Source organism: Homo sapiens, chromosome 13 (genome assembly GCF_000001405.40).
Source record: "Homo sapiens chromosome 13, GRCh38.p14 Primary Assembly".
Lineage (NCBI taxonomy): Eukaryota > Metazoa > Chordata > Mammalia > Primates > Hominidae > Homo > Homo sapiens.
The window spans coordinates 113,122,411-113,669,832 of NC_000013.11; the positions used below are offsets into that span (position 1 = coordinate 113,122,411).

At 49.5% G+C, this 547,422-nt stretch overlaps 15 protein-coding genes, 5 long non-coding RNA genes, 1 other non-coding gene and 3 pseudogenes across 136 annotated transcripts in view, besides 82 other annotated features; 13 read left to right on the forward strand and 11 right to left on the reverse strand.

The window, feature by feature from the left end:
* Positions 389–27,119, forward strand: F10 (coagulation factor X). 3 transcript variants are annotated; one of them, NM_000504.4, is made up of 8 exons: positions 389–515; positions 7,042–7,202; positions 16,047–16,071; positions 16,947–17,060; positions 18,509–18,640; positions 21,441–21,685; positions 24,969–25,086; positions 26,506–27,119. In NM_000504.4, the coding sequence occupies exons 1-8, from the start codon at positions 446–448 to the stop codon at positions 27,105–27,107; spliced, it is 1,467 nt and encodes a 488-aa protein (NP_000495.1). In that variant the 5' UTR covers positions 389–445; the 3' UTR covers positions 27,108–27,119. The 3 variants fall into 3 exon arrangements, with proteins under 3 accessions (NP_000495.1, NP_001299604.1, NP_001299603.1); NM_001312675.2 differs by having other exon boundaries at positions 24,969–25,076; NM_001312674.2 differs by lacking the exon at positions 18,509–18,640.
* F10-AS1 (F10 antisense RNA 1) lies at positions 5,745–7,636 on the reverse strand. Its single transcript, NR_126424.1, has 3 exons — positions 7,596–7,636; positions 6,325–6,467; positions 5,745–6,015 (listed from the first exon to the last, which is right to left on the reverse strand). It is a non-coding gene; the product is annotated as a F10 antisense RNA 1 (long non-coding RNA).
* Positions 6,814–7,540: an enhancer, noted in NCBI's record as "H3K27ac-H3K4me1 hESC enhancer chr13:113783538-113784264 (GRCh37/hg19 assembly coordinates)". NCBI's record gives its function as "activates a minimal SCP1, AML or CMV promoter by ChIP-STARR-seq in naive H9 embryonic stem cells {active_cell/tissue: H9 hESC(naive)}" and the evidence as "EXISTENCE:reporter gene assay evidence [ECO:0000049][PMID:30033119]".
* Positions 7,541–8,267: an enhancer, noted in NCBI's record as "H3K27ac-H3K4me1 hESC enhancer chr13:113784265-113784991 (GRCh37/hg19 assembly coordinates)". NCBI's record gives its function as "activates a minimal SCP1, AML or CMV promoter by ChIP-STARR-seq in naive H9 embryonic stem cells {active_cell/tissue: H9 hESC(naive)}" and the evidence as "EXISTENCE:reporter gene assay evidence [ECO:0000049][PMID:30033119]".
* On the forward strand, positions 8,012–9,630 carry KARS1P2 (lysyl-tRNA synthetase 1 pseudogene 2; annotated as a pseudogene).
* On the reverse strand, positions 15,158–16,947 carry LOC124903215 (uncharacterized). Its single transcript, XR_007063879.1, has 2 exons — positions 16,651–16,947; positions 15,158–15,471 (listed from the first exon to the last, which is right to left on the reverse strand). It is a non-coding gene; the product is annotated as an uncharacterized LOC124903215 (long non-coding RNA).
* Positions 20,756–21,601: an enhancer, noted in NCBI's record as "H3K27ac-H3K4me1 hESC enhancer chr13:113797480-113798325 (GRCh37/hg19 assembly coordinates)". NCBI's record gives its function as "activates a minimal SCP1, AML or CMV promoter by ChIP-STARR-seq in naive H9 embryonic stem cells {active_cell/tissue: H9 hESC(naive)}" and the evidence as "EXISTENCE:reporter gene assay evidence [ECO:0000049][PMID:30033119]".
* On the reverse strand, positions 27,802–31,576 carry F10-AS2 (F10 antisense RNA 2). The gene is made up of 3 exons (XM_011537532.4): positions 31,504–31,576; positions 30,734–31,360; positions 27,802–28,400 (listed from the first exon to the last, which is right to left on the reverse strand). Exons 1-3 carry the CDS (start codon positions 31,574–31,576, stop codon positions 28,072–28,074), a joined length of 1,029 nt encoding a protein of 342 aa, XP_011535834.1. The 3' UTR covers positions 27,802–28,071.
* Positions 31,957–32,006: a silencer, noted in NCBI's record as "silent region_5538". NCBI's record gives its function as "represses an Ori minimal core promoter by ATAC-STARR-seq in GM12878 lymphoblastoid cells {active_cell/tissue: GM12878}" and the evidence as "EXISTENCE:reporter gene assay evidence [ECO:0000049][PMID:35858748]".
* On the forward strand, positions 32,090–34,200 carry LOC124903216 (uncharacterized). Its single transcript, XR_007063880.1, has 4 exons — positions 32,090–32,455; positions 32,647–32,705; positions 33,407–33,470; positions 34,120–34,200. It is a non-coding gene; the product is annotated as an uncharacterized LOC124903216 (long non-coding RNA).
* Positions 35,721–36,298: an enhancer, noted in NCBI's record as "H3K4me1 hESC enhancer chr13:113812445-113813022 (GRCh37/hg19 assembly coordinates)". NCBI's record gives its function as "activates a minimal SCP1, AML or CMV promoter by ChIP-STARR-seq in naive H9 embryonic stem cells {active_cell/tissue: H9 hESC(naive)}" and the evidence as "EXISTENCE:reporter gene assay evidence [ECO:0000049][PMID:30033119]".
* Positions 36,238–49,976, forward strand: PROZ (protein Z, vitamin K dependent plasma glycoprotein). 5 transcript variants are annotated; one of them, XM_017020813.2, is made up of 10 exons: positions 36,238–36,320; positions 36,789–36,854; positions 37,604–37,767; positions 38,538–38,562; positions 40,599–40,712; positions 42,103–42,234; positions 42,643–42,710; positions 48,003–48,120; positions 49,184–49,315; positions 49,506–49,976. In XM_017020813.2, the coding sequence occupies exons 1-10, from the start codon at positions 36,251–36,253 to the stop codon at positions 49,619–49,621; spliced, it is 1,005 nt and encodes a 334-aa protein (XP_016876302.1). In that variant the 5' UTR covers positions 36,238–36,250; the 3' UTR covers positions 49,622–49,976. The 5 variants fall into 5 exon arrangements, with proteins under 5 accessions (XP_016876302.1, NP_001243063.1, NP_003882.1 ...); NM_001256134.2 differs by having other exon boundaries at positions 49,184–49,976; NM_003891.3 differs by lacking the exon at positions 36,789–36,854 and having other exon boundaries at positions 49,184–49,976.
* Positions 36,875–37,452: an enhancer, noted in NCBI's record as "H3K4me1 hESC enhancer chr13:113813599-113814176 (GRCh37/hg19 assembly coordinates)". NCBI's record gives its function as "activates a minimal SCP1, AML or CMV promoter by ChIP-STARR-seq in primed H9 embryonic stem cells {active_cell/tissue: H9 hESC(primed)}" and the evidence as "EXISTENCE:reporter gene assay evidence [ECO:0000049][PMID:30033119]".
* Positions 42,592–86,259, reverse strand: PCID2 (PCI domain containing 2). Of its 23 annotated transcripts, none has more exons than XR_001749631.2 (18): positions 86,189–86,259; positions 78,017–78,106; positions 75,781–75,854; positions 74,768–74,833; positions 73,771–73,812; positions 72,661–72,715; positions 68,462–68,565; positions 63,075–63,150; positions 61,936–62,077; positions 58,720–58,820; positions 57,748–57,821; positions 57,507–57,632; positions 56,556–56,679; positions 55,764–55,877; positions 52,968–53,039; positions 48,960–49,914; positions 47,392–47,678; positions 42,592–42,773 (listed from the first exon to the last, which is right to left on the reverse strand). XR_001749631.2 is itself a non-coding variant. In NM_001353091.2 (15 exons), exons 3-14 carry the CDS (start codon positions 75,852–75,854, stop codon positions 55,788–55,790), a joined length of 1,074 nt encoding a protein of 357 aa, NP_001340020.1. In that variant the 5' UTR covers positions 78,017–78,106; positions 86,193–86,259; the 3' UTR covers positions 55,126–55,566; positions 55,764–55,787. The 23 variants fall into 23 exon arrangements, 20 of the variants coding, with proteins under 20 accessions (NP_001340020.1, NP_060856.2, NP_001120675.1 ...); XR_007063691.1 differs by having other exon boundaries at positions 56,552–56,679; XR_007063692.1 differs by lacking the exon at positions 47,392–47,678 and having other exon boundaries at positions 56,552–56,679.
* Positions 49,257–49,780: an enhancer, noted in NCBI's record as "H3K4me1 hESC enhancer chr13:113825981-113826504 (GRCh37/hg19 assembly coordinates)". NCBI's record gives its function as "activates a minimal SCP1, AML or CMV promoter by ChIP-STARR-seq in primed H9 embryonic stem cells {active_cell/tissue: H9 hESC(primed)}" and the evidence as "EXISTENCE:reporter gene assay evidence [ECO:0000049][PMID:30033119]".
* Positions 50,375–50,875: an enhancer, noted in NCBI's record as "H3K4me1 hESC enhancer chr13:113827099-113827599 (GRCh37/hg19 assembly coordinates)". NCBI's record gives its function as "activates a minimal SCP1, AML or CMV promoter by ChIP-STARR-seq in naive H9 embryonic stem cells {active_cell/tissue: H9 hESC(naive)}" and the evidence as "EXISTENCE:reporter gene assay evidence [ECO:0000049][PMID:30033119]".
* Positions 64,671–65,870: an enhancer, noted in NCBI's record as "CDK7 strongly-dependent group 2 enhancer chr13:113841395-113842594 (GRCh37/hg19 assembly coordinates)". NCBI's record gives its function as "activates an origin of replication core promoter dependent on BRD2, BRD4, P300/CBP, MED14 and CDK7 cofactors, with strong dependence on CDK7, by STARR-seq in HCT116 cells {active_cell/tissue: HCT116}" and the evidence as "EXISTENCE:reporter gene assay evidence [ECO:0000049][PMID:35650434]".
* Positions 65,045–65,339: an enhancer, noted in NCBI's record as "tiled region #3704; HepG2 Activating DNase matched - State 14:Gen5', and K562 Activating non-DNase unmatched - State 25:Art". NCBI's record gives its function as "activates a minimal TATA promoter and a strong SV40 promoter by Sharpr-MPRA in HepG2 cells, with weak activation in K562 cells {active_cell/tissue: HepG2 | K562}" and the evidence as "EXISTENCE:reporter gene assay evidence [ECO:0000049][PMID:27701403]".
* Positions 85,314–85,964: an enhancer, noted in NCBI's record as "NANOG-H3K27ac-H3K4me1 hESC enhancer chr13:113862038-113862688 (GRCh37/hg19 assembly coordinates)". NCBI's record gives its function as "activates a minimal SCP1, AML or CMV promoter by ChIP-STARR-seq in primed H9 embryonic stem cells {active_cell/tissue: H9 hESC(primed)}" and the evidence as "EXISTENCE:reporter gene assay evidence [ECO:0000049][PMID:30033119]".
* Positions 85,783–144,698, forward strand: CUL4A (cullin 4A). Of its 11 annotated transcripts, none has more exons than NM_001278513.3 (20): positions 85,783–86,197; positions 87,563–87,678; positions 96,535–96,638; positions 105,566–105,635; positions 107,036–107,109; positions 110,767–110,929; positions 111,487–111,576; positions 112,653–112,735; positions 114,413–114,480; positions 117,023–117,141; positions 120,558–120,750; positions 122,000–122,104; positions 122,539–122,649; positions 122,742–122,827; positions 123,546–123,653; positions 130,672–130,785; positions 132,283–132,388; positions 132,543–132,715; positions 138,197–138,349; positions 141,077–144,698. In NM_001278513.3, the coding sequence occupies exons 3-20, from the start codon at positions 96,571–96,573 to the stop codon at positions 141,170–141,172; spliced, it is 1,980 nt and encodes a 659-aa protein (NP_001265442.1). In that variant the 5' UTR covers positions 85,783–86,197; positions 87,563–87,678; positions 96,535–96,570; the 3' UTR covers positions 141,173–144,698. The 11 variants fall into 11 exon arrangements, with proteins under 11 accessions (NP_001265442.1, NP_001265443.1, NP_001341867.1 ...); NM_001278514.3 differs by lacking the exon at positions 85,783–86,197 and adding an exon at positions 86,284–86,342 and having other exon boundaries at positions 110,743–110,929; NM_001354938.2 differs by lacking the exon at positions 85,783–86,197 and adding an exon at positions 86,284–86,342.
* Positions 85,965–86,614: an enhancer, noted in NCBI's record as "NANOG-H3K27ac-H3K4me1 hESC enhancer chr13:113862689-113863338 (GRCh37/hg19 assembly coordinates)". NCBI's record gives its function as "activates a minimal SCP1, AML or CMV promoter by ChIP-STARR-seq in primed H9 embryonic stem cells {active_cell/tissue: H9 hESC(primed)}" and the evidence as "EXISTENCE:reporter gene assay evidence [ECO:0000049][PMID:30033119]".
* Positions 86,149–86,438: a silencer, noted in NCBI's record as "silent region_5539". NCBI's record gives its function as "represses an Ori minimal core promoter by ATAC-STARR-seq in GM12878 lymphoblastoid cells {active_cell/tissue: GM12878}" and the evidence as "EXISTENCE:reporter gene assay evidence [ECO:0000049][PMID:35858748]".
* Positions 86,699–86,968: a silencer, noted in NCBI's record as "silent region_5540". NCBI's record gives its function as "represses an Ori minimal core promoter by ATAC-STARR-seq in GM12878 lymphoblastoid cells {active_cell/tissue: GM12878}" and the evidence as "EXISTENCE:reporter gene assay evidence [ECO:0000049][PMID:35858748]".
* Positions 87,069–87,398: a silencer, noted in NCBI's record as "silent region_5541". NCBI's record gives its function as "represses an Ori minimal core promoter by ATAC-STARR-seq in GM12878 lymphoblastoid cells {active_cell/tissue: GM12878}" and the evidence as "EXISTENCE:reporter gene assay evidence [ECO:0000049][PMID:35858748]".
* Positions 87,459–87,698: a silencer, noted in NCBI's record as "silent region_5542". NCBI's record gives its function as "represses an Ori minimal core promoter by ATAC-STARR-seq in GM12878 lymphoblastoid cells {active_cell/tissue: GM12878}" and the evidence as "EXISTENCE:reporter gene assay evidence [ECO:0000049][PMID:35858748]".
* Positions 97,999–98,562: an enhancer, noted in NCBI's record as "H3K27ac-H3K4me1 hESC enhancer chr13:113874723-113875286 (GRCh37/hg19 assembly coordinates)". NCBI's record gives its function as "activates a minimal SCP1, AML or CMV promoter by ChIP-STARR-seq in naive H9 embryonic stem cells {active_cell/tissue: H9 hESC(naive)}" and the evidence as "EXISTENCE:reporter gene assay evidence [ECO:0000049][PMID:30033119]".
* Positions 99,983–100,832: an enhancer, noted in NCBI's record as "H3K27ac-H3K4me1 hESC enhancer chr13:113876707-113877556 (GRCh37/hg19 assembly coordinates)". NCBI's record gives its function as "activates a minimal SCP1, AML or CMV promoter by ChIP-STARR-seq in naive H9 embryonic stem cells {active_cell/tissue: H9 hESC(naive)}" and the evidence as "EXISTENCE:reporter gene assay evidence [ECO:0000049][PMID:30033119]".
* On the forward strand, positions 140,510–140,589 carry MIR8075 (microRNA 8075). Its single transcript, NR_107042.1, has one exon. It is a non-coding gene; the product is annotated as a microRNA 8075 (primary transcript).
* Positions 151,572–152,071: an enhancer, noted in NCBI's record as "H3K4me1 hESC enhancer chr13:113928297-113928796 (GRCh37/hg19 assembly coordinates)". NCBI's record gives its function as "activates a minimal SCP1, AML or CMV promoter by ChIP-STARR-seq in primed H9 embryonic stem cells {active_cell/tissue: H9 hESC(primed)}" and the evidence as "EXISTENCE:reporter gene assay evidence [ECO:0000049][PMID:30033119]".
* Positions 153,024–153,318: an enhancer, noted in NCBI's record as "tiled region #2925; HepG2 Activating DNase matched - State 8:EnhW, and K562 Activating DNase unmatched - State 8:EnhW". NCBI's record gives its function as "activates a minimal TATA promoter and a strong SV40 promoter by Sharpr-MPRA in HepG2 and K562 cells {active_cell/tissue: HepG2 | K562}" and the evidence as "EXISTENCE:reporter gene assay evidence [ECO:0000049][PMID:27701403]".
* LDHBP1 (lactate dehydrogenase B pseudogene 1) lies at positions 154,129–155,521 on the forward strand (annotated as a pseudogene).
* Positions 169,271–169,780: an enhancer, noted in NCBI's record as "H3K4me1 hESC enhancer chr13:113945996-113946505 (GRCh37/hg19 assembly coordinates)". NCBI's record gives its function as "activates a minimal SCP1, AML or CMV promoter by ChIP-STARR-seq in primed H9 embryonic stem cells {active_cell/tissue: H9 hESC(primed)}" and the evidence as "EXISTENCE:reporter gene assay evidence [ECO:0000049][PMID:30033119]".
* Positions 169,781–170,289: an enhancer, noted in NCBI's record as "H3K4me1 hESC enhancer chr13:113946506-113947014 (GRCh37/hg19 assembly coordinates)". NCBI's record gives its function as "activates a minimal SCP1, AML or CMV promoter by ChIP-STARR-seq in primed H9 embryonic stem cells {active_cell/tissue: H9 hESC(primed)}" and the evidence as "EXISTENCE:reporter gene assay evidence [ECO:0000049][PMID:30033119]".
* LAMP1 (lysosomal associated membrane protein 1) lies at positions 174,829–201,262 on the forward strand. Of its 3 annotated transcripts, none has more exons than NM_005561.4 (9): positions 174,829–175,085; positions 184,075–184,196; positions 187,233–187,452; positions 188,299–188,457; positions 197,059–197,246; positions 197,935–198,060; positions 198,994–199,060; positions 199,147–199,317; positions 199,872–201,262. In NM_005561.4, the coding sequence occupies exons 1-9, from the start codon at positions 175,025–175,027 to the stop codon at positions 200,009–200,011; spliced, it is 1,254 nt and encodes a 417-aa protein (NP_005552.3). In that variant the 5' UTR covers positions 174,829–175,024; the 3' UTR covers positions 200,012–201,262. The 3 variants fall into 3 exon arrangements, with proteins under 3 accessions (NP_005552.3, XP_047286258.1, XP_011535796.1); XM_047430302.1 differs by lacking the exon at positions 174,829–175,085 and adding an exon at positions 175,229–175,327; XM_011537494.3 differs by lacking the exon at positions 174,829–175,085 and adding an exon at positions 183,224–183,392.
* Positions 174,960–175,239: a silencer, noted in NCBI's record as "silent region_5543". NCBI's record gives its function as "represses an Ori minimal core promoter by ATAC-STARR-seq in GM12878 lymphoblastoid cells {active_cell/tissue: GM12878}" and the evidence as "EXISTENCE:reporter gene assay evidence [ECO:0000049][PMID:35858748]".
* Positions 175,470–175,649: an enhancer, noted in NCBI's record as "active region_8037". NCBI's record gives its function as "activates an Ori minimal core promoter by ATAC-STARR-seq in GM12878 lymphoblastoid cells {active_cell/tissue: GM12878}" and the evidence as "EXISTENCE:reporter gene assay evidence [ECO:0000049][PMID:35858748]".
* Positions 177,544–177,838: a silencer, noted in NCBI's record as "tiled region #10208; K562 Repressive non-DNase unmatched - State 23:Low". NCBI's record gives its function as "represses a minimal TATA promoter and a strong SV40 promoter by Sharpr-MPRA in K562 cells {active_cell/tissue: K562}" and the evidence as "EXISTENCE:reporter gene assay evidence [ECO:0000049][PMID:27701403]".
* Positions 177,711–177,790: a silencer, noted in NCBI's record as "silent region_5544". NCBI's record gives its function as "represses an Ori minimal core promoter by ATAC-STARR-seq in GM12878 lymphoblastoid cells {active_cell/tissue: GM12878}" and the evidence as "EXISTENCE:reporter gene assay evidence [ECO:0000049][PMID:35858748]".
* Positions 182,325–182,490: a silencer, noted in NCBI's record as "fragment chr13:113959050-113959215 (GRCh37/hg19 assembly coordinates)". NCBI's record gives its function as "represses an EF-1alpha promoter that drives an FKBP-Casp9 reporter gene in an ReSE screen in K562 erythroleukemia cells {active_cell/tissue: K562}" and the evidence as "EXISTENCE:reporter gene assay evidence [ECO:0000049][PMID:32094911]".
* Positions 191,269–192,017: an enhancer, noted in NCBI's record as "H3K27ac-H3K4me1 hESC enhancer chr13:113967994-113968742 (GRCh37/hg19 assembly coordinates)". NCBI's record gives its function as "activates a minimal SCP1, AML or CMV promoter by ChIP-STARR-seq in naive and primed H9 embryonic stem cells {active_cell/tissue: H9 hESC(naive and primed)}" and the evidence as "EXISTENCE:reporter gene assay evidence [ECO:0000049][PMID:30033119]".
* Positions 192,018–192,765: an enhancer, noted in NCBI's record as "H3K27ac-H3K4me1 hESC enhancer chr13:113968743-113969490 (GRCh37/hg19 assembly coordinates)". NCBI's record gives its function as "activates a minimal SCP1, AML or CMV promoter by ChIP-STARR-seq in naive H9 embryonic stem cells {active_cell/tissue: H9 hESC(naive)}" and the evidence as "EXISTENCE:reporter gene assay evidence [ECO:0000049][PMID:30033119]".
* A 490-nt stretch (positions 201,263–201,752) lies between the features above and the next one.
* On the reverse strand, positions 201,753–241,738 carry GRTP1 (growth hormone regulated TBC protein 1). 4 transcript variants are annotated; one of them, NM_024719.4, is made up of 8 exons: positions 241,610–241,720; positions 241,352–241,500; positions 232,913–233,071; positions 228,439–228,563; positions 222,453–222,549; positions 203,509–203,681; positions 203,251–203,436; positions 201,753–202,167 (listed from the first exon to the last, which is right to left on the reverse strand). In NM_024719.4, the coding sequence occupies exons 1-8, from the start codon at positions 241,639–241,641 to the stop codon at positions 202,078–202,080; spliced, it is 1,011 nt and encodes a 336-aa protein (NP_078995.2). In that variant the 5' UTR covers positions 241,642–241,720; the 3' UTR covers positions 201,753–202,077. The 4 variants fall into 4 exon arrangements, with proteins under 4 accessions (NP_078995.2, NP_001273662.1, NP_001397958.1 ...); NM_001411029.1 differs by having other exon boundaries at positions 201,788–203,436; positions 241,662–241,720; NM_001286732.2 differs by lacking the exon at positions 201,753–202,167 and having other exon boundaries at positions 202,420–203,436.
* Positions 222,556–225,841, reverse strand: LOC124903217 (MAGE-like protein 2). The gene is made up of 2 exons (XM_047430838.1): positions 225,406–225,841; positions 222,556–224,575 (listed from the first exon to the last, which is right to left on the reverse strand). The coding sequence occupies exons 1-2, from the start codon at positions 225,766–225,768 to the stop codon at positions 223,460–223,462; spliced, it is 1,479 nt and encodes a 492-aa protein (XP_047286794.1). The 5' UTR covers positions 225,769–225,841; the 3' UTR covers positions 222,556–223,459.
* Positions 226,349–226,514: a silencer, noted in NCBI's record as "fragment chr13:114003074-114003239 (GRCh37/hg19 assembly coordinates)". NCBI's record gives its function as "represses an EF-1alpha promoter that drives an FKBP-Casp9 reporter gene in an ReSE screen in HepG2 liver carcinoma cells {active_cell/tissue: HepG2}" and the evidence as "EXISTENCE:reporter gene assay evidence [ECO:0000049][PMID:32094911]".
* Positions 227,163–227,823: an enhancer, noted in NCBI's record as "H3K4me1 hESC enhancer chr13:114003888-114004548 (GRCh37/hg19 assembly coordinates)". NCBI's record gives its function as "activates a minimal SCP1, AML or CMV promoter by ChIP-STARR-seq in naive H9 embryonic stem cells {active_cell/tissue: H9 hESC(naive)}" and the evidence as "EXISTENCE:reporter gene assay evidence [ECO:0000049][PMID:30033119]".
* Positions 227,824–228,484: an enhancer, noted in NCBI's record as "H3K4me1 hESC enhancer chr13:114004549-114005209 (GRCh37/hg19 assembly coordinates)". NCBI's record gives its function as "activates a minimal SCP1, AML or CMV promoter by ChIP-STARR-seq in naive H9 embryonic stem cells {active_cell/tissue: H9 hESC(naive)}" and the evidence as "EXISTENCE:reporter gene assay evidence [ECO:0000049][PMID:30033119]".
* GRTP1-AS1 (GRTP1 antisense RNA 1) lies at positions 229,263–239,458 on the forward strand. 2 transcript variants are annotated; one of them, NR_046541.1, is made up of 3 exons: positions 229,263–229,560; positions 232,756–233,711; positions 239,149–239,458. It is a non-coding gene; the product is annotated as a GRTP1 antisense RNA 1 (long non-coding RNA). The 2 variants fall into 2 exon arrangements; NR_120385.1 differs by lacking the exon at positions 232,756–233,711.
* Positions 241,304–241,598: a silencer, noted in NCBI's record as "tiled region #43; HepG2 Repressive non-DNase unmatched - State 1:Tss, and K562 Repressive non-DNase unmatched - State 1:Tss". NCBI's record gives its function as "represses a minimal TATA promoter and a strong SV40 promoter by Sharpr-MPRA in HepG2 and K562 cells {active_cell/tissue: HepG2 | K562}" and the evidence as "EXISTENCE:reporter gene assay evidence [ECO:0000049][PMID:27701403]".
* Positions 242,586–243,279: an enhancer, noted in NCBI's record as "H3K27ac-H3K4me1 hESC enhancer chr13:114019311-114020004 (GRCh37/hg19 assembly coordinates)". NCBI's record gives its function as "activates a minimal SCP1, AML or CMV promoter by ChIP-STARR-seq in naive H9 embryonic stem cells {active_cell/tissue: H9 hESC(naive)}" and the evidence as "EXISTENCE:reporter gene assay evidence [ECO:0000049][PMID:30033119]".
* Positions 243,280–243,973: an enhancer, noted in NCBI's record as "H3K4me1 hESC enhancer chr13:114020005-114020698 (GRCh37/hg19 assembly coordinates)". NCBI's record gives its function as "activates a minimal SCP1, AML or CMV promoter by ChIP-STARR-seq in primed H9 embryonic stem cells {active_cell/tissue: H9 hESC(primed)}" and the evidence as "EXISTENCE:reporter gene assay evidence [ECO:0000049][PMID:30033119]".
* Positions 244,668–245,361: an enhancer, noted in NCBI's record as "H3K4me1 hESC enhancer chr13:114021393-114022086 (GRCh37/hg19 assembly coordinates)". NCBI's record gives its function as "activates a minimal SCP1, AML or CMV promoter by ChIP-STARR-seq in naive H9 embryonic stem cells {active_cell/tissue: H9 hESC(naive)}" and the evidence as "EXISTENCE:reporter gene assay evidence [ECO:0000049][PMID:30033119]".
* Positions 250,755–251,735: an enhancer, noted in NCBI's record as "H3K27ac-H3K4me1 hESC enhancer chr13:114027480-114028460 (GRCh37/hg19 assembly coordinates)". NCBI's record gives its function as "activates a minimal SCP1, AML or CMV promoter by ChIP-STARR-seq in naive H9 embryonic stem cells {active_cell/tissue: H9 hESC(naive)}" and the evidence as "EXISTENCE:reporter gene assay evidence [ECO:0000049][PMID:30033119]".
* LOC124903218 (uncharacterized) lies at positions 253,935–257,051 on the reverse strand. The gene is made up of 2 exons (XR_007063881.1): positions 256,489–257,051; positions 253,935–254,232 (listed from the first exon to the last, which is right to left on the reverse strand). It is a non-coding gene; the product is annotated as an uncharacterized LOC124903218 (long non-coding RNA).
* Positions 256,244–257,228: an enhancer, noted in NCBI's record as "H3K4me1 hESC enhancer chr13:114032969-114033953 (GRCh37/hg19 assembly coordinates)". NCBI's record gives its function as "activates a minimal SCP1, AML or CMV promoter by ChIP-STARR-seq in naive H9 embryonic stem cells {active_cell/tissue: H9 hESC(naive)}" and the evidence as "EXISTENCE:reporter gene assay evidence [ECO:0000049][PMID:30033119]".
* Positions 271,053–271,594: an enhancer, noted in NCBI's record as "H3K4me1 hESC enhancer chr13:114047778-114048319 (GRCh37/hg19 assembly coordinates)". NCBI's record gives its function as "activates a minimal SCP1, AML or CMV promoter by ChIP-STARR-seq in naive and primed H9 embryonic stem cells {active_cell/tissue: H9 hESC(naive and primed)}" and the evidence as "EXISTENCE:reporter gene assay evidence [ECO:0000049][PMID:30033119]".
* Positions 271,053–271,861: a biological region, named in NCBI's record as "H3K4me1 hESC enhancer GRCh37_chr13:114047778-114048319".
* Positions 271,512–271,861: a silencer, noted in NCBI's record as "silent region_5545". NCBI's record gives its function as "represses an Ori minimal core promoter by ATAC-STARR-seq in GM12878 lymphoblastoid cells {active_cell/tissue: GM12878}" and the evidence as "EXISTENCE:reporter gene assay evidence [ECO:0000049][PMID:35858748]".
* Positions 271,872–271,981: a silencer, noted in NCBI's record as "silent region_5546". NCBI's record gives its function as "represses an Ori minimal core promoter by ATAC-STARR-seq in GM12878 lymphoblastoid cells {active_cell/tissue: GM12878}" and the evidence as "EXISTENCE:reporter gene assay evidence [ECO:0000049][PMID:35858748]".
* Positions 275,624–275,918: a silencer, noted in NCBI's record as "tiled region #10007; K562 Repressive non-DNase unmatched - State 20:ReprD". NCBI's record gives its function as "represses a minimal TATA promoter and a strong SV40 promoter by Sharpr-MPRA in K562 cells {active_cell/tissue: K562}" and the evidence as "EXISTENCE:reporter gene assay evidence [ECO:0000049][PMID:27701403]".
* Positions 277,200–331,078, reverse strand: ADPRHL1 (ADP-ribosylhydrolase like 1). 7 transcript variants are annotated; one of them, XM_047430086.1, is made up of 8 exons: positions 327,021–330,796; positions 322,015–322,179; positions 311,332–311,457; positions 306,542–306,682; positions 302,642–302,769; positions 301,807–301,939; positions 300,416–300,569; positions 277,200–285,810 (listed from the first exon to the last, which is right to left on the reverse strand). In XM_047430086.1, exons 2-8 carry the CDS (start codon positions 322,145–322,147, stop codon positions 280,968–280,970), a joined length of 5,658 nt encoding a protein of 1,885 aa, XP_047286042.1. In that variant the 5' UTR covers positions 322,148–322,179; positions 327,021–330,796; the 3' UTR covers positions 277,200–280,967. The 7 variants fall into 7 exon arrangements, with proteins under 7 accessions (XP_047286042.1, XP_011535763.1, NP_001291362.1 ...); NM_001394807.1 differs by lacking the exon at positions 327,021–330,796 and adding an exon at positions 330,814–331,078 and having other exon boundaries at positions 277,201–285,810; NM_138430.5 differs by lacking the exons at positions 277,200–285,810; positions 327,021–330,796 and adding an exon at positions 330,814–331,078 and having other exon boundaries at positions 299,535–300,569.
* Positions 282,970–283,764: an enhancer, noted in NCBI's record as "H3K27ac-H3K4me1 hESC enhancer chr13:114059695-114060489 (GRCh37/hg19 assembly coordinates)". NCBI's record gives its function as "activates a minimal SCP1, AML or CMV promoter by ChIP-STARR-seq in primed H9 embryonic stem cells {active_cell/tissue: H9 hESC(primed)}" and the evidence as "EXISTENCE:reporter gene assay evidence [ECO:0000049][PMID:30033119]".
* Positions 284,882–285,567: an enhancer, noted in NCBI's record as "H3K27ac-H3K4me1 hESC enhancer chr13:114061607-114062292 (GRCh37/hg19 assembly coordinates)". NCBI's record gives its function as "activates a minimal SCP1, AML or CMV promoter by ChIP-STARR-seq in naive H9 embryonic stem cells {active_cell/tissue: H9 hESC(naive)}" and the evidence as "EXISTENCE:reporter gene assay evidence [ECO:0000049][PMID:30033119]".
* Positions 287,756–288,291: an enhancer, noted in NCBI's record as "H3K4me1 hESC enhancer chr13:114064481-114065016 (GRCh37/hg19 assembly coordinates)". NCBI's record gives its function as "activates a minimal SCP1, AML or CMV promoter by ChIP-STARR-seq in naive H9 embryonic stem cells {active_cell/tissue: H9 hESC(naive)}" and the evidence as "EXISTENCE:reporter gene assay evidence [ECO:0000049][PMID:30033119]".
* Positions 287,756–289,200: a biological region, named in NCBI's record as "P300/CBP strongly-dependent group 1 enhancer GRCh37_chr13:114064726-114065925".
* Positions 288,001–289,200: an enhancer, noted in NCBI's record as "P300/CBP strongly-dependent group 1 enhancer chr13:114064726-114065925 (GRCh37/hg19 assembly coordinates)". NCBI's record gives its function as "activates an origin of replication core promoter dependent on BRD2, BRD4, P300/CBP, MED14 and CDK7 cofactors, with strong dependence on P300/CBP, by STARR-seq in HCT116 cells {active_cell/tissue: HCT116}" and the evidence as "EXISTENCE:reporter gene assay evidence [ECO:0000049][PMID:35650434]".
* Positions 294,439–295,439: an enhancer, noted in NCBI's record as "H3K4me1 hESC enhancer chr13:114071164-114072164 (GRCh37/hg19 assembly coordinates)". NCBI's record gives its function as "activates a minimal SCP1, AML or CMV promoter by ChIP-STARR-seq in naive H9 embryonic stem cells {active_cell/tissue: H9 hESC(naive)}" and the evidence as "EXISTENCE:reporter gene assay evidence [ECO:0000049][PMID:30033119]".
* Positions 295,440–296,440: an enhancer, noted in NCBI's record as "H3K4me1 hESC enhancer chr13:114072165-114073165 (GRCh37/hg19 assembly coordinates)". NCBI's record gives its function as "activates a minimal SCP1, AML or CMV promoter by ChIP-STARR-seq in naive H9 embryonic stem cells {active_cell/tissue: H9 hESC(naive)}" and the evidence as "EXISTENCE:reporter gene assay evidence [ECO:0000049][PMID:30033119]".
* Positions 298,633–299,345: an enhancer, noted in NCBI's record as "H3K4me1 hESC enhancer chr13:114075358-114076070 (GRCh37/hg19 assembly coordinates)". NCBI's record gives its function as "activates a minimal SCP1, AML or CMV promoter by ChIP-STARR-seq in primed H9 embryonic stem cells {active_cell/tissue: H9 hESC(primed)}" and the evidence as "EXISTENCE:reporter gene assay evidence [ECO:0000049][PMID:30033119]".
* Positions 300,058–300,769: an enhancer, noted in NCBI's record as "H3K4me1 hESC enhancer chr13:114076783-114077494 (GRCh37/hg19 assembly coordinates)". NCBI's record gives its function as "activates a minimal SCP1, AML or CMV promoter by ChIP-STARR-seq in primed H9 embryonic stem cells {active_cell/tissue: H9 hESC(primed)}" and the evidence as "EXISTENCE:reporter gene assay evidence [ECO:0000049][PMID:30033119]".
* Positions 303,466–304,013: an enhancer, noted in NCBI's record as "H3K27ac-H3K4me1 hESC enhancer chr13:114080191-114080738 (GRCh37/hg19 assembly coordinates)". NCBI's record gives its function as "activates a minimal SCP1, AML or CMV promoter by ChIP-STARR-seq in naive H9 embryonic stem cells {active_cell/tissue: H9 hESC(naive)}" and the evidence as "EXISTENCE:reporter gene assay evidence [ECO:0000049][PMID:30033119]".
* Positions 308,343–308,923: an enhancer, noted in NCBI's record as "H3K4me1 hESC enhancer chr13:114085068-114085648 (GRCh37/hg19 assembly coordinates)". NCBI's record gives its function as "activates a minimal SCP1, AML or CMV promoter by ChIP-STARR-seq in naive H9 embryonic stem cells {active_cell/tissue: H9 hESC(naive)}" and the evidence as "EXISTENCE:reporter gene assay evidence [ECO:0000049][PMID:30033119]".
* Positions 323,480–324,421: an enhancer, noted in NCBI's record as "H3K4me1 hESC enhancer chr13:114100205-114101146 (GRCh37/hg19 assembly coordinates)". NCBI's record gives its function as "activates a minimal SCP1, AML or CMV promoter by ChIP-STARR-seq in primed H9 embryonic stem cells {active_cell/tissue: H9 hESC(primed)}" and the evidence as "EXISTENCE:reporter gene assay evidence [ECO:0000049][PMID:30033119]".
* Positions 323,681–323,780: a silencer, noted in NCBI's record as "silent region_5547". NCBI's record gives its function as "represses an Ori minimal core promoter by ATAC-STARR-seq in GM12878 lymphoblastoid cells {active_cell/tissue: GM12878}" and the evidence as "EXISTENCE:reporter gene assay evidence [ECO:0000049][PMID:35858748]".
* Positions 326,749–327,108: an enhancer, noted in NCBI's record as "active region_8038". NCBI's record gives its function as "activates an Ori minimal core promoter by ATAC-STARR-seq in GM12878 lymphoblastoid cells {active_cell/tissue: GM12878}" and the evidence as "EXISTENCE:reporter gene assay evidence [ECO:0000049][PMID:35858748]".
* Positions 329,110–329,611: an enhancer, noted in NCBI's record as "H3K4me1 hESC enhancer chr13:114105835-114106336 (GRCh37/hg19 assembly coordinates)". NCBI's record gives its function as "activates a minimal SCP1, AML or CMV promoter by ChIP-STARR-seq in naive H9 embryonic stem cells {active_cell/tissue: H9 hESC(naive)}" and the evidence as "EXISTENCE:reporter gene assay evidence [ECO:0000049][PMID:30033119]".
* A 2,330-nt stretch (positions 331,079–333,408) lies between the features above and the next one.
* Positions 333,409–369,153, reverse strand: DCUN1D2 (defective in cullin neddylation 1 domain containing 2). Of its 9 annotated transcripts, none has more exons than XM_017020647.2 (7): positions 369,135–369,153; positions 361,430–361,646; positions 358,165–358,333; positions 351,714–351,844; positions 338,644–338,726; positions 336,902–336,998; positions 333,409–335,698 (listed from the first exon to the last, which is right to left on the reverse strand). In XM_017020647.2, the coding sequence occupies exons 2-7, from the start codon at positions 361,602–361,604 to the stop codon at positions 335,619–335,621; spliced, it is 735 nt and encodes a 244-aa protein (XP_016876136.1). In that variant the 5' UTR covers positions 361,605–361,646; positions 369,135–369,153; the 3' UTR covers positions 333,409–335,618. The 9 variants fall into 9 exon arrangements, 8 of the variants coding, with proteins under 8 accessions (XP_016876136.1, NP_001014305.1, XP_016876133.1 ...); NM_001014283.2 differs by lacking the exon at positions 369,135–369,153 and adding an exon at positions 368,257–368,301; XM_017020644.2 differs by lacking the exon at positions 369,135–369,153 and adding an exon at positions 368,257–368,301 and having other exon boundaries at positions 361,430–361,786.
* Positions 333,608–334,538: an enhancer, noted in NCBI's record as "H3K4me1 hESC enhancer chr13:114110333-114111263 (GRCh37/hg19 assembly coordinates)". NCBI's record gives its function as "activates a minimal SCP1, AML or CMV promoter by ChIP-STARR-seq in naive H9 embryonic stem cells {active_cell/tissue: H9 hESC(naive)}" and the evidence as "EXISTENCE:reporter gene assay evidence [ECO:0000049][PMID:30033119]".
* On the reverse strand, positions 356,505–356,661 carry RNU1-16P (RNA, U1 small nuclear 16, pseudogene; annotated as a pseudogene).
* Positions 367,472–367,771: an enhancer, noted in NCBI's record as "active region_8039". NCBI's record gives its function as "activates an Ori minimal core promoter by ATAC-STARR-seq in GM12878 lymphoblastoid cells {active_cell/tissue: GM12878}" and the evidence as "EXISTENCE:reporter gene assay evidence [ECO:0000049][PMID:35858748]".
* Positions 368,002–368,921: a silencer, noted in NCBI's record as "silent region_5548". NCBI's record gives its function as "represses an Ori minimal core promoter by ATAC-STARR-seq in GM12878 lymphoblastoid cells {active_cell/tissue: GM12878}" and the evidence as "EXISTENCE:reporter gene assay evidence [ECO:0000049][PMID:35858748]".
* Positions 368,611–427,819, forward strand: SLC9D1 (solute carrier family 9 member D1). 30 transcript variants are annotated; one of them, NM_017905.6, is made up of 13 exons: positions 368,611–368,863; positions 373,092–373,615; positions 375,932–376,111; positions 377,548–377,739; positions 379,342–379,470; positions 381,086–381,178; positions 387,828–388,014; positions 398,206–398,323; positions 411,635–411,830; positions 416,947–417,097; positions 424,890–424,969; positions 425,893–426,042; positions 427,015–427,819. In NM_017905.6, exons 2-13 carry the CDS (start codon positions 373,172–373,174, stop codon positions 427,126–427,128), a joined length of 2,034 nt encoding a protein of 677 aa, NP_060375.4. In that variant the 5' UTR covers positions 368,611–368,863; positions 373,092–373,171; the 3' UTR covers positions 427,129–427,819. The 30 variants fall into 30 exon arrangements, 27 of the variants coding, with proteins under 27 accessions (NP_060375.4, NP_001336673.1, NP_001336671.1 ...); XM_047430398.1 differs by having other exon boundaries at positions 368,795–372,235; XM_006719969.2 differs by lacking the exon at positions 368,611–368,863 and adding an exon at positions 371,219–371,257.
* Positions 416,040–416,228: a silencer, noted in NCBI's record as "fragment chr13:114192765-114192953 (GRCh37/hg19 assembly coordinates)". NCBI's record gives its function as "represses an EF-1alpha promoter that drives an FKBP-Casp9 reporter gene in an ReSE screen in HepG2 liver carcinoma cells {active_cell/tissue: HepG2}" and the evidence as "EXISTENCE:reporter gene assay evidence [ECO:0000049][PMID:32094911]".
* Positions 418,535–419,734: an enhancer, noted in NCBI's record as "CDK7 strongly-dependent group 2 enhancer chr13:114195260-114196459 (GRCh37/hg19 assembly coordinates)". NCBI's record gives its function as "activates an origin of replication core promoter dependent on BRD2, BRD4, P300/CBP, MED14 and CDK7 cofactors, with strong dependence on CDK7, by STARR-seq in HCT116 cells {active_cell/tissue: HCT116}" and the evidence as "EXISTENCE:reporter gene assay evidence [ECO:0000049][PMID:35650434]".
* Positions 423,534–424,277: an enhancer, noted in NCBI's record as "H3K27ac-H3K4me1 hESC enhancer chr13:114200259-114201002 (GRCh37/hg19 assembly coordinates)". NCBI's record gives its function as "activates a minimal SCP1, AML or CMV promoter by ChIP-STARR-seq in naive H9 embryonic stem cells {active_cell/tissue: H9 hESC(naive)}" and the evidence as "EXISTENCE:reporter gene assay evidence [ECO:0000049][PMID:30033119]".
* Positions 429,324–429,825: an enhancer, noted in NCBI's record as "H3K4me1 hESC enhancer chr13:114206049-114206550 (GRCh37/hg19 assembly coordinates)". NCBI's record gives its function as "activates a minimal SCP1, AML or CMV promoter by ChIP-STARR-seq in naive H9 embryonic stem cells {active_cell/tissue: H9 hESC(naive)}" and the evidence as "EXISTENCE:reporter gene assay evidence [ECO:0000049][PMID:30033119]".
* Positions 460,192–461,165: an enhancer, noted in NCBI's record as "H3K27ac-H3K4me1 hESC enhancer chr13:114236917-114237890 (GRCh37/hg19 assembly coordinates)". NCBI's record gives its function as "activates a minimal SCP1, AML or CMV promoter by ChIP-STARR-seq in naive H9 embryonic stem cells {active_cell/tissue: H9 hESC(naive)}" and the evidence as "EXISTENCE:reporter gene assay evidence [ECO:0000049][PMID:30033119]".
* Positions 461,166–462,137: an enhancer, noted in NCBI's record as "H3K27ac-H3K4me1 hESC enhancer chr13:114237891-114238862 (GRCh37/hg19 assembly coordinates)". NCBI's record gives its function as "activates a minimal SCP1, AML or CMV promoter by ChIP-STARR-seq in naive H9 embryonic stem cells {active_cell/tissue: H9 hESC(naive)}" and the evidence as "EXISTENCE:reporter gene assay evidence [ECO:0000049][PMID:30033119]".
* Positions 462,106–462,435: a silencer, noted in NCBI's record as "silent region_5549". NCBI's record gives its function as "represses an Ori minimal core promoter by ATAC-STARR-seq in GM12878 lymphoblastoid cells {active_cell/tissue: GM12878}" and the evidence as "EXISTENCE:reporter gene assay evidence [ECO:0000049][PMID:35858748]".
* Positions 462,278–519,063, forward strand: TFDP1 (transcription factor Dp-1). Of its 28 annotated transcripts, none has more exons than XM_017020717.2 (12): positions 462,278–462,320; positions 463,364–463,439; positions 488,586–488,652; positions 500,770–500,876; positions 509,213–509,334; positions 510,710–510,875; positions 511,480–511,623; positions 512,124–512,192; positions 513,567–513,718; positions 514,124–514,290; positions 515,210–515,486; positions 517,710–519,063. In XM_017020717.2, exons 2-12 carry the CDS (start codon positions 463,428–463,430, stop codon positions 517,855–517,857), a joined length of 1,431 nt encoding a protein of 476 aa, XP_016876206.1. In that variant the 5' UTR covers positions 462,278–462,320; positions 463,364–463,427; the 3' UTR covers positions 517,858–519,063. The 28 variants fall into 28 exon arrangements, 27 of the variants coding, with proteins under 27 accessions (XP_016876206.1, XP_005268384.1, XP_016876207.1 ...); XM_005268327.2 differs by having other exon boundaries at positions 515,408–515,486; XM_017020718.2 differs by having other exon boundaries at positions 515,408–515,474.
* Positions 462,806–463,175: a silencer, noted in NCBI's record as "silent region_5550". NCBI's record gives its function as "represses an Ori minimal core promoter by ATAC-STARR-seq in GM12878 lymphoblastoid cells {active_cell/tissue: GM12878}" and the evidence as "EXISTENCE:reporter gene assay evidence [ECO:0000049][PMID:35858748]".
* Positions 464,115–464,715: an enhancer, noted in NCBI's record as "H3K4me1 hESC enhancer chr13:114240840-114241440 (GRCh37/hg19 assembly coordinates)". NCBI's record gives its function as "activates a minimal SCP1, AML or CMV promoter by ChIP-STARR-seq in primed H9 embryonic stem cells {active_cell/tissue: H9 hESC(primed)}" and the evidence as "EXISTENCE:reporter gene assay evidence [ECO:0000049][PMID:30033119]".
* Positions 474,905–475,405: an enhancer, noted in NCBI's record as "H3K4me1 hESC enhancer chr13:114251630-114252130 (GRCh37/hg19 assembly coordinates)". NCBI's record gives its function as "activates a minimal SCP1, AML or CMV promoter by ChIP-STARR-seq in primed H9 embryonic stem cells {active_cell/tissue: H9 hESC(primed)}" and the evidence as "EXISTENCE:reporter gene assay evidence [ECO:0000049][PMID:30033119]".
* Positions 490,917–491,481: an enhancer, noted in NCBI's record as "H3K4me1 hESC enhancer chr13:114267642-114268206 (GRCh37/hg19 assembly coordinates)". NCBI's record gives its function as "activates a minimal SCP1, AML or CMV promoter by ChIP-STARR-seq in primed H9 embryonic stem cells {active_cell/tissue: H9 hESC(primed)}" and the evidence as "EXISTENCE:reporter gene assay evidence [ECO:0000049][PMID:30033119]".
* Positions 491,482–492,045: an enhancer, noted in NCBI's record as "H3K4me1 hESC enhancer chr13:114268207-114268770 (GRCh37/hg19 assembly coordinates)". NCBI's record gives its function as "activates a minimal SCP1, AML or CMV promoter by ChIP-STARR-seq in primed H9 embryonic stem cells {active_cell/tissue: H9 hESC(primed)}" and the evidence as "EXISTENCE:reporter gene assay evidence [ECO:0000049][PMID:30033119]".
* Positions 492,610–493,173: an enhancer, noted in NCBI's record as "H3K27ac-H3K4me1 hESC enhancer chr13:114269335-114269898 (GRCh37/hg19 assembly coordinates)". NCBI's record gives its function as "activates a minimal SCP1, AML or CMV promoter by ChIP-STARR-seq in primed H9 embryonic stem cells {active_cell/tissue: H9 hESC(primed)}" and the evidence as "EXISTENCE:reporter gene assay evidence [ECO:0000049][PMID:30033119]".
* Positions 493,174–493,737: an enhancer, noted in NCBI's record as "H3K27ac-H3K4me1 hESC enhancer chr13:114269899-114270462 (GRCh37/hg19 assembly coordinates)". NCBI's record gives its function as "activates a minimal SCP1, AML or CMV promoter by ChIP-STARR-seq in primed H9 embryonic stem cells {active_cell/tissue: H9 hESC(primed)}" and the evidence as "EXISTENCE:reporter gene assay evidence [ECO:0000049][PMID:30033119]".
* Positions 494,302–494,865: an enhancer, noted in NCBI's record as "H3K27ac-H3K4me1 hESC enhancer chr13:114271027-114271590 (GRCh37/hg19 assembly coordinates)". NCBI's record gives its function as "activates a minimal SCP1, AML or CMV promoter by ChIP-STARR-seq in naive H9 embryonic stem cells {active_cell/tissue: H9 hESC(naive)}" and the evidence as "EXISTENCE:reporter gene assay evidence [ECO:0000049][PMID:30033119]".
* Positions 494,866–495,428: an enhancer, noted in NCBI's record as "H3K27ac-H3K4me1 hESC enhancer chr13:114271591-114272153 (GRCh37/hg19 assembly coordinates)". NCBI's record gives its function as "activates a minimal SCP1, AML or CMV promoter by ChIP-STARR-seq in naive H9 embryonic stem cells {active_cell/tissue: H9 hESC(naive)}" and the evidence as "EXISTENCE:reporter gene assay evidence [ECO:0000049][PMID:30033119]".
* On the forward strand, positions 500,883–508,892 carry LOC124903219 (uncharacterized). Its single transcript, XM_047430839.1, has 2 exons — positions 500,883–502,597; positions 503,094–508,892. The coding sequence occupies exons 1-2, from the start codon at positions 502,352–502,354 to the stop codon at positions 503,817–503,819; spliced, it is 972 nt and encodes a 323-aa protein (XP_047286795.1). The 5' UTR covers positions 500,883–502,351; the 3' UTR covers positions 503,820–508,892.
* Positions 502,449–503,648: an enhancer, noted in NCBI's record as "P300/CBP strongly-dependent group 1 enhancer chr13:114279174-114280373 (GRCh37/hg19 assembly coordinates)". NCBI's record gives its function as "activates an origin of replication core promoter dependent on BRD2, BRD4, P300/CBP, MED14 and CDK7 cofactors, with strong dependence on P300/CBP, by STARR-seq in HCT116 cells {active_cell/tissue: HCT116}" and the evidence as "EXISTENCE:reporter gene assay evidence [ECO:0000049][PMID:35650434]".
* Positions 502,789–503,409: an enhancer, noted in NCBI's record as "H3K27ac-H3K4me1 hESC enhancer chr13:114279514-114280134 (GRCh37/hg19 assembly coordinates)". NCBI's record gives its function as "activates a minimal SCP1, AML or CMV promoter by ChIP-STARR-seq in naive H9 embryonic stem cells {active_cell/tissue: H9 hESC(naive)}" and the evidence as "EXISTENCE:reporter gene assay evidence [ECO:0000049][PMID:30033119]".
* GRK1 (G protein-coupled receptor kinase 1) overlaps positions 525,789–547,422 on the forward strand; it is an 89,538-nt gene continuing 67,904 nt past the window's right edge. The window contains exons 1-2 of one of the 2 annotated variants that reach the window (XM_047430493.1): positions 525,789–525,834; positions 547,277–547,404. In XM_047430493.1, the coding sequence (XP_047286449.1) occupies positions 547,283–547,404 (122 nt within the window). In that variant the 5' untranslated portion in view covers positions 525,789–525,834; positions 547,277–547,282. Of the gene's footprint in view, positions 525,835–544,808; positions 545,676–547,276; positions 547,405–547,422 lie in introns of those variants that run through there. The other variant, NM_002929.3, reaches the window with a different exon arrangement.
* ATP4B (ATPase H+/K+ transporting subunit beta) lies at positions 526,394–535,788 on the reverse strand. Its single transcript, NM_000705.4, has 7 exons — positions 535,623–535,788; positions 532,404–532,532; positions 530,911–531,024; positions 530,463–530,662; positions 529,261–529,317; positions 527,996–528,097; positions 526,394–527,125 (listed from the first exon to the last, which is right to left on the reverse strand). Exons 1-7 carry the CDS (start codon positions 535,732–535,734, stop codon positions 526,964–526,966), a joined length of 876 nt encoding a protein of 291 aa, NP_000696.1. The 5' UTR covers positions 535,735–535,788; the 3' UTR covers positions 526,394–526,963.
* Positions 529,211–529,835: an enhancer, noted in NCBI's record as "H3K4me1 hESC enhancer chr13:114305936-114306560 (GRCh37/hg19 assembly coordinates)". NCBI's record gives its function as "activates a minimal SCP1, AML or CMV promoter by ChIP-STARR-seq in naive H9 embryonic stem cells {active_cell/tissue: H9 hESC(naive)}" and the evidence as "EXISTENCE:reporter gene assay evidence [ECO:0000049][PMID:30033119]".
* Positions 529,836–530,460: an enhancer, noted in NCBI's record as "H3K4me1 hESC enhancer chr13:114306561-114307185 (GRCh37/hg19 assembly coordinates)". NCBI's record gives its function as "activates a minimal SCP1, AML or CMV promoter by ChIP-STARR-seq in naive H9 embryonic stem cells {active_cell/tissue: H9 hESC(naive)}" and the evidence as "EXISTENCE:reporter gene assay evidence [ECO:0000049][PMID:30033119]".
* Positions 535,107–535,607: an enhancer, noted in NCBI's record as "H3K4me1 hESC enhancer chr13:114311832-114312332 (GRCh37/hg19 assembly coordinates)". NCBI's record gives its function as "activates a minimal SCP1, AML or CMV promoter by ChIP-STARR-seq in primed H9 embryonic stem cells {active_cell/tissue: H9 hESC(primed)}" and the evidence as "EXISTENCE:reporter gene assay evidence [ECO:0000049][PMID:30033119]".

The following is a 547,422-nucleotide window of genomic DNA, read 5'->3' on the forward strand; positions in this document are numbered from 1 at the left end:
GATCCCACGCTCACTGCCAGCGGCCTCGGCTCAGGCTTCTGCGCTCTCTAAACTTAGTTTTCTCTTCTGGAAAAATGATGGGGAAAATGATATTTGTATGTGAGGACTGAGAGTTAAATGTAAACATCTGGAAACTACAAAATGAGCACGAAATGATGTTTTTATTCTTAGAACAGAAAGTCCCCACACCCGCGGCCCTGGTGACTGATGAGGATGAGGTTCTGCGGGGCCTCTCTGGCCGCCCAGCTCTGCCTGGGGAAGGTGGGGCCAGAGTGGATGTGTTCCCAGCGTGGTCACTCCCCTGCCTCGCCAGCAGGTCTCGGCTCCAATCAGGAGGCCTAAGCCAAGTGATAAGCAGCCAGACAACAGCCATCCCAGCTGGGGCGTGGACTTTGCTCCAGCAGCCTGTCCCAGTGAGGACAGGGACACAGTACTCGGCCACACCATGGGGCGCCCACTGCACCTCGTCCTGCTCAGTGCCTCCCTGGCTGGCCTCCTGCTGCTCGGGGAAAGTCGTAAGTGCCCCTCGCCCTTCAGACCCAAAAGCAGCGCCAGGGAGCAGGGAGGGGCGGCAGTTGGGGAAACCCTCTCATCTCTGCAGCCTGGACGGTGGGTGCCTTGAGTGCTGCCAGAGGCTGGGCTCGGATGGCTGGGCTTGGCCTTTCCAGCCAACGGCATCCTCAAGGCCAGCTGTGGCTCCCTGGGGCTGAGAGTCAGACGGGCGGATCAGAGGTCACAGAGACAAAAACACAAGGACAGAGTCAGAGAGAGAAAGGGAGAGGGAAGGAGAAACGGAGACACAGTGAGATGGGAGGCCAAGAGGCAGAGACAGAGGTAGAAAGACGGAGACAGAGAGAGAGGGAGGGGTTGGGGCAGGCAGAGACAGGACAGTTAGCCATCTGCCACCACAGGGAGGCACAGGACGAGGGGCACAGCAGAGGAGCTCCCAGGGAGGAGGAGGCTGAGCCGAGCCAGTGCCACCACTCTCGGACTGGCTCCGTCGGGGAAGGAGCTGCCTAATGCACAGCTGGACAGGTGGGGGCAGCAGGGCTGTCCAGGACCCCCGGGTCTGTCCAAAAGCAGAGGCCCAGACAGGACAGAAGCCAGGCAAGCCTGGGGACAGCGGAGGAAGAGGAGGCCCCTCTGGTGGGGACACGAGAGACAGGGACCCTAGACTTGTTTGCATCCTGGACAAAGTGGACAGGCAGGGGCACCAAGGGGACCCAGGCCTGGGAAGGGAATGTGTGAGGGAGAGACGGAGCAGGGGGAGACCCTCGTGGGGTGGAAAGGGGAGACCCCTGGGAAGGCTGAGTGGATCCTCAGTGCATCACTGACCTAAACGGCCCCTCCGCCTGGTGACTTGGAGCTCCAGTCACATCACACGGGGGTCTTCTCCATCCCACCCTCAACCCCCTGCCCTCCCCAGCCTCTGTCCCCTGAGCCACATCTTCCTGTCTCCCACGCGGAACGGGACTCCCGTCTTCATGGGGTACTGTGTGGCTCCAACTCGCCCAGCCTTCTTCCTCCCCCTCAGGCCACACTGCCCCCTGCAGGAGCCCACTGTGATGCTTGTGGTGGGATGAGATCAGCGTGGGTGGAACAAGGCCCTGGAAGGACCCATGCCATCATCATCGACAGCAAAGCTACTCTGCAAACAGACAGATGCTTCCGCGAATTGGTAGAAAATTCTGCAGCCGGAATGCTCTAGGATCCTGAGGCCCTAAGCCCGGCCCGGGGCTCCCGAGGCCCTAAGCCCGGCCCGGGACTCTGGAAGCTGCTCTGGCTTATTGGGAATGGAAGTTGGCAGGACTCCTCTTCCTGGGAAGAAGCAGAGGGTGGGGATGAGAAGACAGGCCAGGAGCCCACCCAGACCCACAGGAGGAAACTAGGGGAGTTATGCAGAGTCCTGGTGGAGCGCCAGCTTCCCTTCCTGCCAATGGGAAATGCAGGCGCCCACCTCGCGGACCTCTGGGTCCACAGGGTATTGGCACCCTTAGCTGTGTGATGCGGGCCTGGCTCATAACCATGGCCTGTGGTGTCCCCGGGGGCCGGCCTGGACCCTGGGTGGACATGGCCAGCCCCGGAGAGCCAGGGCCAGGCCATCTCTCTCCCCTACTCTGCCTCAGAGGCCTCGGCAGCTGCACTGTGGGGTGGGTGGGGCTGAACACAGGTCCCAGAAGGTCCCACTCAGGACCCTGCTGTGCACACTTTTGATTTTAATAAAATCAGAATGCGCACAGCATCTGCAGTCTAGCCTTTAAACGAGCACAGCTGTCCTGGCAGTCACGGAAGTTCTTCTGGGGCGGTGGGACCTCAGCATTCCTTTGCTGGTACTGCTACAAGAAAGGACAATGGACCAAGTAGCTTAAAGCAACAGAAACATTTCTCCCACAGCTCTGGAGGCTGGAAGTTCAAAATCAAGGCGTCAGCGGGGCTGGTTCCTCCAGAGGCTGGGAGAGAGTCTGCTCTAGGCCTGTTTCCTGGCCTCGGGGTGCCAGCGGCCTCACAGCCCATGGCTTGTGGGAGCATTGCTCCCATCGCTGCCTCCATCATCGCATGGGGTTCTCACCATGGCTGTTTTTCTGTCTTCTTTTCTCTCAGAAGGACACCAGTCATTGGATTTAGGGCTCACTCTACTCCCATAAAATGTCTTCCTAACTAAATACATCACAAAAGTTCTATTTCCAATTAAGGTCAGGTTCTGAGGTTCTGGGAAAGACATGAATTTGGAGGGACATTATTCAGCCCTGTCCTGCCACCTGTGAGTGTTTTCTGCAATCCAACTTTTTATTTTAATAAAATCAGAATACGCAGAGCACCTGCAGTGCCAGCCTTTAAACTACTGCTGTTGTACTGGCAATCATTAAAGCTACGTGGCTTCAGTTTCAATCTTTACATTCAACAAGTTTAAACCCATTCTTCATGAGTTTGGACCTTACTGACTGAAAATTTTGCTTGCTGGTAAAACTTGCTCAAATGCAGTTGCTGACTGTGGAATTCACTGATGTTGCCAAAACAACAAACACAACTGTGTGCTCGAGGATTGCAATGCTCCCAACAGCTTCTGAAGAAACAAACCACACGACAAATGTCTACCAATCTGGATGCTCCATATCAGAGTTCTAGAGTGTTCCATTAATTTCTTGAGACAAGTGCCTAAAAACCTTGTTTTAATTTCGTTTTGCCAAAATCCCATTTTACTCACATCAGAAAGTGTGGCCACGTGGCCCAGACCCGGCCTGCTCAGTCTGACTGAAGCGTTGATGCGACTCAGCCATAACAGATAGCAGAAGCGCCCAGATTCAGTCCAGAGGGCTGAGCCAGGCACGCCATCTTTCCTTCATTCCCTCAACACATATTGGTTAAGTTCCGGCCGTGCTAGGCACGGGCATACAGCTGTGACCAAACACGTCAAGTCTTTTTCCAGCGGAGGGAAGGATAAGCCTGTCAGCATGTAATGTCAGAGAGGGGTTGGGTGCTAGAAGACAAATAGCACAGTGTAAGGGGATGAAAGAGACACGAGTGGGGGCAACGTCAGAGGGCGTGGTCAGGGAGGGTGTCTCGGAGGGCGCTGGGCCTGAGCCACTTGGGTATCTGTGGAAAGAATGTTCCAGACAGGGAGGTGACTGGTGCAAAAGTCCTGGGGTGTGAGTGTTGGGCTCAGCCAGGGTCAGCGCAGAGCCCAGTGTGGCAGAGAGAGGTGAATGAGGGCAGAGTTGAAGGTGGTGAGGCCTGGGAGGCCTGGCCATGGGAAGACCCTGGGCTCTGTTCTAAGACCACTAGAGGCAGATTCTGGGTAGTCCTTGACTTCCTTGCATCACCCTTTCCACCCCGTGCCTGCCACCTGTACCCTCTTCCTCACACAGTCCAGCTCAACCTTATAGGCCGTGTCCTACCCCCATGAGCTGGGGAGAGCTGAGCAGGCTTCAGGGAGATGGGAAAAGGCGGGAACTGGACAGGGGCTGCAAAGGAAAGGTGACTTCTTACTGGTCAATCAGCCTGGGGATGCTCGGGGGTGGATGCCAAGGGGAACAGAGCTGTGGCCGCTATCACAGAACAGCGAGTTCCTCTAAGAGGTCAGAGGAGGCGCAAGGGATCGACCAGAGACAGTGAGGGCGTCAGGCTCCAGTTGAGTGGGGACCAATCCTTGTGGCAAGTCTGTGAACCATCACTGTGGCTCTAGGGTAGCAGAGAAAAAAGCAGGCATATGTCCATCTGGCCACAAGGAAGGAGACCAAGGGGAAGAGAGAAGGTACCAAGAGAGGTGTTCACATGGAGGTGCGTCAGAACACCGAGGGCAAGGCAGAACGCGGTCTTCAGACCCCAACTGGAGCCCAGGAGGCCCGCGAGTCCCAGTTTGGGAAACACTAAGCCAGGCTTGGATAACTTGTCTGAGGCTGTGGTCATCCCAACATGAGAGCCAGAGGCCCCAAGGGAGATGGGCATTCCCCACCCCTCAGCTTCCTCAGTGCCTTTTGTGGAGTGGAGGTGACATGAGGCTGCAGGTTGCAGGGAGCCACGTGTGGGCTGCATTTCAGAGCAAGTGTGTGGGAGTGGAGCAGACACGCAGAGTAATGGGGCAGGGTCAAGAAATAATAAATCTAAGTCTAGCGTTGGTGGGATAATGTCGGTGTCACTAAAAGAAATGGGGAATTTGGAAGGTAAAGTAACTGGAGGTAGGAATGAACCCAAGATTTACTAAGCACCTTCTGTATACCAAACTCAACACTAGGAGTTTATACAATCTTTAAAACAGCTCTAAGAGTAGATATTATAATTCCCTTCTGCCAATAATAAATAATAAGTGACTAAGGTGTTTTTGAAGCTCAAGATTGCTTGATTCTGCAGTCTTGTTTTAAATTTTGGACATGGAGAGTTTGGAGTTCTGAGATGAGGGAAGGCATCTGTCATAGTGAGAGAGCTGAAAACATGGAGCTCAGGACAAAAGTCAGTGCTAGAGAGATCAGTTGGAAGAGTTATCTTTATTGTAGTGAGACATTGAATTTTTCAGTGGAAAAAAAGCACAGAAAAAGACTACAGAGGGCCAAGAAAAGAAACTGAGGCTGTCAAAATGAAAAGAGGAGGAGGAGTGGGTGAGAGACAAAGGAGACACAGGCAGAGAGATGTGGACAGCACAGCCCACAGACACACACTCTACAAGGGACACAGACTCTCGGATCCAGGGCATTTTAACCAGCAGATCAAGACTCATTTGCCAGTCATGAAATCAACTCAGTATTTTTTTTTAAAAGAGTAGAATCAAATAGAAAACTTTGTACTAAGTACTGTATTTTAGGAAATACTAATAAATACTATTTCTTGAAAGTTGGCATGTATGTGTGTCCTGGCACTTCATAAATTGTACTATTATAGTTTGTAATTGAAACAGCATCACCAATCCCCACATAACAAAGAGCAGAGACCTTAAAGACGAGTGGGGCCAGGCTGAAGGGGCACAGCTTGAGCCAAAGCACAGAACAGTGGGCTGAAAGCACCCTAGGGAGGGAGAATTCAAGGAAGGGGGCTTGGGTGGCCAGGCTGAGCCAGCGTGAGCATGTGAGGAGGCTGGTGAGCTGATTGGGTGGGATGTGTCTACTTCTCCAGAGAAGGGTGCATGGGTCTAGAGCAGGTGCCTCATGCTGTACCTCATAGAGAACTGGGGGGAGGGGGGAAATGGGCATTTCCCTCCACAGCCCCCAAAGTGCCTGAGGAAAGTGTTGATAAAGAAGCCAAACTCTGTAAAATATTTGAAGAGATTTATTCTGAGCCAAATGTGAGGACCACGACCCATGACACAGCCTTGGAAGGTCCTGAGAACATGTGTCCAAGGTAGTTGGGTCACAGCTTGATTTTATGTATTTTAGGGGGACAGAAGTTACATACAGACACCAATCAATAAGCATAAGTTGTACACTGGTTCGTTCCAGAAAAGGGGAAGGTGGGGGCTTCCAGGTCATAGGTGGCTTCAAAGATATTCTGATTGGCAATCAGTTGAAAGAGTTATTATCTAAAGACCTGGAATAAATGGAAAGGAGTATCTGGGTTAAGATAAGAGGTTGTGGAGACCAAGGTTCTTGTTATGTAGATGAAGACTCATAGGTGGCCACCCTTAGAGGGAATAGATGGCAACTGTTTCCTCTTCAGACCTTTAAAAGGTGCTACACACATGGCCAGGCGCCTTGGCTCATCCTGTAATCCCAGCACTTTGGGAGGCTGAGGCAGGTGGATCACTTAAGGTCAGGAGTTCAAGACCAGCCTGGCCAACATGGTGAAACTCCATCTCTACTAAAAATACAAAAATTAGCCGGGTGTGGTGGTGCTTGCCTGTAGTTTCAGCTACTCGGGAGGCTGAGACAGTAGAATCTCCTCCTGAGGCAGGACAATGGCTTGAACCTGGGAGGCAGATGTTGCAGTGAGCTGAGATTGTGCCATTGCACTCCAGCCTGGATGACAGAGCAAAACACCATCTTAAAGAGAAAAAAAAAAAAAAAAAAAAAAAAAGGTGCTAGACTCTCAGCTCAGAAAAAGACCTGGAATGGTAAGGGGGTTCTCTACAGAATGTGGATTTCCCTGAGATAGCTTTGCAGGGCCATTTCAAAATATGTCAAACAAATACAATTTGGAGTAAAATCATTTATTTTAGGGCCTGCTATATGTCATGTGATCCTATACTAGAGAAGTCAGGTTGGAAACTGGTATCTTATTGCTACAAAGACTCTGTTTGGTCAGCCTCAAGGTCTCTTAACGTGAATGCTGGTCAGCTGTGCCCGAATTCCAAAGGAAGAAATAATGAGGCGTGTGGGACCTGCTTCCCCTCATGGCCTCAACTAGTCTTTCAGGTTCCTATGGAATTCCCTTGGCAGAGAGGACGGGTCCACTCAGTGAGTTGGGGGCTTAGAATTTTATTTTTGGTTTACAAGAGAGTGATCCGCCTTTTGTGATCTGGATATGGCAAGGGACATGGCAGTCAGGGAGCATAGGTGAGGGGGAGCCTGGGTGAGGGTGACCAGAGCTTTTAACCCTGTCCTCCCTGCCTTCCAGTGTTCATCCGCAGGGAGCAGGCCAACAACATCCTGGCGAGGGTCACGAGGGCCAATTCCTTTCTTGAAGAGATGAAGAAAGGACACCTCGAAAGAGAGTGCATGGAAGAGACCTGCTCATACGAAGAGGCCCGCGAGGTCTTTGAGGACAGCGACAAGACGGTAAGGGCTGGGGATAGCCTGGCTGTTGGTAAGGAGCTCAGGCCACAGCGCCCTCGCTGGCCCCGCTGCTCCGTCCATCCAGGGGGGCGGCCTGGAGGAAGGGGCAGCGTGCGCGAAGGCTTTCAGGGGCGGGGCCCAGCAAATCGAGGCCTCGGCGGAGTCCTGCCCACAGGGACATCAGTGCCGCCCCCGCGCTGACTCCTTCCCGGCGAGGACTCAGCGGGGAGGGATGCGCCCAAGTCCCTTGAGGGTCACAGGGCTTCTGCCAGAGTTAAGTTCTATTTAAAAATAAAATGTTAACCTAAAAACCAATAGTCATGGTCTCGGCCAGCGCCTCGCCGAGTTGCAGTGAGCTGAGATCGTGCCCTCCCACGCCCGCAGCCCGCGTCCTGCCTTGGCCTCCGTAGTCGCTGAGAGCCACAGCCTAGAGCGCCAGCGCGCAGGCGCACAACTGACGCCAGGCCACGAACCCAGTACTGCTCCTGCACAGCAGAAGCACTAGCACTGAGGCCGGGCGGCGAACCCGGCACTGCGCCTGCGCAGCAAAAGGACACGCACTGAGGCCAGGCCGCGAACCCAGCACGGTGCCTGCGCAGCAGGAAGACCGGCATCCACACCGGACGACGAACCCAGCATCGCGCCTGCGCAGTAGGAGGAGAGCAATGCCACCAGGCCGCGATTGCGCAGCCGCAGCAGCCCCGCGCGGAAGACGCTACCCTCCTCTCCCCCGAAGAGGCGGGGCTTCGAACGAACCTGGAAATGGCCGAGGGGTCTCGACTTCCTCACCCCAGGCATCAGGAAAGGTGCCTGCAGGACAGGGCTCTGAAGTGGAAGTGGGCGGTGGTGATGCCGAACTGACAAGAATGAGCTGAAGAGAAGAAAGTAGCCGAGAAGGGGGCCAAGCCGGAGCTCAGTGAGCAACAGCTAGGCCAGCCGCGGCTGGTGCCATCAGCCACACCACTAACTGTGGACCCAAATGGAAACTTTGAGGCCCCTTACAGGTCCCCCAGCGCAGGCCACCGCCGAAGGTTACTGGGGAAGACCCCTGCAGCTTCCATGTGGACATTACTCGCTTGCTTCATCCCGGAGTGCAGTCACCTGCAGCCTGGGACCACCTGACTGATGTCACCCTGGAGATCCATGCCAAAAGAGCTGGGGAAAGTTCACCTTCTAATGACCCCTGCGGACCAGGGTGAAGTTACAAGTTATGGCCAGGTCAAGGAATTATAAGTCAATAAATAAACTGCCTCAGGGAGACGTACTCAGAGTCCAGGAAAATCTAGGAAACACCAAGAAGGGCGAGCGCAGCATCAGCCCCTGCAAAATTGCACTGCTGCCTCCTGGCTCACATGTTGCCCCATCCTTACTTTAGCCTCAAAGGCAAGGAGACCCAATATTATTTGAGTACTTGGATTTGATCCTGAGTGACTTTCTGAGAAAGCAGTGTATCATCTGCCCTAAGATCACCACATATATGACAAGGTTTTTGGATGAGTTGAGATTTCTAGACATTGAAACCCTCATGATGAACGTCATCCCGGGTAGCAGGGGCTAAGCCTTTCATCACCTGCTACAACAAGCTGGACATTAACTTGTATTTGAGAATTGCTCCAGGACTCTACCTTCAGATGCTGGTTAGTAGCATTGACTGGATTTATGAAATTGGATGCCAGTTAAGGAATAAGAGAATGTATTTGATTTGCCACCCTATATGGTCTGTGCAGACTGTCATGATCTCATTGAAATCCAAGAAAAGATTATGTCAGGGATGAAGCACATCACAGGTGGTTACAAGGTCACCCACCATCCAGATGGCTCAGAAAGCCAAACCTATGGGTTGACTTCTCCTCACCCTTCTGGAGAATCAGTGTGGTAGAAGAGCTTGAAAAAGTGCTGGGTGTGACGCTGCCAGAAACTAACCTCTTTGGAACTGAAGAAACTCAAAAAATTATTGGTGATATCTATGTAACAAAAGCTTTTGAAAGTCTTCTACCTCAGAACATATTCAGGCGCCTTGATAAACTTGTCAAGGAGTTCCTGAAAGTGACTTACATCAGTCCCACATTTATCTGTTATCACCTGCAGATAATGAGCTCTTTGACCAAATGATCTCTCTAAGAGGGTCTCACTGAGCACTTTGAGCTATTTGTCATGAAGATAGCTGAATGTTTCCATGCAGCAACAGCAGCAGCTGTTGACAAACAAGACAAGGCCAGCAAAGATGATGAGGCCACATTCATAGATGAAAGCTTCCATGCAACCCTGGAATATGGGCTTCCGCCCACAGCTGGTTGGAGCGTGACAATCAAATGTGTTACCATGTTTCTCACAGACTCCCACAACATCAAGGAAATATTTCTGACTCCTGGCATGAAACTTGAAGAAAGAGAATGTAGCAGCCACTAATACAATGGAAAGCGCAACATTGACACGTCTATCTAGAAAATTTTAATTGTCTAAGTTGTGTGACTCAGATATCTTTGCATTTCTGCAAAAGATCAAGGTCTACTCTAATTCTTAATTAAATTAAGAATTCCTTTTTATTACTTGTTAGCAAATAAATGGCTTGTCTCTAACAGAAAAAATTTAGAATTTTCGGAAATATTTTCAAATACTTCTTATATATACATATATTTTTTTCCACTGGTAGAATTTTTCTTTAGTAAAAGTAAATAATGCTGATCCAAGTTTATGTTTCACTCAGCATCGTTTCTCAAACACTCTTCTTTACTTATATATAGCTACCCTATAGCTAAGCTATATTTTATTGTATGATGCATTTACTCTTTTCAGAGTTTGGCCATATAAGTTATTTCTAAATATTGCTATTAGGAAAACACATATGCATGCATTTCTTCTAGATTATCATCTAAGAGTGGCTTCTCCAGAGAGAGACGACTGAATTAAAGGTTATCAACAAGTTCCAATTCCAGATAAGATGAAGAAATCACATTCCACACTGCCTCTCCCACTGAGTGTAGCTCCAAAACATGGATAGAATGCATGTAGCAGCTATTTGACGACCCTAAAAAGTAAATCGCAGTGTATTGCAGAATAAGACTACAATTAGATGTATGATATGATACAACTGGCTGTGAGTTTATCATTTTTTCCTCCAGTCTTCCAGACATCACTTGACCTGAATCTAATGGACATTTATAGGATTCTCAACAATAGCAAAGTACACTTTCCTTCCACATATGGAAAATTCCTCAAGGTAGACTATATCCTGTGTCTTAAAGCATACCTCAATAAAAAGATTGAACTCACATAAAGTATGTTTTCTGACCATAATGGAATTAAAGTAAAAATTACTAACAGAAAAATAACTGGAAACTTCCCTAAGTACTCGGAAATTAAGTCACACATGTATAAATAATCTGTGAGTCAAAGAGAAAATTTTAAGGGGAGTAAGAAAGTATTTTGAGCTGAACAAAAATGAATATGTAACATAAAATCTGTGGGATGCAGCTAAAAAAGCAGTGTTTCAAGGGAAATTTATAGCATTAAATGCTCACATGGGAAAAGAAAGACGGTCTCAAATTGTTTATGTAAGCTTCCACTTTAATAAACTAGAAAAAAAGAAAAAAATAAACCAAAAGGAAATTGAAAAAGCAGAAATCAAAGAAATTTAAAACAAAAATAATAGACAAAATTAATAAGCTGATGAAACTCAAACAAGACTGACAGGAATAAAAACAAACAAACAAAAACAAGAAAAAGGACCTATGTTGGAAATGGAAGAGAGGGGACATCACTACAGAAACTGTAGATGTTAAATGTATAATAAGAAAATACTTTGAACAACTCTGCATATATAAATTTGCATGAGATTTGAACTTGGATGAAATGAGCCTATTCTTCAATACCACAAGCCACCAAAACATACACAAGGTGAAAGAGATACCTGCCAATTCAATTCTTAATTTAAAACCTTCTGAAAAAGTAATGTTCAGGTACAGATGGTTTCACTGGTAGAATTTTACCAAACATTTCAAAAAGAACACCAATTCTATACAACTCTTCCAGAACATAGAAGAGGGAACACTTCTTAGTTTGTCTTAGGCCAGCATTACCCTGATGTCAAAACCAGACAAATACTGAAAACAAAAACCACCCTACGTAACAATATCTCTCATGAATCTAGACATAAAAATCCTCAACAAAATATTAGCAAACGGTGCAGCAATATATTTTTAAAAGAGTAATAATACACCATGACCAAGTGAGTTTTTCTGGGGCACACATGACTGGCTCAATATTTAAAAATAATTATGTAATCCACCATATAAACAAAAGAGAACATCCACATAATCATGTCAATTGATGCAACAAACAAATCTGGCAAAATTTAACATCCATTTATGATTTTATAAAAAACCTATCAGCAGAATATGAATAGGAGGGAATTTTATGAACATAATAAAGTTCATCTACAAAGAGTCTACAGTTGATATTATACTTAAAGGTGAAAACTGAAGGTTTTCTCCCTGAGACTGGAACAACACAAGAATGTCCATTCCCAACACTCCTAATTCAACATTATACTGGAAGTCCTAGCTCTAAGGAAGGCCTTCAGTAAGTCAAGAAAAAGAAATAAAGTTATCACTATTTGAAGATGACATGATCATGCATATAGAAAATCCTAAAGAATGTGAAGGGGAAAAAAGCTTGTTTTAGTCCCTTCTCACGCTGCTGTGAAGAACTACCCGAGACTGGGTAATTTATAAAGGAAAAAAGGTTTAATTGACTCAGTTCTACATGTCTAAGGAGACCTCAGTAAACTTACAATCATGGCAGAAAAGGAAGCAAACGTGCTCTTCTTCACATGGCTGTAGGAGGGAGAAGAATGAGAGCCGAGCAAAAGGGGAATCCTCTTAAAAAAAATCAGATCTCATGAGAACATACTCCCACGAGAACAGCATGGAGGAACCACCCTCACGATTCAGTTACCTCCCACTTGGTCCCTCTCACTACACATGGGGATTATGGGAACTACAATTCAAGATGAGATTTGGGTGGGGACAGAGCCAAACCATATCAATGCTCCTAAAATTTGCAAATGAGTGTAACAAGGTCACAGAATACAAGGTCAGCACATGTGTTAATCACATTTTTATGTAATAGCAATGCACAGTTATTTGTAAGCCAAAAATTTTTAAATGCCATTTACAATTGCTTCAAAGAAAATTATATACTTATATGTAAAGCTAATAAAACATATACAGGATCTTTATCCCAAAATCTACAAAATTCCAATGAAAGTATTTAAACAGACCTAAATAAATAGAGACACATACAGTGTTCATGGATTGAAAGACTCAACATATTAAGATATCAATTTTCGGCCGGGCGCGGTGGCTCATGCCTGTAATCCCAGCACTTTGGGAGACCGAGGTGGGTGGATCACCTAAGGTCGGGAGTTCGAGACCAGCCTGGCCAACATGGTGAAACCCCGTCTCTACTAAAAAAATACAAAAATTAGCTGGGCGTGGTGGTGTGCGCCTGTAATCCCAGCTACTCGGGAGGCTGAGGCAGGAGAATCACTTGAACCTGGGAGGTGAAGGTTGCAGTGAGCCAAGATCAAGCCATTGCACTCCAGCCTGGGCAACAAGAGCGAAACTCTGTCTCCAAAAAAAAAAAAACAAAAGAAAAGAAAGAATTGTCTTTTTCAACAAATTATATTAGTCTCAGTCTGTTTGTGCTTCTATAACAAAATAGATCAGACTGGGTAAATTATAAACAGAATAAGGTTATTGCTCACAGTTATGGAGGCTGGGAAGTCCTCCAAGATCAAGAAACCAGCAGATATGGGGCCTGATGAGGGCCTGGTCTCTGCTTCCAAGACGGTGCCTCATGGCTGTATCCTCACCTGACAGAAGGCAGAAGCACAGAAGGGACAAACACTGTGTGAAGCCTCTTTTATAAGGACATTAATCCTATTCACAAGGGCAGAGCCTTCATGGCCTAATCACCTCCTAAAGATCTCACCCTTAATACTATTACATTGTCGATTAAATTTTAACATATGTATGGGGGGCATGTTGAGACCATAGCAGTGTTGGAACAATTATATATTTATATGCAAAAAAATGAACCTGACCTAAACTTCACAATTATACAAAAATTAACACAATATAGATAATAGATCCAAACATAAAATACAAAACTATAAAACTTTTAGGAGAAAATACAACAAAATTTATGACATGGAGCTAGGCAAAAATTCTTAGACATTGACACCAAAAGAATGATTAATAAAAGAAAAAAGTCATAAATTGGACTTTATCAAAATTAAAACCTTTTGCACTTCAGAAATAAACACTGTTAAGAGGATGAAAATACAAGCTACAAACTAAGAGAAAATATTTGCAAATCACATATCCAACAAAGGAATCATATTCGGAATATATAAAGAAATCTTAACAGATCAGAAGAAGAAAATAAACACTCAGTTAAACAAAAGACCTTAACAGCCAACTCGCCAAAGAGGATATATGGATAGAAAATAAACATGTGAGAAGATACTCAACATTATTAGCTCTTACAGAAATGCAGATAAAAACCACAATAAGAACGACTATATACTCATAGAGTAAAAAACACTGACACAGAACAGCGCTGGTTAAGACACGGAGAAAGCAGAACTTTGATACACTGCTCGTGGGAATGCAAAATGGCACGGCCACTTTGAAAAGGAATTTGACAGTTTCTTATAAAGTTATATAAGGTTACCACAGGACTCGGCAATCCCATTTCTGGGCATTTACCCTAGAGAAATGAAAACTTATTTCCACATAAAATCCTGTACATAAATGTCTATAGCAACTCTAGTCTTTTTTTTTTTTTTTAATTTTTATTTTTTGAGACAGAGTCTTCCCGTTGCCCAGGCTGGGGTGCAATGGCACAATCTCGGCTCACTACAACCTCCTCCTCTCAGGTTCAAGTGATTCTCCTGCCTCAGCCTCCCAAGTAGCTGGGATTACAGGTGTGTGCCACCATGGCAGGCTAATTCTTGTACTTTTTTTTTTTTTTTTTTTTTTTTTTTTTTTTTTTGAGACGGAGTCTCGCTCTGTCGCCCAGGCTGGAGTGCAGTGGCGGGATCTCGGCTCACTGCAAGCTCCGCCTCCCGGGTTCACGCCATTCTCCTGCCTCAGCCTCCCAAGTAGCTGGGACTACAGGCGCCCGCCACTACGCCCGGCTAATTTTTTGTATTTTTAGTAGAGACGGGGTTTCACCGTTTTAGCTGGGATGGTCTCGATCTCCTGACCTCGTGATCCGCCCGCCTCGGCCTCCCAAAGTGCTGGGATTACAGGCGTGAGCCACCGCGCCCGGCCAATTCTTGTACTTTTAGTAGAGATGGGGTTTCACCATGTTGGCCAGGCTGGTCTCGAACTCCTGACCTCAAGTGATCCACCCGCCTCAGCCTCCCAAAGTGCTGGGATTATAGGCGTGAGGCACCACGCCTGGCCAGCAACTCTATTCTTAATTGCCAAAAGCTGGAAGTAAGATAAATGTCTTTTGCTGGGTGTACCCATACAATATAACAGTTGTCAGCAACAACAAGTAAGAAAGTATTGATACAACTTGCATGAATTTCAAAGGCTTTGTATTGAATGAAAAGCTAGTTTCACAAGGTCCTATAATAAACACTTTCATTTACATGACATGCTCAATAGGTTGTTATCATTGTGATAAAGAATAGATTAGTGGTGGGACAGGGTTTGCCAAGGGTTGGCAGGTGGGGGAGATGGCATGGGGTATTTGGGGGGGAAGGATGGACCTGTACTGCATCCTGATGATGCTGGTGGCTACAGAAGTCTCTCCATGTGTTGAAATTCATAGAAGTGTACACCAAAACATTGGTTTTGCTGTGTGAGAATTTTAAAAGTAAAAAAGTAAGAAGATAGTGTATTTGCTTCCTAGGGCAACCATAACAAAGCACTACAAACGCCTTAAAATAACAGGGATTTATTGTCGCAGCTTTGGAGACAAGTCTGAAATTAGGGTGTCAGCAGTGTTGGTTCCTTCTGGAGGCTCTGGGAGAGTCTCTGTCCCAGGCTCTCTGCTCGCTTCCAGGAGCACCCGGCAATCATGGGCATCCTTGGGCTGCGGACGCGTCGCTCCTGTCTCTGCTTTCATCTTCGCATGGCCTTCTCTCTCTGTGCCTCTGTGTGACTTTTTCTGTCTCTTATAAGGACTTTCTCCTTTATTTAGGGCCCACACTGACCCAGCATGATCTCTTCTACAGCCTTGGCTTAGTTAACATCTGCAAAGACCCGATTTCCAATTAAGGTTCTATTCTGAGGCTGCAGGTGGACCTGAATTAGCAGGGAGGGCACTATTCAACCAACTGTAGAGAGTTAAAAAACAATAAGCCTGTGGACATTTTTTAGCGTAATCTAGGCTCTTGATGACCTGTTTTAAACTAATCAGCAATGAATATTTTTCAGCTAACGTAATGACTATTGACAAGCACGTGACCCTTGTCTGAATGTTAACTCAGGCATAGCAACTAAAAACCATCCATTGACCAGCTCGGGAGTAGCAAACAGAGCAAGCCATTCTTGGTGCAACCTGTTTCTAGGTAATTAACTTGAAAATATTTTCAATATTCAACAAAGATGGTTCATTTAAGATGACTGAAGCCACATCTTCACAGATGCAGAAGATCTGAATAGCTTTCCTCTTTAGATTGAATAGTTCTAGAACAATTCATTCCTAAAAGTGACTTCCATTGGGGAAAATATCCTATTCAGCTTGAGTCACTTAATTATGGTTGTTATTGGTATAAAATGTCTCTGTTTTCCCTAATATATTTTTAAATTTCTTTTTTCCTTTTAGAATGAATTCTGGAATAAATACAAAGGTCAGTATTTTTTCTGTTTTAACCTTCAGTGAGAGGGGTTCATCAGGATATTTGAATTTTGAAAATAGTTCCTGAATTTCCTTTCTGCTTTTGTTCTCATTTTACTCATTTAAGACTTTTTCCCTCAGGGTGTTTCCATAATAGTTATTGTAAAAGAGTTTTTAGAGTAATTTTATACTAATCCTAGTTTTGTTATTGAGTTAGAGATATATATTTAAATCAGTTCATTCTCATTTGAGGATACCAAATTCCATGATAACTTTTCTTAAATAAAAGTGTATTCGGTAAAAGCAAAAAACAGAGTCTGAAAGATTAGATTCCCGACTAAGGTAACCACCTTGATTTAATGCTTAATAGCATCTGAAGTGGCCTCAGTCATGACTACCTGGTAACAGTATTCACATTTCTCAAAATGACAACTGGGCCTATCTCTAAATGAGATTGTGTAAATCCTCCAAGAAATGGGAAGCCCCGTGTTAGTGTTTGCCTTCTCCTTTTGCCCCAGGATGATTTGGAAAGAGGAACCCTAACCTCCTCTCCCGTCAAGGCCCAGCCCAGAAATGAGCATCAGGCTCTCACCTTTCCTCCATCCTTCCAGTTGGTCCCTGTGGTCACCTCTGACTGTAAACACACTGCAAAACACCGGCAAAAATCAAAAAGCTGGGCCGGTGATCCACCTAGATAAAGGCATCACGTACACATGGCCACAAAAGGGGGTGGATCAAATAAAGTCCAAAGAGGGGGAGTTGTTTACAGAGAAACCGGAAGACTCTTCCAGTTATCTGAACGGCAGGGCCAAGGTTAGCACAGCAAAACTGTTTCCATGATGCCGGAAACAGCTTGCAGACTCCAGTTTCGAAATCCTCTCTTTGCAGATGGCGACCAGTGTGAGACCAGTCCTTGCCAGAACCAGGGCAAATGTAAAGACGGCCTCGGGGAATACACCTGCACCTGTTTAGAAGGATTCGAAGGCAAAAACTGTGAATTATGTAGGTTCCTCTGCTTGGTATACCTTCAGATCAGATGCCCCTGAAGAGTGGCAGGTGGGCGGGGGAAGAAGTGAAAACGCCTAATGAAACAATCTTAAGTCATTTCTGATTTACAAAGTCTGGGCTCTATTATACCTATTATACTGTGCCACTATAGCAATAGAAAAAAAAGCCCCAATATGTCCCCCAAACGATTCGGTTTGGGGGCATGATGAGAGAGACACAGTCACTTCTCTGCTCCTCCGAGAGAGACTGTAGAACATTGATGAAGCGTGTGATCCATTCATGTGTAAACAGGAGTGGACTCTCTGTTTTCCTTGGGGCCAAGTGCATTGCCCTGTTATTCCTGCTCCTTGTGACCCTGTGCAGTGATTCTAAATCACCTCTTATTTATGTGTATGGATGCAGGTGTCAATATTTGTGAATATTTGTGATTGGCCAATTATAAAAATTTGATACATTTAATTAGTTCTACGTGGAAAAATCACTAAGTGCTTTCTCTAATGTGGTGATTAAGTTTTAAATAAAAAGTTAGGCTACTGTTAGATCAATTTCCCTAAGGAAAAAGATTTGCATTTCTTTTAAAGTACTTAATTGATCATCTTTTTTTTTTTTTTTTTTGAGATGGAGTCTCGCTCTGTGGCCCAGGCTAGAGTGCAGTGGCACGATCTCAGCTCACCGCAAGCTCCGCCTGCCAGGTTCACGCCATTCTCCTGCCTCAGCCTCCCAAGTAGCTGGGACTATAGGCCCCGGCCACCAGTCCCGGCTAATTTTTTTTTTTTTTAATTTTTTAGTGGAGACGGGGTTTCACCGTGTTAGCCAGGATGGTCTCGATCTCCTGACCTGGTGATCCGCCCGCTTCGACCTCCCAAAGTGCTGGGATTACAGGCGTGAGGCACAGCGCCGGCCTAATTGATCATCTTTAGACTGTGTTCTTAGATTGGATTACTTTTGAGTTTTCCCTGATGAGAATATCAATTACGCATCATTCCATTCCAAGTCCGCAGTCGCCTCCCTGGAACACCATTTGGTAACTTATGAGGCATAACCCTGTTCAGGCTCCCAGGGCTATTATGCACATTTTCTAAAATTTCAGGCATGTTGATCTTTGCACTGTGATTACTTTTTCATCAAAAGCCACACAGAGGGATGTGGAGTGACCGTAATGTGAGTGCTGCTGGGGCAGGGGGTACCGGCCATCCCGGAGGTGTGAGGGGCAGGTACCTGGAGCCTGGCTTCTGGCTACACCGGGCACTGCACCATGAGCTCCCCGTGACCCGTGAGGTTGCCCTTCAAGGCAAGTGTACCTGTCGCCTGGCTCTGGCCCTTTGCTCAACCCAATGGCCGCTTTGTGGCTGACAGGCAAGTGGATGTAGCTGGCACCCTTGGGCCAGCCCAGCCTCCATTTCTCCAGCTGTCCCCAGAGCCAACGTGCCTCTCCTTTGCAGTCACACGGAAGCTCTGCAGCCTGGACAACGGGGACTGTGACCAGTTCTGCCACGAGGAACAGAACTCTGTGGTGTGCTCCTGCGCCCGCGGGTACACCCTGGCTGACAACGGCAAGGCCTGCATTCCCACAGGTAGGAGGCACGTTGGGCCACAGCCACCCGCTGCCGCTGGGCCGGGCCAGGGAGGACAAGCCCGTGCCAGGGGGTGGGGACACAGGCATGTTCTGGGCGGGCCTGGCAGGTAACAGTGACACCAAGAGGACAGGACTGAGCCCTGGGCTCCGGGCCCAGGTGGTTCAAACATGAAGACCATGAGGTTTGGAAACAGACCCATTATTTCTGTAAGCCAGATCTGCTGTTTAACCTCAGCTTCCCCATCTGACAAATGGGACCAACACTATTGCCTGACTGCTTGGGTGATCCCTGGAGCACTTTGCATGATGCCTGGCCCACCGCAGGCCCTCAGTCTGCATTGGGACTGTGGGGGGATCCAGTGCAAGGGCTCAAAGCACCAGGGCAGGCAAAGGGCAGAGCTGGCCCGAGGAACTGGAGCTAAGGTGCGGGGCTGGGATAGGAGTCAGGGGACGCTCAGGCTCTGAGCTCCTTTTACCAGGACCAGTGTTCATTGAACGTAGTTTTTCTTTTCCTTGATGAATGTGGACAACAGGCGGCCAGAGGGCAGTGAGCACAGGACAGGCAGGGGACTGGGCAGGGTGGGGACGAGCCTCCCTGTCCTGACCCCGTGGGCATTGCCTACGCTGGGCTTGCCTGGCTGCCGGCACTTCCACACGGCCAGCACACATGAGGCCCTCGAAGGCGGGGCCTAGGCGTCACAGCTGCACCTTGCACAGCAACCCCACTCCCACTCATAGCTGGCCCGACCCGCAGCGTTGGCCTCACCCGGGGGCATATTCGAAGGGCAGAGTTCCAGGCCCGCCTTTTCAAGAGCCTGGTGACCCAGCTCACCTTCCGGCTTCAGGTGCGGCTCAGCCCCCAGACCGTGTTCTGCCCCCGGCTACCATGACTGTCCCCTCCAGACACAGGTTACTCCCGAGTGTTCTGTCACTCTTCCTTTCATATCCTTCTTACCGAAAACAATTTACTTCCAAAGATGAGTGATCACGAAAAGACCGGGTTCCATATGCATCCTTCAAGCGCTGCTTCAATTATGTGCCTGAAACATCTCAGCAAGTGAAAGACACTGTGGCTGACCTTGCTACTGGCAATGACATTCAAGCTTAAGCTGGTTAAAAAATATTTTAACTGAAGTCATTTCTTGACATACACACGAATATTTTTTAATTCTAGAAACAATCACAAATCCATTTAAAACCAAGTGTGGGCCGGGTGCAGTAGCTCATGCCTGTAATCCCAGCATTTTGGGAGGCCAAGGCGGGCGGATCATGAGGTCAGGAGATCGAGACCATCCTGGCCAACACAGTGAAACCCCGTCTCTAGTAAAAATACAAAAAAAAAAAAAAATTAGCTGGGCATGGTGGTGCACGCCTGTAGTCCCAGCTGCTCAGGAGGCTGAGGCAAGAGAATGGCGTGAACCTGGAAGGCGGAGCTTGCACTGAGCACTGAGCCGAGATTGCGCCACTGCGCTCCAGCCTGGGCAACAGAATGAGACTCTGTCTCAAAAAAAAAAAAAAAAAAAAAATCAAAAGGCAAATGTGATGTGTGAAAATAAAATTACATAATCTACTTTGTAGTGCAAAAAGTTCAGGCTGGGCAAGGTGGCTCACGCCTGTAATCCCAGCACTTTGGGAAGCCAAGGTGGGTGGATCACCTGAGGTCAGGAGTTCAAGACCAGCCTGGCCAACATGGTGAAACCCTGTCTCTATAAAAAAAAAAATACAAAAACTTAGCTGGGCGTGGTGGCGCACGCCTGTAATCCCAGCTACTCGGGAGGCTGAGGCAGGAGAATCGCCTGAACCCAGGAGGTGGAGGTTGCAATGAGCCAAGATCATGCCATTGCACTCCAGCCTGGGAGACAAGAGAGAAACTCCATCTCAAAAAAAAAAAAAAGTTCAGTTCCAAATAATGGATGAACTCAGAACTTGGAAGGGTGGTGACTGCACACATGGACAGAGCTGAGGCACGGCGGGGTGGAGGCCCCTGCGGCTGGCAGATTCACCGGAGCCTCCTCAGACTGCGCAGGAGCACAGCAAGTAAACAGCTAAGCTGTGCCCATCTGACCCCAGACACGTGTGGCCACAGAGAAGCCCCTTGCCATCCATTCCCCCCTCCTCTCCTCTCCTGCTCCCCCACACCCCTGCCTTCCTCCAACATGTTTCAGCCATTCTCTTGGCCTTGGTGCCCTAATTGGCCGTTATACAAAAGGAAGCTTCCTAACATCTCGGCGTGGCCTCTCTGGGAGCTGTGCTATTCCAGACGCTCTCCTGTGCCTCCAGTTGTTTGCGTGCGCCATTCCTTCTGCCTGAAAACTTTTTTTTCTTCAATGTTTCATTAGGAAAAGTTTTCCAACACACAGCACACTGGAAAGAATTTTGCAGGGAGTCGCACACGCCCAGCACTTGGGTTCTCCTGTTGGCATCCTCCGGCCAGATGCATTCATCCCATTTCGCCCGGCCCGTTTGTCTCTGTCCATCCGTCAAGCTTTCTTGACTTCTTGGTGCATTTTCAGGCAAACCGCAGACGCCAACACTCCCCTCGCTGCCTGGGTTGCTGCCTGGCGTCCATTGTTCACAGGCGGTCACCTGAGGGGAGGCCAACGCTCGGACAGCTGCGCTCACCTGCAGATCCGACCCCTGCCGACGACGTGGGGCCTCGCCCTGCAAGCCCGCTGCCCCTCCGGGTGCCCCTGCGCTCTGCCTCCCGGCTCTCTGACTCTTCTCCCTCAGGGTGAGCTGTGCAGGCTATGGGGAGCCTCTCTCTGTGCTGAAGGCCCCGGCCGTCCTCTTTCTTTCAGGGCCCTACCCCTGTGGGAAACAGACCCTGGAACGCAGGAAGAGGTCAGTGGCCCAGGCCACCAGCAGCAGCGGGGAGGCCCCTGACAGCATCACATGGAAGCCATATGATGCAGCCGACCTGGACCCCACCGAGAACCCCTTCGACCTGCTTGACTTCAACCAGACGCAGCCTGAGAGGGGCGACAACAACCTCACCAGGATCGTGGGAGGCCAGGAATGCAAGGACGGGGAGTGTCCCTGGCAGGTAACAGTAGGATGTCCCCTCGGGCCTGCTGGAGAGACCACCTGTCCCGCTGTGCACCTCGGGGAGGCCAGCCTGACACTTGGAATAGCAATCCGGGAAGGAACTGTTCCGAACTAGGACAGAGGGGCTCCGCCACCCAAGCCTGCCTGCCTGTCCCCTCCCTCCGGGCAGCCAAGGAGGCTGTGAGCTCCACAGGGAAGTGGCCGGGGCTGAGGGAGAGGCTGGGCCCAGGCAACGCCCCCCTCAGCCCCTTCCCACTGGGCATTTCCATGGCTGCCCGTGGCATGCCCAGGACGATGCTGTCCTGTGAAACAGAAGAGAGGGAGAAGGCGCAGCCACACGCTCAAGTGTCCTCAAACCTCCCCTACACCAGGAGACAAGGCTAAAGCCAGGGAGCCACCCACACTGCAGGGGCATCAGCGGGCAGGAGGACGGTGCCGGGTGGGCAAGGCCTCCATCTGCTCTTCTGTTTGACGGGAGGCAGAAAGAGTTGGTGTCCTCGCTTCATTTCTAATTTTGGAATTTTTTTACCCAAACACCTAAATCCTATGGAGGTAGATAGTACCTTAGAGAAAAACACATCTACTTATTTTCAAAGGTAAAAAAGAAAATCACTCTTTGAGGCTTTTTTGTTAAGAGACAGTACCTTGCTCTGTTGCCCAGGCTGGAGTGCAGTGTCGCGATCTCGGCTCACTGCAACCTCCACCTCCTGGGTTCAAGCGATTCTCATGCCTCAGACTCCCAAGTAGCTGGAATTACGGGCGCCCGCTACTTACGCCTGGCTAATTTTTTTTTTTTTTTGAGACGGAGTCTCACTCTGTCGCCCAGGCTGGAGTGCAGTGGCGCGATCTCGGCTCACTGCAACCTCCACCTCCCAGGTTCATGTCATTCTCCTGCTTCAGCCTCCCGAGTAGCTGGGACTACAGGCGCCTGCCACCACGCCCAGCTAATTTTTTTTGTATTTTTAGTAGAGACGGGGTTTCACCGTGTTAGCCAGGATGGTCTCCATCTCCTGACCTGGTGATCTGCCCACCTCAGCCTCCCAAAGTGCTGGGATTACAGGCGTGAGACAATGTGCCCGGCCATGCCTGGCTAATTTTTTTATTTTTAATAGAGACAGGAATTTCACCATGTTGGCCAGGCTGGTCTCAAACTCCAGGCCTCATGTGATCCACCCTCCTCAGCCACCCAAAGTGCTGGAGTTACAGGTGTGAGCCACTATACCAGGTCCTAATCTTTGATTGTTGATTTGGACTAATGCTGCCAGATTAAACAAATAAAAGCACAATACTTTCAATTAAATTTCAATTTCACATAAACTAGAAATACATTAAACAAAAGCACAATACTTTCAATTAAATTTCAATTTCACATAAACTAGAAATACTTTCAGTGTAAGTATGTTCCAAGTATCGCATGAAGCATACATATGCGAAAAATTATTTGCTGTTTATCTGATTCAAGTCAAACTAGGTGTATTAGTCAGTTTTCACACTGCTGACACATACATACCCGAGACTGGGTAATTTATAAAGAAAAAGAGGTTGAATGAACTCACAGTTCCACGTGGCTGGGGAGGCCTCACCGTCACGGTGGAAGGCGCAAGGCACGTCTTACATGGCGGCAGCAAGACAGAGAATGAGAGAACAAGCAAAAGGGGTTTCCCCTTAGAAAACCATCAGCTCTTGTGAGACTTATTCACTTCCACCAGAACAGCATGGGGAAACCGCCCTCACGATTCAGTTACCTCCCACCAGGTCCCTCCCACAACACACGGGAAATATGGGAGCTACAGTTTGAGATGAGATTTGGGTGGGGACACAGCCAAACCTTGTTGCTGGGCATCCTGTATTTTCTCTGGCAATCCTCACTTGGACTTGAATTTTCAGCGCCCAAAACCAGAATGTCCTCTCCTACAAGCAAGAATCTCAGAGCTGCCAGCGCCCCCATGAATTCCCCCAGGTCTTCCCCCACCCCAGACCGTGTGGCGGGTGAGCCTCTGTCTAACTATAAAGAGCCAAGCGAGAGAGGGATGCACTGAGGTGGCTCTGCAATGCATGTTTGTTGAGGGCCTTCTGTGTGTCAGGCACTGAGCCGGGTGCTGTGTAGGTGGGATATGAAACCATGAAGCCTCTCTGTGACCAATACACAGAAATCTCAACCTAGTTAGGGAGCTGAGACCGAAATCCTCCCAGTCCCAGGCACTGTGTGGTTGGGGCAAGAACCTCGATGCAGGAGACCCCACCGAGGATGAGCAGGAAAAGCCTCTTGTGGGGCTGAGGAGCTGGACTTGGAGCTGCAGGCGGGGTTTTGGAGGGGTTCCTGGGCTGGGGGACCAGGGTGGGGCGCCCTGGAGGGCTCACTGGAGGGGCCCTCGCCCAGCCTGTTGAGGTTTGCGATTCTTGTTTCCTGGTTCGAGTCTTGGCAAGTGGGCCTCATCTGCATCTTTAGGAAGAATGGTTGGTGTTCGTGTCTTAGAAAGCCTGACTTTCCCTCATGTAAGCTGGATGATGAGTTGACAAATTATGCAAAAAAGAGGCAAAAACATGACCCCTTTTCTAGCCATGAATGTTTTAAGAAATGTTTTAAGACTCGGTATTGTCAGTAGTTTCATTGGTCTGTACATGTGCCCAGCCACTATCACAGGACGGGAAACTCCCCAGAGAAAAGAAAACCAAAATATGCCCGGGCTCCAAACTTGCAAGTCCAGCTCCCTAGGGACAGCATGTGGCACCCCTGTCAGTGCTTGCTCCCCTGGGACCGTGTTCCAAGTCCTGGCAGGTAGGAGACCCTTCACAGGAGCTGCCACAGGGACCCCCAGGAAGTCACCTGGGATGGAGGTGTCCGTGCACCATGGGGGACAGGCTCACACTGCTGAACCGTCGGGACACCAGGCAGGCACACCGGTTGAGGCAGATGATGTTTCTGCACAGACTGGCGTCTCCTGGTCCCAGGTAGAAATCCTGCCACAGAGACGGGAAAGGCTGCTCCCACAGGGAGCATCTTTTCCAAAGCATGGACAGATGTGTCGTGTGCATGAGACTTTAGAGAGCTCTGTGATGGAGTTGGTAGAAAGAAGAGATGACTCCCTATATCAGTGAGTGTGTGGCACAGGCAGAGAAAAGAGACAGACAAGGAACTGTCCTTGGGTGGATGGCAGGAGACCGAAGAGGACAGCTTGGCATGGGGAGGGCCGGGCAGTGCCACCTGAAGAGCTGGCTTCTCAGTCAGGCAACACCTGTCCACCTGGCCAGCCACACTGAGCCTGTCACGTCTGTCACAGGCCCTGCTCATCAATGAGGAAAACGAGGGTTTCTGTGGTGGAACCATTCTGAGCGAGTTCTACATCCTAACGGCAGCCCACTGTCTCTACCAAGCCAAGAGATTCAAGGTGAGGGTAGGTAAGTGACCAACAGCCCCCAGGGCCGTGGTGAGGGGCACCGTCACTGTCTGCTTTTCAGAAACCACTAAAGCTGATGGAATTTGTTGGGAACACTGGTTGAAATCCTGAAATCCTATTTGTAGGGGTTAGGGGCATTTCACAGAGGAAGAAGATGAGGAAGCAGAGGAAGGGGAAGAGTGGGGAGGAGGACGGGGAGGGGAGGCGAACCAGCCCAGCCCTTCTCCCACTGGGTGTCCAGGTCTCGGGTCTCCGAGTCTCTGGGTCCCGGGTCTCTGGGTCTGCATGTCCAGCTAATGTTCTGTGTCTCAGTGTCTTTTATTGGGAGCCTTCCAGACCTCCCTTTCTCTTTAACATACTCTGAACACCAAGCACCTCTGTCTCTTCTATTTTTATTTGTGGGATTGTTTCATTAACATCTGTCTTTGTCCACTAGACCCTAGAGCTGCTCAGTACAAACCCAACACAAGCTACAAATGCAAGCAATATATGTAAACTGATATTTTTCTAACATTAAATGTTCTATTATACATTTTAAAATATAAAAAAACAGGCTGGGTGTGGTGGCTCATGCCTGTAATCCCAGCACTTTGGGAGGCTGAGGCGGGCAGATCACCTGAGGTCAGGAGTTTGAGATCAGCCTGGCCAGCATGGCGAAACCCCATCTCTACTAAAAAATACAAAAATTAGCCGGGCATGGTGGCACGGGCCTGTAATCCCAGCTACTTGGGAAGCTGAGGCAGGAGAACCACTTGAACCCGGGAGGTGGAGGTTGCAGTGAGCTGAGATTGTGCCATTGCACTCCAGCCCGGGCAACAGAGCAAAACTCTGTCTCAAAAAAAAAAAAAAAATATATATATATATATATGTATATATATATGTGTATATATATATACATATATATACACACACACACACAATTTCCATAATATATCTTATTTAACTCAACATATTGAAAATATTACTTTTTCCATGTGTAATCATGTTAAAGGTGTAATAACACATTCCGCACATTTTCTTTCATGCTAAGTCTCTATTTTACGTTCATGGCACAACTATTTTACACTCTCAGCCAGCGGCCACACCGCACAACCTGGGTCTGGGATGCCAAAAGCCTTCGGTCCTGGGACGCCTCGTTGGTGCCCACGACTGGCACAGACGATGCACCCGCCAAAGGACACAGGAGTGGCGGCCGTCTAAAGAACCAAACGTGTGAGACAGGACCAGTGGTTCCCTGGGCAGCAAGGCTGACAGGCACTTTTATTTGCTGCTTTGCACTTCCCTCTATTTTTCAAATTTTCAAAAGTGATCACGTGCCATTTTTAATTTAAAAAAATATATATAACTTCCTTAAAAAGCAACGGATGTGCGAGAGCATGTCCCTGGCTGAGCTGAGCACAGTCCCACTCGTCTGTCCCAGGGGACCGGAACACGGAGCAGGAGGAGGGCGGTGAGGCGGTGCACGAGGTGGAGGTGGTCATCAAGCACAACCGGTTCACAAAGGAGACCTATGACTTCGACATCGCCGTGCTCCGGCTCAAGACCCCCATCACCTTCCGCATGAACGTGGCGCCTGCCTGCCTCCCCGAGCGTGACTGGGCCGAGTCCACGCTGATGACGCAGAAGACGGGGATTGTGAGCGGCTTCGGGCGCACCCACGAGAAGGGCCGGCAGTCCACCAGGCTCAAGATGCTGGAGGTGCCCTACGTGGACCGCAACAGCTGCAAGCTGTCCAGCAGCTTCATCATCACCCAGAACATGTTCTGTGCCGGCTACGACACCAAGCAGGAGGATGCCTGCCAGGGGGACAGCGGGGGCCCGCACGTCACCCGCTTCAAGGACACCTACTTCGTGACAGGCATCGTCAGCTGGGGAGAGGGCTGTGCCCGTAAGGGGAAGTACGGGATCTACACCAAGGTCACCGCCTTCCTCAAGTGGATCGACAGGTCCATGAAAACCAGGGGCTTGCCCAAGGCCAAGAGCCATGCCCCGGAGGTCATAACGTCCTCTCCATTAAAGTGAGATCCCACTCAAGGCCTGGTTTGTCTCTCGATTGCCGCCTTGCCCTGGCTTCTCCCGCCCTGTTGAGGTGGGAAGGTGAAGTGTCTGTCTGGAACACCAGCTTCCGCCCTTCCCAGCTAGGCTGGGGATTCCTCCAGGGAATATTCTAGTCTGTGGGGGCAGGATGGAGGCTCCAGGGATGATACTGTGCCATGACTGCCATGGGCATTCCTTTCCCCAGATACCTTCCTGCATCTGGGTCACGCCCAGAGGCAGATGGGAGCCTGTGCAGGCCCCGTGGCGTCGGGAGGGGCCCACACGTTGGCGCAGCCTCCCCAAGACCCCCCACTTGGCCTGGTCTCTCTTGTTCCTCTTGGGAATTGGACACCTCCCCGGTGACTGCCTATGACCCGCAGACTCCCTGGGAGGGAAACGTCCAGAAAGCTTCTCATTGGGGCGGACATTTTACATTAACTTAAACAACCAGGTGCTCTTCAACTGCACGGTGCCAGGCCCCACCCCAGCTCAGGCTTGTGTGGTGGGGGCCACAGGCATCCCCCGGGCAGGTGACCTGCTCACCAGGCAGCGACCTGACCTGGCACAGTTGGCCCCCACCGTGGCCACCCTTAGAACCCCCTGTGGGCTTTAGCATGCCTGCATCCAGGCCACAGCCTGGCCACTGAAATCAGTCTCTGGAGTGAAGCTGGCCAGGAGCTTCTGGAAGCTTCTGGAGCTCCTCAGGTGCTGAGTGGTGGTGGCGTGGCAGGCGGGGCTTCGGGGGGCTCCTCCTCTCCTAGGGTCCAGATGTTTAGTCCTTGCCCTGCTGCAATCCGGCACTGTCCCTAGGCCTCAAGTTAACTGGCCATGAAAATCAAATGAACTTTCGGTAAACAGAAAAGATTCCGGACAAGGCCTGCCGTGTGTCTCCCAAACGTCTCCTGCAGTTTGCGTCTTGTGTAATGTCCCTAAGCAAAGTTCAACAGTTCTAGTACAAAAACTCCCCAAAAAAGTCATGAGCTGGGCAAAACCGTTCGTAAACAGATGTTGCGAAGTCAGGGAAAATCAAAGTGGACAGGTGTTCGACCTCCCAGAAACGGTCTGAGGAGGGGCCGGTCTCCCAGGGTGGGCGGGAGGGCATTCCTGGCCTGCCCGCTCTGAGGCCTTCTCCGTGGAGCTGGCTGTCGGGCTCCTCGCCGGCCCTTCCTGGAGAAAAGGCTTCTGCCTCGGAGCTAGCCTGCTGTTGGGCTGCGTTTCCTAGGCAGCCACGTGGTCCCCAGGGCCCCAGAGGTAAACCCTGGACTTGGATTCCCGTTTCTGGAAATCAAAGGTTGAGTGGGGTCCAGAGAGAACTCTGGGAAAATAATTACAATTGAAACCCCCCATCGCCATCACTGTCTGCACCCTGGTTCCTGCCGCACTGGGTGTCTGGTGCCCGTGCCCGTCTCAGGATAGAAAGGAAACTGGAGGCTGCAGAGAGAAGGACCTGATGGGTCGTAGCTCAGCATCTGCCGAAGCCCCATCTAGAAATAGGTTCTCGTCCTGGGAGGTGTGGGAGGGAGCCTCGGGAGGGAGACAGCAGGAGGAGAGGCCCCAGTCCTGGACACGCGCTGGGGGTTGAAGTCTCGGCTCTGCAGGCTCCTGTGCTGCGTGGCAGGGATTTTCTCTCTGCCTAAATATCGTCTTCATAAGTAAAGGCAAGTGGGCTAAACCTATGTCATCTCCGTGTTAACTCAGAATAGTCTAGGCCTGGGCCAGGGGACACTTTGTGATCTGAGACCCCCAGAATTCCCTGAGGGAGGCCCAGCTCTGTTTCGGGAAATAACTGAAGCGGCTGTTTGTGCGAGGTGAGACCCTGAGGACCGAGAGCAGCAGGAGGTCATGGTGGGGAGCAAAAACGGGAAAAGTGATTCCGCCTGAGACTGAGGGAGAGAGAACCCAGGTGAGACCCTGAGGACTGTGAGCAGCAGGAGGTCACGGTGGGGAGTAAAGATGGGAAAAGTGATTCCGCCTGAGAGTGAGGGAGAGAGAACAGAGGTGAGACCCTGAGGACCGAGAGCAGCAGGAGGTCACGGTGGGGAGTAAAGATGGGAAAAGTGATTCCGCCTGAGAGTGAGGGAGAGAGAACAGAGGTGAGACCCTGAGGACCGAGAGCAGCAGGAGGTCACGGTGGGGAGTAAAGATGGGAAAAGTGATTCCGCCTGAGAGTGAGGGAGAGAGAACAGAGGTGAGACCCTGAGGACCGAGAGCAGCAGGAGGTCACGGTGGGGAGCGAAGGTGGGAGAAGTGATTCCGCCTGAGAGTGAGGGAGAGAGAACCTGCAGCAGCCCCATCGCCTCCCCCAGTGACACCTCCCCTCCCCCTGAGCAGGAAGGGGAGCTTTGGGGCGTCCACCTCTGGAGGACGAAGGTGAGAGCGGGTGTCGGGGGCCTGGTGGGGCAGGGAGGCCCTTGTGGGTGCTGGGAGACCAGCCTGTGTGGGTCCAGAGCTGCGCTTGGATGGGGAGATGGGCCTGCCGTCTGGGAACACGCAGCCCAGGCTGTGAGGAAGAGGAAGCAGGAATGAGAGCTTCAGCCAGGACAGCTGGTGGACGGCAGACCTCGGCCCCACCATCACTGTCATGGAGCCATCTCAGCAGGGCTGGGGGTTAAGCTCCCGTTTAGAAGGACCCCACTCCACAGCCACGGGGTAGCCACTGATGTGGGCAAGCGCCCGCCATGAAGACCCCACCTTGGTGGAAGGGCACTGAGAAACTGGACACCCTCGAGACTCAGAGGATCACCTCAGAACTGGCCTGTTAACTATGCCAGGAAAGCATGCCTTTAGCGTGGCAAAACCTGGGGACCCAGCCTCCTCCTGAGCCGAAGGCAGGGGGCTGCCAAAACACTGTCTAAGCAGAGCCCGATCCTGAGTCAGGCAAGTCCAGATGGAGGAAACCATAGACTCTTAAAAAACGTCAGCGTCAGCAAAGACCAGAAACAGCCAGTGACTCTGCAGTCAGTGAGACCAGAGGAGTCTGCAGGCTGCCAGGAGAGCGAGGGAGACTGCTGGGGGTTCCCGTCAGACAGCGCTCAGCGGGGGCGAGGGGAGAGGGAGAGAGGCAGAGCCAGAGAGACAAAAAGAAAGAGAGACAGAGACAGAGAGAAAGAGAGAGACAGAGACAGAGAGAAAGAGAGAGACAGAGACAGAGAGAAAGAGAGAGACAGAGACAGAGAGAAAGAGAGAGACAGAGACAAAGAGAAAGAGAGAGACAGAGAAAGAGAAACAGAGGGGAGGGAGTAAGTCCAGGTAAAAAACAAACAAAAAAATTGAGAATAGAACAAGAGAGAAACAGAGACATGGAGACACAGAGAAAGACACAGTGAGACACAGGAGACAGAGACAGAGAGAGATGCTGAGAGACAGACAGGGAGAGGGAGAGAGAGAGGAGACACCAAGACACAAAGAGGGCGGAGAGACAGACACAGAAAGAGGGAGACAGCGGGGCTGGATGGACGTGTGGCCGGGCCAGTGGGGAGGAGAGACGAGTCCGCAGACAGCGTTCAGAGGCCGCGCTGCCTGGGTGCTGAGCCGTCCCGGGGTTCACGGTCGCAGTTTGTCCTTACAAAACGCCCAGCCGCCCCGACCTGTGGTGCTTAGGGAGGACCTACCTGGCTGTGCCGGTCTGAGAAGGGGCCAGTGAGGCCCGGTGCGGGTACGGGCGGGTGCAGATGCAGCCAGGAGGACGGGCGGGAGCGGGGGCCTGTCCCACACGGGGGCCTCGGCAGCACCGGCATGGCTGGAGGCCAGTACGGCCAGGTGTGGCGGGAGGGAGCGCCGTCTGGCTTGGGTCGTCCATCCTGACAGGACGCTGCAAGGGCAGGAGCCCCGCGCCCCGTGTCCTGCGCCCCCGCTCGAGGACAAGCCCCAGCCGCCGGTCTCCGCTGGGTTCCGACAGGCCTTGCTGGGAGGCCTTGCTGGGAGCTGGGGGTCGAGGCTCACAGACTGCGCTGACCCCAGCAGGCACAGCTGGGTCCAGGGACTCGGGAACTCGCAGCCTGACGCGGGCCGGACCCCCGGGGTGGGTGCTGAGGGCCTCGGATGCCCTCCCTGGCTGGACGTTGTGGCTGTGCTGATACTGAGCGGTAACCCTAGGAAGGAGAGTCCCCTGGGCTCAGCTACCCGGGACAAGGTCAACAGGGACACCGGCCCCAGTTCCAGGAGAAAAACAAGCACGGCCAGCGGCGAGTGTGGGCGACAGCAGCTCAGGGAGAAGCAGATTATCAACAGCGAATTCACTCAGGGTCAGCCAACTGTACGCTTAAAAAAAGATTCCTGCGGTAAACTGTATGTCTATTTTACCACAATAAAAAACTTATTGTTTTTAATTACCAATGACTTCTAAAAAATGTTTTTAAAACCCAGATCACAAATCCTGAACATAGGGCCTGAAAGGCGAATTCAGCCACCACGGAGGACTCCCGCACCGTGGAGCCGGGACGCAGGGACTCCATGCTGCGCGGAGGGCAGGGGCACGTGACGCAGGGCGTGGGGGAGGCGGGGCGTGGAGGAGGCGGGGCGCGGGGGGCGGGGCGTGGGGGAGGCGGGGCGTGGGGGCGGGGCGTGGGGGGCGGGGCGTGGGGGAGGGCAGGGGCACGTGACGCAGGGCGTGGGGGAGGCGGGGCGCGGGGGAGGCGGGGCGCGGGGGAGGAGGGGCGTGGGGGGGCGGGCCGTGGGGGAGGAGGGGCGTGGGGGGGCGGGCCGTGGGGGAGGAGGGGCGTGGGGGGCGGGGCGTCGGGGAGGGCAGGGGCACGTGACGCAGGGCGCGGGGGAGGCGGGGCGCGGGGGAGGCGGGGCGCGGGGGAGGCGGGGCGCGGGGGAGGCGGGGCGCGGGGGAGGCGGGGCGCGGGGGAGGCGGGGCGCGGGGGAGGAGGAGGAAGGGTTCTGAGTGGACGCGGGGACTCCATGCCACGCGGAGGGCAGCCGCTCATGAGGCGGGGTGTGGGGGAGGAGGAGGAAGGGTTCTGGAGTGGCTTTTCTACTCCAGAAGTCTCCCCGATCCTGAAAGAAAATCTAGACAGGTGGAAAAAAGAGAAACATGTCCAGATAGTGTCTTCCACATTAATGGTCTCCCAAGCTCTGAGGAAGCCCAATGAGTTGAACAGTTTCTCATAAGCTTGCGGGTCCCTGTCAGTGCTTCTGAGATGCTAAAAACGCCAGGCTGTGGGCTGCGTCACCATGTGTCTCCTCTTTAATTTCTTCAGGAGCTCCAGGTGATAAGCTGCCACCTCCATCCACAATGTGGACATCAGAGGATGCAGCATGCTGTGGTTTGAATGTGTCCCTATAGTGCACGTGTTGGAAACTTAATCCCAAGGCAACAGTGTTGAGAGGTGGGACCTTTAAGACGCATTCATTGTCAGAGCCCACGTGAATGAATTGATACCACTATTGTAGGAGTGGGTTCGTTATTTTGGAATAAAAGGATGAGTTTGGCCCCCTTCCTCTCTCCCCTTTCTCTCTCTCTCTCTCTCTCTCTCTCTCTCTCTCACGCGCATCCACCTTCCACCATGGGATGACGCAGCAAGAAGGCCCTCGCCAGATGGGGGCCCCTGGACCTTTGATGTCCCAGCCTCCAGAACTGTAAGAAATAAATTTCTGTTCTTTATAAATTACCCAGTCTCAGATATCCTGTTACAGCACCACAAAGTGGACTAGACCACACTCTACTCTGTGAATCTAAGACGCACCATTATTGATGAACCTGAAAGAAAGAGCATATACCCAAATTAGCTGTGGGTCAGCTCAGCCTGGAGGCAAGAGGGGGAAGCTCAGATAATCTAAACCACAGGCCAGCCAGGAACCAGCTTTGCAATACATTTACACTATTCACATGGGCTCCCAAAACTCACACAAAAAAATGTATTTAAAGGGATTGCAAAGTGGCAGTGCCCCCAGGGGGCAACATAAAGCACAACCCCTTTCAGGAAGAACTCGGCCTTGTCCAGGCTGACATTAGAACATTGGCTGTAGGGAACAGGCCAATTCAGAGATGTTGAAATCTAAAACATAGGTCCCAGAGTTGATTGAACAGGTATTTAAATAGGGACTGCGGCAAGATCTAAGTATTCAATGACCAGGTTCTCCATAGGCTGCTCATTTCAGGTTCCACACAAAGTTGTGGGGTCAGTTGATTTAAGCTGGGGACCCCCACAGAGGACACCCCAACATCTGAAGGACACGACAAAGACCCCAAAGGAAGGAAGATTCTCCTCAGGTATACAGAAGGAAAGTAAACCAGTCAATGGAAAAAGTGTCCCAATGTTGGTTGGTTTGTTTTTCAGAACAGAAGAGGGTGACAGAAGAACGATTATTCATATGAGAGATGAGGAAGATGAGTAGAACGAGGTGAATCTTAATGTTTGGACAATTTATTATTGTAGAATTTTTGGTCCAAAGGTGGTATCTTTGAGAAGGCAGATGAGAAAATTAAATCACCACATACAACACGGTCAGTCCACGTACAACACAGTCAATCACAGCTGTGGCCTCGATGTTGATGCCTTCCTGTATTAGTCTGTTCTCATGTCACTGTGAAGAAATACTTGAGACTAGGTAATTTATAAAGAAAAGCGGTTTAATGAACTCACAGTTCCACATGGCTGGGGAGGCCTCAGGAAACATAATCATGGCAAGCAGGCACCTCTTCACAGGGTGGCAGGAGAGAGAAAATGTGTGTCAATCACAGGGGGAAGCCCCTTATAAAATCATTAGCTCTTGTGAGAATGCACTCACTATCACAAGAACCACCTCCATGATTCAATCACCTCCACCTGGTCCTGCCCTTGACCTGTGGGGATTATTACAATTCAAGGTGAGATTTGGTTGGGGACACAGAGCCAAACCATCCCCCAAAACTCACGTTGAAACCTAACCCCCTGTGCAATAGTACTAGGAGGTGGGGCCTCTGGGAGGCACTCTGCCTTCATGGATGGATGACTGCCCTCCCAAAAGAGGCTCCAGGGAGCACCCACATTCCTCCCTTCCACCATCCAAGGACACGTCTATGAATCATGGGCCGTCACCAGACACTGAGTCTACTGGAGCCTTGATCTTGGACTTCCCATCCTCCAGAACTGTGAGCACTACGTTTCTGTTTATCGTAAATTACCCACTCTAAGGTGTTTTGTTACAGCAGCCCCAACAGACTAAAATGGTCCATGAGGGAAGAGGTTGTAGCTCAGATACCCATGTCAGGCATATAGGATGTGCTTAATTAACACTTATTGATCGAATGTGTATGTCCCTGTCTGCCTTTCCATTTTTAGGCAGCTATTGATGGTTTTTAAACTATCCAGCAGAAGTATTTTTAATGTAAATTTCCATGTGGGAATACATTTTCACACAAAAAAAGGCACCTTTTCTTAAGTGAAGGCCACGTAGATTGCCAGGCTGGTGCAATTCACCCAAGAGCTATCCTATACAATCAACTTCTGGCTTTCAAATTATTTTAACTCACTCACTAAAGATAAACTTTATTTTCTTTTCCCAGCTTTTTAAAGCAAACTTCACAACTTCAGTGTATTTGCGGGCATGCCCTCTTAATCAAGGGTGTCAGCTTCTTAGTTTTCTTCTGTTCCCACTTTAACAAAATTGTATTTAGAATCCTTTCATTGAGTTTTGCCACCTTTGAGTGTCATTCAATCGAACAATATCTATATGCTGACAATGCTGTCATTTCATCTGTTACCACCTGAATCTCCACTGTGAGTCCCAGCTTCTCGGATGCCCACTCCTGTCTCCACCTGGACATCCCACAGACACCTCAAATTTGCCAAACCTCGCTTCCCTCTGCCCTCCTGGAGCTTGGCCGTCTCAGCACACGCACTGCCATCCTCCCAATCGCTCAGCCCAAACCTTGGAGCCGTGCTGCCCGACACAATTCATCATGAATCCCATCAGCTTTCCCTTCCTGAAGCATCCAGACTGCAAACGTGCTTCCTGCTGCATGGCTGCACCCTCACCCCCTCCTGGACTAGCCGGCAGCCTCCCTTTTGACTTCTCTGGAATGTTCTGTTCTCCACACAGCAGCCCAGTGATCCCTTCAGAGCACAAATCTTTCCATGTCAATTCCTGTTCCCTCCAATATCTTCCCAACACAGTGAAAATGAAACACCAGGTTCTTACCTCAGGCTTCAAGGGCTGATATGGTTTGGCTGTGTCCCCACCGAAATCTTATCTTGAATTGTAATCCCCATAGTCCCCACGTGTCCTGGGAGGGACCCGGTGGGAGGTAATTGAATCATGGGGGTGGTTTCCACCATGCTATTCTTGGGATAGTGAGTGAGTCTCAAGAGATTTGATGGTTTTATAAGGATCTGGCATTTCCCCTGCTTCAGTCATTCTCTCTGCTGCCACCCTGTGAAGAGGTGCCTTCTGCCATAATTATAAGTTTCCTGAGGCCTCCCCAGCCATGTGGAACTGGGAGTCAACTAAACCTCTTTTCTTAAATTACCCAGTCTTGGCTATTTCTTCATAACAGTGTAAGAAGGGACTAATACACAGGGCCTACATCTGAAAGCAGCAAACGACAACCCTGGGGCCAAATCTGGCCCCTTAATAGCTCTTATAAATAAAGCTTTATTGGCACACAGCCAAGTGTTCATTCATGATTGTCTATGCTGCCTCTGCTACAATGGTGCTGAGCTGTAGTGACAGACACTATTTGGCCCTTCCCCGCTTTCTCCCTCCTCCCTCCCTCCCTTCCTTTTCTCCCCTTCCTTCTTTCCATCCTCCTGCTTTCCCTCCCTCACTCCCTCCTGTCTCTTTCCCTCGTTCTTTTCTGTGTATTCCACACACACCTAGAACGTAAGCTGCATGTGACTTTGTCTGTCCCGCCCAGTGCTGTGTCCCCAGGGCCTATCTCACCTCCATTGACCACACACGGGCATGGGTGCCACCTTCCACCTTGCACCTGCTGCCTTTACCTTCTGTTCTCTGTCTCCCTAAATATCTCCCAGGGTCCTCTGAGCCTTCACCGTTCATTTCTCTGCCTGGCCTCAAACAGAAAACGTCAGGAGGGAAGCACACAGCTGCACAGGTCGTGCCCCGAGGCTCCTGCTGCCGGCACCTCCCCCAGCCTGGACTTTGGCTGTGTTTGTAGCCCTGTCCCAGCGCTCCGGGTGGGAATGGCAGGCTGCGTCCCACTGCTCCAGGGCCTGGTCCTGGTCCTCGCCCTCCATCGTGTGGAGCCCTCAGGTAGGCATCTGGCTTACCTGTCTGTTGTGCCTGTGCTGTGTCTTTCTTGACTCGGTCCATGGTGGATTTGTAGATGAGGCTTTTTCCAGGAGCCAGAGGAGCCCTGAGTGCCCAGACTAGTCTTAATTCCCCTGAAAAAGCTGTTTGGATCTTTATCATTTGGTGACAAGTATTTGGGACATGATAGTGTCACTTGGGGTCCTCCCAAGAGATGCCCAAATGGAAAGAAGCCTGTGTGCAGGGGATTCAGCCGGGAAAGGCCGGGGAGAGGGGAGGGGGAAAGGGGGAGGAGTGGGGGGAGGCCTGGGTTGGGCATTGGACGAGGGGAGGGGGTGGGGCAGGCTGAGCCCAGACTGCAATGTGGGCAGAGAGAGCCTTGGCCAGGCCAGCCAGGAATGCCCAGTCTTGAGTCAGGAGACATAGCCAGGGAGCAGCCACCCTGCCTGCCTGCCACCCTTCTACCACCAGCCACTTCACTGAAGGAACGACATGGACTCCATTCTGACTCTGCCTGCACAGGCGTCCAGGAAAGCTGCAAGTCAAAACACCCAGCATCCCCGCTGGCCCCATGGTCTCCCGCTGGCCCCATGGTCTCCCACCCTGAGAGGGTGATCCCCCCGCCCTGCCCTGCCCAGCACTTACCGTAGCCGGACTTAGCTGAGCCCCCCCTGCTGTAACCCTCAGCACCGAGAGAAAAGGAGGGAGGATGGGAAGGGCCTGGGCTTTGACCCTCCCGGAGAGGGAGAGAACATGCTTTGGGACCCTCAGGTGGGAAGAGGCTCCAGAGACCACTGCCGCGGGTCAACTCATTTGCCTTCTCCTCCTGGAAATCGCAGAGCCTGCTGCAATGTATAAGTTTCTTCTTTATGTGTTTTATCAAGATGTTAAATGCTGCGCACAGAGGCAGCACAGGAGCTGATGGCTCTTGGTCCCCAGTTCTCAGTACGGGGACCTTTGACCCCAGCTCAGCCTTCCTTCGCACTCAGACCCAAAACCCAGTTGGAGCCCTCCCTCCTCCACTTTCCTGACTGAGGCCCGTGGCCTCTCTGCAGAACCTTAGTGTATCCGCACTGATCCTGGGGCTGATCCATTCGCCCAGAGGATGAAGTGCTTGCCTACCTCGGGGGAGGGAGTAGCGGGGTGGCCCTGAGGCCCTCGCAGGCTGAGAGCCTGTGGAGACGGACGGGGCTGGGGCTGGCGGCCGGCCGGGGAGGAAGCCAGGCAGCTCTGGAAAGCAGGGCCCTCGGTGCTCCCAGTCACCTGCCTTCTTGTCTCGTCTGTAGTATTTCTCCCGGCCTCCAAAGCAAACGACGTTCTGGTGAGGTGGAAGCGTGCGGGCTCCTATCTTCTGGAAGAACTCTTCGAGGGAAACTTGGAAAAAGAATGTTATGAAGAAATCTGTGTCTATGAAGAAGCAAGAGAAGTGTTTGAAAATGAAGTAGTCACTGTATGTACCCCCACCACAAACCACAGGCCTCCTCATTATTTAGACTTCTGCTGGCCCAGGGAGCATCATTTCTCAGAGATTAAGCTTAATTAATTAGCCTATTTACTTACCGATGAGGTTGACACAATCCCAGTTTTACAGATGAGGAAACAATTTAGAGAATCGACTTAATCCACCTTTCCCTACAGCAGTGAGTGGGGCTGGAAGTCAGCTCAGAGCCCACTGGACTCATTTCTTCAGGTCAGGCAAGGCCCACACACTGATCAGACACCCAGCATACATTTTCTTTCTAGGCTTCAAGTCTGAATAATTCTCCTAATTTTAGATACTCCTACCCCAAACTAAGTGTCCCCACTCCCTACAGAGGTATATATCTTTAAAATTCAACTCGGTTTATAAAAAGCGAAAAGGTGATGTGACTTCTATATCATGTGCTTTTGTGGAGGGTGGCGTGGAGATTGGCCCTAGAAGGGAAGGGCCACGTTAGGGGCTGTGGGTGGTGGGTTTGTGCCATGTCATAGACTCTGGCCTTCCTCAAATAGGTGGTGGTAAGCACATGTTGAGTAATATATCTTACAGATACATTTAGTTACTATACATTTAACATAAACAAATAGGCTGTAAAACAGGAAAATTGTGCATTGTTTCAACCACTATTGTCCTATTAAGTGAATAAAATCAACATTTTCTTACCTTCAAGTTCATCTACAGGAAAGAATATAGAAAAACAAATATCCCATTTGTAACATTTTTATGTTTTAACTCTAAAGGATGAATTCTGGAGACGATATAAGGGTAAGTGGTTTCCTTCGTCTCCTCAGAAGTATTAATTCCTCGGGATGAGGTGCGTGGGTGGGCTTAGGACGCTTCACGACCCCAGCTCAGCGGATGCCAAGCCTCTGGCTCCAGGACCCACGGTGTCTCTCCAGGGAAGGGCAGCTCCGACTCTCCCCAAGGACCAGGTCAGGAAGCCCCCGGGCTCTGCCACCAGGGCCACAGGCAGTGCCTGGTTTGTCTTGCCCAGTGTCTGGGTAGTTTCTTGGCACTCTGGGACATGGGCCACAGGCCAGGAGGGCCCCCCCAGAGCAGCTCCTCCAGCCGCCTGGCTCCTGGGCTCCTGGGAAGCCTCATGCTGCAGCAGGGTCAGAACTCGTCTCAAATTTTGGAAAGTCATGGCCCCGATGGAGACTTTGGTTAGGAGACTCCTCCCAAGGGAGGAGCTCTAGGTGGGCAACTGCAGAAGAGCATGGGACAGAAGTAACACAGATGGAGACCCACGGGGCTGGGGGAGGCCAGGGTAAGGACCCACCTGGGAATGAGTAAGCAAAGAGCTGCAGCCACCACCAGACAAGCACGGGGACAACTGGGCACAGAAGGAAGCGGGAGAGGCAGGGAAGGCCGGAGAAGGGCTGATGGGGCGGGACAGAGGGGACCGCGTGCGGACGAAGAAAGGGCACCCAGCAGAGTGGGAGGCACTGGCAGCCAGGCCTTACATCCGGAGCGGGGAGCGTCCTGGGGGCCAGGCGATGGCATGGGGAGCAGCATGAGCAGGCTCAGTCCCCATTCCTGCCACCCCCTGCCCCCCCGTCCTCCTCCTGCTCAGGTCCCCGTCCCTGCCACCTCCTCACATCCTCCTCCTGCTCAGGTCCCCGTCCCTGCCACGTCCCCCCATCCTCCTCCTGCTCAGGTCCCCGTCCCTGCCACGTCCCCACATCCTCCTCCTGCTCAGGTCCCCGTCCCTGCCACCTCCCCCCATCCTCCTCCTGCTCAGGTCCCCGTCCCTGCCACCTCCCCACATCCTCCTCCTGCTCAGGTCCTCGTCCCTGCCACCTCCTCACATCCTCCTCCTGCTCAGGTCCCCGTCCCTGCCACGTCCCCACATCCTCCTCCTGCTCAGGTCCTCGTCCCTGCCACCTCCCCCCATCCTCCTCCTGCTCAGGTCCCCGTCCCTGCCACGTCCCCACATCCTCCTCCTGCTCAGGTCCCCGTCCCTGCCACGTCCCCACATCCTCCTCCTGCTCAGGTCCCCGTCCCTGCCACGTCCCCCCATCCTCCTCCTGCTCAGGTCCCCGTCCCTGCCACCTCCCCACATCCTCCTCCTGCTCAGGTCCCCGTCCCTGCCACCTCCCCACATCCTCCTCCTGCTCAGGTCCCCGTCCCTGCCACCTCCCCACATCCTCCTCCTGCTCAGGTCCCCGTCCCTGCCACGTCCCCTCATCCTCCTCCTGCTCAGGTCCCCGTCCCTGCCACCTCCCCACATCCTCCTCCTGCTCAGGTCCCCGTCCCTGCCACCTCCCCACATCCTCCTCCTGCTCAGGTCCCCGTCCCTGCCACCTCCCCACATCCTCCTCCTGCTCAGGTCCCCGTCCCTGCCACCTCCCCACATCCTCCTCCTGCTCAGGTCCCCGTCCCTGCCACGTCCCCTCATCCTCCTCCTGCTCAGGTCCCCGTCCCTGCCACCTCCTCACATCCTCCTCCTGCTCAGGTCCCCGTCCCTGCCACCTCCCCACATCCTCCTCCTGCTCAGGTCCCCGTCCCTGCCACCTCCCCACATCCTCCTCCTGCTCAGGTCCCCGTCCCTGCCACGTCCCCCCATCCTCCTCCTGCTCAGGTCCCCGTCCCTGCTCCACTCTGTCCTCCTCCTGCTCTGGTCCCTGTTCCTGTCACCCCACCCTCCTCCTGCTCAGGTGCTCAGGTCCCCGTCCCTGCTGCCACCCCCCACTCCATCCTCCTCCTGCTCAGGTCCCCATTCCTGTCACCACCCCCACCCTCCTCCTGCTCAGGTCCCCGTTCCTGTCACCACCACCCCAACCCCCATCCTCCTCCTGCAGGCGGCTCCCCGTGCATCTCCCAGCCCTGCCTCCACAACGGCTCTTGCCAGGACAGCATCTGGGGCTACACCTGCACCTGCTCCCCCGGCTATGAGGGCAGCAACTGCGAGCTGGGTGAGGCCCCGGCCGTCCCCTTCCCCCAAGGGCCTCCCTGGGCAGGTGGGCCTCACATCCTCGGCCAGAGTCCCAATGGGCCCCTCCTGAGGTGTAGCCATGAAGGTGCCTGTGTGAACCGCGATTTGGCTCACCCCAGGGGATTCCTCTCATCCCAACCAGATTCTCCTCCAGAAACCACGCCGGGGGCTGGCTGCATTCTGAGCTGCCCCTTCCAGACAGGCCCCCATACTTTTCATAGCAGGGGCCCCTCTCCTCCCCCCACCACCTCAACCATTCACAATCTGCTCACAGGCTGGGGGGGTCACACACAGGCGTCCTCAGTGCCAGACTCCCAGTGGGAGACTGCAGACAGGGAAGACGCAAAGCACGTAAACAAATATCCTTAAATACCCGCCAAATGTCAGTGTCCATCATCGCCAACTACAGCAACAAGCGTGCTCCGCTCTCAGCACCACTGGTCAACTTGGAGCCCGTTTCTCTGGGGAAAACCTTCCTCCCAGCCGAGCCCTCTCCTCCGAAGTCCAGATTTCTGCTCCATCTGCCTCCTTGATGCCCCAGCTAATGCCTTCACAGACACCCCAAATTTACCACGTACCAAAGGGGGCTTTGACCTTCACCCACCATGTGCCCCTTTCTTAATCTTCTCCCTCTTGGTGGAAAGCCCCCATCCCAGCTGCTCAGCCACCACCGATGTCACACTAACCCCCTCCCATCCCACGTCCCCTCCTTGAAGAAGCAGCAATTTAAAGGGAATAGCCAATGCAAGCCGGCAGACAAAACAGGCGCGTGGATTAGTCCATGTGGAAAAAGGACAAATAGAAGTGTCATCACTCATGGAGTCTTTTTTTTTTTTTAATTTTTATTTTATTTTTGAGATGGAGTCTCGCTCTGTCGCCAGGCTGGAGTGCAGTGACGCGATGTCAGCTCACTGCAACCTTTTGCCTCCTGGGTTCAAGTGATTCTCCTGCCTCAGCCTCCCGAGTAACTGGGACTACAGGCACGCGCCACCACGCCTGGCTAATTTTTGTATTTTTAGTAGAGATGGGGTTTCACCATGTTGGCCAGGCTGGTCTTGATCTCCTGACCTCGTGATCCGCCCACCTCGGCCTCCCAAAGTGCTGGGATTACAGGCATGAGCCACCGCGCCCGGCCTCACTCACGGAGTCTTTGTTCTACATGCACATTCCTGAAATACGGACATGTGGGAAACACTGACACAGAGGACAACGATCTGAAGAGAATGAGAACACATGGACCAACACACCAGAACTCTTGTGTGCAAGGCTGTGATAAAATGAACATGGACCAACACACAGAACTGTGTGCAAGGCTGTGATAAAATGACTATTTCCAAGCTAGCATTTCCTTTTTTTTTTTTCCTTTTCAGCTAAAAATGAATGTCACCCAGAGCGGACTGATGGGTGTCAACACTTCTGCCTCCCAGGACAGGAATCCTACACATGCAGCTGTGCTCAGGGCTACAGGCTTGGTGAGGACCACAAACAGTGTGTGCCCCACGGTGAGTGCTCAGACCACAGCGGCCTCCAGCTTCCAATGCCAGCGACCCCGTCCACATCCTCCTTCCTTCTGTAGTACTGGGTGAAGCCCGCGGATTTGTGATAAGCAGTTGCCACGACTCAGAAGGTGGTCCGCGTCTCCACGCTGGAGCAATGGCCATGCTAGAAAGTGCAGTTTCTGTCACTAGTGCTTGCTCGGACCACTCTGAGCTAAACCATGAGTGCTGTGAGGGGTGGTTTAACTCCAGTCTGTGTGTCTGTGAATTACTGCACATTCATCAGCATTAAGGATAAGATTATAATGGTTAGTACCATAGACGGAATTATGCAACGGTTAACACCATAGACAGAGTCCGATATTCGCTGAGAAGGCGCTGATTTTTATTCTCATGTTGCTGCCGCAAATGCAGACCAGTGTGCCTGCGGGGTGCTGACCTCTGAGAAGCGTGCACCGGATCTACAGGACCTCCCGTGGCAGGTAACAGAGCGCTCTCCGCGTGCTTCAATTTATTGTTATGACTTTCACCTCACTTGTCATTTCCTAAATAGAAATGTTGACAACTAAGTGAATCAGGCATCCTGACTTTGATGGGCTACTGACTGCACTGACCAACCTCTATTCACACTTCCAACCATGTTCTAATGCCGAGTTCATAACTAATACAAAAGGACAGCATTATTTACAGCCCCCAAGACCTTTCCTCTGCAGTTCCAAACTGTTACCAATGTCATTTTCTCAGAACATAAGCATCTCAAAATCTCTGCTCTCGGCTGCTGGCCTGGCATTCTAGCTTTGTTACTTTGTTCACTAAATTTCTCTAGTTTGGCATTCATTTTTGTTCTCCTTTTCCCCTCCTTGGCTGGTTTAGAAGTTAACCATTCATTTGTTTTTGGTTTGTTTTTTTTGAGATGGAGTCTCAATCTGTCACCCAGCCTGGAGTGCAGTGGTCCAGTCCCGGCTCACTGCAACCTCTGCCTCCTGGGCACAAGCGCTTTCCCTGCCTCCACCTCCTGAGTAGCTGGGATTACAGGAATGTGCCACCACGCCCGGCTGATTTTTATATTTTTAGTAGAGACGGGGTTTCACCATGTTGGACAGGATGGTCTCGAATGCCTGACCTCAAGTGACCCACCTGCCTTGGCCTCCCAAAGTGCTGGGATTACAGGCGTGAGCCACCACGCCTGGCCTCATCATTCACTTTCTGTTTACTTAATGGTCACTCTTGACACATAAACATCCATATTTAGCACAAGTAGTCAGCTATTTCTCCCTCCTCAGGCTAATTCCCAGCACCTCATTCTGGGTCCATTTGCTGTCTGGCCAGTATTTTATTCTTTTCTTGCTTTCTGTATATCTTCACAAAATAGATATTACGATTTTTGTTATTATGGTTTTATACCACCCACACTGGCTTTGATTTACTTACCTCATTTTCCACTTTCCTTGCCTTTCAGGCCTCTAACACAATTATCTCCTGCCTGAGTATATCCTTCAGAACAGCCTTGTCCAATAGAAATGCAGTGTAAACCACATAATTTAAAATTTTCTAGTAGCCACAATAATGTAAGTAAAAGCATGTGAAATTTGGATATTTAACCCAATATGTGTCATTATTTCCCCATGTAATGAATATAAACATTATTGAGGTTATTTGCCTTTTTCCTTTACACTGAATCTTTGGAATCTGGTGTGAATTTACACTGAGGTGCAGCCCTCGTGTCCACAATGCTCCGTACCCGAGTGTGGCTGCCGTGTGGATGGCACAGCCTCAGGGGCCCCCCTTGTGAGTAATAAGCCCCTGAGGTTTCTGTGTGTGACACCCGTCAGTTTCACCCGACTCTTACAAGACAGCTGTGCCCAGCCCACTCATTCTGGCAGTTGTGTGGACTGGCAGAGAACAGGATGGAGCTCAAGGACTTGAAGCCACCCAGCTCCAAGGTGGAGAGGAAGAAACCGAAGGGAGGCAAAGCAGACGGAGTGATGGAAGGCGGGGATGGAAGCGGGAATGGTCTATCACCAGCTTTGCAAACTTCCTCTCAATCTTTTATCACTTTTCCTGCCCAAGCTTTCTAAGACAGTTCTTCCTATCGCTGTCTGCCCCATGAGTGCGCTGAGGGTCGGTACTTGGGAGGCCCAGAGTGCAGTGGTCCTCCATAGGTAGTGACAGGGTCTGGCTCTACCACCTGCAGGCTGTCTCCAGCTTCCCAGCTTACCCAAGGGAAGAGAGGGTGCGGTTCTAGTCTGCAACCGTAGCACTCATACCAGCAAGGCTAAGAGCCATATAACCAGGGAGGAGGCATTCTCTAAACACAGCTGGTGTGTTTAAGACAGAGGACACTGACTTAGGCAGGCTACATACTATTAGATTTTTTACTTCAGTATTATAAATTGTTCTGAAGTTATTTAACTGAATATATGGAATTTTCCTAAAACAAACTTTGAAAAGGAGAATAATTAAGTGACCTAGCAGGACATAGGGTTGAAGATTATCTTTAGAACTTCCTTGTTTCTTACATCCTAGGGAAGAAGTATCACTAAAAGTCTGGCAGACTGATGGCGCAAGTGCCGTCTTCTCTCGAACTTGGTTTTATCCCCTTTAAAGTGAGGATCTCACCCCTAGAGGTGCAGTGAGGATTACAGATAACGTTCTTGACTTATGGTAGGTATTCAACAAGTGGCAGCTATTATTCATAAACACATGAAGAGTTCCAGGAACGACGCCACGGTAAAGTTGGAAAAACACTTTCTCACTTGGCTCAGCATTTTGCATTAGACGGTTGAAAACTGCAACACTTAACACTTCCAGAGCCAGTACCCGTGCTATGTGGGCACATGCTTTATTTCATTTAATCTTTCAAACAACTTCTCGTTTTCTCCTTTTGTATCCCTGGTAATATTATTTGCTCTAAAATCCCCTTTGTCTGATATTGATATAGACACTTTACTTTCTAATTATTAGTGTTAGCATGACTTATCTTTTTCCAATCTTCTACTTTTAGCCTATTTGTATTTTTATAAAGTGCATGTTTAAAAAATAAATAAGGTACATGTTTTATAGGTAGTATATAATTGGCTTTCATTTTTATCCAGTGTGAAAAACCTCTGCCTTTTAATTGGGGTATTTAGGCCATTTTACATTTATTGTAATTGTCGATATGTTTACGGTTAAAGCTATCATCTTGCTATCTTTTATTTTTCTTATCTGTTCTTTTCCCCTTTTTCTGCCTTCTGTTAGATTAACTATATATTGTTATGATTCTGTTTTCTCTCCTTTGTTGGTTTATCATCTCTGGTTCTTTGTTGGCGGTTGCTTCACAGTTTGGAGAATGCATCTTTACCCTATCACAGTCCACTCCACTTTCGCCGACGCCACATCCGCTCGCTGTAGCATGAGTCCTTACAGCAATCATGCCCCATTCCTCCCCTCCTGACCTGGGTGCTGGTTTTGGCATAGGTCTTACATCTACAGATGTTATAAATGCCACTCTATACTTCCATTATTTTTGTTTAAACAGTATCCTGTAAAGAAGTTTAAAGAATAAGGAAAAAAACCTTACATATATAGTGGAATGCGGATAAATATTTAATGGGATGTCATAACCTTTTCCAGTGTTCCTTGCTGCTTTGTGTAAATCCAGGCCTCCCTCTGGTATCGTTTTCCTCCTGCCTAAAGGGCCCCTTTGATATCTGCTGTGCTGTGAGGCGTCTGGGGAAGAAGCCTTCTTGCGTTTGTCTGGAGGAGTCTTTGTTCATCTTCATCTATGAAAGGCATTGCGTCTGGCGCAGAGCCCCAGGCTGGCAGCAGTCCTCTCCTCTCTGCACTTGGGCCTGCCCCACTGCCTTCCTGTCTGCCTTGTGCCACAAGACGGCTCCCATCACCCTGCTGCTGTTCCTCACATGTCCTTACCTGTGGCACTTTTAAGATTTTAAATGCTTTTTAATTTTAACTTTCTAAGATTTCCTCTATCATGGATTTTGAATTTAATTATACTGTGTATTGTTTTCATGTTTCTTGCACATAGGGTTTGTTGAGATTCTTGTATTTGTGGGCTAATATCGCTTGTCAAATTTGAAAAATATTTGGTCATAATTTTCTTTTTTTTGAGACCGGGTCTCGCCCTATTGCCTGGGCTGGAGTGTAGTGGTGTGATCATGGCTCACTGCAGCCTCAACCTCCTGGGTTCAGGTGATCCTCCCACCTCAGCGTCTTGAGTAGCTGGGACCATAGGTGTGCACGACCACACACAGCTAATTTTTAAATTTCATGTAGAGATGGGGTCTTGCTATGTTGCTCAGGCTGGTCTCAAACTCCTGGGCTCAAGCAATCCTTCCACCTCAGCCTCCCAAAGTGCTGGGATTATAGGCGTGAGCCACCATGCCTGGCCCATTATTTTCAGATTTTTTTTCTCTCCTCCTTCTCCCTGCTCTGTTTTGGGACTCTAATTACATGTATCTTAAGCTGTTTGAAATCCCATAGCTCAGAGATGGTCTGTTCATTTTTCAAAAATCTCCGTTCTCTCCGTGTTTTACTTTTGATAGTTTCTGTTGTGATGCCTTCAAGGTCATCAATCTGTTCTTCTGCAATGTCTAATCTGCCATTCATCCTGGCCAGTGGATGTTTAACCTCATATATTGTAGCTGTCATCCAAAAATTTAATTTAGGTTTTTAAAAATACGTATTTTTGTCTCTACTTAACTTTTTGAACATTTGGACTACAGTTACAATCACTGTTTAATTGTCCTTGTCTACTAATATCTGTCAGTGCTGACTCAGTTTTGGGATATTTTTCTTCTCATTATGGGTCACATTTTCCTGTTTGTATGCCGTAATGGATTTCCAGACATGTGAATTTTATCCTGTTAGGTGCTGAATATTTTGTGCTCTATACATACACTTGGATATTGTCCTAGGACACAGTTAGGTTGGAAATACTTTCATCCTTTGGCACATTGCTCTTAAGATTTGTCAGTAGGACCAGGGCAGCGCTCAAGTCTAGAGCTAGTTATTCTGACTACTGAAGTGAAACCCTTCTATGCATCCTGCCCCGTGCCCCACTGAGTCAGGGATGTTTTAACTCAGCTGGTGGAAGCAATTGCTATTCCCAGCTTGTGTGAGTGTCTAGCACAGGTCCCTCTCACACTCTTGGGTGGTTCTTACCCGGCCATAATTAGTCTCCATGTACACGTGATCACCACTGCTCTGCTGAAAACTGCTAGGCATGTGGCCATCCTCCAGCATTCTCTACCAAGCTCTCTCCTCTGCCGGACTCTGTTCTGCAGGACTCTGTTCTGCAAACTCCAGCCACTGTGGCCTCCCTGGGCTCTCAGCTTTCTCTCTTCAATTTAGGGAGTCAGCAGGGCTCCAACTGAGATGCCCCGTCCTGCTCTGCACCATGGAAATTCTGGACAGTAGCTGAGACCGTTGTTTCTTGGGGATTACGATTCCTGAAAACCATCATTCCATAGATTTTGTCAATTTTTTGCTTCAGGTGGGAGGGTAAATCTGATCACTGTTACTTCACCTGGGCCGAAAGGGGAAGTGCCGGCCCCATTTAATCCCTAAGCAAACAAAAGCTTAGACTGTCAACAATTCGTTAACAATCCTGTACCATTTGAGTGCTGGGGCAAGAATCAAATACGGCTGTCTGCCTTTGGCGGGGGGTGGGGGTGGGGGTGGGGGGGTGGTCCATATCCCTATCCAGTAGACTTTACTGCCCCTAATCCTGCAAATTGTCACCAGCTATTTATTGTCTGTTTTGATTTTTAAAGGTAAAGTTAACAAATTCCGAAGGAAAAGACTTCTGTGGTGGTGTTATAATACGGGAAAATTTTGTACTGACAACAGCAAAATGTTCACTGTTACACAGGAATATTACTGTAAAAACATGTAAGTATTTTATCATGAGTTTTTATAAAACCACATTGGAAATACACTATCCTATGTAAGAATGAAATGACAAATTTAAAACTGGACTGTTTCTAATGCAACATAGAACTGAATTTACTGTCAATAAAACTGAGATACTTATCAACTCAGGAAGCATATGTAAAATACCAGCAGAAGCCTGGGCCCAGCGACAGGCAAGTGCTAACTCACACTCGGCAAGGGAGGAAATCACAGCCTACATAAGGATGACTTCATTTCCCACTGAAATTGAGCAGTTGTGGCATAAGAGATGGATAATTGGCTAAAAATCGGAAGAATGGGGCTCGAATCCCCCAGCAGTTGAGACCTCAGGCTGAGGCAGTGGCCTTCTCATCGGCTTATCTGTGCCTATTTCTTTCTTTTTTTTTTTTGAGACAGAGTCTCACTCAATCCCTCAGGCTGGAGTGCAGTGGCATGATCCAGGCTCACTGCAACCTCTGCCTCCTGGGTTCAAGCGATTCTCATGCCTCAGCCTCCCGAGTAGCTGGGACTACAGGCATGCACCACCATATCCCACTAATTTTTTGTATTTTTAGTAGAAATGGGGTTTTGCTATGTTGGAAAAGCTGGTCTTTACTCCTGGCCTTAAGTGATCGACCTGCCTCGGCCTCCCGAAGCGCTGGGATTACAGATGTGAGCCACTGTGCCTGGCCCTTAAATATTTTTCAATCAACAAAATAACGTGAAAACCACTTCTCAACAGCCAATGTTTGACTGGCCTGGAGACGTTCCACATCACTGCTTCCTGCTTTTTAATCATTTCACCACACCCCACTGCACTCCAAAACAGAAGAACTAACCTTGACTGTTTTTAAAGGCTGTGGCACTTGGTTGCAATCGTGCAATCTGTGAGTGGCCTTTCTGTCCGCAGAAAGGCACAGTGTCCACACCACGGGGCGGTGAGCCTGCGGGTCCTCCAGGGCCGGTCTCTCCCTCCTCACGTGGCTCCCTGAGAAGCTCGTTTGAGCATTATGTCCCCTTGAAAATCAGACTGTAAAGAACTGACGATTGTTCATGATTTCAGATTTTAACAGAACGAGCCAAGACCCGCTGATGATCAAGATAACGCACGTCCATGTGCACATGCGGTATGACGCGGACGCGGGGGAGAATGACCTGTCACTGCTGGAGCTGGAGTGGCCCATCCAGTGCCCAGGTGCGGGGCTCCCCGTGTGCACCCCTGAGAAAGACTTCGCTGAGCACCTCCTCATCCCACGCACCAGGGGCCTCCTCAGCGGCTGGGCACGCAATGGCACTGACCTGGGCAACTCGCTGACCACGCGGCCTGTCACACTTGTGGAGGGGGAGGAGTGCGGGCAGGTCCTGAATGTGACTGTCACCACCAGGACCTACTGTGAGAGAAGCAGCGTGGCGGCCATGCACTGGATGGATGGAAGTGTGGTCACCAGAGAACACAGAGGCTCCTGGTTTCTCACGGGGGTCCTGGGCTCGCAGCCAGTAGGAGGGCAGGCTCACATGGTCCTTGTCACCAAGGTCTCCAGGTACTCACTCTGGTTTAAACAGATCATGAACTAACTGAAACTCAGCTAGCCAGAATGAACAACACAACCGGAAGCGGGATTCCAAGCTGGCACTGCCACTGTGGAGGGCGCTGAAACTTCATCACACACTGAGAGGCCGTCACAGCCCCAGACCACCCGCTTGGCCCACGCAGCAGCAGAGCCGCCGTTTGCTGGGTTGTTTACCGAGCACTGTGACCTTTCTTTCCCTGGAACTCTTTATCTCAATAGAGACCTTAAAAGAAAACATGAGATACGTTAAATAATAAAATAAGATAATCTGTCAGTCATAAAGCAGCCTGGTTTCCAGAAATTCTTTCCTTCTCCAAGTCCAGTGTTCCCTGTGCTCAGGGAATAGCCACCCCAGCCTGCACACTGGTGAGTGTGTTCTGGTGCAGAAGCGACAACAATCTCCGGTTACAGCAGAAAGTGACCTCCTCTGTTGGTTTACCAATTGCCACTGTGACTGAGGACCATGGCTCAGTGCAGAAGCAGCCACTAGAAGCAGGTTGGCAATGGAGGAGAATGACCCTGTGGGTATCCCAGAGAGGCAGCATTAGAGGAAAGGGCCAGAGAGCACAAGAGAGGCTGAGGAGGCACGCCGGCGTCTCACGGGGTTGTGCACCCGCCCTTCTCTGGGAGGGTTCCCACGGAAGGTTCCGGGGCCCGAAGTCAGGGCTGAGCACTGAGACCCAGCTCTCTGCTCGTCCCACCAGGTGGCTCTTGGACAACTGTTCCACCTCTTCATGCCTCAGGGTCGCCCAGGGTAGAATCCCAGCACCTCACCAATGGGCTGATGGGCAGCTAGGGCAACGCCCAGCACTGTTGTGGCTGGAGTGTGTGTCCCTTCAAAACTCCAAAATTGGAACTTACCCCAAGATGATGATATGGGGAGGTGGGGCCCTTGGGAGGTGACTAGGCCATGAGGGCTCTGCCAGCCCCTTCCATCTCTTCTCCCATACGAGGACACTGCAGTGAGGTGCTACCCTGGAGACAGAGAGCCCTCAGCAGACACCAAATCTGCCGGCACCCAGATCTTGAACTTCCCAGCCCCCAGATCTGTGAGAAATGAGTTTCTGTTATCACCCAGTCCATGGTATTTTGTAGAACAGACCAGGACAGCACGTGCTGAATCACAGTAAACACCTGCTGTCATGAAGGCTGCAGCTGCAATGCAAGTACCAAAGACAGAGCTGCAGTCCAGCCCCCAGTGAAACGTCCTTGGAGACTGGAGCTCCTAGCAGGGTCTGAATTTGCACTGAAATGGACAGAAATGGCATAAATGTTCACATTTTAACTCTTAGTTAAGGAAGGGGCACAGCTGCTTCTCCACCAGTGTCCTTGAGTGACACAGAGCAGAGCATCGTTGAAGAGCAGAGAGGACTTTTAAAAAGAGGAATTAAAAATGTAGGTGGACAAATATTCTCTTGAGTTGAGAACAATTTACACATAACTTGGGTTTTTAAGCCTTACTGTTCTTCAGCACACTCTCTTTCATTTACGCTTTAACCCCAGAATTAAACTTTTCTCCAACCTGTAGATGAAATGGCCCATTTCTCTGAAAGGTCCTTGGCAAAAAGCAACACTGTAATTTAAGGCAAATTAATGGGGAGGGCAGTTTAAAATTCACTAGGGTGAATTTTAAAGTCTTAGTGAAGTTTGGTTGTATTATTCTCAAACTACAATAAGGTAAGTAAGTCACTGCTTTAAATGCCTACTAATGATTTTAAAATCAGCTAATGAACATGGCAGGCTTTCTGTACATAATGCTGCAGAAATGTCTGCAATCTTGCTTCTGGTACTTCTATTACAAATTTGGATTTACTAGAGTGGAAGCCCTGCTTGAAAACTATTCCAGTCCAGGCGCAGTAGCTCACGCCCGTAATCCCAGCACTTTGGGAGGCTGAGGCGGGCGGATCACGAGGTCAGGAGTTCGAGACCAGCCTGACCAACATGGTGAAACTCCATCTCTACTAAAAATACAAAAAAAAAAAAAATCTTTGCCAAGCGTGGTGGCTCACGCCTGTAATCCCAGCTACTGAGGAGGCTGAGGCAGGAGAATCACTTGAACCCGGGAGGCAGAGGTTGCAGTAAACCGAGATCATGCCACTGCACTCCAGCCTGGGCAACAGAGCGAGACTCCATCTCAAAAAAAAAAAAAAACCTACTTCAAACACAGCTGGGCAGAGGCAAAGCATATGAAGACCCTCCCTCCGTAATGGTGAAATCTGTGAAATCAGGAACAATCAGAGAAAGCTACAGGCCCAGACTGTCAGCAGAGACATGAGGGGCCTTCAAAATGAAGTAACTACTCTACTGGCATTTAATGACATGCTTAGAAACTACACCATAAACAAATCTAACAAAACAGTAAAACTCAAGAAAAGGGAAGCTAGCTATGATGACTGTTTTTCTTGTTTTTTGAGACAGGGTCTCTGTCTGCCACCCAAGGCTGGAGTGCAGGGCACGATCCTAGCTCATAGTGGGCTCAACTTCCTGGGCTCAATTGACCCTCCCACCTCAGCCTCCTGACTACAGGTGTGGACCACCATGCCCAGCTAATTTTTGTATTTTCTGCAGAGATGGATTTTGCCATATTGCCCAGGCTGGTCTCGAACTCCAGGGCTCAAGCAATCTACTGGCCTCAGCCTCCCAAAGTGCTGGTATCATAAATGTGAGCCACCACGTCCAGCCTGTGATGATGTTTTAAAAGGGCCAAACTAGTTCACACTTGGGCAGAGATTATTAAGTCCAATATTTGAATCCATGCAAACACACTGATACATGCCCATGTGTACGCCCGTGGACTTGAATGCTGCCATGCTGGACACAGGCCTTGACTTTGCGTCTCCACCCAAATTCCATCTTGAATTGTAATCCCCACGTGTGGAGAAGTGATTGGATCACGGGGGCGGCTCCCCCACGCTGTTCTCGTGACAGTGAGGGCGTCTAACGAGAGCTGATGGTTTTAAAAGTGGCAGTTTTGCTCATGCTCACTTCCCCTTCCGCCATGATTGTAAGTTTCCTGAGGTCCCCCGAGTCATGTGGAACTGTGAGTCCATTAAACCTCTTTCCTTTACATATTACCCAGTCTCGGGCAGTTCTTTATAGCAGCGTGAGAACGAACTGACAGAGGCCTGAACACCAAGAGGTAAACGTAAGGACACCTACACTGAGGTTGTTTCTTTCATCGCTAAGAATAACCATCCAATTACCTTAAAGTATCAATCCTTGACTTTAGGTGTCACTATGGACGGTTCAATACGTTACCCAGAAATGTTGACAAACCTGAGCTTTCCACCGCTATTACATCCAGAATGAAATTCAGGTATGCTGGCAGAAATTCCAATATTCAAATTACTGCAAGAAAATCATTTAAGTCAAAAGTTGAAGGATGTTCAAGGCCCATGCAGAGCAGCAGGGAAGATCAGATTTCCGTACCCAACACTGCAAGAGAACGGGGCCCCACTGGACACATGGGTAGCTAGAAAACAGATGCGCGCCCAAAGCCTCCGCCGGCATGAGTTTGCTCCGTGTCTGCCCCACAGGACATAGGAGGCACTTGTCACGACTGCCAGCGCTGAGGACCTTGCTGCTGCTGGGGAGCAGCTACGTAGGTCAAGAGGATCCTTGGCATGAACTCCACAGGCACAGGCGCTTGCCTTCGTGCATTCATCTCTCGCGTGTACGTGTGGCAGTCCACGGCTGGAATCCGGGTGTGACTTAGGAGAGCAGGGCATAAAAGAGATCTGGCTTCCCTGGCTCTACTGGGATCTGCGCTCCCAGAATCCAGCTCCCTACGTGTGGAGAGAAACAGGGGAGCCCACCCACAGCCCTGCTGAGCTCCAGGTGAGAGCCCGGGCCAATACACGGGAATGAGTCACCTTCAAAGAGGCCCATTCGGGCCCCAGAAGAGCCCACAAGCTTCCCCGCCCAGCCCGGAAGAAACTGCAGACCTGCAGATGTAGGAGCGAGCTAAGGAGTGCTGCTGAAGCCCTGGGGCAGCTCCTGCATCCAGGGGAACCTGAGGAAGGAGCCACACAAAGTGAGTCCTGCGCCGCGCGGCCCGGAGAGAGAGAAAGAGGGATTCACACTTTGTAGAATAGCCTCTCCTTGAACAAGCAGCTTTCAAATGCAGTAACTTTGCAAAGATGAGCTCTTATAGTTTGTGTTCTTCTTTAGTAAATTTTTTATAAACGGGGAAATGTGCATAGTCTGAAAAATGGCAGTGCTGGGGACTAAACTGTGTCCCCCAAATTTCTTACATTGAAGTCCTAGCCCCAGTGTGACTGTATCTGGAGGTAAGGTCTTCAGGGGGTAACTAAGGCTAAATGTGGTCATAAGGGTGAGGTCCTAACCCAACAGAACTGTGGCCTTATAAGAGGAAGAGAGCCGGGTGTGGTGGCACATGCCTGTCACCCCAGCACTTTGGGAGGCCGAGGTGGGGGAATTGCTTTAGCCCAGGCGTTCCAGACCAGCCTGTGCAATATTAGCAAGACGCTGTCTCTACAAAAAATAAAAAAATTAGTTGGGTGTGGTGGCATGCACCTGTGCTCCCAGCTACTTGGGAGGCTGAGGAGGGAAGATCACTTGAGTCTCGGAGGTCGAGGCTGCAGTAAGCACTGACTGCACTGCCGCACTCCAGCCTGGGTGACAGAGTGAGGTCCTGTCTCAAAAAAGGAGGGAGAGAGTCATCTCTATCTGTACCATCTCTAGCACAGCAAGAATACCACCTTATTCTTAAGTGTGCAACTCAGAAGAGAGCCCTCCCCAGAAGCCGACCGTGCTGGCAACCCCATCTCAGTCAGACCTCCAGCCTCTAGAACTGTGAGGAAATACATTCCTGTTGCTTAAGCTGCCTGTGGTATTCTGTGATGGCAGCCCCAACAGCCCAATGTGAGTGGCCCAACTTAGCGACTGTCAACCTCGCCGTGGTGCCGAAGGGACGCGCTCAGGGGCAGCCATGCCTCAGCGTCCACGCAGCCCTTCAGTTTCCACTCTCAGTGTAGCACTCGGTAAGCTACACGAGGTATTTACACTTTTATTTTTATTTATTTATTTTTTTGAGACAGAGTTTCGCTCTTGTTGCCCAGGCTGGAGTGCAATGGCATGATCTCGGCTCACTGCAACCTTTGCCTCCCGGGTTCAAGCGATTCTCCTGCCTCAGCCTCCTGAGTAGCTGGAATTACAGGTATGCGCCACCACGCCCGGCTAATTTTGTATTTTTAGTAGAGACGGGGTTTCTCCATGTTGGTCAGGCTGGTCTCCAACTCTCAATCTCAGGTGATCTGCCTGCCTTGGCCTCTGAAAGTGCTGGGATTACAGGCGTGAGCCACCACGCCCGGCATCTACACTTTATTATAAAATAAAATCGGCTTTGTGTTTGATTTTGCCTAAGAGTGGAGGCTTCTGAGTATGTTAAGGAAGGCTAGAGTGAGCCATAATGTTTAGTAGCAGGTGTATTAAATGTATTTTCAATTTAAGATGGTTTTTTAAAAGAAATTTTTTTTTAACCAACAAAGCAAAGGCAAATAAAATAAGTTTATTGGGATGTAACCCTATCATAAATTGAGGAGCATCCATACAGGCAAGCTATAAAATCTGGAAAATTTAAATCAAATTAAATTCTGCTTTTAAAAAGGTGCCTTAAGTTAACCAAGCATTTTGATAACACATTCAAATTTAATATATAAAAATAGATGTATCCTGGAAGATATAATGAAGAACATGCCATGTGTATAAATTCAGAATACGCTTTTTACACAAAGAACTACAAAAAGTTACAAAGACAGCCTTCAGGAACCACACTTAGGAAAAGTGAGCCGAGCAGCCTTCACGCAAAGCCTCCTTCAAAGAAGTCTCACAAAGACTCCAGAACCAGCCGAGTCTGTGAAAAAGGAATTCCAGGTTTTCATCAGGCTGAAATTAGTTACAAATGAAGGAGATTAACTCGGGTGTGCTGAAAATCTCAGCCTCAGCATCCCTGGGAAAAGCGCCTCCAAGAGTTCCGGCTTCAGGGAGCCTTGTTGCAGTACCGGACCGGTCTCATCAGCACAACCAAAGTGGAAAGAAACAACTGCTCACCCGTCCTCGGGGCTCCGTGTACTTTCAACACACCGTGGACAGGGGAGGAAATGGGTTCTGCTTGCTGACCACCAGCTTCTGATGCTGATGCGATATGTAGCCTTTGACGTGTCCCTGCGGGGCAGAAAGGGAGGAATGCGTTTACATTTTTGGATCTGAGTCATGTCAAAGATGCTGGGTGATCTAATTAATTTGGCATTAGCATTCTTCCCCAAGAGCGGCACAGTTCAGTTCAGCGGGAAGACAATGAGTAAAAATAAATACAATCAACCCTCTATATCCACGGTGGGTTTCATATCCATGAATCTAACCAACTGTGGACTGAAAATATTTGGGGAAAAAAAATGCATCTGTAATGAACACGTACAGACGCTCTTCCCTTGCCGTGATTCCCTAAACAATACAGTACAACAGCTATCTACAGTGCACTGAGTATTTTAAGTAACCTAGAGATAATTTAAAGTATACAGGAGGACGTGCATAGCTCATATGCAAATACTACGTCCTATCAGTGACTGAAGCACCTGTGGATTTTGGTATCCGAGGGGGGTTGGAGAATCGACAGATACCGAGGGATGTACCGCCAGTAAAGAATATGCAAACATACAAGAGTATCCGTCCCCTCATGCTCCTAAGGCCCTGGTGAATGGTATTTCCTGGGCTAAAATTAGTTCTATCAAAAAAAAAGCAGAAGGCCTTTTAACAATTTTAACACCACCACACTGAAGCTTCAAATTCTGGGCTGAATCTTGCTGTGAGTAGCTGCTTAAATTAAAACCAGGACTCACACACCATGTATATCAAGTTAGCCAGAATACACTGAACTTCGTCAATGTCCACGTCCTCCACCTGCATGAACTTCAAGGCAACCAGAAAAGCATCCAGAGACAGCTGGTGTGTTTTCAGTAACAAATACCTGGAAGAGGGGAGGAGAAGGGCACTGTGGTTACCGACAGGATGCAATACTCCACAGCCAAGAAAAGGCACCTCTTAATAAGCCGGTGTTCTAAAGGAGTAAAAAAATTCCCACCTATTAGATAAACTCTAAACTACACTCTCAGAGCTATTAAATCTAATTTGACTTTTCAATCTTTAAAAAGTCACTAGTACAAACACAATTTTTAATTATTTTCTAAGTATTTCATTAAGGTTCGGTTTTTTTTTTCACATTTTAATCTCCCTGAAATCAGGAAGCACCTGACAATGGGCTGTGTCTCACAGACTCAGCGAAATAGGGTCCCTACTGTTTGTGACGTGCTACCCACAGCTCTATACAAAGTTGGCCTTTGCCTGAAGTTTACACAACTGAGATCCTGCTGGGACGAGGCCTCAGAAGACGTGTGAGGAAAGGAATGACGATCTCTGCATCTGCCTTTGTGACAGGCAGAAGTGGCTGGGAGGGCTACTTGGTCAGCACTAAGGGAGGGGAGTGAGTGGCGAGTCCTGTGTGCTCTGATGAAATGTGGTACCGCGGCTCTCAGGGCTGATGTTCTCAAGTTGTCTTCTCACATAGAACCTGCTTACCTCCCCCACAAGTCCAGGCACAGCTTGTGCTACTCACGTGTCTCGCGCAGGGTCCCCAGGAGGCAGTGGGCGGAGGCTTCATTTTATCCCACACAATGGAAGGAAGATAACGACCCCACCCACACGGTGGCCTTCTCTCTTAGACTGCAACAGCCCTGGATGTCTGACTGCTCTGCCGAGAGCCACACTGGGAGCCCAATGTGCCGGGGAAATGCTTACACTTTCTTAAAGAGGTTCCTGTAGGTGATGATCTTCAGCTTCTCCAGGATGAGGAAGATTCCGCAGCGAATGAAGAAGGCCTCGTGCTTCGCCAGCGCCTCGTGCAGCAGCAGCAGGTTGCCCTCGCTGGTGAGGGGGGAGGCGCGTCAGAAGGAGGGTGAGTTTCTCACAGAGCGTGCACGTCAACTCTCATCAGGCTTGCATTTTTAAAACCCCAAACAGGAAGGATGGCATACTCTACCTCACAGCTCTGGTTACTTCCGCAAACTGCATCAGGTGATACTTTTTCAGGAGCTCCACAGTGGGCATGTGACCCTAAGAGTCAATTTTCCAGAATGAAAATGCTTTCATTTTTGACAAAATTGTCCTTGATAAATATTCATATCAAGGAATTAAGTTTTAAGAAAATTGCAACCTGAGTTTCTTAGAATGTCCATGGATTAAACACATCATAGTACACTAGGAAAACAACACAGGTCTAGAAATCAGAACACCTGGGTACAACACACTTTTGTCATTCCATGACACGTGACCTTGATCTTGACCTTCTCACATTTCTTCGAATTTCTATAACAGGAGAGTGATAACTGAAGAAATGCTAGTATAAGCATGAGATGTAGGCATACGGAAGTAGCTTCCAGAAGAATCAGCTAAGCATTTGAAACTGGCTGTCAGTTAAATGGGGTGAGAAGTGAGGAGGGCAAGGCCACAGCAGCGCTTCTCCATCACAATCCATTCAGAGCTACAGAAGCTTTAGCCACCTGTGTGCAATGCTTTTCTCATTAGTCAATTAACTTACCAGTTATTTCAAGTATCAAAAATACATTTTAGTAACTAAATGAAATACCCACAGAGAGGGTGAAATGACATTTTTCTTTCTTGGTGAATCCACTGCTTTTAACTTAGGTTTTAAGGGAGGAATACAAATGATACGTACTTATTTTGTCACATGAACGTTAAACTCTTGAGTTAAATACTTTTAAGGGAAACAAGACACAGGGAGAGCTTTTCTAGAAGGACCTGGAGGCGTAAGGCATGAAGCTCTGGGTTTGGGCCACACACAATGCATGCGCCTTCTTTATTTTGGGGTGTGCTCATACACAGCTCAGGCTGTGATCAACTACAGACTGTCTGCTAGGTTTTAAAAAAACCTATCAGCTGTCAACTTTGTGAAAGCACCAGGATCTATAAACATGGAGTAATAATCACTCACCAATAGCATTTTTACTGGAAGCAAATAGATCAGAATCATCCTTTTGTTCTTCTGACTAGAACGGTGACAATGCTCAAAGGCAAATGACAGGTACTCCTCAGCTGCAAAGAAGGCAGAGCCAGCACGCATGAGACCAACGCACCTGCTTCAGGCCCCTTCCTGCTCCATTTTCTACCACTGTCTCCTGATTTAAAAGGCAAAAGCCCCCTCCCTTTATTATCTCAAAAAATATCATCCCAGTTTCATTTCTGTGATCAATGACTTTCCTTAAGTAAAATCCATACCCCCAAATTCAACAGGAACTGCCTGGGAAGTCCTACTTAACAGAGGAAAACTGAAGAAAATAACTTTCACAGAGATTCTGATTTGCCTAAGGTCAGCTGGCAAACCATTATGATAACATTTTAAAAGTCTGACCCTGCTCAGATGATTTCTACATTCATGAAAAATATAAAGACATATTTAAAAATGTACCTCCACAATACATTTTAATCACCCATAATTAAACAATGAAAATAACTTAGTAAAACACCATCCTCCAGCTTAACATATAATTAGTGATCATATATCTTCCATTTTAAATGACCACATGCTTTAAAAAATTAACTTATTATTACTAACACACAACATATTAATTCTGTCCTGAGAGCAATATTAAAAAACAGATTTGAATTTAATAGATTTCAAAATACAAAAGTAATTCTATTTGTCAAGATTAATCCCACAAACTGCACGACAGGCCTGCAAAGAGTTCAGCACATGCTAACAAGGAACTCTCAGAACAGGCAGGCAGGAGCTGAGCCTTGTCCTGAGGCTGGAAAGCTGAAGGGTCAGGGGTTTCTGGACAATGATTCCACATTCTCCCTAGGTGAAGAGAAGAGGCTTCACTAAGGCTGAGTTTGGGTCAAGAATTAGGAAAGTGAGATGTTCCTGTTTATGTAAGTTCTTCCTGAACAGTGATATTAAGTCCCAAATATAAGAGAACAGAGATGCTCAGAGCTGCAGAGGCCCTCCCTTATGCAGAATGGGTCACCAGAAGCAGCAGGCCCTGGGGTCTGGGTCGAGGCCTAGGGAACCCACACTGAGACCACACACTGCCTCTGCTCCTAAACTATGTGGCCACATTGGCACAAAAAACATCCAGTCTTGCACAGTGAGCGTGAATGCTGTGGGGCCAGCGTCTCTTCCAAACCACAAAGCCATGACCCACGAGGAGCCCTGTGGGGCTGAGACCAAAGAACAAGGATTCACTGAGAGTCTGCAATATCCCACCAGCTGCCAGTTTGACTTTTGCAAACTAGCCTCTAAAAAGTGTACCTTTGCTACTGCCCAAGGTAATCTCAAATTCTCCTGGATGTACAAAAAATGCATTTTTTCTTTTTCTTTTTTGAGATGGAGTCTTGCTCTGTCGCCAAGCTGGAGTGCAGTGGCGCGATCTCAGCTCACTGCAAGCTCCGCCTCCCGGGTTCACGTCATTCTCCTGCCTCAGCCTCCCGAGTAGCTGGGACTACAGGCACCCACCACCGTTGCCCAGCTAATTTTTTGTATTTTTAGTAGAGACGGGGTTTCACCGTGGTCTCGATCTCCTGACCTCGTGATCCACCCACCTCAGCCTCCCAAAATGCTGGGATTACAGGCGTGAGCCACCGCGCCCGGCCAAAAAATGCATTTTCTAATAGTTAATGCAAGCTGAGATTTTTCTGCTGTCTTTGAGGGAACCTAAGTCATTTTGCATCAAATAATATATTTCGGTTGGAGTCAAAAATATGTAGAGGGGTATAAATCTCTGAAATTAATAAATTAATAAAAGTATACATACAACAACTGAGATACTCCAAATACTCTTTCTTACATAAATAATATAAAATCACAGGAAAGAAAATCACCACAATCTCTGCAGACATTTTATCCACTTAAATACAATCAGGGCTCTAGGAATTCCTAGCAGTAAAATGGAAAACAAAATCTCTGCGAGCTACAAGGCAGAAGATCTATGGCCAGCGCTGGCTTTTTGGGGACACAGAATTACTCAGTAATCTCAGAGCATCACACTCTCAATGGCTTCCTATTTCTTTTATAGTCAAACGAAAGGGTTGGATGATACAGACTTAAACAAACTTTTTAGCTCTAAAGATGTCAGAAACTATGACTATGTCGCATCAATATTAATAACAATTTCTGGCTATGTTAGGTATTCAAAAATACCACTTACTGAATCCTCAGAAGAAAAAAAATCAGTATCTTAATAAAATCCAATAGGATAGAATTTAAAAGCTTCTCTACCTTTATGCTTCATATTAAGAGAAAAAAAAAGAGACAGATAAGAAAAGCCCTTCTTTAAAAGCCCTAGATCTACTAAAAACTGAAAGGAAATGGTCAGTCCATACAAGCCCACAGAGTAAAAACTGTGAAAGGAAATGGTCTATACAAGCCTATAGAATAAAAAGCCAGAGCGTCCTTATGAAAGGGCTATTATTTATCTTGCATTGCCTAAAGTTATGTTGCTTCATGTACTTGGGACTGTGTGCTCCACAAACAGCTGAAGAAGAGTTTAAAGTCTGGTTTGAGCACAAGAGAAGAGATCACCAAGAATGATGCCGTGACAGCCGATAAAAATTACAAAAAGAAGACTAGTTTCCTGTTCTTGAGAAAGTTACCAACGTAAACTAATACAATAGTGTCAGGTGTGGCAGCGACACGCCGTGCGAGGCTGTTTAAACAGGAGCTCTGTGGTAGCGACACACTGCACGAGGCTGTTTAAACGAGAGCTTTGACACCAGGTCCAAGGGCATATCCCCTGCTTCTAAGTCATCTCCATGCGGGATGTGTAGGTCATGAAGTCAGTCGCTGAACTAAATGTTGTCCTAATCTCCATTTCCTATGTCAACATAACCAGCATCTATTACAGGGTCAAAAAGCAAATAAAGAAAACAATGATTTACATTCTATTCTGAGAACAGTCATGCTCAGTGAACTCAGAAACGATGTCTGTAATGCCTGTGAGACTCCAGCATGCACTTCAGAGACCCAGTATGGATTAAGAATCTTCAATATAATTTCCCTTTAATCAGCTTTAGTGTCAAATATGTATATATAACTTGGTCCACATTTAAAAATAAAATACAGTAATTGTGTTCTCTGAAACTATATTATTCAAAGTTGTTCAGAATGCAATGTCTTATTTAAAATACTGGGAAAAAAAGATTAGCAACATACCTTGCTTAAAATCGCTGTCAAACATAGCCTTGCGTCCAACGTAGTATTTGTATGTTACTCTCTGTGCAGTGCTGTAATCGTCTTTCAGGTTTGAGCTGTCAATTGCTCTAATTAGGGGTTTACATAAATGGAGTTTGTTGATCTATAATGAATAACAATCCATTTAAAATATTTAAAAACAACAAAAACAGGTGGCAAAACAAATTACTAAGCATGTCTCCTTAAAATGCAAATTACAAAACCTATTATATCATAACAATTATTTATATAATAAAACCAAAACAGAGAGCAGCCAGCATAGATGGCATTCACCCTGGGAGGCTCTGCAAAGCCGTTCCGGGGGCGCAGCCCTGCAGGAGCCCATGCTGGTGGAGGCTCTGGGAAGCTGTTCCAGGGGGCGCAGCCCTGCAGTGGGAAGCCGTTCCAGGGGGCACAGCCCTGCAGGAGCCTGTGCTAGTGGAGGCTCTGCGAAGCCGTTCCAGGGGGCACAGCCCTGCAGGAGCCTGTGCTAGTGGAGGCTCTGCGAAGCCGTTTCAGGGGGCGCAGCCCTGCAGGAGCCCGTGCTTGTGGAGGCTCTGGGAAGCCGTTCCAGGGGGCGCAGCCCTGCAGGAGCCTGTGCTTATGCAGCACCGGCAGGAAGGTGGGGTGCTCTACAGGAGTGGAAGGCACTGGACAGAAGGCACAAGTCCCAGCTGCTGACACGTGATGGGCTGCTCTTCACCTGACTGACTTTATGTGGCAATGGTTTCTTTATCCATCTATCCATCTACGTGCCTGCTTTTCCATAGTTAATTATGACCACAGAAGACAAAACGCTCTGGAGTGAAACCGCCTGCACTGAAAGCCCAATTCCACCACACTGGGACAGCTGCTTCACACACAGGGGCCTTCGTTTCCTCTGGGGCTGGGAGCGCTAACCTCAGAGGGCTGATTGTCAACAGGAAGACATTTGTAAAGCATTCAGAATAGTGCCTTGCACCTAGTAGGCATTCAACAAATGTTTGCTATTAGGACTAGGAATACGGTTATGATCATTTCACAAGCAACGCCAGGGAGGCTAGCTGATATATATATGATATGTGGGAAGCCCAGGACAATCGAAAATTGTAAAGACAGAAAGGATTCAAACAGAAGCACACCTTGAAGTAGATTTTAAACAGCTGGTTCACCAGAAACAGCATGCCCCACTTCTTAGAGTCCTCTATACCAGCACGGCTATGGGGAAATAATTTTTTTTAAGTTACATAGGAAATAAAAATTTTATTTATAAATCACAAAATAAACTGCCTAAACAAATTAATATCTTGAGGTAAGTCCCAAAGCTCAAGTCATATTCATATCAACTTATTCATATCAAGTCATATTCATCAAACAAAATAACATTATGAAAAAAGATGTCTTACCTGATGGGTAAAAATAAAAGAGAAAACAAACCAGGAAAATCCCAATTAACTACTTGAGTAACATCCTTCCTCCGCGGCACCAGCTAAAAACTGCCTCATTTGCAGCAACAATGCGTAAAAGTTAATTGTTATAAACCGTTTTTGAAAAATGGAAAAATAGGGCATGGTGGTGTGTGCCTGTAATCCCAGCCACTCAGGAGGCTGAGGCAGGAGAATCACTCAAACCCGGGCCAATGCACTTCAGCCTGGGTGACACAGCGTGACTCCGTCTCAAAAAACAAAAACAAAAAAAGAAAAGAAAAATGGAAAAATACTTCTCATCAGTACGACAAAACAAACCAGTAAAACACACAAAGAGGATGAGTCCCACCAAGGCAGACACAAAAAGTACACACTGTGGTGGTCCATTTACATGAAGTCACCGAACAGGCAGGAAGCAACCCACAGTGGAACAAATCCAGACAGCTGAAAGGGCCTGCCCCACATGAGGGATGAGGGAAGTTTCTGGGGTGGCAATCATGTCCTATACCTCAGCAGCAAGCAGACAGATAATACTGTAGGTAGTTCACTGCATGCAAATTTTACCTCAAAAGACTGAAAAAACAGAAACTGAAGAACCTAGGGGAGGGTGTGCCACTGTCTGCAATTAACCTGGAAACAGTCACATGTTACACAACATTTCGGTCAACTACAGATGACCACATGTGAGATGGGGCCCTACAGAGTCTCACACTTGACCACATGTGAGATGGGGCCCTACGGAGTCTCACACTTGACCACATGTGAGATGGGGCCCTACGGAGTCTCACACTTGACCACATGTGAGATGGGGCCCTACGGAGTCTCACACTTGACCACATGTGAGATGGGGCCCTACGGAGTCTCACACTGTATTTTTACTGCATCTTTTCTGTGTTTAGATCTGTTTAGACACACAAATAATTCCCACTGTGTTCCAGCTGCCTACAGCATTTAGTGCAGCTCTTGCTCCTCGCAGCCTAGGACCCACAGGCTGCGCCACACAGCGGGGGTGTGTAGCAGGCCACGCCATCTCGGTTTACGAAGTACACTCTGTGGTGTTAACAAAATGATAAAATCACTCAAAGTCAAGGCACAAAAATACAAAAGTGCCCAGTACAGAAAACAAGCAGGTGGTTTACAAGCCACAGAACATAAAATTACTCTTAAAGACCAAAATGTGTCCATATAGAAACACTTAAAATAATGTAAAAATACAATTTTAAAATATCAAACCCTGTTTTATAACTGCCTGTGAGCTGCTCTAAGCAGGTCTATGACTTTTATCATTCCCTACGTGCATGACCTCAAACAAAAGTCTCTCAAGGTCTCGTTTTCCTCATCTGAAAACGGAGACAAATAATAATACTGTTCTATGACTTCAAAGAGCTATGGAAAAACCAAACAAAACACACAAGTACTCCGTAACTCACGTAAAACGCTACACGCATGGTAATATCGTAGCTGGTCTGGCACCAGGAATGATGACCTCTATTGGAGACTGTGACAAAAGCAAACCCCAACGGGAAAGAGATGTCACTGGGGATCTGCCCTGTCTTCTGAGTGTCCCCTCAGGGTGGAAATGCTGGGTCACATGGTAGCTCTACGTCCCACTTTCAGGAACTGCCTTCCCATTTCCGCACAGCAGCTGCACTGTTTTTGTTCCCCTGGCGATGTGTACGAGGCTCCAGTCTCCCTGCATCCTCACTGGCGCCGCCCGTCTTTCTGATTACAGTCATCCCACTGGGTGTGGCCTGGCAGCTCTCAGAGGTTCTGATGTGCATTTCAAGTGACTGATGCATTAGTCATTGGTGACTAAGTCACTGGTGATTAATGACCTTGAGCATCTTTTCATGCACTTACTGGTCACTTGCGTATTTTGTTTGGAAGATTTTTCAAATTCTTTAAACATTTTAAAGAATTTGAATTGGATTGTCTTTTTACTGTTGAATTGTAATAATTCTTTATATATTCTGGATATTAGGCCCTTATCAGATGTATTATTTGCTAGGTTATGGTTGTTTTTTACTTTTTTGAGAATGTCCTTTGAAGTCTAAAGTTTTTAATTTTGATGAAGTCCAATTAATTTTTTCCTTTGGTTGCTTATGCTTTTGTTGTCGTATCTGAGAAGCCACTGCCTAATCAAAGGTCGTGAAGATCACTGCTGTGCAAAAATATACGATCAAGCGAAATGTCAAGTATTCATTTAGGAAACACGGATTGAGCTCCTGGGGTGCAAGGAACGCTAGTGATGGAGAAGGCCCACGCCCTGACGCACTTCGCCATCAAATCGTTTGGTAAACGCAGTGAAAGAAATGTACAGTCTGCTATGAATGTTTATAAAAGGGAAATCTGATCCACCGTGAAGTCCAGCAGTGAGAGGCTTTAGAGAAGGCGGAAACCTTTAAATGAGTATAGACTGCCAGGAGTCGAGGAGAACCTTCCAGCAAAGGAAACGGCACCCATGGGAGGCCTCAGTGGGAAAGTGCCATGGCATAGGAAGGACTTTTCTACAGTCCAGCCTTGGTACGAAAGTTCTGAAGCGAGGCTGGGTAGGGAGGCCATGTTACCCCCACAGCACTATACATCTTGTAGGCTTGGCTGAACAGTTGCACAACTCAAACTCTGCCTATCTTCAGCAATAGGATGCCTGAGGTCAGAGGCTCCCCTCTTGGTTAAACCAGCTAAGACCAGCAGGATGCTAAGTGGAAGTCCACCTGGCCTTTGCAGGGCCTCCAACTTCATTACAACCTCATTTGCATGCTCCGTGACACTCCCACCAGTGCCACAGCGGCTGACAATCACCATGACAATGACGGGAAGACGCCGTAAAAGGACAAAAAGATGGCAGTGCTTCAGCTCCCAGAAGTTCACCGTCCATTTCCAGAAAAGCCATGAATATTCTTCCCCTTGCTTTCAATGTCCAACCCCTTCATTCAAGAAACCCTCTATTTCAATCCCCTCACCCCTCAGGAGTAGAGAAGTTGATTTGTGAGCCACACTCCTGCTTCTTCATTCCTTGGCCTTTACATACAGCTTGCTCTGCTCAACACTTACTTTCGGTTTCATGGATGGGATCCACAACACCCAAAAGGAAAAGTTCCCATCTTTTGAGGCTACAGAGTTTATTGGCAACAAACACAATGAGTGAAAAGAGAAGCTGGGCTACTGCTATGGTTTGGATGTGGTTTTTTGGCCACATCAAGCCTCATGTTAAAACCTGATCCCCGTTGTTGGAGGAGGAACCTAATGGGAGGTTTTTGGGTCATGGGGGTGGACCCCTCATGAATGGCTTGGTGCTGTCCTTGCCATAATGAATGAGTTCTCGCTCTGAGCTCCTGTGAGCGTTCCCAGACAGCTGGTTGTGGAAGAGCCTGGCGCCTCCCCTTCTATCTCCTGCCTCCTCTCTTGCCATGTAGTGGGCTCCTCTTTGTCTTCCAGCATGAGTGGAAGCAGCCTGAGGCCTCACCAGAAGCAGATACGAGCACCATGCTTCTTGTGCAACCTGCAGAACTGTGAGCCAAATAAACCTCTTTTCTTACATTCCCCAGCCTCAGGTATTCCCCTCTTTTCTTACATTCCCCAGCCTCAGGTATTCCCCTCTTTTCTTACATTCCCCAGCCTCAGGTATTCCCCTTTTCTTACATTCCCCAGCCTCAGGTATTCCTTTATAGCAACACAAGAGGACTAAAACAACTACTCTCTGGGAACAATAGTTTTTTGTTTATTTATATATGGATACCTTTGATAATCTTTCTTTGCTTTAAAATTTCCTAAATCTCATAAATAAATGTGATTATATAATTGGTGAAGAGATGGGAGTTTTAGAAGAAAAAATGGAAATTCTAAAGCAGAATCAGACGGAAAGTTGAGAATTTAAAAATAAATAATGGCAGAAAAGATCAGTCAACTTGTAAGCAGGTCAATACAAATTACCTAAAATGAAGGAGAGGAAAAAAAAAAAAAAGGATTGAGGTCAGGTGCAGTGGCTCACGCCTATAATCCCAGCACTTTGGGAGGCCGAGGAGGGTGGATCACCTGAGGTCAGAAATTCAAGACAAGCCTGGCCAACATGGTGAAACCCCATCTCTACTAAAAATACAAAAAGTAGCCGGACGTGGTGGCATGCGCCTGTAATCCCAGCTATTCAGGAGGCTGAGGCAGGAGAATGGCTTGAACCCAGGAGGCGGAGGTTGCAGTGAGCTGAGATGGCACCACTGCACTCCAGCCTGGGCGACAGAGCAAGAGTCTTGTCTCAAAAAAAAAAAAGATTAAAAAATAAACAAAGACTAACAGCGGCCTGTGAGGGATAATATCATGCACTTAACACACATGCAGTTGAAATCCCAGAAAGAGAAGAGAAAAAATGGGGCCAAAAGTAGTTAAAGAATGTAAAACATTAAATTTTTAAAAACATCAACTTACAAATACAGGAAGCCCAATGAACCCTAAACAGAAGAAATTAAAAAAAAAAAAAAAAACCAACTATGCACATCAGAGCCAAATTACTGAATGCCAATGATAAAGAGAAAATCATAGCCAGAGGAAAAAGACCCATTCTATACAGGGAACGATGGCAAGGACTCATCAGAAGCAAAGGAAACCAGATGGAATGACATTTTTAAAGTGCCAAAAGGAAAAAACTGTCAACCCACGAGACTCCATGTAGCAAATGGAGCCTTAAAAATGAAGGTGATCAGTGCTGCTTCTTCACTGGTAAAGAGAGAACATTTCTTAAAAAAAATAACGAGAGTTTCAGAAAAATGAAAGCTTAAAAGATTCACTGCCCTCAGACCCTCACCAAACGCAAATGTGGAAGAAAGTGCCTCAGGAAAGGGAAATGGCACTAGACGGAAACTGGTTCCTGCAGAGAGGAGCTCCAGGCATGGTCAAATGTGGGCAAATGAAGACTCTTTTTTCCCTCAGCTCTTATTTCCTTTACAAAACAATCAACTTTTTAAAGCAAAAATAACAATGGTTGTGGGATTATAGCATGTGTAGAAATGAAATATGTGTCAACAATAAACACAGGCCAGAAAGGGTGAACGCTGCAATGAAAACACCACCAACAGCGTCTGGTGGTCGGTCCTCAAGTCCTTACTCACGTGTCGCTGGCACAGACCCGGAAACAGCTCATCAGTAACTCTGCTGCTTTTTCCAACATGTCCCCAACTTTGCTTTTTCCTTTCTTTACCAACTGTTGATCTGCCTAATAAAATATAAGAACTTTTATTTCATTTTTCCGAAGCAAGATCTTGCTGTGTCGTCCAGGCTGGACTGCAGTGGCACAATCACACCTCACTGCAGCCTCAACCTCCTGGGCTCCACTGATCTTCCCATCTCAGCCTCCTGAGGAGCTGGAACCATGGAACCAGGTACTACCATGCCTGGCTAGTTTTGGGTTTTGTTTTTTTAAAATTTATTTTAATATTTTTTTCTTTTTTTTTTGTAGAGACAGGGTCTCACTTTGTTGCTCTGGCTGGTCCTGAACTTCTGACTCCAAGTAATCCTCCCATCCTGGCCTCCGGAAGTGTTGGGATTACAGGCATGAGCCATTGTGCCCAGCCAAAACATTTATTTCTTGAAGCAAAAAATGGGTACAATTAAGACTCAAAGTCCCGAAAGATCCTGGAGAAATCAGCTAGCATGTACTATAATATTTTTAAAAATTGAGAAGTCTGTATTACTCCAATTCTTTCACAAACCAAATCTTTCTTCAATTATTTCAAGTTAAGTCAGTCACCAATTTTTCAAACCTGCACTGCATATGTTACTAAGCAACTAAGCTCTCTCTTCAGTCCCTGAAGTTGGCTAGTCAAAACACTTGAAATAAAAACGTTTAACAAATATTAAAGTCATCACTGAGTTTGACTTTTCCCTCGCATTTGGGAGGATGGCCTTGGTTAAAGAAGAAAGAGTCTGTTTCTGCCACTTGTGTTCTCCACAAACCCGAGGCCTGCAACAGGCTTGCAGATGACCCACAGCTCAAACTATATTCACAACAACACTAAGCCATTATGGTCTTTTTTTACTGTATTAACGTTTGCACTGATGGTGCAAAAACAGCAATAGGTAAAATGCTGGAGTGCTCCCACCGGCACCAAACTACGCAAGTAATCACCACGTTCTTAAACACCAGACACTCTGCAATCAATCAGTCAATCAACAAACCAGTAAAATTAGTTTCCTTTAAAAAATGTCCTCGATGAGCCAAGCACAGTGGTTCACACCTGTAATCCCAGCACTTTCGGGAGGCTGAGGTGGGAGAATCACTTGAGCCCAGGAGTTTGAGACCAGCCTGGGCAATATGGCAAGACTCTGTCTTAATTAAAAAATTTTAAATTAGCCCGGTATCATGGCGTAGACCTGTAGTCCCAGCTACTCAGGAGGCTGAGGTGGGAGGCTTCAGCCCAGGAACTCAAGGCTGCAGTGAGCTATGACTGCACCATTGCACTTCAGCTTGGGTGACAGAGCAAGACCATCTCTAAATAAATAAATAAAATGTCCTTGATAATGCAGTAAATATGAATTTTCTTAAATCTTGGTCCTTGAGCACACGTTTTTTATATTCTTTGTGATGAAATGAGAAGCATACAGCACTTCTGTTGCACACGGGTGTCTCATGGCTGTTTACAGAAAAGCTCTGGGCAGCTGTCTGAGCTGTGAGCTGAACTAGCTGCTTCTTGCAGAACAGAAGACAGGCAGACACAGCTACCCAGGCTTGGGCATCTGGCTGACCATATTCTCCAAAACGAATAGAACAAATCTGTCACTTCCAGGCAAACAACTGATGGTACTCGTTGCCAATGACAACATTTGTGCTTTCAAGAAAAACCAGAATTCTGGAAAACTTTTATGAACTACTGTGAGCTTAGCAGCTTTTCCTTACTCCAAGGCTTTTCTGATGAGGCCCCTGGAGATGTTAAGGAAGGTAGGGGTTTGGGGGTTGGGTTTTTAACAGTGGTATATCAGCACTTGGGAGGTGCTGCATGGCTCAGTAAGCTAATATACTCCAAATGGTCTGCTATGGTCTGAATGCTTGTGTCCCCTCCAAAACTCATGCTGAAATCCTAACCCTCAAAGTGACGGTGTTTGGAAGAGAGGCCTTTGGAAGGTGATGAGGTCATGAAGGTGAAGCTGTCATGAATGGGAAAGAGAGATCCCTTGCCCCATCTACCATGTGCAGACACAGCAAGATGCTATGAGCCAGGAAGCGGCCCTCTTCATCAGAAACTCAACTTGATCTGGACCTCCCTGCCTGACTTGATCTGGACCTCCCTGACTTGATCTGGACCTCCCTGCCTCCAGAACTATGAGACATAAATGCTTGTTGGTTACAAGCCAACCCAGTTTATAGTATTTTCTTATAGCAGCCCAAATGGACTAAGACATGACTAACACAAGATATTACGAAATCCATTCAGTGCTTTAGGCAGACCAGTGGATTTCAGTGTAAAGGTAGAAAAAGTTTATTGGTACACTTCAGAAGCCACATTGTAACTAACCTTTTTAAAAAAAAAAAACTGCCTCTTGGAGTTTTCCTATATAGAGTCAAAGAATTATCTCAATGGTCTGGAAAGCCTATGAGAATATTCCTCTCTTTTCCATCTACAACTTTGTGATGTAGCCTTTCACCATCAGGCAGAGAAACACTTTACTCAAAACAGTGTACTGCAACAGAGTAAGTGCAGAAGCAGGCAAGGGGACCAGATTGCCTCTGCTGAACTAGACATCAAAGAGGTCAAAAGTGATGTGACACTACTTTTCTTAGTATTTTGTTTTGGAAATATAGTTATTTTTTATTTAAAAAGTCAGTTATGTTACATGTAAAAGGTTTATTATTGTTGCTTTAAAATGAATATTTTAAAATCTTTTCTAATTAAAATTTCTAATACAGTAAATATAAATAGATATAACAAAAATAAAAGCTTTCTGAGGTCTTCAGTATACTTTTCAGTTCTAAAATTTCCATTTGGTTCTTCTTTATATCGCCTATTTCCTTGTTGAGACTTTAAATGTTTTCATTTGTTTCAAGCATGTTCTAAATTGCTTGCTGAATCAAGAGGGCTGTTTAAAACTCTTGTCACATAATTCCAACATTTGTACAATCTCAGCCTTGGTGTCTTCTGCTGAATGTTTTTTCTCATTTGAAATCTCTGAAAGTTGAGATTTTCCTGGTAATCAGTGTCGATTAGATCCCGGACATTTGAGGCACTACCTGACGAGACTATGGACTTTATTTATCTTGTTTAGCAGGCCTCACCATGCAAGCAGAGAAACAGGTGCATCCCCTTAGCCACTGAGTCGGGGAGGTCTAGGTCCCCTGCTTAGCCTCTGACATCCACCTGGTGGGGAGGGGGACTAGCTCCTCATTACTGCTAGCCCAGGGTGGAGGTCCTGGGCCACCCCCAGTCCGCACCACTTTGCAGATGGGGTGGGACGGACCTGCTGACTTCTTTGCGCCTGGCACTGGAGTGAGGCAGTGACGGTCAGAGTTCTGTCTTGCTGGATTGGACTGTCTTCCCAGCCTCCTGGTTTCCTTGGGGCTTTTTGTCTCTGCCTGATGGTGAAAGGCTTCAGGTTTCTAACGCGCCCAGTCCAGGACAGACAGGAGACAAAAAGGAAACCTGGAGACTCCCTACACGTGACTCTGAGCCCCATCCCCCTCTTCTCTCCACCTCCCATAGCCATGCCGGCCTGACAACTCCCAGGGTTTTAACTGTTTCTAGCAGGCACAATAGGGTGAAATCCATTGCATCCTGACTGGAACTGAAGTCAACAATCATTTCTAAAACTGTAAAGGGGTCGTCCTAAAACCAAAAGGTTGACAAATGCTGCTCCATAATGGGGACTTCCGTGGGTCCCCATGGGGACGTCGCCTCCATAAAACCCAGGATCTCCCTTCACCCCAGGGAAGCCCCCTCCTACTGCCCAAATCTATATGAAGCTGAATTCTTTTTGGTGGGGGAGCAGGCCACATCTTAAAGGTAGAAGAGATGCAGAATAAGCTCATTTGTTGTTGTTCCACTCACTTCATAAAAATAACACATACCATAAATGGTTAACCACAAAATGGAACCTCTCCCTCTATATGAACAGTGTGGAAATCTGAGCAAATGTTTATATAAATCTGTTGGTGTTAACCCAGAAAGAATAGTCAATATCTTTCTTTTGCTCCCTATACCAGACACATCTCAACTCCAATTTGCTCCTCAAAACTTCTGGGAAGAATGACATGAAATTAAACAACAGATAGTCACCAAGTTTTAGTTTTAAAATAATAATGACAGCAAATTAAACTTACATTATTGGCAAACACTCGAAGGTCAAGCGCTACTGCATACATGACAGGCAGAGCCCTGCAGGGCAAAAAAGTAAACAAGTGTGAGGGGCTACGTGGGCCAAGATTCCATCCCCAGAGGTGGGAAGAACACGGACACCCAGGGCTACTATCCAGAATGGAGTCCGCACTTATCCAAAACTCTGACAGTTGTCTGCTTCCTCACCTTCTGTCCAGGCAGGCTGCAGGCCTCAGACTTCCTGATCATCCTGGGGCCCCACAATGCGGTGCTCCACACCCCTGTCCCCAACCCTGTCAGAGACCTCAGCCCTGCTTCAGTTCTGGGCTCCCAGGATATCCTCCTCCCCTCAGCTTCCCACCAGTATCCAAACAGCACCACTAAAAAAGAAGTGGTTTGATCAGATTTCCTAACAGGAACCAGAATATGTAATACACAAAATGTCACAAAACAACTTTTACAGCCAACTGGCAAAACTGGACTGTTTTCATGTGCAAGTTTTCACGTTAAAAGATAAAAGGGTGGCGGGAGGCAGAGGCTGCAGTGAGCCAAGACTGCGCCACTGCACTCCAGCCTCGGCGACTGAGCAAGACTCCTTCTCAAAAAAAAAAAAAGATAAAAGGGCGGGTTTGTTTGCAAAAGGCCTTTGGTTATTTCAGTATAAACAAATTTCAGTATTAACCTATAGTTTGTTAATAAATCATAAAATTTAGTTTGGCAAGGCATTTAAAAATACCACCATTATTATGTATTAGAACACCCCAAATGAACCGTAGTTGGTCTACCTCTTTTATCTAAGGTTTAAAACCAAAAGTTCAAAATTGACAACTGAAGGAAAAAACAGTATTTAATAAATATCTAGGGAAATGGACATCTGAAATAAAAATAATACTATATTGACATAGACACACTGCAAACAATGTGGCTGATCTACCATTTCAGTTTACTAGATTTGTGACTCCACTCATCTGTGTAGATATTACCATATGTCAACACACTGATTACCAAATATCCACATGGAAAATACAATACACATTTATTTAAAGCAAATTTGTAAAAAGATTCTGCTAAAAAAATTGCCATTTGCTAATTCAGCTGTTTCTGTTCACACTTACCAGTTTTCTTCTTTGTGGGCCTGGAATGCTCGCAAGAATGATGTACTGTATTAAGGAAGATATGGCATACAAAGTTCAAATAATGCTACGTACGATAAAAGTAAAGAATAAGAATCTAAATTTTAAGGAATGTAGATCACCCTTGAGCAGATTTATGTTGCAACAATAGTAAGTTCTTGAAGGAAAAAAGGTATAAGCTCACATTACAAATATCTGTATCTCATTAGGCTCAAGTATACTAAATACACTTATTTCATACACACTGTCTCCTAAATAAAAAAGACTTACAAGATTTTTTAAAATCAGCCCTTTCTGACATTTTATTTGGTTTCTCTGAGCCCAGATGATCATGAGTTATATTTAAGTGCTTTAGAATCTGTAGCATAAGGCTGATTTTATCAACTCTAGAATTCTTGAATTCTAAGGAGGCTGTGAGCAAATAGCCCAACTCTCTTCTGTGTATATTTAAACAAGGTGGTTAAAACGAAAAGACAAAATCTAGAGATACATACAAATCCTTAGCACACTCACTGACTCAGGCCGTAACTAAAGATACCCTTTAAATGACTGAAGTATGAATTGGTTTGATTTAAGGTCTTCAGCTGCCACAATTCAATGCCGATGTACATCTGAGGCCACTCTTGTCCATCTCTGCCTGAATTCTGGATTTCTGGTATTTCACCAACAGGACTTAACCAGTCCCTGTAAATATACTTACTACCTTACTAAAGGCAACAAAGCATTCTTCTTCTCAGCAGAGTAAGATCCTTCTTCCTAACCAGTGTTCTTCCTTACTAAGTACTGCACGAGTCTTCAGATCCATGCTAAATTTAAGTACCCAAGTGAAAGAGCTGAAACGAGCTTCTGTTCCAAAACACTGTCATTCCTTTCTAACTGCAGAAATGAGCAACTGGCCCAGTGTTTCCGGGTCTCAAGTCCCAAGTAATCCACTGCATGTGTTCTATGCGGGACAGCTGCCATGAACGACAAAGGATATTGGACTATCACGGTCTGGCACTTGTATGCCTCTATGAAGTCATGATTCCCCACTGCATAAGTGCACCTGGAGGAGAAACAGAAACATGCTGTCACACAATAAAAACCTAGCACTAGTTATGCAGCCCACACAGCTCACTTCATTGCACAGGTCCCAGTGGTCCTGGGATGAAAGGAGTGAAGGAAGAAACACACAAATGGCTGAACACAAACAGGTGAGGATAAGAGGAAGTCCCACAGTAAGCTTGGAGACTACTCTTTCAAGTCCCAGAAGGACCTAGCACCAGCAGGTTTATGAGTAACACATGTTGATAACATAGTATGACCCTTCCACTCTAGCAGGGGCTGACAATGACATTCAAACTAGATTCCCAGCTGGGTAATGTCAGTGTTAGTTCATCGCCAAATCTGGAACCTATCGCACACTGCACAGAGCTAGGAAATCACAGGTGCTTTGTACTACAAGGAACACGGTGGTGCCCCAACTCTTCCAAAGACCCTGTGGGGTTCACAGAACATTCCTGCTCACAGACCCCACACTGGTCCTGTAGCCCAGGCTGCTCTGAAAGACAGTAATCAAATCTCACATGGCTATAAGGACACAATCTTCTGCCTGAACTGATCCTTTAGAGATAAAACAGTAGATATGAAGTGTACATAAAAAGTAGCATTGTTTGCTTTGCTCAACTCTAATTTCTTTCCCAGTAACGTAAAGAGCTTCAAAAACAGACATATTTCCACGAAAAGGGTAAGTGAACAGTTCGGCTCCAAACTCTACTAAAAAGACCACTAAGCAGGCACTCTGCTAAATACTGTGTGATGTTAAAAATAGTATTATATAACTGATGTTTACAATTTCCACAGGCTTTACCAAACTGAAGTTACAAATGCATTTTCCCACTTTTTCAAAGTCAGTTATTCACTGCTTCAAGCACAAGATAATGCAAGATAAAATCCCCAGTTAATTCAGCAATTTCCAGATGTGTGTGTTTTTCTTCCTCCCCAACAGATTACCTTAAATGAGCTGCAAACATTTCATCATAAGGGGGTTCCAAGACTTGTTGACACTTCTCCTCTGGAGAGGCCATCTGATTTTAAAAAAGAAAAATAGCAAAAGTAAAATTAATAGGCACAGAAAGAATGCAACATATAGAAAGAGATTTAAACCTCTGTTTCAAGAGAATTTATGCTTTACAGTTCACAGTAACACTTTATATTTACCACTCTAAATAAAAGGTTCAGGCCGTGAGCACAGTGGCTCATGCCTGTAATCCCAGCACTTTGGGAGGGCGAGGTGGGCAGATCACTTGAGGCTAGAAGTTCAAGACCAGCCTGGCCAACATGGTGAAAGCCCGTCTCTACAAAAAAAATTACAAAAATTAGCTGGATGTGGTGGTACACGCTGGTAATCCCAGCTACTCAGGAGGCTGAGGCATGAGAATCGCTTGAACATGGGTGGGGGAGGTTGTAGTAAGCCAAGATCGTGCCACTGCACTACAGCCTGGGTGACAGAGGGAGACTCTGTCTCATAAATAAATAAATAAATAAATGGTTCATTACTTCAACAAATATTTATCAATATTTCAGGGGAAAAAGAAGCCCATGAATATAATTTGGTCTCGCCTTCTGCAAGTCAGAAAATATTCTAGGCACTTTCATATACATTTCAGTATATTAGTATTCTTGACCAGTCAGTCAAGAAATACTTGTTAAGTAACTGTCATAGGTTTAGTAAGTGAGGTCTAATGAGTTACAGATGGTGCTATGTTAGGACTCGTTCTTCTCGGCTTCCTGCTGAGACCACCAGTCTCATCTCCTGGGCTAGTCTAGCTGACATTTCTTTCTAAGTTTTCCTTTCCTCCTAACAGTCAAATTTTAGATAATCTGAACATCTCAACAGGTGATGGTTAATTTTGCCAACTTGACTAGCTGTGGAGTCCCCAGACAATGTTATTTCTGGGAGTGTCTGTGAGGGTGTTTCTGGATGAGACTGGCAGTTGCACTAGTAGACTCAGGAAAGTAGATGGCCCTCCTCAGTGTGGACGGGCAATGGCCAATCTGATGAGGGCTTGAATAGAACAAGAGGTCGAGGAAGAAAGAATTCACTCCTTGTGTGGGATTTCTTGACCTCTACAATCACAGGACCCAGTTCCTCATACTAAATCTCTATAAATATTGATATATCCCACTGGCTCTGTTTCTCTGGAGAACCCAGACTAACACACAATGGATTATAAGCACACTGCGTTTTTTTGTTTTGTTTGGTTTTGTTTACAAAAGCAATGAGCCCATGCTGATATGGTGAGAGAGAAGAATGACAGTATCAGAAAAATCACCATTCTACAGTCCCTGGTGAATGAAACCACCGAAAGAAAGTTTACTGGGGAATTTTACAATGAAGGGATCTGTCTCAGATTGCAAACAGGACAGTGTGTGTCCTCTCATGTCATACAATACAAAGCACAGGGCACCAGCCATGGGGTGTTCTGGCCAAGGCAAGCCTGAGTCTCATCGAGTCTCTAGCACTAACTCCTACTTAGAGCAATGGTTTTCAACACTGTCTACACATAGAATCACCTAGGTAACTTTATTAGAAAAACAAAAACAGGCCTGCTGCTACTTCAGAGACTGATTTACCTGGTCTGAGTTGCAAGTCTGTACACCGCCAAACATAATCACCAATAGATAAGCCCATTTTTCTTCCAAAAGAAAAATGCTGCTTCCAGTAGGAACACACTCCAATATGATAAAGGGTGTCAATGAGGAAACAGGGCTTTACCAAATGTCCACAAGATTTTCTATAGAAAATACTGCCTCAACATCATCTACGCCACAGATGACATGGAAACTCCATGTACAACCCCAGGCTGGGCCTTGGCTTGCCAGCCTTTCTGACTAACAACTTAAATGGGAGACACCTGTGGTACATGACGTCTATGGGGCTTTGGGGACGCACAGGCCTAGACAGAATCTAAGCTCCACCGCCTCTCCACCATCTAACTTCTCTAAACCTCAGAGAGCTGTCTAGGAATCAAACACAAGGGCAGGAGGTCCACATCACCACAGTGTGCGTACATAGTCAGTGCTCCACAAATGGATTGAAATTACATAAATCATAAAGAAACTTTAAAATTTTCAAATAAGAGTGACAATATTAGTTTTCTTCTTACTCAAACTCTACGCTTCTCTTAGGAAAGTGGTTACCCTGTAATTGTCTGCAGACACCTGTGTGCACAGCTCTTTCACCTACTTGAAGTCGTGGGTTTGCAACATGAGGATGTTTAAAAGACACCAACTCTGCACAAGATGCTCCATCTCTGCTGTCGATGGCTTCGTACACCTGAAACATTTGAAAGGGAAACCTAAGTAGAAAATAAAATATTCTGTTCGAATAGAACCTACAACAATACACTGAATGCCACACAGGGGAAAATTCATTTTCCCCTACTTTGAAAGAAGACAGAACAATCAAAATGTAACAGATGGTCACTACTCTCTGCAGTGGGTAAACAATAATTTCTTTTTTTTTTTTTTTTTTTTTGAGACGGAGTCTCGCTCTGTCGCCCAGGTCGGACTGCGGACTGCAGTGGCGCAATCGTAAACAATAATTTCATTTCAAAATAGGTTGTTCCTGGCTGGCTCAGGCCTGTAATCCCAGCACTTTGTGAGGCTGAGGAAGGACTGCTTGAGCCAGGAGTTCGAGACCATCCTGGACAACATAGCAAGACCCGTCTCTTTAAAACAGACCAAAAAAACAAAAACAGATGTTCCTGAAGCAAAAAAACAGGTTAAGCAAATAAAAATAAGTCAGTGGTTTATCATGTAGCTCTTCATGAAGATGAATTATTCTAATTTTACTCAATCACACTAATATATGTTTGAAAATCCAAATATACAGCTTATGAAAAAGAAATCAGTTTAAAAACCACATATATCCAAAATTCAAAAAGCTTCCACTCAACCTTAATATAAAATAAAAGGAAAATGGAAATAGCTAAATAGATGTCACATTCATACAATGCGATACTCGGCTGCTGTTAAAAAGAATAAAATAGATCTGTATGTAGTAAGATGAGAAAATGTCCACAATATGATGATTAAATGAAAAAAAAAGTTAACTGCAGGAAAACTGTATAACTTGATTTGGGAGAAAAAAGAAGAGAAAAATTACGTACAACATGCAGGCACAGGAAAGAATGCAGGGCCTGTACCATACCACACCAGCTGACTGCGCAGAACGTCGGGTGGAGACTAGGAGACCCGGGAGCCTTTTGCCCTATCTAGCGCCTGCCACAACAGACATTTTATAACTAGAAAACCAAATATGCTTTTAAATTATATTTACAAAAAAATTGCCGGTCACGGTGGCTCACGCCTGTAATCCCAGCACTTTGGGAGGCCGAGGCGGGCAGATCATGAGGTCAGAAGATCGAGACCCTCCTGGCTAACGCAATGAAACCCCATCTGTACTAAAAATACAAAAAAATTAGCCGGGTGTGGTGGTGGGCATCCGTAGTCCCAGGTACTCGGGAGGCTGAGGGAGGAGAATGGCGCGAACCCAGGAGGCGGAGCTTGCATGCAGTGAGCAGAAATCGCGCCACTGCACTCCAGCCTGGGCGACAGAGCAAGACTCCGTCTCAAAAAAAAAAAAAAAAAAAGGACATAAAAATTCTAACTAAGAAAAAAGGCAAGCACAAAGCTTTAGATACAGTATAATTTAACTATGATAAAATTAAATATTTACATTTTATGCTAACACAAGACTGACCGGGGATGTCATAACATGCATGTGCAAATGGCAAAAAAGCACAAGCAGATGAGATCCCTCTACACACCCACAAGAGTACTTACAACTAGGAAGGCTGATGACACCAAGTGTTGCCAGGAGCCTGAAGCAACTAGAAGGCTCACACATTGGTGATGGGGTAACTTGGGGTAAATTTTTAGAAGAAAATTGGTATTCTACTAAAGCAAGCAAACGCCTACTCTCTGACCCAGTAATCCTGTGCCCAGGTGTCCATACCCAGAAGAAAGGGAGGCACATGCCACCAGTTCAACACACTGGAGCCCAACTCCTACTACCCCATTGTTCAACTCAGGGTATGACAGGGAGGCTGACACCACCTTCCTGAAGACTAACTTCCATGATAAGGAATTTCCCCCCTGACTATTCCATACAACTACACATGCATTTACATTTTGAAACAGTAATCACACTGCCAGGAACTTACAACTAGAAACAGAAGGTATTTGTACTCGGCTACATGTAATCACAAAATATTGGACACAAACTAAATATCCATCCATAGAGACAGGCTGAATACTCTGTGAAACATCTATTTTAAGGCACACTATGCAACCATTTTTTGAAAATGAGGAAGATCTCTAGGAATTTACATGCAATAATTTCTAGGAAGATACAGTTAAGTGAAAAAAGCAAGTTGTAAAAGAGTATGTATAGAATGCTGCGTCTTGTATAAGAATGAAGGGAAACAAGAAAAATATGTGTGTTTATGTCTGTGTGTGTGTCACATGTACATCCCAAAAGGAAATACAGGATGGAGAAGGCAGAATCTAATGCAAATGATTATCTTTCTAGAGAGGGGGGTGGAATGAGGTGAGAGAGAGAAGGAAAGTTTCTGAGCACACCTTTAAATATAAGTTACTTACAACCCCATTCAAGAAATAAAATAGAAAGACAAACCTTAAAATTGAAACAAATAGAAAATACATACCTATATGAGTAACCTTTGAAAACAGTAGTTTGTGGAATTTGACTGTCCTTATTCTAAGGACAAAAAGACTGCCAAAAACAAAACAAAAAAAATCCTGAATTTCAACATCACTGAGTAGAATGTTGTTGGTGGCACTAGGGCCCTAATCCTGAACTGCTTGTGAGTGCAGTGGGTAGGGCGGTGTCGCCGGGACCACAGTCGTCAGTGAGAAAGAGCAGCACTGGCACAGAGCAGGAGAAGGGAGAGTCCCATGGGATTTGGGTTGGAGGTGTAAGCAGGAACTTAACTTTATCTTCAGCTGAAGCCATCTGAAGACTTGCAGGTTTTCTGCCTTCATAGGAAAACTACAGCCATTCAGAGGCAGCCCTCCTGCCCCAGTCCATGCAAGGTCACAAGCTGCTGCTCAACGTCACATCATAGCCTAGCTCCTGACATTTTCAAAGTCACAAATGGGTGCAAGACGATTTGGGCCCAAGTATTATGGAAACTAAGTTTCTCTTCATAGCCCTGGCCACAGGTTTAGGGATTTCATCTAAAAGGTAGACAGACAGATACTAAGATCCTCAGCTGTTTAGGGGAAAGGGTTAGGTTTCCTCTTTAAAATCACCATGCTACAGATCAGTATTTTGCAATTTACAACACTGCATTTGCCAATCATCATCAAGAAGCTGAAGATGGCCCCAAGAAGACAACACTGGTATCTGCCCATCCTCTGCAGGAGGCTTTCCGGTGTCCCCTGCCCACGCCCTGCAAGAACTCACTGGTGCCCAGCTCCAAAGGGGCCTCCTCTGGCTCCCTCGAGACCATCTGACCAGGTGCAATGGAACAGCGCCCTCAAGGATGAGGGTGGCAACTGCCTTGGCCAGGCAGGCACACTGCGTCTTCCCCGTTTGCCCTCCCATCAGTAGTTGGCCCTGGGATGGAAGGCAAAACAACCGATCCCACCCAGGTCTTGGTCTGCAAGTCCCCCAAGAAAACCAGTATTAGTCAGTTTAGCCCCAGAGAGGATATGCCTTCCAAAGTGGCCCTCCCTGTGCCATGTGGGCAGGCCTAGCCACAGGAGCCCCAACAGACTCCAACCTTGCTCAACTAAGGGGCTTCTGGCTAGAAAGCGGTTCTGGAGCCTGCTGGCCAAGCCGTGCTCTCTTTGGTTCCACACAAACAGGAGGTTCAAGCTAAGAGTTCCCCACAGCCACCCCTGCTTATGGTTCCAGGCACTCCAGGCCCCGCACTGTGCGATCTCTCGCACCACCCAGGGCCTTGCACTGGGCCCAGCCCCAGGAGCCTGAGAAGAGGAGTGTTCTGGTTAACATCAGTACTCTGGTGACAGGTCACACTTGAGCATGATGTTCTGATGTTGCCAAGGCCTCCAGAGCTCTCTGCAGAAGGAACCTATGAGTGACTGAAAGCTGAGAGTCCCAGACTTGGAGCAAGCACTGTGGAATGGAAGCATACTTCAATGACTAAACACACTGGGGACACAGTGGTCACGAAGGGATCAAACCCTGGAGTACAGACACCGGGGCCCTCCAAGGAGAGGCGGAGACCCCTGCTGGGGGCACTCACTGGTAGCCCTCCTTTGCCTGTGACCTCCCAGGGTGGTCCCTGCACATATGCAGGGTGATGTCGCCACATCCTGGGCTCTGCTTGGCCACACCTACCTGGGCTGCACCCAGTGTCCCACGGGTGACCTGACCAGAGGAGGGCTCAGTGCCACAGGGCCTTGAGCCCAAGGAGGGCCCCAGCTTGCTTGGCAGGCATGAATGTGTCCCAGGGGTGGTCCTATCAATGCCCCTGCCTCAATGACTAAACTGTGAGAAGACTGGGGATGTGAAGAGGAAAAGCAGGGATGGCAACGGACGGTACTTGCAAGCCCTAAAGGTGCGACTGGCGCCGCAGTGGACACAGGACCCCTAGCAGCCCAGCCACCTGGCCAACTCTTAACAGCTCATGCTGCAGAGCCTTCAGCCCTCAATGGGACCACACAACCAGACTCCAAGTGAGCACCTTCTGAGCGGCACCCCCAGGCCTGGCTCACCAGGGGATGCTCCCTGGCTCTGGCCCCAGGAAGACTTCCTTGTGGTTGCTGCATGCCCCTCACGCCCTCCAGTCTGGTCCACAGGAGGCACCATCTACTCTTGGAACTCATAACTCTTTTAAAAATTCAAAATCATTACAGGTCATGAACCTCTGAAGTCACTTCTGAATAGTCAAACTTTCCAATTCCATAAACTCTTGAAAGACAATATGAAGAACTACTGAAGATTAAGGAGTAAAGTATCTAACTCAAAGCTGATTCCCTAAATAAAGATGTTCACTACACCTGTAAAAAAGAGAGGTGTTCTTGGCAAAAGGAACATAATGAAGAAAATCTTTGGGACAAGAAAGATCATGGGGTGCCACAAGAAGATACCACTCCGCACCCAGCAGGATGGCCATAATAAAAAGAATGGAAAAAAACAAGCATTGACAAGAAAGTGAAGAAATTGCAACCCTCATACATTGCTGGTGAAAATGTAAAATGATGCAGCTAGCTGCTTTGGCATTTCTTTAACAAGTTAAACACAGAATTACCATATGACTCAGCAATTCCACTCTTAGGTATATGCCAAAAAGAATACAAAACCTGCGCAAGAATGTTCACAGCAGCAGCACAACAGCCAAAAAGAGGAAACAACTGAAGTGGTCCATCAACTGATGAATGGATAAACAAAATACTCCATACAATGGAATATCATTAGCCATAAAAAAGAACGACACACTGACACATGTTCCAACACAGATGAACCCTGAAAACATGATGCAAGGGAAAGACACACAAAAGCCACATACTGAAATCACCAGAGTCAGCAAATCCATACAGACAGAGAGCACATTAGCGGTTGACAAGCGCTCGGGAGGGAGGACCAGGGAGTGACTGCTTAATGCTTATGACATTTCCATTTGGGGTGACAAAAAATTCTGGATAATGGTGATGGTTGTGCAATATTGTGAATGTACTTAATTGTGTACTTTAAAATGGTTAAATGGTATATTTTAAGTTATGAGTACTTCGGTGGGGCAATGGTGCATTCAGCATAAGTGAAATAAACCTTCAGACTGGTGATGCCAAGTTAACAGGTAAACATGGACCAGATGATGTGCTAAAGCATTTGGAACTTTCCCTGGAGGAAACAGAGAGTCAATGAAGTTTTAGTAACAGAGGCAGATGCTCAACTCTTCTTCAATAAAATACCAGAACTATCATTTACTAAGTAAATGCATTTACTGTGAATTCATGGTCTTTTTAATTCTCACAACTTATGTGAAGCCTGTTTAGAGATGGAGAGTCACAGAAGTTAGATAACTTGTCATGGTCCCAGAATTAGTAAAAATGCCAGGATTTGGGCTGAAGTCTTATTGTCTTTAAAGTCTATGGTCTCTTTGCTGTGTCTCACTTGGAAAGGGCAAAGTAAAGGAAACCATCAACCAGTACCTGCAGCAGGGCGTCCTGGCTGGGGAGCATGTGGCAACAGATAAAGAAGGGATGGATCTGAGAGACTTCGGAGATACATCCAATTAGGTAAAGGACTATTTGCTGAGACTAAAGGAGGAGTCAATGATTTCCCCCAACTTCCTAGCTTTGATGAATGTGCAAATGATGGTTTTATTCCCAAAGAGATACAGTGACATTGGCACTTATGTTCCTATACAACAAATCAAACATGTGTTACCATGTATAACCGGTTGCCATTCTGTATCGAAGAGGCACCTATTTTCTTAAAATATTCAAGAATCTGTTAATACATAAAACTTAGGTAACATGCCAGTTCAACCAGAAATATTTTTATCCATCAGAATTAGGAGGAAGCGGACTTTTTGCTGTCTCACCCCAGTGGCTACACTGCCCTTTGCGGAGATGTAGGCATGCACATCTCCATAGAAGTCCATCCTGGGCCCAGCCCCTGTCTACTCTCTCTACTTGTTCCCTGGGTCACCCCTTCCCTTCTCAGTCTTTCCCATCATGTGACTACGAAGGAGTCTCAGGTTTGTATCTTTAACCCAAATCTGTCTGTTTAAACTTCAGTTTACACACATAGAGTAGAAGCTCGCTTATCAGTCTCACTTTAACTGACTTGAATTGGAAAAATGACTCTCTCCAATCCCTCCCTGAAATACACGAGCTGATGCCCAAGGTATGATGACGACTTTCAGCAAGTAGGCTTCACTCTAATACATCGCAAGCTTTTGCCAGCTAAGTTGTATGTGTTCTCATATCCAGATGTGTTTGTTCTCAAATCTATTTTTGCTACCCGAACCTGTTATGGTAGTTATGTACTTTTAAGCTCATCAATGAAATATGAATGCAAAAGGAAACAGTTGTTTCTCTATAAGCTAAGTTGTATGTTTTTAAAAGGCTCACTTGAGTTTGTTAAAAAAATAATTAGGTATGGGGGAAAAATTGTAAAAGATTAAGAAAATTCTAAAGATAATCGTATCAAATTGGTTCTTAAATGCCTATATCCTTGTTTAACTTTAAATAAACTGATATTGGAAAATGTTAAGTCTGCTAAGATTAGGCCAAAACAGACACAGCCTAAAGAAAAGGCCCTGGGCTTACATCAAAAGATTGGCAAGTATAGAACTTGAGGTAAGTGGTGTAAAAAAAAAATTGGCAAGTGAATGTATACTTTCATGTTTTAAGTTAAAAACATACATCCATTTCTTCGTGATTCCTGTTTTAACCAGTTTTCTCAATTAACCAAGCAACTGCTGGGCCCAATCATGTCAGACTTTTCAGCTATCAAGTACGTATCTTTACCCAGTTGTCAACAGACACCTCAAACTCAACATGCCCAAAACTTTATTTCTCCCTCCAAATCCACTCTATTCATCTTTTTCCCAGATTACAAGCCTGGGAATCATTCTTAACTCCTCCGTGTCCCTCAGCCCACCCATTCTTATTCACCACGTCTTGGTAATGTTTCCTTCAAATATTTTAAAAATCCATTCCCTATATTTCCTATCCCTGTTACCACAGTGCTGGTTCTGAAGACAGGCATAGTTTAGTGGAAAGAATATGCGTTGAATCTTTACAAGTGTCCATCTTTTAACTGTGCTTCTGCTACTTACAAGCTGTTGAACAACATCTGTCAGACGCATGTACCGAGCGATATGAAGTGTGCATTGTGCTCGGAGAGTGAAGGGCGTTAAACGACAGCGAGGACGAGGGGCACGAGCCCGGCCTGCAGCACGGCCACAGCCTCGCGCTTACTCCTCCATCGCCTCCTGGAGTCCCCGAATTCATCCCGCATCCTGCTGGGAAACAGCGTCCATCCGACACAGCACCGCCCACAGCGGGCCCTCGGCGTGGCCCGCAGGCCCTTCGGACCGCCTGGGAGCGCGGCCACACGTGCCAGCAAGTGAGGGCAGCGACCTGGGACCGCCGCGTCTACTTACACCGCGACGACTCCGCGATCCACGGACACCGCCCGGCCCCCACGGCGGCCCTGCAGGGGAGAACTCGGGCCGCCTTCCCGAGTCCCGGCCGCCGCTGTTCGGCTCGCGCGGCTGCCCGCCGGGGACCCGAACGGAAGAAGGGTGGCGAGGCGGGAAAGGAAAAGGCCTGAGGGTCCAAGGCAGGAGGGGACACACGGAACACGCCGAGGGCCAACCACGCCGCCGCGCGCTCCCCGGCTAGGACCCACCTGCTGCAGGTACTGGTTAATGGTAATGTGCGCCATGGGAGCGCCGCCGAACGGAGAGCGCCACCCCCTACGCCTCAAGCGGGCCAGCTGGCGTCACTTCCGGCCCTCGGTCCGTCTGGGTCCTGGCGCCCCCGGCCCCGCCGCGGGTGCGCAGGTTGGTTCCGGAGGGAGAACCTGGGGACCGGCTCGGCGACGCGCTCGGGCTGAGGGGGCCCGGGGTCTTTCTGCCGGGGCCCCGTCCTCTCAGCCGGGACGCCAGCGGCTCTGATTGTGTGTTCGGGCCCGCCCGGGCTGAGGGGTTTGGGGTCCAGTGGCGAGGACAGCCCCACGGCTAAACTGCCTTTCACTGCGCTGACCCTTCGTCTGCCCCTTGTGAAAACCAGGCCGCGGAGGACCCTCCGCGCCTGGCTGGGCCAGGGCCTCGGGGCGCGCGCGCCCGAGGAGGGGGAGGGGGAGGGACATGGCGCGCGCTCCCGAGCTCTCATAAGGTGCCTCCGCCGCGCGCTCCCGAGCCTGCAGGAGTTAGGGCACGTCCCGGCGCGCACCCCTGAGCCCTCGAGGTGGTCTCACGCCCGGGGTGGGGGTGCCGAGCCCTCAGGAGGCGCGCGCCCCGGGGCCCTCAGGAGGGTGTCCCGGCTCCCGATCCCCTCAGGAGGGGTGCCCGCGGCACGCATCCCCGAGCCAGGAGGGGGTGCCCGGAGCCCTGGGGGCAGGGTCTCGGTGCGCCCCCCGGAGCCGGGGGTGAGGGTCCCGATCCCTCAGGACGGGAGTCCCGGCGCGCGCCCTCGAGCCAGGAGGGGGTGTCCGAATCTCTTAGGGGGAGTCCGATCCCTCAGGAGGGATTCCCGGCGCGCGTTCCTAAGCCCTCAGGAGTAGCCGGGCGCGGCGGCGGTTGGGCTCGGGCACGCGGGCGGGGCGGGGCGGGGCGCGCGAGGAGGACGGGGCGGAGGCCGCGCGGACCGGGGCGGGCGGAGCGGAGCTCGGCGGGCGGCGGCGCTCGGGGCGGGGCGCGGCGGTTCCGGCCCAGCCATGGCGGACGAGGCCCCGCGGAAGGGCAGCTTCTCGGCGCTCGTGGGCCGCACCAACGGCCTCACCAAGCCCGCGGCCCTGGCCGCCGCGCCCGCCAAGCCGGGGGGCGCGGGCGGCTCCAAGAAGCTGGTCATCAAGAACTTCCGAGGTGGGTGCGGCGGCCGGGTCGAGGGCCAGGCGCCCCGGGCGGGGACCCCACGAGACCCCGCCCGACTTGGGGGGAAGGCCCCGAGATCCGTGCGGGCCCCGGGAGCGGGGGCGCCGGGGCGCCGGCCGGGTCGGGGGTGGCTACGCGGGGCGCTTCGCGGCGCGCCCTGAGCCGCCCGCTCTCCCTCCGCCCTGCAGACAGACCTCGGCTGCCCGACAACTACACGCAGGACACGTGGCGGAAGCTGCACGAGGCGGTGCGGGCCGTGCAGAGCAGCACCTCCATCAGGTACAACCTCGAGGAGCTCTACCAGGTGAGGCGGCGGCCGGGGCTGGGGACGCCGCTCCTGCCCCGCGTGACGCAGACGCGGCCGGGCGGCCGCTCCGGGTGCCTCGCAGGCTCTCGCCGGGGAGCGGAAAGGCAGGGCGTTTGCCTCCACTGCAGGGCCGGGAGCCCCAGAGGCAACAAGTGGTTTTGTTTATTGCCGTGGTGGAATTTTTGTTTTCAGGCTTAAGCTGCTTAGAACCATATTTAAAGTTATCCCATTACGGAAGAGAAGGAGGTGTGTTTCTAGGAGCCACGTGACTCATATTTTGCAAGTATACGGCAAATTATTTTCTCGTTATATGTAAAACTCATGACTGTGTCACTTGCCACAGTAATAAGAGGGTCTTTTCTCTGTTGTGTTTTGTGATTAATGGTTGCCTTTAAGATATTCAAACAGATTTTGAAAAAATTCAAAATTCAGAAAAAGTGGTTTTGTTCTCTGTTGTGTTTTGTGATTAGTGGTTGCCTTTAAGGTATTCAAACAGATTTGGTAGCATTTAATTCAAAGTGATGGTGTTCCGTTTCTGAAGTAACAAAAAAGTACATTTTACCATACTTGGATATTTTATTTATAAGCGACTTTTTTTCTGGTGTCTTCTTTTTGTAAAGTAACATTCATTCAGTAGTCTAATATCTATATTTTAGGTCACGATGTGTCATACAATTATTTCTATTAAAAGGCTTGAATTAAAAAAACTTTTTTTCTGGATATGCAAGTGACTGCATTGTAAAAATTATAAAAAATACAAAAAAGAAGACTTCAATCACCTATACTCCTACCACCCAAAGAAAACTACTGTTGACAGTTTGGTGTACATACATCCATTCTTTGTCTGAAGTGTAAGTGGATGATGTTTTCTTACCAGCTTTGAGATAGAGTCTACATATAATGTGCACTTCAGGAAGTTTTAACAGATGCATGCAGTTACGTAACCGGCACCACGGTCAAGATGGAATCTTTCTTGGTAGAATGGTAGAATATTGCTACCACCCCCGAAATTGCCATGACCACTTTTGCAGTCAGCCCTCTCCCCTGACTCCTAGCCCTTGGCGGTCCCCCATTTGCTTTCTGTTACTATATTTTGCGATTTCTAGAACCTTATCTAAATGCAGTCATGTATTTCATAGTCTTTTGTATCTGGCTTTCACTTAGGACAGTGCTTTTGAGATTCATGCACAACGCAGTGTGATTGTAATTTATTACCTAGTAGAATGGGTATACCACAGTTGTTTTATCCATTCACCAGTTAATGGACATTTGGGTGTCCATGTTTGGGGTTTTTTGTTTGTTTGTTCTTTGAGACGGAGTTTCACTCTTGTGGCCCAGGCTGGAGTGCCATGGCACGATCTTGGCTCACTGCAACCTCCACCTCGCAGGTTCAAGCGATTCTCCTGCCTCAGCCTCCCGAGTCGCTGGGATTACAGGCACCTGCCACCACGCCTGGCTAATTTTTGTATTTTTAGTAGAGTCGGGGTTTCGCCATGTTGGGCAGGCTGGTCTCAAACTCCTGACCTCAGGTGATCCACCCACCTCGGTCTCTCAAAGTGCTGGGTTTACCAGCATAAGCCACCGCGCCTGGCCTTGGGTTGTTTTAAATAAAGCTGCTGTAAACATTTGTGAATAACCCTTTGTTTGGACATATATTCTTACTCCTCTCAGGTGAGTTCTGCTTACTTCTTTATCTAGAAGTAAGTTCTCAGGGTCATATGGAAAATGTATGTTTAACTTTGTACGGAATTTCTTGTTTTTGCAAGTGACTGCCCCTTTTGCGTCTCTCCCAGCAGTGTATGGGAGCTCCGGTTCCACTCCGCCACCAGCGTGTGCGTCTCTCCCAGCAGTGTATGGGAGCTCCAGTTCCACTCCGCCACCAGCGTGTGGTGTCCTCAGTCTGTAACTTTAGCTGTGCTTGTGGGTGTGTGGTGGAGTGTCATTGTAGTTTTAGTTTGCATTTCCCTCTGATGCTAAGCATCTTTGTATTTACTTGCCATTCTATGTATCTTCGTTGACGAAGTGTCTATTTAAATATTTTGCTCATTTTTATTGGGTTGGTTATTTTCTTATTATTGAGTATTTGAGTTTATTATGTATTCTGGATACAAGTCCTGTATCAGATATTCGCCTTGCAAATACTTTCTGCCTAGTCTTCAACTTGTCTTTTGATTCTCTTAACTGTGCCATTTGAAGAGTAATTGTTTTAAGTTTTCAAGTCACATGTATCAGTTTGTTCTTCTATGGATTGTGCTTTTAGTATCCAAGAAATCTTGCTTAATCTGAGGTCACAAAGTTTTCTCTTATACTTTCTTCCAGACATTTTAGAGTTTTAGGTTTTACATCTAGGTCTACGATCTATGTAGAGTGAATTTTTGTATATATTGTGAAATACAAATCTAGAGTCAGAGTCGGGTGCAGTGGCTCATGCCTGTAATCCCAGCACTTTGGGAGGCCAAGGTGGGTAGATCGCCTGAGCGTCAGGATTTTGAGACCAGCCTGGCCAACATGGTGAAACCCCATCTCTACTAAAAGTACAAAAAATTAGCCGGGCGTGGTGGCAGGCACCTGTAATCCCAGCTACTTGGGAGGCTGAGGCCGGAGAATCGCTTGAACCCGGGAGGCGGAGGTTGCAGTGAGCCGAGGTTGTGCCACTGTACTCCAGCCTGAGCAACAGAGTGAGACTCCATTTCAAAAAAATACAAAGAAAAGTCTAGAGTCAGTGTTTTCCCTGCAAATGTCCAGTTTTTCAGTCTCTTTTCCCCTACTGAATTGCCTTTGCTCCTTTGTCAAAAACCACGTAGGAGTAGGAGGAGTGAGTTGTGAAATCAGGGTGTGTTGGCCCCCCAGCTTCATACATTTGCACAGGTTTCTGGCTATTCTTGGTCCCTTGTGTTTCCATGTGAATTTTAGAATCGGCCAATTTGTATAAGAAAGTGTGCTAAGATTTTGATTGACGGTATATAGAATCTACAGATCAATGTAGGAGAATTAAATTCTTAACAGTATTGAGAGTCTGGGCTCAGTGGCTCACACCTGTAATCCCAGCACTTTGGGGGGCTGAGGTGGCCTGATCGCTTGAGCCCAGGAGTTCGAGACCAGCCTAGGCAACATGGTGAAACCCCATCTCTACAAAAAATTTAAAAATTAGCCTAGTGGGGTGTTGCATGCCTGTAGTCCCAGCTACTCAGGGCCCCCACACCACAACCTGGAAGCTCTTCACACAGGAAGCTGAGCAGTTGGGGCCTGTTTGTCTCCCATCTTTCTGAGATTCACTGTCTTTCATAGCCCAGTACTCAGTGCTTCGAAAACTGTTGCTTCGTATATTTTGCCTGATTTTGTGGTTATTTCAGGCAGAAAGTTAATACAGTTCTTGTACTGTGTCTTGACTAGAAACGAGTCCCACCTGAACTCTCAGAGGTCTTTGGTTTAATAAAATATGATACCTTACAGCTAAAGCTTCTTACTACTCTTTTCCTGGAGATTTGGCTGTCTGATATCTGCTGCCTCATTATTTTTACTTAAAAAGGCGGAATTACTTTGCAACACCTTGTACACAGTGATATGTCTTATAAAACAATCACTAGATATTATGAACAATGTTTGTAGGTGCCTTAGGTGTCTGTCTTGAAACCCTGAGAACTAGGAGTGCTTACCCCAAAATGACAGTCACTGGTTCCTCCTTGGAATGAGACATCGCAAATTCCAGGGGCATCTCTGGAGGTGCTGCCCCACCAGGGGATATGTGGAATCAGTTGATTCACTTACTTGTGATCATCTCTCCACGCACAGGTGGGCTTCTGGCCTCTCACAGAGTCTGAAGCATGAGCTGCCTCAGATCTATTGGAAGCAAATGGGATAGAAATCTAAGAAAAGCAAATGTGAAATTACTGATGTCTGATCAAGCAGGCAATACATTTGACTTGGTGTTTCAAAATAAAGTCTCAGTTTTTGTATAGGTGGGGTGGTGTATACTTTGCCAAAGAATCTTATGTGAAAGGACCAATTCTCACCCAAGTTTGAAAGGTTTGGTTTCGTGTTTGGTTTTTGGTTTTGCTCACTCTCCCTCTACGTCTAAACACCTTAGGAGTCCTGTCACTTACACTTTTTGGGCCTCAGCTGGCCTGTTGTTTCTGTTTGTTACTTTGTTTTTATCATTTTCCTCCTGTAGTGTGTAGAGGAGAATGTTGTGAAGGCATGGATCTTTTCCATTGAACGACCTGAATTTCGGTCTGTAATAACTAACTCCTGAAGAAAGTGCATCTTCTGTGTCTTGTGTCTCTATGTTTTAGTCCTGCTTGTTGCTAAATGAGACAACAGAAAACTGAAGACTGCATTTCTAGAAAGGTTTCAGAGAAAGGCTGTGTTTTGATTTAGAACTGGTTTTTTTGTTTTTTGTTGCACAAAAACAAACCTCTCAGGCCCTTTAAAAAAAAAGAGAGAGAGAGGTGTGGCCTCCCTATGTTGTCCAGGCTCCTTGGGAACTCCTGGACTCAAACAGTCCTCCTGCCTTGGCCTCCCGAAGTGCTGGGATTCCAGGCGTGAGCCATTGCACCCGGCTGACATGCAAGTTCTGAGGAAAGCCAGGCTGTCTTTCTTGAGTCACGGAGTAGTTGTCTTCATGACATGTTGATACCAGGTGATAATGGTCAGTGAAAGAGAGAGGTTAGTCCTTTGTATTAGGTGGCATCCTTCCCTCACACCCAAGCTGCAGGCCCAGCGTAGGAATGGGACCTCCACAGCCACACAGGTCTCATCCTGTGTGGCTGTGAAGGTCGCTATATGACTCTGGAGGTAGCTATGTGACTATGGAGGTCTCGTCCCGTGTGGCTGTGGAGGTCGCTGTGTGACTGTGGAGGTCACGTCCCATGTGGCTGTGGACATCTTGTCTGTGTGGCTGTGGAGGTTGCTGTGTGACTATGGAGGTCTCGTCCTTTGTGGCTGTGGACGTCTTGTCTATGTGACTGTGGAGGTTGCTGTGTGACTGTGGAGGTCGCGTCCCGTGTGGCTGTGGAGGTCACTGTGTGACCATGGAAGTCGCGTTCCGTGTGGCTGTGGAGGTCGCTGTGTGACTATGGAGGTCTCTCTCGTCCGTGTGGCTATGGAGGTCTGTGTGGGAGTATGGAGGTCACATCCCGTGTGGCTGTGGAGGTCGCTGTGTGACTGTGGAGGTTGCTGTGTGACTATGGAGGTCGCTATGTGACTATGGAGGTCGCTGTGTGACTATGGAGGTCTCATCCATGTGGCTGTGGAGGTCTCTGTGACCATGGAGGTCACGTCGCATGTGGCCGTGGAGGTCGCTGTGTGACTATGGAGGTCACGTCCCATGTGGCTGTGGAGGTCGCTGTGTGACCATGGAGGTTACTGTGTGCCTATGGAGGTCGCTATGTGACTATGGAGGTTGTTGTGTGACTATGGAGGTCTCGTCCATGTGGCTGTGGAGGTCTCTTTGTGACTATGGAGGTCACGTCCCATGTGGCCGTGGAGGTCTCTGCGTGACTGTGGAGGTCACGTCCCGTGTGGCTGTGGAGATCTCTGTGTGACTATGGAGGTTTCATCCATGTGGCTCTGAAGGTCTCTGTGTGACTATGGAGGTCGCGTCCCATGTGGCTGTGGAGGTCGCTGTGTGGCTATGGAGGTCGCGTCCCGTGTGGCTGTAGAGGTCGCTGTGTGACTATGGAGGTCTCGTCTGTGTGGCTGTGGAGGTCGCTGTGTGACTATGGAGGTCGCGTCCCATGTGGCTGTGGAGGTCGCTGTGTGACTATGGAGGTCTCGTCCGTGTGGCTGTGGAGGTCGCGTGTGTGACTATGGAGGTCTCGTCCATGTGGCTGTGGCGGTCTCTGTGTGACTATGGAGGTCTCGTCTGTGTGGCTGTGGAGGTCTTTGGGTGACTATGGTGGTCACGTCCCATGGTCCCATGTGGCTGTGGAGGTCGTGTGTGACTATGGAGGTCTCGTCCACGTGGCTGTGGAGGTCTTTGTGTGACTATGGAGGTCACGTCCCATGTGGCTGTGGAGGTCGCTGTGTGACTATGGAGGTCTCATCTGTGTGGCTGTGGAGGTCTTTGTGTGACTATGGAGGTCACGTCCCATGTGGCTGTGGAGGTCTCTGTGTGACTATGGAGGTCATGTCCCACAGCTCCATGGCCTTCCTTGTTCTGTCTTCCACATCTGAGAGCAGGGATTGCCCTTATCCGCAGTGAGCATTTTGTTTAAGTAGCAGTGAGTTCACTCCAGGCAATGCTTTGACACTATAAATAGACGTGTATTTGACATTCACACACGTGTCTGTTGAGCTAATACAGACAATCATTTGATGAACCTGCTAGTTAGGAAGTAGCTGTGATGTGAGAAGAGACAGTGCTGGCTGTAGATATACACCAAATTTCCTCACTTGGCTGTTGATACAAGGAAAGCATCTTGATACTAATAGGAGTAGAATGCAAATGATACTTCTCTACCTCCGATCATTGGATTACATTCCTTTTCTCTGGGGTGAATCTTTAAAATGCTAATGGCCTGAGTGCACCAACATGAAGCACACAGTACCATCTGATTAGTTGCTTTATGCATCCAGAGAGGGTATTTCTAAATCTCAAAGTATGATTGAGTGTCAAAAATCCATTTGGGGGAGGGGCAACTCCTGTGTTGTGCTGCTTCTATAACAGCACAAAAAAGTCTTCCAGTATGTTCCTGCCAGCAAGGAGTTGGCAGGGCGGGGAGAAACAAAGGCTGTCGCCTTTCCAGTGATGAGTGCCTGTAATATGAAGCCGGGAGTCCTGACTCAGCACCTACAGCAAACCTGGGTTACCCAGGGCTTGCCACTTGTTTTGAGAGGTTCTTAAATTCTTAATTTTAAAAACAAAGTAAATTGCAGTATGACTCATATGAATAGTAAATGTGCACCAAATAGGACACATAGGAGGCAGAGTGGGTTATAAAATATTTAGTCATTTGCCACAACCAGGAAAAGATGGTTTTAAGGATATTGGTTCTTGGTCTAGGAATTAAAACATCCAGAAAATGGTCCTAAGTTACTGTTGATTTTTGCTGAAGAAAATACATTTTCTTCATGTGTTATATAAAAAACTTACTTTGTAATAATTATGTTTGTGGGATTCACTAATGTTTAACTACTGGAGCAAAACCTTTGTCGTAAAGTTCTCTTGGTTGTTTGAGGAGACAAAAGGATGGCAGATCTTTGACCAAATTATGAAGATATGGAATTCAAAGGGATGGAATTGAAGAGTTTGAGAAAGGAGTTAAAGTAAATACAGAATGTGGGTAGGAATTCCGTTTCTATAGTAAGACAAAATGTAGGGGGAAAGTTTGTATTTCTTTGTTATTATGCTGATAATAAGCTTGCTAGAAAACAGGATTATAATTAAAAACAGGATTATAATTATTCCACATCCTCTTTTGATCTTTGTAAATATGCATGTATTTTATATGGTAGTAATCACTGTATGTATTTAACTTTGGTTAATATGTAGCAGCTCTCCGATATTTAGTATTGGAATTATTAATACTTGTGTAAGTATTAGTAAAATGAATAGCTTTATAACTTTAATTTACCTTTTTTCCTAGGGGTATATTGTATCCTAATTAAATTCAGATTATTTATCTAAAGTGTTTTTATTCTGTATATCCCCACATTTTTCGAACCCCACATTGGTTCAAAACTTGTTAGAAAAACCATATTTCTGTTTATAATATTTCATATTGGAATTGAATGAGTTTAAGTTTTTGTACCTAAGATTGGAAAGGAAATTTTATTAGAACTGGTAAGAATGTACAAGCATTGTTTCTTTGAGGTGAGTAAAAATATTGTGAGAAAAAATTTTCTGCTTCAAAAAATGGTGTCAGCTGGGCACGGTGGCTCATGCCTGTAATCCCAGCACTGTGGGAGGCCGAGGCGGACAAATCACCTGAGGTCAGGCGTTTGAGACCGGCCTGGCCAACATGGCGAAACCCCTCCTCTACTGAAAATACAAAAATTAACCTGTGCGTGGTGGCAGGTGCCTATAATCCCAGCTACTCGGGAGGCTGAGGCAGGAGAATCGCTTGAACCCGGGAGGTGGAGGTTGCAGTGAGCCAAGATCCTGCCTTTGCACTCCAGCCTGGGTGACAGAGCAAGACTCCAACTCAAAAAAAAAAGATTTCTTCTTGTATTAGGGGTGTTCACAGAATAAAAAAGAAAGTTTATTAATTAAACAAACTGAAGTGAATTACACATCTAGCCTGCAGAAAAATAAATAGGAAACAATACAGTCTGGCCTGTGTCACCCAGAAAAAGCTCAGTTTGGATTGAATCACTGCCCTGGGGAGTGTGAGGGGAAGGCCCAGCCTGTTGTTCTCCTTCCTGATGGGAAGGTGGTCACTGAGGGAAAAGATTTTCTTGGTTCTCTAGCCCTGATTTCACTTTGTAATCATCAAGGTGAACTTAAACACAAACACACTCCAGTGACCCCCATCTCAGACTGAGGAATCGGAGCACCCGGAAACAGGCCTGTGAGGATCAAACCTGTTGAGAAGTCCCAAGTGACTGGGCACCATAGATGCTCAGGAGTGGTGCAGGCCAGCTGCCTGGGACCCGAGGTCCAGCAGGTGCAATGTGCCCACATTAACTGTTGTTACCTCTACCCCCATGCCAACTATGACTGGACTGCAGTGTTCCAACGAGAAGTGCCCTAAACTTAGCCATAATAAGTAATTTATTTGTAGATTCCTGAAGTACTGGGGTAGGGTGTGGGGTGCCTTTTTCTTATGATTACAGCTATGTTAACAATAGGGTTTTTTTATGAACCAATCTGTTGTTCATACTGAAGAATTGATGTAGCCCTTTTGTTTGCAGGCTGTGGAAAATCTCTGTTCTCACAAAGTCTCCCCAATGCTCTACAAGCAACTGCGTCAGGCCTGTGAAGACCACGTCCAGGCACAGATCCTTCCGTTTAGAGAATATCCTTTTTTTGGTTCATAAAGTTTCTATTCATTATCTAAGTCTTTTAAAACTGAACATTATTATGATAAAGAGCTAATGAGTATCCTTAATATTAAAACAACAGCTTTTAAAGTTCTCTTTTATTTGATAGGTTTGTAAGCGAAATTTACCATTTAAATTATTTTGCTGATTTGAATTAAAGGGAAACCGTGTTCATTTATTGGGTATGGTTGAAGTATTTAGGAAATGTTCTGAAAAATGTCTTCAAGTTTGAGTATCCTTTATTCTAATAAACACCATCTGCATTGGCTTTCTGTGATAGGCAACAAAGTCCCATCGACTTGGCGACTTATGGAGACACCCACTTATCAGCGCACAGTTGTGTCTGTCAGGAGGCCAGGCAGGATTCAGTGGATTCTATGCTCAGTCTCACGGGCAGAGTCAAGGTGTCAGCCAGGTTGGGGCCTCACCTGAGGTCTTTGCTAGCACGGGCAGGCAGTTGGCGGAAGCCAGTTCCTGTGGTAGTGGGACTGAGGGCCCTGCCTTCTGTCCCGTGTTGCTTGGTGTCACTCTCAGCTCCACATGCACAGGTCCTTGCCTCTCCTCTCACAGCACGACTCTTTTCTGCTTCTAGACCAGCAGGAGAATCTGCCTGTCTGACCTGCTGAGATAGGGCCTTATATGATGTAACCCGTAACCCAGTCAAGGAATGATGACCTTCGTATTCACAGCCTCGTTCACAGTTGCGTGTGAGGCATCCTCCACGTGGGGACAGGGCAGGAGCATCTCAGAATTCTGCTGCCACACCAGCTGTGACTCAGACGTCTACAGGGGAGTCTCTGGGCTCCTTGGCATCCTATAGAAAATCCTTTAATCTGGACTCAATCTCATTCCCCAGCCTCCTCCCAGTACTGTAGCTGTCCATGTGTCTCATTGGGTAGGAATTAGAAAGTAGAGTTTATAATTGCAGAAAATCTACTTGTGGCTGTACTTTTCTAGGCCTCCGTTTCTTCATGTGTAAAATTAGGTGGTTTGTGTTTGCTTATTTCTAAGTGTTCTTCTAGTTCAAGGAAACTTCTGCTCCCCCATCTCCCTGATCTTGGGAAACTAAACCATTCTGAGTTCATTGGAAGGGTCCTCAGGGAATCTGCAGCAGTTGGTGCTGCTGAAGTTGAAGCACGTGACAGGGAAGCTGAAATGCAGGGTGAGAGGTCTCTGTTTAGACAATCTCCACAGCACCCCGCACAGATGTGAGTGAAGTCGGTTCCAGCTCTGTTGTGCTGGCTTCTGTAAATACGCCTCTGCAGTGTTTTCCAGCAAAGCCCTTTCCTAAAGATCATGAGGTCGTTCAAGAGATCAGTGACCGCACACCACCTTTTGGAACCTGGCCAAAGTGCACCTTATCTCAGGAGGCGCCTGTGAGGGCGCACAGAAGCAGGCCCCGCCCCAGTGCCACGGCTCAGCAATGCGCTTCCAGGAACCTACGTTCCAGATGTTTCCATCCAAAAAGCGGCCTGACTCCTAGGCTTGGGGGAAGTCTTTAGCAGATGCCCAAGCCTTCTCCCAAAGACTTAGGCGTTTATGAGAGTCAGTAGGCGGTGATTGTTCCTACTCTAGTTGCTGTCCCAATTTACTTGAAAACGACTATCTGATTACCTGATCAAATGAATCTTTTGCCAGTTACTCCTACTCTGTGGGTTGACTAATGTGCCATCAGTTCACTCACTGCACAAGCACTTGCTTTCTACCTACTGCACTGGCACCGCAAAATGGAAAGTGACCCCCATGCCTGATTTCTACCCTCCAAGAAGTCGCAGGCTTATGGGAGAGGCAGGGGAATTACTGTATTTCCCTGGTGCAGTGGCAAAACTGTGATTACAAAAATTATCATTTGGTTCATTAAAGGCAAAAGAAAAAAACACTACCGTATTAAATGCCCTTATTAGTCATGAGACAAGATCTTGAGTTGAGAACTGCGCGTCAGGCCAGGAATGGTGGCATGTGAAGCATCTGGGGCAGAGCCTCCCAGAGGAGACCCTCCTGAAGGGATGGGGAGGATGCGCCCTCCTGTGGCTGTGGCACCAGAAGCAGAGCGTGGAGGGTGCTCTGGAAACCCCGAGCAGCGGGCACAACTAGAACTCCAGAGACCTGGTGGCCCTTAGGCTGTGATGCTAAGTTGCAGACTGAATTTGAATCTTTGTGGATACTACCAAGGAGTCAGACTTCAGTCTGTGAGTATCCCAGAGTCCTCACAGGTTTTTTAAGCAAGAAACCAGAATTAGATTGTTCATGGAGGTCACTCTGGCAGAATGATGGGATAAGTTTACATATAGACCAGCACACCACAGCCTTCCATTGGGTCGGCACATGTTTTTAAGTATCTGTCATGTGCTAGGTATGATGCCAGGCCCTGGGAAAATAAATCTGAGCAGAATGGGATTCTGTCCCTTTGGAGCTTAAACCCGAATGGCGGTGGCAAAAGCATCAGGATAAGCATTTATGCAGTGCTGTGATAAGGGTTTTTTTTGTTTTGTTTTTTTGTGTTATTTATTTATTTATTTTTGTGAGATGGAGTCTTGCTCTGTCACCCAGGCTAGAGTGCAGTGGCACGATCTCGGCTCACTGCACCTCTCCCTCCTGGGTTCAAGCCATTCTCCTGCCTCGGCCTTTCCAGTAGCTGGGATTACAGGCGCCCACCACCATGCTCGGCTAATTTTTGTATTTTTAGTAGAGACGGGGTTTCACCACATTGGCCAGGCTGGTCTCGAACTCCTGACCTCGTGATCCACCTGCCTCAGCCTCCCAAAGTGCTGGGATTACAGGCGTGAGCCACCGCGTCTGGCCTGTGATAAGGGTTTTCAAAGGTTCAGATAAGCTCCTGGGACCTAAAGAAAGAGCAGCTAGCCCACCTGTGTAGGGGAGCATTGCAGGGGCGAAGCGATGTCTGGGCCATGTCCTAAAGGATGGATGAGGAAGTGGCAGGCGCTGTGGGATGCCAAGGTGGCACAGGCCAGGGAGCAGCGTGGGCAGCCCTGGCGCTGAGGAAGCTTACTGGGCAGAAGAGCCAGGTATGCTGCTGGGTGTGGGAGAGTTGACCACTGACAGGATCCCTAAAGGGGAAAATGAGAGGAAGGTGGATGCTGAATTGTGGAGGAGCCTTTGTTGAACCAAGAGGTTGAGGTTTATCTGAAGGTGGAGATTGAGCCAAGGTGTTCAGGCACAGCATGGCTGGGTTATGTTGGTAAGAAGTTAGTGTGCCTGTGTGTGTGCACTGTGGTGTGAGGGGTCACACCACAATGGTTTGACTGGGCAGCAAAACCACAGGGTGGAATGGCAGCATCCTGCCAGCAAACCTCTTATGGTTAGAGGGAAAGGATCTGACTGCTGTGGAAGGATGAACCAGACACGGATTGAGGCGGGGAGGGTCTGTCGTGGTCACGTTGATTTGGAAGGAGGAGACACGGATTGAGGCGGGGAGGGTCTGTCGTGGTCATGTTGATTTGGAAGGAGGTGAGGAGGCACTCAGGTAGAGATGCCTGTTGTGCATTTGGGGCTGGAGACACAGATCCAGTGGCTCCAGACATGGATGAGATGCCCAGGAAAAATGAGCAGAGTGGCCAGACACAGTGGCTCACGCCTCTAACCTTAGCACTGCATTTTGGGAGGCCAAGTTGGGAGGGCCAGTTGAGCCCAAGAGTTCAAGAGCAGCCTAGACGACAATTAGCCGGGTGTGTGGTTCACACCTGTGGTCCCAGCTACTCTGGAGGCTGAGGTGGGAGGATTGCACGAGCCCAGGAGGCCGAGGCTGCAGTGAGCTGAGATTGCGCCACTGCACTCCAGCCTGAGCAGCAGAGCAAGACCCCCATCTCTAAAAAGAAAATGAGCAGAGCCATGAGAGGAGGTGGATGAGGGCTGCTGTCAGGAAGATGAGAGGAGAACCTGGAGAGTCATCTTGTGGGAATCGAGGGGCGAGTTTAATATGGCAGGCGGCTTAGTGACCAGTAAGTAGAGTCTGAGGGGATGATGAGACCAGGAAGTGGCTGGTTACTGTGATGAAGGCTTTTAGGCTACATTCGTACGTTAACCTAGTAAACATGGGGTGTTTCTGTCCAACTCAGCACTGTGCGTTGGGGACCAGGGACAGGCATGAATGGCACGGGTCCTGCTCTCAAAAAGCTTGTTTTTGCTGGAAGAGAGTTCTGACCCAGCCCAGTCTCACCTGGGGAAATGTTAATGTGATGGCAGATGCTGAGATACTGTGTGGCAGGGAGTATTCCAAGGTCTGCATATTCAGATTTCTTTTGCCTCTGGGATATTCCAGTACTTCAAGTAACTCTACTTTCTAAGATTTAAGTAATTTGTTGTTGTTGTTGTTGTTTTGAGACGGAGTTTCGCTCTTAATTGCCCAGGCTAGTGTGCAATGGCGCAATCTTGGCTCACCGCAACAACCTCCACTCCTGGGTTCAAGCGATTCTCTTGTCTCAGCCTCCCGAGTAGCTGGGATTACAGGAATGCGCCACCACGCCTGGCTAATTTTGTATTTTTAGTAGAAACGGGGTTTCTCCACATTGGTCAGGCTGGTCTCGAATTTGCGATCTTGGATTATCTGCCTGCTTCGACCTCCCAAAGTGTTGGGATTACAGGCGTGAGCCACCATGCCCGGCCAGATTTAAGTAATGTTATGTACCGATTATATTTTGATTGTATGCTGATATTAGATTATAGATGAAACCCATCAGATGTGCAGGTAGAAAAAGGGCTTTTGTGGAATTGAGTCATTCACTACCATCTTCTTCGTTTACCACATCCGTTTTCTTGTCTCACATGTTTGATAAATTCTGCACTTAGCTGTCCGTTTCAAAATAGATAGCTGCTCTTGGTGACGTCCCTTCCTCAAAATAAAGGCCATTTGTACCCTTGCACTCATACACATGCTCAGCCACAGGCAGCTGCTGCAGAACCCACACCACATGCTGCAGGACCACGTGCCACCCAGCCAAGCTACGTGGGCAACAGGAGCTCTTCAAAAATGTCAAGCCCGCAGAGTGCGGTGGCTCACGCCTGTAATCCCAGTACTTTGGGAGGCCAAGGTGGGCGGATCATGAGGTCAGGAGATCGAGACCATCCTGGCTAACACGGTGAAACCCCGTCTCTACTGAAAATACAAAAAAATTAGCCGGGCGTGGTGGCGGGCACCTGTAGTCCCAGCTACTCGGGAGGCTGAGGCAGGAGAATGGCATGAACCCGGGAGGCAGATCTTGCAGTGAGCCGAGATCGCACCACTGCACTCCAGCCTGGGTGACAGAGCGAGACTCCATCTCAAAAAAAAAAAAATGTCAAGCCAACTGTCCTCAGAATCTAACCTGTAGATAACTATAGATGAAACTCACATTTTCCTTCCCCTGGTTCACCTTGACAGCATTGCAGCTCTGGTCAGCCACAGAATGCCAGGCAGTGGTGGACACCATGATAGCCGTGTGGTCAGAAGGGAAGGGCACGGGAGTGAGCTGGGAACCTTGGCTGTTGGGGAAGTTGCAAAGCTCCAGTTTCCTCTAAGTGTGCCTTTATGATCCGCACTGGCGACAGCAGGCTTTGTCTTTCCTTAGAAAGACTTTGTGCCTGTTCTCACTTGACCAGATATCGTGTACGGAGCACTTGCTGGCAGTAGGCCAAGCTCTGCACATTCATGAATTGCTTTGTCTCACAACACCCTGAGCCGTAGGTATCTTTATTGACCATATTTTCCAGATGAAGAGACGAAAGCCCAAGAGAACCCTGTTAATGCTCGGCCAGATCAGAGGAGACAAAACAAGCACCCCTGCCTTCATGGGTTGTGTGGATGAATGAGGGTCGGCCTAGGGCTGTCCCCTCGCGGTCTGTCCGGTCTGTCGGTACAGGCAGCAGATGGGCCACTTGTTCCTGGAATTGCAGAAGCAGATAACCAAGTGTAGAAAATGTATGTATCCCTCTTCTACCCCAACAGAAGCACCGTCTTTTTGCTTTTTCTTTTTTTTTTTAGTTACAGATATGATAGGTAGGTTTTTTTCTATGGTGTAAGCATTTCTGCTGTTGGATTTTGTTTGCTGTTTGAAGACCTGCCTAACTCGTCTCAGTAGGCTGTATAAATCGTTTAATGAAGATTGGCCCTTTTCTGAAGTGAGAAAAAGGATGGTTGCTGAAGAACCTATCTCGAGAATACACTATTGACAGACTCACGGTGTCTGTGTGTCTCACATCCTGGAATTACTTGCACACCATTGTGGCTATGTGTTATATCCCAGAATATGGAATTGATTTTGATGTTTAGAAGGCCAAAGCTTACTTAGTAAATGCCACACTGATTTTAGCTTACCATTTTGTAGTTTTTTTCTGTGGGAAATAACAAAAAAATTATTGATTGAGGATCTATATTGATTTTACAGAGCTATTTTAGAGGAAGTATTTCTCATTTAATGAACACTTTACATTGGACTTTCCATCTTAACAAGACACTGCCCCAGGTGGAACTCTGTCTTCACAACACCTGAGCTGCCCAGTGGTGTCAGATTGACTGGTGTCAGTTTAACCCCGTTAAGTTTAAAGGATCTGTGCACCCTCATCTGGAAGCAAAGCTCCGCCTTCGGCTGCTGTGGCCCGCCTGCCCGCAGAGAGGCTTGCTGGGAGGTCCAGGCCGCAGTTCCCGTCCAGCTCCTGGAGTCAGAGCTGCAGGATGGCTGTTGGGGGTCCTTGAAGCCTGTCCAGATGCACTTGGGATGGGTTTTTTTGTTTTGTCCAGACTGTTTCTGTAGATTCCTAATATAATGAGCCATTATAATTTTGAACAATTTGTAAAGAGTACTTCCAGAGGAACCTGTTAACCATTCAACCATTAGGTCTTTGCTGTAAGTGTCTGTTTTTAATTTTCTGGCAGTGCTTCTGAGAATTCTGCAAAGCCTCAAGAAAAAATAGAGTAAGCTGTCTTAGCCAGGCCCCTGTAGCTTTGGTCACAGCACTTCCTGGTGTGACAAGGACTCAGACCCCCCGGGAGCCCCTTGGCTATCCTCAGCACTGTTTATTCCTCCTCAGGCTCTGCCTGGCACCCTACCCTCCCTGGCACTCTTTCTTTGTCAGGCCACTCGTTGCCACCCTGAGACTCCAGCTCATGTCTGATTTGTGCATCCTACTTAACTGATGTGTTTTTCCTCCTCTCTGTGTGTGAGGATGTTGTCACCACCTCACATTGGCTCTTGAGTGTGAAGTGTCTTGCTGCACGGCAGAAACAGACCTAGAGAAGTCCCTTGGTTTGGCCAGTATTGTGTTGCTGACAGGCGGTGGATCAAGAGTTAAAATGTAGGAAGTCCATGTTCTGTCCCCTTTGACAAGCCATTTTCTTAATCTGTACAAAGGGAACAATGTCTGCACCACGAGGTTGGGGAGATTTTCAGTGAGAGTGGATGTGAAGAGTGTTTCGTAAACCATAAAGCAGTTTATTGTCATTGATGATTCTCAGCTTTGCATGAACCTGAGGGACACCAGACCACTTGCTCTAGGAGCCCATATTCTGGGTTCTTTGTCCTAAACTACTTTTTGGGCCTTTTCCTAAAAATACACATTCTAAGAGTCAAGGTAAGAGTGTTCCTAATTTGGTGCATGGATGAGAGTTCATGTTAGTTTTCATTGAGGCTGGAAGTTAAACCTGAGCCATTTTCCTGTCCAGCTGCACTTTGCCACAGGCTGGGCACACTGGCTCATACCTGTAATCCTAGCACTTTGGGAGACTGAGGAGGATTACTTAAGACCACGTGTTCAAGACCAGCCTAGGAGTATAGTGAGGTGCCATCTCTTTTAATTTTTAAAAAATAGTCCTAGTGACTCTTACCAGGCCAGTCACCATCTCCAGGAGCCCCCCTGTGGGAGTATGTTCAGTGTCTGCCCTTTGTGAAGTGGGGCCTTTTGTCCCGCCACCTACCCCCAGGGCACTTAAGGCCTGGGTGTGTTTCTGCCGGCAGGGACTTGAAGGTGTCTGGCAGTGAAGGAAGGAGAGGATGAAGGGAGGCTGGAGAGGGAGTGGCGAGCGGCCAGAGGCAGGCGGGGCCGTGGGAAGGGAAAGCAGCACAGGCAAGCTGAGTGCACATTGGTGATGAGATACAGAGATCCATGATTGAACTTCTAGTGTATCTTAGCCCACTGGGGCTGCCATGACAAAACACCATAGAGTGTGGCTCATCAACAGCAGGAGTCTGTTGCTCACAGCTCTGGAGGCTGGAGGTCCAGGGTCAAGGCACTGGCAGATTGCATGTCTGGTGGGGCCCCGCTTCCTGGTCCATAGCCAGCACCTTCTCACTGCATCCTTATGTGGTGGAAGAGGCAGGGGAGCTCTCTGGGGTCTCTTTTGTAACCCCATTCTTGAGGCTTGTCCACTCTCATGACCTAATCACCTCCCAGAGGCCCTGCCTCCTAACACCATTACCGTAGAGTGAGAGCTTCAGCCTATGAATTTTGGGGGGACATGAACATTCAAGACTAATATTCTTTCAGTATTCCAGTTACTGAATGGTGTGTAGTATTCAGTGGAGAAGGTAGCTGAAATTAAGGGGTTAAAATTGTAATAATGGCCGGTTGCGGTGGCTCACGCCTGTAATCCCGGCACTTTGGGAGGCTGAGGCCAGTGGATCACAAGGTCAGGAGTTCGAGATCAGCCTGACCAACATGGTGAAACCCCGTCTCTACTAAAAATACAAAAAATTAGCTGGGCGTGGTGGCACACGCCTGTAATCCCAGCTACTCAAGAGGCTGAGGCAGGAGAATCGCTTGAACCTGGGAGGCAGAGGCTGCACTGCTGAGCTAAGATCGTGCCACTGCACTCCAGCCTGGGCGACAGAGCGAGACTCCATCTCAAAAAAAAAAAAAAAGGTAATAATTAAATTGGCCAGCATTTTTAAAGTTTTCCTTAGCAGATCTGTACAGACTCACTAGATAGTGTTTTATTTTTAAAGAAGATTAACACGTGCTGGCAGGACCACTGCAGACAAATGGTAAGCTTGTTCACTTTTTCATCAAAACACGACCTCATCCATCTTCCCTCACCCACATGATTGAGAGCTGAGACATAGAAGTTCTGTTGAGGATTCTGTCTGTGTTCAGTGCTGTGGTTGAACAGCACGATGAGAAAAGCAGGGAAGGTGAACTCCTCAGCTCCTGTGAGAGGGCACCACTGACCCTCTTGGCCTTCAGGTCCACAGTCACAGTCCGCAGTGGTGACAGGGTTCTTAGATGCCTGCATGGGTCTCTAAATGTCTCTTTAAGCACAGTTTACTCCTCAGAATCTAGCCTGAATCCCAGGTCTTTCCTGCAGCTGCACAACCAGCGTCTTAGGCTTTGTAGATGTCTTGGCTTTGACTTGACGTCATGTATACATTTTTAGTGTGACCTGGCCGTTAATTACTTAAGTGAGAGAACAGACCGTATTAATAGCTTTCCTAAGTAGGTTGAAATCTTCCGTTTTCTAAATGATATCAGTAGGAGACGATGGGTGTATTTCTTTTCTGGGCCAGGTAGCTGGCAGCTGCTAGAGCTCGCTGAGGGTCTGTTGGGAAGGGTTTGGTGAGATGCGTTCACAAGTCTCCCCAGCCAGGTAGTGGGCTCGATGGTAGGAGCACAGGACAGGACCAGGGATCATCCTGCATCCCTCACTCTGCTCGCAACGCAGAGTCAGAGACACACGTCCAAGAGCCTCATCATGTAACAGGAACTCAGGTTTTAAAAGCTAAGTGCATCTCCCTAATCTAGTAAGAAGTAGCACATCAGTCAAAAAAATGACCAAATTTAGGCCGGGCGCGGTGGCTCACGCCTGTAATCCCAGCTCTTTGGGAGGCCGAGGCGGGCGGATCACGAGGTCAGGAGATCGAGACCATCCTGGCTAACACGGTGAAACCACGTCTCTACTGAAAATACAAAAAAAAAAAAAATTAACCGGGTGGGGTGGTGGGCGCCTGTAGTCCCAGCTACTCGGGAGGCTGAGGCAGGAGAATGGTGTGAACCCAGGAGGCGGAGCTTGCACATCACGCCACCGCACTCCAGCCTGGGCGACAGAGCGAGACTCCGTCTCAAGACAAAAAAAAGAAAAATGACCAAATTTAAAAGATATCCTTTAGGCCTTGGCTGAACACAGGATCTCTTTAAAAAGAAAAAAAAGATACCATTTTAGGCTAAGTGCGTTAAAATTCCTACAGTCAGATTTACAATATTAAAGAGATGGAAATCACATACCAAGGGGACAAAATTAACTTTAGAAAAAAAAAATAAAACATGAGGGCTGTGGTGGACAGGAAACAGCTGTTGGATTTGAGACAGCTAGCATGGAGTTAAAAGGCCTGATCTTTCATATTTTGCTAGTAGAATTCATAAGTAAATGGTTCTCCTTTCTGCTGGTCAGATCATGATCAGAAGCATCTTCCTGTTCTTGGACCGCACCTATGTGCTGCAGAACTCCACGCTGCCCTCCATCTGGTGAGTGTCCTCACAGCGCAGAGCTGCGTCTTCCCTGCAGCTGATGCTTTTCGTCCCGTTTGTGTCTTCCGCAGGCTAAGATGGTAAAGTGTGTGTGATTACTTGTGCCTTCCTTTCTTCAGCCAAAATCATTAACGTGAACGTAGGAGTCCAGGTGGGTCTTAGCCTTGAAACACCAGGTGTCTAGCCAGCAGCAAGGAGTGGAGCAGGAAGCTCGGACAGGCGGCTGACTTTGGTCATGAGGGTGAAGACAGAGGGTCTTGGTTTCTCTCTGACGACTGGAGGTTGAGCCTGGAGCGGCTCTTTCCAGCGCTGCAGTTGAAACTCGGAGAAAGACTGCCTGCTGCCCGTGGGGTCGCAGCCCTGAGGCTGTGCGTCCCCTGTGGAATGGCTTGCTCAGCCTCCCGGCCTCCTGAGCACATAGCACTCATCGTCCGTCATCTTTCGGGGACTGTATACACCAGGGGTTCTGGGGCCTTTCCTCAGCAGCGTTCGCGGCCACGGACCCCACATGTCCTCTGCTGACCCCTGTGTGTCCTCTGTGGCCACCCCATGGCGCTGAATCCTGCCGCCTCCTGCAAGCCGACTTTGGACAAAAGCTGTGTCCGGTCTCACCGTCTGATTTGTCTTGTTCTCTGTTAATGTAGTGTTTCATTCTTCTCACATTCATACATAAAAGTGATGTCGTGCCTTCTCATGAGCTTTAAACCCAAGTTCTTTAAAATGTGCCTGCTTTTCCTACCCCACCCACTGGGCACGCTGACCCAAGGCAATGTGATTTCTGCTTTCGCCATGTAGAGATTGCTCTTGTCTGAGATGTCGGTGACCTGCCAGTTACCAAATCCAGCAAGCATTTTTGTCCTTATTTTATACAACATCTATACAATTTTGGACACCCTGTCCTTGTTGAAGCTCCCATTAATGCCATTTGCCCTTCTAACTTCCTCATGGAACTCCCAAACATCTCCTAGTAGGCATCCATGTGGTCTACGAGAAGGCAAACGCTGCACAGAAAAGACAGCCTGTGTTCCAGGAAAGAATGGAGATGATAAAAGTGATCATAGCAGATTATTTAGCATTTGCTCTGTGCAAGGGACTGTTTCCTACTAATGTATTTAATCCCTAGAGCAGCTCTGTGGCGTGGCCATTGTCACTCCTATTTTATACAAACTAAGGCACATAAGTTAAAATAACTTGCCCTACCTCAGTTGTCTGGCCCATAGTCTAAATGCTTTTCAAAAATTATTATTATTATTATTATTATTTTTAGAGACAGGGTCTCACTCTGTTACCCAGGCTGGAGTGCAGTGGCACAATCATAACTCACTGCAGCCTCAAACTCCTGGGCTCAAGTGATCTTCCTGCGTTGGCCTCCCCTGTAGCTGGGACTATAGGCACGCACCACCACATTCGACTAACTTCTAAAAATTTTTTGTAGTGCCAGGATCTTGCTATGTTGCCCAGGCTGGTCTCGAACCCCTGGCCTCAAGCGATCCTCCCACCTCAGCCTCCCAAAGTGCTGGAATTACAGGTGTGAACCACCATGCCCAACACTAAACTCTTAATTTATAAACATAGTTTATACCATAACTGTCATACAAACTATAAACATTGTTTATAAAATAGAATAAATGATACCACCTCCAGTCTACCACAAGTGGCTAAAAACCTGAACGTGAGCATCATTACAAGAAGAATCCTGGTTGAGGTGTGTGTGGGCAATGCATGGTGAGGAGATACTTTGTCCATCTCTGGGATGGGGAGGAGGGCTGAGGGTGAACCTTGGCCTGTGCTTTGAAGAATGAGCAAAGGTGGTCAGGCAGCTAAGAAAGAAAGAGTAGAAGGAAGCAGTAAGTTCAAAGCCGAGTATCTCCTGCTAGTGATGGCTAGGACGGCAGCATGACCAGAAGAAGCCTGTGTGGGGAGTGGGAGGTGGGGAGGGATAGAGCTGATGAGGGCCCTGAAGGGTTTTTCAGCTGAGGTTGATGTTTTAAAGAGAAGATCCCAGTGGCAGGGTAGAGAGTCACACAAGTGGAGACCTAAGCCTTCCTAAGCACTGGCTACCTGCCTGGCACTGCCCCAAGGGCTTCAGAGGCAGGAACTAATAACATTTGATCCCCATTTTAACAGTTCAGGAAGGAAAGGCACAGAGACATTAAGCTTCTCACCCAGGGTCACACAGCTAGCAAGTAGTAGGGCCAGGATTCAAACCCAGGCAGCTGCCTCGAGCCCACAAGTCTGGCCACTGCACCTTCCTGCTCCAACTGTGGTGAAGTGCACAGAAGACCTGGTGTGCAGCACACGCGGGAGCAACAGGAGAGGCCCATGGTGATGTGGGCAGTCAAGGGAGGTGCACGTCTCCACCATTGAGGTGGCTCCCAGGGCCCTCTGCACACCTGTGTGGCACCCACCACTGCGGCTGCTGCCACCACTGCCACCATAATATTATTAATAATACTACCACCACCACCCGCCTACCACTGTTACTACTGCCACCACCACCACCACCATTACTGCTGCCACCACTACCCGCCCACCACCATTACTGTCACCACTACCCGCCCACCACCATTACTGTCACCACTACCCGCCCACCACCATTACTGTCACCACTACCCGCCCACCACCATTACTGCTGCCACCACTACCCGCCCACCACCATTACTGCTGCCACCACTACCCGCCCACCACCATTACTGCTGCCACCACTACCCGCCCACCACCATTACTGCTGCCACCACTACCCGCCCACCACTATTACTGCTGCCACCACTACCCGCCCACCACTATTACTGCTGCTGCCACCACCAGTATTACTGTCACCGCCACCACCGCTATTACTACTGCCACCACCACCTGTCCACCACTATATTACTGCTGCCACCACCACCACTATTACTATTACTGCCACCACCAGCACCACTCCTGCCCTGATGTGCCAATTCCGGATTTCTGGCTGGAGCCCAGCATCTGTATTTTTGGCCCCTCCTTAATGGCGTACTTGGCCACTGGGGACAGTAGGAGTGTTGAAGCAAAGCACAGAGCCCACAAGATGGGTTTTGTGGACAGCCACTGGCAGCTGAACCATCTTCCTAACATTCCTCAGGCCATGAGCTGAGGACTGCGATGAACTCTGAAAGCTGTGCATCACCTTCTCTTCTCAGGGGAAAGCAGCAAACATTTGGTAGGAGAGCTCCCAGGGCTTGGAGAAGGGAAGCTGCTGGGACGTGCTCAGCAGAGGACACTGGGAAGAGAGTGTACCCTGAGGGCTGTTGGAGACGGTGGCGGGAGGGGCAGGTGGGGCAGGCAGGGTCGTGGTGCCCAACTGCCTGAGTGTCTCCCGTCGCTCAGCAGGAAGGTGGCGAGGACCCCGGGCTTCTGCCAGCAGCTTGTGTGATACCAGTTTTACTGTCAGTGGCATGCATGACCTAGCAGCGTCTCCAGGAACGTGGAGCAGCTCTGTTTAAGGAAGGAAATACAAGGCGCGCTAGACTGGCTGAGAAACAGAAGTTTTTAAAAGGAATTCTTGGCACCTAGATGTAGAGAATTAGCAACTTCACATTTTTGGGATGATATTGAATAGCATAGCTGGAGATTCACCCATAACTTCTAAAAAGCGAAACTAAAATGTAGTCCTGTTTCTTACTGTCTATACAGGGATATGGGATTAGAACTGTTTAGAACCCATATTATTAGTGATAAAATGGTTCAGAGTAAAACCATTGATGGAATCCTACTGCTGATCGAGCGCGAGAGGAGCGGCGAGGCCGTGGACCGGAGCCTGTTGCGGAGCCTCCTGGGCATGCTGTCTGACCTGCAGGTGAGTGCTGCCTGTGCGGAAGATACCTGGGTACCTGCCCAGCTACTTGCACCAGAATAAATGGTTGTACCAAAGATGTTAAACAATGAAATCATAAAGGCATTTGTTGAAGATAGGAGAGTCTTTAAAATCCCTAGAAGGGGAATAGCGCTCAAGCTAACACCACACCAGGTGCCACAAAAGAGAAGATAGATCAATATCACTACATAAAATGCACGGATAGATCAATATCACTACATAAAATGCACGTTTTTCATGGAAAATATAAACAGAGACAAAGCCAGATGACACGCTGGGGGAAAATATTAGCAACACACACAAAAGACAAAGGGCGAAGTTCTTTAGAGCAATAGGACCCCAAGGCACTATAGGAAGAGAACAGAGGAGGGCCTGCCCGGCCGTTTTGGGAAGGACAGTGCAGCCGGCCGGCTGGGTGGCCACAGGCGCCTCCAAGTTCAGGTCATGGCAGCCTGCCCCGTCAGAAACTGGGATGTGTTAGCACTTGTGAAGATAGTTTCCTTTACTGAAATTGGTCAGTAACTCTGCTTGTTTCTTAGGTGTATAAAGATTCATTTGAACTGAAATTTTTGGAAGAGACTAATTGCTTATATGCTGCCGAAGGCCAAAGGTTAATGCAGGAAAGAGAGGTGAGATGATGGGATGTTTCCGAATCCCCTGGCTTCGTTTCTGCAGATGAGCACCTAGGAGGACTTTCCTCATGTTTGCCTTTTCACACACATGCAAATGTTTCATTGAAAATCTTCTGAAAGCTGCAATCTTGCCAGAATCCCCAGTAATGAGCTTCGTTCTTAGTATACTAAGAATTTAGTTTATGTGAACTTAGAAACTATTGCACTCCCCCCACAAGTAAAAAGCTGTAAGATCATTTCTGAAATAATTAAAATAACTCAAATTTAAGCAAGATGATAAAAACATACATGAAAACTTAAAAATATAAATGTAAATGATAAAATTTTTCATTTGTGTGAAGCACTGCAAAAAATTTTCCCAAAAAAAGCTGTGCGAAAAAACATGTAGTAGTAATAGGAACCCAAAAAACTTAATCACCTTTCCAGATACCAGAGCAAAATCATAAAGGAACCTGCCCCATAGACTGTCACCCAAATGGTGCGTGCTACTGCCAGAATGGACCTTAGCCATTGGTTCCTTCATTCTGGCTTTGCAGAGGAAGTTTCATGTCAGATACTGAGCCCAGCTGCAGCTACCCCAGCAGAGCCTCAGGCCTTTCCCGCACTGTCTTGGGAAACATGGGCGTACTTTGAGGTCTCCTGCAACCGTGTTGTTTGGTGTCCCCCAAATGAACAACCACCTTGTTGACTTGCTTTTGCTGACCCAGCTGTGCGGGGCAGGGTTGCCATTTAGCACCTCATCCTCCTACCAAGTGAGGCTCAGCTCCCTGTGGGCCCTGGGGATGGGAGGAGGGTGTGCACAGACCCCGAAACTTGGTGGTGCACAGGGACGAAAGAGAAGTGCAGCCTGGGCCCTGTTGTAGGATGGATGTTAATATCAGCGTCCTTTCTCCATGTCCCCCACACACATTTCCGTCCTACCTCTCCCTCCCTGTTAATCTGTGTTAATATTTGGCTTGAATATGTATTCTGCTTTTTAAAAAAATTACATGTAAGGAAAACAAAATCTCAATTTCTTGGATAGTGTCGACATTCTTTTTGTTACTGATACATTTAATTGTTTTGTTTGTAAGGTTCCAGAATATCTTAACCATGTAAGTAAACGCTTAGAGGAAGAGGGAGACAGAGTAATCACTTACTTGGACCACAGCACACAGTAAGTACCGTTTGCTCGCTGAGCGTTCGTATCTTCACCATGGCTGGAAGGTTCTCCTGGCTGGTTATTGAAATAAAGGGTGTCTTTGTCAATTCATTCAGTACTAAGAGTGTTTTTGCACCTAGCATATTTTACTTTGTTATTTGTCATTATTTGGCATTCACAAATTACAGTTTTTACCCAGTGCCTTGTCATGAGTTACGTCTAAAGAGAGTAAATCTTGCTGAGATACTTGGCATCTTTGAGTTTTGAGACGGTCTATTTATGTTAATGGAGTATCACTGAATATTAGGTTATTTTGATTGTGCATTCTCTGTTACACATTTTATATCGCTTTAATTTTATTTATGGTGCTGTCACACAATTTTCTCTTTTCATCTTATGTTTTTTTCCTGCAAACCTGAGGTTGATGAGTAGCTAGGGAAACAAAAAGGGAGAGATTATGTGAGCGTGTGTGTCAGGCACAGTGTGTCCATATGATGGGAGGCAAGGACAGAGGCAGAGGGGACAGCAAGGGAGAGAAATGAAAATGATACAGTGTGCAGCTGGGCGCGGTGGCTCAGGCCTGTAATCCCAGCACTTTGGGAGGCTGAGGTGGGCAGATCACAAAGTCAGGAGATCGAGACCATCCTGACCAACATGGTGAAACCCCGTCTCTACTAACAATACAAAAAAATTAGCCGGGCGTGGTGGCGGGAACCTATAGTCCCAGCTACTTGGGAGGCTGAGGCAGGAGAATGGCATGAGCCCGGGAGGCAGAGCTTGCAGTGAGCCGAGATCACGCCACTGCACTCCAGCCTGGGCGACAGAGCGAGACTCCGTCTCAAAAAAAAAAAAAAAAGAAAATGATACAGTGTGCAGAACTGGACCCAGTAGGGAATGATAAAATGTACAGATGTGCAGAACAGGACTTGGTAGGACTCAGCAGAGAAAACAGGAGGAGAGATGAAAATGATATGGTGTGCAGAACTGGACTCAGTAAGGTGCGGAAAGGGGAAGGATTCTGACAGAATCCAGCACAAAAACAGAGAGGGTGCAGAAAAAGAGATTTGGTCACTTAGACGTGTGGAGTTGGAGGAGCCTGTGGGAAATCCAGGATCTCGAGGCAGGCCAGGGTGGCTCGGGGGCCATGTTGTGCTTCCTTCCAACTGGGAGCAGAAGAGCAGCCCCCGGGAGACTGGGAAGCAGCAGCCAGGGAAGTCCGGGGGAAATAGTGGAGAGAGCGGCAGCCACAGCGAAGCCCCACAACCAGGGTGTGCAGGTCACACACAGCTTCCCTGAGCCCTTTCTGCCTGTGTAGGAAGCAGAAGGCGGAATGTCGGCTCTGCCCTTCTCCGTAAGATGGTGCATTAAAACGTTCCTTATAAACTGGAAATGAAGGCTTGGGAAGATGGCTAAAATCAGCAATCCTTGGAATAACGCAGAAGCATCCCTGCTTCCCTGGGCCCGCCCGTGGGCCTGCTTGTGCTGTTCAGTAGGTGGTTTTTAGAAAGGGCTTCCTTCAGCGTCATTAGCAACAGGAGTCGTCGTCCGTTTGCATGAGGAAATGTTCTTAACCTTCCGTTTCTGATTGCCTCTAGACTGCATCTGTCATAGACAAATGCCCCCATCTTTTGCAGAGAACCAGTCTCTTCTTTAAACTTTACTTCTAACGCTTATTCTTTTTACCTTATATAGGAAACCACTGATTGCTTGTGTGGAGAAACAGCTATTAGGAGAACATTTAACAGCAATTCTGCAGAAAGGTAGATTTCCTAACTCTTGTGCAAATTAAACTGAACAATTATCCTTAGTTCATTAGGAAAGTAAAGGGGGCATTACAAATAGCAGTGTTAGGACGTTTGTTATTTTCATAAGACAGTCATTAAAAATCTTTTCTAATGAACATGTTAGCCATCCACGGGAGAAAAAAAAATCAGTAAGAGAAATAATGGAAGGCACCTAGTGGAACTACATTCACTGCTAAAACCCCAGTGGCAGGAAGGCCCGGCAGACCTTCTGTACCACACTCATGCTGAAACATGGGTGCAGTGAGCCTGTTGCAGCTCTCTGAGCAGACTCATTTCCTGTGTCCGGCCGTTCTTCATGCACACTCGGATGTAGGGGACTCGGGGAGCTGTTCGGGCTGTTAGATTTTCGTGAGGCTTCCCTCACCTGCGGACTTCGTGCATCTTAGTGTCAGATGAACTACCGACTAGGTGGTCTGCTTAAGCAGAGTATACTTTTCTCCTGGTTTTCTGGAAGAGAAGAGCATGTGTTCTAGTGCTGACGGCGCGGCCTTCACGTCCGCTTCTCCCCAAGTGGTGGCAGTACCTGGCCATAGGAAGGTGGCTTCTAGCAGCCTGCACCTTTAAAATTGATGCTGATGTCTTACCTCGATCTTTGTTTATTGCTGTTTTTTCTAGGCTTCAAAGTGTGCTGAATTCTATGAAAATTACAATGAGCAGTCTAACCTTTGTAACACTTTAGTACTTACTGGCACATTTCACTGTTACCATTTGAAACAATGTTACCTTCTGAAAGTCATTTTAAATGTATTTGGAAAATACGAGACTTTTTTCAAGCCATTGGAAACCTTAAAGTTTAATTTTGAGAAGGCCCTAAATGGTATTCAAATATATTCTGCTTTGGGTTCTACATTGTCAGATAATAGTATTATGGCTAATGAGATACTTAAGTGAAACCAGAATAAAACCAAAAGGGAGGAGAATTAACATGATTGAGCATCTCCTGTTACAAACAACTCCACTTGATGTGAATATCTTTTCAAGCAATTCTGTGAAATCATTATCCCCATTCTACAAATAAGAAAACCAGGGCTTAAAACAGCCAGATGTTGGTGCCTGGAATCACATTGCTTGTGAGCTGAGAGTCACGGGTCCAATCTGGTTATGATGTTTCTGCTTATTCCACACTGAAACCTACACATCACCTATCCACCTAAAAACAAATGCATTCAGAATTTGTGTCAGGTGTTTTTATGAAAGGAGTCACTTTATAAGAAAAAAGGCCAGGCATAGTGGCCCATACCTGTGACATCAGCACTTTGGGAGGCCAAAGTATCACTTTGGATCACTTGAGCCCAAGAATTCACGACCAGCCTGGGCAACAAAGAGAGACCCTGTCTCTACCAAAAAAATAAAAATAAAATTTTTTTTTAAAGCCACAGGTGGTGCATGCCTAGGGTACCAGCTACTCAGGAGGGTGAGGTGGGAGGATCACTTTGGCCCAGGGGGTTAAGGCTACAAAACTACAAAAACCTGGGTGACAAAGCAAGAGACCTGTCTCAAAAAAAAAAGAGAAAAAAGATTTCAAGTAAATAGTAGAAATTTGCATAAATTGTTCCAGTGCATACTTTGTTAAGCAAAATTATTTAAAGAAAATGGTAAATTATATATGTAAAAGCTTACCCTAAATTTTATTAGAAATATTTTAAAAATTAAAAAGATACTTTTGAATTCTTAAGACATGGGTTTTAGTAAAATAAAGTATAAAAAGTTTGTGTCAGTAGATCAGAATGTAATTGAGAGAAATAAACATTTGGAGCTCTAGGTGAGGATTGTAATTATAGCCCCACCATGTGTTTGCGCACAGCTTTAAACCTCCTCGTTTGTGTGAACATCGTGCCCAGTGTAGGCAGAATCTGAGACTTTGTGAATTGTATGACTGTTCACCATTTTATGCTTTAACCTGGCTGCCTCTCAGTAGTTATCATAAAGCAAGTATTTAGAAAATCTATGAGAGTTTTTCTCATTGAGGTATGGTTTCAGAAAACCGTTATAAATATTAAAAATCTAAAACACTGAAAGCTTTTTTAAATGCTGTGTTAAACACTTCAAAATATCCGATGATGTTTTTCTCTTATAGTTTACTATAGGTGTGAATAAATTTAATCCACTATAAATTAGATTTGATAGCTTGTCCTTTTACATTGTCTGGCCGATGGACTAAATCAGAAGTAGATTGAGAACATGAACCTCCCAGGTTAAATAGTTGGTGTAAACTGGATTTTCTGACTTGCTAACTTAAGTGAAATAAGAGGGCTTCAATGACATAAAGAAGTAAATAATACATCTTCCAACATACTCAGAGAAAATGAGGTTCACCTAATAGGATCCATCTCACATATTTAACCAGATCAACCTGCTCATGTAGAGGCAGCGATGTGGAGACCCGCCCAATTTCTAAGCGGTGTATTGACGTTCTTCTGGTGCACGCTGTATTCTAGTTGAGTTGTTGTTAATGCTGCCCATGCTGTACTCTGCTGACGTGTACTGCACATCTCAGGGCTCGACCACTTACTGGATGAGAACAGAGTGCCGGACCTCGCACAGATGTACCAGCTGTTCAGCCGGGTGAGGGGCGGGCAGCAGGCGCTGCTGCAGCACTGGAGCGAGTACATCAAGGTACTGGCGGGGTTTTGAGGCCGCGGGCGTGGGCATTCCCTGCAGGGAGCAGAGCCCCTCCTGAGAACGCCTAGTGTGCCCTGGCAAAGGGAACTGGGCTGCTGGAGGGCCCGTCTGCATTTTCATCACAGATGATAGGGTGGACAGTAGGCTTCCATCTGCTTCCCAATCACCAGTGTGAATTTGCTTTTTAGGATAACACCAGCAGTGATTAGCACCATCAAGGTAGAAAGTATAACTTAAAGAACAACTGTTTTGCTCTTCTTCATCAGCATAAATATTGGTTTAATTCTAAATCATGATTTTTCCTAAAGTAATCATTTTTGTAAATCTGCTTGTCAGACATGATCTCCTCATGCCCTTTCCTCAGGGAGAACTATTATATATTTGGCATATCAGTTTGCTTTATAAACTTTATTTCTTAACGGTCCAAATTTAGGATTTATTACTTAAACTTTCACTTTCATGTTTCGAAAGCATTTCTTTGGCATCCCTAACAAGCCCAGTCCAACCCGTCGTAGAGTGGCTTCTTGGGCAGTACCCTGAGTTTTCACATGTCCTGTGCAGGAGAACGGCCCTTTGGTGCTGACATAGGACCTCCCTGAAGACTAGGGGCTCTCGGCCCAGGGCACCACCCCACCAAGGGGACATTTGTTGATGTCTGGAGACATTTGTGGCTGTCTGAACAGAGAGGGTGCGGCTTGCTTTGCTGGGCAGCACCAGGGGTGCTGCTGAATGCACAAGGCAGCCCTCACCACAAAGAATCACCTGCCCAGAGGGCCAGAGTTGCCCAGCCCAAGAAACCTGCTGAAGACCCTCTAATGAGAAGCCATTCTCCAGATGCCCCTCACAGAAACAGGAGAACTGAGGCAGACATCAGGGCCCCTTCACAGATAGCTCGTGTTTTCAGGATGTGCCAGTTGCCTAGCATGAATTTTCCAGCTTAAATGGTGAACATTTAGCAAAAGTCTGTGTTTTTGCTTGCTGGTGACTATTCTTAAATCCCATAATGAAAAGATAAACAAAATTTCCAGAGAATTACACTAAGAGGAAAAAAAGAAAAGCCAATCACAGATACTTAACGTGTTATTGCATAACATTTTGGAAATGACAAAATTTAGAAATGGAGGATAGATGAAAAGTTACCAGGGTGTAGGGATGGGGCAGGGTGTGTGGTTATAAAAGGCCCCAGGAGGTAGCCTTCTGCGGGAACAGTCGGGGTTTCGGCCGAGGTCTAGATGTGCACACCCAGATGAGTTACGAGTAAACTGGGCCATGTGAAAAAGACGGGTGCGCTGCCATGTCAGTACCCCAGCTGAGACACTGTTGTGTAGTTTCGCAAACCGTTGCCATTGGAGGAAACTGTGGAAATAAAGACACTGGGATTGCTTTGCTATTTTTACTATTATGCAAATCTGTCATTATCTGAATAAAGATTTCCGTTAAATAAAAAAGATAAAGCTTACATGCTGCTTTATGGAATAATCAGACCTGAAGTCATGTATCAGTCCAGCTGTGGAAAGCCAGCACTCACAGCACCCCTCCCCACAAGGTCTCGTACAATGATAGAATTGGAACTTATAACTGAGTCACACTAAATTGGCCATAAAGCTACTGAAGATTTAGGTTTTTTGCCAGTGAGACAGTCTTCAGGGGATGGGAATGTGTGCTAAAAACTAGGAAAAGTTCACCTTTGCAGTTTCCAGTCTGGGTAATAAAAATCAGTGAGTGACCATCACCCCTGAGTGTCAGCAATAAGTAGTTATACTGTAACAAAATAGTAGTTTATATTCAACTCCACATGCCGTTATCAAAATAAAGCTGGGCCTTGTAGTGTATGTGCATTATTTCAAAATGCAGTTAGCACCAAAGGGTGTAGAGTAAGAGGTAAGTCCCTCCCACACCTGCTAGCCACACACCGCCCCTCTCTGGGAGAGTCTGTGCCCTTTCTGTTGGCATCTTTTTTTTTTTTTTTTTTTTTGAGGTGGAGTCTCACTCTGTCATCCAGGCTGGAGTGTAGTGGCGTGATCTCAGCTCACTGCAACCTCTGCCTCCTGGGTTCAAGCAGTTCCCTGCCTCAGCCTCCTGAGTAGCTGGGATTACAGGCTCCCGCCACCACACCTGGCCAATTTTTGTATTTTTAGTAGAGATGGGGTTTCACCATATTGTCCAAGCTGGTCTTGGAACTCCAGACCTTGTGATCCACCCGCCTTAGCCTCCCAAAGTGCTGGGATTACAAGCGTGAGCCACTGCGCCCAGCCTTCTCTTGGCATCTTTCCACCAGCCAGCTACCTCGCGTGTGTGTGTGATGTGTGAGTGCACATGTGCATTCTATTGAGACGAATTTTTTAAATCCAATCATTGTATTCAGTTCCTCTTCGGCATATATAGTTTATATCATCAAATGTTAACTGTTTATTAGTGCCCTACACAGACTTTTAGGAATGTTTAATATAACAGTTTTAAATTAAAAATACAAACTAGGCTAGGCACAGTGGCTCACGCTTGTAATCCCACCACTTTGGGAGGCCAAGGCAGGCAGATCATGAAGTCAAGAGATCAAGACCATCCTGGCCAACATGGTGAAACCCCGTCTCTAGCTGGGCGTGGTGGTGTGCACCTGTAGTCCCAGCTACATGGGAGGCGGAGGTTGCAGTGAGCCGAGATCACGCCACTGCACTCCAGCCTGGTGACAAAGCGAGAGTCCATCTCAAAACAAAAAAAAAAAAGTACAAACTAAAAAAGTGAGCTTTTCATGGTTAGAAGTGATGGAGAAGGAAAACTAGCCAAGAAGTCCCAAGAGGTATATTGAATTAATAGGAATTAACTTGTCTTGGAGGAACTTACACATAAACATTCTTTAAAAAGCAACGGACATTTTCCAGTCGTTTGTAAGTTCTCTCAGAAACAGAATCGTAAGACCAATGCATTAATTGTGTATTTAATTGTATATTCACACCAAGCACAGGGGCTCATGCCTGTAAACCCAGCACTTTGGGAAATCACAGTGGGAGGATTGCTTGAGGCCAGGAGTTCGAGACCAGCCTGGGCAACATGACCCCGTCTCTACAAAACTTTAAAAAGATGGGCCAGATGTGGTGGCCTGAGCCTGTAGCACCAGCTACTCAGGAGGCTGAGGTGGGAGGATTGCTTGAGCTTGGGAGGTTGAGGCTGCAGTGAACCGTGATTGCACCACCGCACTCCAGCCTCGGCCGCAGAGTGAGGGCCTGCCTCAAAAAAAAGTGTATTCACTTAATTTTTGAAATGTGAATTCAATTTGTGAAACTTTTAAAGTTATTGAGTATTTACTACTAAGAGTAATTTATGTTAAACTATCCTGATTATATGATAGCAGGAGAAGATACTGTTTGCTATTGTAAACATGTTGCTGAGTTGGTATTGATTTGCTTTTGTAGACTTTTGGAACAGCGATCGTAATCAATCCTGAGAAAGACAAAGACATGGTCCAAGACCTGTTGGACTTCAAGGACAAGGTGGACCACGTGATCGAGGTCTGCTTCCAGAAGAATGAGCGGTTCGTCAACCTGATGAAGGAGTCCTTTGAGACGTTCATCAACAAGAGACCCAACAAGCCTGCAGAACTGATCGGTAGAAAAATATTTGTTTTTTTTGTTTGTTTGTTTTTGAGACAGTCTCACCCATTTCTAGACAATTTTTTAATATGGGAAAATAAGGCAAAATCAACCAAAATGTTCAAGCTGCTCAAGGGGTGTGTGGAAAGCGTTTTTATCAAGTCTTATTAGGACACAAATTTAAAAACCGACACACCTGCATGCATGGGTGGAGGAGGGCATTTCCATAAGGGAAGATGAGGTAAGAATTTAGAAAAGAAATGATGCTTGACTTCGCCAAAGAAGGGAGGGGTGATCACCATCTTTGTATCCTCTAATCCATATTAAAATAGGATAAAACCAGATGAGATCTCAAATGATAATACTATTTTTAAGCTGTACAATTTTTTCACAATAATATCAAAATATATTTCAGAATTCATAGGCTTTCTCTAGTCAGTAAAATTTTTTTTTTAATTCGAAGGAGAAAGGGGGCAAAGAGAGCTGAAATACGACGATACTAGATTGACTGTTGATTACTGCTGAAGATGTAAGATGGAACATGGAGCTCATTGTGCAATTGTCTGCTTTTCTGTGTGTTCAGAATATTCCATTACAAAATGTTTAAAAGAAAAAAACTAACAAAAACAGCAACAGAAGGAATTCAGGAGGCAGTTTACTTTGGCTTTTGTTCCTCTGTATCATTTGTGGTTTCTCTAAAGCAAAGGGATGTTGAGCTCTTGGGAGTTTGGGCTTCTGGAAGTCTTGGGTTCTCCCATCACATGGGGACTTTGGTCCTCCCTCCCAAGCCACCTGACGATGGCTTGTGCAGCCTCAGAAACAGGAAGCCCGAGTAGAAATGCTTTCACCCTGCGTTGCCACCTTGGATGCTCTGAGAAAGTCTTTCTCTTTGAGAATGTCTCCTCTGCATTCATGACACCAGATCCTAGAAATAGGCACTCCAGCGTCCGGGGCAGTCACGTCCTGAAACCTGAGCATGTATTTGCTGAAGTCATTTTATTTTGAAATTCAGAGATTGCATTTAAAGATAAGAAAGATATTTAAACCTGCTTTAAACATTCAGTCCTGGCTTCATTAAAATTTTGGCAAGTATTTACTCTCACTTGACTTGAGAAGTACTTACCTTAGAAAATCAGATATTTGTTTTTTTGTCATATAGTCATTTTGGGAAGGTTCCAGAATGTTCCTGTACAATGTTGCTAATAGAAATTGAAGATGCTCTCTTTTTCTAGTTTAGAGTATTTACTATATGTTTATGCTCACAGCAAAGCATGTGGATTCAAAGTTAAGAGCAGGCAACAAAGAAGCCACAGACGAGGAGCTGGAGCGGACGTTGGACAAGATCATGATCCTGTTCAGGTTTATCCACGGTGAGACTCGGGCACTCAGAAAATGCTGCATAATCAAGAGGTGTAAACAGGCCCTGCTTTCCCAGAGGAGGTTTAGCATGAGAATGTCAGTATCAGTAGAGCCAGTTTGCATTAGAATGAACACTTTTCATCCTTGCTAACATGGTGAAACCCCGTCTCTACTAAAAATACAAAACATTAGCCAGGCGTGGTGGCAGGCGCCTGTAGTCCCACCTACTTGGGAGGCTGAGGCAGAGAATGGCGTGAACGCGGGAGGCGGAGCTTGCAGTGAGCCGAGATCGCGCCACTGCACTCCAGCCTGGGCAACAGAGCAAGACTCTGTCTCAAAAAAAAAAAAAAACACTTTTAAGGGTTTTCAGCAGTTGAAGTTTGAAGTTTAACATTTGCTTATCAACTCTCTGATGTCTTGATTATTCTCGTCTGGTTATAAATAGGTAAAGATGTCTTTGAAGCATTTTATAAAAAAGATTTGGCAAAAAGACTCCTTGTTGGGAAAAGTGCCTCAGTCGATGCTGAAAAGTCTATGTTGTCAAAGCTCAAGCATGGTAAGTATGTGGGGCCTGGGCTCCTCCCCTGTAACTGAGGGTTGCTGCCCCGTGTGTTACCCCGATCTCACTCCCTCCTTTGCTGTGTCCAGAGTGCGGTGCAGCCTTCACCAGCAAGCTGGAAGGCATGTTCAAGGACATGGAGCTTTCGAAGGACATCATGGTTCATTTCAAGCAGGTGAGTTGTGTTTCTTAGGTAAAGCGGCTTTTTAAAAAGTATCTGTTAGTGTGGTGGCTCATGCCTGTAATCCCAGCACTTTGGGAGGCAGAGGCAAGAGACGTTCTTGAGGCCAGAAGTTCAAAACTACCCTGATCAACATAGCAAGACCCAGTCTCTACAAAAGAAAAATTTTTTTAATGAACAGGTAGTCCTAGCTACTGGGGTAGGGCTGAAGTGAGAAGATCACTTGAGCCCAGGAGTTTGAGGCTGCAGTGAGCCGTGACTGCACCACTGCGCTCCAGCCTGGGCAACAGAGTGAGACCTTGTCGTGGATGGGTGGATAGATAGATAATACATAGACAGAGATAGCAGTACCTTGTCATAGATAGATAAATAGATAAGGTAGGTAGATTCAATAGATTAGATAGAATGAATCTCACTCTATGTAAGAAGAAAATTACACTATTAACGTTTCACAAGTAAATTTTAAAAGAAGAAAAAGAAGATCTAAACGTGTGGCAAGAATTTTATTTCAGTGAGTCTGGTGGTGACACCTGAAGAAGGGAAAAAGGCAGTCCTAGTGAGGCATTGGGTTTCATGGAATACATTCTGGGGACTGAGATAAATTCTAACACAGATGAAACTTTATATTGAAAATTACACGGTTTATTTTGTTTTAGGTTAATTATGTTTTATTACTTTCTCAAAATGATTGTCTTGGATTTCTCTGTTTTAGCATATGCAGAATCAGAGTGACTCAGGCCCTATAGACCTCACAGTGAACATACTCACAATGGGCTACTGGCCAACATACACGCCCATGGAAGTGCACTTAACCCCAGAAGTAAGTGTGCAGAAAGCATGCTGTCCGCTCCCGCTGTCATGCCCTTACCAGGCACAGATATGTTGCCTTCAAGAATTGTTGAATGGGGAGTTTTTAAAAATAGCCCACTCAGTCCAAAATCAAAGTGCTCTTATGGTCTTTGGAAATGTGCTTGAGAAAGTGACCACTTTTGTCACCTTCTGTGGCTCCTCCCAGTGCAGCCTGTGTCCACCTGCTGACCTGCAGGGGGCCCATGAGCACAGGCACTTGTTTTGGAAGTTATGGCTTATTAAGCTGCGGTTCTTGTCTGGTTGTTCTTTCTTTCCATTGTAGACAGTGCTGAAGTCTTGGGAATGGCATTATTTAGGGCCTTCTTTGTCAGCCACTACTTTAGCTACACTAAACCCTTCAGTGGAGGGTTTGCACGCCGGAGGTAGAATTCTGTGCTCAATGAAGTTAACATCAGCAGGAGATACAATACATGCACCATTCATTTAATACCAGGCGAAGGGAAAGGGCTGAGACCAGCCTGCAATCATGGAAGACTTCCTGGAAAAGGCGTCCCTTAAGCCTGATATCAAGTAAAGATGAATGATGATTTCGTCAGCTGAGAAGGGAAGAAAGACACACAGCTACAGTGGTAGGACAGTGTGATTCCTTTTCTTATCCATCATGAGGGTCATGGCCAATGCTCCTTTAACAAAAGACAAATTAGGAGGAGAAAACCTTAACAAATTTATTTAATCAAAGTTTTATTTAACACATCAGGCTTCAGAAATGAAGACCAAAGACCCAGGGAAGACTGTCCATTGTTATGCTTAGGTTTGATAAAGAATGGGCAGCCATGTAGAAATAGGTGTGTTAGTCTGTTTTGCATTGCTGTAAAGGAATACCTGGGGCTGGGTAATTTGTAAAGAAAAGAGTTTTCATTGGCTCATGGTTCTGCAGGCTATACAAGCATGGCACCTGTGTCTGTGCAACTTCTGATGAGGTCCCAGGAAGCTTTTACTCAAGGTTGAAGGCAAAGGGGGAGTAGGCGAGAGAGAGGGCGCAACAGGTGGTGGGGGAAGGTCCCAGACTCCTTAACAATCAGATCTCGTGGTAACTCATTACCACAGGGAGGGCGCCAGGCCATTCATGAGGGATCCACCCCCATGACCCAAACACCTCCCACCAGGCCCCACCTCCAGCACTGCAGATCACAGTTCACCGTGAGATTTAGAGGGGACAGACCCCCAAACTCTTATCAATGTGACTGGACAGAAGGGTACCATCTAACAGTAGTAGAGTAGCGGGGAAACCAGTAAGGCCTGTCTGTTCAGATTCTTCTTGGCCTCACTGGGCAATGTTCTTTCCTCCCAGGTGTAGGGCAGGACACCTCTGGAACAAGAGTCTTATGACTTAACTATCAGCAAGGTAGTTCAGAGAACTTCTTAATATCCAGATCCTACACAAAAGGGCATGGGAAGCATCGAGTAGTATCTCCAGGCTTTATGGCTGGCTTTGGGCAAGAGGGGTTTGAGTTTTCTCTGGCCTGCCTTGGGGAAGAAGAGTTCTCATTCCAGGAGAACTTTGGGGGAGAAGGTGAGTGAGAGAGCTTGCTTCTGAGGCGTCCTAGCCAGACTTAGAGAACATGTGCGGGATGCTCAAAGAAAGCCAGGCAGCCTGCTTTCCACGCTGGCCACGTGGTGCTGTCCCTTCCTGTCTCCACAGATGTTTGTGCTTCTGCACCATTCCCTTTCCCCTTAATATTCTAGTGGCTATTTCCCAAGAACATAAGCACCTGTCAAATGAGGGCATTCATTCTGATGTAATACTTTCACCCCATTTCTGTTGGTTGTCTCAGATATGTCCTTTGTGGTGTTTTTCCGGTACCCAGCTGAGCCCAGGACCCAGGCGGCCTTCGATGCTCCCTGTGAGTAGGTTCAGGTTGGGCAGGTCCAGCCAGATGCCCCGTGTCCCCATCAGGATCCTGGCGGGAGGTGCGCACTATCACGTGCCCCAGTGTCTTGGTGACATTCGATAGGATCCTCCTGTGAAGGTGCTGGCTGGTTTCTCCACCGTATCGTTAGTGTTTTTCCTTTTGTAATCACTAAGTAATCTGTGAGGAGACATTTCAAGACTACGTAAACCTCTTAATCCTCATCCAGCTGTCACCTGTGTGGCGATTCCTGGCTGAATTGATTTTTACCTGGTGAATGGGGATTTTTTTCCAGCTCTATCATTTCTCTATATTTAGAAGTTGGCATTCTAAGGAAGAGCCCTTCTTTCCACCCCCTTTATTTACTTATTTATTTCTCTCTCTTTATATCATTATGAACTCAGGGATTCTTAATTTATGTACTTATTTTGATGCTTAAATTGTCCCATATGTGGTCTGTGAGCCACCCTTAACACTGGTTCCTTTGCTCTTTGATATGCCTACATCATTTTTTTAGTACTTTTTTGTTTTCTAGCAAAAGTTGTTTGAAGCTTACCATACTGTATTTTTTTATTGTGGTAAAATATACTTTAACATTCAAGTTACCTTTTTAAAGCGTGTGGTTCAGTAACATCCAGTGCAGTTGTTCCTCAGTATCCACGGGCTGTTGGTTCCAGGACTCCCACAGATACTAAAATTCACACTCAAGTCCGTTATTTTATATAAGTGTGAGATCTTAGATAACCTATGCATACTCTCCCATATACTGTAAATAATCTCTAGATGATTTGTAATACCTAACAAATGCTGTGTAAATAGTTGTTACACTGTATTGTTAACAGTACAGTAACAGACCTGTCTGTTCAGATTCTTCCTGGCCTTTTAGGGGATCACTGACAAAAAAACTTAGTGCATGTTCAGTACAGACAACCATCCTTTTTTTGCTTTCGAATATTTTTGACCTGAGATTGGTTGAATCCATGGCTGTGGAACCCATGGACACAGAAGGCCAGTGGTACATTTACAGTGTTACAGAGCTGTCACCCCTGTCGATTCCAGAATTTTTCCATCATTCCATTAGCAGCTCCTCCCCAGCCTGCTCTGCTCCGGACCCCGGCAGCCACTATCTGCTTCCTGTCTCTGTGGATTTGTCTACATTAGATAGTTCACAGAAATGGAATCACAATATGTGAGCTTTTGTGTCTGGCTTCTTTCACTTAGCGTGCTGTTTTCAAAGTCCATCCGTGCTGCACCATACATGAGCGCTTTATTCCATCCATGCTGTACCATACATGAGCGCTTTATTCCATCCATGCTGTACCATACATGAGCGCTTTATTCCATCCATGCTGTGCCATACATCAGCGCTTTATTCCATCCGTGCTGTGCCATACATCAGCGCTTTATTCCATCCATGCTGTACCATACATGAGCGCTTTATTCCATCCGTGCTGCACCATACATCAGTGCTTTATTCCTTTTCTGGCTGAATAACATCACATTGTATCGATAGGTCACATCTGGTTTCTCCATTCACCAAACATTGGGCATTTGGGTTATTTCCACCTTTTGGCCGCTGTGAATAATGCTGCTATGAACATGGGTGTACAAGTTTTAGTTTGAACACCTGCGGTCACTTATTTTGGGGTATATACCTGGGAGTGGAACTGCTGGGTCATGCAGTAACTTGAAGTTTAAGTTACTGAGGAATTGCCGGACTGTTTCCCACAGTGGCTGCAGCAGCTTTTATTCCAGTTAGCAATCACGAGAGCTTCCCACCTTCTCACCTACACCTGTGATCTGCCTCTTTCGTTGTAGCCATCCCTGTCCATATGAGCTGGTCTCTCATCTTGCCGTGATTTGCATTTCCCTGATGACTGTTGATGTTGAGCATCTTTTCATGTCCTGATTGACCATTTGCGTATCTTCTTTGGAGAAATGTCTGTTCACGTGCTTTGCCTAGTTTTTAACCGGGCTGTTTATCTTTTGTTATTAAGCTATAAGAGCTCTTTATATTCCAAATGCTAGACCCTTATCAGATCTGTGATTTGCAAGTATTTTCTCCCATTCTGTGGGCTATCTTTTTACTTTCTTGATAGTGTGCTTCTACAAAAGTTTTTAATTATGGTAAAATCACATTTATTTTCTCTTTTGTAACTTTTGGTGTCATGTCTGAGAAACCATTGCCAAATCAAGATCACAAAAAATTGACGAGGCCAGGTGCAGTGCCTCACACCTGTAATCTCAGAACTTTGGGAAGCCAAAGATCACTTGAGCCCAGGAGTTAGGAACAGCCTAGACGACATGGTAAAGCCCCGTCTCTACAAAAAATAGACAGATTAGCCGCATGTCGTGGTGTCTGCCTACAGACCCAGCCACTCAGGAGGTTGAGGTGGCAGGATTGCCTGAGTCTGGGAGGTTAAGGCTGCAGTGAGCTGTGATGGAGCCGCTGTACTCCATCCTGGGCAACAGAGTGAGATCCGAGACCGTGTCTCAAAAAAAGAAAATAAAATAGCACTATGTATTCTCCCAAAAGTTTTATAGTTTTAGCTCATATGTTTCAGTCTTTGACCCATTTTGGGCCTGGACTGGTAGCTAGCACATAGTACCCAAACGATAGCATTATGATGATAATTATCCTCATTAATACCAATCCAGTCCTAGGAATGAATCCCAAGGAGATGGTTTTTAGGAAAGATATGCACTAAGAGGTTTATCACAAACCATGGTACTTCTCAAGGCAAAAAGAAAGAAGAGGCTTATCACATTATTGACTTTTATTTAGGTATGGTAATGGCATAGTAGATACATTTCCTAAAAGAGTTCCTGTCCTTTAGAGATACAGAAATACCTACAAATGAAATGAAATCGATGATATCGTGCCTGGGATTTGGTGTCATTGAAGATGGGGAGTAGGTGCAGCAGGTGATTTATACATGTGGTTTCATAGAAAGGTGACTCTTGGGCTGAGTTTTGAAGCATGAAGAGGAGATTGCCAAGCAGATGTGAGGTCAGCAGGAATTTCTGACAGGGCACAGCTTAGACAGAAACACAGAGAAACTAAAAGGGCACGTCAAGTCTAGAGAGCAGCAGGCATTTATGCAGCACCTGCTGGTGCCATGTACAGTGCTGCAATGGGGAGTCAGAGAGCCAGAGGCCCTGCCCTGTGAGCCCCTGTCCGGAGTCCACATTCACACTGTGCTATAGATGCTGGTAGAGCTAAGAGGGTGTCAGAGAAGACCTCTCTGAGGAGGCGGTTCTGGAAATGAGTAGGTTTCATGAGGGAGATGGGATATGGGATCCAGCAGAAGAAACCACGTGTGTGAAAGTCTGAGGGGATGAGAATGTATGAAAGACAGTGGAATGATCGACTGAACTGGGCCTGGAGGATGGGAGGGGCACAGGCCAGGTCTGTGAGATCAGAGGTTAGAATTTCACGCTTTCTTTGTCCCAAGATCTTTAGAAGCCATCCAGAGACACAGGGAATGGTGAGCTCGTGGGAGAGGAGGGATTGGTTTGGATTTGTGTTCCTGCCCAAATCTCATATTGAATTGTAATCACCACTGCTGGGGGAGGGCCCGGGTGGGAAGCGACCGGATCATGGGGGCAGATTTCCCCCTTGCTGTGCTCATGGTAGTGAGTGAGTTCTCATGAGATCTGGTTGTTTAAAAGTATGTAGCACCTCCCCCTTCTCTCTCTTCCCTGCTCCCGTCATGTGAAGACGTGCCTGCTTTTTTCCCCTTACCTTCTGCCATGATTAAAAGTTTCCTGAGGCCTCCACAGCCAAGCTACTTGTACAGCCTGCAGAACTGTGAGCCAATTAAACTTTCCTTCTTTATAAATTACCCAGTGTCAGGTATTTCTTTATAGCAGTGAAAGAATGGACCCATACAAGACGTATAGGTGGATGCTGAGTCCCGGAGCATTGGCATTTGTGGAGTGGACGAGAGCAGGGGGAGGCCACGCCCTGGGCTGTGCAGAGATGGTCTCCTGAGGCGAAACTGGTGAGCCCTTGCGTGCGCAGCACAGACGTGTCGGAGATCCCGGGTGCAGTGGACACCAGACAGGATCAAGCTGAAGAGTGGAGGGTATGACGGACCAGGAAGGGCATGCAGAAGTCAGGGAAAGCACCGCGCATGGGAGAGTCACACACAGCCTGCCCCTGAGAGGCATCCGGAAAACACGAGCAGGATCCGGGCGATGGGAAAGGCTGGTGCACTGAACGCTGGGAACTTGAAAATGCAGCAACCACAATTTTAAGGATCAGTAGAAAGTTTGGAAAATGTAAGAAATTCACTCAAGGCCAGGCACAGTCTAATTCCAGCGTTTTGGGAGGCCGAGGCAGGAGGAGCGCTTGGGCCCAGGATTTCAAGACCAGCCTGGGCAGCATGAGAAGACCCATCTCTACAACAACAACAACAACAAAAATCAACGGGCTTGGTGTCATGTACCTGTAGTCCCAGCTGCTCAGGACACTGAGGCAGGTGGATCACTTGCACCTGGGAGATCCAGCCTGCAGTAAGCTAGGATCACACCACAACCTGGCTGACAGAGCAAGCCTGTGTTCCAAAAAAGAAAAGAAATTCACCCAGAAACTAATCATAGAAACAACTAACTCGTGCTGCACTTTCTGTGCAGGCCCAGATGGAGGTGTTTGCCATCAGCCCCTGCACAGTGCAACGCAAGGGGTTGTGGTGTCACCCTTCACAGATGAGGAAGCAGGAGCCCCGCTCATTGCCGGGAACACCAGCCGAGGCCAGGGCTGGGCATGGCCGGGCTGAGACACAGGATCTGGCCTCAGACACCTTTTTCTTGACGGGCTCCAGTCTTCACTCTGTGCCACTGGCCCCAGCAAGCCCTGGTATGTACAGAGACCACGGAATACAGCTGGTCTGTACCATGAAACACCAGTTCAGGCATTATCTCGTTGACACTGAGAAGCCCCAAAGTTCAAGGATTGAGGACGTTTTTACAAATAATGGAATCCAGAAAGTGTGAGAATATAGAGCTGACCTTTTAATTCAGCCGTGAGAAATTGTAAAACTCTGTGCATTGAATGGGGAGCTATTGAGATGGATGGTGTGTGGCATAATTTTGTTGTTCTCCTATGCTTAACAGATGATTAAACTTCAGGAAGTATTTAAGGCATTTTATCTTGGAAAGCACAGTGGTCGAAAACTTCAGTGGCAAACTACTTTGGGACATGCTGTTTTAAAAGCGGAGTTTAAAGAAGTAAGTTGTCTGTTTCATTTATTTTTTATTATTTGTAAATATGTTAATATAATTTTTTTATTGTTACTGGACTTTAGTAGCAAAAAAGGAGTGTTTCACTTTAATTCACTAGCTTTTATAAGTCAATAAAATTTGTAACAGTTAAAGGGTTATTATTCCAATCAATAAAAATTCTTAAGAAATCAATCCATAGAAAACCATTTACCTATTGAAAAAAAGAGCAGAGAATGTGAAGAGGCAACTCATAAAAGCAAAATTGAAAAAAATATCTGTGAAGATGCATTACACTTCTCTGCTAAACAGAGGGCTTCAAAGTAAAATACAGTAAGATGCCACTTTTTGACTAAGAGATTTGATGAAGCCTAAAAAATAAAAAAAAATTAAAAAAAACAGACTCTTGCCCACTACTGGAAGAAGCATAAACTGTAGTGAGCTTTTGGAAGGGCAGTTTGGCATTGTGAACTTTGGCAACCCTGCTGCCGAGTTGTTGCCTTAGTTTCAACTCTAGGAACTCATCTTAATAAGACATTTTCACGGATTAATGAATGAGAATAGTGGTTGCAGTGCTGTTATTATGAGCGATTATTTAAGAGGGGAGAATGCATACAATGCACTGATCAATGAAAGGCGCTTATGAAACGGCAATTATATACACTAAGCAAAAACATAAAATTCCTATTTTGTATAGCTGTTATATTAATAATAAACTTATCTGTACATTATCAAATAAGTTATACATACCTACTTTATTATTGTAGAGAGTCATATACATGAAACCATATATTCTCTTCCTTAAGGTATTAGGAAAGTTAATTTCTATTATCCCCAGTTTTTTACCTACTTGCTGACTTTAGTTGAACTTGACCTCCACAGGGTCTGTACCAGCACCACCAACTGCAGCTCTCTCCAGGTGTGCAGGAAGGGCTTGTTATGGGCTTGTGATGAGTCTGGGCTGGGTCCGCAGAGGGGGCCACCAACTGTCACCCAAACTCTCATGTGCCTCTCGTGGGTCTGACCTGGAGGCATGTGGCAAGTTGCTGCAGCACTAACTCCTGAATAGAAAAGGAGATCATCCTGGGATATATAAGGCCAAATTGCATTCACCCCTACGTTACAGTCAGTCCCGTATAAAAGAAAGCTGGACTGTAATCCCAGTACCTGGGGAGGCCGAGGTGGGTGGATCACAAGGTCAGGAGATCGAGACCATCCTGGCTAACACAGTGGAACTCCATCTCTACTAAAAATACAAAAAATTAGCCGGGCTTGGTAGGCACCAGTAGTCCCAGCTACTCGGGAGGCTGAGGCAGGAGAATGGCATGATTCCGGGAGGTGGGGCTTGCAGTGAGCTGAGATTGTGCCACTGCACTCCAGCCTGGGTGACAGAGCGAGACTCCTTCTCAAAAAAAAAAAAGTTTGAGAGCAAAAAGAAGCTTCTTTTAATTTTTCAAAGATTGTACATGCACAGCTTCAGAGGTGTGATGAGGCCTTCTCTTCCAGGGGAAGAAGGAATTCCAGGTGTCCCTCTTCCAGACACTGGTGCTCCTCATGTTCAACGAGGGAGATGGCTTCAGCTTTGAGGAGATAAAAATGGCCACGGGGATAGGTACGAAAACTGCAGAGTGCATAGCTCCATGAGTTGTTCTTAAAGCATGTATTTGTTTTAAGATAAGACATAGACTTGGTAGCATGATTGGTTTACTGTTGTTGAGTCTCATTCGTTTAACGCCAGCCTTTGCCTGCATTTGCTTCCCATTCAGAGGATAGTGAATTGCGCAGAACGCTGCAGTCCCTGGCCTGTGGCAAAGCACGTGTGCTGATTAAAAGTCCCAAAGGAAAGGAAGTGGAAGATGGAGACAAGTTCATTTTTAATGGAGAGTTCAAGCACAAGTTGTTTAGAATAAAGATCAATCAAATTCAGATGAAGGAAACTGTATGTATAAACTTTCTCTTTTTACTTATAGGGGGTTTAGCAGGGAATCATTTGTTTTTGTAGTAATGTTTTTGGCTGTTAGAGGCCTGAAGCACATTTCTACAATAATCCAATTTCACTATGTAATGTTTATAAGAGTACTCATTTTCCTGTCGCTTTCATTAACTTCACATTCTCAGTAGGAAAGAAAATCAGAAAAAAAGCCACTTAATGTTATTCCTATTCACAAAAAAGTTGTGTGCTAAGCCAGAACTCCCCATGGTCATAGGGTTTCGAAAATTATCCACACTTTCTATGGTAATAGAATCTGATATGGTTCACTCTTGGTGTTGTACATTCTGTGGGTCTGGGTAAATGTATAATGTTATGTATCCACCATTATAGGATCATACAGGACAGTTTCATTGCCCTAAAAATTCTCTTATGTTCTGTCGCTGTATCCCTGTCTCCCTCCGAGCCCCTGGCAACCCCTGACCCTGTTACTGTCACCATAGTTTTGCCCTTTCCTGAATGCCGTACAGTTGGAGTCATAGTGTATATAGCCTTTTCAGATTGGCTTCTTTATTTATTAGAACGTATTTGAGGTTCACCGTGTCTTTTCATGACTGGGTAACTCTGCTTTTTGCACTGAAGGATTCTCCGTTGTCTGGATGCATCACAACTTATCCCTTCACCTACTGAAGGACATCTGGTTGTTTCCAAGTTTTGGTGATGATGACTAAAGCTGCTATAAACATTTCTGTGCAGGTTTTTATGTGGACTTAAGTTTTTAACTCCTTTGAGGGTGCACCTTTTATAGTGGGCAAAAGTGAGAAGGTCTATCAGTTCTTTCTCCCGAAGGTAACCACTACTGCCCTTTTTGTTTGTGGTCACAGCCTTTTTCTGTGGTGTGAGTGTATGTAAACTTTTTTTTTAGTGGGATCACTAAGCCAGGCACAGTGACATGCACCCATAGTCTCAGCTACTCGGGAGGGTCGCTTGATCCCGGGAGTTTGAGGCCAGCCTGAGCAATGCAGTGAGACCCCAAACTCTACAAAAGAAAAAACACCTGGGATCACTGTACATATGGCACCTGTCAGGGCCTTCCTGTAGCCAGTTTTCGTTGCTGATCGCAGTCTTCTCCTGGCCAGGACTTGTTGCAGGAGCACAGTGCCGGTTGTGTAGACCCACCAGGGCTGGCAGTGCCCTCGGCCACAGGCACTAACATTCCTCCACTGCCCCTCCTGAAAATAAGATTACGTTCAACACCCTGGCACAGACATTTCTGTGCACTTGTTAGATTGTTTCTTTAGTGTGATTCTTGCTCTGGAGCTGCTGGGTAAAATAATGTGTACTTGTCTTAGTTTGCTCTTTTCCAAGTTGAAGTCTGGCAGATTTCACCAGAGCACAGTGTCTGCCCCCACCTCCACCTGTCCTTCGCTCACCCTGTTCTGAGCAGCCCAAAGATAGTTTGTTGCAGTTTTCATTTTGATTTCTGATTCTTTACAGCATCTTTCTACCACTCAGTAGTTTATACAAATTATATAATCTTTCTAATGCTCAGTTTCTCATATTTAAAATAGACATACTACTACCTCAAGTTGTGAGAATTAAATGAATCGTTTAGAAAGCTCTTTGCCACACACCTGTAAGCACTTCATACATGTTGATGCTGCTCTTTTTATGCTTAGCCATTTGTATTTTTCTTTTTCTAATTGCTTTTCAAGTCATATGCATTCATTATAATGTTTTTTCTCTTACTGATTAGTAGGTTTTCTTTATATATTAAGGATATTAATGCTTTGTCCCTTTTTTTTTTTCGTTTTTTTTTTTTTTTTTTTTTTTGCATTTCACTCTGTCGTCCAGGCTGGAGTGCAGTGGTACAATCTCGCTCACTGCAACCTCCGTCCTCCGGGTTCAAGCGATTCTCCTGTCTCAGCCTCTCGAGTAGCTGGGACTACAGGCATGTGCCACCACACTCAACTAAGTTTTCTATTTTTAGTAGAGACGGGGTTTCACCATGTTGGCCAGGCTGGTCTCAAACTCCTGACCTCAGGTGAGTCACCCATCTCGGCCTCCCAAAATGCTGAGATTACAGGCGTGAGCCACCATGCCCAGCCTGCTTTGTCATTTTTGACAGATAATTTTGTTGTTTTTATTGGTTTTTTTTTCACATAACAGTTTTTAAGTTCTCAAATATAGTCTCCTTTTCTTTTATGGTTTCTGACTTAACGTGTAATGCTGTATTAGGCCATTCTTGTATTACTATAAGGAAATACCTGAAACTGGGTAATTTATAAAGAAGAGAAGTTTAATTGGCTCACGGTTCTGCAGGCTGTACAGGAAGCATGGTGCCAGCATCACCTCAGCTTCTGACGAGGCCTCAGGAAGTTTCCAGTCATGGTGGAAGGTGCAAGGGGAGCAGGTGTCTCACGTGGCAAAAGCATGAGCAAGAACAGGGAGGGAGGTGCCCCACATGTTTAAACGACCAGATCTCATCACCAAGGGGAGGGCCCAAGCCATTCATGAGGGACCTGCCCCCACCCACCCGGTCCCATCTCCAACACTGGAGACCACATTTCAGCATGAGATTTTGAGGGGACACATATTCAAAACCATATCATTGGCCTAAGAGAGAAATTCCCTTAACCAGAGTTTTAAAAAACATTTATACTATGTTATTTTTCTAGAAGTTTTTACATTTAAATCTTTCTTTTCATGTTGCAGAAATTATTTTAGTATCTGAAAACAGTCTAACTGCCCCCATCCTTTCCAAAACCAAATTTAAAATATCATCCTTGAACAAGTTATTTGAATTATCACCTTATTATGTATCAAATTCATATAGGTCAGTTTCTCAATTCTCTTCTATAAATTCTGTGTCTATTTCATAGCCAGCCATTTTTTTTGTTTTGTTTTGTTTTGTTTTTTGAGACAGTGTCGCCCAGGCTGGAGTGCAGTGGTGTGATCATAGCTCACTGCAGCCTCAACCTCTTGGGCTCAAGCGATCCTCCCACCTCAGCCCCAGGCATATGCCACCACGCCCAGCTAAATTTTTGTATTTTTTGTAGAGATGAGGCCTTGCCATGTTACCCAGGCTGGTCTTGAACTCCTGGGCTCAAGCAGTCTTCCTACCTTGACCCCCCAAAGTGCTGGGATTACAGCCGTGAGCCACCGTGCCCGGCACCAGGTTCTTTTAATTAATGTAGCTATTCCTATAACTTTATTCTTCCAATGAACTTGACAATAATTGTATCACGCCTTTGCTCCCCCAAATAAGAACATTGACATTTTTAATCCATATTGCATTAATTTACAGAGCTTTTATCTTTATCATATTAAATCTTGTGATTCATACATATGTGTATATATGTAAATACATACAAATCTTTTTCTCAGAGCTTTCTAGTTTTCTTCTGTAAGTCTTGCATATTTCTTGCTAGTCATAAATTTTCATTCATTCAACAAATACTTATTGAGCATCTGTGGTGGCCCAGGTCCTCTGTGAAGCACTGAGAATTCATCCATTAACAATAAAGAATAAGTCCTTGTTTCTAGGAGTGTTCAGTCTTTTCCAGCAGAGAGGTAGCAGAGGATCACACACATTGACTAACTTGTAAGAGTGGAGGAAAATGTTAGGATAGAGAAGTGCAGGAGAGTCTAATTAAATACTGTCGTCAGCCAACGCTTTCCTGAAGAAGTGACTAGCTTTGCTCAGGAACTGAAAGAAGGCCTCTGGCTGCAGCATCGTTGCCAAAAGGGGAAGCTGAGCCAGACAGGCCTGATCAGGGAGCCACAGCTGGACCCTCTGAAGATGGCTCAGATCCATGAAGCATTTGGAAAACCACTAGAGTTTTAAGCAAGACAGGCTAATGAAATGCTGATATCTTATAAAGGGGACCTTTTTTCTTTACATTTCTGACGGTTTTTATCAGAATGTATGTATTAATGCTATTTGTCTTTGTATATTTATTTTATTTCCAGCCACTTTACAAAACTCTTTAGCTTTGAAAGTTTTTCTGTTGATTTTCTTGGATTTTCCAGCTCATCTACAAATAATGATCGTTTTGTCTGCACCTTTTCAATATACCTCTTTAGTCTGTTCCTGTATTGCATAGTTAGAACCTCTAAAGTAATGTTTTTAAGGAATAGCAGTGCAGCTGAGCTTCCTAATTTTATCTCTAGTTCAGAGGATGTTAACTTTTTGGGGGTCATGGATCCTGTTGAAAATGTGATGAAAGCTTGGAGTCTCTCCCATCCTGAAGCATACTTGCCTCATATGTATGCACAGACCTTCCCCCAGCCCTCATTTCAACTGCAGATCCCCATCAGGTTCCTGTTGGACTAAGGTTAAGTTGTCTCTAGTATTTGCTGTTTGTTTCTGATAACCATGTTTTATCATGTTCAGATGCTTTTTTATTCATCCTTGTATGCTAATGTTTGTTTTAAATCAAAAAATCAATTTTATCATGCCTTTTCAGCATCTATCAAGATGGTCATGTAATCTAACCTTTCAACTGCTACAGTGCTCTCACTTATATTCACAGATTTCCTAATGTTGATCAACACTTAACATTTCTGGAATATATCCTGATGGTCATTATGTTTTGTTTACTGTGCTGCTAGTTTTAATCTACATCACACATAGAGTTGTTGCAGCTTTCTTATAAGGAAAATAACTTTTAAAAATATTTTTTAAGTTTTGGTTTTGGAGTTTTGCTATTCTGGGAAGGTACCTTTTACTACAACAAGTAAACATGCATAATAAAGTAGGATTCATCCAATGTCTGACCTTTCTTTGCATCAAAAGAACATTTCCGGCCAGGCACGGTGGCTCACGCCTGTAATCCCAGCACTTTGGGAGGCCGAGCCAGGTGGATCACGAGGTCAGGAGATCGAGACCAGCCTGGCTAACATGGTGAAACCCTGTCTCTACTAAAAATACAAAAATGAGCCGGGCATGGTGGGGGGGCACCGTAGTCCCAGCTACTTGAGAGGCTGAGACAGGAGAATGGCGTGAACCCGGGGGGCGGAGCTTGTAGTGAGCCGAGATCGCGCCACTGCACTCCAGCCTGGGTGACAGAGTGAGACTCCGTCTCAAAAAAAAAAAAAAAACCATTTCCCATCAAATTCGGTAACATCAGGTCATTAATATTGAAATATAGGCCAGGTGTGGTAGCTCACACCTGTAATCCCAGCACTTTGGGAGGCCAAGGTGGGCGGATCATCTGAGGTCAGGAGTTCAAAACCAGCCTGGCCAACATAGTGAAACCCTGCCTGTACAAAAATACAAAAAGTAGCCGGGCATGACAGCAGGTGCCTGTGATCCCAGCTACTCGGGAGGCTGAGGCAAGAGAATCGCTTGATCCTGGGAGGCGGAGGTTGCAGTGAGCCGAGATCACACCATTGCACTCTAGCCCAGGCAACTGAGTGAGACTCCATCGCAAAAAATAAAAAGAAAATACAGTTTTACACTTAACTTTTTTTTTCTTTTTTATACAGGTTGAGGAACAGGTTAGCACCACTGAGAGAGTGTTTCAGGATAGACAATATCAGATTGATGCTGCTATCGTCAGAATAATGAAGATGAGAAAGACTCTTGGTCATAATCTTCTAGTTTCTGAATTATATAATCAGCTGAAATTTCCAGTAAAGGTAAATGTAACATTAGCATAATTAAATTTGTAGTATTTGCTAAACAATTGACAAAGCATGTTTAATTCTATGTTCAGTCATATCATTTGACCTGCATTATTCATGGTGCTTTGTGTATACACTGAATGTAGAAAAACTGGCAAATGTGAAGCTCTTTATTCCAGGTGTTGCTCATTGCCACTGCAGAAATGATAGAGCCCTAAAACTCTCCTTCCCAGGGATGGTGCGCGCTTGTTCATATTTTCAGGAAGGGAAGAGGTAGATGGGACATGGAAAGCTGAACACTTTTCTCATAGTAGTAGCGGTCAAGGTTACATCACAAGATTTTAAGGAAATGATAACAATAACTAACTTACTCAGCGTTTACAGCCTACACCGCGTTTTCCACCACGGTAATAGTCTACTGTTGCTGTTGCTTATGAAAGTCAGCCCAGGCCTGTCAACCCGCGTTGTTTTCAGAACTGAGATTTACTGTCCTGCCACGTGTGGGATGCAGGATAAGCCGGGAAAGTATTATGAAACGTTTTTTACATGTATTTATCAACCCAGGAAATACTGAACTCTGATGACGCCTGGCCTCTCAGGGACAGGACCGGCCACACGTGCTTTGGAGGGAAAGTCCCCAGATTCCATGTTGTGCAGTTTGAGCCTCCCATTCCATCAAGGGAATAAAGTTGAGATGCACTAAATAGTCGAACACTTAAGAGTCTGGTGGAAGTGCCACTGTCCATCAGCCCACATTTGCCCCCTTCCCTGCAGAGGTGAGGTGCCGTCCTCAGGGCCCTGGGAAGCTCCAAAAGCACCATCAGGTTCACTGCCCCTTCCTCCCACCAGCTGGAGCAAGTCTCCTGTTGCCACTGCAAACAATCAGGCCCAGCGCGAAGCAGAGGTGAGCAAGAGTGGAGTGTGGCAGACCAGGGCACCTGCTCTGCTCTCGGGTAGAGAGTGGCAGACCAGGGCGCCCACTCTGCTCTCAGGGGTAGAGTGTGGCAGACCAGGGCGCCCGCTCTGCTCTCGGGTAGTTGGGTTTTTTTTTTCTTTGAGATGGAGTCTTGCTGTCCCCCAGGATGGAGTGCAGTGGCACGATCTCGGCTCACTGTAACCTCTGCCTCTCGGGTTCAAGCAGTTCTCCTGCCTCAGCCTCCTGAGTAGCTGGGCTTACAGGCACGCGCCACCACACCCAGCTAATTTTTGTATTTTTAGTAGAGACAGGGTTTTACCGTGTGGTCAGGCTGGTCTCAAACTCCTGACCTCGTGATCCGCCTGCCTCAACCTCCCAAAGTGCTGGGATTACAGGCGTGAGCCACCGCGCCCAGCCTCAGCCACATCTTGTAAAATGTGTGGCTTATCACTGAATAGAAGGTGAAGTTTGTTTGGAAAATAGAGGGTCTCCCTTGTATAGGGAGAGCCTTGCACGTAAGTGCTCACACAGATTTTCTTCCTAATACAGCAGAGCTGGAGTGGCTGTTCCCTCTGGGCAGAGACAGGCTGTGGCTGTGGATTCGTCTCCTCAGTCACCTACTCTTAGTGCAGGAACACTGGGGATTGTAGTTTCACTTACGTGGACATGGCATGCAATAACTATGTAAATACACGAGAATAAAACTACAGGCCAGGCGCACTGCCTCACGCCAGCGATCCCAGCACTTTGGGAGCTGAGGCAGGCGGATTGATTGAGCCCAGGAATTTGAGACCAGCCTGGGCAACATAGTGAGACCCCTTCTCTACAAAAAATAAAATTAGCCAGGCATGGTGGTGTGCAGCCTGTGATCCCAGCTACTGGGGAGGCTGAAGCACGAAGATTGCTTGAGTCCAGGAGGTGGAGGCTGCAGTGAGCTGAGATCGCACCACTGCACTCCAGCCTGGGCGACAAAATGAGACCCCATCTCAAAATAAATAAACAAAATAAAATACACTACTTAGGCAGAAGCATCCTTTCAAAGGATAAAAGTTGCCCCAGTAAGACATGTTGAGATTTTCCTTTCAAATAAAAATGTGTCACGTGATCGGGTCTGCCTCACTTATACGTGCCCTTGCTGATGGCAGATGTCGGATCTGCCTCGCTTATACGTGCCCTTGCTGATGGCAGATGTCGGATCTGCCTCGCTTATACGTGCCCTTGCTGATGGCAGATGTCGGATCTGCCTCGCTTATACGTGCCCTTGCTGATGGCAGATGTCGGATCTGCCTCGCTTATACGTGCCCTTGCTGATGGCAGATGTCGGGTCTGCCTCGCTTATACGTGCCCTTGCTGATGGCAGATGTCGGGTCTGCCTCGCTTATACGTGCCCTTGCTGATGGCAGATGTCGGGTCTGCCTCGCTTATACGTGCCCTTGCTGATGGCAGATGTCGGGTCTGCCTCACTTATACGTGCCCTTGCTGATGGCAGATGTCGGATCTGCCTCGCTTATACGTGCCCTTACTGATGGCAGATGATGTATGTACATTTCACAAGTTTCACGTTTCCCTCAGGAAACCACACTCTGACCATAAACTCACATGGACGCTTTTTTTATCAAGAGATAACGTTAACTTTGTCTTTAAAATAGAAAGTTTTGTTCATTTCATAAATATGTGTATAATTATAAATGATTTTCATATAAATATCTATTTGTATATATATTTCTATAAGTATAGTTACATACTTCATGCATATACCCCTTGTATGTAAATGTTTGTAAATTTAATGCCATTGTAATTAGGGGGGTTTTATTCTTCTTTTTTAGCCTGGAGATTTGAAAAAGAGAATTGAATCTCTGATAGACAGAGACTATATGGAGAGAGACAAAGACAATCCGAATCAGTACCACTACGTGGCCTGACGCATCTGCAGACGGTTCCCCTTCATGAAACACTAGAATGTACCCTCAGAGCAGGAAGCACACCTGTGCCATTTCTGGGACTCTGATTGATCCAGCTGTGGACATTGGAAGGCGAAGGAAGGGAGGTGGCTCCTGGGTCATCTTTCACAAGGCTCAAGACTTCAACCTGCAGATGTATCTTTTTCCCTCCAGTTTTTCCTCTAGTTCTTTTAGGCATTTAAATTGTTTCTGTTACTCTGTGCAAAATAACTTTGAGATTGGACAAGAAGATGTTACTAAAGAGAAGTTCCTTTAAAAGGTCTTGTTCTTGTGTCAAAAAGCTGCAAGTTTGGTTTGTTCTCGTGTGTGATCATGAGTGCACAATGAAGAAGACCCTAGATGCTGCATTTTTTAGCTCTGAAGATTCCTTAGGTATCCCTGAAGACAGCTCGCTCAGATGATCAGCATTTAGAGTGAAAACAAGGGCCCTTCATGGGTGAACATTAGAAAGAGCCAGGGTTCAAAGCTGGCGAATGGATGACGCACCCTAGCCACTGGCCCCTCTCTGTTTCATGTATTTCCAAAAGTTGTAAACTTTGATGGCTGATTTTTCGTAAGTCAGGTTTCTAAGTGAGCTCCCTGAGGTGCCAAGGCCATGGTGTCCGCCCTGCTGCGTCTGTTCGTCAGCTGAGTTCCTTGTGAATCTCTGTTTTAGGGTTTGGGGCTAGTGTGTTTGTGTTTCCATTCTAAGATTGAGTCTGGCAGTCCCTGTTTTTTTGCATTGGGGTAACTGCTCTTTGATTTTTTTTAATTGCAGTATTTGTGTGATTGCAATAATAAAGTTTGGTTTGGTTTTTACAGTCATGCGCAGGGACGATCCTTGTTCTCTGCTGTAAACTGTAAAAAGTTTATGGAGACTTAAAGTCTTGATGTTGTGAAGCAGAGGTTATTTTGTGGAAAGATTAAAAGGATTTTGTTGGTACCTGGTTTTGTGTTGTGTATATATACATGAGGTTGAACAGTGAAAGGAAAGTTCAGTAGTGATGTTAGAAGGGTAACTATGACAAAGATACTTTTGAGATAACATTTAAAAGTACTTTATATTTTACATAATAGCATGTTTCATTTTGATTAAAAGCTACCAAAGGAATTTTGATCATGGCATAAGTGTTTAAAGCAATATTTTCTGGAATATACCAAGTTTATATAATTTGATTTTGTGCTAAATTATTAAGAGTCTCTTTTTGAAACATGCGGGTTTGAAATATGACACCTTGTGGGTTTCCATATTAAAATCCTCACTCTTTAATTGTCATTTCTATCTTTGAAAATTTTCATTTATGAGTTCCATGATATGTGGTCTAAGAAAGACCAAACAGATTTCTATTTTTTTTTTCTTATAAGTTCGTTGTGTCTAGAGATTGTTAATATTGTAATTTAATGTAGACTTACTTTGAATAAAATTAGTTTAATTGGCCTTAAAATTACATTAATAAAACTTTGTGATATGCAAATGACACATTCTTCATAACTCTTTAGCAGCTTTGACTACTAGTGCACTAGACAGAAGTCAGAGCAGGGAGCACCTGTCCCCTCTCAAGTGATTATTCTTTCCTGGCCACCTCTACCACAAAATACCAGTGGGGCCAGGTAGTGACAAGTGGGTCTTTTTTACTTGGACGATTCGTTGTGCTGTGCCTTTGTTTCATTTGAGCACAGTGGCTCACGCCTGTAGTCCCAGCTATGGGAGGGCAAGGTGGGAGGATCGTTTGAGCCTGAGTTCCAGACCATCCTGAGCACCATAGGGAGATCCTGTTTCCATTTTAGTTTATTTATTTTTAATTGAGGTGGAGTCTTGCTCTGTTGCCCAAGCTGGAGTGCAGTGGTGCAATCTCAGCTCACTGCACCCTCCGCCTCCTGGGTTCAAGCAGTTCTCCCACCTCAGTCTCCCAAGTAGCTGGGATTACAGGCACCCGCCATCATGCCCAGCTAATATTTGTATTTTTGTAGAGACGGGGTTTCACTATGTTGGCCAGACTGGTCTTGAACTCCTAACCTCAGGTGATCTGCCCGCCTTGGCCTCCCAAAGTGCTGGGATTACAGGCGTGAGCCACCATGCCCGGCCTGCCTGTTTCTGTTTTATAAAAGAAAGGAAAATCTATTTATATCTATTCTCTTATTTAGCAATATTTAATGTTTTATTGTTAAAGGTCAGTGTGGTAAAACAAATAGTATAGAAGAAATCATTGAAAAAGAAACAGCACTTAGACAGAAATGCTGTAAAAGTGGAAAGGAGAAGGTGAAATTACTTGCAGGTTAGATGGTTGCATACCCAGGTCATCTAAGGAGCAAATGAAAATCTGTGACTGAAGAAAGAATTCACCAAGTTAACCAGACACAAAATTAACAAAAACATCAGTAGCTTTCCTATAAATATAGGCTATAATGGAGGGTCATTTTTTATTTTTATTTAGAGACAGGGTCTTAACTGTCACCTGGACTGGAGTGCAGTGGCATGATCATGTTTCACGGCAGCCTCTACCTTCTGGGCTCAAGCGATCCTCTCTTCTCAGCCACCTGAGTAGCTGGGCCTACAGGTGTACATCACCACGCCCAGATAATTTTTATTGTATTTTTTATAGAGGCAGTGTCTTGCTATGTTGCCAAGGCTGTTCTTGTACTCCTGGCCTCAAGCGAACCTCCTACCTCAGCCTCCCCAAATGCTGGGATTACAGGCATGAGACACTGCACCTGACCAGAAGTCATTTTTTCAATAGCAACCCCCAAAAAAGATAAAATACCTAGTAACAAATAGGGAAACACCTATGTGAAAGGTATTATAACATTACTAAGGAACACAGGCCCTGAATAAGTGAAAGTTCTGTTGATTCTCACATTTTGCTATACAGTATCTTAAGATGTAAAACCTTCCTTTAAAACACAAGCGGATTCTAAAGTTAAAACAGAAAAGCAAATATGCCAGACTAGTCAAATTGTTTTAAATTCTGCTGTTTTTAGAACATTGTAATTGAAACAGCATGATGCTGGCCCTTTAAAAAGATTCCTGGAACAAGAAAGTCCACAAATAAGCCAAATACACAGGAACTCGGCGTGGCACAAAGGGGCCGTGTGTGATCAGGAACTGGAACTTTGCAACAACTACCCATGCTCAGAAGTTTGGGCCACCTTGAAAAGAGAAAAGTTGGATTAGACTCCTTTTTATACTAAGGGAAGTTCCAAGTGGTCAAGTATTTACGTGTAAAAAAATACATATATATGAAACCATAATCATAAGATACTTTTTTTGTAAATTGACTATTATTGTATAAATTTATAGAGTATAAAGTGATCTTATAAATTATGCATACATTGTGGACTAGTCAAGCTAGTTACATCCATCACCTCAAATACTTAACATTTTTGTAGTGAGAACATCTGAAATTTACTCTTAGCAATTTTGAAATGTACAATACTCAATTTTTGACTGTATTCACCATGCTGTACAATAGAACTCAGAAAAAGAAAAATATAGTCCTCCTTTCTAAGATTTTTGGACCCGTTGCCCCTTTATTTGTGTTTTTCCACTAAGTGATCTAGTGAATTCACATCGATTTTTTTAAAAAAGGATTGACATTAAATGACATCTTTTAAAGTCAACATGGGGGAAAACAAGGTTAAAAAAACTGGAACCCTTGCCGGGCACCATGGCTCATCCCTGTAATCCCAGCACTTTGGGAGTCTGAGGCGGGCGGATCACGAGGTCAGGAGATCGAGACCATCCTGGCTAACACAGTGAAACCCCGTCTGTACTGAAAATACAAAAAAAAAAGCCCAACGTGGCGGCAGGCGTCTGTAGTCCCAGTTGCTGGGGAGGCTGAGGCAGGAGAATGGCGTGAACCCGGGAGGCGGAGCTTACAGTGAGCTGAGATCACGCCACTGCTCTCCAGCCTGGATGACAGAGCAAAACTCCATCTCAAAAAAAAAAAAAAACTGGAACCATCTTGGATAAAATGTACGACAAAGTACTGATGAGTTTAATGTTAACAGAACTAGAAGTCAGCAAGAAGACCAGCAACAAGCCTTCGGATAAGTGAGTTCTTCATTAGCTTTAAGAGAGTGGGAGCAGAGGAAACGGGTACCGTGAGGGCAGACCTGCTTTCAAGAACAGATGAACAGCGGCTGAGAATGACTCCAAGAGGTCGCAGGAGCAGAGCTGCATTTCAGTGGCAGGTGACTGGGCATTGTCCTGCAGCAAGGCCCTAATATCCCAGGAGAGGGCAGGATCGAGGGCACAGGGAGTGGGGGCAGGTGAGGGCTGGCCATAGGTGTGGTGCCGGGGGAGACATTGGTTGTGACGGTGACCATGGCCCTAGGCTGGAGGGTGGGGGGGTCATGTAACATGAAGATTTAGGAGGTAAGCTTGGAGGGCGCAGCTGTTGGCAATGATGGTCTGGGTGAGGACAGACGGGGAACTGGGGCCAGAGCATGGGAGACAAGACCTGATGGTCGTCCAGCAGTCAGGGACGGTGACAGGAGCCAGTGATGGAGGCCCTGAGTGCAGGACAGCCCTGAGGCCTGGAGGTGGGCCAGCCAGTGAGAAGGGCGCACCCCCGCCGGGGTGTCCAGCAGCATGGAAGGAGCATGGCCTGGAAGCAGCAATGGGCAGAAGGGAGGGCCTCGCCCCAGATGCAGCCCCAGGGGGAGGGTCACGAAGTGAGCAGCGGGCCTCTGCCCCCTCCACGGAGGCATGGGCACCCTGTGGTGGGTTTGGAAGGAGAAACCAGGCAGTGGCCAGGCCCAGGCCTTGTGCAGCAGCCCGGGAAGTTCAGGGGAAGAGGAGTGCAGGTGTTAGGACCGCCTAGTAAGAACGTTTAGGAGATGGAGGTTTTGTCAACAGACTGAATTCAGAAAGGGCTGGAGGGGGCAGAGGTGACAGTTGGGCCATGTGAGAGTGAGAGGCCCAGCAGTGATGGGGGACAGGCTGGTGGGCTCTGGTGAGGGAGGTCAGCTCGAGGGATCTGAGACATTGTGAAATGATGGTCTCTCAGGTAAATTTGTGAGGGTATATTAAATTCGAAAATGCCCACACCTTTGACCCAGTAAGTTCCTTTCACTCACGTAGAATGATTTCTAGTACTGTTCTCGCACACACAGAAAATACCTTAAATGTCCTTCAATAAGGAAACAGACCATGTGCTAAGTCCATGCATGTGTGATATTCTGACCATGCAGCTTGAACCAAGATCTAGATGTCCATTTGGAGTGAGTGTCAAGAAATACCACGTAAGAAAAGAGAGCAGTGCCGTCCTGCCACCACTGTGTGTGCGGCCCGTGTACGTGTGAATAACGACGGCTCAACTCCAGAATGGAGTTCTGGAAGGCTGCGAGCAGGTATGCGAGAATCTTTTCTATGCATATACCATTTTGTATTTTTTTAATTTTGTGTCAAAAGAATGTTTAAAAGTAATGACAAATTATTAAGAAAACAAAATGGCCCCACCCACTGTGTTGTTTCTTTACCATAAAACACAAGGAATCAGCCAACCCAAAGTAATTGCACTTCCCCGCCCGCTCTCCTCCCAACCTAATCCACTGTTGTCATCAGTTATTTTATGGGTTACCTTTGTAATTGTAATGGACATATTGAAACCCTATTCTCTCGATCCATGAATATACTCAGTTTCTCATGAAAACCTCCTGTATTGGCAGGCCAGGCACAGTGGCTCACACCTGTAATCCCAGCACTTTGGGAGGCCGAGGCGGCGGATCACGAGGTCAGAAGATCAAGACCATCCTGGCTAACACAGTGAAACCCGTCTCTACCAAACAAAAAATTAGCCAGGCGTGGTGGCGCACGCCTGTAGTCCCAGCTACTCGGGAGGCTGAGGCAGGAAAATCACTTGAACCTGGGGGGCAGAGCTTGCAGTGAGCCAAGATCGCACCACTGCACTCCAGCCTGGGCGACAGAGCGAGACTCTGTCTCAAAAAAAAGAGAAATGTAATCCTTTGTTTGTGCAGCTCAAAGAATATTCTAAGCATCAAAGACAAGCTATTTCTTTCCACATTCCATTAAAGCTGAAAATGTATGTCATGTTTTAACTTGCTTTATATTTGCACTATGGCATTTTTGTCCAGCTTTTTTTTTTCCTGGAGTTTTTAATTGCTACTGATGACCAAAAAAAAAAAAAAAAAAAGATGCCTTTTGTCTTATCACTAAGATAATTTCCTTATCACAGTTTGCATAAACCCAATTTTTTTCTTAAAACACACATTTCGGAGCTGGTCACGGTGGCTCAAGCCTGTAATCCCAACACTAGGAGGCCGAGGCAGGAGGATCATGAGGTCAGGAATTCCAGACCAGCCTGTCCAACATGGTGAAACCCCATCTCTACAAAAAATACAAAAATTAGCTGGGCGTAGTGGCTCGTACCTGTAGTCCCAGCTACTTGGGAGGCTGAGGCAGGAGAATCGCTTGAACCCAGGAGGATGAGCTTGCAGTGAGCCGAGATTGCACCATTGCACTCCAGCCTGGGTGACAGAGCGAGACTCTGTCTCAAAAAAAAAAAAAAAATCATTTATCAGAATCCTCTAATAGTGGTTTTCTTGTTGTTTTGGGGTTTTCGTGGTTTTTTTTTTTATATGGAGGCTCACTCTGTCATTCAGGCTCGGGTACAGTGGTGCAATCTCAGCTCACTGCAACCTCCGCTTCCCAGGTTCAAGTGATTCTCCTGCCTTAGCCTCTGGAGTAGCTGAGATTACAGGTGTGTGCAACCACACCTGGCTAATTTTTGTATTTTTAGTAGAGACAGGGTTTCACTGTTGTCCAGGCTGGTCTCAAACTCCTGACCTCAAGTGATCTGCACGCCTCAGCCTCCCAAAGTGACAGGATTACAGCTGTAAGCCACGGCACCTGGCCCTCGGATAAGTAGTTTGGTTTTGGTTTTGAGACGGGAGTGCAGTGGCGCAATCTCGGCTCACTGCAACCTCAGCCTCCTGGGTTCAAGCAATTCTCCTGCCTCAGCCTCCTGAGAAGCTGGGATTACAAGCGTGTGCCACCACGCCTGGCTAATTTTTTTTGTATTTTTAGTAGAGATGGGGTTTCACCATATTGGTCAGGCTGGTTTCAAACTCCTGACCTTGTGATCCGCCTGCCGTGGCCTCCAAAAGTACTGGGATTACAGGCGTGAGCCACCGCGCCTGGCCTAATAGTTTTTTAAATTGAACTATGGGCCAGGCATGGTGGCTAACACCTATAATCCCAGTACTTTGGGAGGCTGAGGTGGAAGGATTGCTGGAGGCCAGGAGTTTGAGACCAGCCTGGATAACAGACCTCAGCTCTACAAAAAAATTTAACAATTAGCCAGGCATGCTGGTGCTTGCCTGTAGTCCCAGCTTCTCAGGAGGCTGAGGTGGCAGGATCACTTGAGCCTGTGAAGTTGAGGCTGCAGTGAGCTATGATCGCACCACTGCACTCCAGCCTGGGCGACAGAGTGAGACCCTGTCTCAAAAAATAAATTAATAAATAAAAATAATATAAATAATACAATGAATCAGCTGGGCGCAGTGGCTCACGCCTGTAATCCCAGCACTTTGGGAGGCCGAGGCAGGCGGATCATGAGGTCAGGAGATTGAGACCATCCTGGCTAACATAGTTAAACCCCATCTCTACTAAAAATACAAATAATAATAATAATACAATGAATCATTTGCCTCTTTTTTTTTAAGAGACGAGGTCTCACTGTGTTTCCCAGGCCAGAGTAGAGTGCCCTGGCCATTCCCAGGCACAATTCGATGCACCCCTACTTCCGGCCACATCATTTGGCTTTTGAGCCCCTGCATAGCTGTGATCCTGGAACCCATTTTCTCTGCATTCCTGTGTAGTTCCACTCCTTGGATCTCAGTCTTCTCTTTTTCTTGTCTTCTGGTTTTATTAAGTAGATTCTTTTTTTTTTTTTTTTTTTGAGACAGTCTCACTCTGTTGCCCAGGCTGGAGAGTGCAGTGGCACGATCTCAGCTCACTACAATCTCTGCTTCTTGGGTTCAAGCGATTCTCCTGCCTCAGCTTCCCAAGTAACTGGGATTACAGGTACACCACCACGCCCAGCTAATTTTTGTATTTTCAGTAGACATGGGGTGTTGCCATTTAGCCAGGCTGGTCTCAAACTCCTAACCTGCCTCAGCCTCCTGAGTAGCTGGGATTACAGGCACACGCCACCACGCCCAGCTAATTTTTGTATTTTCAGTAGAGAAAAAGCCAGGCTGGTCTCGAACTTCTGACCTCAGGTGATCCACCCACCTCGGCCTCCCAAAGTGCTGATTATAGGCGTGAGCCACTGTGCCGGGCCTCATTAGGTAGATTCTTAAATGATCTTCTCAGAAAGAATGCCTGGGAGACAAATTTCCTGAATCCTGGCTGGACTGTTTTTATTTTACACTTGTGTTTGATTGTTGGTCTACATAAAAACTCTAGGCTCAAAATCACTTTCCCTCAGAACTTTGAAGGGATTGCACTGCCATAGTCTTCTATTTTCTAGCTCTAAAGTCTGATGCCATTTTGTTAACTAACCTGTAGTTCTTTCATGTCACTTTTGGAATCTTCTGTTCCTGGACTTTTGGTATCTCACAAGAGTGTCTCGGTGTGTGTCCACTTTCATTTGGCCTCTGCCAGCCACCCACTGAGCCTTCAGACTGGAAGACTCCGGACTTCTGTTCCAGGAAGTGTTCTTTTTTGACATTCTACATTGCCTCTTCCCCTTCAACTTCTTTGCTGTCACTTTCCTTAGCACTAATCTTTCTAAGTAAACCAACTGGAAGGTCTAATGAGAAGAAGGGCTGGCCTCACCCCTCCCCACTCATAGTTCACTGTCCATCTTTGTTTCTGGTTAGCTTTTCTCTTGGTGGCCTCTATTATCAGATTATTGTTTCTTGGTTTTCTTTTTAATAAAAGATTGTTTTATGTTTTTATATTATTTCTTATTTTTCTTTTTAATAAAAAATTGTTTTTATTTTATTTCTAGAATATCTTCTTGAACCTCAAACTGTCCTCAATGGGTTAGCAGGAATTACACGCCGGGTTCTGGGCAGAAATGGAGTCATAACTAAGCATGAATCAGGCTGCACTTTGGCCCACTTCCTTGTAACTGGAAGTCTTGTAGCCCTGGATACTGATCATTTGCACCCCCATTATTCTCATAGATAGGACCACTGACGTTAGAACCATAAGGCTTTAAACATTGCTTAATATGTTTTTCAGATCCTCAATTCCAGCAGAACAGCTGACATCAACCAGTCAAAGGCTCCCACAGGGCGCTGAGGCGGCATGAGAATGCAGGTTCTTCATCCCCCCATCCCATGATTTTAGCCTGCACTCTTCAACCCATCAGCAACTCCCACACCTCGGCCACTCCGAAACCCTTAAAATCCCCAGCCCCAAACTCCTCTGAGAGGCGCGTTCAAGGCTTCCTCTGTCTCTTGTTCAGTTCCCCTCTGGGTGTTAAGCTCCGTCTCTGCTGCAATCCCCAGTGTCTCAGTGTACTGACTTCCTGCACATCAGGCAAATGATGTTAGGATTAAAATTACACACCAGTGGGGCGCGGTGGCTCAAGCCTATAATCCCAGCCCTTTGGGAGGCCAAGGTGGGCAGATTGTTTGAGCCTAGGAGCTCAAGACCAGCCTGGGCAACATAGTGAAAACCCATCTCTACAAAAAAATATAAAAATTAGCCAGGTGTGGTGGCACATGCCTATACTCCTGGCTGCTCAGAAGGCAGAGGTGGGAGGATTGCTTGAGCCCAGGAAGTCAAGGCTGCAGTGAGCCATGATGGCACCACTGCACTCCAGCCTGGGCAACAGCGCTAGATGCCGTCAAGAAAAAAATTGAACTAGTGCCTCAGAGAGTTGTCAATTTTTTTTCTTTAAGACAGGTCTCAAGCTCAAGCACGTGTGTTGTGATCTGGGCCCCCATTCGTCAGGCTTCTGAAGTCGTGTTTTTAGGCACAAGCCTGTCCCCAAGTCTATAGCATCTGGTGCACAGTGCTCAGTAAACACTGAGGAGTGAATGAAGCAGGGCCAGTGGAAGGAACAAAGACCAGCAAGATAAGAATGGGGAGAAGTACGAGTGTGACAGAACAAAAGAAGGGAGTTTTAAGGTATGGTGAGAATCAGAAACAGACCATCACGGTGGCATCTCGGGCCATTCAGTTTGTGTGCTGGGCCCGACGGGTAGTGGGTGCGGCGAGATGTAGCTGGAGGCAAGGCAGAGGCCAGGGAGAGCTGCTCTCGGGTAATGAGAATTGAGCAAGCATCAAACTGAGCAAGCAAGAGAGAAAAGGGGAGAATCTGAGCATACGGAAAGGAGAAATAACTGCGGGCAGGTTTCCCAAACAGCAGGGGAAACCACATCCCCGCGCAGCGTGCTCCTCCCAGGGAACAGAACAGGGAAACCACATCCCCGCGCAGTGTGCTCCCCCGGCAGAGGTCCTAAGGAAGCCGAGGGGCGGACAGCCGAGCAGAGGTAAGGCTTTCTGTGGTCCGTGATGGAGGAACCAAGGCCAACTGCAGCACAAGTTGAGGGAGCATTGTACTGAGAAGTGGACGCCTGCCAGGAGTCCACTCTTCACAGAATGAACAGCACCTTCAAGGCACTGGGATCAGCAGAGAAGCTTTAACACTGGCCAGGTCCCCCCTCTGCCAGGTCCTCCATCTGTCACTCTCCAGGTGCCCCTGAGCAAATTCCTGCAATTCTTTAAACCTTGGTTTTCTTATAAGTGGAGATAATAATCCTACTTACCTCATGGGGTGGTTCCAAGTGAACACACACAAAGCTGCTTAGGACACGTACTACACACCAGCAAAGAGGAATGAGTCACAGTCACGCACAAGCACAGTGCCTCTTCATCAGGAAAACCCAGTTCCATACAAATCTAAGTGGCTTATCTTCAGAAACATTAGTGAAGAGCTGAAGCAAACACTGTCAGCTGGGAAGTCTGTATTCAGTGAACATACATTTCTGAATGGAGGCAAAGTATGCCTTTTCAGACAGAGACCTCTAGTAGGAGAAGTGCAGGAGGAAGGAGCTTCAGCTGCTGGAAAGCAAAGCCAGATAGAAGCCAGGGTCTGCCGAAGGCCTGGGGAGCGCCCGCACTTGCAAGCATTTGGGTAGACACTCACACAAATTAGCTACACAATCATTATTTTCTTTAAAAACAACTGTTGAAAGCAAAAATAATATATGTTGGCATTAATACCATATGTAGAAGTAAAACGAATGACACGACACAAAGAATGGGGAAAGAAATGGTCTGGTGAGTGTGATGAGCTAGAGATGCGTGTGACAGCCCTGGGGGAAAGGGGAGATGGTCTAGTGAGTGTGATGAGCCAGAGATGTGTGTGACAGCCCTGGGGGAAAGGGGAGATGGTCTAGTGAGTGTGATGAGCCAGAGATGTGTGTGGTAACCCTGGGGCAGCCACTAACAATACCAGAGAGAGAGGCAAAGAGAGAAAGAACAAGCCAACAGAGGAGACAAAGTATAATTTGAAAGAACACTCAATCCAAAGTGTTGACAAAGAGTCAAACTGTGAAATATTTGAAGAGATTTATTCTGAGCCAAGTATGAGTGACCAATGGCTCATGACGCAGCCTCAGGAGGTCCTGAGAACATGTGCCCAGGGTGGTCAGGACACAGACTAATTTATTTTTAGGGAGACATGAGACATCAATCAAATACATGTAAGATGTACGTTAGTTTGGTCTGGAACAGGGGCTGTGGGAGGCTTCCAGGTTATAGGTAGATCTAAAATGTTTCTGATTGGCAATTGGTTGAAAGAGTTATTATCTAAAGACCTGGAATCAACAGAAAGGAATGTCTGGGTTATAATAAGGGGCTGTGGAGACCAAACTTTCACCATGCAGATGCAGCCTCCAGGTGGCAGGCTTCAGAGGGAACAGATTCTCATGAGGCTTAAAGAGTCTGTTCTATCAATAATTCCAAAAGGCGGTATCATGAGTCATGTCTGACCCCTGCCCCCATCATGGCCGGAGCCAGCCCTTCAGGTTAGCCTTGGAAATGCCCTCCCTGATACAGCGGTCCATTCAGATGGTCTGAGGGGGCTTTGAATTTTATGTTTGTTTTACAAAAGGCAGACAGGAAATTCTTTTTTTTTTTTTTTTTCAGATGGAGTCTTGCTCTGCCACCAGTCTGGAGTGCAGTCATGTGATCTTGGCTCACTGCAGCCTCTGTCTCCTGGGTTCAAGCAATTCTCCTGCCTCAGCATCCCGAGTAGCTGGGCTACAGGTACCCGCCATCATGCCCAGCTAATTTTTATATTTTTAGTAGAGACAGCGTTTCAACATGTTGGCCAGGCTTGTCTCGAACTCTTGACCTCGTGATCTGCCTGCCTCTGCCTCCCAAATTGCTGGGATTACAGGCGTGAGCCACCGCGCCTGGCCTGGAAATTCACTTTTAAAAGGGAATAAAGAACGGATAGGACAAATGGAAATGGAAAGAGGGTGGACTTGAACCTGACCATCTCATTAATTTATTGGTAACAATGACATAAACAACACTCCAGTTAAATGCCAAAGATTTTCAAGCTGTATAGAAAATTAAGACCAAAGTATATGCTGTCTACTACAAAGGCACTGTTATTTCAAGAGAGAGGATCTCACTGTGTCACCCAGGCTGGAGTGCAGTGGCACAATCACGGCTCACTGCAGCTTCAATCTGCCAGGCTCCAGCAATCCTCCCACCTCAGCCTTCTGAGTAGCAAGTGTGCGCCACCACAACTGGCCAATTGTTTATATTTTGTAGAGATGACATCTCACTGTGTTGCCCAGCCTGGTCTCAAATTCCTGGGCTCAAGTGGATCCTCTGCCTCAGCCTCCAGAACTGCTGGGACGACAGGCGTGCGTCACCATGCCCAGCCCAGAGAGTCATTTTAATAAAGACACAGATGAGTTAAAGGATGAAGAAAGACCACGAGACGCACGCAGCTGGCATTGTCTTCTCTGTACAACTGTTACAGCAGTTTCCAGAGCCTACTCTCTCCTGGGCACAAGGGCATTTCTTAAGGAAAGACTCCTTGCACCAGCTGCAGAAGGGGCAACAGGTCCCAAACAAGCAGATCACTGTGGGCGTGTTGGAGAAGCTGGTGAGGCGCGTGCTCTCTGCCTCTGGGAAGGTCTCTGATGAGCTTGCTCTTGTGCGTGCTACGGAAGATCAGTGTAAAGGTGGCATGGTGGATCTGCAGATGGCAGCTTATTTCTTCAGACACCTAAAATTATGGCAGATAAAGATGACTCTGTGACCACTGGGCTCGCACCTGTAATCCCAGCACTTTGGGAGGCCAAAATGGGAGGATCACAAGGTCAGGAGTTCGAGACCAGCCTGGCCAATATGGTGAAACCCCATCTCTACTAAAAATACAAAAAAAATTAGCCAGGTGTTGTGGCGCATTCCTGTAATCCCAGCTACTCAGGAGGCTGAGGCAGGAGAATTGCTTGAACCCAGGAGGCAGAGGTTGCAGTGAGCCGAGATCACGCCACTGCACTCCAGCCTGGGCAACAGAGCGAGACTACGTCTAAAAACAAAAGAGTGAGACAGTCATCTCAACCTGGTACAGAGAGAGCTTGGTTGCATCATAATTGAGGTTTCCAATGCAGTGCACATTCTTACATATGTTGGATTACCCAAGCACTGTGTGATTGGAAGTGGGTGTGATCTGGATTCTGCCACGGATGGATTTGGGGAGAACACAGTGACTCAAGTGTGGCTGTGTGGAGTAGTGTGAACGTGGCAGGTGTTTCTCTCCAGGAATTGAATCCAGAAATGGGAACTAATGATGATCAGGAAACTTGGAAGGAAGTGTATAAGATAGTGGTTGAAAGTGCCTGTGGTCATCAAGCTAAAAGGATATACCGACTGGGCTCCTGGGTGAAGTGTAGCTGATCTTATTGAATCCACGTTGAAAAATCTGTCCAGGGCTCACCCAGTATCAACAATAGTGAAGGGGATGCAGGGCACCAAGAATGAAGCCCTCTGGAGCCTCCCATGTACCCTCACTGCTCAGGGATTAAACAGTGTTACCAACCACAGCTAAGGGATAATGAGGTTGTTCTGCTCAAGAAAAGTGCAGATACCCCGTGGGACATCCAAAAGGACCTCAAAGACCTGTGACTCCTAAGCTGTAGAAATTTAAAACCACAGTGAGATGAACCCTGAGCCTTCAGTGTTCATCCATATACATGCATCACCGTTTGCTTTTATCTTCTTCAGTATGTGAATTTGGGCTCACAGAATCAAATCCCATGCTTGATTTCATGCTTGCAATCGAGTCCTTGAACAAATACAATGAACCAAATGAACCATGGTAGCATGCTTCTTAACAAAAAGAAGAGAAGGCTGGGCGCGGTGGCTCACGCCTGCAGTCCCAGCACTTTGGGAGGCCGAGGCGGGCAGATTGCTTGAGCTCATGAGTATGAGACCAGCCTGGACAACATGGCAAGACCCCATCTCTACAAAAAAATACAAGAATTAGCCAGGCATGGTGGTGCATACCTATAGTCCCAGCTACCTGGGAGGCTGAGGTAGGAGGATGGCTTGACCTGGAGACAGAGATTGATTGCTGTGAGCCAAGATCACGCCACTGCACTCCAGCCCGGGCAAGATAGAGCCTTTTTTTTTTCTTGAGATGGAATCTTGCTCTGTTGCCCAGGCTGGAGTGCAGTAGTGCGATCTTGGCCCACTGCAGCTCCCGCCTCCAGGGTTCAAGCAATTCTCCTGCCTCAGCCTCCCAAGTAGCTGGGATTACAAGTGCCCGCCACCCACCACACCTGGCTAATTTTTGTATTTTTAGTAGAGATGGGATTTGGGCAGGCTGGTCTCGAACTTCTGACCTGAAGTGATCCACCCATCTCAGCCTCCCAAAATGCTGGGATTACAGGCGTGAGCCACGGCACCCGGCTGAGACCTTGTCTAAAGAAGAAAGAAGATGAAGAAAGACATACCATGAAGACGAATGCGAAAGATAAGAGTGGCTACATTCAGATCGAAGTAGACTTCAGGACAAGGAATCTCACCAGAGATAAGAGGTACCTTTCATAACGGTAAAACACCGACGTTCATCCCAAGACTTAACCCTAACTGGGCAGGCCTCTATTCACAGACCTCAAAATATGTAAAGCAAAAGCTGATGGGCAGACAAGAGCAACAGGAAACAGGCCTACCCATGGGTACAGCAGGAGTGCTGACCCTCTTCTTTCAGTAACTGAGAGGAGATAGCAGAAAATCAAGAGGGATAGAAAAGACTTGAAAAACACTCTTTGCTAATTGGAGCCAGTTGAGAGTCGTGTATCAGTACACTCAACAATGACAGTCGTGTAGCATTACACCCAACAACAGTCACATAGCATTACACCCAACAATGACAGTCACATAGAATTACACCCAACGATGACAGTCACGTAGCATTACACCCAACGACGACAGTCAGCATTACACCCAGCAACAACAGTCACATAGCATACACCCAACAATGACAGTCACATAGAATTACACCCAACAACAGTCATGTAGCATACACCCAACAACGACAGTCACGTAGAATTACACCCGACGGTCACATAGCATTACACCCAACGACAGTCACGTAGCATTATACCCAACAACGACAGTCATGTAGAATTACACCCAACAATGACAGTCACGTAGAATTACACCCAACGACGGTCACATAGCATTACACCCAACGACAGTCACGTAGCATTACACCCAACAACGGCAGTCACATAGAATTACACCCAACAATGACAGTCAGGTAGCATTACACCCAACAACAGCCGCACACACCAGGATGAGCACGGGTGGCTCATGAAACAAGGGTTAATATATTTAAAGGATTAAAATTATACAGAATGCATCCTCTGACCACAATGAGGTTAGATATCTAACAGAAAGATAACTAAATAACTAAACGGTTAGAAATTCAGCATAGGCTGGGTGCAGTGGCTCATGCCTGTAATCCTAGCACTTTGGGAGGCCAAGGCAGGTGGATCACAAAGTCAGGAGTTCAAGACCACCCTGGCCAAGATGGTGAAACCCCATCTCTACTAAAAATACAAAAAATTAGCTGGGCATGGTGGCGCGTGCCTGTAGTCCCAACTACTCAGGAGGCTGAGGCAGGAGAATCACTTGAACCCGGGAGGCGAAGGTTGCAGTGAGCCAAGATCGTGCCACTGCACTGCAGCCTGGGTGACAGAGTGAGACTCCGTCTCAAAAAAAAAAAAAAAAAAAAAAAAATTAAGCAATATATTTTTGAATAAATCTAATATAAAGAGAAAATTCTAAATAAATAACACACTTGTAAATCAGTAATCCACGAGTCAAAGAAAAATCACAAAGAACATTAGAAAATGTTTTGAATTTGATGAGTATGAAAATAATTGACCAAAAATTTGTCCGATGCACTAGAGCGTGTTTAGAGAGACATTTGTGGATTCAGATGGTTATATGATGCTGTAGACTAGTGTGTACCCCCAAAACTTGTGTGTGGAAATCCTCACCCCCAAGGTGATGGTATCAGGAGGTAGGGCCTTTGGGACGTGACGAGGTCGTGCAGGTGGAATCTGTGAATGGGATTCCTGCCCTTTTAAGAGCCCAGAGAAGTAGCCAGTCCCTTCCGCCATGCGAGGACACAGCAAGAAGGCACCATCAAAGATCCAGAAAGCAGCCCTCACCAAACAATGAGTCTGCCAGCGCCTCAATCTTGGGCTTCCCAGCCTCCAGAGCTGTGGGAAATAAATTTCCAGTGTTTATGAGTCACCCAATGTACAGTATTTTGTTATAGCAGCCAAAATGATCTAACACAACTGAAAACTACAAAACATGGTTGAAAAAAAAGTTGAAGACTAAAATAAATAGAGATGTATACCACATTATTGTCAAACCCAATATTAAGATGTCAGTCTCCTCCAAATTGATAATAGATTCAATCCAGAGCCCAGCAAAATTCTGGCTTTCTTTATAGAAAAATGACAAGCTGATTCTAAAATGTATATGGAAGTGCAAATAGTCAAAACAAATTTTAAAAGAACAAAGTTGGAAGACTTACTCTACCTAATACCAAAGACTTACTATAAATCAAGACATTGTGATATTAGCAAAAGGGGAGACATAGAGATCAACTGAGTTACACAGAGAGAATAAAACTTCATCCACTTACATCAGGTCAAGTTATTTTCAACAACGATGCCAGGCCAGGTACAGCGGCTCACACCTGTAATACCAGTACTTTGGGAGGCCGAGGCAGGTGGATCACTTGAGCTCAGGAATTCAAGACCAGCCTGGGCAACATGGTGAAACCCCATCTTTGCTAAAAATACAAATATTATCTGAGTGTGGTGGCACGCACCCGTAGTCCCAGCTACTCGGGAGGCCGAGGTGGGAGAATCACCCGCCCTGGGAAGTCGAGGCTGCAGTGAGCAGTGATGGCACCACTGCACTCCAGCCTGGGTCATGAGAGTGAGATCCTGTCTCAAAAAAGCAAAAACCAAATAAACAAAAAAATAAAGATGCCGAGGCAATTTTGACGAAAAAGCCAAACTTGTAAAATATTGAAAGAGGTTTACCCTTGAGCCCAGGAGTTTGAGGCTGCATGAGCCTATGATTGTGCCACTGCACTCCAGCCTGGGGGACAGAGCAAGATCCCATCTCAAAAAAAAAAAAAAGAAAAGAAAGAAAGAGAAAGACAGCAAGAAAGAAAGAAAAGAGAGAGAGAAAGAAAGAGAAAGAAAGAAAAGAGAAAGAAAAGAAAGAAAAAGAAAGAAAGAAAGAAAGAAAGAAAGAAAGAAAGAAAGAAAGAAAGAAAGAAAGAAAGAAAGAAAGAGGTTTATTCTGAGCCAATACAAGTGACCATGGCCCAGGGAACAGTTTCAGGAGGTCCTGAGAATGCACGTGAGGTGGCTGGGTTCCAGTTTGGTTTTACACATTTTAGGGAGGCAGAAGTTGTGGGCAAAGGCGTAAACGGATGCAGGTTAGTATACTTTGGTTTGCCTGGAAAGGCAGAGCATCTTGAAGTGAAGGTTGGAAGGGGCTTACAGGTCATGGATGGAGTCAAAGATTTTCTGATTGGCAACTGGTTGAAAGAATTAAAGACTTGAGGTCAGTAGAAAGAAATGCTTGAGATAGGATAAGGGGGTGTTGGGCTGGACGGGGTGGCTCATGCCTGGAGTCCCAGCACTTTGGGAGGCCAAGGCGGGTGGATTCGTTTGAGCCCAGGAGTTTGAGACCAGCCTGGGCAACACAGTGGATCTTGTCTCTGCAAAAAAACTCAGAAAATTTGCTGGGCGTGGTGGCACATTCCTGTAGTCCCGGCTACTCAGGAGGCTGAGGCAGGAGGATCACTTGAGCCTGGGAGGTCAAGGCCACAGTGAGCCCTGATTGTGCCACTGCCCTCCAGCCTGGGTGACAGAGCAAGACCCTGTCTCAAAATAAAATAAAATACATTAAAAAAACTGAAAGCTTGCTCTTTGATAGATACCATTAAGAAAACAAAAAGGTGGCTGGGCACGGTGGCTCACGCCTGTAATTCCAGCACTTTGGGGGGCTGAGACAGGCAGATCACGAGGTCAACAGATTGAGACCATCCTGGCTAACACGGTGAAACCGTGTCCCCACTAAAAATACAACAACAAAAAAAATTAGCCAGGCGTGGTGGCAGGTGCCTGTGGTCCCAGCTACTCGGGAGGCTGAGGCAGGAGAATGGCATGAACCCGGGAGGCAGAGCTTGCAGTGAGCCAGGATCGTGCCGCTGCATTCCAGCCTGACAGAGCAAGACTCTGTCTCAAAAAAAAAAAAAAAAAAAAAAAAAAGGCAAGGCATAGAATGGGAGAAAATATTTACAATACATAGCGCTGACAAAGGATCTGTGTCCAAAATATGTAAAGAACACTCAGAATTCAACAATAAGAAAATAAACCATTCTTAAAAATATGCCAAACATTCTATAAATAGACACTTCACTGAAAAAGATACAAATGGATATCAGACACATGAAAGGACCCTCCATGCCATTAGTTGTCAGTAAAATGCAAATGACAATCACGAGACACTATTACAAAGCTATTATAATTTTTTTAATTAAAAAGACAAATTGGGAGTGGTGGTGCACACCTGTAATCCCAGCTATTTGAGAGGCTGAGGTGGCAGGATCGCTTGAGGCCAGGACTTGAGAGCAACCTGGGCAACATAGCAAGACTCTGTTGCAAAAGACAAAAAAGAAAAAGAAAAAATTAGAAAAAAAGACTGACAATACCAAGTTTTGGCAGAGATGTGGAGACGCTGTTGTGGGGAACATGCAATGGTGCACCCACTTTGGAGAAACAGGTAGCAGTTTCTCCGGAAGCTAAACACGCACCTATCACACGCCCCAGCCATTCCACTCCCAGGTATTTACTGAAGGGAAAGCACGGATCCACAAAAGACCTGCACACAAACATTCACGGCAGCTTTATTTGTAACTACCAAAACAATGGAAACAACAACCCAAATGTCCTTCAACAGGTGCATGAGCAGACGATTATGGTAGAGCCAAACAACGGGATGTGCCTTCGCACTAAAAAGGGTGAAGGCATGCTGCATACAGCAACATGCGCAAGCCTCAAAAACATCACCCAAAGAGAAAGAACCTAGACACAACGAAGTACACACTCTGTGCTTCCAACAAAGTGAAATGCTGTGATACAAAACTCATCTCTTGTGACAAAGCAGACCCGTGGCCGTGTGGGTTTAGGGGTCGGGTGAACCGCAGAGGCCATGCGGGAGCCCTCTGGATTGAAGAAAATGTTTCCTATCTTGATTGGGGTGGTGGTTTCATGGGTATACATACTTGTAAAAATTCTTCAAACTGAGCACCTAAAATGGGTTTATTTTATGTAAACTAACCTCAATGAAGTTGATTTTAAAAGTTAAAAGAGGCCAGGTGCAGTGGCTCACGCCTGTAATGTCAGCACTTTGGGAGGCAGAGGCAGGCAGACCACTTGAGGCCAGGAGTTCAAGACCAGCCTGTCCAACATGCCGAAACCTCATCTCTACTAAAAATACAAAATTAGCCTAGCTTGGTGGCACATGCCTGTAATCCCAGCTACTTGGGAGGCTGAGGCAGAAGAAACACTTGAACCTGGAAGGCGGAGGTTGCAGTGAGCCAAGATCATGCCTCTACACTCTAGCCTGGGCAACAGAGCAAGACTTTCTCAAAATAAAATAAAAATTAAAAGAAAAAATGGAAAATGAACGAGGCATTTTTACCTAGCTCTACTTAGATAAACTAATAGTTCCTCATTGAGGATCTTTTTCAAAGTCAGTGCCATGGTCATCGTGATCTTTCTTAATGGTCTTGTCTGGATCCTAAAGTTTTCTTCTTATGAAACAGAAACAGACAATGGCTAGATTAACTGATGACTGATGCCTCCAGGTAGCCTTCCTAACAGATACCACCTGGAGACCACAGATGGACATGTGTCTGCAGGTCTTTCGTCACACCCTTCCTCTCATCACCATCTCCTCAGGCATGACGTGAACACGGTTCTGACATGTCTGTCCCGTGATGCTCAGTTCTGCTGCATGGCAACAGTAACATAGAGCCTTTTTTTTCTTTTTTTTTATTTTTATTTTTTTTTTGAGACAGTCTCGCTCTGTCGCTAGGCTGGAATGCAGTGGTGCGATCTCAGCTCACTGCAACCTCCACCTCCCAGGTTCAAGTGATTCGCCTACCTCAGCCTGCCGAGTAGCTGGTATTACAGGTGACTGCCACCACACCCAGCTAATATTTGTATTTTTAATAGAGACGGGGTTTCACCATGTTGGCCAGGCTGGTCTCGATCTCCTGACCTCGTGATCCACCCTCCTCGGCCTCCCAAAGTGCTGGGATTACAGGCATGAGAAAACGCGCCGGGCCTCACAGAGCCATTTTTAAATCCCCCTTTGAGGTTAGTCATGAGTTCAGATGGAGAAGTGGCTTCATGTGGATTTCAGTTCCCATTCTGTGTTTTTCATTATTAGGAATAGGCTCTGGTTAGCAGGATTTCATTCTTAAATAAAAATAGGCTCTAATTAAGCACACCTTGGATCCCAGGGCTCTCAGGAGACAGCATTCCAGTGAGTCTGTAATGGGCACATGAGCATTATTGCAGTTACCGAATTTCTCTTGCTGCAAATGACTTTGAACTATTTTTTTTAAACCCACTTTCGAAGAAGGTAAAAGTTTTGGTTCTTTTTTGTGAGAGGGTTCCGTTTCATAACCTTCTAAAAACAAGACTACCATGGTTTAAGTACTTCAAGGAAATTGGTAAACCTTGCCCATTTTAAGAGGCTTAAGTCACGGCACCTAACACTCAGGACAGTATTAAGGCCTTCTCATGAGCAGCTCCTGGAAAGCAACTCAGACACAGAAGCCGAAAGGCTGACACCCTCTGACCCAGCCATTCTCCAAGGAGTCTCTCAAAAGGAAACTATCCAAGATGAACCAACACATAGGTATAAAAGATGCTCCCAAAGGCATTATTTTTTTTTAAATTTTATTATTATTATTTTTTGAGATGGAGTCTCACTCTGTTGTCCAGACTGGAGTGCAGTGGCACCATCTTGGCTCACTGCAACCTCCGCCTGCCAGATTCAAGCAATTCTCCTGCCTCAGCCTCCCAAGTAGGTGGGACTACAGGTGCCCACCACCATGCCTGGCTAATTTTTGTGTTTTTAGTAGAGACAGGATTTCACTATATATTGGCTAGGCTGGTCTCGAACTCCTGACCTTGTAATCTGCCCACCTCGACCTCCCAAAGTGCTGGGATTACAAGTGTGAGCCACGATGCCCGGTCCATTTTATTATTTTTGAGACAAGGTGTTGCTCTGTTGCTCAGGCTGGAGTTCAGTTGTACAATCACAGCTCACTGCAGCCTTGACCTCCCGGGTTCAAGCAATCCTCCCACCTCAATTTCCCAAGTAGCTGAGATCACAAGCATGCACCATCACACTCAGCTAATTTTTGTATTTTTTGTAGAGATGGGGTCTCCCTATGTTGCCCAGGCTAATCTCAAACTCCTGGAATCAAGCAATCCTCCCACGTCGGCCTCCCAAAGTGCGGGGATTATAGGCGTGAGCCACTCTGCCTGGCCCCAAAGGCATTATTTTAAACAGAAAAAAGTAATCTAAATTCCCATAGAAGGGGCTCATTTACAAAATTATCACATCATGGGAGTTTTGCTTCTTTTTTCTGCTTATTAGCATATATTTTACTTTAACACTTCCTGTTTTGCATTTTTCTGACATGTCATTTGTTAACTCTAATTGTACACTGATCAGCATGATCAGTCGCCCTCTCATTCATTAACCCTAACCATACACTGATCAGCAAGATCTTTGCCTCTCCTTGGTTAACCCTAACCGTACACTCATCAGCACGATCGTTGCCTCTCCTTGGTTAACCCTAACCGTACACTCATCAGCACGATCGTTGCCTCTCCTTGGTTAACCCTAACCGTACACTCATCAGCACGATCGTTGCCTCTCCTTGGTTAACCCTAACCGTACACTCATCAGCACGATCCATTGCCTCTCATTGGTTAACCCTAACCGTACACCCATCAGCATGATCAGTTGCCTCTCCTGTCATTAATGGACCAACAGGAAATGCTGCTGAGGTAAGTGTGCACGAGCACGGTAAAGAAGTGAAAATCAAGGACCCCAGTGACGAGTGACAGACAGGAGCTTCAAGCTCAGGTCCGCCTGGTGCCAAAGCCCACATTCTGAGTAGCCTCAACAGAGCTCAGCTCTGATGCAACCCCAGGGAGAATGGAAGGCTCGAGGGAGGAAGACCCCTGGCAACCTGTCCTCCCCCCAGGTCCAGTGCTAGAAATTCTGATCACCACAACAATAGTCTCTTCCGATATGGGACAATTTGCTGATTCTTGGGAAAAGAAAACAATCACGGATAGGGAGAGATTTGCTAAAGGATACAAAATTACAGAAGAAACAAGTTCCAGCGTTCTACAGCACTGGACAGGGACTACAGTACTGGACAGGGACTACAGTTTCAAATAGCTAGAGGGAGGATGCAGAATGACCCCAATACCAAGAAATGATGTTTGATTTGACAGAAGTGTTAATTACCTTGATCTCATCACTACACGTTATATGGATCCAAACATCACTACGTACTCCATAAACGTGCAATTATTATATGTCAATTAAAAAATAAAATAAGGCAGTGCTCATGCCTGTAATCCCAGCACTTTGGGAGACTGAGGCAGGAAGATGGCTTGAGAGCCGGGCGTGGTGGCTCACGCCTGTAATCCCAGCACTTCGGGAGGCTGAGGCGGGCAGATAACGAGGTCAGGAGTTCGAGACCAATCTGGCCAACATAGTGAAACCCTGTCTCTACAAAAAATACAAAAAATTAGCCAGGCGTGGTGGCGGGCGCCTATAATCCCAGCTACTCGGGAGGCTGAGGCAGGAGAATTGTGTGAACCCGGGAGGCGGAGGTTGCAGTGAGCTCAGATTGTGTCACTGCACTCCAGCCTGGGCAACAGAATGAGACTCCTTCTCAAAAATAAATAAATAAATAATAAAAATAAAAACAAATAAAAATACAAAAATCAGCTGGGCATGGTGGCAGGTGCCTGTAATCCCAGCTACTCGGGAGGCTGAGGCAGGAGAATTGCTTGAACCCAGGAGGCGGAAGTTGCAGTGAGCCAAGATTGTGCCACCGCACTCCAGCCTGGGTGACAGAGTGAGACTCCAGAGTGAGACTCCTTCTCAAAAATAAATAAATAAATAAGTAACTTAAGCTAGACTTGGACAAATTTAAGTGCCCTTGGGTAAGAAGGTGCAACACCACAAAGATGTCAACCTCCCTCAGTGAACTTGTACATGCAACGTGATCCAGTGAAAACGCCATTGGCTATAGACATAAGAGTGGCAGAAGCCTGATACCTTCATCCAGTCCCATGTTAACTCCTTACAGAACCATGGTGCACCCATCAAAAACAAAAGATGAATTTTGGTGCACTGCCATTAGCTAAAGTACAAAGCTCATTTGAATGTTACCAATTTTTGACAAATGCCCTATCTCTATTCTAGCAGCTGGTCCAGGGTCCCACGCTGCATTGGTCCTCATGTCTCCTTGGTGTCTTTGTCTGTGACAGTTCATTTTTCTTTCACAGTCTGTCATGACCTTGAGGTTTTGAGGAGTACTGGTCAGGTACCTGGTAGACCTGCCTTCCATCTGCGCTGGTCTGTTTTCTGAAGGCCAGCACCAAGGGGGCTGGGCATGTACAGCGGCCTGTCAGGAGGCACATGGTGCCAGCAGATCCTGCCACAGGGGATACCAGCCTCCATCAGCAGACTCAGCTCGTGGCAGCCGGGAGGCTTCAAGGCGATGCAAATACGTTTCTCCTTAAACATTCCTGTTCAGGTCTGCCAGTGGACACAGCCTACAGCAATCCTTATGACGGTGGAAATGCTAATTTTCCACTTCCCTCCTCCTTTCTGCATTGAATGATGGGAATTTCTGTAAGAAAGATTTGTTTCTTCTCCTCTACTTATTCAGTTTTTTCCATCCGAAGGGATTCAGGGACTGCCGAGACCAGCTCAGTCGGGGAGACCCTAACTGAGCGGCGCTAGAGGAATTAAAGACACACAAACAGAAATACAGAGGTGTGAAGTGGGAAATCAGGGGTCTCACAGCCTTCAGAGCTGAGAGCCCTGAACAGAGATTTACCCACATATTTACTAACAGCAAACCAGTCATTAGCATTGTTTCTATAGATATTAAATTAACTAAAAGTATCCCTTATGGGAAACGAAGGGATGGGCCAAATTAAAGGAATAGGTTGGGCTAGTTAACTGCAGCAGGAGTATGTCCTTAAGGCACAGATCGCTCATGCTATTGTTTGTGGCTTAAGAATGCCTTTAAGTGGTTTTCCACCCTGGGCCAGCCAGGTGTTCCTTGCCCTCATTCCTGTAAACCCACAACCTTCCAGCTTGGGCGTTAGGGCCATTATGAACATGTCACAGTGCTGCAGAGATTTTGTTTATGGCCAGTTTTGGGGCCAGTTTATGGCCAGATTTTGGGGGGCCTGCTCCCAACAAGAGACATTTATTCTTTTGCTCATACACCAAAGCTATTATTCTTTACTTTCCTACTCAAACTCTTCCAGCTTTGGCCACTGGGAATGTTTTTTGGGGTGGCATCTGGGTCCTTTTATCACACCTATCAGTTTGCTTTTCAAGTACATCCTAATTTCCTGGAGCCACAAGATGCTCCAGGCTCATTTTGCATTTTCCCTCCCAGTCTTGGATCAACCATTCTCCAAGGAGCCCAGATTCCTTTACTGGAGGACAGTGTTGAGAGACCAGGATGTGGCCACAGCCTGTGCTTGCTGTCGCTGAAGCTGCAGCTTCAGCTCTGTCAGCAGCTGGAGCCAGGAGAGGAGAGGAGGGTCCGTGACTCACGTGTGCATGCACGTGCAGGTCTGCTTATTTCTGTAACTATGCGGCTGTATCTATTTAAAGACACCTGGGTTCATCCTGAGGCCCCAGGGCCTGCCCATCCAGTGCCACAGAACTCATTCTCACCTGTACCTTTCCTTACTCATAACTTCTGTCTTCCACAGGGAGGACCTGCAAATCATCATTATCTGCAGAATATCCACTGGTTCCACACTGGCAAACACATAGTTTGCTAATCCACACCCCTGTGGGAAACAAATTTACCAACTGGAGTGTGGTGTTTCTGAACAGCTCTTGCGCCTTTAACCTCACAGTATTAAAGGAAAGCAGAATGCGTCACTGTAAAATATGCCTCTTTGACATAAAACTTATTTTGAGCTAAAAGCAATTTAGCAGCAAATGGAGGAAAAGCTCTTCTACACCAAGACAGGATATAAATTCTCCTTTACTGGAGACAACTCTGGATGCTCACCAGCTCGGAGAAGATACCAGGGAAATCTGCAAGCAAACCTTACCCCATTCGTTTCCTCTCATATATTTTAGCTTCCCACAATTTCCCACCTTTGGAAGCCCAGAATTGCTTTCTTTTGCCCTCTGTCTGCAAATGTATTGTTCTTTCCTGCAGATGCTGTAAGCCAGAGTTGTGAGCCACTGCTTTGTTATTTTCACTGAGTGAGGTGGTTTGGATATTTGTCCCTCCAAATCTCATGTTGAAATACATAATCTCCAGTGTTGGAGGTGGGGCCTGGTGGGAGATGTGTGGGTCATGGGGGCGGATTCCTCGTGAATGGCTTGGTTCTCTCCTTGTGGTACCAAGCGAGAACCTGTTCTGAGTTCATGAGAGCTGGTGGTTTCAGGCGGCCTGGCGTCTCTCTCTTGCCAGGTGATGCGCCTGCTCCTCCGCCTTCTGCCACGATTGGAAGCTCCCTGAGGCCTTCCTAGAAGCAGATGCCAGCACCATGCATTCTGTGCAGCCTGCAGAACCATGAGCCAAAATAAACCTCTTATTTGTAAATTACCCAGCCTCAAGTATGCCTTTTTAGCGATGCAAACAGCTAACACGCTGAGATTCCTCCCATTGATGCACACCGTGTGTGTTTATCAACCGTTTGCTTTTCTCTTGTTAACCTGTCTTTTGTCACAGGACTCTGTCCCAACTCAGAAGTCATGGAGGTTGAGGAAGATCATATTTCCTCCCCAAAAGCATCCTGTGAAGACTTCAAGTCACTTAGACCAGCTCCTTTCTTCCTCACGTCCTTCAGTGTGGCTGCGGGACTCGCTCCCATGCACTGTCTTTGCTGGTCACAGCCTGCATTCTGTCTTGGGTCTTCCCCCATCCCTACCTCCAGGTAGATTTCCAACATTAATGTATAGTAAAGCTTAGTCTGTGATGTGCATCTCTATGGGTTTGACAAATATTCAGAATGTCCTCCACCACCATATTCCTTACAGAACTGTCTTGTCATCCTGGAACCCCCATGGCCCCAGCCCAACCCCAGAATTTTCCTGTCATCCCAGAACCCCCACAGCCCCCTGACCCCAGAACTGTCCCGTCACACTGGAATGCTGGGGCCGGCTCTCCCCCGGGCCCCAGAACTGTCCCGTCATGCTGGAATGCTGGGGCCAGCTCCCCGCTGCCCCAGCAGTCCCTAGTGCTTTGCTTTTTCCAGAATGTCATGTGCACGGAATCCCACTTGTGACCTTTTGGGGCTTGTTTTTGTTTTGTTTTGTTGTTTTGTTTTGTTTTGCTTCACAAAATGCATTTATGGTTCAGGCTGGGCGTGGTGGCTCACGTCTATAATCCCCACACATTGGGAGGCTGAGGTGGGAAGATCACTTGAGCTCAGGAGTTCAAGACCAGCTCGTAATCCCAGCACTTTGAGAGGCTAAGGCAGGAGGTTCGCTTGAGCCCAGGAGATCAAGACCAGCCTGGGTAACACGGCAAGACCCCGTCTCTATAAAAAGTTCAGAAAATTAACCATGTGTGGTAGCACGCACCTGTGGTCCCAGCTACTCGGGAGGCTGGGGAGGGAGGATCACTTGAGCTCAGGAGTTCGAGGTTGCAGTGAGCCAAGATTGTGCCACTGCACTCCAGCCTAGGTGACAGAGCAAGACCCTGTCTCAAAAAAAGAAAAAAAAAAAACAGGAAAAAAAAAAGAAAAAAGGAACAAAAAGCACTCCTTAAAACTTGGAAAGAAATGAAGTCAATGAACCTAACTGTATAGACAGTGGGTGGCACAACCACACAAAGAAGATGCCTTGAGTGACTTTTACACAGAGCACCAGCTGCTGCCCTGGGAGGACATGCCCAAAAGACGAAAAAGAGCTGTGGACAGACCCTCAAGGCACCCAGCAGTCCTGGTGGTGACCTGGGTGCTGCCCTGCAAAGCAATCACTCACAGATTGTAGGAGAAAGCAAATTATGGGACCCTTGTCAGGGGTCAAGATTGTCAGCGTAAGAAAACACAGGTGCAAATACAGACATAAACAAGAAGTTAGGTCGGGTGCAGTGGCTCACACCTGTAATCCCAGCACTTTGGGAGGCTGAGGCGGGAGGATCACCTAAGGTCGAGAGTTTGAGACCGGCCAAGCCAACATGGAGAAACCCCGTCTCTATTAAAAATACAAAAAATTTAGCCGGGCATGGTGGTGCATGTCTGTAATCACAGCTACTCAGGAGGCTGAGGCAGGAGAATCGCTTGAACCTGGGAGGCGGAGGTTGTGGTGAGCTGAGATCGCACCATTGCACTCCAGCCTGGGCAACAAGAGTGAAACTCCATCTCAAAAAAAAAAAAAGATGTTAAAACTCCCTAATTATCATTTGAATAGAAAATCCCAGTATAAAGTCCTGATTTTCTCTTAAATGTTCTGTCTTTCTTAGGTCTGTGTATGGAAAAGACCTAGAAGCTTGACAAACCAGTTGCTAAAATAGATTGTGATCTCGATGAAAGTTGATCAGAGAAATTGGGTCATTCTCGCCACACCCAACTAAAACAGTCAAAGAGCCTGGGGAGAAAGCACTCAGGACACACAATGTTGCTCCAAAATGTAATTCTCTTCAAGCCTGGCAGTGAAAACTGCTGCTGTAACCTGAATCCAGTTCCATCCATGGCTGCTGAGACACCCGACAGCCCCAGAGGACAAACTTCCCCGCCCCCGCTGCCGCCCACGCCCACGGACCCTGCCAGATCCCGGACAGAGCTTTACCAACAGCAGGGAACTTTCTCTCAAGACCTTCCTCATTCTTATCGAACCCCGAATCTTCTCTTTGTTCTTCAAAGACACGCAGTTTGTGTGTATGCCCCTGTGAAACTGAATGAATCAAACATAAAGCCTTTGAAATTGTGAATTACCCTGAGCCTTGAAGGAAATGTGGCTATACGGCATAGGTCATGCCACACGCAGCTGCAACTTCTGCCTTTCTCCCTGTAAACAATAAAGACCAAATGGCACCGGAGATAAGACCCCCTCAGATCACTACCCCTCCTCATGGAGTCATAACGCAATCTTCCTTCAAATACAGAGATCCCTAACCAATGGAACCGCTGCGGCGTGTGCCCCTGGTCTCATATGAGAACTGTGGTGATCCTGCTGGAGCTTCTGTCTCTGCGTGGTAAGTGAAACCTGAGCTTCTCCACTTGGAAACGCTGACCCCATGTGTCTGCAGTCAGTGCCTTCCCGGGTGGCCATCCTCAAGCTCTGCACTCAAATACACACTATAGGTAATCAGATTTTCTGAATCTCATTATTTGCAGTTGACACCTGAATTGCAATGCTTTCTTCCCAAATAAAACGTTAAATTTGGAGAGTCATCTCTACATTTTTGACTCTGACATCTCTAAAGACCATTTTTCATCAAAATAAACCAGGGCTTTTTTTTTTTTTTTTTTTAGACAGAGTCTCACTCTGTTGCCCAGGCTGGCGTGCAATGGCATGATCTCAGCTCACTGCAACCTCTGCCTCCCAGGTTTCAAGTGATTCTCATGTCTCAGCCTCTGGAGTAGCTGGGATTACAGGCGCACGCCAACACAGCCCGCTAATTGTTGTATTTTTAGTAGAGACAGGGTTTCAACACGTTGGCCAGGCTGGTCTCAAACTCCTGTCTTCACAGGATCCTCCCACCTCAGCCTCCCCAAGTGCTGGGATTACAGGTGTGAGCCACTGCGCCTGGCCCAAACCAGGGCTTCTTGATGAAATCATGGATTCCAACTGTGACCTAGAAATGCCCAAGGTGAGTTTAGCCGTAATGTTGGTAACTGGGCTGGACATAGTGGCTCCCATCTATAATCCCAGCATTTTGGGAGGCCGAGGCGGGATGCTCACTTGAGCCCAGGAGTTCACAATAAGCCTGAGCAACATAGCAAACCCTGTCTTTTATACAAAAGTAAAAATAAATTAGCCAGGTGTGACAGTGCGTGCCCGTAGTTGGAGGTGCTTGGGAGGCTGAGGTGGAAGGCTCAGTTGCACCCAGAAGGATGAGGCTGCAGTGTTGGGCAACCCAGCCTGGGCAACACAGTGAGACCCTACCTCTAAAAAACATTTTTTAAGTAGTAACTGAAAGGCGGGTAATAGTGGTAGGCAAGGCGGGGATCATTATATTATTCTACTTTTATTTAAAATATCCTTTAGAATTGTTACAAAAAGACTACTTATCTCAATTTTTACCTATCAACCACTACTTTATTTCAAATACTGAGCCCATGTATCAGCTTCCAAACCTGAACTCTTGTGGCAGAAACTGCAGAAGAAAATTTCAGGAGCCTGTTTCTTGTGCCAAGCGGGAAGCTAGGCCCTGTGGCCTGAGTCATGCAGCACGTTTGCAACTTCAGCTTCTTGGACTGGTTAGGCTGACAGGTGACCACACAGCCTCTTGTTCTTGTTTTGTAAATGACTAGGAGAGACCAGAGACCAGACTTCCCCGCTTCCCATTACTGATCTTTGCTGTGGACCAGCCGCCTCCTTCATTGTCCTGTGCATCTGTCCTAACTCAGACTAGATGGCACGACGACCCCGTGACGTAGTCCGTGTGGAACGCCAAACATACCTTTCCCAATAGGAAAAGACCACCTTGGCTAATCGGAGCACAGTAACTGTGCATTCACCCTCAGAGAGAAAGATGCTGGAATTGTGTTAAGTTTCCCTAAACTTCATCTATAGAAATGATCCCAAACTGCTACATTTCAGAACACCGACTTCTGTTCTTTGGAATCTGTGCTTCCTGGGCGGCCTGTCCTCAAACTTTGCACTTGAATAATCTCTCTTTAAAGTAGATTCTGACTCTTGATTATTTTAGGTTAACAATGTCTTCAGGGAAATATATTCCACACTGAATTCCTAACTTAAAAAACAAAGAAAAGCTATAAAATGTGAAAAAAAAAAAAAAAAAGGTCAGGCGCGGTGGCTCATGCCTGTATTCCCAGCACTTTGGGAAGCCAAGGAGGGTGGATCACTTGAGGTCAGGAGTTCAACAGCCTGGACAACATAGTGAAACCCTGTCTCTACTAAAAACACAAAAATTAGCTTGGCATGGTGGTGCATGCCTGTGATCCCAGCCAATTTTTTAAAAATTGGCCAGGTGTGATGGTGTGCACCGGTAGTCCCATCTACTTAGGACGCTGAGGTGGGAAGGCCGCTTGAGGCTGCAGTGAGCCTTGATTCCAACACTGCACTCCAGCCTGGGAGACAGAGAGAAATCCTGTCACAAAACAAAACAAAACAAAAAAGAAAGAAGGGGGAAGAAAAGAAAAAGGAAAGAATCAGAAAAAGAAGAAAAAAAGAAAAGAAAAGAAGGGAGGGAGGGAGTAGGGCATCACTTTGTCTAAATAATTGTAACCACAAAAAAGTGGAGACAGGTGAAGTAAATAGATGAGTATGGCCAGAGCATGGGGCAGCAGCAGGAAAGGAAAGAACAGATATGTATGGTTTGGACTAGATGAGTGTTTCTGAGCCTTTTTTTGATAAATGCCCTCCCTCCGTTCTGATACACACTTTAGGACACAGTGTGGGAATCATGTCATCTCTGAACCTCCTTCAACCAAGATTTTGTCCAGCATTAGATTCTATTTTTGCATTGTTAAGCAGGTTTTTGTTTTGCACCATAAAACTGTAATATTCAGTATGCTTGTTCAAACACCTCTCCTACTTTCTAAACCCTACTTCTAGCCTCCTTAAGAAGCAGTGGATCAGAGGAGTCCCCGAATTTAAACCTCCAGAGTTTCGCGTAATTGTCTCATTCCACTGCAGGGGAGAAAATATAATTTCTCTTCTTTCTCTCTTTATTAGTTGAGACATTCTCCTGAAAACAAAATTCAGAGCAACAGGAGAAACAAGCAGAAGTTTATTAGCACTTGCTGTACCCATCGTGTGAGAGGCCTCAGTTCAGAAGTATTTCTCTCTCAAGGCATGTTGTGAACAGCACAAGGTCAGACATAACCAGGTCCACACACGTTTATGTCTTTCCACAGGGTGGGAATATATTGATGCTATTTCAATTATAAAAGCCACGAGCTACGAGGAGTTGCCTCGAGACAATTCCCTTCAGTACTACTTGTTAACTTGGTAGAGCCATGGGCAAAGGCTCAAGCCAGTCCACGTGTCAGTCAATACTGCAAACTATACATCATAGTGTACTTAAAATACAAACGCTATGGTTTAAACATTCCCCATCAAACAAAGTAACATTGGACATCAAGAGAAAGAGGATAGGAAAAGGGGTTAATGGATCAATCCAAGGAAAGCAATGACGGGAACAAGGAGTGTATTCCAGCCTGATCCAGACAGAAGTCATTGTCTTCCAAGGAAGTCCTTGATGTGAGCAGATCCTTAGGCAGCAGATGCAGGGTGCTAAGCACAAGTGACAGCAAGGTGGGGTCTATCAAAATGCCAGTGTTGAATTGGTCAAATCCCGCCCTTTTTAAGGTCACAGTCCTCTGGTGAGGACTGATAGTGAGTGCCTGGTCCTGTCTTTATCTGGCTGAGTGCTGTCTCTATTAACTAGGTGCACATCCAGTCCCCGTTGCTATGATGCCTTTTGAAATGTAAGATTAAATCTTTTTCTAAGATGTAGGTACTTATGCGACGGGTGCTTTATACAAAGCAGTAGCGTAGGGGCCTTAATTAAATAGTATTTTAACAAAAGGCCATAAATCCTATATGATGACAAGCCAAAAAACAGAGCATCTTCAGACTTCTAAAATGCAGGAGCCAGGCGCCGTGGCTCAGGGCTGTAATCTCAGCACTTTGGGAGGCCGAGGCGGGTGGATTGCTTGAGGTCAGGAGTTCGAGACCAGCCTGGCCAACTGGTGAAACCCCGTCTCTACTCAACATACAAAATCAGCCGGGCGTGGTGGCGCACGCCTGTAATCCCAGCTACTTGGGAGGCTGAGGCAAGAGAATCGCTTGAACCCGGGAGGCGGAGGTTACAGCGAGCCGAGATCGCGCCACTGCACTCCAGCCTGGGCGACAGAGCGAGACTCCGTCTCAAAAAAAAAAACAAAGTGCTCGACAGGAACTTTCTGTAAGCCAAAGAGTATCGCCATCGCACCTTCACCTTCACCTTGGGCAGCCTGGTGCCGTCTTCCCTCAGCCCGCGATTAACGAGCGGAAGGCCGCACTGACCCATTTCAGATCCCTTATTTCCTTCCTAAAACCACTCAAGAGTTTGGGCACAGTGGCCTCCCTGTGTGAGGAACTTGCTTCCCACTCACCAAAAGACAAACCCTTCGCCCATCCCTGGCCGCGCACCCGGCCGGTCACCCGCGCTGCCACCCACACCACCCTCCTGTCCATAAAGAGCCCGCGTTTGGGACGCCTCGCAGGCTGAAGGGAGGCCTGGGCGTCCGCGATCCGTCTGCCCTTTCTCCCCTCGCGGGCTTCCTCTTTCCTCACTTTCTCCCGCCACTACTCTTCCTCTTCCTTTTCCGCGAACCCAGCCCACTTCCCGTTTCAGGACCTCGGCTCGGCCCCAGTCCCCCGGACCAGGCCGGGTCACGTGGGTCCAGGGTCACGTGCCGCTGCGGGTCACGTGCCGCTGCGGGTCACGTGTCGGCCTGCATCACGCGTGAGGGGGCGCGCGGTGCTGGAAGCTGCCGCACCTGCGGGGAGCCGAGCCGCCGGCGCTCGACGCGCGCGCTCTCGCGAGACCCGCGGGATCACGTGACGCCCGGGCGCGGCGCAGCTCACGTGACAAGCGCTGCCGGCCGCGGTGTCTTCTTCGTGCCGGCGTCGCAGTGGCCGGGCCTCTTGCGTCTGGTAACGCCGCTGTCTCTAACGCCAGCCCTTGGCGCCCGCGCCCCGCCACCGCAGCGCCCGGCAGTCCGCGGCCCAACCGCCGCCCGCGCCCCCGCTCCCCGCACCGTACCCGGCCGCCTCGCGCCATGGCGGCCCCCGGCAGCGCCCGGCGACCCCTGCTGCTGCTACTGCTGTTGCTGCTGCTCGGTGAGGGGGTCGAGGCGGGGCCTGGGAGCGGCGGGACCGGGCGGAGCCGAGGTCCCTGGGTCTTGAGGGCGGGGGACTGCCGGGTCGTTGTCCCGCGGGTCGCCCCGCACCCACTGCTCCTGGTCCCGGCCGGCTCTGCCCGCGGGCGGGTGTTTCTCTCGGGGTCGTAGGGTCGGAGCGGAGCTCAATGGCAGGTGCTTGGGGGACCAGGAGGTCTCATCCCAGGACCTGGCTCCTCTAAGGTCTGTCTCACTGAACTCAGTTTTTCTGTGGTGGTGAGTGCGAAAGGGAACTTCCGATGGCTTGCTCGGCGGTCTGGTGCTTTCAGGTCGTTAAGTTTCCTGGCAAGTTGAGGCGGTGAGATCTAGACGAGGCTGCGCCGCCGAAGGTGGCAGGGACGTCTGTGGTCTCAGCTCCCGGGTGGGTGACCTAGATCAAGCTCTTCCCAACATGGATTTCACCCAGGACAGGGAGAAGCCGGTGCGAGCATTCCCCACCTTTGTACTTGAACCTTTCTCCTCTTTCAGCGGTGTGGAGGAGATGCGAGTGTATTTATGTTATTGTGAATTCACATGTATGTTAAAATAATTTTTAAAGTTATCTTTGGGATTTCACAAGATTCCGTAGTAGACAAGATGAGGGAAAGCTGGCCTCAGACTCACGGTGGCAATGTTCATGTCTAGTAAGTAGTTTAAAGAGCGCCGTTCCTGTAGGCCGAAATGCGGGACCAGGGAACACGTGGGGAAGCACCCTTCTCTTCTGTCAGTTTATAGAGCTCAGATGGGCAGTAGGTGCTCAATATTGTATTGACTAGTGAATTTCGTTCTCATTTATTGTCTTAATAAGAGGATGTGTGCTGTCTCTTTAAGACAGTCCGGATTGCCCCCCGCCAACACTATTCTTTCACCTCCTCCCCCCGCCGCCCTCCCCCGTAATATGAGAAGATTATCTTAAATGCCAGGATCTGAAAGGTGATGTAGAATCAAGCTGGGGGAGTGTGTGTGAGTTAAGTAGATATAGAAATACACTCCTGTACACATCTGCCTTGACTTCTTTAAATCCCTCAGTCCCATCCAGCTGTAAAACTCTGTTACTGTGAGTGAATGGATCTTGGCTTCCCTTTTTTGTTTTGCCTGTTGTGTAAAATGAATTCTTTGAACTGCCTGAATAGCCACAGAGATGAACTTATTCCAATAGTAAGCCTGAAGCCTTGCTCAGCTCCTGCGACAGGGTCAGGTGTAGTTAATGAAAGGAGTTGCAGAAACAAGTTTTGTCATGTCACAGCAACTGCATTGTTCTTTGTTACAGATGCTCACAAGCCTCATAACTTTGATGTTTTGTTTCATGTTTTAAAAACTCACTTCAGGCCGGGAGCAGTGGCTCACGCCTTTAATCCCAACACTTTGGGTGGCCGAGGCAGATGGATCATGGCGTCAGGAGTTCGAGACCAGCCTGGCCAATATGGCGAAACCCGGTCTCTACAAAAATACAAAAATTAGCTGGGCATGGTGGCGCACGCCTGTAATCCCAGCTACTTGGTAGGCTGAGGCAGAAGAATTGCTTGAACCCGGGAAGCAGAGGTTGCAGTGAGCTGAGATCAAGCCACTGCACTCCAGCCTGGGCAACTGAGGGAGACTCCGTCTCAAAACAAAAAAAAAATTAACTTTAAAAATGAAGAGAAAAAATCCATAACTCCCTAATATTGTGATTGGAATATTGCTTGTGTAATCAGTCTTCTAAGATCTGTTCCATTATATCTTTTATGTTTACAATCTTAACTTTTTTTTTTTGAGGCGGAGTTGCTCTGTGCCCAGGCTGGAGTGCAGTGGCACAACCTCGGCTCACTACAACTTCTGCCTCCTGGGTTCGAGCAATTCTTCTGCCTCAGCTTCCTGAGTAGCTGGGATTACAGGCACCCGCCACTATGCTAGGCTAATTTATGTATTTTTGGTAGAGACTAGGTTTAACTATGTTGGTTAGACTGGTCTCGATCTCCCGACCTCGTGATCCGCCTCCCTCTGCCTCCCAAAGTGCTGGGAGTACGGGTTTGAGCCACCGTACTTGGCCCAAGAATTTTTTTTTTTTTTTTTTGAGGCAGAGTCTCACTCTGTCACCCAGGCTGGAGTGCAGTGGCGTGATCTCCGTTCACTGCAGCCTCCGCCTCTTGTGTTCAAGCAGTTCTCCTGCCTCAGCCTCCCTAGTAGCTGGGACTACAGGTGCGCGCCACCATGCCTGGCTAATTTTTGTAGTTTTAGTAGAGATGGGGTTTCACCATGCTGGCCAGGCTGGTCTCGAACTGACCTCGTGATCCACCTGCCTCAGACTCCCAAAGTGCTGGGATTACAGCCATGAGCCACCGTGCCTAGCCAAAATCCAACTTTTAAAAAAGGCCTTTTAACAACTTGCATTTAAAGATATTTAAAATGTTTATTTTAATGTGCGATTTCACCAAAAATCCTTTTTTCTTAAAAAAAGAAACTGCTCAATTACAAATTTCCACTATATTAATAATTAGGCATTGTTTAAAGCTACTGTGTTTGAATACTTAGAAAGCTCAAACATGAACTGAAACTTGTCCTGATAGATAGGATTAGCTGTGATTGCGTAATGTGACCCTTTAAACCATTGATGTCAGCAGGATGACCGCCTTACCCTTTCCACTTGAACAACTGTCACTTAGGAGGTTTGAACAATTTTATACTCGGCTGGGTGCAGTGGTTCACGCCTGTAATCTCAGCACTTTGGGAGGCCCAGGTGGGCGGATCAGCTGAAGTCAGGGGTTTGAGACCAGCCTGGCCAATGTGGTGAAACCCCGTCTCTACTAAGAATACAAAAATTAGCCAGGCGTGGTGTGGTGGCAGGCGCCTGTAATTCCAGCTACGTGGGAGGCTGAGGCAGGAGAATTGCTTGAACCTGGGAGGCAGGGGTTGCAGGGAGCTGAGATCGTGCCATTGCACTCCAGCCTGGGCAACAAAATCGAAACTCAATGTCAAAAAAAAAAAAAAAAAAAGAAAAAGAAAAGAAAGAAAAGCTGGGTGTGGTGGCTCATGCCTGTAATCCCAGCACTTTGGGAGGCTGAGGCAGGCCGATCACTAGGTCAAGAGATCGAGACCATCCTGGCCACAACATGGTGAAACTCCATCTCTATTCTTTTTAAAAATATTTTTAAAAAGTTAGCCAGGCGTAGTGGCACAGGCCTGTAGTCCCAGTTACTCAGGAGGCTGAGGCAGGAGAACTGCTTGAACCCGGAAGGTGGAGGTTGCAGTGAGCCGAGATCGTGCCACTGCTCTTCAGGGCAACAGAGCGAGACTCCATCTCAAAAAAACAAAGAAAAAAATTTTTTTTCTACTAACCGATGTTACCTTTGATTGTGCAGATTGTCAGTTATGCGGTGGAAAGAATGAATTTGTCAGCAGATTTGAGGTCAGAATGTCTTTGTAGCCCTGTAATTTTGAATTTGTATTGCATTAGCCCCATCCCAGACAACGTTACCCTTTCTTCTCTGTACCCAAGACTTTTATTGCATGTGCTTCTACATGGTAACATCTGTTCGGCTGCACTGGGATTATTTTTGCCTGTGTATCTCCCTTCCTTAACTGACAGGTAGTAAGTGCTGAGTACATATATGAAGAAAGGATCAATTTTATAGCAGTGGCTCTCAACCAAACATATGCACGGATCCACACGATCAGCTTTTTAGAAATATACATACCACAGCGAGGCACAGTGGCTCATGCCTGTCATCTCAGTGCTTTGAGGCTAAGGCAGGAGGATTGCTTGAGATCAGCCTGGGCAACATGGCGAGACCAGTGTCTCTACAAAAAAAATTAAAAAGAAATATACGGCCGGGCACGGTGGCTGTCACGTGTAATCCTAACACTTTGGGAGGCCGAGGTGGGTGGATTGCCTGAGCTCAGGAGTTCGAGACCAGCCTGGGCAATATGGTGAAATCCCATCTCTACTAAAATACAAAAAAAATTAGTCGGGCATGGTGGCGTACCCCTGTAGTCATAGCTACTTGGAAGGCTGAGGTAGGAGAATTGCTTGAGCCCGGGAGGCGGAGGTTGCAGTGAGCGAAGATCATGCTACTGGACTCCAGCCTGGGTGACAGAGTGAGACTCTGTTTCCATTTAAAAAAAAAAAAAAAAAATATATATATATATATATATATATATATATATATATATATATATATATTTACACACACACACACTTATACCTTGCCTCTAGAGGTTGTGATTCAGTGCCTGGGATGGTATTTTTTTCCTTTAGTTCTTCATAAATGATTGTGCATCATTGGTTAAGTAGAATAAAAATACCATATTTAAAAGAATCAAGCCAAGAAAAACTAAGATGTGATTTCTTTTTTTTTTTTTTTTTTTTTTGAGACGGAGTCTCGCTCTGTCGCCCAGGCTGGAGTGCAGTGGTGCGATCTCGGCTCACTGCAAGCTCCGCCTCCCAGGTTCACGCCATTCTCCTGCCTCAGCCTCCCGAGTACCAGGGATTACAGGCATGCGCCACCATGCCCGGCTAATTTTGTATTTTTAGTGGTGACAGGGTTTCTCCATGTTTGGTCAGGCTGGTCTCAAACGCCTAACCTCAGGTGATCTGCCCACCTCGGCCTCCCAAAGTGCTGGGATTACAGGCGGTAGCCACCACACCCAGCCTAAGATGTAATTTCTTAATAAATTGTTTTTTCTTCTTTTTTTGAGACAGTCTCTTTATGTTGTCCAGTCTGGAGTGCAGTGGCACGATCTCAGCTCACTGCAACCTCCACCTCCCGGGTTCAAGTGATTCTTCTGCCTCAGCCTCCCGAGTAGCTGAGACTACAGGCATGCGCCACCATGCCCGTCTAATTTTTGTATATATTTTTTAGTAGAGACGGGGTTTCACCATGCTAGCTAGGCTAGTCTCAAACTCCTGACCTCAGGTGATCCGCCTGCCTCAGCCTCCCAAAGTGCTGGGATTACAGGCTGGGATTACGGGCTGTGCCCGGCCTAATTTTTTAAAATGAAGTTTTTTACTCATTTCTTCAGATGGTAATCTTTAATGTCAAAAGCGAGTATTTCTTAATTTTTATTTATTTTAATTCAAAAAAATTAAATTTTTTTTTTAAGAGACAAGGTCTTGCTGTGTTGACCAGCCTGGTCTGGAACTCCTAACCTCAAGCAGTCCTCCGCTTCCTCAGCCTCCCAAAGTGCTGAGATTACAGGCATGAGCCACTGCACCCAGCCAGTGTTTCCTCATTGGAAGCCCGTTCCCTCAGTCATCAAGTGCTGGAGAGGCAGCGTGGCTCAGAAGTGGCACGTCCTGTGAGTCAGAAGACCCCTTCTAGATCTAGGTCTCCGCCACTCACTAGCTGTGTGACCTGGGTGGGTTAGTTGACCTCTCTATGCCTTAATCTCCCTATGAAGAGTTGTCATGATAACTGGGATGTGCTTAGAGCAGCACCTGGCACAAAGTAAGTGCATTCCAAGTGCTTGTTAAATGAGATAGTTTTTGATGTTTTGTGTCAGATACTGAGGATTGAATGATGAACTTGATGGGAACCCTCTGTACCTGTGCAGATGTTTAATAACAGCTGACATCAAAGCTGGCGTCAGTGCCGGGCACCAAATGCTCAGCTGCTCCGACAGCCCTGAGGCCTTGGCACTCTCTCCTCCTGCTCGTGGGTGCAGAGACTGGGGATTGGGCTCTGCTACTGGCCATGGTTGCACAGCTAGTAAGTGCTGCAAGAACCTCCAAGAACTGAGGGCTGTGACTCAGAAGCACGCATGCTTCCCACAGCGGCACTTGTTTCAGAGAACAGAATTTCTCCCAAGTGGGGGTATTTTGAAGCCACAGTTACTCCTTTATGTGATCCCTGGAGAAGTGGTCCTGTTCGTGTCTGAGTACAGGACTGCCGGAGATAGCAGTCACCAGTAGGCCAGGGTGCCCACCTTGGAGATGCTGCCAACGGCTGTCCTGTTGGGCTGTGACACCTGTCAGGTTACTGGAAACATTGTAACTTACTTGAGGTTTTTTGTCTTTTTTTTTTTTTGCTACCCAGTTGCCACTGTTGTGGAGGTTTTTAAAAAAACTTCTGACCCTTATAGCATACATACATTTCCTCCTCAAGCTCTGTGTGCTGATGCTCTTATTTTCTTCTATACCAAAATTGCCTTCTGAGGGTAAGTTTATTTTAATAACTCAAAATTCCTGGGTCTCTCCAGAGTAATACAGGCATCTTGTGCTGCCAAAGCTTACTTTAAATTTATTTAAATGATATTTCTTTGTTTTCCTCTGAAAGCTGAGACCTGGCTGGGCATGGTGGCTTACACCCATAATCCCAGCACTTTGTGAGGCTGAGGCAGGTGGATCACTTGAGGCGAGGAGTTGGAGACCAGCCTGGCCAACATGGCAAAACCCTGTCTACCCCGTCTCTACTAAAAATACAAAAAGTAGCCAGACATGGTGGTACAAACCTGTAGTCCCAGCTACTCAGGAGGCTGAGGCACGAGAATCGCTTGAACCTGGGAGGTGGAGGGCTACTGCACTCCAGCCTGGGCAAGAGTGAGACTCAGTCTCTAAAAAATAAAAATAAAAAAGCTGAAACCCTCAGCATATTTACTAAGTGAAAAAAAAATTGTATAATTGAAAAATGACTTAGTTTGAAATATTTCCTAATGAAGTGCTTCGGGTCAGTGAAAAGTGTTTGAGGAAACTTATAAAAGGGCAGCTTAATAAAAGCCAGCCTATGGCTGCTCCCATGTGGGCATCCGGGTTGTCAGTGGTGACTGTGGGCCCTGTGACTCCTCACCTGAGGGCGGGGTGGGCAGTCTCCCTGTCCACGCTGAGCTCCAGTCAAGTGTTAAGTCTCTGGCGTCTGCTGTGTCTGCCTGTCCGCTGCTTCTGCCTTGCTGGCGTCTGCTGTAGCTTCTGTACACTCATCTGATCTTTCACAAGAGTGAGAATATTTTGTCTGTTTTTAGAAACCTTTACTATGTCAAAAATAAGTGGTAGAATCTTCCCTAGATTCTCTAGATTCATTGGAAATGCCGTTAGTATGATCCTGCCTCAGTGTTGCAGAGTGTGGCTTGAAAAACCAAGCAAAGCAGACAGTAGATTGGAGGTTTCCTTGCACGCCCTACTTTGTTTCATTGTCGTGTAGCACCTTTTCTTTTTCTTTTTTTTTTTTTGAGACAGAGTTTTGCTCTTGTCACCCAGGCTGGAGGGCAGTGGTGCAATCTCGACTCACTGCAACCTCGGCCTCCCTGGTTCAAGTGATTCTCCTGCCTCAGCCTCCCTAGTACCTGGGATTACAGGCGCCTGCCACCATGCCCAGATAATTTTTGTATTTTTAGTAGAGACGAGGTTTCACCATGTTGGGTAGGCTGGTCTTGAACTCCTGACTTCATGATCCACCTGCCTCAGCTTCCCACCAAAGTGCTGGGATTACAGGCGTGAGCCACTGTGCCCGGCAGCACCTTTTCTTTATGGACATAGATTTTGGTATTTCCTTTACCAAAGGGAAGATAGGTGGGACTACTTCTGGTTATATGCTTCGCTTTAGGCTTGAAGAACAGTTGCTGTAAAGATTTTATTTTGTGAAAGACCCAAGGTTGAAATGAGTCGGATTCATTGGAATCCATTACTTTTCCAGGGAATAGGATTTTAAATGAAAAGCTAAGCATCCTCTCTTTCAATATCTGCCCTCACAGTGTGCCTGAGTTGCATTTACACTTAGAGTGACAGATGAGACTCGGGTGTGTGTGTGGTTGGAAGGCTGTGCTCACGCAGTGTGAGATCAGCCCCTGGGTGGTGAGTGCTCACTGGACTGGCATGCACGAACTTGTAGTGGCAGAGACAAGTGAAAGCATGTCATTTCTGCACGGATTCCAGTGGTGGCAGATAGGTGTTTGGCGTTAGAACAGGCAGAAACACCTGTTTTCCAATCTGTAATGAAAGAACTGTGTAATAACGTGCAATTTGTACAATTACCAGTGTCTCTACCGTAGTGATCAGATTACATTTGTTGCCAAACATCTTGATCAGGGAAGTGGAGTATGAGTAAGTCAGAGAGGAAATATTTAGCAGTGACCACTGTCCAGCTGGAAAGACCTATAGAGCTTCCATTCTGTCCCTTTGCTTCAGGATGGGGAAGGGAAGCCACTCCACCGATGTGTAGTGCTGTGAGGACCTTTCTGAAATTGGGCAAAGAGCTCAGCACTTTGAGTCCATGAGAAATAAAACTGACCAGACGTTAAGTAGCAGGTGAGGACCACAGTGAAAGATCCTGCAGCCTCTCCCATGGATTTCTGCAGATGGGTGAGTTGTGCCTTCAAGGCACCACGTCTTACAGAGATCCTCTGAGAAAGGCGGAACAGCGTATGCCTAGGATGATGCAGAAATTGACATGTGCCTTCCTGATAAGTGTTCTGGAATAAAGCACTAAATAGCAATAGACTAGGTTGGCAAACTCAATCAGATGGGCTTAGAGATAACAATTCCAGAATAGTATCCGAAAGGGACAGGGCACCAGGTGAACTGGCTGCGTAATCCATGTGTCTGGTTGTTCATTGAATTTAAGAAACACAGTGGAGGCTGGGTGCAGTGGCTGACACCTATAATCCCAGCACCTTGGGAGGCCAAGGTGGGTGGATCACCTGAGGTCAGGAGTTCAAGACCAGCCTGGCCAAAGTGGCAAAACCCCGTCGCTACTAAAAACAGAAATTAGCTGGGTTTGGTGGCACGTGCCTGCAGTTCCAGCTACTTGGGAGGCTGAGGCAGGAGAATTGCTTGAACCTGGGAGGTGGAGGTTGCAGTGAGCTGAGATCACGCCACTGCACCCCAGCCTGGCGACAGTGAGACTCCGTCTCAAAAAAAAAAAAAGAGAAACAGTGGAATCTTGTAATAAAAGCCATCACTGCTACAGCTGTGGAAAATGGAAATACTCGGTCGTATTTTCTGGACAGTTTTTGATGGTCTCCGTCTTCCCTGGAATTGACAGGCCTCATGCATTGTGCGTCAGCAGCAATGTTTATGGTGAAAAATGGCAACGGGACCGCGTGCATAATGGCCAACTTCTCTGCTGCCTTCTCAGTGAACTACGACACCAAGAGTGGCCCTAAGGTAGGAAACACCAGGGCACTTCATGCTTCCCTTGTGTGTGTGGAAAGATGATTTTTAACATTTCAACCAAGTCTTTGAAAAATGGCCCCATCTGAACATGGTGCTTTTCCTATCTGCATATCTCCTTCTGGTGTTGTCAGTAACCTGCGCTGTCATGTGCCATAGCCACAGGCACAGTAACAAACCTGTATATGTGCTGCACCTCACTGTTCATCATGAACATTTTCCTTTTTTTTTTTTTTTTTTTTTTTGAGACGGAGTCTCGCTCTGTCACCCAGGCTGGAGTGCAGTGGCGCGATCTCTGCTCACTGCAAGCTCCGCCTCCTGGGTTCATGCCATTCTCCTGCCTCAGCCTCCCCAGTAGCTGGGGCTACAGGCGCTCGCCACCACGCACAGCTAATATTTTGTATTTTTAGTAGAGATGGGGTTTCACTGTGTTAGCCTTGATGGTCTCAGTCTCCTGACCTCGTGATCCACCCGCCTTGGCCTCCCAAAGTGCTGGGATTACAGGTGTGAGCCACCGCGCCCAGCCTATCATCAACATTTTTCTAGTTTTCTTTTTTTTTTTTGAGATGGAATCTTGGTTTGTCGCCCAGGCTGGAGTGCAGTGGTACGATCTGAGCTCGCCACAACCTCCGTCTCCTGGGTTCAAGCAGTTCTCCTGCCTTAGCCTCCTGAGTAGCTGGGACTACAGGTGCCCACCACCACGCCTGGCTGATTTTTGTATTTTTGGTAGAGACGGGGTTTCACCATGTTGGCCAGGGTGGTCTCAAACTCCTGACCTCAAGTGATCTGCCTGCCTTGGCCTCCCAAAGTGTTGGAATTACAGGGGTGAGCCACCCCTCCCAGCTCTAGTTTTCTTCGTGATTGTCTTTTATAATCATAATGTAATACTTTATTATGTTAATTCACCATAATTTGTTACACACTCCCCTATTAGTAATTGGTAAGTTGTCTTGAATCTTTTTCATGCTCTGTGAATGTGGCTTTTTTGATTTAGAGAGTTATACTGCAAGAAATGTATATAAATGGTTGGTTGACATGCAATGCAAACACTGTACTAGTTTGATTAAAATGTTCCTTAGTGGTTTTGTTGAAATGGCTTTGTGTTTCTTTGGGATGACTAAAGCCTTTTGGAATAACAAAATATTTTAAAAATCCAAGACATAGTAAGATCTTATCTCTTTTTTAAAAAAAAAAAAAAAAGCCAGACATGGTGGAGTGTGCCTGTGGTCCCAGCTACTTGGGAGGCTGAGGTGGGAGGATTGCTTGAGCCTGTGAGGTCGAGGCTGCAGTGAGCTATGATCTTGCCACTGCACTCCAGCCTGGGTGACAGAGCGAGACCATCTCCAAAAAAAAAAAAAAAAAAAAAAAATCCAGTCTCAAATTATAAATACTTGTCAAAGCCTTTTTTCTTTTTTCTGAGACAGAGTTGCACTCTGTCCCCCAGGTGGCTGGAGTACAGTGCCAAGATCTCGGCTCACTGTGTCTTCCACCTCCCAGGTTTGAGTGAGTCTCGTGCCTCAGCCTCCTCAGTAGGTGGGACATCAGGTGCATGCCACCATGGCCAGCTAATTATTTGTATTTTTAGTAGAGACGGGGTTTTGCTATGTTGGCCAGGCTGGTCTTAAACTACTGGCCTCAAGTGATCTGCCCACCTTGGCCTCCCAAAGTGCTGGGATTACAGGTGTGAGCTACCGTACCTGGCCTCCAAGCACTTTTTTTTTTTTTTTTTTTTTTTTTGAGGCAGAGTTTTGCTCTTGTCACCCAGGCTGGAGTACAATGGCGCGTTCTTGGCTCACTGCAACCTCTGCCTCTTGGGTTCAAGCAATTCTTCTGCCTCAGCCTCCCAAGTAGCTAGGATTACAGGCATGCGCCCAGCTAATTTTTGTATTTTTAGTAGAGACAGGGATTCTCCATGTTGGTCAGGCTGGTCTCAAACTCCTGACCTCAGGTGATCTTCCCACGTCGGCCTCCCCAAGTGCTGGGATTACAGGCGTGGCCCAGCGTACCTGGTCTCCAAGCACTTTTTATTTAATTTCTACATCACTTTTTTAATGTTTGGTTTTGGTGGTTGGATTTTTTAAATATTCTATTATAAATTATGTTTCACAAGTGAGGTCACCTATATGCTGTTATGCACTTTGTTATTTCACAGAACATGTCTTTATCACCTTGTGTAGTTTCGTGTTGTTTTTTGGCCCACGTTAGTATACTGCTTCACTGTAGTTCATTTGACCTATCTAGTTTACTTTGATGAACATTAAGTGGTTTTCCAGTTGCTCGTTTTGCTTATAGTAGTAAATTTAAACATTTCTGCTATAAACACCTTCTTTGTTTAAAGAAACATTATTTAAATGAACATTTCTATAGTAAAAAAGTAGTGATAGCTTTTCTCAAATATATATCTCACCCTGAAGCTGGTGTGAATTGTTTCAATTTCAAGACGCTTTAAATTCTGTTATAAATTATATTAACATAAAATGAATTTATGGGGTTGTTTTGTTTTGTTTGGAGACAGAGTCTTGCTCTGTTGCCCAGGCTGGAGTGCAGTGGTGCAGTCGTAGTTCACTGCAGCCTCAAACCTAGGCTCAAGCAATCCTCCTGCCTCAGCCTCCTGAGTAGCTGGGACGACAGGCAGACACCACCATGTCTGATTAGTTTATTTTGTTTTTGTAGAGATGGGGTCTTGCTATGTTGCCCAGGCTGGTCTTGAACTCCTGGGCTCAAGCAATCCCCCCACCTCAGCCTCCCAGAGTGTTAGCATTACAGGTGTGAGCCACCATGCCCAGCTGCAAATTTTTGATTATATGAATTATTAAGCCAACTTTCTCTTACACCTGAAATACTTTTCAGTCTTTTACTGACATGTAATACTAACCTTTTTTTGGTTTATATTAAAAATGAGTACCTCAGTAGTGATATCTTAGTTGGAAATGAAGTATAAGTTTATATCAGACTTACAGAAAATCTCTTTCTTTGAACTTTTAATAACCTGCATCCCAATTGGGTTACATTTAATTGTGTTTATTCTAGAACATGACCTTTGACCTGCCATCAGATGCCACAGTGGTGCTCAACCGCAGCTCCTGTGGAAAAGAGAACACTTCTGACCCCAGTCTCGTGATTGCTTTTGGAAGAGGACATACACTCACTCTCAATTTCACGAGAAATGCAACACGTTACAGCGTCCAGCTCATGAGTTTTGTTTATAACTTGTCAGACACACACCTTTTCCCCAATGCGAGCTCCAAAGGTAAGAACCAAAATGGGCCGATTATGAAGTGATAGAAAATTGGGTTGGAGGATTGTCTAAAGTTACTTTTACCTAAGAAGTACAGGCTGGGTGTGGTGGCTCACACCTGTAATCCTAGCACTTTGGGAGGCTAAGGCAGACAGATCACTTGAGGTCAGGAGTTTGAGACCAGCCTGGCCAACATTGCGAAACACTGTCTCTACTAAAAATACTAAAATTAGCCAGGTGTGGTGGCGGGCACCTGTAATCCCAGCTACTCGGGAGGCTGAGGCAGGAGAATCGCTTGAACCCAGGAGGCAGAGGTTGCAGTGAGCCGAGATGGTGCCACTGCACTCCAGCCTAGGCGACCAAGTGAGACTGTCTCTAAAAAATAAAAAACACACAGCCAGGCGCGGTGGCTCACGCCTGTAATCCCAGCACTTTGGGAGGCCGAGGCGGGCAGATCATGAGGTCAGGAGTTCGAGACCAGCCTGATCAACATGGTGAAACCCCCTCTCTACTAAAAATACAAAAATTAGCTGGGCGTGGTGGCGCGCGCCTGTAGTCCCAGCTACTCAGGAGGTTGAGGCAAGAGAATCGCCTGAACCCAGAAGGCGGAGGTTGCAGTGAGCCGAGATCACGCCACTGTGCTCCAGCTTGGGCGACAGGGCGAGACTCTGTCTCAAAAAAAATAAAAAACACATAAAGTAAACTAAGTACTATAAGTAGTTTGCAATTGTGATTTTTTTTTTTTAATCTAGAAATCAAGACTGGAATCTATAACTGACATCAGGGCTAAAATAAAAAACACATAAACTAAGTACTGCAAGTAGTTTGCAATTGTGATTTTTTTTTTTTTTAATCTAGAAATCAAGACTGTGGAATCTATAACTGACATCAGGGCAGATATAGATAAAAAATACAGATGTGTTAGTGGCACCCAGGTCCACATGAACAACGTGACCGTAACGCTCCATGATGCCACCATCCAGGCGTACCTTTCCAACAGCAGCTTCAGCCGGGGAGGTAGGACGCTGACCCTTGGCCCTCTGGTGCTAGTGGTTGGGTAGCTGGGCTGCAGTGGCTGCGGGTGACCTCACTGCTCTGTGTCCTGGTGCTGGGCTCTGCCTGGAACGCGTGTGCACACAGCCGGCGACGTCTCTGCAGAACGTTCTCATCCTTCTTCCTAGGGCAGGTGACTTGTAGATGAGGGTAGACACATGTTGATTAAAAAGGGTGGAATATTGAAGTGAAATATCCCGGGACAGAGACAGATGTTGTGTGGTCTCCCGTGGGAGCTAAAGCAGTGGGAGTCGGCGGGGGGCGGGTAGAGAGAGAGGTGATCACCAGGGGCTGGGGTTAAGTTGGTCAGAAGATAGAGCGTTTCCGGAAGACAGGAGGAATTAGTACAGCATGTGACTGCAGTTAATAATGTATTCTGGCTTGAATATTGCTAAGTAGATTTTAACTCTTCTCACCATAAAAAAGTAAGTGTTTGATTTTAGCTGTCACACATGTAGGTGTATTTCAAAACATCCTGACACACATGGTAAACGTATACAATTATTACTTGAAAATGTCAGAAGGGCAAAGCAGTTGAAACCTTTGTGCTTCTACTGGGGCAGAGATGATGGGACCAGGGTCACAGATCTCTTGCAGTTTGAGCCAGTTGCCTTCACACAGAGACATAGTCTTATCTCCATCCAGCTCTGGCCGGCCAGCTTAGGGACAGGTGCAGAAAGACCAACGCTGCCTCTCTGAGGAGGTCAGGGCTGCGATGATGTACCTGCTAACCCAGCCGCCGGGCTCTGGGGTCAGGCAGGGTCCAGGCCACCTCCTAGCCCTGTGATCTTGAGCAGGGTAGTTTACCTCTCATTTTCTTTGCATGTGGCATGAGATTAAAAGCCTGTCTTCAAAGGTTGTTGGAATTAAAAGAGAAATGTATGCAAAATGTGTATCTCAGCATCTGGCACAGAGTTAAGTAGCAAGCACCTGGTAAATCCTGTTACTTTTGAGGAGCTTCTCTCCCGAGCCTCACAGTCCAGGTCATAGGTTGTTGTCATTTTGCTGAAGCGTGAGGGCCTGTGATTTGCCTTAGGGTGAGCTTTCCCGGCTGATAGAAATATGTATGGAGACATCCCTTAGGGTGGGCTTTCCTGGCTGCTAGAAATATATGGAGACATCACAGCCTTCTCTAATCTTGAGAGCTACTGTGGAGACCTTTGGTTTGCAACATTCCTCAGCAGTCTTGCTTAAAGGCTGAGGAGTGACTGCTGGGCTCCACAGGAGGATCGTCCGTCTCACTCCTCCCCGAGGAGCAGGTACTCTTGCAGGTCGGCACCCCATGGTGCTGGGCCGGTCTTGCCCACCTCCAATTTCCATACAGCCCATGAGCTAAGAACGGCTTTTCGATTTATAAATGTAACATACCAAAAATCAGAAAACGAATATTTCTTGACACATAAAGATTATGTAAAATTCAGTGTCCATAAGTTAAATTTTCTTGGAACACAGCCACACTCATTTATTTACACATTATCTGTGGCTGCTTTTGTATTAACAGTGGCAGGGCTGTGTTGTCTTGACAGAGAGCCACGGCCCACAAAGTCTGAAATATTTACTGTCTGTAGCTTTGCGGCAGACTTTGCCTTCCCTGGTGAGTGGGTGAAAAGGAGCCCAACTTGGAAACCCCGGGTGTGACTGGGACTTGATGGGGCCACGTGGGCTCCCATAGGGGAGGCTTGGAAGGAAACACACTTAGGAGCTGGGTCCTCTGTAGGTGCTGCTGCCTTTAATCCTCAACACAGGGCCCCGGGGGCCGTGGTGACAGCCGCTTTCCTGGTGCAGCCTCTGTTCACACGGAGCCTGGAGTCGTGTCTGCTTCATCAGGAAGAGCGGGCTAGAGTCCTCTCACATGGGCCGCGTGTGTCTGAGGACGGACGCCTGGCAGCCTGTCTAGGTGTGTTCATGCTCTCAGACACACCTCAGCCAGAGCTAAAGATAACTTCAGCTAGGGGCAGTGCTCCCTACCAAGTGGGAGTTAGCGTAACACATGGGGGTGACTAGTGTTCACGGTTATCGATTTCCAAATTATCTGGGCTCCACACCTAGCTGGCTACCTCTGGGCTGCATCAATGTGGCTTGAAGAGGAAAAGGAAGGGCACGCACTCTCTGTCAGAGCTTGGGAAATGAGAGAGAATTGGATGCTGACCTTGTCCGGGGACTCCCTACTGGCTAGGCCTGGACACGGTTGCAGAACGTGTCTCCTCCCCATGTCGCTCTGTGACCGAGGGGTGCGCATGGCATGACCGCTCACTCACTCCTGCCTGGAAGTGAAGGGCTGCTAGGTGGAGGTCAGCAAGGATGTTGAGTGCCCTGAGACGGGTGGCAGGATTCTCTAGATGAAAAATAAGGCTTCACAGGTCCAGAGAAGCTTGCTAGGTTCTTTTGAGAAACCTGTTTCTTCAGGTTAATAATTACTTTTAAGATAGACTATTTTTTAGAGCAGTCTTAGGTTTCTGTGTATTCTCTGCCGCTGCGCATGTACAGCCTTCCTCTGTGTCCAGATCCTGGACGTTGGTTCCTTTTTTAATGGAGAACACGCATGTGATTCCAAATGGAAAAAGGCCCGACAGCCCAGCCCTGGCCACTTGCCCCTCCTGGAGGCAGCCAGTGTGGAGATGCCAGTGTGCCTGGGGCGTGGCCTCCTAGAGGGAGTCAGTGTGGAGATGCCGGTGTGCCTGGGGCGTGGCCTCCTGGAGGGAACCAGTGTGGAGATGTCGGTGTGCCTGGGGTGTGGCCTCCTGGAGGGAGTCAGTGTGGAGATGCCCGTGTGCCTGGGGCATGGCCTCCTGGAGGGAACCAGTGTGGAGATGTCAGTGTGCCTGGGGTGTGGCCTCCTGGAGGGAGTCAGTGTGGAGATGCCCGTGTGCCTGGGGCATGGCCTCCTGGAGGGAACCAGTGTGGAGATGTCAGTGTGCCTGGGGCGTGGCCTCCTGGAGGGAGTCAGTGTGGAGATGCCCGTGTGCCTGGGGCATGGCCTCCTGGAGGGAACCAGCGTGGAGATGCCGGTGTGCCTGGGGCGTGGCCTCCTAGAGGGAGTCAGTGTGGAGATGCCCGTGTGCCTGGGGCGTGGCCTCCTGGAGGGAACCAGTGTGGAGATGCCCGTGTGCCTGGGGCGTGGCCTCCTAGAGGGAGTCAGTGTGGAGATGCCCGTGTGCCTGGGGCGTGGCCTCCTGGAGGGAACCAGTGTGGAGATGCCCGTGTGCCTGGGGCGTGGCCTCCCGGAGGGAGTCAGTGTGGAGATGCCCGTGTGCCTGGGGCGTGGCCTACTAGAGGGAGTCAGTGTGGAGATGCCCGTGTGCCTGGGGCGTGGCCTCCTGGAGGGAACCAGTGCGGAGATGTCGGTGTGCCTGGGGCGTGGCCTCCCGGAGGGAGTCAGTGTGGAGATGTCGGTGTGCCTGGGGCGTGGCCTCCTGGAGGGAGCCAGTGCGGAGATGCCCGTGTGCCTGGGGCGGGGCCTCCTGGAGGGAACCAGCGTGGAGATGCCCATGTGCCTGGGGCGTGGCCTCCTAGAGGGAGTCAGTGTGGAGATGCCCGTGTGCCTGGGGCGTGGCCTCCTGGAGGGAACCAGTGTGGAGATGCCAGTGTGCCTGGGGCGTGGCCTCCTAGAGGGAGTCAGTGTGGAGATGCCCGTGTGCCTGGGGCGTGGCCTCCTGGAGGGAACCAGTGTGGAGATGTCGGTGTGCCTGGGGCGTGGCCTCCTAGAGGGAGTCAGTGTGGAGATGCCCGTGTGCCTGGGGCGTGGCCTCCTGGAGGGAACCAGTGTGGAGATGTCGGTGTGCCTGGGGCGTGGCCTCCTAGAGGGAGTCAGTGTGGAGATGCCCGTGTGCCTGGGGCGTGGCCTCCTGGAGGGAACCAGTGTGGAGATGTCGGTGTGCCTGGGGCGTGGCCTCCTAGAGGGAGTCAGTGTGGAGATGCCCATGTGCCTGGGGCGTGGCCTCCTGGAGGCAGCCAGTGTGGAGATGCCAGTGTGCCTGGGGCGTGGCCTCCTAGAGGGAGTCAGTGTGGAGATGCCCGTGTGCCTGGGGCATGGCCTCCTGGAGGGAACCAGTGTGGAGATGCCAGTGTGCCTGGGGCGTGGCCTCCTGAGGGAGTCAGTGTGGAGATGCCCGTGTGCCTGGGGCGTGGCCTCCTGGAGGGAACCAGTGTGGAGATGTCGGTGTGTCTGGGGTGTGGCCTCCTAGAGGGAACCAGTGTGGAGATGTCGGTGTGCCTGGGGCGTGGCCTCCTGGAGGGAGTCAGTGCGGAGATGCCCGTGTGCCTGGGGCGTGGCCTCCCGGAGGGAGTCAGTGTGGAGATGCCCGTGTGCCTGGGGCGTGGCCTCCTGGAGGGAGCCAGTGCGGAGATGCCAGTGTGCCTGGGGCGGGGCCTCCTGGAGGGAACCAGCGTGGAGATGCCGGTGTGCCTGGGGCGCGGCGTCCTGGAGGCTGGGCTTCCTGCCTGGGTGGCGCTTCACCAGAAAGCCTCATGTATCTTGTCTTTTTTTTTTTTTTTTTTTTTTTTTGAGAGGGAGTCTTGCTCTGTTGCCCAGGCTGGAGTGCGGTGGTGCCATCTCGGCTCACTGCAACCTCTGCCTCCCGGGTTCAAGCGATTCTCCTCCCTCAGCCTCCTGAGTAGCTGGGATTACAGGTGCACATCACCACGTCTGGTTAATTTTTATATTTTTAGTAGAGGGGGGCGTTGCACCATGTTGGCCAGGCTGGTCTTGAGCTCCTGACCTCCCAAAGTGCTGGGATTATAGGTGTGAGCCACCGTGCCCGGCCCATCTTGCCTTTCAATACATCATCTTATCTAAAAAAGCTCGGGGACCTCATAGATTTTATTTTAAAAGGAAATGAAGCACAAGCCACCTTTGAATGGACTTTCCTGTTGGTTTTGTACCTTCCTTCCTGAGTATCTTCAAAGTAGGGCACATGTGGCTGGGCACGGTGGCTCAGTCCTGTAATCCCAGCACTTTGGGAACTCGAGGTGGGTGGATCACCTCAGGTCAGGAATTCGAGACCAGCCTGGCCAACATGGCGAAAACCCGTCTCTACTAAAAATATAAAAATTAGTCGGGCGTGGTGGCAGGTGCCTGTAGTCCCCCCTACTCAGGAGGCTGAGGCAGGAGAATTGCTTGAACCCGAGAGGTGGAGGTTGCAGTGAGCTGAGATCATGCTACTGCACTCCAGCCCAGCTGACAGAGTGAGATTCCATCTCAAAAACAAAAAAACAAAGTAGGGCAGATGACTGTCACTCCAGAGGGTCTGAGTGCAGCTCTGCCTGAGGCTGGAGTCAGCCAGATATCCATCCAAACCGGATTTCCAGCCCAGGCCCATATGGGGTTAGCAGATCTACAGTGAGGCTCAGCCAGGCTTTTGGGTTTATGAGTTCACCGGGAGGAGTGGGGTGTCTTCGTCTTTTATCCTCAGGGTCTGATAGGTGCACGCTTGTTGAATGAATCAGAGGACTGCCTGACTCCTGTTAGGAGTTGAAAATGAAGGTCACCGTGTCTCATCTCCCACCCAATTTGGCATGATTTTTTTTTTTTTTTTTTGAGGCAGAGTCCCGCTCTGTCACCCCAGGCTGGAGTGCAGTGGCGTGATCTCTGCTCACTGCAAGCTCCGCCTCCTGGGTTCACGCCATTCTTCTGCCTCAGCCTCCCAAGTAGGTGGGACTGTAGGCGCCCGCCACCACGCCTGGCTAATTTTTGTATTTTTAGTAGAGACGGGGTTTCACCGTGTTAACCAGGATGGTCTTGATCTCCTGACCTCGTGATCCGCCCGCCTCGGCCTCCCAAAGTGCTGGGATTACAGGCGTGAGCCACCGTGCCCAGCTGCAGCATTTTTTTTTCATTCCTAGGAACAGAGTCTGACTCCTAGCTTAAATGGAAGGAATCGATGGTAAAACATTGGAGGTGGAGGTTGCAGTGAGCTGAGATGGCGCCGCTGCACTCTAGCCTGGGTGGCAGAGCAACTGAGACTCTGTCTCAAAAAAAAAAAAAAAGAACTACCATCAGAAAGGCGGAGAGGATGAGAGTCCCTCAGGACAGGTGAAAGGGGCAGGAGAAGGTCAGAGGCCTGACACACCCAACATTGTCACAAAAAACTGTAAGAGAGGCTGTGGGAGCTATGAGTCGGGAACCTGGGTGCAAACCAATCTCATCCTCACAGACACCCTTGAGGGTCTGAATTGCAGCTTGCAGGTTGATGTGAGTATCTGCTGTTGCCGGGAGAGGAGGAGGGGCCTTCAGAGCACATGAGCTTTGGAAAGGCCCGGCTGTGTGCTGCTCTCCGGAGGGTGCTGGAGGAGGTGTGACAGTGGACCCTCAGGTCTCCCCAGAGGCTCCTGTGCCACCATCTCCCCCCGGGCAGCGCAGGGCACTCTCCAGTGCGTTCCGTGATGAGCTCTCCGTCACTGTCCTCCGCCCTCAGCAGGAAAGACTTTGGTATTTAGTACGCATTCAGGGAAGGAGAGTGTGGGTTTGCGTTTGTAATTCAGGTAGAAGGACGAGGGCATTTTATCCACACTTATTTCTCAAGTTCCAGTTTTTTAAACTGGTGGTTAGACCTGATGATGTTTTATTTGTGTTTCCAGCTTCTTGTGACCACTCTACAGAAACAGGGTGGGAAATGAATGTGCCACATGGATCACAGGTGAAAAACAATTGTCAAAGCAGCGTAGGTTACACTTTTTCTGTGCGTCGTGTGGCCATCTAGACTAGAATTTGGACAAGACTGGCCGGTTTTGCACATTTAACTTTTGCCTGTTTAACCCTGGTCTGTAACATTTTATAAAGGAACCGTGAAGCTGCTTTTTTTTTTTTTTTTTTGAGACAGGGTCTCCCAGGCTGGAGTGCAGTGGCACAATAACTGCTCACTGCAGCCTCAGCCTCCCAGGCTCCAGTGACCCTCCCTAGTCAGCCTTCTGAGTAGCTAGGACTAAGGCGCATGCCACCATGCCTGGCTCATTTTTTAAAAAAACTTTGTGGAGATGGGGGTCTCCCTATGTTGCCCAGGCTGGCCTTGAACTCCTGGGCTCAAGCAGTCCTCCTTCCTTGGCCTCTCAAAGCCCTGGAATTACAGGCATGAGCCACTGCGCCCAGCAAGTGAAGCTGTTTTGGAAAGGACTGGTCAACCTGCAGCTTCGCCAAGGGCAGTGAGCAAGGGTCCCTGAGCACATCCCAGGTTGGGACGGCTCCCAGTGGCCGTCAGTGCCTCTCACTTCAGAGTTTGGTGTGGTTACTGCAGCTCCTCTCTGCCATCTTGTGCTCTGTCCAGAAGGGGCTTTTACACCGGGGTGCGGGGGCACTCCTGTGTGTGTCTCAGAACCCGTTGGGGTGCAGTCATAGGCGACGTTGCCTGTCTCTTTCCTGCCCTGAGTAGATGGGATATGAAGGTGGGAATTGGCCACTGAATGTTGAGATGGAAGCGGAAGCAGCAGGTGACTGATGGAGTTATGAGTGGCAGATTCCCTGCAGGGTTGCCCACCCTGGATATGTGGGGCTCACGCGTGGTGACTCAGCCTAGCAGAGATGTGGAAAGGATCGAATTGGGTGGAAATTATATAAATATTATTCTTGAGTATCCACAGAAACAAGGTGGTAAAAGAAAGAACCTGATTTCAAGGTTGATGGTGTGTTAGTGAGAGTGTTGGCCACAGAAGACTCGGTAGAGCTCTACCTAGGGTTCAGTCTGTCTTGACTTTGAATATAAATTTGTGTTGTGAACATCTTGGTGGGTGAATTGCTGAAGGACAGAGTCACATTCAGACTGCTGGGCATTCCCCAGGGGTGCCATGTGCCCCCCCACCCCCACGGATTCCCTGAACTGTGCCCTCTTGTCTGGGGATTTCAGACGCACCCACACTCACTGCCTTCTCCCTCGTGAGGATGCTTGCCCATCCCCCACAGCCCCCTCCCCAAATGAAGACCCAACACAGCTGGCTAGCCTTGCCCGCCTTTGAGTCTCTGCTCACACGTGGGGTCCTCATGGAGACTGCCTGACCCCTGTCCTGCCAGAGGGCCTCCTTGGCTGCTCTGCGTCCCACCTGGCCGGTCTGTGTGTGCTGCAGACCCTCTGTTTCCCTCTGGGTAGTGTTTCCAGCACGATCCTGGCGCTCACCCGACAGCTCAGGGAGCAGTGTCTGAGTCGTCACCATTTCCCATGGGGTGAGGTGGCCGGCCACGCAGCACAGCTTCCTGCGTCCACTCCTTCGTGACAGCGTTCAAGGCTTTCTCACCCTCACTTTAGGAAGAGGGTGGCACAGTGGCCCCTGTCCAGCCACGGGGCTTGGGGTGTGGTGGGCGGTGCCTGCTGCCCAGGCAGAACCGTCCTGGGTAGTGGGAGGTGGAGGCTGAGGGTGCCCCACGGGCCTGTGCCTACCGCCCTGAGCCGTCTGCAGGACCCAGCTCTTTCCTGCGCGTCTAGAAAGGCATTAGCGAGAGCCACCTTGGGAGACTGAGAAAATAGTCACCAAGGACGCCAGAGTCCACAGATGTAGTTTTGTTTCTGAGTTTGGATCTTACTGTAACTGCTGATGGTTATGAGAAACCCAGACCTGAATCTCCCTCCACTGCACCTGCAGAGACACGCTGTGAACAAGACAGGCCTTCCCCAACCACAGCGCCCCCTGCGCCACCCAGCCCCTCGCCCTCACCCGTGCCCAAGAGCCCCTCTGTGGACAAGTACAACGTGAGCGGCACCAACGGGACCTGCCTGCTGGCCAGCATGGGGCTGCAGCTGAACCTCACCTATGAGAGGAAGGACAACACGGTAGGGCTGGGGCCTCACCTGGGAGAGGGGGACGGCACGGTAGGGCTGGAGCCTCTGCTCCCTGTGCACTGAGAACACGCGTCTCTGCACGTCATGCTGTTAAGTCAGGATGGGAGCTTAGCTTGCAGGACGTGACCCTAGAGGACAAGAGCTGGCGTCTGTGTCAGTGAGTCCATTTTGTAGGATCACAGCCGTCCTGCTGGTTCCATCATCCAAGGCTGGTGTCCCAGCATGGCCTATTGGGCAGTGTGGCCCACAGAGCCTACAACTTGGCCCCTGATAGAACCTAAGTTTTCTTTACATATTTATCATGGAAACATTTAAGTGTTACATTTTTATAGTTTTCTTTTGAAATAGTTTTTCTCCCCTAGTAGTGACAGGCTGTGGGGTTGTGGGGGTCGACTTGCGTGCCGTGGGGTGAGTTTGCAGGGCTGACTGCTGCAGGGGGAGGTGGTGCTGCTGGTTGCCCTCCACGCGGGGACGCTGCACTCCAAGAGCAGCTGTCACGGGGTCAGGGAGAGTCATCTTGGGATCCCGAAATCTGTACTAGTGTGGTCTTTCAGTGTTTTCCTTCTGGTTTTGGTTAAAACAAATGTGGCCTTGAATTCACGGTTTCAGGACTGTTTGTCTTTTCGAGAGTGTGGAGGACCTGAGCTAGGGTGGTGACTTGCTTGCTTGTCTTATGCAGACGGTGACAAGGCTTCTCAACATCAACCCCAACAAGACCTCGGCCAGCGGGAGCTGCGGCGCCCACCTGGTGACTCTGGAGCTGCACAGCGAGGGCACCACCGTCCTGCTCTTCCAGTTCGGGATGGTGAGGCTGGGGCGGCACCTCTCTGGGGGCGCCCACTGTGTCTCCACCACATCTTTTTGTGCCCTGGGTCTGCTCATGGGAGGCAGCGTTAGGAAGGAGGCGGCCTCACTTTTTTCTGCCTTCCCTTTATCCTGGGCTTTTTAGTTCCTTGGTTCCCCTCCCCCCTTTCCATTCCATTCATAGATGCAGCAGATGATGTGGGCGGGGCTGCTGTGCCCACAGTTGGAGTGGCTGCAGGGGAGGGCATGCAGGCCGTGCGGCCTTCTGGCTTCAGATGCTGCTGCCCTGTGGTTCCGTGGTGGCATTTCTGCCTGGGAGGACTCCTGTGCAGTTAGCAACATAAGACATGAAGCATATAATTGTCACTTGTCAGTCTTTTTAAATCGCTGTGCAAATGAATTAACAGTTCAGTTTCTTATAATTTTAGCTTTCCAAATCATGCTTTCCTGTGCTGTGATAGCTCCTGCAGTCCCCGTTTTCCAGAGACTGACTCTCAAGAGGTCTGGAAGGACCAGCCTGGGCAGCACAGGGAGGCTCCATTTCTGCAAATAATAAAACGAGTTAGCTGGGCGTAGTGGCGCACACCTGTGGTCCCAGCTACTTGGGAGGCTGAGGTGGGAGGATCACTTGAGCCCAGGAGTTAAGGTTGCGATGAGCCGTGATCACTCCACTGCACTCCAGCCTGGGTGACAGAGCAAGACTCTCAGAGAAGGGTCTGGAAGGAACTAACCAAAATTTTCATTCCCCAGAGATACACAACGCCTTTTATAGACAAGATCTTTTGCAGTTTTGTTCTAATACTAGAAATGTAGGAAGTCAGGTTTATTACCCAATGACCATTCACGTTTGATGATAAATGTGTGAATCTACTGGGGTTAAAGATCATCTTTCTATGAATCTGCTCCGTGATTAAAGATCATTTTTCTTTTTAAGAATGCAAGTTCTAGCCGGTTTTTCCTACAAGGAATCCAGTTGAATACAATTCTTCCTGACGCCAGAGGTGAGAACCCACAATCTCTGCGAGCCCCGCCCCCGCCCGCGCGCCCAGGGTATTCTGGAGCCACTAGACCTCTGTGTGTGTTGCAGACCCTGCCTTTAAAGCTGCCAACGGCTCCCTGCGAGCGCTGCAGGCCACAGTCGGCAATTCCTACAAGTGCAACGCGGAGGAGCACGTCCGTGTCACGAAGGCGTTTTCAGTCAATATATTCAAAGTGTGGGTCCAGGCTTTCAAGGTGGAAGGTGGCCAGTTTGGCTCTGGTGAGTGTCACCGAGGGCAGCTGTCGCGGGGTGTGGAGGACGTGCTTCAGACTCCGCCTGTGGACGTTTAGTCGCTTCCGTGTGGGCTGGGGCGACGCCCCTGTTCCTCTGCAAGGAGCTGTTTCTTCTTGCCGGTCTGAGATTCTAGAGGTAACTCCCCCTGCTTTAGAGAGGCCCAGCGTGTCTCTCAGCTGGGAGCCCCTGGTACCATTTGAGAGTAAGGGAATCATTTTAAGAAACAGTGGTGGCGCTTCTCCCATGAACGTTGAATACAACACTGTCATCTGATGTGCACAGAGGCCCTGGACGCAGCACAGCTGTCCGGCCACAGCCCCTGATTCCAGACGGGGGAGAGACGTGTGTGGTTTCCTCGCCGTGCAGAGAGCACCAGTCTCTGCAGCGGCTTCCCCAAGTGACAATTCCAGCTAGAGCTGGAACCTTCCGCCAGGGTTCCTCTTTGCCTTTTGGCTGATGTGGGGGAGTGGTGGGGAGAGAGGCCTGTTTGCAGGCCCCTGTGTGAGCAGAGCCCTGACACCATCCGTCTGTCTTGGCAGTGGAGGAGTGTCTGCTGGACGAGAACAGCATGCTGATCCCCATCGCTGTGGGTGGTGCCCTGGCGGGGCTGGTCCTCATCGTCCTCATCGCCTACCTCGTCGGCAGGAAGAGGAGTCACGCAGGCTACCAGACTATCTAGCCTGGTGCACGCAGGCACAGCAGCTGCAGGGGCCTCTGTTCCTTTCTCTGGGCTTAGGGTCCTGTCGAAGGGGAGGCACACTTTCTGGCAAACGTTTCTCAAATCTGCTTCATCCAATGTGAAGTTCATCTTGCAGCATTTACTATGCACAACAGAGTAACTATCGAAATGACGGTGTTAATTTTGCTAACTGGGTTAAATATTTTGCTAACTGGTTAAACATTAATATTTACCAAAGTAGGATTTTGAGGGTGGGGGTGCTCTCTCTGAGGGGGTGGGGGTGCCGCTGTCTCTGAGGGGTGGGGGTGCCGCTGTCTCTGAGGGGTGGGGGTGCCGCTCTCTCTGAGGGGGTGGGGGTGCCGCTTTCTCTGAGGGGGTGGGGGTGCCGCTCTCTCTGAGGGGGTGGGGGTGCTGCTCTCTCCGAGGGGTGGAATGCCGCTGTCTCTGAGGGGTGGGGGTGCCGCTCTAAATTGGCTCCATATCATTTGAGTTTAGGGTTCTGGTGTTTGGTTTCTTCATTCTTTACTGCACTCAGATTTAAGCCTTACAAAGGGAAAGCCTCTGGCCGTCACACGTAGGACGCATGAAGGTCACTCGTGGTGAGGCTGACATGCTCACACATTACAACAGTAGAGAGGGAACATCCTAAGACAGAGGAACTCCAGAGATGAGTGTCTGGAGCGCTTCAGTTCAGCTTTAAAGGCCAGGACGGGCCACACGTGGCTGGCGGCCTCGTTCCAGTGGCGGCACGTCCTTGGGCGTCTCTAATGTCTGCAGCTCAAGGGCTGGCACTTTTTTAAATATAAAAATGGGTGTTATTTTTATTTTTATTTGTAAAGTGATTTTTGGTCTTCTGTTGACATTCGGGGTGATCCTGTTCTGCGCTGTGTACAATGTGAGATCGGTGCGTTCTCCTGATGTTTTGCCGTGGCTTGGGGATTGTACACGGGACCAGCTCACGTAATGCATTGCCTGTAACAATGTAATAAAAAGCCTCTTTCTTTTTGGGGTGGGCCTTGTCCTTCTGTCAGCTAAAATGGGAGCTCATGAGAGAAGGACGTCAGGGAAACGGGGTTGAGGGTGGTCTCGGTGCAGAGAGAAGGGTGTCAGGGAAACGGGGGGTGAGGGTGGTCTTGGTGCCAGACGTAGGGAATGGTGTTGGGAGTGGCCCGAGTGCCTGGCACAGTTGTCTGGTTCATTCATGTAACATGATAATTTTTAAATCATTAAAAAAATTACCTTTCATACAGATACCATGGAATACTATGCAGCCATAAAGAGGTATGAGATCTTGTCCCCTGCAGGGACACGGATAGAGCTGGAAGCCATTATTCTCAGCAAACTAACACAGGAGCAGAAAACCAGACACCACTTGTTCTCACTTGTAAGTGGGAGCTTCTGATGAGAACACATGGACACAAGGAGGGGAACATCACACACTGGGGCCCGTTGGGTCGGGGGCAGGGAGAGCATCAGGAAGAATAGCTAAGGGATGCTGGCTTCATACCTAGGTGACAGGATGGTCTGTGCAGCACATCACCACGGCACACGTTTACCTGTGCAACAGACCTGTACACCCTCCACCTGTACCCAGAAGTTAAAAGTTGAAGGGAGAAAATGATCTTTCTAAAGAGAAATCACCTACTACGTGCAGAAGCCTCACATAAACTGCACGCTCTGTCACAGAAAGGAATGGAATATTGACACTGCCGCTGTAAGACCTCAGTGACCACTCACTATGTTAATTTCCAGTCAGCTGAGAAACTGATCACAAACACAGGTGTTGGCATACTTTATTAGATACAAACCCACACTCACATTTTATATATTATTGATCTCTCAGGTAAAAATAAGTTTTCTTTAAAAAGTATGACTTCATAGCTAATCATCAAAAGCTGGTAGAATGACCTGATTTTAAACTGCTCTTTTAAAAAATTCACAACTAAAGTGTAGTGATGTCAAGTATTTACAACACTAAAAAGGAAAGCAGTGAAAGTTGGTCCAGTGTCAACTCTGGAAAGGGGCATCGTCAGTGTAGAGACGAGCAACGCAGGGGACAGGCACGCTCACCCCTGTGCCAGCAGCCGGGCCCTGCAGCTCTCGCGGAGCTTGGCGACGGTGGCCATGGATAAGCTTCCAGGTTCTGAAAATATTTTCTGGAAGGCAAACAGTTAGTTTAAAAACAAACCCAACAACCCATTTCTACGTTAGCTCTCCCAGACTGGCAGGCAGGCAGACAGGCCTCGTGTGAGGTGAGGGAGGAGCAGTCCACATCCAAGGGCTTCTGGGGTGACCCACAGATTGTCACCATCTCACTCCTGCCCTGGGGCCTAGGACTGCAGCTTTGCTGCTCAGAAATGTTAAATGAATCAAACGGTGGAAGAAAAGGCCATCTGCTTCCATTAGACTTTTTTTTTTTTTTTGAGACAGAGTCTCACTCTGTTGCCCAGGCTGGAGTGCAGTGGCGCGATCTCGGCTCACTGCAACCTCCGCCTCCCAGGTTCAAGTGATTCTCGTGCCTCAGCCTCCCGAGTAACTGGGACTACATAAGCGTGAGCCACCACACCTGGCTAATTTTTGTATTTTTTAGTAGAGACGGGGTTTCACCGTGTTGGCCAGGCTGGTCTTGAACTCCTGACCTCAGGTGATCCACACGCCTTGGCCTCCCAAAGTGCTGGGACTGCAGGCGTGAGCCACCGCGCCCGGCCAACATGGTCTTCTCTTTGATGAAGGCCCAGCTGCTGAAATACCGCCCACGTTTGCCATGCTGCACCCAGAGTGGCCCCGAGCCTCCACTCCCTCTTAGGAAACTACTGACTCCCAGGCCTGAGCCTCTCCTGGCGTCTTGGCTTCCTCAGAAGGCCTGTCAGGTACAGCTCCCACAACGCCCTCATCAGGACCTGAGTCTATACGGCCTGCGCCAGGTCCAGGACCCAGTGGGGAGGCCGGGCCTCGGGAAGCCACACTTCTGGCACCACACACAGCAGATGAGTACAGCCATTAGGACCAGGAGCAGCGTCCGCAGTGCCAGGGCCAAGAAGACAGGGCCGCCATAGACAGGAAAGCCCTCGGAGGCCAGGCGCAGGGGGCAGATGCAGGACAGAGCTGGAGGCTCATCCTGTGCCCTATGCCCACTGGTGCCCGTCCTGTGCACCCTCCGGGTGGTCAGAGCAGCCCCCGGGCTGCAGGTGAGGCGGGGCCCCCTGGGAGGGGACTGAGCCACGTGCAGCCCCACACACCTGCATAAACGTGTGACACTCCATCACGAAACTCCCTTTGGTTATCTGCTTAAACTTATCGCAAATGTCTGGAACGCTGGTGGCTTCCAAAATCAACTCCTGGTGCTGCTTAATTAAGGTCAGGGCCACCCGGAAGATAATCTTCGAGCCTTCGTTAAACAAACAGTCCCAGATCCGAAGCACTGTCTGCAGAGACATGGGAACCCGGTGTCACTCCCTGGCGGCCCGCCCGCCCCAGGGCCCGAGTGAGGCGCTCACCTCCACGGGCAAGATGTCCACAAACAGGCAGATGAACCAGCGGGACACCAGCAGCGTCCACAGCACACCGAGACGCTCCATCAGGGCCCCCACAGCCGGCAGCTTCGCCCGCACCAGCTCCCCGAGGACCTCCTGGTCGGTCTTCAGGCCCAGCATGGCCGGGCTGTAGTAATCTGCCAGGCAATGTGGAGAAAAGACCCCGAGACACTCCCGTCACCTCCACAAGCCCCATTCCCCTCAGAGCCAGACAAAGACAACAGGGCCACCCTGGGAGGACCCCTCCCAAGAGGGAGGGACAAAGTTGGAGAGGAAGAGTCGGGGTGAGGCCTGCAGACACAGGGCTCATGGGGAGCGACCCCCACAGCCAGGCCTTTCAGGACGTCCCTGAGGCTGGAGGGATAGGCTGGATGCCGCCTGGCTGGGCATCAGTTAAAATCTGCAGGTGGAGGGTGGCGCGGTGGGGGGGGGGGGGGCGGGAGCGTGGCTCACACCTGTAATCCCAGCACTTTGGGAGGCCGAGGCGGGTGGATCACCTAAAGTCAGGAGTTCAAGACCAGCCTGGCTGACATGGCTGAAACCCCGTCTCTACTAAAAATACAAAAATTAGCCAGGTGTGGTGGTGGGCACCTGTAACCCCAGCTATTCAGGAGGCTGAGGCAGGAGAATCGCTTGAACCTGGGAGGTGGAGGTTGCAGTGGGCCGAGATCACACCACTGCACTCCAGTCTGGGCCACAGAGCGAGACTCTGTCTCAAAAAAACAAACAAACAAAAATCTGCAGGTGGAAAAGAGAGTCCCAAGGAGGTGCAGGCACCCCCGTGTTCCTAGCAGAACTATTTACAACAGCCAAGAGATGGAGGCAACCCACGTGTCCGTCGGCAGACAAGTGGATAACCAACATGTGAATGTCCACACGACGGAATATTATTCAGCCTTAGAAAGGGAGGAAGTCAGGCCACAGCAGCGGGAGGGAGGGAGTGACAGGACCGAGTTCAGTCTGGGAAGATGAAACAGCTCTGGAGAGGGCGGCGGCAATGGTTACACAGAGAGGTAAGCGGCCCTTGTGCCACTGAACTGCACAGGGGAAAGACATGGGTAAGATGGTACATTCTATGTTCTGTGTATTTTACCACAGTAGAAATAAAACGTACTCAGATAAATACTTCCAACAGCTTGCCCTTCTTTTGAATGGACATTTGTCTTACCAAAGCACTTTTGTGTTTACCTACGTAATTTTTTAACTTGTTCATGTAATGAGTTATAGTACATTTTTTTTTGAGACGGAGTCTCGCTCTGTCACCGAGGCTGGAATGTAGTGGCATGATCTTAGCTCACTGGAACCTCTCTGCCTCCTGGGTTCAAGCAATTCTCCTGCCTTAGCCTCCTGAGTAGCTGGGACTACAGGTGCTCACCACCACGCCCAAGCTAATTTTTGTATTTTCAGTAGAGACAAAGTTTCACCATATTTGCCAGGCTGGTCTCGAACTCCTGACCTCATGATCTGCCCGCCTCGGCCTCCAAAAGTGCTGGGATTACAGGCGTGAGCCACTGCGCCCAGTCTGTTCTTGTTAATTCAATATCTTGGTTAAAATAGAACCATCACAAACACTGACGCAACATCACGGTCCTGTCACTGCTTTTCAGAGTGAGCACACAGTGAAGTCGGTTTAATAGTAAATACTAACGCCTCTGAAGGTGATTTAGCCAGAGCCAATTCAGTGAGCAAGCGCCAAGGATTAAAAACGCCTCCCTTCCATATCCTTGTTCTGCACCTGCCACTGGGGTTCTGAGCGCTTTGCTCATCTTTCACCTTCTTAGCTGAGCACATACCGTTCCAGCTGGGGAGAGAGGGGTGAAGAACCATCAATCAGTGCCCACCCTGGTTCTGCAGGTGGCCCCCAACCCCACAGGTGGTGTGGCAGGGGGGCTTGAGTGCCAGGCAGCAGGGGGTCTGCAGAGACACACAGCCTGACCTTGGCCCCAGACACAGAGAAGCTTAGAACAGCTTCCAAAAATAGAGGCGCTGAACTCATTCCCTAAACTCCACCAGGCTGAGCCGGCCACCAAGGGGAGGATTAAATTAAAGCCGCAGCTTCTTTCCCTTCCTTGAACATCGAGGGCAAGGTGGTTCCTCCCAGGCCCAGCCGGCGCAGCGGCTGCTCCCTGCAGAAGGGGCTCATCCCTCAGGCTGAGGCGCAGGCACTGATGTTCCCAGGTGACCACCTCATCTGGTCTCGCGCCGCTATCCCCCCAGGCTCCTTGTCCCTGTCCTTCTGGGGACATCCACGCCTCTGCAAACCACCCAACACTGTGCATTCATCACCGAGGCTCCGGGACGGCACCTGCCTGGCCAGGACGGGGGCACAGCTCTGACACTCCCCTGCACACCCCTCAGGGTCTGCGGTCAGACGTGGGCAGGGGCCATACAAAGACGGTGGCCACAGGCGTCTGCACATGGCTGTGGCTTCCTCCTACTTCATTTCCACTCTGCAGATCTTCCTCTGAGAGCAGGTGTGAGTCCCAAGACCACTCTCTCACATGCACTCACAGGCCAGTTCTCCACCCTGGTGCTTTCAATTAGAAAACAAAAGGTGTGAGTTGAAGACTCAAACAATTTTTTGAGACAGGGTCTCACTCTGTCGCCCAAGCTGGAGTGCAGTGGTGCTATCACAGCTCACTGCAGCCTCAACCTCCTGGGCTCAAGTGATCCCCCTGCCTCAGCCTCCTGCGTAGCTGGGACCACAGGTGTGCACCACCACACCCAGCTAATTTTTAAATATTTTTTGTAGAGAGAAGGTTTTACCATGTTGCCCAGGCTGGTCTAGAATTCCTGGGCAGCCAAAACATTAAATGGTCTGTGCAGCCTTCTGTGAAAGGAGTTTCCATTCCCAGGGGCGTCTCCCTCTCCCTTTCCCTACCAGGAAAGACACCCCTGAAATCCACATCTCAAACCTTACAAAGCAGCCTTGTGGACTAAATTTTCCTGATTCCCTTCCCCGCCCAGAAGCCTGATGCATCTCAAACCTTACAAAGCAGCCTGTGGACTAAATTCTCCTGGTTCCCTTCCCTGCCCAGAAGCCTGAAGGTAGCAGGCTGCCCAGGATGGTGAATGCGCCCAGGCGCCAGCCACGCTTTATGTCCCCCGATCCGGGTGCTCTCCAGGGTGTGCGTGACACGTGTTGATAAGCGTCTTTTTCTCACTCATTATTCAGTCTTCGGCCAGTCCCATGTACAGAGCCCAGCTGGGGGACCTAAGGTGTACAGGGGAAGACCTTTCTTCCTCCCTGGCCACCGACAGTTAAGGAAGGTATAATCCACGCATAACACACTCTGCAGTGCCACGGAGACATTGGGAGAGAGCTTAAAAATTACCGCATTGGCCGGGTGCAGTGGCTCACACCTGTAATCGCAGCACTTTGGGAGGCTGAGACGGGTAGATCACCTGAGGTCAGAAGTTTGAGACTAGCCGGGCCAACATGGTGAAAACCCATCTCTACTAAAAATACAAAAATTAGCTGGGCGTGGTGGCCAGCACCTGTAATCCCAGCTACTCAGCTACTCAGGAGGCTGAGCAGGAGAATTGCTTGACCCGGGAGATGAAGGTTGCAGTGAGCCGAGATCGTGCCACTGCACTCCAGCCTGGGCAACAGAGTGAAACTCCATCTCAAAAAATAAAAAATAAAAATAAAAATAAATTACTGCAAGATGTGTGGAAATTCCCACCACGTGATGTCAAATGAAAAAGATGGGATGCGGGACTACATACAAAGCACTCCAAGTGTTTCTAAAATAGCTGCCCCATGTGCATAGAAAAGACGACCCAGGCTTGCACCAAAAATACCATTTGTGGGGCTCACCCCCACTGATAGGGGTAGTGGGCGGTTCCGATCTTTATCTAGACTTCTCCCTCTTCTTCAGTATTAACACAATGGAAGTGACTCATAAAAGATAATCAGAAAATGGTTACGTGAATGAGATAATGGCGTCAATGCCAAGGAGGGAGCTGGGCGCCCAGGTGGGCAGGGGATGTAGCTGATGCAAGTGTGCATGGAAAACCAGGTGTGTGCATGGGAGCCCGGGTGCGTGCATGGGAGCCCAGGTGCGTACATGGAAACCCAGGTGCCTGCATGGAAACCCGGGTGCGTGCATGGAAACCCGGGTGCGTGCATGGAAACCCGGGTGTGTGCATGGAAACCCGGGTGTGTGCATGGAAACCCAGGAGTGTGCATGGAAACTCAGGTGCGTGCATGGGAGCCCAGGTGCGTGGATGGAAACCCAGATGTGTGCATGGGAGCCCAGGTGCGTGGATGGAAACCCGGGTGTGTGCATGGAAACCCAGGTGTGTGCATGGGAGCCCAGGTGTGTGCGTGGAAACTCAGGTGCGTGCATGGAGCCCAGGTGCGTGGATGGAAACCCAGGTGTGTGCATGGGAGCCCAGGTGTGTGGAAGGAAACCCAGGTGTGTGCATGGAAGCCCAGGTGTGTGCATGGAAACCCGGGTGTGTGCATGGGAGCCCGGGTGTGTGCATGGGAGCCCGGGTGTGTGCATAAAAACCCAGGTGTGTGCATGGGAGCCCAGGTGTGTGCATGGGAGCCCAGGTGTGTGCATGGAAACCCAGGTGTGTGCATGGGAGCCCAGGTGTGTGCATGGGAGCCCAGGTGTGTGCATGGAAACCCAGGTGTGTGCATGGGAGCCCAGGTGTGTGCATGGGAGCCCAGGTGTGTGCATGGGAGCCCAGGTGTGTGCATGGAAACCCAGGTGTGTGCATGGGAGCCCAGGTGTGTGCATGGAAACCCGGGTGTGTGCATGGAAACCCAGGTGTGTGCATGGGAGCCCAGGTGTGTGCGTGGAAACTCAGGTGCGTGCATGGAGCCCAGGTGCGTGGATGGAAACCCAGGTGTGTGCATGGGAGCCCAGGTGTGTGGAAGGAAACCCAGGTGTGTGCATGGAAGCCCAGGTGTGTGCATGGAAACCCGGGTGTGTGCATGGGAGCCCGGGTGTGTGCATGGGAGCCCAGGTGTGTGCATGGAAAACCAGGTGTGTGCATGGGAGCCCAGTGTGTGCATGGGAGCCCAGGCGTGTGCATGGAAAGCCAGGTGTGTGCATTGGAGCACAGGTGTGTGCATGGGAGCCCAGGTGCGTGGATGGAAACCCAGGTGTGTGCACGGGAGCCCAGGTGTGTGCATGGGAGCCCGGGTGTGTGCACGAAAGCCTAGGTGTGTGCATGGGAACCCGGGTGTGTGCATGGAAACCGGTCGCAGCTCTCCTGTGAAGAAGCACCTGCCCAGCCCCGGCTTCCATCCAGATAGGAGGAATCCACCTCTTCCCAACAGACATGGTCTTTGCTCCTCATCTGAGCCACAGGATTGACCATGGCAGAGACCAGGTGCATGACCTGGGGGTTGGGGGCTCAGGGGCGGCTGCTACCAGGATGGCCTTGCCTCTGTGAGTGACCACAGCTGCGGGGCTGGGATACCAGGAGGCACGGGCTGCAGCATGGGAGGCGGCCCAGGAGGAGATGCCAAGAAGGCACAGCAAGGACAGCCAGTGCAGGAGCCACCCGGGTGCCCACCCAGCAGCTGCGCACCCCCACTGCCCGAGCCAGCCTCTCTGCATCTCTTTTCCTGAGAAGACTTCGGCGTGGCACAGCCCTTACAGGGCGTGAGCCTTCTCAGACGCAGCTCAGGTTACAGCAAGGAAGCTGCAAGGCTGGTTTTGCTGTTTGGTTTACTTTTTTTTTTTTTTTTTTTTTTTTTTAGACAGAGTCTCACTCTGTCACCCAGGCTGGAGTGCAGTGGTATAATCTCGGCTCACTGCAACCTCCGCCTCCCAGGTTAAAGCGATTCTCCTGCCTCAGCCTCCTGAGTAGCTGGGATCACAGGCATCCGACACCAGGCCCGGCTAATTTTTTGTATTTTTAGTAGAGACGGGGTTTCATCATGTTGGCCAGGCTGGTCTCGAATTCCTGACCTCAGGCGATCCACCCACCTCGGCCTCCCAAAGTGCTGAGATTACAGGCGTGACCCACCATGCCTAGCCTTTTGTTTACATTTAAAAAAAGGTATTTTGGGCCGGGTGCCATGTCTTATGCCTGTAATCCCAGCACTCTGGGAGGCCGAGGTGGGAGGATTGCTTGAGCCCAGGAGTTCCAGACCAGCCTGGGCAACAAAATAAAAAATAAATTTTAAAAAACCTAGCCATGAAATAGCAACAATAAGAACTGCACAAAGAACCCCCACATCCCCATCAGATTCCCTGACTGTGAACATTTCAGCACATTTGCTCCCCCGTCACCTCCCTATCTGCACGCACACCACACACAGGTACACACGTGCACACGCACACCACACACAGGTACACACGTGCACACACACACCACACGTGCACACGCACGCCACACACAGGTACACACGTGCACACGCACGCCACACACAGGTACACACGTGCACACGCACACCACACACGCACACGCACGCCACACACAGGTACACACGTGCACACGCACACCACACAGGCACACACGTGCACACGCACACCTGCCTCCATCCCCTGGACTGTGTGAGGCAGAGCTGCACACTCACTGCCCCATCGCACCAAATACTCCAGGGCGTGCTTCCCCAAACAACAGTATGGCCACCTCGACACTAGTCAACACCGACACCACCTCCCAGTTCCCAGATCCCACCCGACGGTCTTCAAGCACTCCGTAAGGACAGTTCCCACAAACACATCCCGAGGAATCCACCCAAGAACAAGCTTCAGGAGCCACACTGACAAAGGCCCAGTGACACACATTACGCCAGAGTTTCCTGGAGAAACAGGCGGGTCCAGGTCTGGGGCAGAAGGCCCATGGGGTGAGCCCAGAGTAGCCTGTCCTGCAGACTCGAGGAAGCCGTCGGCGCCACATTCACATCCACAGGACTCAGGGGCCAACCAGAAGAGGCTCCCGCTGGCCACAGATGGGCCAACCTGAGCTTCAAGAAGGATAAAAACCCTCCAGTGTGTGCAGCCCAGGAGTCCACAGTTGACATGGACACACAGCACTGACCAACCGCCTTCTAGTGACCAGACGCCAATTTATTATTTTGAGGGCGGGGACATAAAGCCAAGGGACCAGCATTTATCCCGCCTCTTCTAATGGACTCATGACATCAGGTCTTGATTCAGCCACCAGTCTGCAGGAAATTTCGAGGAGAGGGGCCCAGCCGGAGGGCGCTGGGGTATCCTCATCAGGAAAGCCTGAGGCGCCGAGCTCGGAGGGTTGGCTTACCCAAGTGCTTGGACAGGAAGAGAAAGAGGTGCAGATTCCCACGCACAGACCGAAGGGGCCCAAGGGTTCCTCACGTGTAACCCGGGGCAATGCTAAGACACACAGCCCAGGTGCCCATGCACATGGCGAACCACAGAAAACAGCACAGAGCAGTGTGGTCACAGTCAGGAAGATGGGATCCAGTCACAACCTTTGCCAAACTCACGAATGCACCCATCACCACTGCACCGTACGCTTGAAATGGAGGGACTGTGGGATAAGTGGATTTCACCTCAACAAAGATTTCTCTTCAGTGCCTGTGCTTTTATTGTTTTATTTTATTTATTTATTTTTTTGAGATAGGGTCTTGCTCTGTCACCCAGGCTGGAGAGCAGTGGCGTGATCTCGGCTCACTGCAACCTCCACCTCCCAGGCTCAGACAATTCTCGTGCCTCAGCCTCCCGAGCAGCTGGGATTACAGGTGTGCACCACCACGCCCAGCTAATTTTTGTATTTTTAGTAGAGATGGGGTTTTGCCATGTTGTCCAGGCTGCTCTTGAGCAATCTGCCTGCCTAGGACTCCCAAAATGCTGGGATTACAGGCGAGAGCCACCACGCCCATCTCAGTGCCTGTACTTTATTTATTTATTTATTTATTTATTTATTTATTTAGTGTGTGTGTGTGTGTGTGTGTGTGTGTGTGTGTGTCCGAGGCTGGAGTGCAGTAGCGCGATCTTGGTTCACTGCAGCCTCCACCTTCCAGGTTCAAGCAACTCTCCTGCCTCAGCCTCCTGAGTAGCTGGGATTATAGGTGTGCGCCACCATGCCTGGCTAATTTTTGTATTTTTAGTAGGGATGAGGTTTCGCCATACTGGCCAAGCTGGTCCCGAACTCCTGACCCCAGGTGATCTGCCCACCTCAGCCTCCCAAAGTGCTGGGATTACAGGGGTGAGCCGCCGCGCCTGGCCCATGCCTGTGCATTTAGAAACATGTAAAGTTTTCTCAAACACAGGGGACATCTTGAGACAGATAACATGAGAAACTCTCTGTAGGGTCCGGAGGACCGAGAGGGAGGGACCTGCTTCCCCTTCGTCCCCACCCTGCACTGCCACGACAGCCTCCCGCCCACCCTGCACTGCTACGACAGCCTCCCGCTGGCCTGTGACTTTTGCACCTAGAAGCTGACTAGTTAATAAAATTTAAGTCAGCTGCAAAGATAAAGGAATCGAGAAAAACAGAAAATAAGAACCGCAAATGCTTACCTAGGTATTAACTTAGTTCAGAGTGATAAATCAGTCGTGCGCGGAAACAGTTTCATCCTGCACTGAACCACTCTTGCGGATTCTCAATTTGAGATTATAAATAAGCAATAAAGTTGTCCTAGGGTTAGAATGAGAAACTGGTGGAAATCCTCAATTTGCTAGACAGAACAAATCTTTAAACAGAAAAAAAAAGCACGTAATCCTTCAGGCAAAGGAAAGACTTTCTAACTGGGGTGGGCAGAGCAGGGAGGGCCCCTCTGGCCTCGGGTTCACCAGGGAGAGCCGTGAGCAGCAACAGTGGGCTCATCAGACAGCCGCAAACATGAGCACCACAGCCCGGCAGTGGAGGACTGATGGCCTTTTCCTCTTTAACTTCTGTAAGTTTGGCTTGGCTAATTCTTTTCTTTTGAGATGGACACTTGCTCTGTCGCCCAGGCTGGATGGAGTGCAGTGGCGCGATCTCGGCTCACTGCAAGCTCCGCCTCCCGGGTTCACGCCATTCTTCTGCCTCAGCCTCCCGAGTAGCTGGGACTACAGGTGCCCGCCACCACGCCCGGCTAATTTTTTGTATTTTTAGTAGACACGGGGTTTCACTGTGTTAGCCAGGATGGTCTCGATCTCCTGACCTCGCGATCCGCCTGCCTCAGCCTCCCAGAGTGCTGGGATTACAGGCATGAGCACCATGCCTGGCCAAGTTTGTCTAATTCTTAAACCTGTCAGTTTTATAATGCTAAAAAGGTTTATTTTTAATATTTATGGATACCTAATAGGTGTACATATTAATGGTGTCCATGTGATATTTTGATACAGGCATTCAATGTGTCATGATCAGACCTGGGTCACTGGAGGCTGGCCGTGGTGGTGTGTGCCTGTAATCCCAGCTACTTGGGAGGCTGAGGCAGGAGAATCGCTTGAACCCAGGAGGCGGAGGTTGCAGTGAGCCGAGATCATGCCATTGCACTCCAGCCTGAGAGACAGAGCGGGACTCTGTCTCACAAAAAACAAAAAACAAAAACCTGGGTAACGGATCCACCCACATTTACCATTTCTTTGTGTTGGGAACATTCCAAATCTTCTCTTCTAGCTATTTTGAAATACATGTTACTGTTACCTATAGTGGGTCTGACCTACTAACACACGGTCTCACTTCTTCTAACTGTAGGTCTGTAACCATTAACGAGCCTCTCTATCCCCCTCCCTTCCTGGCCTCTGGTAACTGCCCTTCTACTCTCTGCCTCCATGAGTTTCATTTTTATTTAGCGCCCACATGTGGGTGGGAACATGTGATATCTGTCTCTGCACCCGGCTTATTTCACTTAACACAGTGTCCTCTGGTTCCCTCCATGCTGCTGAAATGACGGGATTTTTTTTTTTTCTTTTTGAGATGGAGTCTTGCTGTTGTCGCCCAGGCTGGAGCGTAGTGGTACAAACTCAGCTCACTGCAGCCTCAACCTCCTAGGTTCAAGCGATTCTCCTGCCTCAGCCTCCTGAGTAGCTGGAATTATAGATGCCCGCCACCACGCCTGGCTACTTTTTGTATTTTAGTAGAGAAAGGGTTTCACCGTGTTGACCAGGCTGGTCTGAAACTCCTGACCTCAGGTGATCCACCCGCCTCGGCCTCACAAAGTGCTGGGATTACAGGCGACAGCCACCACGCCTGGCCAGGATCTCATTCTTTCTAAGGCTGAACAGCACTCTGCTGAGTGTGTGCACCCCACTTTCCTTATCCATCCATCTGCGGTCAGACACCTGGGTTGATTCTATCCTGGCTGCTGGGAGCAGTGCCGTGGCGAACGCTGGAGGACAGATGCCCTTCAACAGAGTAACTTCCTTTCTTCTGGAAACACACCCAGCAGTGGGAATAAGGTAGTTTTTTTTTTTTTTTTTAAGGCAAAATAGGTACTGTAAAATTTAATTAAAAAACAAACAAACATGCAAAGGGTTCCTCACCCTCTAGGTGTAAGATTCAGTCCCAAGTCCTCCTCTGAAAGCAAAGTGCCCTCGGTGTGCCGAGCACTAGGAAAGGCCAACTTGGACTCAGCACCAGGCCAGGATTCTCCACTGCTGCCTGCAGACACCATCGCTGGGAGACTGAAGAACAGGGGGGCTCTGGCCGTGGTTGGGGGCGAGGTGAGGGGGGCTGGCTTCAGAGCCACCCGCTGGGGTGGCCCTGCCTACACCTACACTAGCTGTGCAGGACACCAGCCCCTTGCCCTGGGCCCTACCTCTGCACTGGGAACACGAGACCCCACCTGATGTCCTGAAGCCCTGAGGACAGCGGACACATGAACTGCCCTAGAACGGTACCAACCATCCCTCCAGACAGCGGACGCACACAGGCCAAGTGCCCGCCTGGCGCTCAGCCCTAGAACTGTACCAACCATCCCTCCAGACAGCAGATGCGTGAGGGTGAGAGGGCTCTGGGAAAACCCACCGCACTTCCCAAGTGCCCTGTACAAATTTCCAGATTCCAGAAAAGGTGCAGAGAAGCTACCAGGAAATAATGTTTCTGATGTGCTTATGCTGTTACATTTCACAAGTAAAAAGCTAACAGACCTGTTACATGTCAACTAAACAAACTGAGGCCAGGCGTGGTGGCTCAAGCCTGTAATCCCGGCACTTTGGAAGGCTGAGGTGGGAGGATCATTTGAGCCCAAGAGTTCGAGACCAGCCTGGGCAATTCAAGAAGACCCTGTCTGTACTCAAAATAAAAAAATTAGCCGGGCATGGTGGTGCACACCTGCAGTCCCTGCTAGTTGGGAGGCTGAGGTGGGAGGATCACTTGAACCCAGGAGGTCAAAGGCTGCAGTGAGCTGTGATGGTGCCACTGTACTCCAGCCTGGCAACAGTGAGATCCTGTATCCAATAAATAATAAATAAATAAACTTTAGAAGTAGCTAAGATCTCCGGCTAAATACTTGGTAGAAAACTGAGCAATTACTTAAATTTCAAGATCCCACTAAATTAGATCAACTGTCTTGAATTCAGCAATTTGTTAGCATACAACTCAATTAAACTTTATCTGCTATAACTAGGAGACCCTGAATGGAAAAGCGGCAATGACTTTTTTCCCTAATATATAGAGTTCTTTTAAAAAAAAGTAGCTTATGGCGAAACCTGGTATCAAGAGGCCTCGGATTGTACAGCGTGCTTTCTGCGCAACCCTCTCACGGAATAAGCTCACACTTAAGGTGCAAGGCCTGAGGCCCACAGGTCTGGTGAGCCTGGCCGCCTGGTGACTCAGCGCAATCTGATCCCAAAACAGCTGTTCCTGACCCCAGAGACCAGCCTCCTGTGACAAAGCCAGCCCAACGGGGGCGTGGCCCAGGCCACATGAGCACCACCCTCAGGACAGGTGACCTCAGGGAACCCCACTCGGGAGGACGCAGGAAACGCACCTCCGATGTGGCAATTGCGGCGCCAAGAGCCTCCCTCCACCCACCTCTGCTCACGGGGCTGAGCCGTGGTCCCCACAGAATGTGCCTTGTCGGTCCACATCTCAGCCAGTCCTCCCAGCCAGAGCTGAGGTATTTCTATGTCGAGTTGTTAAAACCTGACCTGCTTCCCTATTTTTCAGAGGAAACCAGGTCAAACCCATCTTTCAGGATGTAGAGCGCTAATTCAGGGCTGCACCGACTCATGACTGACGCAGTCTTCCGAGACAGGGCCCCCTCCACCCTCAGTCACGCGGCAGGGCCCGGTCAACCTCCTCCTCTGAGGAGGCCCGGGACCCATCGCCCGCCCGGGGAGCGGCGTCTGCACCTTCTTCCTGCGTCCTTTCCATGCCTTGTTGGGATGGTGATTGATGGCCATCATCTTCATGGGCTCTACAAGAGGCCGCGGGTGTGGCAGGTGTTCTGGGCTGAGAACTCGGGGTGTGGGGCATCTGCGTGTGGATGGTCACAGGCCACGGGGAGCGTGTCCTCAGGTCACTTCCTAACTGAATTGGGATTAGAGGCATTTGCTGGTAAAAGTAACTCCCTTAATTGGACCCCCTCTAAGTGACTCATGAGCGATGAACCAAACAGTCCGCAACAACAGTGGTGGGGGAAACCGGGGAGGCAGATGTGGGGTGCAGGCCTTGGGCGGGGAGGCCTGAGATGGGATCTCAGCCCGGGGATGGGATCTCAGCCTTGCTGGCGGACTGTGTATGAGCTACTTAATCCCCACCAGTCTCGGCCTCCTCCAAGGAAAAAGACGACAATGTGCATGACATTTTCAATACCCAGACGGACTCGCACCCCGTGGTCACTGCCCCACGGCAGGGAGCTTTCGTTTTGTGTCACGGGCCTGGAGGCCTCGGTGGCTGCAGAAGGCTCCACTCCAACCCCAGTCTTTCCATTTCCACCTTCATGCTCACCAGGGAGCTCAGCCATGGGTTCACAGGTCTGCTGGCCATTCCGGTCTCTATTTTGTAAATTGCCTGTCAGGCACATTCTTCACCTGATGTTCTGCTGAGCTGTTTCTTTTTCTGCTTAGATTTTTTTTTTTTTTTTTTTTTTGAGACGGAGCTTCACTCTTGTTGCCCAAGCTGGAGTGCAATGGTGCAGTCTCGGCTCACTGCAACCTCTGCCTCCCAGGTTTAAGTGATTCTCCTGCCTCAGCCTCCCAAGTAGCTGGGATTACAGGTGCACTGCACCATGCCCAGCTAATTTTTGTATTTTTAGTAGAGACAGAGTTTTACCATGTTGACCAGGCTGGTCTCGAACTCCTGACCTTAGGTGATCCACCCACCTCAGCCTCCCAAAGTGCTGGGACTACAGGCATGAGCCACCACACCCTGGCTTTCTGCTTAGATTTTTAGAAATTCACACACAGTCCAGACACTAACCCTTTGTTAATTATATGGATCAAAGATACTTTCTCAAACCAGCAGCTTATCTTTTTACTTTGCTTATGATGTCTCTTACCAAAATTAGTTTTTAAATTTTCATGTAATTAAAATTATCAATGCCTTTTATACTTTTTGAATTATGTTCAAGAACTTCTCCCCTACTCCCACATGACACGACTGTTCTGTATTTTGTTCTCTGAGTTTCAAAGTTTTACTTTTTTACATGAGTCTTAAATCCATCTGGAAATGAAATAAGGGTTTAATTTTGTTTTCTTCCATACAGTCAACTGTCACTGAATTATGTTTTAAACAGTCTTTTTCCCATTAATTGATATATCTCACAAAAGACATTCCCATAAATTAATAGATCCACAGACTGGTTGATTTCTATCTGGCTTCGCAATTTTGTTCCATTGGTCTGTTTATCCATTCATAACCTAATACCACACCATTTTAATTATTAGAGCATTATAATATATCTCTAGTGTTCTTCTTTCAAGCCTTCTTGGCTTGGCTTTGCCCTTGATTATTCCATATGATTAAGCCATCCTTGGATTTCTGGAAAAAACTATCTTCAAACTAAAAAAATACTTCATAGTCACCTGTAGATTCAAGTTGCTAACATTAATAATTAACAATTACATACTTCTATTCATCAGTGAGATTAGTCTGTATGGTGTGAAGGCTATACTAGCTTCATAACATGAAGTGATGAGAGTTTCTTTTTTTTATTTTCTGCAAGATTGATTAATTAATCAGTTATTTAGACAGGGTCTTGCTCTGTCACCCAGGCTGCAGTGCAGTGGCACTACCACAGCTCACTGCAGCCTCGACCTCCTTAGCTCAAGTGATCCTCCCACCTCAGCCTCCTGGGTAGCTGGGACCGCAGGCATGCACCACCCAAAGTGCTACGATTACAGGTATGAGCCACAGATTTATTTTTAAAAAACAGGAATTAATCACAGCCCTTTGTGAGGCCAAGGCAGGAGGACTACTTGAGGCCAGGTGTTCAAGGCCAGCCTGGGCAACATAGCAAGAACCTGTCTCTACAAATAAAAAAAAAAAAATCAACTAGGCATGGTGGTGCCCACCTGTGGTCCCAGCTACTCAGAAGACTGAGGTGGGAGGATCACTTGAGCTAAGGAGGTCGAGGCTGCAGTGAGCCATGATCACACCACTGCACTCCAGCCTGGGTGACAGACTGAGACCCTGTCTCTAAAAAATACAATAAAATGGCCAGGCGCTGTAGTTCACGCCTGTAATCCCAGCACTTTTGGGAGGCCAAGGTGGGCGGATCACCTGAGGTCAGGAGTTTGAGACCAGCCTGGCCAACATGGTGAAACCCCGTCCTTACTACAAATACAAAAATTAGCCGGGCGTGGTGGCGGGCGCCTGTAGTCCCAGCTACTCAGGAGGCTGAGGCAGGAGAATGGCGTGAACCCGGGAGGCGGAGCTTGCAGTGAGCCGAGATTGCGCCACTGCACTCCAGCCTGGGCGACAGAGTGAGACTCTGTCTTGAAAAAATTAAATAAATAAAACAATAAAATAAAAACATTAAAAAGCAGGAGTTACCTGTTCCTTCACAGTTTGATAGCAGTAAAAACCCAGTGTGTCCATGCACACACCCATCAGATGTTCTATTTTCTCTCTCAAGTCAACTTCGTTAGGCTGTTTTTTTCTCAGAATTATCCATTTCTGTCTCTTCATTTTTTTCTTTTGATTCTTAAAAATCTCTACAAATCTTCAAATTACAGCACCTTTTCATTTCTACTATATCTTATCCTTTTTTTTTTTTCTTTCTGAGATAAGAGTCTCACTCTGTCGCCCAGGCTGGAGTGCAGTGGTGTGATCTTGGCTCACTACAGCCTGTTCTAAACTCACGAATGCACCAATCACGACTGCACCATACGCTTGAAATGGGGGAACTGTGGGATATGTGGATTATACCTCAACAAAGATTTCTCTTCAGTGTCTGTGCTTTTATGTATGTGTGTATGTATGTATGTTTGTATATATTTATTTGAGACAGGGTCTTGTCCTGTTGCCCAGGCCTGAGTGCAGTGGTGTGATCTCGGCTTTCTGCAACCTCTGTCCCCTGGGTTCAAGCAATTCTCCTGCTTCAGCCTCCCAAGTAGCTGGGACTACAGGCACCCGCCACCACGCCCAGCTAATTTTTGTATTTTTAGTAGAGATGGGGTTTCACCATGTTGGTCAGGCTGGTCTCGAACTCCTGACGTCAGGTGATCCTCTTGCCTCAGCCTCCCAAAGTGCTGGGATTACAGGCGTGAGCCACCGTGCCCAGCTACATTTTTTTCTTATCAGTCTTACCAGAGGTTTGTCTATTTATCAGTTTTCCCAAAGAACCAGATTTTTGTCTGAGTTTATCTTTTCTTCTGTTTCTCTGTTTCTGTCGCTAATTTTCAGTCCTTCATGTGTATGTTTATATCGGTCTATAAAAACTCTGGAAATACATACATCAGACTGATGATAACAGTTACCTCTGAGTAGGAGATAAATGGGGATGTGCCAGTGAAGGCGGGTCGTCACTTTTGTTTAAATTTTTATTTTTAGAGATGGGAGGGGTCTCACTTTATTGCCCAGGCTGGTCTCGAACTTCTGGGCTCAAGTGATCCTCTCACCTTGTGGCCTCCCAGATGCTGGGATTATATGTGAGCTACTCTGCCCGGCCCTGTTTTTTTTTGAGATGGAGTCTCGCTCCGTCTTCCCACACTGGAGTGTAGTGGTGTGATCTAGCTCACTGCAACCTCAGCCTCCCTCAAGCTGATTCTTGTGCCTCAGCCTCCTAAGTAGCTGGGATTACAGGCATCTGCCACCACACCTGTCTAATTTTTGTATTTTTAGTGGAGGTGGGGTTTTGCCATGTTGGCCAGGCTGGTCTTGAACTCCCCTAAATGCCTGCCTCGGTCTTGCAAAGTGCTAGGATTACAGGCGTGAGCCACGGCTCCTGGCTGTCACTTTTTATTCTATAAAAAGTACTGTTGGGAGGCCGAGGCAGGCGGATCACGAGGTCAGGAGATCGAGACCATCCTGGCTAACACGGTGAAACCCCATCTCTACTAAAAATACAAAAAAAAATTGGCCAGGCGTAGTGGCGGGCGCCTGTAGTCCCAGCTACTCGGGAGGCTGAGGCAGGAGAATGGCGTGAACCTGGGAGGCGGAGCTTGCAGTGAGCCATTGTGCCACTGCACTCCAGCCTGGGCGACAGAGCGAGACTCAGTCTCAAAAAAAAAAAAGTACTGTATTTTTTGAACTTCTGAAATGAGAATATATCTGTGTATTTCTTGTATAACTTAAAAGCAGCAATTAAGAGCAGGATAACAGTGGCACTGAAACGACCTAGTTTGGGTAACTATAACTTCGAGGATGGATTTTAGAGCAGGATGACTGTGGCACTGAAACGACCTACTTCGGTCACTGTAACTTAGAGAAGGACATATATTTGCCTCTTTTCTCTGCCGCTGGGAGAGCTCTGCCGGGATCGGAATAACCCCCTTTTCCTCCCATGATCCTAACAGTTTAGTTTTTGTACTTTCTTTTCTTTTTGAATCCAGACCTATTTGCATTGCAGTTTCGTTCAACTTAATCTCATAATGAATATCGGAAGTGACGTCGTACGGACTGAAAACGCATCTGTCCATCACACCAGCACGGCGGGGCCTGCTCCTGCCCTCTAGGTTGGTGCTGAGCCCTCCGACCTGAGCTCTCACCTGCTGCTGCTTGAGGTCTGCCCTCCACAAAGACAGGAACTCGTGTGTGCTCACCGATGTTTCCCACACCCCTGAACGGCGCCCAGAACACGATAGGTTTTCAACAATATGTGGTGAAAAGAACTGCATGGCCCACGGCTGTGAAGATTCGCCATGATTTGCACTCAGACATAACCGAAGCAGGCTGTGAGCCCGTTTCCATGTCCTACCAATCCCACATTTGGATGTCTCCTAACTCCATCTGCCTCTAATTTCACCATTCCACCTGGTCCAGGTGTTCACCGAACTGAGCTGAGACAGCCGGCATCCTTTCCGCCCTGCGAGGTTCTGCCTGCTGCTGCTGCTGCTGCACTGGGTCCCTGGGCCCCAGCCGGGTCAACAGCTCTTCCCACTCCCGGGAGCTCTGTGGGGTTCCCTTCCTCTGGGGCGGCTCCGTCAGGCTGGTCTCTGGCATCCTCATTTCTGCGCCCTTGGGTTGAGGGTGGCGCTGATTCCTCCCTGCCCTTAATGATGCACTTGAGCTTTGCCCCATCCGTGAGGACACACACTATGGTCTGTGAGTCACACAGCCAGGATCTGAACCAGGCTCTGCCATGTACAGCGGTGGTCAGGCCAGCACGCAAATTCTCCCGGCCTTCGGTGTCCTCACCCTGGAAATGGGGTGGGTGACTGTGTCCGTGTGGTGTGGCTGTTCTGAGGACAAGCGCAGCTCAGCAGGAAACTGACACATGCCGTGTGCTCACCAGGCAGGAGCTGGAGCCACACACCCCCAGGCTCCAAACACTGGGGACTGGCCCGGCTGCCCCTCACGTCTCCTCTGCCCTGCAGGATGAGCACGCAGCCCCCTTGACCCAGCACCACAGCCAGGCTGGGGAAGGGCAGAGTGGTCTCAGCCCCAGGCCCTGCCCACCCGACTGATCCTCAGCTTCTCTTCCCAAGTGACTTGAGCCTGCAGCTCATCGTCTGCACTGGCCTTCACCATAACCCGTGGATAACTTATCCACTAATAAATACACTTTAATTATTAAATAATTAAACATTAATAAATAGAAAAGTGGAAAGGTTTGAAAAGAATGGTTTTCACCTTAAAAAGTAAGTAATTACTTAAAAAGCAACCATGGATATATATAGCGCAATTATTATGCTCTTACTAGTATTCACAAACTCAGTACAAATACATACATAAAACCAAGATAGCCTCTCAGAGATTCTGTGATCAATACAAACCACACCGTGGCCCTCAATAGGCACAGAAGTTACCAACTGAGGAAGGGGTGAGCCAACCACACAGCCCCAGCTGCCCACAAGGGCTAAGAGACGGCAAAAGGCCCTCTGCCGTCCCAGGAGCAAGCAGTTGCTGCAGCCGGACCCTGGCCACTCACATGGGTTTCTCCTTTTCAACTCAATTTCAAAGAAATTTTTTTACTGCAAAAAGATTTTTGGCCAGGCATGGTGGCTCATGCCTGTAATCCCAGCACTTTGGGAGGCCAAGGCGGGTGGATCACCTGAGGTCAGAAGTTTGAGACCAGCCTGACCAACATGGTGAAACTCCATCTCTACTAAAAATACAAAATTAGCCGGGTGTGGTGGCACACACCTACAATCCCAGCTACTTGGGAGGCTGAGGCAGGAGAATCACTTGAACCCGGGAGGCAGAGGTTCCAGTCAGCCAAGATCACACCACTGCACTCCAGCCTGGGCATCAGAGCGAGACTCCGTCTCAAAAAAAAAAAAAAAAAAAAAAACGGTTTGTAACCTCATCTCCCAAACAATTCAACCATGTTTTAATTAAATTTTGATTTCTCAGCGGAATCATTTTGGCAGCACCAGAAACAGGACAGTTCGGGCATACCGCAGGAATTTTCAACATACCTGGTAGTATTCTTCCAACAAGAGCATCTAACAGCCAAAAAGATTCTTCTTCATTATTTGTTATAAGAATCAGATATCCTGCTATAAAATTCATTCCCTGAAATTAGAAAAATGAGAAACAAATTCACATTGAGTTTTAAGCCCCCATTTGATTCTGCAATCATTCGGCTACAAACTACCCAGTTTCCATTTCTCTTGCTTCTCCTTAAAACCTGCATAATTGCAGAATGATCCTTTAGTAGAACTCTAGAGTCACTAAATACCTACCGTCTAGTAATGTGTTTAGTCAAGCTTACGTGAAAAGTAAAAGCAAAAGGAAACAGTTTAAAGAAATCCTGAATACTAAAATCAAAGACTCTTCCACTAATGGTAACCTTGTGATAAAAGAACATAACTTACCATTGCTTTCTAAAGAAATTACTATATATCAACAGCATGAAACTCTCTGCCAGAGAGAAAATTATACCAATGACCACATTTTATAAAACCGTAAGGAACATGTGCTGACACGCGGGTGTTAGGAGAATTTCGTGGTGGAGACCCTTTTGGGAAATCCACGTGCACACCTGCCAAAGGGCGGGTGCTGCCTCCAACATCACGTATGTGACCCTCTCCATCGAGGGCAGCCCCAGACCCTGGGGGCTTCGCAGCCGTGAGTCAGCGCCATTTCCAGGTGACTGCGTTTTACACGACTGAAATTCTCTTCTTTGTCACTCATTTGTAATTTCTAAAGTAAGTATTTCTCTAGTAATAAGGGAAAAGAATCCAGCTTCTGCCAGCCCACAAGATCAATTCACGTGATCGGAAGTGCGGAGGGGCAGCTGCAGAGAGCGATGCTGGCAGCAGCGCGGCGGCTTCAGTCACACAGGGATGTGGCGCTGTTCACCCGGAGCCAAAGCACTGGAGGACGGGCACGCAGCCTTACACGTCCCTTGGCCTGGACCTCCCCTTAAAAACAGACCCTAAGAGTTTCACTCAAAAAGCAAAAGTAACCAGTGCAGAGAAGATCATGTTCCAGAAGATGACGATGGAAGCTCTGGGAAGAACCGACTGCTTCGAGCTGATGACGGAAATGCTGGGAAGACCTCTGTGGCCAAAAGCAGACCCAGGAGGACTTTTGTGGCCGAGAGTGGACCCGAGAGGACCTCTGCGGCTGAGCAGACCTGGGAAGACATCTGTGGCCGAGAGCAGACCCGGGAGGACCTCTGCGGCTGAGCAGACCTGGGAAGACATCTGTGGCCGAGAACAGACCCGGGAGGACCTCTGTGGACAAGAGCAGACCCGGGAGGACCTCTGTGCCTGACAGTGGACCCGGGAGGACCTCTGTGGCTGAGAGCAGACCCGGGAGGACCTCTGTGGCTGAGAACAGACCCGGGAGGACCTCTGTGGCCGAGAGCAGATCCGGGAGGACCTCTGTGGCTGAGCGGATCTGGGAGGACCTCTGTGGCAGAGAGCAGACCCGGGAGGACCTCTGTGGCCGAGAGCGGACCCAGGAGGACCTCTGTGGCTGAGAGCGGACCTGGGAGGACCTCTGTGGCTGAGCAGACCTGGGAAGACATCTGTGGCCGAGAACAGACCCAGGAGGACCTCTGTGGACAAGAGCAGACCCGGGAGGACCTCTGTGCCTGACAGTGGACCCGGGAGGACCTCTGTGGCAAAGAGCAGACCCGGGAGGACCTCTGTGGCAAAGAGCAGACCCAGGAGGACCTCTGTGGCCGAGAACAGACCCGGGAGGACCTCTGTGCCTGACAGTGGACCCGGGAGGACCTCTGTGGCTGAGAGCGGACCTGGGAGGACCTCTGTGGCTGAGCGGATCTGGGAGGACCTCTGTGGCAGAGAGCAGACCCGGGAGGACCTCTGTGGCTGAGAGCGGACCCGGGAGGACCTCTGTGGCTGAGAGCGGACCTGGGAGGACCTCTGTGGCAAAGAGCAGACCCGGGAGGACCTCTGTGGACAAGAGCAGACCCGGGAGGACCTCTGTGGACAAGAGCAGACCCGGGAGGACCTCTGTGCCTGACAGTGGACCCGGGAGGACCTCTGTGGCTGAGAGCGGACCTGGGAGGACCTCTGTGGCTGAGCGGATCTGGGAGGACCTCTGTGGCAGAGAGCAGACCCGGGAGGACCTCTGTGGCTGAGAGCGGACCCGGGAGGACCTCTGTGGCTGAGAGCGGACCTGGGAGGACCTCTGTGGCTGAGCGGATCTGGGAGGACCTCTGTGGCAGAGAGCAGACCCGGGAGGACCTCTGTGGCAGAGAGCAGACCCGGGAGGACCTCTGTGGCAGAGAGCAGACCCGGGAGGACCTCTGTGGCAGAGAGCAGACCCAGGAGGACCTCTGTGGCCGAGAGCAGACCCAGGAGGACCTCTGTGGCTGAGAGCGGACCTGGGAGGACCTCTGTGGCTGAGAGCAGACCCGGGAGGACCTCTGTGGCTGAGCGGATCTGGGAGGACCTCTGTGGCAGAGAGCAGACCCGGGAGGACCTCTGTGGCCAAGAACAGATCCGGGAGGACCTCTGAAGCCGAGAGCAGACCCGGGAGGACCTCTGTGGCTGACAGTGGACCCGGGAGGACCTCTGTGGCTGAGAGCAGACCCAGGAGGATCTCTGTGGCCGAGAGCAGACCTGGGAGGACCTCTGTGGCCGAGAGCGGACCCAGGAGCACCTCTGTGGCTGAGCGGATCCGGGAGGACCTCTGTGGCAGAGAGCAGACCCAGGAGGACCTCTGTGGCTGAGAACAGACCCGGGAGGACCTCTGTGGCTGAGAGCGGACCTGGGAGGACCTCTGTGGCTGAGCAGATCTGGGAGGACCTCTGTGGCAGAGAGCAGACCCGGGAGGACCTCTGTGGCAGAGAGCAGACCCGGGAGGACCTCTGTGGCCAAGAACAGATCCGGGAGGACCTCTGAAGCCGAGAGCAGACCCGGGAGGACCTCTGTGGCTGAGCGGATCTGGGAGGACCTCTGTGGCAGAGAGCAGACCCGGGAGGACCTCTGTGGCCAAGAACAGATCCGGGAGGACCTCTGAAGCCGAGAGCAGACCCGGGAGGACCTCTGTGGCCAAGAACGGACCTGGGAGGACCTCTGAGGCCGAGAGCGGACCCGGGAGGACCTCTGTGGCCGAGAGCAGACCTGGGAGGACCTGTGTGGCTGAGCGGACCTGGGAGGACCTGTCTGGCCGAGTGGACCCGGGAGGATCTCCGTGGCTGAGAATGGACCCCTTTGAGTGGACAGTGCTACTGGACCTGGGAGAGGGCGACCATGTGGACAGTGTGGACACATGGAAATGCAGGTGGGTGATCATCGTGGAGAAAAAGCAGAACATAGCCAGGCACAGTGGGGGATCCCAGCACTGTGAGAGGTAGAGGCAGGAGGATCGCCTGAGCTCAGGAGTTCAAGACCAGCCTGGGCAATGTGGCAAAACCCCGATCTCTACAAAACATACAAAAATTACTCGAGCGTGGTGGCGCACCTGTGGTCCCAGCTACTCAGGAGGCCAAGGTGGGAAAATCGCTTGAGCAAAGGAGGTTGAGGCTGCAGTGAGCCGAGATCACGCCACTGCACTCCAGCCTGGGTGACAGAGCGAGACCGTGTGCACTGTGTAACTCTACACATATGCCACACATTGAACTGTGTTGCCCGCCCCAAAATTCATCTGTTGAAGTCCTAACCCCTAGTACCTCAGATTGGGACCTTGTTTGGGAAAAAGACTGTTGCAGATGTCATTACGGATGGGGTCATGGAGGAGTTGGTGGGCCCTATCCAAGCCTGGTGTCCTTGTCTTACGTGGAGCTTTAGACACAGGCATGCACAGGAGAACGCACATGGAGATGGAGGCAGAGATTGGAGTAGTGATGCCACCCGCCGAGGGGCACCCAGGACTGCCAGGAACCAGCAGAACCAGGGCAAGGCCTGGGACAGTCCGTCCGTCACAGCCTCAGAAAGAACCCGCCCCGCAGACGCCGCGACCTCACCTGCCCCGCAGATGCCGCGACCTCTGATGCACAGCTTCCAGAGCTGAGAGAGAATTCGTTTCCACTGTTTACCAGGCTGTGGCATTTCCTTAGGGGCCCACAGCAAGCTAACAGGTGCACATCTCCGCACACACATGTACGTATGTGCCTGTAGGTTCCAAAAGCCAGCTGTGCTCTGGCATTCTGTTAGTATGTAACATTGTGTTTGTGCCTTGTTTTTTAAGAATAGAGATGGGGTCTTGCTCTATTGCCCAGGCTGGTCTTGAACTCTTGGCCTCAAGCAAACAATCCTCCTGCCTTGACCTCCCAAAGTGCATGATTATAGGCAAGGGCCACCCAGGTGGGTGGTGTTTTTTTTTGTTTGTTTCTCGGTTTTTTTCAGACAGGGTCTTGCTCTGTTGCCCAGGCTGGAGTGTAGTGGTGCCAACATGGCTCACTGCAGGCTTGACCTCCCAGACCCAAACGACCCTCTCACCTCAGCCCCTCGAGCAGCCGGGACCACAGGCGTGTGCCACCACACCCCGCTAATTTTTAAAAATATTTTGTAGAGATGGAGTCTTGCCACCTTGCCCAGGCTGGTGTATGCATTTTAATAAAGCTGTTTTTAAAACACAAAGGAGCAGTAAATAGAATGATGTAGAGGATTTCTTGCCCATTCTACCTCAACTCCAGAAGGCCACGTTCTTGCTCCTGGACAGTCATAAAAGTGAGGAATGGCAGGAATTCTGTCTGCAAAGGAGGGACTCTCCCAGCTTCACCCGACACGGCACTGCCAGCCAGCTACAGAGCCACACACGCACAGCACGTGGAACAGCTGGTGAGGACAGCGTGGTCCCGTGGCTCTGCTGCTGGCCTTTCACAGGGCGCTCCTCACGCAACGTCCACCCTTTCTCCTCGGGAGCATTCACTCTGCCAGGTGCCAGGCCCAGGGCTGTCCAGGCAGGGGCTCCACACTCCTCCAAACGTTCACTCAAACTGCATTTTCTGGTTGGTGCACGCCTGGCTCCCGGCTCCTACAGGAAGTTTCTGGGGGCATCACTGGGACTGCTAGGTTCGAACCACCCATCGCGACGATGTCCTTCCCTGTCCTCCTAGAAACGTTTAAGCCAGCCACAACCCCTAGGAGCCCGTGAAGCACATGGCCTAAAATGCCAGGAACGCACTCTCCAATCCCGGTGGCAGCCGTGGGCTCCAGGCTCTCAGCCACGGGGACTCACAGGCAGTCACGGGCTGTGCGCACACCTGGAAACCCTCGTGGAGGCCAGCCCTGCCCAGATGCCTGCCCTGCCCTCGGCGAGCTCAGACAGACTGGAACAGCACCACCAGCGACAGGCCCAGGCAGGACACACAGGCTGGGAGACTGCACGGCTCCTGGTTGCCCTGCATTCCGGCCTGTTCACTCCACTAGTTACTAACAGCAATGCCCTTAATATGCGCCCAGCTAGGTGGCCTCCGGGAGGCGCAAGGACTCTCCCAACTGCAGCTGCTGGTTCACACCACGGAGCCAGCCAGGGGATGACAGTGTAGACAGCAGACACTCTGGGAGTGGCCTCAGAGGACGACACACACCTCACAGCACATGCACCCCATAGCACACACATCCCACAGCGCACGCACCCCACAGCGCACGCACCCACAGCACACATATCCCATACACACACCCCATGGTGCACATGCCTTCCAGCATACACACCCCACAGCACACACACCCCACAGCACACACACCCCACAGCACACATATCCCACAGCACACACACCCCACAGCGCACGCACCCCACAGCACTCGCCCTCTGTGTCCCGTGCTGATTCTCCTCCCGCCACCTGAGGCCGGAATGAGGTCGTCGGCTGCTGCTCCCTGTCCTCCCTGCTGGGAAATGGCGTCCGAGCCTCAATGGGGCATCAGGACGTGGAATTCATGAACAGGGTTGACAGAGACGTGAGGCCGTCACTGCCGAGCCTGCAGCTGTGGACAGACCTGTCCTCACAGCCACCTCATGGCGTCAGAGGGTCCCGAGGCTCACCTGGCAGTAGCCCACTCCCTGGTTATGGTGCCCATATGCCAGCAGCACATTGTACAGGGTCCTCTGTAAGCAGGGGTCCGTGGTCTTCCGGAACTTCACGTTGTCGGGGAAGGTCCGGTTCAGGTCTGTGGGAAATTCAGAAGGAATCACCCACGGGTTTCTGTTCCACAAGCCTCCCACCCCTCCAGCTGCCCCGAGGGTGGCCACCTGGGTTCCACTTGGGACTTACGGACTGGTTTTCACCCTGGCCGCACAGCAGACTCAACACAGCCAGAGCGACAGGCTCACTGGGCCAGGAAGGAGGGGGTGATCCTGAACTCGGGGCGGAGAGGGGCCCTAACCGTCCTTCCCGCAGAGTCAGGGACAGCAGAGCGACCCCAGAGCTGGTGGCCAGGCCATGGCACTCCCTCCTCAATGCCCGTCTCCTCCCGGCCCCCAGCACAGGCCTCCTGCACCTCGGACCTCGCGCGTAGCGGAGGCAACTCTGCCTCGAGGACCCAGGGTGACAGGTGGAGAGAAATGCACACAAAACTTTGAGGTGTTTTCCTAATTTCAAAGATCCAAAACAGAAGGAGACAGAATAAATTGAGACTCCTCAGAGATAAAGGACACGGCTGAGAGCTGAGAGCTGAGAACTGAATAAACCTCGAGTTGTCAGCTTGTGTGTGCAGGAGGCATCCCTGCCGGCCTCTTCCTTCCTCAGCACCAACCCCTCCCACTGTCCCGCCCAGGCATCTCTTGGCAGGACAGTGTGGCCTTGGCCAAGCTGTTTAGTGCTGGGGGACCCGGATACCACGTGGGTCCCTGAGACTAACCAAGCCTCACGCTGACCAAGTGCCAGGCCTCACTGAAGCTGACCTCCGCGTTAACCCTGGACACAAGCCGAGCAGGAAGGATAATGCCGGCTTGACAACTCCACTGGTTTCTGCTCCCACTGGCCCTACCTCTGTTAGAGGTGTTCGCCAGGCACCCCATGCGGTCACCAGCAGACAGCCGCTTTCTGCACAAGTTCCAAGATGGACTCACAGCAGTCCCCGCCAGCCATGACGCTGAGATGGGTGTACACCCAGCTCTGGAGGAACCCAACCGCCTGTGGTCTCTCCACAACGGCTGCAAAATACTGTAAGTCTGTTTCCGACCTCTGGCCCCAGGCCTTATCTTTGCTTACAAAAAACTAGATTTGGGCCAACATTAGTTCAATGCCTCAGAGCACATTATTTCTCATTGTGTGTTTTCTTACAAAAGAGCCTTTTTTTTTTTCTGGAATTCTAAACATTCCAAAAAATGGAATCAGTCAAGGGGAAGTTAGTATTTTTGCTATTTCAGACTAGAGTGACCAGCTGTGTTCATTTATATGTAATATTTTTATTGAGTTTTCTATATTTATATATATATTTATATATATTTATATATTTTTATATTTTTATATATATTTATATATATTTATATATATTTTATATATATTTTATATATATTTTTATATATATTTTATATATATATTTATATATATTTTATATATATATATATATTTATATATATATTTAACACAGGGTCTCACTCTGTCACCCAGGCTGGAGTGCAGAGGTGCAATCACGGCTCACTGCATCCTCGACCTCCAGGGCTCAAGCGATCCTCCCACCTCAGCTTCCTGAGTAGCTGAGACTACAGGCACACACCACCATGCCTGGGCTAATTTACGTATTGTTTTGTAAAGACAGAGTTTTGCCATGGTGGCCAGGCTGGTCTTGAACTCCTGAGCTCAACTAATCCGCCTGCCTCAGCTTCCCGAAGTGCTGGGATTACAGGCGTGAGCCACCACACTAAGTTTCTTGATATGTTTTGATAACATCCTGTGGGAAAGGAGATGGCTCCATCTCCATTGTGGAGACAGAAGAGCATGGGAGCTTTCTGTCTGCACTGCGTGGCCTGGCATTGGCTCTGTGGGACTGGACCATCCACTGCATGGCTCCTGAAAGATAACTGACCAGGTGGCTCCAATTACTAAGCACAGAACTGTCATGGATCCAGCAGCCCCACACTCTAGGTAGGAGCCCACAGCTGAAAGCAGGGACCCAGTAGAATCCACACTCTGGGTAGGAGCCCACAGCTGAAAGCAGGGACCCAGCAGAGTCCACTCTAGGTAGGAGCCCACAGCTGAAAGCAGGGACCCAGCCCCACACTCTGGGTAGGAACCCACAGCTGAAAGCAGGGACCCAGCCCCACACTCTGGGTAGGAACCCACAGCTGAAAGCAGGGACCCAGCCCCACACTCTGGGTAGGAACCCACAGCTGAAAGCAGGGACCCAGCCCCACACTCTGGGTAGGAACCCACAGCTGAAAGCAGGGGCCCAGCCCCACACTCTGGGTAGGAACCCACAGCTGAAAGCAGGGACCCAGCAGAATCCACACTCTGGGTAGGAACCCACAGCTGAAAGCAGGGACCCAGCAGAATCCACATACCCAGGCTCACGGCCATGCCACCCATAACAGCCGTGCGGCAGGAGAGCCCAGGGGTCCACTGATAGATGGATAAATGAACAAAATGTAGTCTGCCCATGCGTGGAATATTATTCACCCTTAAAGAAGGAGGAAATTGTCACACAAGATGCAGTACAGAGGATCCCTGAGGACTGAGGCGAGGGAAAGGACCCCAGCTGCAGAGGACGCAGCCCACGGGACTCCTCTTATGTGACCCTGGAGTTGCCAAAGCACGGAGACAAGCGTACAGTGGGACTGCCAGGGGCTGGGCAAGGACACGGGGGTCGGTGCTTGACAATGGGGATGGCACAGAGACAAGCGCACAGCGGGATTGCCAGGGGCTGGGTGAGGACATGGGGTTCAGTGCTTAACAATGGGGAAGCTCCCAAGAGCTTCAGCTTGGGAAAATGAAATGGTAAATTTTATATTAGGCATATTTTACCATAATTTAAAAAACAATTCAGCCAGGTGGGTGGCTCACTCCTGTAACCCTAGCACTTTGGGAGGTGAAGGAGGGCGAATCCTCAGAGCCCGGGAGTTCAAGACCAAAACCCCATCTCTGCAAAAAAATAAAAATTAAAAAATGAGCCAGGTGTGGTGGTGCACACCTGTGGTTCAGACCACTTCCAGCTACGCAGGAGGCTGAGGCAGGAGGATCGCTTGAGCCTGGTAGGTCACGGCTGAAGTGAGCTGTCACTGTGACCGCACCACTACACTCCAGTCTGGGTAACAGACTGACACCTGTCATAAAAAATAAAAAAATTCATCCAAAAAACCACAAAACAGAGACTTTAAATGCATTTTTCAGACAGCAGTGCTGTTTTAATATGCACCCCCACCCACTGCACCCAAGCTCTCCTCTTCCCACCCTGAATCAGCGTTTCTGGCCGCCAGGCTGTGCACTGGAGACCTTTGGCGGCCATCACTCTGTGGTCAGGATGCAGCCTCTCCCCTGGCAGCCCCAGCTCCCAGCCTTGGGAGCCCCCTCCCCACTGGCTCAGCCCCGTGGACAGGAGACCCCCAGGAAGGGCAGCAGGATGCACCATGTCCTCCCCGTCCCGTCTTTCTAACCTCTCAGCACTTTAAAGCCACTGGGTTTTTTAAAATTAAGTATATTGTGTTTAAATGTGTATTTCTCAAAAACTGTTAAAATCAGAAGGGCAGATGTACTTTCTAAAAATCTATTCAATTTAGGTTAACCAATATTTTTTTTTTTTTTGAGATGGAGTTTCACTCTTGTTGCCCAGGCTGGAGTGCGGTGGTGCAATCCCAACTCACCGCAACCTCCACCTCCCGGGTTCAAGCGATTCTCCTGCCTCAGCCTCCCGAGTAGCTGGGATTACAGGCATGCGCCACCACGCCCGGCTATTTTGTATTTTTAGTAGAGACCGGGTTTCACCATGTTGGGCAGGCTGGTCTCGAACTCCTGACCTCAGGTGATCCGCCCTCCTCAGCCTCTCAAAGTGCTGGGATTACAGGCGTGAGCCACCGCGCCCGGCCTTAGGTTAATCAATTTTGTTAGCACTCTGAACTTCTGAGAGCCAGGGACCCTATGGTTATGTGATTACTGAGAAAAATCAGAGGAGAAGGGAGTCCAGCAATTATGATAACCAGATACAAAAAAGGAAGCCCTGGTGTGCGGCCTCATGAGCGCAGCTGCGTCCGAAGGCCGCGTGAACAGTGCCCGGTGCGAAGCGCACCGGCAACAGAGGCCGCCTCTCCCTGTCCCGCGAGTCTTCATGGAGCGCATCTGCTCCTTCATGCCCATTTTCTTATTAGCCAGCTAGGCACGTGAATATCTGCTGAGTGAATTACGATCATTGTTCTCCCCTTGCAAAGGCTTCAGTTTTGATTCTTTCATGGAGGAAGACGTAACTTCAAGTTAAAAGCAGCAGGCGCACCGCTCACCCCTGGACGCTGAGGCTAGACACTGGGTGGAAACCGGTTCCTTCCGGCCCCCGGGCCCTGCACCAGAGCTCGACCCCCACCGCCTCACCTGTCCTGATGGCGTCCTCCAGCCTGGGGTTTCTCTCTCCCTGGAGAAGCTGGTGGTAGTAGCCGGGATTCTGGTCCATCTGCGCCTGGGCCCCACTCAGCACCATCCAGACGCGGGCACGGTGCTCCAGCGGGACCCCTTTCCGGACATAGCGCTTCACTGAAGGCCGAGAGGACGGACAGCGTGTGAGCTGGACCAGGGGCCTGCGGGGCCCACGCGTTCCTGCCACACTTTCCACTCTCACCAGTTCTCTTCTTAAATCAAATATTAAAGAGACCCAGAACTTCGTCCATCTCCACCAAAACTGGTACATATACTCCTTTAAAAATTCTGCTCTCCTCTCCCTCTCAACAGAGCACAAACCAGACTGGCTACAGAACCGCCCCCACGCCCACTTCACCATTCAATGCAGGTGGTCAAGAAACAGAGCCGCGGTCAGATGGCTGCTCTGCAAAGCTTCCTGGCAGCCGTGCAGAGCAGCAGCAAAGGGGCAAAGCAGTGAGAGGCCCAGCTGAGTACAAGGAGGCCGGCTGGGCTCAGCTGTGAGCACCTCAGGTGGGACGCCACAGCTGGGAGAACACGGTTTCAGTGGCAGACGTCACTGTCCAACTCGTGCAGTTAATCTCTATATATTGAAAGCTACTCCATTTTGTAGGGATATTTTAATTGACAATAAAAATGTGAAAAAGTAATTAGTAATTTTAATGGCCACAGAAACATATAGGGACAGAAAGAAGCCAAAAGCCATGAGCTATCTTCATTAGTCAATACTGAGTAATTTCTTAGGCAGATGGAAAAGGTATGTATGGCTAACATCTGAATTAATTATGTTAAGTCCAAAGCTGCGACACTGTGCTCTTAACCTACAAAACAGTTAATTTTCAAAGCAAATATTTAAAGTTTTGCTGTTTTCCTTTGATACTACACTATATATATTTTATTTTATTTTATTTTATTTTTTTCGAGACGGAGTCTTGTTCTGTCGCCCAGGCTGGAGTGCAGTGGTGCAATCTTGGCTCACTGTAACCTCTGCCTCCCAGGTTCAAGCAATTCTCCTGCCTCAGCCTCCTGAGTAGCTGGGATTAAAGGCACCTGCCAACATGCCTGGCTAATTTTTGTATTCTTAGTAAAGACAGGATTTCACCATGTTGGCCAGGATGGTCTTGAACTCTTGACCTCATGATCCGCCCACCTCGGCCTCCCAAAGTGCTGGGATTACAGGCGTGAGCCACCACGCCTGGCCCTGCACATATTTGAAAAGAAACCAATATTTTAAAAGAAACCATACTTTACAAAAGAAAAGAAGGCATATGCAATTTGTAAAATTCTATAAGCTGCCTTAAAAGAAAAAAATCTGAGGCACCAGCTGTATTTAGCAGATAAAAACTCATAACTTTATAGGCTACAGTCAAGAAAAGCACTATAGGGTAAAACTTTATGAGCTCAAATTCCAAGGTGATCCACAATGTATGATCATCTGGACACGAGCAGATGATCATGTGCTATGTGATTACTGAGAAAATCAGGCTCTGGAAGGACAGGCCCTTGTCTGTCCACTGGGCCTCCCACTCCTGGAAGGGAACCTGGGAGGCAGTAATTGCTCACTAAATACGTGACGAATTATACAAGGACAACGAGGGAAGACCCAGAGGAGAGAGAAAACAGACACTAATGCCATCCACTGAAAGCCAAAGAATCCCTCTTAAGGGCCGGGCGCAGTGGCTCATGCCTGGAATCCCAGCACTTTGGGAGGCCAAGGTGGGCAGATCACGAGGTCAAGAGATCGAGACCATCCTGGCCAACATGGTGAAACCCTGTCTCTACAAAAGATACAAAAATTAGCTGGACGCGGTGGCTCATGCCTGTAATCCCAGCACTTTGGGAGGCCGAGGTGGGCAGATCACCTGAGGTCCAGAGATCGAGACCAGCCTGGCCAACATGGTGAAACCTCATCTCTACTCAAAATACAAAAATTGGCTGGGCGTGATGGCTCACGTCTGTAGTCCTAGCTACTCGGCAGACTGAGGCAGGAGAATAGCCTGAACCTGGCAGGCAGAGGTTGCAGTGAGCCGAGATCACGCCGCTGCACTCCAGCCTGGCGACAGAGTGACACTGCCTCAAAAAAAAAAAAAAAAAAAAGAATCCCTCTTAAGAAACCCTCTTTCTGGTTTAGAAACATATTTGAGGATCATGTCTCAGGTAAGAACATCTCAGCACACTTGGTTTACGGTTTATTCACACTGCTTACAGGAACATGAAAAACATGTTTTGCTTTATTTTTAAAATTCTACCAAAGACACCAATAATTCAGCCTGACTTTCCTCCAAGTTAGTACGATTCATACTGAGGTTTGCTGTAGGTCTCATGACCCTCAGAGGGCAGCTTGACCAGGAATGCTCTGAATGAGTTCTTAGTCATTCTGTGCTATACAACAGCAGGAGACGGTGAGTCCCAGCACAGGCAAGGACTGTTCTAACTGAGAGGGACAGAAGCAGAAAGGAGAGGCCATGCAAAAACCAGTGGTACTTCTACAAACTAATAATGAACACCTGGAAATCATATATTTAAAACTGCGGCCTGGCGTGGTGGTTCATGCCTGTAATCCCAGCACTTTGGGAGGCCAAGGCGGGTGGATCACCTGAGGTCAGGAGTTCAAGATCAGCCTGACCAACATGGCAAAACCCCGTCTCTACTAAAAAAAATACAAAAATTAGCCGGGCGTGGTGGCAGGTGCCTGTAATCCCAGCTACTTGGGAGGCTGAGGCAGGAGAATCGCTTGAACCTGGGAGGCGGAGGTTGCAGTGAGCTGAGATTGCACCACTGCACTCCAGCCTGGGAGACACAGAGAGATTCCATCTCAAAAAATAAATACATAAAAATAAAAAAATAAAATTGGCATCATTTACAATAGTAACAAGAAATAAAAGGAGAAATACTTAGGTAAAAATCTAATGAAGTATTTGCAGGATCCAAATACTGAATGCTGCAAAAGCAATCAAATAAGACTGAAATAAACTAATAGATACACCATGTTCACAGATTGCAAGGCTCACTCTTAAGACGTCAGTTCTTCCAAAGTTGATCTACAGATTCCTATATGCACCTCTTTATCACTGTTCCAGGAAAAAATACTTTGTAGACAATGACAAGCTGATTCTAAACTTTATATGCAAAGCGAAAAGAACCAAAACAATTTTGAAAATGAAGTTGGAGGAGACATATTACCTGATTTTATGCTTTACTATAAACCTACAGTAAGACAGACAACGTGGTACTGAAAAAAAGGTAGACAAATGAAATAATGGGATATGATAAGGAATCCACAAAGAGACCCACACAAACAGAACCAATTGCTTTTTGATAAAGATGCAAAGGAAATTTAATGCACACAGAATAGTCCATCTACAAAAGAATGACTAAAATAAAAAAACACCAACAATATGAAGAGCTGGCAAGAATGTGGAGCAATTAGGACACTCATATATTTGTGGTGGGAATGCAAAATTTACAGCCACATTGGAAAGGCGGTTTGTAATTTCTTACTAGTTAGTTAAACATGCACTTGTCACACGACCCAGCAATCCCATGCGGTGTTTAGTCAAGATAAATGAAGACCAAGTTCACACAAAAACCTGTAGGTGGATGTTTATAATGTCGGCTTACACATTCCAAATGTCTTCTGCTGATGAATGGGTTTTTAAAAATTGTAGTACATCCGTAAATGAAGTACCTCAGCAATAAAAAGGAAGGAACTATTGACACATACAAGGTCCTGGATGGATCTCCAACGCATTAGGTGAAAGAAACCAGACTCAAAGGCTACAATCTGCATGATTCCACTAATGACACCATAGAAATGGCTGAACTACGGGAATGGGGAAGAGCTCAGTGATGTGAGCAGTGGGCTGACTTCAAAGGACAGGATTGTTGAAGGCGACAGAATCTTGACTGTGGTGATGACTGCCTAGCTGCGTGTTTGTCCAAATTCACAGAACCATATACTGTTAAGAGTGAATTTTACTGTAAATTGTTAAAATTATTTGATAGGCCAGGTGCAGTGGCTCATGCCTGTAATCCCAGGAGACTCCATCTCTACAAAAAAACCCTTAAAAATTAGCTGGGCATGGTGGTGCACACCTGTAGTCCCAGCTACTCTGGAGGCTGAGGCGGGAGGATTGCTCCTCTAGGCTGCAGTGAGCTATGATCGTCCCACTGTCCTCCTGCCTGGGTGACAGAGCAAGACCCTGTCTCGATAATAACAATAATATCAAGGTTGTATTTAAGAGAAAGGTCGAAATGGCTAAATGCACCAGCTCTGGAGTCAGACACTCTGCTCCGCTATGACTTGCAGGCTCCAGACCCTGAGCGTGCCTTGGTTTCCTCATCGTAAAGTGAACAGAAGGCACCGAGCCTGCACCCAAGGCCCCCGAGCAGCTCTGGCAGTTGGAGCAACACCCGGAAGCTTCACGGAACAAAGAATTCTGCGACTTTTTGATAAGTTTGTTATCTGGATTTACACTGTTTCTTTATAGAAGAAAGAAAATTGTTTACTTGTCCTCACAGACTGACACTTTCCCAAGGGCAGGGCTAACGCACAGAGCATCACTAATGTTTGGAGAAGTATAAAATATCAAGTCAAAACAGTTGGGAAATTTTTAAAAAGAAGCTACATCCAGAGAACTGACGTCCATCTGTCTACCCTGACAAAGTTAGGCAAATCCCCAGTTTTTCGGTGTATCTTTGAAAATATGTTTTCTCGATTTAACTTAGGTGGTGTTAATATTCTAAGCCACCAGGAAGGAGGTCTCAAAGAAGCCAACGGCCCTGAAGCTGCTTCCCTGCAGACGTCTATTCTCGAGATGGAGAATGAAATAGGAATCCAACAGGACTAAGTTTGTTGAATTTAGTCTTTCCAGGGAGGAAGAGGAAGCTGTCTTCCTAAGGGCTCCTGGTGGATATTTGCTATGGAAAAAGGAAAATACAATATTTATTGTACCCACCAAGAGTGTGATCAGGCAGAATACATAATAACTGTCCCTTAAGACATGTGGAATGCTGAGATTGGTAGATGATTGTGTTCCTGGAGACTTTAACATGGGGAGTGCAGATGAAAACCCTCCAAAAGGAGAGGAAAGAACTCTATCACTGTCAGCCTGGAATACCTGGCAGGAAGAAGTGGTATTCCCATTTTTGGAATAACTCGTCCACTCCAGTTTTATACCCGACCCTCTGCTCTTGGGGCTTTGCCAGTGCTCATGGGCACCCTGACGGTCACACTGGGACCCAGGCCCCAGGCCAGTAGAGACACGCGATCACTGACTCCATGTGCCTCCCACCGGAGTCACCAGCATCCCTACTCCCTGCAGAACAGGCCCACAGCCCTGTGGCTCCCACCCCTCAGGCTGAGGCTCATATAGGATCAAAGAGATATATTTGCTCACAGACCCATTTATGCCAGTGATGCTTGCTACCATAATTACATGGTCCACTTAACATTACATAAATTAGCCCAGCATGGTGGCTCACGCCTGTCATCCCAGCATTTTGGGAGGCTGAGGTGGGCGGATCACTGGAGCTCAGGAGTTCGAGACCAGCCTGGCCAACAAGGCAAAACCCATCTCTCCTAAAAACACAAAAATTAGCCGGGCATGGTGGCGAGTGCCTGTAATCCCAGTTACTCAGGAGGCTGAGGCAGGAGAATTGCTTGAACCTGGGAGGCAGAGGTTGCAGTGAGCCGAGATTGCGCCACTACCCTCCAGCCAGGCTGACAGAGCTAGACTTTGACTCAAAAAAAAAAAAAAAAAAAAAATTAAAGCAAAAAGAAGAAAGTTGTTACTTCAATAAAAACAAAATGAAATTTTTAGAAAGAGTTGATAGAGACCAATGCTAAAAAAAAAAAAAAAAAAAAGCAAAAACAAAACTGTTGACTTAGGTGTAAAATAATTGCAAAGGAGTGGGGAAAAGAATAAAAATCTGGAGGATTTTGCATCCGGATTGCTCTTTTCCTTTTCCCTGCTCTTCCCAGAACCCCCTCCCAAGTCCATATTGGAAAGTGGGGGCAATGTGCTGAGTGGTTCCCTAAAAAGGAAAATATGGAACCCAAGTTAGCAGCTCCTGGTCGAAGAAAAGGACAGCAATAGGACAGACCCAAATGGCAAAGGCAAAGACGGGAGAATGACTGTGCAGTTGTGTTTTCTGTAAAAACAAAAATTTATGCACAACCATACATCTTTCAGATTCTCCGCTGTAACCAACCTCCAGGTCACAGCCACAGGACTTCCCACGGACTTCCCCTGCTCTTAAAGCAAACTGCAGAACCAAGCGTGGACTTCTGCTCCTGAGGGGGACGGAAGGACAGTCCCCTGCGGTCATCTCTATAGGAGATGGGGGCCATGGGTGGGAGAGAAACTCCCTGTTGCACTTTGTAGCCCTCAGTATGATTAAAGTGTTTACCATGTACATAAATTATGCTTTTTAAGTTCACATGTCTTATATACTTTTACGTTACTTTTTAAAATTAAAAGACAGTTAACTTTTAAGAATAAATCAGGCGCAGTGGCTCATGCCTGTAATCCCAGCATTTTGGGAGGCCAACGTGGGCAGATCCCTTGAGGTCAGGAGTTTGAGACCAGCCTGGCCAATATGGTAAAACCCATCTCTACTAAAAAATAGAAAAATTAGCCTGGCGTGGTGGTAGGTGCCTGTAATCCCAGCTACTTGGGAGGCTGAGGCAGGAAAATCGCTTGAACCCAGGAGGCAGAGGTTGCAATGAGCTGAAATCATGCCACTGCACTCTAGCCTGGGCGACAGAGTGAGACTCCGTCTCAAAATAAAAAAAATAAGAAAATAAAAAATAAATTAGCCAGGTGTAGTGGTGTGCACCTGTAATCCCAGCTACTCAGGAGGCTGAGGCAGGAGAATCACTTGAACCCAGGAGGTGGAGGTTGCAGTCAGCTGAGATCGCACCACTGCACTCCAGCCTGGGCGACAGAGTGAGACTCTGTCTCAAAAATAAATAAATCAAAAAGAATAAATGAAAAGGAAAAATAAAGACACACGTTCCACTGGAAACATGTGAACATGCAGAGGCCACAGGGATGGGACATGATGCATTCGTGGGAAGCATATAGGATATTAACTTCCATCTCTATAAAAAATTTAAAAATTAGCCAGGAGTGGTGGCCACACCAGTGGTCCCAGCTATGCGGGAGGCTGAGAGGGGAGGATGGCTGGAGCCCAGGAGGTCAAGGCTACAGTGAGTGGTGATTGTGCCACTGCACTCAGAGGGATACCCTGTCTCAAATAAATAAATAAAAGCAAAAGTTGATCTTGTCACCCCCTGCCTGGAAAACCTTTAACAGTTGGCTTCTCTGTGCCTGGCCGTGGTCACCACACACCTCCGACCCTCCGCCCAGGTGCAGGGCCCCTGGTTTCATCTCTGTCCTTCCCCACCAGGTCCCTACTGCTCGGTCCCTGGAAGCCCAGCTGCCATTCACATCCCCCTTCTCAGGAAGCCCCCAGGACTCCCCTTTGACCCCACTTCTCTGAGTTCCTAGCTCCAGGGCACACTCCCACCAAGCCCTCACCCCAGGCAGACACTTCATTCATTCACTGAACACACAGGGAAGTCGCCTGGCACTGCCCCAGGTTCTGAGGACTGAGCAGTGAATGAAAAATCCGTTGCAGGGAGGAAGGGTTTTTGACTCCAGCAGGGGCTGTGCTGGGAAAGGCAGAAATGAGGAGGTGCCCTCCGCACAGGGAAGCCTGGGGCGCCCCGGAGGAGGGGGCCCTGCAGCTAACCCCGAGGCGGGCGGGCGGTCAGGCCGGTGCTCACCGCAGCAGTAGGAGGCCTGGGGTCGCGGAGGAGCGGCAGGTCGAGCAGGGCCCTGTGGGTCCCGTCACAAGGACGGAGTCTCGCTCTGTCGCCCAGGCTGGAGTGCAATGGCGCAATCTCGGCTCACTGCAACCTCCGCCTACTGGGTTCAAGCGATTCTCCTGCCTCAGCCTCCAGAGTAGCTGGGACTACAGGCAGGAGCCACCACGCCCGGCTAATTTTGTATTTTTAGTAGAGACGGGGTTTCACCATGTTGGTCAGGCTGGTCTCAAACTCCTGACCTCGTGATCCGCCCGCCTCGGCCTCCCAAAGCGCTGGGATTACAGGCGTGAGCCACCGCGCCCGGCATGGATCGAGTTTTGATCCATCCCGATATGGCTCCCTGCTGGGAGGGACGGGTCTCCTTCGCGTCCGACCCGCCGGCCCATCTCAAAGCGGGAAAACCGGTCCCTGCGGCTGCCCTAGCTCGGAGCCCGCAGCTTCGTCCCGACCTGCCCGGAAAGGTTCCTCCCCCTCCCTCCGCTCCGGGAGCCCGGACTTTGCCCGGCCCGTCCCAGCCCAACCCACCTGCGCCCTCGGGACCCACCTGCGCCCCCGGGACCCACCTGTCCGGCTCCTGGGGACGCCCCCGCCCTGCAGCAGCCGGGACCATTTGATCGCCCTGCGGGTGAGCGTGACCAGGTAGCTGGAGAAAAACTTCTCGTAGGCGGCGTCGTCGAAGTCCTCAGGCCGCTCGAATCCGTACGGGTCGATCCTGCAAAACCGAGAGAAGGAGGCCGGCGTCCCCGAAGTTTCCTCTGGGGGGTCGCGGGCCCGCGCGGGGACCGCAGCCGCCGGGGACGCCCGCACCCCGCGCCACACACCTGGGGACCCGCGAGCGCTCGGCGGGCTGCATGCGGGGAGGGAGGCGCGCACCGAGCGAGGCCAGCGGGTCCCAAGTTCGCCTCCCGGCTCCGGGGCGCTTAAGTCCTTCCGGCGGGACCGCGGGCGCGTGGGGGCGGGGCGGGGAGCGGAGAGGGGCGGGGCTGGAGGCGGGGGCGGGGGGGGGCAGGGCGGGGGGAGGGGCGGCTGGGGGCGGGGAGGACTTGGGGAGAGAGGAGGGGCAGGAGCGGGGGAGGGGCAGGGGAGCACCCAGGGCGGGGGAGGGGCGGGGCTGGGGGCGGGAGGACCTGGGGAGAGAGGAGGGGCAGGAGCGGGTGAGGGGCGGGGGAGGGCCGGGGGAGGGGCAGGGGAGCACCCAGGGCGGGGGAGGGGCGGGGCTGGGGGGGCGGGAGGACTTGGGGAGAGAGGAGGGTGGGGGCGGGGCGGGGCCTGCTCCCGGGGCTTCCGAGGCCGCGGCGTCCCGCGGGCAGAATCGGGGGCGCCTCCCGCAGAACCCCCGCGGCCTGGACCCGGGTGAGAGGAGCTTCTTCTGCGATTCCTTCAAACCTCAGTGCCTGGCCGACCCGACTCTGACACCTGACTCCTATTTTTATTTTATTTTTTATTTTCTCCGCTGCATTTCAAGGCCGAGACCAACACACAAATGAGAAGCCCCCAGGGGCGCCCGCCCGTTCCTGCCCCCCCAAACCAGGGACCGGGGTCCCCCCACCGGCGAGCCAGGCCTGGGAGAATCCGGGGCAGCTCTGGTTCCGAACGGCTTCTTCTCGGTCCGCATCCAATGACATTGTCCTGAGATTTCAGCTGCTTTTCGTGTCCGGGAGGCCCCGGAAATTTGCCAGAACTGCAGATTTTGAATTTTGCTCTGGCGACGTGGCAAAGGGGAGCCCCCAGACGTGAGGCGCTGGGGCGACCTCGCCCTGGGTCCCCCAGGGGTCTGGAGCGGGGGCTCCTCCGACAGGCCTCTCCCCGCCTGTAATTTAGGCCCAGGGCGACCTGGACAGGCCCCAGGAGGAGGCCGTCCCCGGACTCCAGACGCACTTTCCTGTGAGAAGCAGCCCGGCCTCGTCTGGGTGAGGCGAGGATCACAGGCTCAGCGTCCCCTGCGCGTCCGTCAGGGCCTTTCGGAACCAACTTGGGACCTTCCCATGGGTGTTTCCGGAATGTTCCATGCGAGCGCCACCCAGGAGCCTGGTCAGCAGCGTGTGGAACGGACCGGTCCCTAAGTGCGGACTCCCGCCTCTGCCTTTCACCCTTCTCCAGCCCTTGCAAGACCGGGGGGCGGGGTGGGGGTCAGTGCCCAGCGGAGCAGAGCCCCCGACACGGTTCCTCCCGTTCCTAGTCTGCTGGTTCTGGGAACTCCCCAAGCTTTCAGCCCAGCTCCTCAGCACTGGCCTTTGGTAACACGCGGCGTCCCTCATTTGAAAGATCACACAGCCCCCACTCTACGGTCTGACCTCCTTGGGATGTTTAGACCCAAGCCAGGAGACAGGGCCATAGCCTCCTGCCCCTCGGCCTACGGGTGCCCCACAGTCCAGGACTGACAGGTGGGCGTCCGTCCCCAGGGTCTTCGAACCCCGTCTGGGCTCCTCTCTGCCTAAGTCAGTGACTCCCTGAACCCCTCTCGGGCTCTAACTGACGCCCGAATTTCCTATATCGCATCCCTCGCGCTTTCTGGAGCAACAGACACAGTCCTGCTCCCCACTTCCCAGCACCCGGGGTCCTGCGCCCAAATCGCCCCACACCGCGCAGCTTCTGTTCCAACCCCAGGCCTGGAAGCCTCACGGCTCCCCTTTTCCCTAATTCCTGCCTTCTGGCCATGGAGATGGGGTTCTAACCTCCCTTTCCCACCACTGCCGTGGAAAGCAGCGTGGCAGGCAGCACGGACCAGGGGCCGCCAGCTCCCGAGCCTGAGTGTGATGGCGGGACTGCCACCAAGTGTATTTTTGGGCCAGATGTAGGGAGACTGTGGGGGAGCAGGTCAGATAAGAGCGGTGCCCTCCAGGAAGAGTGGAGAGGAGAGATACAGAGAGGCCAGAGCCCCAGGCTCTGTGCAGGGTGGGCAGCCAGACCGAGGCAGCTAGAAAGGTCTCCCGCTCCAGCCCAGGCCTGGCCAAGCCCCAACCTGGGACCTGACTGGGAGACAGCAGCTCCTATCTGGAACAGCTCCCACCTGGGACAGCTCCCACCTGGGACTGTGTCCCTCAGGTGCCTCCATTCACCGCCCCCCCGACCCCAGTGCCAAGCACCCAGCAGGCACCCGAGCATCCTCACACAAACTCCCTTTCTGTGAAGCCACCAGCACAGTCAGCCATGATGCAAAAGCCAGGTGCACACCCACCCCAGGAGTGACTGTGCTGGCCACAGCCGCTCCAGACAGCCCTTTCCGGGGGAGGCTTTGCAGTGCTGGAGCTCTGGGTCAGCTTGCCCTGCAGTTCAGGGACTCAGAATTCACCCTCCCCCGGGGGACCCAGCTCCCTTGCAGGAGGCCCTCTTCAGTCTGAGGGGCCTCAGGGGCCACACCAGGGGGCCTCTGTGGGGTCACCACCCATGATGCCCCTCCTCCCTTCAGGAATTCAGCCGTCTTGTTGCTTTTTTTTTTTTTTTTTTTTGAGTCGGAGTTTCACTCTTGTTGCCCAGGCTGGAGTGCAATAGCTCAATCTCGGCTCACTGCAACCTCCGCCTCCTGGGTTCAAGCGATTCTCCTGCCTCAGCATCCCAAGTAGCTGGGATTACAGGCATGCGCCACTACGCCCAACTAATTTTGTATTTTTAGTAGAGACGGGGGTTTCTCCATGTTGGCCAGGCTGTTTTCGAACTCCCGACCTCAGGTGATCCGCCCACCTTGGCCTCCCAAAGTGCTGGGATTACAGGCGCGAGCCACTGTGCCTGGCCCTTGTTGCTTTTTTTGTAGAAGCTGCTGCCCTTTGGAAGTTAGAAGGGCTTCAGGAGTACTTCAGTTCTGGGGTGCCCATCAAGATAGAAGGAACGTCTAGCATCCCCAAGGCCGGGAGGACCTGAGAAAATGGGATGTGAGTACAGAGGACAAAGATAACGGCAGCAGAACCCACCGAGCAGTGATGAACCATGACGTGGGCATCTTCGTGGAGCCACAGCATGTGCCAAACCCCACGGAGCTCCAGGCTGTCCTGGAGGCTGAAGCCAGTCAATTGACCACATGCTGCCTGGTTACAGGAGACGGGCAACTGGGAGTGGGGAGGGTCACCCAAATCTCACTGCAGGAAATTCCAGTGCAGTGCGACTCTAGCCCTGAGGGGAGGACAGGTCTTGCCAGAGACCTGTGGGTCCTGGTGCTGCAGAGCTGGCTGGGGACTGGGACGCTGCATTTCCAACCTGCTAGCAGGAGGCCCTGCTCTGGCCCATGGACCGCATTGTGCAGCCAGGCTGTGGAACCCGTGGCCTGATTTTCAGCAGAGGGCTGGAGACAGAAATCGGCGGCGAGGGGGCAATGTTATAGGTGGAAAGGGTGTGTTAATATTTCAGGGAGAGTCAAGCCCTCATCTGAGGTGTGTGTGTATATACATACATAATAATATATAACAGTAATGATTATTTTTAAGGAAAATTGACAGATAAGCTTTACCTGAGCCCTATGATCCTGGGAGGTTAGGAAGTCCCCCCCTTTATGTTCTGGAAACAGCTCAGAACCCTGTCCCCAGGTGACAAAGATGAGATTCATGATGTCCCTTATTTACCTGTGACAAGGCTGGACACATCCTCCAAAGTCCTGTCTTTTGCCTCATAAATATGTAACTGAACTGTTGTTCTAATTGGAACCAAATACACTGGTGACCAGTTCTGGTTAAGTCTCCTCCAGGGCCCTGACCGTGGGCCCAGTGACCAGTTCTGGTTAAGTCTCCTCCAGGGCCCTGACCATGGGCCCAGTGACCAGTTCTGGTTAAGTCTCTACCAGGGCCTTGACTGCGTGCCCAGCCTCAGCCTGGGCAGGGGTTCAGATGCAGCTTTCTCGCATTGCTGCCTGGTCAACAGGCCCCCCACCCCCCCTCCCCACACCTGCTGCTCCACTGCACACAAGAAAACCGCGTTTTGCCCAACTCTTGAGACCTCACCGGTCTGACACACTTGCAATCATCCTTTCAGAAACAGTACCAAGTCTAGATTTTTTAAAACGCTCTCAATTTATTTATTTATTGCTCCTGGCAACCACTCTTCTACTTTCTGCTTCTACGCATTGGAGATTTGCTTTTTTTTTTTTTTTTTTCTGGTTTGTGACAGGGTCTTTTTCTGTCACCCAGGCTGGAGTGCAGTGGTGTGAACTTGGCTCACTGCAGCCTGGAACTTCCGGGCTCAAGTGATCCTTCTACCTCAGCCTCCTGAGTAGCTAGGACCACAGGCATGTGCCACCACACCTGGCTAATTTTTTAGTTTTTGTAGAGATGGGGGTCTTGCTATGTTGCCTAGGTGGTGTCAAATTCCTGGGCTCAAGCAGTCCTCCTGCCCCGGCCTCCCGAAGCACTGGGGTTACCGGCATGAACCACTGTGCATGGCCCTGATTTGTTTTTTATTTGACAAAAGAGAAGAGTACTTATGGGTAAAATGATATGAAGTCTGGAGTTGGCTTTAAAAATACTCCAGCACGCAGGGTACAGTGGCTCACACCTGTAATCCCAGCACTTTGGGAAGCCGAGGTGGGAGGATCACTTGAGGTCAGGAGTTTGAGGCCAGCCTGGCCAACATGGTGAAACCCCTTCTCTACTGTAAACACAAAAATTAGCCGGGCGTGGTGGTGGGTGCCTGTAATCCCAGCTACTCGAGAGGCTGAGGCAGGAGGATCGAAAGTTCAGGAGGTGGAGGTTGCAGTGAACCCAGATCACACCACTGCACTCCAGCCTGGGCAACAGAGTGAGACTCTGTCTCAAAAAAAAAACAACAAAAACCTCCAGCAAAGAAAAAAAAAGCAGAGGGTAGATTAAAAATAAAAAAAAAGCAACAAGATGGAACTCTTTGAAGATGACTGACTGAGGAGATTTTTGTGTCTGTTTGATAATTTGCTTTAAACGGTGAGGAGGGATGCCCCCTTCTTCTGGGGCCTGCCCTGCTGCGTTGACCATGGCAGCGTCAACAAGCTCAGGCCATGGTGAGTCCTAGCTTCTGGGCCAGAGGCCACCCTCCTCTGGAGCTGGGGCTGCAGGACTTCGTGTGCGAAGCATCACCTGACTCCCCCGACCCACAGACCCTCCTGCCTGAAAGCAAGCAGGGGTGCATGCAGGGAGGTGGGGAGACAAGCGCCCAGTCTGCAGATCCAGCGGCGCAGGCCGGCTCTGGGCCGTCCCTTTGCGCCTCCCGCCTTCCCTTTGCCCTGTGTTGGAGGCCTGAGCCAGAGCGTGCGGACCTGATCTTGCTGGGACGAGGGTGATGAGCGGCTGTCCAGGAGAAGCGGGCTGTGGCCACGCCGCGTGGGGAAGGCCCAGACGTCGAGTGGGCCTGGGCAGAGTCGGCCCCGAGCTCAGCCGCACCGTCGCTAGGCGCCCCTCTGTCCGTGGGAGTGACGGAGGACACGTGACTCCTGGCTGTGCCCGCTAAGCCGTGTTCAGCAATCCTGGTGGTTTTTAATTTATTTTTATATATTTTTTGAGACGGAGTCTCGCTCTGTCGCCCAGGCTGGAGGGCAGTGGCGCGATCGGGTTCCTGCCATTCTCCTGCCTCAGCCTCCCGAGTAGCTGGGACTACAGGCGCCCGCCACCACGCCCGGCTAATTTTTTTGTATTTTTAGTAGAGACGGGGTTTCACCGTGTTAGCCAGGATGGTCTCGATCTCCTGACCTCATGATCCTCCCACCTCAGCCTCCCAAAGTGCCGGGATTACATGCGTGAGCCACTGCACCCGGCCTATAACCCTGGTGGTTTTATGGCCGTCAAAGGGCAGCAGGCTTGACCCAGCCCCTATTCAGGACCCTCCCAATCTCAGGGACCACTGCTATCAGCCTCTGGGAGGTTGCCAGTGCGGGAGGCCCACCTTAAGGATGGTCACCTCAGGGCCTCTCTTGTAGGGGTTCTGTCCGAGAAGGCCTCTGAAGAAGGAAAGCACGTTGAGGGGGATGGCAGGGCAAGGTGCAGGCTGCAGGCTCTCCTGGAGTGGGGCAGCTCCCGGCCACCCCGGGCTCCCTCAGGAAGCAAGAGGCTGACTCGGAGGCGGCTTTAAAGTCAGGCTCTTCCAGTTGCTTTGCCTCTTTCATTTTTTCAGAATTTTTTTTTTTTTTGAGACGGAGTCTCGCTGTCACCCAGGCTGGAGTGCAGTGGCGCGATCTCGGCTCACTGCAAGCTCTGCCTCCCGGGTTCAAGCGATTCTCCTGCCTCAGCCTCCCGAGCAGTTGGGACTACAGGCGCCCGCCACCACCCCCGGCTAATTTTTTTTGTATTTTTAGTAGAGACAGGGTTTCACCGTGTTAGCCAGGATGGTCTGGATCTCCTGACCTCGTGATCCGCCCGCCTCAGCCTCCCAAAGTGCTGGGATTACAGGCGTGAGCCACCGCGCCTGGCCCATTTTTTCAGATTTTTGAACATCGGGTATTTTGCTAGGCTCTGGGTATGTGGGGGCTTACAATTTGGTTTAGGAGAAAATTTTAAGAGTGCTACCCATAAGCAGGTGCTATTTTCATAGTAGATAACAGGAACATTTTTATGAAATGTTGCAATACAATATGGCATTGCATAAAAACCGCAATAAAGTTCTGTGAGAATGAGGCCGCTGGTGGCTCACACCTGTAATCCCAGCACTTTGGGTGGATGAGGTGGGTGGATCACATGAAGTCAGGAGTTCGAGACTAGCCTGGCCAACATGTTGAAACCCTGTCTCTACTAAAAATACAAAAATTAGCCAGGCGTGGTGGCGGGAGCCTGTAACCCCAGCTACTTGGGAGGCTGAGGCAGGAGAATTGCTTGAACCTGGGAGGTGGAGGTTGCAGTGAGGCGAGATCAGCCTGGGAGACAGAGCCAGACTCCATCTCCATCTCCAAAAAAAACCACAACAACAACAAAAAACTGCTTTGCGAGAATGAGAGACGGAGCAAATCGTCTCCGGGCCATCCAGGAAGCCTTCAGGAAGCGATGTTTGTTCGGAGCGGGCGGTCCCACCTGAGCCTGCTCTAGCCTGACTGCCAAGCCCTGAAGGGCCCAGTGTAGGGCCAGGGCAGGAAGCTTGGTGGGGGCTGTGGTTGCTCCCCACCCCCTTCCCCTCTTCTCCCTTCCCCAGTGGAGCCCGCACAGTGCAGCGCTGCACATGCCCCAGGGATGCTGTGGCGAGGGGCTGCCGGCCGGGCTGGGCTGGATGGTGGGAATTCATTCTCTCCCCTTCTTCAGGCCCAGGGCTGGCTCTTCCTGAGGCCCCTCCCTCCTCCTGAGGTCTCCCTCCCTCCTCCTGAGACCCCCTCCCTCCTCCTGAGACCCCCTCCCTCCTCCTGAGGCCCCTCCCTCCTCCTGAGACCCCCTCCCTCCTCCTGAGGCCCCCTCCCTCCTCCTGAGACCCCCTCCCTCCTCCTGAGGCCCCCTCCCTCCTCCTGAGACCCCCTCCCTCCTCCTGAGGCCCCCTCCCTCCTCCTGAGACCCCCTCCCTCCTCCTGAGGCCCCCTCCCTCCTCCTGAGACCCCCTCCCTCCTCCTGAGGCCCCCTCCCTCCTCCTGAGACCCCCTCCTTCCTCCTGAGGCCCCTCCCTCCTCCTGAGACCCCCTCCCTCCTCCTGAGACCCCCTCCCTCCTCCTGAGACCCCTCCCTCCTCCTGAGGCCCCTCCATCCTCCTGAGGCCCCTCCCTCCTCCTGAGGTCTCCCTCCCTCCTCCTGAGACCCCCTCCCTCCTCCTGAGGCCCCCTCCCTCCTCCTGAGGCCCCTCCCTCCTCCTGAGGTCCCCCTCCTTGGCTGGCAGTGTCTTCTCCCCATGTCCTCACTGTCATGCTCCGGTGTGCCTGCGCCCTAATCTCCTCCTCTTATGAGGACACCAGACAGGTTGGCTCAGGGACCACGGGAATGACCTCACTGTACCTTAAGGACATCCTTATTTCTTTTTATTTTTGTTTGTTTTATTTTTTATTTTTTATTTTTATTTATTTATTTATTTTTTTTGAGACGGAGTCTCGCTCTGTCGCCCAGGCTGGAGTGCAGTGGCGGGATCTCGGCTCACTGCAAGCTCCGCCTCCCGGGTTCAGGCCATTCTCCTGCCTCAGCCTCCCGAGTAGCTGGGACTACAGGCACCTGCCACCACGCCCGGCTAATTTTTGTATTTTTAGTAGAGACAGGGTTTCACCGTTTTAGCCGGGATGGTCTCGATCTCCTGACCTCGTGATCCGCCCGCCTCGGCCTCCCAAAGTGCTGGGATTACAGGCTTGAGCCACCACGCCCGGCCTTATTTTTTATTTTTTTTGAGACAGAGTCTTGTTCTGTTGCCCAAGCTGTTGTGCAGTGGCGCGATCTCAGCTCACTGCAAACTCCGCCTCCCGGGTTCAAGCAATTCTCCTGCCTCAGCCTCCTGAGTAGCTGGGATAACAGGCGCCCGCCACCACGCCCGGCTCATTTTTGTATTTTTAGTAGAGATGGGGTGTCACCATGTTGGTCAGGCTGGTCTCGAACTCCTGAACTCGTGATCCAGCCTCGGCCTCCCAAAGTGCTGGGATTACAGGCATGAGCCACCACGCCCAGCCTTCTTTTTATTTTTAAATTAGAGACAGGGTAAACTTAAACCTAACCATATAATTCATTTCATTAATGATCTAAGCACTCCAATTAAATAGCAAAGATTTTTAAACTGGATAGAAACTAAGACCAGCGTGTACACCACCATCTACCAGAAAGGCTTTTGCTGTTGTTGTTTCAGAGACAGGGTCTCGCTCTGTTGCCCAGGCTAGAGTGCAGTACCTGCTATATTTTCTGACTATCACTGATTCGGGGGTTCTGCGGAAATAGTGTTTATGAGCAGGGATTAAAGAAAGAGTGTGAAAACAGGTAGGAAGCCATCTCTCCCCACTGGAAATGCACACAGCACACATGTAGCTCTGAAATTGCCCACAGGGACAGCCAGGCGGGGTTATAGGAAAACAGTAAGAGTGATTTTGGAGCTGAGACAGTTCTCAGGGAGAAATGACCTGTGGACATACACTGCCTCCTAGGGTTCATGTCCAGTGACAGTGAGGAAGGCACCAGGCGCTGTGCTGGGCTGGAGCTCCCGGCAGGGCCAGGCTTCCAGCATCACTGAAGACTGTCACAGAAGGGATAAAACCGCTCACAAGCCACCCTGCAAGACAGCACTCCCTGGACGGCTTCCTCCCCAGAATTCTTGGAGATGGGGTTTCTTTACAAACCCAGAATGCTGCTCAGACCCCCTGACCCTGGGGTGGGTGCAGGAGGGCCCAGTGAGGCCTGAATCCTCCTGGCCCTCCCTGGCTCTTCTCCCTCTGAGATAGGGAGCGGGGGAGGGAGAAGAGACCCACAACCAGCTTGGCTGGGCGCGGTGGCTTATGCCTGAAATCCCAGCACTTTGGGAGGCCAAAGCAGGCGGATCACCTGAGATCAGGAGTTCAAGACCAGCCTGACCAACGTGGAGCAACCCTGTCTCTACTAAAAATACGAAATTAGCCTGACGTGGTGGCACATGCCTGTAATCCCAGCTACTCGGGAGGCTGAGGCAGGAGAACTCAGGAGGCAGAGGTTGCGTGAGCTGAGATCGCGCCATCGCGCTCCAGCCTGGGCAACAAGAGAGAAATTACATCTCAAAAAAAAAAAAGAAGAAGAAGAAGAAGCCACACTTTGCTTTGGCCGCATTCTTGGCTGGCCTCCACTCAGCCTTGGCAGCAAATGTTTGTCGCAGAGGAACCCTGGTGGGATTTGCTGTGGGACCCAGCAGATGAGATGTGGGTGCCCACCTGTGCTTCAGTCGCTCCTGTGTGAGGACGGGGCAGACCTGGAGCCGCATCCTCCAAGTTCATGTGCCACGTAAGAGAAGGTCGGGGTGGGGGGGGGCGGTGCTGGAAGCCCCTGGAGGGGACAGCACTGGAGTCCCAGGACGGCAGCTTCACACTCGTACAGGCGCCTTGTGGTCCCTTACCGGCTGTTTTCTCTTTGGCGCCAGGACTGACTGATTTAATCACACCATGGCGGATTGATCCCCGGAGAGATGAGGCTGGGGACTCTTGCCTGATGGCTGACCTGAGGATCTGACTCCTGGGCACTCCATGGGCATCTCCAGCTTGATACACACCCACCCGCAGGCACCCCAGAGCCACCGCCAGCGTCCCAGAAGGTCCAGGGAGGGGCCTGCTACCCCTGCAGCCCTCAGGCCTGAGCACAGAGCATCTCTGGGGGCTGTCTGTCTTCCTGCTGCCTCTCTGGACTGAATGTGGACTCTGGCAACAGCTCCGTCTTCCTCATCTCTGAGTCCCCAGTTCCCAGGACAGTTCCAGTTATTCATTGTGTGACAAATCGCCCCAGAGTTGTGGTTGGAACAAGAGCCCTCCTCTCTTTGTGCCCTTCCAGGGTTCCGGGTGGCCTGGGCACCTCCAGGTGGTCCTCAGGGTCTCGCCATCATGGTCACACCCCTGGGGCCAAGGGGTATCTGAGGGCTGGTCATGACCCACCTGGGGTCAGTGGTGGCTGTCAGCTGTCACTCAGCTGTGCCATCACTGGGTCACCCACCCACGCTTGTCTGCAACGCCTACACACTGCCTGGAGGCTGGGCTTGGAGAGCTGGTGTGCTAGATGGACAAGAGGAAACTGTGTCACCATGTTGCTTCTGCCAAGTCACAGCCACCCAGAGTCAGGAGCAGAAACACAGACCCCTCTCCTCCATAGAGGAGCCAGTCACAGCCTACGAGGAGTGGGGCTGCCATGAGCACTTTGGAAAATAGGACCTGCGACTCCTAAACACAGCAGGTGCTCACCCAGGGCCTGCTGGATTCACAGGCGAATGTGAGGAAAAGAAGAGCTGGGGTTTGTGTGATGTCATCCTCCATGACGTGCTCAGAAAGTTCTGATGCATCTGATGGGGACTGATGGGGACTCATGGGAACTGACAGAGACTGATGGGGCTGATGGGTCTGATGGGGATGATGGAGTCTGATGGGGACTAATGGGGTGTGATGGGGTCTGATGGGGTCTGATGGGGACTCATGGGGTCTGCTGGGGACTGATGGAGTCTGATGGGGACTGATGGGGACTAATGGGGTGCGATGGGGTCTGATGGGGACTCATGGGGTCTGCTGGGGACTGATGGAGTCTGATGGGGACTGATGGGGACTAATGGGGTGCGATGGGGTCTGATGGGGACTCATGGGGTCTGCTGGGGACTGATGGAGTCTGATGGGGACTGACAGGAACTAATGGGGTGTGATGGGGTCTGATGGGGACTCATGGGGTCTGCTGGGGACTGATGGAGTCTGATGGGGACTGACAGGAACTAATGGGGTGTGATGGGGTCTGATGGGGACTCATGGGGTCTGCTGGGGACTGATGGAGTCTGATGGGGACTGACAGGGACTAATGGGGTGTGATGGGGTCTGATGGGGACTCATGGGGTCTGCTGGGGACTGATGGAGTCTGATGGGGACTGACAGGAACTAATGGGGTGTGATGGGGTCTGATGGGGACTCATGGGGTCTGCTGGGGACTGATGGAGTCTGATGGGGACTGACAGGGACTAATGGGGTGTGATGGGGTCTGATGGGGACTCATGGGGTCTGCTGGGGACTGATGGAGTCTGATGGGGACTGACGGGGACTAATGGGGTGTGATGGAGTCTGGTGGGGACTGATGGGGTCTGTTGGGGTCTGATGGAGTCTGATGGGGACTGATGGGGTCTGATGGGGACTGACGGGGACTAATGGGGTGTGATGGGGTCTGATGGGGACTCATGGGGTCTGCTGGGGACTGATGGAATCTGATGGGGACTGACGGGGACTAATGGGGTGTGATGGAGTCTGGTGGGGACTGATGGGGTCTGTTGGGGTCTGATGGAGTCTGATGGGGACTGATGGGGTCTGATGGGGATGACGGGGTCTGGTGGTGACTGAAGGAGTCTGATGGGGACTCATGGGGACTCATGGGGTCTGCTGGGGACTGATGGAGTCTGATGGGTCTGATGGGGTCTGATGAGGGTGATGGGGTCTGATGGGGACTGATTGGGACTAATGGGGTGTGATGGCATCTGGTGGTGACTGATGGGGTCTGTTGGGGTCTGATGGAGTCTGATGGGGATGAAGGGGTCCGATGGGGACTAATGGGGTGTGATGGGGATGATCGGCACTGGTGGGCTGGCCCATGGGCTGCGGCCACATTTCCATGCTGAAGAGCCTGATGTGGTCTGATTTATTTTTTTAAAAAGTATTTCCCCAGTTATTCTGTAGCTTGCTGTCTGACAAGAGTGGAGGCAGGGGCCAGTGAGAAGGGTTAGAGAGGACAGTGGCCTGGAGGAGGAGCAGATGGAGAGGAGGGGTCGCCTCTGGATTCTTTGCTGAGGTGGGTGCAGCAGGAGCTGCTTCTGGGGTGGATTCGTCCAGATTTGTTAATTGCCTTCATTCTTCTCTACTTCATCTGCCTCAGGAAAGAAGGGAGTACGCATCTGGAAGGCTTAATTCAGACTATTTTTACTGTTGAAAAATAATGACATTGTCTAGGTTAGAATTTAGGAGCAGTAATATAAAGATTCGTGAGATGAAAGTTGTACGTCCAGAGAAACCTACTTACACCTGGAATAGCGTTACTGGATTTAGCAAATAAAAATGCAAATACAGGACACCCAGAGTGAGACATACTTTTACTAATATAGAGGAAGAAGTCAAAGCAAAACAAAACACTTCCTCTAATCTATTGCTTGAGGGACCTGGGAATTCCTTGGACCTGGGAATCAACGTGATCAGGCAGATTAACAAGAGAAAAAGACAATTTTAATTATGTAAGTATTCACAGTGGCTGGCCAAAAAAAAAAAAAAGTGGCCGAAGCAGGTGGCCAGAATCTTTCCCCTGATCCAGGAGAGAATTCACTGGGTCTGGTGCCTTCTTAAGTCTGAAAAGAAAGATTTGCAATCTATTGTCTCTGAAGCCTGATACCTGGAGGCTTCATCTGCATAATAAGAACCTTGGTCTCCACAAGCTCTTTTTTTTTTTTTTTTTTTTTGAGACAGAGTCTCGCTCTGTCGCCCCAGGCTGGAGTACAGTGGCTCAATCTCCGCTCGCTGCAAGCTCCACCTCCCGGGTTCACGCCATTCTCCTGCCTCAGCCTCCTCAGTAGCTGGGACTACAGGTGCCCGCCACCATGCCCGGCTAATTTTTTGTATTTTTAGTAGAGACGGGGTTTCACCGTGTTAGCCAGGATGGTCTCCATCTCCTGACCTCGTGATCCGCCTGCCTCGGCCTCCCAAAGTGCTGGGATTACAGGCGTGAGCCACCGCGCCCGGCCATGCTCTTATCTTAACCCAGACACACCTCTTTGTATTGATTCCAGGTCTTTTTTTTTTTTTTTTTTTTTTCTGAGATGGAGTCTCACTCTGTCGCCAGGCCGGAATGCAGTGGCGTGATCTCGGCTCACTGCAACCTCTGCCTCCTGGGTTCAAGCGATTCTCCTGCCTCAGCCTCCCGAGTAGCTGGGATTACAGGCGTGCACCACCAGGCCCAGCTAATTTTTGTATTTTTAGTAGAGACAGGGTTTCACCATGTTGGCCAGGCTGGTCTGGATTTCCTGACCTCGTGATCTGCCCCCCTCGGCCTCCCAAAGTGCTGGGATTACAGGTGTGAGCCACTGCGCCCGGCCAATTCCTGGCCTTTAGATAAACTCTTTCAAACGACTGACAATCTGAAAATCACCTATGACCTGAAGCCCACCCCCGCGTCCTTCAAGTTGTCCCGCCTTTCCAGACCGCAGTGTTCACCTTACATGTATTGAATGATGTCTCCTGTCTCCCTAAAATGTAGAAAACCACGCTGTAGCCTGTGTCCTCAGGATCTCCTGAGGCTGCGTCAGGGTTCAGGCTAGACAACGGATAAGGGGGTTTGGGCTTTTGGAGGGCAGGTAAGAAACGGGAAGGTGACCAGGAAGTGTGTAGTGAACAAGGTTGTTTAGTAAATGTGTTACGTAGGCCAGGCACAGTAGCTCACACCTGTGATCTGTGAAAGGAAATTAAATCTTGAGACCCCAAACTCATTTAGCCAAAGGAAAAAGTCAAGTTGGGGACTGGATCATGCAAACTTGCCTCCCCTTTTGGTTTCTAAATAAGATGGCTGCAAGATGAGAAGCTCCATACCTCCCTAATATTTTGCCCACAAGGAAATTTTTACTGAGCTCCGAGATCTTTACTCTAAGGTGTTTCCATAAAGATTTCACTATGGCAATGTAAACTGATTCCTCATCTTTACAGGTGCAGTCACCCATGGCCCATCAGACACAAATGCATACCCAATTGTTTCCCTGCCCCATTTTGTCTGTGTGATCTTATGTAAAAATACAGATTCACTGAGGCAGACAGAGGCATGAATGACTCTTTTCCCCTACCCTCTTCTTTTTTTTTTTTGAGACAGTCCCGCTCTGTCACGTAGGCTGGACAGCAGTGGCACGATCTCTGCTCACTGCAAGCTCTGCCTCCCAGGTTCACGCCATTCTACTGCCTCAGCCTCCCGAGTAGCTGGGACTACAGGTGCCCACCACCACGCCTGGCTAATTTTTTGTATTTTTAATAGAGACGGGGTTTTGCTGTGTTAGCCAGGATGGTCTCGATCTCCTGACCTTGTGATCTGCCCACCTCGGCCTCCCAAAGTGCTGGGATTACAGGCATGAGAGCCACCGCGTCCGGCAAACTTGTGCTGATTCATCAGGGACCACCCCAAACAGAATGATGGCGTTTTGCTCCTACCTGGGCGTGTTTGTGTGTGCCCAAGTCTGTGTTTGTGTCGGAAAGCTGATGTCAAGGTCAAACACATGATCAATGTTCCAAGCAGGGCACAGGCAGGGCCTGGCTGGTCAGCGCCATTTCTGTCAATCAATGTTCCAAGCAGGGCACGGGCAGGGCCTGGCTGGTCAGCGCCATTTCTGTCAATCAATGTTCCAAGCAGGGCACAGGCAGGGCCTGGCTGGTCAGTGCCATTTCTGTCATCACAGTTTCCATCTTCCACTGGAGTTTTCATGTCAAGAGTTCCTCAGCGTTTCTCACTATGAAAATGTCCCAACCCTGCAATTCCATGGTGACGTGCAGGCCAGTGGACGTCTCAGGGGACCCCACGTGCGCTTCCAGGAAGAAGTTGGAGCAGTTTTGGCTCTATCCTCCAGCAGCCGACTCTAGGCTTCTGAGAATTTCAGCTTCTTTGGCTGTCGGGGGCATTTTCTTTCTCTTCCATTTGGCTTTTTCTTAGGAGGCAAAACAGTTTTAGGCCAGGTACGGTGGCTCACGCCTGTAATCCCAGCACTTTGGGAGGCAGAGGCGGGCGGATCACCTGAGGTCAGGAGTTAAAGACCAGCCTGGCCAACATGGTGAAACCCCATCTCTACTAAAAATACAAACATTAGCCAGGCGTGGTGGTGGGTGCCTATAATTCCAGCTACTCGGGAGGCTGAGGCCAGAGAATCACTTGAACCTGGGAGGCAGAGGTTGCAGTGAGCCGAGATCGTGCCACTGCACTCCAGCCTGGGAGACAAGAGCGGAACTCCGTCTCAAAAAAAAAAAAAAAAAAAAAAGGGACGCAAAATAGCTTCTTCTGTACAATCTCTGGGACAAATATGTCAAAAAAAAGTTCCACCAAACAAGGTGAGAAGCTTGATTGTTTGTTTTGGAATAATCTACAAGCATCCTGAGATTTTCTCCAATCCCTCGGTGGCAGGGGATCAGCAAAAACTGAAGTTTGTGGTGCAAAAGTGTGTAAAGCTAGTTACACGCACATTCCCAGGTCCTTCAGGTAGGGCCAAAGCAAATTGTTCAAAATGACCCCAAGGAGCCAAATCAATTAAAAATATGCAATTATTATTTGTACATTAAAAATAAAATTTAATAAAATAATATAAGTATGAAAAACTATGCTCATAGCCACAGATTTGTTTGCGGGAGCCACTTAGGAAAGAATAATTAAACAAGCGGCCCAGAGAGGCGTAAGTCCAGGAGGAGGGTGTTTATTTTTAGAGGCCGTTGACATTTATCAACAACCAGCTCCCGGCAGGTAGGAGCCGCCCCTCACCGCCTGGAGCTGCAGCCTTCAGCTGTGGAGGGAGTGGATGCTGGCTGACCCCTCCCTGCCTCCTGCGGTGGTTCCCCTTCACTCAGCAGGCGTCTCCTCCCTGTCCGTCAGAGATAGGCCCGCATGCTGTCCCCTTCCCCTTTTTAACGTTTGGCAATATCTATATAACATAAAATTGACCATCTTAACCATTTGAAGCTTGCAGTTCAGCGGCATGAAGTGCAGCCAACACCACTGTCCTCTCCAGAACTTTCCATCCTCCCGAAGTGAACTCTGGACCCACTGATCACACACTCCCCACTCCCTTCCCCAGCACCTAGCACCCACCTTCTCATTTATGTCTCAGTGGATTTCACTCCTCTGAGGACCGTGCTAAGGAAAGAAAAGAACTTGCATCTGAGGAAGGCAAATCCTTTCCAATGATCAGGCCCAGAGAAACATTAAAATAGGACTGGGTTAGAGGCGTTTGAACCAGAGCAACACCATCCTGAATGGGAGTTGGGTAAAAGGCTGAGACCTTCTGGACTGCATTCCCAGGAGGTTAGACATTCCAAGTCACAGGATGACATAGGAGGTCAGCACAAGATACAGGTCATAAAGACAGGTTGCAGTAAAGAAGCCGGCTAAACCCTGGCCGGGCGTGGTGGCTCACACCTGTAATCCCAGCACTTTGGGAGGCTGAGGCGGGCGGATCACGAGGTCAGGAGATCGAGACCATCCTGGCTAACACAGTGAAACCCTGTCTCTACTAAAAATACAAAAAAATTAGCCAGGCGTGGTGGCGGGCGCCTGTAGTCCCAGCTACTCGGGAGGCAGACGCAGGAGAATTGCTTGAACCCGGGAGGCGGAGCTTGCAGTGAGCCGAGATCGCGCCACTGTGCCACTGCACTCCAGCCTGGGTGACAGAGCGAAACTCTGTCTCAGAAAAAAAAAAAAAAAAAAAAAAAAAGAAGCTGGCCAAACCCACCAAAACCAAACTGGCGACAAGAGTGACCTCTGGTGACCACAAACCTGACCTCTGGTGACCACAAACCTGACCTCTGATGGTCGGCACTGCTACACTCCCACCAGCTCCGTGACAGTTTACAGATGCCATGGCAACGTCAGGAAGTTGCCCTATATGGTCTAAAAAGGGAGCATGAATAATCCACCCCTTGTTTAGCATATCATCAAGACATCACCATAAAAATGGGCAACCAACCAGCAGCCCTCAGCTGCTCTGCCTATGGAGCAGCCATTCTTTATTTCTTTACTTTCTTTTTTTTTTTTTGAGACAGAGTCTCACTCTGTCACCCAGACAAGAGTGCAGTGGCTCAATCTCAGCTCACTGCAACCTCCACCTCCCAGGTTGAAGCGATTCTCCTGCCTCAGCTTCCCAAGTAGCTGGGACTACAAGCACCCACGACCATGCCCGGCTAATTTTTGTATTTTTAGTACAGATGGGGTTTCACCATATTGGCCAGGCTGGTCTTAAACTCCTGACCTTGTGATCCGCCCACTTCAGCCTCCCAAAGTGCTGGGATTGCAGGCGTGAGCCACCGCGCCCTCCCCTTCGTGTCATTCTTATTTATGCCTCTGCATCCTCATGTTTTAGCTCCCACTTATGAGTGAGAACGTATCATGTTTGGTTTTCCATTCCTGAGTTACTTCACTTAGAATAAGAGTCTCCAATCTCATCCAGGTTGCTGTGAATGCCATTAATTCATTTCTTTCTTTCTTTCTTTCTTTTTTTGAGATGGAGTCTCGCTCTGTCACCAGGCTGGAGTGCAATGGCTCAATCTTGGCTTGCTGCAACCTCTGCCTCCCGGGTTCAAGCGATTCTCCTGCCTCAGCCTCCCAAGTAGCTGGGATTACGGGCACGCACCACCACTCCCAGCTAATTTTTGTATGTTTAGTAGTGACGGGGTTTTCCCATGTTGGCCGGGATGGTCTGGATCTCCTGACCTCGTGATCTGCCCGCCTTGGCCTCCCAAAGTGCTGGGATTACAGGCTTGAGCCACCGTGCCCGGCCAATTCATTTCTTTTTATAGCTGAGTAGTATTCCATCATATATATATATATCACAGTTTCTTTATCCACTCGTTAGTTGATGGGCACATTTGGGCTGGTTCCACATTTTGCAATTGCAAATTGTGCTGCTCTAAACAGGCATGTGCAAGTATCTTTTTTGTATAATGACTTCTTTTCCTCTGGGTAGATACCCAGTAGTCGGATTGCTGGACCAAACAGTTGTTCTACTTTTAGTTCTTTAAGGCATCTCCACACTGTTTTCCATAATGGTTGTGCTAGTTTAGATTCCCACCAGCAGTATAGAAGTGTTCCCTGTTCACCGCATCCATACCAACTTCTATCACTTTTTGATGTTTTGATTATGGCCATTCTTGCAGGAGTAAGGTGGTATTGCATTGTGGTTTTGATTTGCATTCCCCTGATCATTAGTGATGTTGAGCATTTTTCCATATATTTGTTGGCCATTTGTATATCTTCTTTTGAGACTTGTCTATTCATGTCCTTAGCCCACTTTTTGATGGAATTGTTTTTTTTTTTTCTTGCTAATTTGTTTGAGTTTGTTGTAGATTCTGGATGTTAGTCAGATGTATAGATTGTGAAGATTTTCTCCTACTCTGTCAGTTGTTTGTTTACTCTGCTGACTGTTCCTTTTTTTTTTTTTTTTTGAGACGGAGTTTCGTTCTTGTTGCCCAGGCTGGAGTGCAATGGCACAATCTCAGCTCACCGCAACCTCCACCTCCTAGGTTCAAGCAATTCTCCTGCCTCAGCCTTCCAAGTAGCTGGGATTACAGGCATGCACCACCACATCCAGCTCATTTTGTATTTTCTTTTAATGAGAGATGGGGTTTCTCCATGTTGGTCAGGCTGGTCTCAAACTCCCGACCTCAGGTGATCTGCCCGCCTCGGCCTCCCAAAGTGCTGCGATTACAGGCGTGAGCCACTGCGCCCGGCCCTCTGATTGTTCCTTTTGCTGTGCAAAAGCTCTTTAATTAACTCCCAGCTATTCATGGTTGTTTTTATTGCATTTGCTTTTAGGTTCTTGGTCATGAAATCCTTGCCCAAGCCAATGTTTAGAAGGGGTTTTCCAATGTTATCTTTCTCACTTTTTATAGTTTCGGGTCTTAGATTTAAGTCCTTGATCCATCTGGAGTTGATTTGTGTATAAAATGAGAGATAAGGATCCAGTTTCATTCTCCTCCTTGTGGCTTGCCAATTATCCCAGCACCGTTTGTTGAATAGGGTGTCCTTTCCTCACTGTATGTTTTTGTTTGCTTTGTTGAAGATCAGTTGGCTGTAAGTATTCGGGTTTATTTCTGGGTTCTCTATTGCGTTCCATTGGTCTATGTGCCTACTTTTGTACCAGTACCGTGTTGTTTTGGTGACTACGGCCTCACATTATAGTTTGAAATCAGGTAATGTGATACCTCCAGATTTGTTCTTTTTGCTTAGTCTTGCTTTGGCTATGAGGGCCCTTTTTTGGTTCCACATGAATTTTAGGATTGTTTTTCTAATTCTTTGAAGAATGATGGTGCTATTTTGATGGGAATTGCGTTGAATTTGTAGACTGCTTTTGGCACTATGGTCATTTTAACAATATTGATTCTACCCAACGATGAGCATGGGATGTGTTTCCATTTGTTTGTGTTATCTATGATTTGTTTCAGTAGTGTTTTGTAGTTTTCCATGTAGAGGTCTTTCACCTTCTTGGTTAGGTATATTCCTAAGTTGTTTTTTTTTGTTTTTTTTTGCAGCTATTGTAAAAGAGGTTGAGTTCTTGATTTGATTCTCTGCTTGGTCACTGTTGGTGTATAGAAGAGCTACTGATTTGTGTACATTAATTTTGTATCTGGAAACTTTGCTGAATTCTTTTATCAGTTCTAGGAGCTCTCTAGAGGAGTCTTTAGGGTTTTCTAGGTAACAATCATATCATCAGCAAACAGTGACAGTTTGACTTCGTCTTTACTGATTTGGATGCCCTTTCTTTCTTTCTCTTATCTGATTGCTCTGGCTAGGACTTCCAGTACTATGTTGAAGAGGAGTGGACATCCTTGTCTTGTTTCAGTTCTCAGAGGGAATGCTTTCGACTTTTCCCCATTCAGTATTATGTTGGCTGTGGGTGTGTCATAGATGGCTTTTATTACATTGAGGTATGTCCCTTGTATGCTGATTTTGCTGAGAGTTTTAATCATAAAGGGATGCTGAATTTTGTTGAATGCTTTTTCTGCATCTATTGAGATGATCATGTGATTTTTGTTTTTAATTCTGTTTATGTGGTGTATCACATTTATTGACCTGCGTAGGTTTTTTGTTTGTTTGTTTTAGACAGAGTTTCACTCTTGTCGCCCAGGCTGGAGTGCAATGGCACGATCTTGGCTCACCACAACCTCCGCCTCCTGGGTTCAAGTGATTCTCCTGCCTCAGCCTCCCAAGTAGCTGGGACTACAGGCATGTGCCGCCACGCCTAGCTAATTTTTGTATTTTTTTTTCGTAGAGATGGGGTTTCACCATCTTGGTCAGGCTGGTTTCGAATTCCTGACCTCATGATCCACCCACCTCGGCCTCCCAAAGCACTGGTATTACAGGTGTGAGCCACCATGCCCAATGACCTGCATATGTTAAACCATCCCTGCATCCCTGGTATGAAACCCATTTGATCATGATGGATTAACTTTTCGATATGTTGTTAGATTTGCTTAGCTAGTGTTTTGTTAAGGATTTTAGCATCTATGTTCATCAGGGATATTGGTCTGTAGTTTTCTTTTTTGGTTATGTCCTTTCCTGATTTTGGTATTAGGGTGATACCAGCTTTATAGAATGATTTAGGGAGGGTTCCCTCTTTCTCTATCTTGTGTAATAGTGTCAATAGGATTGGTACCAATTCTTCTTTGAATGGTAGAATTCTGCCGTGAATCCATCTGGTCCTGGACTTTTTTTTTGTTGGTAATTTTTAAATTACCATTTCAATCTCGCTGCTTGTTACTGGTCTGTTTGTGGTATCTAGTTCTTCCTGATTTAAGCTAGGAGAGTTGTATTTTTCCAGGAATTTATCCATATTCTCTAGGTTTTCTAGTTTATGTGCATAAAGGTGTTCACAGTAGCCTTGAATGATCTTTTGTATTTCTGTGGTGTCAGTTGTAATATCTCTCGTTTTGTTTCTAATTGATCTTATTTGGATTTTCTCTTTTCTTTTCTTGGTTAATCTTGCTAATGGTCTATCAATTCTATCTTTTCAAAGAACCAGCTTTTTATTTATCTTTTCTATTTTTTTTTTTGTTTCAATTTCATTTAGTTCTGCTCTGATCTCAGTTATTTCCTTTCTTCTGCTGGGTTTGGGTTTGGTTTGTTCTTGTTTCTCTAGTTCCTTGAGGCGTGACCTTAGATTGTCTGTTTGTGCTCTTTCAGACTTTTTGATGTAGGCGTTTAGGGCTTTGAACTTTCCTCTTAGCACCGCCTTTGCTGTATCCTAGAGGTTTTGATAGGTTGTGTCACTATCGTCGTTCAGTTCGGAGAATTTTTTTTTTTTTTCTTGAAACGGGGTCTCGCCCTGTCGCCCAGGCTGGCATGCAATGACGTGATCTCGGCAACCTCCGCCTCCTGGGTTCAAGTGATTCTCCTGCTCAGCCTCCTGAGTAGCTGGGATTACAGGCACCCACCACCACACCTGGCTAATTTTTGTATTTTTAGTAGAGACAGGGTTTCACCATGTTGGTCGGGCTGGTCTCAAACTCCTGACTTCATGATCCACCCACCTCGGCCTCCCAAAGTGCTGGGATTATAGGCATGAGCCACTGTGCCTGGCCAGAGAATGTTTTGATTTTCATCTTGATTTCATTTTTGACTCAATGATCATTCAGGAGCAGGTTATTTAATTTCCATGTATTTGCATGGTGTTGAAGGTTCCTTTTGGAATTGATTTCCAGTTTTATTCCACTGTGGTCTGAGAGAGTGCTTGATATAATTTCAATTTTCTTAAATTTATTGAGGCTCATTTTGTGGCCTATCGTATGGTCTACCTCGAAGAAAGTTCCATGTACTGTTGAATAGAATGTATATTCTGTGGTTGGTGGGTAGAATGTTCTGTATATATCTGTTAAGTCCACTTGTTCCAGGGTATAGTTTAAATGTGTTAAATTGTTTCTTTGTCGACTTTCTGTCTTGATGATCTGTCTAGTGCTGTCAGTGCAGTATTGAGGTCCCCCACTATTATTGTGTTGCTGTGTATCTCATTTCTTTGGTCTATTAGTCCTGGTTTTATGAACTTGGGAGCTCCAGTGTTAAGTGCATATATATTTAGGACTGTGATATTTTCCTGTTGGACAAGGCCTTTTATCATTATATAATTTCCCTCTTTCTGTTTTTTAACTGCTGTTGCTTTAAAGTTTGTTTTGTCTGAGATAACAATAACTACTCCTGCTCCCTATTGGTGTCCATCTGCATGGAATGTCTTTTCCACCCCTTTACCTTAAGTTTATGTGAGTCCTTACATGTTAGGTGAGTCTCTTGAGGCAGCAGATAGTTGGTTGGTGAGTTCTTATCCATTCTGCAATTCTGTATCTTTTAAGTGGAGCATTTAGACCATTTACATTTAATGTTAGTATTGAGATGTGAGGTACCATTCCATTCATCATGCTATTTGTTGCTTGTATAGCTTGGGGTTTTTTTTTTATGGTATTTCTGTTTTATAAGTGCTGTGAGATTTATGCTTTAAAGAGATTCTGTTTTGATGTGTTTCCAGGATCTGTCTCAAGACTTACAGCTCCTTTTAGTAGTTCTTATAGTGGTGGTGTGGTAATGACAAATTCTCTCAGCATTTGTTTGTCTGAAAAAGGCCTATCTTTCCTTTATTTAGGAAGCTTAGTTTCACTGGGTAAAAAATTCTTTTGCTGATAATTGTTTTGTTTGAGGAGGCTGAAGATGGGCTCCCAATCCCTTCTTGCTTTTAGGGTTTCTGCTGAGAAATCTGCTGTTAGTCTCATAGATTTTCCTTTATAGGTTACGTGGTGCTTTTTTCTCACAGCTCTTAAGATTCTTTTCTTCGTCTTAACTTTAGATAACCTGATAATGTGCCTAGGTGATGACCTATTTGCAATGAATTTCTCAGGTGTTCTTTGAGCTTCTTGTGTTTGGATGTCTAGGTCTCTAGCAAGGCTGGGGAGTTTTCCTCGATTATTCCACCAAATATATTTTCCAAACTTTTAGATTTCTCTTATTCCTCAGGAACACCAATTATTCTTAGGTTTGTTCAAGATGGCCTAGCAAACTGGTCAGTTATAAACTATGCTGTAGGTCCCTGAAAAAAACTGGATGAGATTTCCTTACTGCCTTGTATGTCCTTGGGAGCTGGATCTTGTAACCATGTGGTTGTGCTTTCTCTTTTCACAGCGGTGCCTTGGGTTCAGGGTCCAATTCCTGGCTTAGGGAATGAGTCCTTTATCTTCTGTCTGTATTTATATGTGTTATGAGTGTGATGTTTATATATGAAAGAGCTTTGATTAATTGGTTTAATAACAGTAAGACCTTAAATCAGATATTTTATCAGAAAATTTAAAAGTATAATGCCTTTTAGTTCATGTGACTTAAGTAATTTTTGGGAAATAAAGGCAGCTTTAAAGATTATTGGTAAAATAAAAATATCTTCAAAAATGTAAACATTTGGTCTAAATCATGCAGGTCAGATTTTAAGCTTGCTAAATGCTTTAAGGTCATAAACTGCTTCTTTGACTTTTGAAAACCGTTCAGTTCACCTACCTTGGAGCATTAGATTGTAGATTAGGCTAGGGGCCCTAATGCAACAATGACATTTGGCTTATTTGGTACAAGAATCTTTTTTTTTTTTTTTTTTTTTTGAGACAGAGTGTCACTCTGTCACCCAGGCTGGAATGCAGCAGCACAATCTTGGCTCACTGCAACCTCTGCCTCCCGGGTTCAAGCAATTCTCCTGCCTCAGTCTCCTGAGTAGCTGGGACTACAGGCTCATGCCACCATGCCCGGCTAATTTTGTATTTTTGGTAGAGACAGGGTTTCAGCATGTTGGTCAGGCTGGTCTTGAACTCCTGACCTCAGGCAATCCACCCACCTCAGCCTCCCAAAGTGCTGGGATTACAGGCATGATCCACCACACCTGGCTTGGTACAAGAATCTTACAGGAAGCATTGTCAAATATAAAATGGTATTTGGTTTTCTTTGGGCTGTATTTGTATATATAAATGTGTTATTGGTATGTGTTCCAAAATTACTTTTAAAACTCCTATAATTCTCACATGATTTAGTGTATGTTATTAATAGATATAATTGTTATGTAAAATTTTGTATGCCACAGAAGTAATCAAATTTCCTTATCAGTTGTGGCTTTAATGATGGCTGTCCGAAGATGTTTTGTCATCCACAAACAATGGTTGTCTTGTTTTGGTCCTCTTTAGAAGGTGGTTTATAATCAGCTACAGGACTTTGACAGATGTTCTTGAGTGCAGGTTTCCGATAACTGGTGATGGTGACATCAGAATAGAGGAAAAAACTTTTAGAATTCTTATGGAGAGCTGAAATGTCCATGAATATCAAACAGAAGTTAACTACATGGACTAAACTAATAGAAACCAGAAGTAATCTTTTTAACTTTTTGCTTAAAATATTGCTGATCCTTTGTTTTGTTTTTCAGAATCAAGGAAACTTTTGAGCGAGTTATAGCTTTTAACAATTGAATAAGTATACTTGTATGAATAAAATTTGGAGCATATTTGTTTCTCTCTACCTAATTTCTCCAAAATTTGGGAACTAGTTGTGAGTATTCTTAATTTATGGCAATATAGCTATTTGCATAAGTGCAATAAGAATCTGTTTTCTTTTTTTTTTTTTTTTTTGAGACAGAGTCTTGCTCTGTTGCCCAGGCTGGAGTGCAATGGTATGATCTCGGCTCACTGCAACCTCCGCCTCCCAGGTTCAAGCAATTCTCCTGTCTCTGCCTCCCAAGTAGCTGGGATTACAGGTGCCAGCCACCACACCTGGCTAATTTTTGTATTTGTAGTAGAGATGAGGTTTCACCATGTTGGCCAGGCTGGTCTTGAACTCTTGACCTCAGGTGGTCTGCCTGCCTCGGCCTCCCAAAGCGCTGGGATTACAGGTGTGAGCCACTGTGCCTGGCCAGGAATCTGTTTTCTTTTGCAACAGGACACAATTGGAGAAACTGCTTATTTTACCAAGGATTTGACTAGAATGATGTGTTTTCCTTTAAGAAATTAAACGTGACTTATAGAGCTGATAAAGCCCCTTGGGAAAACTGACCTGATACGTTCTCTCCACAGTCCTTATACAGAGTTCCTGACCCGTGGTAAGTAAAGAATGTCACTTTATGCTGGGTGCGGTGGCTCATGCCTGTAATCCCAGCACTTTGAGAGGCTGAGGCGGGTGGATCATGAGGTCAGGAGATTGAGACCATCTTGGCTAAGATGGTGAAACCCTGTCTCTACTAAAAATACAAAAAATTAGCGGGGCATGGTGGCGGGCACCTGTAGTCCCACCTATTCAGGAGGCTGAGGCAGGAGAATGGCATGAACCCGGGGGGGCGGAGCTTGCAGTGAGCAGAGATCATGCCACTGCACTCCAGCCTGGGCAACAGAGCGAGATTCGGTCTCAAAAAAAAAAAAAGTCACTTTCTCACAGGCCCAGGAGCCCCAAGTTATCTTGGAAACTCAAGAGGAGAGAAATTTACTCAACTTACAGGTATTTGAGGGTACAAACCCATGGCGGGGCTCAGTTCTAAAAGAGTCTTAGCTAAGATTCCTTCTACGGAACAGAGTTCCATCAAAGCCAATTTAAAAAGAACCTATGTGAAAAATATTCTTGCTGCCCTTTATACAAATAATCAGGCCAAGTATAATAAAGTAAATCAGTCTTACCATGATTTGCCTTTAGTAAAAATGGGAAACTAGAGAGAGAAATATTATGTTTCAGGAACTGTGGTATGTTGTTTTTAAATTCTAGTCTCATCAGTTGTTTTTAGATTTGCTTCTGGAATTTAGGCTAACCTTGCTTATTCCTGTGAACCAACCAGTGAACTCTGACTGCTGCTCAGAAGAAATAAGAGGGATGGGTAATGTAAAAATCTGAATCAATATTCTAATTCTGGGCACACTAGAATTGGCTAGCAACCTCACATCATCTTGGTTCCAATAGTTGCCCAGTTCATGAAAAGCCTTCTAATTTAGTTTACTTGGAATAATTGTACTTATTTTGCTTTACTATTGTGGAATATATTGTTGTTGTACTCTGTGTAGGTATGCAAAATAAACTTGCTCAATGTTTTCTTAAACTGAACACTTATTAATTGCCCAGATATCACCTTTTGTTGGAACTTAAGAGTTATGAATAGCCCTCACCACACTGATGCCTTCTGACTGTGCTCCTCTCTACCCTGAACACAAGGGACCCTAATAGTTAGGCAGGAATGTCATCGCCCCTATTCAGCCTGAAGAAGTTACAGAAGATGGATCTTCATCCCCCTGCAACTCTTAGGATTAAGGGTTCTCTTATAAAAGGGAAAGAGAAAATGTCAGGCATGTTTGAACCAGAGCAACTCCATCTTGAGTAGGAGCTGGGTAAAATGAGGCTGAGACCTATTGGACGGCATTCCCAGGAAGTGAGACATTCTAAGTCACAGGATGAGATAGGAGATTGGCACAAGATATAGATCATAAAGACCTTGCTGATAAGACAGGTTGCAGCAAAGAAGCCGGCCAAACCCACCAAAACCAAAATGGCCACAAGAGTGACCTCTGGTCATCCTCACTGCTACACTCCCACCAGCTCCGTGACAGTTTACAGATGCCATGGCAACGTCAGGAAGTTACCCTATATGGTCTAAAAAGGGGAGCATGAATAATCCACCCCTTGTTTAGCATATCATCAAGAAATCACCATAAAAATGGGCAACCAGCAGCCCTCAGCTGCTCGCCTATGGAGTAGCCATTCTTTATTTCTTTATTTTCTTAATAAACTGGTTTCACTTGTCTCTATGGACTCGCTCTGAATTCTTTCTTGCGCGAGATCCAAGAACGCCCTCTGGGGGTCTGGATCGGGACCCCTGTCTGGTAACAACTGCAGATATCTCCCTCCAACACATTGAGCTGTGTGTTGATGTCTTGGAACTTGCTAGCTGTGAATTAACCTAACAATGCCATCCCCCACCCTGCAACCCACACCCTGCAGCTCAACGGTGCACAGCCCATCACTAATCAATGTTATTTCTGTCAACCAACAAGAATTCCTGAAAAACAACTTTGTATCAGCCACTCCCTGTTCCCCTTTTTGCCTTTAAAATCCTGATTGTAATAAAGGCCTAATGGGGCTCATATCCAAGGCCACTCGAGTCTCCCAGGCAGCTGTCCTCACCTTGGCTCAAGTCAACTCTTTAAATCATAATTTGCACCTCAGCCTCTTCCTTCTTGTCACCCTTACGTAAGTGGGATCCCACAGAATTTGTCCTTCTGTGTCTGGCTAATTTCACTCAGCATGGTGTCCTCAAGCTTCACCCAAGTTCCAGGGTAGGGAGGTTTTCATACAATTTTGTAGCCCGCGTAACCTCTCTACTGTGGGAGGTGCTCCGAAAGTGAATTTGGTTGACTCTCTTTCCTCCTTGAGCTTTTCTTGGACACATTTCTGGCTTGGTGGGCCAAAGTCTGCTAAGAAGAAACTCATCTCTGTCCATCAAAGGGGGAAATGGTGAGGGCTGTATGCCCTGGGAGCGGCCACCCTCTCAGAAGACACAGAAACAGAGCACTTTAACCTCCTTCTATCAAAGTCCTAGAAGAGGAAGGTGTGCTTTAAAAACAGACTCTTCTCATGAATCCTGTTGAAGTCTCACTCACTCTGTTGCCTAGGCCGGTGTGCAGTGGCACCATCTCAGCTCACTGCCAGCTTTGCCTTCTGGGTTCAAGCAATTCTCCTGTCTCAGCCTCCCAAGTAGCTGGGACCACAAGTGCCTGCCACCATGCCCAGCTAACTTTTTGTAGAGATGGGGTTTTGCCATGTTGGCCAGGCTGGTTTTGAACTTTTGAGCTCAAGCGATCCACTCGCCTCAGCCTCCCAAAGTGCTGGGATTACAGGTGTGAGCTACCGCGCCCGGCCTTTTTTTTTCTTTCTTTTTTCTTTTATTAAGACAGGGTCTTGCTCTGTTGCCCAGACTGGAGTGCAGTGGTACAATCTTGGCTCACTGCAGCCTCAACCTCCTGGGCGCAACTCATCCTCCTGCCTTAGCCTCCCAAAATGCTGGGATTACAGGCATGAGCCTCCGTGCCTGGCAGTGGGATCCTCTTTACCTGAACTGCCCAGGGACCTCCATAAGTATCCCTGGCTGGGGGCCGTGGGTCACGCCTGTAATCTCAGCACTTTGGGAGGCTAAGGTAGGAGGATTGCTTGAGCCCAGGAGTTCAAGACCAGCCTGGACAACATAGCAAGACCCTGTCTCTACAAAAAAATACAAAAATTAGTGCATACCTGTGATCCCAGCTACTCAGGAGGCTGAGGCGGGAGAATTGCTTGAGCCCAGGAGGTTGAGGCTGCAGTGAGCCATGATTGCACCACTGCACTCCAGTCTGGGCGATAAAGTGAAACCCCGACTCTTAAAAAAAACGGGCTGGGCACGGTGGCTCACGCCTGCAATCCCAGAACTTTGGGACGCTGAGGCCGGCGGATCACCTGAGGTCAGGAGTTCGAGACCAGCCTGACCAACATGGAGAAAACTCCATCTCTGCTGAAAAAAAAAAATTAGCCAGGTGTGGTGGCACATGCCTATAATCCCAGCTACTCGGGAGGCTGAGGCAGGAGAATCGCTTGAACCTGGGAGGTGGAGGTTGCAGTGAGCCGAGATCGCGCCATTGCGCTCCAGCCTGGGCAATAAGAGTGAAGCTTGGTCTCAAAAAAAAAAAAAAGTATCCCTGGCACCTTCTCACAGACAGAACAGGGAAAAGGAGGGGCGGTTTACATCCCTGTGGAGCACAGCAAACCCACACAATGAGCCTTTCAGGTGTGGGGGGCAGGAGCAGGGCGGGGGCTGTCTCCCAGGGACCATCAGTCGGTTGGCTCAGGGGCTCAGGAGCCCAGGCCCGATGCCAGGAAGCTTCTCACCCCTAAGGAGAGGACACGCAGTCAGTCCGACTGGCAAAGTGGCCGGATCAGCGCCTGGCTGTGCCACCCCACATGGAGTGCCACACGCGGTCACAACAGCCCCATGACGTAGGTCCCAGTATTACTATTTTAGGGAAGACTGTGGTACACGCACCCGGACACACAGTTGCACATATGGCCACACAGGCCTCCACCTCTACTACCCAGACAAGTGCCCCAGTGCGCATCACACATGCACATGGGTGTGTACACAGCCTGCCCAGACACAGCCCTCCACAACACAGGGACCCACCCATGCACACACGCGTGTGCACACACACCAAGCAGACACGGCCCCTACACAACACAGGGACCCACCCATGCACACACGCGTGTGCACACACACCAAGCAGACACAGCCCTCCACAACACAGGGACCCACACATGTACACACTAAGGAAATGTGGAAACACTACGTGACCTCCGGTGGCAAGGCCATGGCTGGAAGCCCTGCAGCCTCTCCGGCTTCCAGGTCCTGATGCCAAGGCTGCCCCTCCCAGAATCCACGAGGAGGTCACCGTCCCCGCTCCGCACCAGGGAGGGGCTCCAGAAGCCCGGAGGCCAGCGCCGAGGTCCCCGCACGTACGCCTGTGTCCCCGGCTCTGGGGAAGGCAACCGTCCCTTAGGGGGCCGGGAACCTGCGCGCCGCCCCGACTCCCGCCCACCCCGGCGGCTCCCGGCGGCTCCCGGCGGCGTCCGGATGTGGCAGCAGCTCGCGGGCCGGGGCTTCCTCTTGCAGCAGCCGCCGCCCGGGAGGCCGGCAGCGCCCCCTGGCGGACTCAGGCAGGAGGCGTCCGGCGAGGCGGGCGCGGGGTAGGCGGGCGCGGGACGGTGCAGCCCGAGGCCTGTCCCTGCAGGTGCAGGAGGGACCCGTCGCTCCCCTGCGCACCGAGGGGGCGACAACCCCTCCCAGAGACCTGCTGCCCGCGGAGCCTCCCCCAGTGACTCGTGCGGTCCCCAAAGGAGAGGCGGGAAGCCGAGTCCTGGAGAAGCCTGGAGACAATGGGCAACAGGGGCATTGGGCCTCCGTCCAGCCCCCGCCAGCGCCCCAGGGTCACACATAGGCCTTTATTTTCTGATCCTGAAAGTGATGCAAGTGCATTTAAATTAACGCAGAAAGCAGTGACAGATAACGACGGGAAAACACACCTACACATCGGGTGTTCGTGGATAACCACTGCTCACCTTTTTTCGCGTTTCTCTTTCTTTGCCCCCTTCACACGTATTTACATATTTGAATCTACTATTTTATACTGGATTTTTTTTTTCTTTTTGAGGTGTAGCTTCACTCTTGTTGCCCAGGCTGGAGTGCAATGGCGCCATCTCGGCTCACTGTAACCTCTGCCTCCTGGGTTCAAGCGATTCTCCTGCCTCAGCCTCCTGAGTAGCTGGGATTACAGGCGTCCGCCGCCACCATGTCCAGCTAATTTCTGTATTTTTAGTAGAGATGGGGTTTCCCCATGTTGGCCGGGCTGATCTCGAACTCCTGACCTCAGGTGATCCACCCTCCTTGGCCTCCCAAAGTGCTGGGATTACAGGCATGAGCCACTGCGCCCGGCCTTATATTGGATTTTAAACATTAAATGGTACAATATTTTCCATTTCACAAAGTTCTTCCTCAGCTAATTTTAAATGACTGCTATTTCACTGAATAAGACACCACACTTTATTTAACTAATCTCTTTTTTTTTTTTGAGAGGGAGTCTTGCAATGTTGCCCAGGCTGGAGTGCAATGGTGTGATCTCGTCTCACCGCAACCTCCGCCTCCTGGGTTCAAGCGATTCTCCTGCCTCAGCCTCCCTAGTAGCTGGGATTACAGGTGCCCGCCACCACGCCCAGCTAATTTTTTGTATTTTTAGTAGACACGGGGTTTCACTGTGTTGGCCAGGCTGGTCTTGAACTCCTGACTTCGTGATCCGCCCGCCTCGGCCTCCCAAAGTGCTGGGATTACAGGCGTGAGCCACCGCGCCTGGCCAACTAATCTCTTAATTGGTGGACATTTGTGTCACTTATGGCTGTATCTTGAGTAGTACCACGCTGGACAGATTGCTTTTCCTAAATACAGTTTCTCAAAGCTGGAATTGCTGGGCTGAGGAGCCACCCCTTCTAAAGGTTCTTGACATTATTGCCAAATTGCTTTATAAAAAGGAAGGGCCAATGTTTGGTCCCATCAGGAATGACTGTCTCCGTACATCCTCAGAGGTAGTGAGTGTTACCGATTCCTTTTAAAAATTGGGGGTTTTGGTTCTCAACTTGATAGACCCATGAGAGTTCAACTTCATGTCTTTGACCACCACGCACGCAGTATGTGGTCCGATACGGCACGTCCACCGTGGATGTTGATGGGGACAGCCCCGTGTGCTCCAGTATGTGGTCCGATACAGCACGTCTGCTGTGGGTTTTGATGGGGGCGCCCCTGTGTGTTCTTTTTTTTTTTTTTTTTTTTTTTTTGAGACGGAGTCTTGCTCTGTCGTCCAGGCTGGAGTGCAGTGGCACAATCTCGGCTCACTGCAAGCTCCGCCTACCAGGTTCACGCCATTCTCCTGCCTCAGCCTCCCGAGTAGCCGGAACCACAGGCACCCACCACCACGCCCGGCTAATTTTTTTGTATTTTTAGTAGAGACGGGGTTTCACCGTGTTAGCCAGGATGGTCTCTATCTCCTGACCTCGTGATCCGCCTTTCTTGGCCTCCCAAAGTGCTGGGATAACAGGCGTGAGCCACCGCGCCCGGCCCCCTGTGTTTTCTTGAGTGCAGGGGGCAGAATCCATCCTGGGGAATTTGAGCAGAAAGGGACATGGTGAGCAGTGTGACAGCTCCCAGCTCCTTGCAGGACTAGAGGAAAGGCCTCCAAGCCCAGCTCTGCACTGGCTAATGAGCTTCCTTCTCTCAGCTTCCCTGGAAACATCTTTCTCTGCACACCCAGGAGACTCCATATCACCGGCTCGTCCTCACCGTGGGCCCAGAACCTGCTGTGCCCTGCCGGCCTGGGGAGGTTGCGTCTCCCTGGCAGAGCTGCATGCGTCCCAGCAGCAAGGAAGGCTGGGGATGTGGGATGTGGGACTGCCGTGCAGAGAGAAGACAGGATTCATGTTGTGGGGAGCTGTCAAAACGTAGAAAAATAGCCCCACTTTTGGGGCTCCCATGAAAGACTGGGGTCTTATTCATATGTTTGAGCCCCTTTGGAATTTGAAATGAAGCCGAGTTCCCTTCCTAACGACACAGAGCTCGCAGAAGCCGCCTCTTCTCTTGGGCGTCCACCGTCAGCTCTTTCTGGACTTTGTTCTTCCTGTATGTGTGCGGCTTCCTGCCGTTATCAAAGTCCAAGAATTTCATCAGTTTCTTATTTTGTTTTATTTTTTAACATTTTATTCATTTTTTTTTAAGATACAAGATCTTGCTATGTTTCTAGGCTGGCCTCAAACTCCGAGGCTTACGTGATCCCCCCACCTCAGCCTCCTGAGTAGCTGGGACCACAGGTGCTGCCACCGCACCCGGCTTCTTGATTATTTTATCATCATCATTATTGATTGAGCAATGGAAATCTGTAACTTATTTGGTGCTTTTTTTGGGTTCTTATTTCTTCAAGATTTGGAAAATTCTTCCCTACGTGCAGATTTGCTGGTGGGTTGAGCGCCTTCTTCCAGTTGGGGATTAAGACATGACTTCCAGTGGTACAGGCCGTAAGGAAACAGCCATCCAGAGAATTCAACAGCTCTTTCTCCGCTCTTCAATACAACATGACCTGTGGTCTTTTGTTCTTTTATTTTTTATTTTACTTTCATTTTTAAATAGAGACGGGGTCTCACTATGTTGCCCAGGCTGGTCTGGAACTCCTGGTCTCAAGTGGTGAGAAACAAACTCATCTGTCCAAACCCAGAAGAAGGACTCGGAGACCCGGAGGAGAGTGAAAGGGAGACTTTCTTTCTTTCTTTTTTTTTTTTGAGACAGAGTCTCGCTCTGTCACCCGGCTGGAGTGCAGTGGCGTAATCTCGGCTCACTGCAACCTCTGCTTCCCGGGTCCAAGCAGTTCTCCTGCCTCAGCCTCCTGAGTAGCTGGGATTACAGGTGCACACCACCACACTCAGTTAATTTTTTTATTTTTAGTAGAGACGGGGTTTCACCATGTTGGTCAGGCTGGTCTTGAACTCCTGACCTTGTGATCTGCCTGCCTCAGCCTCCCAAAGTGCTGGGATTACAGGCATGAGCCACTGCACCTGGCTGAAAGTGAGACTGTTGATGATGGTCTTGCAAGATCGGGTGTCTGATGGGCAGCCACAGCCAGCACAGTTTCAACAAATAATTTATCCCCTAGTGCACAGGTGTCTCCCCGGGTTCCTCACAGGCTGAGTACTCTGGGGTCACAGTCTTCTGGGACGTCACCTATTGGTTGTTGGGCAGGGGCTGTAGGTGTTTTTTTTAGGGGTGTCCTGTTGCATTTTGTTGCAGCCCACAATGCATTGCAATCCCAGTCAGCCCAGGGGCTCTTCAAGTATTTGACTTATGACCTAAGTAGCTGGGCAGGCTGATAAGAACAGACAAAGCCAGCTATTTTGCAGGCTAGTAAACTGTTATCTTAGACTAAACTTCTTTAGTTCAGGTGAGAGCACCTAAGGGCCGGGGGGAAGGGAGGGAGAAGGGGAGGCCGGCAAGCAGGCACTGGCGATCCAGGCAGGGGCCTCGGACCTCCTGTTTCTTCTGTAGTTTGCTGACTTAAGCCGATTCAAGGCACTTTGTCTTGGAAACGGACCACTGTAGACACTGTTGCCTTCACTCCCCGCTTGGCCTCCTTTGTTCTTCTAGGAGAAGATGCCTCGGCACTTTCACGAGTTTGGGGTGTGCACAGATGGGGCTTCTAGTAGGCTCCTGTGCCTTCGAGTGGCTTCCCAGACACCGCCTGGGGTTGTGGACCTGAGCCAGGCCAGTCCTCTCGCTGTCAGAGAAACGGCGTGCACTGCTCAGCTGCTCAGTCCTGGGCTTTGGGGGCTACGTGACATCCATTCCTGTCAAAAATCCATGGCGGCCATAAAGATTCAGCAAATGCACCGACGCTCAAACAGACAAATGTCCCGGCACTTCCTTTTGTGGTTGGGGCTTTTTCTTCTGTTCAGGGAAACATTTGTCTACCCCAAGCTTATAACAATATCCCAAGAATGGGGTTTGATCAGACTTCTATGTACACCAGTCTCACAGACGCCCTCAATAAGTGCTTTTAAAAGTTCTAGCCGGTCGCAGAGGCTCACGCCTGTAATCCCAGCACTTTGGGAGGCCGAGGCAGGCGGATCACGAGGTCAGGAGATCGAGACCATCCTGGATAACGTGGTGAAACCCTGTCTCTACTAAAAATACAAAAAATTAGCCGGGCGTCTTGGCGGGCGCCTGTAGTCCCAGCTACTGAGGAGGCTGAGGCAGGACAGTGGCGTGAACCCGGGAGGCAGAGCTTGCAGTGAGCCGAGATCACGCCACTGCACTCCAGCCTGGGTGGCAGAGCGAGACTCCGTCTCAAAATAAATAAATGAAATAAAATAAAATAAAAGTTCTAATGAAAGCCTGTGTCATAGCTTAATTGACAGGGGTTTTCTTTCAGGACAAGAGGTGCCTGCACCATCCCAAAGCCTCGGCTGCCGGGCCAGTGCTCTCAGACACGAGGCATCAGCTCGTTTCAGTGGAACAAGCTTTCCTCCTCACAAGATGCCAAGAACCCGCGCCACCCACGGGCACAGCAGGGGTTTGGAATGCAGGCATTCCCAGCTAGGTCTGGCGTGAGCTTAAACCACCCGTTGTTAAATCCTCATGAAAAGTCACTTACAAAGTTCTCCTGCATACAGAGTAGTGGAGGGCAGAGGGTGTCTCACAGGCCTGCTGGGCCCGTTGCACCCATACTCCTTCCCTCCCTTCTGTCCAGTCTCCCTCCGTGTCCCAGAGGACACCCCAGCCCTTTGGCCCCCCGCGGCCCAGGTGCAGTGGCCGAAGTCCAGCTCCCTGGGTCTTGCTCCGAGGCCGGCACAGTCTTGACTGGACCAAGAGAGGGTCTGGGGAGTGCATGGCCTTGTCTCTCTAAGCACATCCTAAGGAGTTCTCCTCCCACTTGGGGCCTTGCCCCAGACCCTCCCTCCTGCCCAGGATCACTGCTCCAGGCTGGCCACATTCACCCGATGGGGGCTCTGCCCCTCGCCCCAGGCCTGAGTCCTACTTCATTTATGCGGCTGCTTCAACAATGCAAGGAAGAGATTTGTAATGGGAAAGGTATTTTATTTCTTTTTGAAATTATTTCCAGCTGAATGATGTTAGTAAAAATACAGAGAGAATACAACAAATGACATTTAGTAATTTTTTCTGACTAACCCATTTTAGGGTTGTTTATATACAAAGAAGAATATGAACAAGAACAAATTTAATAAATAGCTGTAGCCTAATACACAACCGAAAGACCGTAACTCCAACAGCAGAGATACCCTGAGAACAGAATAAGGAGGTGGTGCTGAGCGTGTAAAATCCCAGACAACGACCCTCCCTGAGCGAGTGTCCTGAACATGACCACATTCTCGTCGCCGTCTCGGGACCTTCCTGCCGCCTGAGTGCACCGCCTCCCGCCCGGCTGTTGTCACTTGCACCCACAGACCTGCGGCTCACAGTGGGCCTGTCGACAGCCGGAGGCACCGTAAAAAACTGCAGGGAGGAGGCAGTCAACGAGTCGCTCAACTACACAAAATTAATGATGTTAACTAAGAAGCTAAAATAAATATCCTGTTTTCTTTTCTTTTCTTTTCTTCTTTTTTTTTTTTTTTTTGACGGAGTCTCGCTCTGTCACCCAGGCTGGAGTGCAGTGGCGCAATCTCGGCTCACTGCAAGCTCCACCTCCCGGGTTCACGCCATTCTCCTGTCTCAGGCTCCCGAGTAGCTGGGACTACAGGCACCCACCACCACGCCCGGCTAATTTTTGTATTTTTAGTAGAGACAGGGTTTCACTGTGTTAGCCAGGATGGTCTTGATCTCCTGACCTCGTGATCTGTCTGCCTCGGCCTCCCAAAGTGCTGGGATTACAGGCATGAGCCACCGTGCCCGGCCACTTTCTTTCTTTCTTTTTTTTTTTTTTTAAAAAAACAAAACAACTTTGGGTTTTATTTAAAATGCCCGTGGAGGTGGTTAGCGCCCCATTCTTCTGCTGTAGTTATTTCACCCCGGGAGGGTGTGGGCCTTAGCCATGTGGCCGTGATGGTCGTATCTGAAGTGTGAATACTTCCCCGCGCTATCTTCTAACCTGCGCTGTCTCAGCTTAGTGTGAACGTACGGACCGTTCTCAAATCCTGGTGAAGTCACTGGCAGTTTTTTCCTGCACACAGAGTAGCTGTGCTGTTTTTGAGCTGAGGGCAGTGTCATGCTGGGCTGCATCTGGCACATGGAGAGGACGGGCCAGTCGAGCAGGTGGCCTCCTGGCCGCTCACAGACTCTGCGCCCGCCAGACTGTGAGAGGGGTTCAGGCACGACACTTCCGGAGCTGTCATCTGGAGGAGATTCTCATCATTTTTTCCACCACTTAAAATAAAACCACTCAATGCCTTCTCCAGTGTACTCTCTGGTCTATTTAAAAATAGCAGCGCAAGTCCCACCACTTCTTATTTATAAAGGGAACAGCCAGTGAACATATTTTTACCTCCCGTGTCTGTCATCATGTTCTTGCCACTCATTGCCTCCAATTCCAAATAGGTAAAGAGTGAGGGCCGTGCCGCTGTGCCTGGAGTGGCAGGGGCAGCCACACAGACCTGGGGGTCCCTGAGCTCCCCCAGCTCCAGGGAGGACGCCCCAGGCATGAGCAGGGGCCGCCAACAGGACAAAGAGGCCACTCTGTCAGCCTCTGCTGGACCCCTGAGCTCCCCTCTCATGGGCCTCTCCGTTTGGGTGGCTCCGAGAGGCCAACTCCAGCCCCAACTGCAGGCTCCCAGGACTGCAGGGGCAGGGACTCTGGAGGTCCGTGTGCTTCGTGAGAGAGGGGACCCTGTCCTCCTAGCAGGGGTCCAGCGGCACCACAGCAAGACTTCTGTGGCCAAGTACACGCCATGCTCAGCTCTGCCCCCACCCGCACCCCCGGACCATCCTGTGTGCAGCTGGGCTGCCCCGGGACCCACACGCGCGAGGGGCACCCGGTGCTCAGGAGCCTCCACACACAGCAGCTCGCACTTAGAACCCACACGCCAAGCAGAAACCCCTCGAAGCGGGCTGGGAGCACGGACCCCTGATTTATAGAGGAGGCCCCGGGGGCCCTGTCGGGGGAGCTGTGGGGACCGGCCCCCCAGAGCTCAGCACAGCCCGGCCCTCCTTCCAGACACCAGCACTCGCATGTCCCAGCAGGTGAGGGTGGGTCAAACCTGCTGGATCTGAAGTTAATTGTTCGACTGGAAGGAAACCTGTGCGCTCCCCGGAGCATGACGCCACGCCGCCTCCTTGGCGCTGCAGAGCCAAAGCCACTGGCGTCTGCCGGGATGGACCTTCCCTGGAAGGAGAGACCTCAGCCCCGCGTGGGTAGGACGCGCCTGCTGAACGCCCTCTCAGGGCCGACACTGGAAAACACCTTCCTCTAAAGGAACATCCGAGTCAGAAAACAGGTGCTCGCAGCAGGCACCAAAGCGCCTTTGCGAACGCTTAGGGCTGTTTCAGGAAACCGCTCAGTAGCAAAGGCAGAAGATGCCAAGACACCTTCAAAAAGCAGGAATTAACTTTCCACAGGGAGGGCACCACCAAAAACAAGGGTGCGGGGCTGTAGGGCGACAGGCTGCATCGGTTCACGCTGAAAATCCAGCTGCTCCGGGGCCACTCAGGCAGCCGTGTGGCCTCACGGGTCCGGGTTTCAGAGGCCACCGAGTGGCCTGGGACGATGGATCGCGACACGGAGGTGCATGGCTCCATCATGGGGAAGAATGTGCTTTAAAATAGGTGCATGGAGGAAGAGCCTAAAAAATAGTCCAGAGTAGCAACAAAAACCATCTCGAGGCAATGTGACCACAGGTGGCTTTGATTTCCTTCTTGTGCCTCTAGACAGCATTCAAATATTCCAGCCTGAACATGCATTACCTCAGTACCTGAACAGGGCCGGAGTCGTGGGCCGTCTCGGGCCAGGGCAGGAAACACTTCTATGCTGTTCGGGAGGACGGAGGACAGACAGCGAGGCTCTCAGGTCACCGGCACCAGTGGCACCACCCACAGGGACTGCAGGGAAGGGCGGGCAGGCTCCCGTTCGTTCTCCCAGCACCCAGTTTCCAGACGAAGCCTCCCTGGGATCCTGGCTTCCCACGGCTCTGCACTGTCCCTTTCTCAGAACTTAACGTGGGCATTTCCTGAGGCCTCTTCCTCCGGATGAGCTGGTTTCGGCCTGGGATCCCAGCGTCCCCACACCCTCTGGTGACCACCACATGGCCCAGCAGCCACACAGCACCCGGCACCCACCTGGGCGTCTGAGGCTGGAGGAAGCTCTGCCCTTTCTTTCGAGTCATGGGGGTGGGGCGGTGTGCATCACTTTGGGCCCATGGATGGTGGGTGCCATGCGGCCACGTCAGAGCAGGGCATGGTGGGGTGTGGGCAGGGAGCAGTGGGAGGTGGCCCTGTGAGAGCTGGGGAGGTGTCCCAAAGTGCCAGCATCCTGCAGATCGAAGGGGACGCACACACCGTGCCACTGCGGGAGGTGTGAGCTCCACGCTGCAGGCTGTGTGAGAGAGGGGTGAGCCGGCGCCCCCGAGTGAAGACACAAAGAATCCCGAGGGCCTGGTGAGGCCACAGGCCCGCACCTCCCACCCCCATGGCCTCGTGGCTCTGTGGGGTGACAGGAACCCGACCCACATGTAGCTCAATCCTCCCAAGGTCAGCTTGTGAAGAAGGGAAAGAAAATTATGGAAACAGGCGTCTCTGTAGGGGATGCTCCAAGACGCATTTGGAGGCAGGAAAATGCCTGAAGTCCCTCAATGGGCGGATGTCACAGTGCTGGGCGAGCCACGGTGTGTACTCGGGGCCTCACTTTGGGAGCTCAGACGTGTCGCTGGCCCTGACGCTCATTGGTCTGAAGGACAAATCGAAGGCCCTCTGGTCACGGAAGCTCTGGGCTTTGTACTTGGCCAGGTGCCTGGACCTCCCGCGACGCTCGGGCTCCGATGCCTCCATCCTGTCCTGCAGGGCCCTCTCAGCCCCAGGGTGGTCTGGGGACCCCTCCTGGGCCGGGGCCTGGGGAGTCCCGCAGCCCCCAGCCTCAGGCTTGGGCTCAGTTGGGCTCTTTCCCAGCCCCAGGGGAGAGGTGGCAATGCTCTTGCCCCTGAGGGGGCGGCTTCCTGGGGGTGGGTACCCGGCGCTGGGCTCCCCCAGGCCACTGCCCCCTGACTGTCCACCATCCCTGGGGGCTGGGCTTCTGGACCCCCCACTCCTGCCAGCAGCATCCACTCCCTCAGCTATGCCACTAATGGGCTGCTCCCAGGCCCGAGGCGCCATCCCACTTGTCAAGGCCTGTTCCCGACCCTGTTCCCAAGCCCGTTCCTGAGCCCCTTTCTGGGTCTGCCTCTGAGTCTCTATCTGGGTCTGCTCCCAGCCCTGATCCCGAGCCCGATCCCGAGCCCATTCCTGAGCCCCTTTCTGGGCCTGACCCTGAGCCTCTATGTGGGTCTGCTCCCGACCCTGTTCCTGAGCCCGTTCCTGAGCCCCTTTCTGGGCCTGTTCCCGAGCCCGTTCCTGAGCCCCTTTCTGGGCCTGTTCCCGAGCCCGTTCCTGAGCCCCTTTCTGGGCCTGTTCCCGAGCCCGCTCCTGAGCCCCTTTCTGGGCCTGTTCCCGAGCCCGTTCCTGAGCCCCTTTCTGGGCCTGTTCCCGAGCCCGTTCCTGAGCCCCTTTCTGGGCCTGTTCCCGAGCCCGTTCCTGAGCCCCCTTCTGGGCCTGACCCTGAGCCTCTATCTGGGTCTGCTCCTGAGCCTGTTCCTGGGCCCGTTCCTGAGCCCCTTTCTGGGCCTGACCCTGAACCCGTTCCTGAGCCCCTTTCTGGGTCTGTTCCTGAGCCCATTTCTGGGCCTTTATCTGGGTCTGCCACTGGGCCTGTCCCTGAGCCTCTTCCTGGGCCCATTTCTGAACCTCTCCTTGAACCTGTTTCTGGGCCTGTCCCTGAATCTGCCCCTGAGCCCATTTCTGGGCCTGTCCCTGAACCTGTCCCTGGGCCCCACCCTGAGCTGGTTCCTGTGCCTGCCCCTGGGCCTCTATCTGGGTCTGCCACTGGGCCTGTTCTTGAGCGTGTCCCTGAGCCTGTCCCTGGGCCCAATTCTGAAACTGTTTCTGGGCCTGTCCCTGACTGTGTCCCTGGGTCCCACCCTGAGCCTGTTCCTGTGCCTGCCCCTGGGCCTCTATCTGGGTCTGCCACTGGGCCTGTTCTTGAGCGTGTCCCTGAACCTGTCCCCGGTCCCATTCCTGAACCTGTTTCTGGGCCTGTCCTTGGGCTGCCGGGCTTCCCGGCCCCTCGGGCTCCCCTGGAGGCACAGCTGGGTTCCTGGCAGCCCTGGTGCCCTCTCCCCACGCCGTGCTCCGCCCCCGCTCCTCCCAGGGTCCCTGCAGATGCTGCTGACCTTGGTCACTGCGCTGGCAGGCGCCCCCAACCCCAATGGCCATCCCTTTGTCCCCGGCCAGATCCTGTGCCCACCATGTCTGAGGCTCTTTTGCTGGGTTCAGCACAACCTTCGAGCCCGACGGCGCCACCCTCTTCCCCGCATCCCCGGGCTGGGGGGTCTCCTCCTGTGCCTGGTGACTCTGTTGCCTCCCCAGGTCCGCCTGTGTCAGGGGACGCTCCTGGGATTCACCTGCCTGCGTCCTAGGCTCGGGGACACTGGCCCGGAGCTTTGCCTGTGTGTCACCAGCAGTAGGGGGCAGGTGTGCCTGTAGATGGGGAGGGCCCCGCTGGTGGGTGCCACCTACCCACCCCATGTCCACCTCCGCGGGAGGCACTGCGGGAAGCAGATGGTCAGGCTCCGCCCCACGGGGAAACCTGACGCCCTCCCTGCCCTTTGCCTGTGGGTTCTCAGGAGGCGACGGCGGGAGGCCAGGGCCATAGCTGGGGGACTCTGCCACGCTCCTTGCCTGTGGCCTAGGATGATCAGAAGCAGGAATTCCAGACTCTGTGCTGAAACCCAAAAGGTTTCCTTCCACAGCCACATCCTTTCTGCCTCCTACAGCTGCTGTATGTCTGCTGGCTGCTGATGTGTTTGAAATGTATAATCGGGCCGCCTCTGGGTGCCGGGCGAGGGCCGCAGCATCCTCCGGGTGGCGGGCGAGGGTCGCAATGTCCTCTGGGTGCTGGACGAGGGCCACGCCTCTCAGGAGGCTCCTCCCTGCTGCTCCACTCTTGGGCTCCAAGGATCCCCCAGGGGCCAGGAGGCCGTGGCTGTGAGGGTCTCGAGGGAGAGCCTCTCCTCTGGGGTGGCTTTCGGACAAGGCTCTGCTTCCCCACTGGCCCAGCGTCTCTGGCTCTCCCGCTGTGCGGTCTCCAGGGCTCTGGGTGCTGCCTGGCGCTGGTGCAGGCGTGGCGCGGCTCGCAACGCTCCCTGCAGCTGCCATCGCCCCACAGGCTTTCATACCTGGTTTGGGTGGTTCATTTAATGAGGACAGTGGGTTCTCGCGAACATCATGGCTGGTGATTTCCTCGGCAGCCTTCAGGGGCTGAGAAGACTCTATTAGCAGCGGCCTTCTGCATTCCTCCAGCGCACCGGGCACTGTCATGCCCATCGGGGTGACACCCTCAGGCCCCGTACGCCCCTTGGATGATGCCGCCAGTGACGTGGGGGCTCCTGTTGGGTTTCTCCCAGTCGGGGACGGCACTTGCTGGCTGCTGGAGGCATGGCTGGTGTTTCCCCTCAGAAGGTTTTGTGAGGCTGCAGGATCATTTGTTGCGGAGCCCTTCTTCTGCATTGATATTTCATTAGATTCCGGCAACGGATGCTTCACATCTCTGAGCTCAGAGGTCCTCTCTCCTGAAATATCGTCAGGATTCCTGGGACCGTGTGAATTCTCAAAGCTGCCTTTGTTTTCCTTCCCGCCAGCAGGATCTGTCTGGAGTCTCTGTGTCAGAAGTGTCTCTGGGACACTGTGGTCGGCGCCCACAGCCCCTCTTGCTGCTGCCAGACGCGGAGCTGCCCGTGGCCCCTGCGGCGAAGAGGCGCTGAGTCCCGCCTGCATCCCTGAAAGCTTGCTCAGTTCCACTGGGGCTCGGTGACCCCTTCTGTTCTCAGTCACGGTGGGAAATTCTGTGTGGGCATTTTCAACCACATTCTCTCCTCCACAAATACAAGGTTTGTTTTCACCACTTGACATATTTTGCAGCCTGGTGGGAGGGGCTGGCATTTCATGGACAACTGGAATTTGGACAGTTATCCGTGGAGGCTCCGTGGCAGGCTGTGTTCTCCGAGCAGCCTGGACCGATGGAGCGTTCAGGGGTGGGATGTGCTCCGGCACCTTCTGTTCTGGGAAATACTTCTGGGTGGCAAAGAGGGGGTCTCTCCCTGGGTCTGGGAAGCCTGCTCCTTCCCTTTCATCCTCTGAACTGCAAACAGTCATGGTGATTTCAGGGCCCTCCCCTGCACACTCGCCTGGGGGCCCAGGAGGCCACGTGAGCCTGGCTCCCCTCACCTCCTGGACGCCTCCTGCGGTGCTCTCTGCGGTGGGGTCTGCAGTCCCATCACCTCCGGCTGATCCGGTGCCCCAAGGGCTGGCCGGTCCCAGTGGGGATGATGCAGGCACAAGGCCAGGAAGGACTCCACCTGTGCAGGGAGCACAAGAGAAGGCCAGCGAGGGGACAGCGTGGCCGTCCCTCTGAGCCATCACCTGGGGTGTCACGGGCTTCGAGGGCCTTGGCTGTCTTTGGGGCTCCTCCTCCAGGGGCCCCTTTCCCACTGCTTTGTTCCCACTGGGCCCCGTCTCCCTGGCACTAGGGGGCACGCTGGCTTCTCCTCTGGGTGGACGCCTTGCCTCCGAGTGGCTGATTTTGGTGCAGTGGGACAGCCAGCTCCTGGGGCCACAGACGACGGTGGCGATGCTGAGGGCCGGCAGGGGCTCAGCCGTGCAGGCCAGAAAGCGGGCAGGGGGCATCTTGACGCAGGTGCTGGCCATGGTGGCCGTGTGCAGCACGCGCACCTCCGGCCGGTGCATCCTCTTCCTCTGCAGGTTCCTCTTCTTCCGCTCCTGCGTGTGCAGCCTCAGCGCACTGGCCTCGGAGCACAGGCAGCTGTTCTGCTCGAACTTCTCCCGCAGCTTGGACAGCACCGAGCTCTTGCCCATGATCTTCGGCAAGAGGCCCCTGGCGGCTTTGGGCCGCTCCACAGGGGGCTTCTCGCGTGCTTCTTTCTCCTTCGCCTCCTTCTCCTCGGCGGCCAAGAATATCTTCAGGATGTTTTTCACGGTGCTCTTCCCGGCCGGGTGGCCCCAGCGGGGCTTCTCGCTGAGGCAGGGCTTTGGGGCCGGCTCCTTGGTCTTCTCCAGGAGCTTGTTGATGGTGGCACCCACGAGGCCCCCACCCGGCCCCTGCTTGTCCTTGGAGATCAGCCGGCCCACCTCCCTGGTCCTCTTGAGGTAGCGCTCCCGGCCAGTGCCCAGGAACTTGGCCTGCAGGAGCTGGAAGCGCGTGGGCCGCTGGGTGGCCTCCTGGGTCTGGGGCTGGTGGCTGGGCCTGCTCCCCCCGGCCTCTGTCCCCGGGGGCCGGTCTGCGCGGCCCGTGACGTAGAGCAGCAGGCTGCTGAGGATGGAGTGGGCGGCCGGGTCACAGGCCAGCTTGCCCATCTTCTTCTTCAGGGTTTGGGCGTCCACAGACATGACGTCACTGCAGGTCTTGCTGCTCTTCCGGCTGCAGAGAAAAAGGAATCATCACCTACTTCATCATCATTTTTCTCCAAGATGACTCTATAGAACATTTATCATGGGGCAATCCCACCTTTTCAGGGGCCCCAAAAGTCTGGTAGGGAGAAAAAGAGATTAGGAGCCAGGAGCTGTGGCTTCTGGGCTGTCTCTGCTGTTAATTCGGGGTTGGCAGGGATGCCAAAGCTTTTCTGGGTCACTGTTTCCTGTTAAATGGCAGGAACTTCTGACACACGCTCCTCCTAAGGGCATTGAGGAGTTGACATTGAACAGTTTAGTGAAAGCGTTTGGAAAACCACTTTGCATATGCAACATATTAAAAGAAAATTTTAACAAACATACTTTGCTTGTACAGTAGGTAAAAAAGCACATATAAAGAAGTGTCTATTCTCTGTGTGGACTGTGTATGTCTCTACCTTTAAGTATGAAAGATAAAATTAACAGCATATTTAAATTCTGCCATGATCCCAGGGACCTGGGTCCCTACAGCAGAGACTGAAGATTCAGCAAACCGCTCAGGCTTGGGGTGGGCGGAGAAGGCAGAAAGAGTTTCCTCACAAGCTCCTGGGCAGGAACCAGCACTGCAGTGGGCAGTGCCCACCAGGAGCAGGGGAGGAGGGGGCTGCAGAGAGGAAGGGAGGAGGGGGCTGCAGAGAGGAGGGAAAGATGGGGCTACTGAAAGGAGGGGAGGAGCGGGTTGCAGAGAGGAGGGGAGGTTGCAGAGAGGGAGGAAAGAGGGGGCTGCAGAGAGGAGGGAGGAGGGCTGGGATCACTTGGCTGGGTCTCCGGAACCCCTTTCAAAATGGCTTAGAGGAGCCACTGAGGCTGGGGGCTGCCGCCCTTTCCCAGTGAGATGTTTTTCTGCAGGTTCACCAGGGATTCCTTCCCACCAGCCCAGCTTTCAAAGAGACGGGACCAAATGGGTCTTGGCTGGAGAGACAGGGTCTTTGTGATTTGATGGTGTTTTCTGAGCCTGGGTCCGGGGTAAGTTCTGCTCCTGAGCAGCCGTGACCACAGGAGCAAAGCTGGAAGGTCTCCCCATCTGTGGCAGGGGGTGGAGCCGTCTCTGACCTCCCCAGATGATAATTTTGGGTAGACGCACCCAGAATCTTAGCTGTCACACCTGTTAGTCATTCATTCTAAGGAGATCATCAGGGATGAGGAACAAAGACTCGAGTATTACAGGAAAAGTCGCCTTCATGGTGCCGTTTATAATGTTGAAAAATCTAGAGCATCCTCGATGTCCAACTCCAGGGCGGCCGCACAATGGCACGTCCACATTTGTGGGAGAAGAGTCGGTGGCCGGATGCGGCTGGTGACGTGGTGCCAAGTGAAAAGCTCACTCTAACCCGATTGTTTTTAAGAAGCTGAGGCCGGGCGCCGTGGCTCACGCCTGTAATCTCAGCGTGATTTGGGAGGCCGAGGCTGGCAGATCACGAGGTCAGGAGATCGAGACCATCCTGGATAACACGGTGAAACCCCGTCTCTACTAAAGATATAAAAAAAAATCAGCCGGGCGTGGTGGCGGGCGCCTGTAGTCCCAGCTACTTGGGAGGCTGAGGCAGGCGAATGGCGTGAACCCAGGAGGCAGAGCTTGCAGTGAGCCGAGATCGCACCACTGCACTCCAGCCTGAGCGACAGAGCGAGACTCCGTCTCAAAAAAAAAAAAAAAAAAAAGGAAGAAGCTGAGCAGGCTGAAAAGAGACCGGAAGGAAATGTGTGAACATACTTCTCTTTTTGTGTTTGTCTGCATTTTTCCAAAAGAGAGAGCTCTGTTTTGAAGCCATGGATGGATTTCCTTGTTAAAAGCTGTTGCCAAGCAGCCCTGATGGAGGAGGTGACAGCGGCTGACCACATGACCACGTAGCCGTGTTGCCGTGGGCACGCGATGACCCAGGGCCAGGACGGACCCCACACGGAGGAGTGGCAGGGCCGCAGATGGAACACAGGACTCCGCTTCCCCCACCTTCCCGAGACGCCTCCCTCGCCCGGTTCAGTGAGTTCACGTGGAGAGAGTGTGCCGTTCGCCCCCAAACCCCGGTGGGCATCAGTGGATCAAGAGGCCTTGCTGAGACCCGGATTTTGGGGCCGCACCACCAACGCCTCTGATCCACGGTCTGGGGAGGGGCCTGGGAATCTGCATTTTAACGAGTCCCTGGTGATTCCGAGGCCGCTGGTCCGGGGACCCCACTCGGAACCACTGAGGCAGACGGCGCTCCTTCCAAACCTGCCAAGGATGAGACATTTACACGAAAACTAAACTCGGAACCTGCTGCAAGGCCACAGTGTGCTGCGAGCTGGGACGACTGTAAAAATAAACTAATCCAAGGAGCAGCTGTGCGTCCTGCTGCCAGGCACGCCCTCGTTCTGAGTCATTGGAGCCCACCCAGGAAGGAGCCGCTGTGTCCCTATGGCTGGTAAAGTGATCCCGGGCGGCCCCAGAACTGCCCCAGCCAGAGGCCGCCCACACCCCCCTGAACCCAGAGTCGACAGGCGCACCCTCAACTGCGCCGTGGGGATGGGGAGGGCAGAGGAGCAGGCCGACCTCGGGGTTGGGGGACCAGCCTGGGGGCATTGTGCTCCCTCTGAAGGCTGCACCCCCAGCGAAGGGTCAGCGGCCCTACCTGCCTTCCGCCGGGCGTCTCTGGACACGTCCCCTCTGCTATGACTTGGCGGCCCGTGGAGGGCTGCGCTCCCTTCACCCCAGGAGGCTGAACTTCTCAGAGCCTGTCACACGTTTTGTCCCCGCTCTGGGCATTTCAGTTGTCTTAATGACTTTGCAGGTGAGTCATTCGGATGACTGAACCATGCTGACTGCTTGTGGTGGGGACATTCTGATCATCTGAATAAAGGCCACCAGGCTCAGCCACGTGTGACGTCAATCCGCCCCTTCCCACATCCCTCGCTGATGGCTTCTGAGCCCCACCGTCCAAATAGAAAGATGAAAAACAGAGCTGGAATTAAACCAGCTCATCCTCCTGCCTTGTTAGGAGGCGAGCTTGGATGAAGAGAGTAATGGAGCTCCAGGCTGATTTCTAAATTCCCATTGCCCTGGCCTCAGGTGGTGGGCAGCTTGGTGACGGGACCACTCCCCACACTCGGAGCCCCTTGTCGAGGCTGAGCGTCTGTTCTGGGTGGTGGGGCCATGTCAGTGGATCCTCATAGGTTGGACTAGCTGCATGTCCTCCTTATGAGTCATAGTGGCTCAAAATCCAGTTTAGCTCTTCCACCGCACATCTAAGTCTGTAACCACTTATGAGGTCAGCGTGTCATCAAGACCTGGCCAGCAACCAGCGGTGAGCGTGGAGGACGTACTTGGCCACCCGGTCCAGCTCTTCAGCTGTCACAGCCGGCTTTCACCCCGCAGCGTGATCATCTGAGACACGTTTTCACTCACAGAGATCAGGATGCTCTTCTGGGTTTATTGGCTGAGGATTAGGGGATTCGGCCAGAGCTACAAAGTCCTCTTTGGGGTGAGCCCCGCCTTGCTGAGGTGTCCTCAGCCATGGACCTGTGGCTGTCGGAGGCGTCCGCGGTTCAGGATGACGCCCTTGGCGGGAGCGAGAGGGGTTTCCACAGCCCCCTTCACAGAGCCTTTGTGTTTTGCAATCATCATTAACCAAGTTCCTCCCTGGGTCTGGCCTGGCCACTCCCCTGCTCCCTGCTGTCCTGCCATTCCCCTGGGCTGCCCCTTCTCGTCACAAAGTCCTGCGCCCACCGCCCACTATTGCGCTCACCCTCTCTGGTCCCCGCCCCTCGTGGTAGCCCCAGAGGTGCTGCTGTCTTTGGGTTCCTTGAACCTGCGGGTGGTTCCTTCTTCCGGGGTCTACTCCCGGCTCAGCATGTTCTGTGCTCTGGGTTTCACTGGTTGGGGGATTCTGGGAGCCCCCAGCTCAGCGTGTGCTGCTGCTGCTGGCACATCCCGGGTGACTACTGTCACAGCACTATAATTTGCTTTTTTTTTGGGACGGAGTCTTGCTCTGTCGCCCAGGCTGGACTGCAGTGGCGCGATCTCGACTCACTGCAAGCTCCGCCTCCCAGGTTCACAGCATTCTCCTGCCTCAGCCTCCCGAGTAGCTGGGACTACAGGCGCCCGCCACCACGCCCGGCTAATTTTTTGTATTTTTTAGTAGAGACGGGGTTTCACCATGTTAGCCAGGATGGTCTCGATCTCCTGACCTCGTGATCCGCCTGCCTCGGCCTCCCAAAGTGCTGGGATGACAGGCGTGAGCCACCGCGCCCAGCCACAGCTCTATAATTTTCTAAGATCCGAGTGCACTTTTCAACAAGTCACCCCTGTTTCTGCCCAGCTCCCCACTAGAGCAGAGCCCCTGCATGGGCGGGACCCCTGTTGGTTCTGGTCTCTACTTTCCCGAGTCCAGAGCAGCGTTGGGCACAGCCGGGCGGGCTGGCAGAAGACCCGTGGGTGGCGAACAGCCCCCGTGGAGGCTCGGTTCACCCACCGCCAACAGTGCCCCGGAGGCTCAGTTCACCCACCGCCAACAGTGCCCCGCGGAGCTCGGTTCACCCACCGCCAACAGCGCCCCGCAGAACTCGGTTCACCCACCGCCAACAGCACCCCGCAGAACTCGGTTCACCCACCGCCAACAGCGCCCCGCAGAGCTCGGTTCACCCACCGCCAACAGCGCCCCGCAGAGCTCGGTTCACCCACCGCCAACAGCACCCCGCAGAACTCGGTTCACCCACCGCCAACAGTGCCCCGCAGAGCTCGGTTCACCCACCGCCAACAGCGCCCCGCAGAGCTCGGTTCACCCACCGCCAACAGCGCCCCGCAGAGCTCGGTTCACCCACCGCCAACAGCGCCCCGCAGAGCTCGGTTCACCCACCGCCAACAGCGCCCCGCAGAGCTCGGTTCACCCACCGCCAACAGCTCCTCGCAGAGCTCGGTTCACCCACCGCCAACAGCGCCTCGCAGAACTCGGTTCACCCACTGCACAACCCTGTTTCTCTCCTGGCCACCCCCTTTTCTGCCAGCTCCAGCCTCCACCCTGTTTGTCCACTCCACGCCCAACCTCGCTGTGCCCTTCAGCCTGGAACAGCCTCGCTGCCTCCCTGACGAGCTCCTATTCATCCTTCACAACCCGGCTCAGATGCCCCCACCTCAGGGAGCCTTTCCCAGAGGCCCAGCTCTGTGAGCCCCACGGTGACCCACACAGACCTCTATGTCCCCACAAAGGGGAACAGCGTGGACGCCAGGAACGCCCCCAAGTCATGGACTGAGAGGGGGGCCCAGGACTTTCGGCGACTCCCGCGTGGGGCTCTGCGTGTCTCCCGAGGCGCCCTGTGATCGGGGCCTTCACTTGCTGTGAAGGTGGGCCTCTCGCCCTTTCCCACCCCTGCTGCACACCTTGCTGCTGAGTGAACGCGTCCTCATGCGCTGGAGCCAGTGCTGCCCCTTGGGCCGTCAGCCCCACCCCTCAAAGCCTCCTGAAAAGGCCCCCGGTCAGAGCTGCGCTGGCGGAGTCTGGGCTGCCCTGTGTGACCGCTGCCCGCCCAGCAGTGCGGGGCGAGACCGGGCCTCCCTCAGCGTCCCCTCAGCACTTGGACAAGCTGCAGAACCCACAGGGAATGGAATGTCTTCCTCCCAGGGGCCAATATAAACAGCAGGGTGCCCGGCTTTCCTAATTTAGTTGTTGGTGGCTCTGGCCAGCCAGAGAGGTCGTTTGAAAATACAATGAGACTAGAGGCCATCACAGCGCAGGAGACACACCCGGGCCCACCATGATATGGACAGCAGCCCCTGTTGGCAGGTTCTTTGCTGGGGACTTTCTGGCCAGCAGGGCCTGGAGGTCACTGTTCTGCCCAGTCAGTGGCTGTGCTGGGCTCACCCGAGCCTGGCCCTGCGGCAGGGAACACCCTCAGCCGCAGTTTCCTCCTCTGAGAGAAGGGCAGGGCCGGTTTCACGTGGCAGCTGGGCCTGCAACTGTCTGGCTGTTCCAGGAGCCTGCTCAGAACACGGACCAGCCTCAGCCATGTCACACACATCCCTGTGCCAGCCTCCACATGTTTCTGACAGGGACACTTGGATGCCCTCGGCCAACAGCGCTTAGAAAACATGTCCTGGGCCTCCATCAACACCAGAGGCCTGCACTGCCATTTCCTGCCCCTCTGCGGATGAGCCTGGAGCCGCCCCCCCTTCCTCCCCTTGGCAGATTGGCCCCCACCCTCCCTCCCTCAGTCCCCAGCCTCCCTGCCCTCTGCGGCTCAGCCCCCGGCTTCCCTCCCCTCTACAGCTCAGTCCCGGCCTCCCCGATATGCTCTCAGGGCACTACAGGCCTGTCTGGGGGCACACATCCTGGCTGTGGCTCCATCTGTGCCTGTGGAACTGCTCTTGTCGCTGTGGTGCCAATGCTCCTCTTCCAGGGGCAGGGCCACGTGCCTCTGCACATCTCCCTGAGTGTGCTGAGCAGGGGTCTTCTGTTTTCTGTTTTTTTTTTTTTTTAGATGGAGTCTTTCTCTGTCACTCAGGCTGGAGTGCAATGGCGTGATCTCGGCTCACTGCAAGCTCCGCCTCCCGGGTTCAAGCCATTCTCCTGCCTCAGCCTCCCAAGTAGCTGGGATTACAGGGGCCCGCCACCACGCCCAGCTAATTTTTGTATTTTTTTAGAGATGAGGTTTCACCATGTTGGCTAGGCTGGTTTCGAACTCCTGACCTCATGATCCATGCCCCTCAGCCTCCCAAAGTGCTGGGATTACAGGCATGAGCCACCATGCCCAGCTCAGCCTCTTCTGTTTTTATGGCTGCTTGTTCTGTGCCCATTTTCCCCTGAAGCCATGAAGATCAGGGAGGGCGACACCTCCCTAGGTAGCCAGCGCCCAGCAACCCCCTGGGGCAGGTGAGGAGAGGGGAGGGGCCGTTTGGCAGCTGCGGTGGCAGAGTCCCTTCCACAGCTCATGGACAGAGACACTGGGGCTGCACCTTTGGGCTCCTGGGGTTCTTGCTGGTCAGCCTAGAGGGACGAGAGCCCTTCTGGAGACGCGGACCTGCCCGTGTCCGGGTGGGGCAGGGTGAGAAACGCCTGCCCGCGATGTGGTCCCCAAGCAGAGTGTGGACCTGGAAAGGGTTTAACCAAAGGCATTGAATAAGTGGCCTCCATGGCCCAGCTGCTCTACTGATGACAGGAAATGTTCTGCCCAGAGGCCAGCCAGGCGTGGGCTCAGTGGCCGGCTCCAGGCGACCAGGCAGGGTCCACCGAATTAGTGTTATAAAAAGAGAAGGGCTGGGTGCGGTGGCTCATGCCTGTAATCCCAGCACTTTGGGAGGCCGAGGCAGGCGGATCACGAGGTCAGGAGTTCGAGGCCAGTCTGGCCAACAGGGTGAAACCGCAACTCTACTAAAAACACAAAAATTAGCTGGGCACAGTGGTGTGTACCTGTAGTCCCAGCTACTCAGGAGGCTAAGGCAGGAGAATCACTTGAACCCAGGAAGCAGAGGTTGCAGTGAGCTGAGATCGTGCCACTTCACTCCAGCCTGGGTGACAGAGTGAGACTCCATCTCAAAAAAAAAAAAAAAAAAAAAGAGAGAGAGAGAGAAGCAAGCTCGCCTCCTTAGTAGTTTTTTTAAAATTGGTTTTAAATAACACAGATCCCTTTAATTTGAGGCTCCTAACATTTTACAAATAAATCTATACTTGATCTTAGCCCAAAGGCTGAGGAGAGATTACTAAAGAATCTAATATTAGATTTATGAAAAAGAAAATCTAACCCCAAGGGATGAGTATTTTCTAAAAATCCTGGAAGGCCAGGGGCCCGGCTGGGATCCCGTGGGGTGGCCGAGAGTGGCCCCCAGGCGGCGGCAGAGCTGATCTGGCCAATCCCCTCCCCAGCAGCTTCTGAGCATCATTGCAACGGTCACCGTCTATCTAGTAAAGCCGAGAACAAGTGTTTGCTAACTGCTCCCTGTTGATTTTTTGTAACTAGGTGGGGAATAGCTCAGACTGTACTAATGAATCAGCTGGAGAACCTGAGTATCTGTATTTCCTGGAAATAAATCTGGCTAATGGTCGATGTGGACTTTTGGGCTAGGATACCCCAAGGCCTTGACCTGAACATCTTTTTGTGACCTACATAAGATCTTATATGTGACTGACTTAGCTGGGACCCACAAAGGGGCGTCTGGTAAACCGGCAGTGACCAACGAAGGGATGTCTAGTCGGCCGGCTGTGACTGATAATGGGGACACTGTCCATCCCAGGCTGACTGAGGCCATAAGCGCTGGATGCTCTCCCAGGCCTGAGACATGAGTAAGTCAGCAGAGGGTTCCAGGGATGCTTGCCTGCCGCCTAATTACAGCAACTGCCTAGGGTCCCTCAGTACCTGTGGGACATACAGGGTATCGGGTTAGTGAGCTTCTGTCACCAATTTGTGCTACAAACATATAGATTATAAAGGAAACCGATGAAGCAGTAGGCACAATTTCTAACACATAATAAAAACACAATATAGTATATTATATTGCAACAGGATGCTGTTATGTTGGATAATAGCGTTATTGAAGGTTAAATTCCGATTTTGAATAAGCAAACAGTGGTTACAGAAGAGCCTGTCTTTTCTGAGGAATTTCATCTGAAATATTTATGGTGAGAGGATATAGGGTCGGCAGGTTATTCTCAAATGTTTCAGAAACAATTGTGTGTGCGTGCTCATATGTGCGAGGGTGTGCGTGCGAATGCACGAGTGTGTGCAGTGAGAGATGAGGGAAAATATTAACGGCTGCTGATCCTGGGCAAAGGGGCGTGGGAGTTGTCGGAGCTAGTTTTTTTGAAACAAACTTAAAAGTGAACCATTAAGATAGGAGAGAGAGACAGCAAAGCTGCGTCATGACAGGTGTCATTCAAGGACCGTGACAGCACAGACGGCTGCTGGGAGAGGCGATGCTTTGCGGAACCCCGGATGCACCAGCACCCCACTGGCAGGGCCCCGGGGACTCTGTGCTCTCTGGTTTCCTGGTGTGTGGGACAAGACAAGGCTGTCCCCCCAATCTGCAGGCTGGTCATGGTCCCCGCCGGCACCACCAGGGCCCCAGGTCGTGCAGCCTGTCTTGCCCGAGGGAGAGCCAGAGTGGGGGGTCCTGGGCGATTGCCCTTCTCAGGGTACAAGGAGGATGGGGAAGGCAGGGAGATGCTGCCCACAGGGCCACACGATGGTTCAGACCCTGGGGACCGCCCCTGTGGCCATCAGACAGAACGTTCGCGATGTGTGTGGTGCCAGACACAGAGTGCCCCAGATCAGGCGCAGTCCCTGCCTTTGTCTGTCTGTCCCAGATCAGGCGCGGTCCCTGCCTTTGTCTGTCTGTCCCAGATCAGGCGCTATCCCTGCCTTTGTCTGTCTCAGCCCTTGTTTGCTGACCAGCAGCCGCTGCTCGGGGTGTGGCACACGAATCCCGAGACGGTCTCAGGCTGTTCTTTGAGACTCATGTGAATGCTTTTCCCGCAACAGGCTAAGTGAGCTGATAACTTATTTCTGTGTGTTAACTGGAAATGCGTTTACACACCAGGGATTTTAACCAGGGAAGCTTCTGTGTGTTAACTGGAAATGCGTTTACACACGAGGGATTTTTACCAGGGGAGCTGCAGTGCCTGCACTGAGATTCCAGTTATTTCCAACCTAATGGGACCTTTGGAATGCATTTCAATGATGGAGTTTTTAAAGCACAGATGTTTGGATTGAACATCAGTTTGGGTATTACCAATTTTATCAGCTGATATTTTATTAATTTTTATACCCACAGCCAAAACAGGTGGCATTGGCTTCTGGCAGCTTGGGCCTGAGGTTATGCAATCGCCAGGGTTTGCTGAGGGCTGTGGTGGTGGTGAGGTCTTCCAGAATTAGGGGAAGGGGAGAAGGCTTGAGTGTGGTTTTCGGATGCGTCGGGTTTAAAAGCTACTCTGTGCTCATGAACTGCAGCTCTGGGAGAAATACTCAGACCCCCTGAATCTTAGTTTCCTTGTCTACAAAATGGGGGTAGTAAAAAGGGCCCCGCTTCTAGTGGAGCATGGAATAGACAGGGGAAATAACATTCAAATGCCACCTGCTGCATGGCTGGCCATTAGGGAGCCTGCAGCAGCATGGTTCTCGGTCTGACGGGGGCTGGGCTTCGCCACTTCCTCGGCTGGGTGCTCTGAGCGGCTGCCCTGCCCACTCAAGTCACCGAGCCTCCCTGGATCCGCTTCCTCCAACGTGGGAAAGGAAGGACAGCTCTGCCATGGCTTTCAGATATGAAAACACTGGACACAATAATTTTAAATATAAATGCAAAATCTCTAATCAAAGAGTTTGGGAAAACGGATTCATCTAAATCAGCCTGAAGTCTAAACATGTGTGTGTTACTGACATGCTCATATTCCCACATGGCACATGTTCCTAGTGTGTGACTTCTGTGTGGTGTGTTCATGAGGACACACATGTCCTTTCTCAGCCACGATTGGAACTCTCCATCCCAAGTCCTGGCTTCAGAGCTCACATCCGTGGGCCTGAGAGAAAGGTGTCTGCCAATAGCTTCAGGCTGAGAATGGGCATATTCTGGACCCCACCTTCCTCTGAAGCACCCTTGTCTGCCATCTGGGAGTGAGAGGCACTCATCCTCCTGCCTGCCCCTTCCTGGTGCCTGATGTCTTGCAAGAGATGCGGATCCACAGGGATGTGCAACACTGATGCTCCCAGAGAAGAACCCCTGGGGAGCTACACCTTGCTGGGCCTAAGAGGTTGTATAATGTGCCCTCTTTTCCTTCCCTCCCTCCCTCCCTCCCTTCCTCCCTCCCTTCCTTCCTTTCTTCCCCTTCCCCTCCCCTTCCCTTCCTTCTTCTCCTTCCTTCACTCCCTCCTTCCTTCCTTCTTCCCTCCCTCCCTTTCTTTTTTCTTTCTTTCTTTTTTTTTTCAGGGTCTTACTGTGTTACCCAGTCTGGAGTACAGTGATGTGATCTCACCTCACGGCAACCTCAACCTCTCAGGCTCTGGCAATCCTCCCACCTCAGTCTCCCAAGGAGCTGGGACTACAGGCGCCAACACCATACCCAGCTAATTTTTGTATTTTTTTTTTTTTTTTTGTAGAGATGGGGTTTTGCCATGTTGCCCAGGCTGGTCTCAAACTCCTAAGCTCAAGCGATCCTCCCGCCTCAGCCTCCCAAAGTGCTGGGATTACAAGCCTGAGCCACCTGGCCACACCTTATTTCATAAGAATGTCTTGGAGAAAGAAAAATAAAAACTCCATCACTTAAACTATGGACACCATAAAATATAAGATGCACCACAATTTCAGAAAAATTAAATACAAAAATGAATCCTAGAATGAAATACAGCATCGCTGCGCTGTAGGGAGAGACTAAGTCCTTTTCAGAAGAGCTGGGGAGCAACACTGGAAGTCGCCATAAGAGCAGGTGTTTGCAAATGCCACTCACGCGATGGAAACCACTGAGAGCCACATCCATGGGGTATTTGAATTATGGCACAGGAGTACAATGGAATACTAGGCAGCAGTTAAAAAGGCGCAGATTGGTCTATGTATGGTGATACAGATAATATTTTAAAACCTAGTTTAATGAAAACAGCCAAAAGCAAACCATGACATATACCATGCTTCCTGTTTGGGGAAAGAAATAGTGTGTGTGGCATAGCACACACATGCAGGTGTGTCTCACATACAGGTGGACAGCCAGGGTGTGTGTGTGGAGGAGGCTCCTGGGAGGAGAGCATGGCCTTGTTATCTCACATAAGCAGGTGTGTCTCACACAGGCACACAGCTCGGGGGGTGTGTGAGGAGGCTCCTGGAAGGAGGCTTAGGCGACCGTGACCGTGTTATCTGGGTGGTTGGAAGCAGCTTTCCCCACACGCCGCCTTTAACAGCATTTGGATTCGCGAAGCTGTGCACACGTCATTTTTATCGCAAAAATGAAACCTGCCGGTGCCGTTTTAAACAGCAGAGTTGGCTCAGTGTCCCCTCAGTGCTTTCTTTGGCTTTTTCTTTTCAACTTTTGGGTGTCTCTGTAACAGGAAAGTGAAGCAAGGCACTGCCAGCTTTTGTTTACGATGCTTGTGGATTTTGTGTTTGTGTGTTTTAATCTATAATCAGTTTGTAAATAGACTCACTTTCTGATTCTCACGGAGGGGTTTGATTTGCGGATGGAGACCGAGTCCACCCTGTTTGAATGCAGCCGCGCCCTGCTCATGCGAGCTGGCCTTCTCTTCCATACAGCAGGGTGGAGAGGGAAGCCCACTTTCCGGTAAGCGGGCAAAACAGGTACTACGACCGTGTTACTTATGCTAGCAACAGTTCCGACTTACCTTAATTGGGTTTCTTTTCCTGAAAGGTAATTCTCAGTTAATTTCCCCACACCCACGGGTGCTGGGACCACACTCCATGGACGTGTGTGACGTGAGGCCCTTCGCCCCCGTGTGCCTGTCTCTCTGGTTCTTCTGACTTAAAGCACCAGTAGCAGCACAGTTAGTCCAGTTATTCGGAAGCTCAGCACGGAGCCACATTGCTGCAGCATAGAAGGCCACGGATTCCTCCATCAGCATGGACTACACTTCCCACAAAACGAACGGGGCATCTCTATGGAAAAAGCAAAGCGTGTCCCTATCCCTGGGACACCTCTACCCCTGGGACACACCTAGCCCCAGGACCCGCCCACCCCCGGGACCCGCTCACCCCGGGACACCACTACCCCTGGGACATGCCCACCCCTGGGACAACCCTACCCCCCCCGACACGCCCTGGGACACGCCCACCCCCCAGGACCGCCAACCCCTGGGACATGCCTACCCCTGGGACACCCCTACCCCCCGCCAACATGCCTACCCTGGGACATCCCTACCCCCAGGACATGCCTATCCCCAGGACATCCCTACCCCCAGGACATGCCTATCCCCAGGACAGACCCACCCCCGGGACACGCACATCCCCAGGACAGACCCACCCCCAGGACACGCCTACCCCTGGGACACCCCTACCCCCGGGACACGCCCACCCCCAGGACACCTCTACCCCCGGGACACGCCCACCCCAGGGACACGCCCACCCCGGGACACCTCTACCCCCGGGACACGCCCACTCCCGGGACACGCCCACCCCGGGACACGCCCACCCCCGGGACACGCCCACTCCCGGGACACCTCTACCCCTGGGACACGCCCACCCCCGGGACTTGCCCACCCCCAGAACACGTCTACCCCTGGGGACACCCCCATCCCTGGGACACGCCCATCCCCGGGACATGCCTACCCCCAGGACACCTCTACCCCTGGGACACGCCTGCTCCTTGCACTGAATGAATGCAGGGGTCATTTCCATCAAGGGGAGGCGGCCGGGGAGTGAGGCGCCTGGAAGTGGTTGGCGGGGCTGGCCCGGGAAGCCTGGACCCAATGCACCTGGGAGCTGGGAGTCCGTGGCCCCCACCTGTGAAGTCCACCAGCCTCTCTTGCCAGTCCACTCACACAGGAATCCTAAGTGGGAGCATAAAGACATCACCACTTTCCCCTTTCAAATCATCCCATAGAAGAAGACGCCCGTGGGGGTAGGGCTTGTATTTTGGATGCCCACAGAGATTCCAACCAACCAGGCTTTCTGCCCCAGTGCCTTCTCTCCCTGAGGCTGGGGCTTCCTCTGGGATTCCAACTCTGCCCAGAGGCGAGCCCTTTAATGAAATCACAACAAAAAGAGAGGCCCTAGCCAAGCGGCCAAGCACAGCGGTAAACATCAGTCAACTGCTGTTTTATTCACACCAGATGCTGCATGGAAAAATCACGTCCAAATTTATTTTAAACAAGAGCAAGTGGTCTCTTTTCCAAGACTCTCTGAGAGAGAACCTCATCACAGGGACAGCGCTTCCTCGTCAGCGAGCCCGATGGGGCAGGCGCGGAAGGGAAAGGCCTTCTCTGCATTTGGACTTGGCCCACTAAGGCAGACCACAGAGAGACGCCGGAGCTGGCAGGAGGCCATTTATGTTCTGGTTTTCTCCGTGAGTTGTTTCAAAAAGGGATTGATCTTAAAATCTAGTGTGATTAAAAAGGTGGGTGGGGTTAAGAGCAAAATATGCTGCTATATGTGTCCCGCAGGCCCCAGTGTGGACTGTTTCTCTGTCCAGGAACACACGACCCACTGTGGACATGGGAGGGTGGGGGGTGGGGGGAGGTGCATTGGCCCTCACGGGGAAACGCATGCCTGGAGGCAGAGGCAGGACAGAGGGTCTGCAGCGGGGGGGCCTGCTGGAGGCCACCACCGCAGTTAGTGTTGTTGAAGTGAGTGAGTAAACAGCATTAGCTCTGCGACAGAATAAAATACAGCGCCTGTCCAGGAGACTGCGGGTGAGTGCCACGCATGGAGGTCCAAGTGCGGCAAATCTACGCAGTGTCAATGTTGATGGTGGAGGACGGAAAATATTCTCGCAGGACAAACAATGTATTTTATGCAACAGTTAGGATTCTGAAATTGGAAACAGAGAGTTAGATGTGGCCAGTCAGGCACAGACCGCAGTGGAGCCTCACAGAGACACCCTCACCCAGGGGCTGCGAGAGGGCCCTACGGGCCCCGGGGTGGAATCGGCTCTCTAGGGGGAAAGTGGCAGAAATGGCTTTACTTCTCCTCTGTGGACAGGCGGTAGAGAGCCGCGCCCAGGTCCTCCAGCTTCTCCTTGTCCTCCAGGTCCTGGTACAAGCCTTTGGGAACGAGGTCCAGGCCGTACAGCAACCCGAACAGGCAGCCTGCAATGGTGCCCGTGGCCGCGCTCTCCCCTGAAACGCAAAGGCAGCAGTTGCAGTGGGCTCCACCTGACCAGGGCCTCTGCAAGACCCCTGGGGCTGGCCGCCCCTAAGGTGGGCCAAACCCCAATTCTGCTGGGGGCAGCTGATAAAAGGGACAGGCAGGCCAGCGCGGTGGCTCACGCCTGTCATCCCAGCTACACAGGCGGCTGAGATGGGAGAATCTCTTGAACCCGGGAGGCAGAGGTGGCAACGAGCCGAGATTGCCTCTCTGCACTCCAGCCGGAGTGACAGAGTGAGATCCTGTCTCAAAAAAAAAACAACAAACCCAAAAACAAACAGGAGGGGGACAGGCGCTTCCCTTCTCCCTCCCTGGGGCAGGCATCTGTGTGAAGCGGTGTTTCAGCACTAAGAGTCAGTGAGGTGCCAGGAAGGTGCAGAAGGAAGGCAGAGGGAGGGGAGCCCGAGGCCGCATGGTCCCACCCTTGAGCTGGGGTCACGGAGGAAACCCCTCCAGGGGCTGAGCCGGCTCTGTGCAGAGGCTTCCTGACCAAACGGGGCCACATTTGTGTTTTCCCAGCTCATGTCTGTGGTCAAGCTCAGCTCCAAGCCTCACTGAAGGGAGGCAATTTCAGCCAGTCTCACAGAACCATAACAGCTGCTCCCACAAGGCACAGGGTTGACCTTACGGGTAGGAGCTGCCTGGAGCTGCCACAGCCACTCTGCTGGGCTTCCTCCTCTCCCTCCATGGCCAGAGACGGCCAGGGCGGCACAGAGCCAGCACGGATGGAGCAGGATGCGAGCCCAGGACCTAACTCCAGGCCACAGTCTGCGACTTTGCACAGAGGCTGCAGAGCAAAGGACAAGATGACGGTGACCTTGGAATGGAACCCTGTGAAGGTGGCCAGCCTGAGGCAGCAGTGGCAAGGGCAGAAGCCCCCACACCCCTACACCCCACCTATTCTAAGGCTGCACTGGCCTCCAGGCTCGTGGACCAGGTGAGAGACTCTTGGTCTGCTGGAGCTCACAGCAGGCACCTGCAGCTGCACCTGTATCCTGTAATGTCCTCACATGAGCACGCTTAGGTCAGCAGGTATACCCTGGAGCCTGTGCCCTCCCAAAGTGGGTTCCAGAAAGGAAGAGATGGACGCACATGCTGGAGCTCAGGAGGTGGCCCCTGAATGCCTGCAGTCCTAGGACACTCCGAGGGGGTGCTTCAGAAGAAGGGTGCTACCCTCCAGGAAGCCACGGCCATTAAGGAACATCTCACCTCCATGAAACATGGCCCGGTGACACAGCTCAGTCCAGCTGTTTCCTGCTGCAAGGAGGGCGTCATAGGCTATCATGGGGGCATCGTGGCCTCGTCTTCCCCCTCGACCTTCCGAGCTCCACTTCCTGTAGGTCTGACAAGAGAGCCGTGGGTCGGGGCGTGTGCCCAAGTGGAGCCACTTCTGGGTATATTACAGCACAAGCTTTCTGGGCCCCTCCTAGTGAACTGCCATTTCATCCATCCACCCTTTTCTTTTTGAGATGAATCTGGCTCTGTCCCCCAGGTTGGAGTGCAATGATACAATCTCAGCTCACTGCAACCTCCACCTCCCGGGTTCAAGCGATTCTCCTGCCTCAGCCTCCCGAGTAGTTGGGATTACAGGCGTACACCAGCACACGTGGCTAATTTTTTGTATTTTTAGTAGAGATGGGGTTAGCCACCCACCCATCCATTCACCATCCATTCATCTATCCACCCATCCATTCATCCATTTACCCACACATTTACCTACCCATCCATTCACCCACGCTTCTACCTACCTGCCCTTCCATCCACCTACCCAACCACCCATCCATATACCCACCCACCCACCCATGCACCCATCCATTCACCTGTCCACCCATCCATCCACCCATCTATTCATCCATTCACCCACCCATTTACTTACCCATCCATTCACGCACCCTTCCACCCACCCATCATCCAAAATCCATCTATCCATCCATCTATCCATCCATCCATTCACCTACCCACCCACCCATCCATCCACTTGCTATGCACTTATTGAGCACCACTGGTGTGCCAGACATTGCCCCAGTGCCAGGACAAGGCTTACCTTTTCCCTCTCTTCTGCATCATAATTGTCGGGGAAGATGGCTTTATTTTCTGAGTCTTTACTGATTTTCCTCTCCTCCAAATAAAATTGCCATTTAGCTTCAAAGTAAAACCAGTGCTCCTGGTATTCTAAACATAAAGAACAAGGGGAGCTGAACACAATGGCATCCATGGAGTGGGGCGGGTGCAGGGAGTTGGGGGTGGGGAGGGTGGGGGCGTGTGTGTGGCGGGGAAGTGGCAATGCCCCCTCTACCCAGCTGCAGGCATGTGGAGAAGCCGAGCACCTGTCCTGGAGTAAACAACTGAGAGACTGTCCAGAATTACCAACATGCTGACATTTGTAGCTGCTTTCTTTCTTTCTTTTTTTCCTGAGACGAAGTCTCCCTCTCGTCCCCCAGGCTGGAGTGCAGTGGCGTGATCTCGGCTCACTGCAACCTCTGCCTCCCGAGTAGCTGGGATTACAGCTGCCCACCACCACACCCGGCTAATTTTTGTATTTTTAGTAGAGACGAGGTTTCACCATGTTAGTCAGGCTGATCTCGAACTCCTGACCTCAGGTGATCCACCTGCCTTGGCCTCCCAACGTGTTGGGATTACAGGCGTGAGCCACCATGCCCGGCCTCTTTTTTCTTTCTTTTTTTTTTTTTTGAGACGGAGTCTCTCTCTGTTGCCCAGGCTGGAGTGCAGTGGCACCATCTTGGCACACTGCAACCTCCGCTTCCTGGGTTCAAGCGATTCTCCTGCCTCAGCCTCCTGAGTAGCTGCAACTACAGGCACCCACCACCACGCCCGGCTAATTTTTGTATTTTTAGTAGAGATGGGGTTTCACCATATTGGCCGGGCTGGTCTCGAATTCCTGACCTCAAGTGATCCTCCCACCTCGGCTTCCCAAAGTGCTGGGATTACAGGTGTGAGCCACCATGCCCAGCCTTTAGCTGCTCTGAAAGGACAGCAAGCAAGATGGAGATGGGGCAAAAGCATTCTCGTTACATTGTTGCATTAGCCCTGTGCCTGCAGAGCAGGGCGTGGCATGTTTCATTACTCCTAACTGAAATCCAAGCCCCTGAATGCTCTAGGGACTTCTTAAGAGGTCATCTGGCCAAGAGGACGCTGACTCAGAAGGGAGTCTGAACCTGCAGCTACACACCCTACAGACCACAGGGAATCGCCTTCCCCGCCGTGGAGCCAGGAGGTGTGCAGCTGCCCAGACCCGGGCCCACTGCCCTCCTGCCTGCCTTACGGTGAGCACCCCTGCCCGCCACACCCCACCTCCTGCTCCCTGGCACCGCGGGAGCCACAGAGGGTGGGAGCCGTGCAGGCCGCTGGTGGCTGTCAGGCCCAAGGGACACGTGTGCCGATCACATGAGGTGACAGGGCACAGATCCTGTCTGCCTGGCCGTGGTTGGAGAGCTCAGGGCGCTGGAGAGCAGAGCTGGAGGGCTGCAGCGGGGAGGCTACGCTCCTGCCACAGAGCTCCAGGCCACAGGGAGGCCAGGAGAGCCCTGGACCAGGACCTGGACGAGGCTCACAGGCACCCGCGACTCAGGCCCTCCGAAACTCTGGGCCAACTTGGTTTCACACAAGGAAAAGTCCAGCCCCCTTAGGGTCTTGTTCAGCGACATGAAATTGGAAGTGAAAGACGCAAAAGTAAGAGGGCAGCGGTCACAGGTGCATCCCATGAACCCACAGGGCCTGAAACTCCGGGTGGAGCGTCAACATGGACCTGGGCGCAGACTGAAAGCACTGCCTCTCACCCGAGTCAGCCGGGGTTGGCCAATTCGGAAACAGACGTCTAAATACAAAAGCAGGGAGCTAATTTGTGAACTGTCCTCACTGCAGAGGGCCGTGTCAGGTGGGCTGGTCAGAAGCCCAGAGCAGTGTTTCCGGAGGGTGTCCTACGGGACTTAACGATCTCTGGATGATTTTAGATGCTCTGTTAAAAAGGTTTCTGTGTCAAGGGAATTCATGAAACTCTGGGTTAAACAAATTTGAAATAACAGATTTATTTGGAGGATTGTTTCTCAGAGCTTTAAACTGGTATCTGTGCATTTCAAATCCCTAAGAGAAAGAATAAAGCTTTCTGAAGAACAGTCAGAAACATTCCATGAACACAAAGGGGAGGAGGTTTTGCTGGTTAGATAATTCCAACTGTTCTCAGAAAATGCTTTGAGGAAAACCGTTTTGAATACCAAAGTTCTGGGAGAACATTCGTTAATATACTGTGAATTCAGTAATGGCGTGGCCCCATGCCTGACTGCTCACCTGTTTCTAAGGTGGGTCAGGGCGACTCTCCTGGGGTTAGGGAGATGACTTAGCCCCTGGCTGCAGACAACAACCTCAGCTGGAAAGAACCCGGCACCACCGGCTTAGCCATCTCCATGTTAGTCAGGCTGACCTCGAACTCCTGACCTCAGGTGATCCACCTGCCTCGGCCTCCCAAAGTGTTGGGATTATAGGCGTGAGCCACCACGCCCGGCCTCTTTTTTCTTTTCTTTTTTTTTTTTTGAGACGGAGTCTCTGTTGTCCAGGCTGGAGTGCAGTGGCACCATCTTGGCACACTGCAACCTCCGCTTAGCCATCTCCCACCGCTCCCACACCAAACGGTAAGAGAGATGAAACCACTGGAAACAAAGTGTGCTGTGGCCTGCCAGGTGTGCTCAGCAGTCACGCTTCCTGAGGACGGCCCGGTCACGGGGAGCACAGAGCAGTGGCTCAAGGAGGTACTGACTGTGTGCGGACGCTGACTTTCTTGCTCCCATCAGCACAGGCCTGGTGGCTGAGCAGCCCCTGAGCTGCGTCCAGGCGGGTATCCGTGCCTGCACCCCCGTGGAAAGCTGTGAACCAGACCCCCATAAGGCGTTTCAGAACACGTGCCTGTGCCTTGCAGGGGAAATAAAGCGATTCACTGGTTTTTCTGTTTCTAGAAGACTTCAGACCAGGCGAGGTGGCTCATGCCTGTAATCCCAGCACTTGGGAGGCCAAGGCGGGTCAGTTGAAGTCAGGGCGACCTGGTGAAACCCCGTCTCTACTAAAAATACAAAAAACTAGCTAGGCGTGGTGACGGACGCCTGTAATCCCAGCTGCTTCGGCGGCTGAGGCAGGAGAATTGCTTGAACCTGGGAGGCAGAGGTTGCAGTGAGCTGAGATTGCATCATTGCACTCCAGCCTGGGTGACGAGCCAGATTCCATCTCAAAAAAAAAAAAAAAAATCAAGAAGACTTCAGCCTGAGGCTGTTTTGAAAAATAAGCAAACCTGATCCTACATTCAAATCCTCCCTCTCCTTCTCAAGGACACACACACTGGATACGTTATTTCCAATTTCCTCAACCATGCAAGGACGCCAAAGGCTGCATGAAGCTGCCTGTGCTCCCCCTGCCGCCCCCTCCCCTCTTAGACGGCACCTTCCGTGGGGTGGAAGAATCTTCCGGAACCGTCACGGATTTCCTAGTCCCATACCTGCTGTCCCTGCCTCTGGCCAGCCTCATGGGGCTCCTGAGGGAAGGGCCCAGCCCTGAGCTCGCCCAAACCGGCAGAAGCAGAGTTTTTCCAGGGGGCACCACAGGTCCCACTCACATCCCAGTGGCTGCCAGTCGCTTGGTGCCGCGGGCTGGGGTGGACGGGGACGGGTGGACCCGCCGGAGGCAAATGTCCCCGGCAGGCTCAGGTCTCTCTGAGGCTCCGGGTGGGGAGGCAAAGCCTCCCAGGTCAGGGCAGAGGCAGACTGGTCAGGAGCAGCATGGGGCCTGCCTTGCGAGGCCAGCTCTGCTCACATGGCCCGGACAGGGCCCTCCCAGTTCCATCTAAGAGCGAAAGTGCCTTGAAGTATTTGGGGGCCCATGGAGGGGCTGGATCTGTCCAGATCTGCTCTGAGTGCGGACTGGGGCCGGGGGAGCGGCTCACCTGCCGTGTGCCGGATGGTCTTCCTGCAGTACTCTTCTGCCAGAGGCACCGCCCGCAGCATGTCTCTCCCCCACTGGACCAGGGGCTTTCCTTGTGCGGCGAACGACACAAACAGGGCCGTGCACAGGGAGCCCAGGAAGCCTGGAGGGCAGGGAAGAGAGAGGGGGCACCATCACCTGGGCCGCTTGGGAGGGCCTGGGGCCGCCCGCCACGCTGCGTGGGACTCCCGAGGAAGGGTTTGCTCGTTTTCCGTCTTTCCCATGTTCAGGTGCACAGTTCGGCGGCATTAACCACGTTCACACTGTGGACATTCTCCATCCTCCCTGGAACTCCCCATCTTCCCAAACTGTAGCTCTGTCCCCACTCCACTCACCCCACCGCCCTCCCCAGGCCCTGGCCGCCCCCAGTTGACTTTTCTGTCTCCGGATGTGACTGCTCTGGGTGCCTGCTCCTCGTGGGACCGCACGCGATTTGTCCCTTTGTGGCGGGCGTGTTCCACTCAGGACGCATCCCCAGGTTCACCCGCGTGGCTCGCCACGGCTTCCCTTCCTCTCCGCGGCTGAATCGCATTCCGTGCGTGGACGAACGCATTTTGATTGCCCGTCATCTGTGTGTGGATGCATGAGCTGCCTCCGCCTTTGGCTATTGGGAACACCGCGTCACGTAGACCTTTAGCATCCGTGGCCGGGGATTATCAGTTAACGAGCCTGTGCAGGAAGAAGGCTGAGGTGGGGGCTCTCCTGACTTGAGAGCGACCCCGCAGAGCTCTGGGTCCGTTGTGCACACTCAGGCGTTTCCTGTGCGGGGCCGACTCACTCGCCCTGCTGGTGCTTGGGGCTTTTCTTGCCTAACTTCTGGGCGTGCATTAGCAGCCAGCAAGCTCATCAGCACAGACAAGCTCAGAGCTCATCTTATAGGCACTGCCTCCCTTATTTTCTTTGGTATGTCAAATTTTACAACTGTTTACTGAAAAATAAATGCATGCGAGTATATATGTATTTAATAAAACACGGTTAAGGAAGAAGTCCGGGAGGCCTGTCCTGGTCCATCTTCCAGGGCAGTGGGGAAAGATGGAGCCAGCGGCTTCTGGGGTACTGAGCTCACCCCGCAGTCCACACAGCCAGCCCTGCACCTCACGGAGCAGGTGGCACTGGGTGCGCAGCTCTCAGGGAACATGGCCACGTCTGGCCCCACTAGGCTCCCATCCACCATTGCAGTGGCCTCATTCCGCTAGTGTGCAAGCCATCAGAGAGGAGCTCGGAAGAGACTGATCTGAATTACGATGATCCTGGCCATAATGAGGCTAACAATGCCCAGGGCTGGCAGGACAGTCCTGGAAATCCCGTGGTCACCGTCTGGGTGGAGACAGCCCTGGAGGGGCTGCCTCTTCCAAAGACATGAGCTCTCTCCTCTCACTGCTAGCCATCGTGGGGACTGCAGCCGCTGCGGGTCAGTAGTGGCAGGAGGCGAAGTGATGGCCATGGTACTCATGATGTAGTTTCAGAGATGCAGTCGTGTGGGAGGACTAGTGACGGCCGTGGTGACAGTACCAGTAGCAGCAGCAACAATGGTGGTGGTACTCGTGACGGTCAGGGTGGGAACAGTGTGGTGCCAGTGACTGCAGCAGTGGTTGTCGTACTAGTGACGGTATCATGTGGAGGAACTGGTGATATCAGTGGTGACAGGACCAGTAGCAGCAGCCATAGTGGTGATGGCTGTACTGGTGACAAAAGCGGAGCAGTGATAAAAGGCGGGGGTGGCACTAGTGGCGGGGGTGGCAGTGGCACCAGTGGCGGGGGTGGCAGTGGCACTAGTGGTGGCGGTGACAGTGTTGCTAGCGACAGCAGCAGTAGGGATGGTGTGGTGCTGCCGATGGGAGCAGCTGTGGTGGTGGCAGTAGTTACAGTGCGAGTGGCCATGCAGGGGAGCAGTGACCCCCGTTGCCGAGCCCTTGCCCCACTGGGCACTGCTCCCAGGGTGTCATCTGCCACTCAGTCCTCACGAGAGCCTGTGAAGGGCATGGTGATCACCCCTCTTGTGGATGGGGCATGTGGGGCTGAGAGGTTGTGTTGCTGTTTTGGAGCCATGTTAGCTTCAGAAGGTTCTGCTGTGGACCCTGTGGGTGTGTCTGAGGCCCACAGCCACCTAGGAGAGGGGCGAGCCTGCTGTCACGGCGCCATTGGCCAGAGGCAGGCTCTGCGGTGGGTGCCGCGTGCGTTCTGACATCCCACTTCTCTGTACACCGGGGCTGTGACACTGCCCTGCCGGGGCTGTCGTGGGGAAAAGATGACCCTAAGCCCAGGCTGGGCCCACGGTGAACGGCCACTCAACACGGCCGCTACATGGAGCATGGTTGCCCGTGACACGCCATGCGGAGACAGGCCGCAGAGACAGGCTGCAGAGACGCTTTCCAGCGGCTGTTGGGCCACTCTTGAAGGCACTCATCAGGGCCTCCCTTGGCCCGGCGGGAGGGCTGCAGCAGCGGCAAGAGTCTATGAATGGTTCTCAAGCCCAGGGCTCTGGGCCGGTCCTGACCCTGCCTACGGCTCTGCCCCCGCGCAGGGTGGCTGCAGCTCTGGACTCATGGGAGCACGCGATGCAGGCTGTAACACAAACTGTGGCTCTTACTGCCAGAGGTGGTTTGAAAATGGAAAAGGGAGTAGAGTTAAAAAGCACTTTGAAGTGTCAATTTCATAAAATCAAACCCTTAAAACATTTTTGGTCATTATCATAGAATATATAAATTATTCATCTATTAAACATGTGAAATAATTTTTTTTTTGAGATGGAGTCTGACTCTGTCGCCCAGGCTGGAGTGCAGTGGTGTGATCTCAGCTCACTGCAACCTCCACCTCCCGGGTTCAAGCGATTCTCCTGCCTCAGCCTCCTGAGTAGCTGGGATTACAGGCATGCACCACCGTGCCCAGCTAATTTTTGTATTTTTTAGTAGAGACGAGGTTTCACCATGGGGGCCAGGCTGGTCTTGAACTCCTGACCTCAGGTGATCCGCCTGCCTTGGCACCCCCAAAGTGCTGGGATTACAGGCGTGAGCCACCGCGCCTGGCCGTGAAATAATTTTTAAAATATGAGTAGGAAATATATTAGCAAATGTTTTAGAAATTTAAATTATTAACACAGATTCTTGTGCTCATTACATTGTTTTCAAATGTCCAGCTTTTTTTTTGTTTTTGAGATAGGGCCTCGCCCTGTCGCCCAGGCTGCAGTGCAATGGCGCAAACACAGCTCACTGCAGCCCCAACATCCTGGGTTCAGGCGATCCTCCTACATCAGTAGCTGGAAACACAGGTGCGTGCCGTCATGCCTGGCTAATTTTTAATTTTTTTGTAGAGATGGAGTCTCCCCGTGTTGCCCAGGCTGGTCTCGTACTCCTGGGCTCAAGTGATCCTCCTGCCTCTGCCTCCCAAAGTGCTGGGATCACAGGTGTGAGCCGCTGCACCTGCACCTGGCAAATGCCCAACATTTTCGGGTCTGAAGGTTTTAATTTTTAATTTGCGCCCAGTTGCAGCACTCAGCTAGCAGGAGTCCAGCACTGCTCCCTTCTCAGCATCTGACTCTGGCCCACCAGTTGGGTCACGTGCCTTCCCTCTTTCATTTTAACGAGTTAGCAAAGTTGCCTGTGAGTCCACTGCTTAGGCCATCTGTCCCCAGGGTAGTAAAGGCACGCACCTGCTTTGCTGCAGACTCAGTGGGGGTGGGACGGCCAGGCCGGCAGAGCTGCGTGTTGATCGAAGGCCGGTTGCTCACCGCTGTTCTCACGGAGGGGTGGGCAGCTCTGCCCTCCTTGTTGGGATGCCAGTCACAGCAGATACCAAAAGGTAATCTTGAACGAGGCTAGCGTGGCTGTTGGATGTGCGTGGGACTGGGCGGTGCCAGGACTAAGGGCCAACTGCAGGTCAGGAGTTTTGAGTCCTTTTTGCTTTTTTTAAATGGAAGCCAACCGAGCCGCCTCCTCATTACCTTTCAAAGTCAGGCCTAGAGTCAGGCGCTACCGCAGCCACCCCAGCCTGGCCTCTCAGAGGCCTGCCCTCCACAGGACGGGCTGCGGACGGGGACAAATCCCAGTGAGCAGCTGGCCAGCTGGCACAGACCACAAGGACGGAAGTGCCGTGTTAAGGGGGCGACATGATCCAACCCGCTTCACCCTCACACAGCCCGATTTGGGGGTGTGATTCACATGTGGCAGTCGCCCCGTTACAGGTTAGAAACCTGTGGCCCGTGGGGTGGAGCCGCTCCCGTGGTTCCCGTGGTCTCCTTGGCTCCCTTGGCCGGCGGGTGGTGGGGCCAACCCAGGGCACAGCAGGAAAATGCAGGAAGTATTGTACAAACCCTTGTCCCCAGGGTCCCCCCGATCCCACCTGCACCCAGGCACTGGTGCGTTTCTTTGTCTTTTGTTCTGACACAAATGATACCAAAACCACTGAATTCTTCCCTTGCACAGTTTCTTCAACATCACCGTGCTTATCGCTAATCCTGCTTTTGGGCTGAAAACAGGCCTTAAGCAAAGCAGATTAAAAAATAAGCCAACTCCCCCAACAAATAAAAAAATCGATGTGAACCCACAAGATTTCCAGCCCAGTGTCCCGGGCAGGGCGCCCTCACAGCAGGCAGCCGGCAGGTGCAGGGTCAGCTTCTGTCTCCTTTAAGCAGACGTGCAGATGGCGGCAGCTCCAGGCCCCCGCCCCCCACCCCACACTTAACCTGTGAGGTGGTTGTGGGTCATCCGGCCGCACTCCACGCTGACCTCCCTCCCACCCCCCGCCCACACTTACCTGTGGGATGGTTGTGGGTCATCCGGCCGCACTCCACGCTGACCTCGATGAGGGTCTCCAGCCGCTCAGGCTTCCAGTACCGCAGGCCGATGCACATGGCCTTGGTGGCCGCTCCAAACCCTGAGCCTGTGTGGAGAAGGAAGAGCTAGTTTAGACTTCTGCTCCAATAATTCCACCCCTGACAATCTAGCTTTCATGAATAATTTTAAAAGTAGAAAAATTTGTGTAATAACATGTTATCAGAGTGTGGTTTAAATGAGCGAGCCATGGGCAGGCCACTCAAGTCCTGCAGCAGAAAGGAGATGGGGCAAATTCGGTTGCATCCAAGTGTCGGGTGTTAGTCACTAAAAACAGAACGTTTGATGGCCTGGAGATATGCTCGTGATTTGCAGCATGCTTTCAACGAGATGTTTTCCCTGTAAAAACAGCTTCATTGAGTTATAACTACATACAACAAACTAGGCATAATGAAACATGCACGACCCTAAGATTTTTATACTGGTGTACCGCGGGACCCAGCACCCAGGCGCAGGGTGAACATAGGTGTACCCCGGGACCCAGCATCCACACGTAGAGTGAACATAGGTGTACCCCGTGACCCAGCATCCAGGTGCAGGATGAACATAGGTGTACCCTGGGACCCAGCACCCAGGCGTAGAGTGAACATAGGTGTACCCTGGGACCCAGCACCCAGGCGTAGAGTGAACATAGGTGTACCCTGTGACCCAGCACCCACACGTAGAGTGAACATAGGTGTACCCCGGGACCCAGCATCCACATGTAGAGTGAACACAGGTGTACCCCGGGACCCGGCACCCAGGTGTAGAGTGAACACAGGTGTACCCCGGGACCCGGCACCCAGGTGTAGAGTGAACATAGGTGTACCCTGGGACCCAGCACCCACATGTAGAGTGAACACAGGTGTACCCCGGGACCCGGCACCCAGGTGTAGAGTGAACATAGGTGTACCCCGGGACCCGGCACCCAGGCGTAGAGTGAACATAGGTGTACCCTGGGACCCAGCACCCAGGCGTAGAGTGAACATAGGTGTACCCCAGGACCCGGCACCCATGCATAGAGTGAACATAGGTGTACCCCGGGACCCGGCACCCAGGTGTAGAGTGAACATAGGTGTACCCCGGGACCCAGCACCCAGGTGTAGAGTGAACATAGGTGTACCCCGGGACCCGGCACCCAGGTGTAGAGTGAACACAGGTGTACCCCGGGACCCGGCACCCAGGTGTAGAGTGAACATAGGTGTACCCCGGGACCCGGCACCCAGGTGTAGAGTGAACATAGGTGTACCCCAGGACCCGGCACCCAGGTGTAGAGTGAACATAGGTGTACCCTGGGACCCAGCACCCAGGTGTAGAGTGAACATAGGTGTACCCCAGGACCCGGCACCCACGCATAGAGTGAACATAGGTGTACCCTGTGACCCAGCACCGAGGCGTAGAGTGAACATAGGTGTACCCCGGGACCCAGCACCCAGGTGTAGAGTGAACACAGGTGTACCCCGGGACCCGGCACCCACGCATAGAGTGAACATAGGTGTACCCTGTGACCCAGCACCCAGGCGTAGAGTGAATATAGGTGTAGCCCGTGACCCAGCACCCAGGCGTAGAGTGAACATAGGTGTACCCCAGGACCTGGCACCCAGGTGTAGAGTGAACACAGGTGTACCCCGGGACCCAGCACCCAGGTGTAGAGTGAACATAGGTGTACCCCGGGACCCGGCACCCAGGTGTAGAGTGAACACAGGTGTACCCCGGGACCCAGCACCCAGGTGTAGGGTGAACATAGGTGTACCCCGGGACCCAGCACCCAGGTGTAGAGTGAACACAGGTGTACCCCGGGACCCAGCACCCAGGTGTAGAGTGAACACAGGTGTACCCCGGGACCCGGCACCCAGGTGTAGAGTGAACACAGGTGTACCCCGGGACCCGGCACCCAGGTGTAGAGTGAACACAGGTGTACCCCGGGACCCGGCACCCAGGTGTAGAGTGAACATAGGTGTACCCCGGGACCCGGCACCCAGGTGTAGAGTGAACACAGGTGTACCCCGGGACCCGGCACCCAGGTGTAGAGTGAACATAGGTGTACCCCGGGACCCGGCACCCAGGTGTAGAGTGAACACAGGTGTACCCCGGGACCCAGCACCCAGGTGTAGGGTGAACATAGGTGTACCCCGGGACCTGGCACCCAGGTGCAGGGTGAATACAGGTGTACCCCGGGACCCAGCACCCACATGTAGAGTGAACATAGGTGTACCCCGGGACCCAGCACCCAGGCACAGAGTGAACATAGGTGTACCCTGGGACCCAGCACCCAGGTGTAGAGTGAACATAGGTGTACCCCGGGACCCAGCATCCACACGTAGAGTGAACACAGGTGTACCCCGGGACCCGGCACCCAGGCGCAGGGTGAACATAGGTGTACCCCGGGACCCAGCATCCACACGTAGAGTGAACACAGGTGTACCCCGGGACCCGGCACCCAGGTGTAGAGTGAACATAGGTGTACCCCAGGACCCGGCACCCACGCATAGAGTGAACGTAGGTGTACCCTGTGACCCAGCACCCACACGTAGAGTGAACACAGGTGTACCCCGGGACCCAGCACCCAGGTGTAGGGTGAACATAGGTGTACCCCGGGACCCAGCACCCAGGTGTAGGGTGAACATAGGTGTACCCCGGGACCCGGCACCCAGGTGCAGGGTGAACATAGGTGTACCCCGGGACCCGGCACCCAGGTGTAGAGTGAACACAGGTGTACCCCGGGACCCGGCACCCAGGCGCAGGGTGAACATAGGTGTACCCCGGGACCCGGCACCCAGGTGTAGAGTGAACATAGGTGTACCCCGGGACCCGGCACCCAGGTGCAGGGTGAACATAGGTGTACCCCGGGACCCGGCACCCAGGTGTAGAGTGAACACAGGTGTACCCCGGGACCCAGCACCCAGGTGTAGGGTGAACATAGGTGTACCCCGGGACCCGGCACCCAGGTGCAGGGTGAACATAGGTGTACCCCGGGACCCGGCACCCAGGTGTAGAGTGAACACAGGTGTACCCCGGGACCCGGCACCCAGGCGCAGGGTGAACATAGGTGTACCCCGGGACCCGGCACCCAGGTGTAGAGTGAACATAGGTGTACCCTGTGACCCAGCACCCACACGTAGAGTGAACATAGGTGTACCCCGGGACCCAGCACCCAGGTGTAGAGTGAACATAGGTATACCCCGGGACCCAGCACCCAGGTGTAGAGTGAGCATAGGTGTACCCTGGGACTCGGCACCCAGGCGCAGGGTGAACATAGGTGTACCCCGGGACCCAGCACCCACACGTAGAGTGAACATAGGTGTACCCCGGGACCCAGCACCCACACGTAGAGTGAACACAGGTGTACCCCGGGACCCAGCACCCACACGTAGAGTGAACATAGGTGTACCCCGGGACCCAGCACCCACACGTAGAGTGAACACAGGTGTACCCCGGGACCCGGCACCCACACATAGAGTGAACATAGGTGTACCCCGGGACCCAGCACCCAGGCGCAGGGTGAACACAGGTGTACCCCATGACCCAGCACCCAGGTGTAGAGTGAACATAGGTGTACCCCAGGACCCAGCACCCAGGCGCAGGGTGAACACAGGTGTACCCCGGGACCCAGCACCCAGGTGCAGAGTGAATGCCTCTGTTGACCCTGAAGCCGCCGGTGCCCTCTGCAATCCGTCCTCCTGCCTCTCCCAAGCCCCACTGCTGCGACCGTGCGTGTTACTCGGCGTGTTCCAGGCCCTGTGTAAACAGAATCACGGAGAACGTGCCGTGCTTTCCGCCTGGCTTTTGTCACTCCTTATAACTGCTCTGAGAAGCGCCCACGTTGTTGGGGATCAATAGTGATTCCTTTTTATGGCTGAATAGCTCCCTCTTGCATTGATCTGCCATGGCTGCTCTATCTGCAGACCTGCAGTTTGGGCTGTGTCCAGTCTGGGGCTCTGAGCATGAGGCACCAGATCCTGGTGTGGACAGAGGCTCTCTTCTCTTGGGCGAATGCTGGGGCAGAGCCTCCAGATCACGTGGTGATGAATGTTTAACTTTTTTGTTTGTTTGAGATGGAGTCTTGCTCTGTGGCCCAGGCTGGAGTGCAGCAGCCTAATCTTAGCTCAGTGCACCTCCGCCTGCCAGGTTCAAGCAGTTCTCCTGCCTCAGCCTCCTGAGTAGCTGGGATTACAGGCACACACCACCATGCCTGGCTAGTTTTTGTATTTTTAGCAGAGATGAGGTTTCACCTTGTTGGCCAGGCTGGTCTTGAACTCCTGACCTCAGGTGATCAGCCTGCCTTGGCCTCCCAAAGTGCTGGGATTACAGACATGAGCCACCACGCCTGGCAGAATGTTTAACTTTTAAAGAAACTGCCAAATGGGTTTCCAGAGTCAGAGTGGTAGAACCATTTGATGTCCCTCCAGTAGATCTTCCACAGCCCTGACAGCACTTGCTACATTTTTAAAAATTTTAGCCATTCTGTTAGTTATGTAATGGTATCTCATTGTGGTTTTATTTGCATTTTTCTAATGACGGAAGATGGTGAGCATGATTTTGTGCTTATTGTCCACCCATATATCTTCTTTGGAGAAGTTTTGCCCATGTTTTATTCTTTTAAAAAAATTTTATAGTTGGGCATGGTGGCTTATGCCTGTAATCCCAGCACTTTGGGAGGCCAAGGCAGGCAGATCACCTGAGGTCAGGAGTTCGAGACCAGCCTGGCCAACATAGTGAAACCCCTGTCTCTACTAAAAATACAAAAATTAAGTGGCATGGTGGCACGCACCTGTAGTCCCAGCTACTCTGGAGGCTGAGGCAGGCGAATTGCTTGAACCCAGGAGGTAGAGGTTGCAGTGAGCCGAGATTGTGCCACTGGGTGACAGAGCGAGACTCCATCTCAAAAAAAAAATTTCTTTTTTATAATAGAGATGGCATCTCAGTATGTTGCTCAGGCTGGGCTGGAACTCCTGGGTCCAAGTGATCCTCCTGGCTCAGTCTTCCAACGTGCTGGGATTATAGGTGTGAGCCACCACACCTGGCCCTCTTGTCCATTTTTGTATGGGGTTGCTTGCTTTCTTCTTCTTAAGTTGGAAGAGTTCTTTATGCATTTTGGACTCAAGTCCTTATCAGATATCTGCTTTGCAAATATTTTCTCCCAGCTTTGACTTGCCTTTTCATTCATTAAATAGAGTTTCCTGGAGAGCAGAAAAATGAATTTGGGAAGTATTCCTCTTCTTCAATCTTTTGGAAGAGTTATGTACAATTTATATTATTTATTCCTCAAACATTTGGTAAATACCCTGTGAAGCCATCAGGGACTGAAATTCTCTTTCCTTTTTTTTTTCTTTTTTTGAGACGGAGTCTCACTCTGACTCTGTTGCCCAGGCTGGAGTGCAATGGCACAATCTCAGCTCACTGCAACCTCCGCCTCCCGGGTTCAAGTGATTCTTGTGCCTCAGCCTCCTGAATAGCTGGGACTACAGGTGTGCACCACCACGCCCAGCTAATTTTTGTATTTTTAGTAGAGGAGAGGGCTCACCATTTTGGCCAGGCTGGTCTCGAACTCCTGACCTCAGGTGATCTGCCGGCCTTGGCCTCCCAAAGTACTGGGATCACGGGTGTGAGCCACCGTGCCCAGCCTGGGCCTACAGTTTTCTTTGTATTTTTTTTTTTTTTTTTTTCCTGAGACGGCGTCTTGCTCTGTCGCCAGGCTGGAGTGCAGTGATGTGATCTCGGCTCACTGCAACATCCACCTCCTGGGTTCAAGCAATTCTCCTGCTTCGGCCTCCTGAGTAGCTTGGATTATAGGTGCCCACCACCATGTCTGGCTAATTTTTGTATTTTTAGTAGAGACAGGGTTTTGCCATGTTGGCCAGCCTGGTCTCGAACACCTGACCTCAGGTGATCTACCCGCCTTGGCCTCCTAAAGTGCTGGGATTACAGGTGTGAGCCACCATGACTGGCCTTGTAATTTCTTCCATAAGATGTAATACTATTTAGATGACCTTTCTCCTCTTGAGTGACCTTCGGTAGTTTATGTCTTTCAAAAACATTTGTCCTTTTAATCTAAGTTGTTAAATGTATTGGCATAAAATTGTGAATAATATTCCCTTATTTTCCTCTTAATTTCCGTAGACTCTGGTGATTTTACTCCTCTCGTTCATAGTGATGATTTGTCTTTCTCTTTTTTCCACATCAGTCTAGCTAGAGGATTCTCAATTGTTTTGATCTCCTGAAAGAACCAGCTTTTGGTTTTATTAATTTGCTCTACTCTTTTTCTGTTTTCAATCATTGATTTTCATGCTGATCTTCACTATTTTCTTTCTTCTGCTTTCTTTTGGCTTAGTTTGCTATGAGTTTTCTGGTTTTAAAACGTGAAAATGAAAGCCAATGGCTGGAGACCTTCATGTTGAAATCACTGCCTATAACTGTGGGTTTCTCTAGTTCGCTTTGCAGCATTGTCAGTTTTTGCTTCATATATTCTGAAGATCTGTTATTAGGTACAGAGACATCTAGGTTTGTTATGTCCCCCTGATGAACTGATCCATTTACTAGGATGAAATTACCTTCCTTATTCTTGGGAATATTCTTTGCTCCAAAATTTTACTGTATGTGTTACTAATATAGTAACTCCAGCTTTCTTTTGATTAGTGTTAGTGTGGTATATTTTTCCATCTTTTTTTTTTTTTTTGAGATGGAGTCTCACTCTGTGGCCTAGGCTGGAGTGCAGTGGCACGATCTCAGCTCACTGCAACCTCCGCCTCCTGGGTTCAAGCAATTCTCCTGCCTCAGCCTCCCAAGTAGCTGGGATTACAGGGGCATACCACCACACCCAGCAATTTTTGTATTTTTAGTAGAGACAGGGTTTCACTATGTTGGCCAGGCTGGTCTCGAACTCCTGACCTCAGATGATCCACCCGCCTTGGCCTCCCAAAGTTCTGGGATCACAGGTGTGAGCCACTGCACCTGGTCTATTTTTCTTTTTTAGAAGCTTTAATCTATTTACGTCTTTATATTTAAAGTGTTACTGAAGTGCAACAGGAGATTTTTGGTTGTTTGTTTGTTTGCTTGTTTTTAGTGTATTCCTTGGCTAGGCACAGTGGCTTATGCCTGTAATCCCAGCATTTTGGGAGGCCAAGGTGGGCGGATCACTTGAGGCCAGGAGTTTGAGGCCAGCCTGGCCAACATGGCAAAACCTTGTCACTACTAAAAATTCAAAAATTAGCCAGGTGTGGTGGTGGGCGCCCGTAGTCCCAGCTACTTGGGAGGTGGAGGCAGGAGAATCAGCTGAACCCGGGAAGTAGAGGTTGCAGTGAGCCAAAATTGCGCCACTGCACTCCAATCTGGGCGACAGAGCAAGACTCCATCTCAAAATTAAAAAGTTGTTTCTTATAAGCAGCACATAGTTGGGGGCTGGGACCTGCTTCTTTATCTAATGTGACAACTTCTGACTGTTATTGGGGGTCTTCACACCATTCGCATTTGGCGTCATTATTATTATCTTGTTTGTTTTCTACCTGTACTGTCTAGTATTTGTCCCTCCTTCCCCCTTTTCTGCCTTTTTTGGGTTGAATGTTTCTCAAGGGATTCAATTTTAACTCTTTTGCTGGGGCTTACTATTGCTAACTCTTCTGTGATTTCAGCGGTGGCTTTTGGGTTCATGGTGTCCGTCTGCAGCTCGTTACAGCTGTGGGATGACACTGTGGCATACACGGTGTGGGAACCTCACCGTCATCGGCTTCCATCTCTCCCCTGCTAGCCTTCGTGCTATTGTTGTTGTACATTCTACTTATATTTTATAAACCATACCGTTCATTATTATTTTTAAGTCAATTATCTTTTAAAGATATTTAAATAACATGTTTTAAAATCTTACACATTTCCCCATACAGTTACCATTTCTGTAACACTCTATCCCGCTGCGTGGGTCCATGTCTCTATCATGCCATGTCCCGCCACTTGGGTCCGTGTCTCTATCATGCTCCGCCCCGCCGTGTGGGTCTGTGTCTCTATCACGCTTTACTCCACCACACGGGTCCGTGTCTCTGTCACGTTGTGTCCCGCCGCGTGGGTCCGTGTCACTATCACACTCTGTCCCCACCCTGTGTGTGAGTCTGTGTCTCTATCACGCTTTACTCCACCGTGCTGGTCCGTGTCTCTGTCACGTTGTGTCCCGCCACGCGGCGTCCGCGTCTCTATCACGCTGTGTCCTGTGGCGCGGGTCTCTGTTTGCATCCAGTGCGGTTTTCCTTCTGTCTGAGTGACTTCCATTAGCATTTCTTGTTACATGACTCTGTGGGTGATGAATTCTTTCAGCTTTTGTTTGTCTGAGAAAGGCTATTTTGCCTTCATTTCTGAAAGATATTTTTTTCAGGGTGTAGAATTCTAACAGGCCAGGCATGGTGGCTCACACCGTAATCTCAGCATTTTGGGAGGCTAAGGCAGAAGGGTTGTTGAGGCCCAGGAGTTCAAGACCAGTCAGGGCAACAAAGTGAGATCCTCTCTCTACAAAAAATAAGAAAAACAGGCAAGCGTGTTGGCACGCATCTGTTGTCCCATCTATGTGGGAGGCTGAGGCAGGTGGATTGCTTGAGCCCAGGAGGCTGAGGCTGCAGTAAGTGGCACCCGTATCTGTGCCACTGTGCTCCAGCCTGGGTGACAGAGCAAGGCTCTGCACTATCCCCAGAAAGAATGCTAGGTTGAAGTGTTGTATTTTTTTCAGTAGCTTAATGATGTGGCTCCACCGTCTTCTCACTCACATCGCTCTGACAAGGCATCTGCTGTCATTGTTACTGTTGCTTCTCTGTGTGTGATGTGTGTCTTTCTTCTCTGGCCTTCAAGATTCTTCTTGAGTATTACTTCAGAGCAATCTAACTACTGTGTGCCTTGCTGTCATTTTCTTCATGTTTCTTGTGCTTGGAATTGATTTTCTTGTATCTGTGAGTTTATAGTTTTCATCAAATTTGGAACAATTTTGACAATTATTTCTCCAAGTATTTATGTTGCTTTTGTTCTCCTCTGTGCTGAGGACGCAGACACATGCGTCAGGCTGCCTGAGGCCGCCCGCGGGTCGCTGGTCCTCCCTTCATCTTGGATTCTTTCTCTTTGTGTGTCTCACCGTGGATAGTTTCTGCTGCTTGCCTGCAAGTTTGTTAACCTTTTCTTGGAAATGTCTAATCTGCTATTGGTCTCAGCCAATGTATTCTAAAATGAGACATTATAGTTTTTATTTCTAGAAATGTGATTTGGATCTTTTCAAAAATGCCTTTCACGTCTCTACTTAATTTTTTGAACACATGGAGTATCTGGCATTTTATGTCCTTGTCTGAGAATTCTGACACCTGTGTTGGGCCTTGTCAGTTTGGACTTATTGATTTTCCTTGTCAGGAACTGGATTCTCCTGATTCTTTGCATGCCTCATATGCTGTTGAGTCCTGGATATTTTTATATTCCTATAACTATTCTTGACCTTTGTCTTGGGATACAGTTAATTTACTTGAAAATAGTTTGATCTTTCTGGGTTTTGCTTTTAGGATTTAAGTCTTGGCTGGGTGTGGTGGCTCCTGCCTGTAATCTCAGCACTTGGAGACTGAGGTGGGCAGATCGCTTGAGCTCAGGAGTTCAAGACCAGCCTGGGCAACATGGTGAAACCCCTTCTCTACAGAAAAAAAAAAAACAACCAAAACATTAACTGGGTGTAGTGGAATGGACCTGTGATCCCAGCCACTCAGGAGGCTAAGGTGGGAGGATTGCTTGAGTCTGGGAGGTCAAGGCTGCAGTGAGCCATGACTGCACCACTGCACTCCAGCCTGGGTGATGGAGTGAGACCCTGTCTACAAAATAAATAAATAAATAAATGATTAAAAAAAATTTAAAGCTTCGCTGGGCATGGTGGCTCACGCCTGTAATCCCACCACTTTGGGAGGCCAAGGCAGGTAGATCACCTGAGGTCAGGAGTTCGAGACCAGCCTGAGCAACATGGTGAAACCCCATCCTTACTAAAACACAAAATTAGCAGGGCATGGTGGTGGGCATCTGTAGTCCCAGCTACTCTGGAGGCTGAGACCGGAGAATTTCCTGAACCCGGGAGGCGGAGGTTGCAGTGACCCAAGATCGCACCACTGCACTCCAGCCTAGATGGCAGAGCAAGACTCCATCTCAAAAAAAAAAAAAAATTTAAAGCGTGCTTTTCAATAGATACCATTAAGAAAACAAAAAGGCAAGGCATACAATGGGAGAAAATATTTATAATATATAGAGCTGACAAAGGAGGGGCCCCGCCTGTGTTCCTTGAACAGACGCTCGTGCTGGCTGGGCTGACCAGGAGGGGCCCCTGCCCGTATTCCTTAAACAGACGCCCGCACTGGCCAGGCTGACCAGGAGGGGCCCCTGCCCATAGTCCTTAAACAGATGCCCGCGCTTGCCGGGCTGACCAGGAGGGGCCCCTGCCCATATTCCTTAAACAGACGCCCGCACTGGCCGGGCTGACCAGGAGGGGCCCCCACCCGACAAAGGGACTCTAGGCAGATCCGGCCTCACTGAAGCCACCTGGAGATGCTGGGGGTTAGTGGAAGGCAGATGGTTAGGACCGCAGGGTCCCCAGCAGGGTGGCTTTAGGGGGAGAGGAGAGGATTTCCCTGACCTTTTTCATTGAACGGTGTGTGCCAGGCGAGAAGGTAGTTATTGGGCTTTAGCTGAGCACAGCCTTCAATGGTAGCTGGGTCTGGCCGGCGTTCTGGAAGCTTCTCAACGATTTCCACATAGCATCTCACCATCTCCCGGTACAGATCATCCAGGCACCAGTAGTCTGCGGAAGAAAGGGAGGGCAGACATCAGAGCCAGCTGTGGTGTGAACTGTGGCCTCCCTCCCGCGGGGTCAGGCACCATAGTCTGGGGAAGAAAGGGAGGGCAGACACTGCAAACTCTGCCTCCCGGGTTCACTCCGTTCTCCTGCCTCAGCCTCCTGAGTAGCTGGGACTACAGGTGCCCACCACCACGCCCGGCTAATTTTTTTGTATTTTTAGTAGAGACGGGGTTTCACCATGTCGGCCAGGATGGTCTCGATCTCCTGACCTTGTGATCTGCCCACCTCAGCCTCCCAAAGTGCTGGGATTACAGGCGTGAGCCACTGCACCCAGCCCCACCGTGCCCCTTTTCTAATGGTTCCATCTATGTGGCCACAAACAGAACCGAAACTGGCCTACTCTATGGGCTTGTGACGCCGATGGTGGAGGCCAGTGTGCCCAGCTCCAGCTCCTTCTTCTCTTGCCAGAAACCCAGGTGCTGCAGGGACAGCTGCCACCAAGCAGCATCCCCAGCCCCACAAGCAGTGTTCCGGAAACAAGGGTGGGCTCGAGGCCCTGAAAGACCCTGGGGCACGAGGGTGAAGGAGCTGGACACAGCAGACACCAGCCCTATGCCCAGCACGCGGGAGGCCCAGACGTCCTCCCACAGCAAGGGCTAGTTCTTATTTGCCATATTCCCTGATAAGGCTCAGTGAGGTTATGTGTCTTGGCCAAAGCCAGAGCTGACAAAGGTGTTTGCCTGCAAAGCCCGAGCATTTCTGTGATTAAGTAACCCGCAGTGTGTGGATGGAGTCCACACAGCCTCTAAAATCAGAGCCCTGGTGCCTGGCCATGCCAGGACAGGCTGTGGCAGGCGGATGCCCACCAGGTGGGGCCGGCGAGGGCGCCCCTCCCAACGGCCACTTTAACACCCAGCAACTTGTTTTCATTTTGTACTAAAACTGCACTCTGGGCTTGCGGGTCAGCCCCGGGAGACGCCACTGCTCCCTTTTCCTTGGTGATGAATTCCCCACCTTTGGGGAGGGGAGGGGTGGGAATGAATGGGGAGAGGGAGGCGAAGATGGAGGCTTGGCCCACCCTCCATGGGGCAGAAATGGCACTTGGAAGCAAAAGACCTTCCTGCTGGTGGCTGGGGCCTTTTTCAGCCGCATCAGAGCCAGATGTCCTAGCATGGATGGGTTGGTGAGATTAGGAAGGGCACTTGGCAAAGTCACTCCTCCTCCAGGACATGAAACCTCTGTAGCTGCAAACCCCTGGCGAGAGCATACAGGGCCCCCATGGCTGCAAACCCCTGGAGAGAGCACGCGCGTGTAGGGACCATGGCTGCAAACCCCTGGAGAGAGCACGCACGTGTAGGGACCATGGCTGCAAACCCCTGGAGAGAGTGCACAGGATCCTGAGGCTGCACACCCCCCAGAGAGAGTGCTTGGGGCCCAGCGGCTGCAAACCCCACAGAGAGAGCGTGCAGGGCCCGGCGGCTGCAAACCTCCTCACCTCCTACCACAGAGAGAGTACGCAGGGCCCCACAGCTGCAGGCCCCCCCTCCCCCCTCCCCCCCAGAGAGCACGCAGGGCCCGCAGCTGCAAACCCTCCAGAGAAAACAAGCAGGGCCCCTTGGCTGTGAACCCCCTAGAGAGCGCTCAGGGCCCTGCAGCTGCAAACCCCCCAGAGAGAGTGCACAGGGCCCAGTGGCTGTGAACCTCCCAGAGAGAGCACTCAGGGCCCCATGGCTGTGAACCCCCCAGAGAGAGAGGGCTCCCGTGGCTGCAAACCCCCGGAGAAGTGCTCAGGACAAGGACTGTATGTTGTGTCCTCCTACCACCAGTTCCCTGACCCGGCCCAGCAGAGGCCTCTGAAGAGAGGGGCAGTCCTGGGAGGCGTGGCCGGCTGGCCTGTGCACAGTGTTGTCTACATGCACGGTGTTGTCATATGGGCACGGCGTTGTCTATACTCACAGCATTGTCTACTCTCACGGTGTTGTCTACATGCACAGTGTTGTCTTATGTGCACAGTGTTATCCACATGCACAGTGTTGCCAACACACCTGGTGTCTACATGCGCAGTGTTGTATGTGCATGGTGTTGTCTACACACATGGTATTGTCTGTCCTGCATGTATGATATTGTCATAAATGCATAGCATTGCGCTGTGTAAACACAGGGTGTTTACATGCACCGTGTTGTCATACAGGCATGGCTTTGTCTATATGCACAGTATTGTCTACACGCACAGTGTTGTCTACATGCACGGTGTTGTGTGTGCATGGTGTCTACATGCACGGTGTGTGTGCATGGTGTCTACAGTCACGGTGTTGTGTGTGCATGGTGTCTACATGCAAGTTGTATGTGCATGGTGTCTACACTCACGGTGTTGTGTGTGCATGGTGTCTACATGCACGGTGTTGTGTGTGCATGGTGTCTACATGCACGGTGTTGTGTGTGTATGGTGTCTACATGCACGGTGTTGTGTGTGCATGGTGTCTACATGCATGGTGTGTGTGCATGGTGTCTACAGTCACGGTGTTGTGTGTGCATGGTGTCTACATGCAAGTTGTATGTGCATGGCGTCTACACTCACGGTGTTGTGTGTGCATGGCGTCTACACGCACGGTGTTGTGTGTGCATGGCGTCTACACGCACGGTGTTGTGTGTGCATGGCGTCTACACGCACGGTGTTGTGTGTGCATGGCGTCTACACGCACGGTGTTGTGTGTGCATGGCGTCTACACGCACGGTGTTGTGTGTGCATGGCGTCTACACTCACGGTGTTGTGTGTGTATGGCGTCTACATGCAAGGTGTTGTGTGTGCATGGCGTCTACATGCACGGTGTTGTGTGTGCATGGTGTCTACACTCATGGTGGTGTGTGTGTATGGTGTCTACATGCACGGTGTTGTGTGTGCATGGTGTCTACACTCATGGTGTTGTGTGTGCATGGTGTCTACACTCACGGTGTTTTGTGTGCATGGTGTCTACATGCACATTGTATGTGTATGGTGTCTACACACATGTTGTCTGCACACATGGTGTTGTGTGCATGCACAGTATTGTTTTACATGACGCCATGTTCATCACCCCAGTTCTGAGTCAGGGAGGAGAGAGAATGTGGCAAGACTGTGGTTTGGGAGACACGAGTCCTGCAGTCTCATAGGAGAGGTGTGAGGGCTGCATTCCTGCAGGAATTAAGGTCACCTTCGCCTGCACCCGAAACCCCTGGATGGGGGTACAGCTGCGTGGCTTTGTCCAGGCTGTGTCTAAACCCAGTGTGTGCCCCTCACAGTCACCGGCACAGTGGATCCACAAACAGCCTTTCTCAACTCAGTCCTGGGTTAACAAGCCTAGCCCTTCCTGAGTCCCCTAAAAGGATTCATTTTATTCTGGAATTAGACATGAAATGTCTGTATTCAACTGAAATTTAGCCTTTTCAAAGCAAACAGAAGCCATAAAACAAAATGGCACAAACAGCATTGTCTTTTCAGGTTAGAATTTAAGCGAGAAACAGATTTTCAAAGCTGCTACCCTTGGGCTTCTCCCCGGGTCTCTTTCCTTTGGGACACTCCACTCCTGTCTCCTGTCTTCCCTGTCTGGTCTCCTGAAAGACAAATCAGTTTCTAAAGCTGCCTGAGGGGCCGGGTGCAGTGGCTCACACCTGTAATCCCAGCACTTTGGGAGGCTGGGATGGGCAGATCATAAGGTCAGGAGTTCGAGACCAGCCTGGGCAACATAGTGAAACCCCCGTCTCTACTAAAAATACAAAGTTAGCCCAGCCTCTCAGGAGGCTGAGGCAGGAGAATCGCTTGAACTCAGGAGGTGGAGGTTGCAGTGAGCCGAGATCGCGCCACTGTACTCCAGCCCGGGCAAAAGAGTGAGACTATGTCCCAAAAAAAAAAAAAAAAAAAAAAAAAATGGTGCCTGAGTCTCCCAACCCATGTCTCAATAAAGAAAAGGCAAAATACTAACATCCAGTGATCTTGTAGCAAAATGTCAACTGTTTCCAAACGTTTTCTGCCATGAGCTGAAGTGCCACTCCCAGTTATCAGGGCCCCGGGAGAGGCTGAGAAGGTGCTGGCCCTGTGCCCTGGAGGCTGTGGCCAGGTGACACCTCCCGCCATCCTGCTGGGCCCTGAAGTTGGCTGAGTGAGCCTCAGGGCAGAGACATGTCAGATGTGCCTTCGGCCACACGGGCCTGCACCAACTTCCCACACTGGCCTAAGTGCTTCCTCACACTTTGCTGGTTGCTCCGTTTAATCCTCTGTGACCTTGTGAGGGAGGAAGGCCCTGGGAGGGAAGCCACTTCCCCAGTTTTCCCAGGGAGTGGGGGTAGGGAGCTGGGAATGGCCAGCTGCATACCCGAGCAATGGCCGAGCTCTCTGTGCGAGGCCGCCCCTCCCCAGGCCTGGCACACACACACACCTGCTAAACGCTTGCCAAGTGACTTGGTGATAATGCGCTGGCAACATGGGCTTGTCGTTTCAGGGCCATGGATGCCACCTCTCCTATGTGTCTTGTAGAGCGCTAGACACGGCTACTTCCTGGTTCAGAGTCTGCTCTCGTGCCCTGTTCAGAGAGGCTCACCCGGAAGGAGGCAGCCCCAGTCAGAGAGGCTCACCCGGAAGGAGGCAGCCCCAGTCAGAGAGGCTCACCCGGAAGGAGGCAGCCCCAGTCAGAGAGGCTCACCGGGAAGGAGGGACCCTGTTCAGAGAGACACACCCGGAAGGAGTGAGCCCCGGTCAGAGAGGCTCACCCGGAAGGAGGGAGCCCTGTTCAGAGAGACACACCCGGAAGGAGGGACCCTGTTCAGAGAGGCTCACCCGGAAGGAGGCAGCCCTGTTCAGAGAGACACACCTGGAAGGAGTGAGCCCCGTTCAGAGAGACACACCCGGAAGGAGGCAGCCCGGTTCAGAGAGGCTCACCCAGAAGGAGACAGCCCTGTTCAGAGGCTCACCCGGAAGGAGGGAGCCCCGTTCAGAGAGACACACCCGGAAGGAGGCAGCCCGGTTCAGAGAGGCTCACCCGGAAGGAGGGAGCCACACAGGCTGCCCCGACCCTCAGACCTGTGCTCACTCTAGCAGCAGAGCCAGGGTTTGCCAGACCACACAGCCCCGTGGCTCGTGGGGTGAAGGACTTTTCAGTGCAGCTTACTTAAAGCTGCCAAACGTAGTTCCATTTGTAAAAGTCTGCCTGTCTTTGGAAAGCATGCTGAAGAGCCCCTGCACACTGCAATTGTTAGGATACCTGCAGGCCACCGTGATCTCAGCAGTCAGGGAGGATGCTTACGAGCACAGGGGCCAGATTCTCTGGTTCCCGTCCAAGCTCTGCCACTCGCTGGGCTGTGTGGCACTGGGCAAGCGCCTGAACCTCTCTGTATGTCAATTTTTTCTCCTGTAAGATTGTGATAAAATCAGCCTCCACGGTGATGTGAGGAGCATGTGTGGAGGATAACATGCGTGAAGCAGCTGGAACAATGCCTGGTACAGAAGTGCTGTGGAGTCAGCACTCACCATTGTCGTTTTGTAGAGATGGAGTCTTGCTATGTTTCCTAGGCTGATCTAGAACTCCTGGGCTCAGGCAATCTGCCCACCGTGGCCTCCCACAATGCTGGGATTGCAGACGTGAGCCACTGTGCCCAGCCCTCACCATTGTTAACACAGCTTAAAGACCCCCTTCCATAGGCTACAATTTGTTATTTAAAGAACAAAGATAAACTTAAGTGAAATTTCGACTTTGATTTTTAGTGAGTTGAAAAAAATCTGCTTGCTTTGGTTTCTAGAGGGGTAAGCTGTAGGGACCAGCCCCACAGGGTCGGTGGGTCTCTCCCTGTGTGCAGTGACGAGAGAGTGTAGAAATAAAGACACAAGACAAGAGATAAGAGAAAAGGCAGCTGGGCCCGGGGGACCACTACTACCAATGCACGGAGACCGGTAGTGGCCCCGAATGTCTGGCTGCACTGTTATTTATTGGATACAAGGCAGAAGGGGCAGGGTAAAGAATGCGAGTCACCTCCAATGGTAGGTAAGGTCATGTGGGTCACGTGTCCACTGGACAGGGGGCCCTTCCCTGCCTGGCAGCCGAGGCAGAGAGGGAGAGGAGACAGAGAGAAAGACAGCTTATGCCATTATTTCTGCATATCAGGGACTATTAGTACTGATAGTACTAATTTTTCACTAATTTACTACTGCTATCTAGAAGGCAGAGCCAGGTGTACAGGATGGAACATGAAGGCAGACTAGGAGTGTGACCACTGAAGCACAGCATCACAGGGAGACGGTTAGGCCTCCGGATAACTGCGGGCGAGCCTGACTCATGTCAGGCCCTCCACAAGAGGTGGAAGAGCAGTCTTCTCTAAACTCCCCTGGGGAAAGGGAGACCCCCCCCCCCTTCCTGGTCTGCTAAGTAGCAGGTGTTGTTCCTTGCCACCTTTTGCTACTGCTGGACCACGATCCGCCTGGTAACGGGCGTCTTCCCAGACGCTGGCGTCACAGCTAGACCAAGGAGCCATCTGGTGGCCCTGTCCGGGCATAACAGAAGGCTCGCACTCTTGTCTTCTGGTCACACCTCACTATGTCCCCTCAGCTCCTATCTCTGTATGGCCTGGTTTTTCCTAGGCTATGATTATAGAGCGAGGATTATCATAATATTGGAATAAAAAGTAATTGCTACAAACTAATGATTAATGATATTCATATATAATCATATCTAAGATCTATATCTGGTATAACTATTCTTGTTTTATTATACTGGAACAGCTCGTGTCCTCTGTCTCTTGCCTCAGTGCCTGGGTGGCTTGCCGCCCACAGTAAGCAATTCCAGGGGTGATCTTGGATGCGTATTTTCTCATGACCCACAAACTAGACGCTGCAGCAGCACAGTGAACCCTCCCTTCCAGTCCACAGCTGAGGACCCTGAGAGCTTAGAGCAAACTTACTTCCTCCTTAAGAATAGCGCCCCATGGTGGCTCACGCCTGTCATCCCAGCACTTTGGGAAGCTGAGGTGGGTGGATCACTTGAGGTCAGGAGTTCGAGACCAGCCTGGACAACGTGGTGAAACCCCGTCTCTACTAAAAATACAAAAATCAGCCGGGCGTGGTGGTGGGCACCTGTAGCCCCAGCTACTCAGGAGGCTGAGGCAGGAGAATCACTTGAACCTGGGAGGTGGAGGTTGCAGTGAGCTGAGATCACGCCACTGCACTCCAGCCTGGGCGATGGAGAAAGACTCCGTCTCAAAAAACAAACAAAAAACAGTGCCCTAAACGTCCGTAACCCTTTTAACTGTGTGAATTTCGTGTCCTGTTGGGCCGATCTCCGTCGGTGCACTTTTGGAGTGTCCTGTGCCGCTGCCCTCCCTGCGGGCCTGGCAGGACCAGACCCACAGCCATGGACGCTGCCATTTACAAAACGCCCACCAAGTGCTACCAGAAATGGGACATGCAGAGCTGGTATGAGCGCACACACGGCATCAGACGCCCAGAGGAAGCCAAACTCAAGAGTGAGCTCCAGCCGTCTACGGTGAAAACAAGCCGGAGCTGTGTCCCACAGGTGTCTGTGTGTGGGGTGCACCTGTTCTGGGCTGCGGGGCACAAGCATGGGGTTGCTGGTCCTAAGGGCACACGAGTGGCCGCCTGGAAAACCAGAAGCAGGAGCTCCTGGACGCCAAGGCTGTGAACAGTCGGACGCCTCCCCGTCTCCAGCAAGCCGGGAGCCTTATCTTATCGCCGGCGCTTCAGCTCTCCCGTTATTTAGGGACCGGCCACAGGCTCGATGGCATTCCTCTGCTGTGAGCACAGAACTAAACTGGGCACGTCCATGGCAGATGAACAGAATGGTGGAGTGAACGCATAAGTGAGATTTCATTGACTTAGCTGCAGCCCTCAGATTTTAATTCTGCCATGATAAACAGCACCCACGGGGTTTTGAAGAGCAAATGCCTCGTAGGAAAGCTGGACTGCATGTCTGTGCACCTGCCATTTCCCTGAAATTCATGCAAAAGCTTGATCCTAAAATCAATTTGCTACTTAAAGGTATTTTAAGAAGCTTTGTCTCCAATCTCGTCCAATCAAGTTTATGTCATTTTCTTAGAACACATTTGTGTATGGGCAACTCTCCAAGCTGAACCATTTTGGGAGATGATATTCTAACTTTAATTCATTGGAATTTAGAACTAATCCCCAAACAGTATTAATGGGTTCACATTTCAAACTGGCTTATTTTACATCCCTTTGTAATGAATTCAGAACAAGAAGGCTTAATCTCTGCAGCGAGAAGTGAGCCCTCACCCTACTCCCACCAGCACGGCCGAGAGAGGCTTCACTGGCTTTAACTCTATTAGAAACAGAAGGTGCTAGGCCTAGTTAACGCTTTACAAATACAAGTGAAAAGTCACGTTTAAAAACTGAATCTTAATAACTGCAAAGTAAAGTAATACTGTCACCCTCAGAGAAACCACAGGAGAAACGTGATCTGCCGCATATCAAATTTGAGGGACACTCAGATTAAATTGCCACTTTTAGCAGCGGTATCAGGTAACACCATCCGCTGAAGGACCGCACTGCCTTCAAAGCTCTCGGAGGCTTACTGGGAGAACTCGAGCAGCCAGTGTTCCCTCCAGCCCGCACACCGGAGCGCGGTGGGCCCAGCCTACCTGTGGTGAGGGCCTCGGCGGTTGCGATGTGCATGATGGTGTTGTCACTCACGGGCCATTCTCCTGGCGAGAGTACGAGGTGGTCCAGGCCCCCGGAACGTTGCAGCTCCTCCTGGATCTTCATGCCTACAGTGCTGTTCTCCTTGCAGACATTTCTGTAGCCAAGAGCATCGCCGACGCTCCCCAGCAACATCGCAGCCTTAAATTTCTCCATCCCAGGAGGCAGCTCCTCTTCCCCAACAGCTGCGGAGCGTCCTGGCCTTTGTCTCCTCCTCAGCCCGCCTGACTTTTATAGTGGTCACTGTGTCACTGTCAGGAGCGTCCTCTGATGGCCAGGCGCTCCTTGTCTATCTCTGCAGGTGGCACCAATGAGAGGACCTTTCTGTCCCCCACGTGGGAGGTGTCAGTTTTCTTCTGCGTCTGGACAGGCACCAGCTCCTCAGCAGAGGAGCCTGCTAGCTTCTGCCGGCAGCCGCAGCACATTCAGAGCGTTGACAGAGCAGGGGCTCCTCTCGCTGTCCCTGGAAGGAGTGCGCACACTTCCCCGTGTGTGGCGTGGGGTGATGCGGGAGCAGATGTGTGCAGGCGTGCCTGTCACTGCCGCCCGCTGCGGGGCGTGCCCTCACCCCTCGGGCAACAACCCATCTGCTGTCTCTACAGTTCTGCCTTTCCTGGACATTTCAAATACAATGTGTGGCCTTCGGTGTCTGGCTTCCTTCACTCAACATAATGTTGAGATTAATCTGTGACATGCGGTTTTATCATTTAGAAAACTTTTCGATTATGAAATGTGTTTTTGATAGAAAACTTTTAAAAAATGCAGTGTAGAGGGAACAAAGTCTATCTAGCTCCTGTGTGAACAATGACGGTGTCTTCTCAGCATGCGGTGTTTAACGGCTCCCAAATAATTGGACTGCACTGAGGGGGAAAGTCGTCAGCAAACCGCAGGCTTCACTAGAACCTCCCATCCGGCCCTCGGTCAGCTCAGTGTATTTACATCATCCCTGCTAGCTCATGAAAAGAATATTAAAAAATATGGAGACGGGGGGTGAGGCAGAATGCACACAGCCAGGGTTCCTGGTTTGAAATAAATTAGGAAAACAGTCCATCTCCCGACCCCACCCCAGGACAGTTCTCCGCAGAGGCCGGGAGCCCAGCAGGGCTGTGTCTCTCCCGTCTCCTTCCTCGGGGCCTGGTTTCCATCAGACCCAGGGGAAGCAAAGAGTTACACCTGGACTGAAGAAATGCGTCTGATAAAAACTCTCGTAGTGTACAGCGAGACAGTAGGAAGCATTTAACCGCCTGGCGTTATATCAGCACTTGTTAAAACGGAGGATCTCAAGCAGTGAGTTCACCTCACCCTCCACTGTCTGCTGGTGGAGGCAGCCATCAGCACAGTCATGCCAGCTAGCATGATCCTGAGATTCAGAAACAAACTTCAAAACCAGCATGCAGGCCGGGCGCGGTGGCTCATGGCTGTAATCCCAGCACTTTGGGAGGCCGAGGCGGGCGGATCCCCTGAGCTCAGGATTTTGAGGCCAGCCTGACCAATATGATGAAACCCCGTCTCTACTAAAAATACAAAAATTAGCCGGGCATGGTGGTGGGCACCTGTAATCCCAGCTACTTGGGAGGCTGAGATAGGAGGATCACTTGAACCTAGGAGGCAGAGGTTGCAGTGAGCCGAGATCACGCCATTGCACTCCAGCCTGGGCAACAAGAGCAAAACTCTGTCTCAGAAACAAACAAACAAACAAACAAAACTCCAAAACAAAAAACAGCATGCACGCAGGGTCCCTATCCAAACAAGACAGACAGGAGGGGCGGCCCTTCGTTCAAACTCTCACCTGTTTTAGGCACAACTGCACTGTGGGGCCGAAGCGTGTGCTGCTGAGGGGATTAACACAGCCCGCTCGCTGAGCGCTTCAGTTCGCAGGCGGCGGAAACCTTTGCCAAGAGCACTAGCTGGCTCCCTCAGCAAACAGGACGGGATAAGGTTAGCTCGTTTATCCAACAAATATTTGCAGAGCCCCTACTTTGTACCTGAAACTGTGGACACAGCAACAAGGATCAGAAGAAAGTTTATTCTTGGCCCCAAGAAGCCTGAGGTCTAAAATGGATATAAACTTCAAGCGAAAATAACACAATGACATGTACAATGTCACTGAGAGGAGCTGGCGTTGTTGATTCCGGAACGCTGGCAGGTGCACCGTGAATCGGCAGGTAGCACATGATCCTCAGACCCCCGTGCTTGGCCGTTTGCCTCCGATAAGGGACGGTTTCCAGCAGTTTGTGCTGGCACACATGACCTCCTGCCCCGACACACTCCCGTAAATCCTGCCTATTGTGAGATCTCTCATTCCTCACATGAGCCACCCCATCAGGTGCACGGTGCACCGCTGAGAGGCAACGCAATGACAGAAGGTACCTGAGGACCTGGTTACCTGGCCAGGGCTGGCGGGCCACACACGGGGGCAGGGGCTTGCCCGCTGGTTGCTAGCTGGGGGCTGTTCTCTCATCCTGGGACAATGACGTGGATGCTGACACCTATAGGCAGACATCCCTGCAGCTGAGGAGAATCGAAAGGAAACCACGCCCGAGAAAAACCAATTTAATGCTTCTGTTCTCAGCATTTCACAGCATGCAGGACTCAAATGGATACAACAGAAGAAAAAAACCCACAATTTTTGGAAAAGCCTTTGTCCAATGATTAATATTTTGATATCTATTGACAATCCCTTAGAACTTTAAATCTCAAAAACAAAAAAGTACTGTGGATCTCCATAGTTTATACAGAATTATGTGAATTCTATAAACTTTTCTGAACAAAACAATTACATGTCAAGAATCCATGAAGCCTGGAAGATACGCTCACGTTTTTGAGGTTTGTATTAATGCCAGTTTTTATTGTATTAGACAAATGCTCTCTGAGAATCGAAGACTTCTAAAGGTAGACAGGCCCAGTTTCCCATTAGAGTTCTGGAAGCAGAGCCTGGGGAAGGTCTGTCACTTGCCCATCACTGGACCAGCCAGAAGCCAGCGGGGGCCAGGCGGGGTCTGCAGGCTGCAGGTCCCTTCCAGTCCTGTCCCTGCTGCCCTCTGTGACCATCTCTGCTAAGAAACATCGACAGTTCGTCCTGCAGCCTCCAAGCACACTAACCTCAGCCATCAGATGTTCCTGAAGCCCAGGGTAAGTCCTGTTCTCAGAAGCCAACCCAGCTGCTTGTCTGGGCCATGCTCTCTCACACCGCAGCTAGGTCATCTGCGGCGACTCTCCTCTGTGCTGGGCAGCAGCTCCAGCTGGTCCACGTCCTGCACAGTGCTGCAGGGGGGCAGCAAGGCACGCCTGTGACATGAGAGTCTCGGCACGTGAGGTAGGGTCAACAGTGATGTCCACAACTCAATACCAGCCCTCCACACCTCGGCAGCACTCGTGGGTCCTCCTCAACCAGGCGGACACGAGAAACAGATGATAACATGGTGCAAGGACAGACTTCAGCTCACCAATCAGATGAAGGTTTTGGGGTTGGGTTTTTTCAGACAACGATGTACATTTTAGCTTCCAAATGTGCACAGGGGCACAAAGGTCTGGATGCTGGGCACTACGGGTACCACAAGAGGATGGAAAGAACCAGCTCATTCGGTTTTATTGTATGTATGTATGTATTTATTTTGAGACAGAATCTCACTCTGTCGTCCAGGCTGGAGTGCAGTGGCGCGATCTCGACTCACTGTAACCTCCGTCTCCTGAGTTCAAGCGAATCTCCTGCCTCAGCCTCCTGAGTAGCTGGGATTACAGGCATGTGCCACCATGCCCGGCTAATTTTTGTATTTTTAGTAGAGACAGGGTTTCACCATGTTGGCCAGGCTGGTCTCAAACTCCTGACCTCAGGTGATCCACCTGCCTCGGCCTCCCAAAATGCTGGGATTACAGGTGTGAGCCACCACGCCCGGCCTTGATTTTAAAATCTATAATTCATCACTCATAAAATAAATGTTTTTCATGGAAAAATGTCTTTTTAAATGTAATTAAAATATATTTTAAAAAAACATACTTTATGAAGCTTCTCAGGCAGGTCAAATAATATTTAAGTAAGAGAGGCCCAGTGATATATAAACGGTGTGAGATAAACTCTGCTGGAATCGTGCCACGTGTGCCGTTGCTATGCAAAGCTACATGGGGATTGAGAACCATAAAATGATTTTCAGATGAATGTCTAGAGAAAATGAAAACAAAAATAGAGCTGGTAAATCTAGATATTTGGTAATTCAAAAAATATAAATCGTGAATTGCTGGCACCAATTTTAAAAAACATTAGACTCTACGACAAGATCCTCTCCCTTAGGGCACATTCTTAACAGCTTTGACGTGTATAAAAACGCAGCGCCCTGCAGAGGACACATGCCGTGTTGCCAGTGCCACCGCAACGTCATTCGGCGGGACGCTGCCGGACGCTGGTTCGCCTGACGCGCGAGCTACGCAGCATGCTCTGCGGTCCCACAGGCGGCGCTATGGCTCTACCTTAGTATTTTGTAAATATTAAAAAATCATGCAGAAATTTCCTAACGCAAAAGCTATGATGACAAATCTCCAAACATCCCAAAGCAGCCGTGTCCCGAGGAACTTCCTGCGGTGTCCACAAAGCAGCCGCTGGCTGTCCTCCGGCAGAATGGGATGGCGCCTCTGGTTTCATGGCTGGTCAAGAATGACTTCTGGAATCAGCGACAATGCACCCAGGAACTGACTGCAATCTCCTTGCAGGATACAAATCATTTCATAATCTTACTCCTGCTTAACTTGCTGCCTAGAAAAGGCTGCGTTTTCCACCTGTGACTACTGGCCGTGCATATTCTACAAAATCATCTATAAGAACGGGCCAAGCTCCTAAAGGAAAGCAAGCAAACAGAAAACCCGTTAGAGCACCGTTTTTATCTCCAAAGCACTGAGTCACACATCAATCCAACATTTACACTTCAAGAACCCAAATGACTTGAGGTCCACACCATTTGTGTTTCACAGAATGAACCAGCCCAAGTTACCCAGTTCTTTCGCCCTAGCACGGCCAGGTCGGGAGCCCTGGTGTGTGTGTGCTGGCATGTCTAGGGGGCTGTGGGCTCACAGTGGCCCCGGATGCTCGGTGAGTGCCCCAGGCAGTCACACCAGCTGCTCAGGAAGGGAGCTAAATGGACCCCCGCGGAGCAGGAGGCATGTTCCTCAGGTCATTGGTATTCTTGCCAGCAGGGGGTGCTCCCTCCTGCGGCTCTTCCCAAGTGGGACCACCCCATTGCTCCCTTCCCCACCCCGGCAGCCCTGAGTGCCCTCTGAGCTCCTGCACTGCTGCCTCAATCCTGGAAGCCGCGCTTCTGTCAATGAGATTCAGTGATCCCTTCTTTCATTTGACAAGCATTTACTGGGTGCCCCTGATCTAGGGACGGTGCAAAGTGTGGAGGACACAAAGAGAAGCAGAAGCTAAAACAGGCAGACAGACACGTAAACCACCCGTTAAAGGCACGGCGCCAGGGCCCAGAACAGATCACTGCCCGCCGAGGGGGCAGGGAGGAAGCAAAGTGGGTGGGAGCCTAGAGGGGAGGCCTTCCACCCAGAGACCATCCCTCTCTAAGGTGGCAGCGTGCCCAGCACACAGCAGGCTCCAAAGGCCCTCCAACGCAGAGTCCTAAACACGGGGGGAGACAAGTATGTGGAGATATATTTATGCAAGAAGACAGGAGCTGGAATCTCCGAGTCAGCCTGAAGAGTGCAGTGTGGAACTGACCTAAGGCATCATGCGGGACTGAGAATCTGGGAGTGGTGGTTTCCCAATACCTAACTCCATGGCTCCACCATGGGGGTCTCTAACTCTTCACATCCAATTCTGAAATGCTTTGGCTTAGAGGACTGTCTTCTTGATTTACACTAAATATAAAACCCTATTTTTCTTTTGTATGATTTACAGAAAATAATAAGGAAGGGGGTAGTATTATGACCACGCCCATCTCAGTGACGGGGTCACCACTCTAGAGGCAGGAGAAGTTAACGTTCTCAGGTGTAAGCATTTCGGTCAATCATCTGAAGCACAACTTCCGGTACCTTCTTCATCGTAGTTAGACATATCATCCGCAATCATGTTTCCAAAGTCCAGCAGGAGGTTCCAGGTGTCCCTTGGAATTGATCTTTTGTGATGTTCCTAATATATGAGAGAAAAAAAAAACCCACCAGGTTTAAAATACAGAGCTTAACTCTCATATATTCTAGTGGCCTAGCGATCTTCAATTAATGTTCATTAATTTGATTAGGAACAAGTACAATAAAATTGTTAAAAGTAATAGCGTTCTGTATAAATGTTAAGTGCTACAACAACGCTAATGTCCAAATATAGAAAGCAGATTTATTTAAGAACAAAACATTTTAAATATTACAATTATAAACTCCTGTTTTGTCACATAGAAGGGCAGCATTTTAATCTCGTTACCTGCCCATTAGCTGCATGTATATATATATTCACGAACAGCTCATAAGCTTGTCTTACATTTTAAAACATTAACTGCTATCAAATTACACATAGTTTTCTGCAACTTGTTTTTTTCCCACTCAGCATAATGTCTGAAACGTATGCGGGCTGACGTGTGTGAATGTGCGTTCCTTTGCGTGGCTCCAAAGCCGTGCTCCATCGCACCAATATTCTGATTTTTTAGTCCGTTCTCCTGTGGATGGTCACTGGCTTTTCCAGTATTCTGCCGTTACAATGACACTGTGAGCGCCTTCATCCCCTTCTCCACGCACAAGAGCGTGAGGTTCTCTGGGAAACATCTGTGACTTAGGTTTGACCCCAGGTAAGGCGTAAGGGGGCTGTGGGCACAGCATTACTGACCTCTGGATATTTCGAGAGAAGTAATACAGCACATGATGTAATGAAACACATAGCTGCAAAGACGTCTCTCCATGGCAAACCCACAGGACTGAGTGACGTCACCTTCCACAGACAGCTCCGCCCTCCACCTGCCACACTCTCTGGGTACCATTCCCAGGCAAGGAAGCGGAAGTGACGTGCCCAAGGCCACAGGACTCTAAGTGGCAAAGTCTGTGTCACCTGGTGTCAGGTGAAGGGAGGCAGTGCGGGTCCTGGCCCGGCCGTGGGTTGGGCGGTGGAAGACCACTTCTTTCACTTTCATGGACAGAACAGCAAGAGGTCTGGGCATCTCTGCCATTACCGGGCTTGTGGCCACTCACTTCCAAAAACCCACAGCTGCACCTGCTGCCAGCAAGACGGGCTGGCATGACGCAGCCTTGCCCCGCACCAGCAAAGTGTCTCTCCAGAGGGTCCACAAAGGCCTCTTTTCCTCCTGAGCATGGTGAGACACACTTAGAAATGGCTTCAGACCACAGACACACACAGAGGCTGGGCACCGCCACATACAATCCGCAGTTCCGGAGCCCAAACCAGTCCACAGAAGTGTGGCGCTGGCACCATGTCGAGGATTCGGAGTTCTCAGTGGAAAGACAGAATTACCGTCTAGGTCCTCAGAGGAGACAACACGGGGGCTGCTGGGGTTGCAGAGTCTCCAGGAACCCCAGCCTGAGAGGAGCTTCCCGTGACTGCCAAGAAGCCACGTTCTGAGGAGGCCCCGGAGTGGCCCCAGCTCAGCCCTGCAGTCTCCGGCAAGGTGACAGAGCCAAGTGGCAACCTGTCTGGACCTGCGGATCTTTGTGTGGGATGTTCATCTGCTGAAAACCTCCACGTGTGAGACCTGAGGTGGATGATTACATGCAGCCTCATACCTACCGACTTCCCTCCACAGTGGGCACACAGCGAGATGCAGGAGGACACTTACCATTAAGAATGTGTTCCAGAGATCTAAAAATTTAAACCTTCCAGATAACACTAATTTCCAATACGCAACAGCCATTTCTAAGTCTGGTAAAAAGAAAGAAAGAGCAGTTAGTAAATCTCACTCTCTTTTTCTACTGCACAAAAAACGACCACTTCTTAGCATGTCAATATTTACTTAATAAAATGTGGCAATCTCACCCAAGAGTCATGAGGCTTAATCTCTACGGAAGTGCTCCTGAGAACTGTACGTAGTCTAATTTTATAAATCTGGGGAAACTCTTTTTAAAAGGATTTGTATATTAAGTTATTTGGATATGCACACAATTCCCCCCTAATTAATCAGTTTTGGAGACTTGCCTTTTCACACATATTGGGTGTTCTTTAAACCTGACCTGATCTGGATACTATTAATGCGTATCATTTGTTTTTAAAAATAGGCCACTGGCCTGAGTGTCGAACTGCAAATCAAAGGACCAGTTTAGGAAGGAAGGGACACACTGTTCTCCAAATAGACCTGCCTTGTTGCTATATGAACTAAGACAGAATCTGTTTCACAAGTAATTACAGCGGCCTTATGAGGGCTCCAATTTGTCCCTAAAGTGTCAAGTCAAATCGGCAGCTAGCAGGGAAAGCGTTCTCACTGATGCATCTACACAGGACACTGCGTATCAATCAAAGCCAACGCCCTCTTTTCCCACACGGGAAGGTGGTGATTATTTCACGACTTCTATATAAATCTCTGCTACTGAAGATGTCTAATAGAATATGAATGCCGAGTTTCAGGGCTGTCTCCAATCCATAGTTTGTGAAACACTGATTTATTCTCTGCTCACCAGAAGCTTGATAACGATTTCTTTTTATATGCTTGACACAGCAAGTATATAAAGGGGTTCAGAATTCTATTTTTTTAAAGTGACCGGCCGGGCGTGGTGGCTCACGCCTGTAATCTCAGCACTTTGGGAGGCTGAGGCGGGTGGATCACCTGAGGTCAGGAGTTTGAGACCAGCCTGACCAACATGGAGAAACCCCGTCTCTACTAAAAATACAAAATTAGCTGGGCGTGGTGGCTCATGCCTGTAGTCCCAGCTACTGGGGAGGCTGAGGCAGGAGAATCACTTGAACCTGGGAGGCGGAGGTTGTGGTGAGCCGAGATTGCGCCACTGCACTCCAGCCTGGGCAACAAGAGCGAAACTCCGTCTCAAAAAAAAAAAAAATTAAATAAATAAATAAATAAAATAAAAAATAAATACATAAAGTGACCTCCTTTAATCATGTTGAATAGTGTTCACCACTTTTAGGCAATAAAAGAAGAGTTATATTTATGTAAGATTAATGTGAAAAGCAGATTAATAAAAGTTAGGTAATATGTTAGTTTAAATGCAAAGTACATAACTAAACACTTCTCAAAAGGTTTTTTTCTAAATCTGGTTTAATCCCACTTAAACAGAAGTTATTAAAGTTGGAGCTGTAGCAAGATTTCCAGGGTCGATCATTATTAAAATGGGATAAGAAAGAGGCATATGAGTAGCAAATCCCACTTTAAATAAAACGCCTCTAAATTCCCCGTGTGCAAAGGCTTCATGACCAACTTTATCAGTTTTGAATACCCTGGAGTCTGAATCAGAAAGAAAGAGAGAGTCAGAAAGTGCCAAGTAACTGAGATATGGAACAGCTCTCTAGACCTTACCGATGGGACCCGCAGTAAAATGCTAAGAAGATGATTAGTCTTGTCCTGCTTATAAGTCTACATCCTTATCACTTAGGAAGAACATTAATTGAAATCTATATTCAACTCATCTTAATGATGTAAAGCTTTCACATTGAGAAATGGAGGTGAACCTGGGGAGGAAAAAAAAATAAAGTTTTATGGCACACATTTAATCTAGTTACTTTGGGTTAGTTTTGGTGCTAAAAACTTTTCTTACAAAGGACCTGATTTGTATGTTTGTCAATCACATTATCAAAAGTAAATATATGCTTTTTCAATATTTATTATTATTTACATAAAAATGTTTAATATTGTCCTAATGGACTTAGCCATTTGCAAAACAGTAACAACAACAACAAAAACAACAACTCAGAATGGCAGGACTCGAGAGTGGAAACAAGACCAACAGCTACTCTGGTGGCTACATCTTTATAGCAGCTATTTTCTTTCCCAGAACCTCTAAAAAGTCCCATCTCCTAAGTGAAAACATGTTAGAAGAAGGCATTACTACTTAAAATTCATGCTTGTGATGCTCCACTTAGGATTAGACAATGAAGATGTGTCCTCTATCAAAAAAGTACCTTAGGGCAGACATAAAAATTAGCTCTCATGAAACTTCACTTCCTCAAACATCAAGATTCTCAAAGCTGGCCGGGCACAGTGGCTCACACCTGTAATCATAGCACTTTAGGAGGCCGCGGCAGGAGGATCACTTGAAGTCAAGAGTTTGAGACCAGCCTGGGCAACAGAGCAAGACCCTCACCTCTTTAAAAAAAAAAAACAAAAACAAAAACACAAAAGATTCCCAAAGCCAACTGATTCAAGACTCTAGCCAGTATGAAACTATGTTGTTTCTTACATTAAAACAGAGCCAAGTAACTTTATCCTCTCTATTAGGTTAACCGTTAGTTAAGAGTAAAGCATCATCTTACATAAAAACAATACAGTACAATCTTCACACACACAGATACACATAGACACACACAGATACCCACAAAGAGACACAGACACACACAGACACACACAGAGACACACAGACATATATAAACAGACACAAACACACACACAGACACAGACACAAAGGAAATAAAGGGTAATCTGTGTCTTTTGGCTCCATGTTCCCACGGCAGTCCATGCTTTTTCTGGAACAGTTGGACACTTGTCTTGACCTGTTCAATTTATACTTAATTCCTCACAAGACCGACCACATCATCTTTGGAAATGGTAAACTGACGGCTCTACTTCTGGGCTATAGTCATAAAATTACTCTTCTTGCTTTATTTCTGTTTTTAAAAAGCCCTCAAAAAACTTTTCTAAAAATAGTGTATAATCTATTTGAAGTGTTTACAAAATCTAATCTTTTCCCGAGGAGGCTATTGTTTTCTTTAATAAAATTTCATATTCTCTCAGCTATTGTCATGAAGCAAAGAAACAAAACCAGTAATGCTTCCCATCCTATAGTGAATGATTCTGACAAACATTTCATTTAAGTATCTACAGGAGTAAACAAGTCCTTGTTGTCAGTGAGGAATTCAAGGATAAACTATAAATCTGTTGCAGCTTTCAATGGCCTGTTCTGCCACTGAAAGCTTTGATGCTTAAGGAAATTTATAAAACGCAGGCTGAACATGGTAGGTCCTGAATCTTAAAAATGTTTCCAAACACTCTCTACCCATATACTGACCTTCCTTGAAACATTCATGCACAAAGAAAATAAATTTTGCAACTCTGAACTGGGCAATTAATTTAGACTCTAATTTATAACCTCCCGGAAATTACCATGGAATGAAGTGGTGGCACCGAGTGGAAGGGACGCTGCGCGTTTCCAGGACGGGGCAGTTGGACGTTGCTGCGGGGGACACGGCAGCCTCTGCAGGCCCAGTGCTTCTGCCCAAGCCACCACGCTGCAAGGAGGCCCACGTGGGGCAGCTGGAGGCAGGTGGGAGGCCATGGCGGAGAGCAGCACGGATGGAAGAGAAAGGCCACTCAGCAGAATCTGCCCAAGTTCCTGACCCAATGGATCATGAGCTACCAAAATGACTGTCATTTGAAGCCACTGCGTTTTGAGGTGTTTGCTGCGCAGTCATTACTAACCCAGGCAGCCGGCCTGGCTGAAGCCCCAGGGCCTGTGTTTCCAGCAAGTTCTGCAGTGATGCTGATCTTGCTGGCTTTGCCAAGGGCCTAGAAAAGCTCCATAATACTTTTCTGTATGTGTCAAGTTAACAAGGCATTATAAGATAAAAATTCTTAAAGATAATACCTACATATGACAGTCAGATAAAATGCTAATCTTTTAAACATTTTTCCATGTCAACATTTAAAGGAAGTATCCCCTGCATTGCAGAGTATCAATAAATATAAATGATTATCTTTAATAGAAGCTGAGTTATCCTAAGATTATGCTGAAGATATTAAAGTAACAGTTCAAAATAGTCAGAAAAAAAGTTTTATCATTCACTGAAATTTCAGTGTCCTTCCTGATAAACATTTAACAATAAAAAGTAAATGCCATTATTTTAAAATTTGGATCAGACTAATCCTCACTTTGGAAAGGAAGCTGGATAGACCTCTGAGAATTAAACTGCTCAAAAGTAAAGCATGACCCAGACTTTCCTTGAAAAATCATGATCGTTACACTCAGACCTGAAATGGCCGAATTTTAGAAAAGTGTGAGAAGCAGCATTTCCTGTTTGGGTGACTACTGCCAGAGAAAACTGGGGTGAGGAAACAGAGAGAAGTAAAAAAAAAAAAACAAACAAACCCTGCATGAGATGAAGAACAGCCACAGCAGAAACCAGCACCTGTCAGGAGCACAGGTGGCCCTGTCCTTACCAAGTGACAGAGCCCAAGAACACCGAAGGAGCTCATCTCAAGTCTTCCTCCACATCATTATTCTCTTGTCTATTTGCTTTTTTTTTTTTTTTTTAATACGGTCTGGCTCTGTCGCCCAGGCTGGAGTGCAGTGGTGCAATCTCAGCTCACTGCAGCCTCCACCTCCCAGGCTCAAGTAATCCTCTTGCCTCAGCCTCCTGAGTAGCAGGGACTACAGGTGCACACCACCACACCCAGATAATTCTTGTATGTATGTATGTGTGTGTATATATATAGACAGATATATATAGATAGATAGATAGATAATTTTTGAGATGGAGTCTTGCTCTGTCACCCAGGTTGGAGGGCAGTGATGTGATATCAGCTGACTGCAACCTCCGCCTCCTGGGTTCAAGCGATTCTTGTGCCTCAGCCTCCTGAGTAGCTGGGACTACAGGTGTGTGCCACCAGACTCAGCTAATTTTTTGTATTTTTAGTAGAGATGGGGATTTGCCATGTTGCCCAAGCTGTTTTCGAACTCCTGACCTCAAGTGATCCACCCAGAAGTGCTGGGATTACCGGTGTGAGCCACCACACTCGGCCTGCTTGTTAGTTTCTAGAAAAGAGTGGTAATGGTTTCTTGAGAATACTGATGATAGTTACTGAGTAATCAGGGTCTAAACTAAAATGAGCTTTAACTTTAATGACTATTTTGCCTTAGCCTCTTAGAAAGAAATAGAGTGGAATAGCAAAGATAAAAAATAAAGAGTTTTATTGTAGAAAACCAAATGTTTTCATTTGTTAAAAGTAGACAGAATCTGGCATCTGGTATGTAGCTCATAAATCAAGAGTTATTTTACAAACAGAGTCATTCTGTAGATGCAAAAATACTTTTCAGTGTAGACTTTCCCCTTCTTTTGATATGCTAAGTCATTTCTCCACTCAGAGGCAAAATAATAAATCTTCAGTGCCTTTAGAATAAACATTTACTGCCCCGAGTGTGGAAACTAACTTAAATTTCAGCGTAGGTTTTCAGGGGGCAGGGTGAAGTCTGCAGACCAAGAGCTCAGTCTCCATGGCTGGTACAGTAAATCTCTGGCCACATTTCCTGGAGGCCATGTTTAGTGGTGAAACAGGCTTTTCTCTAGCTGGTTAAGGCTGGAAGCTGAATCCAGGTGGACGGGATGGCATATTGTTAAAGAATCCCCATTGCTGTCACTGTCCTTTGGATTTTTTTTTTTTTTTTTTTTTTTTTGAGAGAGTCCTGCTCTGTCGCCCAGGCTGGAGTGCAGTGGCACGATCTCGGCTCACTGCAAGCTCCACCTCCTGGGTTCACGCCATTCTCCTGCCTCAGCCTCCTGAGTAGCTGGGACTACAGGCGCCCGCCACCACGCCCGGCTAATTTTTTATATTTTTTTAGTAGAGATGGGGTTTCACCATGTTGGCCAGGGTGGTCTCGATCTCCTGACCTCGTGATCCGCCCGCCTCGGCCTCCCAAAGTGCTGGGATTACAGGCGTGAGCCACCACGCCTGGCCTGTCCTTTGGATGTTAAACCTCGTTTTTTCCCCCACACAATATAAAAAAACTTAAAGCACCAGAACCAGTGATGAAGACCAGCCAGTTTAGACCACAAGTAATATTGCTGGTGGTACACAGCAGAGGAGCCCGTTTACTGTATCTCTAGGTAGAAATATCTAGAGGACGTGACAGCCTCTGAGAAACATGATGTTACTATGTGCATTTTAAAAAATATAATACTTGCATGTAATTGCTATAATGTGCATATTGGAGGCAATTTTGAAACTGGTCTGTGATCACCGGTGTAGTCTGTTGTAAATTCAAAGACAGCTTGATGAACTTTATTTTTATTTTTTTACCTATTGTTTTCAGAGTGCCTATTTTGAATTAAAATTTGTGACACCACTGCAAAAAAAAAAAAAGGAGATTTTTAGTCCCCAAAGTAAAATGTCAGCTTATAAAGAGCAGTCTTGGGTACATCCATCAGGATGGCCACTATTCAGAAAACAGCAATTGTTGTCAGGATGTGCAGAGGTTGGATGCTCAGCTTCGTTGCTGACAGGAATGTAAAAAAAAATATGGTGGTTCCTCGTTCCTCAAGAAATTAAACAGAATTACCATACATTCCAGTAATTCCATTTCTGGATATATACCCAAAAGAATTAAAAGCGGGCCGGGCGCGGTGGCTCATGCCTGTAATCCCAGCACTTTGGGAGGCCGAGGTGGGTGGATCACCTGAGGTCAGGAGTTCGAGACCAGCCTGACCAACATGGAGAAACCCCATCTCTACTAATAATACAAAAATTAGCCGGGCGTGGTGGTGTATGCCTGTAATCCCAGCTACTTGGGAGGCTGAGGCAGGAGAATTGCTTGAACCTGGGAGGCAGAGGTTGCAGTGAGCCAAGATCACACCACTGCACTCCAGCCTGGGCGACAGAGCGAGGATCCATCTTAAAAAAAAAAAAAAAAAAAAAAGAATTAAAAGCAGGGTCTAAAACAGATACGTGTACACCCATGTTCATAGCAGTGTTATTCACAATAGCCAAATGGTAAAAGCAACCGAAGTGTCCACTGGGATAAACAAAACGTGGTCTATGCACACAGGGAATATTATTCAACCTTGAAAAAGGAAGGAAATTCTGACATATACTACAACAAAACATTATACCAAGCGGAATGAGCTGGTCACAAAAAGATACATACTGTGTGATTCCACTTACGTGAGGTCCCAAGAGGAGTCAACTCCAGAGACCAGAAGTAGAATGGGGGCTGCCAGTGGCTGGGGGAGAGGGGAGTGGGGAGCCAGTGTTTGATGGGGACAGCGTTTCAGTTTGGGAAGATGAGAAAGTTCTGGGAATGAATACTGGTGATGTTTACACAACACTGTGAATCTACTTAGTGCTATTGAACCGTACACTTAAAAACAGTTAAAATGGTTAAAAGACAAAAGAACAGTCCTGGGGAAATAAACCCCCAAGGACTCCTGACTGGTTTAAACGCGAGACGTGCCACGCTCCATCAACCTCTCCTTCAGACAAGCGGCCTATGAGGACGCAGCACTAAAGGGGGCGGGGGAGGGCCCTGGACAGGCGGGGCGGAGGCAGCACAGTGTGTAACCTTCCCTGAATCTGCGCATAAAAGCAGATGCAGCAATTAGAAAGCAAAGCCAAACACCCAGAGGCAACATTTACCATAAATTTAGGTGAGAAAGTATCACCACAAACCCAAGTTGTAAGCTAGGGGATGAGCCACTGCCAGCAACAGGACCCGTGTGTTGCCGTCATGCCGGGGACGTGGGGGGCACAGGGCCTCTGACAGATGTGAGAACAGGAGGGCCTCAGAGGTGCCTACACGCCGGGACCAGGTAAGGACGAGCCTGAAGTAGGCTGTGGCTGAGGGCAGAGGCCACCAACAGGGAAGTGCCTGGGAGCAGAACAGGCTGGGCGGGAAAGGGACAATGGAGATGGAAAAGAGAGAAAAGCTGAGGAGGGGGGAGGAGCAGTGCCAGACAATCTCAGACAGCAAAGCCGACATTTCTGTCTACTACACGCCTGCACACACACACACACACACACACACACACAGCCAAGAGGGAGCACCATGAAGTCGAAAAGCTGCCCCGAACCATCCTCCTTCTGAAAGACTAGGAAAACTAATTTCACATAAAAATGAGCAACAGAACAGCCCTGAGATCAAATCCCATACAATGCTATCCTGAGAAAAAAGATACTACAAACAGTAGTCACCCCTAGAAAATGAATGCATGCTGGGAAACACACCAACAGAACAGATCAAAAGTGCAACCTTCAGCTGAAACCATGGCTCACGCCTGTAATCCCAGCACTTTGGGAGCCTGAAGTGAGAGGACTGTGTGAGACCAGCAGTTTGAGACCAGCCCGGGCAACACAGTAAAACTCCGTCCCTCCAAAAAAAGTTTAAAAATTAGCCAGGCACAGTCTGCGTGCCTACAGTCCCAGTTAGCTGGGAGGCTGAGGTGGGAGGATCACTGAAACCCAGGAGCCTGAGGGTGCGGTCATGGCCACACCTCTGCACTTAAACCTGGGCAACGGAGGGAGACCTCAACTCTAAAACAAAATGTTAAGCCAGGTGTGGTGGCTCATGTCTGTAATCCCAGCACTTTGGGAAGCCGAGGTGGGAGGATCACTTAAGCCCAAGAATTCGAGGCTGCAGTGAGCTATGATCGCGCCACTCCACTCCAGCCTGGGCAAGAGAGCAAGACCCTGTCTCGAAATAAATCAAAAACTTTTTTTTTTTAAGTGTGATCATTGACTTCAAAATAGGCTAAAGGACATTAAGAAATGAAACAAAACATGAAACACCACAAATGAGAATTAGGAAAACTTAGTAATGAGGAAATCACACTCAAGAATTAGAAACAAAGGAAAATCATTCTGGAAATGACTTTACTAGAAGGCACACGAGGGAGATAAACTCAAAGGCAGCCACACATGGCATAACATCTCAGCCAATGATAGTCCGCGTAAGTGACAGCAGTCCCACAGGATTGCAAAAGTGCATTTTCACTGCCCCTTTTCTATGCTTCAGTGTGTTTGGATACACAAATCCTCACCACCGTGTTACGGTTGCCTACTGTCTTCAGTACAGTCACACGCTGTCCAGGTTTGTATCCCCGGAGCCATGGGCTGTGCCATACTGCTAGGCGTGCAATAGGCTATGCCACCCAGGTTTGCAAACATGCGCCCTGTGATGTCGCACAAGGATGAGACTGCCTAACAATGCATTTCTCAGAACCTATCGCTGCCATTATGTGACACATGATGGGTAACAACTTCAGAAGAGGAAATGGTGAAAAAGGAAGATCATTTTTAAAATAAAAAAGAAATGAAGTACAGATAAAAAGGACTGAGAGAAAGCAACGCACACTGCCGAAGACTTAACTCCACAGAAGACTCTACAGAGGACCCAACTCCACAGAAGACCCAACTCCACAGGGGACTCAACTCCACAGGGAACCCAACTCCAGAAGACCCAACTCCACAAGGGACCCAACTCCACAAGGGACCCAACTCCACAGGGGACCCAGCTCCACGCAAGACCCAACTCCACAGGGGACGCAACTCCACAGGGGACCCAACTCCACAGAATACCCAACTCCACAAGGGACCCAACTCCACAGGGGACCCAACTCCACAGAAGACACAACTCCACAAGGGACCCAACTCCACAGAAGACACAACTCCACAGGGGACCCAACTCCACAGAAGACCCAACTCCACAGGGGACCCAAATCCACAGGGAACCCAGCTCCAAAGAAGACCCAACTCCACAGGGGACCCAACTCCACAGGGGACCCAGCTCCACAGAAGACACAACTCCACAGGGGACCCAACTCCACAGGGGACCCAACTCTACAGAGGACCCAACTCCACAGGGGACCCAACTCCACAGAGGACCCAACTCCACAGGGGACCCAACTCCACAGAGGACCCAACTCCACAGGGGACCCAGCTCCACGCAAGACCCAACTCCACAGGGGACGCAACTCCACAGGGGACCCAACTCCACAGAAGACCCAACTCCACAGGGGACCCAACTCCACAGAAGACACAACTCCACAGGGGACCCAACTCCACAGAAGACCCAACTCCACAGGGGACCCAACTCCACAGAAGACCCAACTTCACAAGGGACCCAACTCCACAGGGGACCCAACTCCACAGAAGACACAACTCCACAGAAGACCCAACTCCACAGGGGACCCAACTCCATAGAAGACCCAACTCCACAGGGGACCCAACTCCACAGGGGACCCAACTCCACAGAGGACCTAACTCCAATTATATGGGTAATAGGAGTTTCCATAGAGACCAAAACCAAATACAAGGAACAGAACAAATGCTTAAACCTATAATTCAAGAACATTCTCCCTGAAATTAAAAAAAGATTAGAAAGTACTTACTGAAAACACTCAGCAGCATATATGAGAACACTGACCATGGACGACCCACAACACCCAGACACATTTTAGTAAAATTACTGGGCTTCAAAGCAAAAGAAAAAATGGCCTTTGTTTGGGTATTTAGGCAAAACAGTAAGCAACTTATAAGACCAAGAAGATTGGCTTATCATCATTCTGTTTGACAATAACGATCTACGCCAGAAGAAAGTGGAGCGACACACTTAAGACATTCAAAGGATCGAAAAGGATTTTTCATACCCAGCACGCAAGGACTCAGGGAATACTGTCCCCAAAAGCACTTCCTGGGGATCCACTGGAGAATGAATTTCAAAACCTGTGAGCAGAGAGACGTCAACAGAAGCCCTGGTGATGAGCAGGGGCTGCTGGGGAACACAGAGCAAAGACCACCCACAACGACAGGGGAGGCCTGGCTGTGTGCCTGGAAAACAAAGGTAAGGCCCAACTATTGTTTTAAGTCGGGGGAGAGTGTATTACCCCCCCAACCCCGCCCTTTTCTTTTCCGCTACTCACAGTAATTCTACTGGTGGAGACAGCATTCGTTTCGTCACTCTGAGCCCGTGGTGTGTGCCGTGTGGGATTGGGCTAACACATCACCATGGATATTCTAACGCTATCCTCACCTGTGCCCGTGAGAACCAGAGCAGGAGAAGGGAAACACAGCTGCAATACAGACAAGCTCAAGTAGGAAAAATAATCTGTAGTCCTGACTGTGGTTTAGAAGCATCCAAATGAACAAAAATAAAAAAAATAAAAAAATAAAAAGCCTGGAAACGACGACTCTGAATGAGCACCAGCCGCGACCCCACCACGGCCTGAAACCAGTTTCCGCTAAAAGAAATCAGGGCTTCTTGGAGAAAAAGCGAATACAGGTCTGGGGTAGAAGGTGACTGGACGAGCCCAGGGCAGCCTGCCGTGCAGACAGGAAGGGAGCGGTCACCAACACCAGAGTACACCAACAGCACTCCATGAGTTCACGGGGACATGAACAATAAACTGACCCTCGGTCGAAGGAAGCAGGGAACGCACTCGCCCCCGAGGTCATCCGGCCTTTCTGAGCAGCCTGCACCTCTGGCACCCAACACCAGGAGACAGAAAGACTTCCTTCTGGGATCATCCCAGCTCACAAACAGAAAGGGCAGGACAGGCTCTCATCAGTTGGCAGCCCTGAGCAAGGCTGGAGGTCTCGACACTGCTGGTGTCCCTAGGTGCCGCATGCGGCAGGCTCCTGAGCCAAGACGCAGCAGACACCGCTACTGTCACCCAAGAGGCAAAGCGAGGGCCCAACAGGCCCCAGGGCCTTGCACAGCAGGTACTGTAATTCAGTAACCAGTGTGGGGCCGAGACGCGTCTCAGCACCTGTTCTCTCTCACCAGCCCCGTCTCTCTCCCGTGTCCCCCTGCGCCTCTGCTCCCGTACCTCTGTCCTTCTGTCCCCCCGTGCCTCTGTCCCTCTGTCCCCCATCTCTCTATCCCGTGTCTCTGCCCGTGTCCCCCCGTGCCTGTCTCCTGGGCCTCTGTCCCCCGTCTCTCTATCCCTCTGTCTCCTGTGCCTCTGTCCCTCTGTCCCCCGTCTCTCTATCCCTCTGTCTCCTGTGCCTCTGTCCCTCTGTCCCCCGTCTCTCTATCCCTCTGTCCCGTGTCTCTGCCCTTCTGTGCCTGCATTCCTTGTCCTTCTGCCCCGTGCCTCTGCCTCTGTGCCTGTTCCTCTGTGCAACTGCCCTCTCAGGTGATCACTGCACACCTCCCAGAGCCCAACCCAGCTTCACCTCCACCTTCACTGCAGTCCCTGAATCCCTGCTGCAGGGTTAGGAGTGACAGTTAAAGCGAATGCAGACTCCCCAAGTAAAAAAAATATTTATTATTGTCCATGCAAATGGGCCACATTAATGGTCCATACAAATGGAGTACAGTATTTTAAAATAAAACGCAAAAGTGGGCTGAATTGTTGGTATGCGGGCTGGGTCTATGTGGCACAGAGAGAACAATTACGAACTGATACAGGACATTTACAAATTAGTTTACATTTTAAAATTTAAATATGTAAACCCAGAAGTTGAGAGACGCTATCAACTGAGATTTTCAGGTACGCGGTATTATAAACTCATCTACCTACATACAGAGCAAAGTGTGGAGAAGAAAAGAAACCAAGAGGGTGGTAACGTTACAGCTGGGCCGGCCGCAGTGGCTCAGGCCTGTCATCCCAACACTCTGAAGTGGGAAGAATGCCTGAGCTCAGGAGTTCGAGACCAGCATAGGCAACAAGGCAAGACCTTGTCTTTACTAAAAATTAAAACAAAAATGAAAATAGCCAGATGCGGTGGTGGACGCCTGTAGTCCCAGCTGCTTGGGAGGCTGAGGTGGGAGGACTGCTTGAGCCCAGGAGATTGAGGCTGCAGTGAGCTGTGATTGCACCACTGCACTCCAGCCTAGGTGACAGAGCAAGACCGTATCTCCAAAAAACCAAACCAAAACCCAAAAACATTACAGTTGGCTGCACAAAAATCATGTTGCTCACGTCCACTGAAAACCTCATTATGATCTGGCATTTTACGTATTTGGATTTCATACTCACCTAAACCTTTCTGCCCTGGGTTCTTAGCGAAGGTGAAGGTAAACTGATAAAAATCTTTAAACTTGGCTGTGTCCTTCAGCTCCTGCTCCAGTCTTGGCAGAAGAGCCTTTAGCTTCTCCATGCTGTCACACCTGCGATGACAGAGAGTGGTTTGTCTTGCAGCAGATGCGCCTCCCTAGTCGACTCCCCTTGTGCCCTGTGCAGGAACTGTGACCAGGCACGCAGCTCCAGCTGGAGACCGTATTTCCCAACTTCCTTTCCCAGGCGCGGCCTAAGGCTCTAAGTGATGATGTAAGAGAAGATGGGGGGGCAACATCTCCCTTGCTAAAAGGAATTCAAAACGTTCTGAGACAGATACTGGTGGCAGCCGCCCAGCTCTGGGAATATACTAAAACCACTGAGTTGTAGGCTTTAAATGAAAGAAAATATGGTATGTGAATTCGATCTCAGTAAAATTATTAAAAGAAAAACCCAAAACCAACATCTTTTGCCCTCTTCTTGAGAAGTGGAACAAGGGCGTGGTCTAACTTGGTAGCTTTGACCACGGAGAGAGGACCCTGCCCTGCGGTGACAGGGCATGAGGTGACAAGATGGCAGAGACGAGGTAATGGAAAGATGGAAAGACCGCATTTCTCAGTGACTTGCAGAATGGCAGTCGCCCTGCCAGCCTGGGCCACTGTTACCTCTGTCCCATCATACAAGCGAAAAACAAACTCATATAAACTTAAGCTACCTTATTTAGGGATCTCTTCATTACAGCAAGTTAGATTTAAAATATCCAGGTATTGTAAAACACAGCTCTATGTTGTTTTAGAATTGAATTTTTCCATCAAAAAGTCAATAACCTTTAAAAACAGTCAACAGCCTCTAAGGCAGAAATCGACAACAGTAAAACAAAGTCTATCTTTGTAATTTCGACTGCACAGCAAAGCACAGAATAAAAGCAACACTTACTCAAGTAGAGTAGACGTAAGGAAAGAACATTGAAGAAAGCTTTAGAGCAGCTAGAAAAGTCCTCGAAGACATACACGGAAAAGCACAAATGTATGACTCAGTCCTGCGCGCAGTCACGGTCAACAGCAGAAGGCGTATGTCACAGTGGTCCCATAAAATCATAATGGCACCTAGATTCCTGCCACCTCGAGGCGTCAGAGCCACTGCAACGTCTAGCACAACGCATGACCATTTCCACCTTCAGATGTGTTTAGACACAGACTTACCATTGTGTTACAGCTGCCTACAGAACTGAGGACAGTCACCTGCTGAACAGGTTCACGGCCTAGGAGCAACAGGCTGCACCACAGACGAGGTGTGTAGTGGGCTGTAGCATCTCGGTTTGTGTAAGTGCACTCTGTGATATCTGCACAGTGAAATTTCCTAACGATGCACTTCTCAGAACGTGTCCCTGTCTCTGAGTGACGCATGGCTGTACTGCAGATGAGGGTGAGCGTAAGCACCATCCACATCAAGGGTGGCGGCTGGGCCAGGTATGGTGGCTCATTCCTGTAATCCCAGTGCTTTGAGAGGTGGAGGAGGGAGGATCGCTTGAGGCCAGGAGTTTGAGACCAGTCTGGGCAACATAGAGAGACCCAGTCTCCACAAAAAATAAAAACTAGCCAGGTGTGGTGGCATGTGCCTGAAGTCCCAGCAGTGCACTGTACCCCAGTTGGCACAACAGAGTGTGACCTTCTTAAAAAAGGGAGTGGGTGGCAGCTGAGGGCTCTTTGCCATTTCAGCCTCCTCTTCCCTCCGGTGAGGCATGGACAATCAGACTTCTGGGCCAGGCCCACTGTGCCCCACCGCCTACTGGAGCCGTCCTTCACCGTGCCTCTAGCTGGATGTAATCAGGAACTCAGCGTGCACCACCTCACGTCTGGCTGTTTCTGCCTTTGTGATGTCCGAGAGGTTCGTTCCTGTGGGTATGCATGGCTCCAGCTGCTCATTTTCTTGGCCATACAGAATTCTTGTTATATACATATTTTATGATTCATAAACGCTACTGTTGGTGAACATTCCGGCTGTTTCTAGTTTCCTGGTTTGGAGTAATGGTGTCAACACTTCTGCACACAGATCACAACATACCTGTGAACGTACCACGTCAGGCACATTCCAGAGTGGATGGCTGGGTCATGGCGTCTGTGCACCTTCCATTTAGTAACTGATGTCAAAACAGTACACTGGAGTCCCCCTCCACGCATTTGCACTCACATTTGCTATCGTGTCTTATTTTAGCACCCAAGAGGGTGGTTTGTTATGGGGTTCTATTTCACTGTGGTTTTCACCTGCATTTCCCCAGTGAATGAGATTAAGCATCTTATACCTTAACTGGCCCTTGTGCATCCTCTTTTGTGAAGTGCTTGTCAAATCTTTTGGTTGTTTTTCAATGTCTTTTTCTTATTGTTTTGTAGAAATTCTTTATATATTAAAGATACAAGCCTTTGCCAGGAATTTTTAAAGAACTTTCACACACAACATGGATTGCCTTTCTACTACCTTGATGTTTCTTAACCAGAAGTTCTTATTTTTACTATAATACACTCTATCGGCATTTTTCTTTATGGTGATTTATTGTTTTTGTTGATGTTTTAAAAATTATCCTATTTCATAGTCATAAAAGACATTTTCCTACATTATTTTCTACAGACTTTTTGCTTTTGCCTTTCAAACTGAGATCTACAATCTATCTGAAACTGATTTTTACATATGGTATGCGGTAGAGGTCAGGATTTATTTTTCCCCAAAATACTAGCTAATTCTCCCAGTATCATTTATTGAAAAACCGTCTTTCTCCACTGAAGTCTAGCTCTGTCATAAACCAGAAGTCCCCCCATACACGGACTTCTTTCTGAGCGCTCCATTCTGCTCCACTGGTCTCTGGTCTATTTATCTGATCTGGCGCTTGATGCCATGTAGTCTTAATTACTGTAGCTTTAAAAGTTCCAATTATCTGGTACAGCAAATCTTCCCATCTTGTTCTTTTTCTTCAAGAACTGCTTTTTGACTGCGCGTTTTCATAGAAATTTCAAATCAGCTTGTCAAATTACACATAAACAAACCCACTATCTATTGGGATTTTTAAATTGAGATCACATTCAATATAAAAAGCTAAGGATAAAATACTGTATTCCAACCTATAAATGAAGTATATTTCTCCATTTATTCAGGTCTTCTTTCCTGTCTCTCGATGAATTACTATTTTCTCTATGGGAGTATCACACATCTTCAATCCAATTTATTCTAGGTATTTTGTATTTTTGAAGATACCGAAAGATGACGTAGATTTTACATGTTACCGTTTTGCTGGTTGTTGCACTTGGTGTCCTGAAATAGAACAGGTTTTTACTTGCAGGCCTTGGATCCTGTAGTTTGGCTAACGTCACTATTGATTTGAATATTTTACCCATAGGGTGGACTAGCTATGATCTCCTGTTTAATACTGAATAGAAACAGTCATTTGGGTTTTGTTCTGTCTCAAAGAGAAGGTGGCTTACAATTCCAGTAAGTATAATGTTTTCCATAGGAATTTTTTCCTTTTGGCCAGATTAAGAACTGCCCCTCTTATTCTTAGTTTTCTATGAGTTTTTTTTTTTTTTTTTAAATGAAGAAACATTGAATTTGATCAAACCCATCTTATGCACTGGGATGATCCTTTTTTTCCTGTTGTTAACCATGGTAAATTAATTACACCGATTGACTCTGTAACATTAAACGGATCTTGCATTCCTGGATATAACCAACTCTGTCATGATGTATCATCCTGGGCTTATCGTCTTGGGTTTTTTGCTAATGACTGGTCAGTTTCCTGATACTGTGTGTAGGATTTTTGCATCTTATAATCATCTTATGCATCTTCTGAGTCTTACAGCTGAGAGTGGCCTATAATTTTCCATTCTCAAATGTTCTTCCTTGGTTTTGTCATGCAGCTTTTGCTGGCCTTAAAAACAAATTGTGAAATCTTTCTTCCTTTACTTCTCTGGAAGAGGATGTTTAAAATTGGGGATTTTCCTTTTCATTAGGAGTTTGGTAGGATGTGCCAATTAAGTCATCCCAAACAGGAGTTGTCTCTTTGAGAAGATTTTAAACTACAGGCTCAAATTCTTAAGAGTTACAGAACTATTAAGATGTTCTATTTCTTCATGTGTCAGTTTTAGTAAATTACATTTTTCACATACGTTGTCAAATTTACTGGCATAAAGCTCTTCATACATGACTTTTTTTTTTTTAATGCTTCTGGCACCTATTATCTCGTCCCCCTTTTCATCTACGTACGTTACTTGTGATTTACCACATTTACAAGTCTTTTCAAATAACAAGCTTCTAGCTTTATTGATCCTTCCTAATGACAACTTCTTTTCTATTTAATTATTCTTGTAAATTAGTGCTTCTTTAAAAATATTAATTCCTTCCTTCTATATTCTTTTTCTATTTCTTGAGATGGAAGGCTTTGCTCACTGATTTTCAGCCTTTCCTTCTTTCTAAAATATGCATTTAATAAGCTGAATTCTACAAGCTTACATATATTGTATTTTCATTATTCAAGATATTTTCTAATTTCCATTGTAATTTCTTTCTCATCCCAAGGGTTACTTAGAGGTATGCAATATCCACACATATCCCTAGTTATCTTTTTGTTATATTCCTAGTTTAACTGTACTGTGGTCAGAAAACATACTCTGTATCATTTCAAACCTCTGGAAATTGTTGCAATTTACTTAATAGCCCAGTTTATTGTCAATTTTTATTAATGTTCTGTGCCTTTAATAAAGTTTTTTTTTTTTTAATTTTAAACACCAGGAGAGAACACGAACATAGTCCCCCACTACCACAAATTATGCAGTCCAGTTTCCCACATTTGGGAAAACCACAGGCGTCAGCACATCCAGAATGCAATGGATAAGCCCAGCTCTGGGAAAATCACCTTCATGATGATGGTATCTCTCCTGCCAGGCTGTTCTGTGTTTTCTTTTGAAAAGAATATGTATTCTTAAGCATCGAAGGCAACATTCTAAATGTTCTCCTAGGCCATTTGTTGTGCTGTCCAAATCTTCTATTTCCTCACTAATTTTTCATTGACTCATTCCATCAGTTACTACGATGTGTGTGAAAATTCCTCACTTTGATCATGGATTTGTATCTTTCTCTTTGTAGTTGCTTATTTTTGCTTTAAATACATTGGGACTCTTCAACAAATACATAAAAACGTAAGTGTGACTGCCTTCTTGGTGAGATAAGCCCTTTATCATTATGAAATGGTCCTCCTTATCTGTAGAGTTCCTGTATGCCTCAAAGCTGTTTTAGTTGTATCTATTTTAAACAATATGAACAGGTGATATTTAAAAATCCATCTGGGCCAGGCACGGTGGCTCCCGCCTGTAATCCCAGCACTTTGGGAGGCTGATGAGGCAAGGTGGTGTGTCCCCTGAAGTCAGGAGTTCAAAACCAGCCTGGCCAATATGGTGAAATCCCGTCTCTACTAAAAATACAAAAATTAGCCGGGCATGAGGCATGAGAATCGCTTGAACTCAGGAGACGGAGTTTGCTGTGAGCCAAGATCGTGCCACTGCACTCCATCCTGGGTGACAGAGTAAGACTCCATCTCAAAAAACAAACAAACAAACAAACAAGTAGGAGTACACTCGAAAATAATAAAAAGTTGAGTAAATAAGCTAGTAACATAAGCCTTTATATTATCAAGTATTATATACTGCACATAACTGGATGCGCTATGCTTTTTATACGACTGGCAGTGCAGTAGGTTTGTCTGTGCCAGCATCACCACACACAGGCAATGTATTGTGCTATGACACTATGATGGCTGGGATGTAGGAATTTTTTAGCCCCATTCTAACCTTACGGGACCACTGTTGTATAAGCGGTCCACTGTTGACCGAAATGTCATTATGTAGTGCATGACTGTAGTTCAGTAAGCTTAATGATTAAGAGACAGTTACATTAGGCCCTTTCATTTACTTTTATAACTTATCTGATAAGCGAGAAACACCTTAAGTTATTAATGAAGCCTTTATCCCAATCCTGTAGGTAGAATAGAAAAATGTTACAAGCAAAAACCAAAATGACATCTTAGTTTTTAACAGAGCAGCATAAGAAATTCTACGTTTAATATACAGTATTATGAAATAACACGAATGAACTGAACCTGGCATTTACTGTCAATTCAAAATTGGAAAGGAAAAAACTCAAAAAGAAGAAAATGAGTTACAAAAGGGATTAATATGAAAAAAATAAAAATGTGAAATGAAATAAAGTGTTAAATTGAAAATTAAAAGGAAACCAAAGGCTTGATAGTGCGGAGAGTACAGACGCATAAGAAATTTTAAAGATACACAAAGAAAATAAGCAGATATGAAATTAGTATGTACAGGTTGCTGAAAAATAATGTTAGAAGTATTTTCATTTCTGAAAACATTTAAGCTAAGAATAGTTGACTTACCCAAGTTCTGTCATGCCATCTAGAAATTCCTTTCTGCTAAATTCACACTGAGTTGCTGCCCTGAACTTCCACGCTATGACCAATACACTGATACTGGCAGGATCCAGGCTCAGATCATCACAAAACTGTTGAATCCCATCGACTCCAATTTTGTTTTCATCTTGTGGATCTGTAGTTAATATCAGGGGAAAAGGAAGTTATACTATTTTGAAAAGTAATTCTAAAATAGGAGGTTTGAATCCTAGCATTCGATTATACTACATAGTTCTAGCAAGCGTGTTTCCAATACATCAATCAATAGGCTGCAGTTTTCTACTACACATGAAAGAAATAGTGAGCAACTAATAATTTATCCAGAAAACGGTCCTATTTTTAAAATCTAGGTTTCTGGGTTTTAGGGAAAAAAAAAAATCACTGAATTTTTTTTGAGAAGATCTGTTCACTAAGAAAAACTTAATTTCCCTAAAGTGAAATAAAAATTTAAGTTTACAGAAATTTAGCTCACCCAAAGGCAAACTGCTATAAAATATACTGTATTGATAAAGTATTTACAATATCTTGAGTTTTTATCACAACTCTGCCAAAGTAAATGAATGATTGATGTTTTTCTTAAGTGATTTCATTTGCTAATTCTAATGGTACTGGACAATAACTACTTCTCAGAATCATTTAGCTTATGTATCCACATTTAATAGCTTAGAAATTCAGGTTCCCCACCCCCTATTTCTAGTTTAGAAATAAAATTAAAGAACTTAGCATTTGTTTATCAGAAAATCAAACAGTAAAATATATTTAAGGCATCCCAGCAAGACTTCACTAAAGCTAGTAATTTCAGACAGATTATATCATATTATCATAATGCGTAGGTAAATTGTTGGTTTAGAAGGTAAAAGTAGAAAACCTGTAGCTTCTCTGCTCAAAGAAAGATTAGGTATGATAAACTTTTCTTCCCCTTCACACAAAATTTAACTTTGGTCATTTAAGTAGTATACTACCACATATATATAGTTACCAAAGAAAAATTGGTGGCTGGGCACGGTGGCTCACGCCTATAATCCCAGCACTTTGGGAGGCCGAGGCGGGTGGATCACCTGAGCTCAGGAGTTCAAGACCAGCCTGGCCAACATGGCGAAACCCCGTCTCTACTAAAAATACAAAAATTAACTGGGCGGGGTGGCTCACGCCTATAGTCCCAGCTACTCGGGGGGCTGAGGCAGGAGAATCGCTTGAACCCAGGAGGTGGAGGTTGCAGTGAGCCAAGATCATGCCATTGCACTCCAGCCTGGGTGACAAAAAAAAAAAAAAAGAAAAATTGGTAACAAAATGAAGAAAGCCATAAACATCCTTCTAACTCTATTCTCTTATATCAGGGAGAAAACAACCTCAGCATAGTTTATGGGACAGAGGTTCTGTAAAAAAAATCCCCACTTATCACCTTATTCAATTCCATCTCCTAATTCTATACTTCATGAATAGAAATATTGATCTACAATGCTCTGAGCTAATAAACCATCTCAGTAAATTTCATTACAACCGTGTTCAACATTTCAAGTAATTTTGCAAGTACTTGTTCATTTGTATATGTTAATGTCATAACCAATGTTATATTTGTCAACAGTCTTAGAACTACGTTTATTTTTAGAGCCTAAAGTGATTGTACCACGTTTCTACTTTAACTGAGTATAATTGCATGAATAAAGTTAAATAATAATGAAGGGATGAAGCTTCAATAACACCCAAAGACACAATTTTCCACTTATACACAAGTATTTTTTCAAAGGCTGCTGTATATATTTAAATAACTTTTAAAAATCTGCATAAAAATCAGCATATGACTTACAAAATTAGCTCAACAATTAACTTAGCCAAAAATTTTTAAAGTAGACTAAAGCTTAACTAAGAACAATTTTCATTCTTTGGGAACTACAATAAGTACAAACCTGGTTTGTTTTACCACTGACTATGTTTCTGAGCCAAGATTTTTTAAAGCAATTTTCAACTCACTTTTCAGACCTAAAAAGAAAGACTAAAGCACACACACAGTATTTTAAAAAGTAAAAAACGAAAGTAATAAATAAACAAGAACTTGGCTGGGTGCGGTGCCTCATGCCTGTAATCCCAGCACTTTGGGAGGCCGAGGCGGGTGGATCATGAGGTCAAGAGATTGAGACCATCCTGGCCAACATGGTGAAACCCCGTCTCTACTAAAAATACAAAAATTAGCTGGGCGTGGTGGCATGCACCTGTAGTCCCAGCTACTTTGGAGGCTGAGGCAGGAGAATCGCTTGAATGTGGGAGGCAGAGGATGCAGTGAGCCGAGATCATACCACTGCACTCCAGCCTGGTGACAGAGCAAGACTCCGTCACATAAACACACACACACACAGACAACAATAAACAAACAAACAAGAACTTAAAGCCAAGGAAATTATTGTATATTTGGGCTAACACTTGTTTAAATGAGAGTCAGGGCTTGGTTTTGTTTTAAAGTTTTAGAAAACTTAGCCTTAAAAACTGCTAGAAAGAAAAAGCAAAATAAGTCAGCTCTTAGACTGCTGCCTGTCCCTCTGCATTGGACATGAAATTTAAAGCCTGCAGAGGGGCGTGGATCTGCGTATGCTCATCACGGCAGTCTCAGTTCAAGGCACATTTTGACAAGAAGCATTTTGACAAGAAGCTCCGATCCAAGCACTGATGTCAATAAAAATCACAATCTGCAACAAAAAGTTTCTTTGCTGCGAGCTTTTCCCAAAGCCTCTCTAATCACTGAAGCTATTTCAGGGCTGACACGCCACTACCCGGGCAAGGAAAACACTAAGGTTTACCCTCACTTCAGATCATCTTCATGATTTGCTGTTGTTCTTAACCTTCTCATCATCAATATTTCAGCCTAAATAGAAGTGCTTGAAAAAAATACTGTATTAACAGACACAGTCACGCCAAGACACCAAGCCTCCCAGCAGCAGCTTTTCCCTGACAGGCTGTGCAGCGTCAGACTCACCGCACAGAACAAGCGGGCACGGGCCTGGCCCTGCCCCATCGCTGACTCCACTCTTCTCGCCCTCCCCACCCCCACCAATCACAGTCCCAGCCCCATTTACACAGAAGCAAGTGGATTCTGCAGCTGAGCGCCGAGCGCTGAGCGTGGGGAGGAGAAGCAACGGCAGCCCGGAGACCTGCCCCGGCACCAGAACCCTGGAAGTGCAGCGCGCAGGCCGCTCGCGGAGGCCGACATCCGTCCGGCTTTGCTGCAGTCTCCTCTTACCTTTGTACCTGCCGTACAGCCGCTCCAGCTTCTTCTTGTCCACAGCGTTCCGCATGGACTCCCTGTGGAGCGAGTCTGGGTTTTGGAAGAAGCTGTCCGTGGCCTCGTCTAGTCTCCACTCATTCTGCGTTAAGCAGTAGATAGCAGTTCTCTCGCCAGCCTGAGTGCACGCCATAAACTGGCGGACCTTGTCCTTCTGAGACGATTTAAGCTTATGCTTTGGGATGCAAAAGAAGTAGGAAAGCCAATGAAGCCGCTCCAGGTTTGTCCCAGCTTTAGCCTAACGCCTGCACTTTAACTGGGCAGAATTAGAGACAAAGCCTTGCTCTTCATCAGTTACAAAGACTGCACAGTCTTCTGAAAATGGAAACAACAGCATCTATACTGTAACAAACAGGCAGTCTAAGCTTCAAAAATTATGAGAATTAACATTTTATACAAAATACATTCTGATCTCTATCCAGTTCACTCTGCATGAAGTGTGACTATCATTTTTCTCTAAAACTCTCAGTAACTCTGTAATGCACATCTAGCCTCTGAGGACACAGGGCAAGGACCTTACGGCACCAGCGGGGGTCACAGCTGCAGTCTTCTTTGGTTTCAATAAAGTTCAGGCTTTAATGAATGGGAAGAGGCTGTGCGGTTTGGAGATTTTTTTTCCCACTTTAAATCACAGAATCACATTGATGAAAATGTACACAAATAACTAAGAATAGCGTTAAAAGTAATTTATGAAAATTTCACAAGCAGGCACAAAAAAACCTGTTATGATTAAATGGAAACAATAATACTAATAACAAGAATGCCTCTGTATACCAGACAGAAATAAAATGAAAAAATAGGACAGAGGCTCTGGGCAGGCAATAAATAACAAAACTGCCAAATAGCTGTACTATATATAGTATATAATGAAACAAAGTAACATCTTGACACTTTCAGATATAGGAGGGCTGAGTTTCCACTTATCTAAAGTAACTTGATGATGTAATCCCAGCACTTTGGGAGGCTGAGGCGGATCACCTGAGGTCAGGAGTTCAAGACCATCCTGGCCAACATGGAGAAACCCCATCTCTACTAAAAATACAAAAATTAGCTGGGTGTGGTGGCATGCGCCTATAGTCCCAGCTACTTGGGAGGCTGAGGCAGGAGAATCACTTGAACCTGGGAGGTGGAGATTGCAGCGAGCTGAGATCGTGCCACTGCACTCCAGCCTGGGCGACAGGGCGAGACTCTATCTCAATAAATAAATAAATAAATAAATAAATAAATAAAGTAACCTGATAAAAGCAACACTGGAAAAGAAAGTGATACACTAACTTCTCTAAATCCAAACAGACCCTAGAATCCACTGGATGCTAACGTTTTACAAAAATGCTTTACACAATAATATAAGCAGGAAATTTTTTACTCAAAACGATTTATACTCAATCTTGTTCAAATAAAGATGAGACAACTTATAAAAACACATGGAATGATTTATAACATAACTTAACAAAAGTATATAGAAGGATAACAAGGTGTGGATAAGGAAGGGGTGCCATTAGTACAAGGACGTGCCTGTCACATGTAAGAGCTGGAAATCAGGCTCCAAGCTTCCCCAGTGCCACAGCAAAGAAAACACGATTAGTTAGGAAAATCCGTTTTCATAAGATCTAAAACCTTACCAGCAGCTCAGAAGTGGTACAGATACAGACCCTTCTGGCCTAAAACCTGAGGAAACGTCTTCTGCGGCTCCTCACAAAGTTCAATGTCCCCTCACACATACCAATTCCTCACCAAAATGCCAACCACGTACAGCAGAGCCAGCTTCCAGAAGTTTTTTTTTTTTTGAGACAGGCAATCAAAAAGCATGCTGATGCCAAAATACCAGAGGACGATTCTGCAGAGGCATTAAGATAACGCTGTCCAGATACATACTCTCCCGTGTGCATCTGGGATCCTGGGTCCTGAGGCCTTTCAGGAGTCCCACAGAACTACCTTCCCGAGCGTCCTAAGCCGCCACCAGCCTTGCTCACTCTCATTCTCACAGAGTGCACAGCAGAGGCCTCCGTGGGCTGCAAGGCCTGTGATATCACAGGAATGAACGCGAGATTCGAGAGCCTATCTTTTATCAAGCCAGACATTAAGATATTTGCAAAAATGTAATGGGTTTTTATTGCTAATTAACTATAGAAATATTTTAATACTATTTTAATTTCTAATATGGTCAATATTGATGACTATTACCCACACAAACAAGAACTCTCATTTAAGAATGACTGGGGTTCCAATCATTCTTAAAAACATATAGGAAATGTGCTACATATATACCATGGCATACTACATAGCCATAAAAAGGACCGAGATTGTGTCCTTTGCAGCAACATGGATGGAGCTGGAGGCCATTTTCCTAAGTGAACTGGCGCAGGAACAGAAAACCAAATGCCACATGTTCTCACTTGTAAGTGGGAGCTGAACACTGAGCAGGCGTGGACACAAAAAAGGACCAACAGACACCAGGGCCTGCTTGAGGGTGGCAGGAGGGAGAGGATCCCAAAACTACCCACCGGCTACTGTGCTTAGTACCTGGTTGACGACATAATCTGTACACCAACTCCCATGACACACAGTTGACCTTTATAACAAACCTGCACATGTACCCCTGAACCTAAAAGTTAGAAAACAAAAAACAAACCCAAAAACCACATCGAACTCCTGAGACTAAACACTTAAGAGAATGGCTAATTCAGGTGATGCTAGGCAATTAACATTTCGGCTACTCAAACAATGAGTGTTGAGCATTTGGGAGTCTTGGATCCCTTTTGGAATCTGAGGAGTCACAGGTCCGCCCTCCAGGAAAACATATATGGCCCTCACACGTGCAGGCAGCTTTGCATAAAATTTCAGGGGTTTCACAGATGGCTTAAGCCCATCTGCAAAGTCCTCACAAGGGGAAGGTAGAACTCAGATTAAGAACGGATGAAGAAGATCAGAAGCCTTCATTCAGCCAACTTTGTCTCTTAATGTTCCAGACAGCAGCCATCTCTGCCATCTCAGGCCTGTGGGTCTGTTGCCAAAGCAGACAGCCGTAGGCTGTGTTCCAATAAAACTCAATTTACAAAAACAGACAGCTAGCCTGTGGGCTGTAGTTTGCCGACCCCGATCTAGATTCTAGAGGAATAAATGGAATACATATTCACTACATTATTTCCTGAAACTGAGCTTTTGAAAAGAACTAAACAAAAAATTCAAGGTTGTATTCTCTGGTAAGATCAAATTTAGCTAAATTAAGGCAGATCCCATAGTCTCTGACCGTAAGCTGACAAAAGATACAGCTAGAGTCTTTTTATGAAGTTGACAGCCTTCCCAAGGGAGGGTGAGCAAAGCCAAGAATTACCTCAAAAACCTTAGGATAAAGACAGAAGTGCAGCCCCCAAAATGGTCCACCACCAGGAACAGCCATGACGCCCTTATTATGGAAGTGGTCATCGTTGCTAGATTTAAAAATCTGCCATGGTTATACAACAACATTTACTATATCCATATAACGGAACATAATTCGGCCATAAAAAGGAATGAAGTATTGATACATGCCACATGGATGAACTTTTGACACTGAGTAAAAGAAACCAGGCACAAGAAGCCACACAGTGTATGATTCCATCCACACAGCGCACGACTCCAGCTGCACAGTGTACGACTCCAGCCACAGTGCACGAGTCCAGCCACACGGTGCACGACTCCAGCCGCACAGTGCATGAGTCCAGCCGCACAGTGTGCGATTCCAGCCACACAGTGTACGATTTCACTTATATGAAATATCCAGAATGGGCACATCTATATAGAGAGAAAGGTGAGTGGTAGCCAGGGGCTGGGGCAAGGGAGGAGTTGGGAGTGACTGCTAATGGGTACAGTTATCGTTCGGGGTGACAAAAATGTTTTAGGACTAGATAGAGGTAGTGGTTCCACAAATTTGTGAACGTACTAAACACCACTGAATTGTACACTTTAAAATAGTTAATTTTATGTTATATGAATTTCACCTAAAAAAATTCAACATTGTACCCTCAGACCCTCCAAGACCAATCAGCAGACTAATATACTCTTCGGCGACTGAATTATTTAACCAGCATTATACAACTGATGACTCCACACCAGGAATGTGCAAATCTGGAAGATATGATGGTGTCTGATCTTGAGCTCCTGCCGATAACCCCTTGAAGCCTCCCCTAATGTGTGACAACACCATAACACCAGCAGCCTAATTTCTTGGAACTCTAGAAGAACAGATGCAGGAGCACATGGATCCAGGCCACTCAAAATGGCTTTGAATCACTACTGTTAGCTAGAGTGGACAGAAGTCGGTATCCAGAAACACGAAGAGCCCCCTGCAATCTACTCAAATTGTCTGATGTCACAAGATACTCCAGTAAACCCTGAACCACACGGTGGTGCCAAGGCACTGGTTCTGAAGGAGCAAGAGAAGCTTTGGGGTCTAGGCTTAGTCCATTAACAGGCCTCTGGTCAGTCAACAAAGCTGCAATCATTTGATGTCACCCCTTACAGGTTTCTCCATAAAATAACAGTGATTAAAGCAATGATCGATAGCTAAGTCTAAAGACTAGGTGCTTCATGTCCAAAAGTGACTGAGAGACCCAAGTTACCTCTTGTGAAAAAGGGAACTGGCATAAAGCTTCTTAGGAAACAAAAAGGCTCGTCAACTAAAAAACTACAGGGGAGAGAAGGAAGCCGAGTCCCTCTAGACAGGACTAAACCCAGATCAAATTTACAAAGGCCCAGACATTGGCAGTAAGCTTTGAGTGCACCAAGAGAGGACTGAACCCAGGTCAAATTAACAAAGGCCCAGACGTTGGCAAGAAGCTTCGAGTGCACCCAGACAGGACTGAACCCAGGTCAATCTAATCAAGGTGGATACACTGGAACTAGGGCCGCCCTTCAAGCTCACAACCTTCACTGAGGCTTACCACATCATGCAAATTAAATTATTAAGGCCAGCTTTTAAAGTGTGTACATGGGGTGGGGGGAAGGCATTTTCTAGGTTTCATTATTTCTGTTAAAATGTACACAATTCTTGAAATAAAAATCTGGACAATCCAGTGGAAACAGCAAATAAAATCTCTAAACTATAAAAAAGTCTCAAACACTTTAATTGTGACCTTGTGAAATACGACTCATATAATCTGGCACCAAGGATACCCATATGTAAAATGGAAAGAAATTACTCTTAAAATGTCCTTAGGGTCAACTTACCCGGGGCTGGCGGGCCAATCATGTTGATCGAATAAACTACGTAAGTTTATGGATCACTTTCACTCTGTTTCGGTATACAGCACGCTAGAGGGAGGGGGAGTTAAATTCATCCCTGCTCTTGGATCTCCAACCTCGGCAGCAGTGGAACGCTCCTCTCCAGCATCCTGAACATGTTCAAGTTTTCCCCAAACTAAGTTCCTGTCCACTCTGCCCCTGTCCTCCTAAAAGCTGGAGCAAGCTATCTCTACCTGCCCAGGTGTGCATCCTAACTCAGGCTACCTGGCTCCAGCCCGGCCTCCGCAGTGACCCCTAAAGGTCACAAAAGCTCGGCTGCTGCGGTCAGTGGGATCTTTTCAGCTGCTCTTTTGTTCAGCACTGCTGATGGCTCCCTCCTCCTTTAAACTCCATCCTCTTGGTTTCGACACATTCTAGTGTCCTGGTTTCTCCTACCAGCCCCCTCTCAGTCTCCTTTGTGGCTCTTCTCCCATCCTGAAGCTTGTCCTCACCCTCCACTCCCCTCTACACGTTACCGTGTCCCTTCTCCGGTGGCTCTCTGTGCCTTAGCCAGGACAATCTTTCAGCTCCTATACGTCATCATCGCCTACCACTAAGGGTCTGTGCATTCTGTTTCTTCTGCCTGGAGCCGCACACGGCTGGCTGCCCCGGAACCTCACTTTTTCTCTGGCTAATTTCCAGAGAAATTCTCCACAGTTCAACTCACACCCTCAGCATCTGACACCACTCCCACAGCCGCATCCTACAAGTTCCTGGAACCCGTGCCTTAGCCTTTGTCCCAACTGTGGTCAAACAATTGTGCATCTGGTGCCTGTCTCCCCTGCTGGGGCATCAACTCCCTCAACGCCAAGATCATGCCTGGCCCAGCACCAGTCACACCCAGCAGCACCTTGCTGGCCTCTGAACCGATGTGGACTGAATAAATCCCATCCATCACCATTTCCACCACATTTCAAAGTAACTGATGTGCACCTCCAGCAGCCTCCCTCCTGCGCTGCGGAACTCTACCAGCTCCACAGATGCACACCTACAGCCACGCTACAGCTCCCGGCTAGAGCCCGCGCTAGGGCCCCGCTGTGCCTCTCCCTCCCCTCCCGGCAGCAGGGCCTCCCCCGCGAATCTGAGCTTCTCGCGGATTCCTTCCTTGCGCTGTTTTGGTCAACAGCCTCAGCATCTGCACAGACGCCCGCAGGAGCAGCCGAGCCCTCGCCCGCCTCGACTGCCCGTTTCGAAGCCGCCCTGGGAAGCCCCCGGCCTGGGTTCCCGCTCGGCCCCGGCCCCTGCCCCAAGGCCCCTACAGTTCCTCCCGGCCCCCGCCCTCCGCTCACTCCCGGTCGTCCCTCGCGGCTCCGGGTCAAACCCGCGCTCCCCGCGGTCCCGCGCCTCCGACGCCACCGCTCCGGCTCGCGGGCCCGCGGCGCGTTCCTCCCTCGGATCCACGCGGAACGCCCCGCGCAGCTCGCTGGGCTCGGCCTCCCACATCCAGCGCGCCGCCTGCGCCGACCTTGGGGCCCGACCCCGACCCCGACCCCGACGGGCAGAGGCGACGCCGGGCCACCTACCATCTCCCCCGCGCCGCCCGCTTCTGGCCGGCCCCGGCCTTCTGCGCAGGCGCGGCGGCGGCTCCGCCCTCGTCCTCGGACGGCCGCGGCCCTCGGCTCCGGGGCAGTGCCGGGAGCCGGCCGCGGGGACTCCCACTCCCGGCATGCTCAGCGCCGCCCGGGGGCCCACGGGAGCTCGCGCCCCACAGCCCCTGCGCGTCCAGCCCTCTGCGAGGGCCTTGGCTCGCCCCTGCGGGGTCCAACGCCAGCCTGCGGCTGCCAGGCCCCACGCCGGCCAGGAAGTGCTCGCCGCCCGCGGCCGACGGGACCCGCCCACGCCCCGCCTCTTAAAGGGGGCAGTGACTGCGGCTGGGCGGGAGTCCGGGTCGGCTTGGCTGAGCGGGGGCGGTGCTGGGCAGGGCGGCGGCCGCTCCCTCCCGGACTCCCGGCCTCCCGGCCTCCCTGGTCCCGCCTGGGAAGGGATGCAAGGAAGCCCTCCGGCGCTGCGCTCCGAGGCGGGAGACAGCGTCCCCCTCCGCCCCTCGGGTCCTGGCGCCTCAGAGCCCGGCCCAGGCCGCGGAACGGTGATGCTCGGGCCGGACGGGCGGGCGCGGATCCCTGCGTCCCGGTGAGCACCAGGCCCGTCCATCCGGGGCTCTTTCCCGGGGTCCCCTTCCTTCCCTCCCTCCCTGGGGCTCCCCTCCCCTCTCTCCCTCCCCGGGGCTCACCTTCCCTTCTTCCCTTCCCAAGGGTCCCCTTCCTTCCTTCCCTCCCTCCCTGGGGCTCCCCTCTCTCCCTCCCCGGGGCTCCCATTCCCTTCTTCCCTTCCCAGGGGTCCCCTTCCTTCCTTCCCTCCCTCCCTGGGGCTCCCCTCCTCTCTCTCCCTCCCTGGGGCTCACCTCCCCTCTCTCTCTCCTCGGGGCTCCCCTTTTCTTGCAGGTATTGTCTCCCGGGGTCGGGTGGTCTGTGTGGCCTGGGGTCCCGCTCCTCCAGGCCTTGCCTAGGCGCTCTTCGCTGAGGCCCACGTTCTAACCTGGAATGGAACCTGCGTTCCCACCCTGGCCGCCCGGGTGGACTCGGGGCCTCCAGGGCCGGCCGCAGAGATGCAGCCCTGTCCCTGGCCCCCCTCCTGTGACTCCTAACGGCTCCTCACGGTGTCCATGACCCAGGGTGTGGACGCCTGCGCGGGGGAAGCAAGACCGCTGCGTATCGGGTCCCTATTCACTGCCTGTTTTTCTGATTATTCTGTCTTCCAAATTTATCTTATTTACCGGCTTTTTCAAAAGGAGTGTCTTAATGATTGGATTACTTGTGAAATATTTGTAGTTTTTTTCTCCTACAGGCTTGACTTAAATATTCTAAAGCTTTTTTGTGGTTGTTGAGACAGAGTTTTGCTGTCGCCCAGGCTGGAGTGCAGTGGCTGGTCAAGGCTCAAGCGATTCTCCCGCCTCAGCCTCCCCAGGAGCTGGGGCCACAGGGAGCATCACGCCCGGCTAATTATTTCATTTTTAATAGAGACAGGGTCTTGCTGTGTTGCCCAGGATGATCTCCAACTCCTGACCTCAAGCAGTTCGCCCACCTCAGCCTCCCAGAGCGCTGGGAATACAGATAATTGTGTCGTAATACAGCAGTGGCATTAACCACCGCACCTGGTCTTAGGTAGAATTTGAAAACCTTTTTATTTTGAGATGGTTGTAGATCACATGAAGTTGTAAGGAGTAATACAGAGAAATCCTACAGAGTGCCTTTGCCCTGTTTTCTCCAATGGTAGCACCTTGCAAAACCATAGTATATGTGGGGAATTTTCTTTGATCAAATCCCCTGACCTGTTGAGATTGCACCAACTATACATGCACTAGTGAGTGTGAATCTACACCTGTGTGTCTTCTCAATAAAATTGAGATTTTTTTTCACTCAGCCTTGAGATACATCCGCATTGTTATGTGTATCAATTGCTCAAGATGCAGAAATTCTAAGAATTCATTATTTAAAAAGTAATCCCAGCACTTTGGGAGGCTGAGGTGGGTGGATCACCTGAGGTCAGGAGTTTGAGACCAGCCTGGCCAACATGGCAAAACACCGTCTCTACTAAAAATACAAAAATTAGCTGGGTGTGGTGGCGAGCGCCTGTAATTCCAGCTACTTGGGAGGCTGAGGCAGGAGAATTGCTTGAACCCGGGAGGCAAAGGTTGCAGTGAGCTGAGATCACAACACTGCACTCCAGCCTGGGTGACAAGAGCAAAACTCCGTCTCAAACAGCAACAACAACAAAAAAAACACATTACAGGAATCCAAAGTGTCTTTTTAATAACTAGAACAGCTAAAGATGTTTACTAATTTGCTCAAAAAACATGCTACAATTTAGTAGTCAGTAGGATTTTGGAGGCAAGTTTGAAGATAAAATGAAATGAGTTTGAATAAAGGTGATTTGTATTTTAAGGGTCCATAAATAATTTCAGTTTCATGTTATGAGTATGTTTCAGTGGGAAATTTTAGTATAACTACAACTAAAATCCTCAAAGGTTTCTCATAAAAATTATAGCTCCCTTAGAGGGACAACTAATTTTAGGAACCTGATTGAGGAAGGAACCAGAAATGAACATAGAGGTGTCATTCACACATGAGCTGTGTTGAAACTTATTTTTCTGAAGCATAAAATCCATCAAAGAATCACTTTTTGGGATCTTTTGGGGAAACTGGGAAGTGTAAGCAAAGCATCTCAGATTTCTGTCTTGGTTCTGGAAAATACTAAAAGTTCACTTGTGAAGTAGCTGTTGATTTATTTAGCTCCGTTGGACCAACCGAGAGAAGCTTAGCAGTTGAGTGAGTCATTAAAATAACAGCTCAGCTATATGGCTAGGCATGACTAAGTGATTGCCTCATTGTTTGTTTTTAAGGTGGTAAATGTGTACTTAAAGTTGTACACGTGTACTTAAAGTTGTATTGAAACTAACATAAAATTGAGTGATTGGAACAGCACATTATCATTTATCCTATCTTGTTAGGAAGTTACCTGTTCTAGGTAAGTGAATTCTCTGTGGAGTGTGCTTCTCCTTTTGGGAGTCAGTCTCCAAGAATGTTTTGAATTGAACACTTTCTAACCAGAATATAGTCTTTTCTTGGTGACTTTTGCTTGTAATTCTGATCAGTACTGTTGTCTAACACAGTACTGTCTTCAGGACCTGCTGGGGTGCAGACAGTCGCTGAGCCTTCACCGAGTCATCTGGCCTCCAGGCTTTTTTAGTTCTCCTGTTTGTTTTGCATAAGGTTTGTCTCTTTCTGTGGCTGCCATTTCATGGTTTGGGCAGAATGCTGCCTCCAGAAATGCTGCCCTTACTTTTGCTGCATCTAACCTACTTTGCCTGGGAAACTCGATTAAACCAATTAGAATTTGGGTTAGCAGTGAAATGAAAGTATAGATATATAGATACATCTTTTAGTAACCAGGTTTCCAGGTCGGGGAATCTTTGTAATATGTGATGGTTGAGTAGGAATTCCTGAGTAACAGTCCATTGGATGCTGCTATGAAGAATGGTTAGGTTAATATTTTGTTGTTGTTTACTTTAAACTGTAAATCTGCGTAAGTGGTAGGTGTTGGTTTTGTTGCCTTTTTTGGGATAGCTACTTGTGACTGGTGATCTCCTAGTGGCCAAATTCCACGGACTCTACGTTTATTACTCCTTCCTTCCACGGTCTCGGTTTCCCACCTCTCAGCTCGTTCTGCCTTAGTGACCTTTGCTGGCCGCTGTCTCATCCTGCTTTCTGAACAGTGCTCCTGTCTGGGTGCCTTGCCCTACCCCTGCTCATCACCACCTGGACACCACGGCTACAGCCGCACTGAAACCGTCCTCATTCCCCCAGCAGTAATGTTCAGAAAGCAGGTTCCTGTCTGTGCTGTGCCTTGCCAGGATAAATTAATATACATTGTTTTAGGTATTCCTAAAGAAAGGAAGAGAAGGAGACTGAATTGGGATGATAACAAAAAGTTCTAGAGATCTAGGTATTGTGGCATATATATATATATATTTTTAATTCTTGACATCTTGGTAGCACTTGACTGTAGACTGACTTTGGAAATGTGGCAACATTTCAAATGATTTTAAGAAGCCTGCAGAGCTAACAGTAGCTCAGAAGATTTCGTTTCTGGAGTGACGTTGAGCATGGTGTCCCCAAGCAACCCAGTGACCTGTGAGGGGAAGTTGATGGTATTTTCTGGGCTTCGATAACATGGACTTTCTGTTTTTGTTTTTTTTTTGAGACAGAGTTTTGCTGTTGTTGCCCAAGCTGGAGTACAATGGCGTGATCTGGGCTCCCTGCAACGTCCGCCTCCCGGGTTCTAGCGATTAGTAGCTGGGATTACAGGCGTGCGCCACCAGGCCCATATTTTTAGTAGAAACAGGGTTTCACCATGTTAACCAGGCTGGTCTTGAACTCCTGACCTCAGGTGATCTGCCTGCCTTGGTCTCCCAAAGTGCTTGGGATTACAGGCATAAGCCACCATGCCCAACCAACATGGACTCTCTTAAATAGACTTGGTTAATGTCTTTTGCACATGGTGGAGTTGGTAGAGATACGAGGCTGCGTCGCCCCCCAAAAAAATGACCTTTAATCCTTTCTATAAAGATGTAGCTGACCTTTAATCATCTCAGCCCTTCACAAAGCACCATACAAGGTACATCAACATTCAGTATTTGATTTTAATCTCAGTGAAATAAATAGTTTAGATGTTGATATTTATCTAGGAAAAATGAGAATTTCTTCAGAAAGGTGTCAGTTTTTCAGATCTGATTATTTAATACTCTGATCAATAGTAATGAATCATTGTTTAACTATGTGTGACAATAACTCTTTTTCAGCTGAAAATGTGTGTCTGACATGCAAGCTCAGTGGGGCAGAGACCCGTGGATTGCTGTGCCCTGCCCTCCGGACCTGGATCATGAAGGTGTTGGGAAGAAGCTTCTTCTGGGTGCTGTTTCCCGTCCTTCCCTGGGCGGTGCAGGCTGTGGAGCACGAGGAGGTGGCGCAGCGTGTGATCAAACTGCACCGCGGGCGAGGGGTGGCTGCCATGCAGAGCCGGCAGTGGGTCCGGGACAGCTGCAGGAAGCTCTCAGGGCTTCTCCGCCAGAAGAATGCAGTTCTGAACAAACTGAAAACTGCAATTGGAGCAGTGGAGAAAGACGTGGGCCTGTCGGATGAAGAGAAACTGTTTCAGGTGCACACGTTTGAAATTTTCCAGAAAGAGCTGAATGAAAGTGAAAATTCCGTTTTCCAAGCTGTCTACGGACTGCAGAGAGCCCTGCAGGGGGATTACAAAGATGTCGTGAACATGAAGGAGAGCAGCCGGCAGCGCCTGGAGGCCCTGAGAGAGGCTGCAATAAAGGTCAGTCCTAGAGAGGGAGAGAGAGAGAGAGGGAGAGGGAGAGAGAGGTGAAGAGAGAGGGAGAGTGCGTGCCCACATCCTCATCCTAGAGACAGCCCACACGGAGCTGGGGAGCAGACAGGAAGGGAAGGCGTGAATGCTGCTGATGTCGCTCAGGTGTTGTCTTTCACAGGAAATCGCATCTAGAAAAATCTCTCATGTGAGGGAGAATCTTTTCCTTTTGCATAATAGTGTAGCTCTTACTTCTAGAAGGAGCCAGTCTCATACTTTTCTCTATAGAGAAATCCCCTGGTAATTCAAAAAGTTATTCAAGTTGTACTAGTAAACTGATGCAAAGATAAATATAACTTAAATCAACATTTGCTGAGTTTCTGACAGGAGTTCCTTTTAGTGTGAAGTTTGACTTTTCTTCAGTGTCATATATCGAAAATAAAAATACTAAAATTAGTTTTAAACTAATATATACATTTGAATTAAGGACTTTGACCAAGTATGCTTTTAAAATGATGGGAAGTTTCTGAAATTACTGTATCAGATGTTGTATTAGCTGTTTACATTTTTTAAAGCCATCATTTCTTGAGTACCTCTACTATACCAAGCATCATGCCAAGCCCTTTAAATATATAAAGTATCACGTCATCTTCATAGAAAAACCTGTGATATTATTACACAGCATAAACGTTAGAGAAAATACAGACATTAAACTTTCTTTACCAAAATATATTTTGGGGGAGAGAAATATGATTATCAGGCAAATGTATAAATCAAGGTTTTCAATAACACTGATTCATTTGTCTTGCCTGTGTGATATGTGCATGAGCTACTGTGACCCTGTGTACAGTGGAGACGTGAAGATACATTGGTAAGGTCCAGATTTGTGGTGGTTTTATTATAGAGAAAAAACATGAGTTTGAGTAACATTGGCTCCTGGTATGCACACTTCATAACATATCAACAGTATTTTAACATATGCTAGTTATTATCTCCTATGCTGAGATTCTCCAGGTGCCGGTGACCTGCAGCTATACTAGCCCTCCAGTTGCGTGCTTGACCTGCAGCTGTGTGTCAGACCTGCAGCTGTGTGATAGACCTGCAGCTGTGTGTCAAGTCTGCAGTTGTGTGTCAGTCAAACCTGCATCTCTGTGATAGGCCCCAGCTGTGTGCTAACACCTGTAGCTGTGTGTCAGGTCTGCTTTGGTGTGCTAGACTTGCAGCTGTGCATGAGACCTGCAGCTATGTGAGACCAGCTGTGTGCAAGACCTGCAGCTGTGTGTGAGATCTGCAGCTGTGTGCAAGACCTGCAGCTGTGTGTGAGATCTGCAGCTGTGTGAGACCTGCAGCTGTGTGTGAGACCAGCTGTGTGTGAGACCTGCAGCTGTGTGAGACCTGCAGCTCTGTGTGAGACCAGCTGTGTGTGAGACCTGCAGCTGTATGAGACCTGCAGCTGTGTGAGACCTACAGCTGTGTGAGACCTGCAGCTGTGTGAGACCTGCAGCTGTGTGTGAGACCTGCAGCTGTGCGAGACTTGTAGCTGTGTGAGACCTGCAGCTGTGTGAGACCTGCAGCTGTGTGAGACCTACAGCTGTGTGAGACCTGCAGCTGTGTGAGTCTTGCAGCTGTGTGAGAGACCTGCAGCTGTGTGAGACCTGCAGCTCTTTGTCAGTGGCATCAGATGATGTCTCATGACTACTTAGTAATTGAGGCGATGATGTTCTTCTAGGCTCTGGTCCTCTCTGCTCTGGCCTTGTCCCACCCCTTTAGCTAAGAATAAATGTTTAAAAGTAAGATTATTGATTAAATATAATTGTGTAAAATACATTACTAAATTATATTGCCAGCATCATCCATCAGTTCTTCAAATGATTAATGCTGTTGGTTTCTACATGTGTTTTGGAACAGCTTTCCCTTGTAACTTGAATTTGACTGTGCATTGCATTTAGATAGTAGCTCCACATTCAGGTCTCACATCTGGTTTTAAAGTACCGCTGCACTCACACACATGATAGACCTGGAGCACAGTCACTGTTGAGTAAATGAGTTTTGTGTGAATGGATGACCTACAGATATTACATTTACTTTTGTGTAACAAATGTTTCTTACGTGTGTTGATGTACGTACACAAAAACCTTTCCCTAAACATTTGGCTAAGCTCAGTTATGTTTGAATAACTAGGACACGTGACTTCCCTAGCTGACCAGAATTAAGTTATTGACATATGAACAGGGACATTTGACAAAGCAGGAGGATTGATTAAGAAAGTCATGTCCTAGCTTATTTCTTAATATATCTCACTCTTCTTTTCTTACAAATGAATAGGAAGAAACAGAATATATGGAACTTCTGGCAGCAGAAAAACATCAAGTTGAAGCCCTTAAAAATATGCAACATCAAAACCAAAGTTTATCCATGCTTGACGAGATTCTTGAAGATGTAAGAAAGGCAGCGGATCGTCTGGAGGAAGAGATAGAGGAACATGCTTTTGACGACAATAAATCAGTAAGCGTTCCAGAACAGCTGCTTCTTCACCTCCTGAGCCACTCACTAATCAGAAGACATGTTGTTGAAATTGTTCACGTGTATGTTTTTAATGTAGATTGAAAATGAAGACAAACTAAAATGCTTCTCTGTCGTAGAGAAAATAATTTGGTCTTGTAGAAGTAAGCTAATTATCTTTTATTTTCCTTTTATATTTTTAACACCGACAGTCAGTTCCCCTCCTCAGCAGCTTGTCTGCATTTTCCAGAGGCCAGATGGATTGGGACACTGGGACTCTAGTCTCAGGACAGCCTGGACAGTTGGGTTTAATGCTGATCTACTGGGGTGTTACCAGAAACAGGTCCTAATCCAGACCCCAAGAGAGAGTTCTTGGATCAGGGGTAGTCCATAGAGTAAAGTGAAAGCAAGTTTATTAAGAAAGTAAAGAAACAAAACAATGGCAACTCCATAGGCGAGCAGCCCTGTGGGTTATTTTTATGATTATTTCTTGATTACATGCTAAGCAAGGGGTAGGTTATTCATGAATTTTCTGGGAAAGGGGTGGCGGTTTACTAGAACAGAGGGTTCCTCCCATTTTAGACCACATAGGGTAACTTCCAGATGTTGCCATGGCATTTGTAAGTTGTCATGGCGCGGGTGGGAGTGTCATTCCACATGCTAATGGATTATAATTAGTATATAGTGAGCAGTGAGGACGAGCAGAGGTCACTCTCATTGCCATCTTGGTTTTGGTGGGTTTTGGCTGGCTTCTCTACTGCATCTTGTTTTGTCAGCGGGGTCTTTGTGGCCTGTATCTTGTGATATCAGTCTTGGCGACCTCCTGTCTCACCCTGTGACTAAGAATGCCTGTCCCGGACATGCAGCCCAGTAGGTTTCATCCTCATTTTACCCTGCTCATATTCAAGATGGAGTCGCTCTGGTTTGAACACCTGTAACAGGGGAACATTGAACTTCTTATAGAAAATGATCTTCATCTCTGAAGCAGGAATTCAGGCTGCTCATTTGTTGTAGTGTGTTTAAGATTCTAAGAAAAAAAGTGGGACTGATGACGAAAATTGACTGTGGGTCTTGAGGACTCACAAAAAGGTTGGGTAATAAAAACAAATCAGAATAAGATTAGAAAAGAAAGCAGAGAGAATAAAAATAGAGCAGAAGAAACAAGTTGTTTTAAAATCTACTAGTTATGGAATTAGAGGAGAACTCGTATTTTAAGGGCTATGAATTTCTTGAAAGAATGGTGAAGTAGATCTTGGAAAGTAGCAGAAATCCTAAACCTATCCATTCTTAAATTACTTCTTTAATTGAAAAAGAAGTCCTAATTCACTGCTAATGAACACTGATTGATGTATTTTTAACATTCTTCTGTTTAGCGTTCATTCTCCAAAAATTGAAAGCATTTAATGGATTTTAATTGCATAATATTATTATTCTTGCAGGTCAAGGGGGTCAATTTTGAGGCAGTTCTGAGGGTGGAGGAAGAAGAGGCCAATTCTAAGCAAAATATAACAAAACGAGAAGTGGAGGATGACTTGGGTCTTAGCATGCTGATTGACTCCCAGAACAACCAGTATATTTTGACCAAGCCCAGAGATTCAACCATCCCACGTGCAGATCACCACTTTATAAAGGTAGTGAGTCATGGTGGGGATGCCTGCCTTCCCCCAATTCCTGGTTCATGGTGTCAGTATGACCGAGCTTTATCTTCTGAACAAGGCACAGCCTTCCTTCTAGCAGAGATTTTACTAGAATTCCGTACATTATCTGTGATTTGAGGCATCTTCCCTTAATTTCTAATCTTTTTTTCTAAAGGAATAAGATACTTTAATATTTAAAATGAAAGTTAATTTTGTTTTGGAGAATTTGGAAGACTTTGAAATTAGGAGTTACTGTAATGGGATTAAAGCTTTAGTCATCTAAAAACCATTTTCACTAAAATTAAAAATCCTTAAAAGGCAGAGAGGTCTTGGCTAAGGAGTCATATATGGCTTCATTTAGCCCTGGGGTGCAGAGCATGAGAACCCATCCAGCAGTGCCTGGCGTTCCAGATGGAACTGGATTCAGACCTGTTTCCTCCCAGGAACTTGGTCTAGACAAAGGCTATGCAGGGAGGTACTTGAAGCTGAGAGCATCATGGTTCGGGTGGTCACTCAGGAGGGAGTGGCACGACCATGACAGGTGCAGCCCCTCAGGGAAGCTTGGCAAGATCTGATATACTGTCAGGTCTCCAGCAGAGACTGGAGGTTTGTACAGGAGCAGAAACCAAGCCAGAGAATCTAGGCTCAAAGACGGTGCTATCTCAGGCGAGAGGAAGAGGACTAGCCAGAGAGAGATGTGGTCACGATGGAGTGGGTCCCAGGAGGGCTGGGGCTGCCGAGTGACTCTGTCAGTGCCCTCCAAGAAGGGGTGGAGGTATCTGTAAAACTATTCTTTCTCCCTTTGTAATGAATAATCAATTTCCAGGGAGAGATTTTGAGACTGTAAGTATCCTGCTCCTCACTGACCTTCAGGGCTGCAGGTGCAGCAGTGCCAGCGCCCACTAAAGATTCCTGCCTGCACCCGTCATGGCAAAGCCACGTGAATTACAGTTTGGACACCAGCACTGAGAGTTTCCCAGATTAGAAAACTCAGTGGAATTCTAGGACTCAGAATTCTTAGAACACTCTTATGGGGCTTAAGCAAAACAAAAACTTTGCTGTATAGTCAGCCCTCTGTGTCCACGTGCTCTGCATCCTCAGATTCAACCAACTGTGGATGAAAATATTCAGAAAAAAGACCCAAGAATAACAATACAATAAAAATACAAATAAAATATGACATCAATTTCCATTGTGTAGGTATCATAAGTAATCTAGAGGTGCTTTAAAGTATATAGGAAGATGTGCTAGGTTATATGCACATACCATCCCGTTTTGTATCAGAGACTTGAGCATCCGAGGATTCTGGTCTGGGGGGCAGGGGAGGATCATGGAACCACTGCCCCAAAGATACCGAGGGGTGACTGTAATCTTTAGGCCATGAAAAACTAACTCCATCTATTCCCAGAATACACTCTTCATATTTTCAGCTTCTCTGGGATCCTCAGCATGAGGAAAATCGGTGGTTTTGTCTTCACCCTTCATTCCCATCAGGTGAAATCGGGGAACTACGTCCTGTTCTGTGCCTCAGCCAGCCAGCCCCCTTCTTACCACTGTTATCTTATACTTCTGTTTCTTATTTATTTTATTCTTCAGGACATTGTTACCATAGGAATGCTGTCCTTGCCTTGTGGCTGGCTATGTACAGCCATAGGATTGCCTACAATGTTTGGTTATATTATTTGTGGTGTACTTCTGGGACCTTCAGGACTAAATAGTATTAAGGTAAGAACAAAATTGGATTGTTTTGGTATCTGTTTAACAGAATATAAAAAGAGAATTCATGAAGACTAAAAAGTATTGAATGTGATTAATGCAGATACCAGCTTCGTATAAACCATTTCAAAGATGTCCTTTCAGGTGTCACGGGAAGTCTCTGAACCCTCAGGAAGTCGCTGTGCCTGTTAGTGAAGGGGCGGTGTTACTGGAGACAACGCCCCTGCTCGTTTCCATTAGTTTTAAGGACTCCATTTCCAGTAACGTGCTGGACCAGGTTATTCAGACCACCTTTCACGTGCTGAATGTAACCAAAGTGTTGCATTAACCGTTTTTGTTGTTGTTGTTGTTGTTGTTTTTGAGACAGAGTCTCGCACTGTCACCCGGGCTGGAGTGCAATGGTGCAATCTTGGCTCACTGCAACCTCCGCCTCCCGGGTTCACATGATTCTCCTGCTTCAGCCTCTTGAGTAGCTGGGATTACAGGTGCACACCACCACACCTGGCTAATTTTTTGTATTTTTAGTAGAGACGGGGTTTCACTATGTTAGTCAGACTGGTCTTGAACTCCTGACCTCATAATCCGCCCGCCTCGGCCTCCAAAAGTGCTGAGATTACAGGCATGAGCCACCCTGCCTGGCCCATTAACTGTTTTTAAGCATCCCATTCACAACACATGGAAAAGCTGATTAGCCCCAGTCGAGGCAGTGGGCAGTGGGGCTGTTTGCTGGGCCCCGTCACACTGATGGCACTTCTGACAGGGAGGAAAGGTTCCCAAGCTTCCAGCTGTCTCCCCACAACACTCACGGTGCGAGCAGCGTGGAGAACGGGTGCCAGAGTGGGTGCCATGAGTCCCACTGGAGGGAGGCGTGCCAGGGGGTGGGACGGGGAGGAGTGCAGCCTGCTCCCTCCAAGCCTCTTTCCCTCTGCTGCTGGTTGAGCCTGGGACTAGGCCCAGGAGCCCCAGGGCTTTCTCCAGATCGCAGGGCGGCAGGAGGGGTCTGAGGAGCTCGAGCCCCAGCTGGTGAAGAGGAGCGCGCCCAGCACCCTGGGCCTGGGGAGCGGCTGGCCGGCAGAGGAGCCGCAAGCCCACGTGTGGGGGCTCCCAGGACAGGGCTCGCCTTGGCAGAATGGCCTCTGGGAAGAACGGCTGTTTCAATGTAGTTTTTGGAGTAGGTCTTTTTCACGTGATTCAAGTATAAAACACCAGAGGTGAAAAATCACTTCCTGCCCTTTGCAAATAAAAGCAAATACAAATTTCCTTCCTTCTTTTTCTTAATAGCAAAGGTGCTCATAAACCAACAAATAAGGTGAAGTGGCTGGGTAACACATACAACTGGATGCTGTAAAAATTATAATTCTTAATAAATCAGCTAAACCATGGAAAATAATGTAATTATAAATAGACCAAGATAAAAATCAAAGCACATACTAGCCAAAAGTGAGAAGTGGTTAATCGAAGTACACTGTGTGATTGTGTGTGTGTGTGTGTGTGTGTGTGTGTGTGTGTGTGTATGTGTGTTTTGGATACTTCCACCGGGCATACTAGGGCATGATTGTTGAGTTAAGTATACTTAATATGTTAAACATGTACAATTATATGGTTTTTCTTTTGTGTTTTTCAGTCTATTGTGCAAGTGGAGACATTAGGAGAATTTGGGGTGTTTTTTACTCTTTTTCTTGTTGGCTTAGAATTTTCTCCAGAAAAGCTAAGAAAGGTAAGGACCTCATCAACCTGTTACTGCAGCTAAGGAGCTTCACATCATGTGGTTTTGGTTCATACACTTTTAACACTTGTTGATGAATTCACTATCAAATGTTTTTAGAATAGAATATGATATTTCGGTTTGATGTTATTTTTGGGACAAATTCAGAAAGATAAAAAATATCAGGTTTGAAAGCGTAGAAATTCAGTGAAGAATTGGAATTTGCCTTCACATGGCTAACTTCAGGAAGGGTCTGGAAAGTAATGTGTGTGAACTTTAATAGATGGCTCCCTCTAAGGTGCGAAACTGTTAGAGGGTCAGATGTCATAGAGCTTGCATATTCAGTGTGTTACCCTAGAAAAAACTTTGTCAATTGGAAGTGAGTTAATTAAAAGACACTTTGTTTTTCCAGACACCGCACAAAAGAGGAAAGTAGCTGATTAAAAGCCAGGGTGGGGAGAGGTAAAATGAACACTGTTCATAACAAAAACACCCTGTGAATTAAGATCAGATACCACTTTGCCTGCAGTGCTAGCTGGAAAACTAGCATCGACTTAGCAAAAGTTTTTAAGTGACTGTCAGATGTAACAGGCATTCTTGAACCAGATTCGTGAGAATCACAACTGTACACCCTTTCTGTATTTTTGGGGTTTTTTTTCCACGAAAGACTTGGTCATTTTAAACAAAGTGACTTAATTTACAGTGTCTGGTTTGCCTAATCATTCAGCTCTCTCATGTAGTATTCCTTCTTTTTTTAATTTAAAATTTTTTTATTTCAATAGGTTGTTGGGAACAGGTGGTGTTTGGTTACATGCGTAGGTTCTTTAGTGGTGATCTGTGAGATTTTGGTGCACCTGTCACCAGAGCAGTGTACACTGCTCCCGATGTGTAGTCTTTTATCCCTCGCCACCCACCACCCTTTGCCCCAAGTCCGCAGAGTCCAGTGTGTCATTCTTACACATTTGTGTCCTCATAGCTTAGCTCCCGCTTAGGAGTGAGATCATACGACGTTTGATTTTCCATTCCTGAGTTACTGCACTTAGAATAATGGTCTCCAGTTCCATCCAGGTTGCTACAAATACCCCTTTTTTGTTCCTTTTTATGGCTGAGTAGTATTCCATGGTATATAAATACCACATTTTCTATTGATGGGCATTTGGGCTGGTTCCATATTTTTGCAACTGCAAATCGTGCTGCTCTAGACATGTGCATGCAAGTCTCTTTTTCGTATAATGACTTATTTTCCCCTGGCAGTGGGGTTGCTGGATCAAATGGTAGAGCTACTTTTAGTTCTCTGAGCAACCTCCACACTGTTTTCCTTAGTGGTTGTGCTAGTTTACGCTCCCACCAGCAGTGCAGAAGTGTTCCCTGTTCCCCACATCCCTGCCAACATCTATTCTTTTCATTTTTTGGTTACGGCCATTCTTGGAGGAGTAAGGTATTGCATTGTGGTTTTGATTTGCATTTTCCTGATCATTAGTGATGTTCAGCATTTTTTTATGTCTGTTGGCCATTTGTATATCTTCTTTAGAGAATTGTCTATTTATATCCTTAGCCCACTTTTGGATGGGGTTGTTTGTTTTTTTCTTGCTGACTTTTTTGAGTTCTTTGTAGATTCTGGATATTAGTCCTTTGTCGGATGTATAGATTGTGGAGATTTTCTCCAGCTCTTTGGATTTGTACACTCTTTTTGGAGAGCTGTCTAGCAATTTGACCTAAAAGCCTTAAAATGTACATATGCCTTGACCTGGTAGTTCTTCTAGGTCTCTCTCCAAAGGAAAGAATCAAACATAAGTTTTTAAAAAATTTACCCACAAAAGGTTTCACCTCCTCATTGTAAATTTTTAAGAAACAGTGGAACCAGTCCTGAGCATCTAACGGTCAGTTCAGCTGCGGCGTGACTACCATGGAGTGTTAGGTAGCCACTGCAAAGTAACAAGAGCATCAGCAACAGAGCAAAATATCGGTTGGAAAGCTAAATGTGGGGAAAAAAGGAGCATGTAACATGACCGCGGCAATGTAAAAGAAGCACCAATACATGGGGGAAAAATGGGAAAGAAGCGTTCCGGGTAGCCATGATGACTTCTGGTTTCTTCTCCATATTTTCCAAATTTTCTATAATAAGCAGTCAATACTTTGTCATTAGGAGGAAGAATAAACTTTTCTTTTAAAGGCTTGTGTTTACTTTCAGAAGTCAACTCTGATCTCACTGGCATGTTTTTCTTTATACTCTCTTCCCATTTGCTTCCTCAGTTCATCCTCTTACCTAGAACTTTTTGTTTTCTTTATCTTTCTGTTTTTCCACTAAAAGCTCCGTTTTTCCATCTTCCCATTACTCTCCCTTTCCTGTGTACACTCCTGAAGACAGGCATCCTCATAAGGTGTTCTGAATTAACTTTAGGGTGTTCTCCAGGTACTTTGCATCTTTTTATATTTCTTGTAAATTGTTAATTTCTAAGCTCCATGATTAAAGAGAATTCACCACTCTCCTGGGTCCTAATGAAAAGCTGTGTCATCCTTGCCGTTAATCCTGTGGAGGAGACTGTTGTGGGTGGGGAGGGTAAGGGAGCGTGGGCCGCGTGGCTGCCTGGCCTGTGGAGGAAGGAGCCTGTTACGGGTGGGGAGGGTAAGGGGGCGTGGGCCACGTGGCTGCCTGGCCTGTGGAGGAAGGAGCCTGTTATGGGTGGGGAGGGTAAGGGGGAGTGGGCCGCGTGCTGCCTGGCCTGTGGAGGAAGAGGCTGTTATGGGTGGGGAGGGTAAGGGGGTGTCAGCCAGTGGCTGCCTGGCCTGTGGAGGAAGAAGCTGTTATGGGTGGGGAGGGTAAGGGGGAGTGGGCCGCGTGGCTGCCTGGCCTGTGGAGGAGCCTGTTATAGGGGGTTTGGGGATGTGGCTGTCCAGTGCCCTGTCTCACCAGTGTCCCACGAGACTCCGTAAAAACACAAGGCCTCCATTCCATGGTGCAGCATGGGCGTGTGTGTGTGAGTGTGTGTGTGTGTGTGTGTGTAATTTAGAGAGGTTTGCAGCAAAGGGCAATTTAGGGCCAACCCGTAGGGGAGGTGGGAGGGATGAAGTTCTGGCTGTGCAGCAGAGCGTCAACAAGGCACTGATCTGCCTGGACCTGTGTTCCTCTCCTGTACAGTGAGGAATCTAGAAGGCTCCAGTGTCTTCTGGCTCTGCATTTTCATAGTTTGTATTTTTCTCCACTATAGTATTCACAGTTAAATAAAAAATAATGTTGTATAACGTAAGGTGGAGGTAATTGTGAGCAGCGTGAGCATGTGCTTCATCAGGCCTGCTGTCGTCTAATGGTGCTTCCGAGGGTTTGCACCCGGTTCTGAAGTGCCTGCTTGGTGGTGTAGACTCGGGGGCTTGGCAAGAGGCTGGCGTTCTCTGTTAGTAAGTTGTGCTCAGCTGCCCTGCGTGGTGACAGAGTCAGATGCGTGGAAGGACACTGGATTGGGACTCAGGAGACGTCTGTGAAACTCCTTGCTGACATCTGATTGAGTGGGGCTGGGCAGGGTTCCTTCTGTGTCTGGGATGTGCGGGTGTCTTGGCGCTGACGAGGGTCTCCCGGTCCCAACTCCTCTCACCCGTTGCCGAGCCTGTGCTGCTGTCCCCGGAGGGAGCCGTCGGAGTCTGGCCCCACCCTGGTTCATGGAGACGGCATCCCGCTGTTTTTCTAAGTCTGTGGACTCGGATTGCAGATCTGTATCCACCCAGAAAACGACATTATTAAGCAATGTGTTTATTTTCCCCTTTTTATTACTCAGGTATAAATATCTGGCCAAGCTTTAGAATAACCTGAGATACCCGGAGTGACTTTTCTGAACTGATGAGCCTCCTGCCACGTGGGTTAGCTTGCACACCACACTTATGGGTGGGAAAATAATTTCCTTGGGTTTTTGAAATGTTAATACTTGCCAGAAGGCCCCTCTTAGGACTTCTAAAGATATGATTAGAAACTACTTGGAACACTGAAGCCCCGAAACTGCGCCGTGCATAGTGCTGAGGAAAGCTGCCCACTCTGTTCTCGCCCTTGTAGCTGCTCGCTCCTCTAGCCTGACTTCAACTGTTCCTTAAACTTGATCTCTTAAGAGTCTGTCAGTTTCTGCCTCTCTCCAGATTGTTTCTCAAGTCATTGTGGTTGGGAGTTTCGTTTGCTTCTGTCTTGTATCTTCTCTGTTCTAACTACAAATACCTGTTGAGCACCTGTGGTGTTCCAGGCCCTTCAGGGGCTGCTGGGTGAGGCAGGTATAACGTACGTGTGTGCCTACCCTGCGGCTTGTATTTTGGGATTTCAGGAGAATGTGTCTTGGCGCCGGGGGTGCCAAGGGGCCCTCCCGTCAGCGCCTCCTGACCTTCAGCCCACAGGCAGCCATCTGGGGGGCTTGGTAACCCACAGATTCTGACCTGGGCGCACCTGCAGATGGGGTTTCTGATGCATGCACGGGTCCCGTGTTGAACAGGAAGCTTCTTACTCTCACCTGTGCCCCTGTGGCCTTTCCTGGTGCCGTTTCCCACTGTGGTGTCTGGACACCTTTCTCCCAGGGCCCTCCTGGCTGGAATGTGGGGTAACACAAGATAATAACGTCAGACAAGGTTCACCCTGGTAATGACCTCAGAGATAACAGAGTCTCGCCTGTTCTCTATAGAAACTAAAGCTAGAGAGATTGCTACCCACCCAGGGCGCACAGCGAGTTAGTGGCAGATCAGGCCTCAACTCCATGTGTCCCTTGAGGGTTAGGAAGACCCAGAATTAGAGCTGGCTAACACTGCTTGCAGGAGTAACCCCCACGCCCGTGGCCTCCTCAGGCTGCAGCCAGCGTGGACAGCACGGGTGCTTCCATTGCTCTTCGGCCGTGATATTCGGAAGAGGAAGGGTGTGAGACGCGCTCTGTGATAACCATCACAATTGCCAAGCATAGGAAGTAGAGAAAAGAAATTCAGAGGCAGGCTTTGTGGGACCGACCCTTCCCCTCCTTGTGGAAGGAGAGAGGGGGCCGAGCAGAGTAGAGACTTACCTGAGTCTCCGCAGCCCAGAGCTGTTAAGTGGCATCTGCTGGCCTCCTGTCACATGACATCTCAGTGTTCAGATGAAGTGAGCCCGGGCCTCATGGGGTTGGAAGGCACTGTGCTTCCCCTTTGGGGTCCGGAAGCTCCATGGTGGACAAGCAGGCCAGCTGGTCACAACTGTGGGAAGCTGGGGCGTGTCTGCTCATTTCCCTGATTCTCAAAAAAAAAGTTGTAATTTTGCAAGAAGTGTTATTTTTCACTAAGAACTAGGTGGGGAGGGAAAGGCTCACATGCTCCAAAGCACCCAAGGTACATTGGGGCTGGCGGGCTTGGTGGGTGGGTCCCCCCGGAGCTGCCTGAGTACGTTGGGACTGGCAGGCTTGGCGGGTGGGTCCCCCCTGGAGCTGCCGGTGTATGTTGGGACTGGCGGGCTTGGCGGGTGGGTCCCCTGACACTGCCTGTGTATGTTGGGGCTGGTGGGCTTGGCGGGTGGGTCCCCTGACACTGCCTGTGTATGTTGGGGCTGGTGGGCTTGGTGGGTGGGTCCCCCCTGGAGGTGCCTGAGTATGTTGGGGCTGGCGGGCTTGGCAGGTGGGTCCCCCCTGGAGCTGCCTGTGTATGTTGGGACTGGCGGGCTTGGTGGGTGGGTCCCCCTGGCGCTGCCTGTCTATGTTGGGACTGGTGGGCTTGGTGGGTGGGTCCCCCCTGGAGCTTCCTGTGTTAGGATGGCAGGCTTGGTGGGTGGGTCCCCCCTGGAGCTGCCTATGTTGGGGCTGGTGGGCTTGGTGGGTGGGTCCTCTGGAGCTGCCTGTCTATGTTGGGACTGGCGGGCTTGGTGGGTGGGTCCCCCCTGGAGCTGCCTATGTTGGGACTGGCAGGCTTCTTGGGTGGGCTCTCCCGGAGCCGCATGTGCCCGGCTGCTCCATGACGCCTATGTTTAGCCACACAGCCCCTGCACCCCTTCCTTCTAGGGCCCCCACCCCAACTTTCACTTTCTGTAGAGGGCCTGGAATTAGGGAATTGATGCTTATATTGATTGGGACCATGCAGTGAGGAGAAAAAAATATGAATGAGCACTTCACGTGGAATAGGAGGAGTTCCAGGTTAATTTCTTTGGTTGATGTATCGTATTTATGTTTATATGTCGGTAGTTTTTATTATTTTACGATTGAAGCGTGCTTTCTTCCACCTTCCCGTCTGGTTTAACACAGTGCTGAGTGCACCCCGAGGCACTATAGAGCCGCTTCGAATGCCGAGCCACAGGGCCTGGGTGCACTTCCTGGCTCCAACATTTACTGGCCACGTGACCTTGGGCGAGTCACTTAACCTGTGTGTGCCTCGGTGTTTTCATCTGAAAGTGGGGAAAATGGTCATCTTGAGCTCAGGGTGTTCTGAGGATTAGGTTCTATTCACACACATGGGGAGAGAGTGCGTGTGCGTGTATTGTGTGTGTGCAGCCCTGTGACAGTGCCTGGCACAGAGGAAGCCCTGTGTGAGGATTCACCATGTTCAGATGGTGACCCCAGCGTTGCTTCACAAAAGCTCAGCTCTGCCTCCTTTCCTGGATGCAGAAATGCGTGAAGTCTGTGTGGTGTGGTCATTGCCTGTTGTCACTAAAAAGTGTGTGACTCACTGTGTTCTCTTTAAGGTGTGGAAGATTTCCTTACAAGGGCCGTGTTACATGACACTGTTAATGATTGCATTTGGCTTGCTGTGGGGGCATCTCTTGCGGATCAAACCCACGCAGAGCGTCTTCATTTCCACGTGTCTGTCCTTGTCAAGCACACCCCTCGTGTCCAGGTTCCTCATGGGCAGTGCTCGGGGTGACAAAGAAGGTAGGTGACGGCATGTTCTGAGTGCGTGTCTAATTCATGCTCGTGTGTAGGTGACTTTTGGATTCACAGTTGAGGGCATGTGAGGAAAAATTGCAAAGTCTTATTTCCCCTCTTAGGACTTTCCTAACCATGGTGGATACCAGGGCTTACATTCTGCAAGGAAATGGTGTCCCTGTGAACTCAGCTCCTCCAAACCTCCACTTCTCCACTTGATTAAGAAAAATGCCCGTGAGGATTGATTGAGGGCCAGAGAGAAATTGGACCAAGATTTTGAAAAACCAGTCAGCACTGGAAAATGACCTGTGGAACTGGTGGATTTTAGGAAGTTGCGTATGTTTTGCTGCTTTAATTCTAGCAGGCACTGGGAATTGATACACTTTTGATACTTTCTTCCTGTGAAATCAAGGTGCTTTGGTAACTGAAGGTGTTCCCGACTCTTTGGCTTTGGCCTTAGTTTCATCGTATGTATGAAACATTGCCGCTTCTAAGTCGTGACTGTTTAGTGGAAGCCGACTTGCTCGGAGCCTAGGCAGGACCGTGTCCCTCTGCGGGGAGGACAGTGGAAGCCGACTCACTCGGAAGCCTAGGCAGGACCGTGTCCCTGTGCGGGGAGGACAGTGGAAGCCGACTTGCTCGGAGCCTAGGCAGGACCGTGTCCCTGTGCGGGGAGGACAGTGGAAGCCGACTCACTCGGAAACCTAGGCAGGACCGTGTCCCTGTGCGGGGAGGCTTGGCAGGTGGCTGTTTCTGACAGCCTGCCTACCCACTGGGTAAGCTGTCACTGTTTTGCTCTTATTTTGTAAAAGTCAGTAAAATACGGGGTCGAAATGTCACAGTCACTTCACTCTGACGTTCACCCTGCACAGAACACACAGGCATAGAAGAGAAAATACGGAAAGAGAAAACCAAAGAGGTATGTCTGACCTCTCCCATAAACCGAGAGGCTCTGTGCCGGCAACTGAGAGGCTGAGCAGAGCTGGCCATGGGCCGCCAAGCAGGGTGCTGGAGCATGTGGGACCCACATGTGCCCTCACTGTGTGACAGGCAGTTGGGAAGCATCTGTCTGTGAAAGGAGGCAGGGAAAACTTTTTAAAAATCTGCGGCTTTCTGCGGGGCCTGAGGCGCCAGTAGGACACGGATGCAGCCTCCCTGCTAGACGCTGGACGGGTGGCCCCGGCCATGGGCCTCCTCCGTGCTGGTGCCAGCATCCCTGTGGGCTGGTCCTAGGGTCAGCCCCATCGTGAGACTGGACAGGGTTGGAGGGTCGGGGGCTGAGTGAAATGAAAAAAGACCAAGTGGGGACCAGGAACGACGCATGAAAACAGCTCCTAGTTTAGTGGCCCGCACACGGGACACCCACACCTGTGAAGAAATCTGTGGCTGGAAAAGAGCTGACGGACTCAGCAGTCACAGCGTGAACTGCCCTTATGGACAGAGAAGCTTCACAAAGACTTCAAAATCAGTGCACGGTGTATATACACTCGGAGGTGTGCAGTATATATACACTCGGAGTCACGGAGGCCGGGACTGGAGAGGCAGAGGGCCGGAGTGTAGATGGAGAGGGTCAGTATATATACACTCGGAGTCGCGGGGGCCGGGACTGGAGAGGGAGAGGGTTGGAGTGTAGATGGAGAGGGTCAGTATATATATATACTTGGAGTCTCAGGGGCCGGGACTGGAGAGGGAGAGGGTTGGTGTGTAGATGGAGAGGGTCAGTATATATACACTCGGAGTCGCGGGGGCCGGGACTGGAGAGGCAGAGGGCCGGAGTGTAGATGGAGAGGGTCAGTATATATACACTCGGAGTCGCGGGGGCCGGGACTGGAGAGGGAGAGGGTTGGAGTGTAGATGGAGAGGGTCAGTATATATATACACTCGGAGTCTCAGGGGCCGGGACTGGAGAGGGAGAGGGTTGGTGTGTAGATGGAGAGGGTCAGTATATATGGACTCAGAGCCCCAGGGGCCGGAGTGTAGACGGAGAGGGTTGGAGTGTAGATGGAGAGGGTCAGTATATATAGACTCAGAGCCTCAGTGGCCGGAGTGTAGATGGAGGGGGTTGGAGCGTAGATGGAGAAGGTTGGAGTGTAGACGGAGAGGGTTGGAGAGTAGATGGAGAGGGTCAGTGTACATAGACTCGGAGCCCCAGGTGCTGGAACTGGAAGGGGGCCGGAGTGTAAACGGAGAGAGTCAGTATATATAGATTTGGAGCCCCAGGTGCTGGGACTGGAAGGGGGCTGGAGTGTAGATGGAGAGAGTCAGTATATATAGATTTGGAGCCCCAGGTGCTGGAACTGGAAGGGGGCCGGAGTGTAGACGGAGAGAGTCAGTATATATAGATTTGGAGCCCCAGGTGCTGGGACTGGAAGGGGGCCAGAGTGTAGACGGAGAGGGTCAGTATATGTGGACTCGGAGCCCCAGGTGCTGGGACTGGAAGGGGGCCAGAGTGTAGATGGAGAGGGTCAGTATATATGGACTCGGAGCCCCAGGGGCCAGAATGTAGATGGAGAGGGTCAGTATATATAGACTCAGAGCCCCAGGGGCCGAGACTGGAAAGAGGACCTGGTAGGTTTTCAGAACTCGAGACAGGAGCCCATCTCCAACACTGATGGGATAAGGGGAAATAAGTCCACCCAGGCATGTCATGTTCTGCAGCTGAGCATGAAGTAGAAGGGAACGTCTGAACACTTGGCAGAAAAGACAGGTGGTTTAAAAAGGAACAGCAAATAATTGGGCTGATAGGACACGTCTCCTCGGCAACGTCAGATGGTGGGAGATAGCGGATAGGTAACCCACACCCTGGGGAGACAAGTCATGTGTGCCCAGTGAAAGTACCATCCAAGAGTAGGGGGTAAAATGCAGGCATTTCTGATGTGCAAAGACCCCAGAGCACCGCCCACCCAGCAGTCCCCACAGGGCCCAGACCCAGGCCCTGCAGAGGCAGAGCTGGGCGTGGAAGCAGCAGGGAGACAGAGGGGGCTAGAAGGTGATACATTTAGTCAGTTATGACTGTTAGAAAAGGAGATGTTTGAGTTTGTTTTTTTAAAGGCCAGGCTAAAACTCTAGATAGTAAGAAGATAGGAGGGTTGCATGTTTGGGAGGTAGTTAGAGTCAAGGACTTGGACACTGAAAGGAAATTTACAGTTAGACATGTTAAATGTGTAATATACCCACAGCACAGTTAGAAATTGTAATTTGAAAAAAAAGCTTTGGGAATAAACTTATCAAAAGAGAGCTGTGACCTTTGAGGATAAAGTCACAAATGGAGTGAATTCATGCTCACAGAGTTCATAAAAAGACTCCATTCATAAAGATGTCACTTCTCCCCAAATTTATAAACTCATAGCTGTTCCAATAAAAAAAATCTGGCAGGAGTTTTCATGAAACTGAAGAAACTGATCCTAAAATTCAGTGGGTACCAAAAAGCTAAGAATAGGCAACATTAATTTGAGGTGAGGAGTCCCCCGCCAGCTCTCAAGACTGAGGATGTCCCGGTGGATAGCAGCACCACAGGCTGAGATGGAGCCGGGGGGTCGGGGCCCACAGCCCAGACGCTGCAGAGAAGCTGGGGAGATCGACTTACCAGGAGTGGGAATTAGCTATCCAACGTAAGAAAATGAAATTAGCTTGACTTTAGAACTACGAGAAGGAAATAGAAAATATCCTTATAACCTTAGGGTAGAATTCCTTAAAATATAAAATGCAGAATTCAAAAGAGAAAATACTGATACATATGACACATTTGACTTTGTAACCTTCTTTTTCATACTAACCTCACTATGGGGACAACTGTAACTTTTATTGAAAGGCATTTTTTTTTAATAAGCCACAGGCCAGAGGAAGACATTTCCTATAGTTATTTATTGTTTGTTTAGAGCAAAGGATTAATATTCAGAATGTATCAAGAACGTCTGTAAATCCAAACCAAAAAGTAACCTAATGGGAAAATAGGCAGAATATCTGAGCAAATAACTTACGGGAGAAGAAACCTAAATGATGAACAAAAAGGAAGACATGAGCCTCGCTAGTATTCGGGGTGCAGGCTGATGGGACTGAGATCGACGCCATCCACACAAGCCTGCTGCCAAGCTTTGTTTTAGACCGAGTCTTGCAACAGGAAGACATGAGCCTCGCTAGTATTTGGGGTGCAGGCTGATGGGACTGAGATCGACGCCATCCACACAAGCCTGCTGCCAAGCTTTGTTTTAGACCGAGTCTTGCAACAGGAAGACATGAGCCTCGCTAGTATTCGGGGTGCAGGCTGATGGGACTGAGATCGACGCCATCCACACGAGCTTGCTGCCAAGCTTTGTTTTAGACCGAGTCTTGCTGTCACCCAGGCTGGAGTGCAGTGGCTTGATCTTGGCTCACTGCAGCCCCAACCTCCTGGGCTCAAGTGATCCTCCCATCTCAGCATCCTGAGTAGCTGGGATGACAGGCGTGTGCCACCATGCCTGGCTAAGTTTTTAGTCTTTTTGTAGAGATGGAGGTCTTGCTATGTTACCCAGGCTGGTTTTGAACCCTGGCCTCGAGCAGTCCTCCTGCCTCGGCCTCCCAAAGCGTTGGGATTGCAGGCATGAGCCACCGCACCTGGCCCTGGCAGACATTTTTAACCTGATCTACCATTGGCAAGAATGTGGAGTTGCAAGATCTAAGCATTCTCCATGGGAATGTAAATTGGTTCAGCCACTTTGGAGAACAATTTTGCAATCAGAAAATTCCATTTCTATATACATATCCTAGAAAATTCTTGCAAATTATTATAATTCAAAACAGCATTATTTTTAGTAGCAAAAAATTAATCAACTGAATATTCAGTAACATGCTGGACAGTTAAGATGTATTCATACATTGGAATGCTGCAGAAGCAAATGTGAATTCTGTAGCATGGAGGGAAAGATAGAAGATGTGGAATGCAACATGTTTTATGTGTTTAAAGTCTGAACTTTACATACATGCAAACTTTTACACTAAAAGCAACAAGAAGTGTTTGAGAATGACAGATGTGGCCGGGTGGCTGTGCCAGAGATGGGGAGGCATGCCATCAGAGAGAGACGCAGGGCAGTCGGCTGCTTGTGACATTTCTTCCAGAAGCTCAGTGATGGCTCTGGTTGTTCATGACATGCTTTGTACCTTTTTTCTTGATCCAAAGTATTTTATAATAATTGTTTTTAAAAACAAGGTAAGTGGCTGGGCACGGTGGCTCACGCTGGTAATCCCAGCACTTTGGGAGGCCGAGGCGGGCGGATCACGAGGTCAGGAGATCGAGACCATCCTGGCTAACATGGTGAAACCCCGTCTCTACTAAAAATACAAAAAATTAGCCGGGCATGGTGGCGGGCGCCTGTAGTCCCAGCCACTCAAGAGGCTGAGGCAGAAGAATGGCGTGAACCCGGGAGACAGAGTTTGCAGTGAGCCGAGATCGTGCCACTGCACTCCAGCCTGGTTGACAGAGCGAGACTCCGTCCCAAAAAAAAAAAAAAAAAAAAAAAAGAAATGCAGCTGACTTGTGTGTGTTTATTTTGTGCCCTGCAACTTTGTGAACTGGTTTATTGTAATAGATTTTTGTGTGTGGAATCTTTAGGATTTTCTACATATGAGATAATCTCATCTGCTTACAGGATCATTAAATTCATTCTTCCCAATTTGGACACCAGCCTTGTGTCTTAGAGATGCACATTGAAAGGTATGGTTAAGAGGATGACTGGGGTTTCCCTTAGGAGGGTAGAGTGGAGGTTAGTGTATGAAACAAGGTTAGTCTGCCTGATCATGGAAACTGGATTATTTGTTCCTTGAGATGCACTGTATTTTTCTTTCTACTTTTGCATATGCTTGAAATTTTATTAGAAATTCCTATATATGTCCAGGCATGGTGGCTCATGCCTGTAATCCCAGCACTTTGGGAGGCCAAGGCAGGTGGATCACATCAGGTCAGGAGTTCAAGACCGTCCTGGCCAACATGGCAAAACCTCATCTCTACTGAAAATATAAAAATTAGCCGGGCATGGTGGCACACGCCTGTAATCCCCAGCTACTCGGGAGGCTGAGGCACAAGAATTGCTTGAACCCTGGAGGCGGAGCTTCCAGTGAGCTGAGTTCACACCACTGCACTCCAGCCTGGGCCACAGAGTGAGACTCCATCTCAAAAAAAAAAAAAAGAAAAGAAAAGAAAAGAAATTTGTATATAGCCCAAACTTAAGACTGTCTCACCAGAGCTTAAAGGTGTTAGCTCTGGCCACAGCAGCGGCCTCAGTCACTCTTCTTACATGGATTTTGATGCAAATTCTGCTCCTTTTCTATTTCTCAAGATTTCTAGCCCCTTCGAGGGGCCCAACCCTCGAAGGAGTCCAGTAAATGTGTAACTCCACTCTGCCTTGCCTGTGCTGAAAACACATAGAAAGAGGAACAGAGGAGGCAGGCACCTGGAGGTCAGAATGGCAGCTGGATTGTGAAGAAGGTGTGGTTTGCATGCCTGGCAGTGATGAGCTTCTTAGGCTTCATTCTTAACCTCGGAGCAAGACTCATTGTCCAGCCACAAGCAGCGTTGGCCTCCAGAGGCCTCCGTGGGCAGGGCCTGCCCTGTGAAACTCAGGTCTGCAAGAGAACCTTGAGACCAGGTGCCGTGGGCTGGCTGGTTCACAAAGGAAGACGGGCTCTATCCATTTCCAGGAAGAGCGCCCTTGTCTCCCTGGGAGTAATGTATGTGGGACCAGGCAAGAGGCCAGGAGTGGTGAGGAAACATTCCCTTCTTGTGAAAATGCAAGCGAGGGGAAAGGAGGTTTCCCCCACAATGTGCTAGAATATTCATGCAGCCTTTGTTGTTGTTGTTGAGGAGGAGTCTCGCTCTGTCGCCCAGGCTGGAGTGCAACGGCACAATTTCAGCTCACTGCAAGTTCCACCTCCCGGGTTCACGCCATTCTCCTGCCTCAGCCTCCCGAGTAGCTGGGACTACAGGCGCCCGCCACCACGCCCGGCTAATTCTATTTTTAGTAGAGACGGGGTTTCACCGTGTTAGCCAGGATGGTCTCGATCTCCTGACCTCGTGATCCGCCCGCCTTGGCCTCCCAAAGTGCTGGGATTACATGCAGCCATTTTTGTATTAGTGAATAAATGGAATTCCTGAACGTCCACCAAGAGATGAATGGATAAACTGTGGTCTGTTCTACAACAGTTTTAAAAATGAATCAGAGCTTTGTGCATCAACATGGATAATTTGCAGATATAGTGGTGGTCAAAAACGGCAAGTCGCAGAAATGTTGATTCTGTGAAGTTTAATATTACAAAATAATAAACTCAGTGTTGCCTCCAGATCTATAGGTGTTAACATTAAGTAGAAATGCATTCAAGGGGATGATGAACTTTCAGAATAAGGTCAAGTGGGGACTGTGGGTGGAGGGAAGAGGGGCCCCACAGCACGGGGTTTACAGACCTCCTTGTGGGGAGTGTGGGTGGAGGGAAGAGGGGCCCCACAGCAAGGGGTTTACAGAGCTCCTTGGCGGCACCCTTAGGACTTTATTTCTTTAAAAATCTGAAGCAAATATGTTACAGGTTTAAAATTTAGCAAATTCCTTAGTGGGTATGTGAGCATTTGATATACTCCTTGTTCTCTGTATATTTAAACTGTTTAATAAAAGGAATGGAAAACAGGAAGAAATCAAAATGCTTATAGTAGTGATAAGCACAAAAAGGTAGTGCAGATTTCAGAAAGATGACAATAGTGAAAGTGTTGAGAAATTAGAGAAATTGTAATATTTCAGTGTGGTAATATTTTCATCTTGTCTGGTTGCACTGCTGAAGTTTTGTGCCCGTCACTACTCCGAGCACTTGTCTTCCTCCTGCAGCCCCGTGAAGTCCCTCGTGAGCAGTGTTTCCTGCGCAGGCCCTGTGGGTGTGGACTCGGGGTCCTGCATCAGGGACCTTGGTGAAGACCTGGTCTCTGCTCTGTGGTGCCCATGGCCTAGCGGGCAACAGTTGAGTGTCTGTTGATTTCAGCCAGTTCACTATGATCGGTGCAAAGGAAGAGAACAAAATATTTAAAACATTTACAAAATGCTGGCAGTAATATCATCAAAGGCTATCTCTAAAAAGTGAGATGTAGTGAGAGATTTTGTTTCTTTTAAATAGAAGGGGCGCAGGTGTGAACGTGTTATCTGCGGAAGATGTGGGGTGGCCGTGGCTCCTTTGCATCCCACAGACTCATCTCGCAGCCTCCCTCCCGTCTTGCGAAGGCTGCGAGATGAAGAGAGATGCGGTGACCACAAGCCCATGCGAGCCTTAGGGTGAAAATCGCTGATCTGTGAAGCCTCCGCATGGACAATATTAGTTGGGAGGCAATTTTATCATCTCCTGAATCGTGTAACCCTAAAAGGCACAAAGCTGTAGCCACAACAGCTTAACGTCATCGTCTGTTCAGACTGTTTTAAAATTCTAAGCCAAGATATTTTGTTCACCAAAAATTTAATTTTGTACAATAAGTCAATCAAGCCTTCTAAAACAATTACCTGAATCTCTATCCAGAAAGAGATTTTTGCTGGCATCAAGGGGTTTTGTGTGGTTCTGCTGTTTTTTTAAAATAAGCCTTTTCTATCAGATTGGTCTTTTAAAATCTGTTGATAACAGTAGCTTTTTTTTTTTTTTTTGAGACGGAGTCTCGCTCTTGTCCCCCAGGCTGGAGTGCAGTGGCGTGATCTCAGCTCACTGTAACCTCCGCCTCCTGGGTTCAAGTGATTCTCCTGCCTCAGCCTCCCAAGTAGCTGGGACTGCAGGTGCCCGCCACCATGCCCAGCTAATTTTTTGTATTTTTTAGAACAGATGGGGTTTCACCATGTTGGTCAGGCTGGTCTCGAACTCCTGACCTCAGGTGATCTACCCACCTCAGCCTCCCAAAGTGCTGGGATTACAGGCGTGAGCCACCGCGCCCAGCCGCTTTTTTTTTTTTTTTGTAAGAAAAAGTACCTTGTTCGGGGTGGGGTTGGGGGAATGACAATTTAATTTTTAGAAGCATATTTACAGAGTTCATAGCTGGAACTGTACATTGAAAATTGAGACCTTTGGAGGCTTGTGCAAGTTACTGAATTTGTGAAGAAGGTCTCATTTTCCTTTCTTCTTTCCAGAGTTGTTCCTTAGTCTCTTCAGCTAGTCATGGCTACTACTGTTCTGCCCTCGTGAGCCGGTGTTTGTCTGCCGGGCCCGCCTTGGTCACACAGTGAAGGCTCATTCCGTGTGGTGGCTTGGGTGCGTCTGCACCATTTGGACACCAAGTCTGTGTTGGTCACACAGTGAAGGCTCATTCCGTGTGGTGGCTTGGGTGCGTCTGCACCATTTGGACACCAAGTCTGTCTTGGTCTCACAGCGAAGGCTCATTCCGTGTGGTGGCTTGGGTGCGTCTGCACCATTTGGACATCAAGTCTGTGTTGGTCTCACAGAGAAGGCTCGTTCTGTGCAGTGGCTTGGGTGGGTCTGCACACGTGGAACACACCACGTGACCAGAGGGGCCTGAGTCAGGCCTACCTGGAGTAGCTCAGGGAAGCTGTAAAGGTGAGAAGCAAAGGCTTCTCCATGTGTTTCTGGGACGCAGTGAAATTGGTGTGATTATCCAAGCCTGTCATCTTGTTTGCCATGTCACCTTTTTGTCATGAGATTTTTCAATAATTATATAAATAACAAGTAAGTCGTGGAAGTAAAAGGTGTTCTGATGATTTGCTCTACAACATTTTTAATCTTAAAATGCTTCAGTGTTCTCAAAGAGATTTTAAAGTCTATTCTTAAAAATGTAAAGTGCCGGCCGGGAGTAGTGGCCCATGCCTGTAATCCCAGCACTTTGGGAGGCCAGGGCAGGTGGATCACAAGGTCAGGAGTTTGAGACCAGCCTGACCAACATGGTGAAACCCCGTCTCTACTAAAGATATAAAAATTAGCCAGGCGTGATGGCAGGCGCCTATAATCCCAGCTACTCAGGAGGCTAAGGCAGGAGAATCACTTGAACCCGGGAGGTGGAGGTTGCAGTGAGCTGAGATCGAGCCACTGCACTCCAGCCTGGGCGACAGAGCAAAACTCCATCTCAAAAAAAAAAAAAAAAAAAGTAAAGTGCCAAAATAATTTGAGTTATTTTGGAAGTGTGTACAATGGCAATATTTTGACTTTGGATACTTTTGAGTTGTCGTAGACCTGTCTTCAATGCCTTTCCCCCCACAGGCGACATTGACTACAGCACCGTGCTCCTCGGCATGCTGGTGACGCAGGACGTGCAGCTCGGGCTCTTCATGGCCGTCATGCCGACTCTCATACAGGCGGGCGCCAGTGCATCTTCTAGGTAAACGCTTTGTGTACGCAATTTGTTTTTATAGTTTAAAATCACTTGTGCATAAAAATACTACTTAATACCTTTTCCAAAGAGATGTTCTGAGCTCAGATGGCTCAGGATTCCGTGCACAGTCCCTGGAGCAACACTGCCTTGCTCACGCCCTGGCTCTGTGCTTAGCAGCTCCTCACCACGGGCAGGTGACTTATCCTCACAGTTCCTCAGTCCTGTCTTCCATCAAGTAGGGGTGGTAGTAGTACCCACTGATGGAGTAGTCAGGAGGAATGAATGAGTTCCGATAGAAACATGCTTAGAACAATGTCCAGAACGTAATAAGTGATGTGGAGGGAGGGGGGTGTCTGTATGCATGTGTATGTGTGCACGGGGAGGGAGTATCTGTGTGTGTGTGTGTAGGTAGGGTATATCTGTGTGCTTACGTGGTATGTGTGTGTATGTATTCACGTGTATCTGCATGTATGTGTGGCGCACCTGTGGTGGGGGGGCATGTGTCTGCATGTGTGGTGTGTGTGTTTGTTCTGTGGTATGTCTGTGGGGGGGTATCCACGTGTGCGTATGTGGGGTATATCTGTGTGTTTGCATGTGTCTGCATGCATGTGCGTCTGCATGTATATCTGCATGCATGTGTGGTGTGTGTGTGTGTATGAGAGCTATCATTGTATGGTTGTATATCTGCATGCATGTGTGGTGTGCGTGTTTGTTCTGTGGTATGTCTGTAGGGGGGTATCCACGTGTGCATATGTGGGGTATATCTGTGTGTTGCATGTGTCTGCGTGCATGTGTGTCTGCATGTACATCTGCATGCGTGTGTGGTGTGTATGCGTGTAGGAGAGCTATCATTGTGTGGTTGTCATTGTCACTGTCATCATCATTACCACTTCCCCGATCCTTCTTTTCATTCTCCCAATATCGTATTGCCAAACGTAAACTGCACCTGCTTGGGTTCGTATGGAGAGAGAAGCCAAATGGGAAGAATTAATTTATCCAGAAAGTTGTAGGTTGTGCCGCATATACAAATACATTCCAAGAATATCAGCCAGAAAATAAGGACAGTTGCAAAGTCTAGGGTGCCCTATGAAACTTAAAGTGGGATAGGACTGTAAGCTTGAGTGTGTTTTAAGCCAATATACTATACTTTATGTATGTAAATATTGTGCTTTAGATCTAATCTCCAGAGGCTACCTTTATTGCATTTCTTACAGCAATGAGTACAACTGATCAAAAATTAGGAGACCTTTTTGAAACTTCTTTTGGAACCAGATTGAGGTTCTAGGACCTGTCTCGTGTGCTTTATTTCTTCCTTTCCAACCCGTATGCTTTTGGGTTTCTTCTTGCCTTATTGCACTGGCTGGAATGTCCAGTACTTTGTTGAAAAAGATTGTGTAAGAGGACATCTTTGCCTTGCTCTTGGGAAGCATTCAGTCTCTCACCACTAGGTATGATGTTAGCTGTAGGTTTATTGTAGACTCTCTTTGTCAAGCTGAGGAAATTCCCATCTATTCCTAGTTTGCTGAGAGTTTTTATGATGAATGGGTGGTGGATTCTGTCGATTGCTTTTTCTAAACCAATTGATATGATTATGTAATTTTTCTTTGTTGTTGTTGTTGTTGTTGTTGTTTGAGACGGAGTCTCGCTCTGTCGCCCAGCCTGGAGTGCAGTGGCACGATCTGGGCTCACTGCAAGCTCCGCCTCCCAGCTTCACGCCATTCTCCTGCCTCAGCCTCTGGAGTAGCTGGGACCACAGGCACCTGCCACCAAGCCCGGCCAATTTTTTGTATTTTTAGTAGAGACGGGGTTCCACTGTGTTAGCCAGGATGGTCTCGATCTCCTGACCTTGTGATCTACCCACCTCGGCCTCCCAAAGTGCTGGGATTATAGGCGTGAGCAACCGCGCCCGGCTGTTGTTGTTTTTGAGATGGAGTCTCACTCTGTTGCTCAGGCTGGATGCAGTGTCGTGATCTCGGCTCACTGAAACCTCCACCTCCTGGGTTCAAGCAGTTCTCCTGCCCAGCCTTCCGAGCAGCTGGGACTACAGGCATGCACCACCACGCCCAGCTAATTTTCATATTTTTAGTAGAGACAGGGTTTCACCTTATTGGCCAGGCTGGTCTTGAACTCCCGACATTGTGATCTGCCCGCCTCAGCCTCCCAAAGTGCTGGGATTACAGGCATGAGCCACCGTGCCTGGCCTTCTTTTTTAGCTAGTTGACATGATGGATAACATTGATTTTTGGAAGTTGAACCAGCCTTGCATACCTGGGATAATTCCCCGTTGGTTTAGGTATATAATTATTTTTATACATTGCTGCCTTCAGTTTGCTAATTTATTGAGGATTTTGGGGTCTAACTTCATGAGAGATATTGGTGTGTAGTTCTCTCTTTTTTTTTTTGATACTCTTTGGGTTTTGGTAATAAAAGTCATACTAGGTTCACAAAATGTTTTGGGAAGTGTTCCTTTCTTTTTATTTTCTGGAAAACATTGTATAAAATTGATGTCAGTTCTTCCTTAATATTTGGTAGAATTCTGCAGTAAAACCCTCTGGGTCATGAGATTTCCTTTTGGGGAGTTTTCTTACAAATTTAATTTGCTTAATAGTCACAGTAGATATTCAGAATATCTACTTCATATTGTTGAGTTGTGGTAGCTTAGCTTTTTGAGGAATTGTTCCACTCTGTCTCAGTTGTCAGATTTATATATACAGAGTTTTTGTGTTGTATTCCTTTATCATTCTTTTGATGTCCACAGGGTCTGTAGTGATATCTTCTGTTTCATTGCTTATGTTGATAACTTGCATCATCTTTGTCTAGGGATTTGGCAATTGTATTAATCTTTCCAAAGAATTCGTTCCTTGTTTTATTGATTTTCTTTATTTTGTTGTTGTTTTCAATTTCATTAGTTTCTACCCTCACCTTCCTTCTTGCTTTGGGTTTATTTTACTTTTCTTTTTCTAGGTTCTTATGGTTTAACTTAGATTATTGATTTTAAACTTCTCATCTTTTCTACTGTAAGCATTTACTGCTGTAAATTTCCCTCTCAGCACTGTTTTAGCCGCATCTCATATTTTGATATGTTGTATTTTTATTTTCATTTTGTTCAATGAGTTTTAAAAATTTACTTTGATACTTCTTTGACTCATGGATTGTTTAGAAGTGTTGCTTAATTTCCATACATCTGGAGATTTTCCTGATGTCTTTCTGTTACTGATTTGTAGTTTGAGTCCACTGTGGCGCGAGAACATTTTGTATGATTTCAGTTCTTCTACATTTGTTGAGGTTTGTTTTATGGCCAGTGATACTGTCTGTGGTAAATGCTCCAAAGTCACTTGGGAGGAAAAAAAAGTGTATTCTGTTATTGTTGAGTGGAGTTTTTTTTAATATATGTCAGTCAGTTAACTGCGCTATTTCGTGTTCTTGCTGTAGTTGTATCAGTTGTTGAGGGAGATGGTATTGAAGTCCCCCGTTAGAATTGGATATTTGTCTGTTTCTCCTTTGAGTTCAATCAGCTTTTGCTCTATGTATTTTGGGGCTCTTTTGTTTGGTACATACACATTTAGGATCATTTTGTCTTCCTGGTGAATTGATCTTGTTATCATTATGTAATATTTCTTTTTTTGTTGTTTTTCGAGACATAGTCTTGCTCTGTTGCCCAGGCTGGAATGCAGTGGCGTGATCTCGGCTCCTGCCTCCTGGGTTCTAGTGATTCTCGTGCCTCAGCCTCCTGAGTAGCTGGGATTACAGGCGTGTGCCACCACACCTGGCTAATTTTTGTATTTTTTAGTAGAGACAAGGTTTCGCCATGTTGGCCGGGCCAGTCTCAAACTCCTGGCCTCAAGTGATCTTCCAGCCTCGGCCTCCCAAAGTGCTGGGATTACAGGTGTGAGCCACTGTGCCTGGCCATATTTCTTTTGTTTCTAGTAATTTTCCTTGCCGTGTAATTCACTTTATCTGATATTAAAATAATATTATTTTTTTTTTTGGTCAATGTCTGCAATGGTGTATCCTTTTCATACTTTTCCTTTCAACTTATGCCCTTGTATTTGAAGTGAGTTTCTTGTGGAGAACATATTGTTGGATGATTTTTTTAAATCCACTCAGCCAGTCTCTGTATTTTAATTGGTATGTTTAGACCATTTACATATCAGGTAAATATTGATATGTTGCAACTTAAGTCTGCATTTTATTTGTTTTTTGTCTCGTTACTCTTTTTCTTTTACATCTCTGTGGGTTGACTGCGTGTTTTCAGGGATTCTGTTTAGGCTCATTTATAATGTTTTGAGTGTATTGCTCTGTGTGGTTTTCCTGGTTGCTCTGGGTATCACAGTGGACACATGTAACTTATCACTGTTTGCTGGAATCCACGTTTTACCACTTCATGTGAAATGTAGAAGCCTTATTTCCACTTAGCTCCCTCCCCCTGCCCACATGTTAAATAGTCACGCGCTGCATAATGACATTTTGGTCAGTGATGGGCCACCTGTACAGCAGTGGTCGGGTGGGATTCTCTGGACCTGAACAATTCCTGTTGCCTAGTGAGGTTGCAGCCCTTGTAACGTCACAGGGCAGTGTAATGCCCCCATGCTTGTGGTGATGCTGGCACGAACAAACCTGCTGCACTGCCAATCATATAAAAGGCTCACACACCCAATTAGGCATGGTACGGAATACTTGATAACGACAATAAATCACTGTTACTGGTTTATGTATTTACTATACTTTTTATCGTTAGAGTGTACTCCTTCTACTTATAAAGAGAAGTAGAACTGTCAAAACAGCCTCAGGCAGGTTCTTCAGGAGCTATTCTAGAACAAGCCATCATCATCATAGGAGACGACAGCTCTGTGCCGGTTATTCTAGAACAAGCCATCGTCATCATAGCAGACGACAGCTCTGTGCCTGTTATTCTAGAACAAGCCATCGTCATCATAGGAGACGACAGCTCTGTGCCTGTTATTCTAGAACAAGCCATCGTCATCGTAGGAGACGACAGCTCTGTGCCGGTTATTCTAGAACAAGCCATCGTCGTCGTAGGAGAGGACAGCTCTGTGCCGGTTATTCTAGAACAAGCCATCGTCGTCGTAGGAGACGACAGCTCTGTGCCTGTTATTCTAGAACAAGCCATCGTCGTCGTAGGAGACGACAGCTCTGTGCCGGTTATTCTAGAACAAGCCGTCGTCGTCGTAGGAGACGACAGCTCTGTGCCGGTTATTCTAGAACAAGCCGTCGTCGTCGTAGGAGACGACAGCTCTGTGCCGGTTATTCTAGAAGAAGCCGTCGTCGTCGTAGGAGACGACAGCTATGTGCCGGTTATTCTAGAACAAGCCGTCGTCGTCGTAGGAGACGACAGCTCTGTGCCGGTTATTCCACCTGAAGACCTTGCAGTGGGACAGGATGCGGACGTGGAAGACAGCGACACTGATGGTCCTGACCCTGTGCGGGTTTAGGCTAATGTGTGTTTGTGTCTTAGTTTTTAACCAAAAAGTTTAAAAAGTTAAAAAAAATTAAAATAGAAAAAAACGTATAGAATAAATAAGAAGAAAGAAAATATTTTTTGTACAGCCATACAGTTTCTGTTTTAAGTGTCATTACAAAAGAGTCAAAAAGTTTTTAAAAACCTTAAAGTTTATAAAGTTAAAAAGTTACAGTAAGTTAAGGTTAATACTGAAGAAAGAAAAATATTTTTAATAAACTCAGCACAGTTGGCCAGGTGTGGTGGCTCACACCTGTAATCCTAGTCTTTGGGAGGCCAAGGCGGGAGGATTGCTTGAGTTTAGGAGTTCAAGACCAGCCTGGGCAACATAGCAAGACCTCATCTCTACCAAAAAAAAAAAAATTAGCCAGGCGTGGTGGCGCACACCCATAGTCCCAGCTACTCTGGAGGCGAAGGCTGTAGGATTGCTTGAGCCTGGGAGATAAAGGCTGCAGTGAGCTGTGATCATACCGCTGCTCTCCAGCCTGGACAACACAGTGAGACACTGTCTCAGTTTAGTGTAGCCTGAGTGTACAGCGCCTGTGGCGTCTGCCGTGGTTTACAGTAGTGTCCAAGGCTCTCACATTCACTCACCCTCACTCCCTGACTCACTCAGAGCAACCTCCAGTCCTGCAAGCGCCCTGTACAGGTGTGCCATTTTTACCTTTGATGCTATACTTTCAGTGTGTATTTTCTGTGTTTAGATATGCAAATACTTATCATTGTGTTACAGTTGGCTGCAGTATTAAGTGCAGTCACGTGCTGTGCAGGTGTGTGGTCCAGGAGCAGGAGGCAGTGCCAGGCGGCCTGGGTGGGTCTGGGTTTGTGTAAATGCACTCTGGAATGTCTGCACAATGATGAAATTGCCTTATGATGCTTCTCAGAATGTGTCCCCATTGTGAAGTGGCACATGACTGTATAATTGTTGTCTTTTCTCTTCTTTTATTGAATACCACAGCAGATGGTGTTGTAATGTTTACTGCAGACATCAAATACGATTTTGAAAACTCAGGAGGAAAAGGATAATCTCTTCTTCTCATACCTGTTTTTACCCATTCTGGTGTTCTTCTTTCCCTTCTGATGTTCCCATCTATCTTCTGTAATCATTTCCTCTCTGTGTAGAGAACTTTCTTTGGTCATTCTTTCATGGTTAATCTGCTGGCCACAAATTCTCTAAGTTTTTCTTCGTCTGGGAATGGCCTTTGTCCCCGCGTCACTCCGAGGGCATCTCACGGGATGTGGATTTCCAGGTGGTGGCTCTCCTCATCCAGTGCCTGGGAAGCGCGTGTCCCTGCCCCCGGCTTCTGTGTTCCAGCTATGAAACCTGCTGCTGTTTAGACTTGTGCTTCTCTCGAAGGAATGAGGGGTTTCTCTCTGGCAGCTTTCAAGGTTTTTTTCTCTGTCTTTAGTTTTCAGAAATTGTATTACCATACATCCTGGAGCAGATTTCTCTGGGTTTGTTCTATTTGGATTCAGTTGGCTTCTCGCATCTGTGGGTTTATGTCTCTTGGCTAACAGGAAGTTTTCAGCCATCATTTCCTCACATCCTTTTTCAGTCCACTTGTTCTCTCCTGCGATTGCGGAAACTTAGAAATCTGCTCTTTGGTTAGGGTCCTGCGGGTCTCTGAGGCCTTGACCGTCCTCGGTCCGTTTCTGTGTGTTCAGGCAGATGAATTCTGTCTGTCCTCGGGGTCACCGGTTCTGCCCTCTCTCGTCTCCACTCTGCCACTTAGCCCATCCCCAGAGATTTTTATTATGACTGTATTTTTTTAGTTGTATAATTTCCACTTACTTCTTTTATGTAGCCTTTATTTCTTGGCTGAGATTTTCTATTTTTTATTTGTTTACAGAGAGTGTTTGTGGCCTTTTGAAGCGTTTTAGTCATGGCTGCTTTAACACCCTCATCAGATAACTCCAGTATCCGTTCGTCTCGATGTGAAGTCTGGCGCTTGTCTTTTCTCCTTCAAGTTGTGATTTTCCCGATTCTTAATATGATGAGCGACTTTTCGTTGTATCCTGGGTGGTTCGTGTGTTTATTAGGAGGCTTTAAACCAGTGACTCCCCTGGGGAGGGTGGTGTGAGGCCTGGCCAGGGGGTTCTGCTTCCTGCCAGGCCTCCAGCCCCACCCCGGCCCAAACAGCTGGCAAGCGCTTCCTCATGGCAGGCGGTGGGGTGGAAGAATTTTTTAGTATTTGCCTTTTGCCAGATCTTCTGTTACATCTTCCCTGCTGTCGGTAGCTCAGCCAGGCAGGCAGGAAAGTAGAAGGAATGAAGGGCTGTTTACCTGGGTTTTCCAGAGGTTCAGCCCAGGCTAGAGCCCCAGCTTGGCCATGCTCTGGCCGTGCAAGCCCTGGCAGCTTTCTGTGAATTGGGGAGGACGTGGGAACAGTGCCTACCTGGTGGACCGTGGGAAGACTGAAAGAGAAAACCAGGCAGGGCACTTAGTGCAGCCGCTGGTGGAGGCAGTGGTTAGAGTTCACTCGCTAGAGGGTCCTTGTGATAAGAGGGTCCTTATGATAAGAGGGTCCTTATGATAAGAGGGTCCTTATCATGGCCATTTTCCTTTGATCCAGATGTCTTTAAATATCAGAAAAATAACGCTTTTAGTCCCAACCGCCACATCGGAATCAGTTCTTATTCCTTCTGGCTACAATGTCCAACATAAGTTGAACAACATAATTTGGACAACAGAAGGAAGGGTTGTCATGCTAGCCGGAGATGACTTCTAGTTAAGAGGTCTGAGCATTTTCCACGCACAACCAGTTATTCTCAACGGAGGGCGGACTCTCCATACGAAACAAGCAGAGCCCTGGCAGAGACTGCAGGGCATTTGTAAAACTCAAACACCACGTTGATCTCACTGCCACGTTCTTTCCAGTTACACGCAGGTCTAACATGCTGGCATAAGACATTGTCTTAATCAGAACACTTTTAAAGCTTTTTTTTCCCTTTTTTCCAATTCAAAAAATTAATGCAGTACAGGTATTGATCCCACCGAAATTGTTCTAATTCAGTCATGACACTTCATGTTTACAAAGAGTTGATGACTTGGAAAAATACTCTGTAATGCTGTTAAACTTAAGAAACAGAATCGGGCCGGGTGCAGCGGCTCACGCTGTCATCCCAGCGCTTTGGGAGGCTGAGGCAGGAAGATGGCTTGAGAGCCGGGCGCAGCGGCTTCCGCCTGTCATCCTAGCGCTTTGGGAGGCTGAGGGGGGCGGATCACGAGGTCAGGAGATCGAGACCATCCTGGCTAACACGGTGAAACCCCGTCTCTACTAAAAATACAAAAAATTAGCCAGGCATGGTGGCACGTGCCTGTATTCCCAGCTACTCGGGAGGCTGAGGCAGGAGAATCACTTGAACCCAGGAGGCAGAGGTTGCAGTGAGCTGAGATCACGACACTGCACTCCAGCTTGGGCGACAGAGCAAGACTCTATCTCAAAAAAAAAAAACAAAAGAAACAGAAACAGAGTCAGAATTGTAGACCACGTTCCTCCTGACGCTAACACAGAGCTCCCATTTGACCCAGCTGTTCGCTCCTCGGTATTTACCCGCAAGAAACAAAAACACACATCCACATTCAGACTGATACACGGTGGTGATGGGGGTACAACAGTGTGAATCCACCTGATACCACAGAGTTACACACTCAGAAATGGTTAACATGGTACATTTTATTGTATGAGAGTTTCACCACAATGAAAAACTTGTACCTGAATGTTCAAGCAGCATTATTCGTATAGTTAAAAAGTATTAAGAACTCAAATGTCAATTAGATAACAGGTAGATATACAAAACATACTATATTCAGCAAAGGAATATTATTCAGCCATAATATAGAATGAACATTGATTCATCCTATAGCACAGATGAAGCACGATGCTTCTGAAAGAACCGGACAAAAAGTCCACACGCTGTGTGATTCCATTCATACCAACGTCCAGACTAGGCCAGTCCGTACAGACAGGATGAATTACTGGTTGCCGGAGGGTGGGGAGGTTGGGGGAGATGGGGAGGAAGTGCTGATGGGTACAGGGTTTCTTTTTGGGATGATGAAAGTATTCTAACATGGATTGTGGTAATAGTTGTGTAATTTTGTGAATATGCTGGAAACCATTGAATTGTATACTTTAAATGGGTAAGTTGTATGGTAAGTGAATTATATATCATAGCTGTTAAAAATATATACGATATTTTAATTAGACATAGAAGAACATGAATAGAGACTAGAAATATATATATGTATATATAACAAGGTGTTAATGATTTTCTACTAGTAGACTGGTAGATTTGTACTAAGTTTTTTCTACTATATATACTTTTCTGTAATTTAGGAAAACCTCCCTTTCAATTTTAATAACGAGGGAAAATTTATATTTAAAATATCAAAGAAATAAAATTAGTTGCAACATAATAGACTCTGCTTTCTTATTAAGCTTTATTCAGAATTAACCTTGATCATTCCTAGAGGAAAGAACTCTTTCCCTCAAAATATTTCACAGGTAAAGAACAGAACACAGAAGGCTGTAATAAAGCAAAACAGATGTTTATGCCCATATTAAAGACAGAGGCTTATGTTTCTTATTTTATAAAGGTCTCCTATACCTTAATAAGAAAAATATGAATAACTGAGTTTGAAAACAGGTCAGCAGCAAAGCAGCTATTAGACTTGAGTAAAGTAGGAAACACCCACCCTCACACCAAAGAAGGGTGATGGCACCACCCGCCCATCAGACTGGGCACCATTAGAAGCTGGGTGGTGCCCAGGTTGGGAAGTGGGGTACCTTGGGCATCATTGTTGGGATGGGAATTGGAGCAACTTCCTGGCGGCCCACCAGACAGCACCTGTCATAGTGGGAGGCACCCGGCTCCCTTAGTGAGCACCCACTGCCACCATCAGTGGACCCACAGGCTCCTTGGTCACCGCAGCGCCCAAGAACCAGGATGGCCGTGGAGTCAGTGTGAGAACCGGGACAGCCCTTGCATCTGGCTGAGCAAATGATGGTGCGTCCCGCCAGGGAGCCCTTCCTCACCTGTCCGCTGGCCAGACATGCTGATGGGAAGCTTGTCCACTCACCTGTCCGCGGGCCAGACGTGCTGATGGGAAGCTTGTCCACTCACCTGTCCGCAGGTCAGATGTGCTGATGGGAAGCTTGTCCAAACACGCTGAGACAGTCAGAACAGCCGTGGACACGGCGCCCCGTATGTGCAGATCAAGAGCAGCACACGCGTGGACCTGCAGGTGGCACGGCGCCCTGTACATACAGATCAAGAGCAGCATGCGTGTGGACCTGCAGGTGACACGGCGCCCCGTACGTGCAGATCAAGAGCAGCACACGCGTGGACCTGCAGGTGGCACGGCACCCCGTACATGCAGATCAAGAGCAGCACACGCGTGTGGACCTGCAGGTGGCACGGCGCCCCGTACGTGCAGATCAAGAGCAGCACGCGTGTGGACCTGCAGGTGACACGGCGCCCCGTACATGCAGATCAAGAGCAGCACGCACGTGGACCTGCCGGTGGCACGGCGGCAAGCCGGAATCCTGAGAAACTTGTCACGGTGATTGTCTTTCAAAGAGGTCAGAGTTGAGCGCACTGTGGCTTCTGATTGGCATCTTTCTGAGCCCTCATCACTGTGCATTTAATGGACACTGTGGGAGTCTTCTGGGAATTAGACCTAAATCCAAACCCTGGGGATGGTGGCTGTGGAGAGCTTGTGTAGCCGTTAGGGGCTTGGTCCTGGAGCCAGATACCTGAGTTGTCCCCAGCTCTCTGCACTGGGCGTGTGGCCTGGAGCAGATCACCTGGTCTCTGCCCCTGTTCTCATCTGTGACGTAGCAGTGGGGATCGTACAGCTCTTACCAGGCTGCCATAATAGGTGGCACACAGTGCTCTGCACACAGTGCTCTAGGGGCTCAGGATGCAAGGGTGAGCTCAGCAGAGGACGTTCCCCATGTGGGGAGCTGCTGTTGTGTTTTGGAGAGGCAATGAATGAATGATGCACAAATGAGTGGTAGACAAGACATCCGCAGCAGGGAACCGCCCTGCGAATGATTCAAACAGGAAGAGGAGCTGGTGAGCAGCCGTGAGCCCCCAGACGCACAGGCTCTACCTTTGGAGATGTGGCTGGAATTTGAGGAATGCAGCTAAGCCTGTTGGGAGAAGAGTCTAGGGTAGGGACCTCCCAGGCAAGGGGCTCTGTGGCCTGTGTGGGTGGGCTGGGGCAGTGGAAGGGCATGGCAGGGCAGAGAAGCCTGGGTTCCATCCCAGCGTCCAGGAGCTGATTGAGGGTCCTGATGAGCTGTCTGGGCCTCTGTGTGGAGAGCAGATGGATCAGGAGGAGGCCACTGGAGCTGTGGGGGAAGGGGTGGCAGCCCAGGCAGGGACCACGGTGCTGGGCCCAGGGCCAGACGTGGGCCTGGCAGTGTGGCAAAGCTGTCAGGAGTGCGGCAGGCCTGGTCTGCTTGGCCGTGAGTCTGTCTCCGTTCCTGCCAGGGCTGCAGAAAGGGGCCTCTCTCTGAGTCGCGGACTTGGGCCCTGCAGTGAGCTCTGAAGGACGCTGCCTCCCTCCTTCTAAGTCGCAGACGTGGGCCCTGCAGCGAGCTCTGAAGGACGCTGCCTCCCTCCTGAAGTCGCAGACGTGGGCCCTGCAGCGAGCTCTGAAGGACGCTGCCTCCCTCCTACTGAAGTCGCAGACGTGGGCCCTGCAGCGAGCTCTGAAGGACGCTGCCTCCCTCCTGAAGTCGCAGACGTGGGCCCTGCAGCGAGCTCTGAAGGACGCTGCCTCCCTCCTGAAGTCGCAGACGTGGGCCCTGCAGCGAGCTCTGAAGGACGCTGCCTCCCTCCTGAAGTCGCAGACGTGGGCCCTGCAGCGAGCTCTGAAGGACGCTGCCTCCCTCCTACTGAAGTCGCAGACGTGGGCCCTGCAGCGAGCTCTGAAGGACGCTGCCTCCCTCCTGAAGTTGCAGACGTGGGCCCTGCAGCGAGCTCTGAATGATGCTCCTTCACAGCTGCTTCTGTGGCCGTTGTTGATCCCTTCATTCCATCCCTTCATTCCATCCCTTCATTCCATCCCTCTCTGCTTCAAGCCCAGCTCTGCTGTGGTTCCCCGAAGGAATCATGGCAGTTTGAGATTTGCGTTTCCAGCACTTCTGCTTTAAGCCAGACTGCAGAGGCTGACGCCCTTGGGAATCATAGGTTTCCTCCACCGAGGAAACTTTCACCAGAATTGTGGCCTGAGTGGTGGAAGGCTAAGGTTAAATATAGGTATATTTGTGAAGACGGCAGATAGTGGATGTCCGCTGGCTGAGATGGTGATCTATTCTGAGATCTGGGTAGTATATTCTAAACAGAACATAGCAAAGGATCACTTTCTCTGTGTCTGAATCACAGACACAGACCTCAGAGCTGGCTGCCTCGGGAGTGCCTTGCTGACGGTCGCTGGAGTTCGTCCATCAGGCGACTGCGGTGGGGCACGGAGAGCAACCGCTGCCTGGCGGAGACTTTGATGTGCGGCTGAGGCCTGGCGAGGAATTTTATCGTCAGGCATCAGCTGAGATAGGAACGCTGTCAGTCGAGAATTTTCACATTCTAGAATACGCATTCACCCCAGAGTATTGACTGCAAACCAATGCAGCTTCCACCTTTGGCTCAACACAACTTAATTTCTGAGATGAGTATGATTCATAGGTGTTTTTGTATTTGAAAATAAAGATGTGTATGATTCAGGTAATTTATTTTGTAGCATGTTAAAGAAAAAAACTGAAAGATTATTTTATTGAGTTTTAGAGAACTGTGTTTTGGAAGTGAAATCACGTCTCTTTTTTCTTTCCCAGCATTGTCGTGGAAGTTCTCCGAATCCTGGTTTTGATTGGTCAGATTCTTTTTTCACTAGCGGCGGTTTTTCTTTTATGTCTTGTTATAAAGAAGTATCTCATTGGACCCTATTATCGGAAGCTGCACATGGAAAGCAAGGGGAACAAAGAAATCCTGATCTTGGGAATATCTGCCTTTATCTTCTTAATGTTAACGGTAATTCTCAAACTATGTGTTATTTATGTAATCTGATACATAATCTCTTTCACTGAAATCTTGTGATCCATTCTTTACCTTTCCATTTTAATAATGGTTAAAATATTTGAAACATTTACTAGTATTTTTTATTTTATACACACTTTCTTATACTACCCATCAAAATATAATACAGGGAGCTAAACCCGTTTAACTGGTTTGACTCATACTCTTAAGCACTTTGCTAAAATAGTGTTTGTGAGTATTTCATTAAAAACAAATCCGTGGGCCGGGTATAGTGGCTCACACCTGTAGTCCTAGCATGTGGGGAAGCTGAGGCAGGAGAATCACTTGAGCTCAGAAGTTTGGGAGCAGCCAGGACAACAGAGTGAGAACCCCTCTGCTACAAAAAATAGAAAAACCAGCTGGGGCGTGGTCGCGCTCATGTATAGACCAGCTGCTGGAGAGACTGAGCTGGGAGGATGGCTTGAGCCCAGGAGGCCAAGGCTGCAGGGAGCTGTGGTCGCACCACTGCACTCTAGCCTGGGTGACAGAGCAAGACCCCATATCAAAAAAAAACGGCCGGGTGTGGTGGCTCACGCCTGTCATCCCAGCACTTTGGGAGGCTGAGGCGGGTGGATCACAAGGTCAGGAGATCGAGACCATCCTGGCTAACATGATGAAACCCCGTCTCTACTAAAAGTACAAAAAAAATTAGCTGGGTGTGGTGGCGGGCGCCTGTAGTCCCAGCTACTCAGGAGGCTGAGGCAGGAGAATGGCGTGAACGCGGGAGGCGGAGCTTGCAGTGAGCCAAGATCGTGCCACTGCACTCCAGCCTGGGCGACAGAGCAAGACCCCATATCAAAACAAACAAAACTGTGATGATAAAAAGCGCCATAAACACTAATATCAAACCATGCTACTCTGTCTTAAATTTTCAAATAGCTTTGCACCTGAAATACAAAATTAAGTTTGGAAAAACAGTTTTTAACTGTGTTGCTCACAAGCTAATTAACTGTATAAGTTCTGCCATGTGAAAGGTTAAAAAATAAAGTTCATTTTGGAAAGTGGGCTTCTGCTTACCGAGACGACAGTCTTTACATGAGAGTGGCGGGAGATGCTCCTGGACCCCCATAGAGTCTCAGTAGTCCTGACAGCGCACCTGGGCACCGTCACCATTGTCCCAACAGTGCACCTGTGCACCGTCACTGTTCAGCCCGGCAGGTGCTCTTCCTGCTGTTTATCCCAGAGAAATGAAGCCGTGTTCACACAGTAGCCTGTACACAGGTGTTTATAGCAGCTTTATTCGTATTAGCCATAAACAGTCCAAAGGTACTTCAGTGGGTAAATAAATGTTCAACAAACTGAGCTATGTCCATACCACGGAACGCCACCCAGCAGTAAAACCACCGGCACACACCTCCGAGAACTGCGCAGAGTGGGCAGGCAGCCCCCAAAGGCTGCGTACTGTGTGGTTCTTTTTATGTCACATTTATGAGGCGAGAAGATTCTGAAGTTGAGGAAAGGCTCGTGGTTCCCAGGAATTGAGGATGGGCAGTCTGGGGAGGGGCTGGGGATGGCACTCGCTGTCTTCGCTGTGTCTGTATCGGCACCTGAGTGGGGGTCTGGGGAGGGGATGGGGATGGCATTCGCTGTGTTTGCTGTGTCTATATCGGCACCTGAGTCGGGGTCTGGGGAGGGACTGGGGATGGATGGCACTCGCTGTCTTTGCTGTGTCCGTATCAGCACCTGAGTGGGATCTTGTGCTGTAATTTGGCAAGATGTTACCATTGGGGAAACTAAAGGGTAATGAGGACTTTGTATTACTCTTAAAACTGCAGGTTAATATATAATTATCTCAAAATAAAAAGTTTCCGGCTGGGCGCGGTGGCTCACGCCTGTAATCGCAGCACTTTGGGAGGCCGAGGTGGGTAGATCTTCTGAGGTCAGGAGTTCGAGACCAGCTTGGCCAACATGGTGAAACCCCGTCTCTACCAAAAATACAAAAATTACCTGGGCATGGTGGCGCCTGCCTGCAGTCCCAGACACTTGGGAGGCTGAGGCAAGAGAATCACTTGAACCCAGGAGGCAGAGGCAGAGTTGATAGAGCAAGACTGCCTCAAAAAAAAAAAAGTTTCCATTTAAAAAAAGTAAATTAACAAAAATTGTTTCTTATATATAATTGCCTGCTAATGTTTTGTAAACCTGGGAGGAAATTATGATTTGCTTCTGGTTGTAGTGATTTTAACTATTTCAAGAGTGTGACTTATTTAAATTCTTACATTGTTTTATCCATTCCAGAGTATTTTTCTCTTTGAAAATAACTCCCAGCAGAATTGTCTTATCTGGACAACTTCCGTGTTGCCCTCCCAGTGGCTTCTTCCATTACAGTGACTCTGCCCGGCTCTCAGGTTTTCTCGCTCTCTGGGCAGCCCTCACCGTGCACCTGCTGCCAGCTGCTTGGGGTGCTGGGCCTTCTGCACATCTGCACCCGATGCCACAATGTATTCTTTCCACTGTTCAGTCTTAGGATTCGTTTCCATTTAGAGCTGCTGCCCATTCTCGTGTTTCTGGAAGGTGCTTTCACTGCTGATGAGCCTAGTAGAGTGCCTGTGGAGGTAGGGTTGCAGGGCCACAGTAAACAGGAGCTCAGCCGTAGCCATGACGTGGGTTTCCCCAAAGTCGCCATGCCAGCCCGTCCTGCTGCTGTGCCGTGAGCACGCCGTGCCCCACAGCCTCCTTGCACTTGCTCCAGGAGTGGAGCATCTCAGGGCTCTGATGGGGGCTCCAGCGTCCACTTCCCGATGGCTGGTCCCTCAAGCCCTTTCCAAAGCTCAGTGGCACCTGGGTGTTGTCCTGGCGGTGTTCCTATTAAAGCCTCCAGGTCGTTATTCTGTAGGGTGAGGATTCTCTTCTCATTTGTAGGAATTATTTTTTATATGCCGGCAGATTTTTTTGTCCTTCTTAAAAATTTATTTACTGAGATGAAATTCACATAAAATTCGCCATTTTAATCATTTGAAAGTCAGCCTTCAAAATGTTTTGCCACCATCACCACTACCCAATTATATCCACCTCCCCAAAGGAATCCCCATGGCGCTCAGTTCTCCCCCCAGCTCCTCGAGGCCATGGAGCCACTTCCTGGCCCCGTGGGCCGCTGCTTCTGGCCGTGTCGCGTGGCGGCTTCCGTGTCTGGCTTCCACTTAGCACCACGTCCTCCAGGCCTGGCCGCGTCGCCGTGCGCACCAGCACTTCGCCCCTTTTTATGGCTGAAAAACATTCCATTCCAGCATGTCAGATATGTTTTTGCAAATGTCTTGCAGTTTGTGACTCGCCTTTTCACTCTCTTAACGGTGTCTTTTGATGAACAGAAGTTCTTAATTTCAGCATCATCGCTTATGAATTGTTTTCTTCGTGGCTATCTTCTGTGTTCTGTGTGAAAGATCCGCCTGCCCCTGGGTCGTGAAGATGCTCTTTACTGTTGTCAGTGAGCGTTCTGCTGTGCTTTTCTCATTAGATCTTCAGTCCACCCAGAGGTGAGCTTCGGTTGTGTTGGAAGTGAGGGAGTGGATGAGGATTCATTCATTCACATGCGTTTCTGAATGCCATGCGTTGAAAAGACCTCCTTCCCCCCTTCTATAGCATCACCCTGTCAAAAACCAAGTAGCCGTGTGTGTGTGCGTGCATGTGCATGTGTGTGTTCTTTGTGCATGGCATGTGTACCTGTGTGCATGCATGTGTGTGCTTTGTGGTGTGTACATGTATGCTTTGTGGTGTGTGTACATGTGTGTGCTTTGTGGCATGTGTACATGTGTGGGGTATGCTTTATGTGATGTGTGTACATGTGCATGCATTCGTTTGCCTTGTGTGGAATGTTACATGTGCATGTATGTGTTTGTGCATGCATGTGTGTGCTTTGGTGTGGCATGTGTACATGCATGAATGTGTACTTTATGTGGTGTGTGGTTTGTGTACGTGTGTGTGGCATGTGTGCATGCATACATATGTGCTTTGTGTGGTGTGTGTGTGGTATGTGTTCGTGTGTGTCTGCTTTGTGTGTGGTGTGTGTACCCGTGGCACATGTGCGTGTGTGTGTGTGTGCACATGCCCCTCTGACTCTGCCCACCTGCCCTCGGCTGCACCGCAGCTTGATCTCCGTGTTTGGGTCCAGCTTTGTTCTGTGCTAGGGTCGTCTTGGCTCTATTCGTGCTCTTTCCAAATTCCACTCGAGTTTTTAGATTCAGCTGGTCAGTTTCACACACATGAGTCTCTTGGCGCTCCTGTGCGTCTGTTGGCCAGGGGAGGGAGCATCCGCCGCTCCGCCGTGCTGAGCCCTTGGCGCTGTCATCTGAGTCTTCCGTCTTTCGTGGGTCTCTGTGTCTTGCAGTGTCAGGTGCAGGCCTTCTTTTGGGTTGAATCCTCAGGATGTGATGTTTTTGTTGCCATTATAAATCGTAGTTCTTTACAAGTTTCTTTTCTTTTCGTCTGATGCTGCTATCGTCTACAGTTTTGTTTTCTCAAGATAAAAATCATCTTTCAGGTTGGCCGGTGTCAGCCGTGCGTCATCCGGAAGGCTGCCATAAGCCTGCGTTTCGCAGAGCTGCGCTGAGGCTCCCGTGTCGCGGCCGTCCGGCCGGCGCGCTGATGTGGCTGCAAACCTGGGTATCAGATCAGCCGCCGTGGACACGCCGATGCTTCTCGCTGGCTTCGTGCCCTCCCGGGGCTGTTGCTTGTCGTCCTGTCGCTTTCTCTCTGCTTTGAGGCTGGTAGTGGGAATGCGTTTCTAACACTCCCACCGGGCTATTCTGATTCAAGGTCAAGAAAATGTATCACAAATATTTAAAACAGTTGGAAAATATTCTCATTCAAAAATTTCAGCGCAATCTGTATGGATATTTGTTTCAAATATTTTTAAACAATTTTTTTCTCCCAGTAAGGTTAATTCAACTAATAGCAGCCTCCACATGTCACCTCTCAGACCCAGCAGACGACCCAGGACCAGACACACACACGCTCTGTTTGTGCAGCTTCTGTGTTTTGTCGTGGTGGCTCTGCTGGGTCTCGGGGTGGCCTTGGGATGGGGGTGACCCTGGTGCACTGTGGGGTCTCATGTAAAGCTGCGTCCTGCCTCTCTCAGGTCACGGAGCTGCTGGACGTCTCCATGGAGCTGGGCTGTTTCCTGGCTGGAGCGCTCGTCTCCTCTCAGGGCCCCGTGGTCACCGAGGAGATCGCCACCTCCATCGAACCCATCCGCGACTTCCTGGCCATCGTTTTCTTCGCCTCCATAGGTAATCTTCCTTCTTTACATTATGATTGTGTTGGTTAAACGTATGCAGAGTGGTTCTGTAATATGTTTACGTGCATATATATTTATATAGCAAAAATGGTTATCTTAAAAATTAAGTGTATTCAGCATATTTCAATTTGGATTGCTAGTAGCCAGAAACTGTTTTCTGCTTTATAGAGCGCAGAGAAATCTTATTTTATTATACTGTTTCTTCTGTCCAGCTTTTCCTTTAGGCTCAGGGTACGTGTGTGGGTCTGTGACACGGGTAGTGAGTGTCACAGGGCTTTGGTGTACAGATGATTTTGCCACCCAGGTAATAAGCATAGGACCCTCGGCAGTGTTTTAATCCTCACCCTCCTCCTCCCAGCCTCCACCTTGCCCAGGCCCCAGTGTCTCTTGCTCCCGTCTTTGTGTCCACGTGTACTCGGTGTTGAGCTCCCACTTGTAAGTGAGAACATGTGGTATCTGGTGCTCTGTTCTGGTGTTAATTCCCTGAGGAGAACGGCCTCCAGCTGCATCCGTGTTGCTGCAAAGGACGTGATTTCATTCTGTTACGGTTGCGTAACATTCCCTGATGTATATGTACCACATTTTCTTTATCTGGTCCACGGTTGATGGACAGTGGGATCCTTGGAATTCACAATCTGGGCCGATTCTGTGTCTTTGCTGCTGTGAATGGCGCGGTGATGAACGTGTGAGTGCGTGTGTCTTTATGGCAGAAGGACGTATGTTCCTTTGGGCGCAAACTCAGCAGTGGGATTGCTGGGTCGAATGGTAATTCTGTTTGCAGTTATTTGAGAAATCTCCAGACTTTCCATCGCGGCTAAACTAATTTACTGTCCTACCAATGGTGTCTAAGTGTTGCCGTTTCTCCACAACCTCGCCAGCGTCTGTTGCCTTTTGACTTTTTAGAATCGCCATTCTGACTGGTGTGAGATGGTATCTCATTGTGGTTTTGATTTGCGTTTCTCTAATGACCAGTGATGTTGAGCATTGTTTCCACATACGTGTTGTGTTGGCCGTGTGAATGTCTTTTGAGAAGGGTCTGTTCCTGTCCTTCCCTATTTCCTAATGGGGCTGCTTTTTGCTTGCAGATTTGTTTAAGTTCCTGATAGATTATAGATATAAGACCTTTGTCAGGTCCATAGTTTGCAAGTATTCTCTCGCATTCGTAGGCTGTCTGCCCTGCTGAGAGCTGCTTTGCTGGGCGGAAGCTCCTTGGCTCACTTGGTCTCACTTGTCAGTTTGTTACCGTTGCGATTGCGTTTGTAGTCTTCTTCATGAAACCTTTGCCAAGGCCAACGTTCAGAGGTTTTCTTACAGGGATTTTACAGGGTTCGGCTTTACATTTAAGTTTTTGTTACACCTTGACTTGATTTTTGTATGTGGTGTCAGGAGGGGGTCCGGTTTCAGTTTTCTGCATGTGGCTGGCCAGCGATCCCAGCACTGTTTGTTGAGTGGGGAGTCCTTTCCCTGGTGCTTGTTATCGTAGGCTTTGTGGAAGAGCTGATGGCTGTGGGTGTGCGGCCTGATTTCTAGGTCTTCTGCCTGTCCCGATGGCTTGTGTGTTTCTGTGCCAGTGCCATACTGTTCTGGTTGCTGTAGCCTGTGCTAGAGTTTGGAGTCAGGTGGCCTCCGGTGCCTCCAGCTTTGTTCCTTTTCTTGGAGTTGCTTTGGCTGTTGGGGCTCTTTATTCTGCAGGAGGAAGATTATGCCACGCACACGATTGCTGATCACTGCCATGCTTTATTACCGCCGAGATGTGTGGATGATACGCACACGATTGCTGATCACTGCCATGCTTTATTACCGCTGAGTTGTGTGGATGCCATGCACACGATTGCTGATCACTGCCATGCTTTATTACTGCCCAGATGTGTGGATGATACGCACACGATCGCTGATCACTGCCATGCTTTAATACCGCCGAGATATGTGGATGATACGCACACGATCGCTGATCACTGCCATGCTTTATTACCGCCGAGATGTGTGGATGATACGCACACGATTGCTGATCACTGCCATGCTTTATTACCGCTGAGTTGTGTGGGTGCCATGCACACGATTGCTGATGACTGCCATGCTTTATTACCGTCCAGATGTGTGGATGATACGCACACGATTGCTGATCACTGCCATGCTTTATTACCGCCGAGATGTGTGGATGATACGCACACGATCGCTGATCACTGCCATGCTTTATTACCGCCGAGATGTGTGGATGATACGCACACGATCGCTGATCACTGCCATGCTTTATTACCGCCGAGATGTGTGGATGATACGCACACGATCGCTGATCACTGCCATGCTTTATTACCGCCGAGATGTGTGGATGATACGCACACGATCGCTGATCACTGCCATGCTTTATTACCGCCGAGATGTGTGGATGATACGCACACGATCGCTGATCACTGCCATGCTTTATTACCGCCGAGATGTGTGGATGATACGCACACGGTCGCTGATCACTGCCATGCTTTATTACCGCCGAGATGTGTGGATGATACGCACACGGTCGCTGATCACTGCCATGCTTTATTACCGCCGAGATGTGTGGATGATACGCACACGGTCGCTGATCACTGCCATGCTTTATTACCGCCGAGATGTGTGGATGATACGCACACGGTCGCTGATCACTGCCATGCTTTATTACCGCCGAGATGTGTGGATGATACGCACACGGTCGCTGATCACTGCCATGCTTTATTACCGCCGAGATGTGTGGATGATACGCACACGGTCGCTGATCACTGCCATGCTTTATTACCGCCGAGATGTGTGGATGATACGCACACGGTCGCTGATCACTGCCATGCTTTATTACCGCCGAGATGTGTGGATGATACGCACACGGTCGCTGATCACTGCCATGCTTTATTACCGCCGAGATGTGTGCTCTCAGTGGGCATTGAAAGCGGCCAGATCACCTTCAGGGGAGAATGCGTGTTATTCTCATCACCTCCTCATCACAGGCACTGGTGCCCACACAGGGCAAGTGGTGGGAGCTCAGGGTCAGCCACAGAAACTAACATGTCAGTGGCAAATTTGGAGGAAATACTAACTTTGACACAGAAAGTTTAAACTGAGCACAGTGAGATGGGCCGCTCTGGAAATCTCCCTTGTCAGGGTCTGTGGAGCAGCCTGGAGTAGTGATTTGAGAGGGTGGAATCACAAGGGATCTGGTGTCGGGCCACATCCCTGGCAGCTGTCCACTCAGCACAGGGTCTGAGATGCCCTGTGCTTTACAGGGGCCACAGACTCAGCACAACCTCAACCAAACGGAAAATTCAAAAGCTGATTCTGAATTTTATGTGGAAATTTGAAGGCCATAAATAGCCGAGGCAGTCCTGAAAGCAGCACAGAGTTGGGAGGCTTGGGCCCCTTGTCGCAGGTGAAATAGGACCATTCAGCAGGGGCTTCGTGACCTCCTGACCCCAATGCAGCCTCACGAGTCAGTGTGTCCCGGGAGAGCCTCTCGGCTGCCATTTGATCCCCTTGCTCTGCACCCCCGGCCCTCCGTGTGTGTGACCCCCACCTCCTCCCCCTGCCTCCCGCCCTACCTCTGTCTGTGACCCCCACCTCCTCCCCCTGCCCCCAGCCCTCCCTGTCCGTGACCACCTCCTCCCCGTGCCCCCCGCCCTACCTCTGTCCGGACCCCACCTCCTCCCCCTGCCCCTCGCCCTCCCTCTGTCCGTGACCACCTCCTCCCCCTGCGCCCCTACCCTCCCTGTGTGTTACCCCCACCTCCTCTCCCTGCCCCCACTCTGTCCGTGACCCCCACCTCCTCCCCCTGCCCCCGCCCTCCCTCTGTGGGTGACTCCACTTCCTCCCCCTGCCCCCCGCCCTCCCTGTCCGTGACCCCACCTCCTCCCCCTGCCCTCCCTCTGTCCATGACCCCCACCTCCTCCCCCTGCCCTCCCCCTGCCCATGACCCCCACCTCCTCCCCCTGCCCATGACCCCCACCTCCTCCCCCTCCCCCCGCCCTCCATCTGTGTGTGACCCCCACTTCCTCCCCCCGTGCCCCCAACCTCGCTCCTGGTGACTCCTCCTCAGCAAGCTAAATAAACTGATTTCCTGATCTTCCTTTCACTTCTTTTAGACGAGGACTAATAAAATGGATCAGGCCTGACCTGATTTTTCCCACATTGCTCCAGCCCCAGGCTGCCCTGGCCGTGGCGTGTGACCTGGTGTCTTGTCCGCCGGGGCTTTGTTGAGTGTGCATGTCTGAGAGCTCCTGTTAAAAATCTAAAATTTCATAAATATGTGATTTACACAGACATGCTTGCCTTGTCTTCAAACTAGAGTTCTTTTATGTTGAGAACCCTTTCTATTCACATCATTCTACGTGTTTTTGCTCTAGTTTTTGGTACTGAGTATATCAGGGAATTCAAGTTAATTTTTCTGCCATCTGAGAACTTGTTTATAGCTCACTTTTTTCTCTAACTCGGCCAGGACCTTATTTTTGTTCTGGAGTCCAGGCAGCACGTAGACGGCATCTGCCCGCTTCAGACGGCACCTTTGCCTCTGTGCGTGGGACCCGATATCCACTTCAGGGCGGCAGAAACCCGGGTGGAGCTCCCAGTTCCAACAGATGTGTCCGGGCTGCCTGCCCGGTGCAGCCGCAGAGACTCCTCTGCAGGTCAGCCACAGCCACAGCCACAGCCACCTGCAGGCTGGCAGGCGTCGCTCTCAGGTTCCCGCCCCGAGGCTCGTGCCCGCTGGGTGAGGCCCAGGCTGTGCTTCTGAGTCGAGGCTGCATCTGAAGGGTGTGAAAGGGGCAGGGCAATCTTTAGGCCCTGAGTGAGGAAGGGCTGCTGCGCCGAAGGATGGCCCAGAAGGCACCACAGAGCAAGGTCGGGGTCTCGTGGACGGCACGTGGCAGTGTGGCTCCGGCCCAGGTTTCGGAGCAGGTGGTCTTCCCACTAGATGAGGGTTCGCCAGCTGCGGCCCAAGGCCTGCTCACCACCTGCCTTTGTAAATGCAGCTCTATGGAAACAGCCACGCTTGCTCATTTACTCTTTATCAGCAGCCGCTGTTGGGCTACTTATTAGCTCGGGCCATCAACAAAATCCTCCAGACCGGGCACTCAAACAGTAGATGATTATCTCTCACCGTTGTGGGGGCTGGAAGTCCAAGATCCAGGTGTCTGGCGAGGGCCATGCCTGCTCCACAGATGGTGCCTCCTGGCTGTGTCATCCGTGGCTCAGCCGCCATGGCCTGCGCGGAGAGATTAGGTTCTCACGCATGTGGCCTCATTTTGCCTTAAGTAGCTCCCGCAGACCCTGTCTCCAGATACAGCCACACTGGGGCTGGAGCCTGAACGTAGGAGTTCGCAGGACACAGCTCAGTCCACAGCAGGTGTTCGTCCATAAAGCACGAAGTGTTTTCCATCTTGGCCTTTGTGGAAGATGCCTGCCCAGCTCCCTAATTCCTAGTCACTCCAGCTTTATCGACAATGTCAGTCATTGGGTGTGTCTTGTGAAATTTACAGCAAGGATTTCATCCTCTTCTCATGTTCCCCGCATTCAGAAGCAGGCAGCTGGCTCTGGGACAGTGCTGGGAGCTGCCTTGCTGTTGGGCGTCCCTCCCTGGTGGATGCAGGTGTGCGCCCCCGCCAGCCTCGCTCACCTTCACGCCATGGCCTGGTGCCTGTGCAGGCAGCGTCCTTAGCAGCCCTGAACCAGGCACATACCTCACATGGCAAATTTCCTTTACTCAGCCTCCAAATCCACATTCACAGATGAGGAAACTGAGGCACACAGAGATTGAAACATCGAGCTGGGTCCACAGTGAATGTGGTGCTCCTGGGTGCTGTGGAGCCGGTGGGGCCCAGGAACCCAAGACTTGAGCCCAGAGCCCACATAGTTTCTCAGTGCTACACCAAGTATAGGTTTGATGTTTGTTTTGAGAATAAATGACCCTGCATAGAAAAGTCAGCATAGCTCATTAAAGAAATTGAAGGGAGGTTTCCTGTCTCTCATTTTCATTGCTGTTTCTGGGACTGACTGGAATGCATTAGGCTCCATAATTATTGGCTCACTCCCCCCACCCCCACTCCGCCCCCAGGGCCAGGAACTCTTAGCTCAGGCAGGGGTGGAGTGAGCCATGTTCCCAGGGCAGCCCTGCCTTGAAGGAGCTTGCACTGAGCTCAGGCAGGGGTGGAGTGAGCCATGTCCCCAGGGCAGCCCTGCCTTGAAGGAGCTTGCAGCCCAGGGTTGGGTGGGGGGCAGATGCAGGGACACAGCTGTCCAGCTCAGCTGAGAGCACAGGAGCCTCCGGGGCATCAGCGACTGGCCGGGGTGAGGGATGCCACCAGGTGCAGAGGTGGAGGCTCAGGGCGTGCTGGGGAGGAAGAGAGGCTTGTGGAAAAGTCCAGAGGTAGGAGATGGGAAGGAAGCCTGGAATCTCTGGAACAGGACATTCCCAAGCAGGAAGGAAGCCAGTGGGGCTGGAGATGAAGGGGAGGCTTTCCACCGGGCAGCAGCGGGGAGAAAACGCAGCCCGGAACGCCCAAGGTGGGGAGCCCTGGGTACCTGTGTGGCCGCGATGTGAGGCCCCCTTTGGGGAGAGGTGGGAGCGTCCCCTGTGCCATACACTGTTGTGAGCTTGTCTCAGTTGTGCCGGCGTGGACATAGGGCCGTGACGGTAGTGACTTCCTAGACACCAGTGTGGCCAAAGGCAGCCTGGACCGGGCATTGCAGCAGGGCAGAGGCACAGACATCCTGAGGGGAAGCAGGACTGGGGCCGGGGCTCAGCTGACAGCTGGGGAGAGAGGGAGGTGGACCCCAGGCCGCCGTGGGGCTGGGGCTGATGAGGGGGACACAGTGGGGCCAGGCTGGTGGCCGGGGTAGGAGGGGCCGTGGGGAGCACTGGGAGTGGGCATGGAGGGGGCAGCTCTGAGACCCAGACCCAGGAGGAGGGGCCGTGGCTAGAAGACTGGGTGGCCAGAGAAGGCAGCCCTCAAGCGCAAGAGAACCCCGGGTCGTGGCAAGAGAAAAAAGGCCAGTGTTTACATTTGTGTTTCTGGGTCAGGTAGAGACAGTGGTTTGTGAACGGCAGAAAGGTCATGGGCCTGCTCCGTGCACCTAACCCTGGGGTCTGGGTCCTTCCGATCAAGAGGAGGCCTCTGGGCTGCCGGGCTTCCTCCGAGGGCTGACATGCATCACTGGGCAGCTCCAGGCTGTGGCTGGAGAGCTGAGCCCAAGCTCAGGTCCAGCCCCAGCACCGCCGGCCCCTCTGCGTCACTCGGCAGCACAGCAGGACTGAGCAGCCCAGTCCGAGAGTCCTGAGAGCAGAGAGAAGAAATATGTGGAGACAACGTTTCCCATTGTTTTTAAAAATGTGTGAGCCAAATAAAGGAAGGAAAGGAACATTGACCACAGGCGTCCTGTGAGCGTGGCACTCCTGGGCACTCCTGGGCACTGTGGGGCTGTGGGCTCTGGGATCATCTGCACCTCAGCTGGAATATTTCCTGAAGGAGTGCCAGACCGAGTGCCGCCTCTGTGTGTTTTGCTGTGTCCTCTGCAGTTGAGGCCTGTTGCAGGGAGTGGAGCTGGGATCCCACCACATCAGACAGGTCATCCCAGGGCAGGCTTTTCCCCGGTTCGCTCAGGAAAGGGGCGGCTTTTTAGCATTTGCTGTTGCTTTCACACGTGCACTTGGGAGGATTTAGGATTTTAATTCCTGTATTGAAGCAAGTGACACACTGAAGTTGTGAGAAATAGTGTGCGCTGGGGGAGGCTGTCCTGCGGTCGTAACGTGTCTGTCCTGTTCCCAACAGGGCTCCACGTGTTCCCCACGTTTGTGGCGTACGAGCTCACGGTGCTGGTGTTCCTCACCTTGTCAGTGGTGGTGATGAAGGTATGGACTGGAAGGGTCCACGCCCCTCGCAGTTTGCAGGCTCAGCATAGCCCTCCCTGTGGCCCTGGTTTCCAGTGGGGCCCACATCGGGCCTGCAGAGCCGGCCCTGCTCCTCATCTCGGAGGAGGCCCACTGGGCCACTGGACCCCGGGGGAGGCAGATGTAGACGAGGCTGGGCGGTCTGGGTTTGTCCATGTGATCGATTGTTTCAGAATTGAGCGTGTTTAAAGGGGGGAACTAACCTTTTGGGACCCTCAGGACGGGCCTTGGCTGCAGTCCAGCCCGTCCTCCTCTGACAGATGCAGACATGCTTTTTAAAGACTGGAAAATGGTGTAGGCACTTTCTGTCTGTCCCCCGTGACTGCCAGTGATCGAGCTGCCTGTGTCCACATTTAATTGAAGGTGTGATGACCTAGTCAGCAACCAGTGGCTTTCTGGCTCATAGACAGTGACTTAGGTCATTTCCGTTTTAAGGAGCCAGAAGCTGTGATGATCGTTGGACCACTCCACCAGCTCTTAGCTACTCGGCCCAAAGACACACCACCAGCTCTTAGCTGCTCGGCCCAGAGACACACATCTCTCTGTATTAAAAAGAAATTTCCACCTTGAGTACCCCACGCTTAATGCTATTAATCTAGTTTGGTTGGGGCGGGGGCGGGGGGGCTTGGGCAAGGCTTATTATTTTCTGCTAATGAACCGAAAGGCTTAATTTTGCCTTATTGTTCAGTGTGGATTATTTAAGAGGTTTTGCGTGTATTTGGTGCCTTCGGGTGTTTGGAGTGCTTCTGTGCCTTTCCCTACTTGACGTGTTATTCAGGGACCATCGCAGCGTGCCTGTGGCTCGTCTGGGTTCTCTGTTTCGTGTGTGTTTAACTCTGTGTGGGTCCAGTCTTCAGCAGTGACGTAATGAACCGCTCTTGCAGTTTCTCCTGGCGGCGCTGGTCCTGTCTCTCATTCTGCCGAGGAGCAGCCAGTACATCAAGTGGATCGTCTCTGCGGGGCTTGCCCAGGTCAGCGAGTTTTCCTTTGTCCTGGGGAGCCGGGCGCGAAGAGCGGGCGTCATCTCTCGGGAGGTGAGTGGCTTCCCCCCGCGGAGCGCTTCTCGGGCGGCACGGGCTGCACTCTGGGTTTGAGTCGGGTGTGGCGAAGGCGGCTCGGCAGCACAGCGGGGCCTGGGGGCAGGGTCCTCCTCCAGGGGGGCACGCAGAGGCCTGGCTGCTCTCTGCTCATCCAGCATGTGGCGTTTTCAGAGGAAAGTTGCAGTTAGTACTGCTTGAACTATTGCATTAACCTTTTACAACAAGTCTAATTAAATGTCAGATATTTCTTCTGAAAGAAAACTAACTTTTTAAAGCTGAACTGCCAGTGTGCACATAAGTAGCACCCCAGAAACGTGAAATACCCGTAATGGCAGTGTGCCCGGAGAGCTGGGTGGAGGTTCCTGTGGACACTGAGATGGCCCTGGGCATTCGGACTCACGGCCTTGTCTCCTTGCATTGTGTAAGTGTGAGGCGGGTAGAAGTCCAGGTGTTGAGTGCAGTGGAAGTAATTGCTGAAAGGTAGAATTGCTTACAGGAAGCTCCACCTGAGGCCTGACCCAAGGCCGCATCCCCAGGGTCAGGGAAGCTGTGGGGCAGGCTGGCTTGTTACTGTGGCCCGGGGTTGGCCTTCAGGCAAACACAGGCTAAAGCTGTTATCCTGTGGCCCATCAGGACTAACCATGCATCACTGATCTTGAAATCACAGTCTCTCCTACATCCCAATGTCCTCAGCTTCTGGCTGTACTTCCATGTGCTTTAAAGAGATAGTAGTGAATTTATGATGTGCAGGCGTCCCTCCCAGCACTCGGCATGACCGCGCTTAGCTTCCATCCCCCACCCCCCCGTGCAGGCATCCCTCCCAGCACTCAGCGTGACTGTGCTCAGCCTCAGGACTCTAGCTTTGCAGGCGTCCCTCCCAGCTCAGTGAGACCAGCCCTGTGCTTTCCTGTTGCAGGTGCTAGTCCTGACAGTCTCTGTGACCCGCTCTGCACTTTGCTGTTGCAGGTGTACCTCCTTATACTGAGTGTGACCACGCTCAGCCTCTTGCTCGCCCCGGTGCTGTGGAGAGCTGCAATCACGAGGTGTGTGCCCAGACCGGAGAGACGGTCCAGCCTCTGATGGCTCGGAGATGATGGACCGTGGAAGGGAAGCGTCTGTGGGGAGTGAGCGCTTAGATGGCCAGCAGCTGCTCCTTCTGGGAAGCTCGCACCTTGGCAACAGAACAGCCCTCTAGCAGAGCGTCAGTGCAGTCGTGTTATCCCGGCTTTTACAGAATATTCTTGTCCTATTTTAGAATTTTCCGGAGTAGTTTATTTGCAGTCTGTTGATTATGTGCAGTAGACCCGGGACACTGCGTTTTACCGATCACCTTGAATGTGGTGCCTGGATGTGCCTTTTTTTTTTTTCCCTGAAATTATTATTAATTTTCTATTGTGAGTTCATCAGTTCATAGTTTTTTTAGTAAAGAAGCAAAATTAAAAGGCTTTTAAAAATGTACAACTTCAGAATTATAATCTGTTAGTCAAATATTTGTTATTAAACATTTCTGTAATATGAAGTTGTAATCCTGGCCGTGAGCTTGGAAGCTTACTTTTGATTCTTAAAGCCTATGTTTTCTAAAATGAGACAAATACGGATGTCTATTTGCCTTTTATTGTAACTTTTAAATGAAATAATTTCATGTCAATTTCTATTAGATATATCACTTAAAATATTTGGTTTTAAATCACAAGAATATGTATTCTTTAATAAAGATAATTTATGATCATGGTATAATTAATTGAAATTTATTAAAATCTGTTTTTATTAATTTTTTTGTATTGAGCTTATCTTTATACAAAATTCCAGCCAATTTTTTTTTTTACTAAGATGATTTCTATATTAACATGCTATTCTCCAAGACACCAAATTAATGCAGTGTTAATTGATAAGTTCTAACTTTTGATATTTAAATATCTATTTTGGTGATTATGTGCCCCAGTTTAGAAAACCACACAGGTGAGGATCTGAGCCTCACAAGGACTTCCCTAAGAGGCATTGTGCTCATCTGTTTTGTGCTGCTGTAATAGAATGCCTGAAACTGGGTCATTTACAAAGAACACAAACTTATCTCTCGAAATTCTGGAGGCTGGGGACAACAAGATGGAGGTGCTGGCAGGTCAGGCCTGCTCTCTGCTTCCGGGATGGTGCCTGGAACGCTGGGTCCTCCAGAGGGAGGAAGGCTGGGTGCTAACGTGGTAGAAGAGCAGGAGAGCCAACCACTCCCCAGTCCCCTTTGTGTGGCAGCATTGATTCACGAGGGCAGATTCCTCCTGACCTAAACACCTCCCTGCAGGCCTCACCTCCCAACGCTTGCAGTGCACATCGAGGGGACAGAAGCATTTGAACCGTAGCAGGTACCGTATTAGGCTTTTTCAACTGCATGAATTTTTTTAATTGACAGATAAAAGTCAACATATTTATTGTGTACAACATAGCAAGTACTTTAAGCCAGGGTTTTCGTATACCTGTCAGCTTTAAGAGCCTAACAATTTGACCAAAATACTTGAGATAGAGAAGGTAAAAATGGCAGGTGTAATTATGTATTGCACACATAAATTATCGATTGCAGTAGTATAAATTAAAACATTTTGAAGTAAGTTGTATCTAGTCTGAAGCAGATTAATGGAGAAATGATACCAACATGTTTATGTTTAGAAAATATCTTTGGTTTTTCATTTCTAAATGAGCCCAAATGGTCTAGTGCCGTTTTCTCCTCCACTCGTGATGATATATGAGATGTTGCCAGGTGCATGTGAAGCGTTCTGGGTGTGGCCTGTCTGCCTGAGGCTGACTGGCCTATCACTGTGTCCCTGTGCTGCTTTGCCACGCCTGTGACACTCCATCTTCCCTGTGCACGCGCCTTCTCCCCATCCAGGCATTCAGGATACAGTGGAGTCTCTGCAACAGGGTGACTTTTTTTTTGTCTCCAACACCTGTGACCATCTTTTTAATTTTGTTAAACTGAAGGAAACCGACTTGATGAGAGTAACATCAAACTCCCCCCAAAACACGAAATTAGCCTCTCTCTGCAAGATGAAATAAGAAGTGCCCTGAATGACGAGAGAAAGCATGCTAGGGTCTCTGCCTAACTGATCACTCAGGTAAGATCCTAACTGCCCAGGAACGGTGTCCTCAAAGCCCCAGCTGGGCCCACCTGCCCCACTCCAGCCACAGGACCTGGCTCTGTGAACCCGTCACTCCCGTTTTCACCCCCACCTCTCTGCTAGTGACTTCCTCATCTGTGACCTGCCCGTTTGTCCCATGCTGACCCAGCAGAACCCTTTCTTGACCTCATGACTCCTCTTTCATCCAGACCTTCCAGAAAGCTTCACCCTCCCCATCCCATCCCCATCATGTCTGCCCCTGTCATCCAGATGGGGGTCTCCGAGCCACCGAGCCCCTGGTAGCCACATTGCCCCCACCCTGCTCTCAGCATTTCCCCAGTGTGTAGCATGTCACTAGAAAGAAGTGGGAGGACGGACTCATGGTGAGTCTTGTGGGGACATGTTTGCTGGAGGCTAACCAGCCTGATCATGACATCTTCATCTTAAATTTGAAAATTGTCATCAGGTTACGGTGAAATCCTACCGGATCAACATCTGAGACCAGGCTTATGGAAGTGAGCTTCCAACCTGAATGCTTGAGGCTGAGGGGGTGTTGGCGGCCTCGATAACAACCTGAACAACAGCTGGCAGCAGGGAGTGCCTGGGCCATGTGTCCCCAGAGCACTGACCTGGGTGGTCCAGTCTCCTGTCTCGAGCTCCAGCCATGAGCTTACACGGCCTTCACACTCCCCCCAAAACCAGCCATTCTCAACCAGCGAGGCCTCTGTGTCTGCAAGGCCAGTTTTATTTCTTCTTTGATATTTCTGCTTCTGTGTCCTTTCCCCGCTGCCCAAAAGCTGCCTCCCGTCTGCCCATGCAGAGCTGTATTACCCAACAACACCCAGCTCGACTCGGACAGCACCCAGCTCAACTCGGACAGGCCCCGGGAAAGTAAGAGCTTGGGGGGAGACCCACAGGCCCACACGGCAGCACTGCGAGGCTAGACCGTAAACATGGGTCAATTGAATATTTATAAACAGGATACTTAAAGGTTCTTGGGATATTGAACAATGAAAGAAATTGTACTATTTGAAAATTCTATTTCACATGAAAATGTAAAATTTCAGCATATCAGAAAGCATCGTGAACAAATTTGAAAGCCAAGCAAAACTGGGAAAAATATTTGGATAAAAAAATCCTAACACTGGTACATAATACATAATAGGCAGTTCATATGTATTTTTTGTATGAATGAAACTTACAATACTTTTATTAATGTCATGGGAACTTATAAAAACTGCATGGAGATATTTTAAAGAAAAAATTTTGAAACCCATTTTGGTTTTCTTTATAATTCCTTCAGTTCAGCCCATTCCTGTAACCACGTGCTCATCCCCACAGGACTAGGCAGTGCCCACCCTTGGTGCCCTGCAGTGCACCGCAAGGACATGGCCGTGGCCTGGAGCCGCGTCCCTGAGTTCCTGGTGGGCCGCGTGAGTCTCCCTGTTCCTCCCTGCTGCCTTCTCCTCTCCTGGCTTCCCCACCCCATACTTCCCTGATGATATGGTTTGGCTGTGTCCCCACCCAAATCTCATTTTGAATTGTAATCGTCATGGGTTGACCGAGGGAGGTGATTGGATCATGGGGGCAGATGTCCCCCAGGCTGTTCTCATGATAGTGAGTTCTCACAAGGTCTGACGGTTTTAAAAGTGGCAGTTTGTTCTCGCGCTCTCGCTTCTCCATCCTGCTGCCTTGTGAATAAGGATGTGTCTGCTTCCCCTTCTGCCGTGATTGTGTTTCCTGAGGTCTCCCCAGCCATGGAGAACTGCAAGTCAATTAAACCTGTTTCCTTTATAAATTACCCAGTCTTGGGGAAGGCGTGAGAACAGACAAACATGCCTGAGTCCCCGAGTCTGTGATGCTCCTCATTCTTCAGCACGGCCTGTGCCCGGGACGGGGCGCTCCTCCAGTGCAGAGCTCACACCATGACTGTGGTGTCCTTCAAATAACACTGCTGCTGCCAGCTTCCCAGGGACTCTTCTCCTGTGTGATTCCAGTGCCTTGCCTATGTCCCTGCTAATCTTCTGGAGTTTAGGGGTCCGTGCGAAGCCCACCCCACCTGAGTCCTTTCATCCTGGGTGCCTTCACCTCCGTCCAGGACTCCGGGGTTGCAGCCACACATGCTCATGTCACCGTGAGGCCCAGCCCTCCAGGGCCTGAGATGTACAGATGCTATCCCCCTGGGCACCCAGTGTTTCCCCTTCCTCCCTGTCTGCCTTTTGCTCAATCTCTCAGCGCCCTCAGGAAGCCCTTTCACAGCTCAGCAGGGAAACCTCTGGGCTCCTCCCCCTCCAGCAAGTCACCTGGAAGCTCTCAGGCTGGCCATGGAAAGCTGAACCCACTGCCAGGGGACTGGACAGAGAGGCTGGTCTCATTTTCCAATCCCTTCCAGAAGGAAGGAGGATGCTTCTCCTGAGAGCAGCGACAGGTTTGTGTCCTGTGACCTCTGCCTTCCCTCGCCCGGGGGAGGGTGATGGGGCGTCTTTTTGGCTTTGGTTTAAGTAGCAAAAGAGATGGAGTGTTCAAAGGATTGAGGGGTCGGCCGAGGGTGGGGCTTCTCAGTGAGGGGCGGGTCCTCTGGGCGTCATGAGGGCCTGGGGAGAGGACCCTGACCCACTGCCAGGGAGCTGTGCCAGAGGTTCCCATGGGACATGGAAGGGGAACCGACATCCGTTTCTGCACTGGGGTGTGGACACCTGGCCCCACACCACCTAGGTTCCCCCACAGGGGCCTGAAGACTGGAGGTTCTCTCCAGAATGTTCTGGTTTGATTCTGAGAGCAGGAGAGACACCCATAAAAATGATTGGGGTTAAATTTCTGGCCAGGTAGATGGGAACTCACAGCCAAAATTTAATTAAGGAGAATAAACAATTGTGCCACGCCATGCATCCAAGTCCGGCAGGGCAAATCCACACCCGCTACTCACTGAGCTTCCCCTGGGCCGGAATGCTCCCCCTACATTTGCAAGAACAAAGCCTCCTTCCTGTAGAAAAGAAAACAAAAGTAAAATAAAAAAGAACAAAGCCATTGGGCTTGGGTTTCCTCTTTCCAATCAATCGATCGGTCATCGTCAACACTTTGGTTTTTTGTTGTTGTTTGTTCGTTTTTTTGAGATGGGGTCTCGCTCAGTCACCCAGGCTGGAATGTGATGGTGCGATCTCGGCTCACTGCAACCTCCGCCTCCCGGGATCAAGCGATTCTCCTGCCTCAGCCTCCAAAGTAGCTGGGATTACAGGCTACCACCATCATACCCGGCTACTTTTTGTATTTTTGTAGAGACGGGGTTTCACCATGTTGGCCAGGCAGGTCTTGAACTCCTGACCTCAGGTGATCTGCCCGCCTCGGCCTCCCAAAGTGCTGGGATTACAGGCATGAGCCACCGTGCCTGGCGTCGTCAACGCTTTGAAAAGGTATGATGAAATCGGGCCACCTGTGATTTTTACCAGTTGAGCATGAAGAAGCGAACCCCTGAGCATGAGCTGGGCAAAAGTGAGTGGTGAAAACATGGTGAAGAGCTAGGGCTTTTCAGGAAAGAAGAGGAGACTCACTGGGCTCCCTAAAGTCATCAAGAATTTGGGCATCAGATTATCAGAAGTTAAAATTTATTTTCACCTATAATCCAGGGGGTTGGGACAGAGAGGTGTGGCTTCCTCCCAGAACTGTGACTTTACCTCATGAACTTCCACAAGGCAAGGGGCTGCAGGACTGTCCTCTAGACGCTCCGGGTGAGCCAAGACAGGAGACCTGACATCAGCTCACCTTGGGGAATGACACCCCCGGAGACAACCCACCCTTTCACAGAACTTCCAGTGAGCATTTTAGCATCTTAACTCTTCCATGTGAATGAACAAGGCTTGCTGCTCCCCAGGCTCATGCCTCTGAAGTCCCAGTGCTTTTGGAGGCTCAGGCAGATGTATCGCTTGAGCCCAGGAGTTTGAGACCAGGCTGGGCAACATGATGAGACCTTGTTTCTATGAAAAACACAAAAATTAGGTGGGTGTGGTGGTGCTCAGGTAGTCTCAGCTACTCAGGAGGTGGGAGGATGGCCTGAGCCCGGAAAATCGAGGCTACAGTGAGCCATCATCATGCCACCGCACTCCAACCTGAGCAACAGAGTGAGACCTGTCTCAAAAAAGAATGTATATATATATATATATATATATATATGGATATGAGTGAACAACCTCCACCTAGGGCTTTCCTAAAGGTAAGACCAAAGCAGAAGAATGAAAACAGAGAATTCAGGAAGCAGAAAAAAATGTCATGGAAAATGTTTTAAAAACCTATCATTAGGCCAGGCGCAGTGACTCACGCCTAGCACATTGGGAGGCTGAGGTGGGCGGATTGCCTGAGCTCAGGAGTTCAAGACCAGCCTGGGCCACATGGTGAAACCCTGTCTCTACTAAAACTACAAAAAAAAAAAAAAAAAGCCAGGTGTGTGGCCCGGCATAGTGGCACCCAACTGTAGTCCCAGCTACTCGGGAGGCTGAGGCATGAGAATCGCTTGAACCTGGGAGACAGAGGTTGCAGTGAGCGAGATCACACCACTGCACTCCAGCCTGGGCGACAAAGCGAGAGTCTGTCTCCAAGAAAAAAGAACAATAAATAAATAAAATAAAAACTTACCATTAATACACTGTCAGGGATAGTACATCCATAAAATAAGAACAGAATATCATGAAAAATGATCAAGAAAAAAATCTCTTTGAAATGAAAAAAAAAAAATTACCAAGATAAAAACGCTCAGGGGAGATGGAAGAGACGGTGGAACCTAGGAGCTTGGCGAATGCTCCTGAGACCTGGGTTCTTTCCCAGGTGGCTTCTGGCAGCTCTGTCCCTGGTGTCTTTGGTTCTCTTTTTCTGGACCCTCTTTTGGCTGGATGATGGACTGCCTGGTTTGATCCTCTAATTTGCTTACATTTTCCCTGCCATTTTCCATTTCTTTGTCTCAGTCATATGGGCACCACAGATACCCACACAGTAAATGAAAAAAGTCCCCTACAAATCACATCATCACAAAATTTCAGAACACTGAATAAAGTTCTAAATAGCTTTCAGAAAGAAACTAAATCAGCTCTCAGGCAAAGGGACAGAGATAAAAAGGCCTTGGGCTTCTCAACAACACGAAAGCAGTAGAGTGAAGCTGTTGAGATTCCCAAGGAAAATGAATTCCACCTAGGATCCAATACCTGGAGAATGAGCCGTGAAGAGCATAATAAAGATGTCTTCAGAGTCATGAGCCCCTCCTCTGGAAGCTGCTGTAGAAAATGTTTCAAAACCAAGAAAGATGGCTTGGGGTCCAGCACACAGAGCACCACCCTGAGGGGATTCCAAGCAGAGTTCTGGGACAAGAGCTGCCCACCTGGGGAGAGAGCAGCTGGTCAGCTTGGAGGAAGGGAGCTCTCCAGGAAACAAACCACTGGTCCTCTACCTACACAGGTGTGTGTGTGTGCAGGTGTGTGTGCACAGGTATGTGTAGGTGTGTGGGTGTACAGGTGTGTGTACAGGTGTGTGTGTACAGTTGTGCATGGGTGGACGTGCGTGCACAGGTGAGTATGTGCAGATGTGTGTAGGTGTGCGTGTACAGGTGGGCATGCTAGCACAGGTGTATGGGATGTGTGTGTGCACATGTGTGTAGGGGTGTATGTGTAAGTGCACATGCACAGGTGTTTGCATGTGTGCGTGTGTGCAGGTGTGTGTGCACAGGTGTGTCCAGGTATGTGTGTGTGCAAGTGTAATGTCCCTCATGTGGGTGGGGTTGTGTGCGTGGGTGTGTGTGCACAGGTGTGTGTAGATGTGGGGGGTGTGTAGGTGTGTGTGCATGTATGTAGGTGTGTGTCCAGGGGTAATGTCCCCGTGTGTGGGTGTGGATGTGTAGATGTGTATGTAGGTGTGTGTGCAGTTGTTTGTAGGTATGTGTGTGCACAAGCATGTACACATTTGCATTTACTTGGAGAGGGGCCATAGCTTTCATCAGATTTACTACAGGACCAGAAAGCTCAAGAACAAGTCTCATGAAAGGTTCTCCAACAGCTTTTTGAGGCATTATTCCCAGCCCAGCCGTAACCTTTGTGTAAGGGAATGACGGGGCCCACGTTTCCGCCGGGGTATTAGAAGCAAAGCCCTAGTCAGGCATTTGCCTGTGAACTTAAAGTGACCACACCCTGTTCCCCTATATATTTATAGTACTAGTTGCTCGCTCTCTCTCTCTCTCTCTCTCTCTCTCTCTCTCTCTCTCTCTCTCTCTCTCTCCCTCTCTCCCTCTCTCCCTCTCTCCCTCTCTCCCTCTCTCCCTCTCTCCCTCTCTCCCTCTCTCCCTCTCTCCCTCTCTCTCTCTCTCTCTCTCTCTCTCTCTCTCCCTCTCTCTCTCTCTCTCTCTCTCTGCCTGGTGGGACCCAGGGATGGAAGACAGCCCTCCTGACTCATCGACCCCTCCCTACGCAGGATCTGTGAGTGAGTCTTTGTAGGTGTATGTATTCAGATGCACACGTATAGGTGTGTGTGTGCAGGTGTGTGTGCAGCTGTACATGTGTGGGGGCCGGGTTGAATTTCCATCTTCCGCTAGAAGAACTAGGGGTTGCCCAGGCTGTTTCCCTGGTTCCCAGTGGGCGGGGGAAACATAAGAGTGGGCTCCAGCCCTAGGGCAATGGTCAGGCTGGCAAATCCTGGACACGGGTCAGACACGAGCCTCAGGGCATCTGCCACTGCAAGCAAGTTTCCCATGTGAGTGACCCCAGGCACACAATGGACAACCAGGCATTAGGCCATCCATCAGGTAAGAGAAGCATCCCATAGAAGGCGCATGGTAAACATCACATCTGGCCCGTGCATTTCCCCAGAGGGCAGGGTTGCCACCCACTCTGGTACTGGAACCCCAGTTTAGCAGGGGGCTCCCAAAACAACTTGGCATAAAGAACAATCTGAAAGCACGCAGCCTCAGGGAGAGCAGGCCCTCACCCACTTCTTAGTCCTGCAGTGTGTGAAACAGTGACAGAGCATTCTGAAGAGATCCCTTAGGCCACGTGTTGTTCCCATGGTGTGAACACATTTAGGAGGACTTGGTGCTACGTGGCACAGCCTGCATCAGCTAGCAGAGAGGCTCTCAGATTGGAGAGGACAGAAGAATCATCACGAGAGGGCTTCTCAAAACACAGTTGATGGGCAAACCCAGAGGTCTGGGTTGGGCCTGAGAATGTGCATTTCCGACAAATATTCAGGCATTGCTGTTGCTGCTGGCCTGGGACCCTGTCATGAGGAGCACGGATCTGCACAGTTGTCCCTCATTACATGTTTGCTGATTGACTGAATGAGTGAATCCAGGCAGTGAGAATAATGGCACTCAGAGGAGGGGCCCAAGGAACAGAGTTGGGAGTGGTTGCTGTGCTGTGATCCCTTGAAGGTTGGTTTAGAGGCTTGTTTCTCAAACAGCACCCTCTCAGTGGAGAGGAAATTCAATTTGGAAGATGATGACTGCCATTAGAAAGGGAAGTGGAACAGAGTAGAGGGTGAGGGTGCACCATCTCATGAAGCTTTGGTTCCATTTTACACCTACTTCTCACTCGTGTGTGTTTGTGTGTGCTGATGAGGCAAAAAGTAGCTTCTCACTGAGGCAGTCAAGAAAGTCTGAAGCCACCAGGTGTAATGTCACTGAGGAAAGAAGGCCCAAATGGCAGGGGCAGGAAACAGGCCGCCCGGCGTGGTCAGTGACCAGAGGGCTGCGAAATGAAGTCCTGAGAACCCAGGGCTGGGGATGGGGCTGTGGCTCTCTTTCCGTGGGTGTGTAACTGGAATCTTTCCTTTCACAATCTAACTAGATTATTCCATGATCTATGAATAAGATGAAGTGTGGCCCAGAGAAACAGACCCAAGAACTAGAGGCAAGGGGAGTACGAGGGGCTGTGAGGAAATAATTGAAAAGGGATACATGTAGCTGTTGTCTATGTGAAGGATTACAAAAAAAGGGTGTCACTGGCAGGTGCGGTGGCTCACGCCTGTCATCCCAGCATTTTGGGAGGCCGAGGCGGGCAGATCACGAGGTCAGGAGATCGAGACCATCCTGGCTAACATGGTGAAAACCCATCTGTACTAAAAATACAAAAAATTAGCCAGGCGTGGTGGCACCGCCTGTAGTCACAGCTACTCGGGAGCCTGAGGCAGGAGAATCACTTGAACTTGGGAGGCAGAGGTTGCAGTGAGTCGAGACTGCGGCAGTGCACTCCAGCCTGGGAGACAGAGCGAGACTCCATCTCAAAAAGAAAAAAAAAAGGGTGGGGTGAAGGGGGGCATCACTGTTTCAAATTTAAAGGTTGATAAAGGGGGTGATTTATCACTGAAGTCTCTCCGCTGCTTCAGTGGTCTGGGGTGAGACGTGCCTACGAGCCAATGTGTCCATAAGCCGATGTGTCCCAGCAGGTGTCACCTGCACCCCGTGGGAAAAGAGCACATTTCTGGGGGGCTTTCTCTCTAAGCCCATGCTCGCTTCAGGTGTCAGTGTTGGCTTGCGCCCCCTGAGCACACGCAGGTCTGGACGGGGTCGCGGGTCTGGACAGGGTCGTGGGTCTGGATGGGGTCGCAGGTCTGGATGGGGTCACGGGTCTGGACGGGGTCGCAGGTCTGGACGGGGTCGCAGGTCTGGACGGGGTCGCACAGCTTTGGACCGGGTCGAGGGTCTGGACGGGGTCGCGGGTCTGGACGGGGTCACGGGTCTGGACGGGGTCGCAGGTCTGGACGGGGTCGCAGGTCTGGACGGGGTCGCACAGCTTTGGACCGGGTCGAGGGTCTGGATGGGGTCACGGGTCTGGACGGGGTCGCAGGTCTGGACGGGGTCGCAGGTCTGGATGGGGTCGCACAGCTTTGGACCGGGTCGCGGGTCTGGACGGGGTCGCGGGTCTGGACGGGGTTGCACAGGTCTGGATGGGGTCGCACAGGTCTGGACGGGGTCGCGAAGGTCTGGACAGGGTCGTGGGTCTGGACAGGGTCGCAGGTCTGGACGGGGTTGCGCAGGTTTTGAGATGGGCATTTCCTCCCCCAGCATCTCAGGGTGTTCTTGGCAGCCCCTACCCCAGGACAAACCTAGTTTCCTGTGTTCCTGGTGTTTGTTTTACAAAAGCCTAAGCAGCAGGAACATTTGCAGACTCTGCTGAGAGGGCGAAAGGGGAGGCAGGCATGCAATGTAGGCAGAAGCTGGGAGGGGCTGGACAAAGCTTCTCAGACTTCAGAGTTGGGACCGGAGGGCAAGAGAAGGGCCCAGCTGCCAGGACGTGGTAGCTTCACAGAGGGCAGGGCCTCAGGACACTGGCCACTGCTGCCACATCCCGGGCACAGGGAGACAGCCCAAGGACAGACAGACGGGTCCCACGGGCCTGTGGGTGGGTGGCATACAGAAAGTGAGCCAGCTGCAGAAGCCAGAGAGCACTTCCTACCCAGCCGAACGGCGGCCAAGACCCCGCTGCTCACCAAGACGTGGCCTTGTGAGTCGGTCCTGGACGCCGGGGCTGACTAGCATGACGGTTTGCAAGGGAGGAAATGGTGGCCCTGGAGGTCCAGTTGTTCACTCAAGGCTGCTCAACAGGACAGTGACATTCACAGAGAAAGCCCTGTAATAGGGCTGCCCACCTTTCACACACTGAAAGCTGACTTGAGAGGCTGTTTTCTTCACTGTATTGATGGACAGCTTTGAGTTGGTGTTGGTCATGGCCATCTTCCCTCAACACTTTAATTGAAATGTGAAGTTACAGAATAAGAGGTCAAAGGCACCCTGGGGACTGCATGGGCACCTCATCCATGGGTAAGGCTCTGGGCCGGGGTTCACATCCTGAAAACCTGCGTTCAGGAGTCTGTTTCTCACTCGAGGGGACTTTGGTGTCTCCAGAGATGTTCACTGCGCTTTGTTCTCAGAAGGGCTGCTCTGAATCTCACGAAGGGAGTGAAGGGTCAAGGCATGTGAATGGCAGTGAGAGCCCCCTACGTGGACAGGGCCTTCTGTCCACAGAGTGGCAGAGAAGAGTTTGTTCCTGGAAGAGCTCCACCCCTGGAGCTGCAAGGCTGGGGCCCAGGCGCGCTACAGCTACAAGCTTCATCACAGCTCCCTCTGCTTAGGCTGTCACTGGCTCACGGTCACACAACCAGGAAGGAGTGTCAAGCACCCACCACGTAGCGCCCACTCCACGTCCCTCCTATCCTGCCCTCGGTTTCAGAGGCTCAGTTGCAGACCACAGAATCCCCACCAGCAGGTGGAAGCAGATTGAGTTTTACTCAGAGATAAAGACCGATGGTCTCCCCATCTGGGCTGAGAGCCGGTGGACGTCACTGCCAGGGATGATGCGGCAGGAGAGGTGCCCAAGCACGAGCAACACTGGCACTGGGCCCCAGGAGCTTCTCTACAGTCCACACAATGTCTAAAGGCTTTCCCGAAGGCCCAGGCCACTCCCGTGTGGCTGCACCTCTCGTTGGCCAATTCTGCCCCCCAGCTTCATGCAGATAAAGCAGTGTGTGGAACCCAGGTCGCAGGTGAAGGCCCAGCTGTGAGGGCCTCTGGCAAAGGGTGATCATACTGCCTGGGCTTTGTGGTGCAGAGGGGATCTGAGGACAGGCAGACTGGGTTTGGATTGATTCGATATGCCAGCCTGCCTGGAACTGTTAGAAGAAAAACTTTGGACTTCGTTCTACATTCAAAACAAGGTGGATGAGGGGGAAACATCCAGGGCCCCAGTGTGGTGTTATGCAGAATCCATGTGGTGCGGTTCTACTCTGTTTGTGGAGAGAGCATGTGTGTGTTTGCAGAGGGCTTGTAGGGCTACTCTGCCTCCCTGCCCGAGCTGACCCCAGGACAAGTAATCTGGGGAGTGGTCCCAGAGACACTGCCAGTGAGGCTGGAGAGGGCCCCGGTGTGGCATAGGTTCCCCGGGTGTGGGGGCTGAGCCTCTTCCCCTCCCGGCAGTCCTGGTGCCAGGCTCCACAAGGCAAAGATGCTCCGCGTGCCTGTGGGTGGTCCCGCAATGAGCTCTGTGGCTGCCAGATGCACCTCCCCTCCAAGGCCTCTGCTGCCTCCCAGTGGCTCACTTTGTTTGTGGCACTGCAAACCGAATCCTGTTAAAAAGCATAGTTAGAAGGCAGCACCATGCTCCTCACTCTTGAAAGCCGGCGGGTGGACCAAGTCTCTACCTTGAAATCCCAGTCACCGTGCTCAAAATTAACAAGTTGTCCAGTGACCTGATTCTGGGATTGCCACGCTGAGAGGTCGCGTTGTCTTCAAGCAAATACAAGAAAGCAAGTCTCAAGGAAAGCAGGTTTTGTTTCTAGAACATCAGAGGGACCCAAGCATGTACCACATTAGGCTTTTTAAACCCACATTCTACCCAGGGCTAGGTCAGCGAAGAAGGGCTTTCAATACTGAGGAAGCTCTCGGCTCCTCATTAGTCACTGAGATGACATTGTAACCATGGGAAGTCTGGGCCTTACCTCACTGCGTCCATCCCTGCCCAGTTACACCCCACTCCCACACTGCAAGCGGGGGCTTTAAACTGTAAATCTGTCAATGTCATTCCCTGAGATGACATAGGGGCCAACCTTGGGTCGTGTGAGCAACAAGATGCACAATGGCCGTGCTGATTGCAAACTGTAGAATAAAATAAATGCATGCAAGCTCACACTGCTGTCGTCACTGACCATGTCAACACGCAAACGGGGAAGAAGGACCCACTGCTCTTCCCTGCAGGAGAACCTCGATGGATAAATGCCAGAGGAAAGGGGGAAACAGAAAATCACCACGAGGCAAAGTCCACGGAACTGATTGCCGCTGACAAGACCCCCATGGATGCCAAAATCAGAGAAGTTCCAGGAGAATCAGGATTTGGTCTCCCAGTGTCTCCAGGACGATTATCCCCTACAGAGGAAGGACGGCAATTTGACCAGGAGACTCGGCAGACACCACCTGGACCTGTAGTTGGACACATCAGCTCAGGAGCCACTGAGAGACAGCCTTACCTCCACAGGATGCTTGCCAAATGGGCTTGACTTCATACAGTCCTGAGAACACGAGACAGCAAAATCCATGCCCAGGCCCCAGGACAAGGATGGTTAGGGCTGACACAGGGTCTGGCTCTGTCACCCAGGCTGGAGTGCAGTGGTACAATCATGACTCACTGCAGCCTCCAGCTCCTGGGCTCAAGCGATCCTCCCCACTCAAGTAGCTGGGACCACAGGCGCACACCACCACACCCGGGTAATTTGATTTTATTTTTTGGAGAGATGAGACCTCATTGTGTTGCCCAGGCTGGTCTTGAACTCCTGGGCTCAAGTGATCCTCCTGCCTTGCTCTCCCAAAATTGTGGGATTACAGGCATGGGCCACGGTGTCACACTGGGTGCTGGGTTTAATATCTGTGTCGTGGCCATGCTGGACACGGATATGAGGGAAGCCAGGGAGGATTATGTGGGAACTCTGGGTACTATTTCTGCAACTTTTTAGTAAGTCTCAAATTCATTCAAAACAAAAAGTTAAAAACAACAACAACAAAGAGCCATCCACTTGCCCCAAACTCTTCCTCAGCTCCCACTCACTCTGAAGATAAATTTCAGAGTCCTCCATCAAACTTAAAGAACTTCTCGCCAATTCCCTCCGGTCCACACGACCCCAGCTGTCTCTCTCCACTCATCCCTGAGATCTTAAATCCACGACACTTTCTTGGATCAACTTTCCCGACAACAACATTGCGAGGTCTCTCTCTGTGGCATTTTTGTAGCTCCTAACACCTCCTCCGCAGCACTTACCACGTCTGCAGTTAACTCAGAGCCTGAGAGATCCACCCCTCAGATCATCCGCAAAGACCCACAAGTGCTTCCCTCGGCCCCACAGACCCTTTCCACAGACCGAGAGACACTTCCCACAGACCCCCCCAACATATCCACAGACCCGAAGCCGTCCCCTCAGACCCACAGACCCTTCCCACAGACTCGGAGACCTTCCCCTCAGACCCATAACCTCCCCACCCCACAGACCTTCCCCACAGACCCACGGACTATCCCTACCTTCAGACCCTCCCCTCAGACCCGCAGACCCTCCCCAACCCACAGCCACTTCCCATAGATCCACAGACCCTCCCCTCCCTTCAAACCCTCCTCTTCCTTCAGATGCTCCCCTCAAACTATCCTCAGGCCCTCCCTTCATACCCACAGACCTTTCTGTCAGACCCTCCTCTCAGACCCACGGACCCTCCCGTCAGACCTGCAGCCGCTCCCCTCGAGCCTCAGACCATCCCCTCAGATGAAGGGACCCTCCCAACAGACCCCCAGATACACCCCTCAGACCCTCCCCTCGGGCCCTCAGCCCCTCTTCTCCAAACCCCACACCCTCCACTCAAACCCACAGACCCGCCCCTCAGACCCATGGACCCTCCTTTCAGACCCACACACCTTCCCATCAGATCCTCACACCCTCAGACCCTCCCCTCGGACGCTCAGACCCTCTTCTCAGGCCCTCGTAACCTCTCCTCAGACCCATAGACTCTCTGCTCAGAGCCTTGGACCCTCTTCTTAGACCCTCAAACCCCACACTCAGACCCTGAGACCCTCCTCTCAGAACACAGACCCGCCCCTCAGACCCTCCCCTTCCTCTCAGACCCGCAGACTCTCTCCCCTCAGACCCACAGATGCTCCGCTCAGACCCACAGATGCTCCGCTCAGACCCTCAGACACTCCCCTCAGACCCACAGACCCTCCCCTCAGACCCACAGACCGTCCCCTCAGACACACAGACCCTCCTCTCAGAACACAGACCCGCCCCTCAGACCCTCCCCTTCCTCTCAGACCCGCAGACTCTCTCCCCTCAGACCCACAGATGCTCCGCTCAGACCCTCAGACCCTCCTCACAGACCCTCCGACCCTCCCCTCTGACATTCCCCTCAGACCTATAGACCCTCCTCTCCAACCCTCGTACCCTCAGACCCTCGGCTCAGACCCACAGATCCTCTTCTACACCCTCAGAGCCTCCGCTCACACCCTCAGACTCTCCCTTCAGACCCTCAATCTTCCTCTCAGACCCAACGACCCTCCTCCCAGACCCTCAGACCGCCCCCCTCAGACCCTCAGACCCTGAGACCCTTCCCTCAGACCCTCCCAAGACACCCGCAGACCCTCCCCTCAGATGCTCCCCTCAGACCCTTGGACGCTCCTCTCAGACCCACAGACCGTCCCCTCAGACACACAGAGCCTCCCCTCAGACGCAGAGACCCTCCTCTCAGACCCCCCAACCCTTCCCTCAGACCCTCAGACCTTCTTCTCAGACCCTCAGTCTGTCCTCTCAGACCCTCCCCTCAGACCCTCAGACCGTCCCCTCACACTTTCCCCTCAGACCCTCATACTCAGGTGGGCAGAGCTTCTGCCAGTGTAGATCATGGTGCCGTCTTCCCGCGCGGCACTGCTGTCGTCCTGGTCTTCCGAGGGCGTCTTTCTGTCCGTGGCTTTCCGGCAGGGCCCTCACCTCTTCCGGTGCGCACTGCTCAGCCCTTCGCGGCTCAGGCCTGACTGAAAGCACCCGTGGTCCCTGAGCCTCGTGTGCGCTTGTCAGCAGAGCCTGTTTTGTCCTCAGTCTGTCTGGTCTGAGCTGGCGTGGACATTTGCTCTCTGGGTGCATCACAGAGACCTGCAGGGCCCTGGCGCTCAGAAGCCAGCGTGAGGTTCTAGGTCTGGGGCCGGGGCGGGCGACAGCGGGGCTCGGAGCCACCGCCACAGCCCTGCCCGACGTAGGTAATTCACCCCTTTAATAACCAGAAGACGGAAAGAAGGAAAAGGTGCAGGCCAGAGGGAACCCGAATTCCCTGTTGAGTGCGACTTTCTTTCTTTTTGCGGTCCGGTTTCTGGTCAGTGTCCTGAGGACATTATGCCATGCAGGGCGGTTCCGAATTGCCTGGGCCCAGCCTGGTGTTGCCACGGTCCCCACCCCACTCTGCAGCCCTGTCTGATCCTGACCCAGTTTTCTTGCCCACCCCTGAGGCTCAAACACTGTGATTTGAGCTCAGACAAGGTGAGTCTCAGGTTTTGAGTGAGAATGTTTCTTTTAAACGTTGGTTTGATAATTTTCTATAAAAGGCTGAACCCTGAATTGTTTCTTTTTCAGCCTGTACCAAAACGTCAGGTGGTCTCCTCCGGCCGTGCCTATCACCACCAGCCTGTGTCTCCCTGTGAAATATGGTCTGGTTCCATCATGGATTTATTTTCCCGCCTCCCAGTAGGACAGATCTCAGCTCTTTAGGCCGACAACCCCTGACAGCAACTCAGCCACCTCCTGCCCTCACCCTTGGAGCCCTGTCTACTGATGGCTCACTTGGAGCCTGGCTTGGGGTGACCTCTGTGCCAGGGTGTGCGGTCATTTCCCTGGATTCTTGTTAGAGTCCTCATCTGCCCAAGGAGATGATGACCCTGAGCTACTAAGAACAGGCTTCCTTCATGTCAGGACACAGAGACAAACATGCGCACCACGTAAGGGAAGGGAAGATGGTAAAGAGAAATTGGTGAACAAATGCCGCGGCCAGGCAGGTGGCGCGAATGAGCTGAGTGTGGCATCAGAGGGGTGGGAACTTGGTGCCGCTCAGCCTTGGCAGGCAGCTGCTAAGTAGGAATGCACAAACACTGGCCAGATCATCTGATTTTTAAAAAGCCAGAAATATGGACTTCTGTATAAAATTTTGTGATTTTTAAATGTTGGCAATGTTCTTTGCTTTTTTTCTTTTTAATCCTGGGTAGGGTAAACCACCAGTTTCCGACTTCTGTACTAAAACATGTTCTCTAGATTTTTTTTTTTTTTTTTTTTTTGAGACGGAGTCTTGCTCTGTCGCCCAGGCTGGAGTGCAGTGGTGCGATCGCGGCTCACTGCAAGCTCCGCCTCCTGGGTTGACGCCATTCTCCTGCCTCAGCCTCTGGAGTAGCTGGGACTACAGGCGCCCGCCAAGACGCCCGGCTAATTTTTTGTATTTTTAGTAGTGACGGGGTTTCACCGTGTTAGCCAGGATGGTCTCGATCTCCTGACCTCGTGATCCGCCTGCCTCAGCCTCCCAAAGTGCTGGGATTACAGGCGTGAGCCACTGTGCCTGGCCCCATGTTCTCTAGATTTTTAAAACTAAGATTTTGTTTTATATATTTATATGGAAATACAGAAAAATGCCAGAAAAAGTGCCTATAATTTTCACTGTTAACAAAATTATATAAAGTAAGAAGTAAAAGTAGCTGTAAGATCCCCTTCACTTCTCCGGTTTGCTGACGTGTGGTAGAGGAGAGGCCATACAGGTGAAGGTCTGTATGCGGCGGTCAGGTGAGCCCTGGAAGTGGGCAGGATTTGGAAGGACTGACAATGAGGAGAGCTTGCCCTCAGGTAGGAAGACAGGGTTGATCCTTATCTTTGTTTCAGTGGCAGCTGCACTCTTGCATGCATGGTCCAGTTCTATCTCCTGTCTTATATGTCCATGGAACATAACAAATCCTAGTGTAACCACAGCCCTACCCAAGAACATGATGAGACACAACTCCCTAAGTTTTCCCCCCGAAAGTAACCAAAGAACTACTCTGACTTTGACACTTGTTATCCTTTCTAGCTTGTCTCTTTTCTTATATACATACATATATACATAAATATATATATATATATATATATATATTATGCATACATGAGTTTTGTCTTTTTGTTTTTAAACTTTATAAGAAGGATATGATATATGTGGGCGTTAGGGACATTTTACTTCATTCATTCTCACTTGTTACCCTATTGTGGGAATACTCCTCACTTTGCTTATCTGGTGTCCTACAGTTGAACATTTGAGCTGCCTTCTGCTTTTTTGTTAGCGTAAACATTGATGCTGAGCATGATCCCTGGGACAGGTCCTGAATGTGGAATTGTTGGGTAGCAGGGTGTGCAAATATTCAACCTAATAGGATTGTGCCAAATTATTTTCAAAAGTGGCTGTATCAACTCACACTCCTACTGGCCATGTGTAAGAGATGTAATTGGCCCACAGCCTTCCCAGTATTTGCTATTGTCAGACTTCTTAAAGTTTGCCTGTCATATGGGCATAAAATGATTTCTGATTGTGGTCTTGATCTGTAGCTCCCTGATAATTAATGAGACCAAGAATCTTTTCATGTGTATACATATTGGCCCATCGACAACACTGACTCTTCTGAGCCGTGAACAGCATATACCTTTATGTATTTAGTTCTTCTGTCTTTCAGTTGTATTTTATAGTATTGTGTTGTACGCATTTTTCATTAGAGTTGTTCCTTGTATTTCATATTTTGTTCTATTGTTAAATTGGATATTGGTTTGATTTCTTTTGGATTGGTTTCTTACTGTTTATTGCTGTATTGTATATGTATAGAAAGGTGCAAATATCACAAGTTTACAGCTTGATGAATTTTCATTGGACTCACCTATTTAACCTAGACCCAGATGAATAAAACACAGCTTCCCCAGCACCCTAAGACCCCCTGTGTTCTCTTCCATTTATTTCCACTCCTACTCCCACCTTCCAACCAGCAGCCTCTGTCCCAACTAGATTCATTTTGCTTGTTTGGTACTTTATAATCATGGATCCACACAAAATGTAGTCTTTTGTGTCTTGCTACTCTTGCTGAAAACAGTATTTATGAGGAACTTTACCCCATTACTGCCTGTAGTTGTGGACAGTTCATTCCATTGTGTGATTCTATCGGAATTTGTCCTGTTGTCAGGGAGCACTGTGACAGGTCCCAGTTTGGAACAATTACACACAGTGCTGCCTATAGACACTCTAGAAGATGTCTTTTGATAGACAAATGCATTGATTTCTCTTGGATATATTCCTGGGAGTGGAATTGCTGGACCATGGAGTAGTTGTATGTTTGACTTCGTTAGGGAATGTAAGTCAGTTTTTCAAAAGAATTTTAACATTTAACACTCCCACCACCAATATATGACAGTTCCACTTATGTCACGTTCTTTGCCAACACTTGATGTTGTCAATCCCTTACCTTTTAGCCATTCAGATAGGTATGAAATGGTATTTGCCTATGTTTTTAATTTGTATTTTCTGATTACTAAAGAGGCTGAGAACATTTTCACATGTTTCTTGGCCATTTGGATTTCTTCTTTACTATAGCTCAAGTCTTTTTGACAATCTTATAACTGAGTTATTTTTCTTTTATTTATTAACTTGTAGTTCTTAATTGTTCTGGATATTTCTTTGTTAGATATTTGCGTTGTAAATATTTCCCTAGTCTATTAATATTTTTTAAACTTGCTTTTGATGAGCAAGAGTTTTAAATCTTGAAAAAGTCCAAGTTATACATTTTTTCTTTTATACTTGGTGCTATTTTTGCTCTGTTTAAAAAATTCTTGCCTATCCTAAGGTCCTGTTTTCTTCAAAATATCTAATTTTTGCTTTCATAAAGCTAAAATTAATGTAATGTCATACAGTTTAATTTGGGGGGTTTGGTGTGAGGTAGAGATCAAAGTTCATTTTTTTTTTTTCCATATGAGATCCAGCTGATCCAGCACCATTTATTGAAAAGACTTTTCTTTTCCCATGAATGGTATTGATGCCTTTGTTGAAAATCAAGTAAATATAATATGTGAGTCTATTTTGGGATTTTCTATTCTGTGTCATTGGTCTCTTTAGCTATATTTATTTATCTGTATGCCATCACTACACTGTCTTAATGTGGCATTGAAATCTGGTAGTATAAATCCTTCAACATTATTGTTCTTCAAGATTGTCTTGGAATTACTGGGTCTGTTGGTATTCTACATAAAATTTCAAGTTGGGTTGTCACTGGAAAATCCCAGACTACTTGTTGATTAAACAACACGCTTGTAGATAAGACATGGGCCTGAGTAGAATTTCAAGAGAAATTTAAAAATCTTTCATTGACCTAAATGAAAATGAAAATACAACTTATCAAAATTTGTGGGGTGCAGCAAAAGCAGTGCTTAAAGGAGAACTTATGGCATTGACTGCATATATTAGAAAAGGATATCTAAAATCAATGGTCTAAGCCTCCACTTTAGTGAACTAGAAAAGTATGAGCAAATTAAATTCAAAGTAAGCAGAAAAAAGAAATAATAAGAATTAGAGCAGAAACCAATGAAATGAAAACAGGAAGACAATAGCAAAAAGCAATAAAACCGAAAGATGGTTTTTTGAAAAGATTAATAAAATCCATAAACTTCTAGCCAGGCTAAGGAAAAAACAGAGAAGACAGAAATTGCCAATATCCAAAATGAAAGAGGGGCCATTAGACCTCATATAGAACTCATGGACATTAAAGGGGTAATAAAGGCATATGACGAACAACTCTGTGCCTGCAAATTTGGTATCCTAGATGAAATGAACCAATTCCTTGGAAGACACAATCTGCCAAAACTCACACAAAAATAGACAATTTAAATAGACCTAAATCTATTAAAGAAATTGAATCAATAATGAATAACAGAAAGCACCAGGCTCAGATAGGTTCAGTGGTAAATTTTACTAAACATTTAAGGAATAAATTATACCACTTCTCTACAATCTTTTCCAGAAGATAAAAGCAGAGGAATATGTTTTAATTTATTCTGTGAGGCCAGCATTAACATAATACCAAAACTAGACAAAGACATTACAAGAAAAGAAAACTACAGACTCGTCTCTCTTATGAACATAGATGCAACAGTCTTCAATAAAATACTAGCAAATCAGACTGGATGTAGTGGCTCGCGCCTGTAATCCCAGCATTTTGGGAGGCCGAGACAGGTGGATCACCTGAGGTCAGGTGTTTGAGACCGGCCTGGCCAATGTGGTGAAACCCCATTTCTACTAAAAATACAAAAATTAGCCAGGCGTGGTGGTGGGCACCTGTAATCCCAGCTACTTGGGAGAGTGAGGCAGGAGAATCACTTGAACCCGGGAGGCAGATATTGCAGTGAGCCAAGATTGCACCATTGCACTCTAGCCTGGGAGACAAGAGTGAAACACTGTCTCAAAAACAAAACAAAACAAAACAAACAAACAAAAATACAAAAAAAAACCAAAACTAGCAAATCAAATCCAGCAATGTATAAAAATAATTATACACCATGAACAAGTGGAATTTATAACCATGACCAAGTGGTATCTATCCAGGTCTGCAAGATTGGTTCAACATTTAAAAATCAATTCGCACAGTCACATTACATTAGGAGAAAAATCACACGATCATATCAATAGATGTAGAAAAAGCATCTGACAAAATCCAACAATTATTTATGATTTAGGAAAAAAGACTCAGTAAACTAAGAATAGAGGGAAAGTTCTTCACTTGGTAAAGATATCTACAGAAAACCTACAGCTAACATCACACATAATATTTAGAAACTAGATCTTTCCTGCTAAGATCAGGATCAAGGCAAGGATGTTCCTTCTCACCAATCCTTTTCAACATTGTACTAGAAGTTCTAGCAAGTCCAAGAAGACAATAAAAGGAAATAAAATGTATACAGATTGGGAAGGAGAAAACAAAGCTTCCTTAGTTACCAGACTGCCTGATTGTGTATGTAGAAAATCCAAAAGAATTGTCAAAAACTCCTGCAACTAATAAGCAATTATAGCAAGATTGTAGGATATAACAAAAATAAATTGCTTTTCTATATGCCAGTAAAAAACAAGTGGAACTTCAAATTTAAAACACACTACTATCTACAGTAACACTAAAAAAGAATGAAGTACTTAGGTTTAAATCTAACGAAATACATACAAGATCTTTATGAGGAAAACCACAAAACTCTGGTGAAAGAACTCAAAGAAAAGCTACATAAATGAGAGACATCCCATGTTCATGGATAGAAAGACTTAATATTTTCAGAATGTCAGTTCTTCCCAACTTCATCTCTAGTATAGATTGAATGCAATCAATCTATAAACTCAACAGTAAGAAAATGAACAATTTGATTAAGAAATGGGCAACTGGGCCCGGTGGCTCACGCCTATAATCCCAGCACTTTGGGAGGCCGAGGTGGGCGGATCACGAGGTCAAGAGATCAAGACCATCCTGGCCAACATGGTGAAACCCCATCTCTACAAAAAGTACAAAAATTAGCTGGGCATGGTGGTGCACGCCTGTAGTCCCAGCTACTTGGGAGGCTGAGACAGGAGAATCACTTGAACCTGAGAGGTGGAGATTGCAGTGAGCCAAGATCCTGATCTTGCCACTGCATTCCAGCCTGGTGACACAGTGAGACTCCATCTCAAAAAAAAAAAAAAAAAAGAAAAAAGAAAAGAAAAAAAGAGAAAGAAATGGGCAAACCAGCATGGTGGCTCATGCCTGTAACCTCAGCACTTTGGGAGGCCGAAGCAGGCAGATCACCTGAGGTTGGGAGTTTGAGACCAGCCTGGCCTGGTTAAACTCCATCTCTACTGAAAACTCAAAAATTAGCTGGGTGTGGTGGCATGCACCTATACTCGGGAGGCTGAGGCAGGAGAATCACTTGAATCTAGGAGGCAGAGGTTGCAGTGAGCTGAGATTGTGCCACTGCATTCCAGCCTGGGCAACAGAGCAAGACTCCATCTTAAAAAAAATATGAAAGAAAGAAATGGGCAAAATACCTGAGCAGACACCTCACCAAAGAAGCTATACAGACGGCAAAGAAGATGAGCATGTGACAAGATGCTTCATATCATATGTCATCAGGGAAGTACTAATTAAAACAGCAAGGAGATACCACCACACACCTATTAGACTGGCAGACAACCAAGTTGCTGACACCACCAAACGCTGGTAATGATGTGAATCAGCAGGAACTGTCATTCATTGCTGGTGAGAATATAAAATAGCATAACCACTTTGGAAGACAGTTTGGAGTTTCTGACAAAACTAACAGCTGGGCACGGTGGCTCATGCCTGTAATCCCAGCACTTTGGGAGGCCGACGCAGGCGGATTACCTGAGGTCAGGAGTTCAAGACCAGCCTGATCTACATGGAGAAACCCCGTCTCTATTAAAATACAAAAAAATTAGCCAGGCGTGGTGGCGCATGCCTATAATCCCAGCTACTTGAGAGGCTGAGGCAGGAGAATCACTTGAACCCGGGAGGTGGAGGTTGCGATGAGCCGAGATTGCGCCATTGCACTCCGGCCTGGGCAACAAGAGTGAAACTCCGTCCCAAAAAATAAAAAATAAAAAAATAAAAAAAACTAAACATACACTTACCATGTGATCCAGCAATTGTGCTCCTTGGTATTTACCAAAATGAGTCAAAAACTTATGTCCGCACAAAATTCTACACATGGATGTTTATAGCAGCTTTATTTATAATTGCCAAAAGTTGGAAGCAACCAAGATGTCCTTCAATAAGTGAGTGGATAAACAAACTGTGATACATCCAGATAACGGAATATTATTCAGTACTAAAAAGAAATGAGCTATCAGGCTATGGAAACACATGGAGAAACTTTAAGTGCATATTACTAAGTAAAAGAAGCCACTGCTGGGGGCAGTGGCTCATACCTGTAATCCTAGCACTTTGGGAGGCCAAGGCAGGTGGATCACCTGAGGTCAGGAGTTTGAGACCAGCCTGGCCAACATGGTGAAACCCCGTCTCTACTAAAAATACAAAAATTAGCCAACGTGGTGGCACGCACCTGAAATCCCAGCTATTCGGGAGGCTGAGACAGGAGGCTAACTTGAACCCAGGAGATGGAGGTTGCAGTAAGCTGAGATTGCGCCACTGCACCCCAGCCTGGGTGACAGAGCGAGACTCTGTCTCAAAAAAAAAAAAAGAAGCTAATCTAAAAAGGTTACAACTATATGATTCCAACTCTATGACATTCTAGAAAAGGCAAAACAATGGAGACAGTTAAAAGATCAGTGGTTGCCAGGAATTAGAAGGGAGGGAGGGATAAAATGACAGAGCACAGAAGATTTTTAGGGCAGTGCAACTATTTTCCATGATACTATAATTGTGGACACGTCATTATACATTCGTCCAAATCATAGAATGTACAACACCAAGAATGAACTCTAATGTAAACTATGAACTATGGATGATGATGATGTGTCAGTGTAGGTTAATTGATTGTAACAAATGCACCACTCTGGAAGGATGTTGAGGCGTCTGTGGGTAGGGGGAGAGAAAGAAGGTATGTAAGGACTCTCTGTACTTTCTGCTCAGTTTTGCTGTGAACTTAATAATGCTCTTAATAAAGTCCGTTTTTTGAAAAATGAATTGTCAACTTCTACTGAAAAAAAATAAAAAAAGCTGAGATTCTGATTGGGATTGCATTGGATCCATAGGTTAGTTTGGGGAGAAGGGCTATCTTAACACTATTGCGTCTTCTAATCCACAGATATGTTGTATCTCCAATATTTTTGGTCTACTTTAGATTTGTAAAGCAATATTTTGTATTTTTTCAAAATAACTTTTACACATCTAAATTAATTCCTAATTAGTTGCTATTTTTCATGCCATCATAAATATTCTTAAATGACATGAAAATATTTTTAAAATATATTGTCCAATAGTTTGCTGGTATATAGAAATGTAAGTGATGTTATTTTGCATTGAACTTGTATTTAGAGAGTCTTGTAACTTTACTGATTAACTTTGAGTCCTTGGTGCTCCAGATCTGCAATCATCATCTGAGAATAAAAAGAATTTTACCTCTTCCTATTCAATATTTGTGCCTTTTTATTTCTTTTTCTTGTCTTGTTGCACTGGTTAGGACTTTCTGTTTCATTTGAATAGAAATGGGATTTTTCTCTTAATTATATTGCGAATTTCAAAACACAGAGAGATTGAACAAATAGTAAAATACACAATCATACATTAAGCAGTTTTTAAAAATCATTTTGCCATATTCGTTCTCTCTCTTCCCCTTCTGTCTCTCTCTCCCATATGAAAGTACATACACAAAAATACACACTTTTATCTGAACCACTTACAAATAAATAGTCAAAATAATGACACTTAGTATCTAAATTCATCACTGTGCACCTTTTCTAAGAATAAAAATAATCTCCCAAACTACCAAAATGCCATTATCACATTTAGCAAAATAATAATTTTTTCCTTCTTTTACCTAATATTTGGACTATGTAAGGTCTTTCCCCATTGTCCTCAAAATATCCTTTATAGCTTTTTTAGAAATAGTTTTATTGAGATAAAATTTACATACTATGCAATTCACCCACTTACAGTACATGATGGTATCTTTGTATATTATTAATTTTTTAAATTAAATTAATAATTTAAAAATTCAGAACCAGTTCACTGTTCTGAACTGGGGTATATTAATAATTTTTTAAAACTATGGTGTGTATATATATATATATATGTGTGTGTGTATGTATATCTTGCCATTTTAACCATTTCAAGTGTAAAATTCAGTGGTATTAATTACATTCACAGTGTTACTAATTACTTCCAACATTTTTCATCACCCCTAACAGTGCTTTGTAATCATTGAGGAGTAACCACCTACCCACAGTCACTGGTAACTGCTAATTTACTTTTTGTCTCTATGAATTTACCTATTCTGGATATTTCATATAAGTGGAATCACACCATATTTGTCCTTTTGTGTCTGACTTACTTTACTTAGCATGATGTTTTAATGGTTCACCCATGTTACAGCATATATCAGAATTTCATTCCTTTATATGGCTGAATAATAATCCATTACTGGCACATGCTATGTTTTGTTTATCCATTTGTCTGTTGATGGGCACTTAGGGTCTTTCCATCTTTTGACTATTGTGATTAATGCTGCAGTGAACATTGGCATACCATGTCAAACATACATGCTTGTGTGTGTATATGTGTATATAGTTGTTCCTTAGTATCCATGAGGGATTGGTTCCAGGATCCTCTGTGATACCAAAATCCATGGATGCTAAAGTCCCTTTTTAAAAATGGCATAGTATTTGCATATAACCCAAACACACCCTCCTGTGTATTTTAAATCATCTGTAGATTACTTATAATACATAATGTAATGTAAATGCTATAAAAATAGTTATTAGACTGTATTTAGGGAATAATGACAAGAAGAAAAAGTCTGTACATGTTCAGTACAGAGGCAACCTTTGTAGGTCTAAATAAATTTTTAATACAAGGTTGGTTGAATCCATGGATGTGGAATCCGCAGATACAAAGGGCCGACTGCATATTGTTCTATTAATGTGATGTGTTACATTGATTATCTTATGTTGAACCATCTTTGCATTCATGGAATAAATCTCACTTGGTCATTGTGTGTAACAAGATGAAAGATACAAGTCTACAAATCCAAGAAGTTCATGAACTTCAGGTAGGATAAACTCAAAGAAACCCACACCAAGATACATAATCAAACTCAAAAGACAAAGAGAATTTTGAAAACAGCAGGCGAAGTGATTTGTCACTTATAATGGATTTTCAGTAAGATTAATAGCCAATTTCTCATTAGAAATCATGGAAGTCCACTGCCTAGTGGAATGATACATTTAAAGTGAAGGGGGAAAAAAAAAACAAACACTGCAAAAAAAGCCAAACCCTGCCAATCTGTAAATTCTATAGCTGGAAAAACTACCCTTCAAAAACGAGGGAAATATTAAGACATCCCCCAGAAAAACAAAAGCTGAGGAGTTCATTACCACTAGACCTGCCCTGCAGGAAATGCTAAAGGACAGATCCTTCAAGGTTGAAATGGAAGGACACCAGATAGTAACTATATGAAGAAATAAATGTCTTTGGTAAATACATGGTAAGTACATGGGCAAGTAGAAAAGCCACTATTATTATATTTTTGGTTTATAACTCCACTCTTTTATTTCCTACATGATTTAAAAGACAAATACACAAAAATAATTTTAAATCTATGTTACTGGGCAGAAAATGTATAAAGATGTAAATGGATTAAACTCCTCAGTCAAAAGTTATAGACTGGCAAAATGAATAAAAAAACACATTTTATATGCTGTCCACAAAAGACTCACTTTAGATCTAAGGACACTCATAGGTTGAAAGTGAAAGGATAAAACAAGATATTCATGCAAATAGTAATCAAAAGAGAGGAAGAGTGGCTATATTAATATCAGCATAGATTTTGAGTCAAAAACTGTCATGAGTAACAAAGAAGGATATATATAAAAGGGACAACTTTTGAAAAGGTCAATTCACCAAGAAGATACAACAATCATAAATATATATGTACTAAATATCAGAGCTTCTAAATATACAAAGCAAACATTGACAGAATTTAAGGGAGAAACAGACAACTCTATAATAATAGTAGGAGACTTCAGTGCCCAACTGTAGATGTTGGATAGAACAACCAGACAGGAGATCAATAAAAAAAAAAGGACTTAAACAACACTATAGAGCACCTGGACCTAACAGGCATACATAGAACATGCCACTAACAAACGGCAGGATACAATTTTTTCTCAAGTGCACCTGGAACATTCTCCAGGGTACAGTCCCTGGAGACATTTCCTATACCTTGTGAGATAGCAGTGCATTAAAGAATAAGTCTTACTCGGAGTTTATTTATTGCCATGCTTCCTAGTTACTCATCAACCCAGTAAGCAGGTCAATCCATTGAAGAATTTTTTAAGCAAGAAGCAGCATGACCTAATTTATTTATTTCTCTCTCTCTCTCCCTCCTTTCTTTCCTCCCTTCCTTCCTTCCCTCCTTCCTTCCTTCTTTCCTTCCTTCCTTCCCTCCCTCCTTCCTTCTTTCCTTCCTTCCTCTCTTTCTCTTTCTTTCCTCTCTCCCTCCCTTTCTTCCTTCCAAGTCCCACTGTGTCACTCAGGCTAGAGTGCAGTGGTGTGATCACTGGTCTCAAACAATCCTCCTGCTTCAGTCTTCCAAGTACCTGGGACTACAAGTATGTGCCACCACACTTGGCTAATTTTTTTTTTTTTTGAGATGGGGTCTCGCTCTGTTGCCCAGGCTGGAGTGCAGTGGTACGATCTCGGCTCACTGCAAGCTCTGCCTCCTGGGTTCATGCCATTCTCCTGCTTCAGCCTCCCCAGTAGCTGGGACTACCCAGAGTTGTGTCTGGCACTTAGCCCACCACCATGCCTGGCTAATTTTTTTTGTATTTTTAGTAGAGATGGGGTTTCACCATGTTGGCCAGGATGGTCTAGATCTCCTGACCTCGTGATCCGCCTGCCTCAGCCTCCCAAAGTGCTGGGATTATAGGCATGAGCCACCGCGCCTGGCCCATGCTTAGCTAATTTATAAAAAATTTTTTGTAGAGACAAAGTCTTGCTACATTACCCAGCCTGGTCTCAGACTCTTGGCCTCAAGCAATCTTCTTGCCTTGGCCTTCCAAAGTCCTGGGATTACAGGCATGAGCCACCATGCCCGGCCTAATCTCCAATTTTAAAATATCACTCTGCTGAATAGATAACAGATTAGATTATACAAGATTGGATGAAGGGAGTGATTTTTATAGTCCTCAATGGAGAGGATGCTATCTCGGCCAGGGTTGTAGCAGAGGAGGTAGAAAAACAGAGGAATTAAAGACATGTCAAGTTGGTAAGTGGTTGGAGTGAGGGCAAATGAAGTATTTGGCTTCTAGGTTTCTGTATGAAGGACTGGGTGGATGTCTTAGTCTGTTTGGGCTGCTTATAAACCACTGAAATTTATGTCTGATGAGGGTCTTGCTTGCTGGTTCATGGACAGCCATCTTTCTGCAGCATCCTCCCATACTGGAAGGGGCACAATGGTTCTTCTTGAGCCTCTTTTATCAGGCTTGCGCATTGCCGGCTGTTGCCCTCCAGGCAGCTCCTCGTGTTTAGAAAATGCACCTAAACACGGTGGGAGGCAGGTGCCCCCTGCCCCCTCCCACCGTTGAAGATGCACTATTACTTTGCTGCCATCCAGAGTGGGAAAGCTAGGGGCTGGAGGACGCACAGCCCTTGGAAAGCTCCCAGGCAGGACGTGAGTCTGGAGCACAGGGCTCTGATGAGATCTGGCGCAGAGTCATTCTAGCATCTGTTCAGTGTCCTGGTTCTGTCTGGACTGGCTGCTTGGTTCTTGCTTGCATTGCTTTTTTTTTTTTTTTTTAATCCTTTTGAGAAGGAGTCTTGCTCTGTCACCCAGGCTGGAGTGCAGTGGCGCGATCTCGGCTCACTGCAACCTCCACCTCCCAGGTTCAAACAATTCTCTTGCCTTAACCTCCCGAATAGCTGGGATTACAGGTGCCTACCACCAGGCCCAGCTAATTTTTTTTGTATTTTTAGTAGAGACAGGGTTTTACCATGTTGGCCAGCTGGTCTCGAAAAGAGACCTTGTCTCTCAAAGTGCTGAGATTACAGGCGTGAGCCACTGCACCCGGCCTGCTGCGTCGTTTCTGAGCTAGCACCTTGATTAGCACTGATCCTGCAGTGGCCTGCTTTCAGCTCATGCTGGCCTTGGTTTGTTTGCATCAGGACCCTTGGTTCTTCATCTTCTGACTGATGTCCTATCTCAGATGTCTTTCTCCAACCGATCCTCCTCACCTCTCTGAAACATGAGTCTCTTCATCAATCGGAAGAAACTGCCAATTGTCTCCCAATATCTGTTCTCCACGTTATTCTTTTGTAGATCTTTAAATGCTTAGGCAGTCATATGGCCCAGGGTAATGACTCTATTTCCAGCATCTTCTAGGTCAATGTGGCCATGAGCTAAGTTCTGGATAATGGGACAAACTGCTAAGAGCATTTTCCAAAACTGATCTGTTTCTGTTTGTGCACACACACACACACACACTCAGACACACCTGTGTACTCAGCTGGTCATAGTCTCTCTCAATTGTCACCTTCTCCATGAAGTGTTGCCAACTGTGTGCACGGAGAAATCATTGTTCTGTGCTTCCATACCCCCCTTCCCAATCGTGAATATGAGCTTGTCCCACCAGGTCACATCCATTATAATTGCAGGTGCATCTGTCTCTCCAGTTTGACTCTGGGCAGTCTCTTATTAATCTGCGTAATATCAGCACCCAGAGTTGTGTCTGGCACTTAGTAGGAGCTCAGAAATGCTTGCGGAGGGAGGAATGCAGGGAAGGCAAGGGTTTCGAAACTGTGGTTTCGTCTTCTTATTAACAAACTATATTTTTATCCACGTATTTCTCAGTTAAAGGAACGTGCCCATCACAGAGGCTAAGATCACTTATCCACAGTGATGTGGTGCCCCATCATCTCAGCATTGGTGTCAGTGGATGCTAAGATCCTTCTGTGAATCCGTAAGAGGAGTGGGCAGGCAGCACAAAAATGCCCAAAGGCACTCAATTGCATGTGAGGCCACATTTCTCAAACAAAATTACTCTGTAGGCTCCTGGTGCTGGCTTCACCTTGGGCTGAGGACAAATGGGTGCTATGGGGAAAGGAGATGACGCCAGGAGAACACAGATCTTTCAACCTGAAATCATGGGACTCCACAGGACATCACCTGACATCATCTTAGCCAGAGCGAAGCAAGCCGCAGGGCAGGCACACTTCAGGAGAATCTCGGAGTCAATGGCCAAGGTACCAAGGGGTCTCTCATCACAAAAGCCAGAAAAGAATCCAGATCAAAGCAAGGGAACATGTCTAAGGAGTAGGCAAAATTGGTTGATTCGGGTAAATTCAACTTTTATAAATCTGGTGATATGATCCTCTAGAATTTGTCAGATCCAAGGGGTGATTTTGAAAGAACTGTGGTTTCAGACTATAAATGAATGCGACAGTCTTTAAGACAGAAATAATATTATAGCATGCTAATGTGGCAGGATCACAACTGACTTTCCTTCCAAGAGGGAGAACTTGGGATTTGACCGGGAATTTTAAAAAGGAGCAATAACGCAGTAGGAGAGAGACAAAAAATGTCTTTGTGTCTGGGGGTGGTGGGGGGACTTAGGAGTGTTGATCTGTGAGAGCAAAGGAGAGCCACACGGGACAGACCTGGAGGTTGGGAAAGCGCACAGATTTTCCTGTGTTTTATGATACACTCAAATACACAGAGCAAAGTTTTCTAGAGATGCCTTTATTGACATTTTACTAAAGATCAAGAAAATGCCATTTACGCATATCCAGGAATATTATTTTTTAACTTTCCCCATAAATTCCATGAGTCCCTGCCTCCTGCTTGTCCTCCCACTGAAGGCCTCTTGCCATAGTGATGGAAGAAGGCAGAAAATAGGAGATGGTTGGAGAAAAGACCAATGTCATCGAGGAGGGAAACAAAAGACAATCTGGATATGTAATCAGCAGATTTAGAATTAAAACAGGGTTAGAAAATTCTCTCTCTCTGAAAGAGAGGACAGTTTAATGGGGGTGTGGAATTGGTGGGGAGAGTTTGCACCATGCCTGGAGACTCTGGAGCAGACACACACACAGCTTTTGCGAGATGAAGACTTTTCCTGGGAAGGACACGTTCACTTCTAGTAAAACACAGCACAGGCCATTTCCATGTAATATTTGGGACGGTAGCTGAATCTGGTGCCCACATGCACAAAACAAGACAGTATCTGGCCCCAACCATAGGGCTGAACCCAGCCTCTGGCATGTGGTGCAAGTCAACACCTGAACGAGTGCATCATTCAAAGAACCCTATCTCCTAAACAGCCCAGGCTCCAGAGATACAGGGAGGCCAAAGGCTTAGATAAATTCCGAGGGTTATGGGCTTATTTAGGAAGTTTGCATTTCAGCAACCCAATCGAGAGACTGCAAGGCAAGGCAGTGGCTAAAAATATTTGGATCATCAACCAAAATTTTAGAGGGAATTCTGTTAACTTTTGTTAAGAGAAACGAGGGCTTTCTGTGGAACATGTGGCTATGGAGAGGAAAAAGGGAGTAACTTTTTGCCCTTTTCCTAAGCCACACAGAGCACCGTGAGCATTCATTGCCGCAGTGCCTCGTGCGCGTTCGGAGTATCTCAGTACAGTGATTTTTGTGCAGAAACTTCTTTGAATAATATTAGTTATCAGCCATATAAACATTGTTGAATTATCAGAATCCTGAATTTGTGGGGAAGACGTTTAAGACCCCAATTTTGGACCCTACGTGTGTATCCTCCTAACTGGAGCCCCCAGGTCTCAGGGAGAAGTCCCCAGAGGCTGGGAGGGTGTCACTGTTGCCATCAGGGCTCAAATACTGACATTTAGGAACACATAAAGAATCCCTGTGAAACAGAAGGAACGGACCTAGGAAGATAGGGCCATTTGAGGAACATCAGTGTTCTCTAAGTATCTATTTGTGTGAACCAGCTCGCAGAAAGTGAGCGTTTCTGGTAGTCTTCAAAGAAGAAACGGGTGCTAACTTGTAAGCAGTTTAAGCCAAGTGACCAGAGCTTTAGGGGGTGCGGCGTTGCCTGAGGGGCAGGAGTGGCCAAAATCAGCATAAAACGTGCAAAGTGGGCTGTCATGTAATAATACACCGCACAGGCAGAGAGGCCTTTGGTCAGCTCCTCAAGTCCTCTGTAGATGTTCCTTACCCTCGGCGCGCACCAGCCTCTGCCGCCTGCTGTGGCCCTGAACTTCGGACTCTTCTCTGGCCTAGCCCGCCCTTGGCTGGGGTGCTCGGGCCTGGCCCTAGCGGCGGGGCCCTCCAGGGTGGATTAAGTCTCCAAGACTCCGGGACCACCAGGCTCACCATGCAATGAAACTGTTTCTGGAGTTTTCCTGTCCCTGCTTTCCCTCCCGAGTCCCGGGCCAGGCTGCGTCCGGTGGGCACCGAGGACGCCCAGAATTGTTGGGAATCTGGGCGGAGGCCCGTCGTGGGCTTGGAGGCCACCGGGTCCAGCAGAGGCAGAGGCCTCTGTGCCACGCACGCACACACACCTGCTCTCCTCCGTGTGTCCACATACACACGTCTATGCACACACCTGCTCTCCATACATGCACAGCCCCACACACAGTCGGCCCTTTATGTGCACACACACTCGTGCACACAAGCGGCCCCCTCTCCTCCGTGCATACAGGCGCACACACAGCTGGCTCTCCTCTTTGAGCACACACACTCAAGCACACACCCGGCCCCGCTCTTCCAAGTGCACACACACTCCTGCACACACTAGTCCCTGCTCCCCCCCCCACACTCGCGCACACAGCCGGCACTCTCTGCTCCCTGCACACAAACACACATCCTGACATACCCGGCCCCCTACCTGCTGCCCCATGTGCACACACACTAGTGCACACACCAGTCCCCGCTCCCTCACATGCACACACACTAGTGCACACACCAGTCCCCGCTCCCTCACATGCACACACACTAGTGCACACACCAGTCCCCGCTCCCTCACATGCACACACACGAGTGCACACACCAGTCCCCGCTCCCTCACATGCACACACTAGTGCACACACCAGTCCCCGCTCCCTCACATGCACACACTAGTGCACACACCAGTCCCCGCTCCCTCACATGCACACACTAGTGCACACACCAGTCCCCGCTCCCTCACATGCACACACACGAGTGCACACACCAGTCCCCGCTCCCTCACATGCACACACACGAGTGCACACACCAGTCCCCGCTCCCTCACATGCACACACACGAGTGCACACACCAGTCCCCGCTCCCTCACATGCACACACACGAGTGCACACACCAGTCCCCGCTCCCTCACATGCACACACACGAGTGCACACACCAGTCCCCGCTCCCTCACATGCACACACACTAGTGCACACACCAGTCCCCGCTCCCTCACGTGCACATGCACTAGTGCACACACTAGTCCCTGCTCCCCCACGTGCACACACACTCTTGCACACAGCCGGCCCCGCTCCCCCACGTGCACACACCAGCTCCCGCTCCCCCACATGCACACACACTCGTGCACATAGCCGGCCCCGCTCCCCCATGTGCACACACACTCTTGCACACAGCCGGCCACCTCTCTCTCCGGACACACACAGTCAGAGGCGCGCACAAACACAGTCCCTTGGCCGCCGAGCGCACGCCGCGCGCGCGCACTGCCCGTCCCGGCGCAGGCCCCAGCTACATCTCCGCACGCGCACGCGCACACACGGACACGCGCGCACAGCCCCTCCCCGCTCTCCCAGGGCGCGCAGCACTGGCGGGAGGAGCGGGAGACCGAGGAGCAGCAGAAGAGGAGGAGGAGGGCGCCGAAGGCGCGAAAAGGCGCGCAGGCGCGCTGCGCGGAGCGGGCCCGCCGCCGCCCACGTCACCGCGCCGCGCGCACGTCACGCCGGCCCGACGCTCGGCCAGGGTGAGCCCCGCGTCCCGGCGCCACTCGGCCCAGGGCAGGGACCCCGCCACGGCCGGGACCGCCCGGCCCGGCCCCAGCCCGCGCCTCTCCGCGCCGCCCCGCGCTCCGCACCGCGCCCTCTCCGCGTCCCCGCCCGCGCGGCCGGACCGGGCAGCCAGGTGCGGGTGGGCAGGGGATGCCGCGGGAGCCGCGGGCGGGAGCCGGGGGTGCGGGCGGGACCCCCGGCCACCCCATCCCTTGCCCCGGCCGCGTGTAGGCGCCGCGCGGCCCCGACCCGCGCCCTCCCGCGCCCTGCGCGCTCCTGTGCCTCGGGGACCCCGCGCGCTCGGCGCTGGTAGGGGCTCCCCAGGTGACCGCGGGGCGGGGGTCCCGGGCCCGGCCCTCCCGGCCGACAGCAGCGTCCGCGCCCCACGCTGGAGGTGGGGCCGGGGCCGGGGCCGGGGCTGGGGCCAGGGTCGGCCGGAGCGCGCAGGGCGGGGGAGGGGAGGCCGCCCCACGGCGGCCCGCGGGGACCCGGTTCCGGCGCGCGCGGGAGGCGCCTCGTGCGGAGGCGGCCCGAGGCCTAGTGACAGGCGCGCGGCGCGGACCCCGGAAGCCCACCTGTCAGAGTTACCGGTCAGCCGGGCGGGCGCCGCCGGGGTCTGGGGTGGACGCCGCGAGCCTGCACGTTGCGCCGGGACCCCGGGGCTGTGCCCAGGTGGGTGGTGGGGCACCCCCCTGCAGCGGCGGGAGGGAGGCGCTGCGCCCTGGCTCCTGGGGCTCGGCCCCACCCTCGGCCGCTGGGCGGGCCGTCGGGGACCTGGGGGTAGTGGTGGTGACCCTGCGGGCCCGCGGGCCACTTTTCCGCAGGGGGCATTTCCGTCTGGCGAGGCGACTGAAAATCCTGAGTGTGGGAGTCGGTTTGGCCAGCTCCGCTCTCAGGATGGAGGGTGCCTTTGGGAAGGAAGGTCCGCGTTTCCTTTGAGATGTGTTATTTTTTAAACTTCGTTTTTCATTCTTACTTATTTCTTGTTTTTCCTTACTTTTTTTTTTTTTTTTACCAGAAAAATCATTTTTCTTCTCTGGGAAGGTGAACATTTGTAGCATTGATTTCCCGGATCTGGTAACATGGCAAAAGATGTAAGTATGTTTGCTTCATGCTGCACACGAATGTTTGCCTCGCACTAAATTCTTTGTAGTTCTCTGCCTTTATTTCAGAATGACAACACATAAGCTACAGTAGTGTTTATTTTCAGACTTTTAAAGCGTCTGAAGCGGGATGAAGGTGAAAGATGGAAGGATCTGATCTCTGAAGCTGCGGTCACCACCCACAAGTTGTGGCCTTGGATACCACACTGCAGTTGGGTGGTGATGGGGTGGTGCCTTCTGACTTTTTCCTTATCTTTACCGACTGTGTTAATTGATAATTTTAAATAAACGCCTTAATTAAATTGAGGTGGAGGGTGTTGCAGCACCGCAGCGAATCCTGCATTTCTTGGGGGGCTTCCACATGAGACGCTGGACGGGGGCCAGGCTCAGGGCTCAGGCTGTAGCCACCTGCTGGCACCTGTCTTCCTACAGAGGAAGTTAATTCCACTTGGGTGGACCAAGAGCTAAGGACTTGTTTTGGCCACTTTTTTTCTCAGAAGGATGAGATTTCCTGATTTATGAAATCTGGTAAAAAATGCTACTTAGCCTGCTTTGCAGTTGTCATGAAACTATAGAATATTTTGAAAATTTTTTAAAGCCAGAAATTTAGTCTATTTTATTGGTGTGCGGTTCTTTACCGTGCTTGGTTATGTCAGTCACTGAAACACCAGCTGGATTCTTTAGTGTTTCCCACCGTGCATCGTTTTGTAACTGAGTGAAAGGTGCTGTTGATGTGTTTACCTACTTACCGCACAGAGTTGGAAAGAGTCCGCACATGCTGCCTCTGCCTGAGATACATCTGTAGCGAAAATGCGTCCAGAGTGTGGAGCCCTCTCCGTTGGCGCAGAGGTTTCAGTGGTCCCTGCGAGGCCTTTTGGGGTGTCTGCCCTCCCTGACCTGCGACCAGGCATGTCACACGGCATCCCTGCCTTCAAGCACTGGGGTCCCCTTTAGAGAGGGTGTGTGAGCACCCAGGTGGACCCAGTGTGAGTTTTTGAAGTCATATCTGGCTGTGCTGCGAGACTACTTTTATCCTCTCCACTGTGCTTGTCCGTACCATGCCCTGACCTCGTGCGGGCATGCACTCAGAATGCCAGATGTGGGCATGTGCTCAGCGCGCAAGCCATGTTCATTACATCTCCTCATGGTGAGGAGCTGGACCCAGGGCCTCGGTTAGAGCACGCTTCTGGTGTTGTGTGGTTTCCTGTGTGGTTTCCTCAGATGGTTCTCAAACACGCTTTGATACATAATGGATGGTGTTTTCGGGGCCCTCTTTCATTCCCCCGTGATTTCACTGGCACTGTCTGTGAGCAGCATGTAGTGTGAGGCTGGGGGTGGGGGGCGTGTGGAAAGGTGGTCCGGCTCTGCAGGACCCTGAATGCTCCATCCAGTGTGGGCACCTGAGACGCAGCATTTGTCAGGAACTGCATAGGCACAGGGGCTGGGGGCTCACCTTGCACTCAGGGGTTGTGATCTGAGTTGGGGGTTGGCGCTGGGAGGAGAGTAGGATTCTGCAGCTGGTGAGGCCTTCCCTGCTCAAAGCCTGGGAGTGGTCAGGAGTGCTGGGTCTGGATGGAAAGTGAGGTTGTGAACAAGTCAAGGAATTTGATGTTTTCGCTAGCTCTTTTTTTTTTTTTTTTTTTTGAGACAGAGTCTCACTCTGTCTCCCAAGCTGGAGTGCAGTGACGCGATCTTGGCTCACTGCAACCTCTGTCTCCTGGGTTTAAGCAATCCTCTCGCCTCAGCCTCCCGAGAAGCTAGGATTACAGGCATGTGCCACCATGCCTGGCAAATTTTTTTGTATTTTTAGTAGAGATGGGGTTTCACCATGTTGCCCAGGCTGGGCTCGAGCTCCTGACCTCAACAATCCACCCGCCTTACAGGCGTGAGCCACCGCGCCCGGCCTAGCTAACTCTTTTAAGTAGAGGTGTGACATTTGAGTTTTGAAAAGATGATGTTGGCAGCTTTTGCAGAAGGGAACATCGATAACCAGTTAGGTGTTTTGTTTTTGTTTTTTGAGACGGAGTTTTGCTTGTTGCCCAGGCTAGAGTGCAATGGCGCGACCTCAGCTCACTGTGACCTTGGCCTCCTGGGTTCAAGCAGTTCTTCTCCTCAGCCTCCCAAATAGCTGGGATTACAGGCGCGCCACCACACCCAGCTAATTTTTTGTTAGTAGACACGGGGTTTCACCATGTTGGCCAGGCTTGTCTTGAACTCCTGACCTCAGGGGATCCACCCACCTCGGCCTCCCAAAGTGCTGGGATTACAGGCGTGAGCCGCTGTGCCCAGCCCACCAGTTAGGTTTTTAAAAGCACTGGTACTGCAGTAAAACCACAGGTGTATGTCAAAAGCCTTTATGCTGGGGGAAAGCTGTGCCACTTGGGTTGAAGGAGGCAGGCCTCCAGCTTCTAAGTGCCCTGGGGCCTCTGTAGAGGGCCATGAGGGGCCACAGGATGCAGGGAGCTGGAGCTAGGCCCTGGTAGTCACCATGGAGGAGGAGAAACAAGGACATCCAAGACCTGAGGCTGGAAGGTTCTGGAGAGAACACAAGAGAAAAACAACTCCGGAGCTTCCAACCTCAAGTAGGGCACAGGGAGACAAGCGGGTGGGAAAAGGCCACAAATGGCTCCATGTGAGTGAGGGGCAGAAAGAAGAGGATGAGGTCAGTCCTCTGGGGGTGTCATCTTTGAACAGCAGTTGACAGGCAGTGGGTGTGAAGGTCTATATGGCAAGGAGCTACACACGAGGGAGGAGAGAGGTACTCTGAAAAGTTTGCAGAGTGGGTAGGAAATGACTGTGGAGCAGTGAGGAGAGTGATCAGTGATGGTGTAGTAGTTAGAGAGTGAGTGGTGGTGGACTTGATGGAGAGTGAGTGGTGGTGCTGGAGTGGTGGAGAGTGAGTGGTGATGGTAGATTGGACGGAGAGTGAGTGTGGTAGACTCGGGGACAGTGAGTGGTGATGGTAGATTGGATGGAGAGTGAGTGGTGGTAGGACTGGGGGAGAGAGAGTGGTGATGGTGGTGTAGGTGGAGAGTGAGTGGTGATGGTGGAGTTGGTAGAGTGAGTGTGGTGATGGTGTTGTGGGTGGAGAGTGAGTGATGGTAGTGTTGTGGGTGGACAGTGAGTGGTGATGGTGGTAGACTGGAGGAGAGTGAGTGTGGTGATGGTGTTGTGGGTGGAGAGTGAGTGGCGGTGCTGGAGTGGGTGATGTAGGGTCACAGAAGGAGGAAACAGCCTAGAAGGTGGCTGCCTTTGATGGTCCTTGAGTGGGCCCAGCTGGAGAAATGGTGAGAAGGATTAGGTTTCTGTTGTCTTGCTCAGGGACTTTTTATTTTATTGCACTTATTTGAATTAAAATGGTAAATTCAAATGGAATATTTGTGTTTATACTCTGTTAAGTGGGAGAATGTGGAGAACAGGAGTCAGCTGCCATACGGCCACCTGGCTGGCTCCGGGAACCTGAGGCCTGGTCTTGCCCAGCAGGAGCGCTGGCATAGCATGGATCACTTACAGAAATTTATGATCAAGATTATGGGCTGCTCCTGGCAATATGGGGAGGATTTCCTTGCTGTGGGGACTGTCTGTTTCCATGCCTGGCCCACCCGGTCTGTGATAGCCTCAGGTGCAGTCCTGTCTTAAGTTTGGAGACACCCTGGGAGGTCCGTACAGACTCTTTGAGTTTCTGAACTGTCCTCGAAACATCTCAGGCCCTCCGCCTCAGGGCCTAGGGAGGCTGTCCTCTGGTTCCTGAACAGGGTGGCTCTGACCCGCAGATCTGTGGGCTCCCGTTGCAGGTACCGGTGGTGCTCGGAACCGTCCTCAGATTCAGTCTTGGAAGGTGCTTTGGCACCTCCTTAGAGTCGGACAGACCCTTGTCACGAGTCAGTCCAGCTGCAGGGGCTCAAGTTGTTCTAGAGCTGGGCTGGCAGGGCCCTTGGGTGAGGGAGTGTGGCTTGGCACTGGCATCTCAGCCTGCGGCCAAGTTTCCTGCCTGCCCAGGCAGCATGACCCTTGGTGGGATCAGGCAGAGCTCTGCCTCTCCCCTCCCTACCTCGGAACATCCTGTCGTCACACACGATTGTCCAGTGTCATGAAAGTTTGTAAGTGGGAAGGCAGGCAGATGATGAATTCATCAAACATTACAGGGATGCTTTTGCTGTAAGACTTCGGGATGTAGCCCGTGTGGGGCTGTTTCTGGGGTCCCGTTCGCCTCTCCAAGCTCCTCCTGCCATTGGTAAAGATGCAGGGCATCTGAACTCGCTCTTGGGCTGTGCGGGCACTTGGACCTGGTCAGCTCCCTGTGCAGAGAACGTGGCTGTGGACGTCACTGCCCGGTATTCACGTGCCTTGGTTGTGAAAGCCGTTCTGTGGTGCCTGTTTGTGTCCTGTGAGTTTATGGGGAAATCCTGAAATTGAGAGCTGGGGACCAAGAGAACTGTGTGCGTCCCACCATGGAGGCGTTTGAGTGATGCTGTCACGAGGCTCTGCTAATGCCAAGAGGGGACCAATGAGCTCCTCTAAGGGTCTACCACCAGGTGTCCTTTTACAGACCTGGATGGTGAAGTTCAGGCCTGAAGAGGTGAACCTGATGCAGCAACAAACTGCTGTTTCCTTCAGTGCTTGAAGGAGTGAGTTCTGGGAACAGGATTCAGCGACTCAGGCCTTCTTTTGTCCTCATAAAGAAACAACTTTACATTTGAGGTTAAGAAGGTTGTCAGTTTAGCCCCCTCAGGTTTAAGTGTTGAAGAAATCTATGATGACGTGCTTGTTTTTACAAGAGTCTTTTCATATTTCAGGATTTTTTTTTTCTACATAGGATGAGGTTAGAGAAACTCTGAAGGGATATTAAAAATTAGAAAATTATAGGTTGGGCCGGGCGCAGTGGCTCACGCCTGTAATCCCAGCACTTTGGGAGGCCGAGGCAGGTGGATCACAAGGTCAGGAGATTGAGACCATCCTGGCTAAGAGGGTGAAACCCCTTCTCCACTAAAAATACAAAAAATTAGCCAGGCATGGTGGTGGGCGCCTGTAGTCCCAGCTACTGGGGAGGCTGAGTTAGGAGAATGGCGTGAACTCGGGAGGCGGAGCTTGCAGTGAGCAGAGATCACGCCACTGCACTCCAGCCTGGGCGACAGAGCGAGACTCTGTCTCAAAAAAAAAAAAAAAAAAAAAGAAAAAGAAAATTATAGGTTAATTAAAAGTTTTGCCCCTGCTGGGCACGGTGGCTCATGCCTGTAATCCCGGAGGCCAAGGCGGGTGGATCACCTGAGGTCAGGAGTTCGAGACCAGTCTGGCCAACATGGCAAAACCCTGTCTCTACTAAACATACAGAAATTAGCTGGGCGTGGTGGCGGGCGCCTGTAATCCCAGCTACTCTCGAGGCTGAGAAGGAGAATCGCTTGAACCCGGGAGGCGGAGGTTGCAGTGAGCCGAGATCACGCCATTGCACTCCAGCCTGGGTGACAAGAGCAAGACTTCATCTCAAAAAAAAAAAAAAAGAAAAAAGTTTTGCCCCTAAAACATGCTTTAAAAGAGGTATTATAGGAACATCTGGTATAAAATTCAAAGAATAAAAAAGGACATCTTTTTTCTTACATAATCAGCTCTTTGTTAGCTCTTTACTTTTGGTATTTGGAAGAAATCTCTGGAGTTCGTTGTGTAAGAATTGGAAACCTCACCTTTGGTGCACAGCTCGATTTGCAGTAGAAGTATCAGGTGCTCTTTAGGGGATGTTAAAAACTTTTCACTCTTGGTATTTACATTAAAAAATACTTTGTTGTAGAACAATTAGAAAATCCAGATTTGCAGTTGATATTTAGCTTGACTTACAGTGTGGCTTTCTGCTGTTTGTCATAAGAGACTAGATTTGTCAAGTTTTGCTTAGAGAGGAGGACTGGTAGCAGCAGGTGGCTTAGACTACGTGTGGGGATGGATCTGCGAGGGGAAGGGCAGATGTCAGCGTTGGCTGAATTAGAGGCTGAATTAGGTGACCCCTCATCCCCCAGGTGTCTTACTCAGATGATTCTGGTTGTTCGGGTACTGGCCATGCACTGCTCTCTGTATCTTTGTGTGTAGCCCAAGCCTGGAAAAGCATCCGCCCTTTGTACCTTTTTCCCGACTGGCTGAGATTCCCGCAGCATCCCGACTCCGCTTCAGGGCTCCTGTGAGGACAGGGACTATGGCTTTTAAGTTGTCGCACAGGTCATGGGCACTATTCACATGTGCTGCAGGTAATTTTGAGACTCAAGGATGAAGAGTTATATCTGCCTCTTCCCGTTAGTCTTTTATGTGAATCCTGTTTGTTTGTTTGTTTCGAGACGGAGTTTCGTTCTTGTTGCCCAGGCTGGAGTGCAATGGCACGATCTTGGCTCACCACAACCTCTGTCTCCCGGGTTCAAGCGATTCTCTGACCTCAGCCTCCCAAGTAGCTGGGATTACAGGCATGCGCCACCATACCCTGCTAATTTTTTGTATTTTTAGTAGAGACGGGGTTTCTTCATGTTGCTCAGGCTGGTCTTGAACTCCCGACCTCAGGTGATCCGCCCGCCTTGGCCTCCCAGAGTGCTGGGATTCCAGGCGTGAGCCACCGCGCCTGGCCATGAATCCTGTTTTTCTATGGTCCAGTTTCTAAGGGATTCTGGTCTGATGAATGAAAACCTTGTGTGTCCCCTGTGGCTTTGGGATACAGTATCTTTTAACACAGGTGCTTGCCCTGTGCACCCTGGTCTTCTGTTCATTAACATCGCGTCACTGGGGTCTGAGGAAAAGAGACAGTGTGATCCGCTCCAGTGAATGGGGAAGCAGGAGAGGGTCAGAAACCTGAATGGGTCAGCCCAGAATCCAGCATTGCCAACACATCCCTGGCCCTCCCCTCCTGCCCAGGTGACAGGTGTGGCATATGCTGGTCCTCAGCCCTGCCCAGGAGACAGTTGTGGTGTCTGTGGGTCTTCAGCCCTGCCCAGGTGACAGGTGTGGTGTGTGCTGGTCTTCAGCTGTGCCCAAGAGACAGTTGTGGTGTGCACGGGTCCTCAGCCCTGCCCAGGTGACAGGTGTGCTGTGTGCTGGTCCTCAGCCCTGCCCAGGTGACAGGCGTGCTGTGTGCTGGTTCTCAGCCCTGCCCAGGTGACAGGTGTGCTGTGCACGCGTCCTCAGCTATACACAGGTGTCAGGCGTGATGCGTGTGGGTCCTCAGCCCTGCCCAGGTGACAGGTGTGGTGTGCGCGGGTCCTCAGCCCTGCCCAGGTGACAGGTGTGCTGTGTGTGGGTCCTCAGCCCTGCCCAGGTGACAGGTGTGCTGTGTGTGGGTCCTCACCCTGCCCAGGTGACAGGTGTGCTGTGTGCTGATCCTCAGCCCTGTCCAGGTGACAGGTGTGCTGTGCACGCGTCCTCAGCTATACACAGGTGTCAGGCGTGATGCGTGTGGGTCCTCAGCCCTGTCCAGGTGACAGGTGTGGTGTGCGCAGGTCCTCAGCCCTGCCCAGGTGACAGGTGTGCTGTGTGTGGGTCCTCACCCTGCCCAGGTGACAGGTGTGTGTGCGGGTCCTCAGCCCTGCCCAGGTGACAGGTGTGCTGTGTGCTGATCCTCAGCCCTGTCCAGGTGACAGGTGTGGTGTGCGCGGGTCCTCAGCCGTGCCCAGGTGACAGGTGTGCTGTGTGTGGGTCCTCACCCTGCCCAGGTGACAGGTGTGGTGTGTGCGGGTCCTCAGCCGTGCCCAGGTGACAGGTGTGCTGTGTGTGGGTCCTCACCCTGCCCAGGTGACAGTTGTGCTGTGTGCAGGTCCTCACCCACCCAGGTGACAGGTGTGGTGTACACGGGTCCTCAGCTGTGCCCAGGTGACAGGTGTGGTGTACGTGGGTCCTCAGCCCTGCCCAGGTGATAGGTGTGGTGTGCGCGGGTCCTCAGCCGTGCCCAGGTGACAGGTGTGCTGTGCACGCGTCCTCAGCTATACACAGGTGTCAGGCGTGATGCGTGTGGGTCCTCAGCCCTGCCCAGGTGACAGGTGTGCTGTGTGCTGATCCTCAGCCCTGTCCAGGTGACAGGTGTGGTGTGTGCGGGTCCTCAGCCGTGCCCAGGTGACAGGTGTGCTGTGTGTGGGTCCTCACCCTGCCCAGGTGACAGTTGTGCTGTGTGTGGGTCCTCACCCTGCCCAGGTGACAGTTGTGCTGTGTGCAGGTCCTCACCCACCCAGGTGACAGGTGTGGTGTACACGGGTCCTCAGCCGTGCCCAGGTGACAGGTGTGGTGTACGTGGGTCCTCAGCCCTGCCCAGGTGATAGGTGTGGTGTGCGCGGGTCCTCAGCCGTGCCCAGGTGACAGGTGTGCTGTGTGCAGGTCCTCACCCAGCCAGGTGACAGGTGTGGTGTACACGGGTCCTCAGCCGTGCCCAGGTGACAGGTGTGGTGTACGTGGGTCCTCAGCCCTGTCCAGGTGGCAGGTGTCCTGTGTGTGGGTCCTCACCCTGCCCAGGTGACAGGTGTGCTGTGCACGCGTCCTCAGCTATACACAGGTGTCAGGCGTGATGCGTGTGGGTCCTCAGCCCTGCCCAGGTGACAGGTGTGCTGTGTGCTGATCCTCAGCCCTGCCCAGGTGACAGGTGTGCTGTGTGCTGATCCTCAGCCCTGTCCAGGTGACAGGTATGGTGTGCGCGGGTCCTCAGCCCTGCCCAGGTGACAGGTGTGCTGTGTGTGGGTCCTCTGCCCTGCCCAGGTGATAGGTGTGGTGTGCATGAGTCCTCAGCCCTGCCCAGGTGACAGGTGTCCCGTGTGCTGGTCCTCAGCTGTGCCCAGGCTTGGGCTGTGGGTGCCGCCCGTTCCCAGTGGACATGGAATCCTTGTGTTACTGAGTGACCTGCGTGTGCTGGTTGCTGCACCAGCGGGCTTTTCTGTCGCAGTTGCTTTTTAATTGTATCCATTAAGTAGACTTTCCACAAGAAAATAATATGACTTACTAAAAAAAGTTCAAGTAATATTTCTTCTGATTATAAGAGTAATCTTAGTTGCAGAAAATTTGGAAAAATTCTAGGAAAGCAAAAAGAAGAAAATGAAGTCACGTTCATATGTGAGCTGAATTGTTAGGGTTTCATAGCATATGCCTGTTGGATTTCTATTTAGCCGTGTGTAATAAAGGCAGCTTTTCCAAGATGGGAATGTGCTGTACCTTCTGTTTCTAATCTTTTCACCTCAGTATATTGTCAGTGTTTTCTCTGGTCAGTTATTTTTTTCTACCATGTTTTCAGCAGCTGTATGTTTTTGGTACGTTGGGGAGTCGTAGATGGTCAGTTACTGAAAAAGTGGGTTAACGTGGGAGATAATTAAAAAAAAGACGCTGTACCTAAACACTTCATTTTACATTCAAACAAATGTGCATCTGGTCCCCAAATCTCTTGGCTCTGGACTGAACGCCCCTTCTTGGAGAGTGGGCCACCCCTTCAAGCCACGCCCACCATACTGGGTTTTGATTTCTGTAGACTGAATGGAGAACATAAAAGACATCTCAGGACACGGAGTGCAGCCTCCTGGGTTGTTTGCAGTTTTCCCAGGATGCTGCTAACAGTGCCACTGGTATAGAGGGGTGTCTGGAATGAGCAAGGCTGAGTCTGAGACATGTGGATCTGTCCGAGAGAGTCCTGTCAGCCTGGTGCTTTACAGGAAAGGCGGTGGAGTTAGGAGCGCTCTTCCTGCTGCATGGATGTGTCTCAGTAATTACCCACTCCCCTGTGGTTGGGGATTCTAGTGGTTTCCAGTTAAATCTTCCCAAATTTGCACAAATCCAGGATGAGTCTTAGGATGAATTCCTGGAGGTGAAATTGCCTGTGCGCGTGCATGTCTGTGAGTGCAGATGCTGGTCTTTTCAGGTCGCTTTCAGCACAGTGTGAGGTATAGCCGTCAGGCTTTTTAGCTGCTGTGTAGTCATTTACTTCCTCTCCTTGAAAGTATTAATGGCGGCCGGGTGCGGTGGCTCACGCCTGTAATCCCAGCACTTTGGGAGGCTGAGGCGGGCGGATCACAAGGTCAGGATATCGAGACCATCCTGGCTAACATGGTGAAACCCCGTCTCTACTAAAAATACAAAAAGTTAGCTGGGCGTGGTGGCGGGCACCTGTAGTCCCAGCTACTTGGGAGGCTGAGGCAGGAGAATGGTGTGAACCCAGGAGGCGGAGCTTGCAGTGAGCCAAGATGGCGCCGCTGCACTCCCGCCTGGGCGACAGAGTGAGACTCCGTCTCAAAAAAAAAAAGTATTAATGGCTCGGAGTAACTTGTATGGGACTTATTTTAGGCTCCACTATTTCTTTTGCCTTTAAGAAAAATCAAGGCTTGAATGAAAATATTTCGTGTCACCACTATTGATAGAACCCAAATTATATTTTGCAGGGAAGCAGGATGAAGAGGGAGATGACCGTGGTGGGAGTTCAGCCTCTGACTTTGTTTTCATGCCTGAGTTTGAGGTCATATGTCTTACCCAGTTATTGACTCTTGGAGGCCATTCCTGCTTTAGGGCATCCTTTGACTCCGGGAGTCGTTTTTAAGCTGAGGGGCCTTATCTGGAACGATGCAGCATGGAGGACAGATGTCTGCCTCGGTGTCATCCCGGTAGCCCGAGTTGAGCTGGCTGTGGATGAGGGGTTCCTCTTGCTTCAGGAGACCCTGGGTGTCCCCTCCCCAGCACGGCCAGGTTGGGGAGGAGGAGTCACACATTTGACAGCTCACGGGGTGTGCAGCCACAGAACTGGAAGCCTGGTCTGTAGGCTCCGTGTCTGGGAGCTCTTCAGGCCAGCGGTGGAGTCGGCTAGCCACGATGACTTTTGCCCGGACTTAACCTCTTTTTTCTCTAACAAATGGAAAAGCAGTTCCCATTGGAGTGGCCAGACCAAATCCTATTCTGGGGTGGAAGGGGATGAAGGTGGTCAGCATCGAGGTTGATCTTGATGCCAGTCCCCATCCCAGGCTGTGGTTCCAGTGGCATTTATCACATGTGGATGCTGATCCTGGAAGCCCTGCTTCGTGTTTTTGGGCATTTGTTCCCTGGAGCCCTGTTTTTGCTCACTGTTGAGACAGAAAGGCTGCGCGTCCCCTCGCCCCAGCCTGTCCTGAGCTTGCCTCACTGTGCATCCTTGTGGGTGGGCGTCAAACCCCGCACCTGAGTCTGCTGCGGCTCTGGTGCCTGCCCGGCGCCATTGTCAGGGTGGGTGTCCTGGGCCCTCTGGATACCCCCTGTCTGGCCGGGGTTGCCGCTCCGTTCTGACCCCAGGCCACCCTGGAGGAGGGTTTCTGAGAGTGCCGGTGGCTCACTCTGTCCTTGGATGACTTGATTTTTGTTAAAATGGAAATGGAAATTCTTTCTAAAAGGGAAAAGAGTATAATGTAAAAACTTTTCCAGAAGAGAAATTAGATTAACATATTGTTATTTTTAAAGTTAGCTGCTATGATAAATAAATAGATGAATGGAGATGGTCTCCACCTCCCACAGGCTGGCGGTATACTCGGGCGAGGGCTATGGGGCGGCTCTTCCCTGAGGCCCCAGGCCTGGACCCCGTCGCGCTGTCTGGCAGCGTGTGCTGCATTTCCCTCTGGAGGATTTTCCCACCGGAACCTGTGTGATGTGTTGTGGAGGAAGCTGTGTGAGGCAGGGGTCCCGGGGCCTGAACGGCTGGACCTTGCTAGCCCTGCGACCTCAGGTGGGGACTCCTGGCCTCTGTGTGCTCGCCTGTCCCACGTGGGCGGCCAGCTGCCCTCCCTACAGGGCAGTGAGGGAGAAAGGAGGGCGTCAGCTGCTTGCCACGTCCTGGCTGAACTTGGATGGATTCAAAAGAGTGAACATAAGGCTTTGACGAAATTAGGAGCACCTCACAGGCCTGGGCGCTGTGTAAGACCTCCTCCCAGCCACGAGGGGCTGATCTGATCAGAGCTGGAGGGACGGCCATTGCCGTGTGTCCAATGTGAGGGCTCTGAGCTCAGGAGCCAGCATCCAGACACGCTGGGGACTCTGCGGCCTCTGTCTTTGCCCCAGTGTTGCACAGAGGGGCCCTGGCTTTCCCTGGGCACTGTTTAGAATGATTGAGGGGGTGGCAGGTGGCCAGAAACGGGAGAGGTGGAGTCTCCGAGGCAGCAGGCCTCCCCTGCAGGCTGCTGCTTCCAGGAGGGCTGCAGGCACGAGGTGTTCAAATGCAGCAGTGACTTCATAAGAAAAGGGAGTGGAGCCGCCGACATTTCAGGTGAGTTGTCATCAAGAGTGCAGAATCCAACTGTGTTGGGAGCCACTTGCTGGTGCCTGGCCAAGTTCCCGTCTGGTCCCTCTACTCCCCACCACCCCAGCCCTGGAAAACCGTGCCTGCCAGGTTCATACCACACAACCCGGTGCAGCCCACCCCAAAGACAGCGGGAGGCAGGATGCAAGCACCTTTTTAACGGCTGTGGAACTGATGTATGGGTTTTCCAGGCAGTTTTGCATTTGTGCCTGTTGTAGACTAGAGCATCATTTGGTGTTTTTCTGCTGGAAAAGCAGGCTTTAGAGTGGTGGCTGAAAGTCTCATTATAGATTATATAGATTAGAGCAGCCTCTCCTGGGAGAGGGATGCTGGGTGCCTGCCTTCCAAGTGTCTGCTCATGAGTGGATGGGCCCCACCCTCTGTGCCTGCTGGGGCTTCAGAATCCACTGGTTTCCTGAAGGTTCTGGTGCCCCCGAAGCACAGCCCCACCTCCCTAACCTGCCCTCCTGTGACTCCCATTGTGTATGAACTTACCTCCTCGCTCTTCAGCTTCCCCTGCCTGATGGCTCCAGGCTGTCCCCTGAGGACCTGGGGTTCGTGTTGCCCTCCTGGGTGGAGTCTGCGTCCCCCTTTCCTGGTCATTTAAGTTGCGTGGGGCCGGGAGGAGGCGTTCTCTGCCCCTACGTGGCTCACACTGTGGTTCTGTGGCCGCCGTCCCTCTGTCCGCTCGGGGTAGCCAGCTTCCTCTGACTCTTTCTTAGGGTGATGTTGGGCACCACCCTCGCCTGCAGCTCATCACCTCTGGATGGATCTTGTTAGGTGTGTGGCTTTTCCCTTAGTTTAGAAAATGAAATCGCCTTATTGCTTTGTTCGGTTATGAAAATGGAAAGTTTATTTAAAAACGTAGGGTGCAGAAAGGTGTCAGAAAGTAAGCAGTCATCTGAAATGACAGTCAACGGGGCTCTGCTGTTAAGGCTTTTTGGTGATTGTTTCTGGGGATGCCCTAGATGTGTGTGTTTAAATACACATGTACAGTACGGAATTCTAAATAAATGAACTCACATGTTTTGTTCACTGCTATGTTTTACTCAACAGTTTGTCCTAGGTTTTTTTTTTTCACATCAATAAATATAAGCAGAGATAATTCTAAAAAATTTGTGGAACGTTTCAGACACACACAAAGGAGAGAGATTGTGCTGGTGCCTCGTCCCTGTCACGGACCTGGGTGACTCCCTGCCGGGCCAGGGTGATCATTAAGTAGTTATTAAATATTCTGACATGTGTCTCTCAGAGATAGTCATTCACTCTTATTGTCACATAGGCAGCATTTACATTTCTCAAGTTGTCTCAAATTTGGAAAGTTTGTTTGCATTGGAGCCTCGCCCCCTCCAGGCTGCTGGAGTCTGGTCTCGCTGATGCGCCCTCACGTACTCCACCCTGTTGATGGGCTGCCCTGGCTGAATGTTCATCCTTCGAAACCCTCAAAGGTGTTGGGTGTTGGGGCCTTTGGGAGTGACTAGAATTGAGTGAGGGCACGCGGGTGTAGTCCCCCCTGCCCTGTTGGATCAGTGTCCTGATAGCCAGTCCCCACGGCGAGCCTGCCCTTTTCCCACCTTGCGAGGCCCAAGGAGGAGGTAGTAGGTGCAGCCTGGAAGCTGGCTCTGCCCTGACCTCCCGCTTCCACATCCAGGACCGTGAGAGAGAATCCTTGCACTTAGGGCTCCAGGACTACGAGAGAGAACCCAGGACCGTGAGAGAGAACCCAGGACCATGAGAAAGAACCCAGGACCGTGAAAGAGAACCCTTGTGCTTAGGGCTTCAGGACTGCCAGAGAGAATCCTTGTATGTAGGGCTCCAGAACCGTGAGAGAGAACCCAGGACTGTGATAAAGAATCCTTGCACGTAGGGCTCCAGGACCATGAGAGAGAGCCCAGGACCGTGAGAGAGAATCCTTGTATGTAGGGCTCCAGAACCGTGAGAGAGAACCCAGGACTGTGAGAGAGAATCCTTGCACGTAGGGCTCCAGGACCATGAGAGAGAACCCAGGACCGTGAGAGAGAATCCTTGTATGTAGGGCTCCAGAGCCGTGAGAGAGAACCCAGGACCGTGAGAGAGAATCCTTGCACGTAGGGCTCCAGGACCGTGAGAGAGAACCCTCGTGCTTAGGGCTCCAGGACCATGAGAGAGAACCCTCACACATAGGGCTCCAGGACCGCGATAGAGAACTCAGGACCGTGAGAGAGAACCCTTGCACGTAGGGCTCCAGGACCATGAGAGAGAACCCTCACACATAGGGCTCCAGGACCGCGATAGAGAACCCAGGACCGTAAGCGAGAATCCTTGCACTTAGGGCTCCAGGACTGTGAGAGAGAACCCTTGCACATAGGGCTCCAGGACTGCAAGAGAGAACCCAGAACCATGAGAGAGAATCCTTGTACGTAGGGCTCCAGGACCATGAGACAGAACCCTCACGTGGGGATCCAGGACCGCGATAGAGAACTCAGGACTGCAAGAGAGAACCCAGGACCCAGGACCGTGAGAGAGAATCCTCGCACGTGGGGCTCCAGGACCATAAGAGAGAACCCTTACACGTAGAGCTCCAGGACCGTGATAGAGAACTCAGGATGGTGAGAGAGAATCCTTGCATGTAGGGCTCCAGGACCATGAGAGAGAACCCTCACGTAGGGCTCCAGGACCGCGATAGAGAACCCAGGACCGTGAGAGAGAATCCTTGCACGTAGGGCTACAGGACCGTGAGAGACAACCCTCACACGTAGAACTCCAGGACCGTGATAGAGAACTCAGGACTGCAAGAGAGAACCCAGGACCCAGAACCGTGAGAGAGAATCCTCGCACGTGGGGCTCCAGGACCATGAGACAGAAGCCTTGCACGTAGGGCTCCAGGACCACGAGAGAGAACCCTCCTGCTCTTCCCACTTGATGCTTTTGCTCACTCGGAGCGTGTTTGTGAGATGAGCCTTCACGCTGTCCTGGATCTTCTCCAGATGCGAGGTTCTTTTCTGCTGCATCCCTCCTCTGTGGTGGCACCATCTCCTCTTGCCTGAGGTGGGGAGGTGTTGGCCTCCGTAGCTGAGAAGGGCTGGGCCTGGCGGTCACCCAGCGTCTCCTGCCTGGACTTAGCAACTTGAACCAGCAGCGTCTGTCACCTCCTAGTGCCTGTTAGGAGCCCAGGTCCCCGTTCAGCCTGTCCCGGGCGGCCCTGGCCTGTGGTGCCCTGAGTTGGTCTGGGCAGGACCACTTTCAAATTAACTCACCCGGCTGCTGGTGGGATCCCGCTCCTTGTGGGCTGTTGGTGGGGGTGTGTTCTTGCACTTTGCCTTGTGGGCCCCTGCGTAGGGCAGCTCGCTGGTGGCTTCCTCAGGGTGAGCCAGCAAGGTCAGAGTCGGTCTCTTGAGGCCACCCTCACCCTCACCAGGCTCTGGTGCTTGGTGGGAGCAGGGCAGGGCAGCCCACTTGGGGGCCCCTGCAGGGCCAGGGCACTGGAAGGGATGGCTAGGGCCACCGGAGGTCGTCCCTGAGCTCTGGGGTTGTGTTTGTTCCCAGGTGTGCTCTCCAGGGTCCAGGAGGACTCGTGGGAGCTCGAGGCTGGGGTCCCAGGCCCGGCCCCAGAGGAAGGGCCTGTGGCCAGGTGCGCGGAAGGTGCTGGCTATTTGTGGTGGGCAACCCAACAGCCAAAAGGGAGGAGCAGAGAGAGTTCTCCGCAGGAGTTGATGGGGGAGCAGACAGAGTTACCCGCAGGAGTTGAGGGAGGAGCGGATGGAGTTACCTGCAGGAGTCGAGGGAGGAGCGGAGAGAGCTACTCCCTCTGTAGCTCTGAGAGGAGGACAGAGCTACTCCCTCTGTAGCTCTGAGAGGAGGACAGAGCTACTCCCTCTGTAGCCCTGTAGCGGACAGAGGAGGGACGGAGCTACCCGCAGGAGTCGAGGGAGGAGCGGACAGAGTTACCTGAAGGAGTTCAGGGAGGAGTGGATGGAGTTACCCACAGCAGTCGAGGGAGAAGCGGATGGAGTTACCCGCAGGAGTCGAGGGAGGAGTGGACAGAGTTACCCGCAGGAGTTGAGGGAGGAGTGGACGGAGTTACCCACAGGAGTCGAGGGAGGAGTGGACGGAGTTACCCGCAGGAGCTGAGGGAGGAGCGGACGGAGTTACCTGCAGGAGTCGAGGGAGGAGTGGACTGAGTTACCTGCAGGAGTCGAGGGAGGAGTGGACAGAGTTACCCGCAGGAGTTGAGGGAGGAGTGGATGGAGTTACCTGCAGGAGTCGAGAGGGGAGCGGATGGAGTTCTCCGCACGAGTCAAAGGAGGAGCGGAGAGAGTTCTGTGCAGGAGTCCCGTGCTGGGGCCAGGAGGGTCCTGGTAGCAGGCGGGGCCCATCCCAGCTGCTGTTTATAGAGTGGCCTCTTCCCCAGGTCTCTTCATTCATTATGCAGTTTAATGTGCAGTGCAAGTGTTTTCTGCCCTGGGGTCTGGCGCAGGCCACTCCAGTCCTCAGGGGGATCCCTCAGTGCAGCTGGGTCACTTTCTTCTCAGCTCTGCTTACTTTTGAAATTAAGATTGTTCCTTGACACTTTTATGGCTGTTGCGTAGGCAGAGTTGAGTGGCTGTGACAGAGACTGGGTGACCCTCAAGCCTGAATCATTTGCAGGGTCCCCCCTGAGAAGTGTGCGGCCCTGGCGTCCCTCTCTCCAGCCCTGCCCTGGGCCTGGCTTGTGAACCTGTGATGTCGGGACTGCAGGGCCCCTGCTGGGCCGTTTTCTTACCAGGCAAAATTCCTGCTTCACAGAGTTGATGCCAGGGGTGTCAAATCTTTTGTTTTCCCTGGGCCACATTGGAAGAAGAATTGTCTTGGGCCACATAAAATAGAATAACACTAACAATAGTTGAGCTAAAAAAAAAAAAAAAACGTATAATTTACAAATTTGTGTTGGGCTGCATGCAGAGGTGTCCTGGACCACATGCAGCCTGCAGGACACAGGTCGGATAAGCCTGGTTTATACTCTAGTGGGGAGCTGTTAGCAATGGAAATGGTCAGTTGTTCAGTAGATTAGAAAGTGCAGAGAAGAGCAGGGCAGAGAAGGGTGAGACAGCGTGGGGTCCAGGTGTATGCCCCACCTGGCTGCTGTGTGTTGCTTGCTGACCCCCTCATGGGCCTTCGAGTGTAAGGGAGAGTCCTCTTCATGCCCTCGCACCCTCCTGGGTCTCTAGGGCTTGTGTGTCCCCAGGGGAGGAGCCCCCTGGACACACCCTGGCGGGTGCTGGCTGGCAAAGAGGGAGGCGTTGAGGGCCCGGGCAGCGCCTCCATCCTGGCCAGGCAAGTGCAGCTTCAGGTTGTGAGAACCGTGGTCACCTGTGTGTTTTAAAGATGACGGCAGTGATAGGTCCCCTTTTGGGCCTGGCATGGAAATTAGTCACATTCGTAGACCCTGTCACAGAGTGGGCACTGGTGATGTCATCTTTTATAGTTCTTATTTTCAATTGATTCAGCTTTTTCTAGCAGCATGGCGTGTTTTACGAACGTGTGTTTTGCTGTTACTGCTGCTACTCATAGTATGGTTTTGTCTAATGTAAGACAGAAGAGAATAATCTACTGTTATCTCCATGAAGTACAAACACAAATACAGTTGAATATAGTTTTTCTAATAGAAATTAAGGTTAGTTTTAGCCAAGGAGCACCTTTGCTGTTGGCTTATATGTTAATGTGTTTAGCACCTTGAGGTGTCCTTACTGGCAGGTAGGGTTGCATCTTGAGTGTAAAGATTTAACAGGAAAATAAGTCCAGTGCACATGTCTTAAAATTAATAGCAATTTCAGCAATATGTTAAAAACACGAAGCTAGGCCAGGCGTGGTAGCTTACACCTGCTTGAGCCCAGGAGTTCGAGACCAGCCTGGGCAGCGTAATGAGACCTCGTCTCTACTACAAATAAAAAAAAATTAGCCAGGCATGGGGTGCATGCCTGTCCCAGCTACTTTGGAGGCTGAGGTGAAAGGATGGCTTGAACCGGGAAGGTCAAGGCTGCAGTGAGCTGAGATCTTACCACTGCACCCTAGCATGGGTGACAGAGTAACAGCCTGTCTCAAAAAAAAAAAAAAAAAAGGCAAATTAAACTATTTGTGTTTTGGTGGTGCTTGTTACTGAGTTCCTGTGGGTCACAGCCCACAAGAAATGCAAGGAGGACCCACATGAGGGTCTTTCCTACAGCTCCTTACATGCTCAAGCTGGTAATTGTGGTCTAGTAGTAGCTACTGAATATCAACCCATAAGAATGACTTCATATTAAAAAACCACAGAGGCTATAATTGGGTCTGTCTTAGTAAGTTCTAAAGTGTCAGTAGAGACCCAGACTCACACCCACACTCCTAAGGGCAGGACACAGGGGAGGCTGTGGCCTTGGATCCTGTGTGGCTGAAATGGGGTTGCCTATTCAGGTGCTGAGTTTGAGATGGGAGCTGGCCCCTGGCCTGGAGAGTGGGGACTTGTGCCGAGGCCACTTTGCTGTTGCCCAGCAGGCCAGCGTGCACCCCTTGCGCATCCTGTTGACACGAGCACTGAGCGGACAGACCTCGGCTGTCCTGTTAACAGGTCCCACTTAGCAGCCTCCGTTTACAGCCAGCCCGGGACCTGCCTGGCAGGACCCCTGGTAGTTCTGTGTCATAGGAGCCCCTCTTTGTTCCAGGCCAACCAGGACAGGCGGTCACCCCACATACAGGGTTCTGAACGTTCTGACGTTACAGCGGGGGTCTGGTGCTGTTGTCTCAGGCAGGAATGGAGGCTGAGGGTCTGCACGTTTACTGCTGTGTGCAGGCCCCGTCCCAGGAGCGAGGTGGAGCCCATGTGAGGAGGTTGTGGTCTTTGTAAAGGTGAGCAGCAGCGAGTCATGAACTGCAAGCTCTTGGTAGGTTTTGGACGGGACGTGGCTGGCTGAGCTTCCTCTTGGCTGTGTGGAGCCTCAGCAGGGCGTTGTGTTTGACGGCAAATGGGAATTAAATCATGGCATCGTCACTGTCTTTTTTAGGGACGATGCTGCACTTAGTTCTTGCGACTCTTCCTGTTGTCAGTTGGGGCGGGGGGGCGTCATAACATTCTTTCCTGTCCTTGGGGGTCACCTTCCAGGAAAGGGGTGGGTGTCAGAGAGTGAGTGTGGCTTTGAAAGGCTGGTGTTGAGTGGGATCTCGTTTTTCAGGTGATGGTGCCAGTGATCTTTCCGTGCGGAACTAAGTTTATGCAGGGTTCAAGATCCATTCAAAGATAAATTCAGTGACGACCTGGTTGATGAAAAGAACCACTTTTTTTTAATGTTCTAGAGAAAACTCTTTAACTGCTGTATTACTTATCTATTGCTGTGAAACAGACAAATGTAGTGGCTTAAAACAACAATAAGCTGTCTTCTCCCACACAGCGGCTGTGGGTCAGGAGTTTGGGAGTGGCTCAATTGGGTGCTGCTGTCCTGGATTCTCATGCAGTTGCAGTTGAGATGTTGCCCAGCTCTGCAGGCCTCAAGGCCAGGGTCTGGGAGTCTGCTTCCAAGATGTCTCACCCTCGCAGCAGTAGCAGGAGGAGCCCTCAGCACCAGGACCACCTCAGGGCCGCTTGAGTATCCTCACACCGTGGCACCAGCTTTCGCCAGAGGGCAGGGAGTGACCTAGCTTCAGAAGTTGCCCCTTATTTCCATCCTCCTGGGGGTCACAGAAGTCAGTTCAGGGAGGAGAAGGTGGCACGGTGGTGAGTGTCTGCAGGGGATCCTGTGGGAAAGCAGCGCAGTGGTGAGTGTCCGCAGGGGATCCTGTGGGAAGGCGGTGCGGTGATGAGTGTCCAAGGCGGCGCGGTGATGAGTGTCCATAGGGGATCCTGTGGGAAGGCGGCGCGGTGGTGAGTGTCCGCAGGGGATCCTGTGGGAAGGCGGCGTGGTGGTGAGTGTCCGCAGGGGATCCTGTGGGAAGGCGGCGCGGTGATGAGTGTCCGCAGGGGATCCTGTGGGAAGGCGGTGCGGTGATGAGTGTCCATAGGGGATCCTGTGGGAAGGCGGCGTGGTGGTGAGTGTCTGCAGGGGATCCTGTGGGAAGGCGGCGCGGTGATGAGTGTCCGCAGGGGATCCTGTGGGAAGGCGGTGCGGTGGTTGAGTGTCCGCAGGGGAGCCTGTTGGAAGGCCGCGTGGTGGTGAGTGTCCGCAGGGGAGCCTGTTCTGGTTGCTTGGGCTGCTGTCACAAGAATGCCATGACCATGAACTGGGCAGCTTGTAAACAACAGGAATCCACCGCTCACAGCTCGGGAGCCTGGGAGTCCACCATCAAGGCCCTGGTAGGTTTGGTGTCCAGTGAGAACCACTTCTTGGCTGGTAAATAGCGTCTTCTTGCCGTGCCCTCTCCTGGTGGAAGGGCCAGGGAGCCCCTTTATCAGGGCACATACTCCATCCAGGAGGCTGTGCCTTCATGGCCCAGTCACTTCCAAATACCGTCCCAAGCAGGATTAGGAGGACCACATGTGAAGACGCCGCACAGCCTTCCTGGAGGCTGTGTGCCCCAGCCCTGCCATCAGCTGCCTGCTCCCGCTCACGTCTCCCCAGTTCACCTGCCTCCAGTGCTGGTTTATAGAACATTTGTGTGACTTCTTCAGATGATCTGTAAACAGAGGCAGTCTAGGTGGTGTTTTGTTTTCTAATTTCCTTTATGGAAAGGAGAGTTTGCATTTCCCTTGTGATTTTGACACACATTGTATTATGAAATATTTTCAGTGTTTGTCAAACTCGGTGTGGGGTAAGCGCATCCCACCAAGATAGGCGCTTACAGGCAGCCAAGGAACCCACCGTGTGGTTTCCTTTTAGGTTGGATTTCCTGTCTTACAGCCTCATGTTCCTAGTTGGAAATTAAGGTTGAGACTGTAGCCAGGTGTGCATTTATTCATCCGCCAGCTCTGGAGAGGTCTGCTTTAGAGGCCCTGCGGCCCCAGAAGTCATGCCTCTGAGTCCGTGGTTCTTAGCTGAGGGTGGCTTTGCAGTGTCCGGAGATGATTCTGGTTGTCCCACCCAGGGTGAATGAAGGCTGAAGATGCCGCCAAACACCCTGCAGGGAGGCTGGCCCCTGACAGAGCCGTGCAGGCGGCAGCGGCAGCACTGTTGCTGCGGCTGAGACAGCGCAGGGCGTCATTCATCCCCCTGCCTCCTGAGCCCAGAGCTTCTCCAGGAGAAAGCTGAGGAAAGGGGCCAGCCGTGAGCTGCGGGTGCTTGCCAGGGATCTGGTGACACCTGGGCATGTGGCTGGTGGAACCAGCAGGCCAAGGCTGTGGATTTTGAAGTGCTGTCTGCCATTTCCACTTTCAGAAGCATGAGTTGCATAAGGAAGGGGAATGAAAGGGTTTTTCCTGGAGCAAAATGATGCTTGTGGCAGACACAGTTGGAACCACAGACGATGCCACGCTTGTGTCAGCAGTGCGACACTGGCCCACGTGTCGTCCTTGTTCTCTCCTCATTGCTGCCGTCACTGTGTGCTGCGCATGCCCTGCAGTTACCCCAGAGCTTTATGTCACAACATTGAGGCTGGCGGAGAAAGACCGGCCCCTTCACCCCACCTTAGACTTCCTGGAAGGGCCGCCCGGGTCCACAACCTGGCCCGTTAACTCCCTGGGCAGCTGCTGGGGAGGAAGAAGCACTGCCCGCAAGGAGGGGCTGTGCCAGTGGGTGGCGGTGACGGGGGCCAGTGGTTTCCTGGACCTGGGTTTCCTGGGTGTGGGCTACTCAGGGATTGCTGAGTTCCCATCCCAGCCGGAGCTGACCACCAAGTCGACGGGGCAGAGTGAGAAACATCCAGGCCACCTGTGCCGCAGCCCCCATGGCTGCCGAGGTCTCCCCTGGGCAGGGGCAGTTGGTGTTCTCGCAGGGCCTGTGTTGGTGCATATGAGGAGTGTTTTCTGTGAGCAGCGGTGGAACATTTACAGACACGAGCGTCACAGTGGCTGGGCAAGGCCCGTGGCTGAGTGCACGGTGGCCCTGGGCGGGGCTCCTCTGTTGGGGCCTGACTTGCTGGCATTTCATGGAGGCCGCAGGCAGCCGCTCTTCCTGGGGGTCTTCCACATGCCCTGCAGGCATGGGGAGGAGCAGCCCCCACTCTGTCTCTGCCCATCAGGCTGCCCCCGCCAACAGAAAAAAGGCACTGTGCCACCCGGGGCAGTGCGTTCCCAGTGCCAGTCCCTGGCCCTGTACTTTTTAGCAGGCGCTCATGCTCATCCTGGTGAGGGAGGGCGATAGACAGGGACAGCGGTGCAAAATGGCTTCAGAGCCTGAACCACGGTTGCCACAGGCTGGGGCTGGAGTGCAGACACCATACAGGGGAACTGGGCAGAGCCCTGGCTGTGCAGGCGGGAGGGCAGTCATCCTCCACAGCTGGGACTTGCTCCGTCAGACCCCCAGCAGGGCTTCCTCCAGCTCCACGCACACGGGGCTGGAGCATGCTGCACTCCCACACAGATGCTCGAGCTGGGCCCAAGCCTGACCAGCCCTGGCCGAGGCCCTTGACTCCTGGCCTCACCCACCACGCCTTAACCTCCTGGCTGTAACTTCCTGGCCTTACCCTTCTGGCCTTACGCACCTGGCTGTTCTCTCCTGGCTGACCCACCTTGTGTTTAACTTCTCGGTCTTACCCAGTGTGCTTGCTTTCACCTCCTTGGTCATAGTCACCTGACCTTAACCTACTTTGCTGTAGTGTCTTGGCCTTCATCTCCTGTGGGTTCTAGCCCACCATAGCCACTTGGCCGTGTGTACCTGGCTCAGCCACCTGTCCAGACCCACTCGCCTTTTTCTAACTGGCCGTACCCTCCTGCCCTTTCTCTCCCAGGCTTAACGTCTCGGCCTTACCAACCTGGCCTGGATGGTAGTGCCCTCATGGTGACCAGGACATCTAGCGTCTCACACCTGTAACACACTAATGGGTGCCAGCACAGAGCCACGCATGCCGGCCTTCAGGCACCATCGTTGACCGCACGTCATGCTTTTCCTGGTGTCGTATGTTTGTGCCAGCGTAGCCCTCTGCGGGGCCTGTGCCGGTGCTGTGTCAGGTGTGGTGGCCTCAGAGCGCCTCCTGGGTGCAGTCAGGTTCTTGCTCCACGGCTCTTTTCCTTGATATTGCGTCACACGCCGTCTGTGGGCCCCTGGGGGTGGTGGAGCCTTGATCCCAGCCCCTTGGTGTGGCCAGTGGGATGCAGCCCCCCTGCACATCCTACCTCACCTGGCTCTGTGTGCAGGTGGTCAATGGGACATCCACCCACCTCCCAGCAAGTCCCACAGCCAGGGCTGGGACGGTGCCTGCTGGACAGCTAGACTCAGAAAGTGCAGTTGGACCCGGTTGGAACGGCAGTAGTGACTGTCTTTTTTTTTTAGCGTCCTAGGATGTGAACTTGCCGTGGTCCTCGGGCTTACGGGCAGCCCTGGCTTTCCTCATCTTCTGTGGGGAAGTGGAGTTGTGAAGATGCCCAGGAAATTGCCCAGTGGTCTTGCAGTGGTCGTCTTGCTGGGCTTTGAGTCTTGGCTGCCTCCCCTGTGTCCCCTGACTGTTACCTGGGTGGCACCAGGGGGTCTTGGCGTCTCCTTGTTCCCATGGTGTGTCCCCTGACTGTTACCTGGGTGGCACCAGGGGGTTGTGGCGTCTCCTTGTTCCCATGGTGTTATCTACGGAAGGGTGCATTCGGGTGCCTTTACCCTCAGCGAAGGCAGCAACCCTCATCGCTGCCCCCCAGCCCCACTGCCTGAGGTGCGTGGCCTCCTGGGACCCTGGGTACTCAAGCATGCTGCCGTGTGTGTGCTCACACTCAGGCTGCCACGCCTGTGCTGCCAGCACGCCACTCCCAGAGGCCGCCCCTCCAAGGCCTCCTCTTGGGATGGCTTTTCCTTCGCAGAGCCCGGCCTCTGGGGACTGACATTTTGTTGGGACTAGGAAGAGAATAAAAGATTTCCATGGCTTTCTGGAGAAGCAGGATGAGGTTGACAGTTCTGATAGGAGTCCCCCTTAATGTGTCTTGCCGTGTGGCTGTACCATTACGCGTGTGCTCTTGCCGTGTGGCTGTACTGTCATGTGTGTGCCCCTGCTGTGTGGCTATACTGTCATGTGTGTGCCCCTGCTGTGTGGCTGTACCGTTATGCGTGTGTGTCCTGTGTGGCTGTAGCATCACTCATGTGCCTCTGCCATGTGGCTGTACCATCACGTTTGTGTGTGCTTGCTGTGTGGCTGTACTGTCACGTGTGTGCCCTGACGTGTGACTGTACTGTCATGCGTGTGCCCCCACCGTGTGCTGTACCATCACACGTGTGACCCCGCTGTGTGGTTGTGCCATCATACGTGCCCCCACTTTGTGGCTGTGCCATCACACATGTGCCCCCGCTGTGTGGCTGTGCCATCACGTGTGCCCCCGCTGTGTGGTTGTGCCATCACGTGTGCCCCCGCTGTGTGGTTGTGCCATCATACGTGCCCCTGCTTTGTGGCTGTGCCATCACACATGTGCCCCCGCTGTGTGGCTGTGCCGTCACGTGTGTACCCCTGCTTTGTGGCTGTGCCGTCACACGTGTGTCCTTGCTGTGTGGCTGTACTCTTACCTGTGCCACACTTAAATAGAATGTGTTTAACATTCTATTGTGAACATTTTCCTCATCATTACAATCTTGATTTTTCAAGACTGTGTGGATTCTGTAAGTCATGGCTAATTCCTGGTGGACGGTGCTGTTTTGGCCCTGTAGGTGCCATGGTGATAGTGACATTCCTTCTCCGGACCTGGCGTTCTCCTGGTTGTTCCTGGAGTTGCTTGCTTAACTGTGGTCCTTCTGCCTTTTTATGACGTTATTTGATAGAACCCTTGAGGGTGGTTTTAAACACCCCTAGTTTCGTAGCCCTTTTAGCTGTCATATTTATTATTGTTTTGTTGCTTTCCGCAGGCCGGTCTAATTGAAGCCAACGGAGAACTCAAGGTCTTCATAGACCAGAACCTTAGTCCCGGGAAAGGTAAGGGCACCTGTTCTGGACACACTCTTGTGTTGATGAATGCATGAAGCTTCACATGTTTATGAAGCTGTTGACGCTGAAGCCTCTTGCTAATGATGGCATCTCCTGCATGGGCACCTTTGTGCTCCGGGAACCCAGGAGGGTGGGCGTAGGAGCCTTCTAGCATTTAGAACACAGCCTGCACACACACCAGTAGCTTTGTGGATTTTGAATTCTAAGGTATGTATACTATTTGCAAAAGTTTAGAAAAGGTAGAATATTGTAAAGAAGAAATAAAGATAGTTTGTTTTCTCTCCACCCAAAGATAATGACGTTTCAGCTGTGGTGTGGGCTCTTCCAGAGGCCGGCCTCACCTGTGCTGTTTGAGGAAAGATGGGCCTACCATGGTGCATGCCTTCTGCGAAGCAGGCACTTGCCACCTTTAACGCTTCGCGTGTGTATTTTACTAGCTCTTGAGGAAGAGCCGTTTTTCTTGTCTTGGGGAATCCAGGGGAGGAAGTCAGCTGGAGAGGTTGAAGCCACCTCTTCCAGGGTCCCACGGTTGGTAGTTTCCATTTTACACCTCGGAGTGGTGCTGTGGTTTACGTTCGTGAAGGTGTGTGTGCTCACCTGGTTACTTCCTGGGTAAACTCCTTACCTGTGCTGGGTCAGGGCACGCCATTTAGAAGCTTTGATGTGCGATGCTTGGCCCCTCGTGAGAGGCTGTGCTGTGTGGATCTGGGATTGCGTGCAGGGTAGTTCGTTGTGGTTTGTTGCGATATTCCTGGGAGACAAGCTTGTGGAAGAGCTTGCTTTGTCCCAAGACCTGTCTGCCTGCAGAGCCTAGTGGGTCCACTGAGTGCCCTGGTCGCAACATCCACGTGGTCGCATCAGCCCAGGGAGGAGCCCAGAGGCCTGGATGTGTTTCCGTTTTGGGTTCCTAAAAGGAACCTTAAGATTTTTCTAATTATTCCCATATATAAAATTAGCTTTTTTTACTCTTAACATTGTGACCCTTGTAAGTGACCTCTCAGTGCTTGCCATGGCTCTGGGGCGTGGGAGTGTGGTGACCAGGCCCCCACCTCTCTGCTGAGGCTTGGCCTTGCCACCCGTCCCTTTCTGTCCAGTGCTGGTGCGGGCGCCCATGGTGCCATCTGCCTCCAACCCCTACATGCTGTGGATCCAGGTGTCTCCTTGGGGCCTGTCCCTAGGTCCTGCTCTGGTCTCTTCCTTGAGAGAACTTGGCTTTGTGACCTGAGCCAGCCTGCAGCCTCCCCAGCCTCCTGCTGTCCCCGGGCCCTGTCAGAGGGAGGTGGTGGGACTGGCCCTGCTCTTCTGCTGAAGCAGGTCCTTCCCTGCCGCTTTTCTAGGAATAGGGACCAAATCTACGCAGCCCTTTTGGGATTATTTATGAGCTTTTTGTCTTGATCATTTGAGGATTCACAGATTGCTTGAGAGAAATATCGTTTTAGTGTAACTAATTGAACACTTAAAAGTGGACAAGTTGCAGGCGTGACATTTTCTGTTCAAGTGGTGAAGCAGAAATAACAATAAAAAAGTTCACCATTTTATTTGCTTGGAAATGATGAAGTCTGTTACTATGGTGTTGAATTTGAATTTCTCTTGTTAGGTTACATGCAGTAGGCTTTCTTACCACATGTGGGCTGTCTCCTTTTCCATTCTTACTCACAAATCTGTGCTTGAATCTGTAACAAGTTTAATTGAGCTGAAGAGTTGAATTGCAGGGATTAGGAAGGAACATATTCTGCATTCATGACATAGCTGAAAATGTTCTGGTTTTGAGCCGGCCCAGCAGGGCCGTGCATTTCCCCTCAGCTCGCCCCGCGTGCCCCGGCCCCCAGATCCCTCCCACATGAGCCTTGGGACGGTCAGTTCTTTCCCTGGATCGCCGGCAGCAGCTCCTGGACCTCCCCTGCCCTCACCTGGTGTTGATTCCACCGCACAGACGGTGGTTTTTGTTGTTGTTGTTTTGGAGATGGAGTCTCACTCTGTCGCCCAGGCTGGAGTGCAGTGGCGCCGTCTCGGCTCACTGCAACCTCTGCCTCCCGGATTCAAGCGATTCTCCTGCCTCAGCCTCCAGAGTAGCTGGGATTAGAGGTGCCCACCACCATATCCAGCTAATTTTGTATTTTTAGTAGAGATGGGGTTTCACCATGTTGGTCAGACTGGTTTCGAACTCCTGACATCATGATCCGCCCACCTTGGCCTCCCAAAGTGCTGGGATTACAGGCGGGAGCCACTGCACCCGGCCACACGTGGTTATTTTAAATTTGCTTTTGAATCAGTGACACGTTCATGTTTTTAAATTTTGAAGTATGAAAAGGTGCAGAGAGGTTTCCTTTTTTCCTCTTCTGTCCATGCAGGTGAGCACCAATGTTCACTTCCGGTGTTCGTTCCAGAGAATTCTGTTTAACAAATAGAATGGTTTGTTGGTGTTTGCATGTGTCTGTGTCAATATGTGTGCATGAGTGTGTGTGAGGAATGTGTGTGTCACTGAGTGTGCATACGAGTGTGTGTGTGCATGAGTGTGTGTGTGTATGCGTGAATGCGTGGGTATGTGAGGAGTGTGTGTGCATGTGTGTCTGCGTGAATGCGTGGGTATGAGTGTGTGTGTGCATGAGTGTGTGTGTGTATGCGTGAATGCGTGGGTATGTGAGGAGTGTGTGCATGAGTGTGTCTGTGTGTATGCGTGAATGCGTGGGTGTGTGAGGAGTGCTTATCAGTGCATTGTGCGTGTGGAGTGTCTGTGCGTGTCTGTTCATGGGTTGCATATGTGTTGAGTGTGCATGTGTGTTGAGTGTGCATGAGTTGTGTGAGTGGATGTGAGTGTACCTGTGAGTTTGCGTGTGTGTGCATGCGTGTGAGTTGTGTGCGTGTGTGTGCATGTGAATTGTGAGGAGTGCATATGGAGTGCATGTGTTGTGAGTGTGCATGAGTTCACGTGAGTTGTGTCAGTTGTGTGCGTGCGTTTGTGAGTTGTGTGTGAGATGTGTGTTGTGTGCATGAGTTGTGTGCATGAGATGTATGTGAGTTGTGTGCATATGCACGTGTGAGTTGAGTTGTGTGCATGGAGTGTTATGTGCGTGTGCATGTGTGTGTGTTGTGTGCATGAGTTGAATGAGTTGTATGTGTGTGTTGTGTGCGAGTTGAGTATGATGTGTGTGCGTGTGTGAGTTGAGTGTGAGTTCTGATTGTGCGTGTGTGTGAGTTGTGTGTGTGTAAGCGTGCAGTCCTCGCCTCCCCAACAGACACCTGTCTTCACTAGTGGGCCCCCCTTGCCTCTAGTTGGGAGTGGGGTGGTCCAGGCAGGGTCCTCGGCGCCCTTAGATGGAGCCGTTGCAGCTGCTTTTTGAGTTGCCCTCGGCGGTGCCAGTGAGCAAGGCTCTGCCTTCCTCCGTTTGTGCCCTGGGAGCCCAGGGCATGGTCGGTAGCACTTTGAGGGCTGTAGAGGCCTCCCTTGAGTCAGACCTTGAGGAAGGACAGGAGCTGTCCAGGTGAGAGTGGATCAGGGGAAGGTAGAGGGGACCAGCCCAGCCGAGGCTCCTCATGGGCCCCTGGCCCTGGTCCTGGTCCTCCCAGCTCCACTCCACGTCACAGCCTCCCGGGGCCACTGTGTCTCTTCCTGCTGCTGCTGTGGGGGGCCTGTGTCCAGTTCCCCACTGTGTCAGCGTTCTCTAAAGTAGCAGCCAGTGAGCGACGGGAACCTGGGTGGGGACTCACTACAGGACCCACCTAGCCATAGTGGGGCCGTCAGGGCGGAACCTGCAGGGTGGTTGGTGGTGAATTCCTTTTCTGGGAAAATGCAGGTGTTGCTCTGAAAGCCTTCAGTGGGTTAGACGAGGCCCACCTGCATCGAGCACAGTCTCCTTTGCTTAACGGCTCCTCTTTGAGGAGCTCCGCGGCAAGTTCTCGGCTGGCCTTTGGCTGAATAATGGATAGAGCACCGTCAGGTTGACACGTAAAACTGACTGTCACACCCTTCGAGGCTTAGAAGGCTGCTTTCCACCCAGAGAAATGCACCAAACTCGAGACATTTTGCATCCACAGGCTCCCCAAGGATGGGAGTCCCAATGTGGAGGTTTGGCAATACATCTTACGTGGGCCATTTTAGTTGTGGCTGTTTGGGTTGCCTCTGATTGTTTCCTGAGAGCAAAATGCTGGTGTGAACATTTGCACACACACTTTGTGTGTCTGGCAGTTCCACTTCCTCACCAGCATTTGGTAGTGGTGGGTTTTTAGGCTTTCTGTGTCACAGGTGGGCTCTTACTCATATCATGCCTACGGCCCCGCAGTGCTGATAGGAGCTTTTCCTCTCGCTTTGCCTGGTCCACCCTGCCCCTGTCTGAGGGTGACCTGGCCCCATGGCTGCCTGCACTCTCCTCCCTGATGTGTGCAATCCTGCCCGGCCTGTGCCTCGTCCTCAGGGAGGCCATCCGGGAGGCCACAGCTGGCCTGGAAGTGTGCTTGTCTGTCTCTACCTCAGGGCTGCTTGTGCACCTCCTGTACCTAGAGGTGATCCAGGCTCACTGAGAATCTGCCCACACTGTTCCACACGTTTAGGCCAGGTGCAGGGGCTCACACCAGAAATCCCGGTGCTTTGGGAGACTGCAGTGGGAGGATTGCTTGAGGCCAGGAGTTCAAGACCAGTCTGGGCAACAACGGGAGACCCCATCTCTATAAAAAATTTTAAAAAAAAGTAGCCAAGCATGGTGGCGCATGTCTATAGATAGTCCCAGCTACTTGGGAGGCTGGGGCAGGAGGATCGCTTGAGCCTGGGAGGTCGAGGCTGCAGTGAGTTGTGATTGTGCCACTGCACTCCAGCCTGAGTGACAGAGCCAGACCCTGTCTCAAAATGAGTAGGCTGGGCATGGTGGCTCAAGCCTGTATCCCAGCACTTTGGGAGGCCGAGGCAGGTGTATCACCTGAGGTCAGGAGCTCAAGACCAGCCTAGCCAACATGATGAAACCACCTCTCCACTAAAAATATAAAAATTAGTGGGGCGCTGTGGTACACGCCTGTAATCCCAGCTACTCAGGAGGCTGAGGCAGGAGAATCACTTGAACCCTGTAGGCGGAGGTTGCAGTGAGCTGAGATTGCTCCACTGCACTCTAGCCTGGGTGACAGAGTGAGACTCTGTCTCCAAAAAAAAAAAAAAAAAGAGTAAGTGTGTAAGTGTACATTTGAGCGTGCACTTTCGCAGCTGGTGCGTGGAGTGTCTGTCCTCTCCATGCCGTGTGGTGGCTCCTGTCTGTAGTCACTGGGACCCTTCCAGTCACGGTTTCGGTGGCTGCGTTTTGCTACCTTTTGTTATTTGCTGCCGTTTTCTCGTAGAGTGCTCATGATTTTTAACATAGTAAATCCGTGGAGAGCGCTCAGGTACAGATCATGGCTGTGTGCAGTGCAGGCTCACCGTCTGCGGCGCCAGGCCGGGTCCCTCGTTTGCTGCTCATCTGGGAGTGCCCAGCACATGTGGCCATTGATTATACATATCCTCTTAGCCCAGAATGACTGCTTACTAAAGAGCATCTCCCTTTGTTGTGTCTTTACTTTCCTCCTGCTTCAATCTCATATCTGTCGGCTTTAGGGTTCTAAGTGGAGGAGGAAATTTAGCAATGATGTGTGGTCAGAAGCTTAGTGTTGCTTACGTAATTCCTCACTCGTGACCGTCGCCTGTGAACTAACTGTGCCCCTTGCCCCCCGACACACGCACTGGTCTTTGTAGAGCTGTTAGGAAGGGGGTTATAGGAAGGGAGGGTATAAGTTTTGGTTGGCCTCTTCAAACTGCCAGCCTCCTACAAAACTGTCAGGAGAGGCCATCAGCTTTTTCTCTCTTTGTATTTCTCTGTTTTTAACCCGAAGGATGTTAAAAGCCCAGCCTCTGTTTTTAGCCCAGTCATGACATTTCTGTGGCCGTAACCCTTGTTCCAGGTGTGAGATGGTGACTCTTGGATGCAGGGTAGCCTCCCAGAGCTTTGTGTGTTTGTATAGAGAGGTTTGTGGGAGTGACTTGAGCCGTGCTGTGAACTTGGACTAGCACCCGTGTGTTCTCAGGAGCGGGTCCTGCTGGAGGCCCAGCCACGTCAGGCACAGTAGGTGTGTGATTTGTGCAACGGAGGCCTCTGATAACTGCCAGAGTAGATAGCTTTTGTGTGGGAGCTGCCTCAGCCTGCATTCCAGGAGCTCAGGTTTCCTGAGTCTGAATGGAGTCTGGAGAGAGCAATGTCTCCATGGAGCGGGTGCCTGGCTGTGGTCGCTTAGGCAGGAGCTTCCTCCTCAGTGCTGACAACAGAGAAGAACATTCTGTTGTGGCCAGTCAAGTGTGCACAAATGCTGCTTGCGAGCCAGTCACAGAGGCACTCACATGCAGAGCCGCTCACCTGCAGAGCCGCTCACCTGCAGAACCGTTCACCTGCAGAGCCCTTCACCTGCAGAACCGTTCACCTGCAGAGCCCTTCACCTGCAGAACCATTCACCTGCAGAGCCGCTCACCTGCAGAACCCTTCACCTGCAGAGCCGCTCACCTGCAGAGCCCTTCACCTGCAGAACCCTTCACCTGCAGAGCCGCTCACCTGCAGAGCCGCTCACCTGCAGAGCCGCTCACCTGCAGAGCCGCTCACCTGCAGAGCTGCTCACCTGCAGAGGGGTTGTGCTTGGCCAGATAAGCAAACAAAACATCTCCAGCATGGTGGGCAAAATAGTAACTCTTAGACATCTGGCTCTGACAACGTAAAGATGTTAAAATTGTTTTTCAGAAAATACAAAACTGTATGGTTTCATAATTTATCTTAAGCCCTATAGATATTAATAGAATAGGATTAGTAATGATAAAAACGTGAATACTATATTTAGACTCCTTTTTCTGTTAATGGATTATAGCAACTGAGACCATATATATTCTTAACTAGTTTTCTTCCCAAGAAAGGAATTCTCCATTTAAAATGCTGTATATAAAATGTTTTTAATTAGTTCATTTGAAAAACGCTGTGTAGTGCCTTTTACAGTTGAAACAATATTATTTCTATTGAGTTGGCTTGTGGGCCATGTCTTCATGTGACTCAGCTTGTCCCTGAAATGTTAGCCCTCCTCCCTCCCATGCATAGATTGTGTGGCAGTCTTATCAAGAAAATGTGTGGAACACTCTACTCTACTTATATTGCCAGATTAAAACTAAATGATTGGCTGGGCGTGGTGGCTCACACCTGTAGTCCCAGCACTTTGAGAGGCCAAGGCGGGTGGATCGCTTGAACTCAGGAGTTCAAGACCAGTCTGGGTGATGTGGCGAAACTCTGTCTCTACAAAAAATACAAAAATTAGCCGGGTATGGTTGTGCGAGCCTGTAGTACCAGCTACTTGGGAGGCTGAGGTGGGAGGATCCCTTGAACCGGGAGGTGGAGGTTGCAGTGAGCTGAGATTCTACAACTGCACTCCAGCCTGGGTGACAGAGTGAGACCCTGTCTCAAAAACAACAACTACTACTACTAATTGAAATAACATTCTATCCTGAGGTGGACAAAAAAAGTGGTGGGGAGCGGCAGCCTGGCTGCCACTGGTGCGTCTGGCCTGGAATGACCACTTGGGGAGCTGGGTGGACTCTGGGACAGCGGCCGCTGGGACCCGGGCTTCCCTGGTGGCAGGTGTGCCGAGGAAAACACACAGCATGTGGTTCAGTAATAACAAACAGCATTTTCATATGACATCTGTGTTCATATGACCACTTTATTATAATGGCATAGCATAACAGCATTTAAGGAAATCAGCCTGACGGCTCTATGTATGGGTAAATCTGAAACACAATGTTGGCAGAATTGCAGAATGCGAGCCATATAATATTTGTCTGTGTTTCAGACGCACACAAAAACAATCATTTATAGCCTTAGGTTCAGCACATCCTGGAAAAGTATGAAAAATAAAGTGAGTACGTCCCTGCAGGCCCTGGGAGTTGCACACAGGGCAGACTCGGGGGGAGGCTGAGGATCCTGGGGACTGTAATTTTATTTCTGCTCTTTATGTCTCTATGAAACTTGAAGCAAGTATGATGATAACAGTGAATTTTAAGTGTACTGGAATAAAATTGTCATGTTATTGTTTGTATTTGAAAAGTTTCTCAGTGAATAGAAACAAGAAGCCCGGCTGGGCGTAGTGGCTAACACCTGTAATCCCAGCACTTTGGGAGGCCGAGGCAGGCGGATCACCAGAGGTCAGGCGTTCAAGACCAGCCTGGCCAACATGGTGAAACCCTTCTCTACTAAAAATACAAAAGTTAGCCAGTGTGGTGGCAGGTGCCTGTAGTCCCAGCTACTCAGGAGGCTGAGGCAGGGGAATCGCTGGAACGCGGGAGGCGGAGCTTGCAGTGAGCCGAGATCATGTCACTGCCCTCCAGCCTGGGCGACACAGTGAGACTCCATCTCAAAAAAAAAACAAAAAAAAAAAAAAAAAAAGAAGAAGCCCACCCACCCAGGTCTGGCCCCAGAAGCCACTGCCACTGCCCTTTCCAGCCTGTACGTCTGGGTGTGGGTCTGAGATGTATTCAGGGAGGGGCCTTGCTGCTCGCTGTGGTCGGGTGGCTGTGCAAGCTCAGCCCCTATCTCCAGGCCCTTCTGAAGTGCTGCTCGGGGCCGGACAGGGGGTATTCACCCTCAGCCTCAGGATTTCTTTCTTCTCCCTGTTACTGATGTACGTACCCTGCCCTCTGTCCCGTAGAGACTCAGCTGGTGACCCAGGGGTGCTGCTGGGTTGGTGTGGTGTGCCACTCAGAGGTCCTCTGTTGGTTTGTGTCTAGGCTGGGAGGGGCCCTCTGTGCTTGGCAAGGCCTTGGGCTCCGAAACCCTTTACCTGCAGCTGGTGTGGGGGCTCAGACTCCAGGTGGACAGCAGGAGTGAGTGGGGAAGCTCAGGGGCCCTGGATGTCTGCCTGCATTCACTCATCCTGCCCTGGGTACCAGAGGAGGGACCCTCTTCCCTCTGTGTGTTTGTCTCCCCCTTCCTAATTGTGAAAACCCTTAGCGACCCACCCCAGCCTCACGGTGCTGGCCTCTGGCCCAGAGGGAGAGACCTGGTTGGAAGGACAGATGGTGTAGGCAGGCCAGCCGGCCGGCCTGTGGGTGGAGCAGATGGAGGGCAGGCCGGATGCCCCGAGGGTCTCAGCTACACTGCTGTCCCACAGCCCCACCACCACCTGAATCCCTGAGTCCTACCCACACTCCCTGATGGGGCAGGAAAGGGGAGCCCCAGACTGGGATGCCTGAGTGTATGCTACCTGTGGTGCTGGTGGACGGGCGCCGTGGCCTGGCTGTTCAGGACGGAAAGAGCCGCCTGGGCTGCTGATGGAGAGTGACAGTGCCACTGGCTTTTGTGAACTCAGAGGTCTGTTTCTTTCTTCACATTTATTGAAATTAGAGACTCGTTTGCAAATTTTAAAAGATGTTATCTTTGTAATGAATCAACTACATATTCTTGAAAACTGAGTGTTTACTCATCTGTATGTGAATCTGAAAAGTGTTTAATTGCGTACTTTAAATCATTCCCTGCATAGTAGAATATTATTTTTGCTTTTAAAATGCCTTTCCCTGGTAAGTATTACACCGTGTATATGTGCATCCAATCATCACTGGTACATTTCGAATATGTACAATCTTTACTTTTCAATTGAATATTCTGAAAATACCTTTCACATATATAAAACAATAAAAAAGTAAATATTTGCTTTTCTTAGGATGCACACCTTTATTTTTGGAAGAAAATTTCCCAAAGCAGATCATCTTATTTTAGTTCCAGAAGAGAATTTTAAATATGTGCTGACATTGGTTGGTAAAAATACTAATATTTAACCCAGTTGAATCAAAAGGCAAATGTCTTTTTAATCACTTCCTAATGATCTGTCTTGGCCAACTTAGGTTATTAAGAGAAATTACTAAGTGTCCTTATGTAGCACAAAATTCATTGTTTAATATATTTTAAAGAAATGCATAAAAAGCAGTAGATGTTTTAAAAATGCATGGGTTGTAAAGGGCCCCAAAATGAAACTTCAGATCGCAAAGGCAATGTATTCGAAAGTCTCACCGATGATTCATGAGTCATTTTGGTGCTAACTGGTGGGAATGAAGGGAGATGCCTGTGGGGAGGTCCAGGGTCCTGCAGCTCTGCGGATGGGCGGCCGTCCGGGGAGGCCCAAGGTGTGGCGAGATCGGGGAGTTCTTCTTTCCTGATGTTGTTGTGACCCGAAAGTCTGTGTTTTCTTCACCTGAGAGTATCATGTATTTTCAAATGGGGGGCTATCCGCTCAGCTCCCCCAGCCGTGGGGTGGGGTGTGGGTGGCAAGCCACCCAGGTGCCGAGGCAAGAGACCGAGGACACGAGCTGTTCCAGTATAATAAAATATAAAACAAGAATGGTTATTCCAGATATAGATCTTAGATATGATTATATATGAATATCATTAATCATTAGTTTGTAGCAATTACTCTTTATTCCAATATTACAATAATCCTCACTCTACAATCATAACCCAGGAAAAACCAGGCCATACAGAGATAGGAGCTGAGGGGACATAGTGAGGAGTGACCAGAAGACGAGTGCGAGCCTTCTGTTATGCCCGGACAGGGCCACCAGAGGGCTCCTTGGTCTAGCGGTAACGCCAGCGTCTGGGAAGATGTCCGTTGCCAGGTGGACTGTGGTCTAGCGGTAGCCTCAGTGTCACGGAAAAACAGCGGCTACTTAGCAGACCGGGAAAGGGAGTTTAGAGAAGACTCTGTTCCTCCACCTCTTGTGGAGGGCCTGACATGAGTCAGGCTCGCCTGCAGTTATCTGGAGGCCTAACCGTCTCCCTGTGATGCTGTGCTTCAGTGGTCACGCTCCTAGTCCACCTTCATGTTCCATCCTGTACACCTGGCTCTGCCTTCTAGATAGCAGTAGTAAATTAGTGAAAGTACTAAAAGTCTCTGATATGCAGAAATAATGGCGTAAGCTGTCTTTCTCTTTGCCTCCTCTCTCTCTCTGCCTCGGCTGCCAGGCAGGGAAGGGCCCCCTGTCCAGTGGACGCGTGACCCACATGGCCTTACCTGTGATTGGAGATGGCTTACTCTCCTTATCTTTCCCTTTTGTCTTGTATCCAATAAATATCAGTGCAGCCTGGCATTCGGGGCCACTACCGGTCTCTGCGACTTGGTGGTAGTGGTCCCCCGGGCCCAGCTGCCTTTTCTTTTATCTCTTTGTCTTGTGTCTTTACTTCTACACTCTCTCGTCTCCGCACACGGGGAGAAACCCACCGACCCTGTGGGGCCGGTCCCTACAGTGGGGCACTGCGAGCCCCTTGCTGCCTCTGTGTGGCCGCCCACCCTTCCAGTGTTGCCCTGACGCCCCTCCCGGGCTGTGCTGACCACCCAGGCCTCCCAACTTGTTTCCCAGGGTGCTCGCTACCACCTGGTTTACGGTTTCTTTGTTTAGTTCTCTCTGCCCGCTGATGCCAGTTTTTGAACTTTATCATTACTACTTCTGTTTATGTGTAAATGTTCCAGGACTTTTATCCACCGCCCTGTCCCTAGGACCTTTTGCATACCGCTGTTGGAAGACAGAGGCTTCACATCTCCTGCAGAGGGGTCTCCCGCTTGCTTCACCAGTGTTCTGAGGGCACCTGCATGTTTAGAGCCGCAGCCTCTGTGGAAGGCACACTCCTTCCTAGGAACAAATGTGGTTCTCCTTCCTAAGGAAAAGTGGATTATCAGATTTCCAAACTAGTTTTGCAGCCTTATAGAGAAATGTTGCGATAAAAATTCTAGTTTTAAAATTCTGTTCCATAATTGTCATAGAATCACAGACTTTTCCAGGCCGTGGTCCCCACCAGCACGTTCCATAGCAGACATCGCCGAGGGGCTGGAGCAGTGGATGATCTGCCTGGGTCACCTGGGTGGCGTCAGCGCGGCCCTGCGGCCCTCCCCTTACGGGTTTACATTGGGAATCAAGCTTCATGGAGGTGTTGCTCTTGAGCCCTGGATTTGAGACAGTACACGTGGGGAAAGCTAAGCATCTCTAATTGCAAGCACCGTCTTGCATTTAGAATGGTCGCTTGTAGCCTTAACTTAGAAAAGGAGTCTCGCCCTTGACCTGGTGTCCTTGTGTTGCAGGCGTGGTGTCCCTCGTGGCCGTTCACCCCTCCACCGTCAACCCGCTCGGGAAGCAGCTCTTGCCAAAAACCTTTGGACAGTCCAATGTCAACATTGCCCAGCAAGTGGTAAGCCTCCCGCAGGAGCGGACAGCCGGGATCTCGGTGTGAGGTCGGGATCGGATGAGCCGTGTGGTTGGGGATGTTCCCAGGTGTGCCTGGATTTGGGCTCCAGTTGCAGCATGGGGCCTTTCCCTCATCAGGGAGCCCGTGGCCAGTGCTAGATTTTCCATAGCCCTCTGCAGCTGCCCACGTGTTGTTGTGGGAGAGGTGATGGCGCCCACAGCACTCCTGTGTGCCCCAGCCCATGCCATCCTTCCAGTAACTGGAGGGTGGTGGGTGGGGCCGCGGCCCCAACCAGAGGCAGCTTCCTTTTAGTGTCAGAGCTCGAAGCTCTTCATCTAACAGGGGCTTCTTACGTGATGTGGCCGAGCGTTGGCTGTGGCCCTCCTGGAGACATCAGGCTGGGAAGCCAGAGAGGGATAGGGCCCTGGCCGTGGCTGTGCGTTTGCCCCGGGGCAGTGACAGGGCAGATGCTGCTCCCTTGGCCACGCACAGGAGAGGGGAAGGTGGGCATTGGGAAGTGGCGCATCCCCCCTCCCCAGGCTGATGCTGGCCAACTGATGCTGCTTCTCATAATGCTGTTTCCTGTCTCGTGTCCGCCCTCTGCGTCCTTGCCGGTGGCAGCCTACTGGAGACAGGGAGCCCACACAGAATCCTGACCTCACCAGAAATGGGGCCCCAGGCACTTGGTGGGCAGGTTTGGCTGTGACTGGAGCTGGTGGTGAGGGACATAGCCATCCCAAGGCTAGGCCGGGCTTCCAGTCCTTCCTCAGGGACTTGTTTATGGTGCCTGAGGGCTCCTTCCTGGTCCTGAGATGATGCTGTGGCCCCGCCTGGGCAGCTGCCCCAGCCCTGTTCCTGCCAACCCTGGGCTTTGGTGATGCAGCACCTCTTGCACCCCGGCCTCCTGGCCCACTCCACCCCCTCACCCTGCTCCGTCTGTGCTGTGGCCCAGTCCTCTTAAAAGGATTGAACACCTCCGGGTGGGATGAGAACCTGTCCGTTCACTGTCACCAGGTGTCTCTCAGGCATACCCAGGTGTCCTCACGTGTCTCTCGGGTGTCCTCAGGTGTCTCCCAGGCATCCTCACGTGTCCCCAGGTGTCCCCAAGTATCTCTCAGGCATCCCCAGGTGTCCTCACGTGTCTCTCAGGTGTCCTCAGGTATCTCTCACATGTCCCCACGTGTCTCTCAGGGTGTCTCTCAGGTGTCCTCAGGTGTCTCTCAGGGTGTCTCTCACGTGTCCTCAGGTGTCTCTCAGGGTATCTCTCACGTGTCCTCAGGTGTCTCTCAGGGTATCTCTCACATGTCCTCAGGTGTGTCTCAGGGTATCTCTCACATGTCTTCAGGTGTCTCTCAGGGTGTCTCTCACATGTCCTCAGGTGTCTCTCAGGGTATCTCTCACATGTCCTCAGGTGTCTCTCAGGGTATCTCTCACATGTCCTCACGTGTCTCTCAGGTGTCTCTCAGGATATCTCTCACATGTCCTCAGGTGTCTCTCAGGGTATCTCTCACATGTCCTCAGGTGTTTCTCAGGTGTCTCTCACGTGTCCTCAGGTGTTTCTCAGGTGTCTCTCACGTGTCCTCAGGTGTTTCTCAGGTGTCTCTCACGTGTCCTCCGGTGTCTCTCACTTGTCCTCAGGTGTTTCTCAGGTGTCTCTCACATGTCCCCAGGTGTCTCTCAGGGTATCTCTCACATGTCCTCAGGTGTCTCTCACGTGTCCTCAGGTGTCTCTCACGTGTCCTCAGGTGTTTCTCAGGTGTCTCTCACGTGTCCTCAGGTGTCTCTCACGTGTCCTCAGGTGTCTCTCACGTGTCCTCAGGTGTCTCTCACGTGTCCTCAGGTGTCTCTCAGGTGTCTCTCACGTGTCCTCAGGTGTCTCTCAGGTGTCTCTCACGTGTCCTCAGGTGTCTCTCACTTGTCCTCAGCTGTTTCTCAGGTGTCTCTCACATGTCCCCAGGTGTCTCTCAGGGTATCTCTCACATGTCCTCAGGTGTCTCTCACGTGTCCTCAGGTGTCTCTCACGTGTCCTCACGTGTTTCTCAGGCGTCTCTCACGTGTCCTCAGGCGTCTCTCACGTGTCCTCAGGCGTCTCTCACGTGTCCTCAGGCGTCTCACGTGTCCTCAGGTGTCTCTCACGTGTCCTCAGGTGTCTCTCACATGTCCTCAGGTGTCTCTCACGTGTCCTCAGGTGTTTCTCAGGTGTCTCTCACGTGTTCTCAGGTGTCTCTCACGTGTCCTCAGGTGTTTCTCAGGTGTCTCTCACGTGTCCTCAGGTGTCTCTCACGTGTCCTCAGGTGTTTCTCAGGTGTCTCTCACGTGTCTTCAGGCGTCTCTCACGTGTCCTCAGGCGTCTCTCACGTGTCCTCAGGCGTCTCTCACGTGTCCTCAGGCGTCTCTCACGTGTCCTCAGGTGTCTCTCAGGCGTCTCTCACATGTCTTCAGGCGTCTCTCACGTGTCCTCAGGCGTCTCTCACGTGTCCTCAGGCGTCTCTCACGTGTCCTCAGGCGTCTCTCACGTGTCCTCAGGTGTCTCACGCGTCCTCAGGTGTCTCACGCGTCCTCAGGTGTCTCTCACGCGTCCTCAGGTGTCTCTCACGCGTCCTCAGGTGTCTCTCACATGTCCTCAGGTGTCTCTCACGTGTCCTCAGGTGTTTCTCAGGCGTCTCTCACGTGTCCTCAGGCGTCTCTCACGTGTCCTCAGGTGTCTCTCACGTGTCCTCAGGTGTCTCTCACGTGTCCTCAGGTGTCTCTCACGCGTCCTCAGGTGTCTCTCACATGTCCTCAGGTGTCTCTCACGTGTCCTCAGGTGTTTCTCAGGTGTCTCTCACGTGTCCTCAGGTGTCTCTCACGTGTCCTCAGGTGTCTCTCAGGTGTCCCCAGGTGTCTCTCATGGATCCCCAGGCATCCTCAGGTGTCCCTGGCCCTGTGGAGAGCTCTCTGTACTGAGCTGTTTTTTGTTGTCTAGGGCATCTCCCTTTGGTCTAATCATGTTTTCTTCAGAGAACATGACCACATACCAGGGATATTTTGGTCATTTTTGCACTTTAGTCTTTATTTTATATGCATTCCTGCTATTTCCGTTTATTTAAATATGCTTGAAATTCTCTGGATTCTTTAACAGATGTTAGGATATGAGTTTTAAGAGAGAGTGGCTTGTGGGTCACAGCCTTGAGGATCTGAGCAGGATTGCCTTCCCCGCGCTCCCTTCCCCGCGTCCCACTTCCCTGCGCCCCGCTTCCCCGCAGCCCCCCTCCCCGTGTGTGCTCCCACACAGCTGTCCTGATTGAGCGGTTCCAGATCCCAGGCAGCTTTTGTGGCCCCGTTTCCTGCCTGTGGAAGGTGACAAAAAACTTGCTCTGCAGAAGTTTTGTGGCCATTGAAAGTAGCGGTTTGTGGAAGCCCTACCACGTCATACGGCTTTTCAACCACGTTGCACAGCAGATCACGGCTTTTCAGTAAATGCCATTTTGATAAAAGCTAAAAATTCAGTTTTTGTTTTGCTTGATAATTAGATTATAGGTTTGCTTATAAGTTGACTAGGAATTCTAAGTTTGATTTTATAGGTGCTGTGTGTCATAGCAGAGTTTGTCTGGGTGAATAATTGTAGCACCACTTTCGTCTTTACTGCCGGTGTGAATACACTGGGGGGAAACGAATGAGAAGATTATCTTATTGATGTGCTTTAAACTTCGTCACTGAAAGTCAAGTTCCTGATTTAAATTCAGCTGTTCGGGTGGAGTTTGTCATTGCTGTTTTGTGCTTTGCAAAATCCCAGTGATGGGAATTAAAGCTGACAAAGGGCAAATGTTTCTTAAACCTTTTTATATACCAGAGGTTTACAAAAAACTGGACTGGCTCATTCTGACACGAGGGGTGGGGCTCAGTCCGGGCATGTGAGTGAAAGCGGTGGGGAGGTCCTTAGGTCTCTGACCTGCACCAGTCAGCAGGCGCAGGGCTTGTCAAGGTCAGGGTCTTTTGAGGTGCGGATGCTTGTGAAGCCTGTGGTGCTGCAGAGCTCAGCACGCGCACAGGAACGTGTGCGGGACAGAGGACATATGTGCTCAGCCGGCAGGAGCAGCGGCCTGTGTGAGCCCCTGGGGAGAAGCAGCCCCCCACCCAGGCCTGTGTCCCAGAAGTCGGCATCTGTGGTCGCAGTGGCCTTTCCTTTGCAGCTGCGCCACTGGCCCTGTCTCTCTGGACACCGCGGTTAACCTTGGTCCATCTCTAGGATTCTGTGTCTGAGTGGGGTCACACTACACGGAGACATCGTAATCTCAGTTTTTAGAGTGTGTGAAATTAAGGTGCAAAAAGTGTGCACTTAGGGCAGAAGGGATGCCTTAAATCAGGAGTCCCCAACCCCTGGGCCTGTTAGGAAGCTGGCCGCACAGCCGCCTGAGCCCTGCCTCCTGTCAGATCCCAGCATTAGGTTCTCAGGAGCGCAAACCCCACTGTGAACGGCACATGCAGGATCTAGGTGGCACTCCGTATGAGAATCGAATGCCTGATGATCTGAGGTGGGACAGTTTCTTCCCGAAACTACCCCCGACTCCGGTCTGTGGAAAAACTGTCTTCCACAAAACTGGTCCCTGATACCAAAAAGGTGGGGGATCGCTGCTTTAAACACCAAGGCTCACTGTGCAGCCAGTGAGGAGGGGAGCTCCTGGGGGAGGAGGGTTGGTCTCGGGCAAGGTGGACCTCCGGCAGGTCCTCTACTGTGGGATGCTTCCACCTGGAGCTGTTTTCTAACGACTGCTGGCGTGGAAGCTGCAAAAGCTTTAGAGTCGAAAGACTGTGTCTGAAGCCGTGTAAAGACTGTCTGGAGCCGTGTAAAGACTGTGTCTGAAGCTGTGTAAAGACTATGTCTGGAGCCGTGTAAAGACTGTGTCTGAAGCCGTGTAAAGACTGTGTCTGAAGCCGTGTAAAGACTGTCTGGAGCCGTGTAAAGACTGTCTGGAGCCGTGTAGAGACTGTGTCTGAAGCCGTGTAAAGACTGTGTCTGGAGCCGTGTAAAGACTGTGTCTGGAGCCATGTAGACTGTGTCTGAAGCCATGTCATTTACTTTCTCTGAAGCGCAGCTTGGATTCCAGCCGTGAGCACAGTAGGAAGGGAGACCCCTTATGACCTGTGGGGCCTGGGTCACCTCCCCTGCTCCCCAGCGAGAGGCGGGTGAGGGAGTCGTGAGGGCGGAGCCCATCCTCCAGAGAAGCCGCTGTTAAATCTAAGGGGTGGGTGTCCCTGGCGCCTTTCAGCCCCTGCCTGCCTCCTGCTCCCAGAGGCTCCTGGATCTCCTGGAAAGCCCTGGTTGGAGTGGGACCCACAGCCTCCCAGCTTTGGGCAGTACCCCTCATTGTGCTGTGACCACTTCTCCCTTCCAGGGTCTCTGCCCACCACTCCAGCTAGCGTGGCCACTGCTTCCAATACCTCCTTTTTTTCCCTAGGGGCCCAGCTCTGAACTATCCTTCCCGGCACTGTCCCATCCACCCTTTGGCACCTCCTTGGTTCCTGTTTTCCCTGCGCTTCTGCCCACACACGCCCTCCAGGGCTTCAGTGTGTTGCCGTGCCTCCTCTGGCTGTTGAGTGTGGCTCCTGGTGTAGGGAAGTGAGGCCGGGGGCCTGCTCCATGTCTGTTGAATGGGAGACTGGAAGGCGTCCTGTGGCACAGGCGGCCGGCCCGAGTTCACCGGCTTCCTGTGCACCAGGAAGGAAACGCACACACCTGTGCCAGGTCCGGGAGCAAAGCCTCTGTCTCGTTCCTGGGAGGGCTGGCTCCAGGCCGCCCCTGTGATGCTGACTCAGCTCACAGGGCTGGTGAGCAGCAGGTGATGGGTGAGGAGCAGGGACAGTGCTGCGGAGACACAGTGAGGGGAGCTGCCACGCAGGGCACGCAGAGGAAGGTGCAGGCACCCTTGCCCAGCACTGCATGGGCCGGATGCCGCGGGGCCTTCCGCAGGGAGCAGTTAAAGCAGGAGAGTAAGGAGAGCTTCCTGTAAGACCTGGCCTCCGTAAACAACGCATTCCCAGTGCACTGGTGGCTCGTTCTCAGGGTGCCCCTGGGTGCTGAGTCCTGTCTTCCAGGAAAGGTTGTTGGTGAGCACCATTGAGCACCTGGTGTGTACCTGCCTCTGGCTTTCTCTTCTTCCCAACTTACAGTGGGTTTGACCTGTGATTTTGACTTTAAGATGGTCCAAAAGCAACATGCATTCAGTGGAAACTGCTTCCACTGCCCATACGACCGTCCTATTTTTCATTTTGAGTGTGGTATTCAGTGGGTCTCCTGGGATACCCACACTTGACTAGAGTGGGCTTTGTGTGAGATGCTTCTGCCCGACTGGGCTAACATGCGTGATCTGAGCACGTGTAAGGTAGGCTGGCTAAGCTGTGATGTGTGGTAGGAGAGGTGGATGACGTGCATTTCGACTTAGGGTATTTTCAGCTCATGCGGGTTTATCGGGATGTTCCTTGTAAGTTCCTCGTTGTAAGTCAGTTCCTCGTTGTAAGTCCACTCTTTGTGAGTAGGTTTGCTCCTGCCTGGAGGACAGCGGCACGGTGACGGCATCTGTTTTGGGGCCAAGATCCAGTGCCTTGCGTGGTCCTGGGATTCCTGGGGAAGGGAGTGGACCCATGAGGTGGGTTAGAATCGTGTGTGGGATTCTCCAGCCCCCTGTACCTGTGCGTGTGGTATGCGCGGAGCCAGCCAGCACTGCCTGGCGTGGAGCTGGCGGGTTCTCAGTCTGACATCAACTCCCGGAGAATGGCATCTGCTGAACTCAACGTAGGAAGCCGTGCGGGGCCAGCGCGCTCTCAGGCAGCCTGAGTGGCAGGGTCCTTTTGTCAGCTGTTTGGATCTCCCACGTGGCCCAGTGCCCCAGCAGCACACACACACACACACACACACACACGCGTATTGAACAAAACAAGTTTCACAGGACATTTATCCACGCCCAGGAGATTTATCTTTTGTATGGCTTCATTTTGCAGAAAATTCACTTGTTTGATTTCATGGCCTGGTGATCCACAGAAGGCCGCACTCTGATGAGTCTCTGATCATCGGAGAGATGAGTGTCAATGAAAAGATCAGTCCTTGAAATGTTTTTCTTCTCCGGAGCTGACAGGTGATCTGGCCTAGGGATAATTGGAAAGTGTCCCCGTCAGCTGCTCCCAGGGCCACCGCAGGTGATGCATTTATCCCCGTAAGAAGGGGAGCTGGGGGGGCCCAGCTTAGAGTAGCTCAGGGCATCGGCCACATGAAGCCCCCCCGCCAGCATACAGGTGTCCAGCTCCAATCCCTTTAACGGAAACTGCATGTCCATACAAGCAGTATAATCGCTGAGGCACTTTGATTTGTGGTGAATTGAATGATTTAACATTTACTGAGAAATAGTGTTTCCAGTTTAGATAGAGTCGTGCCACAAGATCTTTGAAAAGTCAGAGTTGTATTTGCCTGTATGAGGGTGTCCAGGTATTCACACTCGAACATTCATTGTTGGAACTAAAGTGGTAAGACCTTGTCAAGAGTCAGACCAGCCAGCATGTCCCTGAAGGGAGAGACAGTTGTTGACACCCTCAGGTGTGCTGTGGGGTGGGGCGGGTGGGTCAGTGTCCACACTGGCGTTGCCTCTGGTGGTTCCCCCCAGAGGGGCCCAGGTGTGTGAGCCCCAGGGGCGTGTGGAGCCCCTACCTTCCGCCCCCAGTGCTGGTGGCCCTCCCTCCTTGCCTGACGCCGTTGTGGGTGCAGGGGTTCCCCCAGACAGGGCCCCAGGGCACAGGGTTACCAGGTGATGGCTGTCACCCTGCTGGGCTGGAGGAGCAGCTGCTGTCACCCTGCCTGTGCTTTTGTCTTTTGAGAGCTGTTTTTGGTTTGTTTCAGGCCTCTTTTTAGTACCACAGAAGGATACAATTTCATCCTCATCCATATCACTAAAAGGAAGTAAAAGGGTGAAGGGAAAAATGGAAGCGTGCTCAAGTGCCCTGTGTGGAATTCTGTGCCGCCCCCTTCATTAAACTTGACCGTTAGCGCCTTGTGTGCGGTTTGGGGGTCACGCTCTGCCCTGTCCTGTTCTTGCTTGCTTGGGTCGTCCGAAGTTTCTTGTTGCTTTTGTCTAATTGGAGAAGATGCCTGTGACTGACAAGAGGAAGATGAGCCACATTCAGAACCGGTGGGGTGATGCCGTCACCGTGACAAAAGCGTCCACCGCTGGACGTTTTTCCTGCTCCGTCATGGCTGCTCACTGTGGTTAAGGAAATTCAGCAGTGGCTGCGGATAGCGAACAGATGGTGGGCATGGCACCCTCGCCGTGTGGGAGGGGACTGACTGTCTGAATTGTCTTTTTCGACTGTAGGTAATTGGTACGCCTCAGAGACCGGCAGCGTCAAACACCCTGGTGGTAGGAAGCCCACACACCCCCAGCACTCACTTTGCCTCTCAGAACCAGCCTTCCGACTCCTCACCTTGGTCTGCCGGGTGAGCACTTCCCTCTGGACCCTTAGAGTTGTAGGACTGCTTGCGGTTCGCACCTCCACGTTCTCCTGGGCCACGTGTGTCACACAGTCGTGCGATGGGGCTCCCACGCGCGTTGACGCCAGCCTCCGAATCACACTCACCCATCATCGTGGCCTGCACAGGTGTGCAGCCGAGGCGCACTGCCTCGGTCATGGAGAAGTCGGGCTGGGCACCGCCCACCCCGCTTTGTGTCTGGTGTAGTGGGTGCTCTCTGAAGGGCTGGCAGCTCTTGGCCAAGACGGGGAGAAGCTGGCCTCGTACTCGCCACAGGACCTCGGAGACTTTCCCTCGTCTGTGCTGGGAGCATGTGGGATGGATTTCACCCACTGCCCCTGAATTCAGCCTCTACTGCCCCTGGGGTTACGGCCCCCGCGGGTGGTCCCGCCAGAGCTGCTCCTTCCACTAAAGCAAGATCTGATGAGCTGTGTCTTTCCTTAAAAACACACACACGCAAAGCTGCAAAAGCCTGCCTGTGTTGGTGCCCAAAGCTTCACCAGCTAGGAACCTCAGGTGGCCTTTCCCGCCATGTGGGGACTGACCAGAGTGTACAGAGTTGGGCTTTCCCTCGACCTGAAGCACACTTAGTGCTTTGCACCTGTTGTCAAGCGGCTGTCACAGCCCAAGCTGTATGAAATTACAGCCTGCTGAAATTAGTCCTAAGAATTCCCAAATTTACACTGAAACGTCCCATAGTTCCTGATTCTGGCTGCCCTCTTTAGAAAAGTGGTGCTTGGGGCTCACGCCTGTAATCCTAGAGGCCGAGGCCAGCAGATCACGAGTTCAAGAGATTGAGACCATCCTGGCCAACGTGGTGCAACCCCGTCTCTATTAAAAATACAAAAAAATTAGCCAGATGTGGTGGCACGTGCCTGTAATCCCAGCTACTCGGGAGGCTGAGGCAGGAGAATCGCTTGAACCCAGGAGGTGGAGGTTGCAGTGAGCCGAGATGGCGCCACCGCACTCCAGCCCACGACAGAGCGAGACTCCGTCTCAAAAAAGAAAAAACAACAACAAAAAGAAAAGTGGTGCTTGGTGTACCGGCACATCTCCCATATGCTGATTTGGGTCCTGGGGACGCCTCCCGTTTTCCCTGACGCTTGGAAGGTTAGAGGTGCAGCCTGCTGGGGAGACACTCGCTTTCTGACCTGCAGGACCACTGGGCCTGGGGGCTGGGGCTAGGGGGTCCTGGCCTGCTCACGTGTTGGATCTGCTGCGCCCGTGGGACGTGGCCCCTTTTTGTGCAGCTCATTAGAGCTCTCAGGTAAAAGCATTCCTCGATTCAGGCTGATCCTCAGGAGGGCTGACAGTCGCTTCTCTTTTCCTTTGTATTTTGAAGGAAGCGCAACAGGAAAGGAGAGAAGAATGGCAAGGGCCTACGGCATTTCTCCATGAAGGTCTGCGAGAAGGTGCAGAGGAAAGGGACCACTTCCTACAACGAAGTGGCAGACGAGCTGGTTGCGGAGTTCAGTGCTGCCGACAACCACATCTTACCAAACGAGTCAGTAAGTGTGTGCCGGGGGCCGAGAGGCTGGGGTGGCGGAGCCCAGCGGTGTGGTACGTTTCGCTCTTTTAATATCGGGAACAGTTAAAACCATACAGAAAATGCCAAGTACAGCATAAAAGAATTTTTACCAAACGAGTCAGTAAGTGTGTGCCGGGGCCGAGAGGCTGGGGTGGCGGAGCCCAGCGGTGTGGTACGTTTCGCTCTTTTAATATCGGGAACAGTTAAAACCATACAGAAAATGCCAAGTACAGCATAAAAGAATTTTTCCGATCCATTTGCTGGCACGATGCTTTGTCAACTCCAGTGAGTGAGCACGTGGGCTGGCTCTGCACGTCTAGCGGCCCAGAAATGCACAAATGCCCACCTCACCAGCTGGGCTCGACACCCGAGAGCCCCCGGCTCTCCTTCTGGAACACACTCAGGCTTCGCACAGCCCCGTCTTGCCCTGCGTCATCTGTGGGGTGGGAGCGCTCCCTGAGGGCATGTTGGGGTGGCGGCTCCGTGAGCGGGGTGCCCCTTTGAGCCAGTGCCCATGGTCTACAGTTTAAGGATCCACCGGCCTTTTTGGATCATTTGGAAACTCCACTCCCTGTCATCCCCAGGCTTATGACCAGAAAAACATAAGACGGCGCGTCTACGATGCCTTAAACGTGCTAATGGCCATGAACATCATCTCCAAGGAGAAGAAGGAGATCAAGTGGATTGGTCTGCCCACCAACTCGGCTCAGGAATGTCAGAACTTAGAGGTGCCCCTTCAGCCTTCCTTCAACCTTGATTTCCCTTCAAGTCCGTGTAGATGTTTTAGTCGTCGGTCACTCAGAAGGGTCTGGGCTCCGTGCCCTTATGCTCTCTGTGTCCGGCTGGCAGACGGTCATGCAGACGTCTCCCTGCGTTTCTCAGTCTTGGCTGTCAGGGGAGGGAGCATGGTTGGCCCAGACCCACTAGAGTCTGTTAAACTCTAGTGTAGGTTAATTCTGAATCCTAGTTTGTGGGATTTTTGTTTTCTTTTTAGATACCATAGTTAAATCCAAGAAATGAGAGGAAAGGGGAGAAGGTATAGTTTAGAAATGGAAAAAAAACTCACCTATATCTTGTAGCACCTGCTATGTCTAGATTTGTCCATATCCCTTCGATTACATTCTGGGTAAACATAGGTAACACTGTGAGGATGTGAGGATGTGGGTTTTAAAAAACGCTCTGTGGAACAGTTGTGATGATTCTTCACATGGGTGGTTTGTTTTTGAAGGTGGAAAGACAGAGGAGACTTGAAAGAATAAAACAGAAACAGTCTCAACTTCAAGAACTTATTCTACAGGTAAGAGAATACGTATCTGTGGAGGCAGGGTAATTTTTATTTTACTAATTTAGCTTTATAACGGCAACATACTGCCTTGGGTTACACTCCTGCATGGCAAATCAAATGACTGCTCTAAGATTCTGAGTGTGAGTTCATCTCATAGGTGTTGAACGTGGGCCTTATTCCCAGAGCGAGGTTGTGCACGTGCGTGTGCATGCATGTGTGTGTGCGTGCATGCATGCATGTGTGTGTGTGTGCATGTGCCTGTGTGCGTGCGTGCGTGTGCCTGTGTGCGTGTGCATGTGTGTGCGTGCATGTGCCTGTGTGCGTGTGTGTGTGTGCATGTGTGCATACATGTGTATGTGTGTATCTCTCGTCACAGCATCTAAATAGGCAAAAGACAGATGGAGGGATGACTTCATGCAAAAGCAACATTTGAAAAATCTCCTCAGAGGTGCTTAACCCAAGGCCCAGGTGCCAGGCAAGGCCTGTAAAACTGTGGTGGACACAGTGCACCTGGGTCTTGACAGTGCTGATCAGGGCCCTGGAGCTGGCCTTCCCCACCTCCCATTGAGTGCTGAGGGTGGGCGGCACCACTGGGGGCCCCGTGTCTGGTGTGGAGGGGGTTGTGTGCAAGGTGCTCACTGCAGAGCTGGCTGCTGCCCTGACCAAGGTGTGCTCGAGCCCTCCCAGAGGGGACGGTGTGGCAGCCGTGGTGATGGAGGCTCGTGGGCAGGAGCTCCTCAGGACCCACAGAGTGTCAGGAGGGACAGTCCTGGTTGCCAGTGCCTTAGGACCTGCCAGGTGGGGATAGACCCAGGGTGGCCGGGAGAGGAAGGGAATCTCCTGGCTCTACATTAATAGCAAAGAAGGTCTCTCCAAGTGGAACACTTGGTTTGGGGCCCTGAGGCCCTGGCCCTGGATTCAGCCTTGCAGGGCCTATTCCCCCAGAGGAGCACCCCTGCAGCACATGGGCCCTTCTGCGTTCCACTTTCCAGGGTGGGCAAAGTCCACGGCACGGCACCCCCTCCAAGGCCATCACCCTGTAGGTGCCATGGTGGTAGGTGGTCTTAGAGGGGTGAAGGACAGCAAGGAATCGACTTCCAAAATTGGTGTTTTGTTGAGCGCCGTTGCCGTGGAGGACACTTTTATCAGGGCACGGATGGCTGTGCGCCCGCTTTCCCTTAGTTCTCCCCTCAGGATCCCGTTTCCTGAGCGCTTTTCTCCCTGGGCTGCAGAGGTCAGCACCCAGCGGCCGGCGCTGGCATTTCAGATGTCCAGGCCAACTCCTCGCTGTCACGTGGACGCAGGGAGGGCTGTGAGGACCCCTCGAGCACAGGGGCTGCGTTCTTGTGCCGCCACGGGCCACCTGGCTCCTCTTATTTTTTTTAGCAAATTGCCTTCAAGAACCTGGTGCAGAGAAACCGGCATGCGGAGCAGCAGGCCAGCCGGCCACCGCCACCCAACTCAGTCATCCACCTGCCCTTCATCATCGTCAACACCAGCAAGAAGACGGTCATCGACTGCAGCATCTCCAATGACAAGTAGGTTGTGGGCGGGGAGCTGTTCCCTGGTCACCCATCTCTTTTTTAGGGAGCCGACCCTGTTGGTATTGTCACTAGGACAAGTTTTAAATGTTGTACAAATAGCAAATGTTGCACAAATTGCTGTCCATTGGGGGGTGGTGGGAGGCTGCCGCCATGTGGCAGATGGAAGGTCTCTGTTCCGGGAGCGTGTGCCTTAGGGCATGTCCTCCTGGGGAGAATAGGCCTCGATTTGCCTCTCATCTCATTTACTTCAGAGTTTATAAATTCTGTGAGGAGACACTGATGACTGGGAACCGGGAAGCTGTGTGTGGCGGTCAGCGGGTCAGCCGTCCTGGCTCCACCCCAGTGTGTACCGTCTCCGCTGGGAGACCCTGTCTTTCTGACTGTGCCTTTCCCCTTCAGATTTGAGTATCTGTTTAATTTTGACAACACATTTGAAATCCACGATGACATAGAAGTGCTGAAGCGGATGGGCATGGCTTGCGGGCTGGAGTCGGGGAGCTGCTCTGCCGAAGACCTTAAAATGGCCAGAAGTCTGGTCCCCAAGGCTCTGGAGCCATACGTGACAGGTCAGCAATGCCCAGACAACCTGGCGTGGCTGTGTGAGGAATGGCCCCCAGCCTCCGACGGTGCCCTCCCCTCCCGGCTCGGGATGTGTCTTGCTGAGATCAGGCCCACGTGTGTAGGGCCAGGAGCAAAGACAAAGGGGCTGTGAGGGGGATGAGGGCAGGGGTGTGGCTGGGGTGGGGTCCAGCCAGTGCCGTGACCCACTGGATATGGGGGCCTTGAGTCCACAGGTGGCTCGTGTGGATTTCCTATGTGGTTTGTGTGAGGAGGTGCTAAGTCAGGATTTTACCCTCCAAGTAGGCCCAGAAGTAGAAGTTGAGATTCTTTGAGAAGTGCAGTTGGATTGCTGATCCCACCCACTGATGGTAGCTGATTGGTCACTAGGGCAAAGTCACCAAGAAAAAGCATTTCAGAGTCATTGGCGTCCTGCTCCGGAGGGCCGGGAGCACAGGAGCTTTTGTTGAAGGAGCTTTTTTTCTGTTCTGGTGAATTCTTTCCTTGGGGGCCGTAGGGTCCCAGCCACTGACAGCAGGATGGCTTTAAGGTGAGAAATTGTGAAGGTGTCATATCTGCTGATCCTTCTCTTGTTAGCCTAAACTTGGGGTGTAGATTTATTCCCTGAGAGGGTCAGAGATTCCTCCCTGAGCTCTTAGACTGCCCCAGATCTTGTGAAAATCTGGCTGGTCCATGTTGTCAGGTGACAGTGGGCTCTGGCCGCCCACGTGGGCTGGGCCCTGACCCCGGCCTCTGTCCCGTGCTTCATGGAGCTGCCAGGATGGGCTGTGGGAAGAGGGTTTCAGCTTGACACTTTGATTCGGTTCCGTTTCACGATGGGTATGATACTGAGGCAGCAGCACACGTGTGCCGTTTGTAAGTCAGTGTGTGCAGGTATTTATTGCAAGGCTGTTCTTGCCTTTTTAGAGAAGACAGGCTTATGTGACTGCACAGCGGGATGTCCTGCTCCGTGGCGCAGTGTGGAAAATACTGGACAAGCGAAGGATATCCGGAAGCTTCTACAGCCGTCTGTCCTGTGGAACTGCGCGTCATTTTGTTGGTTGCCTGTGCGTCTTGTGTTGTTTCTGTTTCATGACCATTCGCTTATTTTCTTTCCCTTTTCAGAAATGGCTCAGGGAACTGTTGGAGGCGTGTTCATCACGACGGCAGGTTCCACGTCTAACGGCACAAGGTTCTCTGCCAGGTGACAGTCGTTGAGGGTGTGGGAGAGGCGTCATCTGGGCCTCCCCCGGGGTCCAGGGGCCAAGGCAGGGCAGCCGTCTCAGGTGTGGCCATCAGGTCTGTGGCTGCTCTGACGTGGCTTGTCTGTCCAGGCAGTGGGGCCCCGCTGGCTTTCCCTGTGTGGAGAGCTGCTTTTCTTAGTTGGTTTCTGCTCACTAAAAACTGAAAGTAATACATGGTGGTTTTTTTTTCATAGTATCACCTAATAAGTAAAGTAGGAATGAAAACCACCCAAATCCTCCTGTCCCCGGCAGCCCAAGTAACAGCAAGTATTTCCAGGTTTTTTTTCCCATTTTTCAGAACGCGTCTGCGGTCACAGCGCACGTATTTTTCAGAACGCGTCTGCGGTCTGGGCGCAAGTAGTTTTCAGAACGTGTCTGCGATCACAGCACACATTTTTCAGAACGCATCTGCGGTCATGGTGCATGTGTTTTTCAGAATGCATCTATGGTCATAGCGCATGTATTTTTCAGAACGTCTGCCATCACGGCGCACGTGTTTTTCAGAACGCGTCTGCGGTCTCGGCGCACGTGCTGCGATCACAGTGCATGTATTTTTGCGAACGCGTCTGTGATTATGGTACACGTATTTTTCAGAACGCGTCTGCAATCACAGCGCACGTATTTTTCAGAACGCGTCTGTGGTCACAGCACACATATTTTGTTCCGTGCATTTTTCAGCTTACATTTTATTGTATGAATATATATTGTTTCTATGCTATTAAAGGGCCTTTATTTAAATAAATTTGTATTTAATCTTTGACCTGCAATCCCACAGAGTAGAATGGTGTCCCTAGGTATTGATCTTAGTGCTTCAAAGATAAATATAACTTTTATGGTAAATATTAACAAAACAATGATTTTATTAACTTTTATATTGCATTGTGATACAATATATAGTATTACTTTATATTAATCTTAAGTGTTAATAAAATCTTTAATTAGAAATACAAGAACTCAGTAACCTATGGGTCCGGGTAACAGGGCTCGACATAGTGAGTTTCAGTGTGCTTGAGCCTGCGTTGGGATGTGCTGTGGCCATGAGATGTAACAGGTGTGTCGGGCACGTGTAGCTTCCTGGCCAGCTCTGGAAGTGCAAAGCCAGCCTTGGCCTCCTCACCTGTAAGGTGAGACTGGTGATTGATGAGTTACTGATCTGTGGCAAGGATCAGTGAGGTGGTGATGGAAGAAAGGACTTTGGTGACAAGCTTTTGACAGAGGCCGGTTCTCCTTCTGTTGTAGCTATGTGTGAACGTGTGGCGGTCAGTCTGTAAACATGTTTAATGCTGCTTCTTCCATGAGGTGGGATGTGGGTATTTTTAGGACTTTTATCATCACATAATCCTTTTTATGGATGTGATTCTTCAGACTTGTCAGTTTTTCATAACAATGGAAACAAAGCTATTACCATTTCTTACGAAATACCGATTTTCATAGTGGCATGATGAGACATTTTATACAAGTACCTCATGAAAGGACATCTAGGTAGTTCCCAGTTAGAATAAAAACTGCAGTGAGCAGCTTTACAGCTGAATTTCTCGCCATTTCTGACTTGTTTCCAAGATACAGAATTACTTCATCAAAAGGCACATTAACACATTTTTATTGTAGTGTTAATAAATACCATTAAAATGTATTAAAATATGTACATATGGTTTTATGTTAATTGAAAACATCTTTAAACATTAGGAACGTAGTGAGCTCTGGTTGGTGGTAGGTTTTTGTGGTGCTGCCAGCCCTCTGGGTTCTCAGTCCCCGCTGCCAGATTCGACCCACGCTCTGGACTCCATCCTGTCCTGCCCCGGGCTCTCTTTTTTCCTGTTGCTGGTTATGAGTGAAAGTCCCGGAGGGAGGGATCTAATGGTTTTACAGTTTGTTCCCTCTGGGGCACTGCTCCTGATGGAATGATGAGTGAGGGAGAGGCAGCGTGTGGCTCTGCTCAGCCTCCTGTTTCTGTCGTTATGGGTTCCAGGAGACAGGGCCAGAAGAGAACCAGACAGAGATGGAGTAAGTGCCAGAGCGTTGGCGTGCTGTAGTGCAGACACTCAGCCTCCCCGTTCTGTTTGTGTGACTGACAAAACCCACACCTGTGGGGCACAGCCTGTCATTTGACCACAAGCCCTGAGGCGGGGGGAGGCTGGGTGGGCCGCCTGCACTGACGGCGCCATCCGCCTCCTGCCTTGCAGTGACCTGACCAACGGTGCAGATGGGATGCTGGCCACAAGCTCCAATGGGTCTCAGTACAGCGGCTCCAGGGTGGAGACTCCGGTGTCCTACGTCGGGGAGGACGACGAGGAGGACGATGACTTCAACGAGAATGACGAGGACGACTGACGTCCTCCCCACTTCAGATTCGGCTTCAGGAAAACGTTTAGCGAAAAGAAACTTTTTTTTTAATGTGGGTTTTCTGTTTCCTTTTGGCCTACTCCCAAGAAGATATTGGTAAGCTATTGAATTTAGATATGCACCTCTGATAAGCAAGGATTGTTTCCCGTAGGATTAGGACGTGCTGTGGATGTGTGTTTTGATACCAGTGTGCTGATGCAGAGCGTTTATTTACTTGTTAGGATTTTGTGTTTTCATTTGCTATTTTTCTTTAAGTGCAGAGTTCATTTTTGCCCCTGAAAAGTTTTTGCTGAGTTTGCTGAAGAAATTGTATTTCAACCACATCCATGAAAATAAAACACCTCCTGTTGTGGATGGTGAGCCCCTGATGCCGCTTATTTGCCGTGAGTTTGGACGGCACCCCTGCTGGCGGATAGCAAGACTCTGTGGAGTTTGTTCAGTGGTACGGTGTCCAAGCAAACAGCAGAATGCAACTTTCTAAACAGCCCCAAGCAAACAGCAGAATTCAACTTTTTAAACAATAAACACCATCAACCTTATTGACTTTATTGTCCCTTAAATTATATTGACTGTTGTGATTCCATCAAGTTTGTACACTCTTTTCTCTCCCTGTTTTGCAGCAACAAATTGCGAAGTGCTTTTGTTTGTTTGTTTTCGTTTGGTTAAAGCTTATTGCCATGCTGGTGCGGCTATGGAGACTGTCTGGAAGGCTTGGAATGGTTTATTGCTTATGGTAAAATTTGCCTGATTTCTTACAGGCAGCGTTTGGAAACCTTTTATTATATAGTTGTTTACATACTTATAAGTCTATCATTTAAAGACATGTACTGAAACAAATGTATTTGTTTCATAAGCATCTTCCTGTAATCTATTATAAAATTGAAATTAAATATAGAGAATGTTTTAACAATTTTTTAACTCAAAATTTGTCAATCATTTTTAATAGTTCTTTTTTTATAAAAAGAAAAAGGAATTTAAGGACAGGCAGTAGTCTCTTTTAAAATTTATTCACAAAACCCATTAACTGCACAGTTGCTATTAGCTGCCTGTTCTAAAACGATAGTCTTTTTATTGAAACACAAATAAACTTTTCTGTAATATTTTATGGTATATAAAGAGACTTTAATTGTTTGACTTGTTTAACTTGGCACTGTTAGTTTTTATTAATAAAACGCGCATGGGCATTTTAAACAAGCTGTGTTTCTCTAATTCAGGATTATTATCTAGAAATTTGTCTGTCTTGTTGGTTTTACTTTATACTTGAGTGAGAAAGTAGGTTGTTAGGCCCAGACGCGGTGGGCCCGGGTGGTCCCTGTGGGTGCAAACCCCACCACCACATGTTGTCTGAGGCACATCCTCCGGGAGCCCACCCTGAAAAGGTGGAAGGTGGCCAAGGGTGGAGGTCTTGGTGGACACAGGGCAAAGAGGCACCTTCCTTTTCGGTGCCTGTGGTGCAGAGAAAGATAAGCCAAGTTCCTTGGCCTTTTTTCACAATGAAAATTGAGACAAAATTTAAAAGTTTGACTTTGAGAACAAGAATAAGATTGAGAGGATTCTGGGAAGATGGTGGAATAGGGAGCACCAGGAATCTGGCTGCCCAGGTAGATGTCTACCTCGCGGGCAGGATCTGCCTGATGCAGCTGTTCTGTAACTACGGAATCTACTGAAGGCTTAAAGCTTTCAAGGGAGGCTTGGTCAGCACATTGCAGTTAATTTTGGTCCATTTCAGCTTTCTACCCCGACCTCTGTTCCTTCATTTTTCTCTTTCCCCTTTTGGGAGCCAGACATTGAAGACTAGGACGTATAAAAACAACTGTGTTGTATATATGGGGCTGCCCAGGGAGAGGCTCAGAAAAGACCCGAGAAGACCTTACGTTTACACCTCAGGCTGAACCATGGCACAGGTACAGCCTAGAGCTGTCAAAAAAGCAATAAACACAGCAATAACAAAAATGGCAAATCCGGGGGAACAGGAGACTTCTTTTCAGAGTTGTACCACAGTAATAGATTCAGATGTCCAGTTTTCAACAAACAGTGACAAGGCATACCAAGAAATGGCAAAGTATGGCCCATTTAAAGGGAAAAAAATAAAAACAAACTGTCCTTGAAAAGGATCTGTTGGCAGGTACACTAGACAAATACTTTTAAATAACTGTGTTAAAGATGCTCACGGAAGCCAAAGAACATGTGCAGAAAGTCAAGAGAATGAAAATAGAACCAAATGCAAGGATCATAATGAGGCAGACAACCTGAAAAACCAACAAGAAATTCTGTAGCTGAAAAGTACAGCAACTGAAATGAAAAATTCATCAGAGTGATTCAAAGGCAGAAGTAGCAAATTTGAAGACAGGACAGTGGAAATAACTGAGTCTGAGGAGCAAAAAGAGAAAAGATTGAAGTGAACAGAGCCTGTGGGCCCTGCAGGACACCATCAGGCTGACCAGTGCACATGTTGTGGGGTCTATGAAGGAGAAGAGAAAGAAAGGGGCAGAGAGAATATTTGAAGATAATAATGGCTGAAAACGCACCAAGTTTAATAAAAGACATGAATATAAACATCCAAGATGCACCATGAACTCCAAGGAAGATAAACTCAGAGATCCACACCGAGACACATTATAATTAAGCTTTCAAAAGACAGAGAAGACCTTGAAAGCAGCAGAGTAGGAGCAATTCATCACATACAAGGGGCCCCCAATAAAATTATCCACAGAGTTTTCCTCAGAAACTGGAGGCCACAAAGTAGTGGGCCAGTATATTCAAACTGCTAAAAGAAAAACAATAAACTACCAAGAATTCTACAACTGACAAAACTGTCCTTCAAAAGTGAGGGCGAAATTAAGACATTCCCAGATAAACAAAAGCTGAGGAAGTGTGCTGCCACTAGACCTGCCCTGCAAGATGTGATCTTATATGCAGGAAATCTGAAAGAATCCACTTAGTTTCAGACACTAGAAAAAAATCTAAACCCATAGCAAGTAGAGGGAAAACAATTTAATAAAAATTAGAGCAGAGCTAAAATCAGAGAACAAAAACAAAGGAGAAAATCAAGAAACCGAAAAGTGTGTTTAGATCAATAAAACCGACAAACCTTTAGTTAGGTATACTAAGAAAGATTGACATTACTAAAATCAGAAATGAAAATGGGGACATTTCTACTGGCTCTACAGAAATAAAAAGGATTATGAGAGAATAATAGGAACAATTGTGTGTCAACATATTTAAAAACCTAGATGAAATGGACAAATTCCTAGAGACAAAACCTACCCAGATTTAATAAAAATAAGTAAAAATCTGAATAGACCTTTGACTAGTAAGGAGATTGAATCAGTCCTTTAAAATCTCACTTTGGACCTAGTGGCTTCCCTGGTGAATTCTGCGAAACATTTGAAGAATAACTACCAGTCCTCAAGCTTTTCTAAAAAATGGAAGAGGTGGGAATACATTCTGATTCTGTGAAGCCACCATTACTACCCTGATATCAAAGCCAAAGACACCACAAGCACAAAATACCAACATGCCTGAGGAGCACTGATGCAGAAATCCTCAACAAAATACTGGCAGCGTATTTCAAAGATCATGCAACGTAAATGCTAGCAGCGTATTTAGAAGATTGCACACCATGACCTAGGGATTTATTTTTAGAATGCAAAGATATTTTGACATAACAAAATTGATCATTGTAATGCACACATAAACGGAATGAAAGAAAAAATCATGATCATCTCAATGTTTTATTAACAGCTTTTTTTTTTTTTTAAATTAGGGATGGAGTCTTGCTCTGTCACCCAGGGTGGAGTGCAGTGGCGTGATCATAGCTCACTGCAGTCTAAAACTCCTGGGCTCAAACTCCCACCTTATGCTCCCAAGTAACTAGAACTACAGGTGTGTGCCACAATGCCAGGCTAATTTTTTGATTTTGCACAGATAGGGTCTCTGTGTTGCCCAGGCTGGTTTTGAACTCCTGGCTCAAGTGATCGTCCCACCTTGGCCCCCCAAAGTGCTTGAATTACAGGTGTGAGCCACTGCGTTCAGCTGTAGTCATTGCAAGTGATGTACAAAAAGTATTTTATAAAATTCAACATCTTGTTATGGCAAAAAGAACAAACTAGGAATAGAAGGAAACTACTTCAGTATAGTTAATGCCGTATATGAAAAACTCAAAGAGAACAAACATCAAGGTGAAAGACTGAAAGTTTTTCCTCTAAGATAAGGAACAAGGCAGAGATGGCCACCCTGGCCTTTTCTATTCAACATAGTACTGGAAGTTCTAGTGAAGCAGTTATGTGAGAAAAATAAATACAAGGCATTCGTATTTGAAAGGAAGAAGTAAAGCTATCTCCATTTGTTGATGTGATCTTATATGCAGGAAATCTGAAAGAATCCACTAAAAAACAGAACTAATAAGGTTACAGGTTGTAAAGTAAACAGGAAAATCACTTGTGTTTCTGTACACTAACAATGAAAATATGAAAAGGGAATTAAGAAAATAATTCCATTTACAATAGCATCAAAATAATGAAATACTTAGGAATTAACTTGGAGGAGGTGAAAGACTTAATACAGTGAAAATGACAAGACATTGCTAAGAGGAATTAACAAATGGAAACGCACCCCATGGCTATATATTGGAACACAGTATTGTTAAGATGTCAACACTACCCAACTTAATCTGTAGGTTACATGCAATCCCTGTCAAAGTCCCAGTGATTTGTTTTTCAGAAATAAAAAGTCTCATCCTAAAATTCATACAGAATCTCAAGTGACCTCAAATAGCCCCAACAATCTTGAAGAGCAAAGCTGGAGGACTCATACTTTTGGTTTCAAAACTACAAATCTGTAATAATCAAAACAGAGCAGTATTGGCATAATGAAAGACCTACAGACTAAAGGAATAGAATAGAAAGCCCAGCCAAACACCCTCGCATATTTGGTCAAGTGATTTTTTTGACAAGGGAGCCAGGACCATGCAATGGGGAAAGGATGGTCTTTTTCACAAATGGTATTGGGAAAACTGATTATCCATGTGCAAACAAATGAGGTGGGACCCTTAACACTGTTTCAGTGCAAAGCTTAATTCAAAATGAACCTAAGATCTGAATGTAAGGCTTAAGACTGTCAAGCTCTTAGAAGAAAACAGAGTGGCCGATTGTGGTGGCTCACTCCCGTAATCCCAGCACTTTGCAGGACTGAGGCGGGTGGATCACTTGAGGTCAGGAGTTTGAGACCAGTGTGCTTGAAGCCAAATGACGAAATCAAGAACTCAGTAAAGGTAAATATGTGCGCAACTATAAAAGCTAGTATTGTAAGAGGCTAGTATTGTAAAAGCTAGGTGAAACCCCGTCTCTACTAAAAATACACAAAACTAGCCCAGCGAGATGGCGTGAAGTACACCTGTAATCCCAGCTACTCCGGAGGCTGAGGCAGGAGAATCATTTGAACCTGGGAGGCAGGGGTTGCAGTGAGCTGAGATCGCACCACTGCACTCCAGCCTGGGTAACAGAGCGAGACTCTGTCTCAAAAAACAAAAGAAGAAAACAGCAGAAGTTTCATGGCATTGGACTTAGCAGTGATTTTTTTGGATATGACACCAAAGGCACAGGGAAAAATAGACAATGTGGACTTTATGAAAATATAAACCTTTCTTGCATCAGAAGACAATGTTGACAGAGTAGAAAGCCCACAGAATGGGAGAAAATGTGCACAGCCCCTGTGTCTGGTAGGGGATTAATATCCAGGATACATAGAGAACTCTTAAAACTCAAAAACCAAACAACCTGATTTAAAAACAGGCAAGGGCTTGAATAAGCATTTCTCCAAAGAAAAATCTATGAATGACTTGTAAGAACATGAAAAGGGGCTCAACGTCACTATCATGAAGGCAACATAGATTAAACTATAAAATAGAAAATAAACATTGGCGAGGATGTGGAGAAGGCAGAGCCCTGTACACGGTGGGGATGTAAAGAGCCGCAGCCACTATGAAAAACCAAATGGCTGTTTTTCACAGAATTAAAAACAGAATTACCCTATGCCCGGCAATTCTGCTCAGCGTATACACCCAGAGACATTTGTACACCCATGTCTACACGTACCACTATTCAGGGTAGCTAAACAGTGGAGGCACCCGAAGTGTCCATCCGTGGATGAGTGGACAAGCAAAGTGTGGTTTGTACAGACAGCGAAATCTTTGGAAGGAAATCCTGTCACACTACAACACGGATGCCCCTTGAGGACGTTATACTACGTGAAATATGCCCGTCATAAAATACTTATATGAGGTACTTAGAGTCGTCGAATCATGGAGACAGGAAGTTGAACGGTTGCCAGGAGCTGAGGGAGAGGGGATGGGGAGTGAGTGTTGAATGGGACAGACCTTCTCTTTGGAAGGATGGAGGGGCCTGGAGGTGGATGGCAGTGACGGCTGCAGGACCCTGTGAATGTGCCCAGTGCCACCAAACTGCATTAAAAATGGTTAAGACAGCAGATTTTATATTACATGTATTTTACCACAAAAAAAAAAAATTGGAAGGACATAGAAGGTATGAAGGAGAGCTAAGTGTTTTATTTGAGTTGGCTAAATCAATCACTGAAAATTCCAATAGAAGACTAGTTTTAGAAGAATCATTTTTTCCTAATCTTGAATTACCATAAGCATATCGAGGGTTGTGGAACTTACATAAAACTACGGGCAGTCGTGCCTCAGAGGGCTCTGTGTGGGTGCATGTGCAGCCAGCACCTGCGGGTGCACCGTGGCTTCCCGTGGCGAGCTTCCTGTGCCTGTGTTTCTTCCAGGCCTTGGGGGTTGAAACTCAGGGCTGGTGATTCTGAAGGGTGGGGCAGGAGCAGCCCCCGGCTTTATCAGGAAGGGGCTCTGATCGGGCACGGGGGTGCCCCTGTGGGTGGGATTGCTGGAGCCCAGGACATCAAGGCCAGCCTGGGCAGCATAGAGAGACCCTGCCTCTGAAGAAAGAGTGGGGCTCTGGTGTCCATGGAGAGTCTGGGGAGGGAGGAAGAGGCTAGGGTTCTGAGGGCCTGGAGATGGGGGCTCTGGGTGGCCATGGGACACGTGGCAGGCGTGTTGGGTTCCAGCTGGGTTGGCTTTGAGAGTCTGGTGGGATGAACCCTCATGGCTCCACCGTCACTTTGAGGTGGTGTCACCTCTGACCTCTGACCTTCAGCATGGCATGACCTCGCTGAGGTGACCCTGGTGTCCCACATATCACCCTGAGTGTTCTTAATACACAGTCGAGGGCTGTGTTCATTGGACTATTCTGGTGTCACCGCCCACTTCATTTCTGTGCCTGGCAGCACTTTTACTCCTGGTTGGGAGCATGACCGCCTCCCAGTTCAGCTTCCTCCTGCGTCCCAAGTGAGCGGGGCGGCTGTCCTCGAGGACTCCGGGCTCACAGCCAACCTGCTGGCACGGCTCGAGGACTCCGGGCTCACAGCCAACCTGCTGGCACGGCCGCCCTTTCCCGCCCTGCCTCGGGTGAGCCAAGGACTTGTCTTCTGCTTCCTGGGTTCCTGAAAGAGCTCTCCTCTGATTTCTCAAAGGCAAAATAAAACTCAGATTTAAGTCTTTGGTGCGTAGCCCCTAATTTCCTTCCCTTTCTCTGAATCCTCACTGCCCAGCATGATGGACCGGCCTGGGCTCAGGACCTGATTCCACAGGCTCCCAGCCCTCCCACAGGTACCGTGTCTTCTGTGCTGGTGTCGCACCCGCCGGCCACCGCCACCCTGCGTCTTAGACGTCCCGCCGCAGCTGTGTTTCCACCTCATCTCCAGCTTGAGTGGCAGCCAGCGGCGCCACCTGCACACGAGCCCCCTCCATTCGAGAAGCACAGACTATGAGTGTGGCCACGCGTCCCATGACGTGAACTCACGTCTGCGCCGAGACCTTTGCCGGCGGTTTTTTACTGACGGAGTAAGCACTGGAGATGCTTGGTACAGCGTCTTCCATCGGTAAATTGATTTAGTTAACCTTACAACATATCTGCAAGGTTTTTAATCTTTCTTCCAAGACCGTTTCTCATGGACTTTTCTGTGTGTCTGTTGGGGGCTGACGGACTTCGACGCGCCAGTCGCTTGTGCTTGGGGCCCTTTGGGTACTAACAGCCACACTGCTGAGCATGTGAAATCAGGACCCAGGCTGCACACCGCCGTCGGGGTGAGACGCCCGTGGCCTTGCATGATGAAACTGGGACCCAGGCCTCACTGCTGTCTGGGTGAGAAGTCTGTGGCCTTCAGCAAGAGCAGGTTTGCTTGTTTGGGAGAATGTTCTCATTTCAGTTTTTTGAAAGGGTTAGAGCTGCTAACTTAACATTTATATTTGGAGGAGAGACTTGTTCTTGGTGAACGAGAAGTGTGTTTGTAACTAACTGGGTTTTAAACCATCAGGCTGCCGACACACTCACTCCCCACTGTTTGCCTCCCGGAGCTGTGAGCGTCCTTAGGTGACAACCCCACACCAACGTGGTTTTTGTAATTTTCCTGACTTGCAATGGAGACTTTTAGAAGGAGATTTTTAAGGAAGCGTTTGGTTTTTATTTAATTTCTCCCATATCAGGAAACACGATTTCTTTTTTTACATACAATAAGAGTAACTTTAATATATTTTATGTTTACAACTTAGGAATTGCAATTTTAAAAGCAAGAATTCAGAATGTCATTAGTGTAAGCCGTGTTTCATATCAGTGCATTAGTAGTTTTTATATTAATGTGGGGGGGGCAGTTCATATTGAAGTGTAGAAAAATAAATTATAGTAAGAAAGTGATGTCTACATAGAAGACGAATCGTTTTTATGACCTGGTTAATTAGAGAGTTGCTGCCTTGCGTTCCCATGGTAGCTGGACATTCTTATAGCAGCAAATTCCATCTAAAAACTGTAAGAATTCAACAAGGAAGAACTGATACTCGCGAGCAGGTCCTTCAGATGTGGGCGCTTCTCTGGAGTTCGCACACTGACAACACCGTTGCTCCAAACCACTTTGGGGATGATTTGGCAGGGAACTGACGGGCAAGGTAAGCCCAACCAGGAGGGTGTCCTTGAGCGACCCCGCAGGCGTGCCCAGGACCCCTGCGCAAACCGTTTCACTTCTCAATCTTGAGTTTGAACTCCACTTTCCCTTCATACGGGTCGTGGGGATTGTTGAAGGTCACGTGCTCCGCCATGACCTTGCACACGATGGCGACCTCAGCGTTCCTGGGGATGTTGAGGAGCTTCGCTGCCACCAGGGGGTTGCTGTAGTGGGGCTGAAGTGGGAGTGAGGAAAGGACAGGTGTTTCAAAAATCTCTGAAGTTAAGGAGAGAAAACTAAGCAAGGAAGTGTCAACAGTCAGGTTGGTGCAGAGAAGCAGCTCTTTTGTGTAAGACTGGCCCTGACCGAGTGCATGCCCTGGAATTTGCTGAGATAACACCCCCCATGTAAAAATGGAAAGCAACTGTCTGGAGGGGACAGACAATACCAGGAGTAAATTCAGCTTCAAACTCTTACGATGATTAACGTAAAAATGAAACAGGAAAAGCACGTGATGTGGAGGAAAGTCTTCGAAGTGGATATGCAGTTGTTTTAGAGGATCTGGGAAGTAGAAAAATTAGGCTGGGCGCAGTGGCTCATGCCTGTAATCCTAGCACTTTGGGAGCCTGAGGCAGGCTGATTGCTTCAGCCCAGGAGTTCAAGACCACCCTGGGCAACATACTGAGACCCTTTCTCTATAAAAAATACGAAAATTAGCTGGGCATGTTGGTGTGTGCCTGTGGTCTCAGCTACTTAGGAGGCTGAGGTGGGAGGATCACTTGAGCCCAGGTGGTTGAGGCTGCAATGAGCTAAGATGCTAAGATTGCATTGCTGCAATCCACCCTGGGTGACAGAGCAAGACTGTCTCAAAAAAAAAAAAAAAAGTTGAAGAGTTAGAGTTGTATTTTCATGTTGCGTGAGAGGAATGTTTCCAGGTAGATACAAGAACCTGGGCTTGGGAAACACGCAGAACGTTCCAGTCAGGACCGGCTAAGTCACACCTTTGTTTCATTTTTCTACATGAAGGGGCTTATTGCTTTCCTTTCGCTAAGTGTGAGAGGACTCAGCAGCTGTGGTGAGGGAAGCGTGGAAGGAAGGAACCTACCTGGGCTTTCTTCCCGTAATAAGGGAAGTAGTGCAGACTGAAGGTGCCGTTGGGAGGGTAGTACTTGACCTGCAGCGGCTGGCCGAGCTCGCGGGGCTGGTCCTGGGGAGGAGAGGCCACTGCCTGAGTCAGGCGGGAGCTGGTGTGTGCCGGTGTCTGTGTGTTGCGTTTGTGTGCGTGTGTGCACACACGCGCTGTGTAGGTGCTTGCATAAACACTTTATTGCATACTTAGCATAAATCAGATGCAATCTTTCTAATCAGTGCTGAGATCTCAGCAAGGATATGATTTGTTAGCATGCAAAATGCCCAGTGACCCCTCCGTGTGCCTCTAACAACTTGAAATGTTGGAAGGATGACGCAGGTGGGTGAAGCTGGGAGGCGGCTTGCTTGTCTGTACTCGAGGGTAGCCACTGCTCAGTGGCAAGGGCTGGTTTGCCAAAACTGGGTTACAAGTTGGTGTGAGTGGGGCAAGCGAATGCGTTTTTGTGAGATTGGGGCCCTCTCGTTTCAGAAGCAGAGGCTTGCCCAGTGGGTAGCTCAGGGTCATCAACGAACAGCTGAAGGGTGCTTTGGATCTGTTAGAATCTCAGGAGCCGCAGTGTGGCCCAAATAAATTAGAAAAGGAAAAGCAAATCCCCGCGGCCCCCACCGAGAGTGGAGGCTTCGAGGGAAGTGAGGTTCCCTCGGACACCCTAGTGGGAAGGCTCCACGCGGTAATGGAACCACGCTGTGAAACCTTTGCCTTTGGGTGTCATGGTGGAAGCAAATCTTAGAAGACATTTAATTTAAAAAATTCAGTTTTAAAAAATGTTGACTTAAAAAGCAGTTTTGAAAAACAACCTGGAATTAGCCTGAGATCGATGCCAACTCTTAGCAGTCTGTATACTAAACACAGTTAAACAACTGTAGCTGCTGGCAAGCTGGAACCTTTTTGTAAAGAAGCACATAAAAAGGACAGAACTGGTGGAAGGTGCACTGGTCTTTCCACATCGCCACCAGGCGTTTTGAAGCGTGCTGCTGACACGCTACTCAGATGCTTCTGGAAGCCAAACAATAAGAAAAAGCCCCATTGTTTCCCTTGCTGGGTTTTACCCGCCATGGTGGAGCTCGCTGTGGTGATGGTTCGGTGTTTACGTCTGGTTTACTGGGCCGACGGCTGACATTCCTGGAGAGAACCAGGTGGGCCGTGCCCAGCATGAACCAGCACGACCCTGACAAGCTCCTTTCCTGGGGCAGCCCTGCCCGCCGCGCGGCCGTACTCACCAGGAAGGCGCAGTCCACTCTGGGGGCCGAGCCGTTGCTGGGGAGGAACTTGACGATCTAGAAGGGAAAAGCTTGAGCGTGGCCGCTCCCCACCCCCACCGCCATGTGAGGTGCACGGCACCCACCCATGGAGCTGAGATCTGGCCGGCCCCAGCCTGGGCTTTCTGACCAGGACTGAGAAGGGCCCTTGGTCTGGTTTGCGGCTTCCCTTGGAGGAATCCCCATAGGTGTCACTAACTCATCATTCAGAGCCACAGCCCTCCCCCCACCCACCCATCAGCAAGCCACTTGGCCCAGGCTTCAGGAGGCGGCTGGCAGGAGGCAGAGCTGGGGCGGGGTGGTCTTAGCCCTCGAACCATGTCCAGGTCCGGTGGAGCACTGAGACAGAGCACGGGCCGGCCTGCCTCCTGCTCTGCACAGCTCTTCCAGAAAACTCTCTCTGGCCCACCCGGGCCTTCAGCCCCCTTCCCCACACCTCTTCCCTGGGCTTCTCCAGCCCCAGCCATCCCCTGCTGTGCTCCGAGGGTGGCAGCTGCCATGAGACGGGCACAGTGGCCACCACGCCCTGCTGGGACCCCCGTCACAGCCCCTCCATGCCGGCAGTGCTGAGACCCTGGCTGACGGGGACCCGTGAGGTGTAGAGGGCACAAGCCTGCAGCCTCTTAAGTGGAAAAGGAACAGCACAGCTGCCCGGAGGCCCAGCACAGAGCTGCTGATTGGTCCATGGAGTGGTGGCCCCAAGCCCTCTGCTTGGCCAGGACCTGCCCTGCTCGAGCCTGGCTCAGGGATCACCTCCCCACACCCCCTAAGGGGCCCCTGGTCCCAGGTTGGAAGCCTCTGCTTTAGAAGGTGCTAAACCCCTCCCAATCCTGACTCCAGAACTTGAGGCCCCTTTACCTGGCCCTGGCATCTCTGGCTGCCCTGAAGGGGGCCCTGGCCTTGCAGAGACCCCTGTTCAAATGTTTCCACATGTTTTAGAGGGCCGGCTATGTGCTGGTGTCTGACGAGTGGTTTCAAATTTGTATCTAAGAACCACACGGGACAGGTGCGTGCCAAACCAAGGTACAGGGTGGTGAGGCTGGAGTCCCTGTCCCGCTTGGGCAAGCCCCAGACAGGACACCTGTGCTCCTCGTGGTGGGTGTGGGTGAGAGGCCCTGACTGCACTGTTGTAGTGGCGTGTGAAGGAGACCCTCAGTACTCACCCTGTTCATTTTAATAATAAAACATGGCTTTCCTTCTTCAAAGCCGAAGTTGGGATCCGCCAGGCCTGAGCAGTTCTGCAGCATATCTGCCGTGAACTTGCAGGAGAACTTGGTGTGGTTGGGAGCGCGGAAACTCTCCTGGAAGAAGTACTGCTCGGAGGTGCAGTTGATGCTGTCCTCCTGGGCTGCTGGAGAGTAGCCTGCAGACGGACGCACCTGCCAGCCCTGTCCTGCCCTGGCCCTGACGCCTGGCTGCCCCCCGGGAAGGCCTTGCAAGCCCTGAGTGCGAGTTTCTCATGAAATAGAAAAGGCCGAAGCTGTGGAGCCGTTTCACACCTCACCTGCTGCTTCACACCTCACCCACCCGCCGCTTCACACCTCACCCACCCGCCGCTTCACACCTCACCCACCCGCCGCTTCACACCTCACCTGCCGTTTCACACCTCACCTGCTAGGAAGGCGTGGAGAGTCTGTGTGAGGTCTGCCCAGGTTCTGTTATCAGAGACGTTGTAGACAATTTCCAGGCCTTTCTCCCCGTAAACATCCGGCCTTAAGGTTACCCCTGGAGAGAGAGACCTTTGTGCTTAGCGTCTCCAAATGCTCACCACATTTAAGCCATCAGTTCTGAAGTGGCTGAGGATACGCCAGAGGCGGTGGCCCAACCCAGGAGCCTCCTCGGAGTAAACTGTCTGCAGCACAGGAAGGAAGGACCCCCAGGACAGCACAGTCAGAATGCAGCCTGGGTCCCTGCTGGGAGTTGCCCCGGCCCTGGAACCTGGCTGGCTGCCATGGTGGGGGGTGGGGGGTGGCTGGCTCTCTCCACCGGGTGCCTGCTCTGTGACAGGTGATGACTAATCCAGAGGCTGCACCTGGGTTTCTATGTAAAATTGCATTTGAACATGCATTAAAAAAAATCTTCACTGGTTTTGGTTAAGAACAAAAGCAGTCTAACAACATGTTAACTGTAAAACTGAACATCAGGATGCACACAGCGGGGAGTGAAACGCAGAGCCGTCGACTTTCCCGATGTGAACCGTCAAATGTGCATCCTTTGCACACTTTCCTGTTTCTGTGGAAACACAGATGCAGAAACGTGTGTTTACTGCAGGTCCTTAGGAACAGCCCGCCATCCACACACCACTGGCTTCCCAGTGGCCACACACTTCCACTTCCCGTGCGATTGGGAGCCTCTTTTTCTGTCATTTTGTGTCAACTCACCTCATTCTTTCCATAAATGTGGTTTCATTGTGTGAAGCCTGCAGTTTGCTTAGTTGGTCCCCTATGGATGCAGCTGGCTTTACATTTGAGGCTAGGTGTTGCTGTTTAGTGGATTTTGTTAAGAGTAAAATCTATACGTGGTTTAAAATAAAAACCTTCAGCAGGGTCTGAGGGAAAAGGAGGTTCTGCACTTGCTCTGCACACCGATGGGGACGTCTGTCCTGTGGCCTCTGACGACTCGGATGCCTGTTCCTCTGTCCTTGCACCCTGCTGATGTGTAGGTGACCAGCGGGCTCTTTTCTGCTGGTCTCCCGGGTGTGCTCCTTGGAAACTGTTTCCTGTGCGTCCTTGCAGAAACATTCCGTGTGCATATCCAAGCACAGGAAGTAAGTGGATGGAAAAACTTTGTCTCTATAACAAAACCCTTCTGTTTCATAATTAAAACTAAAGCCAAAGTCAGATTTTATAATTTGGAGTCATTTTCCTCATGGAAAGAAACTAAGGGGCCGCTTATGCCTTGGTGCTGCTCTTAAAGCCGGTTCAGGGGCCAGGGGCTGCCCTCGGGGGCACCTGCTGGGGTGTGTGGCTCACCCTGGGGCTGCCGGGCTGGCTTCCCTGGGCTTCATTTCTGGGGAGGGCACGGGTCCCCCGGGCGTCTCCAGAGCCGAGGAGGCGGCAGCCTGGCCTGTCACACGGCATGGGGGCAACATCCCGGGCGCTTACCTGGTGACCGTAGCTGGTCTTGGTAGTCCGGTGTGTACGGGTCCACTGTCTGCATCAGCACATAGAGGCACAGGGCGAAGAGCCCAGTCATCACCACGTAGAAGGCCACGTAGTACAGGCTGATCCACACTGCGACACAAGGCAGGCACAAAATTTACCACGTCAGCCATTTTAACGCACACAATTCGGTGGCCTTGAGCGCGTCCGTGATGTGGCGTGACCATCTTCCCTACCTAGTTCCAGAACATTCTCCTCCCCCAAAACAGAAACCCCGTCCCCACAAACAGTCACTACAATCCCCTCCCAGCGCCGCACCACCGGCCACGTTCTGCCTCTGGGTTTGCCCGTCTGGACGTCCACATAGGCAGAATCCTGCGACCCGAGGCAGTTGCACCCAGCTGCCTTCACTCCAGCCGCTGTTTGAGATGTGGCCGAGGATGCGCCACCACCCCAGCTCCAGCAGGAACCGAGGGCCCTCTGAGGGGGGAGTTATGGTTCCCCCATCACAGGAAGGGAAACTGAGGCAGAGAGGTGGGGTCCTGCCCATGGTGACCCATAGTGCAGCCTGGAAGTGCATGGCCGGTCCTGCTTCCACAAAGACATCAGGAAGAGAAAGGGAGGAAGGGAAGCCCTGGAGATGGCTCTTCTCAGAAGCAAGGGTGTCCATAGGCACCGGCAACTCAGGGTGCAGCTTCATCTCATCTGCTTCTGAGACCCTCCTGTGAGCTTCCCCTGCAGCGTCAGAACCTAACGGAAGCCACCGTCCCCGTGGCCATGGGCGGCTCCTGGACACAGGCGACTGCCTGTGTGCTGTCTTCGTCTCTGTAAATTAGCTTGTGTGGATCGCAGGAGGCATTTGCAGGGAGACACCGGCAGGAAGAGGACGGTTTTGTGTTTGCTACGGCTTTTGTCTTTCTGGAAAGTCTGTAATGAACTGGGCCTCCTGCTCCTCCTCTCCGCTGATGTGGCATGGATTCTGCTTAGTGAGCCGTTCTCCAGTGACCCAAAACACAACCAAAGGGCAGGACCAAGTCAGAGAAGCAAGGGAGTGCAGGGCCAAGAGGCCAGAGCCCTGAGCTGTGATGAGAGGCTGTGGCCTGTGGACTGCCTGCCCTCTTCTGTGAGCTGGGACAGCACAGATCTCTGAGCCAGGTCCCTTCAGCACCAGCTGGGCTCAGGGCTGGGTCTTGCTCACCTGGCATCCACTTTGAGTCCCTCCTTTCCCCGCCGGGCGTCCCTGGTGACGGCGTTCTTGTGTGGCCACAGCAGCTTGGCTTCAGCCTCCGGTTTTGAGTTTCCAGCTTCAGCAGTGTGGGGCCCGCAGTGGTGGAGGGTTTCTGTCCTGTCACTGGATCACGCCTGGTGCCTCCCTGGTGCTGGCCCTGCAGGTCCTGCCTCAGTGTCCCCAGGTCACTCCTGATGTGGCTTCTATTTGACTTGGCCGCCTGTCCCCCGGGGACCTACGCTCGTGACGGCAGGGGTCTCTGTTCCCCCGCTGTGGGTCCTGTGGGTCTGCTCTGGGGCCCGTGGTGCACAGTGGAGATGTGGGCGGTGCGTGTCTCCCCAGTGGCTGCTGACCCACTCTGTGGCGAGTCTCAGCTCCACCAGGCGGCTCAGCCCTGCCTCCCGGGTAGGAGCCCGAGGTTGGCCAGGCTGGGCCCAGGCTCGGGAGGGCCATGCTCCCTGCACTTCCTGGGCCCCCGCTTGCACCACGGTGTTCAGGGCACGCTGCAGTGCACAGGGGAGGGGTTGGGAGGTGACTGAGAGTCCCATTCCCGCCAGCTCCTGGGGCCGGCCGGGTGCAGCTCACTCTGCCTCTCCTGCACCTGCACCCGTCCCCCAATTAGTAAGAATAACGTGTCCTATTCCTTTTGTTTTTGTCATTTCACTTGAGTTGTGTTTTCCTGGGGCCCTAAGACTTTCTTATCCCAAACGGAGGCCATGTCTACCGGCCAGGCAGTGAGACCATTCCAGAAGGTTCTCTGTGGCCCTGCAGCCAGGAGGCGGCACATGGGAGTCTCAGCATCTAGAATGGCCCAAAAGATGGGGCTTCCAAGGACCTGGCCGGCAGCCCCCAGCCCAGCCCCCGCCCTCAGCTCCTTCCCCATCCTGGCCTCCCGCTCTGCCGCCCCGCCTGGCCCAGGAGGCCCTTCTGCCCCCGGTCCCTGCCTCTCTAGGAACGGGGTATTTGTTCTACTTCAAATGCGCCCATGACTCCAGCTGGCTCTGGTGCCCTTTGAGACCGTGGAGCCTCCAGCGGGGGCTGCAGCCTTCACCAGCACTGTGGTGAGTGTGGGGGATTTGGCAGCGTGTCACGGGCATTCCCAGCACGTCTCAGCTACACACACAGGTGGGGCGGGCCTGGGGCTTTGCATTCCCACCTCGGCTCTGGGACCCCCAGAGCCGGGCACCGTGGGAATTGAGGAGGGCCTGACCTTCCCTGGGAGCCGGGGACGGCACCAGGCCAGCCAGTTCAGCCGCATCCCGACGCCCAGGGGTCGCAGGGGGAGGTGGGGGCGCACAGGTGCTTCCTCCAGACTCTCTCATAAGGGGTGAGGGCGTTTCCCGGAACGGGTGTGGCAGCCCTGATGTAGACGCAGACGCTTCCACCACCTGTGTGGCCTTGGAGGCCCAGGCATCTGCTTTCCTCCCAGGAGGGCCAGGCTGCCCGCGCCTCTGTGCAGCCACGGGGACAGGACCCTGCAGGGCAGACCTCGCACAAGGCGCAGGTGCTGCAGGCTGAGGCAGGCCTGGTTTACTCCCCACCTCCGCATCTGGACGCCAGCGGGTGTCCCGGAAAGGGGCTGGCAGCCGCGTCTCGGCAGAGCCCCTTATTCAGGTCATTGCGTGAATCTGTGTGACCAAGGAATCACCGTTGCCACCTTTCACGTTATTTTCAAAATGATTCACTTTAGAAACATACTTTTAAAATGCTGTTCTCAGACATACGGCTGACATTTGGGGCCAGTCTGTGGACGCCCTCCACCGGCGTTCTGCAGCTGGGGCTCCAGGTCAACTCAGCCTTCAGGATGCTCTGGGGACCCTCGCTTTCCCTGGGAGGCAAGTGAGGCCCTGGCCGAAGCCCGTCCACGCCATCCAGGCAGCATCGGGGTCTCACTGTCAGGGGCCCTCTGCTCCCCTCCTCCTGAGCTCACCTGGAGGCTGCGTCCTCAGAGCGGCCCCCTCCATGCACCCAGCCGGCCCGCCCCCCGCACGTACCCCACCGGGACAGGGTGCGGCCCAGCATCTGCCCCGTGTCCGGGTTCCAGCAGTAACGCTGGAACTCCTCCATGCGCTGGCCACACGTCTTCTTCTCCTGCAGAGCCGCCATCGTCCCTGGCCTGAGATCCTCCCGTCTGCTCCCTGCACCCTCTACGCCCAGACTGAGGCCAGATGCCCACCTCTGGGCTTTATAGTTTCCTCTGCCAGAGGTCAAAGGCATCGCAGGCGAAGGATCCCAGGGAGAGGCCAGGGCCGTTTATCAGCGCCGGCCATCGCCTCACCAAACACCAGGGGCTGGGTGCAGCCCGGCTGTTGCCCCTGGGGCGGGCCAGGCCCGCTTTCCTCACCCTGCTGCTCTTGGGACGCCCTTGGCTGCAGCTTTGTCTGCTCTGATTGCGGTGAGGGCACGTTCCGGGGTGAGCAGCACTCACAGGCCCTTCCCCTTCCCTCCTCTCCTTCAGGAGGGAGATTGAGGTCAGAGCAGAGCCGGCCTGGACCCACTGTGTCCACGACCTTGGGCTGAGCCAGCTGGGGCCGCATCCCTGGCCTGGGAGGGCGTGAGGCAGGCGAGTGAGGGGCGACCGGCTCCCTGGGCCCCCCGCTGCGGCCGCCCCGATTCTGGGTCACCCAGTGGAAGGGTGAGCCTGGCAGCTGGAGCTGGGTTGGCAGGGAACACAGGGGTCCCCGGGGACTCCTCTGCCTCCCAGATTCACCCAGAGCAGCAATAGCCTCTTAGATCCCCAGAGGGCAGTGGCACCGAGGGCCCTTTAGGATTTTTTTGTGTCCATGGAGGAATTCATAAACACAAACCCCTAAATCTAGTGGTCCTCAAAATGAAGTGCACAGGAGCCCTGAGCATCTGTTGAATGCAGATTCAGCCCAGCGAGTCCTGTGGGGGCCCCAGACTGCATTTCTAACAGTGCTGGTGGGAGGGAGTAAGGCAGGGTCCAGGTGGGGGATGCTCAGCCTGGGCAGTACCTCGGGGTCACCGGGGGTCCGGGCAGTGCACTGGGGTCACAGGGCCGGGGCAGGGACCATGAAGTCATCACTGCCCACTTCCGCCCGGAGATTCTGCCTGAGCCTCTCGCCCATGGGTCCGAGCACCAGGACGTGGAGGGCTCCCAGGCAGTCTTGTTGGGCGGCGCACTTCAGAACCCCGGCTCAGACGCTTTGCTGTTGGAGACAGGGGTCCTGGATGGCAGATGCCATTGCTGCCTGCTGGCTGCAGTGCCCATCTCTGCAGGAGGTTGATGGGAATGCAGGGCAAATGAAATGTGCTCAGGGGCCTTCTGACAAATATGATTCGAAGTCGACTAGCCCTGTGTGTCCAGAATTACATGCAGAGTTTCCCATACTGTCAACTCTAGGCCGTCCCTCTCAGGGACCCGTGTAACCAAATTCATTTCTTAGAAGAAACAAAATTCCTCTAGGCATTACGCTGCTTTAATTTTTTAGGATAATTTAGAGTTTGCAAAATAATTGCCCTAAAATTCAAATGGAATGATGTCATTTTAGCCTGGATTCCTATCATTTCTTTTCTTTTTTTTAATTTCTAATTTTTATTTCTTTTATTTTTTTGTAGAGATGGGGTCTCCCTATGTTGCCCAGACTGGTTTAGAACTCCTGAGTTCAAGGGATCCTCCCACCTCGGCCTCCCAAAGTGTTAGGATTACAAGCGTGAGCCCCTGCGCCCAGCCATAATTTCTTAATGGACCTATCCTTCCTTTAACATTGTACCCATTTCTGACTTTGGAATGTTAGGGCGATAAGAACACAGGGTCTGGCAGTAAAGGCCACAGTCTGATTGTTCACAGACTGTGGCCCTGGGACCCCAGAGTGCCAGGGGTCTGACAACACCTGGATGCAGCAACTGTTGTCTGTGAAGGGTATAGATGCTCTTGAAATGAACAAAGTATGAATTATTTCTAAACATCTTTGAATTTAGTCTTCCTAATGTAGTCTCTGAATTTCCAGAAGCAGGTACATGTGCTGAGCTGTACACATGTTATCAGAATGACCTTCTTCTGGACACATACGTGTGGGGAGGAGGGCCAGAGACCTTGGTAGAGGGCAGTTTCCCCACAGCATGCTCTGAAAACATAGAACTAGGTGCTCTATACAAATTGGGTGCCAGACAATGAGGGGGGCCCAGAATCCCACCCACATCTGGCAGCCACCGGTCACCCCTCTCTCCCCCCATCTGAGTGGTGTCAGACACAACGTAGTAGAAAGTTAGGACTGTGACCACCACACAGTGACAAGGCCACCTCCCACTGTGGTGTCAGTGGAGACCATATGGAAAGCCAGGACTGCTACCCACCCACCCAACAGTCCTCAGGAGCCCACCCAAAGGTTCCCAGTGGGAAACCTAGACTTCTGGCCCCACATGGTGTTAACAAGGTGAAGCCTCTCCCTTTTGCTGCTGAAGTGGGGTCAGAGAAAGCCAGTAAAAAGAGAAGGATTAAATAATATGAAAACGTCTGGGTTTCAGTAGATAACCACTCATCACACAAAGAACGAGGACGATTTTAAGATGAATTAATACAAAGCTGGGTGTTTTGGCTCATGCCTGTTATCCCAGAGCTTTGGGAGGCTGGACTGAGAGGATCGTTTTAGACCAGGAGTTCCAGACCAGCCTGGGCATCTCTGCTAAAAAATTAAAAAATTCTAAAAATGAATTTAAAAAGACAATATATGCCAACACCAAGGTGACAGAGATGTTAGGATTAGCTGCCAAAAATTTTAAAGCAGCCATGATAAAAATGCTTGAATAGCAATTACAAACAAGCCTGAAACAAATGAAAAACTAGAAAGCTGCAAAATATGGAAAGCAAACTGATAGAACTAAAAGTAGACATAAACACATCCACAATTATAGTTGGAGATCTCAACACTCCTCTCTTAACAATTGATAGAACAACCAAATAGAAAATTAGCATGGATACGGAAGAACTCAACATCATCAACCAACAGGATGTCATTGACATTCGCAGAATACTCAACAGAGAATACACATTCTCTTTAAGTCCCCATGAAATATATATCAAGATAAGCTGTATCTTGGGCCATAAAGGAAGTCTTAGCAAATTTAAAGAATTCAAATCATACAGAGTATGTTCTCCAATCACAATGGAATCAAATTAGATATTAATAACAAAGATAACAGAAAAACCTCCAAATATGAAACCTGAACAACATACTTCTAATACTCATGAGTCAAAAAGGAAGTTTCAAGGGAAATTTAAAAATACATGGAACTGAATGAAGAAAAAATACACCATATAAGAACTCAAGGGACATAGCTAAAGCAGTATTAAGAGGAAAATTTATAGCACTAAAAATGCATATTTTAGAAAAGAGGACAAGTCTCAAAAACCCTAAGCTCTCATCTCACAAATGTAGAAAAAGAAAAGCAAGTAAAACAAAGCAAAAGCAAGCAAGCAAACAACAGCAGCAACAAAAACAAGCAGAAGGAAGAAATTAAAAGATAAGAGCAGAAACCAATGAACTTGAAAATGCAAAAGCAATAGAAAGGACTAGTTCTTTGAAAATGTAAATAAAATTAATAAACCTGTAGCTAGAGAGAAGGCTGAGATAACTGATAGCAGGAATAAAATAGGAGCTATCACTACAGACCCTGCAAACATCAAAAAGATAAGGAAGGAAATACTTGCGCAATTCTACATACATAAACTTTACAACTTAGATAATGGGCTGCTTCATCAAAAATCACAACTCACCCGACTTCAAATAGATAATGTAAATAGCCTATAACTATTAAGGAAACTGAATTAATAATTTAAAATCTCCCAATAAAGAAACCTCTAGGCCCAGATGATTTCATGGGACAATTCTACCAAACACTTAATAGAGAACACCAATTCTTCACCATCTTTTGGAAAATAGAAGAAGAGGAAATATTTTCCAACTCATCTTATAAGACCAGTGTTACCTTTATAACAAAATCAGACAAGGATAGTTCAAAAAAGAGAACTACAGATCAATATCCCTCATGAATATAGATGCAAAAACCATAAATAAAATTTGGTAAGTTGAATCCAACAAAGTATAAAAAGCAAATGCCATGACCAAGCGGGATGTATTCCAGGAATGCAAGGCTGGTTCAGTATTCAAAACCCAATCAGTGTGATCCACCACATTAACAGGCTGAAGAAAAACCACACAATCATATCAATCAGCAAAGAAAAAGCATTTGATGAAATTCAGCTTCCATGTGACAAAAGCTCTCAGCAAACCAAGAGTAGAAGGAAGCCTGTTCAACTTGATTAAAAGCATTGACAAAAAACCCACAGCTAACAGTATGCCCAATGGTGAAAGATGAAACGTTTTTTACCCCAAGACCGGGAACAAGCCCCTCATTTTTATCCAACATTGTACTGGAAGTTCTAGCTAGAGCAATGAACAAGAAGAGGAAATAAAAAGCATGAATATCAGAAAGGAAGAAATAAAACTGTCCTTATTTGCAGATAACATGAATGCTTATGTAGAAAATCTCAAAGAATCCATAACAAAACTCCTACAGCTGTTAAGTGAGTTTAGCAAGGTCTCAGGATATGAGATGAAGGTGCAAAAATCCACTGTACATCTATATACTAGCAATAGGCATATGGATACCAAAATTAAAAACACAATACCATTTATGATTGCTCAACACCAAGAGGAATATTTAGGTGTTAATAACAAAACATGTACAGGACTTGCATGCTGAAACCCATGTAATATTGATGAAAGAAATTAGAGTTTGAATAAATGGAGACACACACTATGTTTGTAGTGTGGAAGACTCAACATAACAAAGAGATCAATCTCCCCAAATTGATATAGGGTGCAACATAATTCCTATCAAAATCCAGACACAATGTTTTTGGTAGATATATACAAGATTATTCTAAAATTTATATAGAAAAGCAAAGGAACTAGAATAAGTAAATATTTTCTTGCATATTTTGAACATAGGGTTTTTTAAACATTTTTTGAAATTTTTTTTGAAAAACAAGAATAAAATGGGAGGACTCAGTCTACCCAATTTCAAAGCTTATTATGTAGCTGTGGTGATCAAGATTGTATGGTATGGTCAGAGGGAGACACATAGATCAATGGAACAGAAGAGAAAATCCAGAGGTGGACCCACACAATATGTGCAACTGATTTCTGACAAAGGCGCAAAAGGAATTCAATGAAGCAAAAATAACCTTTTCAACAAACAGTGCTGGAGCTATTGGATATCCATTGGCCAAAGGGGGAGGAAAAAGACCTTCAACCTCTTAAACCTTCTATAAAAAGTAACCCAAAGTGGATATGAACGTAAATGTAAATTGTAAAACTATAAAACTTTTAGGAAAAATATGGGAGAAAATCTTCAAGATCTGGGGCTGGACAACACCAAAAGCACAATCTATAATATTTATATTCAACAAAATTTAAAACTTCTGCTCTATGAAAGCCCATATAGAAAGGAGGCAAAGAGAAGCTATCACTGGGAGAGGATATTCGAAAACCGCATGTCTGACAAAGGACTGCTATCTGATATTGATAGAATCTCAAAACTCATGACAGGAAAGCAAACAATCCAGTTGTTACATGGTCAAAAGATGTGAAGAGACATTTCACCCAAGAGCACGCACAGATGGCAATGCACACATGGAAAGGTGTTCTTCCACCATTAGGGAAATGTAAATTACAACCGTAAGGGAATACTCCACACCTACCAGGAGGGCCAAAACAAGACTGTGGCAGCGCTAAACTCTGGGGAGGATCCTGAGGAAGAATCTGCTCACCATCGCTGGTGGGAATGTAAAATGGCACGGCCACTCCAGAAAACAGCTTGCCGGTTTCTTCAAAACTAAACGTGCAATTACGACACTTTTAGGCATTTACCCCAGAGAAATAGAAACTTCTATTCACACAAAGGCCTACACAGATGTTTATAGCAGCTTTATAGCTAAACACTGGAAACGATCCAGCCGTCCTTCAACCGGTGAACGGCGAAACGGACTGTGGCACTCTCCTCTGTGGAGCACACCACAGAGACGAGGAGGGAATGGCTGACACCTGGGAACAGTGCTGAGTGAGAAATGCAGGTCCTGAAAGGCTACATAGTGTCTGACTCCATTCATGTGACGTGCTTAGAGAAGTCGTGGTTGCCGGGCATTGAGCAGGGCGGGCTGGGGGAACTTCGGTGCATCTGTGAGCAGCACAGGAGGGTCCCGTGGATGGAGGCGGCCTCTGTCTCAGCCATATGGATGCCAATATCCTCGCTACTTGGCAAGATGTCATCATTACAGGAGACAGAGTTAAGGGTACACAGGATCTCTCTGGATTGTTTCTTAACATGGCATGTAAATCCACAATTATCACAGAATAAAGAGTTTAATTAAAAAGGGATTTTCAGGGCCAAATGAATTTGGGAAACGACATACTTTACTTCTCTTTGAGAGACACGTTCACTCTGAAATCACTGAATAAACCCTGTGATGGACACGTTTCACATATTTTTAACTTTGCTTGTTTAACATATTTAACTTTATTTAACCGAACGCTTCCCAACATGACTGCAGGTGGAACGGCCCCCAGTCCAACAGGAAGCCATCCTCCTCAGACCCTACGCCTCCACAGCATCAGCACCACCTGTGAGCTTGTTACAGGTGCAGTCTTGGCCCACCTGGCCACTGAAGCAGACTCTTTATTCCAGCAAGGTCTCCGGGCGATTCATGTGTGTAGCTGTTTGAGGCATGAACCAGGACAGGCAGCGAGACGTCAGCAGAGACGGCTACACTTCACAAAGCACCACAGTTGCCCCATTGGGTGAGCAGGCAGGAAGGAGTTAACGTGATCCGCCCAAGGTCACTGCTGTGAAGGGCAGGGCTGGGCCCGTGCAGGGCTCCTGGTGAACGATGGGATATCACTCACCTCAAATATTTACTCGTGATCCACCTGCCAAAGCCCTCAGGAGACCGTGGGGACGTCGGCTCGGTCTGCGGGCCCTCGCTTCGGCCTCTGTAGACCCTGCCAGGTGCAGCCCCCAGTGCCCTCCCACAGTTGCCTCTTCTCCCACGTGGAATGGGGTGGGCTGACAGTCTCCACCTCTCTATGCTCCGGCATTCTTCCTTTCTGCGACCCTTTGCTTCCTCCCTGTGTGAGCTGGAACCAATCCCCTGCTGAATTCCTCCTCATTCTTCTCCAAACCTTTATTGAGTACCTACTGTGTGCTGGAATAAGACAGGCAGGGCCATGCCCTCATGAAGCTGACAATCCTATTGGTGTGACCATCCCCAGGTGTGTCCCAGGTGTGTTGCAGGTGTGTCCGAGGTATGCCCCAGCTGTCCCAGGTGTGCCCCAGCTGTCTCAGATGTGCCCCAGCTGTCCCAGGTGTGTCACAGCTGCATTGCAGGTGTGCCCCAGTTGCATTCCATGTGTGCTCCAAGTGTGTACCAGCTGTCCCAGGTGTGTCTCAGGTGTGCCCCAGCTGTATCCCAGGTGTGCCTCAGCTGTCTTAGGTGTGTCTCAGGTGCATCCCAGGTGTGTCTCAGATGTGCCCCAGCTGTCCCAGGTGTGCCCCAGCTGTCCCAGGTGTGCCCCAGCTGTCTCCAGTGTGTCCCAGCTGTGCCCCAGGTGTGTGTCCTAGGTGTGCCTCAGCTGTCTCAGGTGTGCCCCAGGCATATCCCAGGTGTGCCCCAGCTGTCCCAGGTGTGTCCTACGTGTGCACCAGCTGTATCCCAGGTGTGCCCCAGGTGTGTCTCAGATGGGTCCCAAGTGTTCCCCAACTGCATTTCAGGTGTCTCAGGTGTGCCCAAGCTGTCCCAGGTGTGTCCAAGATGTGCCCCAGGTGTGTCTCAGGTGGGTCTCAAGTGCCCCAGCTGCATTTCAGGTGTCTCAGGTGTGCCCCCCAGTGCATCCCAGGTGTGTCCCAGGTGTGCCCCAGGTGCATCCCAGGTGTGTCCCAGGTGTGCCCCAGCTGTCTCAGGTGTCTCAGGTGTGCCCCAGGCATATCCCAGGTGTGCCTCAGCTCTCCCAGGTGTGTCCTACATGTGCACCAGCTGTATCTCAGGTGTGTCTCAGGTGTGCCCCAGATGTGCCCCCGGTGTGTCTCAGGTGGGTCCCAAGTGTTCCCCAGCTGCATTTCAAGTGTCTCAGGTGTGCCCCAGGTGTGCCCCCGCTGTCCCAGGTGTGTCCAAGATGTACCCCAGGTGTGTCCCAGCTGTCCCAAGTGTGTCTCAGGTGTGCCCCAGGTGTGTTCCAGGTGTTCCCCAGCTGTCCCAGCTGTCCCAGGTCTCAGGTGTGCCCCAGGTGTGTTCCAGGTGTTCACCAGCTGTCCCAGCTGTCCCAGGTCTCAGGTGTGCCCCAGGTATGTTGCAGGTGTTCCCCAGCTGTCCCAGCTGTCCCAGGTGTGTCCCAGGTGTTCCCCAGGTGTGTCCCAGCTGTCCCAGGTGTGTCCCAGATGTGCCCCAGGTGTACCCCAGGTGTTTCTCAGGTGGATTCCAGGTGTGTCCCAGGTGAGCCCCAGCTGTATTCCATATGCGTCCCTCTGAGTGGGGCCTTGGTTTGATGTAGCTCCGGGGATCTTCTGCTCCCTGGTCCTGGTGTCACCAGCAACTGCCTCTTGACAATCCTGCCTTGCCTGCAAACCCCAGGTGAGAAGAAGACAAATGACTGGGAACTGACCCCTCAGTAAGCGCTGGTGGTCTCACCTACAGACCCCCAGGAAGCTGGTCACTGTGGGCTTCTTTTCCTCTCTAAATTCCTATTATCAGGTGGTTTTCTTTCTCATTTGCTATTTTCTTAAAAATAAAAATAGGGAAAAACAGCCTTTGTAAATTACGGTTTCTTCCGGCTCCATCCTCTCCGTCAGGCCCACATCCCAAGGAAACAGCAGGCTTGAGCCTGGCTGCTGAAGCCAGGGGCTGGATGGAGCAGCTCAGAACAGAGCTTTGAGTGCCTCTCCAGCCAGGGGCCCCAGAAGCCTGGTGGTTGTTTGTCCTTCTCAGGGGAAAAGTGAGGCGGCCCCTTGGAGGAAGGGGCCGGGCAGAATGATCTAATCGGATTCCAAGCAGCTCAGGGGATTGTCTTTTTCTAGCACCTTCTTGCCACTCCTAAGCGTCCTCCGTGACCCCGGCTGGGATTTAGCCTGGTGCTGTGTCAGCCCCGGGCTCCCAGGGGCTTCCCAGTGGTCCCCAGGAACCCTCGACAGGGCCAGGGCGTCTCTCTCGTCCAGCAAGGGCAGGGACGGGCCACAGGCCAAGGGCAGCAGTCAGGCCTGCTCTGTCTGTGAACGCTCCCGGCTTGGCCTCGGCTGATGGGCCCTCACGCCTGAAGCGGGCAGGAAGCTCCGGGATGGATTTCGGGTCTTTGGAGACCGTGGTGGCCAACTCTGCCTTCATCGCCGCCCGAGGCAGCTTTGACGGCAGCAGCTCCCAACCCTCCCGGGACAAGAAGTACCTGGCCAAGCTCAAGCTGCCCCCGCTGTCCAAGTGTGAGTCCCTCCGCGACAGCCTCAGCCTGGAGTTTGAGAGTGTGTGCTTGGAGCAGCCCATCGGCAAGAAGCTCTTTCAGCAGTTCCTACAATCGGCAGAGAAGCACCTGCCGGCCCTGGAGCTCTGGAAAGACATCGAGGACTATGACACGGCAGACAATGACCTCCAGCCACAGAAGGCCCAGACCATCCTGGCCCAGTACCTGGACCCCCAGGCCAAACTCTTCTGCAGCTTCCTGGATGAGGGGATAGTGGCGAAGTTTAAGGAGGGGCCTGTGGAGATCCAGGACGGGCTCTTCCAGCCCCTGCTGCAGGCCACCCTGGCACACCTGGGCCAAGCCCCCTTCCAGGAGTACCTGGGCAGCCTGTACTTCCTGAGGTTCCTGCAGTGGAAGTGGCTGGAAGCCCAGCCCATGGGGGAGGACTGGTTCCTGGACTTCAGGGTCCTAGGGAAAGGGGGCTTCGGGGAGGTGTCGGCCTGCCAGATGAAGGCGACCGGCAAGCTGTATGCCTGCAAGAAGCTGAACAAGAAGCGGCTGAAGAAGAGGAAGGGCTACCAGGTGAGCAGCGCGACCCGGCCAGCAGGGATGGGGTGGCAGGGTGCAGGGATGGGGCGGCAGGGTGCAGAGGGCCCCCAGGTCACTGTCGGCTCCGGGGCCCTTAACAGCTGGTGCCTAAGGGAGCATGCATGCCAGCCTCGCCACGTGGGCGCCCCGCGGCCGTGCGGTTACGAGCAGTTCCAGTCCATGTGCAGAAGTCCCTCCTCGGAGAGTGACCTCCACATTTTTGGGTGGGGACGTGCCACGTTCACTCGTCGGTTTTTCACCAACCACAGACTAGCCTCAAGTGTGGGGGAAAGAGGACCTCTCAGGGGAGGCTGAAGAGGGGCAGGGTCTCCGGATTCTTTGCCATGACTGTGGAAGACTTTCCAGGGCCCTGGCTCCTCTGATCGCAGCGAATGCAGGAGGAACTGAGGCAGGACGGAGGCAGCCTCGCTCTGATGACAGTTTCTGTGAGGCAGAGCCTGGCGTGACGCCGGGGGCAGGAACTGTTCCCCTGAGTGTGCTGTCCTCGGGGGTGGGAGTGAGCGACGGGCACGCAGGCCGCTCTAAGTTTCATCCGCTCTGCCCACTGGCGTCAGACTGTGCATCTGGGGCAGGATCAGCAGAAGCTGCTTACAGGTCTTAAGGGTGAGGGGCAGCGGCTGTGCCGGGTGTGGACGTGATCTCCTGAGCCAGCCCCCTGCACTTTGACTCCACGTGGCTCCTGGCCCCTCTCCCACCACGCAGCTGTGTTGAGTGCACAGGAAGCTCTTAGGGTTAAGCAGCAGCCACTGTGCACCCTGGCTCTGCGGAACCTCAACCCTCAGTGAAGGTGAAATACCAGGTGCTCACAGCGCTGGGCGGAGGCCCTGGAACATCTGCGTGTTCTCGCCGTGGAACTCGGGGCGAGTAACTATGCTGTGTGGTTGTAGCAGTAATTTTTAAAAATTAGCTTTCTTGACATCTAATTCCCCCACCGTGCCATTCACATCTAACTGTAAATTTAACCCAACATTCAGCCTCTTTTCCTGACTTCCGTCACCAAACTGAACTCCATACTGACATCAACTGAACACCTCCCCATGTAAGTGCAGAAAGGGGCCTCCGACATCAGGAATTCCCTCTTCAAAGAGGGATGTGCTATCCTTATCCAGACACTTACAAACTCGTTCAATGGAGCATTGTGAGGTTTCAAAATAAAGACAAAATGAAGCAGAGTGGTGAGGGGGTTTGGGAGGTGCTGGTCTGGGAGCCCAGCCCACGGGGGCCTGGACAGGAGGGAGGGCTGTGGCTGCAGGATTGCTGGGCAGGCGGGGCTGGCAGGGTCCTCACCCATGTTGCTCAGCCTTGGGGCTTGAGCCTCCCCTTGCCAGAGGCTGGCCCAGAAGACCAGAAGTCCCCTGTATGTGAAGGAATTCACATGTCTGGTTTTCTGAAATGGGGGTGCAGGCATGTTTTGAAGTCATTTGCAATTGCTTTGTGAAAGGCGCATTTAAAGCATGTTTGCGACTGCTCCGTGGCTGTGTGCAGTGGGCGTGGCCGGGTGCACACGGTCTCTGCGATGCACCTAGTCCCTTTCCTATTCAAAGCCAGTGCGTACTCAGCGTCTCACTTTTCAGGGTGCTATGGTGGAGAAGAAGATTCTGATGAAAGTACACAGCAGGTTCATCGTGTCTCTGGCCTATGCGTTTGAAACCAAAGCCGACCTCTGTCTGGTGATGACCATCATGAACGGAGGTGACATCAGGTAAGGGCTGGGCCAGAG

What these genes read in the sequence shown, in the direction of transcription:
- F10 (NM_000504.4), top strand. Translation starts at nt 446, where the DNA reads ATGGGGCGCCCACTGCACCTCGTCCTGCTCAGTGCCTCCCTGGCTGGC. An exon ending in TTGAGGACAGCGACAAGACG is followed by an intron (nt 7,203 to 16,046) that starts GTAAGGGCTGGG and finishes TTTTCCTTTTAG; the next exon opens with AATGAATTCTGGAATAAATA. An exon ending in CAAGGCCTGCATTCCCACAG is followed by an intron (nt 18,641 to 21,440) that starts GTAGGAGGCACG and finishes TCTTTCTTTCAG; the next exon opens with GGCCCTACCCCTGTGGGAAA.
- F10-AS2 (XM_011537532.4), bottom strand. Translation starts at nt 31,576, where the DNA reads ATGGAGTCCCTGCGTCCCGGCTCCACGGTGCGGGAGTCCTCCGTGGTG. An exon ending in ATTCGCCTTTCAGGCCCTAT is followed by an intron (nt 31,361 to 31,503) that starts GTTCAGGATTTG and finishes GCTGACCCTGAG; the next exon opens with TGAATTCGCTGTTGATAATC. An exon ending in TCTCAGACCGGCACAGCCAG is followed by an intron (nt 28,401 to 30,733) that starts GTAGGTCCTCCC and finishes TTTGATTTCCAG; the next exon opens with AAACGGGAATCCAAGTCCAG.
- PROZ (NM_001256134.2), top strand. Translation starts at nt 36,251, where the DNA reads ATGGCAGGCTGCGTCCCACTGCTCCAGGGCCTGGTCCTGGTCCTCGCC. An exon ending in GGGCAGCAACTGCGAGCTGG is followed by an intron (nt 40,713 to 42,102) that starts GTGAGGCCCCGG and finishes TTTCCTTTTCAG; the next exon opens with CTAAAAATGAATGTCACCCA. An exon ending in CAAACAGTGTGTGCCCCACG is followed by an intron (nt 42,235 to 42,642) that starts GTGAGTGCTCAG and finishes CCGCAAATGCAG; the next exon opens with ACCAGTGTGCCTGCGGGGTG.
- PCID2 (NM_001320656.2), bottom strand. Translation starts at nt 86,224, where the DNA reads ATGGCGCACATTACCATTAACCAGTACCTGCAGCAG. An exon ending in GTTTCAGCTCTTTCACTTGG is followed by an intron (nt 73,816 to 74,608) that starts GTACTTAAATTT and finishes TCCTTAATACAG; the next exon opens with TACATCATTCTTGCGAGCAT. An exon ending in TGACAGCGATTTTAAGCAAG is followed by an intron (nt 58,821 to 61,935) that starts GTATGTTGCTAA and finishes CCTTCTTTGCAG; the next exon opens with CTGAGGAGTACCTGTCATTT.
- CUL4A (NM_001008895.4), top strand. Translation starts at nt 87,218, where the DNA reads ATGGCGGACGAGGCCCCGCGGAAGGGCAGCTTCTCGGCGCTCGTGGGC. An exon ending in GGTCATCAAGAACTTCCGAG is followed by an intron (nt 87,366 to 87,562) that starts GTGGGTGCGGCG and finishes TCCGCCCTGCAG; the next exon opens with ACAGACCTCGGCTGCCCGAC. An exon ending in ACTGGAGCGAGTACATCAAG is followed by an intron (nt 117,142 to 120,557) that starts GTACTGGCGGGG and finishes TTGCTTTTGTAG; the next exon opens with ACTTTTGGAACAGCGATCGT.
- LAMP1 (NM_005561.4), top strand. Translation starts at nt 175,025, where the DNA reads ATGGCGGCCCCCGGCAGCGCCCGGCGACCCCTGCTGCTGCTACTGCTG. An exon ending in TGCTCTTCCAGTTCGGGATG is followed by an intron (nt 198,061 to 198,993) that starts GTGAGGCTGGGG and finishes TTTCTTTTTAAG; the next exon opens with AATGCAAGTTCTAGCCGGTT. An exon ending in AGGTGGCCAGTTTGGCTCTG is followed by an intron (nt 199,318 to 199,871) that starts GTGAGTGTCACC and finishes CTGTCTTGGCAG; the next exon opens with TGGAGGAGTGTCTGCTGGAC.
- LOC124903217 (XM_047430838.1), bottom strand. Translation starts at nt 225,768, where the DNA reads ATGTTCTGCTTTTTCTCCACGATGATCACCCACCTGCATTTCCATGTG. An exon ending in GTCTGCTCTCTGCCACAGAG is followed by an intron (nt 224,576 to 225,405) that starts GTCCTCCCAGAT and finishes TCAGCCACAGAG; the next exon opens with GTCCTCCCGGGTCTGCTCTC.
- GRTP1 (NM_001286732.2), bottom strand. Translation starts at nt 241,641, where the DNA reads ATGCAGCCCGCCGAGCGCTCGCGGGTCCCCAG. An exon ending in TGTTGGAAGAATACTACCAG is followed by an intron (nt 203,682 to 222,452) that starts GTATGTTGAAAA and finishes ATTGCCTGGCAG; the next exon opens with ATTACTACAGCCCGGCCATG. An exon ending in TGGACATCTTGCCCGTGGAG is followed by an intron (nt 203,437 to 203,508) that starts GTGAGCGCCTCA and finishes ATGTCTCTGCAG; the next exon opens with ACAGTGCTTCGGATCTGGGA.
- ADPRHL1 (NM_001394807.1), bottom strand. Translation starts at nt 331,027, where the DNA reads ATGGAGAAATTTAAGGCTGCGATGTTGCTGGGGAGCGTCGGCGATGCT. An exon ending in CACACCGTTCAATGAAAAAG is followed by an intron (nt 311,458 to 322,014) that starts GTCAGGGAAATC and finishes TTCTCCACACAG; the next exon opens with GCTCAGGGTTTGGAGCGGCC. An exon ending in CGCCTGTCCACAGAGGAGAA is followed by an intron (nt 285,811 to 300,415) that starts GTAAAGCCATTT and finishes TTTTCTCTGCAG; the next exon opens with CCGGAAGAGCAGCAAGACCT.
- DCUN1D2 (XM_017020643.2), bottom strand. Translation starts at nt 368,259, where the DNA reads ATGGTAGGTGGCCCGGCGTCGCCTCTGCCCGTCGGGGTCGGGGTCGGG. An exon ending in CCCAGGGCAGAAAGGTTTAG is followed by an intron (nt 338,727 to 351,713) that starts GTGAGTATGAAA and finishes TCTTTTTACCAG; the next exon opens with ACTTAGAAATGGCTGTTGCG. An exon ending in GTCTAACTACGATGAAGAAG is followed by an intron (nt 335,699 to 336,901) that starts GTACCGGAAGTT and finishes GCTTTCCTTTAG; the next exon opens with GAGCTTGGCCCGTTCTTATA.
- SLC9D1 (XM_047430398.1), top strand. Translation starts at nt 372,208, where the DNA reads ATGATAACAAAAAGTTCTAGAGATCTAG. An exon ending in CTCCAGAAAAGCTAAGAAAG is followed by an intron (nt 381,179 to 387,827) that starts GTAAGGACCTCA and finishes GTTCTCTTTAAG; the next exon opens with GTGTGGAAGATTTCCTTACA. An exon ending in TGTCAGTGGTGGTGATGAAG is followed by an intron (nt 424,970 to 425,892) that starts GTATGGACTGGA and finishes CCGCTCTTGCAG; the next exon opens with TTTCTCCTGGCGGCGCTGGT.
- TFDP1 (XM_017020717.2), top strand. An exon ending in TCCTCACCTTGGTCTGCCGG is followed by an intron (nt 509,335 to 510,709) that starts GTGAGCACTTCC and finishes TGTATTTTGAAG; the next exon opens with GAAGCGCAACAGGAAAGGAG. An exon ending in ACATCTTACCAAACGAGTCA is followed by an intron (nt 510,876 to 511,479) that starts GTAAGTGTGTGC and finishes TGTCATCCCCAG; the next exon opens with GCTTATGACCAGAAAAACAT.
- LOC124903219 (XM_047430839.1), top strand. Translation starts at nt 502,352, where the DNA reads ATGTCCTCAGGTGTCTCTCAGGGTATCTCTCACATGTCCTCAGGTGTT. An exon ending in TGTCTCTCACGTGTCCTCAG is followed by an intron (nt 502,598 to 503,093) that starts GTGTCTCTCACG and finishes ACGTGTTCTCAG; the next exon opens with GTGTCTCTCACGTGTCCTCA.
- ATP4B (NM_000705.4), bottom strand. Translation starts at nt 535,734, where the DNA reads ATGGCGGCTCTGCAGGAGAAGAAGACGTGTGGCCAGCGCATGGAGGAG. An exon ending in AGACCAGCTACGGTCACCAG is followed by an intron (nt 531,025 to 532,403) that starts GTAAGCGCCCGG and finishes CTCTCTCTCCAG; the next exon opens with GGGTAACCTTAAGGCCGGAT. An exon ending in GAGTGGACTGCGCCTTCCTG is followed by an intron (nt 528,098 to 529,260) that starts GTGAGTACGGCC and finishes TCTCCTCCCCAG; the next exon opens with GACCAGCCCCGCGAGCTCGG.